We start from the raw sequence: 527,911 nt of genomic DNA on the forward strand, positions 1-527,911 counted from the left end.
GAGCAGACTAGTGATTTGATCTGACTTAGGTTTGAAAAGCATCACTTTATAATACAAATGAATGTTCATGCAGAATAGAAAGAGACTCACAGATATAAAAAACAGACTGGTAGTTACTGAAGGGGAGAAGTAGTAGGGGAGGGACAAACTAGAAGTATAGGGGTATGGGATTAATGGATGCAAATTACTGTGTAGAAAACAGGTAAGAAACAAGGGTGGATCATACAGCACAGGGAAATATAGCCACTGTTCAATAATAACTTTTAAGGGAGTATAATCTGCAACTCTGGGAGTTGGTGACGAACAGGGAGGCCTGGCATGCTGCAGTCCATGGGGTCTCAAAGAGTCGGACACAACTGAGTGACTGCACTGAACTGAATCTGCAAAAATACTGAATCACTATGCTGTAGCTGGTGATGGACAGGGAGGCCTGGAGTGCTGCGACTCATGGGATCGCAAAGAGTCGGACACGACTGAGCGACTGAACTGAACTGATGCTGTACTCCTGAAACTAACATGATATTATAAGTCAACTACAGTACAAAAAGTGTATCACTTTGAAGGGAGGCAGTTGATGGAATATAGGTTGCTCATTCTTTTTGTTATTATTATTTTTATCTCTTTTGCTAAGAGAAAGCAGGTGTCTCTCCCTCCTTCAGAATGGGTACCTGATGTCCAGATCTAAAAAATGTGACTAAATTCCCCAGAGATACTGTTAAACGATGAGATGGAGGCCAGTATTTTTGAACTTCCTTATTTTCTTACAAAGTTGACTTTTCTTTAGAGCCTACTATAATTTTTTAGTTCTTGGTTAAGGTATTCAAGAAGAGTATGTGTGGATTTTCTTTCTCAAAGAGTTGTTGGTTTAGATTTAAAGCACAATCATCATGTTCAGGGAAATCACTAATGGCCTTGTTGATTATGCAGTGTTTGTGGATGGCCTAACACCTACTGGTGCAGAAAACTGAACTTAGATGGTATACACATGTGTGTGTGTGCCTGCATGTGTGTGTATGCACATATGTGTGCAGACAAACGTGCACGTATACACACATGTATATGTGCGCATGTATTTCAGATCTGGTGTCTGTGTGTAAGTGCCCATGTGCATATCTATGGCTGGGTGTGTGCATGTGCAATACACATATGCACACACATGCTCATTAAAAGTGTGTGCGTGTGTGTGCCTTGCATGGCTGGAGTGTTATACACATACTTATACACATACAGAGCATGTTTCGTGCAAAAGAAAGAAGCTCATCACAATCTCTGTCCTTGATACATACACAGTCCATTTGGGGAAATTCAGTACCAAAGCAGCAGTGAAATAGCACGGACATCAACAGGCCACCTTTTATATCACTCTACAAAGTGTGTCATTATCACTGAATGCTTGTGTTTATGAAGTCCTCAGATACTTTAAACATCGTTCCAAGGATACTGCCATGAAATATGATCTGTATCTCCTCCACCGATAAAACTGAAGGGTGGAATTAAATCAGCTTTAAGTTCTTTTCTGTCTAAAGTGCTGTAATTCAAACATACACTTTTGAAATTACAATCATCATTTAAAAATTTTCAAGAAAAACAGCTCCCAGATGACTCAGTGGTAAAGAATCCACCTGCCAAAAGATGAGGGTTCGATCCCTGGGTGGGGAAGATCCCCTGGAGGGCATGGCAACCCTCTCCAGTATTCTTCCTTGGAAAATTCCATGGGCAGAGAGGAATCTGGTGGGCTATAGTCCACGAGGTCGCAAAAAGTCAGACATGACTGAGCACTCATATTGTCATCATAGTGTGAGAAAGCGGCATGTTGGATACCCTGGATAGGTCTGTTTGGACCAAGCTCTTTTTCAGCTTCCAAAGGGTCACGAGGCTGCAGAGCAGAGGCGGGTGGCTCACTGAGAAGTGGCCAGAAGACTGCGAGAGGACCGAGGCTTCGGGCCCTCAGCCAACTGCAGCTTCTGCCAAGGTACGTCCCCATCATCGGGCTTGCCTTCACTCAGTGACCTGCCTGCACTGTTCATTCTTTCACGCATTTGTTCATTCATTTTCTTTCCCCCTCTGTCCTTATTCCCCCTCCTTTCCCATTTTCTCCCTGTGCATTCACTGACTCTTTCCTCCTCCCTTTCTCTGATGGAGGGCAGGCAAGATCAGATGCCAGATGTGTACTGGGCCTGGTAGGATAGGCACCCCACTTTCTCTGTGTGGAACCCCATCTTATGATCTGTAACTCCTTATTTCCACCTACAGATTACTCCTTTTTTTTTTTTTTCCCTAGTCTCTTATAGATTCACAGATGCTTGATTTAACAAAAAGGAAACCTGGGCCCAAAAGGGGCTCAATGACTCACCTTAAGTCACACAGCTGCTTAAGGCATAACCACTATCCCTGAATAAAGCTTGAAAGTCACCACTTCATAGACTAAATGGCATCTTAAGGCTTCCTACCATCCAGGGAGGCAAACTCTGGAACTGCATTCAAAGTTTTCCTTGTAACTATGGAAAGAAGAAGTGAGAGGCCAGATCTAGCAATTTCTGAGCTATGGTCAGAGATCAAAATACTAGAATAATGTTGACTAATAGGCCTAATGCATTTTTATTTCAACATCTCTTTTCTTAACTGTGCTAGACAATTGCAATTCTACTGGATTTCTTAGTTTTATTCTTTAAAATATTGATTTACTATCACTTTTAAAAGACATGGTCAGTGTTTGCAGGTCTTTAGACCTTCTAACATAATAATATTCAGCAAAAATTGAACTACCAAGGAAATTTATAAGCGAAATAACTAGTAACAGTAACTTGCACAGTACTCAGTTCATTTTAGAAACTATACGAGTGATGACTGAATGAATACTCTGTTGTTCTATGTGTATACAGCTATACATATTTACTGATATTAATATGAAATTTAATTGTTAAATACACTGTTGAATCAAATTAATAACTAGTAATTGTGCATGGTGATTTTTCTGTTGGCACAGTAATGCCCTAGTATTTCCTGCTTTCAGCTGAATAATTACAAGGCCCCGACCGCCCGCCACACCTCTTGCTGTCTGGCTCGGTGATTGAGCTGTACACCAAAGGGATATCACCTGTAAAAAGCAGATTTTGAGCCCATGTGCCAGATTTTAAGGTACCTGTTTATTGTTGGGAAAGGAGCAGTCATTTACTAAAAATGCTTACAATTACAGAAAGAATCTGGTTTTCTGTGAGTTAGAAAAATAGTCTTAATACAAATCTGTAATAAGTGTAGAGTAGATTCAGGCAGGTCAAATAAAACAGCAGAAATCTAGCACAAAAGCCATGTAGAAAGGAATGGGCTGTGAGCATTGGTTCTAAGTCTATAAAAAGGGCAGTTACTTTGGCAAGTAGTTCATTTTCTGCCCCATAAAGTCAGCTGTAGATGGGTTATAAATAAATGATGGCTGATAATTCATTAAAAACAAGATGATAGGGAATGATCTAAGGAAGCATGAGTTTTAAGGAGAAACTTCCAAACTCAAGAAAGTTTACAGAGGACCAGAACAGCACAAGTCCATCCCCAAATGTTGAAATAACTAAAAGGGGGCATTTTCCTTCACTGGGGCTGAAGGAAAATTCTTCCAGTCCATCTGCTCTTGGCTTGGTGCTGGGCATTACTTTTCCTCTGCAGGCATTCTTCCCCCTCAGATACAAGCAGGACACTGGACCTAGAATCAGAAGAATTAAATTCAGGTTACTCCTAGTAATCTTGGGCAAGTCACTTAACGTCCTTTGTTCTCAAATGCAAAGCTGGGTAAAGTTGTATCTGACTCACAGAGTGGTTGTAAATTCTTCTTGCCTTATTCGCTCAATGAATACTTGATTGTTGATTAAAGTCCTGCCTTGTACCTGCTGCTGGGGAGGAAATTAAGGATTGAACACCAAAGCCCCAACCCCTGAAGAATTCAAAGCACTCCTGTCCAGGGCCCACTTGGGTCCAAATATCCGGGAGTAGGGCCCAACCACAGGTATCTTTTGCAAAATCCTCAGGTGAGCTCCGGGGCTTTCCAATGGCTGAGCAAGTGAAGAATCCGCCTGCAATGTAGGAGAGGCAGGTTTGATCCCTGGGTCAGGAAATTCCCCTGGAGTGACGCATGGCAACCACTCCAGTATTCTTGCCTGGGAAAACCCATGGACAGAGGAGCATGGAGGGCTATGATCCATGGGATCGCAAAGAGTTGGACATGACTGAAGTGGCTGAGCACACATGCACAAGTGAGCTCTAGGCTAAGGATTGCTGTTGTAGGCATGTTGAGAATTGTCCCATTGGAAGTAAATGGGAGGGACTTCATGGATGTGAGGTAGGTCTTGAAGGAGAAGTTAAAGAGTTTGCCAACAGAGGGCACCCAATGAACAAAGGCAGGGCACGTTTGGCCTTAAAGTTTGGAGTGGCTGAAGCCCAGAATGCATTTGCTCTGGTTCCGGAGATGAGATAGAGGGTAAGTGAAGGCATGATGACAGAGAAACAGGAGTGCTGTGCTATCATGAAGGCAATGGGAGAGTTTATGGGTTTTTTATATTTATATTAATGGGGTTCAGCCCATACTATCCCCAAATAGGGTTTCCCTGGTGGCTCGGTGGTAAAGAACCTGCTTGCTAATGTGGTTTGATTCCTGGGTCAAGAAGATCCCCTGGAGAAGGAAATGGCAACTCTCTCTAGTATTCTTGCATGGAAAACCCCTGGACAGAGGAACTTGGCAGGCTACAGTCCATGGGGTTGCAAAGAGTCAGACACGACTTTGTCACTGAGCAACAACATCCCTAAATGTGGCACCTTGGCATATTTAATATCTTAAGCTGAAGAGATTTTTTTTTTAATGGCAGAAGTAGGAAGGTCACTCAGACCTTTCCATCCCTTTTGCCCTTCTTTCTTAAATAGGTCATAAAACACCACAGGAGAGACACTCTCCGTGTACCAGGAGCTGGGAAGACATTTTTATCACTGAGACAGGGAATTTGGGGCCAAGAAATCTGTACAAACAAGTGTTAATAAACCAACCCTTACCTTTCTAGTTACGTCTCCACCATTTACTACCCCTAGCTAGGATCCATTTATGTTACTGATTCATCACAAATTAATTGTTTTTGGGTCTAAAAAATATAAAAGCCTCTTGTTCTGGTCACATCTTGGACCATCATTTTCTTGTGAAGACTCCTCAGTTCAGTTCAGTTCCTCAGCTGTGTCTGACTTTTTGCAACCCCACCGACTGCAGCACACCAGGCCTCCCTGTCCATCACCAAATTCCAGAGTTTACTCAAACTCATGTTCATTGAGTGGGTGATGCCATCCAACTATTTCATCTTCTGTCATCCCCTTCTCCTTCCACCTTCAATCTTTCCAAGCACCAGGGATTTTTCAAATGAGTCAGTTCTTTGCATCAGGTGGCCAAAGTATTGGACTTTCAGCTTCAGTCCTTCCAATGAATATTCAAGACTGATTTCCTTTAAGATGGACTGGCTTGATCTCCTTGCAGTCCAAGGGACTCTCAAGAGTCTTCTCCAACACCACAGTTCAAAAGCATCAATTCTTTGGCACTCAGCTTTCTTTATAGTCCAAGTCTCACATCCATACATGACTACTGAAAAAACCATAGCTTTGACTATACGGACCTTTGTTGGCAAAATAATGTCTCTGGTTTTTAATATGCTATCTAGGTTGGTCATAACTTTTCTTCCAAGGATCAAGCATGTTTTAGTTTCATGGCTGCAGTCACCATCTGCAGTGATTTTGGAGCCCAAGAAAATAAAAACTCTCACTGTTTCCCCTTCTATTTGCCATGAAGTGACGGGACCAGATACCATGATCTTAGTTTTCTGAATGTTGAGTTTTAAGCCAACTTTTTCACTTTCATCAAGAGACTCTTTAATTCTTCTTTGCTTTTTACCATAAGTGAAGATTCCTATGTACATATAAAAATTTTTTAAAATGTGTGTCCTTTTCTCCTGTAAATCTGTCTTTGTCAGTTTAATTTTCAGACCTAGTCAGGGACTCTAAGAAGGTAAAGAAAAGAATTTTTGACAAAAAAGGGAAGCATTGATGAAAGCAAACATCCATTTACAATGAAAATGCTCAACTGGGATATAGAGGGAACATAGCTCAACATAAGAAAGACATATGACAAGCTCCACATATAGCATCATATTCAACAATGAAAGACTGAAAGTCTTTCCTCTGCGATCAGGAACAAGACAAGGATGCCCACTCTTGCCACTTATTCAGCATAGTACTGGAAATCCTAGCCATAGCAATCAGGCCTCAAGAAGAAATGAGACATGCAAATCACAAAGGAAGAAATAAAAATAACTTCATTTATTGATGATGCAATTATATATATATATATATATACATACATATACATATATACATATATTAAAATACTCAGTGAAACCCCGAGGACTCCACAAAGAAACAGAACTATTTAATTCAGTAAAGTTGGAAGATACAAGATCAATATACAAAAATTTAATGCTTCTAGGGTGGAAGAATAAATATTGCTAAAAAGTCCATGTCATTCAGAGCAATCTACAGAGTCAATGCAATCCCTATCAAAATTCCAATGGAATTTTTCACAGAAATAGAACAGAATTTTTTACAGAAGCAATTCTAAAATGTGTATGGAACCACACAATCAGTATGCAAAATGAGTTATATTTCTATATGCTAACAATGAACTATCAGAATAGCCAAAGCAATCTTAGGAAATAGTAAACTTGGAGGCATCATGCTCCCTGATTTCAAACTGTATTACAAAGCTATAGTAATAAAAACGCTACAAGATTAGCATAAAAGCAGACACATGGATCAATGGAACAAATAGAGAACCCAGAATTAAAACCATGTGGTCAATTAATCTATGACACAGGAATCAAGACTGTACAAAGGGGAAAAAATAATCTCTTTAATAAATGGTATTGGGAAAACTAAACAGGACATGTTAAAGAAAGAAACTGGACCAGTATCTTAAAACACACACAAAAATGTAGTAAATGGATAAAAGACTTGAATGTAAAATCCAAAGCCATAAACCTCCTAGAAGGAAGCATAGACATCATACTCTTGGACACTCATCTTAGCAGTATATATATATATATATATATATAAGATCTGTCTCATTAGGTAAGGGCGAAAAAGGCAAAAACAAATCAGTGAGACTACACCAAATTTTCCTTTGCATAACAAAATAAACCATAAACAAAATGAAAAGACAAACTGTAGAATGGGAGAAATTATTTGCAAGTCATATATCTGATAAGGGGCTAACACCCAAAATATTTGAAGAACTCATACCACTCAACAGAAAAAAGATCAATTAAAAATGGACAGAGGAACTGGATGGAAATTTTTCTAAAGAAGACATACAAATGACCGAGACAGGTGCATGAAAAGGGGCTCAGCATCACTAATCATGCTGCTGCTAAGTCGCTTCAGTCATGTTCAACTCTGTGCGACCCCATAGATGGCAGCCCACCAGGCTCCCCCGTCTCTGGGATTCTCCAGGCAAGAATGCAAATCACAACCACAATGAGATATCACCTGACACCTGTCAGAATGGCTATTACCAAAAAGACAAGAAATAGCAAGTGTTAGTGAGGATGTAAAGAAAAGGGAATCCTTGTGCACTGTTGGTGAGACTAAACTGGTGTGAAAGTGAAAGTTGCTCACTTGTGTCCGACACTTTGAGACCTCATGGACTGTATAGTCCGTGGAATTCTCCAGGCCAGAATACTGGAGTGGGTAGTCTTTCTCTTCTCCAGGGGATCTTCCCAACCCAGGGATCGAACCCAGGTCTCCCACATTGCAGGCAGTTTCTTTACCAGCTTAGTCACAAGGAAAGCCCATAAATTGATGTAGCCACTCTGAAAAACAGTATGAAAGGTTCTCAAAAATTTAAAATAAAACTACCATATGATCTAACAATTCTACGTCTGTATGTTTATCTGAAGAAAACAAAATCACTATCAGGAAAAGAAATATGCACTACCACATTCATTGCAGCATTGTATAAAATAGCCAAGACTTGAAAATCACCTAAGTGTTCATGGATGGATGAATGGATAAAGAAAATATAATGGAATATTATTCATCCATAAAAAGAAAGAAAATTTTGTCATTTGCTAAAACAAGTATGGACATTGACAATATTATGCTAAGTGAAATAAGTCAGACTGAGAAAGACAAATACTGTATAATATCACTTATGTGTTGAATATGAATAAAACCATGAACTCATAGATACAGAGAACAGATTTGTGATTGTCAAAGGTAAGAGGTGGCAGGTGGTGATTGTGGAAAGGGGGAAGGTAGTTGAAAGGTATGAGCTTCCAATTATAAGATAAATAAGTCCCAGAATGTAGTATAGAGTATGGTGACTACAGGTAACAATACTGCATTGTATGTTTGAAAGCTGCTAAGAAAGTAAATCCTAAAAGTTCTCATGACAAAAAATAAAATTTGTAACTATGTGTGGTGAAAGATGTTAATTAGGCTTACTGGGGTAACCATTTCACAATGTGTGTATGTGTGTGTAGACATATATATATATATGATATGATATATATAATCATTGTTATATGTGTGTTTGGGTGCTAAGCTGCTTCAGTCATGTCTGACTCTTTGCAACCCTATGGACTGTAGCCCACCCGGCTCTTCTGTCCATGGGATTCTCCAGGCAAGAATACTGGAGTGGGTTGCCATGCCCTCCTCCAGGGGATCTTCCTGACCTAGGGATAGAACCTGTGTATCTTATGTCTCTTGAACTGGCAGACAGGTTCTTTACAGCTAGTTCCACATGGGAATCCCCATTATATTGTGCACCTAAAAGTAATACAATATTATTAATATATATATAAAAATTTTAAAACACAGTTAGAGAATGCAAGCAGATCAAGGAAAAATTTTCCTCCTCCACAACGTTTTGGAAGGTTGATCAGACTTTAGAAAGGAGGCAAAAATGTAGAGAACTCTGTTGCAGTCATCCAGGTGATACGATATGCCAACTACAAATTGGCACTTGCTGTCTACCTCTGCTTCATGGCAAATAGATGGGGAAACAGTAGAAACAGTGACAGACTTTATTCTTAGGGGGCTCCAAAATCATTGCCAATGGTGACTGAAACCGTGAAATTAAAAGACGTTTGCTCCTTGAAAGAAAAGTTATGACCAACCTAGACAGCATATTAAAAAGCAGAGACATTACTTTGCCAACAAAGGCCTGTCTAGTAAAAAGCTATGGTTTTTCCAGTAGTCATGTATGCATGTGAGAGTTGGACTATAAAGAAAGCTGAGTGCTGAAGAATTGATGCTTTTGAACTGTGGGTGTTGAAGAAGACTCTTGAGGGTCCCTTGGACTGCAAGGAGATCCAACCAGTTCATCCTAAAGGAAATCAGTCCTGAATATTCATTGGAAGGACTGAAGTTGAAGCTGAACCTGAAAGTCCAATACTTTGGCCACCTGATGCAAAGAATTGACTCATTTGAACAGACCCTGATGCTGGGAAAGATTGAAGGTGTGAGGAGAAGGGATGACAGAGGATGAGATGGATGGATGGCATCACTGACTCAATGGACATGAGTTTGAGTAAACTCTGGGAATTGTGATGGACAGGGAGGCCTGGCGTGCTGCAGTCCATGGGGTCGCAAAGAGTCAGACACAACTGAATGACTGAATTGAACTGAACTGACCTACCTCTACAAGGTGGAGCTGCTGATTTTCAACACCTCCTGAAAGGAATTCAGGATGGAGAGTAGAAATGAGGCACTTTTTGATCTGGGAAAACCAGCAGAACAGTTCTTCAGATGGCTAGATATTTGCAGGAGTTGATTTTACGAGCCTAATTCTGATATTTCCTCATATCTAGAAAAGCACTAAAATCTTTCACGGTGATAACTACTCCTCACGACTAGCAGTAACCTTCATGAAATTAGCCAAAGACTTCTGCACAAAATATATGCTTGCTTGTGCACATTCCCCATTCAGCAAAATCACCTAATATACTGACCTTCCCCCTTAGCTCTTTGGAGCAGTTTCTCAGAGCTATCTGAAATGCTGTCTCCGAGGCTATAGTCCTCATTTTGCCCCAATTATAACTTGACTCACAACTCTCACCCTGCACACCTTTTAAAAAAGTGGACCTGTATATGAAAGAGTCATATGAGTGTGAGGGGTTTTTATCCCTGTTAGCCTTCCCCTGCTCTTTCCTTGTTGGGAAATGCACAGAGCCCTTTGTGGGAGTGGGTTTGGAAACAGAGTCATGACCCAAATAAATCCTGAGAGTAGAAAGTTTGAGGTCACTTTGTAAGATTACAGTTAATCATTTGGCCAAAGCATCCAGCTCCAAAGGCACACCTCAAGTTACTCAATAATTCCTCCATGACCTCTTGGTGTTTGCTGCCCCAAACAATCTAGCAGCAGGATTCTCTAGTCTGGAGTTTGAAGCAGATTCCCTAGATGGGGATGGACGTAACAATCCTATGTCATAGCAGCACGATTCTGATAAAGGGAGCTATTAATACTAGCTCTAAAGCACTTAGAGTCATTCCTGACACTGTTTTCTTTCTATTGTAGTTTTTCAATTAGTTCCTATATCCCTTTCTCTGTGAGCTTCATCAACACGCTGATGAATGGCCCTTCTGTGTTTTTCTACCATTTGCATTGCAATTATTTACCCATATGTACCTCTTTGGAGGCTGTGAATTGCCCAAAGGCAGGACTGTTCTTATTTATTACTTGGCACTGTTCTAGGGCACGCGTTCTCTGCCTATTTATGTTATGACCATGATTTAGCTTTTTTTAATTTAATAAAATAAAAACTACCAAAGCAAATACATTTTAACATTCAGCAACAATGTCTGATTGTGTTTTAAACACTGAAATCTGCTTTTATTCATGTGTTAAAGAGGACTTGCAAAGACATTTCAACATCTTTGGTTTTTGCTATTAAAACTTTGGCCTTAAGTTATGGCTTTTTTTTTTTTTTTTTTTTTTGCGCAAATCTTATAAAATACTTCATTTCCTAAGCACTTTGAAGTTTAATCCTTGTAAAGAACCATTCGTCTGAAAATGTCAGACATAATTTATTAATTCCTTTTTTTTCGGGTCTAGATAGTTAAAGCTCTGCCTGTCTCATTGGGAACTGAATTGCAAATGTGATGGAGATATGGAAATAGACAAATTCCCTTCAAGGCAGAGTTAAAAGGAGCATTTTGGAATCACTTGCAACTCTAGTAAGCGAGTGAATGCTTTGGGAGGTCTGGTACACAGTATACTTTCAGTTCTCACAGACTTCAGCTGTTCCTTCTGCCTGAAAGCTCTCCTCCAGATGTCTGTCTGGCTAGCTCTCTTACTTCTTTCAAGCTGAAGGGGAGTATGTCACCCCAAATTATGCTTCATTGGCATAAGGATTATCCTGAGCTGGCAATTTTAAAGAAACAGCAGACACGGAAAAAGCTCTGAAAACTGAATAGAAGTCACATGCATGGGGGAAACATCCATTGGTAAGTGTGTCCATCTCTGTAGCTAGAAGAGGAGGATTACTAAATCTCTAGCAATCCTTGTCAGTGAAGAAGGCAGTGACTTAAATCTGCAGAACAACCATACCCTTGATTACTGTGCTTTGCCTAATAACTGAGTTTTCCCATAACAATCCCATCATCTTCCTTTGTCTTTAGCTGTAAGTGGTATTTAAGGTGATGGCTTGGACTGTTTCAGAGAGTTACTCAGTTTTCCTGGTTACCTACCATGTATCCAACTTACAACTTACATGTTGTTAAGTTGTTGTTGTTGTTTTTTTTCCTCCTGTGAATTTGTCTTTTATTACAGGGAAGTATTAGCCAAGAATCTGGAAGGGTGAAGGGAAAATTATTTTTCTTTCCCTACAAAGCTTTTGCTCAATCACATATTATTTCATTCTACCTCCTTCTCCTCCTCCTCCGCTGGCTTTCGTTATGACACCATGCTACTTTATCACCTTCAATACTCTGTGTAATTCACCTGTCAACTGTGAAAGAAAAAGGCTCAATGTGAGAGTTGTGAGTTAAGTTTTATTCACAGTCTTACTGACGACTGTAGCCTGGGAGACAGCCTCTCAGAGGGCTCTGATGAATTGCCCCAAAGATAAGGGATAAGGGTGGTTTGCATGCAGTCAAGCATACATCTCTATAAAAATTACTGCTAATCACTAAGAATAAATATGTTGCAGAAGAGGGTCCCTTTCAGGGACGGAAAGTAGACTCTTGCCTTACACTTGGAAATGAACTGTCCAAGGAGACACATGTGCTGACAGAGCAAGAGATTTTATTGTAAAGGGGAGCCCAGGCAAAGAGCAGGAGGGTAAGGGAATTCAAGAGGACTGCTCCACCATGTGACTCACAGTCTCAGGTTTTACGGTGATGGGATTAATTTCTAGGTTGTCTCTGGCCAATCATTGTGATTCAGAATCCTTCCTGGTGGTGCACCCATTGTTCAGTCAGATTCCAGTGAGGATGGGAGGACATGTAGACTAGCATCTTCTGTTTCCTTTTGACTTTTCTCAAATTCTTCCAGTTGAAGGTGGCTTGTTAGTTCTGTGTTCCTGACCAGGACTTCCTCTTGTAAGATAACTCATGCAAGTAGTTACTATCAGGCCTGGCCAGTGTGGGCAGTTTCGGTCAGTGTTTTCCCTAACAGATATCTCAAGTTAATGATTATTATGCTTTTCTATGTATGGGAAGATGCAAGAAGTGGGGTTCATTAAAATTCTTCCTGAAATGCATCTACCTGAAGACCTACTTGTCCAAAGCACAGGGCATCTTGTTATAGTCTTTGATTTCCTCTCTCTGAAGCACTGAGTCCACTGTCAGTTGGTGACTGCAGCAGGTTAATCCTTGTAGACTTGGATGGTGAAAGAAATGCTCTTTGCTCTTCCTGTTTGCAGGTCTTCTTATGTTTGTTGTGCATCTCACTCCATTGGAAGGCAAGCCCATGAGGGCTCATCCTTTTATTAGTTTTGTTGACTGATGTAGCCCAAGTGCTTAGATCAGTTCCTGGCATATAGTAAGTGCTTAATAAACACTGTTTGTACCAAACGCCAACTATACAACTATCGTCAACACAATTCACTGATAACACAAAGCTGAGTTTATTGTTTACTGCACTAAGGGAGAACACAGCCTTAACAGTAGGGTTTCTCAAGGGAAAAAAAGATTGGAATTTACCAAGGATTTGAAGTTTGGTTTAAGGCAAGACAGGGCTTCCCTTGTGGCTCAGCTGGTAAAGAATCCACCTGCAATGTGGGAGACCTGGGTTCTATCCATGGATTGGGAAGATACCCTGGAGAAAAGGCTATCCACTCCAGTAGTCTGGCCTGGAGAATTCCATGGACTGTATAGTCCGTGGGATTGCAAAGAGTCAGACACGACTGAGCGACTTTCACTTTCAGTTCAGTTCAGTTGCTCAGTCGTGTCCACCTCTTTGTGACCCCATGAACCACAGCACGCCAGGCCTTCCTGTCCTTCACCAACTCCTGGAGTTTACCCAAACTCATGTCCATTGAGTTGGTGATGCCATCCAACCATCTCATCCTCTGTTGTCCCCTTCTCTGCCTGCCCTCAATCTTTCCCAGCATCAGGCTCTTTTCAAATGAATCAGTTCTTCACATCAGGTGGCCAAAGTGTTGTAGGAAGGGGGACCCCTTCCAGGGCCCGAAACTGGGCTCTTGTCTAACACTTGGAAATGAATTGTCTGAGGAGACATATATGCTGACAAAGCAAGAGATTTTATTGGGAAAGGGCACCCGGGTGGAGAGCAGTAGGGTAAGGGAACCCAGGAGAACTGCTCTGCGCGTGGCTCACAGTCTCAGGTTTTATGGTGATGGGATTAGTTTCTGGGTGGTCTTTGGCCAATCATTCTAATTCAGAGTCTTTCCTGGTGGCGCACGCATTGCTCAGCCAAGATGGATGCTGCTGCTACTGCTACTGCTGCTGCTAAATCACTTCAGTCATGTCCGACTCTGTGCAACCCCATAGACAGCAGCCCACCAGGCTCCCCCATCCCTGGGATTCTCCAGGCAAGAATACTGGAGTGGGTTGCCATTTCCTTCTCCAATGCATGAAAGTGAAATGTCAAAGTGAAGTCGCTCAGTCGTGTCTGACTCTTAGCAACCCCATGGGCTGCAGCCTACCAGGCTCCTCCGTCCATGGGATTTTTCCAGGCAAGAGTACTGGAGTGGGGTGCCGCGAGAGGGATTCTGGGAAGTGGACAGACACACGGTGTCTCCTTCAGACCTTTCCTGAACTCTTCCCGTTGGTGGTGGCTTATTAGTTCCATATTCCTTATCAGGATCTCCTGTCATAAAACAACTCATGCAAATGGTTACTATGGTGCCTGGCCAGGTTGGGCGGTTTCAATCAGTGTGCTTCCCCTAACAACTCCCCTCTGAGAGACTTCATACTCAAGATACTTCTTGGGAATTGGGGTGGAGGTCTCTTTCTTCTGTAACTTCTTCCTGCTGTGCACGGGCGTAGGCCTGCCTAGCAGAGCAGAAGTCTCTCTCTACCCGATCTAAGTTGGGGTGTTCCACATCTGAAACCAGCTTCCACTCTTGTAGTAACAGCAATTTAGTTGGCCCCTAAAAATAAAATCATCCCCTGGTGGCTCAGAGGTTAAAGCATCTGCCTGCAATACGGGAGACCTGGGTTCGATCCCTGGGTCGGGAAGATCCCCTGGAGAAGGAAATGGCAACCCACTCCAGTATTCTTGCCTGGAGAATCCCATGGATGGAGGGCTACAGTCCACGGGGTCACAAAGAGTCGGACACGACTGAGCAATTTCACACACACACTTTCTCAGAGATGAAATAGACAAGGGCCAAACAGGAGACCTAACAGGATGGTCATCTCTGGTCCCCAGAAACAGAAGGCAACATTTGGGGTGAGGGTTGCAGGGTTTGTGACCCCTTTCTGATTGGTTGGTGGTGAGGCAACAGAGCTGTGCTCCAGGAATCTTGTGTTCAGTCTGAAGTTCCCATCCTCCACCTGGGTGGGGGTTCAAAGACATTGTTATGCATATTTCTTTGAGTAGGATCCAGGACTCCATCTGGAGGCTGTACCAACCTTTGATTGTTTCTCCTGTTTCTGTATCCTCTCCCTTCCCCGATTAGCAATTGTTTGACTCCACCCTTTGGAACTCAGGGAAGGTCAAGGAGGCTGAATGAAGCCTATATCTTACAGATGGAGAACACAGAACAGATCTGTACTCCAGAGCCCCACAGAGTCCCACTCAGTTTTAATTTAGGGAACTGGTCAACTATAACTGTGATAACTTCCTGTCAAAATGGGGCATAGGACTGCCTCAGCTTGGAGTATAGAAACTGAATTGGAAGTATTTCTGAGTTCCAAGTTCTAGATCTGAGTCTTGTATGATTAAAATCCTAATCCCTTGGTCTGCCATTTTGGTGTAACAGACCCCAAACGGATTAGAAGTAGTTGGAGGAGTGATAACTGGAATTTAGTAGACAAAATAAATCTCATTTCTTTTTATAAGAATAGGCCTGAAACCCAGTCTGGACCTGGCACTTCAGGGAGACTTGTAGCCAGGTAGCCAGTTGCCTAGTTTTATAAAAAGTAAGGTCACTAGCTTCCAGCAGACATTGTTTTGAGAATGGTGGCATCCAAGCCTGACATGACTCAGAAAACTCAAGTGTTTAGCAATACAAGGTCTAATCTGAAAGTACACCCATAGCATCACCTGGTTATTTCCCAGGATATCTGAACCATAGCTACTCTATTTTGACTTTTAATTGTAAACTTTTCCTTAATAGCCAAAGCAGATTTCACCATTAATGACGTCAGTGTTTCTCTAGGTTTGAGAAGATGCAAGAATTGGGACTCATAAAATCTTCTCCTGAAAAGATCTAGCTATCTGAAGGCCTGTTATGCCAGTTTTTCCCAGAGCACAGAGTGCCTCATTCCTGATTTTCACCCTGAACTCCTTTCAGGGGCATTGAAAGTCAGCAGTTGCAGCGGCCATGATTTAATCTTTGCAGATGTAGATGGCAAGTGTCAGTCTTCAGTTGGCAGAGCCCCTTTCTGCTCATAAACTTGACCATGATTGGGGGTGTGGCGCATTTCATGACCATTTTATCCCATGGTGCTGAGAATGTCCATTCTCAGGTTTGACAAAGATTTTGTTGACAGGCCACTCAATGTGCTGTTACTGGTCTAGGCCATAAAACAGTATCCAAAATTCTCTGGACCATCTGTCTTACTAGCCTCTTGGTCCAGGAAAATATTCCCAACTTGTTGCTTCTTCCCGTATCTAGAGTTACACTGTTACCATCATCGATCTCATATGGAACTATATATTATTCTATTAGAGGCCTCAGACACACATTTGACAGTGTAAGAAATAGCAGTTTTGTAAAGCAGGTGAAATACAAATAACATAGCCAGCAGTATTAGTAAAGTCACAAGTAAGACTTAAGAGCTTCCATTAGATGTAGCCCAGTATATCTCAGGTCATCTGACTTAGTTTGCTCTGTAGAATCTTTATCTTCCAGGGAAATTATACATTGGCACCATCTATAAGGCACATAGCCCCGTTTTCTCGTGTTACTAGACTGGTTGTCCTTAGTATGATTTAACTGTTTCCAACACAGAGGAGACTTTAAACCTAAATTACCATAGCCTGGTGTTATCTATGTAAATCCATCCCATAATTCTGGGAGATTTTTCCTCCTTTGCTGAAACTTTTCTTGTTGCTCTGACTGAGCTTGAGTAATAGAAAAAAGCTCAAATTTATGGCCAGAGTCAGAGCAGGCATTATTAATTGGCCCAGTGAGGGGATCCCATCTAGCATCTAGTCCTGGTTGCAGGTCATGAGGCATCCGATCTTCATCGAAAGATAGATTACTGAGATAAGCTTCAGAAACAAACTTAGGGTGTTCTTTAAGAATTCAATTAAATTTTACATTAATATCACATAACAGCAAAGAACTATCTAAGATATGAGCCTTACTAGATGCAGGCATCCATTAACAAACTGGGATTTAACATTTTTTGAAATATCTTTTTCTCCCTAGAGTTACCCTCATTTTTATCAAATATAACCAAATTAAGGCTAGTTTGTTTGCAAAATAGATCTGTTCTCACTAATGTGATGATTTATCTAACCATAATTGATTATAGACTTTTAATTTTGCTGAAACATTTATAGAGTCTCAGACTGAACTTTTAAAAATAAAACAGGGCTGGGAAACTCACACCAAAGGCTTAGCACATATTTTGCCTAACAAATCTAGGTGAATTCTTCCCTTTTTAAGGTCTCAAAAATTTCTTGAGATTTTTGAACCCGTGAGATAACCTTCCTAACTCATCTGATAAACTTACTGGAAAACTAAGAATTTCCAATTTTTGGAGGAGTCAGATGAGAGAAAATATAATTGTTTTGTTTATAACGTTTAATTTTACCAAAGTATTGTCATAATTAGTTTGAGAGGAAGGTTTTCCCCACTCCCTGAAAACATAAGATTCAAACCCATAACTTTTCAGATAGAAACCGTAAAAGTTATAAGCATATTCGCTGGTTCATTCAGTCCTTTTTGCTAACTTTTGTGAAGTCATCAGGTTTTCCATTAGAATACCAGGGCATATCAGAATGTTAAAAACTCCATATAATTTCTAGGATATCTGTACCACCTCATGTGAAGAGTTGACTCATTGGAAAAGACTTTGATGCTGGGAGGGATTGGGGGCAGGAGAAGAAGGGGATGACCAAGGATGAGCTGGATGGCATCACTGACTCGATGGACGCGAGTCTGAGTGAACTCCGGGAGTTGGTGATGGACAGGGAGGCCTGGCATGTTGTGATTCATGGGGTCGCAAAGAGTCGGACACGACTGAGTGACTGAACTGAACTGAACTGAACTGAACTGAATTTTATGATACATTATACCATGAGTGGATTTATTACTCATTTGATAATCTTTTTCATGTAATTTAACCAACCAAATAAACACAGTTTAATATCTCTCTTTGGGATGTTTCAGGGGCCCTCTGAAGCACCCCAAAGTTAGCTAGAGGTCAAAGGAACTTCAAAAGAATTCGATTTAGGAAGTTTTATAAAAAAGATCGATTAAAAGCATTTAGAACATTTGGTCAGATTTAGTCGATGTTGATGGGTGTTATCATTTAGCTTGTTGATATGTCACAATGAGCGTAAATACCAAGGCTCAAGGTCTAGTGAAAGTCAGCTCCGCCATCTTGGACCTAATTGGCTGTAACCAGTTTTATTATGGCTGTGTCATTGCTAACAAAATCAATTTATCTAACTAACTGTAATCCAATTCTAGAAAATCCTGATCATGCATAACTCTTTTTAGTATTTTTCACGCCTTTTTTTTTTTTTTTTTTTTACTGAAAACACACTTCCTACTTTCCTTTAGCAACCAAGAACTAACTTTTATATTAGCATTTTATAGATTGGTGAGCATAAATACCAGTGATAATTTCTAAAACCCTTGCTTTCTTAGAACATTTTAGTATGGCACCAAACATTATTCATTTATAGTCCCAAATCTCTTTAGTTTCTCTGTAAAAGGAAATTAGTGTTCAGTAGTAAATGTTTCAAAAGTGAAAGTGAAGTCACTCAGTTGTGTCCAACTCTTTGCAACCCGTGGACTCTAGCCCACCAAGCTCCTCCGTCCATGGGATTCTCCAGGCAAGAATACTGGAGTGGGTTGCCATTTCCTTCTCCAGAGGTTCTTCCCGACCCAGGGATCGAACCTAGGTCTCCCACATTGCAGGCAGACGCTTTAACCTCTGCACCACCAGGGAAGCCCTTAAATACAAGAATCCAAGTACTAACATCAAAGATTTCAAGGGAGGAAAGGGAGCCAGGAGGGAGGAAGAAGGGAGAGGAGGCGGCAGGGGGGAGCAAAAGGGGTGGCCTAACAGACGTCTCCTGCCACCTACAGATACCCAGGCGTTATGGGACTTTTCCCTGGACCTCCAGGGAAGGGAGGACTGGAAGTCGGCCCTACCAGAAATCAGACCAGACCAGAACCAGAATTCGAGTTCTCTGCCAAGAGGAGGTGATCAGTCTCCAATCCTCATCTCAGGCTGAAGCCCTTCAACCTGATTCCTGCATCCAGGACCGGGGGACTAGAAAAACAGGGAAGGATAGGAAGGGTTAAGGAGAGGAAAGAGAGAGGGAGAGTAAGAGAGGTCAATAAAGTGTCTTGTTCCTTACTGGTCGGGGCACTCTGGCCAGTTGTCCATGTCAGGAGGAGACCAGGGACAAAAGGGTCCCAATTGTGGCCTCTGGGTCTGGTCCATTGGCAGACAAGTTGGCCCCTGAGTACCCCTAGTGGTCAGGATGTCAGTCTTAGCGAAGAAGAGTCCCACCAGCGTCACCATTTGTTGCAGGAGGGGGGACCCCTTCCAGGGCCTGAAACTGGGCTCTTGTCTAACACTCGGAAATGAATTGTCCGAGGAGACACATATGCTGACAAAGCAAGAGATTTTATTGGCAAAGGGCACTCGGGTGGAGAGCAGTAGGGTAAGGAAATCCAGGAGAACTGCTCTGCCACGTGGCTCACAGTCTCGAGTTTTATGGTGATGGGATTAGTTTCCGGGTGGTCTTTGGCCAATCATTCTAATTCAGAGTCTTTCCTGGTGGCACACGCATCGCTCAGCCGAGAAGGATGCTAGTGAGAGGGATTCTGGGAAGTGGACGGACATGCGGTGTCTCCTTTAGACCTTTCAGAAACTCTTCCGGTTGGTGGTGGCTTATTAGTTCTGTATTCCTTATCAGGATCTCCTGTCATAAAACAACTCATGCAAATGGTTACTATGGTGCCTGGCCAGGGTGGGCGGCTTCCCCTAACAAAAGTATTGGAGTTTCAGCTTCAACATCAGTCCTTTCAATGAACACCCAGGACTGGTCTCCTTTAGGATGGACTGGTTGGATCTCCTTGCAGTCCAAGGGACTCTCAAGAGTCTTCTCCAACACCACAATTCAAAAGCATCAATTCTTTGGCACTCAGCTTTCTTTATTGTCCAACTCTCACATCCATACATGACTACTGGAAAAACCATAGCTTTGACTAGATGGACCTTTGTTGACAAAGTAATTTTAACTTTAACTTAAACTTTCACTTTAAGGTGAGGCAAGTCTTTCAACATGGGAAAGGGGTCCTGATAAGTTTTTAATATCTTTATCTATGTTATCCTGAAAGCACTAGGTGTCTGGATCAGGGATGATTATTATTTGCTTACAGAAATACATCAGTTCCTCAGCCTTCATTCTTCCCTCTTCTGGGTAAGGGAGAGAGAGCCAGATGCTTGGGCCTGTGTGTACAAAGGAGATTCTTACCCCACAGGAGAGGAATCCCAAACTCATCAGTCTGGCTGTTTCCACAGGACAAGATGCACAGTAACTTGACTCCCCTTCTGAGAGAGGGAGAGAAACTTAATGTTCCTCCTATACACAAAATCTCCCCAGGAGAAGAAGAAGCTCTCTCTTGGAACGTAAATGAAGGTCTCTGGGCTTACAACCCTGGAATGTCTTCAAGTCTGGGTTTTATCCTCCTTTGAAATGTAAACATGTGTCTCCAGAGAGGTAAGTCCTTTGGTGTTCTCTGGCATTGAACTTCCCTTTAAATTCCAAGACTTGTCTTTTAACCTAGAATCCAGTAAAATTTGCTCAAAAATCCATAACTATGTAGAAATATGAAAATGTTCACTTCCTAACATGGCCTTAATTAGATTTGGATAAGTATCACAAAGCAGCTTCCCAGGTGCCTCAGTAGTAAAAACAATCCATCTACAAAGCAGGAGACCTGGGTTTGATCTCTGAGTCAGGAAGATCCCTTGGAGAAGAAAATGGCAACCCACTCCAGTATTCTTGCCTGGGAAATTTCAAGGACTGAGGAGCTTCTCAGGAGGCAGTCTATGGGGTCGCAAAGAGTTGGACACAACTAAACAATGACAAAGGATCACAATATAACAGTTGTGAAAATAAATGTGTGCTCAGTAACTGAGTTGTGTCTGACTCTTTTGCGACCCCATGGACTGTAGGCTGCCAGGCTCCTCCGTCTATGAGATTTTCCAGGCAAGAATGCTGGAGTAGGTTCCCATTTCCTTCTCCAGGGGATCTTCCAGACCCAGGGGGGAACCCATGTATCTTGTTTCTCCTGCACTGGCAGATGGATTCTTTACCAGCTGAGCCACTGGGGAAGCCTGTGGAAATCAATGAAGATCATCCAAATGAGGAGAGGCAAAGAGTATTTATTCAGAGCAAGGGAGCCAGCCATCATCACTTTTATATTTGGCACAGGAAAGCAGAGGAGAGGTCAAACTTTATAACAGAAAAGAGGGAATGTATGTATCTCCTCATGGGGGTTATTGACATGGGAAGTTATATGCAGGCAGACTGGATGCAAGGCATCCTATGTGACTATGTGATACATATTTCGGTTCTTTTCAGTTAGTCCCAAGTTAGAAATGGGCTTAGAAATTTGAAAGTTGGCAATTATCAATCAAGTCCTGGCTGCTTGAGGCCAATTGTTGCAGGAGTTATTGTTTGGATGCCTGGACTGTTTGCTAGAAACAGTGATCTGACTTTTATAAGTCTGATTTGTAGATAGTAGATTGGCCTCCTGGGTTGGTTATTGTTGATAATGAGTTGGTTTCCTGGGCTGGCTGCTACAGATTATGGATCAGAGTTGTCTTTTTATATGAGACCTGGCCATTCTCCATTTGTATATTGAGTCTCTCTTGGGTTAGCTTTGGTGGAAATAGCAAGACAAAGATATTGAAGCCAGGAAATCTTAGACCACAAACCATCTGCTGATGCTTCCTATTGAAGAGCTGAGGAGCCTCTTGGGAAGTTCCTGTTACAAACACTCAGGTTATTTGCTTGGGTAAGAATATCCTGGAAGAGTAAACTGGTGCTAATCAAAGTAATGTAAGAGTAAAGTTATGCTAATGTAACCTGGAGGAGGGCACAGCAACCCACTCCAGTATTCTTGCCTGGAGAATTCTATGGACCAAGGAGACTGGCAGGCTGCAGTCCATAGGGTCACAAAGAGTCAGACACAGCTTAAGCGACTTAGTACACACACATGTTAATGTAGACAGTACCAGGAGAGGGGGAGATGGGTAGTTTCGGTTTTCAGTTGAATGAATTGAAGGGAAGGGATGGAAAGGACTCAAGATTCATCTAATATCACAGATGTTCCCCAGTTTTAGTTCTTTCTCCACTCCTCCCAGCCATGCAAGACGCTGTGAGAAAAGTGAGAATATTCCTATTTTATAGAAAATGGAGATTCTGAGTTTAAATGAGTTGTTCAAAGTCACACTTAGATTGCAGTAAAAGCAGAATTCAAAGCCAGTTCTGTAGGACTCCAAAACCTCAGGCTCTTTCTAGAGCACCATGCTGCTTTCCATAAATTTAAACATTACACAAATCACCTTTTCATTGCTAAGCTTATGTATGAAAGTGTAATAAGTATATCCATATGTATGTTTTGGGGGAGAAGGAAAGACAGTGGAGTAGACCTTACAGGGGCACAAAGTAAGTTATTTTTGAGTATAGCTTTGCAATGAGTTTTTAAAAAGTAAGCCCAGAATTTAGACTTGTATCTACCCTTCATTTCAAATATTCTCTGTACTGATAAAAGGCCCTTTTAGCTACTGCATTATAATCACACATTTCTCCTTAATACATGCTTTTTCTATTTTTTCCCCCTTAAAAATAATTGGAAAAGTAGCCAAAGTTAACTTCAAATAATTAAATGTATGTGATTTTGGGGAATAATTTCAGATTTTGCAAAAGCTATGTGATTTTGAAGAACTATGAAAATAAAACTTCTGGCTGTTCCTAGATTTACAGTCTTCACAGTTTGTATTCTATGCTGCTGGCATTTTTACTGAGCTGGAACACTCTCCAGAGAACATCATTTTATCTTTTAAAAGCAATTACAATTATAATTAGTGTTGTTATTACTTTCTTAGCCACGGCAGGGGAATGCAATGATCCCAGCCCCCAGTTCATCAGTATAAAATGCTGCTGCTGCTGCTGCTAAGTCGCTTAAGTTGTGTCCGACTCTGTGCGACCCCATAGACGGCAGCCCACCAGGCTCCTCCGTCCCTGGGATTCTCCAGGCAAGAACACTGGAGTGGGTTGCCATTTCCTTCTCCAATACATGAAAGTGAAAAGTGAAAGTGAAGTCGCTCAGTCGTGTCCGACCCTCAGCAACCCCATGGACTGCAGCCTTCCAGGCTCCTCCATCCATGGGATTTTCCAGGCAAGAGTACTGGAGTAGGGTGCCACTGCCTTCTCCGGTATAAAATGCTAGGAGTACGTAATGCTAAGCTGCCAGGAGCATCTTCGTGTTGCCTTCTTCTGCGCTAAGCTCCCAAACTGTGGGTAGGAAAAACCTCAGGAAGAACTCTGTGTTTGAGAGGAAGCCTTCCAAAGGAAATGCCCCCCTAGAGCCCACAGTGTATTGTAATTTTATTCTCTTCTTCATTGAGAGGGGCTACCAACCTTACTGACTGCATTCACACTCTGTTGAACTTTGGAATTGCCTGGGGAGCTCTGAAAGCTCTTGATGCTCAGGCTGAACACCAGACCAATTAAATCTGAATATTTGGAGATGGGAAACAAGCATTACTATTTTTTGAAACTCCCCAGAGGATTCCAACTTGCAGAGGATTCCAAGTTGGAGAACCAGCGAATGATAGCACGATGCAGATGGGTTTCCGAAACTCCCTGGGAATCTCTGAGGGCAGCTCCAGGTAACGTCCTGGACCTGGGTGGATGATGGGGAGACAATTATGGTGGTCCTGTGCTATGAGGTGTCAGCTGCTGGTACCAGTCCTGACTCGGTGCATGCAGGGCTGGCTTGTGCCCTGGGCTGTGGCTCTGCATATGAACTGAACAAGCTGATTGCTATAGTCCTTGATGGTCACTCTAGCCACCAGACTTTGGGGTCTAAGAACTGGTGGGGATCAGCCTTTCCTGGAGGAACTGCTTCTTAGGAGCTGGTGGAGCAGTGGACCCAGCCTGGGCACTGCTTTGTAGGAGTGGGCATTACTTTGCCTCCTCAAAACCCGTGTGGACCAGCTCAATTGCTGAGTTGGCCCTAAGCACCATTGTCGCCTCCCCCAGAACTTCTGAGCAGCCCTAGCCAGTTTCTACAGCGGATGTTTGCAGCCTCCATTGGCCATGCTCAGGAAGGGCGAACAGACGAGCTCAAAGATGAATTTCCACGTTGATCTGCTTAGGAGCTAGGATACACAACCACATAGTTTGCAAGGCAGCTATTTATCAGAAGCTATGCGCTTCCTCGGCCTGCACACACCCAGATGAGACCAAGTTATACTGGCTTCCGGTGATGCCTTAGAAGCACAGGGCACCCCTGAATGCGTAAATAGGACAGGGGGAGCCTTGTTAGAGTAGCCTGGACTTTTAGAACTCCTCTTTTATTATGGCTAATGAGAAAGATCAAGTATTTGCCTTGATCAGGCATATTAGTCATATCCAATCTGAATAAAACAATTATTTTTAATCTTTACTGTAACAGGGTGTTAAAATAAGACTTTCCCTAGTTTGTTAGTTTCAGCAGAGGCCACAAAGGCTAAGAAACAAAACAACGAAGAGAAAGTACCGCATATCCTAAGATATGATGTAACTGTTCAATCTATATGGTGAAGAACCATTTACTCCATCATGGATAGATACTATTGTAAAATACAAAATCATGCTCTTGGATATTGCAGCAATGTCAGATTGCCAAAAATGTTTCTAACACTCTCAATTTCCTTACTGAGATCTTCACAGATTGGTAGCAGTTTTAGATACCACTGCTGTAGACCACTTTTACAGGTCAGGCTAAGTGCCAGTGAAATCGTTCTGTCAATCTTAGCCCACATCCTGGCTTGTAACAGAAAGGTAGGAGAAAGTTGAAGAGCCTGGAGAATAATGATTTCTTTAGAGAAGTCATGGAAGCTCTAAAGGCTCACTTAGCGAGCAAGGTCAGTCATGTCCCCTGGAGTATGCGGGGACTTTTATGTGATTCATACCTAGAAAAAATATAAAGATGAGAGGTGCAGCTAGAGAGAACAGAGCCATGCAGAGTGAACTGCACCTTCCTATTGGAGAGGCAAAGATGGATGGTTCTCGGGAAAGCTGGCTGTGAGCCTTCTATAAAGAACCAGGCCCATGAGAGTGTCCTGCCAGGTGTTAGGATATCTCAGTGGAAAAAAGCTAGAGCTATGCCAAAGAATATAGAAACCAGAGCTGGAGGGCAACAGTGAGTAGCAGTGGGAGCAGGCTTCAACTGCACCAGGAAATTGCAGTTGGAGGCGCCCAGTGTCCAGTGAGTGTGTGTGTGTGTGTGGGCTGGGTGGGAGGGGTGGATGGGAGGAGGATTGGCAAGGAAGCAAATCTCATGAGACAGTGATGGGCCATCAGTCACACAAGAGGCCCCGGCCCCAGATTACAGTGCCAATAAGAAAGCACCGCATCTGTCCTCTTCACCTTGTCCCCATCCCTCCCATTCCTTCCCTACAGCAGACCTTGTGCTTGAGGTTGGAGCAAACTTGGAGAAAATACAAACTGGATGAGTGCGGAGTCTTGATATTATCCTGGCTTAGATATTTCAATACTGAGAAAGAGTAGCTGTTACTGAGAATAACCAAAATACCAATCCATTTGCTTCAGGCTGCATCTAGGGAGAAACACAACTTAAGGACTCGTGTGGAAGTGTATTGGTGAGAAAGAAAGTGACCTCCTGATTTGGCCTCTTGTCATCCAAAAGTCGGAGGAAGCAATGGCACCCCACTCCAGTACTCTTGCCTGAAAAATCTCATGGACTGAGGAGCCTGGTAGGCTGCAGTCCATGAGGTCGCTAAGAGTTGGACTTGAGTGAGTGACTTCACTTTCACTTTTCACTTTCATGCATTGGAGAAGGAAATGGCAACCCACTTCAGTGTTCTTGCCTGGAGAATCCCAGGGATGGGGGAGCCTGGTGGGCTGCCGTCTATGGAGTCGCACAGAGTCGGACACGACTGAAGTGACTTAGCAGCAGCAGCAGCAGCATCCAAAAGTGGTACCATGATCATAGAAAAATGGTTGGAGATCAAAGTCTGAGTGAGATTTCTGAGTCTGTGTGCTTGTTCATCATTTATTAGTGATGGGGTTCAGGACATGCTACCCCCAAATATGGCACCATGGCATATTCATAATTTAAGCTGAAGGAGTTTGAAAGGATGGTAGAAGCAGGAAGGTCTCTCTGATCTCCCCCATCCTTCTTCCCTGCAGCAGGTCATGAAACCCTCATGTGAGAGGTGCCCTCCCTGTACCTGGAGGAAAGGAGCATTTATCTTGAAGGTGGAAGAACACTAACAAGAAGCCAAAAAGCTTGCTCTTCCCCCCGGTTTACTATTCTTAGCTCATACTTCTTGTCTGATTGTATCTTTCCACAACTTTTCTACTCTGTAGAAAACCTACCATAAAACCCCTCAATTTTAACCGCTTCTTGGGTCTTCATCTCCTTATGAAGCATCTCATACCATGTAAAATTTGCATTAAATTTGTTTGCTTTTCTCTTGTTAATCTGTCTTTCACTTCAATGGGACCCTCAGAGGGTTGACAGAAGCAAATTTTTCCTCCCCTATGTGACCTTTGTGATCCTGGCCAAGAGAAACTATGCCTTAGTTTCCCATCTGTGAAGTGGGGATAACTTGACCATCTAGAGTTGCTACGAGGATTACAGGAATCATGAATATAAAGTATTCAAAACAATCTGGGAACATAGTAATAAACATTGTTAATAGTCTAAAAATCACCTGGGAGCATGCTAGACATGTTGATTCTGAGGCCTTTAAGCCTCACCCACCAGTGGGGAGACAAAAGCTTTGGGACACCCCACACTGACCACTCAGCCAGGTGTGTCAGGAATCAGTGCCATCCACCAGTGATTCAGTGACCCAACACTAGCTCTGGGACTCCTGGGCCTGACAAACAGACCCTAGGACCTGTCCCTGGCTCTTACCTGCTGGAAGTAGTCCCAGCACCTCTTTTTACCCACTGGTGGGTGGGCGCCAGCTTCGGGATCACCAGGATCCCAACTTTTCCCACCAGTGAGCCAGGACTAGCTCCAGTGACCTCCAGGGTTCTACAGTCAATTGCCTGTAGAATTATCTTGCCAACCAGTGGCTGATAACCTCCACTGGACAGGACCTGGCAAGCAACTGGACAGAGGGCCAACCAAGTCAATCAGACCACCTGCAGTAGTCAGCCATTATAACAGAAGGACCCACACAGACTATAGGGGGCACCCCTAAAGAGGAGTACACTGAAGTGATGCATAGGATGCCTCCTACATAGATAAATTGAACGGAATAGAGAGTCCAGAAATAAACCCACAGGTTTATGGTCAATCAATCTTGACAAAGGAGCCAAGAGTATGCAATGGAGAAAAGGTGGTCTCTTCAATAAGTAGTGCTGGGAAAACTATACAGCTACATGTAAAAGAATGAAATTAGAACAATTTATAAACACCATATGCATAGGTGAACTCAAAGTGGACTAAAGAGCTAAATGTAAGACCATAAACCATAAAATTCCTAGGAGAAAATATAGGCAGAACACTCTTTGACATAAACAGTGGCAATATTTTTTTGCATCTATCTCCTAACGTAAAGGAAACAGAAGCAAAATATACAAATGGGACCTAGTTAAACTTAAAAGGTTTTTATAGCAAAGGAAGCCATTGGCAAAATGAAAAGACAACCTACTGAGTGGGAGAAAATATTTGTAAATGATATAACTAATCATTTAATTTTTAATTAATTTTCAATATATATAAATAACATAATAACTCAATATGAAGGAAATAAAGAAACTGACTTAAAAAATGGGCAGAACACTTGAATAGATATTTTCCCAATGAAGACATACAGATGGCCAACTGGCACATTAAAAGATGCTCAACATCAACAATCATCAGTGAAATGGATATCAGAACTGCAATGAAATATCATCTGTTAGAATGGCTATCATCTAAAAGAACACAGATAACAAATGCTGGTGAGGATTTGGAGAAACAGGGACCCTTGAACACTTTGGTGGGTATGTAAATTGGTACAGCCACAGTGGAAAACAGTATGGAGATTCCTTAGAAAAACTAAAAATAGAACAGCCGTGTGATCCAACAATTACTTTCCTGGGTACATATCCAAAGTGGTTACCAGTGGGCAAGGGAAGAGGGGAGGGGCAAAACAGGGATAGGGGATCAGGAGGTACAAACTATTACTAAATTGTATTAATAGTACTAAAATAAGCTACAAGGGTATATTTTACAACACAGGGAATATAAACAATGTTTTATAACAATCGTAACTGAAATATAATCTTTAAAAATGGTAAACTCTTGAAGCATAAAGTAGTGTAAATCAATTATACCTCAATAAAAAGTAACAAACAAACAAAAACGCTCCAGTGAGCACTTAATAAACCAGTTAATGACGGAGAAAGACAAAACTACAAGAACTATTTGATTAGTTTGTAACTTGGATAAATATTATCTGATAGTAGAGGTGCTCTGAAAGCAAAAAAGCCTCTACTTAAATAAACATAATTTAAATGAGATGATTTTCATCTAGAATTCTACCAAGTATTCTTCCTTAGACCAGTGTTGAGATTAGTTGATGGAAAACTCAGGTTTAGAATACTCCATGTGGCTGGCCTTATCACAATTACACTGAAGTAGTTTTGTGACCTAATGGACTGTAGCCCACCAGGCTCCTCTGTCCATGGGATTTTTCAAGCGAGAATACTGGAGGGGGTTGCCCTTTCCTCCTCCAGGGGATCTTCCTGACCCAGGGATTGAATGTCTCCTGCCTTGCAGATGGATTCTCTATTTGCTGAGACTTCAGGGAAGCCCCTTACTCTCTCCTATTCCTTTTAAAATTCCCAGTCATTTTTGCACACATTAGAACAGAGTTCAGTTCCTTCCCAGACTGGGGGTAGTTATTGAATAAAATCTGTTTTCACCACCTTAGCCAATGTCCAGCATTGTTTGTCTTCGATACCCTTGCATAGGCTGTGTTTGATGAGTATTTGACAACTCTATTGTGGAATGTGAGAATATGTTGGCAAAGGCCAATTTGGAATATCAGAATGTAAGTGGGTGTGCAGCATGCACGCATTCATTCACTTGCTTGTGTATTCATTTGTTAAACATGTTCCAGGTGATGCAGGGGCCTGGGGGGCTGCCGTGTATGTGGTCGCACAGCGTTGGACATGACTGAAGTGACTTAGCAGCAGCAGGTGATGCAGTGTGCCACGGCTCTTACAGAGCCACATGTCTTACAGAAACTTCACAGAGAGTTTGAAGATGAAAGAGTCCTAGAAACAAATCATCCCCACCATAGTTTCAACATTGTTGTGTATGGAGGGGTTGATGGAAATTGGACAGGTTGACACATTAATTTGCAAAGGTGTTCTATGGCATTTGAAATTTAATATATTCTTAAAAGTTCAATGAAAGATTGTAAAAACCTCATCTTTTAAATTAGTTCATGAAATAGATACCAGCTGAGAAGAGTTTTTTTTTTTTTTGGCACATGCTTTCTAGTTTTACAGTTTCACAAGAATTTTTTTGGTGGGGGGAGTTGGTTTAGTATCTGCTACTTAATGTTGTGTTGAAAACAGACTCAAGAGAACCATTTTAACTTTGCAGAATGAGTTGCAGATGTTTTCCTCATTTCCTTGTTCAAATATCAAGTTTCGAGAATCCCAGCCTTGTAATTATCTGCCAATACTAAAGGAGGTGCTGATTATCTGCGTTTGATTCACTAATTATATTGTCTCTTCTCCTTCCTCACCTAAAGGTTACATTTACATAAAAGATATTCAAGGATAATACTTGAATATCTTAAGTGGCTTCTGCCCTTAGCATTTAAATTATAAGCTGTAATAAAGAAGGACCAAACTGAGAGGCATCTTAGTGATCCTGGATACAGGCTTTGATACTGTCATGAAATCATTTTTATTATGTAGCTGCAAAATTCTATGTCTCAATTACTACATAGTACAAACCTCCACTCCCACACTTTGTCTTTCCACCCTGTCTTTTGTAATCCCCCTCCTTTAAGGGTGAGAGATTGCAAGAATTATACCAAACTTCTGTGCAATTCCCGAACTGAACCATGCATTAAAATCACCTGAAGGATTTACATGCACACACACATACACACACACACACACACACACACACACACACACACACACACAACACCCTCACAGAGAGATGAATTTTGTAATTCCAAGTAGAGGCCCAGAAATGTATATTTTTAAAGCTTCTCAGGTATTTTTAAATGCAATCTACTTTTGGAAAATAATAGCCTACTTAACAGTGAGGCAAGTTATGCAGCAACTATACCAAAGTGAAAGTAAAAGTGAAAATTGCTCAGTTGGGTCAGACTGTTTGTGACCCATGGACTATATTGTACAGGCCAGAATACTGGAGTGGGTAGCCATTCTCTTCTCCAGTGATCTTCCCAACCCAGGGATCAAACCCAGGTCTCCCACAATGCAGGCGGATTGGGAAGTTCAAACACTGAGGCAAGTTATGCAGCAACTATACCAGAGGAGAGGTTTAATAATTATATATAAATTGTATTCCAGAATTCAAAGACTCCTGAAAAGATTCAGTTCAGTTCAGTTCAGTCGCTCAGTCATGTCCGACTCTTTGCGACCCCGTGAATTGCAGCACGCCAGGCCTCCTTATCCATCACCATCTCCCGGAGTTCACTCAGACTCACATCCATAGAGTCAGTGATGCCATCCAGCCATCTCATCCTCGGTCGTCCCCTTCTCCTCCTGCCCACAATCCCTCCCAGCATCAGAGTCTTTTCCAATGAATCAACTCTTCGCATGAGGTGGCCAAAGTACTGGAGCTTAAGCTTTAGCATCATTCCTTCCAAAGAAATCCCAGGGTTGATTTCCTTCAGAATGGACTGGTTGGATCTTCTTGCAGTCCAGGGGACTCTCAAGAGTCTTCTCCAACACCACAGTTCAAAAGCATCAATTCTTCGGCGCTCAGCTTTCTTCACAGTCCAACTCTCACATCCATACATGACCACAGGAAAAACCATAGCCTTGACTAGACGGACCTTAGTCGGCAAAGTAATGTCTCTGCTTGTGAATATGCTGTCTAGGTTGGTCATAACTTTTCTTCCAAGGAGTAAGCGTCTTTTAATTTCATGGCTGCAGTCACCATCTGCAGTGATTTTGGAGCCCCCCAAAATAAAGTCTGACACTGTTTCCACTGTTTCCCATCTATTTCCCACGAAGTGATGGGACCAGATGCCATGATCTTCGTTTTCTGAATGTTGAGCTTTAAGCCAACTTTTTCGCTCTCCTCTTTCACTTTCATCAAGAAGCTTTTTAGTTCCTCTTCACTTTCTGCCATAAGGTGTCATCTGCATATCTGAGGTTATTGATAAGGTAGCTTTTTTGCTTTTCAGTATGATTTATGCTACAAACTACTGCACACACCAAGAGATATAAATACAGTGTTAAAGAAAGACACTATTTCCTAGATAGAGCAACAGTCAACATTTTAGCAAGAGTTTATGTTGATCTTACAGTTTTATTAGAGGTACATCACTGCATAATTACCACTGTAGGTAACTCAAGTCCGTCCTACCAGGGGCCAACTAAGGAGCCATGTGATGTACCTCAAGAGTGTACCATTAAAGGACTACATAGTTGAATTTTTATCCACTGGCAAGAGGCTCAGGCTGACTGAGGGATGCCTCTGAAGGCATTAAATCCTAGTCCTTAGGGGAATGCTCTGAACCAGGCAGTCTATGGGGATGCCTGAGGAAGCCTCCATAGAGAAATAGAGGTTTGGGCAGAGGGAATATGGAGCAGGGCATCCAAAATCTGTGACAGTATTCAGAGTTTGACTTTTTAAATTAAAACATAGTTGATGTACATTATTATGTTAGTGTCAGGTAAACAACACAGTGATTCAACACTGAAATACATTCCCCAAGGACTACAGGACTGTAGCCTACAGGACTCCTCTGTCCATGGAATTCTCCAGGCAAGAATACTGGAGTGGATAATCATTCCCTTCTCCAGGGGTCTTCCTGACCCAAGGATCGAATCCAGCCTCCTGCATTGCAGGCAAATTCTTTACCATCTTAGCCACCAGGAAAACCCTACATTAAGAGATGATTACCATCCAATGTCAGCATTAGAATGTGACCATTAGAATGTGTCATCACTAGAATGTGACCATATTCCTTATGCTTTATATTAATCTCTGTGACATATTTATTTTATACCTTAAATATTGTACTTAATTGCCTTCATCTATTCACTCAACCCTCAAACTCCTCTCATCTGGCAACGGCTTTGTTCTCTATCAGTCTGTATTTGTTCTGTTTGTTTTGTTCTGAATATTCCAGTATTCATCTTTCTCTGTATGACCTATTTCATTCAGCATAATTCCTTGTAGATCCATCCATGTTGTCACAAATGGCAAGGATTCCTTCTTATAGATGGGTACTAATATTCCATTATGTATAGATATCTGTCTCACATTTTCTTTATCCGTTCATTTACTAAAGAACACTTAGGTTGCTTCCAAGACTCCGCTATTTTGAAAAAGGCTGCAATGAATGTAGAGATACATACATCTTTTCTAATCACTGCTTTTGTTTTCTTTAGGTAAATACCCAGAAGTGGACTTGCTGAATTGTATGGTGGTGCAGTGGTAAAGAGTCTGCCTGCCAATGTGGAAGATGCTGGAGATGTGAATAGGATCCGTGTGTCAGGACAATCTCCTGGACTAGGAAATTGGAACCCACTCCAATATTTTTGCCTGGAAAATTCCAAGGACAGAGGAGCCTGGTGGGCTACAGTCCATGGGGTTGCAAAGAGCTGGACACAACTGAGTGACTGAGCACACAGCACACAGGGTACTCTTATTCTTAACTTTTTTGATGAATCTCCATACTGCTTTCCGTCATGGCTGCATCAATTTACATTTCCACCAATAGTGCACAGGTGTTCTCTTTTCTCCATATCCTCACCAACACTTGTTATTTTTTGTCTTTTAGATGATAGCCATTCTGACAAATATGGAATTGATCTCTCTCTCTGTGATTTTACTTGCAGTGATGTTTAGCAATACTGAGTATCTTTTCAGGTGTCTGTTGGAAATTTGCATGACTTCTTTGGAAATATGTGTGTTCAGGCCCTCTGCCCATTTTTAAATTGGATTGTTTGCAGTTTTTAACACTGAGTTATAATGAACTTTTAATATATTTTTGCATAGTAACCTGTTATTGGATATAGCATTTGCAAATATCTTCTCCCATTCAGCTGGATGCCTTTTCATTTTCTTGAAGTTTCCCTTTATTGTGCAAAGGCTTTTTAGTTTAATGTGATCTCATCTGTTTATTTTTGCTTTCATTGCCCTTGCCTAGGAGACAGATCCAAAAGGTATTATGAAGACTAACATCAAAGAGTTTACTGTTTAGATTTTCTTAAAAGGATTTTCTTTTAATCCATATTGCCTCTTTGTATATATGGTGATTTAAAGTGGTCCAGTTTAATTCTCTTGATGGAAACAGTCCAGTTTTCCCAACACCACTTTTTAGAGACTGTTCTTTCCCCATTGTATAGTCTTGCCTCCTTTGTCATGGATTAACTGACTATATGTGTGTGGGTTCATTTCCGGGCTCTCTATTCTGTTCAGTGATCTATATGTCTGTATTTGTCCTAGTATCACACAACTTTGACTACTATAGCTTGGTAGTATAGTTTTAAATCAAGAAGGATATTACTTAAATTAGGATTAAAGACCTAAATGTAATATCAGATACTAAAACACTTCTAGAGGAAAACAGGCAGGCCACTCTTTGACATAAATCACAGCAATTTTTTGGATCTGTCTCCTATAGTATTGAAAATAAAACCAAAAATAGGCAAAAGGGACCCCAATCAAACATAAAAGCTTTTGTACAGCAAATGAAATCATAAGCACAACAAAAAGACAACCTACAGGCTGACAGAAAATATTTGCAGATGATGTGAATTACAAGGGATTAATTTCCAAAATATACAAACAATTCATAAAGCTCAATTTAAAAAAAATCAAAAAATAGGCAGACTGTCTAAAGAGACATTTCTCCAAATATGACATATAGATGGCCAAGAGGCACATGAAAAGATGTTCAACATAACTATTATCGGAGAAATGCAAATCAAAACTATAATGAAGTATCACCTCATACTAGTCAGAATGGATATCAGCAAAAACTCTAAAACAATAAATGCTAGAGATGGTGTGGAGAAAAGGGAACCCTCCTACACTGTTGGTGGGACTGAAAATTGATACAGCCACTATGGAGAACAGTATGGAGGTTCCTTAAAAAACTAAAAACAGAGTTACCATATGAACCAACAACCTCACTCCTAGACATAAATTTGGAAAAGAGAAAAACTTTAATTAAAAAAAATACATGCACTTCAATCTTCATTGCAGAACTATTTATAGTAACCAAGATATGAAAGCAACATAAACGTCCATCAACAGATGAATGGATAAAGAAGATGCAGTGTACACACATACACACCACAGTGGAATACTACTCAGCCACAAAATAGAGTGAAATAATACCATTTGTAACAACAGGGACTGACTCAAAATGATCATACTAATGAAGTGGGTCAGAGAAAAGCAAATATCATATGATATCACTTATATGTGGACTCTAAAAAATGGTGCAAATGAACTTATTTACGAAACTGAAATAGACTAACAGACATAGAAAATAAACTTATGATTACCAAAGAGGAAAGGAGGGGTAGAGGGATAAGTTAGGAGCTGGGATTAACAAACGAACACTACTATATATAAAATAGTTAAACCACAAGGACTTATTAGATAGCCCAGGGAACTATACTTACCATCTTGCAATAACCCATAATGGGAAAAAAGCCTGAAAAAGAATATATACATATATATATATATATATATATATATATATATTCTGAAACTAACAGAACATTATAAAATCAGCTATACTTAAATTAGAAAAAAAGCACAGTTCTACCATTTCCATACTGACCTTCTGTCTGGGTTATCTGTCCATTGATGAAGGTAAGAATATTGCAGTCTCCAGTATGACTTAATTACTGTCTATTTTTTCCATTAGTCTGTTAATATTTGCTTCATCCATTTATGTGTTCCAATGTTGGGTTTATACTATTTAAAAATGTTATTATAACTATTGTTATTAGTGACTGAGGTATGTGACTGAGATATTAGTCACTATGTATATCAGAAAACTAAGATCATGGTATCTGGTCCCATCACTTCATGGCAAATAGATGTGGAAACAATGGAAACAATGACAGACTATTTTGTTGGGCTCCAAAATCTCTGCAGATGGTGACTGCAGCTATGAAATTAAAAGATACTTGCTTGTGGAAAGAAAAGCTATGACAAACCTAGACAGCATATTAAAAAGCAGAGACATTACTTTGCCAACAAAGGTCCATATAGTCCAAGCTATGTCTTTCCAGTAGTCATGTACGGATGTGAGAGTTGGACCATAAAGAAGGTTGAGTGCTGAAGAATTGATGCTTTCGTCCACCCCGCCTTGAGTTATCTCATTATCATAAACTATCAAGTTTTTTCCAGGACTTCCCTAGTGGCTCAGATGGTAAAGCATCTGCTTATAATGTGGGATATCTGGGTTCAATCCCTGGGTCAGGAAGATATCCTGGAGAAGGGAATGGCAACCCACTCCAGCATTCTTGCCTCCGTGCAACCCCCCCCCCCCAAAAAAGGGGCTCAAAGATATATTTTTCTAGGGGCCCACCATCAATGAAAAGACACTCATTAGGAAATTCCAAGTGATAGCAGTTACTTCCCAGGAACCCACTATCTCTGGAAAATGCCAAATCCCCTATTACACAGCACCAAGTATGGTAGCTACTTTGTTTTAATATTCTTAATGAGCAAAGCACTGTAGTTAGTGTTTGTTGCTCAGTTGTGTCCAGCACTTTTCAACCTCATGGACTGTAAACCATCAGGCTCCTCTCTCCCTGCAGTTCTCCAGGCAAGAATACTGGAGTGGGTTGCCATGCCCTTCTCCAGGGGATCTTCCTGACCCAGGGATCGAACCTGGGTTTCCTGTATTGCAGGCAGATTCTTTACCGTCTAACCCACCAGGGAAGCCAAAGCACTATAAGATGGGCTCTAATTTTTTTTTTGTGGTGGAGGAGGTCGGGGCTCTGCCCTGCGGCATGTAGGATATCAGTTCCCAGACCAGAGATCGAACCTGTGCCTCTCCACAGTCAAAGCCAGGAGTCTTAACCACTGGACCACCAGGGATGTACCCAGTGGGCTCTAATTTTAATGTAAAGCTATTTGTTTTCTGCTCTGTGGTGACCATAGAGAGAAGGGTCAGCGGCCTGGTATAGCAGAGAGACTTGGCACCATAGTCATAATAATGTGTCCAAGATGGCTGAAGAGGATGGGAATGTAGCAGCATGCAGCTAGCTAGATCTGAGCAGAGAAATGTGGGCTGGGCCAGGTGGCAAGAAGCCATGCGTCTTTAAACAGTGGGTGTCCATGGGAGGAAAAAGAAAAGCAGGAGCCTCCAGACTGACAAGAAACTGCACCTTTTGGGTGATAAGTGTCAAGGAAGCGGACAAAGAAATGTGGGAAATGGTGGGAACTTCCTGTGTCTGAATGTAACCTGCTGCTCATTATATCTCATTACAATAAAATTAGTCTTGCAGATAAGAAGTACCCATCATGCACTGACACCATGGCACCTCTTATCTAAGCTAAATAAGGACAAAAATCTTTCCTCCCCTCTAGAAAATGGAACTGGGATGAAAATCAATGAATACGACCCCCAAATTCCTCCTTCCCCTGTGAATATTCCACCCCTTCATCTGTATGCCCCACATAACCATTTTCACTTTCATAACCAGCTTGCCAAAGAAACCCAGAGCAGGAGCTCCTCACCTGTCTGTCTGCTCTCCCTCTGAAAGGGTATTCTTGCTGAAATAAATTCTCACTGTACTTTCTTAACCTTCCAGGTTAGTCTCTAAATTCTTTCGTGTGATGATGTAAGAACCTCAAACGCACCGAGAACAATAGTACTTGAAATGCTAAAAGGTAGATGAGGTAATGGAGAAGGCAATGGCACCCCACTCCAGTACTCTTGCCTGGAAAGTCCCACGGACGGAGGAGCCTGGTGGGCTGCAGTCCATGGGGTCGCTAAGAGTCGGACACGACTGAGCGACTTCACTTTCACTTTTCACTTTCATGCATTGGAGAAGAAAATGGCAACCCACTCCAGTGTTCTTGCCTGGAGAATCCCAGGAACGGGGGAGCCTGGTGGGCTGCCGTCTATGGGGTCGCACAGAGTCGGACATGGCTGAAGCGACTTAGCAGCAGCAGCAGCAGATAAGGGAATATGACTCCGTTGACTAGAACTTGTTCTGAGTTCTTCAGATTAAGTAACATTGGACTTCCAAATTTCTCCCACTTTCCTTGTCTATATTCTCTCCCCATGGGATATGCTGGAGCCTCACAGCTGGTTCCCAAGGCAGTGGCCCAAACTGCAACACTATGGCTCGTTATTTTCCACAACATGCTTCACTCATATACTTCCACACCCATAATCAAAACTGGTTAGCTTTCAGGGGGTACTGTAATTCTAATCGGACAAACTAATGCATTATTCAAATTTAATCATATATGTCCTTTGGAAATCCACTTCTGATCTCTTTACAGGGAAAGACAGTCACAATAATAATTCATGCTAAGTTATACTCAGGGACTATGTTTTGAAAGTTGTTGAAAGCAGAAAAATTAATCTGTTATCTTAAGTAACTTGATACAAATTAGCAACACTGGCTCAAAGAACAGAAAATTAAGCAGCATAAGTGAATCCGTTTGAGAGGAAATTATCTCTAATTGGAAAGAGACTACAGTTGGATTTTTAAATAACTCAAGTCACCTAAGTTCCTGCCTACCTGTTTCTAGTGGGGTAGCAAACCGAATATTTTAGCTAAAACATAGATCAGAGACCAGGCCATTTAAATTCCTTAAGGCAAGATCAGTGTAATGAGTCTGAGAAGAAACTTTTTCAAATTCTGCCCTTTTCTTTTGGTTCTTCTGAATTTGAATATACTGCCTACTGGCGTACTGTCAAGAAAGATTTATGTTCCCCAATGAAACTAAAGTGCATAAATGAAGTGTGTGAAAGAAAAGAATCACTAATAGAGATGGATTTGAGCATCACATGACCCTTGAAAATATAAGCCAGTGTAAAAATAGTGAAGTTGCAAAACTGGACAAACAGAGATGAGCCCTACGGTGGACTGTGAAATGGAAATCTTGAAATGGCTCCCAGGGTTTAGTTCCTCAGAAGGCTTTCCCCAGATTTAATTTCCAAGTCTATGAGATTCATGGTTGAGCAGGTCAGTCTGGGAACTGTTTATGAATTCAGTTCAGAGGAGAATCTGTCTGATGACTTGAGAGGACATTCTTACACAGGTAGATACAAATTCACACTCTGGGGACATTGTGGACTTTGATGAATAATCTAGGGGTGATCTCTGTTACCAATATCAATAGCATGTTACCAGAGAGAAGTCTAAGAAAACTCTTTATTTGGTTAACATTAACTTTTAATATGGTTTAGAGAAATAATTTCTGCTATTTTTTCTCACTTAGATAAATACTGATTTTTTAGAACTCAATTTCATTTAGGAATTAAAGGTTTCTGATGAAAGTTGATATGTTTTTGAATCCAAATTATTGCATGTGTCTACTGCATATACTAGTCATCTTATATGCTTAGAAAGTATTGCTTTGGATGGTTATGCTAATTGCTGTAATTTTCTTTTGTCATTTTAAATCAATTTTTCTTCGTGAAAACAAACCGTTGCAAATCACATTCTGCATTAGAATTTAGTAGTAAGTTACAGTATATTGATGTAAAATGTTTCAATTATAACACAGAATGGAGAAAATCATCAAAATTTTCTATCCATATGAAAATGGCTTAATATTCACTACTTTATAAACATTCAGCTTAAAACAAGTAGCAATAATACATGAATTTTGTTTCTGCTTCTAAAGACAATCAGTTCTCATCACCTATGCTTTTTTTTTAATTATTCTGAATGGAATCCAATGCTCTTTTTGTGACAGCTGGATAAATTTAGATATTATTATCCTGGACTGTGTTTTAAATTAAATATGCTTAATAGATATTGATAGAGTGCCAACAGCTAGTAGGTACTGCAGAAGACACAAAGAAAATAGATATGACTTGTATCCTTAAATATTTAGGTTCACAAAGAGAAATAAAGATTTGGTTTCAGGGGTCGTTTTCTACATAGTTTCACATATTTTTGTTCTTATTTGCATAACCCAATACAAATGTAAGGTAGAGAAACTAGGTAGATGTAAGATATATTATAAGGTAGATATAAAACTGAGACCCAGGGGTTGAGGCTTGTTAGACTCACACAGATAATAAGCAAAAGGACCTATGTTTGAAACCTGTTCTTTCAGTGAAATTCTAGCATTCTTACCATATTCAAGACAGAATACAGCAAATGCCACAGTGAAAAGAAAGTGCTCTGGGAGTTTGGAGGAGACCATATAATAACGATTCCCCCCAAATTTTCAATGAATAATAGATGCGTCTCAATGTCTTAGTAGAATCTCTGCTGAGTGCTTTTGATCCCATCATTTCTGTTATTTCCTTAGGAAGACCTTTTGTAGATTTGCCTTCACTTCTTTGAGTTGGATTTCTGACATGTTCTCTCTCATTTTCACCTTTTTCCTCTGCATTCTTGAAGACTGGTTTGAGTTAGACTGTCAAATCAGTTTCTCAGTTTTCTGCAGTATTAATTTTGCTCTTTACTGCCTCTAGTGTTCACTTTTTATGGTTCATCGTTCCTATTTCGGAAAGGCTATGTTTTCTTGTTTTCCTTGAGAAAATCAAGTAGAAGTTTCCTAAAATTTTCTTCTATATCCTACATAAAATATTAACAGAACATTTGCTTCTGAGTGTTTAAATTAAAAATTAATCTAATTTTTTAACATTAAAATTAAAACCTCAGTTGCTGTGTGAGTTGTCTAATCTCACAAACTTCTTCATCTGAAAAACAAGGTTAATAATAATATTCCATGCACAAGATTGTTACAAAAAGTAAGTGAGATGATACATGTAAAGTACTTGAAGTGATCTGGGTCCATTCAGGAGATAGAGATCACACAGTATGCTAAACTGGGTAAGTTGATATAAAATGTATTAACTATGATCAAAGAGTAATAATCTATGATGTCAGGAAAATCTGCATGGTTCCATATGGCTGAAGGAGACAGGAAGGACAAATGTGGAAAGGGCTCAGACCCCCACTGAGATGTGATTTAGCCCACTGAGTAGCAGAGAAGTTCACTGGTTTGGCCAGACTAGAGCTGATGGGCAAGCAATAGGCACCCTTGGGAATGCAAGCTGGCCATCAGCAGCCAGTGATGTGGGCATGCAATGGGAGTGTGGACCTCAGCAGGGATAGGAGCCTTTCAGAGCACCTGGGCTGTGGGGATCCATGGTTTCCCTGTAGAAGGGGCTTTGGAAAGGCTTTGCCTAGCTGAGATTGTAAAGTCACAGAGGGATCAGTTTAGGACCTGTGGTTGGAAAAAGGTCTGTTGAAAGAACTCATACCTGTACCACTGACCCCAGTTTCTGTAACAAAGGGCAGGAAATCCTCTTGCTTCAGCGGCAATTCTCGAGTGTTCTCTACTGAGAAAACGGAATATTGTGTTCAATTTAAAAGAGAAATATTCAAAGGAATTCTTGTTTATCCCAGAGCATATGTTGAAAAGGTGATTCAGAGCTAGAGATGATATATTGATAACTGACACAAAACTCAAAACTGTGCCTGGCTCAGTAAATATGCCAGTGCTGGAGATAGCATTGCTATTATTATTGTCTTCTTTTCTTTGCCTGTGTGTGTGCTCAGTCACCCAGTCCTGTCCAACCAGTCTTTGGGACCCTTTGGACTGTAGCCCATCAAGCTCCTGTGTCCATGGGATTTAGGCAAGAGTACTGGAGTGGGTTACCATTTCCTTGAGTTTCCTGCATCTCCTTCATCTCCTGCGTTGCAGGCAGATTCTTTACCAATGAGCCATCAGGGAAGCTTTCTTTGCTTAGTAATCTTTGAATAAGGAAACATTTAACCAGCCTGCTGTGGGTTGAGAAGTCAGTTTTACTGAATGTCTTTAGCTCTTCTCAGCTTTAATTTGAGAGCTAACAGATACTCATATCTAGAATCAGTATTAAGGTTAATATAGACAACCCTTAGCCTAATTATCATCTTTATAGGCACTTATCTAATGGGACCTCCCCTACTCTTACAGCTGACTTCCCTGATTATCAGAGGCTGAAGCTTTGTGTAGGATTTTGGGGGATACAAAATCAGAGACCCCTTTCTCACATGCTTTGCTGCCAGAATCCATCCCTTCATGGCCCTGCCCACAGTGCTTCCAGGGTGTAATATACCACAGTACATCCTTTTCTATGCTTGACACTGCTAGTTCTGTGGTATTATAGCAGTGACAATCTCTGAATGGAAATGTGGGGACAGGGAAAGAGGGCATCAGTCTACCTGAAGCAGGAAAATATTCTGGTGCAGTAGATGCATAAATGGTTTTCCAGTCAGTCCAATGCAAGAGAATGAGTCTTTTCCTACCTCCTTTGTGGAATTATATTTGCTTTTCTGTTTTAGAAGATGGGATATGTAGAGTCAGAAATGTATTTTCCAGCCAATTGCCATACATCCCATTGTTGGTAAGACATCCCAATAGACTCTTTCAGTCCCAGATTTTCCATTACTCTTTGTTGTTTTATGTATCTTTTTAATATTTTACTGGGAAGTTGAGAGAAGGAATATTAGGGGCAACTTATCATGCCATATTATTATTAAATTGTGAATCTATAATGTGGCATCTTTCTATGATTTCCTAAAGTATAATTGATAGTGGTAGTTATAATAACAACAAAAATAGTAGCTATCATTTATGAAGTGCTTGCCATATGGAAGCTACTACTCATTTCTCATTCACTTTTAATAAAATACTGTGAGATGTAGTATTGTATTATTTTGCATTTTAATTTCATAAATTTTTGTTTTATTTTTCTTAGGAAGAATATATAAGCTTTGGGGTAGATTCAGTAATCCAGATGAGAGAGGGAGTGTCTTTTCATGTATAGTGGATAAAGGAAGATTTTGAAGGAAAGGTTAGGAAAAGCAAATCATGACAATTAGCAAGTCAGCTCAGTTCAGTTGCTCTGCCGTGTCTGACTGTTTGCGACCCCATGGATTGCAGCATGCCAGGCCTCCCTGTCCATCACCAACTCCCGGAGTCTACTCAAACTCATGTTCATTGAGTTGGTGATGCCATTCAACCATCTCAACCTCTGTCGTCCCCTTCTCCTCCTGCCTTCAATCTTTCCCAGCATCAGGGTCTTTTTAAATGAGCCAGATCTTCTCATCAGGTGGCCAAAGTATTGGAGTTTCAACTTCAACATCAGTCCTTCCAATGAACATTCAGGACTGATTTCCTTTAGGATGGACTGGTTGAATCTCCTTGCAGTCCAAGGGACTCTCAAGAGTCTTCTCCAACACCACAATTCAAAAGCATCGATTCTTCAGTGCTCAGCTTTCTTTATAGTCCAACTCTCACATGACTACTGAAAAAATCATAGCCTTGACTAGAGGGAACTTTGTTGGCAACATAATGTCTGTGCTTTTTAATATGCTGTCTAGGTTGGTCATAACTTTCCTTCCAAGGAGCAAGCGTCTTTTAATTTCATGGCTGCAGTCACCATCTACAGTGATTTTGGAACCCCATAACATAAAGTTTGTCACTGTTTCAACTGTTTCCTCATCTATTTGCTATGAAGTGATGGGACCATATGCCATGATCTTAGTTTTCTGAATGTTGAGCTTTAAGCCAACTTTTTCACTCTCCTCTTTCACTTTCATCAAAAGGCTTTTTAATTCTTCTTCACTTTCTGCCATAAGGGTGGTGGCATCTGCATATCTGAGGTTATTGATATTTCTCCCAGCAATCTTGATTCCAGCTTGTGCTTCCTCTAGCCCAGCGTTTCTCATGATGTACTCTGCATAGAAGTTAAATAAGCAGGGTGACAATATACAGCCTTGACGTCCTCCTTTCCCTATTTGGAACCAGTCTGTTGTTCCATGTCTGGTTCTAACTGTTGCTTCCTGACCTGCATACAGATTTCTCAAGAGGCAGGTCAGTTGACAAAATGTGGTCCACTGGAGAAGGGAATCGCAAACCACTTCAATGCTCTTGTCTTGAGAACAATTAGCAAAGGGTATATATAAAACTTGGAGAAGGAAACGGCAACCCACTCCAGTATTCTTGCCTAGAGAATCCCATGGACAGAGGAGCCTGGTGGGCTGCTGCCCTAGGGTTGCACAGAGTTGGACACAACTGAAGCTACTTAGCATGCATGCATGCATATTCAAGTGGCGCTAGTGGTAAGGAACCCACCTCTCAATGCAAGAAATTTGAGAGACATGGGGTTCAACCCCTGGGGAAGATCCCCTGGAGGAGGGCATGGCAACTTACTCCAGTATTCTTGCCTGGAGAATCCTATGGACAGAGGAGACTGGCAGGCTATAGTCCATAGGGTCACACAGAGTCAGACACAACTGGAATGACTTAGCATGCACCCATGCATATGTAAAGATCTGGATCTGTAAATGGATTCCTTTAAAACCATCACCACCCTCACACTTCTGAAAGTCTGTGCTTCCTCTGGAGGTACTGGTTTGAAGGAACACTTCTTTCAGTGATTAATTAAAGCATCTATAAGGGCTGGAAGTTCAGGTGAGCAGTTGCTCAAGGGCTCCAGAGCTCAGCATGTGCAGGGTAGCAGGCCATGGACACCATGTACAGGGTTGTGCTGGATAAGGATTCCCCCAAGTACACTGGCCCCTCTAGGCCCACCAGTCTCAGCCTGGGCCCATACGCCTATAGCCCCTGCTGTTTTCATGTCTTTCAATAATATTTTTTGTCAAACTATGAATCTGTGGATTTAGCTCATTGAATCCCAGTGAAAATTCTGTCAGGTGCATAACTAGCACTGCCAAATCAATTAGCTAAATTGTGACTTTTGATCATAAAATTTGACTTAATTTTTCAGTTCAAATAAGTTCATTAATAAACATTTCAAAAGCTATTACAGAAAGCTCTGGAAAGATGATTGCATTTTAAATGGATTAGTAAAACCAGTCAAATCACAATTAAATAATGCAGATATAATTTATTCATTTTAATAGATTAAACAAATAAGAATAAACCTATATACATTTCTCATCATTTAAATTGTAATGATGCAATGTAATATGTAGTTAAAATATAACTATGTATTAAAATATGGGCTTCCCAGATGGAGCTAGTGGTAAAGAACCTGCCTGCCAGCCCAGGAGATGTAAGGGATGTGGCTTCAGTCCTTAGGTTGGGAAGATCTCCTAGAGGAGGGTGTGGCACCCACTCTAGTATTCTTACCTGGAGAATCCCATGGACCGAGGAGCCTGGTGGGCTACAGTCCATTGGGTTGTAGAGTTGGACACAACTGAAATGACTTAGCATGCATGCACACATATTAAAAAATAACAAAGGAGGAGTAACTAATTAAAAGTAATTAAAAGCATGATAAGTTAAGTTAAGTCGCTCAGTCGTGTCCGACTCTTTGCGACCCCCTGAACTGTAGCCCACCAGGCTTCTCCGTCCATGGGATTCTCCAGGCAAGAATACTGGAGTGGGTTGCCATTTCCTTCTGCAAAAGGGTGTGTTGCCTCCCCGTCGGGGAATCAAACCCTGGTCTCCCACATGACAGGCGGGGATACTCCCCACTATACCAACGAGGATGGCAAATGATATTTCCTTAGTATTGAAAACTGGTTATCAGCTTTTGCTATAAAGTAAAAAATCATAGACACTACTTCAAAAATAACTCTGTTCATGTCATATATATCATAATCAAAATAGCCCTGTGTTTAATGGGAGAGAACAGCATATGAAGCTAAAAAATCTATTTGGCCCAGCATCTAGGAAGTAAATCTTTATAGCAGATAGCAAATATTACATACATCATGAAACAAAGTAAGATGATGATTGAATGTAATCTGAATATATAGTTCATGACATAATCAAATTATGTTTTAATTTACTGCATAGCAGAGGGTATATGTATATAACACATATATAGCAGAATGAATTTAAAATAAATCACTTTACCTTTCAGTCCCCTGGTTTCACCCAGTGTGTTTTGAAGAATCTGATGCTCTATAAAATATTCTAAATATATTAAAAGAATTAGAGCACTCTTTGACATAAATCACAGCAAGATCCTCTATAACCCACCTCCTAAAGTAATGGAAATAAAAACAAAAATAAACAGATGGGACCTAATTAAACTTAAAAGCTTTTGCACAGTGAAGGAAAGTATAAACATGGTGAAAAGACAACCCGCAGAGTGGGAGAAAATAATAGTGAATGAAACAACTGACAAAGAATTAATCTCCAAAATGTACAAGCAGGTCATTCAGCTCAATTCCAAAAAAAAACAAAAAACTCAATCAAAAAGTGAGCAGAAGGCCTAACCAGACATTTCTCCAAAGAAGACACACAGGTGTCTAATAAACATATGAAAAGATGCTAGCACAACATTGCTCATTATTAGAAAAGTGTAAATCAAAACTATAACGAGGTATCACCTCACACCAGTCAGAATGACCATCATCAAAAATCTACAAACAGTAAATGCTGGAGAGGATGTGGAGACAAGGGAACCCTCTTCCCTGTTGATGGGAATGCAAACTGACATAGTCACTGTGAACAGTATGGAGATTCCTTAAAAAAACTAGCAATAAAACTACCGTATGATCCAACAATCCCATTACTGGGTATATACCCCGAGGAAACCAAAATTGAAAAATACACATGTACCTCCAGTGTTCACTGCAGCACTATTTACAACAGCTAGGACACGGAAGCAACCTAAATGCTCATTGACAGATGAATGGATAAAGAAGTTGTGGTACATACACACAATGGAATATTACTCAGCCGTAAAAAGGAATGTGTTTGACTCAGTTCTAATAAGGTAGGTGAACCTAGAGCCTATTATACAGACTGAAGTAAGTCAGAAAGAGAAAAACAAATACCGTATATTATCACATAAATATGGGCTTCCCTGTTGGCTCAGATGGTAAAGAATCCACCTGCAATGCAGGAGACCTGGGTTCATTCCCTGTGTTGAGAAGATCCCCTAGAGGAGGACATGGCAACTTACTCCAGTATTCTTGCCTGGAGAATCCCCATGCACAGAGGAGTCTGGAGGTCTATAGTCCATGGGGTCACAAAGAGTCAGACATGACTGAGTGACTAAGCACACAATGCATAAATATGGAATCTAGAAAGATGGTACTGATGAACCTATTTGCATGGCAGTAATGGAGACACAGACATAGAGAACAGAATTATGGACACAGTGGGGGAAGGAGAGGGTGGGGCAAATGGAGAGAGTAGCAGGGAAACATATACATTACCATATGTAAAATTAGACAGTCAGTGGAAATTTGCTATATAATGCAGGGAGCTCAAATTCAGTGCTCAGTGATAAGCTGGAGGGGTGGGATGGGATGGGAGGTGGGAGAGAAGTTCAAGAGGGAGGGAATATACATATACCTACGGAGAAGGCAATGGCACCCCACTCCAGTACTCTTGCCTGGAAAATCCCATGGACGGAGGAGCCTGGTGGGCTGCAGTCCATGTCGCGAACAGTCGGACGCGACTGAGCGACTTCACTTTCACGTTTCACTTTCATGCATTGGAGAAGGAAATGGCAACCCACTCCAGTGTTCTTGCCTGGAGAATCCCAGGGGCAGTGGAGCCTGGTGGGCTGCCGTCTCAGGAGTCGCACAGAGCCGGACACCACTGAAGTGACTTAGCAGCAGCAGCAGCATGGCTGATTCATGTTGATATATGGTAGAAACCAACGCAATATTTTTAAGCAATTATCTTCCAATTAAAAATAAAGTTTTAAAAAAGAAAAAAAAATTAGTGTCACTACACTAAGCAGTACTGCTTTACTCTTTGACAGTGCTTTTGTTTCTAGCTAATAAAATCTGATGTAAGTATTAGTCACTCAGTTATGTCCACCTCTTTGTGACCCCGTGGATTGTAGCCTGCCAGGATCCTCTGTCCATGAAATTCTCCAGGCAAGAATACTGGAGTGGGTTGCCGTTCCCTTCTCCAGGGGATCTTCCTGACCCAGGGATTGAACCTGGATCTCCTGCATTGCAGGCAGATTCTTTACCATCTGAGCCACCAGGGAAAGAACAAAATCTGATGAGAAGGAGTATTATGAATAGCTGAAAAATATTGCTCAAAAATATTAAAACAGGATAAAAAGCCTTATTTAGTAATCAATATTTTTTACTGATTCTTTTTGTTTTGCATCTATTCAGTTTTCCATTAAGACTAAAGAATTCTTGGACACTGGTTAGGGTGTGGAAGAGGAAAGTCCTCATCAATTCGATGTCCACATTGCTCAATAATCTGATTCCAGGACATCTCTACAGTTGCCATTGCTAGCACAACACGCTTCATTGTTCACAGAAATAAAGTAAGATGAAAATATGAACATGTTGATAGATATTTTTAAAATATTTTTGAAAAAGAGAAAAAAAATATTCTTGAAGTTGTATCCAAGAGCTTCTACTCTCTGTAAAACACTTGCCCAGCTGTGAGGTCTGCTTGGTCCGCAGAAAGTCTTCTGGGGGCTCCCTGAGGCCGGGGCCCTGAGGGACAGCCTGGTGGGGAGGTAGAAACTTGGCAGGGTAGACTCTGCTAAGTCCATGGGACGGTTATTAGAGCCTCTTGCTCAGGCCCATCCTACGGGCTTTGTGCTGTGTATCCAGTCTGGAGAGGGTTCAGGGCATGTTAGGATGGGGGCCGGTAGAGGTGAGGCTGCAGGAAAAGGCAGGTGAGAGCTGATACCCTGCCACCTCCTCAGGTCACAGTCGGCAAGCTTTCCGTCTTCTCTGGGTTCCACTTCCTTTCTCCAGGAGTCTAGTCCCTACAGGGGCCTCCCACCTTTGAGTCTGTGGAGGAGGAGTGGGTGGTCCCCACACCACCTGGGGGTTATGACTTCTCCAGAGATGGGCCCAGGGGAGACAGCGGTGGGGTGGGTGAGCTGTCCAAGGTTACTCAGAGGGTTGGTGGCAGGACTGGGACTCACACCAGGCCTCCTGGGCCCCCACAGGAGCCACATTCCCAGCACCTGAGTCCCCAAGGCCCCTATCTCACAAGGTTGGTCAGGGATTGGGAAGGGGGCACCCAGGAGGCTGGCGGAGCTGGGGCACAGGTACTCAAACAGTGGCACAGCTGGAGTGGGGGGTCACATCATGGCTGTGGGGGGTGCTGCTGCTGCTGTTACTTCTTCTGCTTCACTTTGTGCTCCCTTGCTTGCTGATTTTGGAACCAGATCTTCACGCGACTTTCAGTAAGCCCCCATTAGCAGCCAGCTCTGATTTCCCCTGGATGGCGATGTAATGACTACAGGAATTCCTTCTCCAGCTCCAGGCACTGGTGATCAGTGTAGCTGTTTTGTTGTTATAGTCCCTAAGTCGAGTCTAACTCTTTCGCAGTCTCATGGACTGTAGCCCATCAGGCTCCTCTGTCCATGGGATTTCTCAGGCAAGAATACTGGAGTTGGTTGCCATTTCCTTCTCCAGGCGATCTTCCAGACGCAGGGATCGAACCACTGTCTCTTGCATTGGCAGGCGGATTCTTTAATTTGAGCCATTAGGGAAGCCAGTTGGGTGTAGACTACATAGTTTTCATCTTTGGTCCCGGTCTTACCCCTGCCACTGCCACCTTCAGCTGTCACACTACACCACACCCACTCACAGGAAATCTGGCTTTGCCCTCTGGGTGAGGACCGTATGCCTGGGCTGCAGAGGGACTGCACCAGGAGACCAGGGCTACGCCCCCAGGGACGTGGGTGCCATGTGCTAAAGTTCCACGTGTGTGTTGGTCACTCAGTCATGTTCGACTCTTGGCAGCCCCATGGATTATAGCCTGCCAGGGTCCTTTGTCCATGGGATTCTCCAGGCAAGAATACTGGAGTGGGTTGCCATTCACTTCTCCAGGGGAATCTTTCTGACCCAGGAATCAAACCCTGGTCTCCCATGTTGGAGGCATATTCTTTACCTTCTGAGCCACCAGGGAAGCCTCTAAAAGCTCAGAGGAGGCCTGAAAGCCAGAGGGATGGACTGGCGGTGGGGGCTCATTTGCCCTTTGGTGCAGAGAAGGGTGCATCTGAGTAGCTGGTGAAGTCTGGGTACTGCAGGAGCCTGGGGGTTGAGGTCAGGTTTGAGCCGTGGGGACTGTAGGCTTGTGGGCCCAGGCCGAGACGTGGGCCTGGCGGGGCCAGGTTCCCAGGGGAATCCATGTCCAGCACACAGCCCACCAAGCACATAGTCCACATCAGGTACATGGTGTACACACCTCTCCCCGCTGCTGGGCCCTGCAGGCTTGGAGAAACTATTCACCTGGACTCCTGGCCCTTATAGATGCTTTTCAATTGACCAATGAAAGAAGTGCTCCTTACTTTAAAATTTTTTTCTTTTTCTTTTTTTCCCCCTGCATTGGCTCTGTGGTATCCTTGAGTTTCTTACACCTGGAAAGCACCACAGTGGAATTCCAGGTAGGGGAGGGCTATAAAGTGTATGAAGGAAGATTTTGAAAGAAAGGCTAGGAAAGGCAAATCTTTATGACAATTAGCAAAGGCTATATATAAAGATGTGGCTATATAAATGGATTCCTTTAAAATCATCACTACCCTCACACTCCTGAAAGTCAGTATTTCCTCTGCAGGTACTGGTTTGAAGACCATTTCTTGGCCTACCACCAAAACAGTAGAGGTGGAACAAAGTGATAGACAAAATACAGTTCGTGGGTAGAATCCACAGAACTTGATAGATAAAATTGAATTGGGGTAGAGAGTAAGGGGAAGAAGGCAATGGCACCCCACTCTAGTACTCTTGCCTGGAAAATCCCATGGATGGAAGAGCATGGTAGGCTGCAATCCATGGGGTTGCTCAGAGTTGGACATGACTGAGTGACTTCACTTTCATGCATTGGAGAAGAAATGGCAACCCACTCCAGTGTTCTTGCCTGGAGAATCTCAGGGATGGGGGAGCCTGGTGGGCTGCTGTCTATGGGGTCGCACAGAGTCAGACACGACTTAAGTGACTTAGCAGCAGCAGCAGCAGAGAGTAAGGGAGAAGTGAGTGTCAAGGGAGACTCTACAGTAGAGCTGCTGTTTGTTGAGACAGAGGAGACAAGGGAAGAAGATGGCTTCATAGTTTTTTTATCTTGTTCTGTTTTAGACAATTTATTGACTGATATTTTATTGAGTTATGACTCTAATGTTTTGGCTAAGTTTATCAAATAGAAATGATTATTGGCAGATGCTAAAGCTGAAGTTCCAGTACTTTGGACACCTCATGCGAAGAGCGGACTCATTGGAAAAGACTCTGATGCTGGGAGGGATTGGGGGCAGGAGGAGAAGGGGACGACCCAGGATGAGATGGCTGGATGACATCACTAACTCGATGGATATGAGTCTGAGTGAACTCTGGGAGTTAGTGATGGACAGGGAGGCCTGGCATGCTGCGATTCATGGGGTCACAAAGAATCGGACACGACTGAGCGACTGAACTGAACTGAACTGAAGGTAACATTTCCAAAATGATTTTCCCTTTTAAAATATCTTTCCTCACCACTACATTCAAATTCTCAGCAGCTTCTCAGACTTAAATTCATCCTCAAATTTTATTGTGATGAGCTGAATGACTACATATTCAAGCTTAAGTGAAATGAATAGCGGGAAGTTTATTCTTAAACACAGTTTTAGCTATAGTAGAAGGCAGCAAAACTCTATATTGCTTTTCTTCTGTGGCCCCTACCAAGAAATATAAAGAAGGGACCCATGCATTCTGTATGGTACATAGTAAGTGCTCAGTAAATAGTTGTTGAGTCACATATAAGATATTCACCTACTAAAATTTTATAAGACATTTAAAAAGAAATGAGGCATTTTTACATAGACACATAAACACACAATTCAACTATTTCTTAGGATTCCTTTAGCTTGCCAACTAAACAACGTAGCTCACCACCCAGTTCTACAAGAATGAAGTCCCTAGCCACTGCAGTCGCTGACCTTCAACACACCCTGAAAGGAGTTCCAAACAGACAGCAGGAATGAGGCACTCTTGTGCTCTAGGGAAATTTGGTAGAACAGGCCTTCAGGTAGTTAGATCTTTTCAGAAGACTTCATGAGCCTAATTTTTTTTTTTAATATCTTCTCACATCTAGAAGAGCACTAAAATCATTAACAGAGACATTTGCTCCTTATGACTATCAGCAACCTTCTCCACACTAGCAGCAAGCCTCTGCCAAAATGTATGCTTGACTGCATGTATTCCCCTTCATCAAAATCACATATATACTAACCTCTGCCAGATTCCTACCTCTGGCAAGCAGTTCCTCAGAGCCATCTGAGAGGCTGTGTCCTGGACTATAGTCCTCATAAGCACCCCCACTCCAACAAAAGGTAACTCACAGCTATCAGTTTGGGCATCTATTTTCAGTCCACACACTCTTACACTCATATTATATTCCCATATATAACCTTTTACTAATAATTGAGGGTTTTAAATGGTAAGTTTATGCCCACATGAACTTATTTATTAATTCAATAAACATTATTTAATAAACGTATTAAACATTATTATGTTCACAACATAAATGTTTTGAAAATATTAAAAAGCCACTCCTTTCAAAGGTCCCAGAGGGGCCCATTCTGCAATGTCTCCGTTTTTCTTGTGCAAGTGGTCGATATGTTAGACTGGGCAAAATATCAGATCTGCTTTTAGTGCCCATTTCTGCCTCCATCCTCTTCTGCACGGTCAGCGTCGTGATGCCCTTTGCGGCTGTGACATCGCTGGCGTGGGAACCTAGAAGGAGCTGGTCACTTCACTGGCTGGTCCAGTGTCGGCCCTGATCCTGCCCCATGCTCCCAACATCCATTGCGTGGGCCTTGAGACCGCGCCCCTGAGACCGCGCCCCTGAGACCGCTAGCCATGGCGCCCTGGGGTTTGCAGGTGGGTCTCCAGGCGGTCCTCCTTGGTTCTTCAAGGGCATCCTCGCCTGGTGCTTTCCTTTCCAGCGTGTGCGGACCGAACCTGCACCATTCAGCCCTAGAATGGGCCCAGGCGGCCACTGGGCCACAGAGCCTCAGGTAAGGGCCTCGGGGACTGCGTTCCATAACGGCTGGGACGAGGGACCTCGGGGGGCCGGTGACCGTTGGTTTGCGGGGCTGCCTGAAAACGGAAGGCCTCAACGTCGTTGCGCAGTCTTTGTGCACCGCCCTGCGCCAGGCGCCAGTCAGACAACTGTCCCTGCCCTCGGGGAGCTTGTCTTCCTGGCGCAGGGGTTGTTGGTTTCTGTTTATCAGGCTGAGTGAGCTCTCTTCTATTCATACCTCAATGCGAGTTTGGTGTTTTTATCCCCGATAAGTGAGTAATGAACTCTTAAAAAATTTGCCGCCATTTATTGCATAATATATACTTACACATATGTGTGTGCACGTGACACAAATATAGATGAATATGTGTGTGATTTTATGTGGGTAAATAGACTCTTCAAAGAATTAATATATTTTATTACATTAATAACATTCATAGATGCACTTGCATTCATGGGATGAACTCCACTAAGATGTGTATCAGTACATGTGCACATATCATATGTATACATAGGCAGATATTGTTGGATTTGATTTGTTAATATTTTATTTTATTTTTTGATTTGTTAATATTTTATTTAGGATATTTGCACTTACATTCATAAGTGTTATTGTCTATGTAGATTTTTGGTGCAGTATACAGTTCTTGTCTGGTTTGGGAATCATTGCTCTTTAAGTTTCAAGAAATGAGTTCAATGACTTTCCTTCTTAACTTGTGAAGTTTGTATATCATAAGGATTTTCTGTTCCTTGCTTGTTTGATAAACCCCACCTGTGAAACACTTTCAGCCTCCTGTCTGTTACTTTTGGGGGGTAAATGAGAGCCTTTTGTGTACTTTTCTGTTTTTCCTTCATCAACCTTTAATTTTATTGATCTTGATTGTTTTCTGTTATACTGATTTCCCTGCCTTTAAGCTTGTTCAGTTTCTAGCTTCTTTATTGAATCCTATATTTACTTGCAATCTTTAAAATACTAATTTAATACCCTTCTTATTCTTAATTCTAAGAGCTGCTAAAACTGCATCCATGAACCTTGAATATGTGATATTTTATTTTCTGAATGGTTCTAACTAGAGAGTAATTTCCATTTTAATTTTCTTTTTAATTTATTGGTTTATTTAGGAGTGCTATTTCAAGTCTTCAAACTAGACAGGCTTTTAAAAATCTGTTTTTATTTTGACTTATTTATTTGCTTTATGTTAGAAAATGTAGCCTACATAATATTATATCTTTGAAGTGTATTAAGTCTTTGGTTACCTAGCATATCATCAATTTTTATAAGTATTTTATGTGATTTGAAAGGAAAGTAAATTCTTTATTAGGTACAGGGTTCCCTCTATTTATATTTTGTTTAGTTGCTAAGTCATGTCTGACTTTTTTGGGGCCCTATGGACTGTAGCCCAAGACTGTTCATTGAGAGGGTCAAATCTTGTATATATGTACTACTTTTTTTGCTCACTTGATCTGTAGATCATTGAGATAGGTTGAAATATCTCACCATGTTTTTGTGAAATGTCAAATTTCCTGTAATTCTGTCAGGCTTTGCTTTGTATATTTTGAGGCAATCTTAGGTATGTAAAAGTTATAAGTATTATAGCTCTTTGAAGGATTGTCCCTTCTATTAGTATGTTGAGTCTCAATCTCTCCTTATGCTTTTCCTTTAAATTCTGTTTTGTCTGATAGAATGTTGTTAAGTCAGTGTTTTGATTACCATTGGCCTGGTATAGTATTTCCTGTTTCTTTGTTTCTTTATTGTGGTAAAATATGCATGACATGATATGTCTAAATGTATATTTCTGTGGCATTACATTGTTGTGTGACCATTACTACAATCCATCTTCCCAACTTTCATCAGCTGCAACTGAAATTCTGTACTTATTTAATACTAACTCTTCATTACTGCTTCTCTCTATCTCCTGATAGCCAGTATACTACTCTGTCTCCATGAATTTGACTATTCTAGAAACCTCATTCAAGTGGAATTGTAGAAGTTTTGTGCTTTGTGTTTGGATTATTTGCTTAGCATGATGGCTTCTAGGTTCATCCTAGAAGTATTGTGGTCTGTGTCAGGATACCATTTTCGATATTCTGTGGTCTGTGTCATTTTTTAAGACTGAATAATTCCATTGTATGTATATACCTACTTTCATTAGCCATTCATCTGTAATGGACATTTGGGTTGTTTTTACCTTTTGGCTTTTATGAATAATGCTGCTCTGAACATTGGTGTACAAATATCTGTTTGAATCACTGCCTTTGATTCTTTTGGTATTTGCCTAGAAGTGGAATTGTTGGATCATATGGTAATTCTGTGTTTAATTTCTTGAAGTACTATGACAGTTTTCCATAGCAACTGCATCATTTTCCTTTCTCACCAGCATCTATTTCTTTATTTTGAACTTTTTGATATGCTTTTGCTTTATGGATGTGTTTTATAAGCAACATTTATAGCTACATTGTCTAGTTTGCTTGTCCAATCTGTCTTTAAATAAATGAAATGAATCCACCATTATTACTGTGATTACTGAAGAAACAGGGCCAGATTTACTTCTCTTTTGTGTTTTTTGTATATCACACTTCCCTGTCTTCTGCTGAAATTTTCTGAATCATCTATACTCCTCCTGTCTGTCTGTCAGTCATTCTTTGTGTTATTTATTTTTCAAGCTCTGTTTAGGCTCCATAGATTATGTTTATGTTATTTTAGTGTGTTTCCTTAGTACATATTTGTCCATAAATTTTTTCTGACAGTCACTTTTTAAACATTTGTTTCTGTTGACAATAAGAATAATCTGTTGTGTTTTTTTTTTAATAACAAGGATCTTAAGGTACAATGCTCATTGAACTTCTTCCTACCCAACTCTGTTATTGTTTCAGCATTTTAATTTTAACTGTTAAAATGTAATCTTCCATTATATTTACTGACATAATACATACATATTTTTAAATTTTTTTTTTCAGTAATCTTTTCTGATACAATGTTCTTTCATTTAAAAGACCACTTTTATGGTGCTTAAAGGTGTGGGTCCTGCATTTGTATCCAGGTCCACCACTTATTTTGTTCTTTGATTTCTTTATGTCAAGTAAGTGTAATACCAGTTTACTCATGTTAAGTGGGTTTAAGACTAGTGCCTAACTCAGGCTTTGTGAGGATTTAATAAGTGAATATATGTAACTATGTCTTTGTCTTCCATTGTTAATTGGTATTACCACAAATTTAGTGGCTCAGAGCAACACAAATGTATTATTTTACAGTTCTGGAGGTCAGAAGTCTAAAATGTGTAAAATGTGTTCAGCATTCCTTTCTGGAGGCTCTCAGGGAGAAAACTGTTTCCTTAGCTGTTCTGCCCTTCAGAGGTTGCTTACATTCCTTGGCTTGTAGTCCCTTCTCTTACCTTTAAAGCCTGCAGCATTGTATCTTCTTTTCTCTGAACTTGGCTTCCATTCTCACATCTTTCTCTGCCTTTGATCTTCCTGTCTCCCTCTTGCGTGGTTCCTTGTGATTATGTTGAACCCACTGGATAATCTAGAATAATCTCCCCATTTTGAGATTTTAGTTTAATTACATTTGCAAAGTCCCTTTTACCACATAAGGTAACTTATTCATGGGTTCTGGGTGGTTAGGATGTGGACATCTTTGGGGAGGCCATTGTTCATTCTGCCACCTTGTATACGTCTCATCTGTATGTCACTTTTCTTTGTGCTGAAGTACATCCTTCGTTATTCTGTTAAGTGAGGGTCTGTAGGTGATAATCTCAGTCTTTTTACATATTCAACAATATAAGCTTCTTGATGGGCAGTTGTTTTTGTTTCAGCATTTTTAAGACATTAACCTATTGTCTGCTGGTAACTTTTCTAACAAACCAATAAATGATACACTTTTGGCCTCTTTTTTTTTTTTTTTAAACAGAGTGGGTAGGATTTTCATATGTACCAGATTGTATTATATTGTACTGTATTGATGGCATCCTGTCATCACTGATCATTGCATGGGTCTTTAAAAACTAATAAATTGTATGTTCAAGTGATAAAATAGACACCTGCAAATTCACCGCATAAGACAATAAGTAGGTTACTAGCAACATTTATCTTCAAATCTTTCCCTTATTTTATCTCTTTGCCTTCTATAACTCCTCAAGAATTTTGTGTTTATTATTGTCAACTGGAAGGACCACAAACTACAAAGAGGCCAAAAATTTATTAATGGGGGTCTTAGAATTGCAACTGGGGGAACCACAGTTTGGGAGGAAGCCAGAACAATGTCCCATTGGAGGAAAATGGGTAGAATTTTTATGGAGGGGGGAATGGGAAGTTCTTGCAGGTTTAAACGAATTGTTTATCAACAGTATGAATTGGAGGAACATTTGTTACATATATACAATCGGGTTATCTAGTACATCTCATATGTTACTAGGGAAAGGTATATTTTCTTTAGTCCAGTTTTTAGCATATTTCAGCAACTCAGCTACTGTTCAGCAGTTTTATTTTAGAGTGTTCAGCAAGAGTTCAGCAAGGGCAGTGACTATGTCCTCAGGTCTCCATCATCCCTGATTTAGTTCTTTTCATATTATCTTGAAGAACTAAAAGCTTTCAAAATCACATGTGTATGTCTACAGTATATTTCTTAGCTTAACTGTTTTTGAAGTTTACAAAAAAGAATAATATTCTGAGTGAGTTTTCTAATAATTCCTCTTAAGAATGATATTTTGCCAAGGTTAATCGTTTTATTTTTACTGTAGTATTGATATTTCATTGTGTTATTAGATCATAATTTGTTTATTCTCTTAGTGATGGGCTTTTAGTGTGGTTTCCAGCTTTTAGATATTATTCTCAAGGCTACTGTGGAAGAATTTGTACATGTCTTCTATTGCACATGTGAAAAAAATTTTGTGTGTGTGTGTATGTAGGTATGCGTGCATGCCAAGGACTTCATCATGTCTGACTCTTTGCAACCCCATGGACTGCAGCATGCCAGGCTTACTTTTCCTTCCCTATCTCCTGAATTTTGCTCAAACTTGTGTCCATTGTAGGTATGTGCATGTTTGCTAAAGTCGCTTCAATTATGCTCTGCTCTTTGTGACCCTGTGGACTATAGTCCTCCAGGCTCCTCTGTCCATGGGATTCTCCAGGCAAGAATACTTGAAGGGGTTGCCATGCTGTCTTTCAGGGGATTGTCCCGACCCAAGGATTGAACCCATCTCTTATGTCTCCTGCATTGGCAGGCAGGTTGTTTACCACTAGCGCCACTTGAGGAGCCGGCCCATTGTAGGTATGCTGCTGCTGCTGCTGCTAAGTCACTTCAGTCGTGTCCGACTCTGTCCGACCCCATAGACGGCAGCCCACCAGGCTCCGCCATCCCTGGGATTCTCCAGGCAAGAACACTGGAGTGGGTTGCCATTTCCTTCTCCAATGCATGAAAGTGAAAAGTGAAAGTGAAGGTATTGGGATGTAATTGCTGAGATGTAGGGTAATGTTCAGTTTTTAAAGATGCCAAACTTTTCTGGAGTGGTTATATACTCCTACCAGCAATCTAAGAGATATTGCTAATATCTCTAACATCCTCTCTACTTGATGTTGTCAAACTTCTTTTGCCAGTTGAATTGCAGAAATGTTGACTTATGATCTTAATTTGCATGATCTTGATTACTAATGACATTGAACATAACTTCTTATGTTTATTTCTTTTTCTGTGAAATGCCTGTACATATCATTTGCCTGTGTAATTTAGTCGTTTTTTTTTTTAGTGTAGTTCTTTTTTGTTCTTGAGACTAATTTTTTGTGATATATATATCATATATGTTAGATGTCACTTCAGTTGTTTATTGCTGTTTAACAAATCACTCTAAAATTCACTGGGTTAAATCAAGAATGATTTATTATTTCTCTAGGCTCTAGGCTCAGAGGGGTGTTTTTGTAGCTTCATATGGCCCTGGGTCACTCATCTGACTATATTTATTTGATGGCTGGGTGGGGCTGGAAGGTTCAAAAGATCTTCACTCATGTCTGGTGGTTCAGAACTTTTCTGTGTGGCTGATGACTTGGAGCATGCGTAGTCTCAGCAGAGTAGGTGGATTTCTCCCACAGTTCTTCGCTTTAAGAGGGAGAGGGGAAGCTGGCAGAACTCTTAAGGGCTGGGCCTGGAACTGGCATAAAGTTATTTTAACAGGTCTCTGTTGGTCAGAAGAAATCACTAAGATAAGCTCTGCTTCAAGAGAAGGAGAAATAGACTCCACCTTGTGATAAATAGACATGCGTGTAGGAATTGTGGTTATCTTTGGAGACTGTATACCACATATATTTTGCAGCTATCATTTCACAGTATACAGCTTGTTTTTACTTTATTAAAAGTGAGATTTATCAAAAATTCTTTATTTTAATACAGTTAAGTTTATAAACTTTTATATACACTCTTGTTTAAAAATCTTTCCTTTCCCCCATCAGAGAAATATTAAATATATTTTGAACTTTTAATTTTGATGTTTAAGTATTTAATTACACTGGAGTTAAATATTTTTTTTGTATATTTGGTGTGAATGAGAAAATGTTCAGTTTCATTTTATTCCCATGTTTATTCTAAATCAGCTTTTTCCACTGATTTGACATGTCTTTTTTTTTTTTTTTTTTTGTCATTTTCGTGTTTTTAGTTGTGGTCTATTCTTTTTCACTTAGAGAAATCCGTTTAACATTTCTTGTACAGCTAGTTTGGTAGTGATGACCTCTTTTAGCTTTTGCTTGCATGTAAAACTCATAATCTTTCCATCCACTCTGAATGAAAGCCTTACTGAATAGATTATTACTGTTTTCCCCCTTTTATCACTTTAGATATAACATGCCACTCTCTTCTGGCCTGTAGCGTTTCTGCTGAAAGTTAGCTATGAGCCTTATCGCCTTGTACATAACTTGTTGCTTTTCTCTTGCTGCTTGTAATAGTCTCTTTAATTTTTACTATTTTAATTACATGTGTCTTGATTGGTCCTCTCTGTGTTGATCCTGTTTGGGACTCTCTGTGCTTCCTGGACCTGGAAGCCCTTTCTGAAGTTAGGAAAGTTTTCAGCTACTATGTCTTCTCTCTCTCTTCTCCTTCTGGGATCTCTATAATGTGAATGTTAGTATGTTTGATGTCCCAGTGAAAGTGAAAGTAGCTCAGTTGTGTCCAACTCTTTGAGACCCCATGGACTGTAGCCTGCCAGTCTCCTTTGTCCATGAAATTCTCCCAGCCAGAATACTGGAGTGGGTAGCTGTTTCCTTCTCCAGGGGATCTTCCCAGCCCAGGGATTTAATCCAGGTCTCCCACACTGCAGGAGGATTCTTACCAGCTGAGCCACCAGGGAAGCCTAGAGGTCCCTTAAATTGTCATCTTTTCTTTCTTTTGTTTTCTGTTCCTTTTCAGTTACTTCCACTACCTGTCTTCCTGCTCATGATCTGTTCCTCTGTATCATTTAGTCTACTGATCATTCCTTCTAGTGTATTTTGCATTTCAGCACTATATTATTCATCTCTGGTCCTTCTATATTTTAAACTCTTTGTTAAAAACGTCTCACACTGTTCATCCCAAATCCTCCTGAGTTCTTTGATCATCTTTATAATCACTACCCTGAACTCTTTCTCAAGTAGATTGTCTGTCTCCACTTCATTTAATTCTTCTGGGGTTTTATCTTGTTCCTTTGTTTGGAACATGTTTCTCTGTTTTCTCATTTTGCCTGTCTTGTTGTTCTTATTTCCATGTGTTTTGTAGGTTTGTTACATTTCCTGACTTTGGAAAAGTGGCATTTTATAGGCATGTCCTATGTATCCTAGCCGAGCATTCCCCCTAGTCAAAGAGCTATATTGTTTAGGGGTGTGCCATATGTGAGCACCATGAGTCCTTATCTTGTGGTGAATTGACACTTGTGGGTGGTCTCCTAGGCCTGGCTGGCCCCCGACCTGGTTGGTCGTCAGGCAGGCCCTGCCTTGTCTAGAGGTTGCTGGCTACTGATTGATGGGGTTGGGTGGGGTCACAAGGTGGCTGTCTATAGAGTCCTGGCAGACTTGAAGCTGGTGTCAACCTGCTAGGAGGTGGGATTGGATCCTGGGGCCACTGACTGAAGGAACCAGAGTGTCCCGGAGCTAGTGTTGACTTGGTGGTTGGGGCTCGTTCCTGACACAGCTGGCTGAGGGATCCAGGGTGTCTTAGGGCTGGGATTAGCCTGCTGGCAGGGTAGTCTAGGTCCTGCCATGGCAGGCTGTGAAACCACAGTGGTCCTGGAGCGGATGCTAGCCAACTGGCATATGAGGCTGGTACAGGACTAGTGCTGGCCCTCTGATGGGCAGTGCTAGAGCTTGAGGCCTGTGGCTACAGAGTCCAGAGTCCAGGGTTTGGAGCTGGTATTTTGGCCTACCATAGGTGGAGCTGAGGGCCCGGAGGTCTCAGAGCTAGTGCTGGTTTACTGGTGTATGTAGGCTGGCCTTGGGGCTGGCTGCCCTCTGGTGGGCAGTGCTGAAATCTGGAATCTCCGGCTATAGGGCCCTGGGAGTACAGAAGTACTCCACCCTGTCCCCACTAGTGGGAGGGGACAGGGCCCAGGAGGTCCTGTGGCTGGTGCTGGTCTACTGGTGAGTGGGAGCTGGGTTCCAGGGTCTCTGGTAAGAGGGTCTTGTCCTGGGGCAGCTGTGGGTTCAGCACCCCTATAGCAGCCAGTCTACTGGCTGGTGGGGCTTTGTTCGCACCTGGGCTAGTTACTTGGCCTGAGGCATCCCAGTACTGGTGCTGACAGGTAGGTGGGTGGGGGTGAGTTCTAATATGCTAGAGAGAAGTTCCAAAATGGTGCTTGCTAGTGTCCTTGTCCTCATGATACAACAAGTTCCCTAAAATGACTGCTCCCAGTGTCTGCGTCCCCAGGATGAGCTCCAGTTGCCTCCTGCTTCTCTGGAATGCTCTCCAGAATCATCAGATAAGGTGTGACCCAGGTTCCTTTCAACTTACTTCTTTTGCCCTGAGTCCCAGAGCATGTGAGATTTTATGTGCACCCATTAAGAGTGGAGTTCCTGTTTCCCTCAGCCCTCTGGGTGTCCTGAAAGTAAATTCTGCTGACTTTCAAAGCCATATGTTCTGGGGGCTCATGTTCCTGATGCAGGACCCCTGGACTAGGGACGCTGATGTGGGGCACGGACCCCTCACTTCTCTGTATTTGTAATTTGTGAGCTGCTCACTAGGGGTCTGAGGCTTAACTGTACCCTTCCTTTTTTTTTTTTTTAATCTTTAGTCACAACTAAAGATAAAGGTATTTTCTGCTAGATTCCAGTTATCATCAGTAATTGCTCCGTTTGTAATTTTTGTGTGCCCATAGGAGGAGGTGAGCTCAGGGTCTGCCTTCTCTGCCATCTTGGCCAAATTCCTATTGATTTTGTAACCTACAACTTTACTGAGTTCGTTTACTAATTCTAACTGAACTAATCCTTCCATCTTCAAAGCCAGCCAACAATAGACTATGGTGAAATAAGAAGAAACACATTGGCCTCTGCCCCGGTTCCTGACACAGGACTGCTTGAATTTCTGGACTGGTTCCTGACACAGGACTGCACATTTCTGTGATATACCTTGAAGTCAGAAAGTGTGATACCTGTAGCTTTATTCTTTTTTCCAAATATGGCTTTGATTATTGAGAATCTCTCGTGATTCCAAGCAAAGCATTTTTTTCCATTTTAATGAAAAATGCTATTGGAATTTTGATAGGGATAGCATTGGATCTTTTGATTGTTTTGGGAAGTATGAGCATTTTAATCTTAGTTACTGTAATATGTGAGCATGAGCTAACTTTCCACAATTTTGTGTTTTGCTTCAGTTTCTTTCATCATTGTCTTATAGTTTTCAGTGTGGAGGTCTTTTAATTTCCTTGGTTAAATTTGTTCTTCAGAATTAATCTTTTTTGGTATTATTGTAAGTGTGATTGATTTCTTAATTTCCTTTTTGTGTAGTTCATCGTTAGTATATAGAAATGCAATTGATTTTTGAATGTTGATTTTGATTCCTACAGCTTTACTGAATTTATTAACTCTAACAGGTTTTTTTTTCGGTTGGAGGATGACAGACGATGAGATAGTTGGGCGGCATCACCAACTGGGTGGACCTGAGTTTGAGTAAGCTCTGGGAGTTGGTGGTAGACAGGAAGCCTGGCATGCTGCAGTCCATGGGGTAGCAAAGAGCTGGACACAACTGTGCAACTGAACTGAACTGATGGTGGTTCTATTTTTAGTTTTTTAAAAAACCTCTCTATTGTTTTCCACAGTGTCTACACCAATTTACACTTCCTACCAACAGTGTCGGAGGGTTCTCTTTTCTCTCTATCCTTGCCAATGTTTGTTATTTGTGTTCTTTTCTATGATAGCTATTATGACAGGTTTGAGGTGATATCTCAGTGTGGTTTGAATTTGCATTCCTCTGTTTGATTAATGATGTTGAGCATATTTTCATGTGCCTGTTGTCCATCTGTGTTGTCTTCTTTGGAATAGAGTCTATTCATACCTTCTGTCCATTTTTAAACCAGATTTTTTATATTGAGTTGAATTAGCTGTTTATGTATTTTGGATATTAACCCATTATCGGTCATATCATTGGCAAATATTTTCTCCCATTCAGTAGGCTGTCCTTTCATTTTGTCAGTGATTTCCTTTACTACACAAAAGCTTTTAAAGCTTTAATTAGGTCCCATTTGTTTACTTTTGCATTTATTTCCTTTGCTTTAGGACAGAATCCAAAAACATACTGCTGTGTTTTATGTCAAAGAGTGTTCTGCCTGTGTTTTCCTCTAGGAGTTTTATAGTATCTGGTCTTAACATTTTGGTCTTTAATCCATTTTGAGTTTATTTTTGTATATGGTGTTAAAGAATGTTCTGATTTCATTCTTTTACATGTGGCTGTCTAGTTTATGCAGTACCACTTATTGAAGAGACTGTCTTTTTCTCCATTGTATGTTCTTGTCTGTCTCCTTTGTCATAGATTTGTTGACTCTTGTGACCCCATGTACTATACAGTCCATGGAATTCTCCAGGCCAGAATACTGGAGTGGGTAGCCTTTCCCTTCTCCAGGGGATCTTCCCAACCCAGGGATTGAACCCAGGTCTCCTGCATTGCAGGCAGATTCTTTACCAGCTGAGCCACCAGGGAAGCCCAAGAATACTGGAGTGGGTAACCTATCTGTTCTCCATGGGATCTGCCTGACTCAGGAATAGAACTGGGGTCTCATGCATTGCAGGAAGATTCTTTACCAGCTGAGCTACTAGGGAAGCCTTTGTCATAGGTTGACTATATTTGTGTGAGTTCATATCTGGGCTCTCTATCCTGTTTGATTGATCTGCAATATGGATGGACTGGAAATTAATGTTAGTTACTGTATTAGTTACTGTTTTTGTGTCTGTACCATATTTTTTTTAATTTTGCTTTTATTGAAGTATAGTTGACATACAGTGTTTTATAATTTCTGCTACACAGCGAAGTGACTCAGTCATACAAGTCTGTACATTCCTTTCTATATTCTTTGCATTATAGTTTATCCCAGAATACTGACTATAGCCCCCTGTGTTATACAGTAGGATGTTTTTTATTCTATACATAATAGTTTGCATCTCCTAACCTCAAACTTCCAGTCCACCCCTCTCCCACTCTCCCCAGCCTTGGTAACTACAGGTCTTCTCCATGTCTGTGAGTTTGTTTCTGTTTGCAAATAACTTCATTTGTGCCATATTTTAGTTTCCACATACAGTGATAGTTGTATTTGTCTTTCTCTTTCTGACTTGTTGTACTTAGTATGATAATTTCCAGCCCCTCGATATTGCTGTAAATGGAATTAGTTCATTCTTTATTATGGCTGAGTAGCATCCCATTTGGAGAAGGCAGTGACACCTCACTCCAGTGCTCTTGCCTGGAAAGTCCCATGGGTGGAGGAGCCTGGTGGGCTGCAGCCCACTGGGTCGCACAGAGTCGGACACGACTGAAGTGGCTTAGCAGCAGCATCCCATTGTACCCACGTGCCACATCTTTGTCCATTCATCTGTCGATGGGCATTCAAGTTGTTTCCTATCTTGGCTATTGTGAATCGTGCTTCAGTGAACACTGGGGTGCATGTTTCCTTTTGAACCATGTTTTTCTCCAGGTACATGCCCGGGAGTGGAGTGGCTGGGTCATATGGTAACTCTCTTTTTAGTTTTTTAATTAATTAATTTATTTTAATTGGAGACTAATTACTTAACAATATTGTAGTGCTTTTTGCCATACATTGACATGAATTAGCCATGGGTATGCATGTGTTCCCCATCCTGAATCCCCCTCCCACCTCGCTCCCTGTCCCGTCCCTCAGGGTCATCCCACTGCACCGGCCCTGAGCACTCTGTCTCATGCATCGAACCTCCATACATTTCTTAATGTATTTAAATGACTGAAAAAACTCACAGCTAAAAGCTAAGAAAATTATTCTTGACTTAAATTGTTTAGTTAGAATTTACTTCCATGCAAAATTTACTTTATTTTGAGACTTTCTGTATCTTGTTAAATTTCCTTCAGTAATCAGAAGGAGACTCTCTGTCTTGCATACTTCAAAACCCATTTCTTTTTGTTCTATTCTGTTCTATCTGAGGAATGCTGGTAGTACATGAATGTGGCCTTAGTACTTAGTGAATGGTGAAGTGAGTTCAGTGTCTTAGGCTTCCAGTTCTGTTGACTTCCTTGAGTTCTTTCTGATGATTTATTCTTGGGGAGATGATCTTAAAACTTATTATGTTTAGCATAGAAGTTAAGGTCAATTAGAATTGTATGTATATAAACACATCAATGTAAGAAGGAAAAAATTGTCATAGAGAGGAAGTTAGACAATATGGACTGCTCTGAGAAAGACAGCTAGCATAGTGAAGGCTCTGAAAATTATATTATACACAAGAAACACTTGAAGGTAATGAGAGTATTAAATTAATAAAGCCTAGTGGAAAGTTGGGAACTATATATATACATACATACATATATATATGTATATATAGTTTAGAGAATCAGTAGTAATAGCTGTGAAATAATTTTTTATATTTTAAAAATAATGTGAATGTATTTTTTCAGCTCATCACTTAATAGTTTTGTTCAGAAAACTATATGGAGACATTCAGACCCAATGATTTGACACCAGTAAATAAAGACAGGAACAAGGATAAAGGAAACTCAAAACCAAGGTAAAATAAGATATAATTAAATTAAAATCTCAAACATACCTGGCTAGTGATAAGCCATTCTGACAATGGAAAATGTAACATATCACATGAGAATTGAATGAGGATTGTGGCGTGTAGAAAACCTTGGTTTCTTAGGAAGTCCTTTCTGACAAGATAGGCAAATTCACACTGACTCCTTCTCCCAGACCAACTTTGGATATGCCAAAAAGTGTAAAAGAGGTTGATGGGTATGAGAAACTAATCAACAACTGAGAAATCCCAGGAAGGCAGTGGTTGGTTTGGTTCTAGATATGGACTGTGGATAGAAAATATCAGCTCAGAGCAGAAGAGGGCAGCAGAGAGCAGATGGAGAAAAGGTTGGAGATTCATGTATTTTTGTTTTTTCACATTTCTCAGAGTGTATCAGCATACACTCAGAAAAAAATAATGGAAAAGAAATCTTGAAAATATTTCTGAGTTGTATTTAAACATGATTGGTTGGAACCCTTGCTTTTATAGCTCTCTTTCCTAAAATCCTGTTAAAATGATAGTACGGAATAAGAGAATTCGAGATGAGATACAAGCAAGTCAGAGTACCAGTGAAATTTTGAAAGCTTGAAAATACATGGATAAGTTATTAATTTAGCAGAGTGGAAATTATAAACCTAAGGTGTCAGTTGGTGTAGCCTAGAAACAGGCTGATTCATCCTCCCCCATCTCTTCCCTTCCATCACTATTCCCTCCAGTCCCACAAACTTAGGAATTAAGGATATTATGTACCTCTGAAAGTGCAGAGCAGCTGAGACTGCAATCAGTAAGTTGAAGGTTTGTATAAGAAGCAATCAGAATGCGTATCTCCTTCGTCCCCTCTCACAGCCAAAAGATTATTTCTTTCTTTATTCTCAGAAGAAATCTGAGAACAGCTCAGAGTAGATTAATGTATTCAAATCAAAGAGATCTTTAGTTTTCTTCTTTTGTTTGACTTTGAGAAAGCTCACGGCTAAAAGCTAGAGATTACTCTCTGGGAAATTGACCAGCCAAAAGGAAAGATGTGTAGATAATGTCAGTAGGAAATGCTTAACAAAATTCCCAGATTGCCACAAAGTCAAATCTACCAGGTGAAAAACACCAGTGCATGAAAAGTTGTTTCATTGTTATTTTAGTGGTGACTCCTATACAACCAGCAAACTGTGATCATTTGGGGATTGTTTATAGCATGTTAGAGACCGAAACAAATCAAAGAAGCTTGGAGGAAATACATAATACAAGGAGAAGAAAACTTCAACAACTACCACCACAAAACTATCATTAAATGATTGGACAGTAACAGAAGAAACAGTTCACATTTAGAGAATAAAAAAATGGATCATTTGCATAAAAATAGTTTTGAAAATTTAATTATATAATAGCAGAAGTGAAGCTTAAGAGAACAGGTGAAAGGTAAAGTTGAGGAAATTTTCCTGAAAAAAAAAATAGATAAAATATAGAGAAACAACAAGAAAAGGGATCCATAGACAACAAAATAAGATGGTAGAAACAAATCCCCAAAATGTCTGTAATCACAGTGAATGCAAATGGACTAAACATTTTCTTTTTAAATGTCAAATTAAATTTTAAAAAATGCACGGTGTGGAAGCATCCTAAAATGCAAAAGGATAACAACAGATAAAAAATTTAAAAAGTAAAAGTTATGCCTTCTATTTCAGGGTATATGGAACAGTTGTAATGCTGTGCCATTTAAGACCATAAACCTTGTTTAAAAAAATTATCAATATGCATTACATACTCTTTAATTACGTTAGAACTTAGTTATAAGAGTTTAACTAGAAACCATTTGGAAATGAAACATAATATCTGAAAAAACAGATACTTTTCTAAACAACTAGTTGGTGAAAGGAGGACCTCTAAAGGAAATTAGGAAAAAAATCTTAGAACTGAATATAGTAATAGAAGGAAGAAAAGAAGAATGGAAGGGAGCTTAAACTACTGCATTAGTAACTATTTCACACATATAAAAATTGTGTGTTTAGGGAGAAACTCATAGTCATAGAACTGTGTATTAAAAGACAAAAAGGGCTAAAAAAATTAATGAGTTAACAATCTACTTTAAGTAGTTAGGGGTAAGAATGTAGAACAGAATAAATCCTGAGAAGGCAGAAGGAAGAAGATAAAGATTATCAGAAATTATCATAATAGATACCAAAGATAATCAAAGAAAAACCAGCAAAAGCACCAGTTGTCAATAAAATTGACAATCATTTAATAAGATCAACCAGGAGAAAGAAAGGGAAGTCACCAACAGACAGGGTTGTGACACTGCACAACCCCAGGAAGCACCATTCTCGATGTGTTCTCTCCTGAAACCCAGATCTAGGGAGAGTAGGGTGAATGACGCACCGTGTAGCAGTGTCATTCCGTGGCTTTGTAACTAATACTAGATCAGAAAAGGGAGCTAAGTACAGATCTGCAGTTGAAAAGATAAGAGTAAATTAACTATTCTGTGGCCTTATTGAAAGCTTACACAAAATATAAAAATCATAAGAGAAATGTAAATATTTAAAATAGTCTCAATAAATAATAGAAAGATGAGCTTTCTTTTTACCACTTAAATTGTTGAATTAGTAGTAGTGAATCACCACCACTCCCATTCCTCTTTCTCCTACTACTACAGACCACACACATCAGGTCCAGAGAAATTGAGTTTTTGAGTTTCTAGAAGAGCGAATCCAATCGTATACAACTTATTCTACAGAATAGAAAAAGAGAAAGTAGTCTCTAACTCAGTTTTTGAGGGCAGTTTGTATAATCCTACAAATAAGTTTCATGCATGACCACAGAAGCAAAAAAATCCTAAATAAAATATTAACCTACCAATTAAAGCAGTGTATATTAATGGATGATACATCAAGATCAAATTGTATAGTTTATTTCAGAAATGCAAGTTTCAATGTTAGAAAATCTATCAATACCAATTAAAAGATGAAAGAGAAAGATTTGATAAAATTTAATATCTGTTAATGATAAAAACTCTTAGGAAACCACTTGATTAAGGGCATTTACCAAAAACCAAGAGCGGTACCATATGTTGAATGATCAAGTGTTAAACGCATTCCTTTTAAATTCAGAGGAGTGACAGGAATGCCTGCTTTGTTGCCATTTCTATTCAACATTCTAGTAAAGGTCCTAAGGAAGGAAAAGAAAAAAGACCAAGAAAGAAAGCTATAAGGTTTGAAAGATCAGAAACTGCAATTATTCATAGATTGTCTACAAATAAAGTACAAAATAATTTACAAAATTTTATAATGAATGAATTTATTAGCAAGGCTGCCAGATTAAAATCAGTATTTATAAGTGTATTGCTTTCCTATGGTCAAGCAATGGATTGAAAATATAATTAAACCATAACTATCATTCATAATAATAATGAAAAGTAAGTTACCTAAAAAGTTCTTTTAAAAATGATGTGTTTGCATGAGAAGATACTCAACATCACTAAGTATTAGAGACATGCAGATCAAACCTACAATGAGGTATCACCTCACACCAGTCAGAATGGCCATCATCAAAAAATCTGCAAACAATAAATGCTGGAGAGGATGTGGAGAAAATATAGCCACTATGGAGAACATATGGAGGTTCCTTAAAGAACTAGAAATAGAACTACCATATGACCCAACAATCCCACTACTGGACATTTACCCTGAGGAAACCATAATTCAAAAAGACACATGTACCTCAGTGTTCATTGCAGCATTATTTACAATAGCCAGGACATAAAAGCAGTCTAAATGTCCATCAACAGATGAATGGATAAAGAAGATTTGGTACATATATACAGTGGGATATCAGTCATAAAAAGAAATGAAATGGGTCATTTGTTGATGTGGATGGACCTAGAGTCTTTCATATGAAGTAAAGTCAGAAGGAGAAAAACAAATATATATTAACACATATATATGGAATCTATAAAAATGGTACAGATGTACCTGTCTGCAGGGCAAGAAGAGAGACAGACGTAGAGAATGGGCATGTGGGCATGGGAGGAAGGGACAAATTGGGAGAGTAGTACTGACATGTATACACTACCATGTGTAAAACAGATAGCTAGGGGGAAGCTGCTGTGTAGCACAGAGAGCTCAGCTGAGGGCTCTGTGACAACCTAGAGGGGTAGGATTGCGGGGTGGGAAGGAGACTTAAGAGGGAGGTGTGTGTGCGTGTGTGCTAAGTCGCTCCAGTCGTGTCTGACTCTGTGTGACCCCAAGGGCTGTAGCCTACAAGGCTCCTCTGTCCATGGTATTCTCTAGGCATGAATACTGGAGTGGGTTGCCATGCCCTCCTCCAGGGGAATCGTCCCAGCGAGCTCACCCACATTTCTTAAGTCTTGTCTTAGCAGGATGTAGCTCATTTACTTTGTTACACAGCAGAAACTAACACAACGCTGTAAAACAGTTACACTGTAATAAAAAACATATTTGACCTTTATGAGTAAAATTACAAAATTGAGAGTGCAACAGAATGTATATAGAAAATCAAAGGGCCAAGACTATGTAAGCACTTTCTCTGGAAAATGACAATTTGGGAAAATTTAGGGAAAAGACAATTTAAAGCTATCAAAACTATAGTAAATAAAGTAGTGTGATATAGAAATGAGGATAAACAAATAAAAATAAAGAACCAGGAATGAATAATTATACATACATTTTGATTGATGACAGACTTGCTGGTACAGATCAGTGAGGGAGAGGATGGGGTGTTCAGTAATGGTGTTGTAATGATCACATGGGCTTCCCTGGCGGCTCAGACGGTAAAGCATCTATCTGCCTGCAATGCGAGAGACCTGGGTTTGATCACATATCCTTATCTGGAGGGTACAGAAATTGTATTTGTCCTCATCCCACAAATCAGTTATAAGACTTGTGAAAGGCAAAACTGTAAGGCTGTTAAGAAAATTTATGAGAATTTTGTTATCATTGTGGAGTAAGGAAAGATTTCTTAATTAAGGCAAATCATATACAGATAAATTAGATTATTTTAAAGTTAAGAAATTCTGTTTGTCAAGAGTTCAAAGATAAGTCCAAAGTGGAAGATACTTTTAATACATATAAAATGACCAGAGATTACCACCCAAAATGTGAAAATAACTCCTCAGTATTGCTAAGAAAAACATCTATTTCCACTTTATTGACTATGCCAAAGCCTTTGACTGTGTAGATCACAATAAACTGTGGAAAATTCTGAAAGAGATGGGAATACCAGGCCAGCTGACCTGCCCCTTGAGAAACCTATATGCAGGTCAGGAAGCAACAGTTAGAACTGGACATGGAACAACAAACTGGTTCCAAATAGGAAAAGGAGTACGTCAAGGCTGTATATTGTCACCCTGCTTATTTAACTTATATGCAGAGTACATCATGAGAAACGCTGGGCTGGAAGAAGCACAAGCTGGACTCAAGACTGCCGGGAGAAATATCAATAACCTCAGATATGCAGATGACACCACCCTTATGGCAGAAAGTGAAGAGGAACTAAAAAGCCTCTTGATGAAAGTGAGAGAGAAGAGTGAAAAAGTTGGCTTAAAGCTCAACATTCAGAAAAAAAAGATCATGGCATCTGGTCCCATCACTTCATGAGAAATAGATGGGGAGACAGTGGAAACAGTGTCAGAATTTATTTTTTTGGGCTCCAAAATCACTGCAGATGATGATTGCAGTCATGAAATTAAAAGACGCTTACTCCTTGGAAGGAAAGTTATGACCAACCTTTGCTGACTAAGGTCCATCTAGTCAAGGCTATGGTTTTTCCAGTGGTCATGTATGGATGTGAGAGTTGGACTGTGAAGAAAGCTGAGTGCTGAAGAATTGATGCTTTTGAACTGTGGTGTTGGAGAAGACTCTTGAGAGTCCCTTGGACTGCAAGGAGATCCAACCAGTCCATTCTGAAGGAGATCAGCCCTGGGATTTCTTTGGAAGGAATGATGCTAAAGCTGAAGCTCCAGTACTTTGGCCACCTGATGTGAAGAGTTGACTCATTGGAAAAGACTCTGATGCTGAGAGGGATTGGGGGCAGGAGGAGAAGGGGATGACAGAGGATGAGATGGCTGGATGGCATCACTGACTCGATGGATGTGAGTCTGAGTGAACTCTGGGAGATGGTGATGGACAGGGAGGCCTGGTGTGCTGTGATTCATGGGGTCGCAAAGAGTCGGACACGACTGAGCGACTGAACTGAACTGAACTGATTGCTAAGAAAATGGTAAATGATTCAGGAAGAAAAAAAAAAAGAACAAAGGATATGGAAAAGTTATGGGGATAGTCATTATAATGACAAGGAAACTGTTCAAGGTGTTTATAAACCGAATCAGTTCAGTTCAGTTCAGTTGCTCAGTCGTGTCTGACTCTTTGTGACCCCATGGACTGCAGCACGCCGGGCCTCCCTGCCATCACCAACTCCTGGAGTTTACTCAAACTGATGTCCATTAAGTCAGTGATGCCATCCAACCGTCTATCTCATCCGCTGTCATCCCCTTCTCCTCCTGCCCTCAATCTTTCCCAGCATCAGGGTCTTTTCCTATGAGTCAGTTCGTTGCATCAGGCGGCCAAAGTATTGGAGTTTCAGTTTCAACGTCATTCCTTTCAGTGAATATTCAGGACTGATTTCCTTTAGGATGGACTGGTTGGATCTCCTTGCTATCCAAACCGAATGGCAGTCACAAAGTCCTCAAAGAAAAAAGAGTTAGAAATACCTAATAAAGTTTTTCCACCCATAAACAGGTTCAAAGAAATGCTTTATTTTTCTTTGAAGAGAAGTATTACCTTATTATTCATATGATTAAGTATTTTTGTTTAATATACCTAACAAGGGTATCTTTTCTACTGAGAAGTATATGTTTGAAGTTACAGAACCCTGAAATTTCTCTGCTTTTCAAAAATATGGTATGTAGCTGTAGGTATTGCAGTCATTTTGGATTCTGTTCTTATGAATACATTTTCCCAACATTTACAAAGTAAACTGCTAAAGCAATGTGAAAAGATTTTGGCTTTAATCTTGATACGGGTTGTTGGTGGTGGTTGCTATAGTTTTTTTTTTTTTTAATATGTATATAAAGGAGGGTAATTATGTAAGGATTGAATTTCAGAAAACTGTATTCTGACCTCACCCTGTCACCAACTTAATTGGGTAACATTCCTTTTATCTTGTTGCTTTTTGATTATTGTCATCCATCATTGTACTTATCTTTAATAATGAAGTATAAAATTTCAGATAAATATTTATGTGTGTCATATCAGAGGCACAGGAAATGGGTAACATTTCTTTATCATTTAAAATAAAATTAGATGACGATTCTTAAGTCCCTTTCAGCTTTAAAATTTCAGTAATATCAGTTAGACCTATTTAGCATTTAACCAGACTCTCCATGTTTCAGATCTGCTTTCCAAAGTGACTATCAAAAATTGTTTGACAAGATAGATATTTTATTGCACTGTAAAGTAGAGAAGAAAGATTTAAAATTTAAGTTATAGAGAATGTTAACTATAGTATCTTATTTTCTTTGTCACATTAGAGTTTTAAAACATGAAGAAGAAAACTATTTTCAAGATGTTCTACCATCAGGGAATCGACCAGCAGGAAAGGAGACACTGAAACATAAAACGTTTGGAACAATCTCTGTACCCTTGAAGTCAGAGAAAGTAGAAGAAATTTATCAAGATTACACTCCAGGCATGTTGACTTTTATTTGCTTTTGTGGAGATAGAAGTTTTCATAGTATGAAATCAAGTAAACAAGTAAAATATATTGAAATGGTACAAGGTTTGATACTTTACTAATTCCATTAGTTATAGAAATTAAAAGAAATACAAAGCTTACGTTTTAAAGAGAACACTAAGCATAATAATAAAAATAACAACAATAATATCACTGCTACCACCAAGAATATCTGACATTTCTATAGCAATTTACATTGCTCTGTCATGCATATCATCTTATTTTGTATGTGTGTGCTGCTGCTGCTGCTAAGTCACTTCGGTCGTGTCCGACTCTGTGTGACCCCATAGATGGCAGCCCACCAGGCTCCCCCGTCCCTGGGATTCTCCAGGCAAGAGCATGAAAGTGAAAAGTGAAAGTGAAGTCACTCAGTCATGTCCGACTTCTAGTGACCCCATGGACTGCAGCCTACCAGGCTCCTCCATCCGTGGGATTTTCCAGGCAAAAGTACTGGAGTAGGGTGCTATCACCTTCTCCGGTATGTGTGTGAGATAACCATAAAAGGAGGGGGTCAACATTCCCTTAAATCCCTAGTGCCTTCTAGCTTTGTTGTTAACCCCTCTTTGTTCCTCTTATCAACCAGCGTCTTGATTATTCCCTCCACATACCTCCATTTTTTTTGTTTGTTTGTTTACCTTCCTTCTTCCAATCCCAAATTCTACCATTTCCAAAATTTACATTTTTTTTGAAACCACAGTTTTTTTTTCTATCCAGCTTTGGTCTCCATTCTTCACTTCTTCCTGGATCACTCTGTGACCAGTAACTTCAACTCCATTTTCCCATTTCTTTCCTCTGCACCTGAATTGGCAAAATGTAAACTCTAATCAACAGTTAGAAGCAACAGTTAGAACCCTGTACAGAACAACTGATTGGTTCAAGTTTGAAAAAGGAGTACGATAGGGCTGTCTGCTGTCACCCTGATTGTTTAGCCTATAAGCTGAGCACATCATGAGATTAATATATTAATTTATACTTTTACATTCTTGCATAAAGGATTACTTTTGTCAGCAGTTGATATCCCAACTTTTAATTTTTTGCTGGTCTGATTGATGAGAAAACTCCCTGATTTACTAATAAAGTTGAACATTTTTTACTGGCCATTTGTCTTTTCCTATAAATTCTTTGCTCATCTTTTTATCAAAATGTTTATTTCTTATTGATTGGGCAAAAGTCTTTAAATATTTGATATATTAATCTCTAGTCTTATACAGGTTATGAACATTTTCTGTCAGTATGTTAATTACATTTTAATTTTGTTTATGATGGCTTTTCCTATGTAAATTGCTGTTTGTGGAAGTCAAATTTATTATTGTTTTCTTTTTAACATGCTTTGATTATTTTCCAGGAAACTTTCACTACCCCAAGTTTATAGACATGGTCTCACATATTTTCTTCTAACACATCTATAATTTGCTTTTCAGCATTTACTTCTCTAATTCATCTATAATTTATGCTTACATGTAACCTCATATTTTTCCAAATGGCTAACCATTTTTCATTATAATTTATAATAATTCCTCCATTGATTTGAAATAACACCTTTTTTACTGAATGTTGTTCAGTTGCTCAGTCATGTTCAACTCTTTGTGACTCTATGGACTGCAGCACAACATGCTTCCCTGTCCATCACCAACATGCAGAGCCTCCTCAAACTCATGTCCATTGAGTCTGTGATACCATCCAACCATCTCATCCTTTGTCACCCCCTTCTCCTCCTCCCCTCAGTTTTCCCAAGCATCAGGGTCTTTTCTAGTAAGCCCATCAGGTGGCCAAAATATTGGAGCTTCAGCTTCAGCATCATCCTTCCAATGAACGTTCAAGGTTGATTTCCTTTAGGATTGACTGGTTGGATCTCCTCGCTATCCAAGGGAATCTCAAGAATCTTCTCCAACCTCACGATTCAAAAGCATCAATCCTTCAGTGCTCAACTTTCTTTATGGTCCAACTTTCACATCCATACATGACTACTGGAAAAACCAAAGCTCTGACTATACTAGGCTGTCTTTTATAAATAGTTTTGTGCCGGGAGCCACCATGGGAGATCCCACCCATGACAAAGTTCATGTGGAAGAGAACTGTTAAGCAAGGCTTCAGAACTCAAGGGGCTCCCTAGGCTTTCTTGAGCATCTACCCCCAAACCAGAATCTGTCTGTTTTACTATTTCGTGACTTTCACCAACTCCTCTGACATTAACAGGGGGCTAACCCTGACCACCTTACTCTGGAGAAAATCAACCTAGGGCTATAGCTAATAAATCTCCTGGACATGAGAGGAATATTTCAAATCAAACCCCCTTTGTTAGCATTCTAGCTTGCTTGGCAGGTATATCCAGACTCTTACAGCTATGCATGCGATTATTTACAGCCTCCCAACTGTGAGAGGCATGGAAAGCCTAAAACATAGAGCCTTTGAAAGAGTTAAAAGTTATTAGAGTAGTGCTGATGTAGGATTTCATTATTGGGCCAACGCTTGTTGCTAAGTTCCCATATCTCTTATCCACTGTGCACCTGGGAGTGCATTAGTTAACATGGTAAGAATGTAAGAAAAACAAGTGTAGCCTTGAATTTAACCATATCAGACTTTCGAGCTAATTGGTTCTTTGTTGTAACTCACTGCACCTTTGCTCTGTGAAAAACGTAACTCTGTTTCGCATTTTCTGAGGCTGACATAGATTAGATATATAAAGAAAAAACACTTTGAGGGAAAATAAGTTTTCTGGTTGAGCAGCCTTTATCAAAAGAGGGTCATAAAATGTTCACAGGCCTCCAAGGCCAGAAGATACTGTACACAACATCATTTGTGGGAAAGGTATGCAGAAAAATCCTGGTTTTGATAAGGGCAAAACTGCTGAAATGTTTGGGCTGACTCTGTGTGACCTTGCATCCTTCATTTCCCTCTATGTATAAGGCAAGGTATAAAAGTACCTTTTGAAAAATCAAGCTTTTGGGCCTCACTCACCGAAACAGCTTGGTAACCCCGTGTTTTTTCTTTTTTTCTTTTTTTCCTCTCTCTCCCTCTCCCTCTTTTTCAGGCTGATCCCTTGGAGCATAGGGGCTCCCTGCGTTCACTTATCTGCCCAGGTTTCTAAGACCTGAATGGGAAGACGTCTGCGTCTTCACTCCCTCAGGAGACCCGGAGGGCACCTGTGGCCTCCGTGAACAGGGCAAACTTCTTGTCTCGGAGTTTTATTGGCTTTCTATGTAAACCAAGGAATATCAGCCTCTTTCTCTCCTGTATTTCCTTATCTTCAACATTCTTTCCTTATCTCTCTCTAAATCAATTGCCGACGCCGTTCCTCCTTCGGGTTTTCCTGGATCCTGCGGGGGCTGGACCCTGGAAGTTTTATGTCTACTCTAATCTGTCCTGCCTCTTGAGAAACCTGTATGTAGGTCAGGAAGCAACAGTTAGAACTGGACATGGAACAACAGACTGGTTCCAAATAGGAAAAGGAATACATCAAGGCTGTATATTGTCACTCGGCTTATTTAACTTATATGCAGAGTACATCATGAGAAACGCTGGGCTGGATGAAGCACAAGCTGGAATCAAGATTGCTGGGAGAAATATCAATAACCTCAGATATGCAGATGACACCACCCTTATGGCAGAAAGTGAAGAAGAACTAAAGAGCCTCTTGATGAAAGTGAAAGAGGAGAGTGAAAAAGTTGGCTTAAAGTTCAACATTCAGAAAACAAAGATCATGTCATCTGGTCCCATCACTTCATAGCAAGTAGATGGGGAAACAGTGGAAACAGTGGCTGACTTTATTTTTCTGGGCTCCAAAATCACTGCAGATGGTGATTGCAGTCATGAAATTAAAAGACGCTTACTCCTTGGAAGGAAAGTTATGACCAACCTAGATAGCATATTCAAAAGCAGAGACACTACTTTGTCAAAAAGGTCTGTCTACTCAAGGCTGTAGTTTTTCCAGTGGTCATGTATGGATGTGAGAGTTGGACTATAAAGAAAGCTGAGCACCGAAGAATTGATGCTTTTGAGCTGTGGTGTTGGAGAAGACTCTTGAGAATCCCCTGGGCTGCAAGAACATTCAACCAGTCCATCCTAAGGAGATTAGTTCTGGATGTTCATTGGAAGGACTGATGTTGAAGCTAAAACTCCAATATTTTGGCCACCTGATGCAAAGAGCTGACTCATTTGAAAAGACCCTGATCCTGGGAAAGGTTGAGGACAGGAGGAGAAGGGGATGACAGAGGATGAGATGGTTGGGTGGCATCACCAACTCAGTGGACATGGGCTTGGGTGGACTCTGGAAGTTGGTGATGGACAGGGAAGCCTGGCCTGCTGCAGTTCGTGGGATCATAAAGAGTTGGACACGACTGAGCAACTGAGCTGAACTGAATCTGTTCTACTGACCTGTTTTGCTTTTCCTCTTCCAATACCACATTACTTTGGTTTCTACAGATACATATAATATGTTCATATCTAAGTATGTAATATTATATATCCTCTTGATTGGACATACATAGTTTGTGTCATCTCCTTACTAATTTTCAGTGCCTCCCTTTCTCTGTTTTATACCTAATGTTAGATATAAAGTATTCTTATTATTAATGTATTTCCACGTATAAGCAACTTACAAGGCTCAGACTAGGGTAAAATAAGTTAGGTGCCTAGGGAACAAAATATTATAAGAGGAATGGTTATTTTTAGGGTCATGATATGCCATATTCTAGTCCTGACACTGTTTTATACAATAGCTGAAGTATCATTTAATTCCTCGCAAAGAAACTGTGTGATTTCTGGAGGACCAGATATCTTGAACTACTTCTTAGCATTGTAAGTTTTGTCAGTGTGGCTTTTAAGTGCTAAGAGAACAATATATAAAGCATGGTGAATAAAAACCAAGAAAAGAGAATGTTTCAAGAAGAAGAGAATTGTCAGCTGCTAAGATTTCAAGAAGTATAAGGTCTGAGAGGTGTCTGTTGGATGAATTCTAGGAAGAATTCTTTCCATCTCACTTAGTCATCCCAACTTTTCTGATCCTGTTGCCTCCACCTAAGAAAACACTCCAACTAGCTCCTGTTCCTGGTATCTTCTCTTGCTAATTGTGTAATTGTGGAATTGTCTTTTGAAATATCTTTCTTAAACAGAAAAATATTATTCCTCCTTTCTAGCTGCTGTTAAGATTGAATTTTAAGCTGGATTTTTTTCAATTATATAATGTTTGTGTAAATTTTAAGTATGTTACCATTTAAATTTTTCTTTATGTATAAATATTTAACATTATCCTTAAGTAATGTCCATATTTGCACTTATATTGGATATTGGATTTTTTACCTTCTAAACTAGTACCAAATGATGATGATGTGATATGTCATATTATTAGACTAAGAGAAAAACTTGGTTGGCAAACAGTATTACCACAGCACAGTTTGGAATACAGATGTTTCAAAACTGCAACTCAGAAGATACTTCTAAAGGTATTATTCTATTTTATTCAGTTTTTAGTATAAAAATTAAAATTTAAAAGCTATATGTAAATCCTTGTTTCCTTCATTTTAGATATTCTATCAAAATCAGACATCATTAATCAAATTGCAATAATTGTTTTATGGTAATTGCTTACAAAAAATGTTTGATGTAACTTCATTTCACTTATTTAAAGACTGATGAACAGATAAGACATCTCCCTGAATTTTGAATCTACTCTTGTGTTCCTGTTGATTAGTTTTTTGTGATTTACAAAGAAATCCTGATATATTAATACTTTGTAGCATTCTGTCCTTCTTACTCTCCTACTCCTGGTACTGATTTTCTGTCTCCTCTATTTTCTTACCTTTTGTATTTTTTTCTTACCCAGCAGCCTCCTCAGAGAGATTTTATCTTGTCCAAGGTCACATGACTAAAGGTAGAAGCTATGATTAGAAGTAAGATCTTCCTCCTGTGACCTCCTTTATGACAGGTGATCTAAGATGGAATAGGATCATCTCTTCCTACTTTTAGTTTAGGAATTCTCAAAGTGCAACCCCCAGGCAAGCAGCAGAATATTACAAACATGTATTTTCGTCTTCACCCTTGACCTTCTGAATCTAAAACTCTAAAGTTGGAGCCCAGACATCTGTATTTTATTAAGCTATCTGGGTGATTCTGATGCACAGTTGAGAACCACTGTTCTAGACCAAGGGTCAGCAAAATTTATTTGGAAAGACCCAGATAATAAATATTTTAAGCTTTTCAGTCTATATGATTTCTGTTCTAGTTACTTAATTCTGTCATTGTAGTGGAACAGTAGTGATAGTATATAAACAAATGAGCATGGCTGAATTTAAAAAAAATTATTTAAGAATCTGGACTTAGCCATAGTTTTCTGATCCTTGCTCTAGACTGTTCCCATGAGGATAAATGGTCTTTTGACTATTATTCAGAGGCAGCGTTAATGTAAAATACATGCATGATGGAATCAGATTCACCTAGTTTTGAATCTCTATACACTCACTATATTATTTTGGGCAAGTTTCTAACTTCCCTGAGCTTTAGTATCTTGGATCTTGAAGTGGAGATAGTAGTGCTTACTGTAGAAAGCTATGAAAATTCAATGAGATAATGCTTGTGGCATGGATCTGGCAGATAGTGGGCATGGTAGTTTAAAAAAACATAGCTGTACATGAGTTTACTATCATAAGCTCTCTGTGGACTCTCTGATATGTTTCATTTGTATGTGGAGAAAGAATTGAGAATATAAAAAGTAACACTTGTTTTTAATTGAAAAAGAATAATTAGAATATTATTCTGCTTCTGTAATCAGATTATTTAATTACATATATGATCCACTTAGAACAATTGTGTCTACACTAAATTTCTAGTAACCTTAACTTTTTGGAAATGTAATTTAGAGTAGAAATGCCTCAAGTAGTCAAATAACTATAACAAAGTTCATGTACTCTATAAGTCATCACCCAGAGTTTATTATTTCATTTTATTAACAGTTTTAAAGGTTGTTTATTAAGGTTTTTAAGAGCACATTATGCTGCTGCTACTGCTAAGTTGCTTCAGTCATGTCTGACTCTGTGCGACCCCATAGACGGCAGCCCACTAGGCTCCTCTGTCTCTGGGATTCTCCAGGCAAGAGTACTGGAGTGGGTTGCCATTTCCTTCTCCAATGCATGAAAGTGAGAAGCGAAAGTGAAGTCACTCAGTCGTGCCCGACTCCTAGCGACCCCATGGACTGCAGCCCACCAGGCTCCTCCGTCCATGGGATTCCCCAGGCAAGAGCATTGGAGTGGGGCACCACTGCCTTCTCCGACCATAATCTCTATGAAAGACATAATAAAGTGAAGTCGCTCAGTCATGTCCGACTCTGCGACCCGTGGACTGTAGCCCACCAGGTCCTCCGTCCATGGGATTCTCCGGGCAAGAACACTGGAGTGGGTTGCCATTTTATATAAGACGTCCAAATAAGAAGAAGAAGAAGAAGAAGAAAAAAAACAGCTGAGACAATTGAGAAGAACAGTGTCTTCAAGGAAGAAAAACATTTTTTAAAGTAAAATTGAATCTAAGATTTTAAATTATAGTAGTTAGAAATTGTTCAGTTACTAAATGCTTTTTATAATAAAATTTACCTTTTAAAAAAGACTGATTAACTTTCATGTAGAATTTTTGTCAGCAAAGTTAAAAGTTTCAAAACTGAAATAAATAAATTTCATTTAAAACTTTTTCTTAATGTAGAATAACTGATTTCTCAATAATGCCAGGTAAGTAAGGAAGTGATGTTTAGTATATTGCAATAGCTCAGAATGTGGATTTAGAATCAGAGTTGTATTCAAGTCCTTACTTTGCCACTTCCTGACTTTATGACTTTTCTCAAATTACCTAACTTCTCAAAATAATTAATTTCTATATAAATTTAAATGAGATTAAAATGATCAAGCTTTAATCTCAGACTTAAGAGATGTGAAAACTAGGTGTATCATCAAGTTCTTCAGGTTAATAAGCATATGTTAGTAAGTATTTATAGATCAATTTTCATGGATGTTTTATCACCACATTATGTATAAGAATGAAAATTAAATACCTTCAATCTTTAAGAAGAGTGATTTTATTGAGCTTTGTTGCATAGACACGATTTCATGTTAGCTTCATTCAGTGATACTATTCTTTTTTATTTACTTGTTTTTAATTTGACGATAATTGCTTTACAATACTGTGGTAGTTTCTGCCGTACATCAGAATGAATCGACTATAGGGATGCATGTGTCCCCTCCCTGTTGAACACCCCCCACTTCCTTTCCCACCCCATCCCTCGAGGTTGTCACAGAGCATTGACTTTGGGTTCCCTTCTTATTTTAATCTGTGTTAAAATTGTTTCAGTTTATTGAATAATCTGTTTAACCATTTTATTACTTAAAGTTGTCAAGTTAATTACATTTTTTTCAACCTCAGGAACCTTTGAAAGATGATGGAGAATTTGTATATTGCCTCCTTAGAAAAAATTCTAAAGCTTTTTATAATCCATATGATCTTTACGTAGTCTCTGCCCACAGAGCTAGACATTGCAAAGAATTTTGGATTATTACTGCTTCATTTATCTCAAAGGTAACATTTACAAGGGATTTTTAAAAATTTCAGAATCGTAATGGAAAATTTATTCATTTTATAACATAATTGGACAAATTCATCTTTTGGGGTTTCAGACAAACCTGGTCATTTGAGTAACAGTTTATGTTTAAGAGCCTCCTTCGAGAGTTATTTAATAGTTACTTTTTTTCTTTTTTGTAGAATTGTATGTTTGAGGATTCAATTTTAAGAATTTTTTTTTTACCTCTCAGGTGCTTTTTTAATATTTAGTGTAATTTATTAAAGGAAGAACTAGAAAACAGGCATTTGCTGGCATAGTAAGTATTGTAATAATAAAAGTAGAGTGTTTTTTCAGATTTTTCAGAAACTTCATTCCAGATCTAGAAATTTCCCTATTATACTCTTAGAGAAAACTTTGATATTTATCACAAGTTGTAAGTACACAATTAATTTGTTTCCATCATTTGTTTAATGTCTATCTGGCTTTTTCTGCCCTTTCATTCTCCTAACTAAACTCTTACATGTACATGGGCAGGACCATAGCTAAATGAAGTAGACTGTGCAGATATGGAAATACCTCAAACAAGTATTATCAACTGAAAGTGGAATGAACAACTTCTACATAAACAAAAACACGCACATAAATGCATATGTGCTGATATAGGCAACTTTTATTTATGAAAGAAATTTAAGAAAATATTACATTTAGATGGGGGAGAGATACTCTTGGGAAGAGAGGAAACATATCTTGTTTTTTGAATGTCAAAATGGGATTATCTGGAGATTGGGATTATTATGTACTTAGAAACTGTTGCATCATGTAGTTAAAATTAAATTCATAAATATTTTATATAAAATGTAAAAATTATGAGATATAAAGTAATAGTTATTTGTGAAGGGAAATCAAGTTTGAGTGTAGATGGAAGTGGCAGAGGTCAGATATAGAAAAACTTACCATAAAGGCAACTAGCTATGAGCCAAATACAGCTTTTTGTAATTTCTTGAATATAGTGCATGTTTTTTTAAGAAAGTTGAGTCATATTTTGTCCTTTATATATATGCAGGTTACTAAAATAGGTGGTAAAGAAGAAATAGAACTTATACCTACTTTGGAATGGCTACTAGAAAGAAGATGTTACTATTTATTACAGCAATTCAAGATATTTTCCAATTTTCGGTGAGATGAATGAACATGAAACCAATTATTTGTAGTGTGATCCTGGTGAAATTGCAATTGCCTGGATAACATCTGGGTTCTACTACAGTAATGCAGTATACATGGGGAATTATTGAGGAAATAGTGTATATTATAACAATTTTTTAGATAAGAGAAATGTACTCATTTAAGTATTAAAATCTTAACCTTTTTGGATAAATACTTTAAGAAAAAGATATTTTATATTCAAGCAAACTTGTTATAATTAACTTACCTTTTGATTTCCATGCATTTATTCATTAAATGAATATTTATGAAAGTCTGCTAAGAACCAGACATTATTCTAGATGCTGGGAATAACGTATTGAACAAACGAAGCAATTGCCTTACTCTCAAAGAATGTAGATATTAGTGTGTATTTGTGTTAGTTGCTCAGTCATGTATGACTCTTTGTGACTCCATGGACTGTAGCCCTCTGGGTTCCTCTTCCATGGAATTCTCCAAGCAAGAATACTGGAGTGAGTTGTCATTCCTTTCCCCAGGGGATCTTCCCAACTGATGGATCCAACCTGGGTCTCCCACATTGCAGGCAAATTCTTTACTGTCTGAGTCACCAAGGAAGCCCAGATTATAGTGTATGAGAAATAATAAAAAGAACACACGAAAATGTAACATGTCAGGTGGAAATGAAATGGTATGAAGGAAAGTAAAACAGATTTAGGGAGGTGGGGAGCTTTTAAATTTAAGATCATTTAAAAATTTATCTAGTTACAAGTTACATTTGGCATTGCCTTTCTTTGGGATTGGAATGAAAACTAACCTTTTTCAGTACTGTGGTCACTGCTGAGTTTTCCAAATTTGCTGGCATATTGAGTGTGGCACTCCAGCAGCAGCATCTTCTAGGATTTGAAATAGCTCAGCTGGAATTCTATCATCTTCACTAGCTTTGTTTGTAGTAGTGTTTCCTAAGGCCTACTTGACTTCCAGGATGTCTGGCTCTAGGTGAGTGATCACACCATCATGGTTATCTGGGTCATTAAGCTCTTTTTTGTATAGTTCTTCTGTGTATTGTTGCCACCTCTTCTCGATATCTTCTGCTTCTTTTAGGTCCATACCATCTCTCTCCTTTACTGTGCCCATCTTTGCATGAAATGTTCCCTTGGTATCTCTAATTTTCTTGAAGTGTTCTCTAGTCTTTCCATTCCTATTGTTTTTCTCTATTTCTTTAATATTGTTCACTTAGGAAAGCTTTCTTGTCTCTCCTTGCTGTTCTTCGGAACTCTGCATTCAAATGGGTATATCTTTCCTTTTCTTCTTTGCCTTTAGCTTCTCTTCTTTTCTCAGCTAATTGTAAGACCTCCTCAGGCAACCGTTTTGCATTTCTTTATCTTGAGGATGGTTTTGATCACGGCCTCCTGTGCACTGTTACGAACCTCTGTCCATAGTTTTTCAGGCACTCTGTCTGTCAGATCTAATCCGTTGAATCTATTTGTCACTTCCACCGTATAATTGTAAGGGATTTGATTTAGGTCATACCTGAATGGCCTAGTGGTTTTCCCTACTTACTTCAGTTGTAGTCTTAATTTTGCAATTAGGAATTCATGATCTGAGCACAGTCAGCTCCCGGTCTTGTTTTTGCTGACTGTATAGAGCTGCTCCATATTTGGCTGCAAAGAATTATAATCAGTCTGATTTTGGTATTGACCATCTGGTGATGTCCATGTGTAAAGTCTTCTCTAGTGTTGTGGGAAGAGGGTGTCTGCTATGACCAGTGCGTTCTCTTAGCAAAACTCTGTTAGTCTTTGCCCTGCTTCATTTTGTACTCCAAGGCCAAACTTTCCTGTTACGTCAGGTATCTGTTGACTTCCTACTTTTGCATTCCAGTCCCCTATGATGAAAAGGACATCTTTTTTTGGTGTTAGTTCTAGAAGATCTTATAGGTCTTCATAGAACTGTTCAGCTTCTTCAACATTAGTGGTTGGGGCATAGACTTGAATTACTGTGATATTGAATGGTTTGCCTTGGAAATGAACAGAGATCATTCTGTCGTTTTTAAAATTGCACCCAAGTACTGCATTTGGACTCCGTTGTTGACTCTGAGGGCTTCTCCATTTCTTCTAAGGGATTCTTGCCCACAGTAGTAGATATAATGGTCACCTGAATTAAATTCACCCATTCCAGTCCATTTTAATTCACTGATTCCTAAAATGTCAGTCTTCACTCTTGCCATCTCCTGTTTGGCCACTTCCAGTTTACCTTGATTCGTGCATATAACATTCCAGGTTCCTGTGCAATATGTTCTTTACAGCATCCGGTTTTATTTTCACCACCAGACACTTCCATAACTGGTCATTGTTTTGGCCTTGGCTCAGCATTTTCATTCCTTCTGAAGCTGTTTTTCCTTTCTTCTCCAGTAGCATACTGGGCACCTACCAACTGGGGGAGTTCATCTTTCCGTGTCATATCTTTTTGCCTTTTCATACTGTTCATGGGGTTCTCAAGACAAGAATGTTGAAGTCGTTTGCCATTCCCTTCTCCAGTGATAGCTCCAGTGATAGCTTGGAAGAAAAGCTATGACAAACCTGCTGCATGCAAAGTCACTTCAGTCATGTACAACTGTCTGCAACTCTGTGGACTGTAGCCCACCAGGCTTCTCCATCCATGGGATTCTCCAGGCGAGAATACTGAAGTGGGTTGCCATTTCCTTCTCCAGGGTATTGTCCCAATCCAGGGATCAAACCTGGGTCTCCTACATGGCAAGCAGATTCTTTACGGTGTAAGCCACCAGGGAAGCTCCATGACAAACCTAGACAGCCTATGAAAAAGCAGAGATTTTACTTTGGCAACAAAAGTCTGTATAGTCAAAGCTATGGTTTTTTCAGTAGTCGTGTATGGATGTGAGAGTTGGACCATCAAGATGCCTGAGCGCTGAAGAATTGATGCTTTTGAACTGTGGTGTTGGAGAAGACTCTTTGAGGATAAAGGAGATCAAACCAGTCAATCCTAAAGGAGATCAACCCTGAATATTCATTGGAAGCACTGTAGCTAAGCTGAAGTTTCAATAATTTAGCCACCTGATGAGAAGAGCCAGCTCATTGGAAAAGACCCTAATGTTGGGAAAGATAGAAGGCAGGAGGAGAAGGGAACGACAGAGGACAAGATGGTTGGATGGCATCACCGACTCAATGGACATGAGTTTGCAAGCCCTGGCAGATGTGAAGGACAGGGAAGCCCGGCATGCTGCAGTCCATGGGATCACAAATAGTCAGAAACAACTAAGTGACTGAGCAACAACTAGTTACATTAAATTACATATTACATTACTTGATATCAGGATTCCTGAGGCTCTTTGAATAGTACAGAATAGTTCTACTTTCACAAAGTAGTCCCAGAATGCTGATTTTTCAGTGTGTATATCCAGTTTTATAAAATTTTGTTTCATCTTTAATGTTTTCCTTTTTTGTGCATTTTACTGTGTGCTAAGAAAGTAAATAGATAATATTGTAAATAGCTACACTTAATATAGTACATAGTTGAAATAACTAAGAACCTGGTAACTTTTCTGTAAGAGAAGTGAATGGATCTTATGGCAGAGAAGTTATTCATGTAGTGAACAAATATTTATTATGTATCTGCTCTGTTTTTCTGTTTGGGCACTGCAGATCCAATTGGGAAAAAATATGCAATGTCTCTTTACCTATAGAATTTATATTCTAATGGAGGAAGATAGATATTGAATAAGTAAATAAGATAATTTCAGATAGTGATAAGGAGTAGAAAGATAATAAAACAGATGTGTGTGTATGTGTGTGTTGCTACTTTAGATAGGATTGTCAGAAATGTTTTTAAGTAGAGACCTCTATGTGGTGTAGAGGAGACTTCCATGTGGGATCTTGAGAGAAAGGAGTTCCAGGCAGACAATATAGCAAGTTCAACAGTTTTTAGTCAGGAATAAGTTTAATGTATAGTCAAAGGTAATAATGATGTCCCTGAAGCATTGAAGAGGTTGGCAGAAAATGAAGCTGATTTTGTTACCGTTTGAAACCGAAGCTACATACAGTGGAGATGATTAACAGTTCTGAGAAGCTTCTTTTCAAGAATATGTATAATAGTTGCTTCCCTGTATTAGGTACTGTTAGTGAAGCTAGAAGTTTCTGATTCTAGATTTATTAGTTTATGATATTATCTGGGGCATTACTTTCTATATCTATTTATTTAAATTGTCAGTGTTGAACTTTCCACTGTTATCCTTGTTGTTTAGTCTCTAAGTCGAGTCTGACTCTCTGCAACCCCAGAGACTGTAACCCATCAGGTTCCTCTGTGCATGGGATTCTCCAGGCAAGAATACTGGAGTGGGTTGCCATTTCCTTCTCCATTACTGTTATCCTTGCCTTGTAATAAATCCTCAGAGTCTATTATGCCCTAAATAATTTTCATTGATTAGAATTTGGATATCCAGTTGGAACTGGGATAAGAATCATCTTTTTATATGACATTTGGCATTAATAAGTCCACAGTCAAAATGATTGGTTTTCTTTATTGATGTTAAGAAAAATATGTTAAGTTTTAGTCAACTTTAAACTTCTGGGTTCATTTGATTTTTTTATTTTGATTATTAACATATTTTATGTTAAAATAGAAAAAAAAGATAAATATGAAAACAGTAATGACTTAGGCTGGTGATGCTGTGTATACAGTGCAATGATGACTTTAGCATCATTATTGCCTTTTTACCTCATGAAACTTTCTGAAGTATTAATTTATATGGCTTGGTGCATATACTCATTTTACTATCAGTGGGTTCCCCTATGATTCATCTGGGTTTCCAGGGGTCTTCTAGCATCTTGAGGTACCATGACTCTATCTGTCTGGATTAGAGTGAGATAAGATCTTGTTTATGTGTCTTTGGAGCCTGATTTAAGGTCAAATTGCTAGATTTGTCTGAAGCATTTTGGCTTTCCAAGGCCTCAGGCCATTTCTGTTTGAACAACATCACCAGATTGTTTTTGAACTGCTCAGATAGCTCCAGTCCGTCTTCTTTGATTCAAAATCAGCCAGTGATGTCACTAAGACTGGCTGGCTATTTGTCTCCTGGGCACTCCTAGCCCTGCCATTTTGCTCCCCCACTGACTCATCAACTACATCAGAAATCTCACTTTGACAAATAAGAATCACATTTCAGTGTTTGTTTAAGAATGATTGTTTTCATCAAGATGGGAAAACTACTGAGATTGTGATAAAGTACTAGATTAGTTTTACAAGTACATAAAATAGGTGGCAGTGTTCATTTAGAGAAGTTAAGGGAAATTTTTTGACAATTGAACATGTTTATTTCATGTGTGAAAACTAAGGATGATGAATAATCACTAGGGGAACTTCCATTCCTTTTGATATAGATTCTTTGAGCTTTTAAAAACATAAGGATTAAATAATATCAAAATGACATGTATTACCTTAGATTTTTAAAATTTTATATTTTTATGCAATTTTTAAAGGCTGTTTTCCATTTATAATTGTTAAAAATATCGACTGTGTTCTCAGTGTTGTACAGTACATCTTGAGCCTATCTTACATGTGATAGTTTGTACCTCTACTCCCCAACCCCTATATTGCTACCTCCCTACTGGTAGCCAATAGTTCGTTCATATAGTTCATTCTCTGTACCTGTGAGTCTTCTTCTTTTTCATTATATTCACTAGTGGGTTATATAGATTCCATATATAAGTGATATTATAGAGTGTTTGTCTTTCTTTGTCTGACATTTTATGTAGCTTAATGGCTTCCAAGTCCATGCATGTTGCTGCAAATGACAAAATTTAATACTTTTTTATGACTGAGTAGTAGTCCATTGTGTGTGTGTGTGTGTGTGTGTGTGTGTGTGTTGAAGTATAATCCACATCTTTTTTATCCATTCATCTGTTGATGGACCTTGAGTTTGCTGCCATAATTTCACAATTGTAAATAATGCTGCTGTGAACATTGAAGTGCCTGTATCTTACTGAATTAATGTTTTTGTTTTTTTCAGATATGTAATCAAGAGTGGTCATATGGTAGATCTCTTTTTCCCGTTTTGAGGGACCTCCTCACTTTTCCATGGTGGTTGTATCAATTTACATTCCCATAAACAGTATACAAGGGCTCTCTTTTCTCCATATCCTTGCCAACATTTGTTCCACATGTTGTTTTTGATGATAGCACTTCTGACAGATATGAGATAAAAATCTCATTGTGTTTTTGATTTGCAGTTCCCTGATCATTAGCAATGTTGAGCATCTTTTCATATGCCCATTGGCTGTCTGCATTTCCTCTTTGGAAAAGTGTTCAATTCTTCTGACCATTCTTTAATATTTTCTTTAATGTTGAGATGTATAGTTGTTTATATATGTTGGATATTAAATTCCTTGATCGGTCATATCATTGGCAAATATTTTCTCCCATTCAGTAGGTTGTCCTTTCGTTTTGTCAGTGGTTTCCTTTGCATGCAAAACCTTTTAAGTTTAATTAGATCTCATTTGTTTACTTTTGCTTTTATATCCTTTTTTTTAGGAAGTGTATCTAAAAGAAATTGCTGTAATTTCTGTCAAAGAATATCCTTATTATGTCTTGTTTTCCTCTGGTAGTTCTTTGGTATATGGTCCTAACTTTAGTTCTTTAATCTATTATATTTGTATATGGTGTTAGAAAATGTTCTAATTTATTTCTTTTACATGAAGCTGTCCAATTTGCTGAGTATCACTTATTGAAGAGTCTATCTTTTTTTCCATTATAAATTCTTGCCTCTTTATTATAGATTAATTGACTTGGAGTACTTGAGTTTGTTTCTGAGCTCTTTATACTGTTCCACTGATCTATGTTTCTGTTTTTGTGCCAATACCATACTATTTTGAATATTGTAGTTTTGTATAATAGTATAGCGTAAACTCAGGGAACATGAGTCCTCTAGATCTGTTATTTTGTCTCAAAAGCTTGTGTTGCTTTTTGGGTTCTTTTGTGTTTCCATACAAATGTTAAAAATTTTTGTTCTAGTTTTATAAAAAATGCCATTGGTAATTTGGTAGAGATTGCATTGAATCTGTAGATTTCCTTGAGTATTATAGTCATTTTGACGGTATTGATTCTTCCAATTTAGGGGCACAGTATATCTTTCTGTCTGTGTCATCTTCAATTTCTTTCATTAGCTTCTTATAGTTTTAGAGTACAGGTCTTTTGCCTCCTCAGTTGGTATCTTCTTGGTATTTTATTCTTTTTGTTGTAATGGTGTGTGCATGCTCACTTAGTTGTGTCTGATTTTTCACAACTGCATGGTCTATCACCTGCCAGGGTCCTCTATCATCCATGGGATTTTCCATGCAAGAATACTGGAGTGGGTTGCCATTTCCTCCTCCAGGGATCTTCCTGACCCAGAGGTTGAAACCATATCTCTTGCATCTCCTGCAGGTGGATTCTTTACTGCTGAGCCACCTGGGAAGCCTTGATGCAATGATAAATGGGATTGTCTTCTTAATTTCATTTTCTGATAGGTTATTGTTAGTATATAGAAATGCAGGAGATTTCTGTGTATTAATTTTGTATCTTACAATTCTTCTAAACTCATTCATGAACTGTGGTGTTGGAGAAGACTCTTGAGAGTCCGTTGGACTGCAAGGAGATCCAACCAGTCCATCCTAAAGGAGATCAGTCCTGGGTGTTCATTGGAGGGACTGATGTTGAAGCTGAAACTCCAGTACTTTGGCCACCTGATGCAAAGAGCTGACTCATTTGAAAAGACCCTGATGCTGGGAAGGATTGAGGGCAGAAGGAGAAAGGGATGACAGAGGATGAGATGGTTGAATGGCATCACCGACTCGATGAACATGGGTTTGGGTGGACTCTGGGAGTTGGTAATAGACAGGGAGGCCTGGCGTGCTGCGGTTCATGGGGTTGCAAAGAGTTGGACATGACTGAGCGACTGAACTGAACTGAACTGACTAATTTTCTGGTAGTATATTTAGGATCTTCTTTGTATAGCATTATGTCATCTGCAAACAATTACAGTTTTAATTCTTTTTTTCTAATTTGAATCCTTTTATTTCTTTTTTTCTCTGGTTGCCATGGCTAGAACTTCCAAAACTATGTTGAATAAAAGTGGCAAGAGTAGACATATGTATCTTGTTCCTGATCTTTTCACCATTGACTGTGATGTTAGTTGTGGATTTGTCATATATGGTCTTTATTATGTTGCTGTTGGTTCCCTCTCTGCCCATTTTCTGGAGAGTATTTATCGTAAATGGATGTTGAATATTATCAGAATCTTTCTCTGCATCTGTTGAGATGATCATATGGTTTTTATTCTTTATTAATGTGGAATACCACATTGATTGATTTGCAGATATGGAAAAATCCTTGCATCCCTGGGATAAATCCCACTTGATCATGATATATGATCTTTTTAATACATTGTTGAATTTTGTTGAGGATTTTTGCATCTGTTGTTCATCAGTGACATTGGGCTGTAATTTTCACTTTTTGATATCTTTGTTTAGTTTTAATATCAAAGGTGATGCTGGTCTCATAGAATGAGTTCAGAAACTCCTTTCTTTGTCACTTGTTGGAAGAGTTTCAGAAGGATAGGTGTGAACTCTTCTCTAAATGTTTGGTAGAATTCACGTGTGCAGCCATCTGGCCCTGGACCTCAGTTTTCTGGAGTTTTTAAATTGCTGATTCCATTTCAACACTGATAATTGATTGGTCTGTTCATAGTTTCTGTTTCTGCCTGATTCTGTCTTTGAAGATTTTTACCTTTCTAATAATTTATCCATTTCTTCTAGGTTGTACTTTTTTGGGCTTCATAGTAGCTTATTATGATCCTTTGTATTTTCGTGGTGTCAGTCAGTTTCTCCTTTTTCCATTTCTTATTTTGTTAATTTGGGCCTTCTTCCTGATTTTCTTGATGAATCTGGCTAAAGGTTTATCAGTTCTGCTTATCTCTTCAAAGGGACACTTTTTAATTTCGTTGGTCTTTTCTACTTTTTAGTTTATTTCATTTATTTCTGATCTTGTATTTATGATTTCTTTCCTTCTGCTAACATTAGATTTTGTTTGTTCTTCTTTCTCTAGTTGCTTTAGGTGTAAGTTTAGGTGTTTATTTGAGATTTTTCTTGTTTCCTAAAGTAAGATTGTGTTGCTGTAAACTTCCTTCTTAGAACTGCTTTCGTTGCATCCTGTAGGTTTGGGATTGTTGTGTTTTCATTTTCAGTTGTCTTCTAGGTATTTTTTTATATGTGACCTTCCCTGTGTAGCATGTGTGGGTGTAATACTTTTTGGTGCAAGGGCTGTTTTTAGTGTAAATATATACCACCACTTTCTTCCGTTTATACTGACCATTATACCTTTCAATGGGAGTGTGATTGATGTTGTGGTGACCAGACCCGGGCCTGAATATTTAAGGGGGCCTCCCCTTTGCTCTGTGATTGTCAATGCCGTGTCAGGGGTGGGGTCTGCTCCCTAGTTGTTGTAGAGGCATGTAGATCTGTTTCTGAGCTGTGTTTCTCATCTGTGGTGTGTGAGGTAGGTGGGCTTGGAGCACTCCCACTTGGAGAGAAGACACTGAGTATTCCTTCTCTGGAGCTGTTTGTCTGTGGGTGTGCTCTGTTATGTCACCTTTGACCCAATGTGCAGACTCACAGATTACACTGTTGTTGGCACTGCTCTTGGCCCAGACTAACTGTGAGTATGCTGGCAATTGGCCCTGGTGTCTCTAAAGTGTTTTGACCAGGCCACCAACATAGATGACTGAATTCAGGTTTCAGAATTATAGTAATCATGCATATGGACCCCCTCTGGGCACTATGGGGACAGCTCAGACTCTGGACTAACCCATCCACCATGTGTATGTGCCCACAAAGTTCACTGCTGCTTAAGCTAGACCTGTCTTAGCTATGTGATCACTCACTGATCATTCAGATGTTCTGCAGGTGCTGAGTTTATAAAACCTGTCACAGGGGTGTAAATCTGCTATCTGTACTGTTGTAAGGAGAGGTTTCAGCTCATTTTCCTTAGTTTCACAGCTCCTGTGTCTCAGCTGTGGTTTCAGCCCCACCTCTCCATGAGGACCACCTACGGGCATCTGTGCTTCAGACTTCCCTGGAGCATCTGAGCCTGCTCCAGTGGCAATGGAGTGCAGGGGCGAGGGTTGGAGTGAGGGGCATGGCAGTCACAAGCACACGAGAGCCAGCCCTGGCAAGATCCTTTTCTAGTGTCCAGGGAGGCACAGGCTGGTGCATGGGAAGAGGGGCTGCAATGGCAACCTCACCCTTTGTGCATCATTCAGCAATGGCACCTCACTTCTATGGCTCTGCAGGCTTTCTGTGTGAGCATTTCTGGTTGAAGAGCTACTCTCCCCCACCCCGTTTGACTGTCTCCTCACAGCCAGCAGCAGTCCTTTCCTGAGGTCTGCTCATCAGACCCCATGGTCCAGTACCAATGCATCATCTGCACTGGCAGCCACATGTCTCGGGCTGGGGCACGCAGAGCTGTGGCTCCAACCTGTGTAGGTTTCACTCTGTTCTGCCACCACAGACTGGTTGCTGGGCTCTCCTCCAAGCCCTAGCTGTCCTAGCTGATCTCCCCACCAGTAAGAGGGCTTTCTTGGATGCTGAAACCTCTTCTTTCCTTCAGCTCCCCCCAGGAGCTCAGGTCCCAATCCACTTCCCCTCCTTTTCCTTTTCCCTTCTTTCTTTTATCTTACCCAGTTATGTGGGTATCTTTCTTGTCCCTTTCGGCATCTGAAGTCCTCTGCAGGTGTTCAGCAAATGCTCTGTGAGAACTGTTTCATTTGTAAATGTATTTTTGCTTCATTTGTGGCGAAAGGTGAACTCTGCATCCTCCTACTCCTCCATCCTGACTCCTTTGACTCTTCTTGAAGTATGATTCTCTTTTAAAACTAGTAACCAAATGAATCTATAATGAAAATAGTAGTTTTACAGGTTTTATACTTATTTGAATGTTGGAACTAAGTTAATTATGTATCTATGGGAAGTTTAATAACTTAATTTGCTTTGTGCTCTGTATTGATAGGTTGGGGAAAAGGTGATATGGTTTAATATTTTCTTTAGGTAGCTCAGGATGAATGAAACATTTTCTAGGGAATTTTCTAGTATTACTAAGACTTTACTAAATTATTCATCTATTTTGTTTGTACTGATTTATGAATATAGAATTAAGAAGTGTTTTTCTTTTCAGAATTAATAAATTATTTGTTACTTGGAAACTGACCATTAAAAGAATTAAGACTGATAAGAGCAGGTAAGTCTATGAAATACAATTATAAAAATTTTGAGAGGAGGCCTTACTTGAAATATGTAGTATGCAAGTAGATATATATTAATTTTAATGCCATGATTAAAAAGTCACATTATATACCCCTTATTATTAAATTTAATCTATTTCATTTTTAAAAGACTATTATAATATTGTATATATTTAACATAAAATGTGTTACTATATATATAAATATAGTCAGTTCTGTTCAGTTGCTCATTGGTGTCCAGCTTTTTGTGACCCATGGACTGCAGCATGCCAGGCTTCCGTGTTCATCACTAGTTCCCTGAGCGTTCAAATTTCAAAACTCATGTCCATTGAGTTGGTGATGCCATCCAATCATCTCATCCTCTGTTGTCCGCTTCTCCTCATGCCTTCAATTTTTCCCAGCATCAGGGTCTTTTCCAGTGAGTTGGTTCTTCCCATCAGGTGGCCAAAGTATTGGAGTTTCAGCTTCAGCATCAGTCATTCCAATGAATATTCAGGACTCATTTCTTTTAGGATGGTCTGGTTGGATCTCCTTGCAGTCCAAGGGACTCTCAAGAGTCTTCTCCAACACCACAGTACAAAAGCATCAATTCTTCAGCCTTCAGCTTTCTTTATGGTCCAACTCTCACATCCATACATGACTACTAGAAAAACCAAAGCTTTGGCTATACAGACCTTTATCAGTAAAGTAATGTCTCTGCTTTTTAATATGCTGTCTATGTTTGTCATAGCTTTTCTTCCAATAACTACTTTTTATATTTCCCTGTATACCATTTTTGTGGTGTGAAGAAATCAGAGTGCTGTGGGGAACCTGTGATGAGTTCTTTCGGTCACTTGATCTACATTTTTTTTGTTTGTTTGTTCATTTAATTATTTATTTATTTAGAGTTTCTCAAATAGCTCAGTTGGTAAAGAATCTGCCTGCAATGAAGGAGACCCTGGTTCTATTCCTGGGTTGGGAAGGTCTGCTGGAGAAGGGATAGGCTACCCACTCCAATATTGTTGGGCTTCCCTTGTGGCTCAGCTGGTAAAGAATCCACCTGCAATGAGGGAGACTGGGTTCAATCCCTGGGTTGGGAAGATCCCCTGGAGAAGGGAAAGGCTACCCACTCCAGTATTCTGGCCTGGAGAATATACAGTCCATGGGGTCACAAAGAGTTGGACATAACTGAGTGACTTTCACTTTATTTATTACCACTTTATTTTTTTAATTGAAGGGTATTTGATTTACAGAATTTTGTGGGTTTCTGTCATACATCAAGAATCAGCCATAGGTATGCCCATGTCCCCTCCTTCCTGAACCTCCATTCCATCTCCCTCCCCATCCCACCCTTTTAGATTGTCACAGAGCCCCTGTTTGAATTCCCTGATTCATACAGTAAATGCCCAATGGATATTTAATTTACATATGGTATTGAAAGTTTCCATGTTACTCTCTCCATAGATCTCACCCTCTCCCACCTCTCCCTACCCACTGTGTCCATACGTCTGTTCTCTATATCTGTTTCTCCACTACTGCCCTGAAAATAAATTCATCAGTGCCATCTTTCTAGATTCCATGTATGTTCATCAGTATATGATATTTATATTTCTCTTTCTGACTTACTTCACTCTATATAATAGGCACTAGGTTCATCCACCTCATTAGAACTGACTCAAATGTGTTCTTTTTTATGGCTGAGTAGCTTTCCATTGTGTGTGTGTGTATATAACAGCTTCTTTATCCATTTATCTGTCATTGGACATCTAGGTTGCTTCCATGTTATAGCTATTGTTAATAGTGCTGCAGTGAACATTGGGGTACATGTGTCTTTTTCAGTTTGGGTTTCCTCAGGGTATATGCCTAGTAGTGGGATTGCTGGGTCATATGGTGGTTTTATTCCGACTTTTTAAAGGAATCTCCAAACTGTCTTCCATAGTGGCTGTATCAATTTACATTCCTACCCGCAATGCAAGAGGGTTCCCTTTTCTCCACACCCTCTCTTGCATTTATTGTTTGTAGACTTTTTGATGATGGCCATTCTGACTGGTGAGAGGTGGTATCTCATAGCCGTTTTGATTTGCATTTCTCTAATAATGAGTGATGTTGTGCTAGCATCTTTTCATGTGTTTGTTAGCCATCTGTGTATCTTCTTTAGAGAAATGTCTGTTTAGGTCTTTTTCCCACTTTTGGATTGGGTTGTTTGTTTTTCTGATATTGAGTTACATGAGATGCTTGTATATTTTGGAAATTAATTCTTTGTCAGTTGTTTCCTTTGCTATTACTTTCTCCTATTCTGAGGGTTGTCTTTTCACCTTTTTGTAGTTTTCTTAGCTTTGCAAAAACTTTTAAGTTTAATTAGGTCTCATCTGTTTATTTTTGTTTTTATTTCCATTACTCTAGGAGGTTGGTCATAGAAGATCTTGCTTTGATTTATTTCATCGAGTGTTCTGCCTATGTTTTCCTCTAAGAGTTATAGTTTCTGGTCTTACATTTAGGTCTTTAATCCATTTTGAGTTTATCTTTGTGTATTGCATTAGGAAATATTCTAATTTCATTCTTTTGCGTGTAGCTTTTCAGTTTTCCTAGCACCGCTTATTGAAGAGGCTGTCTTTGCCGCATTGTATATTCTTGACTCCTTTGTCAAAAATAAGGTAACCTTAGGTGTGTGGGTTTATCTCTGGCCTCTCTATCTTGTTCCATTGGTCTGTATTTCTATTCTTGTGCCATTACCATACTGTCTTGGTGACTGCAGCTTTGTAGTATAGACTGAAGTCAGGAAGGTTGATTCCTCCAGCTCCATTCTTCTTTCTCAAGACTGCTTTGGGTATTCAGAGTCTTTTGTGTTTCCATATAAATTGTGAAATTTTTTGTTTTAGTTCTGTGAAAAATGCCATTGGTAATTTGATAGGGATTGCATTGACTCTGTAGATTACATTTGGTAGTGCAGTCATTTTCACAATATTGATTCTTCCTACCCAGAAACATGGAATATCTCTCCATCTGTTTATGTCATCTTTGATTTCTTTCATCATTGTCTTATAATTTTCCATATGCAGTTCTTTTGTCTCCTTAGGCAGGTTTATTCCTAGACATTTTATTCTTTTTATTGCAATGGTGAATGGGATTGATTCTTTCATTTCTCTTTCTGATTTTTCATTGTTAGTATATAGGAGTGCAAGTGATTTTTGTGTATTGACCTTGTATCCTGTGACTTTGCTGAATTCACTGATTAGCTCTAGTAATTTTCTGATAGTTCCTTTTGGGTTTTCTATATATAGTATACATAGTATACTGGAAAAGGTCAGTTTTCATTCCAGTCCCAATGAAAGGCAATGCCAAAGAATGCTCAAGCCTCTGCACAGTTGCACTCATCTCACACACTAGTAAAGTAATGCTCAAAATTTTCCAAGCCAGGCTTCAACAGTAGGTAAGCCATGAACTTCCAGATATTCAAGCTGGTTTTAGAAAAGGCAGAGGAACCAGAGATCAAATTGCCAACTCTGCTGGATCATCGAAAAAGCAAGAGAGTTCCAGAAAAACATCTGCTTTATTGACTATGCCAAAGCCTTTGACTGTGTGGATCACAACAAACTGTGGAAAATTCTGAAAGAGATGGGAATACCAGACCACCTGACCTGCCTCCTGAGAAATCTGTATGCAGGTCAGGAAGCAACAGTTAGAACTGGACATGGGACAACAGACTGGTTCCAAATGGGGAAAGGAGTACATCAAGGCTGTATATTGTCACCATGCTTATTTAACTTATATGCAGAGTACATCATGAGAAACACTAGGCTGGATGAAGCACAAGCTGGAATCAAGATTGCTGGGGGAAATATCAATAACCTCAGATATGCAGATGACACCACCCTGATGGCAGAAAGCGAAGAAGAACTAAAGAGCCTCTTGAAGAATGAAAGAGGAGAGGGAAAATGTTGGTTTAAAGATCAACATTCAGAAAACGAAGATCATGGCATCTGGTCCCATCACTTCACGGCAAATAGATGGAGAAATAGTGAAAACAGTCAGAGATTTTATTTTGCGGGGCTCCAAAATCACTGCAGATGGTGACTGCAGCCATGAAATTAAAAGATGCTTGCTCCTTGGAAGAAAAGTTATGACCAACCTAGACAGCATATTAAAAAGCAGTGACAGTACTTTGCCATCAAAGGTCCGTCTAGTCACAACTATGGTTTTTCCAATAGTTATGTATGGATGTGAGAGTTGGACTATAAAGAAAGGTGAGCAATGAAGAATTGATGCTTTTGAACTGTGGTGCTGGAGAAGACTCTTGAGAGTTCCTTGGACTTCAATGAGATCCAACCAGTCCATCCTAAAGGAAATCAGTCATGAATATTCATTGGAAGGACTGATGTTGTAGCTGAAATTCCAATACTTTGGCCACCTGATTAGAACTGACTCATTTGAAAAGACCCTGATGCTGGGGAAGATTGAAGGTGGGAGGAAAAGGGGATGACAGAGGATGAGATGGTTGGATGGCATCACCAACTCAATGGACATGAGTTTGAGTAAACTCTGGGAGTTGGTCATGGACAGGGAGGCCTGGTGTGCTGCTGTCCATGGGGTTACAAAGAGTCATACACGACTGAGCGACTGAACTGAACTGAACTGATGCATAGTATCATGTCATCTTCAAACTGGTCATTTATTTTTGACTGTGCTGGGTCTTCATTGCTGTGCATAGGTTTTCTCTAGTTGCAGTGAGTGGGGGCTATTTTCTTGTTTCTCTATGCAGGTTTCTCATTGCGGTGGCTTCTCGTTGCAGACCACAGGCTCTAGGTGTGTGGGCTTCAGTAATTGTGGTACAAAGGCTTAGTTGCGCTGCACCATGGGGAATCTTCCCAGACCATGGGTTGAACCTGTGTCCCCTGCATTGGCAGGTGGATTCTTTACTGTGCTACCAGAGAAACCCTCACTTGATCTAAGTTTTGCCTCCAGGAAGGGAAATGATTAAATCATCTGAGATAGATGACAGTTAATTCTATATTACAGCCAAATTTTCTTGTTGCTGTTAAACTTTTTACTTTGAGATAATTATGATGAAAATACAGTTGTAAGTATTTATATAGAGCAATCTTATGTGCCTTTTACCCAGTTTCCCCTGGTGGTAATATCTTTCAAAGAGATAGTATGACAACCAGGATAGTGATACTAAAATCAAGATACAGAACATTTCTGTATCTTTCATGTTGTCTTTTAATCCTTTAGTAGCTGTACTGTCTTCCTTCTCACTCCCATTCTCAACCTGTGGCAAGCACTAATCTCTTTTCCATTTCTGTAATTTGGTCCTTTGAAAAAATGTAATATAAATGAAATTATACATTATATAACCATTGGGATTGATTTTTCATGTAGCATAACTCTCTGGAGATTCATCCAGGTTGTTGCATATATTAATCATTTATTTTTACTGCTGGGTAACAGTCTATGGTATGGATGTACCACAGTTTGTCTCTCTTGAAGCACACCTGGATGTTACCCAGATTTTGCCTAATACAGATAAAGCTGCTATATAAACTTTCATAAACAGGCTTTTGTGTGAACATAAGTTTTCATTTTTCTGGGGTAAATCACCACAAGTGCACTTACTGGGTCTTACTGTAATTGCATGTTTAATTTTTAAAGAAACTGCCAAGACATTCCAAAGTGATTATGCTATTTTTTCCATTCTCACACGATGTATTAGTGACTCAATTTCTCCACATTCTTACTGCCATTTGAAGTTGTTGCTATTTTCTATTTTAGACATTTTAGTAGGTGTGTAATAATATCTTATTGTGGTTTTAGTCTGCATTCCCCTAATGACTGATACTTAGTGTCTTCATTTGCTTATTTTCCATCTCATTGTCTTCTTTGGTAAAATGTCTTTTCATGTCTTTTGTACATTTTCTAGTTGAATTGTTTGTCTTCATACTGTTGCATTTTAAGAATACTTTTTATATTCTGGATATGAGTTCTTTGACAGATACATGGTTATAAATATTTTCTCCTAATCTTTGGCTTATCCTTTTTAAAATTTAAGAATGTCTGTTTAGCATCTAGTGCATGCCAGGCATTAGGCTAATAATTAACTTGCTTCTTCAAACCATATAGAAACTATTTGACCTCCCTGCTTTGCTGAGCTAGGTGAGCTTTTTTTTCATTGGATGATAATTACTTTAAAATGCTGTGTTAATTCTGCTGTACAACAGTGCAGATCAGCTATCAGTATACATATGTCCCCTCCCTCTTGAGCCTCTCTCCCACCCAACTCACCATCCCAACCCTCTAGGTCATCACAGAGCACTGAGCTAAGTTTCCTGTGCTGTATAGGTGCTTCCCACAACTATGTTACACATGGTATATGTTAATGATACTGTCTCAATTTGTCCCATCCTTTCTTTCCCCCACTGTGTCCATAGTTTCACTCTCTATGTGGGTGACTCTATTCCTGCCCAGCAAAGGCTCATCAATACCATTTTTCTACATTTCGTATATATGCTTTAATATATGGCATTTGTTTTTCTCTTTCTGACCGATTTCACTCTGTTTGACAGGTTCTAGGTCCATCTGCCTCACTACAACTAACTCAAATTCATTCATTTTTATGGCTGGGTAATATTCCATTGTATATGTATACCAAAACTTCTTTATCCATTAATCCGTCAACAGGCATATAGGTTGCTTCCATGTCATGGCTATTGTAAATAGTGCTGCTGTGAACATTGGGACATTCTTGTTGCTGTTCACTCACTAAGCTGTGTCCAGCTCTTTGCAACCCCATGGACTACAACATGCCAGGCTCCTCTGTCCTCCATTATCTCCTGGAGTTTACTTAAATTCATGTCTATTGAGTCAGTGATGCTATCTAACGATCTCATCCTCTGCTGCTCTCTTCTCCTTTTGCCTTCAGTCTTTCCCAGTGTCAGGGCGTTTTCCAAAGTCAGCTCTTCGCAACAGGTGACCAAAGTATTGGAGCTTCAGCTTCAGCAACAGTCCTTCCAATGAATATTCAGGGATAATTTCCTTTAGGATTGACTGGTTTGATCTCCTTGCAGTCCAAGGGACTCTCAAGAGTCTTCTGCACCACAGTTCAAAAGCATCAGTTCCTTGGTGCTGAGCCTTCTTTATGGTCCAACTCTCACATCTGTACATGACTACTGGATAAACCAATGCTTTGACTATATGGACCTTTGTTGGCAAAATAATGTCTCTGCTTTTTAATAAGCTGTCTAGGTTTGTTGTAGCTTTCCTTCCAGGGAGTAAACGTCTTTAAGTTTCATGGCTGCAGTCAACATCTGCAATGATTTTGGAGCCCAAGAAAATAAAATCGATTACTGCGTACACTTTTGTGTCTTTTTGCATTATAGTTTTCTCATGGTATTTATGAACTTTAATGTGCAGACCTGGGCTTTTACTCAACTTCTCCTCCTTGTTAAAGTGACAGTCTTTGCTTCAGGGATGACTGGAGCAAAAAGTGAGGATGAGAAGTTGGAAGAAAGGGGATTTCTTGCTGGGCATTAGTTTCTTGTAGATAGTGTATAGTTAGGTCATGTTTTTAAATTCATCTACCAATCTTTGTCTTTAATTGGTATATTTAGACCACTTACATTTCATTATTTGTATGTTAGGACTTCAGTTTGCCATTTTGTTTTTTGGTTTCTGTTTGCTCTGTGTTTTTATTTTGTCTGTTTTTTTCCTTTCTGGAGATTACTTGAACACTTTTTAGAATTCCTTTTAGAGTTATCTATAGTATCTTTGGGAGAAGGCAATGGCACCCCACTCCAGTACTCTTGCCTGGAAAATCACATGGACGGAGGAGCCTGGTAGGCTGCAGTCCATGGGGTTGCTAAGAGTCGGACACGGCTGAGTGACTTCACTTTCACTTTTCACTTTCATGCATTGGAGAAGGAAATGGCAACCCACTCCAGTGTTCTTGCCTGGAGAATCCTAGGGACGGGGGAGCCTGGTAGGCTGCTGTCTATGAGGTCGCACAGAGTCAGACACGACTGAAGGGACTGAGCATAGTATCTTTGACTGTATCTTTTTGTGTACTTAAGTAACAGAAGTTTGACTTTGATGTGTCTTGGTGTGGATTTATGTATCTTTGTTCTTCTTTGGGTTTCCTTGGCTTCTTAAATCTCTGTTTTTGTGTCTTTTGACAAACTTGGCAAATTTTCTTTTTTAAAAGAAATTTTAATTTATTTATTTTTGAATTGAAGGATAATTGCTTTACAGAATTGTGTTGATTTCTGCCAAACATCAACATGAATCAGTCATAGGTATACATATGTCCCCTTCCCATCCCAACCCTCTTGGTTGTTGCAGAGCCTCAGGCAAACTTGGCAAATTTTCATTTATTATTCCTTGAAGTATTTATTCCTTGTCATTTTTATTCTCCTTTTAAGACTGCAGACACAAATGCTACGTGTTTTTTTTTAATAGTCCCAATGATCCCTGAGGTTCTGTTCATTTTTCTCAGTAGATTTTTTCCTCTTGTTTAGATTGGATAATTTCTATTTTCTGTCTTCCAGTTCACTGATTTCTCTGTTCACTTCATTCTGCTGTTGAGCCAATCTAATGAGTTTTTTCCTTAGTCATTATATTTTTCAACTCTAAAATTTCAATTTGGTTCTCCTTTATGTCTTATATTTCTTTAATATGTGTGTGTGACTTTCTGTTTCTTTGCTTTTTACCACCCAGTGAAGATGAAAGTCTAAGCTCTCTACTCAGCTTCTTCTGAAAACCTTCCATGGGGACCCTAGAGGTGCCTCATTGAATCTTGCCAAGGATGGAACTCTAGGTTCTCCACTTCACCTTTTTTCCTATGGTATTTGGCTAAATTAGAATGTTTATTCTTTTAAAAGTTTTCTGTCTTGATAGACTGCTCCTTTCTTGGTTCTTTAGCTAGACAGCAGGCTTTTTTCTATACCTGTTGGCATTTCCAGGTTTCTGGTTTGTTCAGCTCCAAATCTAGGATGTATGAGGCAAAAGGAAATCCAGGAAACTTTAGCACCATGTCATTCCTAGTCAGTTTTTCTTCTCTTTTCTACCTTACAGTGTCTTTTGGTTGATTTATATATAACGTGCAGAGTTTTTAGGTGTACTTATTTAGTTGGAGTAACAGTGAAATGTACACCTACTCTATTTTCCTAGAAGCCAGGACCTGAATTTTAATAAACTTCTGTCATATATTTTCTAATACTATGTTGTGTGTGAGTAGAATTTTGGAGAATGTATTTAGTTTTCTGCTACAACAGAATGAAATTTGTTAGTGATTTCCTCATAACATGTATATTTGAATAATCATCAATTGATACATTTTTTTGGTCAGACCTCACCATTACAACTCTAAATTTGTTCCCATTTTCCATTTCTTAATTTTATAAGGCACCCCTGTTTATTTATACCTGTGCTAACATATAAAAACAAAATTGAATACATTTGCAAAACACTTGCAAAAAAGGAAAAAAAGAAAGCTTTAAACATTTAATCTTGAGTAATGTGAGTTCAATACTATCTGAATTTTGATCATCATTCTTTTGTTAATAAATACCAAGATTGGGTTTGCTTTTTGTGACTTTTCTTTTTCTGGGATATGCCACTTGTTTTTAGTATGACATCTTCCTTTTTATTCTAGATGCACAGAGGAATGTCAGTCAACAAATTCTTTTACATCCAAGAATAGTTCCATGTTATGTAAAGACTACATAATTAGAAGAGGCCTTCTTTAAGATAAATTGCAAGGCTTTGAAAGAGGTGGTGCAAATAAAAAGAGCCCATGAAGCTTAAGCTTCACTAGCTTCATGGTATATAAAGCTTTCACTTGTAAAATGGAAAGATGAGAAAGAACTAATTGTATATTGTATATTAATATATATATATGAAGAATCAGTGAAGGGCAAAGGCCCCCCTATTCTCTACACACTGTTGCTCAGGGCAGTTTGCTTTTCTCAATCCAGTTTTTTAAATTAATTAATTTATTTTAATTAGAGGCTAATTGCTTTACAATACTGTGTTGGTTTTTGCCATACATTGACATGAATCAGCCATGGGTGTACAGTTTTTAAGGAGCATTATCTGTTCCATTCTGCTCTTTTCCAATTCTGTCCTGTTCTTTGCAGAATTGTTAGCAGTGATTTGTCTCATCTTTGTGACTGTGATCAGATCAGTAGAAAAGGCAGAGAAAAGAAAGTGACCAGCTTCTCTATTTTAAGATATAGGTGGTTGGAGAATAAAGAAACATTATCCAAATGGCCCCTAATCTAGTTAATTTTTTTCCTCTGTAATTACACAAAAAATTAATTGAGGAAATTTATTTAAATTTAATAAATACAGAATATAATTCTTTTTGTGTATCATTGCCTAGTATTGCAAAATTTTTAGAACTCAGTGGCAGTCATCACTTGTTTCCTCTTCTGTTTTGTTCTTATCACACCCAGTCCCACAATCTTGCCTTCAATATTACCAGCCAAACCAAACCAGTAATGCTTACTAATCTTTATCAATATTATTTAAATCATGGTATATGTAATACATATTGAATATTAACTGTAGGCATATGAAACATACCATACTAATTAACTCTAAATTGATTTTATTCATTTTGAATGAGAGATAAGTTTGTGGCAATTTTTAAACTTTCAGGTCACTTTTGTATCACAATCTGTTTTTCGCTGATGAGTTATTTCAAGGCTGTTTGCTTTATATAAAAGGACTTTGTGAAGATGCAGTTAGTCTCAAAAAAGGTGATGAAGATAATTCAAATGCCATATGCCTAGTAAAGGTAGGTTGAAGTATCTTACCATTAGATAATGTTGGTGTATAGAAAGTAGGAAAAACAAATATAATTTTAAATCGAAGAAATTCAAACTTCTCAATCCATAGTAAACCGGCGCTATGGATGACTAATGTTCTAAAATACCTACAAAGAACATTATTCCACTTAATTTAAACAGTTAACAATAATCTTTAAATTAATAATTAAGGGAAAAAATTTCTTCCTTACAAAAAACCTAAGCTTGTTATGAGGCCCTTTCTTTATAATAAAAACTCTAACCATGCAATATTATTTATAAATAATCAATTATCTCTAATACATAATTGATAGTTATCAGCTGTTCTCTTATTATAGCTTGTCAAGACATTGTAATAAGTTGCTATTTAGAGTGTTTGGTTAAATTTATGTATTCTCTTGTTCCACAGTTCCATAAAGGGTGACTTCTTAATGAATGATTTGATTTATATAGCAGAGTTCTTTCAAAGAAATTAAGTACACAGACCTGTAAACTTTACATATTTAATTGAGCAGGATTCCAGCATCTTTTACTTCACTTACCCACTGTGTAAGGGAGATACTGAAGAGTAAAATAGTCATCTAGTCTTAGAGAAATAGTTGAAAGGGCTTGAACAAGTTATAAATTTGACAGTCAGTGCAGAAATTGTGTGAACTATACACATGTAATAAGATTAACACTTGCAAATGAACAGCTTATTTTTAGAATCTATTATCAGCCCTGGGATTTCTTTGGAAGGAATGATGCTAAAGCTGAAACTCCAGTACTTTGGCCACCTCATGCGAAGAGTTGACTCATTGGAAAAGACTCTGATTCTGGGAGGGGTTGGGGGCAGGAGGAGAAGGGGAAGACAGAGAATGAGATGGCTGGATGGCATCACTGACTCGATGGACGTGAGTCTGAGTGAACTCCAGGAGTTGGTGATGGACAGGGAGGCCTGGCATGCTGCAATTCATGGGGTCACAAAGAGTCGGACACGACTGAGCGATTGAACTGAACTGATGAACTGATGTATAGTGACTGATACATAGTAGGTGCTCAATGAATAGTCCCTGAGTGAGTAAATAAATCAAAGAATTAGTCAAGAAATGTTACCAAACTCAGATCCAACTGCTTGGCACTTGTAAAGTCAATAACCAAGAGAAAGGCAGGTGTTGGTGGAAAGCAAGGTTGATTTTGATTAGAATCTCAGCAATCTGGGGAAATGGTGGACTTAATGTCCCCAGAAACCTTCTTTGAAGATTCTGCTTGGCCATGAATGTTTTCAAAGGGAAAAAGGGGAGGAAATATCAGTTAATCACTGAGATGGGGGTTGGAGTTTTGCCACCACCCCTTGGGTACAAACTTGTTTTATTTCTTGTGATCTTTTCTTAGATGCTATCTTGTTTATACAGTTTGTTCACACAGTCTGTTCTTGAGATTACTGAAGGGGAAGCTAGGGAATTAGTTAATAATAATTAGTTGACCATATCTCTTCTGGTCATATGTTAATTAATCCTTCTTCATTTCTACTTATTTGGTCTATAGAAAGAACAAATAGGTTAGGTCAGATATGAAAAGTATATTTGAGCTGGAGATGAGCAGAGCACAGGGGTGTCTGATTTAAGGTTAGTTACAGTATAGTGATGAGACAGAAGGGATTTCCTGATGAGAGTGGTTTCCTGCAAGGAGATGCTTACAGAACTATTAGTTAATTACTACAGATGAAATATCATTTGTATAGTTATAGTAATAATATTACTGTTTCAAAAGGATTAAATTCAAATTAAATATTTCACAGAGGAGTATTTTTAATATGGTTTTAATGCAAAAGGAAACAGTTGGACAGCTATAATATTACATTGTTTTATGAATAAATAAGTGACAAAATTTATCAGTTAACCTATTGATGGGTGGTAAGGCAAAGGAGATTTTAGAATATCTCTGATATCTATGACTAAAATGCTAATAGATGGTAATGCTAACAGAGTGACCCAGAGGGGTTATTGGAGATCTTAAGTCATGTTAGCTTCCCCCTGGAACATGAAGCAGAAGGGAACAAACCTTTCCAGACAATATATAATATGTGTTAGTTATCTTTTATATGCAAAATGCAAAGGAGATGGATACAGAGTAAAAGACAGAGCATTTATTTTTATTATTGTTTATTGTGCTCTGTAACTCAGTCTTGTCAGACTCTCTGCCACCCCCTGAACTGTAGCCACCCAGGCTCTTCTATCTGTGGAATTATCCTGACAAGAATCCTGGAGTGGGTTGTCATTTCCTGCTCCAGGGGAATCTTCCCAACCCAGGGACTGAACCTGTGTCTCCTGCGGCTCCTGCATTGGCAGGCAGATTCTTTACCACTGAGCCACCTGGGAAGCCCTGTAGTTTATTAAAAGAGATAATTCTTTATATATAAAAATGATAACATTCTAATCATTCTAGCTAATCCGTTAGCAAAATATAAGACAAGGAATATTTGCTTGCAAATAATACTTGTAAAATAGTCATACCACAGACTTTCAGAGGAAGTAGATATTAACCATTTTTAGAGATAAGGTTGGGGCATGCTTTGTGAAGGAAAGTTATTATAAGCTAGGCTATGCTGGATTTGAATAGCCAGAGAGGGGGGGAATAGGGCAGTTAAGTAAGGGATATGAATCTGTGTAAAATATTCAATGTATTTTTGATTTGAAAGTTATATTGAGTCTTAAACATCAGATCAAGAACAACAGCATAAGGGAAAAGTAGGAACTGAACCTGCCTTTAAGGCAGGGGCACTTCTAGTGGGGATTGTGAGGACGTTTTGCAAGAATGGGAGTTTCTAAGACTGGAGAAGCCAGGATCAGATGGAAGGAGAACAGAGATTCATAGACCGAGAACTGAGCCTGGCTCAGGAATTCGAAGATGGCCAGTTGTACACTAGGTCTAAGGGACTACACAAAGCTGGGGATGCAGATTGCAATGAGGATTGACAATGAGGAGGGAAGGAGAATAAAGCAAGGTTAAGAATGCATATGATGGAATTGCTTAGAAGTTAATGCCATGAATGGAATTCACAAGTGTGCTAGAATACACTGCTGGAATGCAAGCACATCTTTGTTGACTGAAAAAAACTGTACAGCCTAAAAGTTGAGAATGTTTTATTTGGCAAACTTTTTGAGAAATTAAGCAGAGGAGGCAGTCTGTCAGGTATATCTGAGGGACTGCTTTGAAGGGGTAAGAGAGGAGCCAAAATATATAGGGGATCTTGCAATGAGAACCAGGTAGTTGGAACACCAAAAGATTATTATTATTTAAAGACATCTCAGGTTAATGAATTTAGGGCTTCTCTACGTATGGGAAGATGCAAGAGTCTGGGCCCTTTGAAATCATTCCTTTGATATGCACCTTAACTATCTAGGGCTAGTATCCTGCTTGTCTCCATCCTGAATCCCCTCAGGGTGCACAGCTGAGGGTGGCTGGATGGAGGAGCCTGGTGGGCCACAGACCATGGGGTCGCTAAGAGTCAGACACGACTGAGCGACTTCACTTTCACTTTTCACTTTCATGCATTGGAGAAGGAAATGGCAACCCACTCCACTATTCTTGCCTGGAGAATCTCAGGGACAGGGGAGCCTGGTGGGCTGCTGTCTGTGGGGTCGCACAGAGTCGGACACGACTGAAGTGACTTAGCAGCAGCAGCAGCAGCAGCAGCTACTGACTTGATGGCCACAATATCCTCTTTCATAATATGGCAGATGACATTCCGTTCACACCTTTAAAGGGACTGAAATGTTTACAAGTAGAAGGAAAAGATGGAGAAGGAAATGGCAACCCACTCCAGTGTTCTTGCCTGGAGAATCCCAGGGACGGGGGAGCCTGGTAGGCTGCCGTCTATGCGGTTGCACAAAGTCGGACACAACTGAAGTGACTTAGCAGCAGCAGCAGCAGAAGGGAAAGAACATACGTGAATCATTTTATCTAAAACTTTACTTTCAAATGACAAACTAAATCCTAGATTGTGACATGTGCAAGACCACAGAACCAGCTAAAGAGTATTGGGACTTTTGATTATGTTTCCTGTGTAAGAATGATTGTGCTTTATTGGACACTGTTTCGAGTGCTTGATAAAATTGTAAAATTTTGTGACTCATCCCTTTTTGGGGAGGGTGAAGTGAGTGGCACTAGTAATTTACTTTTTTAACAAGCCAGGTGATTTCTGTGCAGAGTAAACTTTTAGAACTATTCATAAACAAAAACTATTGAAAGTTTCTGAAATTAATGTGATAGTGATTTTCAAGATTTACAAGAATAATTGAAACCAAGGAGATATAGAATTTATAAGGTGTTATAACTAGGGATAAAGATGTCTATATATTTGTTGATGAAAATGTATCTTGGAAAGAGAATTAACATAATGTGGGAAAAATAAAATAGTGAAAAGAGGAAGAATGATGGAATATACATAAGTAGGTGAAAATTATGTATATGTATTACTAGAGGAGTTCAGCAACACAGTTGATGGAAATTTCTCCATGCAGGATTCTGAATAAATTCAGAATGTAATTTACTTTATTTAAATTATTTAATTTTAGTCTCTCTATCCTACATCTAGTGTTCATATTTTTAAGTTTTACAGATAATGGGAGCTCAAAAGTTAAAAGGAATTCCTAAGATTGTCAATTGCCCTGAATTCATAGATATTTCATAAACATATCAATTTCTGAATTTTTCTGCTTTGGTTTAAAAGTTAACTAAAGCTAACTAGAATTTAACAATGAAAATGATGTGTTTTTCTGTCTTCTTTCAAGGTTTGCTTAGATTGAGTAATACTGTTTAAATTTGAATAATATATAAGGCATATATGATATATACAAAACAGTATAAAATATGCTATTCTTTATGATATGAAGCAGTGAGAAAGATATTTTATGTTCTTTTTTTTTAATGAATTTTGACTTTCAACACTGAACATTTACTATCATTTAATTAGCTGGATAAGTTTCGAACATATTCTCTACACGAATTTTGTGAAGAACAGTTACACCAGGCTACTCAGGCATTGAAACAACTTGAAGATATCAGGGATAAAGCAATTTCGGAAATAAAACTTACAATTTTAAAGGTAATTCTTTGATTATATCCTCTCTGTTTATCAGTTTTTATGTATCAACTAAAACTATTGCTCCAAATTGCATTCCTGGAAAAAGTGTTAGAAATGGACAGAGGGACAAACATAGTTAATTAGCCAACCAACTAGTACTGTGCATTTACTATATATAAGATTTTTCAAGGTGCTGTGTAGAATGCAAATACACACACACATAAATGCATGTATATACATTTTATATTTATATACCTTCAATATGCTTACACTCTAATTTGAGCTGATCTATTAAAGGAAACATTCTTTGTTACAAAATTCACAGTGGGTGCAAGATAAAAACTCATATTCAAGAGAAATATAACTAGGTAAAACAAAACTTCCCTAAAGATTTAATAAAGAGGATTTGATAATATAATAACAGTGTCCTCAAAGCATTCTTACCCAGTGTGTTGTGACTCATTTCATAGGATTATTTTATATAGGTTTCCTGTATAGTAAATGGCAGTGCATGAAATCATAATTCACAAAGTGCAATTCAATTAGGAACTGATGCGATATCATCTAGTTATAGAACTTGCTACCTCTGCTGGTTTGGCTGAATCTGTGTAGACATTTGAGGCTCTGGAGGAATTGGTGGACTAGGTCTCTCTCAAAAATTTTTTAAATATTATTTCTCTGAATTGAACTTTTGATAGATACAGGGTAGCAGTAACTTAAAGGCTTTACGTATTAACAGGAAGATGAAGTGGACCTGTTTTCTGTCAGTGAAAAAAAGCTTCTCCTTCTTTATCTTATCCTTCATAGTCCCCCTAACCTCCCCAAGCCCAGTCATATGAAGACAGATGGGGACAGTTTGGCCAAGGGTATCATAAATCAAAAAGGGATTAATAAAAATATTACTGAGGTGTGACTGAGATGGTAGTAGAATATTGCTGTTGTTAAGTTGCACAGTCATGTCTGACTCTTTGCAACCAAATGGACTACAGCACGCCAGGTTTCCCTGTCCTTCACCATCTCCTGGAATTTGCTCAAACTCATGTCCATTGAGTCAGTGATGGCATCCAACCATCTCATCCTCTGTCATTCCCTTCTCCTCTTGCCTTCAGTCTTTCTCAGAATCAGGATCTTTTCTAATGAGTCAGCTTTTCGCATCAGGTGGCCAAAATACTGGAGCTTCAGGTTCAGCATCAGTCCTTCCAATGAATAAACAGGGTTGATTTCCTTTAGGATTGATTGGTTTGATCTCCTTGCAGTCCAAGGGACTCTCAAGAGTCTTCTCCAACACTGCAGTTCAAAAGCATCAATTCTTCTGTGCTCAGCTTTCTTTATCATCCACCTCTCATTTCCATAACATGACTCTTGGAAAAACCATAGCTTTGACTAAACAGACCTTTGTCTGTAAAGTAATGTCTCTGCTTTTTAATATGCTGTTTAGGTTGGTCATAGCTTTTCTTCCAAGGAATAAGCAAGTCTCTCACTGATTCCATTGTTTCCCCATGTATTTGCCATGAAATGATGGGACCGGATGCCATGATCTTCATTTTTGAATGTTGAGTTTCAAGCCAGCTTTTTCACTCTCCTCTTTCACTTTCATCAAGAGGCTCTCTAGTTCCTCTTCACGTTCTACCTTAAGGGTGGTGTTATATGCATATCTGAGGTTACTGACATTTCTCCCAGCAGTCTTGATTCCAGCTTGTGCTTCATCCAGCCTGGCATTTTGCATGATGTAGTCTGCATGTAAGTTAAATACGCAGGGTGACAATATACAGCCTTGAGGTACTCCTTTCTGTATTTGGAACCAGTCCATTGTTCTATGTCCAGTTCTAACTGTTGTTTCTTAACCTGCCTACAGGTTTCTCAGGAGGCAGGTAAGGTGGTTTGGTATTCCCATCTCTTTAAGAATTTTAGAGTTAGTTGTGATCCACACAGTCAAAGACTTTAGTGTAGTCAGTGAAGCAGAAGTAGAATTTTTCTGGAATTCTCTTGCTTGTTCTATGATCCAGAGGATGTTGGCAATTTGATCTGATTCCTCTGCCTTTTCTAAATCCAGCTTGAATATCTGGAAGTTCTTGGTTCATATACTGTTGAAGCCTGGCTTGGAGAATTTTGAGCATTACTTTGCTAGTGTGTGAAATGAGTGAAATTGTGTGGTAGTTTGAGGATGGGAATGAAAATTTTCCGGTCCTGTGGCCCCTGTTGAGTTTTCCAAATTTGCTGGCATATTGAATGCAGCACTTTCACAGCATTATCTTTAAGGATTTGAAGTAGCTCAGCTGGAATTCCATCACCTCCACTAGCTTTGTTTGTAGTAATGCTTCCTCAGGCCCACTTGACTTCACACTCCAGGGTGTCTGGCTCTAGGTGAGTGATTGCAGCATCGTGGTTATCTGAAATATTACTCATATTGTGTCTACTTTCTCACATTCAGCATCACTTGGATTTGGCCATAAATATTGGTTAAGATATTTTCACTTAAATCAATTTCAGATAAGAATCTACTAGACTTACTGCCAGCTCTGTTTTAGAAATGCACCAAACTTATTTACTCCATGGAAGTATGTAGATTTAATAAAGATGAGAACATCATAAAACTGAGAATGTGTCCAAATTAAAAAATTGAGAACTAATGTTGGGAATGAAAGTATCAATAAAGCATTTTGTTTTTCATTAGATATTATTTCTCAGAGGCTTAAGCCCTATTGTGACACAGCTCTTTAATCTGGGTAATAGACCACTGAGTTACTGGGTTCCTTGTGGCTGCATCAGTCAGAGAATTTTCCCTATTTCCCAATTTCCAGAATGAATGTCAGTTGTCAGTTCCCGGGAGCACTATAAAAGCTTCTCAAGTGAATCTAAAGTAGAGCTAGATTGAAAAACATTCCTCTGGGCAATGTCTGGGACAGCCTAGCTCTGGGGAAATACAGCACAAGTGTAGAACTAATGAAATGGAAATGGATAGTCACTATCAGTGATGTAAACCTAGAGCCAAAAGTGAGATATGTCTAACTTAAAGTATACCTTGTGATGATAGGGAATAGGTTAACCTCTCAGATGCCAGAATTTCCATTAGCCTCACCAATACCCAAAAAAGACCAGCATTACTAGGCCTATCACAGTTTACTTTTGTACTGATATAGTTATTAAGCCATTTAAAGCTAATTTGGTATCAATACTAAAAATCTTTGTTTTGAATCGTTAATATAGTCAGTTTCACCATTTTACCAATAAAAAATTCAGGCATTATGCACACTAAGTTTTCAAAGCATTGAAAAGATAAACTTTTTAATAAAAACATAATCTATTAGTAAAGTTAGTATTCCATTTGTCAGATCCAGTGAGGATGTGCCTGTAATTGGTGTAGAAATTACCCTATCTATTTTTTTGTCCAGTTTCTTCAAGCAACTGTTGCAACCACTGTATCAATAAAGAACTCATTTTTTATGGCTGGCTTTGCCCGGTACCAAGAGGGAACTGCTTAGGTTAGAAGAGCTTCTCTGGCCAGGATAGGAATGGAGTGAGCAGCCAGCTCCCCAAACTTTTGGGTCACCCCACAAAGAAAAGCTATGACCAACCTACACAACATATTAAAAAGCAGAGACTTATTTGCCAACAAAGGTCTGTCTAGTCAAAGCTATGGTTTTACCAGTAGTCATGTATGGATGTGAGAGTTGGACTATAAAGAAAGCTGAGTGCCAAAGAATTGATGCTTTTGAACTGTGGTGTTGGAGAAGACTCTTGAGAGTCCCTTGGACTGCAAGGAGATCCAGCCAGTCTATCCTAAAGGAAATCAACCCTGAATATTCATTGGAAGGACTGATGCTGAAGCTGAAGCTCCAATACTTTGAGCACCTTATGGGAAGAACTGACTCATTGGAAAAGATTCTGATGCTGGGAAAGATTGAAGGCGGGAGGAGAAGGGAATAACAGAGGATGAAATGGTTAGATGGCATCACTGACTCAATGGGCATGAGTTTGAGTAGACTGCGGGAGTTGGTGATGGACAGGCAGGCCTGGTGTGCTGCAATCAATGGGTTTGCAAACAGTCGGACATAACTGAGTGACTAAACTGAACTGAATTAATTTTTTAAAAGAAAAAAATACTAAAATGAAACATAAAGAGAGGCAATATAAAAAGCTAATGAAATTATGGTTTTAAAAATTAGGGTACAAGTTGAAAACTTACCAAGAAGTTAAATACCAGTCTAGCAAAAAGATAAAAAGCATGAATGACCAATAAAAGAACAAAAATTTCAAGTATTTTTAGAATTTTGAAGGTTCATCAGTCATAAAAAGAAATATGTCTAAAAGGAACCATTTTGAGTAACTTTAGAATTATTTTTAGGAGCATAATTTAGAAATGTTTGGTGGTATTGGTAGTACTGATGCCACCCTGTATTTTTGATCAAAACATGCCATTCTTTAATAAATTACTAAATCAGTTGTCTTTAGATATAATTATTCATTATAAAGAATAAAACTCTAACTTTAGATTTGATGAATTCAGAATTTTTCTTAATTCTGTATTATTTATTAGCATGTATGTAATATGCAATTGTGTGTAGGCATTTTTTTTTAAAGTCTTATTGCTATAGCCTAGCATAGGGGCGGCAGTGTTGGACTGGGTTTTAGGAAATCTTATATTCAGATTTGATTGTCTTCTCCTGGTAAGTCAGTGTATTTGAGGAGGGTCCCTCTATCTAGGAATGTGTTGATATTCATTAGTATATACTTCTTGTTTGAGTTCCATAGACATATCTGCTTATAAGTGAGACACCAAACTTTATGGATTTCATAAAACATGAGATGTTTTCTTTTTCTCTGACATTTAAATGCAGTATAAGCAGAAAGTGAAGAAAGTTGTTAAAATTTAGTTCCAGTGTTATTTAGACTATTTAAAATACTGTAAGTTAGAAATCATGCATATTAATGTAGGAAATCATCACTTGTCTCTCAATTGTTTGTTGAATTGTAGGTGGCAGAAAAGAAAGATATTAAAGAATATTTTGAATCAAACCTTTTTGAAGATACAACACATTTCAAGCTGCCTACCTATCGACGCTTATTAGAAGTAATTTTTAGATTCTTGATGCTGGTTGACTATATATTTCAGGAACTCACCCGTCAACTAATGAACACTGCAGTCACACTACTTTTCGAATTATTTAGTAGTTCTGCTAGAATGCCAGTTTCAGTGGAAAAAAAGAATGAAAAACTCATCAAGTAAATCATACTTTTCTAATTATAAAAGGAATTTGTAATCATATTGTTGTAATATGTTGTTAACTTACAATAATATCAGCTAGAATTTGAAAATTCTCTTGTAGAAAATTGTTTGTGCTCAGTTTTTACAATTATCTGAACTTATTATCTCCCATTGTTTTATTTAATATTATTTATAAAAACATGAGAAATTTTCCAAAAAATTTCCCCCAAATTATGCAAGTCAAGTTGCCATCTAAGTTGCAGGATACTCAGTGAAATTTGAAATTCAGATAAACAGTAAGTGATGGTCGCTCAGTCATGTCTGACTCTTTGCGACCCCATGTACTGTAGCCTACCAGGCTCCTCTTTGTGTGGAATTCTCCAGGTAAGAATAGTGGAATGGGTTGCCATCTCCTTCTCCAGGGGATCTTCCTGACCCAGGGACTGAACATGGGTCTCCTGCATTGCAGGCAGATTCTTTACCATCTGAGCCACCAGAGAAGCCTGCTATTAAAAGACATTTCTAAGTATAAAGACAGATCAACTTTAAAAGTATCAGCAGATACATGCTTGATTTTTCTTATAATCTATAGACAATACATTAGAATATGTAATGAATCCATACACTTTTTCCAAAGGAATACCCAATAGTAGAAAAGTTACAAATAGAAGTAGAAATAGTAATAAAGTTACAAATGACAGTCATCAATCAGATGGAATAATTTAGATGAATTTTGTCTCTCTCGAAGAGATGGGGACTCAGCAAAGTGGCCAGGAAGGAAATACAATGTACTTTTAACTTTGTATGAAAAATAATGTTCAGTTCCCTGTTGCTGAACATAGTTCTGTTTTTGCTACATAAATCTTCTACAGATTACTGTCAGAGTATAATTTTTAATAAAAGCATGACCCAATTATTATCTATACTACAAATTATTGTTTATCTGAAATTAAAATTTTAACCAGTGTCCTGTATTTTTATTTGTGAAACCTGTTAATCCTATGCCTAGTACACTGTATTTTCAAAGTTCAGAGCCAGCTCTTTTTTTAAAATTAATTTATTTATTTTACTTTACAATATTGTATTGGTTTTGCCATACACTGGCTTGAATCCACTATGGGTGTACATGTGTTCCCCATAAAGATAATTGAGAATGATTCTGGAAGGAGCCTCAATGTTCAGTTGGAATTTGAGTCAATTTCAAGTAATATCTATTGAATACAGAATATTTGCACCTTCTATTTGAATACTACTATTAAAAAAAAACATTTTTCTTATGTTTCACAACTAGATATATCTACTATAATTTGTGAACATGGAATCTGAACTGAAATTTTGGAATACTTTATGTCCAAACTCTCTAATTTTAGCAACATCATTTTAGTCAAAAAACATTACTTTGGCTATTCTGTGTCCCTTGAGTTTCCATAGTATTATAGAATAAGTTTGCAAATTTCTGCAAAAAAAAAAATCAGCTGGAATTTTGATAGGGATTGCATTTGATAGGTAGATAAATATGAGGAGCATTTCATCTTTAAAGTTTTCCAATCTATGTACATGAAATATCTTTCCACTTATGTGAAAGTGTTAGTTGCTCAGTCGTGTCTGACTCTTTGCAACCCCATGGACTGTAGCCCTCCAGACTCCTCTGTCCATGGGATTCTCGAGGCAAGAATACTGGAGTGGGTTGCCATTCCCTTCTTCAGGGGATCTTCCCAACCCAAGGATTGAACCTGGGTCTCTTGCACTGCAGACAGATTCTTTACCATCTGAGCCACCAGGGAGCCTTTCCACTTATATAGCTATTGTTTAATTTCTTTCACCAATATGAATTTTATATATTTTTTAAAAAACTTATTCTTGAGAATTTTATCCTTTTGATGCTATTGTAAATGGAATTGTTTTTTAAATTTCATTTTTGGATTGTTCAGGACCACAGTGAGATATCATTTCACACAAATTAAGGTGGGTATTATATTTTAAAAAAAGAAAAATAATACCTACCCTAATTTATGTGAAGTGATATCTCACTATGGTCCTGATTTGTATTTCCCTGATAATTAGTGATGCTGAGCATCTCTTCATTGGCCATCTTATGTATCTTCTATGTGGGAATGTGTAGTTATTGATATAGTCTGCATATTAATGAGGTATAAGATTTTAAAAATAATTTATTTTTCTTATCATTTCTTAACCTAGCATACATAAGGACATCTTTGCTTTCACTGGAAAGATGACAAGTGATTATGAAGAATTTGATAATTCAAACTTATATGCTTATTCTGTTCTAAAGTCAGAAGTAAAAACACAAGACAATGAGGTAAAATAGTCTTTGAAAAGTATAAGCATAGATATTTAATGTAAAATGAAAAATAACTTTTGGAATTAAAACTGTGATTTATGATTGAAACTGAAACACACAGTTACACACATCTGCTCACACTGTAGAAAGCTATAATTACATTTGTTTCATTTGTTCATGCATTACTGAGTACTTATCATATACCAGGCATCGGCCTAGGCACTGAAATATAGCAGTAAAAAGAAGAAATTCCCTGACCTTTTGTAACTTCTGTTCTACTGAAGGAAACAGATAATGAAGTGATGAGTACTGTGGAAAAAAATAAAGGAAAATAAGGGAATACGGAACAAATAACTATTTTATGTATGTATACTATTGTACATGAAAGTAGTTAAGGAAGGCCACCCTGTCTAAAGTAGCAGCTACCCTCTTCTACTCCCATTACTGTATTCCTCCCTCTTTGCTTTTTCCAGAGTACTTTTTTTGCTTGTGTTATTAACTTTAAAATAACACAGACCAAATATGAAAACATTGAAAGAATCCTGGAGACTTTAATTAAGAATCTTTTCATGCCATCACCCCTACCCACAGCATTATCTTCTTAGGATTAAATTTTACATGGTAAATACATGCCCTATGTGGCAATAGTAGCATTTTTTTTTTGAGCTAGCATGGTATAATATGTACTTTATATACTCTAAAAAGTATTTTAGGTAGATTTTTGGGCTTCCCTGGTGGCTCAGACAGTAAAGAATCTGCCTACAATGCAGGAGACCCAGTTTTGTTTCCTGGGTTGGAAAGATCCTCTGGAGAAAGGAATGAGTACTGATTCCAGTATTATTGCCTGGAGAATTCCTTGGATAGAGAGGATCCTGTTGGTCTACAGTCCACTGCGCTACAATGAGTTGGACACAAATGAGTGACTAAGCACAGCACAGCACAGCATGCTTTAAAGTATAATTAAGTAAATACCCAATGAAATGTCACCCAGACTTAAAAAGTCTTAAATATCTCCTGTATATATATACATATATATGTACATATATATATTCCTTCTTGATGAAACATTAATAACATATTCTACTTTTGATGGACATTTTGGCTGTTTTCCGTTTTTGTTTTATACATTCTTATATATGTTCCTTCTACTTATTTATTACTAAGGAGTGAAATCTCTGAGTTTTTTATTTTCAACTGTATTGCTCCATAGCCTCACCAGCACTTAATGTCTTTGCCAACTGGATAGGCTTGAAATGGCATTTTACTATGGTTTTCATTTTTATTTCCTTTTTAGTTGTTTGTGCATTTTTAAAAATTGGAGATTCATATTTAATCTTCTGTATCTTTTGCCTATTAACCTGTGTATTGTTTTTTTAGAAGTTACATATATATTATTCTATGTAATCTATGTTATATATATGTGTGTAAGTGTATATATATATATAATCCTTCTACTGGAAAACATGCTATTTTTATTCCCTGGATAATGTATATTGATTATCAATAATTCATAATTTCAATATAATAGAATTTATCATTCCTTTCATTTATATTGGTGTGTGAAATTATCTACCATCCTGGAGTAATAAAGCTATCCTCCTGTATTTTCTTATAAAACTTTTAATATTCTCTTAAAATATATCTAGAAATATTTTTTGGTATGGTGCATGGTAGTGTTAGGTAGCTAGAATAGGAAAAAGGAGTCCAAAATGGCGGTGGCTAAAAGACAAACAAGGGAAAAGCCCGCGGAAATAGAACAAAGGAAGGTCCGAAGACTGGAGTGAGAACCTCAGGTAAAACAAACAGCCCTCCTGGCTAGCCCAGTTTACACAGGGCAGGCTCAAGGGGAAGAGGGAAAAAACATAAAAAGAGGAGACAAAACTGAGCCAGGGGCTTCTCTTCAGTCTTTTGGATTGGCCTGCCTTCACGCCTGGAGGATGTATTTTTCTTTGCTTGCCAATAAAACTGAGCTGTAACACTGGTCTGGCCAGCGCTTCTAATTTTTGTTGGCGGCCAGACAGAACCGAGGAAATTACACACTCCCCTGACAGTAGAATCTATTTTTATTTATTTCTATACCTGTAACCATTGCCCAAACACTATTTATTTGTATCCTTTTCCTGCTCATCTGCAATGGCAGCTCTTTATCATTTAATCTCGTGTTTCTACATATGTCTTCTGTTTGCAGACTGTGTTCTATTGCCTGTTGGCCTATTCCTGTGCCAGTCTCATACTGGATAAGTCACTTCCTTTTCTAAGAGTGTCTTGCTTATTCTCAGGCGGTTACATTTCCATATACATTTTAGAATCAAATCCTACTTGGAGTTTGATTGAAATTGCCTAGATATATAGGTAGCTGGCAGGGAGGGGGTCAGGGGAGTTAATATTTTATGATAATGAGTCTTGCTACCAACATTCTGCTGTATAACTCTTCTTTAATGTCTTTTATACTTTTGTTTCCTTGAAAATTTTGTGCAAGTTTTTTTTTGTTTGTTTTGTTTTTGTTAGATTTAACCCAAGTGCTTTATATCCCTAACCTGTACTCTATGGGAATGATTATTTTATTAATAGTTGCTTCTAGTAGTTCCTTTATACAGACTTAGGAATAGAAGTATTTCAAGATAAAAGCATATGTACTGTTTTAATTTTTCCTTAGAAATAATATTAAATCAACACTACAGACTTTTTAAAGCTATTTATATGCATTGCAGAATTTCTCTACAAACAAGTTTATACTAACTTCTGTTCTCTTAAAGATGGCCTTTTTAAGTGTGTCCTATTTTTTGCTAGTTATTGCCTATTGATAACTGAGACCTGGAATTAACTAGAGTTAATTTTATTTATGTTATTGCTTATAATATTGAATATTTTTCTCATGCTTATTAGCCTTCTTATTTCTCAGTTTTGATCTTTTGATGTCCTATCTGCATTTTTCTGATGAAGTTTTCTTTTTTCTATGGAATTACAAAAACCATTTAAAAATATAGACCATAATCATTTGCCATACATCAAAAATACACATACTAATGTGTTGTTTGTGTTTTATTTTGTTCATAATGATTTTAGTATGGAATATTTTTCTTTTGGTCAGGCACCAATCATGGGTATAAAAAGTTCTAATATAAGTAGAGAGCATTATAGGATTAAATACACATAGAGTGAAGAAAATTTCTAAAATTCAGGGACAGATATCTGAATTGAAGTTGCCAGCTTTACATGCTTTTATACTTGCCTTTTTATTTAGCTCTCTCAGTAGAACTACCAGGTCAACATTCTGAATAGGGGCATGGTGCGTATAGATCAGTGAAATAATTGCCAGAGAATATAAGTGTTATGTTAGAAATAATCTCTGGGTCACCTAATCAAATGGACACTGACTCAAGAAATAGGCGCAGCATGAGTATAGAGGCAAGAATAAGAAACTATGAGCAGAAAGGAATAACATTAAGTCATGTGGAACAGAGGATTCTTGGTGTGAATACCACAATGTAGAGTTGAACAGATTATGAGGAGCTACAAATTCCAGACTAAACAGTTTGAATCCTAGTCTGATTATCTGGGGCCATTGCCTTGGCCGAAATGAATATCTTCCAAAGAGGTGAACTTAACATTTTGGCATAATAGCCTTGTGTTGCTCTTTTTTTTTTTTTTGCTTTAGACGTGCCCCAGCCGTGGATGGAGCCAAATCAAGGGACGTAACAACCTTATAGTTTTATAGGCAGTGCCATCAGTAAGAGACAAAGCACCACAGATATTTGAAGGAAACAGGTTAAACATGCCTGTCATTCAGATAGACTATGTGGTAGCTAATGCAGACTGCTCTGCTCTCTTTGAGCTGGGTCTCTTGGGAGCAGCTTTAAAAGTATGGCTTAAATACAGTCACTGTGAGTGAGTCTGTGCAGGCCAGGCTCTGAATATGTCATGTAGGAATCAGGCTGTTTTGTGTGAGAGAATAGATAACAATGTGAGAGTTGGAGTGTTGCATTTAAAAAGGAGAGAACATTCAGTCCTTAGAGTGTTTAATATTATTTTTAACATTTCTTCAGAAATGAGTCTCTACTTCAAGATTGAAAATATTTGCAGATTAATTGTGTGTTCTAAGTTCTGACATTTAGTACATATTGCATTTAGAAATAACAAAGAAAACTTATAAAGGCATGTGGCAAGGTAAATCCATGTGGACCTGGATCTCAAGTCATCTTTACAAGGTGTCATCCATTAGTATGCCAAGTAGATATGGTTGCAGAATGACCTTTCACACTTCTCACCTCCACAGTTACCAAAATCCATAGAAGCTCAAGTTCATTATGTAAAATGATGTAGTATTTGCATATAACCTCCCTGATTGCTCAGTTGGTAAAGAATCCACTGCAATGCAGGAGACCCCAGTTAGATTCCTGGGTCGGGAAGATCTACTGCAAAAGGGATAGGCTACCCACTCCAGTATTCTTGGGCTACTCTTATGGCTCAGCTGATAAAATATTCACATGCAATGTAGACGACCTGGGTTAGATACCTGGGTTGGGAAGATCCCCTGAAAAAGGGAAAGGCTACCCACTCCAATATTCTGGCATGGAGAATTCCATGGAGTCACAAAGAGTTGGACATGACTGAGCAACTTTAACTACACACATCCTTTCAGTTCAGTTCAGTCACTCAGTTGTGTCCGACTCTGCGACCCCATGAACCACAGCACGCCAGGCCTCCCTTTCCATCACCAACTGCTGGAGTCCATCCAAACCCATGTCCATTGAGTCGGTGATGCCATCCAACCATCTCATCCTCTGTCATCCCCTTCTCCTCTTGCCCTCAATCTTTCCCAGCATCAGGGTCTTTACAAATGAGTCAGCTGTTCGCACCAGGTGGCCAAAGTATTGGAGTTTCAGCTTCAACATCAGTCCTTCCAATGAACACCCAGGACTGATCTCCTTTAGGATGGACTGGTTGGATCTCCTTGCAGTCCAAGGGACTTGCAAGAGTCTTCTCCAGCACCACAATTCAAAAGCATCAATTCTTCAGCACTCAGCTTTCTTCACAGTCCAACTCTCACATCCATACATGACTGACTACTGGACAAACCATAGCTTTGACTAGACAGACCTTTGTTGGCAAAGTCATGTCTCTGCTTTTTAATATGCTGTCTAGGTTGGTCATAACTTTCCTTCCAAGGAGTAAGCATCTTTTAATTTCATGGCTGTAATCACCATCTGCAGTGATTTTGGAGCCCAGAAAAGTAAAGCCAGCCACTGTTTCCACTATTTCCCCATCTATTTGCCGTAAAGTGATGGGACTGGATGCCATGATCTTAGTTTTCTGAATGTTGAGTTTTAAGCCAACTTTTTCACTCTTCTCTTTCACTTTCATCAAGAGGCTCTTTAGTTCTTCACTCTTTGCCATAAGGGTGGTGTCATCTGCATATCTGAGGTTATTGATATTTCTCCCGGCAGTCCTGAATCCAGCTTGTACTTCCTCCAGCCCAGGGTTTCTCATGATGTACTCTGCATATAAGTTATAAATAAGCAGGGTGACAATATACAGCATTGACGTACTCGTTTTCCTATTTGGAACCAGTCTGTTGTTCCATGTCCAGTTCTAACCGTTGCTTCCTGACCTGCATCTAGGTTTCTCAAGAGGCAGGTCAGGTGGTCTGGTATTCCCATCTCTTTCAGAATTTTCCAGAGTTTATTGTGGTCCACACAGTCAAAGCCTTTGGCATAGTCAATAAAGCAGAAGTAGATGTTTTTCTGGAACTCTCTTGCTTTTTCCATGATCCAGCGGATGTTGGCAATTTGATCTCTGATTCCTCTGCCTTTTCTAAAACCAGCTCAAACATCTGGAAGTTCACAGTTCACTTATTGCTGAAATGTGGCTTGGAGAATTTTAAGCATTACTTCACTAGAGTATGAGATGAGTGCAATTGTGCAGTAGTTTGAGCGTTCTTTGGCATTGCCTTTTTTGGGGATTGGATTGAAAACTGACCTTTTCCAGTCCTGTGGCCACTACTGAGTTTTTCAAGTTTGGTGACATATTAAATGCAGCACTTTCACAGCATCATCTTTTAGGATTTGAAATAGCTCAACTGGAAGTCCATCACCTCCACTAGCTTTGTTCATAGTGATGCTTCCTAAGGCCTACTTGACTTCACATTCCAGGATATCTATACTTTAAATTATCTCTAGAGTATTTATAATACCTAATACAATGTAAATAGTTGTCAGCATGTGGCAAATTCAAGTTTTGGGTTTTGGAACTTTCTAGAGTTAAAAAAAAAATTGTTCCTCAGATGGTTGAGTCTATGGATGTGGAACCCACAGACAAGGAGGGCTGACTGTATATGGTGTATGAACAAAGTAATGAACTTTCAAGATCCCTCCCAAATGTTTCTATATGTAAACAAGCTCTTGTTACATCTTAAATAGCAATTATAACAAAAACCTGTAATTTGGAATCAGATAGTGCTGAATTCTAACATTAGGACTGTATAGTCTTGAACAATTCATTTCAATCAAACCAAACCTCAGTGTATTATCAAACAATTATAATACATATCTACAGTGCTACTGAGAGGATTGAATAAGAAAGCACATAAAGCAAAAGTCAGTGGTACATGGTAGGTACACATCATACAACTTTTAGTATATTGACTCATTGCAATAAATTGTCACTGTTTTAACCTTTTATGAGATTTTTTCCTAATATATCTAAAGAAAGGATCTTTAGCATAATGAATGAATGAATAATAGAACTTATTTACTAAATAATCTCCTTTTTATTCTGTTGTCAGGTTGCATGTTTTAAAAATATTTACCATTAGCTTACTCGAGAAATCAACTTAAAATGTTAGCTCATCTTTTTTGAGCCCTTCTTACATAAAGGTGAATGTTCTTAGAATAGATTGCTCATCTTATTCCATACCCTTTATTCCTAATGCTTTTTGATCACTTTCCAAATTCATATTGGAGAAACAGAACACAAGTAGGCAGGCTGTAAAATCTGTCACCCCATTTATTTCCAGGCTTGACTCAAATGAACTGTCCACCAAGTAAATACTGCCTTCCTACATCACAGCTCAGAAAAAGGAGGTGTAGCTGAGCTCTACCAGAGTCTTCAAATACTTAGGAAGGACTATTTATCAATGAAAGTGAAATTTAACTTTGAAGAACAAAGATCAAACATGATGACAAGTATCCATATAAGTGTACCCCCCAAATTAAGGAAGATATAAAAAATATAATCTCAGAAATATGTCACGTAGCACCCCTACAAGAATAGCTATAAAAACAATATCACCATTGACCACAGATGTTGCAAGAATGGAACTGAAGCCATGTGAAAAGAAAACAGTCTTGGTGTAAGGAACTGTGAATCCACCTATACCCTTGATTAGCTTAAGAACTTGTCTAGGACACCCAACATCTTTTGTTTGTTTTTTAACTTCAAAGCACATCTGACTGCTCTTACAGGAAAATAGATTGCTTATTATTGTTCAGTCACTAAGTGATGTCCCACTCTGCGATCCTGTGGAATGCAGCACACCAGGCTTCCCTGTCCTTCACCATCTCCTGGAGTTTGCTCAAACTCATGTCCCTTGAGTCAGTGATGCCATCCAACCATCACATCCTCTATCACCCTCTTCTCTTCCTGTCCTCAGTGTTTCCCAGCATCAGAGTCTTTTCAAATGAGTCACTCTTTGCATCAGGTGGTCAAAGTATTGGAGCTTCAGCATCATCCTTCCAATGAATATTCAGGGTTGATTTCCTTTAGGATTAACTGTTTCGATCTCCTTACAGTCCAAGAACTCTCAAGAGTCTTCTCCAACACCACAATTCAAAAGCATCAATTCTTCAGTGTTCAGCTTTCTTTATGGTCCAGCCATCACATCCATACATGACTACTGGAAATACCATAGCTTTGACTATATGGACCTTTGTTGGCAAAGTGATCTCTCTGCTTTTTAATATGCTAAGTTTGCCATAGCTTTTCTTCCAAGGAGCAAGCATCTTTTAATTTCATGACTGCAGTCACTGTCTGCAGTGATTTTGGAGCCCAAGAAAATAAAGTCTGTCACTGTTTCCACTTTTTCCCCTTCTGTTTGCCATGAAGTATGTTACTGGATGCCATGATCTTTGTTTTTTGAATGTTGAATTTAAGCCAGTTTTTTCACTTTCCTCTTCCACCTTCATCAAGAGGCTCTTTAGTTCCTCTCCGCTTTCTGCCATTAAATTGGTATCATCTGTATGTACGAGGTTGTTGATATTTCTCCCAAAAATCTTGATTCCAGCTTATGATTCATCCAGCTCAACATTTCACATGATACACTCTACATATAAGTTAAATAAGCAGGGTGACAATATACAGCCTTGATGTACTCCTTTCCTAATTTGGAACCAGTCTGTTGTTTCATGTCCAGTTCTAACTGTTGCTTCTTGACCTGCATAGAGGTTTCTCTGGAGGCAGGTAAGGTGGTTTGGTATTCCCATCTCTTGAAGAATTTTCCACAGTTTGTTGTGATCCACACGGTCAAAAGCTTTGGCATAGTCAATGGAGCAAAAGTAGATGTTTTGGGAGAATTCCCTTGCTTTCTCTATGATCAAATGGGTGTTGGCAATTTGATCTCTGATTCCTCTGACTTTTCTAAATCCAGCTTGAACATCTGTACGTTCTCAGTTCATGTACTGCTGAAGCCTAACTTGAAGGATTTTGAGCATAATCTTGCTAGCATATGAAATGAGCACAGTTGTACGGTAGTTTGAACATTCTTTGGCATTCTCTTTCTTTTGGATTGAAATGAAAACTGATCTTTTCCAGTCCTGTGGCCACTAATGAGTTTTTCAAGTTTGGTGGCATATTAAATGCAGCACTTTCACAGCATCATCTTTTAGGATTTGAAATAGCTCAACTGGAATTCCATCACCTCCACTAGCTCTGTTCATAGTAGTGCTTCCTAAGGCTCACTTGACTTCGCATTCCAGGATTGGCTATAGGTGAGTGATCACACCATCATGGTTATCTGGGTCATAAAGATCTTTTTTGTATAGTTGTTCTGTGTATTCTTGCCACCTCTTCTTAATCTCTTCTGTTTCTGTTAGGTCCATACCATTCCTGTCCTTTATTGTGCCCATCTTTGCATGAAATATTCCCTTTGTATCTCCAGTTTTCTTGAAAAGATCTCTAGTCTTTCCCATTCTATTGTTTTCCTTTATTTCTTTGCATTATTCACATAAAAAGCTTTTCTTATCTCTCTTTACTTTTCTCTAGAACTCTGCGTTCATTGGCATATATCTTTCCCTTTCTCCTTTGCCCTTCGCTTCTCTTCTTTTCTCAGTTATTTGCAAGGCCTCCTTAGATCTCATTATATATTCAAAATGGTTATGCTGCTACTGCTGCTAAGTTGCTTCAGTCATGTCCGACTCTGTGCAATCCCATAGACAGCAGCCCTCCAGGCTCCTCTGTCCTTGGGATTCTCCAGTCAAGAACACAGGAGTGGGTGGCCATTTCCTTCTCCAATGCATGCATGCATGCTAAGTTGCTTCAGTCATGTCCGACTCTGTGCAACCCCATAGACAGCAGCCCTCTAGGCTCCTCTGTTCACAGGATTCTCCTGGCAAGAATACTGGAGTGGGCTAAAAATGCTTATGAGATGAACACAATATATTTTCAATGAATAATAACAATAGAAAATTTATATTGTTTACAGTGTTCATTGTTGCTTTTAAATACTAGAATAGACTTTTTCTTTTCTGTTTTTGGTTATCTTGAGAAAGAGAATTTATGATAACAGAATGAGTCCTTAACATATATTTTATGGTTTTTAAAGGTGAAGATGATGAAATAGTACTTATGCATAGTTTAAAGACTACATTGTAATTAGCTAAATCAATATTTTGTATCTTGCATTTAAATGTATAGCTGAGTAAAAATGAGTCACAGATAGTTTGCTTTCATTTTAAATTATTTCATGCAAAGTTCTAAGAATATGTCCTGCTAACTGGTTTAAAGATTTAGAGTATGGTATTTTTCATTATTATAGAAATAGATATGCATTAATGTTTGTGTTTGTGTATATATTAAACATAGGGTACCTATGTCATATATATTAACATATGCATGAATGTGTTTATATATATGTCACTATTTTGCAAATGATTGAAAAATATCTGTGTGTTTTACATCAATTGCATTTTGTTTTTTTTACTTTTTACTCTACCTATTTCTTCCACCCATCCCTTAGCCTTGATCTCTGGCAACCACCAGTCTGTTCCTTGTATCTATGAACTTAGATTTTTAATTTAAGAATTCATGTATAAGAGAGGTCATAAGATATCTTTTTCTCTCTGACTTACTTCTCTTAACATAATGCCCTTGAAGTCCATCCATGTTAATGCAGACAGCAAGATTTCCATTTTTATGTATAAAGTTTTTATATAATATTCCATTATTTATATATCTCACATCTTATTTATCCATTCATCAATCTATGGACACATAAATTATTTCCATATCTTGGCTATTGTAAATAATTCTGCATGAATATGGAATGCATATATCTTTCCAAGTTGGTGCTTTCATTTTCTTCAGATAAATACCCAAAAGGAGAATTCGTAGATCATATGGTAGTTCATAATTGTTTGAGAGACCTCTACATTGTTTTCCATAGTGGCTACACCACTACCAGTAATGCACAAGGCTTTCCTTTTCTCCACTCCCTAGAAACACTTGCTATTTCTTGTCTTTTTGGTAACGGTCATTCTAACAGGTGAGGTGATATCTCATTATAGTTTTGATTTGCATTTCCCTGATGATTAATGATTGGAGTATTTTTTTTTCATGTGCCTATTAGCCATCTGTATGTCTTTGGAAAAATATTTATTCAGATCATCTGCCCATTAAAAAAATCAGATTGTTTGTTGTTTTGCTATTGAATTGTATGAGTTATTTATATATTTTGAATATTGGCCCCTTATCAGCTATGTGATTTTAAGACATTTTTCTCCCATTCAGTAGATTGTTTTTTCATTTTGTTAATGGTTTCCTTGTGTTTGCAGAAGCCTTTTAGTATTATGTAGTCCCACTTACTTATTTTTGTTTTTATTGCTTTAGTTTTTTGTATAATATTCTAAAATCAAAAATCATTACCAACACCTGTATCAAGGAACTTAATACCTAGGTTTTCTTCGAGATGTTTTATATTTTTAGATCTTATGTCCAAGTCTTTTATCCATTTTGAGTTAATTTTGAATATGGTATAAGACACTGTTCAAGTTTTATTCTTTTTCATGTGGCTGTCCAGTCTTCCCAATACCATTTATTGAAGAGATTCATTTTCTCCATTGACTTTCCTTGGCTTCTTTGTTGTTAATTAATTGACCCAATTTGAATAGGTTTATTTCTGGGCTCTCCATTCTGTCCCATTGGTCTTTGTATCTCAAAGGTCCAGAACAAGGCAAGAATGCCCAATCTCACCACTTCTTTTCAACATAGTATTAAAAGTCTTGGCTAGAAGATGAGTTTTTTGAAGAAATATAAACCTATGAGTACCAGATCCATATGTTTCACTTGTGAATTCAACCAAACATTTAAGGAAGAAATTATACCAATTCTCTACAATCTCTTTCAGAGTCTGATCAAACAGAATACTTTCTGACTTATTTTGTGAGCCCAACATTACCCTAATACCAAAACATGTAAACACACTGCAAGAAAAGAAAGCTGTGGGCTAATAATTCTCATGAACATAGATATGAATATCATTTAAAAATTAGCAAATTAAATCTAACAATCAATAAAAAGAATTATATAAATGTGGTATTTATCCCAGGTATTGAAGTCTCACTGAACATTCAAAGTCAATTAATGTAATCCATCAGAGCAAAGGGCTAAAGAATAAAAATCACATACTCATATCAATAGATATAGAAAAAACATTTGGCAGAATTTAATACCCATTCATGTTAAAACAAAATACTCTGAATAAACTAGGAATAGAAATGAACTTCCTTACCTTGATTAAAAATATATAGAAAACATACAGCTAACTCTAGATCAATATAATGATCAATGCAAAGAAATAGAGGAAAACAATAGAATGGGAAAGACTAGAGATCTCTTCAAGAAAATCAGAGATACCAAGGGAATAATTCTGCAAAGATGGGCTCAATAAAGGACAGAAATGGCATGTACCTAACAGAAGCAGAAGTCATTAAGAAGATGTGGCAGGAATACACAGAAGAACCATACAAAAAAGATCTTCACAACCCAGATAATCACGATGGTGTGGTCACTCACCTTGAGCCAAACATTCTGGAATGTGAAGTCAAGTGGGCCTTAAGAAGCATCACTATGAACAAAGCTAGTGGACTTGATGGAATTCCAGTTGAGCTATTTCAAATCCTAAAAGATGATGCTGTGAAAATGTGGCACTCAATGTGCCAGCAAATTTGGAAAACTCAGCAGTGGCCACAGGACTGGAAAAGGTCAGTTTTCATTCCAGTCCCAAAGAAAGGCAATGCCAAAGAATGCTCAGACTACCGCACAGTTGCACTCATCTCACAAGCTAGTAAAGTAATGCTCAAAATTCTCCAAGCCAGGCTTCAATAGTATGTGAACTGTGAACTTCCAGATGTTCAAGCTGGATTTACAAAAGGCAGAGGAACCAGAGATCAAACTGCCAACATCCATTGGATCATGAGAAAGGCAAGCGAGTTCCAGAAAAACATCTGCTTTATTGACTATGCCAAAGCCTTTGACTGTGTGGACCACAACAAACTCTGGAAAATTCTTAAAGAGCTGAGAATACCAGATCACCTGACCTGCCTCCTGAGAAATCTGTATGCAGGTCAGGAAGCAACAGTTAGAACTGGACATGGAACAACAGACTGGTTCCAAATAGGAAAAGGAGGACGTCAAGGCTGTATATTGTCTCCCTGCTTATTTAACTTATATGCAGAGTACATCATGAGAAACACTGGGCTGGATGAAGCACAAGCTGGACTCAAGACTGCCAGGAGAAATATCAATCACCTCAGATATGCTGATGACACCATCCTTAAGGCAGAAAGTGAAGAAGAACTAAAGAGCCTCTTGATGAAAATGAAAGAGGAGAGTGAAAAGCTGGCTTAAAACTCAACATTCAGAAAACTTAAGATCATGCCATCTGGTCCCATCACTTTATGGCAAATAGATGGGTAAACAGTGAGAGACTTTATTTTGGGGGGCTCCAAAATCACTGCAGATGGTGACTTCAGCCATGAAATTAAAAGACGCTTGCTCCTTGGAAGAAACGCTATGTCCAAATTAGCCAGCATATTAAAAAGCAGAGACATTTTTTTTTTTGCTGACAAAGGTCCATCTAGTCAAAGCTGTGGTTTTTCCAGTAGTCATGTAAGGATGTGATAGTTGAACTATAAAGAAAGCTGAGTGCTGAAGAATTGATGCTTTTGAATTGTGGTGTTGGAGAAGACTCTCGAGAGTCCTTTGGACTGCAAGGAGATCCAACCAGTCCATCCTAAAGGAACTCAGTCCTGAGTATATATTGGAAGGACTGCCGCTGAAGCTGAAACTCCGATACTTTGGCCAGCTGATGCCAAGAAGCAAGTCACTGGAAAAGACCTTGTTGCTGGGAAAGATTGAAGGCAGGAGGAGAAAGGGACAACAGAGGATGAGATGGTTTTATGGCATCACCAACCCTATGGACATGAGTTTGAGTGGGCTCCAATAGTTTGTGATAGACAGGGAAGCCTGGCATGCTGCAGTCCATGGGGTCACAAAGAGTTGGACACGACTGAGCAACTGAACTGAAGTGACCACTATGTTTAATGATAAGATTAAATCTTTCTCATTAAGATCAGGGAAAAAACAAGCATGTTCCCTCTCACCACTGCTTTTCAACATTGTTCTGGAATTACTAGATAATTAAATACAACCAAAGGAAATAAGCCTATGCATATTTATCTATATGCTATGTGCTAAGTCGTGTCTGACTCGTTGTGACCCTATGGATTGTAGCCTTCCAGGATCCTCTGTCCATGGGATTTCCCAGGCAAGAATACCAGAGTGGGAGAGAACAAGATGGCAGAAGAGTAGGTGGATGTGGAGTACGTCTTTCTCCATGGATACATCAGGAATACATCTTCAGACACTGAAGTGCATGCAGAACACCAGCTGAGAGCAGACAGGAGTACCTGACCAGTGGAAAGAATATACAGAACCACACAAAGCTTTGTAGGACAAAGAATTAGAGGAAAAAACAGGAGTGTTAGAAGGACTGGACCTGCCCTCTGTGGGTGGTGGAACTGAAGCAGGGGTCTGATCCCCACTTTGGGGCAATTGTCTGAGTCAGAGGAGAAATGTTTAATGCTGAGAGTGAAACAGCTGATCTGTGGCAGTCTAAATGGAATGAAAATCAGACAGTTTTTGCTGCAGCCATACATACCCAGGACAGGATGTAGGTCCCCTAGAAGGCACAGCAGTTGGGAGCTGGAGTTTAGGGATTGTGGCGCAATCCCAGGGTGAGGGCTGTTGTTGACTGAGGAGAGACAGATCGAGGGGATGTGAGGGAGAAGATTGTGGTGGGAAATGCCTGTGGAGGAAAGCCAGGCAGCCACAGAAGCAAGGCAATACTGCTGAATCACACATAGGGGGTGGAGCCATCACCATAACCTCTCTCCCTACATGCCAGTATCAGCATCTGAACAATAGGCTGGCCATCAAGTGCCTGATGCACTGAACTACATGGTAGGACTCCACCTAGGGTGCTCCTTTAAGTAATGATGCACCAAACTACAGAGTAGGACCCCACCCAGAGTCCCCCTGTAATTGCCTGATGTGCCAATCTACAGAGTAGGACCCCAGCTGGGGGGCCTCTCTATGTGCATGACGCATGGAACAACAGAGAAGGACACCAGGCAAGGGAGCCCTCTTAAGTGCCTGAGTGGGTGGAGCTATGGAGAAAGACTGGCCAAAGAGGCCTTCTGATCTCCAACTACAAGAGGAATGAAAAAAGAATTTTGATAGGGCCATAATGCCTGTGGCAGAGGCATTCCGTGTCCCTGCACACTTGGCGCTGCCAGGGTCCCTGCAGCCCAAGCAGCTGTGCCACCCTCACAACCCTCACTGGGGCAGAGCTGCCACAGGCAAAAAAAAATAGTCTTGGGTCTATACATATGGGTCATATCTAACACTTTGCGACCCTGTGGACTGTGGCCTGCTTGGCTTCTCTGTCATAGAGGTTCTCCAGGTAAGAGTACTGAAGTGTATTGTCCAATATTGATTGCCATACCCTTCTAGAGCACTATATTTCCTGCTGCCCTAGCCGCCAACCCCCCGAGTTCCTGGTGCTGCCATAACTCCTGCGACCCAAGCAGCTGCACCACCTCCACACCTGGCCCTCACTGGGGAAGACCCAAGCCCTCCAGGGCAGCCTCAGGAGCAAATTCCAGTGGACGACCCACATGCAGAAGTGAAAATAAAACCACAATTGAAACCCAGGGGCAGTGTGTCTAAGGAAGAAGACCCAAAACCTTCCCACCAGCTGTACAAGCTGCAGATTAAATCCACTCAATCAACCTGGCAGACTGTTCTATAGAATATATATGAGGACATTGAGAGCTCCCAAAAAAGAAAACACACTAGTTCTGAGGGCTGTGGACATTGGAGGCAAGAACACACCAGGAGTAGGACCAGATTAGAATCTGAGCTGCCCACCACAGCAGGACCAGAGACCAGCAGAGTGCTGGAGGGCATTCTAGGGAAGTGAGGTGGACTGTGACTCCCTGTGAGGGAAAGGACTCTGACAGCAGTGTCTCAAGAAAACATTTATTATTCTTATGTTTTGACTTGTGCTGTAGATTCTTTGGGATCTTCCCCCACCCCCTCTGTTGTAGTTGTCGATTTTATTGGCACTATGAAACCTAATTAAGCTTTTGAGTTTTGTTGATTTTTTTTTTTCAGTCACACTTTTTATTGTTGTTATAAACCTCTGCCTCTATGTTGGGCTTTTGTAGTTCTGTGAGTTTTCCTTTTTTTTTTTTTTACCTTTCTTCTTTTTTTTCTGTCTTTTAATTTTTAATTTTTAAACCTATTATTACTCTGTCTACATTTATTCCTTTGTTTGCTTTTCCTACTGTTTTTCCCCCTTGCAATTAATCTTTAATGTATATAACTCTTCTTTATTTACTTCTATTTAACTTTGCATATCCTTTCATTTCTTTCTTTCCTTTCCTCTCAACATATTTGTTAGTTTTGTTTTCATTGCTTTATTCCTCACTTGGCGCCTTGCTTTAGTTTTGTTTTCTAGTTTGTGCTTCACTTTGTTTTGTTCTTAACTGGTAGATATAATTTTTGATTTCCTCTGTTCACTGGATCAATCTATTATACTTTATTTTTGTTGGACTGCTTTGATTTTGCTTATGGTTCTATATGTATATGCGTATATTACATTATTTTAATTATTATTTGTCTGATTTTGTAGCTGCCATTTGTCTGAGGTTCATCTTTGGTTTCTCATTTTTGGTTATTTGTTTTAATCTCACTCAATGCCATAACAAACCACTTGTGGAATCTTCGTTCATGACCAGAGATCAAGCCCCAAACCTTTGGAGTGAGAACACTGACTCCAAGACCCTAGACTACCAGAGAACTAACCCTAAAGAGTATCAAATAGTGGGAACTCACACAAAAGAAAAAACCACTTGAATACAAGACCCAGCATCACCTGACCACCAGTAGCACCCTGTGCAGGACACCTCATCTAAACAACTAACAGAACAAAAATACAAACCAAATCATCAGCAGATAGGATTACCACTACCTCACTCAGCCTTGACCATCAGAGAAAAATCAAACAAACAAACGAAAAAATCTCCGCACAAATCTCACCCTATATGAAGCTTACACAAACCACTGAATCAACCTTAGGAGGGCAGAAACCAAAAGGAAGAAAGAATTCAGCCTTGAAGCCTGGGAAAAGGAGACCTCAAACACAATAAGTTAAAGGGGGGATAAAACATAATGAAAGGCAGAGAAATACTACACAAATGAAGGAACAAACTAGAAACACAGAAATCCAAATAAGTGAAGAGGAAATAGGCAAACTGCCTGAAAAAGAATTCAGAATAATGATAGTAAAGATGATCAAAAACCTTGAAAACAAAATGGAGAAAGTGTAAGAGTCAATTAACAAAGACCTAGAAGAATTAAAGAATAAACATACAGAGACAAACAACACAATTACTGAAATTAAAAATACTCCAGAAGGAATCAAGGATATCTGAAGCAGAAGAACGAATCAGTGAGCTGGAAGGTAAAATGGTGGAAATAACTTCTGAAGAGCAGAATAAAGCAAAAAGAATGAAAAGAACTGAGGACTGTCTCAGAGACTTCTGGGACTATCAAAAGCACCAACATTCGAATCATAGGGGTCCCAGAAGCAGAAGAGAAAAAGAAAGCATATGAGAAATTTTTTGAAGAGATTATAGTTGACAATTTCCCCAACATGGAAAAGGAAATAGTCAATCAAGTCCAAGAGATACAAAGAGTCCCTTACAGGATAAACCCAAGGAGAAACACACCAAGACACATACTAATCGAACTAACAAAGACTAAACACAAAGAAAGCATATTAAAAGCAGCAAGGGAAAAGCAACAAGTAACATAAAAGGGAAACCCCATATCCTTAACTGCTGATCTTTCAGCAGAAACTCTGCAGGCCAGAAGGGAATGGCAGGATATAGTTAAAGTACTGAAAGGGAAAAGTCTACAACCAAGATCACAGTACCCAGCAAGGATTTCATTCTAAATTGATGGAGAAATAAAAATCTTTCAGATAAGCAAAAGTTAAGAGAATTCAGTACCACCAAACTAGCTTTACAACAAATGTTAAAGGGACTTTTATAGTCAAAAAATATGAGAAGAAAAAAGATCTATAAAATCAACCTCAAACAATTAAGAAAATGGCAATAGGAACATATCAATAATTACTTTAAATGTAAATGGATTAAATGCTCCAACCAGAAGCGACTGACTGGCTGAATGGATACAAAAACAAGACCCGTATACATGCTGACTACAAGAAACCCATTTCAGACCTAAAGACACAGATAGACTGAAAATGAGAGGATGGAAAAATATATCCATGCAGATGGAAAGCATAAGAAAGCTGGAATAGCAATCTTCATATCAGACAAAATAGACCTTAAAGAAGATTACAAGAGACAAGAAAGGACACTACCTAATGATCAAGGGGTCAATCCAAGAGGAAGACATAACAATTGTAAATATCTGTGCACCCAGCATAGGAGCACCTCATTACATAAGACAAACACTAACAGACATAAAGGAGAAATTGACAGTACCACGAAAATAGTAGGGGACTTTAACACTACACTCACACTAATGGGCAGACCATCAAAACAGAAAATTAATAAGGAAACAAGTCTTAACTGATACATTAGATGAGCTGGATCTCATTGATATCTTCAGGACATTCAATCCAAATGAAGAAGAATACACCTTCTTCTAAAGTGCATATGGAACATTCTCAAGGATAGACTACATCTTGGGTCAAATATCAAACCTCAGTAAATTTAAGAAAATTGAAATCGTATCAAGCATCTCTGATCACAATGCTATGAGGCTAGATATAAGTTACAAGAAGAAAAACTGTAAGAAACACAAACACATGGAGATTAAACAAGTTTCTAAATAAACAACAGGTTACTGAAGAAATCAAAAGGAAAATCAGAAGATTACTAGAAACAAATGACAATGAAAACATGACAACTCAAAACCTACGGGATGCAGAAAATGGATAACCTGGAAGAAATGGATGGATTCTTAGAAAACTTCAGTCTTCCAAGACTGAACCAGACGGAAATAGAGATTATGAATAACCCAATTACAAGCACTGACATTGAAACTGTGATTGAAAAATCTCCCAAAAAGCAAAACCCAGGACCAGACAGCTTCACAGGAGAATTCTAGCAAACATTTAGAGAAGAGCTAATGCCTGTCCTTCTAAAACTTTCAAAAAATTGCAGAGGAAAGAACACTTCCAAACTCATTCTATGAAGTGACCGTCACCCAGATACCAAAATCAGATAAAGACAACACAAAAAGAATTAAAACTACAGGCCAACATCACAGATGAACATAGATGCAAAAATCCTCAACAAAATTTTAGCAAACAGAATTCAGCAACACATCAAAAAGCTTATACACCAGGATCAAGTTAGGTTTTCCCCAGAGATGCAAGGATTCTTCAATATATGCAAATCAATGTGATACACCATATTAACAAATTGAAAGATAAAAACCATATGGTAATCTCAATAGATGCAAAAAGGCCTTTGACAAAATTCAGCACCCATTTATGATTAAAACTCTTAAAAAAAAATGGGCATAGAAGGAACCTGCCTCAACCTAGTAAAGGCCATGTATGATAAGTCTACAGAAAACATTATTCTTAATGGTGAAAAACTGAAAGTATTCCCCCTACGATCAGGAACAAGACAAGAGTGTCCACTTTCACCACTATTATTCAACATAGTTTTGGAAGTCTTAGCTATAGCAATCAGAGAAGAAAAAGAAAAGGACTCTGGATCAGAAAAGAAGTAAAGCTCTCACTGTTTGCAGATGACATGATACTGTACATAGAAAATCCTAAAGACAGTATCAGAATATTACTAGAGCTAAACAGTGAATTTAGCAATGTTGCAGGATACAAAATCGTTACACAGAAATCATTGCATTTCTATACACTAACAACAAAAAATCAGAAACAGAAATTAAGGAATCAATCCCATTCACCACTGCAACAAAAACAAATATCTAGGAATAAATTTACCAAAGGAAACAACTGTACACAGACAATTACAAGACACTAATGAAATAAATCAAAGATGACATAAACAGATGGAGAGAGATTCCACATTCCTGGGTAGAAAGAATCAATATAGTGAACATGGCTATACTACCAAATGCAATTTACAGATTCAATGCAATCCCTATCAAATTATCAATGGCATTTTTCACAGAACTAGAACAAAAAATTTCAAAATTCATATGAAAACACAAAAGACCCCAAATAGCCAAAGCAGTCTTGGAGGAATCAACCTTCCTGACTTCAGAGTATACTAAAAAGTTGTAATCACCAAGACAGTATGGTACTGGCACAAAAAATAGAAATATAGACCAATGGAACAAGATAGAAAGCCCAGAAATAAGCCCATGTGCCTAAGAGTACCTTATTTTTTACAAAGGAGGCAAGAATATACAATGGGGCAAAGACATCCTCTTCAATAAGTGGTGCTGGGAAAACTGGATCGCTACATGCAAAAGAATGAAATTAGAATACTTCCTAACACCATACACAAAGATAAACTCAAAATGGATTAAAGACCTAAATGTAAGACCAGAAACTATAAAAGTCTTAGAGGAAAACAGGCAGAAAACTCGATTACATAAATCAAAACAAGATCCTCTATGACCCACCTCCTAGAGTAACGGAAATAAAAACAAAGGTAAACAAGTGGGACCTGATTAAACTTAAAAGCTTTTGCACAGCAAAGGAAACTATAAGCAAGGTAAAAGACAACCCTCAGAATGGGAGAAAATAATATCAAATGAAACAACTGACAAAGGATTACTTTCCAAAATATACAAGCAGCTCATAGAACTTAATACCAGAAAAACAAACAGCCCAATTAATAAGTGGGAAAAAGACCTAAACAAGACATTTCACTGAAGAAGGCAGACAGATGGCTAACAAACACATGAAAAGATGCTCAGCATTGCTAATTATTAGAGAAATGCAAAATCAAAACTACAATGAGAGATCACCTCACACTGGTCAGAATGGCCATCATCAAAAAGTCTACAAACAGTAGATTCTGGAGAGGGTGTGAAGAAAAGGGAACACTCTTATACAGTTGGTGGGAATGTAAATTGATACAGCCACTATGGAAGACGATATGGAGATTCCTTAAAAACCTAGGAGTAAACCATCATATGACCCAGCAATCCCACTCCTAGGCATATATCCTGAGAAAACAAAAATTGAAGACATGTATCCCATTGTTCACTGCAGCACTGTTTACAATAGCTAGAACATGGAAGCAACCTAGATGTCCATCAACAGATGAATGGATAAAGAAGTTGTGGTACATATACACAATGGAATATTACTCAGCCATAAAAAGGAATGCTTTTGAGTCAGTTTTAATGAGGTAGATGAACCTAGAGCCTATTATACAGAGTGAAGTAAGTCAGAAAGAGAAAGACATGGGGAGAGGGGAGGAGAGGGTGATTTGTATAGAGAGAGTAACATGGAAACTTACATTACCATATGTAAATTAGATAGCCAACGGAAATTTGCTGTATGTCTCAGGAAACTCAAACAGGGTTTTGTATCACCCTAGATGGGTGGGATGGGGAGGAAGATGGGAAGGAGGTCCAAAATGGAGGGGACATATGTATCAGTTCAGTTCAGTTCAGTTCAGTCACTCAGTTGTGTCCGACTCTTTGCGACCCCATGAATCGCAGCACGCCAGGCCTCCCTGTTCATCACCATCTCCCGGAGTGCACTCAGACTCACGTCCATCAAGTCCATGATGCCATCCAGCCATTTCATGTTGAGGTTTGACAGCAAACAACAAAGTTCTGTAAACAAATTATCCTTCAATTAAAAAATAAATAAAAAGAATACTGGAGTGGATTGCCATTTCCTCCTCCAGGGGTTTTTCCTGACCCTAATATCAAACTCCTGTCTCTTATGTCTCCTGCATTGGCAAGTGGGTTCTTTACCACTAGCGCCACCTGGGAAGCTCACAGTTATCTACATAGGAAATCTCCTGGAGCCAATAAGAAATTATAAAAAGGTTGCAGGATATAAGAATGAATATTCAAAAGTCATCCACTTTCTTATATTACCAGTGATAAACAAACATCTGATAAAAAATTATGATCCAAAATATACAAAAAACATTGAGCACTCAACAGAAGACAAAAAGCCCACTTTTAAAATGAGCCAAAGATCTTAACAGAAACTTAAAAGTTTACAGATAGCAAACAAGCATATAAAAATATCCTTAATATCATATGTCTTATGGGAAATGTAAATTAAAACAACAGTGAGATACTACTACACATACATAAAAATGGCCAAAATCCAGAACATGGACAACAACAAATGCCTACAAAGACATGGAGCAACAGGAATATTCACTCATTTCTGGTAGAAATGCAGAACAGTTCAGCCACTTGGGAAGAGACTAAATATACACTTATTGTAAGATCCAGCAGTTGTTATTTTTGGTATTTGACCAAAAGAGTTGAAAACTAAAGTCCACACAAAAGCCTCCATGTGGATGTCTCTAACAGCTTTATTCAAAATTGCCAAAACCAGAAGAAAGCATGATGTCCTTTAGTAGGTAAATGTATAAATATACTGTAATATCTCCAAACAATGGAATATTATTCACTGCTAAAAAGAAATGAGCTATCAAGCCATAAAAAGAGGATTACTAAGAAGAAGAAGCCAATATGAAAAGGCTATGTCCTGTATGCTTCAAATTATATGTATATACATACTACAGGATGTATGATTCCAGTTTTTGGAAAAGATGAAACTATGGCAACACTAAAAAAACCAGCAGTTGACAGAGGTTGGGGGAGAGAAGGATAAATAGATGAAGTACAAAAGATTTTTAGAGCAGTGCAAGTACATGTTAATACTATAATAATGGATTATTACACATTTGTCCAAACCCATACAATATGCATAGTCATAGAATATACAATACCAAGAGTGAACGCTAATGTGAATTATGAACTTTGGATGATTACGATGTATCACTGGAGGTTCATTAGTTGTATCAAATGTGTCACCCTAGTGGGGCATGTTGACAATGGGGAGGTTATGACAGTGTGGGCTCAGCAGATACATGGGAAATGCATGTATACATTCTACTCAATTAGGCTGTGAATCTAAAACTGCCCTAATTCTTTCAGAAAAATCAATCATCTGTTTTCTTTATAGTCTCTACATTTAGTATCATATTTAGAAAAGAATTTCTCATACCAAGATAATATAAATATTATTTATTTTATAATTTTATTTTTGGTTTCATTTATTTTACCTTACAATATTGTATTGGTTTTGCCATACATTGACTTGAATCCACCATGGGTGTACATGAGTTCCCCATCCTGAACCCCCCTCACACCTCCCTCCGCATCCCATCCCTCGGGGTCATCCCAGTGCACCAGGCCTGAGCACCCTGTATCATGCATCGAACCTGGACTGGCGATTCATTTCACACATAATTTACATGTTTCAATGCCATTCTCCCATATCATCCCTCCCTCACCCTCTTCCACAGAGTCCAAAAGACTGTTCTATACATCTGCGTCCTTTTGCTGTCTTGCATACAAGGTTATTGTTACCATCTTTCTAAATTTCATATATATGCATTAGTATACTGTATTGGTGTTTTTCTTTCTGGCTTACTTCACTCTATATAACAGGCTCCAGTTTCATCCACCTAATTAGAACTGATTCAAATGTATTCTGTTTAATGGCTGAGTAATAGTCCATTGTGTATATGTACCACAGCTTTCTTATCCATTCATCTGCTGATGGACATCTAGGTTGCTTCCATGTCCTGGCTATTATAAACAGTGCTGCAATAAACATTGGGGTACACATGTCTCTTTCAATTCTGGTTTCCTCAGTGTGTATGCCCAGCAGTGGAATTGCTGGGTCATAAGGCAGTTCTATTTCCAGTTTTTTAAGGAATATCCACACTGTTCTCCATAGTGGCTGTACTAGTTTGCATTCCCACCAACAGTGTAAGAGGGTCCCCTTTTCTCCACACCCTCTGCAGCATTTATTGCTTGTAGACTTTTGGATTTCAGCCATTCTGACTGGCATGAAATGGTACCTCATTGTGGTTTTGATTTACATTTCTCTGATAATGAGTGATGTTGAGCATCTTTTTGTGTGCTTGTTAGCCATCTGTATGTATTCTTCGGAGAAATGTCTGTTTAGTTCTTTGGCCCACTTTTTGATTGGGTCATTCATTTTTCTGGAGTTGAACTGCAGGAGTTGCTTGTATAATTTTGAGACTAACTCTTTGTCCATTGCTTCATATGCTATTAATTTCTCCCATTCTGAAGGCTGTCTTTTCACCTTGCTTATAGTTTCCTTGGTTGTGCAAATGCTTTTAAGTTTAATTAGGTCCCATTTGTTAATTTTTGCTTTTATTTCCAATATTCTGGGAGGTGGGTCATAGAGGATCCTGCTGTTGTTTATGTTGGAGAGTGTTTTGCCTATGTTTTCCTCTAGGAATTTAATAGTTTCTGGTCTTAGGTTTAGATCTTTAATCCATTTTGAGTTTATTTTTGTGCATGGTGTTAGAAAGTGTTCTAGTGTCATTCTTTTACAAGTGGTTGACCAGTTTTCCCAGCACCACTTGTTAAAGAGGTTGTCTTTTCTCCGTTGTATATTCTTGCCTCCTTTGTCAAGATAAGGTGTCCATAGGTGTGTGGATTTATCTCTGGGCTTTCTATTTTGTTCCATTTATCTATGTTTCTGTCTGTGCCAGTACCATACTGTCTTGATGACTGTGGCTTCGTAGTAGAGCATGAAGTCAGGCATTTGATTCCTCCAGTTCCATTCTTCCTTCTCAAGATTGCTTTGGCTATTTGAGGTTTTTTTTTTTTTTTCCCATACAAATTGTGAAATTATTTGTTCTAGTTCTCTGAAAAATACCGCTGGTAGCTTGATAGGGATTGCATTGAATCTGTAGATTGCTTTGGATAGTATACCCATTTTCACTATATTGAGTCTTCCGATCCATGAACACGGTATATTTCTCCATCTATTTGTGTCCTCTTTGATTTCTTTTATCAGTGTTTTATAGCTTTCTGTACATAGGTCTTTTGTTTCTTTAGGTAGATATGCTCCCAAGTATTTTATTCTTTTCGTTGCAATGGTGAATAGAATTGTTTCCTTAATTTCTCTTTCTGTTTTCTCATTGTTAGTGTATAGGAATGAAAGGGATTTCTCTGTGTTTGTTTTATATCCTGAAACTTCACTATATTCATTGATTAACTCTAGTAATTTTCTGGTGGAGTCTTTAGGGTTTTTTTATATAGAGGATCATGTCATCTGCAAACAGTGAGAGTTTTACTTCTTTTCCAAACTGGATTCCTTTTATTTCTTCTTCTGCTCTGATTGCTGTGACCAAAACTTCCAAAACTATGTTGAACAGTAGTGGTGAAAGTGGGCACCCTTGTCTTGTTTCTGACTTTAGGAGAAATGCTTTCAATTTTTCACCATTGAGGATAATATTTCCTGTGGGTTTGTCATATATAGCTTTTATTATATTGAGGTATGTTCCTTCTATGCCTACTTTCTGGAGGGTTTTTATCATAAATGGATGTTGAATTTTGTCAAAGGCTTTCTCTGCATCTATTGAGATAATCATATGGTCTTTATCTTTCAATTTGCTAATGTGGTGTATTACATTGATTGATTTGCAGATATTGAAGAATCCTTGCATCCCTGGGATAAACCCCACTTGGTCATGATGTATGATCTTTTAAATATCTTGTTGGATTCTGTTTGCTAGAATTTTGTCAAGAATTTTTGCATCTATGTTCATCAGTGATATTGGCCTGTAGTTTTCTTTTTGTGTGTGTGGCATCTTTGTCAGGTTTTGGTATTAGGGTGATGGTGGCCTCATGGAATGAGTTTGGAAGTTTACCTTCCTCTGCAATTTTCTGGAAGAGTTTGAGTAGAATAGGTGTTAGCTCTTCTCTAAATTTTTGGTAGAATTCACCTGTGAAGCTGTCTGGTCCTGGGCTTTTGTTTGTGGGAACATTTCTGATTACAGTTTCAATTTCCATGCTTGTGATGGGTCTGTTAAGATTTCCTTTTCTTCCTGGTTCAGTTTTGGAAAGTTGTGCTTTTCTAAGAATTTGTCCATTTCTTCCAAGTTGTTCATTTTATTTGCATATAGTTGCTGATAGTAGTGTTTTATGATCCTTTGTATTTCTCTATTGTCTGTTGTGATCTCTCCATTTTCATTTCTAATTTTGTTGATTTGATTTTTCTCCCTTTGTTTATTGATGAGTCTGGGTAATAGTTTGTCAATTTATCTTCTCAAAGAACCAGATTTTGGCTTTGTTGATTTTTGCTATGGTCTCTTTTGTTTCTTTTGCATTTATTTCTGCCCCAATTTTTAAGATTTCTTTCCTTCTACTAACCCTGGAGTTCTTCATTTCTTCCTTTTCCAGTTGCTTTAGGTGTAGAGTTAGGTTATTTATTTGACTTTTTTCTTGTGTCTTGAGGTAAGCCTGTGTTGCTGTGAACCTTCCCCTTAGCACTGCTTTTACAGTGTCCCATAGGTTTTGGGTTGTGTATTTTCATTTTCATTCACTTCTATGCATATTTTGATTTCTTCTGTGATTTGTCGGTTATTCAGCAGCATGTTGTTCAGCCTCCATATGTTGAAATTTTTAATAGTTTTTCTCCTGTAATTGACATCTAATCTTTCTGCATTGTAGTCAGAAAAGATGCTTTATTTTTATAAGTATTTGCAGTAATCTTGTGGTTTTATTTTCTGCATTTAAATAATTATTTTACCTGAGAATTATTTTGGTAAATATATGATGAGATAGAGAGGTAAATTAGCTTTCCCCAAATGTACTACTACATTTTTTAAAATAATCTATACTTTTCCAATTGATTTAAGCATATTTTTATCTTATGCTGAATTTTTATGTATTCTTATACCTGTTCTTATATTTTTAAAATTAATTAATTTATTGAATGAAAGATTCTTTAATTGTGTAGTACTTTAAATTTTTCAAAAGTTTCACACATATGATTTCATGTCAAACTATAATAACTCCCTCTTTTAACTCCCTTACCACAATATTGCACCTCCACCCTTCCTTCTCCCACTGGTAACCTCTAATCTGTTCCCCATATCTGTGAGTATGCTTCTTTTCTGTTTTATTCACTAATTTGTCATATATTTTTAGATTCCACATACAAGTGATATACAGTATTTGTCTTTCTCTGTCTGACTTATTTCACTTAGCATAATGCCATCCAGGTCTATCCCTGTTGCTACAAATGGCAAAATTTTCTTTTTTTTTAATGGCTAAGTAGTGTCCATTGTGTCGTGTGTGTGTGTGTGTGTACCACATTTTCTTTATCCATTCATCTACTGATGAACACAGTTTGCTTCAATACCTTGGCAATTATAAATAATACTACTATGGACTTGGGGTACATTTATCTTTTCAGATTAGTGTTTTTGGTTTTTTCAGATACATACCCAGGAGTGAAATGATAGAGTCATATTGTAGTTCTATTTTTAGTTTTTTTAGAAACCTCCACACTGTTTTCCACAATGACTACACCAGTTTACACTCCCATCAACAGAGAACAAGAATTCCATTCTTACCAACATTTATTATTTGTATTCTTTTCAATGATCACCATTCTGATAAGTTTGAAGTGATATCTCATTGTAGTTTTTATTTTCATTCTCTTGATGGTTAGTAATGTTGAACATCTTTTCATTTGCCTATTGGCAGTCTGCATTTCCTCTTTGAAAAAATGTCTGTTCAGTTCTGCCCATTTTGTAAAAATGAATTGCTTGTTTTTTGAATGTTAAGTTATATGAACTGTTCATATATGTTGGATATTAACCCTTTATCAGTCATTTCATTTGCAAATATCTTCTCCCACTTGATAGGTTGTCTTTTCATTTTGTTGGTGGCTTCCTTTGCTGCACAAAAACCTTTAAGTTTAATTAGGTCCCATTTTTTTATTTCTTCTTTAGTTTCCCTTGCTTTAGGAGGCAGATCTGAAAAAATGTTGCAGTTTATGTCAAAGCTTGTTCTGCCTATGTTTTCCTCTAAATTTTTATAGTATCTGGTCTTATATTTAGGTCTTTAATTCATTTTGAGTTTATGTTGTATATGATGTTAGAGAATGTTCTAGTTTCATTCTTTTACAAATAATTGTCCAGATTTTACAATACCTCTTATTGAAGAGACTGTCTTCTCCACTGTATATTCTTGCCTCCTTTCACATAGATTAATAGGCCAAAAGGGTGTGGGTTTATCTGGTTCTTTATTCAGTTCCATTGATTTGTGTGTCTGTTTTGTGCCAATACCATACTATTTTGATTATTGTACTTTTGTAGTATAATCTGAAACCAGGGAGCGTAATTCTCCCAGCTCTGTTCTTACTCAAGATTGTTTCGGCTATCTAGAGTCTTTGGTGTTTCCCTGCAGGTTTTGAAATTATTTTCTAGTTCTGTGAAACATGCCATTGGTATTTAGAGATTGTATTGAACCTGTACATTGCCTTGGGTAGTATCTTCATTTTAGCAATATGAATTCTTCTAGAACATGGTATATCTTTTCATCTGTTTGTATTGGCTTCAGTTTCTTTCATCAGTGGCTTAAAAGTTTCCTGAGTTACAAGTCTTTTACCTCCTCAGGTAGGTTTATTCCACATATTTTATTCTTTCTGAAGGGACAGTAAGTGAGATTGTTTCCTTAATTTCTCTTTCTGATACTTTGTTGTTAGTGTACGGAAATACAATAGATTGCTGTGTATTAAATTTGTATCCTGTAACTTTACTGAATTCATTGATGAGCTCTAATAGTTTTCTGATGATATCTTTAGAATTTTCCATGTGTAAAAGTATCATGTCATCTGAGAAAATGATGCTTTATTTCTTCCTTTTCAGTTTGGATTCCTTTTATTTCTTTATCTGCTTTGATTGCTGTGTCTAGGATTCTAAAAGTATGTTGAATATAGGCATCCTTATCTTCTCCCTGACCTTAGAGGAAATGCTTTCAATATTTTACTGTTGTGGATAATATTAGCTGAGTGTTTTTCATATATGGCCTTTATTATGTTGAAGAATGTTCTCTTTATGCTCACTTTCTGGAGAGCTTTTCGCATAAATGGATATTCAGAACTTTTCTGAAAAAGCTTTTCCTGCATCTATGGTTTTTAATCTTCAATATAGTAATGTTGTTGTTGTTCAGTTGCTAAGTCATGTCTGAGTCTTTACAACCCCAGGGACTGCGGCATAACAGGCTCTCCTGTCCTTTACTATCTCCTGTAGTTTGCTCAAACTCATGTCCATTGAGTCAGTGATGCCATCCAACTATGTCATCCTCTGTTACCTACTTATCATAGTGAGTCAGCTCTTCGTATCAAGTGGCCAAAGTATCGGCGCTTCAGCTTCAGTCCTTCTAATGAATGTTCAGGGTTGATTTTCTTTAGGATTGACTGATTTGATTTCCTTGCTGTCCAAGGGACTCTCAAGAGTCTTCTCCAGCACCATAGTTCAGAAGCATCAATTCTTTAGTGCTCAGACTTCTTTATGGTACAGCTCTCACATCTGTGCATGCCTACTGGAAAAAACATAACTTTGACTTTACAAATCTTTGTCAGCAAAGTGATGTCCCTGCTTTTTAATACACTGTCTAGGAGTCATTGTTTTTCTTCTAAAGAGCAAGCGTCTTTTAATTTCATGGCTGCAGTTACTGTCAACAGTGGTTTGGAGCCCAAGAAAATAAAATCTGTCACTGTTTCCACTTTTTCCCCATCTATTTGCCATGAAGTGTTGGGACCAGATGCCAGGATCTTTGGGTTTTTTTTTAATGTTGAGTGTAAGCCAGCTTTTTCACTCTCCTTTTCACCCTTATCAAGAGGCTCTTTAGTTCCTCTTCACTTTCTGCTATTAGAGTGGTATCTATTTGCATATCTGAAGTTGTTGATATTTCTCCCAGCAATCTTGATTCCAGCTTTTGATTCATTCAACCCAGCATTTTGCATGATGTACTTTGCATAGAAGTTAAAATAAATAGAGTGACAATATACTAGCATTTGAAATGAATGCAAGTTTATGGTTTCTTAATATGATGCATCATAACTGATTGATTTGGGGATACTGAAAAATCCTTGCATCTCTGGGATAAATCCTGCTTGATCATTGTATATGACCCTTTCAGTGTATTGGTGGATTCGGTTTACTAGTATGTTTTTGAAGTTTTTTGCATCTATTGTTTGTCAGTGAGATTGTAATTTTCTTATTTTGTGATATTTTTGGTTTGGGTATCAGGGTGATGGTGGGCAAAAAGAGAATGAGTTTGGAGGTGTTCCTTTCTCTTCAATATTTTTGGAATAGTTTGAGAAGGATGGACATAAACTCATCTCTAAATATTTGGTAGAATTCACCTGTGAAGCCACCTGGACAGGAATTTTGTTTGTAAATTATTGATTCAGTTTCATTACTGTTAATTGGTCTGTTCATATTTTCTTTTCCTTTTTAAAGAAATCTTTATTTATTTGTTTGGCTTCACTGCATCTTAATTGTGGCCCTCAGGATCTTTAGTTGTAGCATGTGGAATCTCGTTCCCTGATCAGAGATTGAGCCTGGGCCCCCTGCAAAGGGAGCGCAGATTATTAGTTACTGGACCACCAGGAAAGTCCCTGTTCATATTTTCTATTTATCCCTGGTTCAGTCTTGAGAGATTGTACATTTCTAAGAGTTTGCCCTTTCCTTCTAGATTGTTAATTTTATTGGTTCATTGATATTCATAGTAGTCTCTTATGATCCTGTGAATTTCTGTGGTGTTGGTCGTAACCTTTCCTTTTTCATTTATGATTTTATTGATTTGGGCCCTCTCCCTTTTTTCTTGATAAGATTGGCTAAAGATTTGTCAATTTTGTTTATTTTTCAGAGAACCAGCTTTTAGTTCGTTGATTTTTTTTTCTGTTGTTTTTAGTCTCTATTTTATTTATTTCTACTCTGATCTTTATTTCCTTCCACTATCTGGGTTTTGTTTGTTCCTCATTCTATTGTTCTTCTGTGTAAGATTAGGTTGTTTATTTGAGATTTTTCTTGTTTTCTGAGGTAAGTTTCTATTGCTTAGAACTGCTCTTGCTGCCTTTCATAGGTTTTGTATCATCATATTTTTATTTTCATTTGTCTCCGTGAATTTTTTTATTTCCTCTTTGATTTCTTCAGTCATTGTTGGCTCTGTTTTATAGTATATTTTTAGCTTTATGCTTCTGTTTATTGCCATGTTTTCTTGTAATTGGTTTCTAGTTTCATGGTAGTGTGGTCAGAAAAGATGCTTGCTTTGAGTTCAACTTCTTAGATTTACTGAGGTTTGTTTTGTGGCCTAATATTTGATCTGTCCTGGAAGATATTTCATGTGCACTTGAAAAGAATGTGTATTCTTCTGCTTTCAGGTGGAATTCTCTCTATATATATCAATTAAGTTCATCTTTTTTTTTTTTAATTAAGTTCATCTTATCTAATGTGTCATTTAATGCCAGTTATTGATTTTTTGTCTAGATGAGCTGTCCATCAATGAATGTTGTGTTAAATTTTCTATTATTATTGTGTTATTATCAATTTCTCTCTTTATGTTTATTACTATTTATTCATATTTATTTATGTGTTCTATGCTGGATTGTGAAACTGAAAGTGAAAAGGGCTTTCCTGGTGGCTCAGCTAGTAAAGAATCTGCCTGCAATGCAGGAGACCTGGGTTTGATCCCTGGGTTGGGAAGATTCCCTGGAGAAGGGAAAGGTTACCCACTCCAGTATTCTGGCCTGGAGAATTCCATGGACTGTTATAGTCCATGAGGTTGCAAAGAGTTGGACATGACTGAGTTACTTTCACTTTGACTTTTCATGCTGGTTTCATGTGTATTTACAATTGTTATATCTTCTGGGATTGATCCCGTGATCATTATGCAGTGTCTTATTTCATATCTTATTACAGTCTCTACTTAAAGTCTATTTTGTCCAAATATTATGCTCCAACTTTTATTTCCATTTGCATGGAATGCCTCATCTCTTCAGTTTCAGTCTGTGTGTCTCTAGATCTGAGGTGAATATCTTGTAGGCAGCATATATATGAGTCTTATTTCTATATCCATTCAGCCACTCAGTGTCTTTGGATTTGGGCAGTTAGTTCATTTACATTTAAACTAGTTATCAGTATGTATGTTCTTACTGTCATTTCGTTAATTGTTTTGGATTTGGGGCGTGGCATCTTTTTTCCCTTTTTTCTTCATTGATTCTCTTCTCTTGTGAGTTTATGGCTATTTTTAATTTATGTTTGGATTCCTTTTTCTTTGTGTTTTGGTGTATCTGTTACAGATTTTTGTTTTATAATTACTCTGAGGTTTTTGTATAGCAGTCTATAATAAACATAGTTTAAGTTGCTTTTCTCTTAATTTCTAATGCATTAAAATGTGCTTTTGTGCTCTCGCTCCTTATAATAGTTTTGATATCATATTTTACATTTAATTGTTTATTGTAGGCCTTAACTGCTTATTGTGGATATAGATGATTTTACTACTCTTGATTTTAACCTTCCTAATAGCTTTGTGTATGGGATATTACCTACATGTACTATACATTTGCCTTTACTGGTGACCTTTTTAATTTTATAATTTTCTCATTTCTAATTCTAGCCTTTTATTTTTTCACCCAGAGGATTTCCTTTAACCTTGTTTGTAAAGCTGGTTTTATGGTTCTGAATTCTAGCTTTTGCTTGTCTGTTAAGTTTTTGATCTCACCATTAAATCTGAAGGAGTGTTGCTGGATTATTGCATGTGCTTGGTTGTATGTATTCCCTTTCATCACTTTGAGTTTTATCATACCACTCCCTTCTGGACTGCAGAGTTTCTGCTGAAAAATCAGCTGATAGCCTAGCCTTATGGGAGTTCCCTTGAATATTGTTTCTTAGTATATTTTCTCCTTTTCTTTAATTTTTGTCATTTTAATTACAATGTGTCTTGGTGTGTTCCTCTATGGTTTCATCCTCTGTGGAACTCTGTATATCACAGACGTGGATGACTGTTTCCTTTCCCAGGTTAAGGAAGTATTCAACTCTTATGTATTCACATATGCTCTCAGTCCCTTTCTCTCTCTTTCCTTCTGGGACTTCTGTAATGCAAATGTTACGTGGATGACTGTTTCCTTTCCCAGGTTAAGGAAGTATTCAACTCTTATGTATTCACATATGCTCTCAGTCCCTTTCTCTCTCTTTCCTTCTGGGACTTCTGTAATGCAAATGTTAGTGTGCCTGATTGTGTCTCAGAGGTATCTTAAACTATCTTTATTTCTTTTCATTCTCTTTTCCGTTGAGTGGCAATGATATCCTCTATTCTGTCTTTAAGTTCACTGACCTGTTTCTCTGTATCATTTAGTCTATTACTGATTTATTCTAGTGTATTTTTCATTTCAGTTATTGTATTCTTCAACTGTGTTTGGTTGTTCTTTATGTTTTCTCTTTGTTAAAAACTTCTTGTAACTTCTCACTCTGTGCATTCATTCTTCTCCCAAGTTATTTTGTTATCTTCAACACCATTACTGTGAACTCTTTCTCAGGTTTTTGATCTCTGCTCCATCTAGTTCTTCTGGTGTTTTCTCTTGTTCTTTCTTCTGCCACCTCATTTAGTGTAGGAGATCAGATATGGAGAGCTGAATTGATCATCCTCTTGATTTATGCATATCTGTTCATTAAGGTCTCTTGTTTATTTTATTTTGTTTTATATCATTTTATTGTTTTATTTCCTTCCCTATCCCCCAACTTTTAACACACCCTCTCCCTCTTATGAGGAGTCACTGAAATATCATTTTTGTATTTTTCTTCAATCCACCTTCCATAAAGTTAAATTGAATTTTTAAAAAAATCATATCTTGGATTTTGTTATTATACATGTTAGAATTTGCAGAAATATCATTGTGCTGCCTTTCTGTTTTTAAATATTTTTACTCAACATTGTGCTGTTAAGATTCAAATCATATATAAGTAAATCCTGATCACATGATAATATATCAATAAATTTCCCTTTGGTGAAGGACTTGTTGTTATTGTTAAATCCCTTTATTTCTTAATGACTTAAACTAAAGGTTGAAGTTCTGGTAGGTGATTCAGAAGGCCACCGATCTGATCTCACCTCAGTAAATGAGAAACACTTACTGGATGCCACAAGCACAACAGATTATTTATGGGATGTAAGGAATCAAAATATTACTTGAGAACTTATGCCTAGATTGAAACTAAGAGCAAGTATATTTTTTGTAAATAAAATATTTATTCTTATAATACTCCTGTTATTTTTCAATAGAGATAGTTATGCTAGTATAATTACATTAGTTCAGTTCAGTCATTCAGTTGTGTCCGACTCTCTGCGACCCCATGAATTGCAGCACGCCAGGCCTCCCTGTCCATCACCAACTCCCAGAGTTCACTCAGACTCACGTCCATCGAGTCAGTGATGCCATCCAGCCATCTCATCCCCTGATATTGATATTTCTCCCGGCAATCTTGATTCCAGCTTGTGCTTCTTCCAGCCCAGCATTTCGCATGATGTACTCTGCATATAAGTTAAATAAGCAGGGTGACAATATACAGCCTTGACTTACTCCTTTTCCTATTTGGTACCAGCCCGTTGTTCCATGTCCAGTTCTAACTGTTGCTTCCTGACCTGTGTACAGATTTCTCAAGAGGCAGGTCAGGTGGTCTGGTATTCCCATCTCTTTCAGAATTTTCCACAGTTTATTGTGATCCACACAGTCAAAGGCTTTGGCATAGTCAATAAAGCAGAAATAGATGTTTTTCTGGAACTCTCTTCCTTTTTCGATGATCCAGCAGATGTTGGCAATTTGATCTCTGGTTCCTCTGCCTTTTCTAAAACCAGCTTAAACATCTGGAAGTTCACGGTTCACATATTGTTGAAGCTTGGCTTGGAGAATTTTGAGCATTAATTTACTAGCGTGTGAGATGAGTGCAATTGTGTGGTAGTTTCAGCATTCTTTGGCATTGCCTTTCTTTGCGATTGGAATGAATACTGACCTTTTCCAGTCCTGTGGCCACTGCTGAGTTTTCCAAATTTGCTGGCATATTGTGTGCAGCACTTTCACAGCATCATCTTTCAGGATTTGAAACAGCTCAACTGGAATTCCATCACCTCCACTAGCTTTGTTCTTAATGATGCTTTCTAAGGACCACTTGACTTCACATTCCAAGATGTCTGGCTCTAGATGAGTGATCACACTATCGTGATTGTCCGGGTCGTGAAGATCTTTTTTGTACAGTTCTTCTGTGTATTCTTGCCACCTCTTCTTAATATCTTCTGCTTCTGTTAGGTCCCTATCATTTCTGTCCTTTATTGAGCCCATCCTTTCATGAAATGCTCCCTTGGTATCTCTGATTTTCTTGAAGAGATCTCTAGTCTTTCCCATTCTGTTGTTTTCCTCTATTTCTTTGCATTGATTGCTGAAGAAGGCTTTCTTATCTCTTCTTGCTATTCTTTGGAACTCTGCATTCAGATGCTTATATCTTTCCTTTTCTCCTTTGCTTTTCACTTCTCTTCTTTTCACAGCTATTTGTAAGACCTCCCCGGACAGCCATTTTGCTTTTTTGCATTTCTTTTCCATGGGGATGGTCTTGATCCCTGTCTCCTATACAATGTCACGAACCTCATCCCATAGTTCATCAGGCACTCTGTCAGATCTAGGCCCTTAAATCTATTTCTCACTTCCACTGTATAATCATAAGGGATTTGATTTAGGTCATACCTAAATGGTCTAGCGGTTTTCCCTACTTTCTTCAATTTAAGTCTGAATTTGGCAATAAGGAGTTCATGATCTGAGCCAGTCAGCTCCCAGCCTTGTTTTTGCTGACTGTATAGAGCTTCTTCATCTTTGGCTGCAGAGAATATAATCAATCTGATTTCGGTGTTGACCATCTGGTGATGTCCATGTGTAGAGTCTTCTCTTGTGTTCGAAGAGGGTGTTTGCTATGACCAGTGTATTTTCTTGGCAAAACTCTATTAGTCTTTGCCCTGCTTCATTCTGCATTCCAAGGCCAAATTTGTCTGTTACTCCAGGTGTTTCTTGACTTCCTACTTTTGCATTCCAGTCCCCTATAATGAAAAGGACATCTTTTTTGGGTGTTAGTTCTAAAAGGTCTTGTAGGTCTTCATAGAACCGTTCAACTTCAGCTTCTTCAGCATTACTGGTTGGGGCATAGACTTGGATTACGGTGATATTGAATGGTTTGCCTTGGAAACGAAAGAGATCATTCTGTTGTTTAAGTGGAGTTTAAAGACTTTAAAGAAAGACCAAGACCTGTTTTGATGAATTTGAAATACATTCCTGATGTGTCATTGTTTTTCTGTTTTATCAGTTCAGTTCAGTCACTCGGTCGTGTCGACTCTTTGCAACCCCATGAATCGCAGCACACCAGGCCTCCCTGTCCATCACCAACTCCCGGAGTTCACTCAGACTCATACCCATCAAGTCAGTGATGCCATCCAGCCATCTCATCCTCGGTCGTCCCCTTCTCCTCCTGCCCCCAATCCCTCCCAGCATCAGAGTCTTTTCCAATGAGTCAACTCTTCGCATGAGGTGGCCAAAGTACTGGAATTTCAGCTTCAACATCAGTCCTTCCAAAGAAATCCTAGGGCTGATATCCTTCAGAATGGACTGGTTGGATCTCCTTGCAGTCCAAGGGACTCTCAAGAGTCTTCTCCAACACCACAGTTCAAAATCATCAATTCTTCGGCGCTCAGCCTCCTTCACAGTCCAACTCTCACATCCATACATGACTACTGGAAAAACCATAGCCTTGACTAGACGGACCTTAGTCGGCAAATTAATGTCTCTGCTTTTGAATATGCTATCTAGGTTGGTCATAACTTTCCTTCCAAGGAGTAAGCGTCTTTTAATTTCATGGCTGCAGTCACCATCTGCAGTGATTTTGGAGCCCAAAAAAATAAAGTCTGACACTGTTTCCACTGTTTCCTCGTCTATTTCCCATGAAGTGATGGGACTGGATGCCATGATCTTCGTTTTCTGAATGTTGAGCTTTAAGCCAACTTTTCCACTCTCCTCTTTTACTTTCATCAAGAGGCTTTTTAGTTCCTCTTCACTTTCTGCCATAAGGGTGGTGTCATCTGCATATCTGAGGTTATTGATATTTCTCCTGGCAATCTTGATTCCAGCTTGTGTTTCTTCCAGTCCAGCGTTTCTCATGATGTACTCTGCATATAAGTTAAATAAGCAGGGAGACAATATACAGCTCTGATGTACTCCTTTTCCTATTTGGAACCAGCCCGTTGTTCCATGTCCAGTTCTAACTGTTGCTTCCTGACCTGCATACAGATTTCTCAAGATGCAGGTCAGGTGGTCTGGTATTCCCATCTCTCTCAGAATTTTCTGTTTTATAGATATATTTGTATCATTTTTAAAAATTAATTTCACATGAGTGAATTTGTCTTTATCTGACTTATTTCACATAGTATGAAAACCTCTATTTTGTTCTTTTTATGGCTGATTAATACTCCATTATATATAAGCACTGCACCTTCTTTATCTATTCCTTTGCCATTGGGTATTAGGTTCCTTCTGTATCTTGGCTATCATAAATAGTGCTGCAGTGAACTTTAGGGTGCATATGTCCTTTCAGATTATGTCTTCTCAGGAGATATGCCCAGGAGTGGGGTTGCTAGGTCATAGTAGTTCTATTTTTAGTTTTTCAAGAGCCATCACACTGTTCCTCCGAAGTGGTCATGTGTATGTGTGCTCAGTTGCTCACTCATGTCCAATTCCTTGTGACCCCATGGACTGTAACCCATGAGGCTCCTCTGTCCATTGAATTTTCCAGGCAAGAATACTGCAGCAGGTTACCATTCCCTTTTCCAGGGGATCTTCCCAACCCAGGAATCCAACCCACATCTCTTGCATTTCCTGCATTGGCAAGCAGATTCTTTACCAATGTGCCCCCTGTTGTACCAGTTTACATTCCTGCCAATGGTGTAGGAGGGTTTCCTTTTTCTCCACACTCTTTCTATCATTTACTGTTTGTAGATTTTTTGATGATGGGCTTTCTGACCATGAAAGTTGATACCTCATTGTAGTTTTGATTTGCATTTCCTTTATTATTAGTGAGGTTGAGCACCTTTTCATGTGCTTTGGGGCCATCTATATATCTTCTTTGGAGAAATGTCCTGCCCATTTTTTGACTGGGTTGTTTGTTTGTTTGTTTGTTTTTGATATTGAGCTGTATGAACTATTTGTATTTTAGAAATTAATCTCTTGTAAGTCACTTCATTTAAAAATATTTTCTCCTATTTTGTGGGCTGTCTTTTCATTTTGTTTATGATTTCCGTTTGCTATGCAAATCTTTTAAGTTTAACTGGGTCCCATTACTTTGTTCTTGGTTTCATTTTCATTGCTCTAGGGTGTAGATAAGAAAGTATTTCCGTGATTTGTGTCAGAGAGTGTTTTGCCTATATTTTCTTCTAAGAGTTTTATAGTGTCTGGCCTTAAATTTAGGACTTGATCCATTTTGAGTTTATTTTTTTGTATGGTGTTAGAGAATGTTCTCATACAGTTTTTGCAACACCACTTATTGAAGAGACTGTCTTTTCTGCACTGTAAATTCTTGCCACCTTTGTTATGGATTAACTGACCATACGTGTGTGGGTTTTTTCATAGGGTTTCTACCCTGTTCCATTGATCTATATTTCTTATTTTGTGCCAGTTTTGTACTCTTTTGATTATTGTAGCTTTATAGTGTAGTTTTATATTTTGTATTATTATTATTTTTAATACAAAGGCCTTTTACTTGTAGATTTGGAATTTAGTCAACTGTAAACACATTTAAGGGGATTCAACTACACTGAAATTCTTATCAGAATGTTTGGATGCTCTTGGACAAAAGGAAGTTTTTAAAATGAAGAGTAGTTGATTTACAATATTGTATCAAATTCGGGTATACAGAAAAGTGATTCAGTTAGGTATATATATATTTTTACAGATTATTTTCCAGTATAGGTGATTGCAAGATATTGAATGTAGTTCCCTGTGGGTTTTCTATTTTTGATGTAGTGTAAATGGGACTGTTTCCTTTATCTGATGTGTTGTTCTTAAATCAGAGTACATGGGAGAATCACCTGTTCAGCTTTTAGATGTTTTAGATTCCGGGACCTTGCCCCTACCTTTAAAATTTTTAGGATAGGGCCTAAAAATTATATTTTTAGGAAGTTCTTAAATGATTAATATGTACCCATTATGGCACCAACTGGAAAACCACTGTGTTATAATGTATCATTTATTTTACATTATTTTTCAATGAAAATCAATTATATACCATTAGAATGTTATTAATTTATGCCAAAGTTTAGTTTTCATTTAAAATTAGTTTTATATTGTTGTATATAAAAGAACACTTATTTACATATTATAACTAGCACTCTAATGTATCTGTTAAATTAGATTTTGAATAGTATTAAAGTGGATACAGATTTGAGAAAAATACATGCACCAATATTTGAAGTAAGCCTACAGTTGAGAACTCCTGCTGAGAGTGATTCTTCAGAAAATTCTGAAGAGAACTTACTTGAGTCTGACAAGTGCTCTGAAAAATCTGCACTATATGAAGATACATCAGAAAATGAAGTGAATGTTTTCATTAAACAATCAAGTGAAGAACGACTTCCAATGAAGAAATCAAAACGAATGAGTTACAGCTATGATGTTCTTTCAGGTAAAGTGAATGACACTATTAAAAGTGAGAGAAAATATCTTTGCAGCTGGAAAATAACACATGAGAGAAATTTTTAGTAGTTTATGTGTTATCAGTTAATAGACTATGAGTTTTATAAGTGTTAAAGGATAAATTATAATAGCACATGGAAGAAAATTTTAGTAGTTATGAATTTATCAGTTAATAGTCTATGATTTTTGTAAATGTTAAGGACTCTTGAATTTCTTCTCAGATCTCCTTAATCAGAATCTGGGGCTGGGGTGTACTGCTAGAATTCAATCCTTAAAGTAACCTTCCCAGTTTATTCTTAGGGTTTTAGAAAGTACTGACAATATAACCTTGTTAATTAGCTGACATAAATATCAGTTTTTATATAAAAATAAATTTTTATTCTGTTTCTTTTGATGGATTCTGATAGAACTAGACTTTGAAACTGAGTTTGAGAAAAACTGCATGAATGATAAGTAAGTACTAGATATTTTTGAAATTACAAGTAATTGCATTTTATGTTACTGTATTCTTCTTATATATGCTTTTATTATTTTCTCTTAGACTTTTAGAATTCCCTACAAATCTCTTTATAACTCCCAACAGATTGGAGTTTTCAATACAAATTCAAAATATGGTGGCTGCTATTGAAAATTGCATAAGTAAGTATTTTTTAAAGTTCAGTTAGATTCACTGTCTTTCTTTAGCAACATCCCAGGAATGTGCAGATATTACAGTATATTAGAAAATTTTAAACTCACACTCTTTGGAATCAATCAATGTGAACTTCAAATTATTTGAGGATGTGTGAATTATACATATGGCCATTGAGAGCCTAACTGTTGGGAATTAGGTAAATAGCCCAATGTTCTGATTTTTTTGATAATGTACTACAGAATTTTATAGACTTAAATAAGGCATGTCTTTTATGTCAGAGCATAACAGTTGTAAATATTATTTTCACCTTACATTTTTATTAATAGTTTTCAGCATATAGGTCTTTCATCTCCTTAAATTTTTTCCCAGATATTTTTTGGATGCAATTTTACATAGGATTTTTTTCTTTTTACTTTCCCTTTCTAAATTTTCAATATTAGTGTAAGGAAACGCAACAGGTTTCTGTGTTTTAATATTGTATTTTGCTGAATTCATTTATTAGTTCTAATAGTTTTTGTGTGGAGATTTTTAAAGTTATCTTTATGGAGTATCATATCATTTGCAAATAGGGACAATTTTACCTTTTCCCTTCAAATGTGTATACTTTTTTCCTTTTTCTTCTCTGATTGCTGTGGCTAAAACTTTCAATGCTATGTTGAATCAAAGGAGTAAGAGGAGGCATTCTTGTCTTGTTCCTGAATTTAGTGGGAAAGCTTTCAGATTTTCACTGTTGGGAGTGATTTTTGCTGTTTGTCATAAATGGCCTTTATTGTGCTGAGATGACACCACCCTTATGGCAGAAAGCAAAGAAGAACTAAAGAGGCTCTTGATGAAAGTGAAAGAGGAGAGTGAAAAAGTTGGCTTAAAATTCAACATTCAGAAAACTAAGGTCATGCCATCTGATCCCATCACTTCATGGCAAATCGATAGGGAACAGTGGAAACAGTGAGAGACTTTATTTTGGGGGGCTCCAAAATCACTGCAGATGGTGACTGCAGCCATAAAATTAATAGACGCTTGCTCTTTGGAAGAAAAGTTATGACCAACCTAGACAGCATATTAAAAAGCAGAGACATTACTTTGCCAACAAAGGTCCATTGAGTCAAAGCTATGGTTTTTGCAGTAGTCGTGTATGGATGTGAGAGCTGGACTATAAAGAAAGCTGAGCACCAAAGAATCGATGCTTTTGAACTGTGTTGTTGGAGAAGACTCTTGAGAGTCCCTTGTACTGCAAGGAGATCCAACCAGTCCATCCTAAAGGAAATCAGTCTTGAATATTCATTGGAAGGACTGATGCTGAAGCTGAAACAATACTTTGGCCACCTGATGCGAAGAACTGGCTCATTTGAAAAGACCCTGATGGCTGGGAAAGATTGAAGGCGGGAGAAGGGGATGACAGAGGATGAGATGGTTGAATGGCATCACCGATTCAATGGACATGAGTCTGAGTAAACTCTGGGAGTTGGTAATGGACAGGGAGGCCTGGCATGCTGCAGTCCATGGGGTCGCAAAGAGTCGGACACGACTGAGCAACTGAACTGAACTGATTGTGCTGAGATCGGTTCCCTCTGTACCCACTTTTGTGAGAGGTTTTTTCATGCATGGATGTTGAATTTTGTCAAGTGCTTTTTCTGAATCTATTGAAATGATCATGTGTTTTTGTCTTTCTTTTTGGTTAATGTGGTGTATAGCATTGATTGCTTTGTGTGTGTTAAATCATCTTTGTGATCTAGTAATGAATCCAACTTGGTCATGATGTATGATCCTTTTTATGTATTGGGGGATTTTTTTGAGGATTTATGCTAATATTTTGCCGAGGAGTTTTGCATCTGTATTCATCAAAGCTATTGGCCTTTAATTGTCTTTTATTGTGGTGTCTTTGGTTTTTGTGTCAGGGTGATGAGGAACCTCTGGAATACATTTGAGAATGTTGCCTTCTTTTCAGTTTTTTAGAATAGATTGACAATCATAAGTTACTTGTATGTTCCATAGAATTCTCTAGTGAAGCCATTCAGTCTTAGACTTTTGTTTGCAGGTAGTTTTTCTAATTACAGATTTTTTTCACTTCTAGTGATCGGTTTGTTCAAATTGTGTTTCTTCCAAATTCAGTATTGGCAGGGTATATGTTTCTAGAAACTTGCCCATTTCTTCTAGGTTTAACATTTTGTTCGCATATAACTTTTCATAGTACTCTTTCATAATTTTTTCTGTTTTTGTGATACTGGTTGTTATTGCTCATATTTTATTTTATATTTTGTTTATTTTTGTCCTTTCTTCTTGATGAGCCTGGCCAGATGTTTGTTGATTTTGTTTATCTTTAAAAATCACCTCTACATTTTATTGATATTTTCTATTATATTTTTGTTTATATTTTATTTATTTCTTCTGATCTTAATTATTTCCTTCCTTCTGTTGACTTTGGGTTTTGTTTGTTCTTTTCTTAAGTCTTTTAGGTGGTAGGTAGGTTATTTATTTAAGAGTTTTTTGTTCTGTTTTTTTTTTTTTTTAATGAAGATCTGTATTGCTATGAACTCCATCTTAGAACTGCTTTTTTTGCATCCCATAGAAGTTGTAATGTTGTATTTTTAAGTTGCATATTTGGTGTTATTTTCTGATTCTTCCTTGACTTCATTGTTGATTCATTGGGGTTTTAGTAGCATATTTAGTCATTGTTTGGCTTTTTTCCCATTTTTCTTTTTTAGTTGATACCTAGTTTCATATTGTGGTCAGAAAAGTTGATTGAATTAACTTCTGTTCTCTTAAATGTTTTGGGGCTCATTTTCCAATTTAGATTATGTTCTATCCTAGAGAACATGCCAGACACACTTGAAAAGAATGTATGTTAATGTTTTTTGGATGTAGCCTTCTGTTGTTGTTCAGTTGCTAAGTCATGTCCAACTCTTTGACTGCAGCACGCCAGGCTTCCCTGTCTTTCACTATCTCCCAGAGGTTGCTCAAATGCACATCCATTGAGTTGGTGGTGCCATCCAACCATTTCATCCTCCATCATCCCCTTCTTCTCTTTCCCTCAGTCTCTCCTAGCATCAGGGTCTTTTCCGGTGAGTCAGCTCTTCACAGCAGGTGGCCAAAGTATTTGAGCTTCAACTTCAGCATCAGTCCTTCCAATGAATATTCAAGGTTTGTTTCCTTGAGGATTGACTAGTTTGATCTCATTGCTGTCCAAGGGACTCTCAAGAGTCTTCTCTAGCACCACAATTCGAAAGCATCAATTCTTCAGCACTCAGCCTTCTTGATGGTCCAGCTCTCACATCCATACATGACTCCTGGAAAAACCATAACTTTGACTATACGGACCTTTGTCAGCAAAATGATGTCTCTGCTTTTAACCCACTGTCTAGGTTTATCATAGCTTTTCTTCCAAGGATCAAGCATCTGTTAATTTTATGGCTGCAGTCACCATCCTCAGTGATTTTGGAGCCCAAGAAAATAAAATCTGTCACTGTTCCTACTTTTTCCCCATCTGTTTGCATGAAGTGATGGGACCAGATAACATGGTCTTAGTTTTCTTAATGTTGAGTTTTAAGCCAGCTTTTTCACTCTGCTCTTCATCCTCATCAAGAGGCTCTTTAGTTCCTCTCCACTCTCTGCCTTTAAAGTGATATCATCTGCATATCTGAAGTTGTGATATTTCTCCAGGAAATCTTGATTCCAGCCTGTGATTCACCCAGGCTGGCCTTTCACATTATGTACTCTCCATAGAAGTTAAAATGAGCAGAGTGACAATATGCAGCCTTGACATACTCCTTTCCCAATTTTGAACCAGTGTTCCATGTAAGTTTCTTTATCCATGCTCTCACTTTTTGTCTGTCCGTGCATCATTTGGCCTGAAGTGAGTCTTGTAGGCCACATATTTCAGGTTCTTGTGTTATTATCCAGTCTGTCATTCTCAATCTTTTGATTAAGCATTTAGTCTATTGACAGCTTTCTGTAATGGCCACTTGTTTTGGTTCTATCACCACATGATGCTTCATGCTCATCTTGTATTTTCTTTGCCTCTGCCCTTAAATCAACCACTTTTTCAAGGAACACTGGTTGGTTCCTTTTATAGGAGAATGAATTTTAGGAATCAAGAGAGCTAGACTGTAGATGTGCTCATTGCTATAGCACTGTTATTGCTCTTAGATGCTATGGTGAAAAGATCTAGAAAATATATATATACTAGCTCATGCATAACATATGCATCTGTATTTCTATATCTATTTTTTGTTTGCTTTGTTTTAAACTATGAGTTCTTGGGGCTTCCCTCGTAGCTGAGTCAATAAAGAGTCTGCCTGCAATGCAGGAGACCTGGGTTCGATTCCTGGCTCAGGAAGATCCCCTGGAGAAGGAAATGGCAACCCACTCCAGTATTCTTGCCCGGAGAATCCCATAGATAAAGGAGCCTGGCAGGCTCCAGTTTATATGAGGTCACAAGAATCGGATAGGACTAAGCAACTAAGCACACAGCACATGAGTTCTTACTGATATATCTATCAGATCCCAATCTAGCACCTTCAGGGTTCATTCTTGCCTTCTGCTTTTCCTAATATGTAACTTTTTTCTCTGATGGTGAGAAATGTGGCTCACATAATCAGTAATATAGTTACTTATTTGTTATACTTGTATTATATTTTCAGAATTGTTATTCCAATGTCTTTAAGAGGGCTTCCCGGGTGACTCAGTGGTAACGAATCTGTCTGTCAATGCAAGAGATGCAGGTTTGATCCCTGGGTAAAGAACATCCCTTGGAGAAGTAAATGGCAACCCATTCTAGTATTCTTGCCTAGGAAATCCCATGGACAGAGGAGCCTGGTGGGCTACAGTCTATGGAGTTGCAAAAGAGTTAAACACAAATTAGTGACTAAACAATAGCAACCACCGCTTTAAGAAACAAATGTATCAAATAAGTACAGTGTTTGTGTAGGATCCTTTTAGTGTCTAAGCTTATAGTTTACAATAAAAATACTGTTTTCCAAAGTAACTTAAATCAGCTCTTTCCCACCCTCTTCAGTGCGGTTATGCAGTTCATTTGTAATGACTTGTGATGGTTGTTTTTTCAAACACTTAAACATATGTATGCTTGTATATCTTTTTAGATCTTTGCTTATTTTTTGTTGGGGTGTTTATTTATTGTTAGGTTGTAAGAGGTCTTACTATGTACTCTGGATACAAGTATTTTATCAGATACAGCATTTGCAAAAATTTCTCGCTGTCTATGCCTTAACTTTTCATTCTGTTATTTTTTATTGAAATACAGTTGCTTTACATTGTGTGTTATTTTTTGCTATACCACAAAGTGAATCAGTTACATGTATACATACATCTTGTCTTTTTTAGATTTCCTTCTCATGTCGGTCCCCACAGAGCACTGAGTAGAATTGTCTATGCTATGCAGCAGTTTCCCATTAGTTGTTATCTGTTTTATACATAGTCATTATATATGTCGATCCCAATCTTCCAGTTCATCCCACCTCCTTCCCTGCTTAATATTTATAAGTTTGTTTTCTACATCTATGTCTCTATGCTTGCAAATAAGTTAATCTGTACCATTTTTCTAGATTCCACATATAAGCAATATTATGTGATATTTTTCTCTTTCTGACTTACTTCACTCTGTGACAGTCTCTAGGTCTACCCACATCTCTGCAAATGGCACTATTTTTTTCCTTTTTATGACTGAGTATTATTCCATTATAGATATATACCACATCTTTATCCATTCCTCTGTTGATGGATATTTAGTTTGCTTCCATGTTCTGGCTATTGTAAATAGTGTTGCAATGAACTTTGGGGTGCATCCATCTCTTTTTAATTTATGTGTAATTGGAGGAAAATTGCTTTACAATGTTGTGTTGGTTTACTACATATATCAATATGAATCAGCCATATGTATAAGTATGTCCCCTCCCTTTTGATCCTCTCTCCCATCTCCCATCCTATCCCACCCCTCTAGGTTGTCACAGAACATGGGTTGCATGTATCTTTTTGAAATATGATTTTTCTACAGGTATATATACTCAGGTGTGAGATTACTGGATCATAGGGTAGTTCTATTTTTAGTTCCTTGAGAAACTTCTGTACTATTCTCCATAGTGGTTGTATCCATTTACACTCCACCCAAACAGTAGGAGGGTTTCCTTTTCTCCATATCCTCTCCAGCATTTATCATTTGTAGATATTTTTGATGATGGCCATTGTGACTGCTGTGAGGTGATACCTCATTGTAGTTTCAATTTGTGTTTCTCTAATAATTAGTGATGTTGAGCATCTTGTCATGTGTTTATTAGCCATTTGTATGTCTTCTTTGAAGAAATGTCCATTTCCACTCATTTTTTGATTGGAGTGTTGGAGTTTTTTTTTATATTGAGCTACATGAATTGTTTGTATGCTTTGGTGGTTAATCTCTTGTCAGTTGCTTCATTTGCAAATATTTTCTCCCAATCTGTGGATTGTGTTTTCATTTTGTTTACTAAATGTAAGGCCGCACACTATAAAACTCTTAGAGGAATATAGAGTCAGAACACTCTTTGATATAAATTGCAGCAAGATCTTTTTTGATACACCTCCTAGAGTAATGAAAATAAGAACAAGCAAATGGGATCTAATTAAACTTAAAAGCTTTTGCAAAGCAAAGGAAACCATAAATAAAGCCAAAAGACAACTATCTTTTCATTCATTCTCACAGAGCTAAATTTATTAATTTTGATAAAATACAGTTTGTCATTTTTTTTGTTTTAAGAATTATGCTTTTGGTTTTGTCTCTTAAAAATTCTTTGCTTAACTTAAGGCCACATATATTTTCCCTATATTTTCTCCTAGAAGATTTATAGATTTGTGTTTTATATGTAGATATGTCATTTATTTTGAGCTGACTTTTGGATAGTGTATGCATTGTACATTGAAGGGTTTTCTTTTTGCCTTAGACATCCAATTTGTTCAGCCTGATTATGAACTCAACGAGAGTAGAGATAGTGTCTTTTAATTTTTGTATCCTCGTAATGATATAATGCTCTTCACACAGCAGATACACTTTAAGTATTTGTTAACTTAATGATTTCTTCTGATTTTTTGATCATACCTTGACCCATCACCTAGTACCTAGGAGTGATTATTTGTTTCTATAATATTAATTCCACATTTTTATACCTGCCTTTAAATTCCAGTTATCAGTATAGAATACTAGATAGCCCTCCCAGTAAATCTGCCTCAGTTTTCAGTAGTTCTAAATGTCCTTGGTAAATTTAAAGCATTGCTTTCAATGGAATTTCTGAATGTACTGAACTTTGAATCATATATTTCAGCCAAAATTGTTCCTCTTTGCCAAGATCCCCGCCTATCTATGTTTACTGAGTCGGCTTTAATTATGGATTTACCTAATAAAAAGAAAAATGTAAGAGACTATCAAACCAGATGGCCAGATTGTCAGGTCCTTTTTGAAATGGATCCTGCTTACCAAGATAAAGTAAGTTTAAAAATAGTTTGTCTTAAGGAAGGAATATTTGGCTTAAGGAATCGAAATGCACTGACATTTTTAGATGAAAGGGATTTATTGAAAAATTAGAGTGTCATAATTAATGGCAATTGGAAAATCACTCCAGTTTATCTCCCTATTTGTCTTCCTCATGGTCTTTCCTCTTTGTTTGCCTCTGTATATATTTTCAAACCTCCACTATGAAAAACAGCTTTATAAATCTTTTATGAAGGTGAAAGTGAAAGTGAAGTCGCTCAGTCGTGTCCGACTCTTTGCGACCCATGGACTGTAGCCCACCAAGCTCCTCCATCCATGGGATTCTCCAGGCAAGAATACTGGAGTGGGTAGCCATTTCCTTATAGTTCCCTCATAATATTGGCTTGCTAATGATGGCCCCGACTTTTCCCATTACTATCTAATGTGGCATTTTTTTGCTCAAATTCACAAAACAACTTGCCTAGCTTGGGTCAAGATTCCGTCCTATCCAAAAGGCTATGTTTTAAGAATTGGGTAAGTTCCAATAATATTTAGAACTCATCTTTTCTAGGGCTATGTATGAAGCATATACACTAAAACAAGGTGACAAGCAAAGGAATAAATGACTGATGTCTCGACTACATGGCTCAAAATAATATGCTAATTATAAAGTTAAATAGCCTACTGAAGCTTTGCATAAAGCGAAATATAAAAAGCTATCTAAATTTCTTAAAGTCTTAAGTTTCCTACATATTTAGATACTTAACAGACATTCTTAACAAAATGAACTTCACATAAAACCATTTTAAATGTTTTAAAATGCCATTAGATTATTAGACCATACTATTATCATTTTAAAAACAAAATCCTGATTAACTTTTAAACATTTTTACTTATAGATTGCAACTTTCCTGACTATTATTGGAAGTTCAATGGGCCAAGTTAGTATTTACAGCTGCCAGTTTAGGAAATATTGTACTATGGTAGAGAAGGCCAAAATCATAGGTACCAAAATATCATCTATGGAAGAATTAACTTCAACACAGTTTAAAAGTATACTGTCTAAATTCAGAAACTACCTTCGACAAATTGTTAATATGACCATTGAGAAGCGCATTGGTATTTTCAATGTTATGAGTTTTGATTATCAGTTACAATGCTTACCATATGTTGAGAACATCATAGATATGAGCCAAAATCTCTTGAGATCTGCAATTGAAAGAAAGAATGCAAATCTATTGGAGGTAAGTATTTTGAAAATTCTTATTGCATGAGAATCAATTTTTTAAATTTGTAACACTTTATTGAGATAACATCAGTTTATAATATTACATAAGTTTCACGTGTACCACATTGTATTTCAATCCTTTTCTTCCTATCCTATCCAATACTTGTTATTTCTACCTTTTTTTCATAATAGCAATTCTGACAGGTGTGAAATAATATCATTGTGGCTTTGATTTGCATTTCTGTAATAATTAGTGATGTTGAACATCTTTTCATGTGTCTTTTTATGTGTCTGTTGGCCATTAGCATACCTTCAGTGGAAAAAACTCTTTTCTGCCCATTTTTTTAATTGAGCTGTTTGTTTTTCTATTGTTGAGTTGTATGAGTTCTTTATATATTTTGGATCTTCACCCCTTATCAGATATAAGATTTACAAATATCTTCTCCCATTCAGTAAGATTTTTTTTTCATGGTTTCCTTTCCTGTGCAGAAGCTTTTTAGTTTGATGTAATCCCATTTGTTTATATTTGATTTTGTTTTCTTTGCCTGAGGAGAAAAATATTAAGAGAAATGTCAAAGAGTTTACTGCCTATGTTTCCTTCTAGGATTTTTATGTTTCAGGTCTTACGTTCAAGTTTTTAATCCATTTTGAGTTGATTTTTGTGTGTGGTTTAAGGTAGTGGTCCAGCTTCACTCTTTCACATGTGACTTTCAAATAGACTTTTCATTTTCAATTGTATGTTCCTTGCTCCTTTATTATAAATTAATTATCCATATATATGTGGGTTTATTTCTGGGCTGCCATTTTTTTTCCATTGATCTATGTGTCTCATTTTATGCCAGCACTTAGCTGTGTAATATGTTTTAAAATGAGAAAGTGTGATGGCTCTGGCTGTGTTTTTTTCTCAGGATTGCTTTGCTCATTTGGGGTCTTTTGTAATTCCATATACATTTTAGGGTTTTTTTCTAGCTCTGTGAAAAATGTCACAGATATTTTGATAGGGATTACTTTGAGTCTGTAGATTGTCTTAAGTAATAGGGACATTTTAACATTGATTCTCCCAATCTATAAGCATGATATACGTTTCCATTTCTTTGTGTCTTCTTCAGTTACTTTCATTAATGTCTTACAGTTTTCAGTGTACAGCTTTCTTGTTTCTGGTCAAATTTATTTTTAGGTATTTTATTTCTTTGGTATGATTTTAAATGAGATTGTTTTCTTAATTTCTCTTTATGCTAATTCATTTTTACTATATACAAACACAACAGATTCTTCTGTATTGATTTTAAGGCCTACAATTTCACTGTATTCATTTATTATTTCTATATTTTTGGTGGAGTCTTTTGGGTTTCCTATATATAAAATCATGTTATCCACAGGTAGTAACAGTCTTTGTTCCTATTTTCCAATTTGGATTCATTTTATTTTCCTTCTACAATTGCTTTGGCTAGGAATTCCAATATTATGTTGAATAGAAATGTGAGCATCCTTGTCTTGTTCAGAATGTAGCAGGAAGACTTTCACCTTATTACCACTGAGTGTTATATTGCCTGTGGATATGTTGTATGGAGCTTCCCAGGTTAAAGAGCCCGCCTACCAGTACAGGTAGATGAAAGAAACATGGGTTCAATCCTTGGATTGGAAATGTGCCCTGGAGGAGGGCACAGCAACCCACTCCAGTATTCTTGCCTGGAGAATCCCAAGGACAGAGGAGCCTGGGAGGCTCCAGTGCATGAAGCTGCACAGTGTCTGACATGACTGAAGAGACTAAGCATGCATACATGGCCTTTATTATGTTGAGATATGTTCCCTCTATATCCATGTTGCTGAGAGTTTTTATAATGAATGAATGTAGAATTTTATCAAATGCTTTTACTGCATCTGTTGTGATGATCACATGGTTTTTGTCTTTTGTTTTCTTGATGCGCTGTATCACTTTGATTGATGTGTGTAAATGGACTTACCATTGTTACCCTGGAATGAATAAAACTTGATCGTGGTGCATGATCCTTTTTATGTGTTGTTAGATTTTGTTTGCTCATATTTTGTTGAGGTTTTTGCATCTATATTCATCAGAACTTTGGCATGTAATTTTCTTTTTTGGTAATGTTTTTGTCTGGTTTTGGTATCAGGTGATTGGGACTTCATGGAATGAATTTGGGGATGTTCTGTTCTCTTCAGGTTTTAGGGAGAGTTTGAGAATGATAGGTATAAGTTCTTTGTATGTTTGTAAGTTCTTCCCTGCAAAGCTATTCTGTCTTGGACTTCTGTTTGCAGGGAGTTTTTTAAAATTACAAATTATGTTCTAATTCTAATAATTTATCCGTTCAAATTATCTGTTTCTTCTTGATTCGGTTTTGGCAGACTGTATGTTTCTAGGAATTTGTCTATTTCTTCTGGGTTGTCCGTTTTGTGGGCATACACTTTACATGCCTCCTGCGAAACTCGTGTGCAGGTCAAGAAGCAACAGTTAGAACTGGACATGGAATAACAGACTGGTTCCAAATTGGGAAAGGAGAATGTCAAGGCTGTATATTGTCACCCTGATTATTTTACTTATATGCAGAGTATACCATGCAAAATGCTAGGCTGGATGAAGCACAAGCTGGAATCAAGATTGCCAGGAGAAATATCATTAACTTCAGATATGCACATGACACCATCCTAATGACCAAAAGTGAAGAGAAACTAAAGAGCCTCTTGATAAAAATGAAAGAGAGTGAAAAAGCTGGCTTAAAACTCAACATTCAAAAAATGAAGATCATGGCATCTGGTCCTATCACTTCATGGCAAATTGATGGGGAAACAATGGAAACTGACAGACTTTATGTTCTAGGCTCCAGAATCACTGTGGATGGTGACTGCAGCCATGAAATTTAAGGAAAAAAAAAAGCTTGCTCGTTGGAAGAAAACCTATGACAAACAGACAGCATATTGAAAAGAAGGGACATCACTTTGCTAGCGAAGGTCCGTATAGGCAAAGCTGTGGTTTTTCCAATAACCATGTATGGATGTGAGAGATCATGTACAGACCATGAAGAAGGTTGATACCGAAGAACTGATGCTTTCAAATTGTGGTGCTGGAGAAGACTCTTGAGAGTCATTAGTCCTGAATATTTGTTGGAAGGACTGATGCTGAAGCTCAAGCTCCAATACTGTGGCCACCAGATGCAAAGAGTTGACTCATTGGAAAAGACCTGATGCTGGGAACAATTGAAGGCAGGAGAAGAGCATGACAGAGGATGAGATGGTTGGTTGGCATCATCGACTCAGTGAACATGAGTTTTAGTAAACTCTGGGAAATAGTGAAGGACAGGGAAGCCTAGCATGCTACAGTCAATGGGGTTGCAGTCAGACACTACTGAGAAACTGAACAACTATTCATAGTCTTTTCTTATGGTTTTCTGTATTTCTGTGACATTAGTTGTTATTTCTCATCTTATTTTGTTTATTTAGTCTCTTTTCTTTTTGGTGAGCCTGTCTAGAGGAGATTTGTTGATTTTGTTTATCCTTTTAAAAAAACAGCTCTTGGATTTATTTATTTTTCTTTTTTTTTTAATCTTAATTTTATGTCTTCCCTCTCTGTGTTTTGTTTCCTTCCTTCAGCTGACTTAATTTTTGTTTGTTCTTTTTCTAATTCATTTAGATGGTAGGTAGGTTGCTTGAGATTTTTCTTATCTTTTGAATACGGCTTTTGCCGTCATGAAGTTTCTTCCTAGAACACTTTTGCTGTGTCCCATAGATGTTGATAGCAATGTTTATTTCCTCATTGACTCATTTGTTTTTATTAAGTGTTTAGTCACCATGTAATTGTGGGTTTTTGTTTGTTTTCTTTCTATGGACAATTTCTAGTTTCATGCCATTGTGGTCAGAAAAAGATTGTTTAAATAATTTCTATCCTCTTAGTTTGTTGAGGCTTGTTTTGTGTACTAATATGTGGTCTGTCCTAGAGAATGTTCCATATGTGCTTGAAAATAATGTGCATTTTGTTTGGTTTTTTGATACAGTGTCTTGTAGATGTCAATTCTTGTTATTTAGCTGTTAAGTCGTGTTCAAAATTTTGCAACCCTGTTGATTGTAGCCCTCCAGGCTCTTTTGCCCATGAGATTTCCCAGGCAAGAATACTGGAATAGGTTGCCATTTCTTTCTCCAGGGGAGCGTCCCAATCCAGAGATCTAACCTGCATCTCCTCCATTGGCAAGTGGAATTTTTTTACCACTGAGCCACCCAGGAAGCCCAAAATTCCTGAAGGAAATCAACCCCAAATATTCACTGAGAGGACTGTTCTTGATGCTGGAGCCCCAATACTTTGGCCACTGGATGTGAAGAGCTGACTCATTGGAAAAGACCCTGATGCTGGGAACGATTGAGGACAAGAGGAGAAGAGGATGGCAGAGGATGACATGGTTAGATAGCATCACCAACTCAATAGACATGAATTTGAGCAAACTCCAGGAGATAGTCGAGGACAGAGGAGCCTGGTGTACTAAGTCCATGGGGTCACAAAGAGTTGGACACAATTGAACAACAACAACAAAGTTTATATCCTTATCCTCTCTATACTTAAGCATCTTTTCCTGTAAATTGGGGATAATATTTGTAACTGACCTAGAGAAGTTGTGAGAATTAAAGAAGTTAATGATTGCAAAGCTCTTTTACAGTTTCTGGCACATAGTGAACATATGTGAGTTACTTCTACAGTTAGAAGAATCATTGTTATTAGTTCCAGAAAGTTGTTTCTGAGCTATATATATGTTTAGGAAGCTATTCTGAAAGTTCTGTTTATTTCTCTTCTTTCTGGCTTCTGCATGCCCCCAGGTGTGTTTTTATAAAGGGAAGTAGCTTCCCTTTATATATTTAAGGAAATTCCCTTATTTGCATAAGAGTTCCTAACTTGATATGTGTTTTTTAATCATGTTAACTTTATCAAATCCTTATTCTGTTTATCTGTTGTGATAATCATGCAGTTGTTTTCCTTTAACCTTTTAATGTGGTTAATTACATTAATTGACTTTCTAAGTTTAATTTCATATCTGAATCAATAGATATACCTTACCGGTGTGCACATGCACATAGATATATTGCTACATTATTTTTTAATTTTTGCCTTTATGCTTGTAAGTGAAATTGGTCTGTAATTTTCTTTTCTTTTACAATCCTTAACTGAATGTATTACTAGTAACAAAAAGGACATTTGGGAATATTTCATGTCTTTCTACTACTCTATTCTACAAAAATGTAATTATCTGTTTTCTTTGGGATATGAGTTTATTTTAAGATATTTTTCTGGAATTTAATTGGGATTTGTGGTTGGAGTCAGGATAGTTGTCTTTACTCAGTCTTCTATTGTGATCATTTTCAGTCAAATTCAGCAGGCATCATTATAAACCCATTACTAAATTATTTTATTTGATTCTCAAAACTGTAATGAGGACACTAAGTTTATTAAAGTAAAGCTACTTTAGTAGTAAACATGGGAGCTAGGATTCAAACACAGGTCTCTCTGACTTCAAAGTCAATCCATACTAACCCTGTGATAAAAATGTATATTCAAGAGCAGGTTCACATATGTGCATGTACATACATATATACACATACACCACACATACATACCCATACACCATAAAATGGATAAAATTTCTGCTTGGTTAGCATAATTATCTCTAGGTGGTGATGTAATAGATATTTTTGTTTTATAAATTTTTTAATTGCTGTTTTTGCATGAGCATATAGTCAAGTAGAATAAAGTATTTAAAAAATTAGAGACATACACAAGCAATTCAAGGCTGTGAGCTGACAAATTAAACTGATATTGATTCCAGAATTATGAATACTCATCAAGAGCCCTTGAAACATGATGGAAACTATGGTAAAATTGTAATTTAATCATAGGAATTTAATTCTTTTGAAAATCTAATGGAATGATATACAAATACTTATAAAAGGTGTGGATGTTATATATACACATATATATGGGCTTCCCTGGTGGCTCAGATGCTAAAGAATCCACTTGCAACTTGGGATACATAGGTTCGATCCCTGGGTTGAGAAGATCCCCTGGGGGAGGGGATGGCAACCCACTTCATTATTGCTTGGAGAATCTCCATGAACAGAGGAGCCTGGCAAGCTAAAGTTCATGGGGCTGCAAAGAGTTGAACATGACTGAGTGACTAAGCACACCGCAGCATACACATACATTTGTGCATCTATTTGTAATTATTGCATATACTTATAATGGATATAAACAGGATTTGGATTCAGATTTGGGTTTGAATCATAGCTCTGTAACTCAAAAAATTTAATATTTTAGGCTTATTAATCCTTCTGGAACTCAGTTTCCCTCTTTGCAGATTAGAGAAAATAACACTCAGGTAGTAACTATGCTTTTTTAAATTTCTTAAATTGAAGAAAGTAAGGAAAATCACTAGACCATTCAGGTATGACCTAAATCAAATCTCTTATGATTATACAGTGGAAGTGACAAACAGATTTAAGGGATTAGATCTGATAGACAGAGTCCCTGAAGAACTATGGATGGAAGTTTGTGACACACTGTACAGGAGGCAGGGATCAAGATCATGACCAAGGAAAAGAAATGCAAAAAGCCAAAATGGTTGTCTGAGGAGGCCTTACAAATAGCTGTGAATAAGAGAGACATGAAAGACAAAGTAGAAGACAAAAGATATATCCATCTGAATGCAGAATTCCAAAAAATAGCAAGGAGAGATAAGAAAGCCTTCCTCAGCAATCAATGCAAAGAAATAGAGAAAAATAATAGAATGGGAAAGACTAGAGATCTCTTCAAGAAAATTAGAGATACCAAGGGAATATTTCATGCAAACATGGGCTCGATAAAGGACAGAAATGGTCTGGACCTAACAGAAGCAGAAGATATTAAGAAGAGGTGACAACAATACACAGAAGAACTATACAAAAGAGATCTTCATGACCCAGATAATTTATGATGGTGTGATCACTCAACTAGAGCAAGACATTCTGGAATGCAAATTCAAGTGGGCCTTAGGAAGCATCACTACGAACAAAGCTAGTGGAGGTGATGGAATTCCAGTTGAGCTATTTCAAATCCTAAAAGATGATGCTTTGAAAGTGCTGTACTCAATATGTCAGCAAATTTGAAAAACTCAGCAGTGGCCACAGGACTGGAAAATGTTGGTATTTATTCCAATCCCAAAGAAAGGCAATGGCAAAGAATGCTCAAACTACCACACAATTGCACTCATATAAGTAATGCTCAAAATTCACCAAGTCAGCCTTCAACAGTACGTGAAAAGTTCCAGATGTTCAAGCTGGATTTAGAAAAGGCAGAGGAACCAGAGATCAAATTGCCAGCATCCGCTGGATCATCAAGAAAGCAAGAGAGTTCCAGGAAAACATCTCCTTCTGCTTTATTAACTATGCTTGGTCTTTGACTGTGTGGACCACAACAAACTATGGAAAATTCTGAAAGAGATGGGAATACCAGATCATCTGACCTGCCTCTTGAGAAATCTGTATGCAGGTCAGAAAGCAACAGTTAGAACTGGACATGAAGCAACAGACTGGTTCCACACCGGGAAAGGATTATGTCAAGGCTATATATTGTCACCCTGCCTATTTAACTTATATGCAGAGTACATCATGAGAAACGTTGGGGTGGATGAAGCACAAACTGGCATCAAGATTGCCGGGAGAAATATCAATAACCTCAGGTATGCAGATGGCATCACCCTTGGCTTAAAACTCAACATTCAGATCATGGCATCTGATCCCATCACTTCATGGCAAATAGATGGGGAAACAGTGGAAACAGTGACAGACTTTATTTGGGAGGGCTCCAAAATCACTGCAGATGGTGGCTACAACCATGAAATTAAAAGATGATGGCTCCTTGGAAGAAAAGTTATAACCAACCTAGACAGCATATTAAAAAGCAGAGACATTACTTGGCCGACAAAGTCCATCTAGTCAAAGCTATGGTTTTTCCAGTAGTCGTGTATAGATGTGAGAGTTGGACTATAAAGAAAGCGGAGCACCAAAGAATCGATGCTTTAGAACTGTGGTGTTGGAGAAGACTCTCGAGAGTCCCTTGGACTGCAAGGAGATCCAACCAGTCCATCCTAAAGGAAATCAGTCCTGAATATTCATTGAACAGATTGATGTTGAAGCTGAAGCTCCAAAACTTTGGCCACCTGATGTGAAGAACTGACTCATTTGAAAAGACCCTGATGCTGGGAACGATTGAAGGCAGGAGGAGAAGGGGACGACAGAGGATGAGATGGTTGGATGGCATCACTGACTCAATGAACATGAGTTTGAGTAAACTCCAGGAGTTGGTTATGGACTGGGAGGCCTGACATGCTGTAGTCCATGGGGTCACAAAGAGTCAGACATGACTGAACAATTGAACTGAACTGACTGAGTAAACAAAGCAGATGAATGGATAAGAAAGCTGTGGTACATATACACAATGGAGTATTACTCAGCCATTAAAAAGAATACATTTGAATCAGTTCTAATGAGGTGGATGAAACTGGAGCCTATTATACAGAGTGAAGTAAGCCAGAAAGAAAAACACCAATACACTATACTAACACATATATATGGAATTTAGAAAGATGGTAGTGATAATCCTGTATGCGAGACAGCAAAAGAGACACAGATGTTTAGAACAGACTTTTGGACTCTGTGGGAGAGGGAGAGGGTGGGATGATTTGGGAGAATGGCATTGAAACATGTATACTATCATGTAAGAAACGAATCGCCAGTCTATGTTCAGTACAGGATACAGGATGCTTGGGACTGGTGCACGAAGATGATCCAGAGAGATGATATGGGGTGAGAGGTGGGAGGGGGGTTCAGGATTGGGAACTCATGTACACCCGTGGCGGATGCATGTCAATGTATGGCAAAACCAATACAGTATTGTAAAAAACACACACAAAAAAACAAAAGACAAAATGAGATCATGTACACAAAGAACATAACATATAAATGCTCCCAAAAAATGGGAGCAATTATTATGCACAGTTCACATTTCAGTCATAACCTTGTTACTACTATTCCATTTACTTCACAGAATAAATTTATTCATAACAGTACTTATTTATGTCTCATGTGCATGCATGCTTAGTTGCTTAGTCGTGTCTGATTTTTGCAACTCCATGATCTGTAGCTCACCTGGCTCTTCTGTCCATGGGAATACTGGACACAAGAATACCACACAAAAATACTAGGGTGGCTTGCCATTCCCTTCTCCAGAGGATCTTCCTGACCCAGGGATCAAACCTGGGTCTCCTGCATTGCCAGCAGACTCTTTACCAACTGAGCCACCAGAGAAACCATCTTTATGTCTTAATAGCATTTATTTTATGTGCAAGTTACATTCAAGTTCCTTCTGTTAACGATAGAAAAGATTTGATCTTGTTAATGCTCCGGTATTTAAGCAATACTTAGAATAATGTCTAGATGATGTCTTTTTTTGAAATTATAATTATGGAAGTTAGAGATATTGAGTAACTACTTTTCTAAAATAATGAAAAATCATTATATAATTGTAATTGATTTGTTAATGATTTCAGGTTATAGAGTCATCCTTGCAGAAGCTGGAATATACTCCCACTGAAATGGAAGAATTTTTGGAATATTTTACTTTTTTGGATGCAATTTCTTCAAAAATATCTAAGTTAGAAAAAGAGTATGTAATAGTTGCTCAGCTGTATTCTGTTGTAAGGTATTACCAGATCCATGTTTCAGAAGAGCAAACTGCCACTTATAAAATCCTTCTTATCAAGTTTGGCCAACTAAAAACTTCTGTGAAGTTAAGTGAAAAAAATAAAGATGCTGCTATTTCTAAATTCAGAGACAATTTGGAATCATACATCACTGATCTAGGTATTGAAGTTAGTAATTTAAAGGCCAAAGTAAGTTTTTGTTTCTCATTATGTAAGCCTAGCATATAGGTATTTCCTTTCTGTGGAATCTTAAGTAAATAATTTAGTCCAAGTATTCTTAACCTGGAATCCACTTAACCTGGAATCCACAGACATAATTTTGATTTGTGAATTTGAATGAGAAGTGTAATTATGTGTCTATTCTCACTAACCTCTAACTGAAGTTTAGCATTTTCTCCAACTTTGAGTTAATGTAGACAAGCAACAGTAAACTGGTGATTTTTTTTCCGTAGGCTTCAACAGACTGCTAAAGTTGTCCCATGACGTGAAAACATCTAAAAACCCCTGGATACTTTTTGGGCCTTAGTCTAGGCCCAAAGATAATAAATCCAGCTTCACTCACTTATGAGGAGCAATACAATACAATACAATACAATAAACACCTAACATTTATTGAGCTTTAACTAAGTGTCAGTAACCATGCTAGGTGCTTTATCCTTTTTCTGCATGAAAACAAACAAACAAACACCTGAGTTTTAAAGAGGTTAACTAGCTTGCTTAAGATCACGCAGCGAGGGCCAGGGTTCCAGAATCCCTGATTCTTTCCACTCCCCTCTATCCCCACCACCATTACAAGTTACTATTATCATATTTATTCAGCATATTTTGATACCTAATATGTATTAGGCACAATGCTATGTATTACAATTAGTTACTTTAAAAATTTTCTCCATCTATGCAAAATCTATACTGGCTTCACACAAATATAATAAAGGTGAAAAAATAGGCATATGAGAGTACTTGAAAGCATTCAGTTGCAATCTTTAAAATATTACTAGAAATTTCATATGCATATGTACCAAGGTTTCTAGTTCACCCTATTTATATGTTAAGTATACTAGGTTGGACACTGAGATGGAATATCTGTGTTAGAGTAAGTTCATTGGAAAGTGTTTCTGGCAACAATGTGAGGGCTTGAGGTAATCAAGGTTGGATAGAAGGAAAAATTGAACTCTAGTGTCATTGCCATGTAGGTTTCATAGGATCCTGTGTTCTATGCTTAGTTGCTCATTTGTGTCTGACTCTTTGCAACCCTGTGGACTGTAGCCCACCAGGCTCCTCTGTCTGTGGGGATTCTCCTGGCAAGAATACTGGAGTGGGTTGGCATGCCCTCCTCCAGGAGATCTTCCTAGCCCAGGGATTGAACCCAGGTCTCCTGCATTGCAGGCAGATGCTTTACCATCTGAGCAACCAGGGGAATCTCTAAATTGGAATGACTTTGCAGAGTTATCCTGGATGAAGACAAAAGGGCTGGTTCTTTACACGTCCATGATGGAGCTCTAGAGCAGGTGTAATCTTGTGTGACTTTTTGGTCAAGGGCAACCCCTGGAGAGGGTCTCAACTAGAGTAAGCATCTATCTTTAGGTTCACTGATGCTTTCTTCTATCATTTGCATGCTATTATTGAATCAAATCCAATGAACTTCTACTTTTGTTTATTGTGTTTCTCAGTTCTAAAATTTTCATTTGATTTTTCTTTATATCTTTTTAAATTTTTCTTTGGTAAGACTTTCTATTTTCCCAATGGCTTCAAGAATATACATTATTTCTGTGCAGCATTGTTATAAAACCTGCTTTATATTCTTTGTCAGATAATTCTAACATATGTGTCATCTAGACATTGGTGTCTTTTGATTATTTTTTCCCATGTGAGTTGAGGTTTTCCTGATTTTTTGTATATGGAATAATATTGGATTAAATATTATGCTCTAAAGTTCTGTGTCATACCTAAATGTCACGTTGGTATTTTTGTTTTAGAAAACTGTTGACCTAGTCAGATTCAGGTCCCAAGTTCCAACCCACTTTCTTTGGGCTGTGGGTTTCTTTCCATTGTTATTTCCATTATCAATGTCTCTAAGGTGCTGTTCAGACCATGTGTGTGCCATCCAGTGGTCAGTATTATTCTGGGTAGTGGTATGTTAGTTTAATCTCAGAGTCTTTGATGTGCTGAATAGGATCAGATCTATACGTGTGCAGCTCAGTTGAGCCCAAGAGTTCATTGACCTCTTTATGTAGTTACTTTTCCAGAGATCCTTTCTGTTTATGATCTTCTCCATATTTTCCAGATTCTCTGCACTTTTTTTCAGTCCTCTGGTTAGAAAACTGGGACTTGTTACTGTGTTCTGTCAACTTCCATAACTGCACCCACATCTGGGGCAAAGTAGTAGAACACAGAGAGAAAAAAATCAACAGGGTTGACCCTCCTTAGAACCACAGATTACCAACACAGAAAGTAAAGTTCTCTTCTCTCAGAGTTTCAGCTCCTGAGGCTTCCATTGCCACCACCTTAAAATTGTTTGAGGACTGAGCTGTGAGAAAAAAGAAAAAGAAAGAGAAAGAGAGGATTTCCATACTCTGAGTATTAGGAGCTGTCAGAGAAAACCCAGAGTTGAACAGTAGTCAAAGTGGTAAAAACAGATTTTTATTCTGTATGATTGCAATAGAGGAAATGATCTGTTGTCTAGGATGAGCAGACATTGAGGGTGGGAATTCTGGTTAAACTGACTTAGCAGGGTTCTTAATAAAACTTAATTTTATAAGGAAGTGCACATATGAGCCTAAAAGTTACAACCTACTTAGTAGTCAGTCAGAAAGAAAAGAAAGTGAAATCACTCAGTCATGTCCGACGCTTTGTGACCCCACTGAGCCTACGAGGCCCCTCTGTCCATGGGCTTTTCCAGGCAATAGTACTGGGAGGTGGGGGGAAGTTGCCATTTCCTTCTCCAGGGGATCTTCCCAACCCAGAGATCAAGCCCAGGTCTCCAGCATTGTAGACAGATGCTTTACCATCTGAGCCACCAGGGAGCCTGACTAAAATTTGATCAAGCAAAGAATCTTTGTCAGAACCTTTCTTGCTCCTCAAGTCAGAACTGGTAATTTCTCCTGGAGCTCTCACTGTTATTGCCTCCTGAAAATTCCTCCCAGGTTTCTAATACATTGAGTATAAATAAATTAAGGACAATCTTTTCAGATAATGATTGCAAATAATGTTTGTTGACACTTAGGTGGCATATTAAAATGCTGTCAATAAAACATGTTTAAGTTCAGAACATTATACCCTCCTAAAAATGTCTTATTATTTTTTTAGATAAGAAATTCTGTGTTGTTATGTGCTAGTACTCCAGTGTCAACAGCAGTGGAAATGATCCAGACTCTTTCAGAGGAAGCTGCAAGTTTAGCTGTCAAAGCTAAAACATATTCAAACTATCAGGATTGTTTCAATGATTCCCCGTCTCATATGTATTTTCTTAATACGGAAGAGATTACACAAATTGTACTTTCAGAGATCGCTGACATTGACTATGACTTAACCTTAAGGAAAATATTATGGGATGCAGAAGAGGAATGGGGAACCCTCTTTTGGGAATGGAGGAACAGCACTCTTGACAGTATTGATACAGAATCAGTATATAGAAATGTTTCAAAATGGATGCAAATAATCTTTGTACTAGAAAAAGGTAAAGTGTCTTTCTCAAGTTTTTCTACTTAAGATTACACAAAAATGGCTACTAGGCCAGCAAGATCATTGTCCTTGGCTTTGTTACTTTACCTGTTCTAAAGACTGACCATTAATGACTGAAAAGACAGTACAAGAGTATAGGTAGGAATCACTTCCTGAAGCAAGAAAGAGATTAAAACTTTGGAAAAAATGTTTTTAATTAACTAGTAACAATTTTATATCTGTTAAAAATCAATTCCTTAGGTAGAACCCCAAATGCTTCCGCCTGATTCTGGCTCTTAGAACCACAGATGTTTTGATGTTAAGGACCCACCTTCAAACCCTCACTGTGTATGCAGATAGTATATTTTGGGCAATGCGGGAAACAGCCAGAGTCATTTTGATAGGTTTTCCTTCTGCTAAACATCAAATTTGAAATCTTGCCAACACAGAGATGCTGTTCCTGTGCAAGCAATTCTGTAAAATCAGATCCTTTCCAAATAGAAAGCTTTATTCCACTTGGCAAGATAATGCTTTAATTTTTTTAAATTCCTCTAATCTCTCAGCTATACCTTAAGCTATAGTTGTTTTTTTTTTATAGTTTTTTCAGTTTCATAGTTTTCTTTATAGTTTTTTTTCCTTTCAAGGAAAACACCTTAATTTGCTTGTTTTTAAATTATATAAGAAATATGATTATCACAGAAACTGTAGAAAAGAGAAAAATTGGGGACAAATCACCCAGAGTGTTAAAGCAACACAACACTCATTTTGTGCCTTCTCTTTCAATATTGTGTCATATATCTGTTTCAGAGAGCAACATATAAAGTAACAAGTAGATAAAACTTTCTTTTATCCATAGTTTCCCAGATTAAATCTTGTTCACCACAGTATAGACTTGCAAAAAATTTATTCTCATCTTTTTATCTGATCAAGTCTTGAAACACACTTTGTTATTCAACATAGCTTTATAAAATAAGCCTCATCTGTACCAATTGTAAGTCAAGAATATGCGTATAGTTTTCAGTTCTCTCAAGTGATCTACTTTGGCTATTTTTCTGTCTCCTCCCTCTTTTATAAACTGAGTAAAAGGTTATAAGGGTTGGACCTTCAGCTGCACAGGTTTTGAGTCCTGCACCCTTTGTGTGTGCTGTGCTTAGTCACTTAGTCATGTCCGACTCTTTGCAACCCTGTGGACTGTATGTAGCCCACCAGTCTCCTCTGTCCATCGGGATTCTCCAGGCAAGAATACTGGAGTGGGTTGGCATGCCCTCCTCCAGGGGATCTTCCCGACCCAGGAATCTGTATTGTTGTGTGTTGTGTTGTTAATGCCAGAGGAAAGGTCAGTTCTGGTCTATGGCAGTTTTTACCTTCATTTTCTACATTTCAATGTAAAGATATATTCTTTATGAAATGACAGTGATTGGTTTTTTCCCTTAATGTTCTTTTAATGAGCAGAATTGAAAAGCCCCAAAACCAAAATAATCTTTTGAATTATTTGTGTGTACCTCTCTGTATGTCTATCTTGTCAGGGAAAATCTGGGAAACCCTGTGGTAACTAGCTATCCCTAGTATCAAATTTTGCAAAATAACTTGTTCTGATAGTTTGGGGTTTTAATCACTAGTCCTGATCCACTATTTCCCTTTATTTTAATCCATGCTTGATTCTTATGGGAGAGTGATGTTAATAAGCCTCATTATTTTAGTACAGATTAATAACTGATAAAGGAGTATTACATTAAAGAGCAAATTTGTTTTCTGGCTTAGAAAATGTGGACTGTATGATAAAGCTGCTGACCCGTTGCTTCTTCTAGGCCTACCTAAAAATGACATGGTGACACATCTTAAGCAATCAGTGATAGATTTTAAACAAGAGCTGCCAATCATCATAGCACTAGGAAACCCCTGTCTCAAGCCAAGGCACTGGGAGGCTCTCCAGGAGATTATTGGAAAGTCAGTGTCTCTTGATAAAAACTGTACAGTAGAGAATCTTCTAGCACTCAAGGTAAATCAAAATAGTTTGAAATAAAGTTGGCATAGCAGAAGGCCCAAATTTTAAGTAGGCAAGTAAATCTACGAGGAGTAAGAATTAGAAAAATAAGACGTTTATGGAATGTTAGGAAAAGTAGGAGTATAATGTATTAGTAGATGACAGGTGATGCTTCGTTGGTGGTAGTTTAGTACAGATTAATAACTGATAAAACTAGTATTACATTGAATAGTAAATTTGCTTTTTGGTTTAAAAAATATGATGTACATATTATAAGCGTAAGCCATTCATCATGCCATTACTACTAGGTGATTCGAAAACAGTGATACTGGTTTTCATGCATAACAGATGAAATTAAATTGGTGTTTTTACTAAACAGTGATACTTCTTGGGGAGAGTAAATTTTATAGGAATAGCATCAAAACTACCATATTTATATAAAATGAAGATATATTAAGAGCATGTTGGGGTGGCCCTACAAATAACTTGATATTCTATTTAAAATACACAATTAGCAGCTATTTGATTTACCTGTAGATTTTGTTATAAAAATAAAATTTTACTATGATTTTCATGGTTAAAATTTTTCTATTTTCATGTGCAGTTTACAATAAGCTTCATTTATATTTCATGTTACACAGTTGACAATGTCTAATATAACCAAAATAGTATTTTATGCCTATAATTTTCTACTAAATGATTTGCTATAATGAGGATGAGGAAATGGGAAAAATTTTTTAATTAGACAAGAATTTTAAAAGTGAACTTTATTTTAAAAATTAATTTATATCTTTAGCCCTAAATTCAGCTGCCCTCCTGAACTCATAGATCCACCTCCACTTATATGTCTAAAAAATATCTCAAAGTTAACATGTCAAAAATGCACTTCTCTTTCTCCATCTCCAAAATTCCACTCTTCCTTTATTCTTTCCATCTTAGTTAATGGTACCTCCACTTTTTTTCTAGTTCAGTTCAGTTCATTTAAGTTGCTCAGTGGTGTCCGACTCTTTGCGACCCCATGAATAGCAGCACGCCAGGCCTCCCTGTCCATCACCAACTCCCAGAGTTCACTCAAACTCACATCCATCAAGTTGGTGATGCCATCCAGCCATCTCATCCTCTGTCGTCCCCTCTTCCTCCTGCCCCCAATCTCTTCCAGCATTAGAGTCTTTTCCAATGAGTCAACTCTTCGCATGAAGTGGCCAAAGTACTGGAGTTTCAGCTTTAACATCATTCCTTCCAAAGAAATCCCAGGGCTGATCTCCTTTAGAATGGACTGATTGGATCTCCTTGCAGTCCAAGGGTCTCTCAAGAGTCTTCTCTAACACCACAGTTCAAAAGCATCAATTCTTCAGCACTCAGCCTTCTTCACAGTCCAACTCTCACATCCATACATGACCACTGGAAAAACCATAGCCTTGACTAGACGGACCTTTGTTGGCAGAATAATGTCTCTGCTTTTGAATATGCTGTCTAGGTTGGTCATAACTTTCCTTCCAAGGAGTAAGCGTCTTTTAATTTCATGGCTGCAGTCACCATCTGATGAAATAATCTTTGAATCCTCTCTTGCTCTCTTTCCTCATCCCATCTAAATGTTGCATCCTTCCCTGGATCATTATCAGAGTATCCTAACTGAACTGTGGTCCACGAGTGAATTCATCAAAATATCTAGATAGTTTCAGACTATTTAATCAGTGCTAATGAGCATTCCAAAAATCTGGCACAATTTCAACAGTCAGTTCAGTTGCTCAGTCGTGTCCAACTCTTTGCAACCCCATGAATCACAGCACCCCAGGCCTCCCTGTCCATCACCAACTCCTGGAGTTCACCCAAACTCATGTCCATCGAGTCGGTGATGCCATCCAGCCATCTCATCCTCTGTCATCCCCTTCTCCTCCTGCCCCCAATCCCTCCCAGCATCAGGGTCTTTTCCAGTGAGTCAGCTCTTCACATCAGGTGGCCAAAGTATTGGAGTTTCAGCTTCAACATCAGTCTCTCCAATGAACACCCAGGACTGATTTCCTTTAGGATGCTTGGTTGGATCTCCTTGCGGTCCAAGGGACTCTCAAGAGTCTTCTCCAACACCACAGTTCAAAAGCATCAATTCTTCGGCGCTCAGCTTTCTTCACAGTCCAACTCTCACATCCATACATGACTACTGGAAATAAATGGAGATATTAAATAGGATGACCTATGGGAATAGCAGTAGAATCTTCTTTCAGGGATAAAAACAACAACGGCAGCTAGTTAATTCCAAGATGCAGAGAAGAGCAGCTCTCCAAGTATCTCTATTCTGGTGATTGAATCTGGAGATATTACATCAAGATTTTGTCCAATGGAAATTGGCAGTCAGGGCACATGGAAAGGTCTGTAAATACTCCATTAAAGTATTTTGAGAGACATTTATCCTCATGGAGCTGTGTCAAAGTGAAGCCATGGAAAGCTGTGCCCATTAGAGTTCTCTCAGACTATTATACCCCAAGAATTATCATAGAAAGTAAAAACTTGTCACAAAATAATTAAGCAATTGGCATTAGTGCAAAGAAAAGAAAGCTGAAAGAAGTAATGCTATCTGCAGAATGTGCTATTAACTATTTTTTACACTGACCAGAATCAGAAGAAATAAATACTGAGTCAGAAATTTTCACTGAGCAAGAAGAATGTGAAATAGCAGGATTAAAAAGTGAAAAGGGCTGCTTCATGAAAGTTAGACCTTGAAGTCTCTGGTTAGGATATAAACCTAATTGGTCAGATTTTTAACATATTCATTTAAATCTTCCATTTTAAATGTATCAGGAATTATTTGCTCCATTGGACATTAAAATATTTTTGTTTTAGATGTTTCAGTATGAAAATGAAATAAATGAGATATCAACCTCAGCAACTAATGAAGCTGCTCTTGAAAAAATGCTGTACAAGATTATTGATCTTTGGAACACTACTCCTTTACATTTAGTTCTTCATCACACCGAGGCTTACTCTATCCTAGTAATTTCATCTATAGATGACATATTAGTTCAGCTGGAAGAGTCTCAAATCATACTTGCCTCATTTAAAGGATCTTCCTATCTCGGGCCCATTAAGGTAAATATTATGGCAGAGGAAAGTATCTTAACTGTCTGTAGTTTTATCAGTTCAATTTTTGCATCATGTAAGCTTTTGAATGTATAAATCATTCATGTACTTGTATAGAGGAGAGATTGAATATTTAGCAATTTAAATATTAAATATGACTTTTCATGGAAGCACTGATTATTCATCAGGAAATGTCAGAAACTTTAATTTGGGCAGACAAGGTAAATTTACATCAAATTAAAAATATGACCATTTAAACCATGGCTTTTGCCAGCAGCAGCACTGCTGCTAGATACAGCCACAGTTCTGATAGTCCTCATGCCAGAACTGTTGCCTTGAGATTCTTTTTGCTGAAGTGATATGTTTCACTTTCATTCCCGGTGCTATTTGTCTTAAAGGTAAAGGTTAATCCCATCTCTATATTTGTGTATCCTTGCAGTTATTTTAACAGCTTCTATATCTGTTCTAGTATAACTAGAAATTGAACTCTAGAGTCAGCTTGTATTCAGTGTTCCCTCATAGTGTGTGTGCTAAGTCACTTCAGTTGTGTTTGCAACCGTATGGGGATTCTCCAGGCAAGCAAACTGGAGTGGGGTACCATTCCCTTCTCCAGGGGATCTTCCTGACAAGGGATTGAACCAGCATCTCTTATGTCTCCTGTATTGGCAGGTGGGTTACCTCTTGCGCCACCTGGGAAGCTCCATTGTTTTAACAGCTTCTATACCTACTCTAGTATAATTAGAAATTGAATTACAAGGTCAGCTTGTATTCAGTATTCCCTCATAGTCTCTCTCTGAGCAGCCCCACATCCCATAACATAGCTAAGAGTCATTTTAAAACTTTAGGAATCATAATAAGATATAATAATATAGAGATATCTAAAAGTGAAATTAACATGATTGATTATAGATGGATAAAAAACAAGAGAGAGAGAAATAGTACTCAACAAATAGACTTCACATTATTGGCAAACAAACAGACAGTTAGGGAAAGTGTCACTTATTTAGACCTTAGAGAACAAAAACTCAGTAAATTACAAAAAAGAGGTAAACCAAATAGACTGTTCTCTAACCATATTCAGTAAAATTTAAAAATGAACAGAAAAAGCAGCAAAAAATAGACCAAAACCAGCAACAACAAAATCACCCAGAAAAAAATGGAAATTAAAAAACAGCTATGAGAATGTACAGGAAATGTTAATCAAATTTTTTAAATTAGAAATAAGCAAAAAGAAGAGAATTACAAGTCAAACCTTGTCACAATTGGCTAGAGTTCAATGAAAAGGAATATTCAGAGCACTAAATGTCAATATTTAAAGGTAAAAATGAGTTTAATAAATGATAAATTAGTCCTAGTCAAGAAGCTGAAAAGAACAGACACACACATCCACACACACCACTTCCACTTCCAAGCAAGAAGGAGTATGGGGAGCAGGCACACCATTTTGCCTGAAATACTCAAATCATAACAGAAAAAAATACATCAAACAATGGTTTTAGGAAAATGGACATCAAGCACTGAAGGACAAGGATCCCTGAGAGTTGGCAAACAAGCAAGTTGAGCCCTATTATTGCCCCATCATTCTGTCATTAGTTTCCACACCTGGATTGAGAGAGAGAGGAGGAGTCTGTCTAGTGGGTGGTAGACTCCCTGGTACTAGGAGATGCTGTTGAAAGACTAACAAGCAAAATGAAGATAGAGTTTGCAGAATACAGTATCAGGGAGGACAGAGCTGCACTGAAAGAGAACTTCAGAGATCTGTGGAAGATCCCTAGTCAGGTTTGCAGCATACCTAATCATATGAATGTAAAGAAACTAGTGGAGACCAGGACAGTGGTCACTTGAGAGACTTAGAAGGAACCTTTCACACAGAGCTGGGAACAATACCCATATCCACCAGCTACAATGACAACAACAACAAGAACCTTTATAACTCACAAGCATTAGAGCGCTTAAAAGGATAATGCCACAATAATGTGTAATAATTAGTCCTAGATTAAATGCAGTTCTTGTCCTCCTCAACAAATCTAAAAACAACACTACAAGTGATAAAATTGCTTCTAAGTAGCTTAACTCCATCCAGAATAAAGCTCAAAAATAGGAACATAAAAATATTTAGTACCCAATATAGTAAAATTCATAATGTCTGGAATCCAATAAAAGACTATCAGACATTTAAAGAAATAAGACAGGAGAAATCACAATGAAAAGGAAAATCAACCAGTGGAAACTGATCCAGGACTGACATAGTTATTAATTAGAATTAGAGACAAAGACATTGAAAGAATTATAACTATATTCCACATATTTAAAAGTTAAGGAAATAATGGATGATATTTTTTAAAAGACCAAAATCAAACTTTTAGAGATAAAATATGTAATGTCCAAAGTGAAATAGACACTGGATAAGATTAACAGCAGGAGGAGAAGGAGACAACAGAGGATGAGATGGTTGGATGGCATCACCGACTCAATAGACATGAGTTTGAGTAAACTCTGGGAGTTGGTGATAGACAGGGAAAGGCCTGGGGTACTGCAGTCCATGGAGTCGTGAAGAGTCAGACACGACTGAGCAACTGAACTGAACTGAGGATTAACAGCAGATTAGACATAGAAGGAGAAAAGTTTAGTGAATTTTAAAATATGACAGAAACTGTACAAAGTGAAAAAAAAAGAGAATTTTTAAAAATAAAAAGAGCATCAGTGACCTGCGAGAAAATAAAATAATAGACATGTAATTGGAGTCCTCCAAGAAGAGTGAGAGAAGAAAGCAGAAAAAAAAAATGGAAGAATTAAAGGACAGAATTGTTCTAAATGTATTTAAAACAATAAAGTCACAGATCCAAAAAGTCATTCCACTTCCCCCCAGAATAGTGGAAATAAAAGCAAAAATAAGCAAATGGGATCTAATTAAAATTAAAAGCTTTTGCACAACCAAGGAAACTATAAGCAAGGTGAAAAGATGGCCTTCAGAATGGGAGAAAATAATAGCAAACAAAGCAACTGACAAAGAATTAATCTCAAAAATATACAAGCAACTCCTGCAGCTCAATTCCAGAAAAATAAACGACCCAATCAAAAAATGGACCAAAGAACTAAACAGACATTTCTCCAAAGAAGACATACAGATGGCTAACAAACACATGAAAAGATGTTCAACATCACTCATTATCAGAGAAATGCACATCAAAACCACAATGAGGTATCATTTCACATCAGTCAGAATGGCTGAAATCCAAAAGTCTACAAGCAATAAATGCTGGAAAGGGTATGGATTAAAGGGAACCCTCTTACACTGTTGGTGGGAATGCAAACTAGTGCAGCCACTATGGAGAACAGTGTGGAGATTCCTTAAAAAACTGGAAATAGAACTGCCGTATGACCCAGCAATCCCACTGCTGGTCATACACACTGAGGAAACCAGAATTGAAAGTGATACGTGTACCCCAGTGTTCACTGCAGGACTGTTTATAATAGCCAGGACATGGAAACAACCTAGATGTCCATCAGCAGACGAATGGATAAGAAAGCTGTGGTACGTATACACATATATATGCATATACACTCAGCTATTAAAATGAATACTTTTGAATCAGTTCTAATGAAGTGGATGAAACTGGATCCTGTTATACAGTGAAGTAAACCAGAAAGAAAAACACCAATACAGTATACTAACACATATATATGGAATTTAGAAAGATGGTAATGATAACCCTGTATGCAAGACAGCAAAAGAGACAGATGTATAGAACAGTCTTTTGGACTCTGTGGGAGAGGGTTGAGGGTGGGATGGTTTGGGAGAATGGCATTGAAACTTGTAAAAGGCATTTCACATATGGCATTATCATATGTGAAATGAATCACCAGTCCAGGTTCAATGCATGATACAGGGTGCTCAGGGCTGGTGTACTGGGATGACCCTGAGGGATGGGATGGGGAGGGAGGTGGAAGGGGGGTTCAGGATGGGGAACACATATACACCCATGGCTGATTCATGTTGATGTATGGCAAAAACCACTACAATACTGTAAAGTAATTAGCCTCCAATTAAATTAAATAAATAAAGGACATAGATGTCTTTTACTATGTCTAGCAACGTACTTAGTGATGACAGAGTGAATACTTTTCCCCTAAGATCAGGAAGGGTGTTGTCTATCTTCGCTTCTATTCTTCATCATATGGAGGTTCTAGCCAGTGCATATGGCATGGAAAAGAAATAAAGAAATAAAAAGTAACCATACCAGAAAATAAGTAAAACATTCTTTATATTCACATGACACAATTCCCTATGTAAAAAATTCAATAAAATTACTAAAAAAGTAAATAAAGCTCATTTTAGTAAATTTTCAGAATACACGATTAGTGCACACAATTGCATTCTGTAGACTAGCAGGGAACAATTGGAGTTTGACATTTTTAAAAAATCAATAAAAAATATGAGATACTTAGCAATAAGTATGAAGATATATGTGTAAGACCTATCCAGTGAGAACTACAAAACCCAGTTGAAAGAAAATAAAGACCTGAATAAACAGAAGATATACTATGCTCATGCATACAGAGAGTCAAATGTCAATATTCCCAAAAGATCTAAATAGAGTACAATAAAAATCAACATGTTATCCAACTACTGGTAGAAATTAACAAGCTGGTTCTAAAGTTCTTATGGAAATGTACAGGAACTAGAAGAGCTTCAACAATCTTGAAAAATCTTCTTTCCCAACGAAGTTGGAAGAGTAACACTTCCTGATTTCAAGACATTATAATGCTATAGTAATCAAGAGTTTTATCTTGGTTAAAGGGTAGACAGATAAATGGAACAGAATCGAGTACAGAAATAAGTTCACATATATATGAGTTTTCAATAAGGGAGTAAAGATAGTTCTGAGGAGAAACAATAATCTTTTCAGAAATGGTACTGGCACATTGGACAGTTACATGCAAAACAAAGAAATGCTTTAAACCATATCTTGAGGATATACAAGATTTAACTCAAAAATGGATCATAGGTCTAAAGGCAGAATTTACAAGTATGAGATTTTGAGAACACAACATCAGAGAAATATTTTGTGACCTTAAGCTAGAAAGTTTTCTTCAATATGCCACTAAAAGAATGATCAGTAGGAGGAAAAACTATCAGTTAAATTTCATCAAAACTTAAAATTTGTTCTCTTCAAAAGTCACCATTAAAGAAAAAAATATATAAGCTACAGGCTGGGATAATATCTGCAAAGCATATGTTTAATATAAAGGACTTTCAAAATAAAAACAAGAAATGAGAAAATATTTAAATGGACACTTCACTAAATAAGATATATGGATAGAAAATGAACACATAAAAAGATGCTTAACTTTATTTTTCATCAAATGCTAAAATCCCAATGAAACACCACTATAAACCTCGTAGAATGCCTAAAATTAAAAAGGCTGATCATCCCAAGTGGTGATGAGGACATGAAAGAACTGGAACTCTCATACATTACTGGTGTGATGTAAAATATTATAATAGATTTAAAATTTTTTCAAAAGTTAAAAGTATATGTACCACATGCCAGACATTCCACCTCTAGGTATTTATTCAAGAGAAAGGAAAACTTACTCCATATAAAGACTGGCAGCTTTACTTATAATAGTGAAAAACTAGAAATAACCAGATAAGTGGAATTACTACTCCACAATAAAAAGAAATGAACTTTTGGTATATACAACAACATGAAGGAATCCTAAAATAATTATGCTGAGTGAAAGAAGTCAGACAAAAAAACAATAGATACTGTATGATTCCATTTATATAATATAGAAAATGCCAGCTAGTCTATAGTTTCAGAAAGTGGTTTCCATAGGAAATCACTGGTTTCTATAGGAATAGGATTAAGTCAGTTGGGAGGAAGGTATTACAACAGGGTTTAAGAAACCCTTTCAAGGTAATCAATATGTTTATTATCTTGATTTTGGTGATTGTTTCACAGGTATAAGCATATCTGAGAACATCAAGTTGTACACTTTAAATATGTGTGGTTTGTTGTATTCCATTATACCTTAATAAAGCTGTTGAAATATAGATCCGTTTTAAAAGAAAGAAATATGCTTGGGGCTGGTGCATGGGGATGACCCACAGAGATGTTATGGGGAGGGAGGTGGGAGGGGGTTTCATGTTTGGGAACACATGTAAGAATTAAAGATTTTAAAATTAAATAAAAAAAATTAATTAAAAAAATAAATAAAAGAAAGAAATACAGAGGTTAATCTCAGAAGAGAAACATAAATGAGTTACAAGTGGTTCCTTCTGAGAAGCCACAGTTAGGGGATAGACCAGTCTACTGATTTTTGTGTTATTAATTGATTTTTAACCATTTTTCTATTATTTAATACTATACTAGCTGGAAAAGGATGTCTTATTCACACAGTAGAATTTCCTGAAGTTAAAATAATGAAGAAAACTTAAAACTATTGGCATACACAGTCATCAAGACAGTATGGTACTGGCACAAAGACAGAAATCAATGGAACAAAATAGAAAGCCCAGAGATAAATCCACACACCTATGGACACCTTATCTTTGACAAAGGAGGCAAGAATATACAATGGAGTAAAGACAATCTCTTTAACAAGTGGTGCTGGGAAAACTGGTCAACCACTTGTAAAAGAATGACACTAGATCACTTTCTAACACTGCACACAAAAATAAACTCAAAATGGATTAAAGATCTAAATGTAAGACCAGAAACTATAAAACTTGTAGAGGAGAACATAGGCAAAACACTCTCCGACATAAATCACAGCAGGATCCTCTATGATCCACCTCCCAGAATTCTGGAAATAAAAGCAAAAATAAACAAATGGGATCTAATTAAAATTAAAAGCTTCTGCACAACAAAGGAAAATATAAGCAAGGTGAAAAGACAGCCTTCAGAATGGGAGAAAATAATAGCAAATGAAGCAACTGACAAACAACTAATCTCAAAAATATACAAGCAACTTATGCAGCTCAATTCCAGAAAAATAAACGACCCAATCAAAAAATGGGCCAAAGAACTAAATAGACATTTCTCCAAAGAAGACATACGGATGGCTAAGAAACACATGAAAAGATGCTCAACATCACTCATTATTAGAGAAATGCAAATCAAAACCACAATGAGGTACCACTTCACACCAGTCAGAATGGCTGCGATCCAAAAATCTGCAAGCAATAAATGCTGGAGAGGGTGTGGAGAAAAGGGAACCCTCCTACACTGTTGGTGGGAATGCAAACTAGTACAGCCACTATGGAGAACAGTGTGGAGATTCCTTTAAAAACTGGAAATAGAACTGCCGTATGACCCAGCAATCCCACTGCTGGTCATACACACCGAGGAAACCAGAATTGAAAGAGACACATGTACCCCAATGTTCATTGCAGCACTGTTTATAATAGCCAGGACATGGAAACAACCTAGATGTCCATCAGCAGATGAATGGATAAGAAAGCTGTGGTACATATACACAATGGAGTATTACTCAGCCGTTAAAAAGAATACATTTGAATCAGTTCTGATGAGATGGATGAAACTGGAGCTGATTATACAGAGTGAAGTAAGCCAGAAAGAAAAACATCAATACAGTATACTAACACATATATATGGAATTTAGAAAGATGGCAATGATGACCCTGTAAGCAAGGCAGCAAAAAAGACGCAGATGTGTATAACGGACTTTTGGACTCAGAGGGAGAGGGAGAGGGTGGGATGATTTGGGAGAATGGCATTGAAACATGTATACTATCATGTAAGAATCAAATCGCCAGTCTATGTCTGACGCAGGATACAGCATGCTTGGGGCTGGTTCACGGGGATGACCCAGAGAGATGTTATGGGGAGGGAGGTGGGAGGGGGGTTCAAAAAAAATAAATAAAATAAATAAAATAAAATAAAAAATGGAAAAAAAAGTATTGGCATAAAACCTCTCTAAAAGACACTATTAGGTTAAAACATAAAGCAATTTACAAAACAATTATGCATAATATGGTTAGATTTATGTAAACTGTTAGAGATATTATATGTACATACACATTTGTACAAAAATGTTTAAAGAAAGAAATGAAAGACTATGCCTACCAAAAATATCTGAATATTGTACAATAAGACAACTGGATGAATAGGACATTTTAACCTCTCCCCAAACTAAATATAATTCAATTTACATTAATGTATGTGACCCTCTAGCCACCTGATGCAAAGAACTGACTCATTTGAAAAGACCCTGATGCTGGGAAAGATTGAAGGTGGGAGGAGAAGGGGATGACAGAGGATAAGATGGGTGGATGGCATCACTGACTCAATGGACATGAGTTTGAGTAAACTCTAGGAGTTGGTCATAGACAGGGAGGCCTGGCGTTCTGCAGTCCATGGGGTCACAGAGTCAGACATGACTGAGCGACTGAACTAAACTAAACTGAATGTGACCCTCTATTATAATTACTTTTTTTATGTCAGTGACTCATGGTCACCTTTGATTTGTTTCTATCACATTACTCATAAAGTAATTTTATGTATTTAGATTTGTATGTATGTGCATTTTTATTATTGTAGGATCTTGTAGATGAATGGGATCAAAACTTGGCTCTCTTCTCATACACTCTTGAGGAATGGATGAGTTGCCAAAGAAATTGGCTTTATCTTGAACCAATCTTTCTTTCTACAGAAATACAAAGGTAAAAAACTTAAACTATGTCATGTACAGGTAAAAAAAATGTATAGTAGTGATTTATTTCCTTTAATTTTTGAAAAATAATTTCCTCAGTGAACAGTCTAAAACTATTTTACCTATAGGTATAGAAATATAATCTGCCAAATCATTATTATGTAACCATCTTCCTTTTTTAAAAGATTTAAAGCATCATCTTTATTAAAAGAATCTTTATTTCTCAATTAGTGATATAAAGCTATTAAGTACTGGGAAATAAGCAACAAATGTCATAATCCTTAAGTCACAATGCTAGATGTCTATTTAGTTCTGGAATATTAGTATGGTTTTCATATGAACAATAAATATGTTTTTAATAGTATTCACACATTAGTGATAGTCACTTGCTTTGAACCATGTGCAATAATAGAAGTCCTAATAATAGAGGTTCTACCGTTTCTTTTATTTGTAACATTTGAATTAATTTGTCTTTAAGTGATAGCTCTCAAGAGTACTTGAGACATGTACTCTGTAGACAGAATTGAAACTACGGGCAGTAAATTACACAAGATAGTCTAGAAGCCATTCTGAAGTAAAGTAGGAAGGCCTGGGGAGGGTATTTGTAAGGCATATTAGAACAGATTACAAGAATACCTTGAATATCAGGTTAACTGTTTTGAACTTTATTTTACTGGCAAAGGAGAGCTATTAGAGTTTTACAAAAGAGAACAGTCTAGATGTAAGTATTGCTTTGTAGGGAACAACACACATTTCTGTTATACATGTATGTTTCTTGTCATTTGAATGTTTTAGTCTTTCATTAATCTATATGTATTCTGATAGTTCTCAAAGGTGAAACCATATACCTTAGGGATATGTTCTTTATGACTACAACTTAATGTCATAAATTCAAACTTTAATTCTACTTTCTACTAAAGATTTCTTAAATGATGGCGAGATACAACTCCAGGTTAAGGAATTCACGTTATCACCAAGTTTTTCTTTTCAGGATTTGCTGTGAGGTTAGAAACAGGGCTTTTAATTAAGGGATGCTGAAGGCTTCTATACAATCATTGTCAAGAAAAGAAAAAATAAACCTATGATGGACCTGTCTTTGACTAATGGAAAAATGATGAAGGCCCTGATAACAGGAAGAAGATGTGAAGAGAGGAAAGAGAAGATAGGTTCATTAGAGAAAAAAATTCTTTAAGGGGAATTTTTGAGAGTATAGTATGTAGTGCCATTTACCCTCACTCCCATCTAAATGCAAGTTGTACTAGAACCTCCCAGAGACATTGGGAAGATGCTAAACTAAAGGTGAGATTGAAGTCTCTCCCTGCTAAGAGTTTTGCTAAGCTGTAGAAATTTTTATTTTTGTGTAGTGACTAAGTCGTGCCTGACTCTTTTGGTGTGGGTTGCCCGATCTTTCTCCAGGGGATCATCCCAAACCAGGGATTGAACCTGTGTATCCTGCATTAGCAAGCAGATTCTTTACCACTGAGCCATGAGGGAAGCCCATAACTAATTATTAGAGAAATGCAAATCAAAACCACCATGAGATATCACTTCACATCAGTCAGAATGGTCATCATGAAAAAATCTGCAAACAATAAGTGCTGGAGAAGGTGTGGAGAAAAGGAAACCTTCTTACACTGTTGGTGGGAATGTAATTGGTACAACCACCATGGAGAAAAGTATAGAGGGTACTTGAAAAACTAAAAATAGAACTACCAGTGGGATCCATCAATCCCATTAAACCATAATTTGAAAAGGTACATGCACCCAAGTTTTAATTGCTGAGCTATTTACAGTAGCATGGTAACAACCTAAATGTCCATCGACAGATGAATGGATAAGGTGTGGTATGTATATACAATGGAGTATTACTCAGCCATAAAAAAAAAAAAGCCATTTGCAGCAACATGGATGGACCTGGAGATTATCATAGTAAGTGAAGTAAGTCAGATGGAGAAAGAAAAGTATCATATGATATCCCTTATGTGTAGAATCTAAAATAATGGCTGAAATGAAGTTATTTACAAAACAAAAATTGAGTCACAAATGAAGAAAACAAGCATGGTTACCACAAGCAAAAAAGCAGAGGAAGGATAAATTAGGAGGTTGGGATTAAATTTACACACTGCTATATATATAAAATACATGACTTTTCAGGACCTACTGTGTAGCGCAGGTAACTCAATATTCGGTGATAACTTGTATGGGAAAAGAATCTTAAAAAGAATGGATATATGTATATGTATAGCTGAATCACTTTGGTGTATACTTGAAACTAACACAACATTGTAAATCAATTATTTTCCAATTAAAAAAATTTTTAAGGCTTTCCCTTCAATTTCTTCTCCACCTCAACCTCCAAGCCATTCAAGTTGGAGCTAGGGTAGGATGGGAGAGGAAAATTGCGTGAGCAGAAAAAGTGAACTAGATCACACAACTTCTGAAAACACTTCCTTCATTAAACTCCAACAGCAATAGCAACAAAACTCAATATATCATTAGATTACCATGCCATGTGTGGAGTTTGCTTCCCTTTTCCAAGGAGAGAAAATAATGATAATCTGTAAAAGAAAATTTCTTTACTTATGTTGAACCTGCTTTACATTTCCCAATCTTCTAAGATTAAATAATTATTAATAAAAACTTGGATTTTCTTATACATGCCTTTATATTCTTGCTCCTAAGTCTAGTGCCCTCTCTGCAGTTCTCTTCTCCTTTAACACTCGGATCAAATAGCTTCTTCCCCAAAACCTCTCCCCAAATTGCATTTCCTTTCTAGGATTTCAGTAGCCCTTTGTTTTATTACGCTTTGTAGGACACAGATCGCTTCAACTTAGTTTATATAGAACTTGCTATATATCTATCTTATCTCTCTGACTCAGTGTTAATATTATCTTGTTAAATGATGAATGTATGCCTAATTTATCCTAGTATTCCCTACCAAGTACATCACTTGTACATAATAGACATTCAAAAAAATCTTTTTAGTTAGTGATTGGTCAGCAAAAATATAATCTCAGTACATTTTATAAATTGAACAATGCTGTGCTGTGCTGTACTTAGTCGCTCAGTCATGTCCAAGTCTTTGTGACCCCATGGACTGTAGCCCGACAGGCTCCTCTGTCCGTGGGGATTCTCCAGGTAAGAATACTGGAGTGGGTTGCCATACCCTCCTCCAGAGGATCTTCCCAACCCAGGAATTGAACCTAGGTCTTCCACAGATGGATTCTTTACCATCAGAACCAACAGGGAAGCCCTAAATTGAACAATATTCAGTGGCAAATGCATCTAGGTTATGGATTTTAATTATAGCCCCTTCAAAAACAAAATTATCTCAAATTTTCTTTCTAAAGGCAGCTCCCGGCAGAAGCAAAACTATTCTCTCAAGTCATTTCCATGTGGAAAGAAATAATGTTAAAAATACACAACAAACTGGATGCTTTGCAAATAGCTACCTCTGCAGGAGTCCTTGAAATTCTGCAAAATTGCAATATACATCTTGAATATATAAAGAAAAATCTTGAGGTAAAACTATAACAATTGTAAAGTGGAGAATCATTTTATCTGCAAAATGTAATGCACTACAGAAACTAATTACAATGTAGATTTTCTTCTTTAGCAGCCAACAATATTTCAAACTCTCATCATGTATAAGTTAATGAAAATGCTATTAAAAACAACAAAAATGGTTGAATCAATCTAGATGACATTAGGCAAAGTATCAAATTTTTGAGTGCTTAGTTTTTCTTCACTTTAAAGTGGGAATAACTCTTACCTTGAGGGGTTTTGTGTTAAATGAGATAATGAATTTAAAACACAAGAGCTGACACAAAGAAAGTAGTTGATAATGAATGTTATCTATATTAGCACCACAGCTATTGTTAAGTTGATAAAATCAGTAGAAGTGGAAATTGAATATTTTGATGATTGTATAAATTAATATATTTGTATATTGGTTCATATATTTTTATATTTCCAGTACATTAAAATGTCAGCTAGCCATGCATATCTTTAAAAACTGGTTTTAATATTTGAGGTTTGTGGTGGACATACTCACTTTACTTCATAAACCAAGATTTTTCTTCCAGGCATTCATCCCTTTTGCTTGTTGAACATAAATCTTAGTGGTTATGATTACCCCTCCAGAATACCCACATATGGTAGTTACAACCTACAGAAAGCTCTCTGCCCATGTGTGTGTGTATGTATATAATGTATATATTTAATAAGAGAGTTTAAGAAGTCTTGTTGCAACCAAGAAATTGAAGATACAGGAGAGCAGTAAATAAAACAAGGATAATTCACCCACATAAGTGAGTAGTATCTCTTCCTCTGAAAAGAAGAGTTTAAGATTGGTGAGAACACAGATACATTGTGGGTAGGGGTAGAAATACAGGAATTCTCTGTAGAGTAGAATGTGAAGTGGGCTGCTGAAATGACAACTTATTCCCCTGGAAGATAGGGAATTAAGAGCAGAAAATTGGGAACACTGGAAAGCAATGATGGTAATACTAAAATATTTGTTAATGATCAATAATATGTGTGTGTACATGTGTGTAAGACTTGGATTTTTTGTTTTTGTTTTAAATTGCTTTAGTTATGGTTCTTTTTTTGTTAGTAATTTAAGTATAACTTTTGTTGAGCATAGTATGTTATTTTGACTGATACTACTATGTATACTGAAACTTTAATAATGTGGTTTTTGCATACAAATGTAGGCACAAATGATAATGTAATTTATATCATGATTAAACATACACTCTGAATTTTATTACTTTTGAATCTGTACAGGACTATCTTGAAACTAAAAGAATGATATTCCCAAGATTTTACTTTCTTAGCAATGCTGAACTTCTTGATATTCTATCTGATAGCAGAAATCCTGAGTGTGTACAGGTAATATCATTCATTATTCCCTTTTCAGCAATGTTATTATCGAACCAAGTCAGAGTTTTATAATGTTATTGACATTTGTTTCTGACCCACAGCCTCATCTTGTGAAATGTTTTGAAAATATAAGACGCTTACTGATATGGAAACAAGAAATTGGCCCTCCTGCTGTGGTAATGTTCATATCTGCTGAAGGAGAAACTCTTGTGCTGCCAAAGTATGATATCTATGTTATAAACTAAGCATTTAGGCTCTGTAAATCTTCATTATTTAAAACCTTTGCTTGGAAGTTTCTGACATTTCATAGACATTTGCTAATCAAACTATTTCTTCAAAGATAGTTTACTTATGTAGAGTTTTACCTTTCCATGTCTCTATATATTAATATATCCTGTAAGCCAACACAAAGTTTCAGTATATGAATATAGGTAGGAAGGAAATTTGCTATTTGCTTGGGGTTGCTGATGCTACTCCCACTGCTGTTTCCTTTGACTTCTGGCTTTGTCATGAATGGTTTCCTGGCAATTATAGTAAATGAAGTTCTTCCATTACACTAGTGCAATTTGCTAGCCCTTGTAAGGGCTCCCTAGCTTTTGGCATGAGGTTCCTAAAGTGAGTTGATTAAAAATTACTGTGCCCAAACCTTCCCATTCACAAATCCTCTACCCAGCCCTGACCTTGGCTTGCTATTTGGAAGATTCATTAAGGAAGCCAAAAATGTTTTGTAATATTTATCTATTTTGCAAATTCATATTTTACTGGATCCCTTTAATTTTGCAGATTTATTGTTTTGATGTCAAAATTTCCTAAAACTAGGTGATCTATTTTCTAATTTAAGATCTAGAAATACCAAAGAGTATAGAATTATAGTCGTTTGGCCCAAGAGTATTATAGGTGTAGTTTTAAGACAGTTTTACAGACTGACCAAAGTAGTGAAATATGAATAACAATAATAAAAAGAATTTTTTATAATAATTATTTTTGAAAAAAATTATAGGAAAATCCGTATAAGAAGTGGTATAGAACAATGGCTGGTAAATGTAGAGAAAACCATGTTTGATCTGGTAAAAAAGTAAGTACAATTTTCAAATCCTAAGATTATATGTATATGCATACATATTTTTAAGCTTGTTTAATTATCTACTAATATAAGTGGGAAGTATCCAGAGAAATATATGGAGTATAGTCTTTTATGAAATGGGTTTTGATAGAACACAATGGCACATGACTGAAAGGAAAACACTCATTTTTGCAGTGTAAATGTCAGTTTTAGTGTGTACTCATGGACAACATCTGGACAGTCTTGTGTACTTTGAAATTCATAAGTTTCTGAAGACTGGCCAGGACCAGAACTGACATCTACCTCTGCCTGCTTTCAAAAAACCTAGTGCTCAGGAGGCCTCTGGTTGCAGCCCACTTCAGTACTCTGCACTTCTGTCCCATTTTTGCTTCCTAAGATTGATTATTTGCTTTAGTTTTTTTAATGCTGTCTTCTTTATATTTATATCATTGCATTCTGTTTTAAAGAAAGAGCCTCAGGGTGTGAATTTTTAAAACTAATTTGACTAGATCAGTCTTTTACATTTCCAATTATTTACTCCTAAAACTGTTAAAATGCATCTGAGGAGGGAGCTCTGAGGAGCTCCAGTTCTTTATGTCTCAGTCCAGAAAGAATTTGGTGAGAGGCAAAGTGATAGATGAGGCTTCCCAGGAAGAATCCGCCTGCAGTGCTGGAGACGGTTTGATCCCTGAGTCAGGAAGATCCCCTGGAGAAGAAAATGGCAACACACTCCAATATCCTTGCCTGGAAAATCGAGAGCCTGGTGGGCTAAAGGCCATGGAGTCGCAAAAGAGTCAGACACTAAACAACTAAACCACAATAACAAAGTGATAGATAAGAAGTGACTTACTAGAATAGGTTGCTTGTGAGGCTCACAAGCTGGTGAGCAAGAGGGTGCCTCCCTTGAGAGGCTACAGTTTTATAATCAAAGGAAAAGTGGACAGAGAGAAAAGACCACCTTCTTTCTCATTCTTGACTAGACATCACTTTGCTATCATCAGCTCCTCCTTTTCATTAGATGGGGAAGTTTTTCTGTCCCCTCATGGTCAACCTAGGACTCTCATGGCACTACACAAATCAGCAGAAGGATGGTATATACTAAAGATGGTAAATCATGTCATATTTTAGTATAATGTCACATTTTCCGCTAGTACATGCAGAGGAGCATGTCCTAGGAACCATGAACTTACTGAACTCGCTGGGCAGGATGTGGGTCTCATGTCATCGTTGTTTAACTGTTTGGGGGTGTGGCTTATGCTTTCTTTGCATAGTTTTCTTGCTAGGCAAGCCTGCTTCACTTCGTAGTTAAGTAACCCTGCTTTCTTGAGTGATCATTAACTTCAGGGGTCTCCCAACCTTTTTTCTTTTCTTACAGTCCTCTAGTGGAATTAACTATTTAATTACCTTGTTTCTAATTTTATTGGGAAAGCTTCTAATGTTTCACCATTTATGATACTTAGGTTTCTGGAATATACCCTATATCAAAGTCCAGTGTTTTATTCTATTCCAAGTTTGCAGAGTTTGTTTTTGTTTTTGTTTTTTTTAATAAATAAGGATGTTTAATTATATCAAGGACTTCCCAGGTGGCTCAGTGGTAAAGAATCCACCTTGCCTGGGAAATTCCATGGACAGAGGAGCCTGGCAGACTACCATCCATGGGGTTGCAAAGTGTCAGACATGACTTAGCAACTAAACAGCAACAACAGCGATTACATCAGATATATTATGAATCTACTGAGAAACTCACATGCACTTTTGCCTTTAATTTGTGGATGTCATGAATTATATGAATAAATTTCCTTGTTTAATTTTCCTTGATTTTCTTATTTATTTACTGGCTCCTTATTTCCTAAGATGCATGCATGCATGCTAAGGCACTTCAGTCGTGTCCGACTCTGTGTGACCCTATGGACAGCAGCCCACCAGGCTCCTCTGCCCACAGGATTCTCTAGGCAAGAATACTGGAGTGGGTTGCCATTTCCTTCTCCATTTCTGAAGAAAGCTATCCTAAAATGTTTCCTACTTTTTGTGGATTCATCAATTTCTTTTGTGTTTTTATATCTAGCATGTATTTTGATGCTCTGTTGTTATTCATAAACTTCTTTGTACAGTGTTCTTTTAGTCAAATATCAGTATTTATACCAGTTAGTATTTTTTATTTAATACTAATAATGCCATACTTGTTTCCATAATCACAAACATTTATATCACAATGTTATTTTTAACATTTCTGTGTCATGTAAATATTTCTTGAATGAAGAACAGATTTTAATTCTTGCTTTATTTTGTTTTACTTTCTACCACTACTAAAGTACTTTTCAGTGCTGGTATGCCCTAAAGATCCATTCTCTGCCCTCTTTTTTTTGTCTTATTTCCATCTGGGATGCACATGTCCATGGGTGCTCATATCCATGGACTCCTTACCCTCTAGCTCCCAGTTGGGTAGGGCAACTATGAGACTCTGTCTGCCTTACTGCAGTTTTGACAGAATCTAAGTTCCTTTACCTAAAGTCATAGCTTTGGACAAATGGCCCTTCTCCAAAGTCCCCAACCCTCACCAGTTTCCAGTAATATTGTTCCCCTTAGTCGTTCAATCTTTTCATAACAATGACCCCCATTTGCTAAAATGTGATACTTCACTCACCCTGGTGGGTCCTTTAACCCTGACCTCATCCTCTGCAGAGTGTACCTTCATTAAACTCTCTTCAAGTAATATTTTGAATGTGCTGTTTCCTGCTGACTGATATGCTGTCTTTCAGCAGTTATTTTTATTATCAACACGTTTGGACTCCTGCTTGCCATCCTGTTGTATTCTAACTGGACTTTTGGTTTGGGGTTTTCTTTTCTCTTACTATTGTTAGACTGAGTTTCTTAATCTCTTTTATTGTAGCTATGCTAAAGTTACACTTTTTTCCTAGTGAATACTCAATATTTTAATATACTTAGTGAAGCATTTTAATCAAATTCTATAGTATCTCTGATTTTTCCCCGAAGAGCATGAGTCAATTCATAATTCCCTCTCATTACCTTGTAATTATTTAGGATTTTATTCCAGATTGCTCTTAGTTCTCTATTTATAGGTCAATAATTATCCATGCTTGGGCTTCCCTGGTGGCTCAGATGGTAAAGAATCCACTTCCTGGGTTGGGAATATCTCCTGGAGAGGAAAATGCAACTCCAGTATTCTTGCCTGGAGAATCCCATGGACAGAGGAGCCTGATGGGCTCTGGTCCATGCGGTTGCCAAGAGTTGGACACGACTGAGTGACTAACACTTTCAATTATCCATGCTTAGCAAATTTGTGGTTTGTTTTGTTTTCATTTGCTTCGTCATTTTAGTTTTTCTATTGGTAAGGATTTCTGCTCTTTTTCTTGTTATTAATTTCCCTAAAATGTTTCACCATTCTTGGTTATCTGTTCATATTTATACTGGCAAGTCCCTCTTCTCCTACAAACAAATATTAGTTTCTAATTAAAAATATTAGTTTCTAATATCTGTACCTATCTGACTGTAGGTATTGCTTGACAAGCAAAATGTGCAGGACCTAGTCCTGAGTAGGACTAGAGAAGAGTAGCTTCTCTTTCAATGTATGGAGGTTGCTTTTCATTTCTGCTGGCAGTCATAAGCTACCCATGACATTTGACTGCCACTCTAGTTCCAGCACTGTTTCATTATTTTATTTCATATGGAAAAATGCCAATGTCAGCTTTCTTTGTTTCCTTCCTTCCTCTCTTTACTTCTTTTTCCTCCTTTCTTTCCTACAGTCTTTAAAATGTGTGGAGTTATTTCAGGCTTCATTCAGCTTCTCTGTCCAGCCCCAAACCTAGGAGAACTCCACCAAGCACTTATCTGGATTTTCATTCTGAATGGCTAATAGCAGCTCAGGATGGGGGAAAGGGGAATTGGAGGAGGCAGAGGCCCATTTGTTTCCCTGTTGAGAAAGCCCTCTCTTAATTAATTTTCCTATAGATTCGGCCTGGGCTCTCTCCTGCATTTGTTCAATCTCAATATTTTTTCCATCTGCTAGAAAATTTTCAAGTTTCTGATGCACTAGAACATACTTTCTTGTTTTCCAACTCTTTATATGTATAATTTTTCATGTATTTTCTCTCATTTGAAGGAATATGGTTCAGAATGAAGATACGACTATTTAGTTAGAAATCTTGATCCACTTTCTCCTGATAGATTTTTTTAAACTTAGAATAAATATTTCCAAAACTATGGAGGAAATAAATTATACTGTACTTGTATGTATATTCATATAAATATACACATGAAAAAATAAATATCAAAATAAAAAGCAAAGAACTAACAAAACCCAAGCTAAATATCATAAATATTCATGCAAGTTTGTTTAACTGAGATCAAAATAAAATGTAACTAGATGCTGTTTGAGAGATACAGAAATGCAATAAGTTATGAAAGAAAAAGTAAAGATGTTTCATGAAACAGTGAAAATAAGGCCATTAAATTAAATAAAAGGTCATTTTAATTGGTGAAAGGTGCATTTCCCACTGATATTCTCTGAAATAATTAAGAAGTTATTATAAATATACTTCTCAGCAGCAAAGATAAGAAAATAATAAAAATAGACACTGTTTGTAATGCAGCAAACATTTAAAGAATATTCATTTAAAATATTCTAATAAATGTTGATAATTTTCTTAAATGAAGTCATTTAAGCATTCAGTTCAGTTCAGTTCAGTTGCTCAGTCGTGTCCGACTCTTTGCGACCCCATGAATCGTAGCATGCCAGGCCTCCCTGTCCATCACCAACTCCCAGAGTTCACTCAGACGCACGGAGTTCACTCCACAGCTTTCTTATCCATTCATCTGCTGATGGACATCTAGATTGCTTCCATGTCCTGGCTATTATAAACAATGCTGCAGTGAACATTGGGGTACACGTGTCTCTTTCAATTCTGGTTTCCTCGGTGTGTATGACCAGCAGTGGGATTGCTGGGTCATATGGCAGTTCTATTTCCAGTTTTTTAAGAAATCTCCACACTGTTCTCCATAGTGGCTGTACTAGTTTGCATTCCCACCAACAGTGTAGGAGGGTTCCCTTTTCTCCACACCCTCTCCAGCATTTATTGCTTGTAAACTTTTGGATCGCAGCCATTCTGACTGGCATGAAATGGTACCTTGTTGTGGTTTTGATTTGCATTTCTCTGATGAGGAGTGATGTTGAGCATCTTTTCATGTGTTTGTTAGCCATCTGTATGTCTTCTTTGGAGAAATGTCTGTTTAGTTCTTTGGCCCATTTTTTGATTGGGTCGTTTATTTTTCTGTATTGAGCTGCAGGAGCTGCTTGTATATTTTTGAGATTAAATGTTTGTCGGTTGTTTCGGTTGCTATTATTTTCTCCCATTCTGAAGGCCATCTTTTCACCTTGCTTATAGTTTCCTTGGTTGTGCAAAAGCTTTTAAGTTTAATTAGATCTCCTTTACTTATTTTTGCTTTTATTTCCATTACTCTGGGAGGTGGGTCATAGAGGATCCTGCTGTGATTTATGTCAGAGAGTGTTTTGCCTATGTTTTCCTCCAGGAATTTTATAGTTTCTGGTCTTACCTTTAGATCTTTAATCCATTTTGAGTTTATTTTTGTGTATGGTGTTAGAAATTGTTCTAGTTTCATTCTTTTGCAAGTGGTTGACCAGTTTTCCCAGCACCGCTTGTTAAAAGAGATTGTCTTTTCTCCATTGTATGTTTTTGCCTCCTTTGTCAAAGATAAGGTGTCCATAGGTGTGTGGATTTATCTCTGGGCTTTCTATTTTGTTCCATTGATCTATGTTTCTGTCTTTGTGCCAGTACCATACTATCTGGATGTACAGACATCCAGCTTTGTAGTAGTCTGAAGTCAGGCAGATTGATTCCTCCAGTTTTATTCTTCTTTCTCAAGATTGCTTTGGCTATTTGAGGTTTTTTTTAATTTCCATACAAATTGTGAAATTATTTGTTCTAGTTCTGTGCAAAATACTGTTGGTAGCTTGATAGGGATTGCATTGAATCTGTAGATTGCTTTGGGTAGTATACTCATTTTCACTATATTGATTCTTCCAATCCATGAATACAGTATATTTCTCCATCTATTTGTGTCCTCTTTGATTTCTTTCATCAGTGTTTTATAGTTTTCTATATATAGGTCTTCTGTTTCTTTAGGTAGATTTATTCCTAAGTATTTTATTCTTTTCATTGCAATGATGAATGGAATTTTTTCCTTAGTTTCTCTTTCTGTTTTCTCATTGTTAGTGTATAGGAATGCAACGGATTTCTGTGTGTTAATTTTATATCTTGCAACTTTACTATATTCATTGATTAACTCTAGTAATTTTCTAATGCTGTCTTCAGGGTTTTCTATGTAGAAGATCATGTCATCTGCAAGCAGTAAGAGTTTTACTTCTTTTCCAGTTTGGATTTCTTTTATTTCTTTTTCTTCTCTGATTGCTGTGGCTAAAACTTCCAAAACTATGTTGAATAGTAGTGGTGAGAGTGGGCACCCTTGTCTTATTCCTGACTTTAGGAGAAATTTTTCACCTTTGAGGATAATGCTTGCCGTGGGTTTATCATATATGGTTTTTATTATGTTGAGGTGTGGTCCTTCTATGCCTGCTTTCTGCAGGGTTTTTATCATAAATGGATGTTGAATTTTTTCAAAGGCTTTCTCTGCATCTATTGAGATAATCATATGGTTTTTATCTTTCAATTTGTTAATGTGATGTATCACATTAATTGATTATGCAAATATTGAAGAATCCTTGCATCCCTGGGATAAACCCCACTTGGTCATGATGTATGATCTTTTAAATATCTTGTTGGATTCTGTTTGCCAGAATTTAGCTGAGGATTTTTGCATCTATGTTCATCAGTGATATTGGCCTGTAGTTTTCTTTTTTTGTGGCATCTTTGTCTAGTTTTGGTATTAGGGTGATGGTGGCCTCATAGAATGAGTTTGGAAGTTTACCTTCCTTTGAAATTTTCTGGAACATTTTGAGTAGGATATGTGTTAGCTCTTCTCTGAATTTTTCGTAGAATTCACCTGTGAAGCTGTCTGGCCCTGGGCTTTTGTTTGGAAGATTTTAGATTATAGTTTCAATTTCAATGCTTGTGATCTGTCTGTGTAGATTTTCTATTTCCTCCTGGTTCAGTTTTGGAAGGTTATACTTTTCCAATAATTAGTCCATTTCTTCCAAGTTGTCCATTTTATTGGTATATAGCTGCTGGTAGTAGTCTCTTATGATCCTTTGTATGTCTGTGTTGTCTGTTGTGATTTCTCCATTTTCATTTCTAATTTTGTTGATTTGATTTTTCTCTCTTTCTTTCTTGATGAGTCTGGCTAATGGTTTGTCTATTTTATTTATCTTCTCAAAGAACCAGCTTTTAGTTTTGTTGGTTTTTTTCCTATAGTCTCCTTTGTTTATTTTTCATTTATTTCTGCCCTAATTTTTATGATTTCTTTCCTTCTACTAACCCTGGGGTTTTTCATTTCTTCTTTTTCTATTTGAATTAGGTGTAAAATTAGGTTATTTATTTGATTTTTCTCCTGTTTCTTGAGGTAAGCTTGTATTGCTATGAACCTTCCCCTTAGCACTGCTTTTACTGAATCCCATAGGTTTTGGGTTGTTGTGTTTTCATTTTCATTTGTTTCTATGTGTATTTTGATTTTTTTTTCCTTCTGTGATTTGTTGGTTATTCAGAAGTGTGTTGTTTCTCCTCCATATGTTTGTATTTTAATAGTTTTTTTCCTGTCAGTCAGTTCAGTCGCTCAGTAGTGTCCAACTCTTTACAACCCCATGAATTGCAGCACGCCAGGCCTCCCTGTCCACCACCAACTCCCTGAGTTCACTCAAACTCACGTCCATCGAGTCAGTGATGCCATCCAGCCATCTCATCCTCTGTCATCCCCTTCTCCTCCTGCCCCCAATCCCTCCCAGCATTAGAGTCTTTTCCAATGAGTCAGCTCTTCGCATGAGGTGGCCAAAGTACCGGAGTTTCAGCTTTAGCATCATTTCTTCCAAAGAACACTCAGGACTGATTTCCTTTAGAATGGACTGTTTGGATCTCCTTGCAGTCCAAGGGACTCTCAAGAGTCTTCTCCAACACCACAGTTCAAAAGCATCAATTCTTCAGCGCTCAGCTTTCTTCACAGTCCAACTATCACATCCATACATGACCTCTGGAAAAACCATAGCCTTGACTAGACAGACCTTTGTTGGCAAAGTAATGTTTCTGCTTTTGAATATGCTATCTAGGTTGGTCATAACTTTCCTTCCAAGGAGTAAGCGTCTTTTAATTTCATGGCTGCAGTCACCATCTGCAGTGATTTTGGAGCCCCCAAAAATAAAGTCTGACACTGTTTCCACTGTTTCCCTATCTATTTCCCAATGTTACCGCATTGTGATCAGAAAAAATGCTTGAAATAATTTCAGTTTTTTTTAATTTACTAAGGCTAGATTTATGGCCCAGGACATGATCTATCCTGCGGAATGTTCCGTGTGCACTTGAGAAAAAGGTGAAATTCATTGTTTGGGGGTGAAATGTTCTATAGATATCAATTAGGTCTAACTGGTTCATTGTATCATTCAAAGTTTGTGTTTCCTTGTTAATTTTCTGTTTGGTTGTTCTATCCATAGGTGTGAGTGGGGTATTAAAGTCTCCCACTATTATTGTGTTACTGTTAATTTCCCCTTTCATACTTGTTAGCATTTGCCTTACATACTGTGGTGCTCCTATGTTGGGTGCATATGTATTTATAATCATTATATCTTCTTCTTGGATGGATCCTTTGATCATTATGTAGTGTCCTTCTTTGTCTCTTTTCATGGCCTTTATTTCAAAGTCTATTTTATCTGATATGAGTATTGCTACTCCTGCTTTCTTTTGGTCTCCATTTGCATGAAATATTTTTTTCCAGCCCTTCACTTTCAGTCTGTATGTGTCCCTTGTTTTGAGGTGAGTCTCTTGTAGACCGCATATATAGGGGTCTTGTTTTTTCATCCATTCAGCCAGTCTTTGTCTTTTGGTTGGGGCATTCAACCCATTTACATTTAAGGTAATTATTGATAAGTATGATCCTGTTGCCATATACTTTGTTGTTTTGGATTTGAGTTTATAAACCTTTTCTGTGTTTCCTGTCTAGAGGAGATCCTTTAGCATTTGTTGAAGAACTGGTTTGGTGGTGCTGAATTTTCTCAGCTTTTGCTTGTCTGTAAAGCTTTTTATTTCTCTTTCATATTGGAATGAGATCCTTGTTGGGTACCTACAATCTGGGTTGTAGGTTTTTCTCTTTCATCAGTTTAAGTATGTCCTGCCATTCCCCCCTGGCCTGAAGAGTTTCTGCTGAAAGATCAGCTGTTATCCTTATGGATATCCCCTTGTGTGTTTTTGTTGCTTTTCCCTTGCTGCTTTTAATATTTGTTTTTTGTGTTTGAGCTTCATTAATTTGATTAATATGTGTCTTGGGGGTGTTTCGCCTTGGGTTTATCCTGTTTGGGAGTCTCTGGGTTTCTTGGACTTGAGTGGCTATTTCCTTCCCCATTTCAGGGAAGTTTTCAACTATTATCTCCTCAAGTATTTTCTCATGTCCCTTCTTTTTGTCTTCTTCTGGGACTCCTATGATTCGAATGTTGGGGCGTTTAACTTTGTCCTAGAGGTCTCTGAGGTTGTCCTCATTTCCTTTAATTCTTTTTTCCTCTCTGCTTCATTTATTTCCACCATTCTGTCTTTCACCTCACTTATACTCTCTTCTGCCTCAGTTAATCTACTGTTGATTCCCTCCAGAGTGCTTTTGATCTCAGTTATTGCATTATTCATTATTGATTGACTCTTTTTTATTTCTTCTAGGTCCTTGTTAAATATTTCTTACATCTACTCAATCCTTGTCTCTAGTCTAGTTATCTATAACTCCCATTTTGTTTTCAAAATTTGGGGTCATCTTTACTGTCATTATTCTGAATTCTTTTTCAGGCAGACTCCCTATCTCTGCCTCTTTTGTTTGATTTGGTGGGCATTTATCATTTACCTGCTGAATATTTTTATGCCTTTTCAATTTGTTTAGATTGCTGTGTTTGGGGTGGTCTTTCTGTAGGCTGGAGTTTGTGGTTCCTCTTTATTGTGGAGTTTGCTCCCTGTGGGTGGGGGTAGACTAGTGATTTGTCAAAGTTCCTGGTTAGGGAAGCTTGCATCTGTATTCTGGTGAGTGGAGCTGGATCTCTTCTCTCTGGAGTGCAATGAAGTGCCCAGTAGTGGGTTTTGGGATGTCTGTGGGTTTGGTGTGACTTTGGGAAACCTGTATTTTAATGCTCAGGGCTGTGTTCCTGCCTTGCTGGAGAATTAGTGTGGTATGTCTTAGTCTGGAACTTGTTGGTTCTAGGGTGGAGCTTGGTTTCAGTGTAGTTATGGAGGCTTTTGGATGAGATCTTGTCAATTAATGTTCCCTGGAGTCAGGAGTCTTCTGGTGTTCTCAAGTTTTGAATTTAAGCCTTTTGCCTCTGACTTTCAGTCTTATTCATACAGTAGCCTCAAGACTTCTCCATCCATACAGCACAGATGATAAAATATCTAGGTTAATGGTGAAAAGATTCTCCACAGTGAGGGACACCCAGAGAGGTTCACAGAATTACATATAGAAGAGAAGATGGAGGAGGGAGATGGGGTGACCAAGAGGAGAAGAGGGGGAGTCAAAAGGAGAGAGACCAGTCTAGCCAGTAATCAATTCCCTATGTGCTCTCCACAGTCTGGAACACCCAGAGAGGTTCACAGAGTTACATAGAGAAGAGGGAGGAGGGAAATAGGGGTGACCAGGAGGAAAAGAGGGGGAATCAACAGAGGAGAGACCAGTGTAGCCAGTAATCAGTTCCCTAAGTGTTCTCCACAGCCCAGAACACCCAGAGAGATTCACAGATTTAAGCATAGAAGAGGAGGGGGAGGGAAGAGATAAGAGGTGACCTGGGGGAGAAAAGGGAGAGTCAAAAGGGGAGAAAGCAGTCAAGTCAGTAATCACACCCCCAAGTAAAAATGGGTACTGAAGATTAGATTCTTAAAGGTACAAAATGGTTAACAAATAACAAAAAGCAAAGATTAAAAATCTAGAGTAGAGGTTAGACTCTCAATAATACATTATTAAAAATGCAAAACAAAATCAATCACAAAAGTTATTAAAATATATATATGAAATTTACTTTAAAATAGCATCATTTTTGCAAGGCAATGGTAGGTTATAAAAATGAAAATTAAAGAAGTGATAAAGAACTTAATATTTTTTAAATGATAATAGTAAAAATATATCTAGCAATTTCTCTGGAGCTGTTGAGGGCAGTGTGGGGTCAGTTCAGTTTCAGATAGTTCCTTGTTCCAGCTTATACTTGTTCTCAAGGTCTATAGAGAAGACCCTTCCAATGCTTAGTTAATGTTATCTACAGGGTTTTAATCCGTTGCATCTGTCGCTTCCAGAGTGGTTCCCCCTTCTTTATTTTGGCTTCCTCTGTTTGCAAGTCTCTTCAGTGTCTAATTTCTGCCCTGACACAAGGGGGCAAAGGTGGTCCCTTATTTAGGCTCACTTGTTCAGTTGTGTTGTGGGGAGGGAGGAACACTGCAAACAAATATCACTGGCGTGTGTGGGGAGTGCTCCCAGTGTATGGACCACACTGGGTTTGCCCCAGCTCACAGCGGTGTGTGCTTTCCTAGTCTACACTGCTCAGGCTCTGCTGGGATACTGTCCAAAGCAGGCTCTGCATTTTACACACTTCCCAGGTCTAAGCTGCTCAGGTTCAGGTTCTTGGGTACTCCACAAATGCATAGACTTGGTTGGGCATGTGTTTTTGCCCTTCCCAGGTCCAAGCAGCTCAGGCTACCAGGTACTTGGCAAGTGCACTCTCCCAGGTGGCATCCTAGCATCTTAATCACCTCCCCAGTCCCGGCCGCTCAGCTTCCCAAGTGCGTCACGAGAGCGCTGTCTCAGGTGTGCTGTGTGCCTCCTCTGGGGAGCTGATCTCAGGCTGTGAACCTCCTGGCAGATGTCAACCGTCCAGGATCCCAGGAAGACTTGGTTAGCAACTGGAAGCCTGCTCACAGTTTGGTGGAGGATGCCGTCTCTGGGACCGAGATTGCCCCTTGCCTTCTGGCTCTGGCTGTCAATCGCCTGCCTCTCTGCCTCTGGTGGGGGAAGGGGCCGGTCTGCAGCCAGCTAGCTCTCCTTTGATATTCACTCAATTCTTTGTTCTGTGAGCGGACCAGGCTGCGCCTTATGTTAGAGCCTTACGCAGGAAAGTTCTCTCTTTTTTTCTCTCTCTCTGGCTATCCCACAGTTTGGGTTGCTATCTCATGTTAGTTCCCTTAGATTGTCCCCAGGGCATTCAGGTCTTGTCCTTACCCTAAGCATGCAACCTGCTCCTTCTTGTCCAGCCCCCGCTGGCTAGTGGCATACACAAGCATCTGGGCTACTTCTCCGCTGTCAGTTGCAGTTAGGCACCTATTCTGTGGGTTTTTTTGTTTTTGTTTTTGTTTTTTTTTCTCTCCCAGTTATGTTGCCCTCTGAGATTCCAAAACTCCCCACAGACCCACCGATGAGAGGGTGTCCTGCTGTTTGGAAACTTCTCCTCCTTCATGACTCCCTCCCCAGGACGGGTCTCCATCCCTAACTCTTGTCTCTCTTTTTGTCTTTTATATTTTGTCCTACCTCCTGTCTAAGAGAATGGGCTGCCTTTCTGGGTGCCTGGTGTCCTTCGCCAGCATTCAGAAAGTTGTTTTGTGGAAGTTGCTCAGCATTCAAATGATCTTTTGATGAATTTGTGGGGGAGAAAGTGTCCTCCTTGTCCTATTCCTCCACCATCTTAGGACCGCCCTCCCCTCTTCATTACTTTTGAAAGCTTAATTATAATTACTTTTTAAAGTTAAATGTAGGACTTAACTATTAAAAATCACCTGATCATTTCAGTCCAATATTCAATTTTGTTGAAATTATTTCAAATATTGTTTTTACCATTGATAGTATTAGAAATTCAAAGCTAATAAGTGTCATCCTCTACCTTAATATAGTCCCAGGTGGCACTAGTGGTAAAGAACCTGCCTGCAAATGCAGGTAGACACGAGACACAGGTTAGATCCCTGGGTCAGGAACATCCTCTGGAGGAGGGCATTGCAACCCAGTCCAGTATTCTTGCTTGGAGAATCATATGGACAGAGGAGCCTGGTGGGCTATGGTCCATAGAGTCAAGAGTCAGACTGAAGCAACTTAACATACATGCACACCATCCCAGAAACTCAATGGTTTTATTGGAAATGTGCAGATGATATTAAAGAGGAATTTAAGGAATATGCATTATGCATGAATTAAAGCTCTGTTATCTCTGCTTTGTTATTTATATACCTAAATTAGAACAGAAAAGTCAGAGAGCCTGAAGGAAAATTCCTGTGTTATCTTATCATGCTTAATCATTAAATGGCCACAATCAGTGATTAAATATAAATATTATAATTTTTTTTTGCCTATAGATTTGTAAGTCAAGGAGTTGATGACTGGTACTACCAACAGTTTTCCCTGTGGGTGCTGTCTCATCCAGGACAAGTGGTACTCACTGTGGTAAGTAAATATTTCTTTGATGTACCAGTATTTAATTTGTAACTACATGCCCAGAAAACAAAGAGTTAGAAATAAACCATTGTGAAGGTTACTGATATATGTAACTCTGAACTACATCAAAAAATAAAATGGAGAGGTGATTGACTTGATGGACAGATATCTGACAAAGTAAATATTAGCAAAACGTTTATTAAGGAACATAGTGATAGGTATATGGGTATTCATTTTATAATTTCATCAACTTGTCCATGCTTTTAAAAATGTTCAGGATAAAATGTTGAAGGAATATAACTCGTGAATTATTTTGTTATTTGTTCAGTGATGTCTGAATCTTTGTGACCCCATGGACTGGAGTCCACTAGACTCCTCAGTCCTCCACTATCTCCCCAGGTTTGCTCAAACTTGTCCATTGAGCAAGTGATGCTATCCAACCATCTCATCCTCTGTTGCCCTCTTCTCTTCCTGCCCTCAATCTTTCCCAGCATTAGAGTCTTCTCTAGTGAGTTGGCTCTTTGCATCAGATGGCCAAAATATTAGAGCTTCAACTTCAGCATCAGTACTTCCAGTGAACAGTCAGTGTTGATTTCCTTTAGGATTGACTGGTTTGATTTCCTTGCAGTCCAAGAGACTCTGAAGAGTGTTCTCCAGCATCACAGTTCAAAAGCATCAAGTCTTCAGTGCTTAGCCTTCTTTATGGTCCAACTCTCACATCCATACATGATTACTGGAAAAACCATAGCTTTGACTATACATACCTTTGTCAGCAGAGTGATGTCTCTGCTTTTTAATACACTGTCTAGTTTGGTCATAGCTTTTCTTCCAAGGAGCAAGCATCTTTTAATTTCATGGCTGCAGTCACCAACTGCAGTGATTTTGGAGCCCAAGAAAATAACATCTGTCATTCTTTCCACTTTTTCCCTTCAATTTGCCATGAAGTGATGGGACTGTATGCCATGATTTTAGTTTTTTGAATGTTGAGTTTTAAGCCAGCTTTTCACTCTCCTCCTTCACCTTCATCAAGAGGCTCTTTAGTTCCTCTTCAGTTTCTGCCATTAGAATGGTATCATCTGTATATTTGAGGTTCTTCATATTTCTCCTGTCAAGCTTGATTCCAGCTTGTGATTCATCCAGCCTGGCATTTTACATGATGTTCTCTGCATATAAGTTAAATAAGCAGGGTGACAATATATAGCCTTGATGTACTCCTTTTCCAATTTTGAACCAGTCTATTGTTCCATGGCTGGTTCTAACTGTTGCTTCTTGACCTGCATACAGGTTTCTCAGGAGACAGGGAAGGTGGTCTGGTATACCCATCTCTTTAAGAACTTTCCACAGTTTATTGTGATCCACACAGTCAGACTTTAGTATAGTCAATGAAGCAGAAGTATATGTGTTTTAGGAATTCCCTTGCTTTTTATATAATCCAACAAATGTTGGCAATTTGATCTTTGGTTCTTCTGCCTCTTCTAAACCTAGATTGAACAACTGGAAGTTCTCAGTTCATGTACTGAAGCCTAGCTGGAAGGATTTTGAGCATTATCTTGCTAGCATATGAAATGAGCATAGTTGTATGGGAGTTTGAATATCATTTGGCATTGCCCTTGTTAGGAACAGGAATGGAAACTGACCTTTTCCAGTCCTGTGGCCACTGCTGAGTTTTCCAAATTTGCTGACATATTGAGTGCAGCACTTTAACAGCATCATCTTTTAGGATTTGAAATAGCTCAGCTGGAATTCTGTCACCTCCACTAGCTTTGTTCATAGGAATGCTTCCTAAGGCCCACTTGACTTCACACTCCAGGATGTCTGGCTATGGGTGAGTGACCACACCATTATACTATTCTTTTGTATAGTTCATCTGTGTATTCTTGCCACCTCTTCTTAACCTCATCTGCTTCTGTTAGGTCCTTGACATTTCTGTCCTTTATTGCACCCATCCTTGCATGAAATGTTCCCTTGGTATCTCTAATTTTCTTAAGTGATCTCTAGTCTTTCCCATGCTATTGTTTTCCTCTATTTTTTTTTGCATTATTCACATAAGGCTTTCTTATCTCTCCTTTCTATTCTCTGGAACTCTGCATTCAGTTGGGAATATTTTTCCCTTTCTCCTTTGCCTTTTACTTCTCTTCTTTTCTCAGCTATTTCTCCAGTCTCCTCAGAAAAGCACTTTGTCTTCTTGCATTTCTTTTTATTGGGGATAGTTTTGGTCACCATTTCCTGTTCAGTGTTATGAACCTCCGTCCATAGTTCTTCAGGCACTCTGTCTATCAGATCTAATCCCTTGAATCTATTTGTCATTTCCACTGTATAATCATAGGAGATTTGATTTAGATCATACCTGAATGGTCTAGTTGTTTTCACTACTTTCTTCAATTTAAGCCTGAATTTTGCAATAAGGAGCTCATGATCTGAGCCACAGTCAGTTCCCGGTCTTGTTTTTGCTGACTGTATGGAGCTTCTCCACCTTTGGCTGCAAAGAATATAATCAATCTGATTTCAGTATTGACCATCTGGTGATGTCCATATGTAGAGTTATCTCCTATGTTGTTGGAAGGGGGTGTTTGCTATGACCAGTGTGTTCTCTTGGCAAAACTCTGTTAGCCTTTGCCCTGCTTTGTTTTGTACTCCAAGGCCAAACTTTTCTGTTACTTCAGGTATCTCTTGACTTCCTACTTTTGCATTCCCATCCCCAGTGATGAAAAGGACATCTTTTTTTTTTTTTTGTATTAATTCATAGAATTGTTTGGCTTCTCTGGTATTAGTGGTTGGGGCATAGAGTTGAATTACTGATGTTAAATGGTTTGTCTAGGAAACAATTCAAGATCATTTTTGAGTTTGCCCCCAAGTACTGCACTTCAGGTTCTCTTGTTGGCTATGAGGGCTACTCCATTTCTTCTAAGGGATTTTTGCCCACAGTAGTATGCATAATGGTCACCTGAATTAAATTCTCCCATTCCGGTCCGTTTTAGTTCACTGATTCCTAAAATGTCGATGTTTACTCTTGCCATCTCCTGCTTGACCATGTCCAACCTACCATGACTTATGAACCTAACCTTCCAAGTCCCTATGCAATATTGTTGTTTACCCATCAGACTTTACTTTCACCACCAGACACATGCACAACTGAGTGTCATTTCTGCTTTGGCCCAGCCTCTTCATTCTTTCTGAAGCTATTTCTCTGCCTTTCCCCAGTAGCATATGGGACACTTTCCAACCTGGGGGTCGGGGAGTACATCTTCCATGGAGTGTCATATCTCTTTTCCTTTCATACTGTTTATGGGGTTCTCAAGGCAAAACTATTGAAGTGGTTTTTCCATTCCCTTCTCCAGTGGATCACTGGGCAAAACAGGTCTTACTGGGCAAAAATCAGGGTATCAGCAGGGCTGTATTCCTATTTCTTTGTCTTTTTTCCATCTTCTGGAATTCTTTGATTCATAGCCCCTTCCTTTATCTTCAAAGCTACCAGTGTCCCCTCTCTTTGACCATTCTTCAGTAGTTATATCTCCCTCTGTTTAGAAGCAGAGAAAGTTCTCCAGTTTTAAGGATACATGTGATTACACTGGCCCCACTCAGAAAATCTAGAACCTCCCTGTCACAAGGTCTTAATCAACTGTTTCCATCATAAGGTGACATATTCACAGTTTCTGGGGATTAGCACATGGGTTAAAAAAAAGAAGAAAAAAGAAAAAGAAGAGAAATGACGAGATTTGTTATGAAAGCTAAGGGAGGAGAGAGAGAGATTTTTGTTTGTTTGATTTTTCTCTAGAAAAAGTGAGTGATCATCATTTTTAAATGTTCTAGAAAGATTTGAAAACTCCATTATGTCTGTCAGTTATTAGGGTCAACATGAATCTCAGAGACAGCAATTTTTCTGGAGTAATGAAAGTAAAAGCCATATTGCCATGAGTTACTATTACCAAGTATTTTTAAAGCACACTTGACCTTGTAGTTCTCTGTTAAATTTTAAAATAACATTACATTTTTTTATTTACCTTTTTTTTTCTAAGTTGCTTCAGTCGTGTCCAACTCTGTGCAACCCCATAGACGGCAGCCCATCAAGCTCCCCAGTCCCTGGGCTTCTCCAGGCAAGAACACTGGAGTGGGTTGCCATTGCCTTCTCCTTGACCCACCCTAATTTTAAAGCCTTTATTAAGATAACCTGGGATTATGGACACAAATTCTGATTATCAAATCTCCTTGGTCTCCTTTGTCACTCACTTGCCTGAATATTAATAAAGTGCTCTCAGATCTTAAGTCAAGGACTTATTTAAGCTGTTGTTTATGCAGACAACAAAATTATAATTAATCAAAATGCACATTTCTGCAGTTTACCAGGCATTCAAATAATCAAATCTGCTCTACTAAGAAAGGATCTTTCCCAAACCTCTGGTCTTCCAAACATGCTTAATAATTAGAAGCAGTCAGTAATCTGTTTCCAAAAATATTTTATGATAGATTTCAACTTCACTCACTGAACATATTTTTTTTCCCATGTCTGCCTTACATACTGCAAATTTCCCATCCTTGTATGCAATTTACACCTTCCCTTCCTCTTGTAAACACTTCTACATATATAACATAACTAGGAACTATCTCTGAGTGGACACCTGTTGGGATAATAAAATTTTTACATGCAGTATCCACTAAGAGAATTTCAATATAGATTTAAGCAAACTATAGTGGTTGAGAAGTCCTCTATGTTTAGCTAAATAAATAGGTAAAATCTAGTTCATAATCAGTCTTACCATATCCAAACCTTCCCTCAACCTACACTGAGGCAGCCTCGGAGAGGGTCTCAGCCCACTGGTTGCTCTCTCCTGAGGCTGTGAATCTTGGATAAATACCTCAGGTGTGACAGTGCAGTGACTTTTGATCAGACTCTTCTGTGGCATGACCATGACTATGGTTCCTGATGCCTGGCCCAGATTCTTGCTTCTGCCCACTTCCTAAGCCTCAGCTCTCACCTCCAGCTAATCTGCTATGAGAGGTCTACAACATGCTTTCTGGAAGTCAGAGTTAGTTTCTGTTGCATGCTGCCAAAACACTGACTGATAAATCAAGTTTCCCATCTGGGTACACTTATCTTGCCCTGGAAAGAAAAAAAATCTCACCATTCTACGTATTACCTCTATGCTAATTATTCTAATATTTATTTCCTCATAGCTCCTCTTGTGTATTTCTTGAGTGCTAAGTCGCTTCAGTTATGTCTGACTCTTTGTAACCCCATGGACTGCAGGCCACTGGGCTCCTCTGTGCATGGGGATTCTCCGGGCAGGAATACTGGAGTGGGTTGCCATGCCTTCCTCCAGGGGATCTTCCCGACCCAGGGTTAAAACCCACATCTTTACGACTCCTGCATTGGCAGGCAGTTTCTTTACCACTAGTGCCAGCTGGGAAGCCCGTGTATTTCTTAAGCACTTCAAATTCAGTATTTCCCAAATGAATCCACTGTGTCCCTTCACCTACAGCATGCTATTCCTCCAATAGATAGAATATCTTAGTGACTGGAATCACAGTTCACCTAATTACAGGCCAGAAACCTATGAACCTCCTGACATATCTCCCTCCATTAAATGCCAGGTCAATTTGACTTAAATCCAGTAGCCTTTTTAAAACTGCTCTGGTATGTATGGAAAGAGTAACAAAAGAGGGATCAAATAATAGAAGTTATATAAAGATCCTAAAAATTACGAACTTAACCTATCTCTAAAATCCCCACTCAGAAAACAGAAGTAATTTAATCTTGGAATTATGATACCGTTATTACTGTCCCCAGGTTCTTACTTAGCCTAAGCGATGATAGATTAAGAATATAAAATTTAGAAAATATAAATGTTGGTGATAAACATGTTTCCATTTATTAAAGAATAAGGCTCCCACAAGCATTAATCAAAGTTCGATCTCTAAGTGTCAAATGCATACAAATGTGTAAGCTCTCTCTTTTACACACATATGATGACTTGCATAATACACACCACATATTGTTGTTCAGTAGCTCAGTCGTGTCCGACTCTTTGCGACCCCATGGACTGCAGCATGCCAGCCTTCCCTGTCCTTCACCATCTCCCAGAGCTTGCTCAAACTCATGTTCATTGAGTCGATGATGTCATCCAACCATTTTGTCCTCTGTTGTCCCCTTCTCCTCCTGCCTTCAGTCCACACCACACCACTCTTGAGAAGATCTATTTTCACTTATAAAATTTATGCTTCAAAATTATTACTTTTATATCTTATTTTTTCAGAGCCAGATCATATTTTATAATGATTGTATCAAAAGTTTTGTGAGTTCTCATCCAAAAAAAGAGGTGGAAAAGGTCCATGCTGGTATGATACATCAGCTAGAAGAGATTGCAGAGCTGGTGGTGCTGGATACTCATAACTCTCGAGCAAAAGTTGTGCTAGGGGCATTGCTTACCCTGTATGTTCACTGCAGAGACACAGTGAGAGATTTACTACTCAAAAGTATTTTCAATGCAGATGATTTTGAGTGGACAAGGTAGGTAGACCAAAATTACAACTCTAAATAAAATAATTTCTCATATACCTACCTCAGGTAAGTTAATTCTCTACCTCGAATTTTGTCCAACCTGAGTTTTATCTCTCTGGGATTTATAGAAATTCTAAGCAAATTCTGCCAACTTGAGTACATATTCCTGTGCTTTCTTATTCCTCTTACCCACTGTTCTTCTCCTTCATTTTAAGTTCTTTTTGTTTTATCTTCCCGAACTGACCACACTCCTCTTAGATGTGTTTTCCCTTTTACCATTCAGCCAGAGGGCAGTTTTCAGTGGGTAGTGAAAGAAGCTCTACCTCAAGCCTCTTCTTTCCCCCATGTGCTGTCAGTTCTGGGACAGACCAAGCTGAGAAACAAATCAGAGGACATTTCTAGCCAGTTCTCTAACTCAAAACTCCCTTCTTCCTAAAAAGTGCAAGTCGCTCAGTCGTGTCTGACTCTTTGCAACCCCCATAGACTGTATAGTCTGTGGAATTCTCCAGGCCTTCTCCAAAGGATCTTCTCAACCCAGGTATCCTGCATTGCAGGTGGACTCTTTACCAGCTGAGCCAACAGGGAAGCCCAAAAATACCTGAGTGGGTAGCCTATCCATTCTCCAGCGGATCTTCCCTACCCAGGGATTGAACTGGTGTCTCCTGCATTGCAGGTGGATTCTTTACCAGCTGAGCTACAGGGAAGCCCTTCTTCCTATCCAGGGGCAATAAGTATATAGTCATATACATGTAGTATTTCATATACAAATATGAAAGTATAGAAAAATAGTGCCATTAATTTTGGTGAAGAAATCAAACATAAGATTCCTATAATAAACATAGTTTCAAACTTCTGAATTAATTTTTTTCTGAAGTTTCCTCTGTTCATAGGAAAACAACTGCCCTACCTGTATAAGATCCTTGATTCTCAAGAAAAGTTTATTTTTAATAAATTCTGTATTAGCATAAATTTCCTGATTTTAGGTATGACAATTTCCTTTAAACTCTAAGGAAAATAGAGTGAAAAGAAGCTGTTGCGTTTGACTGGCATGACTGTCTACTATGTTTTATCAGGATATATTTTATATATATTCATATGTCTGTATTACTGAAGTATAACTGTATACATTCTTAATTGCTAAAAGAATATGTCATGTCTGTGAGCCCTCATGTTGCATAAAGTTTAGTATGTCATTATTACTTTCTATTGACTCTCTTTAAAAGTGAAAACTAAAAGTGGAAGAGCATATACAGAAAAGCAAACTAGGAGAAAGAAGATTCTATTAATAATAAGACTCTGAGTGTATCTATGATTCTAAGGGTATAGCTTCCATATAGTGTGCCTTGGTGTCCCATGACACCATAGGGCACTCACAACTGTAAGATTTTTTAAACTTTTGAGAGACTATAAGGACACTATAAGATACCAGAGTTTCTTTGATGACTCAGTGATAAAAAAAAATCTGCCTGCCAACAATAGACAGACTAGTTTGATCCCTGGGTCAGGAAGATCCATTGGAGAGGTAAATAAACGGCAGCCCACTCCAGTGTTCTTGCCTAGGAAATCCCATGAACCAGAGGAGCCTTGCAGGCTATTGTCCGTGGGATCACAGAAGAGTCAGACAAGACTTAGTGACTAAACAAACAAGGGATATATAACATCAGTAAGATAACCAGCTCCTAACAGGTTGGAGCAGTTTACAACGTTAATATTAGATCATGCTACAACCTTTCAGTGACCTCTTATCTTTGCAAAGCTAGATTTTTGGCAGTGGCCCTGTTAAAAAGCAAGCACTGAATTAAAATTAATGTGGCACAGGAAGTAAGATTGGCATGATCCAATCTCATTTCAAAGTCTGAGAAATTATGCAGTGTACAACTGGTACACACAACCCTCCAGTTATTTAAGAATGAAATAAATATATTTTCTTTCAATTTATTTGTATAATTTAAAAAATTAAGCTACTTTTAAGTCATTAAGATAAAAATGTTTCTTAAGCTGATTTGGGCCTAAACATTAATAAAAGAAACTATGAAATATTACTTATGCACTACAGATACAGTGAAAAATCTTTTCCTAAATTCATACAATATGGTCAATTAAGCTATGACAAAGGAGGTAAGAATACAGGTAAGAAGACAGTTTCATCAAAACATGGTCTTGGAAAAACTTAACAGCAACATGGAAAAGAATGAAACTAGAATATTTTCTCATACCTTATATAAAAAGTAAACTTAAAATGGATTAATGACCTAAATATATGACCTGAAACCGTAAAAAATTCAGAAGAAAGCATCATTTCAGTTCAGTCACTAAGTCGTGTCCAACTCTTTGCGACCCCATGAATTGCAGCACGCCAGGCCTCCCTGACCATCACCAACTCCAAGAGTTCACCCAAACTCATGTGCATCGAGTTGGTGATGCCATCCAGCCATCTCATCCTCTGTTGTCCCCTTCTCCACCTGCCCCAATCCCTCCCAGCATTAGGGTCTTTTCCAGCGAGTCAACTCTTCGCATGAGGTGGCCAAAGTATTGGAGTTTAAGCTTCAGCATCAGTCCTTCCAATGAACACCCAGGACTGGTCTCCTTTAGGATGGACTGGTTGGATCTCCTTGCAGTCCAAGGGACTCTCAAGAGTCTTCTCCAACACCACAGTTCAAAAGCATCAATTCTTCGGTGCTAAGCTTTCTTCACTGTCCAATTCTCACATCCATACATGACTACTGGAAAAACCATAGCCTTGACTAGATGGACCTTTGTTGGCAAAGTAATGTCTCTGCTTTTGAATATGCTATCTAGGTTGGTCATAACTTTCCTTCCAAGGAGTAAGTGTCTTTTAATTTCATGACTGCAGTCACCATCTGCAGTGATTTTGGAGCCCAAAAAAATAAAGTCTGACACTGTTTCCCCATCTATTTGCCATGAAGTGATGGGACCAGATGCCATGATCTCAGTTGTCTGAATGTTGAGCTTTAAGCCAACTTTTTCACTTCACTCTTTCACTGTTATCAAGAGGCTTTTTAGTTCCTCTTCACTTTCTGCCATAAGGGTGGTGTCATCTGCATATCTGAGGTTATTGATATTTCTCCCAGCAATCTTCATTCCAGCTTGTGCTTCTTCCAGCCCAGCGTTTCTCATGATGTACTCAGTTCAGTTCAGTCGCTCAGCTGTGTCCAAAGTGAAAGTTGTGACCCCACAGACTGTAGCCTGCCAGTCTCCAGCTAATGTTGGCAGTTTGATCTCCGGTTCTTCTGCCTTTTCTAAAACCAGCTTGAACATCTGGAAGTTCACGGTTCACGCATTGCTGAAGCCTGGCTTGGAGAATTTTGAGCATTACTTCACTAGCGTGTGAGGTGAGTGCAATTGTGCAGTAGTTTGAGCATTCTTTGGCATTGCCTTTCTTTGGGATTGGAATGAAAACTGACCTTTTCCAGTCCTGTGGCTACTGCTGAGTTTTCCAAATTAGCTGGCATATTGAGTGCAGCACTTTCACGGCATCATCTTTCAGGATTTGAAATAGCTCCACTGGAATTCCATCACCTCCATTTCTTTGTTCATAGGATGCTTTCTATGGCCCACTTGACTTCACATTCCAGGATGTCTGGCTCTAGATAAGTGATCACACCATCGTGATTATCCAGGTCGTGAAGATTTTTTTTGTACAGTTCTTCCATATATTCTTGCCACCTCTTCTTAATATCTTCTGCTTCTGTTAGGTCCATACCATTTCTGTCCTTTTTCGAGTCCATCTTTGCATGAAATGTTCCCTTCATATCTCTAATTTTCTTGAAGAGCTCTCTAGTCTTTCCAATTCTGTTGTTTTCCTCTATTTCTTTGCATTGATCTCTGAAGAAGGCTTTCTTAGGCAGTATGATTTTTGACATTGGTCTTAGCAATTTTTTGGATATATCTCCTCAGACAAGTGAAACAAAAGCAAAAATAAACAAATGGAACCTAATCAAACTTAAAAGCTTTTGCAGAGCAAAGGAAACCATCCACCAAACAAAAAATACAGCCTACTAAATGGGAGAAAATATTGGTAAATGAGACATCTGATAAAGGGTCAATATCCAAAATATTTTTAACAAAACCTCATACAACTCAATATCAAAAAGACAACCCAATTTAAAAATGGGCAGAGGACCTGTTTTTCCAAAAGAAATACAAATGGCCAATAGATGCATGAAAAGATGCTCAACATCACTAATCATGAGGGAAATGCAAATCAAAACCACAGTGAGATATATCACACCTGCCAGAAATAGCTACTGTCAAAAAGACCGCAAATAACAAGCATTGGTGAAGATGTGAAGAAATGGGAACCCTCATGCACCACTAATAGAAATGTAAGTTGGTATAGCCATTCTGGAAAACAGTATGGAGGCTCCTCAGAAATTAAAAATGATCTACCAATTATACCATTATATTTATCTGAAGAAAATGAAAACACCATTTTGAAAGATACATGCACCCCAACATTCACTGAAACACTATTTACAATAGCCAAGATATGGAAACAGCATAAATCCATCCACAGATAAATGGTTAAAGAAGATGTGCTATATACATGCAATGGAATGTTAACCATAAAAAAGAATGAAATTTTGCCATTTGTGTCAATATACATGAACCTGGAGGATATTAGGCTTAGTGAAATAAGAAAGATAAATACTGTATATTTTCATTTATATGTGGAATCTAAAAAATAAATGAACAAATATAACCAAACAGAAACAGATTCATAGATACAGAGAACAAACTAGTGGTTACCAGAAGGAGGTTGTAATGAGAAGTGCAATAGAGGTAATGGAGATTAAGATGTACAAACTACTAGATATAAAATAATAAATTATGAGGATGTAATATCCAGCAAAAAGAATACCGTCAATAGTAACTTTATATGGAGTATATTCTATAAAATTGTCAAATGACTATGAAAGTGAAAGTCGCTCAGTCGTGTCTGACTCTTAGTGACCCCATGGACTGTATGTATAGTCCATGGAATTCTCCAGGCCAGAATACTGGAGTGGGTAGCCTTTTCCATCTCCAGGGGATTTTTCCAACCCAGGATCAAACCCAGGCCTCCCGCATTGCAGGTGGATTCTTTACCAGCTGAGCCACAAGGGAAGCCCAAGAGTGCTGGAGTGGATAGCCTATCCCTTCTCCAGAGGATCTTCCTGACCCAGGAATTGAAACAGGATCTCCTGCATTGCAGGCAGATTCTTTACCAATGGAGCAGTGTATACCTGAAACTAATAATAGTATTGTAAGTCAACTACAATTTAAAAAATTCATTTCCTTCAACAGTGGCTTCTCTCTCTTCATCTGAGACTTTCCAAGGTGGTAGTTTATAATTTTTAAAATTTTCTTTGTAATTAATTTTTTTAAATGTTCTCATTTTTATATTTCTTTATAATCTGCTTTGTCCTAGAAAGGATTTCAAAGGGTTTTATGAAGGATATACAAAATTTTAGATGACAGCAGAAGCTAAGATATAAATGGGCCACCAATTTAACTCACAGTGGTTTCCACAAGAATGTAGTCCTGGACCCCTAATGTAGCAGTTATAATGAATAATGTCTGAAACTCCCGTCTTATGGAAGCCATAAAAACTTCATAGAGATGATTGTTATGTAAATCTTCCACTTATGCTGACCATCATACCAAAGTAGCATGATTCAACAAGGCCATTTTTCGCACAGGGAAGAGTGTTCATGTTTGCAGTCTTTCAAGTTCTAGTAGTTCCTGTCTAATAGAGCAATTAATGAATTATCCACCAGTCTTTTCATTTGATTTTTTGATGTTTTCAAATCAACATAATCTTATTATGTTTCTGCATGTGAAAAAGAATTAAAAACCATTTTGCCCAAATAATATGATCATTTAAAATGTTGTTTTCAGACATTTGCAATATAAATGGAATGAGAAACAAAAGTTGTGCTATGTATCTCAAGGAGATGCCAGCTTTACTTATGGCTACGAGTACTTGGGCTGTACCCCAAGACTGGTGATTACGCCTCTCACAGACAGATGCTGGCTAACTCTCACTGGAGCACTACACTTGAACCTAGGAGGTTGCCCTGCTGGTCCAGCTGGTACAGGAAAAACCGAGAGTGTTAAAGATCTAGCAAAAGTAAGTGGTTTCTACATCTAAAATAAAAACTTCTCTTTTTTTTAGTCACACAGTATTGTAAAGTAAAATAAAGTAAAATTTTAAAAATTTTAAAAAACTTTAAAAGTTATCTTAAGTTTACACCTTTCCTGTTGTTAAAGTATTCATAATATTTAGCAAACACATTAACACATTCGTTAATTCATACATCATCATTTAATTTTGAATGTTTAATGTGTGCTGGGACTTAGGATCTTGGTAAGTCAACATAGCTGACTTGGGCTATAATAATGAGCTAACATCTATGTAAATGAAGGATTCATTTATTTTGAGCTCCATACACAGATTTTTGCCTAGTCTTTGTGATTAACAGAAGTGTTTGTGTGTATGTGTGTGTATGTGTATAAGAAAAAGAGACAAGAAACTGATGAAAGCAAAGGGTATAGTTTATGATATTGCTGAAATGTTTTTTCTTTGGTTATTTGTTTGTATGTTTAAAAATACGACCTTAAGCCTCCATGCACTAATCAACTAAACTATAACAGTGTATGTGCATTAATCCTATACTGAGTCTTGTGGATTTCTAAATTTGGTATAAACACCTTTATATTGTAAAAATTTTCTTGCAAGAATAAAGATATTTTATTCCTCTGGAAGTTTTAAAGTTAGTATTTTGTGTCATAATTCAATAAATATATTAAAATATTTTTGTTTCCCAGTCCTTAGGCAAACATTGTGTAGTCTTCAACTGTTTTGAGGATTTGGATTATAAGGTAAAGCTTATTCTTATATTCTCAGAAAAAAAAACTATTGTACACATAAAAGAAATAATTCATTAAGGATTAAAAGAATAAGAAAAATATCTTAGACATTAAGTATTAATATAACTATAAATGCTATTCTTTTAAACTAACAGAAGAGAAATTTTAAATGTAATTGAAACTTAAAAACATTTCACAGTTTACCTTTATTCAGCTGAACCACTTCTTAAGACAGAGAGTTTCCAATGTTTTGACAGGGAGAATCTTTTCAAACAAAATTGGCATGAAACATGAATATATAAAAAATTAAGAGTACTGCTTCAGTAATATAAATTTACATATTCTAACATATTTTTATTTACTGAAAATAAAGAACAATGAAGCTATTATGAGTAACACAAAAATTTGAGTCAGAGGTTATATAAATGATTACAAGTTTATGTCAGCCTTATTTTGTTTGGGTTGCATATTATCTAAAATATATCTCATAACATTCTTAAATATTTATTAAAATGTCATATACCTCTGTGCCTATCACAAATTCCCTTAGTTTCAAAACACTCCAATTTATTTTATTTTGCAACTTAAGTCCAAACCTTTTATATTTTGCTGAGATCCTACACTTCCAATATGTATTCACCTGGCACATTAAAAATATCAGTAAATATAAATAAGCTGATTGAACTATTATTCTTAAAACACTTACCAAATAGCCTCACTGTCCTCCCTGGAAACTACGTTTACTGGGGCTCTGCAGGAGTGGGACTAGGGTAAGGTGAGTGACACTCTTACCTGCTAAGCAAAGTTCAATGAGGAGCCAAAAAACTTAGTCATCAAAATAAATAGTATTTTAGTGCAATGTATTTTTTAAAGAATCAAAGTAAATGCCCCCCAAAAAAGGTGATAAACAAAATATCAAAATTTTAGATAAAGACAGGATCTGATTGCTGCAGTCAGTGGGAGGAACCGACTTTTTCAGGCTCTGAGCCAGAGGGGCTCTCTCCGATTCTCACATCTTGCCCCTCTGCAGCACCTAACAAAAGCTCCTCTTAGAGTTCAAGCATTCCTCTACAGGTATTCAGTCCACAGACACTTTATCTGGCTTGTTTATTTCAGTTTATAACATTTACAGATCAACAGATTTCAACACTGACTTTCAGTCTCTCACAAGGACACTGGAGGATTGAGCCACCTGCCCATTGTAAATGGCAGAAGCAGAGTAAGAGCTGCTTGCAATTGCTGCCCCTACTCCAGCCTGGCCCCAATCTTCCACTCCTCTTAAATTATTAGTTCAGAAATCTGCGTTACTGAGCTTCCCTGGTGGCTCAGCGGTAAAGGATCCATCCTTTGGTCGGGAAGATCCCCTGAAGAAGGAAAAAAATCCCAGACAGAGGAGCCTGGCAAGCTACAGACCAGGGAGTCGCAAAAGAGTCGGACACGACTTAATGACTAAAGATCAACCGTCTGCATTACTACCAGGCATTGACCACTAAGCCTTGAGTCTTGGCCGGACCTAGAAAGGAGAACTCTTCCAACCATCTGCGGAAAGCTGTACTGAAGACTTCTACTGCCAGTGCGTGGTTCTGAGAACATGGCACCCAGGCGATTGCTCACTTATGCAAATGTGAATTGTGCTTCTACTTTCTCACTCTTGTGAGCATCAGTTTGCTGCTGTTGTGTTTAAACTTTTAGGGCTTTCCCAGTGGCTCAACAATAAAGAATCTGCCTGCAATGCAGGAGACTAGGGTTCGATCCCTGGTTGGGAAAGTCCCCTGGAGGAGGAAATGGCAACCCACTCCAGTATTCTTGCCTAGCTGGGTACAGCCCATAGGGTCACAGAGTCAGACAAGACTGAAGCGAGTTAGCACGCACACACATTTAGACTTTTACCGGAGACAGGCAGAGTAGTTGAGTGGTCTTAGAGTCTAAATACTGCTGCTTTCAGCCCTACACAAATGCTTGAGAGGGAGACAGACAAACAGTGTTTGCTTGGTTTGGGTAAAATGGGAAGAACTTGCAGAAATTAATGTCCCAGTAAAAATGCTCACCTAAATAACAATTTCATTAATCATTTTTTTAAGATAATGGGGAAATTCTTCTTTGGACTGGTTGAGTCAGGAGCTTGGTGTTGTTTCGATGAATTCAATAGAATTGACGTGGAAGTTCTCTCTGTGATTGCCTCACAGATGCTAACAATTAAGGCAGCAAAAGACAGCTATTCTGTCAGGTATTTGCTAAATGTGTTTATACTTTGGGAATGGAAATTTGATGTACACGTACTGCTTAATTATTATTTAATATTTTTTCTACCGTAAGTGTTTGGGTTTGTTTCTTTTGTTTTCCTAAGCACACACCAAAAGGAATGGCACTTAACTTGAATTTTTCCTTTGTTTGCAAATAATATGAAAATATGAGTAGTTAGCTTGCAGACTCTTTCCCAAGCTTGAAACAGCATTCTTGGCTACCAGGAAAAGGAGGCAAATATGTTCTAATTACTTTTCTTTTTTAGTTTAAATTCTCTTAGTAGCTATTCATTTGATGATATTTCATTTGAAGAAATCAAAGGGGTTTTTTTTCTTTAATTCTACATATTAAAAAAAAAACAAAGTTATACTAACCACACACAGGAACCCTTCTGTTGTTCCATTACTCTGGATTAATATACTTTTATTTTAAAAATCCTTTAATAACAATATTTATATGTTAGGATTACTAATGTATACTAATCCAAGCAAAATTTTTTTTCTTTTCAGATAAATTTAGGAATTTACATGATTTACCTTTTTGAGCATACTTGGATTTGTGGGTTTAAAATGTCAATTGCAAGCTAATAATTCTAACTCAAGCTAATGGGCACTCACTTCTTGCTTTACTCTCAATGTTATGAGGCTTCACAAGTCTGTGGATATGACTAGGATTACAGTAATTTACACCTCACCAGTTCTTCAGCACATCTTAGCTTCTGCAAAGTTTTCCTCATCTGTGTCTAGACGGTCCCTAGGTTTCGTCCCAGTTGTTCTTCCGTTCCTGTTTGACCACCTTTGTCGGTTCAGCGGTCCATAAAATCACTAGGGGATTTCTCTCCATTGTCTCTTCCTCTGGTGCTAGCAGCATGACACTATCCATGCAAGGTTCTACTTCACGGTGTTCCCAGAATTATTCACTTGAGTGTTGGGAAGTGGGCTGTGTTTCATTTTAAAGCAAGAACTCTACTGAGGGCCAGTCTGTGTTCCACTGTGTCATCCAGGCGGAGCTTTATGTCTCCTCAGATTCTCTTCTCTGTGTAAGTCAGTTCATTCAGATGGGTACCCTCTTACCTTGAGCCTCACAAAACTCTCCAGACATCATCAGACATAATCAAATAAATCTGAATCCCAGCAGAGCTCATGATTTGGCATAAAACACCTCTTCTTTCTCTGCCTACTGTTTTTTTTTTTTCTTTTCCCAGCATGTTCTGTTTAGATTTAATTGTAGCACAGTCTCAGGGAGTTTTGCAAACTCCTTTGTAGTTTTAAGATACTTTGGCTTACAGAAAGCAGTTGTCTTAATGATGAATACTGTAATGTCTTGTAGGTTTATACTGGAAGGAAAAGAAATTCGTATAAATATGTCTTGTGCAGTATTTGTCACCCTAAATCCTGGGTAAGTATCAGTTGCATCTGTGGTAGGAGTTCAGTTCAGTGCAGTCGCTCAATCGTGTCCAATTCTTCATGACCCCATGGACTACATACAGCATGTCAGGCTTCCCTGTCCATCACCAACTCCCGGAGCTTACTCAAACTTACGTCCATTGAGTCAGTGATGCCATCTAACCATCTCATCCTCTGTCGTCCCCTTCTCCTCCTGCCTTCAATCTTTCTCAGCATCAGGGTCTCTTCTAATGAGTCAGTTCTTCGCATCAGGTGCCCAAAGTGGTAGGAACGGACACAAGCAAAAATCCCTTTTTTAAATCTTATCCATAGACAGAGTTGGCTGACGTTGTATATTCATCACGCACCCTCCACCATGCCTCTGAACCCCTCCACTGCCCACACCATTTATAAGCAGCTACAGCTCTGTGTTTGTCCATATGGATGATATCACATTAAGCTTCTGACCAAGAGAAATTTCCACTTTATGAATAGCCAGAGAGAAATGAAAAGGTTGGTAGTCTGTCACAAAGAGGACACAGACAGAAAAGCTAATGAAAGTAGCAGGAGGAACAGTATGGTAGTTTACAGGGAGTGGAGACTGGGCAGACTCAATAAGTATGTGTTGATGGAATGTTGATGGAATCAGGGAACTGATGTGAGGTAAACCGTGGGAGGAGGCACAGGAAGGAAAGCACATAAACTGGGAAGCTCTGTGAGTTAAAAGCACAATAGAAACCATCTTGTAAACTTCTTGTTTTCAGATAAAGGTCACATAGAAAGGCAATAGAATTACTATTTGGGAGAAATGTATGTGGTTCTCATTTGAAAAACTGAAACATGATGTTTTCTGTTTCTTTGTTTTTCTTATCCTCTTAAGATACAAAGGTCGAGTGGAACTCCCAGATAACTTAAAATCTCTGTTTCGCCCAGTGGCAATGATGGCTCCCCATTATCAAATGATTGCTGAAGTAATGCTCTTGTCTATTGGTTTCAAATCTGCAAAATTACTTTCTGGAAAGCTAGTTAACATTTACGAATTAGCTAGCAAGCAACTCTCGCAACAGGTAACAAACTGTTTTTTATCAAAGTAAAGGTGATTACATGAAGCATTAAATAATAACTTTTCAGGTATTAGTCCAAGAATGACCTGGAACTAAAATTCCTATCAGCATATCAAGTTCATGCAACTTGTGTATAAGGCAATATGTAAATCCAAGTTCCAAGCTTTCCCTGGGATCTGATCTGGAGAGAGCAGTCAAGTAGCTCTAATTTTAAATTATAGACTACCTTCTCCATGCAAGGAAGATTACATCTAGAGCAGTTGTTTTCAAACTTTATAGTGCATCAGAATAATTTGCAGGACTTTTTAAAACATAAATTGCTGGACCTTACCACCAACTTTCTAGTTGTCCGAGGTGGGACTTGAGGGTTTACATTTCTAACAAGTTTTCAGTGTTCATGATGCTGCTAGTCTGAATGCCCCACTTTGAAAAATATTGTTCTAGGACATGCCAACTTTGTGTTTATTTATAACCCAGAATGGTTTGGGCAGCTAACCAGGTTATCTCCGAAGCGTTCATTTTTACAATATATTCTTTAAATCCAGCTCTCCATTTTAGAGAAAACTTAACTCAGATAATGATTTTTTAACTTCTTTGAAACTTGTTAATCGTTTTTTTTTTTTTTTGAGAAGGAGACTTATAGAAGGACAAGTTTGGGAAAGAAGTGAGAACATTAGAACCAAAACTGAGGGTTTCTTGAATTCATAACACTGTTTCTCTTCACAGCATAGATGATCAGTGATTTAACAGTATACTATATGCATTTATTTCCAAGTTGTTCATTTTTCTCCAGAAACTTAATAACTCAAATATTTTAATATTTGATAGGATCATTATGATTTTGGCCTGAGGTCTCTGAAGACGGTTTTAGTGATGGCTGGGAAGAAGAAACGGGAGCTTAAATGGTCAGTTGAATTTTGAATTGAGTGTAGATCAAAAGGGAGTTACACAATACTGAGAAAATACTGTGTGAAATTTTAAGTAATGACAACAAGATAAAATAAAATAATTCTGAGCTCCCAGACTCGAAATCCAGAAGCCATAAAAGAAATAATTTATAATAGTCAAAAATTACTTTTTGTGAAGTCAAAAAACAAATGAAAAACGAGTAAAGATATAAGCAGCTCCCGTTGCAGTTAAATAACTCATCCTCTTAGTACATAAAGATATCTAGAAAACTGGGGAAAAAACAGTCCTATAGAAAAATGGACAAAGGAACTCAACAGACAGTTCTCAGAAAAAAAGAGACATAAAAGTCCTTTAAGTATATGAAAATACACTCAACCCCACCCATAATGAGAGAAATGTACATTACAGTTACTCTGAAAATTGTTTCTCACTTATCAGATGGGCAAAAGTTTTTAAGTTTTCAGAACTTTGTACTGGTGAGACCAAACAGAAGCAGGCATTCCTTTTCATTATTGGCAAGATGTGTACTTTTTGTACTGTCTTCATTTGGGGCTGTATTCATGTATCACCTATTAAAAAAATTTTTTTTAATATGTTACAAAAAGACATATCAATATACTATTTACATGAAATGTTTAAACGATAAATGTTATAGATTATTTATAAGTACAGTAAAAAAGTACAAAATGTTTCATGGGAGGAGAAAACAATAAGAATAGGCTATAGCTCCACTGTAATATTTTATTTCTTAAATAAAAGAACTGTAGCATATCTTGCAAAATGGCCTGTATAATATAGATGGAATGTAAATAGGTGTCTATTATGAAATATCTTATAATTTTATAAAATTAAAGATAAATAGTACCAAGTAATCAGCTCCATAATGTCCTCACGTCCTTAGTCCTTTTTTTTTTTTTTTTTTTTTTGGCCATACCATGCAGCTGTGGAATCTCAGTTCCCTGACCAGGAATTGAACCCAGGCCACACCAGTAAAAGCCCAGAATCCTAAACACTAGGACAGGGAACTTTCAAGTCCTCAGACTTTCTTATGTTCACTTAATTCTGTGTGTGAATAAATATTCCAAGGATACTGGTACTCCTCTCATTTCAAAGTCCTTCATTGTTCTCTGCAAATCACAAAAAACTCAAAGTTCTCACAGCTGCCTGCTGTTGGAGATCCCATTTCCAGGGTACTCTCTGTCTGTCTCCTGCCACTGAAAGTAGCTCTCTTTTCTCTATTCCAAGGGTAAAAGCCACCCTTCTTTGACTCTCCCAAACCTTCACACACATGATGTGATTAAGTGAAGCTGACTGTGTTATGAAAAGGACTGGGGAATTTATTTTTTTGTCAGAGGAAAGCACAGTGAACAATTTTAAAATGAATATTAGACAATTTGCTTTTTAAAAGTCCCTTGACCCTTCCTAATACCTAAAATTTTAATTGTTCTTCTTGCCTCTCTCCTCTTCCCTTCTCTGTCCCTTCCTCTCCCTTGACTCCACCCAGCGCTTTGTAAGGTTTCTAATTTTGTCTCTTAGGATTGAGAATACAACAGATTTCTCTCATTTCTTTATGCATGGTGATTCAACCCTCCCTTCTTTCTGCCTTCTCTTCTCTTTCTAGATTGTGTTGATGCAGCCTAACTCTAACCCCCAAATAGAGTTTAAAGGTGTTTACATAAAGATGTGTTAGTTTTGTATGTTTGCCATAACAAACTGCTATAAAAGCAAGATGTCCAAAAACAATGGAAATGAATCTTTTCGTAGCACCTGAGGTCAGAGGTCTGAGACCAAGGCTGTGGACAGACCTGCTCTCCTTCTAGAGTCTCTTGGGAGATTCTGTTCCTTTCCTCTTTTAGCTTCTGGTGGTTGCCAGCATTCCTTGGTGGAAGGTCACATCACCCCAACCTCTGCCTTCATCTTCACGTCAGCTTCTCGACTGTATGTCTCTGTCTGCTCTGGTATTAGGAACATGTGGCTGCACTTAGACCTGAATGATTCAGGGTAAATGTCTTTCAAGATTCTTAACTCAATTAGATCTTCTGCCCTATCAGATAATATTCACAGAGTTCCAGGGATTAGGAAGTTAATATATTGGCGGGGTTGGGGGAGTAGGAAAGAGGGGGGAATTTTTCTGCCTACCACAGTCAGCCTTATCTGTTTTTCTCTAAATCTCCCCTTTTGTTTAGAAAATAAGCTGTAAAACTGACCACAGTACTGGGCTGCAAAATGTCTTAACTAATTCCAAACAACTGGTATCATGAAAACAATCAAACAGGTTTTAAAAGTTACATTTAACTATGCTTTTCTTCAACTTTCAGTTCAGTTCAGTTCAGTCGCTCAGTCATGTCCGACTCTTTGCGACACCATGAGTCACAGCACGCCAGGCCTCCCTGTCCATCACCAACTCCAAGAATTCATCCAAACTCATGTGCAGCCATCTCATCTTCTGTCATCCCCTTCTCCTCCTGCCCCCAATCCCTCCCAGCATCAGGGTCTTTTCCAATGAGTCAACTCTTCGCATGAGGTGGCCAAAGTATTGGAGTTTCAGCTTCAGCATCAGTCCTTCCAATGAACACCCAGGACTGGTCTCCTTTAGGATGGACTGGTTGGATCTCCTTGCAGTCCAAGGGACTCTCAAGAGTCTTCTCCAACATCACAGTTCAAAAGCATCAATTCTAAAAAGAAAAAAAAAAACAGCATCAATTCTTCGGTGCTCAGCTTTCTTCACAGTACAATTCTCACATCCATACGTGACCACTGGAAAAACCATAGCCTTGACTAGACGGACCTTTGTTGGCAAAGTAATATCTCTGTTTTTGAATATGCTATCTAGGTTGGTCATAACTTTCCTTCCAAGGAGTAAGCATCTTTTAATTTCATGACTGCAATCACCATCTGCAGTGATTTTGGAGCCCAAAAAAATAAAGTCTGACACTGTTTCTACTGTTTCCCCATCTATTTGCCATGAAGTGATGGGACCAGATGCCATGATCTTCGTTTTCTGAATGTTGAGCTTTAGGCCAACTTTTTCACTCTCCTCTTTCACTTTCATCAAGAGGCTTTTTAGTTCCTCTTCACTTTCTGCCATAAGGGTGGTGTCATCTGCATATCTGAGGTTATTGATATTTCTCCTGGCAATCTTGATTCCAGCTTGTGCTTCTTCCAGCCCAGTGTTTCTCATGATGTACTCTGCATAGAAGTTAAATTAGCAGGGTGACAATATACAGCCTTGATGTACTCCTTTTCCTATTTGGAACCAATCTGTTGTTCCATGTCCAGTTCTAACTGTTGCTTCCTGACCTGCATATAGGTTTCTCAAGAGGCAGATCAAGTGGTCTGGTATCCCCATCTGTTTCATCTGTCTTCAACTTTAGTTGACCTTAGTCTAGAAGTTTTCTTTTTTATTCTTAAATTTCAAGACAGTCCCCACAGTAATCTCAGATGCCATCCCCTAAGTTATTCTTTTGTATAATTTTAGTGAAAAACATGGTATTGTAACAATTTTACCATATTTTATATAAGCTATTATCTCTCCTTATCTATATCTAATAGTTACTCCCCAGCCAGACATACTGTTATCCCTATTTTTGGAATTTCTTTTCATGTAAAGCAAAGTCTGTCTTGAGAAAAAAGTGGGAAAGGTCAAGGTTACTTACTAGATCCCCAGCAGGGAAGTGTGGGACCGTTTCTGTCCCTGGTGTGGCCCCTCACTTTGACTTCTGGTCGACTCGCCCTCTCTACCAAAACACCTTCAGAAAAAAGACTTCCTGATGTATTTACAGAGGAATGTGTTAACAGCTGATGCCAACTCAGTGAGTCTTCCATCGTAAAGATAGAGTGCTTATAGAAATGGACTTTGAAGTCAGAGAGACCTGACTAAATGCCAGTTCAGACATTTACCAGCTATATGACACTGAGTGTGTTATTTCATTTTTCTGAGTATCACTTTTCTTCTTAGCTTTTGAAAAGATTAATGAAATTTCTTAAACAATTAAGCAAAAGACCTAGTAAAAAAAAATACTCAATAAATGTTATCTATTAGCTCTTTTTATTATGGGGCAAAAGGCTTAAAAGTTATCACCAAAATGAAGAATTTCAGACATCAGTAGACAAGAGTATGAGAGGGATGCTAGGGCAGGGAAAACTTTTTTTCCTTTCTATCTCCAAAGTCATACTATACCACATGTAGTTACTTTTTCCCCTTTTGACTGCATGTTTAATGTATAAAAATGTGTACTAGAGTGTTTAGTATACAAAATATTATATGTGGCAATAAACTGTGTGATAACAATATATCAAAAATTTTGTTACAATTAACAAAAATATTAAGTTGGCTTAAACAGTAGAAGGAATTTAATATTTCACCCAATCAGAAAATCCAGAGGTGGGGCAGGATATAATCACTTTGATTTGAGTTTCCCTTTTATTTCTCTGAAATATTCTAAGCACTGCAGTTTTCTGGTTCTGGGTTATTTTTAGACTGGCTTCCTTTTTGGTAGCAGGATGGCTTCTAATAATAAATGGAGCTAACTACACCATTGAACTGAAGTCCCAAACCACTCTGAGAGAACAATTCATTTGTCTACCCCTGAATCGCTGTGTCCAAGTGACTGCTATGCATTGATTGATTAGAGCTGGGGTTATATTCACTTCTTGAATATTTGTTATGTCATATGCTTGCTTTCTGAAACTCTCTCAGACATACTACCTTGGCAAATCAGAGATAGTTACCCTAGACTCTGAACCTGAAACTAGAGGAAAAAGAAATAGGATATACACAGAGTCCACTCTGGCAAGGGTGACGGCAGTGGCAATAGCTGCAGACATTTAGCAAAAATTAGCAGAGACAGCAAGCCGCGCTAGTGCAAGCATCAGGCTCTAGATGCACCAGGCACTGCTCTCTGGTGGCAGCCATGTCTTCACAGAACCAGTTCTATAGCTCAGCTTTGTTCCCAACTACATAGCCTGCAAGACTAGTTCTCTAGTCATCCTAGGGATTTTTAATAAATCGTTTTATTTATCATTTGATGTTAACCTGAATACATTTCTATTTTGGCTGGGAAACAGCATTACCCTGAGTTCTAAGTCAGTCAGGGCCCATCCCTGGAGCTAGGAACCAGATTAACCTCACCCAAACCACATAGCTGCTTTGCAGTGGGGAGAGGAGGAAAAGGTATTGGGATAGCCGCCACTAAAAAAGAATATTCATGGTCTTTAACATCAACAAAACAAACTTGCTAACTTGTTCTTTGCTTTCTTCTACCATTAAAGTAACATCAGTGACATTTCTGAAACAGAGGAAACTCTGATAATTATTGAAGCTATGAGAGAAGCTAGCTTACCAAAGTTTCTTCCTAAAGATGTCCTACTTTTTGAAAAGATTATGAGAGATATTTTTTGTGGAGCAACAGTTTCAAAAGTAAATCAGATTGTCTTGGAGGTAATAAGACCTTTGAAAATCATTACAAATCATTTATATGTAGAATATCAGTTAAGAAACTATAATAGATGTGAATTTAAAATGTTAGTTATTCCTGAAATTCTCTATTCATGTTATAACTTGGGACATAAAAATACTTGGAGATATATATTTCCCATGAATGAAGAATTTTCAGTACACCTTGGCATAATGGAAACAAGAACAAATTGTGTACCTTTAAGGAAGGAAGGCTGTTAACACATATTTTGCTCCTCAATTTTCTCATCTTTCAAGTGAGAATGATACTGTCTGCTCTTCCTACTTTCAAAAGGTGCTTAGAGAATCAAATTATATTAGAATTATGAATAAAGACTTTAATGTGTAAATACTTTGTGATCATTAAAATGACACAATTTCAGTCATTTATGGGGCTTCCATGGTGGTTTAGACGGTAAAGAAACAGAGCCCTTTATACTTTCTCTTATATGTATAAAACCATACAGTCATTGCCTTACTGTAGGTAGGCGCTCAGTGTTTTCTGTTACTATGATACAACCTCCTGCTACTCCCTCCATTCTAATATGTTGTCATATGGCCGCCAGAGTTGCTTTCCTAAAACATATGTTTGATCACATCACCAAAGCAGCTGTTGAAGCAATGTTGCCTCTAGTACAACAGTCAAATTAACTATCTTGGCCATAATGCCTTTCACAATTTGGTCAGACCAGATTTTCTTTCTCATACTGAGCATTAAAGTAAGAAACTAGGGAAAAGAGCAATAAAACAAATTCTCTGAAATGAAACCAATGAAAATAATGAAGGAAAGGGCAGAAATCAACCAAATAAAGAATAAAAACTATAGGAAAAACAACAAAACCAAGGTTATCAGTTTGATTATATACAGACCTCAAGCAAGAATGATTAATAATTGAAAAAGAAACAATGATATTAAGATTTAAAAGTGATGAGAACATTATGAACAACCTAAGTTAATAAATATAAAGCTATAGACATGTTGCATTAAGCAACAGGGAATGGGAAGTGATCACTGAGTAAAAACAATTTTTAAAGATACTCAAAGCAACTTCTTCCCATCCCTCCTCCCCAAAATTCAGACCCAAATGGTTTTATAGTTTTAATTGGAGATTATATGCTATAATTCATGTATGTATCCTTTTGAGATAACCTTTTTTCAGATTGCCCATATCACCTAATAAATGGCCTTTTTTTGGTAAGGGTTTCATATATGTATTTTGTGCTTATTGGATATAAAGTTATATACATAGCCTATTAATTGTATTTTTCAGAGCTTGATATCTATTTTTACTGATTTATCAGTTTCTGAAAGGGGTATATCAAAATCTTAACTGAAATTATTGATTTATCTATGTGTCTTGCATATCTGTTACTTGTTACTTTATATAATTTGACGTTATAAGTTGCGTATATGTTTGTTTATTCTTCAGCCACTATGTCTTTCTCTGGACCGTATGCTATGTCTTGCCGTAAGACCTATTTAGTCAGATATTAAGATGTCTGTCCAACTTTTTTACGTGGATTCATATTTTTAGAATCTCTTTTTCCATTCTTGTATTTCTCAAACTTTCTATGTTTCTCTGTTTGAACTATAAGTCTTATGGGAGATGTATCAGTGGACTTTGTTTTCTTGTAATTCAGTCTGTGATTATCTGTCCTGTGTTGATTTTAACTTTTTATATTCATTATAGATTCTGTTATCTTAAAATTCATTACTGGTATAATATTTATTTAATTTTTTTCTTTATTGTTTTCTCTCTTGCCCTGCTCTCTGTGGGACAGATTGAATTTTCTTCTGTGTTTATTTTGTGTTTATTCTCTATGGTGCCTCTCTTAACTGAAAACTGACATCCAGCATTATTTGTTCCTATTTATTCATTTTTTCAATATCTATATATATTCCCTTTCAAAACAAGTACTGTAGCTTACTCTTTGGTCTTCCCCATACTCTCAATCTTATGTACGTCATATCATAAATGTTTGTTATGGGAATTTTTTTCCTTTTCCTTGGGCCTAGTTTTTGTAAACACATATGTTTGCCCACACAGGCATGTGCATGTGTTTAGAATACTGTAAACTAACAAGGCATTTTATAAAACTTCATATCTCTTCTAGACTTCAATGTGTTCCTTTTTTTCAGTACTTCTTCCAACAGTGTTTTTCAAGTAGGCTTTGTGTGACAAACCTTTGGCAACTATTTCTCATATGCCTTTATATTTAGATTACAGTTTGGCTGGTTATAAAATTCTAAGTTTAAGGTTCTTTTCATTTAATGCATTAAAATATTTAATATCTTTAAAATATTGTTGCATTTTCTCTTGCTCCGCTCTTGAAATGGTGTCACCTTAGTATGTGTTCCTTTGTAGTGTATCTGTTCCTTCTCTCCAGAAGCTTTAAAATTTTCATTTGCCTTTGTATTCTTAATTTCAGTATAAATTCTCTTGTTATGAATTTTGGTATTCTATAAGCCCTTTTAATATGTAATTTTGAAGGAGACATATAGTGTAACATTCTTTGTTCCACATGATTAAATGAGTTAGACTTTTCCAGACCAACAAGTCGCAGGTCCAGACTCTAAACCATGCTTAGTTTTTTTCATAGCACTTATCTTTGTTTTACATTTTTTAGATTTTCTTTGTTTCATTATTTTAATGAAAATGCAATTTGATTTTTTTCTTTTTGCTGTGTGGTTTCTAGGAGAAAGACAGTGGATATTTGCATCTAAGTTTTGCCTGCATTTTGAAGATTTCATTTGCATTTTAAAGATTTTCATTTTGCTATAAAAAAGAAAAATATCAGTTGACAAGTGTTCCTTCTCTGTCTTATGTAAACATCTTTCTATTCTTCTCAGAGAGAGTGTGTAAATTCCCTACTCTCCTTCCTACAGTTACAAGTTTTAAGTCCTTCCAGTGTTACCTTTAACATTTTTCAAGACACAGCTAAAACAAATAACATTAGCATTGTAATAACATTTCTACATGTAGATTAATGATTTTACTTGTGAACCTCATTATTTATTCACCTTTTCATCAGTTTTACAAGTTAATATATAGCTTATGGAAAAGTTTTATATATGAGAATATTAATTTATTCAGCTACTTCCTCCTTTGTATAATTTTTACATTGATAAATATGCAAGCTCTCAACTGTTTAATAAAATGTTACCAAATTGTAGTATATGGCTCATGGAAATGGCACAAAGATAATTTAAAGTTATGATTTTATTATTAAGTGTAGGATAATTCAGTCTCTTATTTAATGGTGTATTTTTGATGGCTTACACAATGACCAATCAATCATATATGACACACCCACATATGAAGACACGTTATTAAAAAAATAACCTGTAGGTGTGCTGTTTATACTTCTTGTTCATTTGTAATACAAGAATCTGAATTGCATGTGGAATAAGTTGGAATCTATTCAACTTATTCACATTACTGTCTTTAGCAGTATTCAACGTGTGTTCAGTTCAGTTCAGTCACTCAGTCATGTCCGACTCTTTGTAACCCCATGAATCGCAGCACGCCAGGCCTCCCAGTCCATCACCATCTCCCGGAGTTCACTCACTCACGTCCATCGAGTTGGTAATGCCATCCAGCCATCTCATCCTCTGTCGTCCCCTTTTCCTCCTGCCCCCAGCTGGCATCAGAGTCTTTTCCAATGAGTCAACTCTTCGCATGAGGTGCCCAAAGTACTGGAGTTTCAGCTTTAGCATCAAGGCTCATTATCTCAGAGCAACCAAAGGATAACCTGAGAATTACTAAAACCATATCATGCTATAAGAACTACATATATTTTGTCATCCAATTAACTCCAATGAACATCTTATACAGCCATAAATATTTTAGGTCAGGATTATGATTTTATTTCAAAACCTTCACCAGGTGGGATGACCCGAGTGTATCTGAATATGTCTTCTTTTAATATCCCAGTTCTTCTGATCTTCTGTGCATCCCATGCTGTCTTTTTTCCACACTTGGGTGACTTTTCACTTGTATCCAGGCAGTATCTAGGTTTGTATTAGTAACTGCAGAGATTCCTAGTTTCCACATCTGAAACTGCAAGCAGTGCAGGCCGTAAGTGGGCAGCCTCATCAACTTTGGAAGAGGTTGCTTTCCAAAAATAATTTCCTACCTTCAGTTAGCCTTCCATAGAGTCAGTCTTGCTGAGTGTCTGTGTTTTCTTTGACTGTTTCCTGTTGTAGGAATGCAAGGAATGAGAAATGGTGTAGGAGAGGCTAGTGAGAAAAAGGATAAATCATGCCTTTTCTGTAGACATAGTTACCAATTATATCAACATTGAAATAAACCCCACTTTAGGAGGAATCATGCTTCCCTTATAATTCCTGTGTTGAAATATTAAATATCTTTCAAAGGTGCAGCCACTTCCTGGGATGATCTAATGTATAACTGCATCAAGTTGTTCATCTTGTAAATTTTGCTATTTTTCATCTTGTAAATTTTGCTATCTTAGAATATTCTTAACATTGAAACAGTAAAACAGTCATTACAAAATTGAAAATCAACTTTAATGGCGATTAGAATTAAACACAGATTAACAAATAAGCAAAAATAAAAATACTTATCATTGTTTTCCTTTCAAAAAATTCCACAAAGATATAGAATCTTTTACCGTTTCTTCACTGTAGGATAATTAGACAGTTATACTGTGGTAAAAGCTAGTTCTTAAATGCATCATAAAGCATGACTTAAACTGGGAGAGGATCTATGAATTTGCTACCTGGGGGTCTGTGATCATAAAATTTTCTGTGTATTTTACTTTGGTGGGGGAAGTAGTGTTTTCATTATTTTGGAGTTGGTGAACTAAAAAATTAAGAAATACTATCTTAAAGCGCTGTATTTGCTACCTAGTTAAGAGAGATTTTGTAGGATTACATATTAAGAGTTTAATTTGCAATGAAATTTAAATTAATGTATTTTTTTCTTTAAGAAACTAATAGAGATTGCAACACAACAATTGGGCTTACAACAGTGGCCAGCTCAAAAAGAGAGAGTCATACAGTTTTATAATCAACTTCAGGTAAGTGTAGAATGTCATGTTACCAATTTGCTCCTGTGTTTAAATAGGTGTGATCAAGGAGAAAAGAAAATCATGATGAAAGATATCTACTGTAATGTTCTTCAAAGTAAAGTGGTTTGTTAATTAACTATCTAGACTTTGTTATTTGATCCCTCACTTTCAGTTCAGTTCAGTCGCTCAGTCATGTCTGACTCTTTGCAACCCCATGAACCACAGCACGCCAGGCCTCCATGTCAATCGCCAACTCCCGGAGTTTACCAAAACTCATGTCCATTGAGTCAGTGATGCCATCTAACCATCTCATCCTCTGTCATCCCCTTCTCCTCCTGCCTTCAGTCTTTTCCAACATCAGGGTCTTTTCAAATGAGTCAGCTCTTCGCATCAGGTGGCCATAATATTGGAGTTTCAGCTTCAACATCAGTCCTTCCAAAGGACTGATTTCCTTTAGGATGGACTGGTTGGATCTCCTTACAGTCCAAGGGACTCTCAAGAGTCTTCTCCAACACCACAGTTCAAAAGCATCAATTCTTCTGCACTCAGCTTTCTTTACAGTCCAACTCTCAGAGCCATACATGACTACTAGAAAAACCATAGCCTTGACTAGACGGACCTTTGTTGACAAAGTAATGTCTCTGCTCTGTAATATGTTGTCTAGGTTGGTCAAAACTTTCCTTCCAAGGAGTAAGCGTCCTTTAATTTCATGGCTGCAGTCACCATCTGCAGTGATTTTGGAGCCCAGAAAAATAAAGTCTATCATTGTTTCCATTGTTTCCCCATCATTTGCCATGAAGTGATAGAATAGGATGTTATGCTCTTAGTTTCTTCAATGTTGAGTTTTAAGCCAGCTTTTTCACTCTCCTCTTTCAGTTCTATCAAGAGGCTCTTTAGTTCCTCTTTGCTTTCTGTCATAAAGGTGATGTCATCTGCATATCTGAGGTTATTGATATTTCTCCTGTCAGTCTTGATTCCAGCTTGTGCTTCATCCAGCTGGACATTTGGCATGATGTACTCTGCATATAAATTAAATAAACAGTGACAATATATAGCCTTGATGTACTCCTTTTCCAATTTGGAACCAATCTGTTGTTCCATGTCTGGTTCTAACTGTTGCTTCTTGACCTGCATACAGGTTTCTCAGGAGGCAAGTAAGGTGGTCTGGTATTCCCATCTCTTGAAGAATTTTCTATAGTTTCTTGTGATCTACACAGTCAAAGGCTTTGGTGTAGTCAATGAAGCAGAAGTAGATGGCTTTCTGAAACTCCTTTGCCTTTTCAATGAACCAATGGATTTTGGCAATTTGATCTCTCGTTCCTCTGCTTTTTCTAAATCCAGCTTGAACATCTGGAAGTTCTCGGTTCACATACTGTTGAAGCCTACCTTGAAGAACTCTGAGCATTACTTTGCTAATGTGTGAGATGAGTGCAATTGTGTGTTAGTTTGAGCATTCTTTGGCATTGCCTTTCTTTGGGATTGGAATGAAAACTGACCTTTTCCAGTCCTGTGGCTACTGCTGAGTTTTCCAAATTTGCTGGCAGGTGCAGCACTGACAGCGTTATATTTTAGGATTTGAAATAGCTCAGCTGGAATTCCATCACCTCCACTAGCTTTGTTTATAGTGATGCTTCCTAAGGCCCACTTGACTTCAGACTCCATTATGTCTGGCTAGGTGAATGATAACACCATCATGGTTATCTGGGTCATTAAGACCTTTTTTGTACAGTTCTTCTGTGTATTCTTGCCATCTCTTCTTAATATTTCCTGCTTCTGTTAGGTCCATACTGTTTCTGTCCAAGGAGGCAGGAGGGGATGTCAGGCTATATACAAGTTTGCAACAAAGGGAGCAGGCAGTGTGGGAACATGAAAGATCAGCTATCAAGTTAAGGGACTTAGCGTTCTGTGTATGGGAAGATGCAGGCCTCTGGGACCCCTGAGCTCACTCATTCCACGTGAGCCTCAGCTATCTGGGGCCAATCCTAGTTCCTCTTTCACCTTAAACGTGGCCACTGGCCGCTTCTTGCATTTCCCAGCTCCTCAGCAGCCACCATGGGGGGTGGGGCAGGGGCGGGGTCGCAGCATCCACTGGATCACAGTTTGGGGAGCCATCATTCACATTTGAAGGCCAGAAATCACTGATGGCTATGACATTTCTTGCTTGTTGATATGGCAGCGGGTATTTTCATTTCACACTATTTAGAAATATTCATGGTGTACAGTTGTACAGGAGACTTTGTTAATGCAGTAATCTCTATTGATCTTTTTTTATGGCTTGTGTTTTTGTGTCCTATTTTTAGAAATCTTTTCTATACTGTCTCATCAAGGTTTTGTCAGTAATTTTTCTGAAATTTTTAGATACTTGCATTTCTCACTTTTAAGTTGTCTGTGGTTTATTTTTCATTAAAATGTCAAGTAAGAATTTAGTTTTCCCTATAAGAGAGTGAAAAGAGAAAGTTTCATTCTGACTCTTTGTGACCCCATGGACTGTAGCCTGCCAGGCTCCTCTGTCCATGGGATTCTCCAGGCAAGAATACTGGAGTGGACTGCCATTCTCTTCTCCAGGGGATCTTCCCAAGCTAGGAATCAAACCCGACCCAGGGATTGAACCTGGGTCTCCTGCATTACAGGCAGATTTTTTACCATCTGAGCCACCAGGAAGCCCTTTCCCTGAATGGATAACCACTGTTCCTAAGACTTCTTTACTGATATGTGATTTCTGTCATATAGTAAGTTTTCATATATAAAAGGATAGATTTCTTCTATACTTTATTATTTGTCCTGTATTTCTATCTTTGTGACAACACTGCACAGTCTTAATTATCATAGTTTTATAACAAGTCTTTATATCTGTTGGCACCACTTAGAGTTGCCGACCCGGCCTGAAAATTAAACTGACAAAAACAGATAAACAGGAGAACATACACATTGTATTGAATTTTTATATGCACACAGTGTCTTCAAAAAAGACCTCAAAAAATGATCAAAACAGGATGCTCTTTTACCTTTTAGGCTAAGAAATGTAAATTTGTGAAAAATTGACACTCAGAGGCCATATAATCTTCTCTGAGGTGCAGTTTGCACTGGTTTAGGGAGGGAGGCAAGTTAATGGTTGGCTTCTACATAAGAAGTATAGGAATGGTCTTCAGGACTGAATTCCAAATTTATAAAATAGCTCTATATAATCCCTTATCTGTTTCATGCTGATAATTACTCAGGAAGCAAATGAAAAGAAATAATTCCTTTCTGGGGAAACTCACATTCAATGATCAAATTTTCTTGGTAAAGTGTTTGGACAAAAAGAAGGTAAGGGAGATAGAGTCAGAAATCTTTCTGAGTCAGTTTTTGAAAGGCTATTCCAGTGATCAATAATACCAGATGCCTGTGGATGGTAGGAAGTGTAGAAGGTCCATAGAATCCCTTGACAATCAGCTCATTTTTGAGTGACTCTTGGATTAAAAGGTTGACACCATTGTCATGTTGCAAATGGTCCAGATATTCAAACACATGACACAAATTACTTTCAACAGATGTGATGGTGTGCCTAGAGTTAGTCAGTCGGATTGAAATAGCAGGGCCATAGCTTGAATAGCGTTAGTATCAGTGAAACACCACCAGTAGACCCAATAGAGGAGATCAAAGATCTGATGTAGGATCTGCCAGGTGTAAGTGGGGATCATTCATGCCTTATGCAGTGTGGCTTCTCTCACTGAGACAACTGTGTCAACTTTTGGTAGGAGTCACCAGTCTGAAGTTCAGTGGTAGCATCAGAAATACACAGTTCCTTATTTTGTCCAATCTGTGATGGTGAACGTGTTACAACATCCAGTGTGATGTTGCATCCGGAAAGCTGTCACAGCAGCCTGGGAAGAGAAATCAATCAGAAGCTTAATTCTAATTCTGGGTAATCTCATTAGAATGGGTCCTCACCATGGGCCCTTGAATGACTTAGGTAGTTTGATCAGCAGCTACCATTTGTCTCCATAGTACAAAGCCCCATATAGGATTATCTTTAATCTTCTGTTCTGTAGTTTTCCAAATGAGACACCAAATAGGCCATCAACAAAAGCCCAAGAATTGGAGTTCTTCCCAGGGAGCAAAATAAACAAGACTTCTTTTGATTCTTCATAGCTGACTCTGAGGCTGGACATCAAGAGACTTCAGGTTTCAGCTTAGTTGAACCATCAGTAAACCAGACCAAAGCGTTTGTGGAAATCTTTGTGAATCAAGGGTCAACTGAGCCATCAGCTTTGCTTTAGGAGTTTAAGTGGGGTATAAAATTGCTCCCAGAGAAATAGCTGCTGTTCTTTCATATAAAGCCGTGAGGCGCCAGGACCAGGCTAGCTGCAGTCCTGAATATGTAATTTCCATGTGACAACCAAGGCTTTTTGGATCTTTCTCACCTTTCCAGTTATAGAATGGGACTATCAGACCAGAGAATCACAAAGCCTTCATGAAGGTATAGGGGTTGAAATGGAAGTAAAAAGATGTTTTAACTTTATCCATATTTAAATTTTAATGTATATATGTGAGACATTGTTAAAAATAGTTATTTCTTCAATGTTCTTGCCATAGTCCAAAAGAGATGGTGAGGGGCCCACTCTGATGTTTAGCATCTGACCTACTCAGTCTATTTGGACTGCTCTAACAAAACACAATAGATTGAATGGCTTACACAACAGACTTATTTCTCACAGTTCTGGAGACTGGGATATTCAAGATCAAAGTGCTGGCAGGTTTTATTTCTGGTGAGAACCTTCTACCTGCAGATGGTGAGCTGCAGGACACTTCTCACACTGTCCTCACATAAGTAGAAGGAGAGGAAACTCTCCTCTCTCTTCCTTTTCTTATAAAGACACCATTCCAACATGCTGTCCACCCTCATGACCTCATCTAAACTTGCTTGCCTACCAAAGACCCCCACCTCCAATACTACTGCACTGGGTGATAGGGCTTCAACATTTGAATGTTGGAGGACACGAAAATTCAGTTCACAACACCAAGGTAAGGCAGGCTATTGTGGTTGGGATAAAGAAAAGATGATATCATGCAAAAGTTTTCAAAGAGATAAGAGAATGAAAAACGCAAGTATTCCACTTTAGACAGTTGGTGCTATGCTGTACTTAGTCACTTAGTCATGTTCGACTCTTTGCAACTTCATGGACTGTAGCCCACCAGGCTCCTCTGTCCATGGGGATTCTCCAGGCAAGAATATTGGAGTGGGTTGCCATGCCCTCCTCCAGGGGATCTTCCCAACCCAGGGATCGAAACCAGGTCTTTTGCATTGCAGGTGGATTCTTTACCATCTGAACCACCAGGGAAGCACAAGAATACTAGAGTGGGTAACCTATCCCTTCTTCCTGACCTAGGAATCAAACCTGGGCTCTCCTGCATTGCAGGTGGATTCTTTACCAGCTGAGCTACCAGCGAAGCCCAGACAGTTGATACCTAGTGGTTTTATTGACTAGATTAGGGAGAAGGAAATGGCAACCCGCTCCAGTGTTCTTGCCTGGAGAATCCCAGGGACAGGGGAGCCTGGTGGGCTGCCATCTACGGGGTCGCACAGAGTCAGACACGACTGAAGCAACTTAGCAGCAGCAGCAGGAAACTAACAGAAAGAACAAATGTAGGGGAAAAAAGATACAGATTAGATTATGTTGACTTTGAAAATGATGTGTGACATCCAGATGGAAGTATTTAGTAGCACATTGAAATTTCACTCTGGCATTTAGAATCAAAGACTGAGAAAAATGTACATTTTTAAAAGGAGTCATTAGAATTCAGATGATAGTTAAAGATACTCAAATGGATGAAATTGGATAGGGACAATGTGGAGGAGAGAGAGACAAGGATGAATTAGGGAAGATTAACATGGAAAGGACAATCAGAACTCAAAAGAGAAAAAATAGAGAACAGGAAGCCCAGATAAATCTTACTACAGAAGCCAATCACAGAGAAAGGCACAGGAGTAAATGAGAATTAGAAACTGAAATAAACTATTAAATATCAAGAATGAAAATCACTCTTTGAATTTTAAAATTGGGAGACTTACGGAGAAGGCAGTGGGACCCCACTCCAGTACTCTCACCTGGAAAATCCCATGGACGGAGGAGCCTGGTAGGCTGCAGTCCATGGGGTCGCTAAGAGTCGGACACAACTGAGCGACTTCACTTTCACTTTTCACTTTCATGCATTGGAGAAGGAAATGGCAACCCACTCCAGTGTTCTTGCCTGGAGAATCCCAGGGACAGGGGAGCCTGGTGGGCTGCCGTCTATGGGGTCGCACAGAGTCAGACACAACTGAAGTGACTTAGCAGCAGCAGCAGCATGGTGATTTTAATATTTGCCTAGTCAATAAAACAGAACCCAGATTACAACCAATTGAAAAATAGTTTGAATGAATGGTCCATGGATATAGTCAGAGATGTATTTGTAAATAAGAACTTTGAGGTTTCAGCTTTGTTGAATAATCAGTAAACTAGAATTAAGCCTTAAATCCTCAATTCTGTTTTAGGCTTGTGTTGGTGTGATGTTAGTGGGTCCAACAGGTGGAGGAAAAACAACAGTCAGAAGAATTTTAGAAAAAGCATTAACACTATCACCAATTGAAGAATTCTTATCGATTGAAGAAAGGAACTCTATTTCACAGGTAAATATTCTACTAAATAAAATATTTCTCTTTTTGTTTAGGTCTTATTTTATACTTCAGTAACAGTTTTTGTTGTCTTTACAGAAGTACGTTTTTTTTTACTTGTCAAATTTCTTGCTAGGAATTGTGTAGTTAGGAATCATTGTAGTGAACAAGATTTTTTTCATTTGACTCTCAAACTGATAGACGCTAGTGTAAAATAAAATTATAAAATATATATGTTGTATTTAGTCATTTTAGCTAACTGACTAATAGTTTAATTATTTTTTTAGGTAATCTATTGAATTATCTTCATTCTTCAGTTTATATGGTGTATCACATTTCATTTCTATTTGATTTATTTCTAGCTGATTTTACGATTTATTTCCTTTTACTAACTTTTGGTTTCACTTGTTATTCCTCTAGTTGCTTTGAAATATCTTCAAATGACTATATAAATTTTTTTCTCTTCTAATATTTATATGTTTTTATCTTATTGAATTGATTAACTCTCCAAGACAATGTTAACTGTAATACTTTGTTCCTTACAGTATCTAAAATGCAGTTGCTATGTCTGTATTTAATATGATTTTGCTCTCAGTCGATAATGGGTATTCTCTATCACACACTGGAAATTACCTTTTAGTCTCATTACATTTCAGTTTTTGACTCCTAGAATTTATGAAATGATTTCTAAGCATGTATTTTTAATATTTTATCTGGTTAATTTATAGCTTACCTTGATAGACTTACTAATGTTGAATCGTCCTTAGATACCTAGAATAACTCCTACCTTTTCAAGACATATTTTTATTCAATATAAAATTACACTCTAATAAATAGTATGCATTTTAATTCAGTTCAGTTCAGTCGCTCAGTTGTGTCCGACTCTTTGCGACCCCATTAATTGCAGCACGCCAGGCCTCCCTGTCCATCACCATCTCCCAGAGTTCACTCAGACTCACGTCCATCGAGTCCGTGATGCCATCCAGCCATCTCATCCTCGGTCGTCCCCTTCTCCTCCTGCTCCCAATCCCTCCCAGCATCAAAGTCTTCTCCAATGAGTAAACTCTTTGCATGAGGTGGCCAAAGTACTGGAGTTTCAGCTTTAGCATCATTCCTTCCAAAGAAATCCCAGGACTGATTTCCTTTAGAATGGACTGGTTGGATCTCCTTGCAATCCAAGGGACTCTCAAGAGTCTTCTCCAACACCACAGTTCAAAAGCATCAATTCTTTGGCACTCAGCCTTCTTCACAGTCCAACTCTCACATCCATACATGACTACTGGAAAAATCATAGCCTTGACTAGACGGACCTTAGTCGGCAGAGTATGTCTCTGCTTTTGAATATGCTATCTATGTTGGTCATAACTTTTCTTCCAAGGAGTAAGCGTCTTTTAATTTCATGGCTGCAGTCACCATCTGCAGTGATTTTGGAGCCCAAAAAAATCAAGTCTGACACTGTTTCCACTGTCTCCCCATCTATTTCCCATGAAGTGATGGGACCGGATGCCATGATCTTAGTTTTCTGAATGTTGAGCTTTAAGCCAACTTTTTCACTCTCCTCTTTCACTTTCATCAAGAGGCTTTTTAGTTCCTCTTCACTTTCTGCCATAAGGGTGGTGTCATCTGCATATCTGAGATTATTGATATTTCTCCCGGCAATCTTGCTTCCAGCTTGTGTTTCTTCCAGCCCAGTGTTTCTCATGATGTACTCTGCATATAAGTTAAATAAGCAGGGTGACAATATACAGCCTTGACGTACTCCTTTTCCTATGTGGAACCAGCCTGTTGTTCCATGTCCAGTTCTAACTGTTGCTTCCTGACCTGCATCCAGATTTCTCAAGAGGCAGGTCAGGTGGTCTGGTATTCCCATCTCTTTCAGAATTTTCCACAGTTTATTGTGATCCACACAGTCAAAGGCTTTGGCATAGTCAAGAAAGCAGAAATAGATGTTTTTCTGGAACTCTCTTGCTTTTTCCATGATCCAGTGGATGTTGGCAATTTGATCTCTGATTCCTCTGCCTTTTCTAAAACCAGCTTGAACATCTGGAAGTTCACAGTTCACGTATTGCTGAAGCCTGGCTTGGAGAATTTTGAGCATTACTTTACTAGCATGTGAGATGAGTGCAATTGTGTGGTAGTTTGAGCATTCTTTGGCATTGCCTTTCTTTGGGATTGGAATGAATACTGACCTTTTCCAGTCCTGTGGCCACTGCTGAGTTTTCCAAATTTGCTGGCATATTGAGTGCAGCACTTTCACAGCATCCTCTTTCAGGATTTGAAATAGCTCCAACTGGAATTCCATCACCTCCACTAGCTTTGTTCGTAGTGACGCTTTCTAGGCCCACTTGACTTCACATTCTAGGATGTCTGGCTCTAGATGAGTGATCATACCATCGTGATTATCTGGGTCATGAAGATCCTTTTTGTACAGTTCTTCCGTGTTTTCTTGCCACCTCTTCTTAATATTTTCTGCTTCTGTTAGGCCCATCCCATTTCTGTCCTTTATTGAGCCCATCTTTGCATGAACTGTTCCCTTGGTATCCCTAATTTTCTTGAAGAGATCTCTAGTCTTTCCCATTCTGTTGTTTTCCTCTATTTCTTTGCATTGATCTCTGAAGAAGGCTTTCTTATCTCTTCTTGCTATTCTTTGGAATTCTGCATTCAGATGCTTGTATCTTTCCTTTTCTCCTTTGCTTTTCGCTTCTCTTCTTTTCACAGCTATTTCTAAGGCCTCCCCAGACAGCCATTTTGCTTTTTTGCATTTCTTTTCCATGGGGATGGTCTTGATCCCTGTTTCCTGTACAATGTCACGAACCTCATCCCATAGTTCATCAGGCACTCTATCTATCAGATCTAGTCCCTTAAATCTATTTCTCACTTCCACTGTATAATCATAAGGGATTTGATTGAGTTCATACCTGAATGGTCTAGCGGTTTTCCCTGTTTTCTTCAATTTGAGTCTGAATTTGGTAATAAGGAGTTCATGATCTGAGCCACAGTCAGCTCCTGGTCTTGTTTTTGTTGACTGTATAGAGCTTCTCCATCTTTGGCTGCAAAGAATATAATCAATCTGATTTTGGTGTTGACCATCTGGTGATGTCCATGTGTAGAGTCTTCTCTTGTGTTGTTGGAAGAGGGTGTTTGCTATGAGCAGTGCATTTTCTTGGCAAAACTCTACTAGTCTTTGCCCTGCTTCATTCCGTATTCCAAGGCCAAATTTGCCTGTTACTCCAGGTGTTTCTTGACTTCCTACTTTTGCATTCCAGTCCCCTATAATGAAAAGGACATCTTTTGGGGGTGTTAGTTCTAAAAGGTCTTGTAGGTCTTCATAGAACCATTCAACTTCAGCTTCTTCAGTGTTACTGGTTGGGGCGTAGACTTGGATTACTGTGATATTGAATGGTTTGCCTTGGAAACGAACAGAGATCATTCTGTCATTTTTGAGATTGCATCCAAGTACTGCATTTCGGACTCTTCTGTTGACCATGATGGCTACTCCATTTCTTCTAAGGGTTTCTTGCCCACAGTAGTTGATATAATGGTCATCTGAGTTAAATTCACCCATTCCAGTCCATTTTAGTTCACTGATTCCTAGAATGTCGACATTCACTCTTGCCATCTCCTGTTTGACCACTTCCAATTTGCCTTGATTCATGGACCTGACATTCCAGGTTCCTATGCAATATTGCTCTTTACAGCATCAAACCTTGCTTCTATCACCAGTCACATCCACAGCTGGGTATTGTTTTTGCTTTGGCTCCAACCCTTCATTCTTTCTGGAGTTATTTCTCCACTGACCTCCAGTAGCATATTGGGCACCTACTGACCTGGGGAGTACTTCTTTCAGTATCCAATCATTTTGCCTTTTCATGCTGTCCATACCTTAAAGATTCATTGTTGGTAGTATAGTCCAAAAGTCTAAGAAACTCAGGTCCTCAATTATGTGGATTCTTCTAGTGTGCAATATCCTGCCTCAAAATCATTCATGTGGCAGCTCATAATTCTTTATCCATTATCAATAACTGTTAATTCTCAAGCAATTATTATAATTAGTAATAGGTAAATTATCACATCAATAATAAAAATAAATAATATTCATGCAGTACTAAATATGGACCAAATACTGGTGAAAACACCTTTACTTGAATTATCTCATTCAGTCCTTACAACTCAGTGGACAGAAATTTGTTTTATTAAAAATATTTTTTATATTGCAAAAAAAATATGTACCATTGTGAGAAATTTATAACAACTGCAAGTACTTTGTTGTATTTCTTTTCATTATTTTTTAAACTAAATATGTTTATAGATAATTGAGGTAGTACTATGTATAAATAATTTCAAATTTTCTAAGGTTGGCTTTTTCACCTAATGTTATATGCTGAGAATTAACCCCGTCATTAAAAACTTCTCACAACATCATTCCAATAAGTATATTCTGTATATATGACTATGTGTGTGCATGTCTGCTAAGTCACTTCAGTTATGTCCAACTCTTCTGTGACTCTATGGACCATAGGCCACCAGGCTCCTCTGTCCATGTTATTTTCCAGGCAAGAATACCGGAGTGGGTTGCCATGCCCTCCTCCAGGGGATCTTCCTAATCCAGGATTCAAATGCACATCTCTTATATCTCCTGCATTGTCAGGCTGATTCTTTACCACTAGTGCCACTGGGAGGCTCACATATGACTATTTGTTGTTTTTTTGTTGTTCAGTCACTAAGTTGTGTCTGACTTCTTGTGATCCCGTGGACTGCAACACAGCAAGCTTTCCTGTCCTTCGCTGTCTTCGGGAGTTTGCTCAAACTCATGTCCATTGAGTTGGTGATGCTATATAGCCATCTCATTCTCTGCCACCCTCTTCTCCTTTTGCCCTCAGTCTTTTCCATCACCAGGGTCTTTTCCAGTGAGTTGGCTGTTCCCATTAGGGGCCAAAGTTTTGGAGCTTCAGCTTTAGCATCAGTCCTTCCAAAAAATATTCAGGATCAATTTCCTTTTGGAATGACTGGTTTGATCTCCTTGCAGTCTAAGGGACTCACAAGAGTCTTCTGTAACACCACATTTCAAACGCATCAGTTTTTCAGCACTCAGCCCTTCTTTATGGTCCAACTCTCACATCCATACATGACTGCTGGGAAAACAATAGCTTTGATTGTATGGACCTTTGTTGGCAAACTAATGTCTTTGGTTTTTAATATGCTGTCTAAGTTTGTCATCGGACTTCCCACTTGGTACTAGTGGTAAAGAACCTGCATGTCAATGCAGGAGATTTAAGAGATGTGGGTTCAGTCCCTGGGTTGGGAAGGTCTGCTGGAGAAAGGCATGGCAACCCACTCCAGTATTCTTGTCTGGAGAATTCCACAGACAGAGGAGTCTGGAGGGCTACCGTCCACAGGGTCTCAAAGAGCTCGACAAGACTGAAGTGACATAGCACGCACGCATGCGCTAGTTTTGTCATAGGTTTCCAAACCTGAGTCTCTCCTGCATTGCAAGTGGATTCTTTACTGTCTGAGCCACCAGGAAAGCACTGTGTATAACTATGCTATAATTTAATTTATTTAATGATTCTTTCTAGTTTAATATCTTTTATATGTTGCTGCTGCAAAGTCACTTCAGTCATGTCTGACTCTGTGTGACCCCATGGAGAGCAGCCCTCCAGGCTCCTCTGTCCACAGGATTCTGTAGGCAAGAATACTGGAGTGGGTTGCCATTTCCTTCTCCATTTTATATATGAGGCTTTTAAAATATAATAAAAATATTTAGACTAATGGCAAGATCTTAGGTAATAGAATTGTTTTGATCTTTCTCCTAGATTCAAAACTTTTCCTAATTGGTCTGTTCAGGACCTTTTCTATATTTATCTTAGTTCAGTTTAGATTACTTTATTTTCTTATCTTCACTTCTTTTCCCTCTTCATCATAGGAAACTTCTGTAATGCTTGTACTAGATGCCCTTATGTATGTTGGTATCGTTGTGGCTCAGATGGTAAAGAATCACCTGCAATCCAGGAGACCTGGGTTCGATCCCAGGTTGGGAAGATCCCCTGAAGAAAGGCATGGCAATTCACTCCAGTGTTCTTGCTTGGAGAATTCCATGCATAGAGGAGCCTGGCAGGCTACAGTCCATGGAGTTGGAAAGAGTCGGGCAAAACTGAACTACTAAGCACACAAACACATCCTTTAAAAAATGTCTGTACCTCAAGTTGGATTGTTCTGTGGTGGGTATACATTCATCATGCACTGCAAAGTAAAATCCAAGTGAATTTCATATATCATGTAATTAACCATTTTAAGATGTACAATTTCAATATAATTTAGTGCATTTGCAGCATTGTGTAATTACCACCTCACTCTGGTTTCAAATTTTCTAGAAGAAAACCCTCTACCCATTAAAAAATCACTCCCCATTACCTTTTCTCTCCATTCTCTGGAAACCACTGGTTGACCTTCTGTCTGTATGGATTTGTGTATTCAGATTCAGTTTAGTTCAGTTCAGTCACTCAGTCATGTCCGACTCCTTGCAATCCCATGGACTGCAGCACACCCGGCCTCCCTGTCCATCACCAACTCCTGGAGTTTACGCAAACTCATGTCCATTGAGTCGGTGATGCCATCCAGCCATCTCATTCTCTGTCGTGCCCTTCTTTTCCCGCCTTCAATCTTTCCCAGCATCAGGGTTTTTTTCAAATGAGTCAGTTCTTCCCATCAGGTGGCAAAAATATTGGAGCTTCAGCTGCATCAGTCATTCCAATGAATGTTCAGGACTGATTTCCTTTAGGATGGACTGGTTGGAATATCCTTGCTGTTCAAGGGACTCTCAAGTGTCTTCTCCAACACCATAGTTCAAAAGCATCAATTCTTTGGCGCTCAGTCTGACTCTCACATCCATACATGACTACTGGAAAAACCATAGCCTTGACTAGACAGACCTTTGTTGGCAAAGTAACGTCTCTGCTTTTTAATATGATGTTTAGGTTGGTCATAACTTTTCTTCCAAGGAGCAAGCATCTTTTAATTTCATGGCTGCAGTCACCATCTGCAGTGGTTTTGGAGCCCCCTCAAAAATAAAGTCTGCCACTGTTTCCACTGTTTCCCCATCTATTTGCCATGAAATGATGGGACCAGATGCCATGATCTTGGTTTTCTGAATGTTGAGTTGTAAGCCAGCTTTTTCACTCTCCTCTTTCACTTTCATCAGGAGACTCTTTAGTTCTTCTTCACTTTCTGCCGTAAGGTTGGTGTCATCTGCATATCTGAAGTTATTGATATTTCTCCATGAAATCTTGATTCCACCTTATGCTTCTTCCAGCCCAGTGTTTCTCATGATGTATTCTGCATAGAAGTTAAATAAGCAGGGTGACAATATACAGCCTTGACATACTCCTTTCCCAATTTGGAACCAGTCACTAGTTCCATGTCCAGTTCTAACTGTTGCTTCCTGACCTGCACACAGATTTCTCAAGAGGCTGGTCAGGTGCTCTGGTATTCCCATGTCTTTCAGAATTTTCCACAGTTGCAATCCACACAATCAAAGGCTTTGGTGAAGTCAATAAAGCAGAAGTACATGTTTTTCTGGAACTCTCTTGCTTTTTTGATGATCCATCAGATGTTGGCAGTTTGATCTCTGGTTTCTCTGCCTTTTCTAAAACCAGCTTGAACACCTGGAAGTTCACGGTTCACATATCGCTGAAGCCTGGCTTGGAGAATTTTGAGCATTACTTTACTAGCGTGTGAAATGAGTGCAATTGTGCAGTAGTCTGAGCATTCTTTGGCATTGCCTTTCTTTGGGATTGGAATGAACACTGACCTTTTCCAGTCCTGTGGCCACTGCTGAGTTTTCCAAATTTGCTGGCCTATTGGGTGCAGCACTTTCACAGCATCATCTTTCAGGATTTGAAATAGCTCCAACTGGAATTCCATCACCTCCACTAGCTTTGTTTGTAGTGATGTTTCCTAAGGCCCACTTGACTTCACATTCCAGGATGTCTGGCTCTAGATGAGTGAGCACACCATCGTGATTATCTGGATCATGAAGATCTTTTTTGTACAGTTCTTCTATGTTTTCTTGCCACCTCTTCTTAATATTTTCTACTTCTGTTAGGCCCATCCCATTTCCATCCTTTATTGAGCCCATCTTTGCATGAAATGTTCCCTTGGTATCTCTAATTTTCTTGAAGAGATCTCTAGTCTTTCCTATTCTATTGTTTTCCTCTATTTCTTCACACTGATCACTGAGGAAGGCTTTCTTACCTCTTCTTGCTATTCTTTGGAACTCTGCATTCAAATGGCTATATCTTTCCTTGTCTCCTTTGCTTTTTGCTTCTCTTCTTTTCACTGCTATTTGTAAGGCCTCCTCAGACATCCATTTTTCTTTTTTGCATTTCTTTTTCTTGAGGATGGTCTTGATCCCTGCCTCCTGTACAATGTCATGAACCTCATTCCATAGTTCATCAGGCACTCTATCAGATCTAGTCCCTTAAATCTATTTCTCACTTCCACTGTATAATCATAAGGGATTTGATTGAGGTCATACCTGAATGGTCTAGCGGTTTTCCCTGTTTTCTTCAATTTGAGTCTGAATTTGGCAATAAGGAGTTCATGATCTGAGTCACAGTCAGCTCCTGGTCTTGTTTTTGCTGACTGTATAGAGCTTCTCCATCTTTGGCTGCAAGGAATATAATCAATCTGATTTCGGTGTTGACCATCTGGTGATGTCTATGCGTAGAGTCTTCTCTTGTGTTGTTGGAAGAGGGTGTTTGTTATGACCAGTGCATTCTCTTGCCAAAACTCTATTAGCTTTTGCCTTGCTTCATCTGATTATTCAGATTATTTCATATAAAAGGAATCATGCAATATGAGACCTCTTCTTCTGGGTGCTTTCACATATGATTTTGAGGTTCATCCAAGATGTAGCATGTATCAGTACTTCATCCTACTTTATGGCTGAGTAATATTCCATTATTCGGAATATTTGTTTGTCCATTCATTACAGTTTGTTTATCTGTTCATCCCTTAATGGATATTTGGGTGAGTTCAGTTTGCCAGTGCTTTATATATATATACTGGTCCATAGTTTTCTTTTCTTGTGGTATCTTTGTCTGGGTTTGGAATCAGGGTACGTAGCTGGCCTCAAAGAATGTGTTAGAACCTGTTCCCTCCTTTTTATTTTTTGCTTTGATGTTAATACTTCTTTAAATGTTTTGTCAAGCTCATCTAACATCTAGGTTTGGACTTTACTTTTTAGGAGGGTTTGATTACTGATGAACTTCCCTGGTGGCTCAGATGTTAATGCATCTGCCCACAATGCGGGAGACCCAGGTTCAATCCCTGTGTTGGGAAGATCCTCTGGAGAAAGCAATGGAACCCCACTCCAGTACTCTTGCCTGGAAAATCCCATGGACGGAGGAGCCTGCTAGACTACAGTCCATGGGGTTGCAAAGAGTCGGACACGACTGAGCTACTTCACTTGATTACTGACTCAATCTCCTTACTGGTTATAGATCTGCTGAGATTTTCTATTTCTCCTTGAGTCAGGTTTTGGTCACTGTCTGTGTTTCTAAGAATTTGCCTGTTTCATCTAGATTATATAATTTGTTGGCACACAACTGTTCATAATGTTTTCTTATAATCCTTTAAATCTGCAAGGCAGTAGTTATGTACATGCTTTTAGTTCTGTTATTTGTTTTCTATTTGCAGTTTAGTTAAAAGTTTGTCTATTGCATTCATCTTTTCAAGCAACCAGCTTTTGGTCATATTGGTTCTCTCTATTGTTTTTCTATTCTCTATTTATCTATTCTCTGATCATTATTTCCTTCTTCTTTCTGGTCTTGAATTTACCGTGCTCTTCTTTTCCCAGTTCCTTACAGTTTAAATTAGACTGTTGATTTGAGGTCTTTTTTCTCTTTTAATGTGGGTGTTTATAGCTGTACTTTTTCTTCTTTGCATTAATTTCACTGTATTCCATAAGTGTTGGTATGTTGTGTTTTCATTTTCACTCATCTCAGTTCCCCATTTCTTCTTTGACTCATTGGTTGTTTAGAAGTATATTTTTAAATTTCTATGTATTGGAAAATTTTCCAACTTTTGTTATTGATTTCTGTTTTTATTCATTTGCAGTTGGAGAAGAATATTTAGAATATTGATTTCAATATTCTAAAATGTATTGAGAGTTGTTTTATGACCTCAAACAAGGTAATTTTAATAGTCCTATTTTCAAATTTGCTGATTCTTTTTCCTGGCTGCTCAAATTAACTGATTACCTCTGCTGAAATTTTTTATTTCAGCTATTATATTTTCAGCTCTGTAATTTCTATTTGGTTCCTTTTCATAATTTCTGTTTACTTATATTCCCTACTTTTCTCATATCATTTTACTCATTTCCTTTAGTTTGAGCTATGATTTTCTTCATCTCTTTGAGCATATTTACTACAGTTAAATTTTTTTTATTATGTTCAATATCTGAGCTTCCTCAGGGATGTTTTATGTTTAGTTTATTACTTTGAGTGGGCAAGTTTTCATGTTTCTTTGTATTCCTTGTGATTTTTTTTATTATTGAAAACTGAGCGTTCATAAAAAGAGCCACATTTCTCAGGCTTTACAGACTTGCTGTCTGCTGGGATAGTTCTTCACTGATCTAAGCCTAAGGATCAGCCCGAGATGAAAGTATAAGTCTTTTCACTTTTTTTCCCCCTCTGTGGCTGCATCTCTACTGGGTCTGCATCTGACTTTCACAATTCCCTTGTATATGCAGGTGCTTTTGAATGTTTTAATCTCAAACATTCTTACCTTAGTTTCTCCCTAGAGCCTTAGATGGTCTGTTGTATATCTTGATCTGAAATTTCTTATTTTAGGCTTCTGTGGGTTTGTAGCCTTCTTGCAGCTTTCGCAAGAAATGCCTGCCACTCTTCCTTCTTGAAATGCATAATCGTGACACAGACCTGTTATTCCAGTAGCCACCAGACAGATTGTGTATGTGTATGTTCAGTCACTAAGTCATGTCTGCCTTTTTGCAACCCCATGAACTGCAGCACGCCAGGCTTCTCTGTCCTTCACTGTATCCTGGAGTTTGCTCAGATTCATGTCCATTGATTCAGTGCTTCTATGTAACTGTCTCATCATCTGCCCTCTCCTTTTCCTTTTGCCTTCATTTTTTCCCAGCATCAGGGAAACTAGAATGTTGTAAATAAAGTCTGAGTATCAATTATGACCTGAAGCTTAAAACTATATCTTACTCTTCCTGACTTTTATATCCAACTCTGACTCCAGACAAAACACATCCTAGCTCAAATACTGATTGTGTTCCTAGATGAGGCATAATGGGATTTTTTTTAATGGAAAGTTTTTTTAATTGAAATATAATTGATTTATAATCAATTTATAATTGAATTCTGTTACAGGTTAGTTACAGGTATACAGCAGTGATTCAGTTATATGTGTGTGTGTGTGTGTGTGTGTGTATTCTTTTTTTACGTTCATGTGTGTATATATATATGTATTCTTTTTTTACATTCTCTTCCACTATAGGTTATTACAAGATACTTATTTCCCTGTGCTATATAGTAAGTCCTTGTTGATTATCTTATACATAGTGAAAGTGTTAGTCACTTAGTCATGTCCAACTCTTTGCCACCCCATGGACTATAGCCCACCAGGCTCCTCTGTTCATGGGATTTTCCAGGCCAGACTACTGGCATGGGTTGCCATCCCCTTCTCCAGGGTATCTTCCTGACCCAGGGATTGAACCCAGGTCTCCTGCATCACAGGCAGATTCTTTATTGCCTGAGCCACCAGGAAGCCCTTTATATATATATATTAGTGTGTATATTTTAATCCCAAAGTCCTTATCCCTGCCCCCCCCTTCCTAGTTGGGAACCATAAGTTTGTTTTCTCTATCTATGAGTCTATTTCTGTTTTGTAAATAAGTTCATTTGTATCATGTTTTAAGATTCCATATATAAACAATATCATATATCATTTGTCTTTCTCTGACTTCCTTAACTTAATATGACAATCTCTAGGTCCATCTCTGTTGCTGTAAATGATGTTATTTTGTTGAGGTCCTTCAATGGACCTGGTGGTCCGGAGTCGACCGCTAAGAAAGTAAAGGAGAGAGAAAGAGGCTGATATTCCTTGGTTTACGCAGAAAGCCAATAAAGCCCCTGGCACAGGGCTTGCTCTTCACAGAGGCCTCAGGTGCCCTCTCGATGGGGTGAAGGTGCAGAGCGCTTTCTCGAGAGGGTCCTAGAAGCCCGGGCAGGAAATTGAACTCAGAGAGCCTCTGCACTCCAGGGGATCAGCCTGAAAAAGAGAGAGAGAGAAAGCAAGACACAGGGACCAAAGCTCTGATGGAGCAGAGGTATTTTATTCAACATTGTGTAGGTATTTATACTGTCTTACAAAATAGCTATTTTCAGCAGAGATAAAATCAAAACTTACAAGGAAACATGAGGTCATCCATATGAAAGAGAGAGGGTTGTAAATAATCACTTTTACCATATGGTTCATAAAAAGGAAGATGGTACTTATCACCATATAGAAAAACTAATGAAGGAAATACCTGGATTCCTCAGACCCCAGGAGAGGCTTGCCTCTTCGATTAATTCCTGAATATTTAGGAATTAATAAGGAACAGAGAATTCCTGACGGACCCAAAACAGCACACAGTAAGCCTCTTGTTAAATGCTTCCTGACATTATTTTATTCTTTTTATGGCTGAGTATATTTATATTGTATATATTTGTTGAGTATATTTCATTGTATATATATATATATATATGAAATATAAAATGTTCATTTTCTATTGCTGCTATAACTAATAACCACAATGACATGGATTAAAACTACACTCATTTATTATCTTCAGGTTCTGGGAGTCAGAAGTCCAGTATGGGTCTCACTGGGCTATGATCCAGATGTCAGCAGGTTGAGTTCCTTTCTGGAGGCTCTGGGGAGAAACTCTTTCCCTTGTGCATTCAGGTGTTGGCATAAATAAGTAGGTCCAATTTCCTTGCTGTCTGTCAGTGGGAAGTTGCCCTTACCTTCTAGAGGCCTCTCTCAGATCTTTGCCCACTGTCCGTACCTCTAGATCCTTCTGTACTGCCCTGTTTCTGATTTGCTCCTTTGCTTTCCTCTTCCAATTTTAACTCATGCAATTAGATTGAATTCACTTGGATAATCAGGATAATTTTCCCATCTCCAGATATATCCCTTCATTGCATCTACTAAGTCCATTTAGAAGCATGATGGGTTTTCTTTTTTCCCATTCTTTTCCTAGGGATTCATTTGTGTGTCTGTGAAAGTTGCTCAGTTGTGTCCAACTTTTTGCAGCTCCATGGACTGTAGTCTGCCAGGCTCCTCTGTCCATGGAATTCTCCAGGCCAGAATACTGGCGTGGGTAGCCGATCCCTTCTCCAGGGGATCATCCCAACCCAGGGATCAAATCCAGGTCTCCCACATTGCAGGTGGATTCATTACCATCTGAGCCACCAGGGAAGCCCAAGAATACTGGAATGGGTAGCCTATCCTTTCTCTAGCAGAATTTCCTGACCAAGAAATCAAACCAGGGTCCCCTGCATTGCAGGTAGATTCTTCACCAGCTGAACTACCAGGGAAGCCTTATTTGTAGTATTCGTAATTTTAAAAAATAATTATTTGGATATAAAGGCTAATTTTAATGTTAATTTTTACTATTTCTTGCAAAGTGCTACCTTTATAAAGAATCCTTCTTTGAAGGGAAAGATCTCTCCTAAAACGTCTAGTAGGAATGATACAAAAAAAAAATAGACAATTGTTCTATAGTCAGTGTCTTTAAAAATCACACTGGATTTTTCTCAGATTTCAGGAAGAAGAGGAAAAATAGATATTTGTATTTTAAATCCAAAGTGTATCACTCTCAGTGAACTATATGGACATCTGGATCCTAATACTATGGAATGGGCTGATGGATTATTATCAGCAACAATTCGGAATTATGTATATTTAAACACTACAAAATACTCAAACAAAGACAGCGAATCAAAAATCTCAGATTCCGCTAATGTAAGTTCAGTATGGAACGTTTATTTTGTTTCACTATGATAGATTATTTCATTGTTTATCTAATGTTTGATATCAAAGTTTCATTAGCTACTTACTAGCTAGGTGATGTAGCAGCAGCAGCAGCAGCAATATCAATTTTAAAATTATTATGATCAGTTTAAAAAAGGGAAAAGTAATGAGCTATTAAAAAACAGAAAATATACCTTGTGGATTTGGGGGTTTTTAATTTAATTTTTATTGGAATATAGCTGCTTTACAATGTTGTGTTAGTTTGTGCTGTACAGCAATGTGAATCAGTTATACATATAAATATATTGCCTTGTTTTTAGATTTCTTCCCATTTAGCTCACCCAGTGCACTGAATAGAGTTCCCAGAGCACTGAGAACATGAGGTTCTCATTAGTTATCTCTTTATACACGGTAGTGTATATATGTCAATTCCAGTCTCCCAATTCATGCCACCCATCCATTCCCTCCTTGGTATTTATAAGTTTGTTCTCTACATCTGTAACTTTATTTTTGTTTTGTAGATAAGTTCATTTTGCACTATTTTTTAGATTACACATGTAAGCAATATTGTATATTTGTCTTTTTCTTTCTGACTTAGCTTCACTCAGTATGACAATCTCTAGGTCCATCCATGTTGCTGATGATGGTATTTTTTATGGCTGAGTAATATTCCATTGCATATATGTACCATATCTTTCTTTATCTGTTCTTCTGTTGATGGGCATTTAGGTTGCTTCCATGTCCTGGCTATTAGAAATAGTGCTGCAATAAACACTGGGGTGCATGTAACTTTTTGAATTACGATTTTCTCCAAGTATATGCTGGATTGCTGGGTCATATGGTAGTTTAATTTTTAGTTTTTTTTGGAACTCCACACTGGTCTCCATAGTGACTGTACCAATTTACATTCCCATTGTGTACATGTATCATTGTGTTTTAAAATGATTAATAAATGATTAAATGAAGTTAAAGATACTTGCTTTTAAAGAAAAACAGTGGATTAAGCATAAGTAGAGGATAACCTAATGATCCCAGCGCCACCAGTATAACTTCCAAACTAATGAGATTCAAAAATATTTCAGTAAAAAGTATAAACTATTTAATCCAAAATTCATCAGAGAATAAATATGAATAGCAAAAGACTGTAAGTTTATATTCTCATTAGTAATAAGTAGAGATTAGTAGTGAATTTCATTTACTATACACTGTATTTACCCTATCTGTGTGTGTGTGTGTGTGTTAGTTGCTTAGTCGTGTCTGACTCTTTGCAACCCCATAGAGTGCAGCCCACCAGGCCCCTCCATCCATGGGATTCTCCAGGCAAGAACACTGGAGTGGGTTGCCATTTCCTTCTCCATATTTACCCTATACTAAAGTGTAATAACAAAAAAGATAATGTTTGAAACCAAACAAATTAAGAAAAGAGTTTTAGAAAGAGAGAACTAATATTCCATAATTATAAGGTTGTGAAGTAGAGATTCATACATGTCTGGTGGTAGTTTTGGAAATACATATTGATATTTTTAACTTATCATTTTGTTTGATTTAGAAATCTGTTCCTAGTAATTTGTCCTAAGGAAATAAAATTTTGTTGTATTATTGCTGTTTTCACATTGATATGAGAATGGTATGTAAAAAGAATTAAAAATGTATTTGTCATCTGTGCTATACTTATTTTTGACAATCAATGAAAATAAGTTTACAATATATTCTTTTGTACATTCTAACTTTTCAGTAATACCTTTCCCTATTCTAATATTATTGTTGAATCACTGGTTGTTTAATAAAAACATATAATAAACCTTTTAAAATTTTCATCTGTGTATTAATATAATTTATTTTGCAAATGCAAAATTGTTCTGGCACAATTGAATAATTCATCTCCTTCCCACCGTTGTTGTTAGAAAAGATGCTAAATATGATTTAAATCTTCTTAAATTTATTGTTATTTGTTTTGTGGCCTAAATGTAATCTATCTTGGATAAAGTTTCATGTGCACTTGAAAAGAATGTGAATTCTGCTGTTTGGGGATGAAATAGTCTCTATATATCTATTAAGTCCATTGGTCTAATGTATCACTTAAGGCCAATATTTTCCTACTAGGCTTCCTTGATGGCTCAGCTGGTACAGCATGCACCTGCAAAGCAGGAGGGAGAAGGCAATGGCACCCCACTCCAGTGCTCTTGCCTGGAAAATCCCATGGATGGAGGAGCCTGGTAGGCTGCGGTCCATGGGGTCGCTAAGAGTTGGACACACCTGAGTGACTTCACTTTCACTTTTCACTTTCATGCATTGGAGAAGGAAATGGCAACCCACTCCAGTGTTCTTGCCTGGAGAATCCCAGGGACGGGGGAGCCTGGTGGGCTGATGTCTGTGGGGTTGCACAGAGTCGGACATGACAGAGTGACTTAGCAGCAGCAGCAGCAAAGCAGGAGACACTGATTCTATCCCTAGGTTGGGAAAATCCCATGGAGCAGGAAAATGGCAACTCACTCCAGTGTTCTTGACTGAAAATTCCCACAGACAGAGGAGCCTGTGGGCTACTGTCCAAAGGGTCGCAGAGTCAGACATGACTAAGTGACTAGACACACACACGAAACACATTTTCCTCTTGATTTTCTGTCTAAATAATCTGTCCATTGATGTAAGTGGAGTGTCAAACTATGGCATTACTGCCAATTTCTGTCTTTCCATTTGTTATCATTGTCACCCTGCTTATTTAACTTATATGAACAGTACATCATGAGAAATGCTGGACTGGAGGAAACACAAGCTGGAATCAAGATTGCTGGGAGAAATATCAATAACCTCAGATATGCAGATGACACCACCCTTATGGCAGAAAGTGAAGAGGAACTAAAAAGCCTCTTGATGAAAGTGAAAGAGGAGAGCGAAAAAGTTGGCTTAAAGCTCAACATTCAGAAAACTAAGATCATGGCATCCAGTCCCATCACTCCATGAGAACTAGATGGGGAAACAGTGGAAACAGTGTCAGACTTTATTTTTTTGGGCTCCAAAATCACTGCAGATGGTGAATGCAGCCATGAAATTAAAAGACGCTTACTCCTTAGAAGAAAAGTTATGAGCAACCTAGATAGTATATTCAAAAGCAGAGACATTACTTTGCCGACTAAGGCCAGCCTAGTCAAGGCTATGGTTTCTCCAGTGGTCATGTATGGATGTGAGAGTTGGACTGTGAAGAAGGCTGAGTGCCAAAGAATTGATGCTTTTGAACTGTGGTGTTGGAGAAGACTCTTGAGAGTCCCCTGGACTGCAAGGAGATCCAACCAGTCCATTCTGAAGGAGATCGACCCTGGGATTTCTTTGGAAGGGATGATGCTAAAGCTGAAACTCCAGTACTTTGGCCACCTGATGTGAAGAGTTGACTCATTGGAAAAGACTCTGATGCTGGGAGGGATTGGGGGCAGGAGGAGAAGGGGACGACCGAGGATGAGATGGCTGGATGGCATCACTGAGTCGATGGACATGAATCTGAGTGAACCCCGGGAGATGGTGATGGACAGGGAGGCCTGGCGTGCTGCGATTCATGGGGTCGCAAAGAGTCGGACACGCCTGAGCGACTGAACTGAACTGAACTGCTCTATGTTGGTGCTCCTATGTTGGGTGCATATATATTTACAATTACTGTATCTTCTTGTTGGTTTGATTATCTATCTTTTAATTAATGAATTTTAAGAATTTTTAAAAATATACTCAGGATATCAGTCCTTTATCAAATTCCTTGCATGTGTGCTAAGTTACTTCAATCATGTCCGACTCTTTGCCACCCTATGGATTGTAGCCCGTCAGGCTTCTCTGTCCATGAGATCCTCCAGGCAAGAATACAGGAGTGAGTTGCCTTGTTCTCCTCCAGGTAATCTTCCTGACTCAGGGATCAAACCCAGGTCTCCTGCATCGCAGGCAAATTCTTTACCGCTGAGACCAGGAAAGCCCCATCAAATTCCTTATACAATTAACAAATTTTTTCCCATTCTGTGAGTCTTTTTAGTTTCTTGATGGTATCATTTGAAACACAAAAGTTTTTAACTGTGATAAATCCAATCTATTTTTTCTTTTATCACTTGTCCTTTTGGTATCATAACTTAAGAAAACTTTGCATAATTCAAAGTCAAAAGACTTTCTCTTATTTTATTCTAAGATTTTTATAATTTTTTTATATTTAGATCTTTGGTCTGTTTTGAGTTAATTTTTGTATGGTGTGAATAAGTAAAAAGAAAAGATTGTACTCAAGTCCTGAAAAATTTTTAAAAATAGTAATGCACTCACACAGAAATGGAACTAATAGAGAAAAGGAAATAAATAGAAGCAAATGACGACCCTGTATGCAAGACACGAAAAAAGACACAGCTGTGTATAACGGACTTTTGGACTCAGAGGGAGAGGGAGAGGGTGGGATGATTTGGGAGAATGGCATTCTATCATATATACTATCATGTAAGAATTGAATCGCCAGTCTATGTCTGACGCAGGATACAGCATGCTTGGGGTTGGTGCATGGGGATGACCCACTGAGATGTTATGGGGAGGGAGGTGGGAGGGGGGTTTATGTTTGGGAACACATGTAAGAATTAAAGATTTTAAAATTTAAAAAAATTAAAAAAATAGAATTAAAAAAAAAAGAACAAAAAAAAAACATAGATAGGAATTTAGTATGCAGCTAAAGTAATAATTCTAATCAGCAGGAAAAACATTTTTTATTTAATCCACTGTCTATATAATTTTCCATTTTACTGTGTGAAAATAGAAAGACTTTTATCCCCACACACACAGAAATAAAACTCTGGATGAATTAATTAATATAAATTAATTAATATAAAGTAAATTAATTAAAATATAATAAAATTGAGGGACATATTTTCAGAGTTAGGAAGTAATTAATATTGGAACCCAAAAATTATAAATCAAAAGATAAAAGCATTTGACTTCAAATATAAATGAGAAAATATTTTTTCAGTGATTGCAACAAGCAACATTAAAACAAACCACAGTCTGGGAGAAAATATTCACAGTATATATTATAAGCAATGAGTTGCTATTCCTAATATAAAAAAAGAACTTCAAAGATGAACAAGAAATGATTAGGCAACTAAATAAGGAAATGAGGAAAGGCTATGAGTATAAAATTGATAGAAAAATAAAAATTACCAATAGACATATGTAAAGATGTTTAGCCTAAGCATTAGACACAAAAGAATAAAAAGTATGACAATGATAGACACATTTTTTCTCATCAAATTTTCAATACTTAAGAATATTGAAAGCCAAAACATTCAGTGTTAACAAAAATGTGAAGAAACAAACATTCTTGTGTCTCATTGATGGAGTATTACTGCCACAAACTTTCAGAAATAATTTTAGTTGTTGTTGGTCACTAAGTCATATCTGACTGAAATTTAGTAGAATTTATTAAAGGTTAAAATATGTAATGTTGGACCCACAATTTCACATTTAAAAATATCTATCTAGAAGGGGGGGGAAATGGAGTAGGGCATAATGTCTTATCTACAGGGAAGATAATTGCAGACTTTTGTAATAGGAAAAATAATTGGAAATAGCCTTGGACTTATTTTTCTTCTTCCCAGTAGACGGGAATTAGAAGCATTGCTAAGACCTGATTGAAACATGGTGCTCACATCAATGTTTGGTCTCTCTCTTCAGAACCCTTACTGTACCCCTAGCACAGCTCTAGAGTTTGGTCTTCTCTTCCTCTACACTTGGTGGTAAAGGAAGCCAGTGCCAGTCAACTAATGGTATAATACTCAGCTTCACTGGGGAGATAAATAGGACATTCCCCGCACCCGCCGCACCCCAAGATGATGAAGATTAGAATTCCTCAGAGATTGATGTGATAACAACCTGTATTTGAATCACCTGGGGAGTATATTAAAAATGGAAATCTTGGGCTCCATCCCAAACCTATTCAATCTAAATCTTCAAAGTTGAGTTGTTAGAATTTAATAACCCTGCAGGTAATTCTTATGTCCCTTAAAATATAAAAACTCCATCATGAAGGAAGGTCTAAGAAAAATATACACCAAAATGTCAACTATCTTTTTTTTTAATAGGTGGTGGCAGTTCAGAGAACTTTTTCTTTATTCTCTGAGCTTTGCTGTAGTACTTGAATATTATAAAAATATGTACTATCTTTATGAAAACAACTAAAATAAAAGAATTTTCTGAAAGAAAATGACCAGTAGTCATAACTCAATTCTATTATACTGTGCTGGTTATATGTTGGCCTTTCAGCTGCAAAACCTCTTATATTTTTATTACTCAAAAAAGTATATTGACATATAGACCATTTGAGTACAAAAGTATGATCAAATAAAAGTTTAAACATTATTGATTACATATTTTAGGTTTTCAAGCTTGATTTCTCTGATGCAGCAGATTCTGATTATCATATTTTTGAGAAGGAGATGGAGAAAGATATTAAAATTCCAGAAAGTCAAAGTAAGTATTATTAATAAATTCAGTAAAGATTATTGATTAAATAGAAGAAAATGAACCAACATGAGCTCCATTTACATCTTTAAAAACATTTTAAATGAGTGATATTTTGTCCTTGTACCATTTATTTTTTCCTCATATGTTTATTTGAAACTTGTATATATTAGTGTACATATATAATTATATATAAAAATACTAGCACTTACATAGCCCATTCATTTTACAAATGACCATTAATACCTCACAAGAACCAAGTAGATACTAAAGGTAGGAATAAATACCAGATTAGAAGTAGCAATGGCAACCTACAGTAGTATTTTCAGACAATCTAAACAAATCATACAACCCAAGCATATTCATCTAAAATGAATTGTATACCCATTATCTGCCAGTTTACTATGTGCCAGGGGGACAGAGAGTATGAAAAGATCCCTGCTTCAAAAGAGCCAGCAGTCTACTGCAGAGGCCCCAGTCATGGCTTTCTCTACTCCATGGTGAACGTCATATCAACATATCCACCAGTAGTATATTTATGTTCCTGACTTTGAAAGAGATTTCTGCTATTGTTTCTACATTTTTAGGATTCCTGAATTTTGTGTATCAGTTTTGGTATTCAATGTGGGAGAGAACAATGATTGAGCATAATATTTCTTTCATCGGGGAATCCAGGGCAGTTATTTCAGCCCACGGCAGACTGTCTGGATCCCAGCTCTACTCTCCTGTTCTTCTGGACTGCTTTTGTATTTCAGATCTTTAACTATTTTTTTAATCTCTATAATGATCCATGTATCCTGACAATTGATTTTCTAATATTGTGGAGCAATGTGCTGGGTGTAGAGTGTGTAAAGTGAAGAAAATGAGTTCCCCAAGTGAAATATTCTTAACATCTTTCTACTTGATTCTTTCTTCAAAGGACATCCTATTTCCCTTTATTTCCCAGAGGCAGCATATCCAAAAAATATTCCTGGGTTGAAAGGGGAAACAAATCATATTGTTATGGAAAAACTAGATTCATGGATCTTTCTCTAACTCAAATTTTAAGGGTTAATTATACAATTCAGCAAACTAAGAATACCAAAACAATGTTTAAAGCATTGCTAAGTATGTGTTATGAATATTCACAATATATATGAGACTCATTCAAGCACATTCATTCTAGGGTTTTCTAGGACATCATTCTTCATCTTAATTAGAAAGTACTTTCTAATTAAAGGAGAAAATTAGCAAGATTGTAAGGAGAGTAGAGTGAGGTTTTTCTCAATTACATTACAAATATTTTTCTTTCCAGACTTTGATTGGCAATGGATTGTCTTAGACGGGCCAGTGGATAGCTTCTGGGTAGAAAATCTAAATTCTATGCTAGATGACACTAGGACGTTGTGCTTAGCAAACAGCGAGAGAATAACTTTGACTAGTAAAATCAGAGTGATCTTTGAAGTGGACAGTCTAGCTCAAGCTAGTCCTGCTATTGTCAGCCGATGTGCAATGGTCTATATGGTAAGTTTCTGATACAAATTTCTTAACAAAGAACATTTCTTATTTAGTCATTATCTGCAGCATTTTATGTTTATTTTGTTTCCTCTGGATTCAGCAGGGCTATGTAATTCAGCACTGTAATTTATGTCCCCTGGTGGGCTGCTGTCTGTGGGGTCGCACAGAGTCGGACACAACTGAAGCGACTTAGCAGCAGTAGCAGCAAAGCCTCCTAACCCAGAAGTACATACAAATGTTAATTACTACTGTTACTAATATGCTTAGTCGGTCCACTCAGTAATTGGAATGTCAGTATGTTCCACAACCATGCATAAGTAGTGCTTTCAATAGGTTAAGTTAATTGACAGGAATTATTTTTCCATTGAGGAACATTTGCCCTGAAGGCTTTTCATGCCCATTCCATGACTCTTGAATGCATTCTCAGTCACTTCCGTCATGTCCGACTCTGTGCAACCCTATGGGCTGTAGCCCATCAGGCTCCTCTGTCCATGGGATTCTCCAGGTAAGAATACTGGAGTGGTTGCCATGCCCTCCTCCAGGAGATCTTCCCGGCCCAGGGATTGAACCCAAGTCTCCTGTCTCTCCTGCATTGACAAGTGGTTTCTTTACCCACTGAGCCACTTGGGAAGCCCCTCCATGACTCTCAGGACTTATGAAATGCATTATCAATGCAGTGGTAAGGAATAGAAGATGGGCAAAGAATGAATGTTCCCTACACATGAAATTAATTATTAGCCGTGATTGGCCCTGTGTTCTAATCTCCTTAGCTCAGTGTAACCACTAAACTAAACTGCTGATTTTCTGGGTAAGCAGTTCCTCTTGCCACATGTGCATAGCCTCACCACAGCTCCCTACACATAATCCTCCAGTTGCTTGTTGTTATGTAGGATTGTGGTTAAAATCAGGAAGAGTAATTCTTTAAGGTGTTTTTGATCATTTGCCCTTTAATGAGTGCTGATTCTAAACCATTATTTGGCAGGGGCAGTAGTGAAATAGAGATAGTAAGAAAGTAGGTGGACACTGTAATTTTATTTATTTACATTAAATTACCTTGTGCTTTCTATTATTAGAATCCTGTTGATCTGGGATGGGAGCCTTATGTTAAGTCATGGCTTCTGAAAAATTCTAAAATTATGAATAAAGCAGAAGTGGATTGTCTTGAATTCATGATTAAAAGTAGTGTCCCAGATGGACTACAGTTTATAAAGAAACATCAGAAATTTCAGCCATTTCCTGTACAAGACATAACAATTGTTACAACTCTCTGCAGAATTCTTGATGCATTCTTCGAATTCATGAGTAAAACTGGAATCTTTGAACTACGTGAGTTTTTTCCCCCAAGTCATATCAGTGATATTTTATCTTAGTCAGTGTCAGTTATTTATCACCTTCTATTTGATTATAAAAGAAAGAAAGGAAAGCCAGAAGTTTTCAGTCCATTTGAACCAAGAACAGACTTGCACATGGAACAAATTAAAAATCATTTATAAAAGAGTATATCAATAAATTGATATCTATAAGTGCTGAAGGGTAGGTAACAAGAAAAAATAGAATAAGGAATCCTTGTAGGTCTCTATCAGGGGATAATAGTTTTTATTATGTTTTAAAGAGTCTCAGAGATAAAAATAATGGGGGGAGGAAATGGTCCAAATCCTAGGTGTCAGCTGTAATCATACAAAAACATATACATGGAAAGTAGTTAAAATATATGTAAGAAGAAATCAAAAAGTTCAGAAAACTGTATAGCATTATGGCTAAAAGCATGGTCTCTGGAGTCAGAATGTCTACATTCAAACACTGGTTCTATCTGGTTCCTGTGAAAGTCACTCAATCATGTCCTACTCTTTGCAACCCCATCGACTACACAGTCCATGGAATTCTCCAGGCCAGAATACTGGAGTGAGTAGCCTTTTCCTTCTCCTGGGGACTTTCCCCACCCAGGGATTGAACCAGGTCTCCCACACTGCAGGCAGATTTTTAATGAGCTGAGCCATCAGAAAAGCCATATTTGGTTCCTGGTGAGATGGCAAATTAGCACAAAACGCCAACCCAGTTAAGATCTGTTGAATTAAAGAAATTGTGAGAAATCCCTAGGGTGACAAGATGGCTAAGGTTCCTGTGAGGGAAAACAGAAATCCTGAACAGAAGAGAACTGAATACTACCATGAGTGGGAGACAAAGTGGAGGAGAATATTTAGGTTTTCTCTTTCCCCTTCTCCTCATGGTTCTGAATGGGCTTTTGCTCTTCCCTTTGCCAGTTAGCAAACCACAGCATATGGCAAAGAAGCAGCAGTAGGCAAAGGAGCAGAGATGATTCTCAAAGAGTTATTAAGATGGTTAGTATATATATAGATGGTTAATATATAGTATCTCTAGGGGCAAAATATATGGGCAACAAACTAGGTCCGTTAGTTTGTGTTATAAGATGTCAAGGATGAATGACCAGAAGCCTGAGGGTAGCTGCCTCAGTAAAAAGTCATGATCCCTTGCTCATTTCCAAACCTGACATAGCTTTCAGGAACAGAACTCACTGAATAGAGGAAGCTGCGACTGTCTGCACAATCAGGGAAAGTAGTTACAAAATAGTTACTAGTCCTTCTGGAAAGGGAAGTGCAACCATTTTCTTGAGTAACTTAGACTAGGGAGAAAGCAGGGAAAAAAAAAAAACGTTTTGGAGGTTGGCCAAAAAGTTTGTTCTGTTTTTTCCGCACTTCATTATCTTTTAACTTAAATTTTTTTGTTAGATTGTACTGTGACAGCTGTCATAAGAGCATGCATTTAAAAAAAACTTATCAAAATTAGTGAATTTTGGTGTGTAGCCATTTTATACTCTGGTTTCTCTTCAGATCATATAAATCTTTAAGCCTTTTTGTGTGTGTAACCATTTTAATATTGAAGATGGAAGAAAAAAGAAACATTTTTGGCACATTTGTTGTTGTTCAGTTGCTCAGTCATGTCTGACTCTTTGCGACCTCGTATACTATAGCATGCCAGGCTTCCCTGTCATTTACTATCTCCTGGAGTTTGTTCAAACTCATGTCCATTAAGTCGGTGATGTCATCCAACCATCTCATCCTTTGTCACCCCTTCTCCTTCTGCCCTCAATCTTTCCTAGCATGAGGGTCTTTTTCATGAGTCAGCTCTTCACATCAGGTGGCCCAAATATTGGAACTTCATCGTCAGCATCAGCCTTCCAGTGAATATTCAGGGTTAATTTCCTTTAGGATTAATTGGTTTAACCTCCTTGCTGTCCAAGGAACTCTCAAGAGTCTTTTCCAGCACCACAGTTCAAAAGCATCAATTCTTTGGCTCCTAGCCTTCTTTATGGTCCAACTGACACGAATGTACATGACTACTGGAAAAACCATAGTTCTGACTATACAGGTGTTTGTCAGCAGAGTGATGTCTCTGCTTTTTAATACCCTGTCTAGGTTTGTCACAGCTTCTCTTCCAAGGAGCAATTGTCTTTCAATTTCAGCTGCAGTCACCATCCACAGTGATTTTGGAGCCCAGGAAAATAAAATCTGTCACTGTTTCCACTTTTTCCCCTTCTATTTGCCTTGAAATGATGAGGCCAGATGCCATGATTTTAGTTTTTAGAATGTTGAGTTTTAAGCCAACTTTTTCACTCTCCTCTTTCACCTTCATCAACAGGCTTTTTAGTTCCTCTTCACTTTCTGCCATTAGGGTTGTGTCACTTGCATATCTGAGATTGGCATTTCTCCCAGCAATCTTGATTCTAGCTTGAGATCCATCCAGCCTGGCATTTCTCATGATGTACTCTGCAGACTGGTTCCAAATAGGCAAAGGAGTATGTCAAGGCTGTATGTTGTCACCCTGCTTATTTAACTTCTATGCAGAGTACATCATGAGAAACACTGGGGTGAATGAAGCACAAGCTGGAATCAAGATTGCCGGGAGAAATATCAATCACCTCAGATATGCAGATGACACCACCCTTATGGCAGAAAGGGAAGAGGAACTAAAAAGCCTCTTGATGAAAGTGAAAGAGGAGAGTGAAAAAGTTGGCTTAAAGCTCAACATTCAGAAAATGAAGATCATGACATCTGGTCCCATCACTTCATGGCAAATAGTTGGGGAAACAGTAGAAACAGTGTCAGACTTTATTTTGGGGGGCTCCAAAATCACTGCAGATGGTGACTGCAGCCATGAAATTAAAAGACGTTTACTCCTTGGAAGGAAAGTTATGACCAACCTAGATAGCATATTCAAAAGCAGAGACATTACTTTGCTGACTAAGGTCCGTCTAGTCAAGGCCATGGTTTTTTCAGTGGTCATGTATGGATGTGAGAGTTGGACTGTGAAGAAAGATGAGCACCAAAGAATTGATGCTTTTGAACTGTGGTGTTGGAGAAGACTCTTGAGAGTCCCTTGGACTGCAAGGAGATCCAACCAGTTCATTCTGAAAGAGATCAGCCCTGGGATTTCTTTGGAAGGAATGATGCTAAAGCTGAAACTCCAGTACTCTGGCCACCTCATGCGAAGAGTTGACTCACTGGAAAAGACTCTGATGCTGGGAGGGATTGGGGGGCAGGAGGAGAAGGACAAAGGATGAGATGGCTGGATGGCATCACGGACTCGATGAACGTGAGTCTGAGTGAACTCCAGGAGTTGGTGATGGACAGGGAGGCCTGGCGTGCTGCGATTCATGGGGTCGCAAGGAGTCAGACACGACTGAGCGACTGAACTGAACTGGACTGAACTGAACTCTGCATATAAGTTAAATAAGCAGGGTGACAATATAAGCCTTGTCATTCTTTCTGAATTTTTAACTAATCCTTTGTTCCATGTCTGGTTCTAACTGTTGCTTCTTGACCTGCATACAGGTTTCTCAGGAGAAAAATTAAGGTAGTTTGACACTCCTATCTCTTTAAGAATTTTCCACATGTGCTCAAAATCCATGAGTTCTATCTCCAGACTAGGAATATTCCCACAATTCCACACTGCTCCCCCCTCTTCTCACCCCACCAACCTCTCATCAGTTTGTACTGTTTTAAACAGTAAGTTTTCAAATGTGAGTGTAGAGTCTTCCACAGTCTGATAAAAACAATATAACTTTTAGCCTTTGCAATGACGCATTTCCCTTTAAATTTCTTTCTATGGAGAAGGTTCCACATGTCTTTTCTTGCTGGTTATGAAGTAAACAAGGATCCCATCTTATACTTGCGAGTCTTGACAGTATAGACACAGAAAACTGAAAGTTCATACTCGATGATGAGTCTTAGTGAGACAAGCAGTATCTGGTCTGCAACAATCCCATGCATCTGGGATTAAACTGGATGCTTTCTGGTCCTTTGAAGAAAGTGTCCCCAGAACATGTGTGAATGATACTCACAGAAGGCACTCAAGAGCACCATTCACCTGTTTCTTACAGTGGATAAAACTCTGGAAGAGCCAAGTGGGAGAAATGAGCAAAGCACAGGGGAAGAGGGTGGGAAGCTTCCATCTCTCTCTGAGAGCATCACTCTTCCAGCATATTCCTGTGTTCATTCTCCCAGAAGTTCCCTATGTTATTTTACTATAAAGAAGACAGATATTATAAAAGAATAAAAAGCTAAGGAATAATGAATAATCATTCACTGTTTGTGTTCCTCTGTGAAATGGATGACTTGAGGAAAAAATGAATGATGGAGAGTAGGAAAGAGACAACTACAAACTGTACCTGTGTGATGTTTACTTTGATATAGTTTTCTTTGAAACATACAGCTTTCTTTTTTTAATGCTTCATGTATTAGAACTCATTTATTATTTACTTTGTAATGCACACCATATTTGATGGTGGTGACCTGAATATTTTAAAGTTTTTATTTTGGAATAATCAAACTTACAAAAAGTTGCTAGAATAAAATGATGAACATATGTATACAGATTTGTTCTTCAAATAAATAGTAATCATGTCAACAATTGCAGGTACATTCTCTGCTCCTCTCATCTTAGAAAAAATAACATACTTTTGATGGGATATGATAACTAGTTGGTCTGATAAGTCTAAGATACTGATGTGAAATAATGATGTTCTATGACAGTTCACAAAGTAAACAGTGGTCAACGTTGCATGTGTGTGCTCTAAGTCACGTCAGTCATGTTCGACTCTTTGCGACCCTGTGGACTGTAGCCCACCAGGCTCCTCTGTCCATGGGATTCTCCAGGCAAGAATACTGGAGTGGGTTGTCTTGCCCTCCTCCAGGGGATCTTCCTGACTCAAGGATTAAATTTGTGTTTCCTGCAGCTCCTGCATTGCAGGTGGATCTTTGTGGCTGAGCCCTGGGGGAAGCCCATGTTAAAGATAACACCTCATTAATTAACCAGCTAAATTTTAGGTCTGTTGTTAATTGTGGAAAAACTCTCTTTCTTTTTTAAGGTGAAGACTTGAAGGACATTTCATCTGAGGAGATAATTTCATGTTCAAAAGTTTCTGTCAAATTCAAAGATGTGGAAAACAGGTCAGCTACATTCATTCAAAGATATGTTTTATTAACTACTAAGTGCCAAACACTCTAATAGAAACAGAATTATCTGTCAATAAACCAATAATCTATGACTTCCTAATATCAAAATTCAATTAAATTTATTTTATTCCAATTTAGAGTCTCTGTATATCTAATACAGGATCACCAGATTTTGGAAAGTTATCTAAGTAATATGAAAACGTTTGTCCAGACACTACATATTTGAGAGTGGAGTAAAGTTGATGTGAATTTATTTTATGAATCTGCCCTTTATGAGCTTAGAAGTGTTGAACAAGTTACTAAATATTTTTGACCTTTAATTTTTTTCATTTATAAATAAAACTGGAATAATGCTGTGATGTGCCGGATATCTAGAGCAGTAGCTGGTGCAGAGTAAATGCTCAATAATTATAGAAACTATAGCAATATAGTTGTGCTTGCCCCACAATTCTGCCATTTTGTAGGATAGGGTTTCACTATTGAGGCTTTCCTATATCTCATTATGAGATATTGAGACATTTATGCCACATTTGCTTTTAAATGATAGAACATTGTAAATGTGGTTTTTACCTGTCAATTCTGCCTTCAAATTCATTCATTTATCTACATCTTGATCATCAGCATCCTAGACCAAAAGTTTATTATTTCTTTCCTATACTGTTGCTATAACCTCCTAAATTTTCCAGTTTTTTAGTCCATATCTGACATGACAACCACATATTATTTTTAATTTTTATTAAATAGCAAGTACCCATAAAAGGATATTTATAAAGTATGTGCAAGATATAAATAATAATACACAAACATTCATATATACACCACTCAGTTATTTTTTAAAAGTACTGCTTTATCTTTGAAGTTCCCTAGTGTACCTATCTAAACCTTATGCCATCCCATCATCTGAGATAACTACCATACTGAATTTTGTGTTTATTAATATATTCCTAAGCAGTATATTTTTCAACTTTACATGTTTTAACTTTAATGGAATCACTATGTTCTTCTGTGACTTGCATTTTTGTTCAAAGTTATGTCCCTCTGATTAATCCATTGTACATGTAGGGGGTCTTCATTTATTTTCACTGCATATTTCTTTGTGAAAATATGTCACAATTTGTCCATTCATAAGCATAAGTTTTGACTATTTGGTGACATCCATGTGTAATTGTCTCTTGTGTTGTTGGAAAAGGGTGTTGCTATGATCAGTGCGTTCTCTGGACAAAACTGTTAGTCTTTGCCCAACTCATTTTTTACTTCAAGGCCAAACTTGTCTGTTACTCCAGGTATCTCTTGACTTCCTACTTTTGCATTCTAATCCTCTGTGATGAAAGGGGCATCTTTTTTTGGTGTTAGTTATAGAAGGTCTTGTAGGACTTCATAGAACCAGTCAACTTAAGTTTCAGCATTAGTGGTTGGGCTATAGACTTGGATTACTGTGATGTTGAATGGTTTATACAACATTTTAAAGACATTATAGACAATTATTAAAGACAATGGTCTATACAGTCAGCAAAAACAAGACCTGGAGCCGACAGTGGCTCAAATCATCAGCCCTTATTGCAAAATTCAGGCTTAACCTGGGCCATTCATTCTGACCTAAATCAAATCCCTTATGATTACACAGTGAAGGTGATGAATAGATTCAAGAGATTAGATCTAGTAGACAGAGTGCCTAAAGAACTACAGATAGAGATTCATAACATTTTACAGGATACAGTGACTAAAATCATCCAAAAAAAAAGAAGAAATTCAAGAAGACAAAGTGGTTGTCTACGGAGGCTTACAAATAGCTGAGAAAGCAAAAGGCAAGAGAAGAAAAGGCAAAGGGGAAAGGGAAAGATATAATTCAACTGAATGCAGAATTCTAGAGAACATCAAGGAGAGGTAAGAAGGCTTTCTTAAATGAACAATGCAGAGAAATAGAGGAAGACAATAGGATGGGAAAGACTGGAGATCTCTTCAAGAAAATTGGAGATATCAAAGGAACATTTCATGGAAGGATGAAATGAATACAGAACAGACATGGTAAGAGCCTCACAAAAGCAGAAGAGATTAAGAAGAGGTAGCAAGAATATACAGAACTACACACACAAAAAAGGTCTTAATGACCTGCCTAACCATGATGGTGTGGTCACTCACCTAGAACCAGATATCCTGGAATGTGAAGTCAAGTGGGCCCTAGGAAGCATCACTACACACAAAGCTAGTGGAGGTGACAGAATTCCAGCTAAGCTATTTAAAATCCTAAAAGATGATGCTGTTAAAGTGTTGCACTCAATCTGTCAGCAAATTTGAAAAACTAAGCAATGGCCACAGGACTGGAAAAGGTCAGTTTTCATTCCAATCCCAAAGGAAATGCTGGAGAATGTTCAAACTACTGAACAATTGCAGTCATTTCACATGATAGTAAGATTATACTCAAAATGCTTCAAGCTAGGCCTCAGAAGTACATGAACTGAGAACTTCTGGATGTACAAGGTAGATTTAGAAAAGGCTGAGGAACCAGGGATCAAATTGTCAACATTCATTGAGTCATAGAGAAAACAAGGGAGTTCCAGAAAAACATCTACTTCTGCTTCATTAATTATGCTAAACCCTTTGACTGTGTGGATCACAACAAATTATGGAAAATTCTTCAAGAGATGGGATGGGAATATCAGACCACCTTACCTGTCTCCTGAAAGACCTGTATGCAGGTCAAGAAGCAACAGTTGGAACATTACATGGCACAACTGACTGATTCTGAATTGGGAAAGGAGTATGTCAAGGCTGTATATTGTCACCCTACTTATTTAACTTCTACACAGAGTACATTACAAGAAATGCCAGGCTGGATTAATCACAGCTGGAATCAAGATTGCTGTGAGAAATATGAACCACCTCAGATAGGCAGATGATACCACTCTAATGGTAGAAAGTGAAGAGGAACTAAAGAGTCTCTTGATGAGGCTGAAAGAGGACGGTGAAAAATTCGGCTTAAAACTCAACATTAAAAAAACTAAAGTCACAGCATCTGGTCCCGTCACTTAATGGCAAATAGAAGGTGAAAAAGTGGAAGAGGTGATAGATTTTCTTTTCTTGGGCTCGAAAATTACTGAGGTCAGTGACTGCAGTCATGAAATTAAAATATGTTTGCTCCTTGGAAGGAAAACTATGACAAATCTGGACAGCATATTAAAAAGCAGAGACTTCACTTTGCTGGGAAAGATTCATATAGTCAAAGCTATCATTTTCCAGTAGCCATGTATAGATGTTAGAGTTGGATCATAAAGAAAGCTGAGTGCCAAAGAATTGATGCTTTTGAATAGTGGTGCTGGAAAAGACTCTTGAGAGTCTGTTGATCTGCAAGGAGATCAAACCAGTCAATACTGAAGGAAATCAACCCCAAGAATATTCATTGGAATGACTGGTGCTGAAGCTGAAGCTCCAATACTTTGGCCATCTAATGCAAAGAGCCTATTCACTGGAAAAGACCCTAATGATGGGAAAGATTGAAGGCAAAAAGAGAAAGGGGCAGCAGATAATGACATGGTTAGATGGCATCACCAACCCAATGGGCATGAATCTGAGCAAACTTTAGTAGTGGAGGAAAGGGGAACCTGGCATGCTGCAGTCCCTGGAGTCACAAAGAGTCAGACACGATGTAGCATCTGAACAGCAACAACAACAACAACAAAGCGTAGGTTGTTTTTTCAATTTGTTGGTTTTTACAAATATTATTGTGATTATTATTCTTGTGTGTGTCTCCTGGTATTTATATGCAAGAGTCTGATTTTTTAAAAAACGTAAATTAGAATGTTCCTTTGTATTATGGCCATTTAATGACTTTGCATTACATTTAGAGTGGAAGGAGAAGTTTTGGCACAGCTTAAAATCCCCTGCCTATATCTCCAGACTTCTAAACTTTTCAACTAATTAGGTATGCTTCAAAGACACTGGATTTCTTTTTCAGTTCTTCAAACTTGTCGTAACCATTTCACCTCATGGTCTTCGCACATGTATATCTTCTTCTCAAAATATTCTTCCCCTTACATTTTTCAAAATTGCACTCATTCTTCAGGTCTCAATTTAACTGTTAGTTGTTCAAAGAAGTCTTCCCTGACTCCCAAACTCTAAATTAGTTATCTCTACTAGTATTCTTCACAGTATCCTTGACTCTTTATTCTTTACACATATCGTGGTTTGGTATTCATTTTCTTGTCTCCAAAATAAGTGATCATATTTGTTTTGTTCAGAGTAACTGAGATATAGTAGGAATTCAAAAAAATGTTTGCTGAACAAACTCTTACATGTGAGGAGAAATGTCAAATAGGATTATATACATGCATTATACATTAATAATTGCCAATAAACTTCAGTGATACATTTTTAAGATTTTCATAATTTATAAGTAATTTTATGAAAACTAAATCTTGAACCATTCAAAATATCCTGAAATCAGGCCCAAATCTTTTGATTAGCCCCATCATCATTGGTGCTATCACTATGTTATTTGAGAGTCCCACAGCCCAAGATAACCTGGGTTGACCCAGACTGGAGAAGACTCTCCCCAGATTCTGCCTGCTTTTAGCCAATTTGATTTCAACGACCTATAGGACTTGTTTGAGAAGAGTACAGAGTGGATGACTATTCACTATGTCTATGTCTTTCTACATTAAATGGAGACTTACCAGATTCTCTCCCAAGAGACAGATGAACTCTTAAGTAACAAATTGACCTAAAATAAAAGTGAACATCATTTATTACCTGAAATAAAGTTTGACTACAAATCTTTTACACATGTGGTACTTTAAAAATAAAAATAGTATCAGTGTATAATTTACATAACTTATCAAAGGTAAATTATACATTTACTCTAAAACTTCCATGTTAATACTTAACTATAAAAAATTTTAGTAACAAAATTTTAATGTGATGGTGAAATAAATTACCGGACTGCTTTCTAAAAATTTTAATCTTCACCTTTCCACATCTGCCTACCACAGGGATGAAAATGCACGGTACATGGCAAAAAATCCTATTAAATTAAAAAAAACAATTCAAAAGCTTTTTGTGTTTGCATTTACTTGGGCATTTGGAGGAACTTTACAACGTGAAGATGAACATGAAGATGATACAATATTTTATCCAAGTTCTGAACCTGATTCACCTGCAAGAGTAGCCTATGATTTTGACAATCTTGTTCATGAATTATTTGAAGGCAATGCACAAATAGGTAAGTTCTAAGGGAAAAGTCATAATTATGCATACTTCAAAATGTTAATTTGAAACTCATCATTGGACTTATATTTATTCAGCCCATCTGTTTAAATGTGAAGATTAGTGGTAAAAGAGGGTTAAATAAGTACACTCTAACATCCTTAATAGGACTGTGATAACTGCACAACAAGGAGGAGGCCCAGCTCAACATCCAGTGTAGGCTCTGGCCATCACAACACCAATCACAACCCCTATCAAGGGGATAATGGTCAGCATACACCAAAGAAAGAAAAAGCAGACATTCATACTAAAAGTAGCCTCTAACAAAAATTACTAGACTCATGGAGTCTACATGGGGACACTGTCACATTAAAACAGCCCTTTAAGACCACAGTACATAACTATTTCTCCTAGACTCATAGAGTCAGAGAAATATGAGTAGAATGAAGAAGCAGAGGAACCACTCCTAATTAAAAGATCAAGCTAATTCCTCTGAAAGAACAAGCAATGAAACAAGTATTTGCAGTCTACCAAATCACAAGTTCAAAAAGGAGTTAATGAAAATACTGAAAGAGTTAAGAAAGGTTATTACTAGAAATGCAGATTACTGTAAAAGTACCTAAAACTACAAACAGAAGCCAACTAAAATTTGGAAACTCATTTTCTAATACAAAAGCTGAGCTAAAGGCAATGATGGCAAACTGTACAAAACAAAAGAATGAAAAAGTGACCTGGGAGATAGAATAATGGAAATCGCTTAGTCAGAAGAGCAAAGGGAAGAGAAACAAAAAAGAAATTAAAGCAATATATGAGCCCTATTGAATAATAGAATGCATTCCAATCTATACATAGAAAGAATACCAGAAGGATGAAAAAGAGAAAAGGGAGTTAAAAATGTATTTGAAAATATTATGGCTGACAGAAGGTGGGAGGGAGACTCAAGAGGAAGGCAACGTATGTACGCCTATGGTTAATTCATGTTGATGTATGGCAGAAATCAAACCAATGTTGTAAACCAATCACCAAGCACTGAAAAATAAAGTTCTTTTTAAAAAAGTATAAAATGACTTTTAAAAAGAGATTATGGGTGAAAACTTTACAAATCTGAAGAAGGAAATAGATATACAGATATAAGAAACGCACATTAGGGCAAAGGACACACATAGATTGAAAACGATGGGATGAAAAAGTATATTTTATGAAAACTGAAATGTCAACCAGGGATAGCAATATTCATATAAGACAAAATAAACTTTTTTAAAAAGGCCATAAAGATAAATAAGGACATTATATAATGATAAAATGATCAATGCAAGAAGAGAATATTACAGTCATTAACATATGTGCACCCCAAATAGCACCCACAAAAATCAAATAAGCATTAGCAAAAATAAAGGGAGAAACTGACAGAAATGCAATAATAGTAGGAGATATTAATGCCCTGTCATGCCAGTGGACAGAGATCTTCCAGACAGAAAATCAATAAAGTAATGGAGATAATAAGTGATAAAATAAAACAGACTTAATTGATATTCTCAGGACATTACATGCAGAAAAACCAGAATACATATTCTTTTCAAGTGCACATGGAACGTTCTATAGGAGTGACCATATACTTGAGCACAAAACAAGCTTCAGCAAATTCAAGAGGATAAAAATTATTTCAAGCACATTTTCTGACCACATATCATGAAAATATTAGAAATTAATCCCACAAGGAAAAATGAGCAAAAGAATGATTACATTGAGGCAAAACAAAATGCTACTACAAAGCCAATGGATCTATAATGAAATCAAAGAGGAAATTAAAAAATACTTTGAGGTAAGTGGTAATGAAAACACTGCTATAAAAAACCTATTGGGTTCAGCAAAAGCAGTTCATAGAGGAAGATGCATAGTGATATAGGTCTTCCTCAAAAAAGAAGAAAAATCTCAAACAAACTAACCTATCATCTAAAATAATTAGAAAAAGATCAAACCAAATCTAACGTCAGCAGGAAGAAGGAAATAAAAATCATACAGTAAATGAATAAAATGGAGATTAGAAAAGCAGTAATAAAACATCACCAAAACCAAGAGCTGGTTCTTTGAAAGAGTAAACAAAAATCAGTAAACCTCTGGCCAATCTCACGAAGAAGAAAAGAGATAGGGCCCAAATAAACAAAATAAGAAATTACAGAGGAGAAATAACAACTGACAACAACAACAACAAAACCATAAGGGAATACTGTGAACAATTATTTGCCAACAATGACCCAGATAACCACCTAGAGCCAGACATCCTGGAATGTGAAGTCAAGTGGGCCTTAGGAAGCATCACTATGAACAAAACTAGTGGAGGTGATGCAATTCCAGTTGAGCTATTTCAAATCCTAAAAGATGATGCTGTGAAAGTGCTGCACTCAATATACCAGCAATATGGAAAACTCAGCAGAGGCCACAGAACTGGAAAAGGTCAGTTTTCATCCCAGTCCCAAAGAAAGACAATACCATAGACTTCTCAAACTACTGCACTGTTGCACTCATCTCACACACTAGCAAAGGAGGCTCGAAATTCTCCAAGCCAGGCTTCAGCAATACGTGAACTGTGAAATTCCAGATGTTCAAGCTGGATTTAGAAAAGGCAGAGGAACCAGAGATCAAATTGCCAACATCCGATGGATCATCGAAAAAACAAGAGAGTTCCAGAAAAGCATCTTAAAACATCTCTAAAACTTCTGTTTTATTGACTATGCCAAAGCCTTTGACTTTGTGGATCACAACAAACTGTGGAAAATTCTGAAAGAGATGGGAATACCAGATTATCTGACCTGTTTCCTGAGAAATCTGTATGCAGGTCAAGAAGCAACAGTTAGAATTGGACAAGAAACAGCTGACTGGTTCCAAATCGGGAAAGGAGTACATCAAGGCTGTATATTGTCACCCTGCTTGTTTAGGTTAGGGCTTTTCGCGTGGTAGCTATCCCACAGTCTGGTTTGCTAGCCCAAGATAGTTCCCTCAGATTGCCCTCAGGACATTCAGGCCCGGTCCTTACTCTAAGCAATGCAGCCCACGCCTCCCTGCCCAGCCCCCGCTTACTAGTGGCGGGTGCAGGCATCTGCACTGCTTCTCTGCTGGGGGAGTTACCATTGGGCACATAATCTGTGGGGTTTAATTATTTATTTATTTTTCCTCCCAGTTATGTTGCCCTCTGTGGTTCGAAGGCTCGCCACAGACTCGGCAGTGAGAGTGTTTCCTGGTGTTTGGAAACTTCTCTCTTTTTAAGACTCCCTTCCCGGGACTGAGCTCCGTCCCTACCTCTTTTGTCTCTCTTTTTGTCTTTTACATTTTTTCCTACCTCCTTTCAAAGACAATGGGCTGCTTTTCTGGATGCCTGGTGTCCTCTGCTGGCATTCAGAAGTTGTTTTGTGGAATTTACTCAGTGTTTAAATGTTCTTTTGATGAATTTGTGGGGGAGAAAGTGGTCTCCCCATCCTATTCCTCCGCCATCTTAGGACCGCCTCCCCTGCTTGTTTAACTTATATGGACTGGATGAAGCACAAGCTGGAATCAAGATTGCTGGGAAGAATATGAACAATCTCAGATATGCAGACAAAACCATTCTAATGGCAGAAAGTGAAGAAGAACTAAAGAGCCTCTTGGTGAAAGTGAAGGAGGAGAGTGAAAAAGTTGGCTTAAAACTCAACATTCGGAAAACTAAGATCACAGCAATTGATCTCATCACTTCATGACAAATAGATGGGGAACAATGGAAACAGTGAGAGACTTTATTTGGGGGGCTCTAAAATCACTGCAGATGGTGACTTGAGCCATGAAATTAAAAGACGCTTGCTCCTTGGAAGAAAAGTTATGACCAACCTAGACAGCATATTAAAAAGCAGAGACAGCATATTAAAAAGCAGAGACATTACTTTGCCAACAAAGGTCCGTCTAGTCAAGGCTTTGGTTCCTGCAGTAGTCATGTATGGATGTGAGAGTTGGACTATAAAGAAAGCTGAGCGCCAAAGAATTGATCCTTTCAAATTGTGGTGCTGGAGAAGACTCTTGAGAGTCCCTTGGACAGCAAGGATATCCAACCAGTCCATCCTAAAGGAAAGCAGTCTTGAATATTCATTGGAAGGAGTGATTCTGAAGTTGAAATTCCAGTACTTTGGCTACCTGTTGCGAAGAACTGACTCATTTGAAAAGACCCTGATGCTGGGAAAGATTGAAGGCAGGAGGAGAAGGGGATGACAGAGGATGAGATGGCTGGATGGCATCACCGACTCAATGGACATGTGTTTGAGTAAACTCCAGGAGTTGGTGATGGACAGGGAGGCCTGGCATGCTGCAATCCATGGAGTTGCAAAGAGTCGGACATGACTGAGTGGCTGAACTGAACTGAACTGAATAATATACAGTACATGATAATAATCAGAACTTCTGGGTAAGATTTCAAACAATATCAGATAATGAATGATTCCTCTTACTTTCTGAATCCAAAATAAGTCAGAGATAATAAAGCTTTGCTTTTATACAATTAAAGATTAGAAGGAAAAATGATAAGCCTGTTTTATGTGTTTGGTTATACCTTTAATGAAGAATTATTATTTCTGACCAAACAATCACATCTCTCAGATAGAGATCATATTCTTCATTAAACATTCCGTGCATGAGACTCTTTATTTATTTATCATTTTCAAATGTAGGTATCAACCTTCCAAATGGTGAACATTCTATCTTTGGGTATTTTGTGGATATACAGCAATGTGAATTTATACCATGGTCAGAATTACTTCCTAATGTTCAGACACTAGTACAAAGAGGTAAGAATTATTTTAAGAGCCATGCTCTAACTTCTATAAATTATTGATATTATTTTATATATGGAAGTGGTTATATCAGCAACTTTGAGGACTAACATATTCCAAGTCTGTCCAGGAACTCATTTGGATCTGTTCCAAGATAGTCTTTAAAAAATAACCTTTGAATATTGCTTTCTGAGCAAGTTTAAATGTATTAGTATTTGATTGAGACCGTTGTACATTTTTAAATTTTAGTTCACTAAAAATCTTGCTAGTGGAAGTGCTCAATATTTTAATTAGCATGATTATTGAAAGGAAAAAGGGAAAGGACCTCTTCTAAAACAAGTAAAACATATATGTAGCAACTCGATTGCAAAGGAACTTGCCAATTAAATAATCATAGTTGGACAAATATGCATATGTGCTAAATCATTTTTATTCTCAATCTTCTTCTAGTATAGAAGAAAAATAACAGAAAATTGTTGTATTTCGAGAGTTTAGTTGAAATCGAGACAGGAGCTTAATATGGACTAATATGCTTCATGTAGATTTCTTGCAAATATAAAAAATTCAATGAATGCTAATTGAATTTAATTACTTTGAGATGAGCTTTCTCTCATAGAGAGTTTCAAAATTTAGTTATAAGACTTTTTGACAGAAAACAACCAGAAATCTCAGAAACATGAAGCATTCATAAAATTCTAAATCTAAATTAATTTCATTGGAAATAACAAAGTTTTAGTGTGCAGTATTTACCACAGTATTACACTTATTTGAAGCCCCAATTGTGTATCATCTGGTAATGCTAGTATTGGTCATTTTTATCCTTAGTTTTCAGCATGAAAAAAAACTGAACTATCAATGCCCATAACTCAGTGTCTTAGTGTACCATTCCACCCTTACAGGAAACTATAGAGGTGTTTTCTCCAAATCTAAGAACAACAGACTGGTTCCAAATAGGAAAAGGAGTACGTCAAGGCTGTATATTGTCACCCTGCTTATTTAACTTCTATGCAGAGTACATCATGAGAAACACTGGGGTGAATGAAGCACAAGCTGGAATCAAGATTGCTGGGAGAAATATCAATCACCTCAGATATGCAGATGACACCACCCTTATGGCAGAAAGGGAAGAGGAACTAAAAAGCCTCTTGATGAAAGTGAAAGAGGAGAGTGAAAAAGTTGGCGTAAAGCTCCACATTCAGAAAATGAAGATCATGGTACCCGCTCCCATCACTTCATGGGAAATAGATGGGGAAACAGTAGAAACAGTGTCAGACTTTATTTTGGGGGGCTCCAAAATCACTGCAGATGGTGACTGCAGCCATGAAATTAAAAGACGCTTACTCCTTGGAAGAAAGGTTATGACCAACCTAGATAGCATATTCAAAAGCAGAGACATTACTTTGCCGACTAAGGTCTGTCTAGTCAAGGCTATGGTTTTTCCAGAGGTCATGTATGGATGTGAGAGTTGGACTGTGAAGAAGGCTGAGTGCCGAAGAATTGATGCTTTTGAACTGCGGTGTTGGAGAAGACTCTTGAGAGTCCCTTGGACTGCAAGGAGATCCAACCAGTCCATTCTGAAGAAGATCAGCCCTGGGATTTCTTTGGAAGGAATGATGCTAAAGCTGAAGCTCCAGTACTTTGGCCACCTCATGCAAAGAGTTGACTCATTGGAAAAGACTCTGATGCTGGGAGAGATTGGGGGCAGGAGGAGTAGGGGACGACCGAGGATGAGATGGCTGGATGGCATCACGGACTCGATGGACGTGAGTCTGGGTGAACTCCAGGAGATGGTGATGGACAGGAAGGCCTGGTGTGCTGCAATTCATGAGGGTCGCAAGATGTTGGTTTCTCTAAATCACACAGACAAAGTCGGCTCCTTTCTGGGTAAAATCTGTTTTTAACAAGGCTTGGTTGTCTAGTTATTTGCACCAGGATTTGATACTGTTTAAAGTTTCCAGTTTTCCATGATGTCCACACAAAACCAATCTTGTGGGGTTGCAAAGAATCGGACACGACTGAGCGACTGAAATGAACTGAACTGAACTGAAGACATTGCTTCCTCTGGCCCCAACTTACACTAATTGTAGGCAAGGGTTTAGGAGAAACTCAAACTCTCCAAGCTTTCAGACCCAAACTCATAACAGTAATCTTAGTATCACAGTATCATTTTTGATTCACCACTATATAATGCAAATCAGAAGTCCTGGTGTCACATCAGGCTGCTCTGGTCTGTAGGAAGATAGCAAGTTCCAGGGTCAGGAGCACTGTAAACCCATTAGATCCAATCTGTTGAATGAAGAACAGCTTGATTTGGTTCTTGCAGAGAGGTCACTGCAGATCTTGGTGGCAAGGAGCACACTCCAAGTACATAAAGACAATGGACAGAAGTTCCAAGACTTCTCTCTTCAGAGAAGCTTTGCCACCTCCCTTTTTAAACTATTAATTTTGCTCTGGAAGGACCGATGCTGAAGCTGGAGCTCCAATACTTTGGCCACCTAATGCAAAGAGCCTACTCATTGGAAAAGATCTTGATGCTGGGAAAGATTGAAGGAAAAAGGAGAAGGGGGCAGCAGAGGATGAGATTATTAGATAGCATCACCAATTCAATGGACATGAATCTGAGCAAATTCTGGGAGATAGTGAATGAAAGGGGAGCCTGGCATGCTGCAGTCCATGAGGTTGCAAAGACTCGGACATAACTTAGCACCTGAACAACAACAATAACAACAAATATATATACGTGAAAGTATAGGTACAATTATGTATTAAAATATGATGTAGGATCAGTTTATTATGTATAAATTAAATAATATCATGCATCAATTTTAATCTAAAATAAAAGACTAAATATTTAATATCATCAATTCATAACATTTAAGAATATCAATACCATTTTTCCCATGGTAACCCATAGTATAAAAGATTGTTTGAGCATCACACTTCAAAAATTACCTTTTATGATTAAAGTTTTTTTTCCCAAAAGCATTTTTTGTTTGAAAAGAGTACCCCTAATCTGTAGTCTTTTCATACTGATTATGATGTTCTCGAGGCAAGAATGCTGGAGTGGTTTACCATTCCTTTAAGACCTTCTAGAACTAACATCAAAAATAGATGTCCTTTTCATCATAGGGGATTGGAATGCAAAAATAAGAAGTCAAGAGATACCTGGAGTAACAGGCAAGTTTGGCCTTGGAGTTCAAAATGAAGCAGGGCAAAGGCTAATAGAGTTTTGTGAAGAGAACACACTGGTCATAGCAAACACCTTTCAACAATGTGAGAGATGACAATAATCATACTGATTATATTCTTTGCAGCTGAAGATAGAGAAGCTCCATACGGTCAGCAAAAATAAGACCTGGAGCTGACTGTGGCTCAGATTATGAACTCCTCATTCCATACTCAGGCTTAAATTGAATAAAGTAGGGGAAACCACTAGGTCATTCAGATATGACCTAAATCAAATCCCTTATGTTTGTACAGTGGAGGAGATGAATAGATTCAAGGGATTAGATTAGGGAGACAGTGTGCCTGAAGAACTGTGAACAGAGGTTCATAACATTGCACAGGAGGTGGTCACCAAAGCCATCCTAAACAAAAAGAAATTCAAGAAGGCAAAGTGTTTGTCTGAGGAGGAAAGAAGCAAAAAAAAAAGGGAAAAAGGAAAAGGTGTACCTAGCTGAATGCAGAGTTCCAGAGAATAGCAAGGAGAGATAAGAAGGCCTTCTTATGTGAACAGTGCAAAGAAATAAAGGAAAACAATAGAATGGGAATGATATAGTGGGAAAGAATAGAGAGCTCTTCAAGAAAGTTAGAGATACAAAGGGAACATTTTATGCAAGGATGGGCACAAGAAAGGACAGAAACATCAAGGACCTAACAGAAGCAGAAGAGATTATGAAGACGTGGCAAGAATATACAGAAAAACTTTACCAAAAAAAGGTCTTAATGATCCAGATAACCACGATGGTGTGGTCACTCACCTAGAGCCAAACATCCTGGAATATGAAGTCAAGTGGGCCTTAGGAAGATTACTACACACAAAGCTAGTGGAGGTGACAGAATTCCAGCTAAGCTATTTAAAATCCTAAAAGATGATGCTGTTAAAGTGCTGCACTCAATATGTCAGCAAATTTAGAAATGACTACAAGTCTGGAAAAGGTCAGTTTTCATTCCAGTCCCAAAGAAGGGCAATGCCAAAGAATGTTCAAACCCATTACAACTGCACTAATTTCACATGCTAGCAAGATAATTCTCAAGTACTTCGATCCAGGCCTCAGTAGTGCGTGAACCGAGAACTTTCAGATGTACAAGCTGGATTTTAAAAAGGCAGAGGAACCAGAGATCAAATTGCCAACATTTGTGGGATCACAGCAAAAGCAAATGAATTCCAGAAAAACATGTACTTCTGCTTCATTGACTATGCTAAAGCCTTTGACTGTGTGGATCACAACAAACTGTGGAAAATTCTGAAAGAGATGGGAATACCAGACCACCAGACCACCTTACCTGCCTCCTGAGAAATCTGTATTCAAGTCAAGAAGCAACAATTAGAACTGGACGTGGAGCAACCGACTGGTTCCAAATTGGGAAAGGAGTACATCAGGCTGTATATTGTCACTCTGCTTATTTAACTTATATGCAGAGTACATCATGCAAAATACCAGGCTGAATGAATCACAAGTTGGAATCAACATTGCCAGGAGAAATATGAACAATCTCAGATATGCAGATGATGCCATTCTAATGGCAGAAAGTGAAGAGAACTAAAGAGTCTCTTGATGAGGGTGAAAGAAGAGAGTGAAAAAGCTGGCTTAAAACTCAACATTCAAAAAACTAAAATCATGGCTTGCAGTCTCACTACTTCATGGCAAATAAAAGGGGAAAAAGTGGAAACAGTGACAGATTTTATTTTCTTGGGCTCCCAAATCACTGTACACAGTGATTGCAGCCATGAAATTAAAAGTCGCTTACTCCTTGAAAGGAAAGCTATGACAAACCAAGAAAGCATATTAAAAAGCAGAGACATCACTTTGCCAACAAAGGTCCATATAGTCAAAGCTATGGTTTTTCCAGTAGTCATGTATGGATGTGAGAGTTAGACCATAAAGAAGGTTGGGCACAAGAATTGATGCTTTTGAACTGTGGTGCTGAAGAAGACTCTTGAGAGTCCCTTGCTCAACAAAATCAAACCAATCAATACTAAAGGAAATCAACCCTGAATATTCATTGGAAAGACTGTTGCTGAAGCTGAAGCTCCAATACTTTGGCCACCTGATGCGAAGAACCAACTGATTGGAAAAGACTCTGATGCTGGGAAAGATTGAAGGCAGAAGGAGACGGGAGCAACAGAGGATGAGATGGTTGGATGGCATCATTAACACAATGGACATGAGTTTGAGCAAACTCCAGGAGATAGTGAAGGACAAAGAAGCCTGGTGTGCTGCAGTCCCTGGGGTTGCAAACAGTGAAACATGACTTAGCAACTGCAACAACAAATCTGTGGTCACCAGGGATGTATTCTGAAGCTCAACATTCATTAATATTCAATAAATACTTATTCATTTTTATTAATAAAGCAGTTTCCAGTGAATCCTGAGTGGGGATATAGGAAAACATATTATGTTTCCTTCTTCAATAGTAAGATGGAATAATAGGACTTTGATGGTGGTAAAGTTAATTAGTAATATTAGACAATTTGGGACTATTATGCTAAGTTGATCCCACTTTTCTTTCCATATTCCTCTTATGTTAATTCCCTGTGTGGCGTAAACTGCTTCTTGTCAATCATCTCCATGCTTTCCTGTCTCTCTGTGAATAAAGTATTCATGTGGTCAATTGGTTTTCCAATTAAACCTTCCTTGTAGCTAAATGTGGCCATGTAACCCAGTTCTAGACAATGAAATGTGAACAGAAGTGAACAGTGGCACAAGGAGAGGGTGGGATAAATTGAGAAAATAGCCTTGAAACATGTACATTATCATGTGTAACAGAGATAGCTAGTAGAATGATGCTACATAATACAGGGAGCTCAGCCCAGAGCTCTGTGACGACCGAGAAGGGTGAGATGGGAGGAAGTTGGAGGGAGGTGCAAGAGGGAGGGAAGATATATGTACTTACGGCTAATTTGTGTCGTTGTACAGCAGAGACCAAGACAACATTGTAAAGCAATTATCCTCCAATTTAAAAAAGAAAAGAAAGTATTAATATTAATGTTTTCTGAGTTGCAAATTCTGGCTTCTGAGTTGCAAATATGGTGGCAGGACCTAAAATAACCATCTGGGACCTAAACATGGGAAGTGCTTGCTAACAATGGCAGAAAAAAGGTGAACGAAACCAAGTGTGGGTTCCCGATACTGTGGTGCTTACATATAAGCCCTGGACCGTTTTGTAAGAGAAGAATAAAATTCCACCTTTGAAACACCATTGTTATATTCGTATCCTTACTAGAGCAGACAGAACTAGTAAAATAATTAATATAGATTTTAGTACCTATAAATAAGGCAGTAACTCGAAAAAAATCGTGATATCTGACGCTAACTTAAAAATCAGATGTTGGCAGCAAAGACTCAGTGTAGAAGTCTTGCTTGAATGCTCATGACCCCTGTTATGCCATGGCTAACCACTTGGAAAAACTGCTACCTGTCATATCTTGGGAGCAAATCACATGCTTACCAAACCTGTTATTCAGCCATTAAGTTGTGTATTACAAAGGCTAATTTTTTTAATATGTAAGTAGCTTCTACAGTTCAAAATAAAAGACCAGTTGCCCATTTTCTATGAAAAAAAAATGGATAAAGAATATAAATAAATAGTTCATAGAAAAACAAATGGCTCTGAGATATAGTTGACTCATAATAAATGCAAAATAAACTAGAATTAGATACATTTTTTTCACCTATAATATTGATGAGGATCAAAAAGTTTGATACTTTTGGCAAAGGGGTAAGGCCTCAAAGACTTTCAAACATTAGAGGACAATTTGTCAATATCTATTGAAATTATAAGTCATATGTAAGTTTATAGTGACCCAGCAACTCTACTTATAAGAAATTATTTGACATATGTCCAAAAATGACATAAATTTAGCTTTATTTGTAATAGCAAAAGATTGGAAATGCCATAAATATCTATCACTGGAGCACTGGTGAATATTTTATTATACATTCATTAAATGCAATGTTAATCAGAAAAAAGTCTTTAAGGTTATAAAAGGATCTCTAAAATTACACTAAACTTTTTAAAAATTGCAGAACGGTATCCACATATCGGGAATTAGGTAACTAGGACATAGAGAAAGAGAAAGAGACCATGTATGCATACCTTTGCATACCATAGTTTTGAATTGTGTACCATGTGAATGTATTAATTTTTAACTTAAAAAGGAGTAAAATGAAAGATGAAGAAGTGAGGCTATGTAGTATTTAACCCTTTTGAGAGTTTTGGCTGTGTAATAGGAGGCTATGGGATCAAGAGAGATTTGGTTTCATTTGGGGCATATGTGTGTGTGCGTGTGCATTTTATTTCACATGAAATTGGCCATATTCATCTGATTTTTAAGAAAAATACCAATTTCATATGGTTCAATCACTAAAAAGATTGGCGATACTAGCACCTATATGTTTATATAATGGAAAATTCCAATAGAAAGGACAGACTGATAGTGATGAGGGGGAAGAATTACCAGAGAAGTGATGTTCTTAAAAAAAGGATTGCAGGAGTCTTTGGCAGGAGAGTTACTTTCATTTTTACTGGAGGGAAAGTAGAGACACTTACTTTGCATATGAGGGCATTTGAGTATGTTTGGTGGTAGAAAATCAGTTTGTATGTGGTGGACTTAGAAATGGGTGTTGTGAGTTCACAAAGTATGAACGAAGTATGAATGAAGTATGAATGAAAGGGAAATTTTCTGAGATCAGCAGAGGCACCCAGGCACTTGCAGCAATAGTGGCTTATATGTATATATTTAAATTGTTTTATAATGTACAGACTTTTCCAGAAAGTATTTAGTATCTAAAAGATGAAAATAACATTTATTTATAGGTCATTTAAAACTTTAAAAAAATTTTAACAGGAACTTCAATACTAACTGATCCTCAAGGATCCAGTGAAAACCTCTTGAAGATAACAGAATGTGGAGAGAGCATTAATTATATTGCTACCAGAGACACAACATGCCTTTCTTTTCTTGTAAGCCTTCTTTTAAAGAATTCCTGCCCAGTACTTCTCACAGGTATTAAAAATATTTAAATATAATTTCAGAGTTAGGAAGAGCTTAATCGTTATGTAGTCCAAATATTTTATTTTACAAGTGGGAAAAAATATGCCCTGAAAAGATTTAGTACCTCTTTCAATATACATTCTTACTAACAATGTATGAATTCCCATTTCCCCAGGTTTGCCAATTTTTGCTGTTTAGTCTCTAAGTTATGTTTGACTCTTTGTGACCACAGGGACTGTAGTCTGCCAGGCTCCTCTCTCCGTGGGATTTCCCAGTCAAGAATATTGGAATGGGTTGCCATTTCCTTCTCCAGGGGATCTTCCTTACCCAGGGATCAAACACACATCTGTTACACTGCAGGCGGATTCTTCATTGCTGAGCCACCAGGGAAACCCTGTTTGCCAATACAGAACATTATAAACCTTTTCCCTCTTTTCATTACCTTCAAGGCAAATTCCAGAAGTAGAGCTATTGGATTAATATAAGCATGGCCTACAGGGCCTCTGGGCTAAGGTCCTTAGAGGGCCATTGGCATCACTGATTCACTTCAGTTTACGCACATAACTACATGCAAGTCAGAAACAAAAAGAAACTGCCTGATTTTTTTTAAAAAAAAATGTGTACACATAATTCCTCAACCCATTGTTAAAATATTTCAACCCTTTACCTTTGTCAAAGGAGAAATTCAAGACAGATTCTACTCTTTCTTAACATTTATTTCAATCCATTCAGTTATCTTTTCTAAGTTGTATTGCCTTTCACCAAAGGCAATAGTATCACTTTCCCAGTTCTGTATTCAAAGTATTCAAGCAAAATGAAGCTGGAAGTCTCAGATAACCCATACCTTGCTTTCAGTTTGGTCAAAGGAAATTCTTAGTTTTACTTAATATTTGGTAAATTATAGGGTCATAATTTTCTGTTCTGTTGCAGTAAATCGCTAGTCATCAGATTTGTCTCCCAGATTGCGTTGGCAAAAAATTTCAGGGAAAAATAATTTCATGTAGTAGTTGTGCTGTGCTGTAAGCAAAAAGGTTTGCCATAGATATAAATGAACATTAGATTAAAGATAATGATTAAGTCCTAATCTTTTCTCTTTAGAAAGATGTAAATAACTCAAATGATTTCGAGAGGTTTACATACTAACTTGTTTACCCATTCTTAACCACATTTTTTTAAAATGGAAGAGCAAAAACACAGTTTTCATGCAATTCTCAAATATCAAATGTTATTGTTTCATTTTAATATGTTAGCATCTACTAATTTTCTTGTATATAAATCTAATTTAACATATTTTTCCCCTTAGGAGACTTTGGAGTTGGAAAAACTGCTGCCATTAATCAAATGCTTGAAAAGTTAGAGGGCTCAGGAGCATTTGATGTGAAATATGGATCAATTTTAGGAGAAGTCCTATTATATAATGAAATTAAAAAATCAAGGTTGTATACATTAAACTCTAAATTTGATTTGTCTGGTAAAAACATAGTTTGCCTTAATGTATAACTGTACCATGTTTTAAAGAAGCAAACCTGTTATGTGAAAAGGCAGAATTATTCAAAAGAGAAGTGAGAAGAATATCTCTACTTTTCCAGAGTATTAACAACTAGATTAATTTCTTTAAGTGAAAATTTCTTACATTTATTTAAGATAAAAAACTAAATTTGAGATCTCAGTTTGTTCTACATAACAAAGTACAATTACAAGCTATTTTCCTTCCTGGAAAAATGCAACTAAAACATACAAATATGATGTAGCGTATATCTGGGGTTTTAGTTTTTGTTTTTTGCATTAAACATAAATTTCCTTCTTATCAAATATAAAAAGTATTCTTTACAAAGAACTTTGTCATTCTGTGTCTCTTCCTGAGGGGAAAAAAAGAAGTAATGAAAAAGAAATCTAAATTGTGCAAATAAAGATTGTGTTTTAAGTTGATTCTGATTCTGTTAAAATATTAGAGAAGCCCAACATTGTTTGAACTGAATAAGAAACTGTAATTATGGAGCTATGCGTATCAGACCTTTCCTCTAATCATGAGTCTTATATGTCCAATGACCTGTGTCACAGGTATACTTGGATATCTCCTGAACATCTCTACAGTAACATAGACAAAGCATAACTCTTGATTTCTCTTCCAAATCAATTCTTCCTCCAGTGTGTCTCACTGCAATAAATGAGACCCAGTTATTCAAGCCTGAAACTTCCAAATCACCTCTGAATTCCCCCTTTTCGCCTCACCTGCCCATCCCCAATAACCTGTCTGATTCCTCCCAACCCCTGTGTCCCCATTTTCCTCTGCTGCATAGCCAGTCTTCTATTAGTCAAGCCTGTGCTGTCTTCAAAATACATCTGAATTCCTCTGCTGCTTTTTATTCAATGTCACTTTTAGTCCAAGCCACCATAATCTACTTCTCACACTGATGATTTTGGAATATTAATAGTATCCTTCTACACCTAAATAAGGCCTTAAAAAGGCAGAGAAATAATTTTTGAAGCATGTAATACAATAAGAATCTTTCCTTACTGAAATATGATAATCAAAAATAATGGAGTCTGAAAAAATTGATTTTACTATATGTTCAGTATTTAAACTGAAGTGACCATAAAGAAAGATAACATAAAAAATAAAAAAAGAAACCCCTGAAGACAAAATCAAAATAAAAGTGAATGGGCCTTTTGTTGAGTGAGCCATTAGGCAAAACACATTTTATGAAGGGACAAGAGAGTTAATAGCTTACCATCCATAGAAAATATCCTATAGCCTGGCATTTTAAGAATTTGTTCAGTTTGTTTTTTAAGAGTAAGCCCATGTTTTGTTAAATTCAAATATCAATTTTAATGGTAACTAATTTTATCTTTCAAACTGTGAACAGGAAAAAGTGTATAGTTGTTTCTTAGTAGGCAATAAGAGCAAAATCAGCCAAACCTTGATACTTTCATTATATTTTTTCAATTGGCTACTATGGTAAATAAGCTTATTTTGAATCCTTAAAACATTTTATTCCAATAGCTTCAAACAGAATATCAGCATCTTGCTTTCTGAAACTCATAAAACAGCAACTGGAGGTCTAGGTATGTATTACAGTAGTTTTAAAACCTTCCTATCTCAGTCATATGCATGTCATTTCATACTGTCAAATATCTCAGAATAAAATTTTCAATTGTTAGTTTAAAATTTTAAATCTGAGAAACATCCTCTATCATCTGAAACTCTTCTACCCTACTGGAAAGCTAGAAAGAATGCTTATGGTAGAGGGACACTAAAATTGCTTACCAGAAAGCCAGTATCCTGGCTCATCAGTGGAAACAGACTAAGTCTAGAAGTAACTGAAAGCAATATCTGTCTATCCTGCTCTTTAATGCTTTTAGAAATACTGCAGTAGAAAAGTTGTGATTCTATAAGTGAGTGAAGTCGCTCAGTCGTGTCCGACTCTTTGCGACCCTGTGGACTGTAGCCCACCAGGCTCTCCAAGCAAGAATACTGGAGTGAGTTGCCATTTCCTTCTCCAGGGGATCTTCCCAACCCAGGGATCGAACCCAGGTCTCCCGCATTGCGGGCAGACGCTTTAACCTCTGAGCCACCAGGGAAGCCCCAGTTTTCAAATTGAGCTTCAGGAGCCTCAGCCTTAAAAATCTGATTTAGTAGTGTGAGGAGCAACTGCTCTGTCTGAAGAGGAAACGATGGGTGGTCCAGAGATAGCTATAGAATGGGAAAGGGAGTCTGGCCCCCAAATTCCTGCCAGAAGGGTTGTTTGGTTTTGTTTTTACCAAAATAATCATCCATCCCAAATAATCCTTCTAGATGATGCTCATTCAAGGAACGTGTCCTAAGTTCAGTGCCTACCTGCTGCTTTTAGCGGTTCATGTGTAATTTTGTTATAAATATAGTATGTTGGAAATCTAAATATTTTAAAAGCAGAGAAAGTTATATGTGTGCATTGTGCATAAATAAAAAGAGGGTTCTGTGAGTTTTCATGGATTTCCCAGGTGGCTCAGTAGTAAAGAATCCACCTGCCAATGTAGGAGACGCAGGCTCAATCCCTGGGGCAGGAAGATTCCTTAGAGTAGGAAATGGCAACCCACTCCAGTATTCTTGCCTGAGAAATCCCACGGACAAAGGAACCTGGCAGGCTACAGTCCATGGGGTTGCAAAGGGTCGAACACACTGAGCAACTGAGCACACCTGGGTTTCACACTGTTCCATTTGACTATGGTTGCAAAGAAACACTCTTAACCACACAAAAGTAAGGGAACACTTGGAAACATTTTATAGTTGGCATTCCTTCTCTCACCGAAATGTCCTCAGAGTAATTTCTTGAAAATGACAATAGTAGAGTAAAATTATGTGATTTTTTATATTTGTAATAAGTTAGTAAAGCACAAATATTCTGAAAGTATTCTAACTTGACCTTTTTCTATATGTGGCATCATAGATAAGATTACTAAAAAGGCAGAAGTTAAAACTGATGAAAGTTCATTTAAAAATAGTAATAAAGGAATTATAGTCTCTGCAATAAATTTTAACATCAATACGTCAGCTGCCAGAACTAAGGAGATGATTCTTAAGAAGTTAGTAAGAAGAACTAAAGACTCTCTTGGAGCACCAAAAAACAATAGGGTAAAACATCTCCCATACCTGTTGACTAATGTGCTTATACTACTCAAGTGATAGTGACTTACTTTAATTAATACTAATATATGGGGAAAGACAAGTGTAACTACACTCCTGAACATGACTAGAAAATTCACTTTATAATGGAAACTTTGGTTTCCAGATCAATATAACTCCATTTACAACATGAAGAATTGTACTGATTCAAAATCATTAAGGCTCAAAGAAGCTACTGGAATCTGAATTAAATGTGAGTAGATAAGGCCAGAAAATGAGTTAGATGTCAGTGACCTTTTACTGTATATGTCAGCACATTTTTTTCCAAAAGAAAGGGAGAGAACTTTGTGATATCCACAGCATCGAGGAAAGGTACTAAGAGAATAGCTTTGCAATAACTTGGACAACTCCTACTTTCTTGAAGTGGTATTGGGCGTTCCTTATTTTTATTGTCAGTCTGCTTGGTGCATTACTAACTGTCCACTTGTTGAAACAAACCCTCTGTCACAACTGAAATTTACAATCAGTGATTCCAGTCGTTTCCTAAAATAAGCTGAAGGTCAAGATTCAGGATTGATTAGTAACAAAATCACATGAGGGCCCTTAAGAACCCCTGAGTTTAACCCCTGTGCCCATCAATTTCGAGAGCTTTCAAGGGTTTGATTCAGGTTTCCCTTCCTTAATTTTAACTGAAGATTTAAATAAACTTTATGACTCTTTACTTAATTGGGTATGTCTTAAGGATTTTGAAAAGAATAATAATTGGTCAACCTAATCATAGAAAAAAAAAATGCAAGTAGGCAAAATTTTGGTCAAATTGGTTTACCTATAATTACCCAGTTTGTGATAGAGGGCAAACAGAGTGTCTTACCCAAAAAAGATAATATTGATATGATAGTTACAAATTATGTAATTAGATAATTCAAAATAAATAGCTGTCTGTATTTTTTAAATCTTTACTTGTTTTACAAAGATTAAAGCAATCTAAAGGGGCTAATTCATGTGAAATAATTAATACAATCAGTACACTTAAATGCATAATAGTTTCAAAGGTAGAAAGTAACACAGGTTTGAAAACTGGAAATGTACCTGACTTTTCTGCTGGTTGCCCCTGACAACAGCATTTGCAGCAGAATTTCAAGAGTCTAGTTCCCGATAACAATTTTATTCCTAAATCAGGACATATGTTAAATAAATAATGAAATACCTAAAACAGTGCATTGCCAATAGCAGGCATGCAATAGGTAAATTCTGCATGAATAATATTCACATTCCTGTGTAATAGCCTTGATAAGATTACTTTAAAGTGAAGTCACTCAGTCATGTCCGACTCTTTGTGACCCCGTGAACTGTAGCCCACCACGCTCCTCCATCCATGGGATTCTCCAGGCAAGAATACTGGAGTGGGCTGCCATTGCCTTCTCCATTGTCCACCATCAAATACATTTCTAACTATAATTAGATATAATTATTGGAAGTCTATAGAGAATGAGTAGTTTCCACTATTTTGAGAGATTACTGTTTTCTAAAATCATATATTCAAAATAGAATTTGGTCATCTGCTTTTTAATAGAAAACTACACGTCATTACATATAATTTTCTTCTTAGTATATTCTTAGCATAGCATATTTAATATTCCTAATTCATAAATTGAGTTTAATATGTGTTTTTAAAATCTTTTGTCTTCTTTAAGATTGTAATTTTTATTGATGATCTGAATATGCCAGAATCAGATATGTATGGAACACAGCCACCCCTGGAGTTAATCAGACAATTATTAGATATGGGAGGAATTTATGATACTGAAAAAGTTACATGGAAGGTACAGTTTATACTAAGATTTTCTTCATGTTAACTGTTGTTACGTAACAAGTTAAATATTTCTAACAATGTTGAGTGAGTTAAACAAGATATTTAGAAAATCTAGTCAAATGGACATAAAGTTGAAATCCTAATTTAACAATTGTAATTACATCTTGCAATTCAGCACAAGTCTGTGGGTTCACAGAAATTCTACTTTTAGTAGGATTAAATCTTAATAAAAATTGCAATAGGTTTGGTTTCTGAGTCAAAAACATGCTCACTACTGTTAAACACATTAATAGTTATTCAAATTTTTCAGTGCCTCAGCAACTATTGCATATGAGAAAAGCTAGTGAAAATGTGGCTTAAGAAATACATTCTTAATCTCTATGTAAGACTCTTTCACGTCTTTATTTTCAAGAACATAAAAGAATTTTCAGACCTTACATACAGGGTCAAAAAAATTCCAAAGAGATATTTTTATGTAATTATTTTTGATTCATTAAACTCAATCAGAAGGGTTTAATGTTTTAAAAAGTAAATGTACTTTTCTCCTTATTTGGTTCCTTTGCTGGAAACCCTGGTTTCTAGAACCAACTTCATCATTTCAACTTCCTGAGCCTTGTTTCCTCATCTGTAAAATTAGATGGTTGTTTCATGTCTCAAATAAACTTGGTACTAGGATCCTGGATGACATACACTTGCTGGTGAGTGACATCAACTCAGATACCACTCAAACTGTCTAAATCAACCATCAACCCAAGGCAGAGAGCAGAATGGAGATGCAGGCCCCCAGGAAGAATCCAGGAGACTGGGATAAAAAGAAGGCAAGAAATGGGTGTGAAATGCACAACCTAAAGAATTTTCTTGAAGTGACATGAAAATAATGAGGCAGCCTCTTAATGGTATTTCTAAGGCCTTAGGCATGAACATATGCAGGAAAAAACTGAAAATAGCCCATCATGTGTAAACTGTATTATTTCGTTATGATTCCAGCTTTACAATGCCATGTTGTAACATGTCAAAATACTATGTAAGCAGTCAAACTTCTTCTCAACCAGCTAATCCTATCTTCTCTACAGACCCATTCACCAGGCTTTTCTCCTCATTTCTCACTTATTACCAGAATCCTTTTCACAAGCCTCAGGAACATATTCTTTATTTTCTAATGACTCAGGGTGGAAATCAGGGCTATTTCCAGATGATATTTAGAAGGCCTCCTAGAAGTAACATGTCTTGGAATTATATTTAGGATGGGTTACTTCTTATATGCAGAGTACATCATGCAAAATGCTGGGCTGTATTCTGGCATTACAGTTTCAAAAGCTGAAATCAAGATTGCCTGGAGAAATATGAACAACCTCAGATATGCAGATGATACCACTCTAATGGCAGAAAGTGAAGAGGCACTGAAGAGCCTCTTGATGATGGTGAAAGAAGAGACTGAAAAATCTGGCTTAAAATTCCACATTCAAAAAAGTAAGATCATGGCAGCTGGTCCCATTACTTCATGGCAGAGATTGGGAAAAAGTGGAAGCAGTGACAGATTTTACTTTCTTGGACTCCAAAATCACTGAAGATGGTGACTGAAGCCATGAAATTTAAAGGCAATTGCTCCTTGGAAGAAAAGCTATGACAAACCTAGACAGCATATTAAAAAGCAGAGACATCACTTTGCTGACAAGAGTCTGTATAGTCAAAGCTATAGTTTTTCAAGTAGTCATGTACGTATGTGAGAGTTGGACTATAAAGAAGGCTGAGCTCCGAAGAATTGACGCTTTCGAATTGTGGTGTTGGAGAAGACTCTTGAGAGTCCCTTGGACAGCAAGGAGATCGAAATCGGTCCTCAATATTCATTGGTAGGACTGTTGCTAAAGCTCCAATACTTTGGCCACCTAATGTGAAGAGCCACACCCTGATGCTGAGAAACATTGAGGGCAATAGGAGAAAGGGACGACAGAGGGTGAGATGGTTGGATGGCATCATCGACTCAATGGACATGAGTTTGAGCAAACTCCGGGATATAGTAAAGGACAGGAAGGCCTGGTGTGCTGCAGTCCATGGGGTTTTAGAGCATCAGACACCACTTAACAACTGAACAATAGCAACAACTTCTAAGGAGACAGACTAATACTGTCATTGAGAAGGACAGACTAAAGTGATAAGGTAAGGTGATTAATAGTTAATCCCACTAAGGAATCATAAGTATTAATAAAGGAAAAAGTATGGGAGACCCCTGGAAGTTAATGATCATTCAAGAAAGCAGGTTTGTTTAACCACAAAGCCATGTAACAGAAGTGTGAGACATGCCCCAAAACAAAACAACAAGTTGTTGATTGGGAAGACATGTTTCTCTGTGCACACTAATAACAAAAATATAAAGACAAGGTGACATTATACCAAAACCTTATGTGATTTACCATTTTTAGCATAGACCACCTTTCTGCTGATTTGAATAGTGCAATGACAGTCCCATTTTCACTGTGTAGGGACAAGAAAGCTCCCACACCTGATGAGGAGGAACTGATGATGGTAGCCTGACATCTACTCAAGAATGAGGAAGAATGTGGTCTTTTCCCACTCCCCACTTTTCCCTTGATTGTAAAACTATAGCCTACTAAGTTCTGGGTGAGGCATCCTCCTGCCCACCTGCTTGTTAACCTCACAAGCATCCTATTCTAATAAATCACTCTTATCACTTTGCCTCTTGTTAAATTCTTTCTACACTGAGACATAAAGAACCAGAGCTCCTCAGAGCCCCCAGTGTGCCTAAAGATTAAAAACCTTTTGTCCTTTTGGAGCTGGGAAATAGGCATATATGTTTCACTTTCTATAGATACATTCAGTTACTCTTCCTTTTTACTCTTCCCGCAGAATATCCAAGATCTCTCTCTAGTTGCAGCTTGTGTTTTTCCAGTTAGTAGGAGGTATATTAGCCCACGTCTGCTCAAACATTTTTCCATTCTGGTATTGCCTCATCTCCCACAAACTGCCATAAAAACTATTTTCCAGGTAATACATCTAATTTATTTTCTAGAAAAAAACAAAATTAATTCTATATATAAGAGAAAATATGAGAAATTAAAACCACTAATATTAAGAGAAAATTCTCTTAAGGGGATGGATTTTTTTTCCCTCTGTATTTTCTGGCTTACTATTATAATTTGTCTCTAAATATAAAAAATGTAAGTTATTGTGCATAAGGAACACAGGTGGGGCATGTTTAATTAATGTTTAAAACAAATTCCAAGTCTTTTTTTCTCAGCGATTCTAATCCAATATATCTGAGATGGAGCTCAGCAATCTGCATTGCCAAAAAGTACACTTGGAGTTTTGCTAATATTTGTTTTTTTATTTCCTTATAGAATAAAAAATTGAGAGAAGAAATTCTGAAATATCTTATCAGAAAAATGCCTCAATTTGAAACCTACTTTGATTAGAAAAATATATGCAAGTTTACTAAATTCTTCAAAACTACTTGTCTTTTTCTTTTTTATAACATAAAATTTAAAGATTATTTTTTTAATCTATTTTTCAAAAAGTACTTAGTAATTCTACAGGTGATAAATAATCTACACTTCAAAAAACCTGGTATAGAATATATACATATACCAATCTTAACTGAGATAATAGTTCTATCACTTTATATTTCTTCTAGTAACATCTCCTGGGCAACAAGGATATGGAAGAATTTTCAGTATACTGGTATCATACACACAGGTGGAGCATCAGTTGTCCCCAGAAAACACATAACACAGGCCTCTAAATCTTTCACCAAACTAGGACTGATTGAAATTTTCCTCAGTTCTCAACATCCAGAATGTCTTTGTACTAGTCTGGCATCTGGTTAAAATGAATTCGGATTATTAACATTTTAAACAAAATTGATCTTCCATTATAGCATATACATCTCCTTTCTAGTAGGGATTAACTAAAAATAGTCTGTTCTTAAAAGTTTTGGCAAACTAAATTATAAAATTTCTCTTTAAAGGTTCATTTGGGAATGTATTTCTCTGTCAATAACTTTGCACCAGAAGTTCAGAAAACTAAGGATCAAATAATATCTTGCTCTCTAGCTGTATACTATCAAGTATGTCAGACTATGTTACCAACTCCAACAAAATGTCACTACATGTTTAATCTTCGAGATGTATTTAAGGTTTGTTTTAAAATTTCATTCTCTAACAAGTTTAAAATTCAACTTGAGAAAATGCAATTTTACTGAACTGACTTTCTCTCTCCATTTCCCTACTCACTGATACTGTCAACACTTAATTGTTAGAAGGGGGAAAACAGAGCAATTCGAGTTGATTAGTTTTGCTGTTAGCAGCTTATCCTATAAGCCAGTTAAAAAGAATCATTAAAGTAATTCCATGCAGAGAATTCAATGATGAAACCTGTAAGACTGTTAAAAAGTAAAGCCAATCTACTGACACCAGGTTGTGGTGAATGAAAGTTCAGTGTTTATTTATTGTAAGGCCATACAAGGAATCTGAGACAACTAGTGCTCAAGCATCTCCAACTCCCCAGAGGGTTTCAGCCAAGGACTTTTAAGGATCAGGTGAGGGTCTATGATCAGCTCGTGCACATGCTCTGATTGGTTGATGGTGAGGTAACCAGGCAAGGTCACAGGGGTTAGCATTATCAATCCTTAGGCTCCAATAGGTCTGAGGCCTATGTTCTCCTGGTCATCAGTAGTAAATTATTCTATTTGGTGGGGGTTTCAGCATCTGTATAAAAATTCAAGAATTGTGCATCTAGGTACTTCAAAGAGGAGCTAAAGCAGAGAATATGAGGGAGGGGTCTGTCCCCATCAGGGGACATACTGGCTAAGATTCTCATCAGGGAAAGAAGTGATGAGGCTATAATGTAGATTTTGGTTTTGCTTTATTTCTGAGAGTTTATTGCAGCTCTCAGACAAATGAAAGCATGTATGCATTTCATAAACATGCTGAATTTTTACAAGCCTTGCTTTTACACCAGAGAATATTGCCAACAGTGCTGATTTAGTCTAAGAATTTTCTGGATTAAAATGTTTTTTTAAAAAAGTCTTTTTTTGGTTTGCTTTTTATCTCCATGCTATGGGACTTTAGCCCAAAATAGTACATATATTTGAAATGGGTTATAAATTTTTTAACCCAAATTGGCAGTCTTAGAACATTAAGAAGCATCACTTATCTCCAGCAATCCTGTGAGGAGTTTTTGAGCCCTCTCCTTCTAAGGGTGACACTATACAAGTTTTCTCTGGTTTATAACTTGTCCATCTCATCAGAAGTTCAGATTATCACTTGCAGGAATTGACAATCCTTGCCTGGGATTATTGCTCTATTTTTATAGAAACATAAACCTGCAAAAAAAAAAAAAATGAGGCTTTACTTTGCAATCTACCTGATAATGTTTTTTTAATTGTTGTTTTTAAATTCCTAATAGCTTCTTCTAGGTTTGCTGCAAGCTGACAAGTATGTTGTTAACTCCAAAGAGATGGCTGCTCTGTTCTTTGTTCATGAAGCCACCCGAGTGTTTCATGATCGCTTACTTGAACAAGCTGAGCAGGTGCTTTTCTATCAGATTCTTTCGAAAGAACTTGAGAATTATTTTCAGGTAAAATAATTTTTAAAATTTTTGTAAATTGTATCTTGAGCAAAAGTGTTGTTTTATAAACATCATCAGACATTTCTATGATGTTAACTAAAAACTTTATTAACAATTCCATTTTTTACTTGCAAATGTCTAAATAATTATAGATTTGGAACAATTGAAATGATAAGGTCTTGATGCCTTTGAAAGTGAAAGAAAGTGAAGTCCCTCAGTCGTGTCCGACTCTTTGCAACCCCATGGACTGAGAAGCCTGGTAGGCTTCCATACAGGTTTTTCCAGGCAAGAGTACTGGAGTGGGTTGCCATTGCCTTCTCCAGGGAATCTTCCCCACCCAGGGATCGAACCCAGGTCTCCCACATTGCAGGCAGACGCTTTACCCTCTGAGCCACCAGGGAAGCCCATGTATTTGGCCTTTTAAGAGCCTTGAAATTTCTCATTTTCCTCCAGGACTGGCAGGCATGAACATTTTGACCCCTCAGCCCTCTCCAGCCCTTTGAATTTTAGTTTGTGCATGCTTCTCTAGTCCAGGTCACAAAGGAAAGTGCTTCAGTAACTGATTCACTAACAGTTGTAACTAAATGAAGTGGTGAGCTCAACTCCATTACCGTACCTCTCTGCTGCTGCTGCTGCTGCTGCTGCCAAGTCGCTTCAGTCGTGTCCGACTCTGTGCAACCCCATAGACAGCAGTCCACCAGGCTCCCCTGTCCCTGGGATTCTCCAGACAAGAACACTGGAGTGGGTTGCCATTTCCTTCTCCAATGCATGAAAGTGGAAAGTGACAGTGAAGTCGCTCAGTCGTGTCCGACTCTTAGCGACCCCATGGACTGCAGCCTACCAGGCTCCTCCATCCATGGGATTTTCCAGGCTAGAGTACTGGAGTGGGGGCCATTGCCTTCTCCTAACTCCTCTCAATTCCTTTCCAAAGATGATGGCTCTTTTCTTTTTTCTCCTCTTTGGTAGCACTGTAGGAAATAAAATAAACTCAAAGATACAACTTTATTTACAACAGTGAAGAAGAAATTTGGAATACAAACTTTATACATAGAGATACACACATGCATGTAAGCCCAGCATACAACACAGATACATATATGTAAATCTCTGTCTTTATGTAAACATACATTTGTATACACATATATTTTTTTCCTTTTATCTTTTTGCCATGTTTTGTGGCACGTAGGATCTTAGTTCCCCAACCAGAGATTTAACCTGCACCCCCTAGACCACCAAGGAACCACTGGACCACCAAGGAAGTCCCCATATATATTTTTTAGATAAATCACAAATTCAGAAATCTTTAAAAAATTCTTTTCTAGACACTCATCATTACTTTTCTTTAATCCAAGTTTCCTGCTCCTCAGCCTAGACCCTTCTTGGTATCATCATTCATGTTAACCTATAACACTTCTGCCCTCCAACTTTTTAAACATCTGGTAAACCAATCTTTTCACTAAGTAGCTATCTCCACATCCTCCAACAGCTCCATCTACTTATCCAGAGTGTCTCAGGGCTCTACCCAGGGTGCAGTTCTTCTTGTCCCTCTTTGGGGCTGCTCCTTGGTGATGCTTCACACTCATCTCACTCCTACTTTCCTTCACACAGGCAGTAGAATCTCCAGTCCTTTCTTTTCTCACTTTCCTTCCCTAACAACCTGAGAAGCAGTTGAATACAGAGGTACCAAACACAGGCTCTGCCCAAGTTCAAAGCCCAACCCTTCCATTTATGAGCTATGAAACCTGTAGCAAGTGACCCACCCCTCTGTGTTTCGGTTTCCTCATCTCTAATGAAAAGGTAGTAATTGTACCTACTTCACAGGACTGTGGTGATAATTAATGGCACTAACTTGTGTAAAGTGTTTACAACGGTTTCTGACACATGATAAGTGCTCAGTAAATGTAAGCTATCATTGTATTAAAAATGACCAGATCTTATATCTACTGTTCAAAGACAGGCTGGTGGTTTGGCAGAAAGAGCCTGAATGCTAGAATTAAAGCTTGGCTTGACTTCTAAATCTGTCTCATATTACTCGGGGTACTTCATTCTCAACATGAAAAACCATTTGCAAAACCATTTCCTGTCTTCCTTCACTGCATTCTATGTACTACCCTGATGACTCCTCCGCCCCTGGTGTTTCCTACCTCAATACTGATGCTATCATTCAAGCCTCCATCCATGTCAGAAATTTATGGTCTCTGTTGTCTCTTCCTTTACTCATATAGGTCCCTTCCCTTGGCTCACTCCTGACCATCCTTCTAGATTCAGCTCATGCTTCCTCTTCTGCTGGTCTTCTCTAGCCTAAACCACATTGTTTCCAGATTAAATGTCTTTGTATTGTCATAGGACTGTGGGGTTTTCCGATCCGTAGAACTAATTAGAATGTAATTGCCTATGTCTTTCTCCAACCGATGAATTCCATGAGAACAAAATCGTTGCTTTTTATCCCCACCTAAATCTCCAGAGTTTAACATCCTCCCTTACCCCTAGCTGGTACTTGATAAATACATCTGGGATGAATGAATAGATAAAGGAATGAATGAAAGAATGCAGAGACTTTGCTAAAATAACCATCTAAAGAGAGCTTATTTCTGTCCTGGGAGAAGATCCTAAATTCTTGCCTAATACATTCCAACTGCAGTTTAGTTTCAAGACTTTGCTAGACCAAAGAATAGATGTGGAGGCAGTAGAAAATGAGTAAGCAAATACTGAGGGGAGACAGGTCTTTCCCTAGGAGGAGTTAGTCCCACAGACAGTAAGAACAGCTACGGTACCCCCAAATTAAAGAACTATTACCCAAACCTACTTTAAAAATTTAAGGATGTAAATTATTCCTGTAAGAATTTGGGTTTATACAATACCATTTAGTCAGTTGTTTGACTGTTTGACTTTTTAAATAGTAAAATGTGATAGCTCTAATAACAGTTAACACTTACAATGTGCCAGGCACTGTTTTAAAAGCTTTACCCATCATTACTCAATTAAATCTTCATAACATCTCTGTGATTTAAGTCCTGTTATAATCCTCATTTAACAAATGAAGAAGCTGAGGCAAAGTGAGATTAAGAATTTGCCCAAGGTTGCATAGTTAGTTAAGTGGTGGAGTCCTGGCTATCTGACTTCAGATAGTCTCTTAACCATCATGTCATATTGTCCCTCGACCTTCCTTTAGCCTTTTGCTTAAACAAACACCTTCTGAGAGCCTATTAAGAATTTCCAGGGCCAGACATCAACTGAGGTAAGTTCTAAAACCTCCATAGAACTAATGTAAGCCCTGCTTCCAAGCACCTTACAACCTAACAGGTGTAAGCACTGTAACAGGCCCATCCACACACCACCATAGTAGGACAAAAGAAGAAAGAATAATTTTATCTCCCTAGTTTTAGGAAGAGGGAAATGGTCAGACTTCAAAGAAGGGGTTAGCCCACGAACTGGGTCTGAAAGACAGGCAAGGTTCACAGTCAAGTGAACCAAGAAAGCAAATATGGAAGCTTGCAAATCTATGATGGTGATTAACAATTGATTGAGGAAAGATTCTCTTCTTCAGATTGTTGGTGAGACCTCGTGTTATCAAAATGTTATTCCCACAGCAGCAGTTCTTAACCTAGAGACTGTAGATTCTCAAAGAGTTCTTAAACAGAACTGTATTTCAGTGTATTTGGTTTCCTTTGCAACCCTTGCATTTTACTATATGTGTTTAAAATGTTATTCTTATGAGGAGTCCACAAGTTTCACTGTCAGAAGGGGGTCCATGGCACAAAAAAGGTTAAGAATCCCCAAGACCTAGACCTACTGTGCTAAGAACTTCTCTGATATAAGTACATTGTTTTAGTTTTGATAATAAGTAAAATTGTGCTATTAACAGTTTCTATTCAATCACCTTACAATAGATCCAATGGACCAAAGAAAAACTGATGAATGACCCAATTATATTTGTGGATTTCTTGGATGTAAACAAATCTCATAAAAAGAAGACCTATCAGTATACCAATGACTATAATAAACTTGCCGAAGTACTTACTGAATTCCAAATGAAGTTGAATTCAGCATCTTTGGAGGTAGAGACACATACTATACAAAAATCTAAGGAATACTATTTTCAAATATATATTTATATATACACACACATATATATAGGCTTCCCTGGTAGCTCAATCAGTAAAGAATCCGCCTGCCAGTACAGAAGACTCAGGTTCATTCGCTGAGTTGGGAAGATCCCCTGGAGAAGGAAATGGCAACTCACTCCAGTATTCTTGCCTGGAGAATCCCCATGGACAGAGGAGCCTGGTGGGCTACAGTCCCTGGGATTACAAAAAGTCAGACATGACTGAGCGACTAACACTACACATATGTATATGTGTATGTAAAATCAAATATTTTTGAGATGTATGTGTATGTATAAGAGCGAGAGAGATCAAAAAGTATACCCTAAAATTTTAGTGAAGACCAGTAAAAGTGTAGGTTTATATTGTTCATCTTATTTTGCCTCATCTAAATAAAACGTGCACAACTGAGGCGGTAAAATGCTGAATTATTAAAGTTAAGGGAATTAAATGCAAGAGAGGGTGTGTCAACAAGTAGCAGCAATATAGCTGGGACTAATTCACAGTTTTTCCCATTGTGCTGTGCTTAGGCACTCAGTCGTGTCCGACTCTTTGCAACCCCATGAACTGTAGCCCTCCAGGCTCCTCTATCCACAGGGATTCTCCAGGCAAGAATACTGGAATGGGTTGCCATGTCCTCTTCCACGGGATCTTCCCAACCCAGGGATCCAGTCCAGGTCTCCCACATTGCAGGCGCATTCTTTACCATCTGAGCCACCAAGGAAGTCCAATGGGAAACTACATTCCCATTGTAGTTATGAGCAAAGGTGATTTGGAACATTGACACCAACAAAGTCAGATACCATACACGGATTCCCTGAGGCTTGTTCTACCCCAAGACAGAGAAATAGAAAATCAGCCTGGATATTGCTGCTGTCCCCTTCATCTTCTTCCCTCAAGCCTATGCCCGCCTTCCAATCTTACTCATCAGAATATTGGCAAAAGGACAGTTCTCATTGTGCACACTTATTTTCCATAAATGTAAACGAGTTTATTGGGTCTAAATTATTGGATTACCAGATTAGTCATTCTCACTTCTACATCTTGTATGTAAAACCACAATGAACACTTAATTTTTCTGTGCCTATAATCACTTTATTTTTTTCATTTCCCCTGGTAGATTTCTCATTCCTTGGTATTTTTCAAGGAAGCCATAGAACACATTGCAAGAGCTACAAGGATCCTTCGACAATCAGGAAGTCATATGTTACTGGTAAGAATTTAAATTTTTCAAATTTTTTTAGTATGCAAAATAAAAATTAAGGAAATTCAATAAAAATCTACTCTGCTTACAGAAATTTAATTTTTGTACACTTTCTATTTATGAAAGCTCATATTCATTGACTCATATGACAAGATCCTTGTCCTCTCAGAAGTGCATAAAAGTTCACCAGCTATTTGTTTTTGGAAGGCATTTAATATGTAAAAACAGTGATGGGTCTGGCACCATCTCTAGCATATCTTCAGTATTAATACAGTGTCTGTGCAGGTGAACCTTGACTTCAAAAATAATACAATTCCTTGAACATTTATTTAGAAAAATGAATCGTTGCACAAAATTTTACTGCTCATGAAGGCAAATGAGAGTTAAATTCTTGGAAATTCCGCCAATCCCTTAAATAGAGAAAAGCTTTCAGAAGGCTAAATAAAATCCAATGTATTCAGCCAATGATATGTCACATTATTATGACTATTTTTTAAGTTAGTCATTCAAATTATGTTCTCAGATCACAAAAGAATTACTACTGGAATCAATAACAGGAAGAAATCTGGAGTATTCACAAATATGCAAAACCTTTGTAATACATTCCTAAATAAATAACCAATGGGTAAAAGAAGAAATCACAAGAGAAATTAGAAAATGCTTTGAGGTGAATGAAAACAAAAACACAGCATACCAAAACAAAAAAACAAACAAAAATAAACAACAACACAACATACCTAAAGCAGTGCTTTGAGGGAAATTTACTGCTACAAAGGCCTATATTTTATTTTATTTTAAATTTTTTATTTTATATCGGAGTATAGCAGATCAACAATGTTGAGATAGTTTCAAGTGGATAGCAAAGGGACCCAGCCTTACACATGTATATGCCCATTCTCCCCCAAACTCCCCTCCCATCCAGGCTGCCACATAAGATTGAGTAGTTCCCTGTGCTATAAAGTAGGTCTTATTGGTTATCCATTTTACATATGGTGAAAGTGAAAGTGAAGTCGCTCAGTCGTGTCCGACTCTTTGCAACCCCATGGACTGCAGCCTACCAGACTCCTCCATCCATGAGATTCTCCAGGCAAGAATACTGGCGTGGGTTGCCTTTTCCTTCTCTATTACATATGGTAATGTGTACAAATCTCAAGTAAATAACCTAAGTTTCCACCTTAGAAAACTACAAAAGAAAAGAAAACTAAGCCCGAAGAGGAAGTTATATGAGAGAAAAGATGAGAGAAGATAGTAAAGAATAGAAAAACAATGAGAGAATATCAATGAAAGCAAACAAAAAAAATGATTCTTTGAAAAGATCAACAAAACTGACCAATCTTTAGAGAAGATAATCAAGAGAAAAAAGGCAAGAACACTCCAACTATTAAAACCAAGTATTTAATACACCTTGATGAAATGTACACCTTTCTTGAAAGGCATAAATTACTGAACTGAAGAAATATAAAGTCTGTACTTACATAACTAATAAAAAGATTGAATTAGGAATTTTAAAACTTCCCACAAAGAAAAGCCTAGGGCCAAATGGCTTCACTAGAGAATTCTAACATTTAAGGAAAAATTAAATCAGTCATTTACAACTCTTCCAGAAAATAGAAGAAGGAATACTTCCTAGCTAATCTATGAGACCAGTATCACCCTGATACCAAAACTATATAGGTATCATGAAAAAAAGAGAACTACATACCAATATCCCTGTGAATATAGTTGTTAATTTTTTTAATGAAATATCAGCAAACTGAATGTAACAACATATGAATATTATATATCATGGCCAAGTGAGTTTTATTCTAGGAATGTGTGTTTGATTTAACATCCCAAAATCCAATAATGGAAAGGAATGAACTGCTGATGCATACTACAACATGGAGAACCTCGCAACCATCATGCTAACTGAGACGTCAGATGCAAAAGACTTCTTACTGTATGATTCCATTTATAGGAAATGTCCAACAAAGGCAAATCTATAGAGAAAAAAAGCCTATTAATGGTTGCCTGGGACTGGAGATTAGAAAGAGGATTGACTGCAAATAGGCTTGAGGGATATTTAGGGGATGATAGGAAACGGCAACCCACTCCAGTGTTCTTGCCTGGAGAATCCCAGGGACGGAGGAGCCTGGTGGGCTGCCGTCTATGGGGTCGCACAGAGTCGGACATGACTGAAGTGCCTTAGCAGCAGCAGCAGCAGAAGTACTCTAAAAATGGATTGTGGTGATGGTTACATAACTCTGTAAATTTATTAAAAATCATTTAATTGTGCGCTTAAAATAGGTATGGTCTATAGTTTGAACCTTAATAAACTGTTTTAAAAGGATAAAACTTCCCAGAGAGCACTTCTTGAGTGTTATTGCCCACAGTAAATGGAAAAAGACTTTTTTGAATGCTTACAAATGAAGACTCAAATGTTGATAGTCACATTGCAATTATTTATAAGCCTATCTATGCTATTTTTCCAGATTACCTTTTCAGTGCAGTTATTTCATGTAGTTCAAGAGGCTGTGAAGAGAAAAGATTAAAATATTGAGTGTTTGAGTGCCTTTTAAGATTTTGATAAAATATTTTATGTTTCATGTGTTTATCAAAGCATTTAAAAATAGTCTTAGGTAGTTTTACTAACTTTCTAGCACATCTAAGTAGAAAACTTTTTATTTCTATTTAGAAATAAAATTTCTAAATTTTTTTTTCTTCCCAAGATTGGAATAGATGGATGTGGAAAAGAAACTTGTGCGACTCTGGCCTGTTATTTGGCAGAACACAAAATATACCGGGTACCTTTATCTCACAATTATGCCGACTTAGAATTCAAAGAAGATTTCAAAAAAGTGTTTATGCAAGCAGGATTAGAAGGCAACCCTTCTGCTTTGATAGTTAGTAATTTGAACCTAGATCAAGTAAGTACTTTTTGTTTTTATTATTTTCTAAAGTTTAATATTTATGGAAGGTATTCCCAGGTGGCACAGTGGAGCCCTCCAAATTTAATATTTGAAAAGAAAATATTTATCTATGGTCCTATTAACCTGCCATATCAATTCTTTTCATTATTTTCCATGCTTATCTAATCATAGCCTATAGAGTTTATGAATATGCAATCATTCTGTAGATAGTTTTACATAAGTACCACAATAAAAGAATTTTCTGTCTCTATAATTTTAATTGACTAATTGGAAGTAATTTATCTGTGTAACTAAAGTCATCCATTTTACATTAAAACCAGTTTTATAATCTGTCTTTTAAAAGTAGCCCTATCATCTGTATCTACTGTCTGATCATGTAATTTACAGTGTGCTCTCACAGAGTTTGAGGCTTCTGTTTCTGTCCTTTATCCTTCTGCTCAATTTTCACCAAAGCCAAGACCTTTCTTTGCAGCTTATGCCTTATTTATATGTAAGCAAAAAATGTTAATCACTCAACTTTTTAAAAATCTATTCTTTTGCATAAGTTATACCCTTCCACAGCCAAAGCATAATTAGGAATACCACCTCAGATTGTATGTACTTCTTTGTGGCGAAATTTCAAGGGAATATTGTTTATTATCTACGATCCAGAGGTGTATAGTTATTAGTATTGTTTCAAACTCCCATTTTGTTTTTTCTCCTGATACTGGGCCTCTCTCCCTAGACTTGTATGTGCCTGTTTCTCATGTCATATTTTGAAAGTAAATCCAAGGGTCATGTCATATCTGCTATTCTCCATAATATCCAGTTTTTCTGCTTTACCTATATATTCTCCCCCTTCCCAAATTTGAATATTCTGCTCCTTGATCAGGTTGAGGTTTTTGCCAGACACTTGCTAGATTTCAGAAGATGTAGTTTCTCCCCTGCCAAGAATGTATATCATTCTAATTTAAGAAACTATTTTTCAGAAATCCACTGTCAAAGCTGAATTGAACATGGCTCCCGTGTTATTCAGGGGTTTCCCTGGTGGCTCAGCTGGTCAAGAATCCGCCTGCAATGCGGGAGACCTGGGTTCGATCCCTAGGTTGGAAAGATTCGCTTGAGAAGGGAATGGCTACCTACTCCATTCCAGTATGGCCTGGAAAATTCCATAGACTGTATAGCCCATGGGATTGCAAAGAGTCGGTCACAGCAGAGCGACTTTCACTTTCACTTTCCATGTTATGCAGAACTTTAAGGTTATTGCATCTCCTTTCCAGACTTTTTCTAGCCACATCATTGCTTTCCACATGAATCCAAAAAATGGTGCTATGACTTTGTTAAGTTTGTTAACATTTGTTAAGTGCAGGGTACCAGATGGTGAGCTACAGTTTAACAAAAGACAAGAGAATCTGAAAGAGAAGTTTATTACTCAGGTTCTGCAGGAGGTACACAGCATGCTTTGAGGGAACCCATGGGAAGTCAAGGCAAAGTGCAGAGAGAGAGAGAGAGAGAGAGGTAGGACCAGGGCACACGCCTTGATTGGGGGAGCAGTGCTTTGCAGTGCTTTTGGAGTTTCCAGGCTAGGGCCAGATTGGTCAATTCAAACCCAACAAGGGTAAGTTCCATGGGGGTCTTATCTAAGGAGCACATAAAGGGAAGGCTCTGGGAAGCAGGGAAGACGGTTGACACAAGGGCTGTTGGGAAGTCATATCAGAATTTACACTTGCTTGTAACTCTGTGGGTTGCTCTCTAAGGCATGTGCATCCATGAGAGGTATTTTGTCAGTTTAAGTCCCCCGGCAGGCTGCTTGGCCAAACAAAATGGGTGCTGAGGCAGTAATACTATGGAGTAATTTAGCTAGACTCTCAACAAGTAGGCAATAATCAGAGTATTTAATAAATCTTTGGCGCTTCTCCATCATGTCTTAGTTGAGACAGGAAAGCAGTTAGCCCCATGTCACCTCTGTTGGCCTCTATTGGACGCAGCCCCCTAGTTCTCTGCCCTTTTCAACTGGACTGAAATACCAGGTCCCCGTGAGTGGCTAAAGAATGCTGTATCTTGAGGCACTGATAATGCTAATAATGCTTTTTTGTTAAAAGAAAGCTTGGATTTATTCTAAAAACCAAAATGCTCATACTTTTTTTATTGCTCCTCTGGTAGAATTTCTTTCATTGCTGCTTCTCCTCTGTTACCTTCCCATTCATTTTGGAATCCTTTGCAGAGATGTTTTTGGTTAAAATAAGCTTTTGGCCATGTAATTTCTAATAGTTTGTGTGGTATTCAAACACAAAAGTATAAACTATACTTTTATAAACTGTGTATAAACTGTGTGAAGCAGAGTCCCTGCTCAACTTAATTATTGTACCCACTCCTCCCATGCCTCTTCCCCAGTGCACAACACAGTGTTTGGCATACTCTTGGTACCAAATCTGTTTCCCTAATGTTTGAATAAATGAATGAATAGATGAAGCTTATTTTGACTCAGAAAAAAATGTTTCTGATGGGCTTACATTAAGAGAAGTTATTTTTTTTTATCTAAGTTCTCCTGAAACACTATTGCTTTCTTGATTTGCTTTGTCCAGAGTAAAATACATGCCCAATTTACTCATTCCTGATTAAATGTATGTTTTGCCTAAGGAGTTATTTATGGAAGATTTGAACAGCATTATTAATTTGGGGAAAATACCTGACTTGTTTGAAAATGAAGAGCTGGATGCGATTGCCCTCAGGCTTAGATCTCTTGCCGAACAGTCTGGTTATGTTGATAATAGGCAAGCTTTACTTTCGTTCTTCCAAAAGGTACATTTTTGTGGATTGCCTTTATCAAATTGTCATATTAAATTGAAAACAGACTATGTTCAAATTTCATAAAATTTTATGCTAGTGTCCACTATTTGTTGAAAATAATGCTGCAATGAACATAAAGGTCTGCATTAAAAAATAGACTATGTTTATAATTTTGTACATGAATTTCAAGTTGGATAATTTCTTTAGTTTTTTACATGAGTTTTTAAAGCTACAATAATGACTGCCATCCTGATACACAGACACACCATAGGCAGGACAAACATGAGCAAGAATCTGGGCCTGGCTGGCTAACAAAGACTTTAAAAAATAATATTAGCTTGAGGCAATAAGAGAAATAAGATCCCAAGATTATTTCACACCCTGTAATCCATTTCTAGCCAATGATGCTTTTTATTTCAGTTGTATGCTGGCAACAAGCCTGGAAAGGAAAGAAACAAGAATTCCTCATCCCCTTAAAAGGCCCTAGAACTGTCCAGGAGGTTATGGGTTATCCAGGTAGAGCAGGTAATATTCAGAATGGACTCGGCAGTGAGCTTGCTGTGAAAGAATCAGCTGGATGAGAGGTATCAACTGGACAAATTAACTAGGCATTCTGTGTCTTTAAGACATGATGACTGACCAGATAGATTTGATTACCCAAGCCAAAACGTTCACTGGTAAAGTACCACAGGCCAACTTATTTCTCAAGTCAGTTTCTATCTTTTATGGAGACATTTGAAAATTGAACTGAACCACCATCCCTTCCTCAGCAGATACTTAGTGATCTTGCACAACAAAAACATGTAAAAAATTCTGGGAATGGAATCCACAATTGTAAGAGAACAATATAATATAAATGGATGTTTGAATTGAGTTGTATTTTAAAATACTGCAGTAGAAAGAAGAATAGGAGATATCCTGGAAACTTGTGGCACACTCGCACTTCTTTACAAAATTGGTTTATCCAATAGATTGTGAGTGGAAAAATAAAATAAATTCTGATTTACAGTGTGGTGAATAGTGCCCTCCAGAAATAAAAAATAAGAATCCTAAGGAGAAATCAATTTTAATTTTATATATATGTCATACTTTCAAAAATGATTTGAGGTTTTTTACAGTAATAATAAATAGTGAAAACACAGTTTAAACTGTTGGATATCTTCAAGTAGGAGTTTGCAAATGGGCAAAGCAAAGAGAGGTAATTTCGTTTTGTGGGTTTTCCCAGGTGGCTCAGTAAAGAATACGCCCACCAGTGCAGGAGACACAAGAGACAAATTTCAATCCTTGGGTCAGGAAGATCCCCTGGAGTGGGAAATGACAACCCACTCCAGTACTCTTGCCTGGAAAATGTCCATGGACAGAAGAGCCTAGTGGGCTACAGTCCATGGGGTCGCAAAGAGTAGGACACAACTAAGCACACATGTGATTTCGTGTTCAATTTAAAGATTTCTGTATTTTGTGAACTTTGCATTGAGGAGTTGCATTTGCTTTTATACAAATTTTAAAGACAAGCAGGAGGGGGAAACTCTTACCCTTGAGTCTTCTTTCAGCTTTACCACTCTTATTTGGCAAAATAGGTTGCTTGATACTCAAAGATATTATTACTTTGTACAAGTCGAACCCTTTGAGTTAGATGGACCACTGACTCACTGAAGCTGCTTTCAAAAATGTGGTTTTATCATAAAGTGATGTATGAAATGAGGAAGGAATATGTGCCCTGTGGTCAGTCCTTCCAAGAAGGCAAGAACAGCAACAACACAACCAGTTTTTAGGTGGGGCAAGGATGCAGGCAAAATTCTTTGAAACTAGCACTTTGCCTAGGACCTGAAAAATTATATAGAATCTAACACTGCTTGGCTGTAATCCTTCAGCTGTAGGAGTTTATTAGTGTCTCTGTGGCGTTCTGTACATAACATTATCTGATTCTCTGCATCTCTTTTAGCTTTAATTCATCTGACTGCTTCTTTCTTTGAGTTTCTGTGAGTCTTAAATGCACACCACTCCAGAGGAAACAGTTAAACAGACAGACTCATCACCATCTGATATAAACTGCCCTACTGAATAGAGCTCTAGCACCAGATCCCTTTATAAAGGATGGTTTATACAAGGAATGTTCTGAGTCCAGTGACTCCCCTACCCAGTCCATCCAGCTGAAGCCAAGAGGGGGAGGTCCCCTAGAACAGAACCTGGCTCCTTTCCTCAGAAGGGCTCTGTGAAGCTTGTAGTTTCCCTTGGAAGGACTCTGGTTTATGACAGACACTCAGTACATGATTGATAGGTACTCCCCCCATTAAGGAAAAAAATGGAAACAAATTTTAAATGGAATTTTCCATATAATATTTTCTTCAAACCAGTGGATTGCATTTAAACAACTTATATTTTCATTAATTTTCAGAGAATACATAAAAATCTTCATATTCTTATGACCATGAGCCCTACAAGACCTAACTTTCACCAAAACTGTAGACTATATCCTTCCCTGATCAGCTCCTGCACGGTTGATTGGTATGAGAAATGGCCGGAGGATGCTCTCCTGATTGTAGCTGATGCTTTCTTAAGAGAAAAAGTGGATATCAAGAACAGAGAGGTAAATATAACCCCTTTAAAGAAATCTAATGCAAGTGACGATTTCTATTTATTATCAGAATCCAACAACACTACATCTCTGAATGACAATGAACCTTAGGTGGGCAAAGAGAGGCAGTTCTGGGCAAAATTATGAAATAAGGCAAGTGTCTTGACTCTTTATCAATTCCTCATCTCTTTTGCCCCCTAATTCACCCTGTCTCAATGATGCCCAGATTCCTCACTGCTAAGGTCTCTTCACAGTTCTGCCCTCATGGTGGACAGCAGATTTCCACGAAGGTAAACAACCTCCATTTTTCATGCGCTGGTGAGGATACTGCAACCTTCTGTGTACTTCTTGTGAATTTCACTGGGTTGGTTACAGCAACACAACTACAAAGAAATGAGAGCACAGGCCACACACAAAATTACCTCAGAACTCATGAGCCACAAGGCAATAAGAATCTATTCTAGAGTGATTCAAATGAAGATCCCGAGAGATGTTGGCAAAAGAAGTTGTAAATTCAGAGAGGCCTGAAACTCTGTGGGACCTAGAAAGGGGCTTACAACCCTACCTGTCCAAGTGTTCAAGGAAAGCAAAGGCCAATAAGGGTAGATTCAGGGTGAAACCAGGAAGAAATTGCAGCTGAGTTAAGAGTGACCAGTTTAGCTAGGCTTGGTGGATTGGAGATGCATAAACACAACTAGATTATGTTCAGGTCAGATTCTCTCTGAAGGTAAGCAAAGAGGACACTCCTTCTATTCTAGTTGTGCCTACCTGTATCTCTACATTGATTGATCCATTGATTTCCATAAGGAACGATTCTGGCCCCCTCCCCCAACCCCTGCAAGATACCAAAATCAGGATGCTCAAGTGAAAGCGAAAGTCACTCAGTCATGCCCAACTCTTTGCGACCCCATGGACTATACAGTGGCTTCCCTGGTGGCTCAGAGGTTAAAGCATCTGCCTCCAACGCGGGAGACAGTCCATGGAATTCTCCAGGCCAGAATACCGGAGTGGGTAGCGTTTCCCTTCTCCAAGGGATCTTCCCAACCCAGGGATCAAACCCACGTCTCCTGTATTGCAGGCAGATTCTTTACCAACTGAGCCACAAGGGGAGCCCAGGAATACTGGACTGGGTAGCCTATCCCTTCTCCAGAGGATCTCAAGTCCCTTATATAAAATGGTATAGCATTTACCCATAATAGGTTCACATTCTATGATATATTTTAAATCATCTCTAAATTACTTGTAATACCTAATACATTGTAAGTATATGTAAATAATTGTAAATACAATGCAAATGCTATGTAAATAGTTGCCAGCACAAGAGAAATTCATATTTTGCTTTTGGAAACTTTCTGGAATATTTAAGAAGTATTTTCAGTGGTTGTTTGAATCTGTGGGTGCAGAACCCACAGATACAGAGGGCTGACTATACACCCTTTAAGTCCTTACATTTTTCTAGCTTTATTTCACTCATGAAAATTGGGTATCTTGCTATCAATAACCTACTTTAAAGAAAGGAAGATACAAGATAAAGCACTATAAACCTTGGCCATTGACAATGTACCCTAAATCCTTGGAGTGCTGCAGCAGAAATAAGGAAAAACCTAGCTGAGATGTCATTTATTGTTAACCTTTTCTCTTTTTGTCTTTTCCACCCTAACATCATCCTAACCACAAAATCTCATGTATTTTTAATCCCATTCATCCAAACCCTTTTTCTGCATCTCCACATCTCAGAAATGACAAATGTATTTGCAATGTCAATTTTCTTGTGTGTATGTGTGTATTTAGACTGCTTTCTCTTAATTCTTAGAAATTACTATTTTTCAGAACTTAAAAGAAAAACTTGTCCCAACATGTGTCCAGATCCACCAAAGCGTGAAAGAGTTGAACATAAAATACTTTCAAACAACTAGAAGGCATTATTATATCACTCCCAGTAACTACTTGAGATTCATGGATACGTTTGCCCACATTTTGAAGTCCCGAGAGAAGGAAATGCAAAAGAAGAGGTAAGGCTTTGAGACCGAGTCAGATATACGTATACTGTATTTGTGCTCTTATTTGTGAAAAGGGATACAGATGCAAGTGAACCCCAACCCACCTTTTCATTGGAGGGAAAAGAGCAAAAGCTACAGAAGATCTTAAAAGAGGTAGGTGTCTATCTCCCCTGTGGTCATTCACAGGCTGCCCCTGTAAAGGCAAGGCTGACAGATTCTGCCAGTGAAGAAGCAATAGACTGTTAGAGTCAGACATGGACAATGAAAACAAGAGTAACCAGCATTGCCATTCCCAATGTCCCTTATCCCATGAAATGAAAGTGAAAGTCACTCAGTTGTGTCCAACTCTTTGGGACCCCATGGACTGTAGCCCACCAGGCTCCTCTGTCCATGGGATTCTCCAGGCAAGAGTACTGGAGTGGGTTGCCATTTCCTTCTCCAGGGAATCTTCCCAACTACAACACTGATAGTGGGAGGCCCTGCTGCTGAGAAGTCCACAGCAGGCTGCAGCTCAGCAGTTTTAGAACCTTCAGCTGGCCCTGGGAAGGTGGGGGAGGAAACCTGAGCTAGAAAGTCTCATATCTAATCAGAACTCTAGAGTCATTGAGAAACAATCTCATGACAGCCTCCCAGAAGATAGACAGTGGGAAATGGTGTTATAGCATCTGCTCATAAGCATTCCATGCTATCATGTTCCAAAAGGATCACAGACTTATCTCAGTCGTAGTTAAACCTTCTCCTGTGTGACCTATGTGAAGGCATGAAAGGTTGCCATGGTGCCACGTGAAGGCATTCCTTTACAGCTCTATCCTCCAACCTGTCATTTATCCAGCTGAAAAAGAACAGCCCACTCTATCAGATACCCCAGTTAAGTGCACTGATAGGGACTTAGACCAAATCCATTCTTGGACAACATTGGGTGAGAATAGCCATGATGACTGCCACTTGGAGGACAGACCACCGACAGATTTCGTATCTCGAGTCAAGCCAGTTAAAATTGTTATTGATCCTAATGCATCAATAATTGGCAGTCGCCCACACTCTGCCTTTACTGGTCAGCTGGAAGCCCAGGGCAATGAAAATTTTCACCACCACTCATGCTTGAGAGTTTAAACTAGTTTGTATATGGCACACGAGTATAGACGTGACATTTACAGAAGCAGTAGCAACCTCAGCAGCAGCATTTTACTCACATGGTATCAGAATCTCATTTATTTTTTGTCAACAACTGTGAGTGGCACATTCAACATCAGTTGTACAGCAGTTGCTACAGTCTGTGAAAATAGTCCTGTTAGTTCAAAAGGTTAATCTTGTTCCATTGTTTTATATAAAAGCCATTCACTCCTCTGGGTTAGCAGCTCCTAAAATGTTTCTGAAAGTCCATGGATTAAGCCTTTTGTTAGTTAGTGATTAAATTGAGTATGATGGCCACAGGCTGGGTAAATTGGCCAGATGCCCTATAGACAAGAGTTATAAGGAATTAATGGAACTTCCTTCTACTTCCGACCTCCAAGTTTCTAAGGTGTCCCCTTCTCACCATCCAAGGTTGTTGCTCTCCATTCACAGTCGTGATTGGTATGACCAGTATCTGTCACAATCACTTCATCCACTTCCCAGTCTTTCCCATGTCTTACCCACACTGTACATCCCTAAGTTGCTCAATAGTTTCTTCCTTATGTACCTTGAACTATCCTAGAACATCTCCTTAACCCCCTGATGTGTAATGAGGATTACCTAAGTTATCACCTTCTGTGCATGCTCATTATCATCAATATCCATCAGTGCTTATATCCATCAAGTATAGCTAGGTGGTACAAAGAAGCACCAGGTTATAAGTCCAAACGTCATAGCTCTTCTTTACTTCTTACAAATCCAGTAAGAACCTTCCTAGGAATAGATATGGGACGAAAAAAAAGAAGGGAACGGTTAATTATGTGCTTTGGGTCTCTTACAGCCAGTCCACGCCTCTTCTCCACCTCCAAAACACTTAGCATCCTGTAGCAGTGGGAGATATCCTTTTGGGAAATAATTACTTTTAAAGCCCAAGTTACCTGTCATAAGTGTGTGCTTCATTGGGAGCTTAGTTTCAGTTGTCTATGTTTCTTTAGTTTTTCCTTTGAGTCCATTTTATTTTTAATATCACCTGTTTCTAGGGGGTCATATGTTCACAAATTAAATGCTAAGCACAATGTCTGACGTACACAACACACAACAAATAATAACTCTTTACATAGGTAAATAGTATAAAGAGACTTACCTTAGGAAGATCACTCTGGTATGAAGAATAAATTGTAGAGAGACAAAAAATAAAAATGAAGAAGACTTAAAAAGCTAATCTGGTAATCCACATGAGACTTTTGAGGACCTGTCCTAGAGCCTTAGATAAAAGAATAAAATATCAAAAATATTTGTGTAATTCACAATTTAAAGGGTATGGGTGATGATGTTCTCATAGATTATGAAAGTCCAAAAAATAGAAACCATATATTCAGTTTTTTAGAAAATGCTCTATGGAACTTATTCCCTGTCTTAGAACTAAAATTTTCTTGACCAATAGCTTTGTAGTCTTCTTATTTAAATTTTTCTATTTATTTTATTCCATACAAATGTATATTTTCAGTTTTTTATTCTAGTGAATAGATAAATGAAAAATTTTCAAACTTATTGTTTCTTATTTTAAAAGAAAATTTGTTTTGGACATTATTAGATTCACAGGAAGTTACAAAAATAGTACAGAGAGGTCCAAAGTACCTTTTACTCGGTTTCTCTCAGTGCTCACATTTTACTTAACTATAGTACAACATCAAAACCAGGAAACTGTCACTGGCACAATGTGTGTTTATAGTTCTGTGCCATTCAACTTTATCATTGGTGGCGATTTGTACAAGCACAACAGCAGTCAAGATACAGAACTAGTTCATTATCACAGATTCCCGCTACTGCTACCCTCTCTACAGTCACTCCCACTCTTTTCCTCCTCCTATTCCAAATACCTTGCAACTGCTAATCTCTTCTGCATGTCTCCATTTTTATTCTTCACATGCAGAGAGTGATAGTGCTTTCACTCTGGGATCTAAGCCATTGCATGTATCATGAGTTTATTCTGTTTTATCGCTAAAGTAATAGTCCATATGGGCGTACCACAGTTTGTCTAACCATTGAAGGAATTTGGGCTGATTCTAATTTGGAGTTATTATGAATATATCTCTGTACAGGTTTCTGGGCAGATATAAATTTCTGTTTCTCTAGGATAAATGGCAAGAGTATGACTGTTAGGTCATCTAACCTATGAAGAAAATATCAAATTGTTACTGAAAATGACTGTACTATTTTTTGTAGTTTTATAAATTATGTATGGGAGATTCAGTTTCTCTGCATCCTTGAGAGCATTTGGTATTGTCACTATTTTCTATACTGGCTATTTTAATAAGTAGGTAATTATATGACATTGTGATCTTAATTTACACCTCAGTGGTTAGTGATGCTGAATATCTTTTCATGCCCTTATTTGCCATCCATATATGTTTTTCAGTTTAATGTGTCTTCATATCTTTTTCACATTTTCTAAATTGTTCAAATTTTTTATTGTTAGTTTGAGAATTCTTTATATATTCTAAAATAAGTCCTTTGTCAGATATGTGGATTACAAATACCCTATTCCAGTTGGTAGCTTGTATTTTCATTCTCCCTTTCACAGAGGAAAGGGTTCTAATTTTTGATCAAGCCCAATTTATGATTTTTTTTTCTTTTATAAATTATGCTTCTCCTGTCTAAGAACTCTTCACCAAGCCCTAGATCCTGATCACTTTTTCGTATATTTTCTTCTAAAAGCAGTATAGTTTTACATTTAATTCTATGGTCCATTTCAAGTTAATTTTTGCATAAACATAAGGTGTAAGGTTTAGGTTACAGTTCATCTGATGTAACTGATGCCCCAGCACCATTTGTTGAAAAACATTTTCTTCCTCTGTTGCTTTTGCACCTTTGTCAAAACTGAGTTAGGTGTCCTTGTGTGGGTTTACTTTTGTCTTCTCTATCTGTTCCATCAGTCGTCATATCTGTCTCTCAGCCAATACCACATAATCTTGATTACTGTCAGTATGTAATCAGTCTTACAATCAGGTAGAATAATTCCACCCACTTTATTCTTTTTTTTCAAAATTATTTTAATTACCTGAGTTCATTTGCCTTTCCATATAAATTTTGGAATAAGTACATCTATACATAAAAAATTTTTTTTTTACTGAGATTCTGACAGGAAACCTATATATCATTTTGGGGAGAATGGGCATCTTTACTATGTGGTCTTCCGGTCCATGATTACAGTGAATCTTGCTTGGCTATTATTTTGTTATATCTATACTTTCTTAACTGATGCAAAGAGCCAACTCATTGGAAAGACCCTGATGCTGGGAAAGATTGAGGGCATGAGAGAAAAAGGAATGACAAGATGAGATGTTTGGGTCATTGACTCAATGGACATGAATTTGAATAAACTCCAGGAGATAGTGAAGGACAGAGAAGCCTGGTGTGCTGCAGTCCGTGGGGTCGCAGAGAGTTGGACATTACTGAGCAACTGAACAACAACAAAATGCTTTCTTAATACCTTCTTTCCCTTCAGGGAACGTTTCCATATGGGCCTATCCAAGATCCTGGAAACAACTGCTCTAGTTACAGATATGCAGGAGGAGCTCTTGATTCTTGGCCCTCAAATAGAACAAAAAACAAAGGTGTGTTTGATTTGGGATCTCTTTTAAAACTTTTATGGTTTAACATGGAATGGTGTTTGCAAGCAGAAGCTGATACTTGACAAACATGGGTTCGAACTTCAGCTTTATTACCATGCAGCTGTGCAGCCTCTCTTAGTCTTAGTTTTCTTATCTGTAAAATGAGGGGAGCAGTAACAACAACAATAGCAAAGTAGTAACATGATTGTATTTTTTAATTATTTTTATTGGGATATAATTGGTTTATAATATTGTGTTAGTTTCTGCTATACAACCACATGATTCAGCCATATGTGTACATATATACCCTCCTTGGACCTCCCTCACACCCAGCCCCCATTCCACGCCTCTAGGTCATCACAGAGCACCAAGCCGAGCTCCCTGTGCTATGCAGCAGCTTCCCACTGTCTGTTCTGTACATGGTAGAGTATGTATGTCACTGCTACTCTTTCAGCTCGTCCCACCCTCTCCTTCCTGCCCTGTGTCCACAAGTCCTTTCTCTACATCTGTGCGAATTGCCATATGACCCAGCAGTTCCACTACTGGACATAAACCCTGAGAAAACAGTAACTCAAAAAGACTCATGTACCCCAATGTTCATTGCAACACTATTTACAATAGGACATGGAAGCATTGTAGATGTCCATCGACAGATGATTGGATTAAAAAAAGATGTGGTACCTATATGTAATGACATATTACTCAGCCATTATTATATTTTAATAATTAAATGTGACAATTGCTCAGTTGCTCAGTTGTGTCTGATTCTTTGTGACTCCATGGACTGTAGAACACCAGACTCCTCTGTCCATGGAATTTTCCAGGCAAGAATACTGGAGTGGGTTGCCATTTCTCCCTCCAGGGGATCTTCCTTCCCCAGGGATTGAATCCATGTCTCCTGCGTTGGCAGGTGCATTCTTTAATACTGAGCCACCTGGGAAGCCAATAATAAGTATTTAGCTAATTATAAATGAAATAGAAAAATCTGCAGTTACTAGTTAAATACATCTGAAATGCACTGTGGTAACTTGCAGTTGGCCAAGTATTCTAAAAATCATTACTCATCATCAATCTTTATATGTATGAAATTGTATGAAATTATATTTGTTGTAATCATTTTTATTAGTCTATTAAACAAATATATTTCATGGTGATTTTGACAAATTCTGTAAGAATGAAATAAGCTATTTGATTTATCCTTTTAAAAAGATATCATGTCTCTTAAAACTTATTTTAAGAAGAGTTGTTTGGTTCATTAGGAGAAAGAAATCCTAATGGAAAAACTACAGAAAGATTCCCAAGTGGTTGAGAAAGTTCAGATGCTTGTTAAACAGGATGAAGAAATCATGGAAGAAGAAGTAAGAATCGTAGAAGAGTATGCTCAGGTAAAATTAAAATATAATCAGTGAAAGTCACTTAGAGATTTGCAAAATTGTTTCCTACCCCAAAAACTTTAAAGTCAGGCTAACTGCTTGTAAATATATAGTGTTCCAACTTTGCCTGTTTTTCATTTTTTTCCCAGAAAATATTTATATTAATACCTACTAGATGCAAAGTACTATTAAGTGAAGTGCAAAGACAGAGGGTCCCTTAGGAAAATAGATAGTCTGCTTCTCCTGATTAAAATGAATAACACTCATTCAACCCATATCAGAAATGCATGTGGCCTCCAAGAGGATCATCTGAAGGATGGAAGGGTTGTTGCGGTGGCCTCCTCATTTCCTCAATGCTAAGCAGGAAGCCCTGCAGTTTATTTTGCCCAAGTGAGGGGATTTACCTATTATGTTATCCAGCTTGGAGGTGGGAGGGGGGTCCAGGATGGGGAACACATGTATACCCGTGGCAGATTCATGTTGATGTATGGCAAAACCAATACAATATTGTAAAGTAATTAGCCTCCAATTAAAATAAATACATTTATATTTAAAAAAATAAAAAAAAATATGGACAGGCAGCTTGAAAAGGTTTCTCAGAGAAACCTTGGATTGAAAATAATGCTAACACTGGAAGTACAAATGAACAATGAGAAGACAGCAGGCTGATACCTCTCATATCTCTGGTAGGAACTACTTATTCTTCAGCCATGTTTTTAATGATGATGTAATCAGATCTAACAAGGAGCCAAGAAGAATATTTTGAAATTATCAAAAAGGCTATTAGAAATATCTATTCACATTCACTATCATTTATAATAAACCTTGCCTAAATATTTATTGTGGTACTTTGAGATATTAGCTAATGATAGTAGCTTTTGTATTTAACATAAATAAATAATTCCCCCAACTGAGGTTTTAGCTAATATATATATATTTTATATATATATATATATTTTTTTTTTAAATTCATGGAGTTGCTCCATGAAAAAACTTTTGCACATGGAAAATGTGAAATTCCACTCTTTGCCTTCTCTGACTAGGGGCGGCCATTGATCAGACCAGGGTTGAACATTTGGTAATCTACTACACCATACTGGTTCCTATTGGAATTCTGACTAGAGGGAACAGAGGGAAATTGGCCAGTCTAAAAAGACAGAATTATTCAGGCAATGAGAGAAGTGACACAAACCAAATAAACAGTCCCTAGAGCTGCTTTGTCTTCTGAAGATGATCTGATAAGAATTAAAAATTATAAAATAAGGCACATTTGACATATATCTGTACAAGGAATCTGTAATTTCTCACTTCTTTCAATGAGACATTTTAAAACATCTTTCCAAATTATGATAATTATTACCTAAAAGTCCATGAATCCTGATTAATTCTTGTTGAATCAGTTCAGATCAGTTCAGTTCAGTTCAGTCGCTCAGTCGTGTCCGACTCTTTGCGACCCCATGAATCCCAGCACGCCAGGCCTCCCTGTCCATCACCAACTCCCGGAGTTCACTCAGACTCACGTCCATAGAGTCAGTGATGCCATCCAGCCATCTCATCCCCTGTCGTCCCCTTCTCCTCCTGCCCCCAATCCCCCCCAGCATCAAAGTCTTTTCCAATGAGTCAGCTCTTCGCATGAGGTGGCCAAAGTACTGGAGTTTCAGCTTTAGCATCATTCCTTCCAAAGAAATCCCAGGGCTGATCTCCTTCAGAATGGACTGATTGGATCTCCTTACAGTCCAATGGACTCTCAAGAGTCTCTCCAACACCACAGTTCAAAAGCATCAATTCTTCGGCGCTCAGGTTTCTTCACAGTCCAACTCTCACATCCATACATGACTACTGGAAAAATCATAGCCTTGACTAGACGGACCTTAGTCAGCAAAGTCATGTCTCTGCTTTTGAATATGCTATCTAGGTTGATCACAGCTTTCCTTCCAAGGAGTAAGCGTCTTTTAATTTCATGGCTGTAGTCACCATCTGCAGTGATTTTGGAGCCCAAAAAAATAAAGTCTGACACTGTTTCTACTGTTTCCCCATCTATTTCCCATGGAGTGATGGGACCGGTTGCCATGATCTTCATTTTCTGAATGTGGAGCTTTAAGCCAACTTTTTCACTCTCCTCTTTCACTTTCATCAAGAGGCTCTTTAGTTCCTCTTCACTTTCTGCCATAAGGGTGGTGTCATCTGCATATCTGAGGTTATTGATATTTCTCCCGGCAATCTGGATTCCAGCTTGTGTTTCTTCCAGTCCAGCATTTCTCATAATGTACTCTGCATAGAAGTTAAATAAGCAGGGTGACAATATACAGCCTTGACGTCCTCCTTTTCCTATTTGGAACCAGTCTGTTGTTCCATGTCCAGTTCTAACTGTAGCTTTCTGACCTGCATACAAGTTTCTCAAGAGGCAGGTTAGGTGGTCTGGTATTCCCATCTCTTTCAGAATTTTCCATTGTTTATTGTGATCCACACAGTCAAAGGCTTTGGCATAGTCAATAAAGCAGAAGTAGATGTTTTTCTGGAACTCTCTTGCTTTTTCCATGATCCAGCGGATGTTGGCAATTTGATCTCTGGTTCCTCCGCCTTTTCTAAAACCAGCTTGAACATCAGGAAGTTCACGGTTCACGTATTGCTGAAGCCTGGCTTGGAGAATTTTGAGCATTACTTTACTAGCATGTGAGATGAGTGCAATTGTGGGGTAGTGTGAGCATTCTTTGGCATTGCCTTTCTTTGGGATTGGAATGAAAACTGACCTTTTCCAGTTCTGTGGCTACTGCTGAGTTTTCCAAATTAGCTGGCATATTGAGTGCAGCACTTTCACAGCATCATCTTTCAGGATTTGAAATAGCTCAACTGGAATGCCATCTATTCCACTAGCTCTGTTCGTAGTGATGCTTTCTAAGGTCCACTTGACTTCACATTCCAAGATGTCTGGCTCTAGATTAGTGATCACATCATCATGATTATCCGGGTCATGAAGATCTTTTTTGTACAGTTCTGTGTATTCTCGCCACCTCTTCTTAATATCTTCTGTTTCTGTTAGGTCCATACCATTTCTGTCCTTTATCGAGCCCATCTTTGTATGAAATGTTCCCTTGGTATCTCTAATTTTCTTGAAGAGATCTCTAGTCTTTCCCTCTCATCGAAGAAAGGGGGGCAGATGTACAGTAGGTTTAGAATAGTGTACATTGCATTATCAAGTATATTCATGGAAGAATGAACTTCCATTTTGAGTAGGTGTCAATGAGGATCTACCATCTACTTGCAATTTTACTCATCTTAATAAGTGGAAGGATTTTCTACAGACAAACTTCTGATGCTGGGCACTATAAGTACAAGTTATATCATAGTATGACCTCTGGCCCTTCACCTTAATGTCACATCACCAGGAAAGTTGGAACAGCAGACAACAGAAGTATTTCTAGAAGTCATTCGTATATGTAATAGCATGTAATAACTTAATTATACAGAGAAGTGACTCTAAGCAACATAAATATAACCCCCAAGTCAGCTTGTTAGCGAAATCCCAAAAATATCCACAGTCAATCCAGCACCACCTTTCATGACAGAATAGCTGACAAAGAGTCAGTCAAAAGGGTAGAGAAATTGATCTTATCTGATTGCAAATAGAATGTCTTACTTCACAAAAATGTATGACCCTGCACACATACTGGCAAAATTCCTTCCAGGAACTTGGAAGGGGATCTGTGCAGCTGAGGGGTTTCAAACTTCATTAGCTTTACAGTAATCTGTCTTTAAGTGCATGTTCAGTCACTTAGTTGTGTCCAACTCTTTGCAACCCATGGACTGTAGCCCGCCAGGCTCCTTTGTCCATGGACTTCTCCAGGCAAGAATACTGGAGTGGGTTACGATTTCCTCTTCTAGGGGATCAGGACTCAAGGATCAAACCAGTGTCTCCTGCATTGGCAGATGGATTCTTTAGAATTCCACCTTTAAGTGGACCACTCCCAAAACGGCAATGTTAAAACTACACTAAGTCTAACACAGAAGGCAGAAAACACTCAGTGTTTTCACTTCTCACAGATAACTTCTCATCAGAGATCACAAAATGCACTAATTTAAGACAGTAACACATGCTTCTAACAGTGCAAGCACATGTGTACATCCCTAAGTTATACAGAAGCATAACTTATGGGCATTGTAAAAATGTCGAATTACATTTTCCAACTTTAAAATATAAAAATTTTAAGTATGCAACTATATTCATTCATAGTATTCATTCATTCATAGTATTTAGGGACTTATAACTTTATTGCAGAAAGCTGACAATGAATTAAAAAGTGTACTGCCAGCTCTCGACAAGGCAATTGTGGCTCTAAACGCCCTGGATAAAGCTGATGTCTCTGAATTAAGGTGAGTAATTTACTGAGGTCTCTTTTGAGTTGCAAGAACTCAAAATAAAACAAAAATACATGGGGAAAGTTATGTCTATATCCTACTTTTAAAATAAGCCATTTTACGTATCATGGGCTCTGGTACCAAGCTTCCTGGGTTGGAATTCTGGCACTTCTGCTTTCTAGTATACAGCCTTTCTGTGTTTCAACTTCCCTTCTATGCAATTGGGGTAATAATAAATGCTGAAAGGATTGGATGAGTTGAAACATGTAAAATGTTTAGAATAGTCTGGCTTAAGGCAAGTGCTCAAAAAAGATTAGTGCTAACTGGTTTCCTCTGATTAAGCAGGCCTTTTCCCCTGCCCTTGTACTAAAGCTAAAGAAAACTGACCTAATGCTTGAATTCCTTGCATATGCCTTGATTTTTTTTTTGTTTTGTTTTGTTTTTTAAACACTATCCCTTGTGATGTTGCTAATGTACATTTCACTTCACTTCAAAATGCCAGACAAATGAAATGCCTTATGATATGACCTTCATTGCTATTCTTAGGACATGCAGCAGAGACACAGTTTAGTCCATTCTCTTTCCCACCTGCTGTTTCCACCACTGAAGGGACTTAGCACGCACAAACACATGTCAGCTGATTCGGACGTAGCTAAGAGGCAACTTCCAATGTTCCAATAATTACATCATTAATAACTTAGGAGACAAATTCCCATCTACCCTCCCTCCCTCAACTCTATATTACTGTGATCTTTATAGTAGGAATTTTAGATCAGGATGAAGAATAATCAGAGGATTGTTTAAAGGGAGTTGCACCTTATAGCACCCTTCAAATTACAGGAATAGGGTTGACTCTCAACTACCCCCCACCCCCCAACACACACACATACAGTGTTTCTGTCAAGTGGCTATCAGTAAACCAATACTGGGATGAAAGAGGAGAGGTCCTTCTTTTAAAGAACTCTGCAGCAAATACTTTTGTAATGAAAATAATTAACATCTAATTTGTATGTTCTACATGAAGTGAAGTGAAGTGAAGTGAAGTGAAGTGAAGTCGCTCAATCGTGTCCGACTCTTCACGACCCTGTGGACTGTAGCCTACCACGCTCCTCCATCCATGGGATTCTCCAGGCAAGAATACTGGAGTGGGTTGCTATTTCCTTCTCCAGGGGATCTTCCCCACCCAGGGATCGAACCCAGGTCTCCCGCGTTAGAGGCAGACGCTTTAACCTCTGAGCCACCAAATTTCTCTATGTTCTACATAGTTAAGTGTTGTTCATTTCATCTTCCTAAAGCAAAGATACCCATGTACTAAAGATACTCAAATTTTTGAAGATACTTTGCCGACTAAGGTCCATCTAGTCAAGGCTATGGTTTTTCCTGTGGTCATGTATAGATGTGAGAGTTGGACTGTGAAGAAGGCAGAGTGCTGAAGAATTGATGCTTTTGAACTGTGGTGTTGGAGAAGACTCTTGAGAGTCCCTTGGACTGCAAGGAGATCCAACCAGTCCATTCTGAAGATCAACCCTGGGATTTCTTTGGAAGGAATGATGCTAAAGCTGAAACTCCAGTACTTTGGCCACCTCATGCGAAGAGTTGAGTCATTGGAAAAGACTTTGATGCTGGGCAGGAGGAGAAGGGGACTACAGAGGATGAGATGGCTGGATGGCATCACTGACTTGATGGACGTGGGTCTGAGTGAACTCCGGGAGTTGGTGATGGACAGGGAGGCCTGGCGTGCTGGGATTCATGGGGTCGCAAAGAGTCGGACACGACTGAGCGACTGAACTGAACTGAACTGAATGATGAAATAGCTATATATTGGCGAATAGTTCTTCTTACCAAAATACTTGTTAAAAATCTGTATTATCTTTTGAGATAGTTTACAGGGTATCTTTGATTTCAGTTATGAAGTTGATTAGATTTTAACCATTTATTACAGAGTATATACACAGCCTCCTTACCTTGTACTGACTGTCATGAATGCAGTTTGTATTCTTCTGCAAAAGAAACCTAACTGGACTACAGCAAAGTTACTTCTTTCAGAAACTGGTTTCCTAAAAAAACTGATTAACATTGACAAGGACAGCATACCTGAGAAGGTAAAAGTTCATCTCTAATTAATGCATAATTGATACATTCCATACTTATAATCTGCAAGTCAAATGGAAGTACTAACACTGGAGTCTTGCATTAAAATTGGAAGACAATGGTGAGGGTGAAAGATCAGAGAGCAAGCTGTATATGCAGTCATAAATGGTTTTCTGGAAGTGACAAGGTAAAGCAATATGTCACCAAAATTAGAAAAATGTCATGTCTCAGGACCTCTTTATATAATGAAAATAGGAGAGGTCAATAGTGGGGGAAACTTTTTTCTGGATGGATTGTATAGCTTTATGAAAGTATAAGGTGTGGATAAAGGTGTCTGAGATTTTTTAACTGATATATAATTGATATACATTATATTAGTTTTAGGTGTACAGCATACTGATTTGATATTTGTATACACTGCAAAATAATCACCACAGAAAGTCTAGTTAATATCCATCACCACACATAGTTTCAAACATTTTTTAATGTGATGAGAACTTTCAAGATTCACTCTCTTAGAAACTTTTAGATATACAGGATTAGTAATACAGCCACCATGCTGTGCATTATATCCCCAGGACTTATTTATTTTATAACTAGAAGTCTGTACCTTTTGACCACCTCCATCTGTTTTCACCATCCCTAGCTCCCCACCCCTGGTAATCACCAATCTGGTTTCTGTATCTATGAGTTCATTTTGGTTTTTGTTTTCTTTTTTTAAGGTTCTGTACATACATGAGATCATATGATCTCTGTCTTTCTCTGTCTGACTTATTTCACTCAGCATAGTGCTCTCAAGACCCATTCTAGTTATAAAAAGTGGAAGAATTTCCTTTCTTATGGCTGAGTAATAGTTCATTGTGTGGGTGTTTTTTCCCATTTTCTTTATGCATTCATCCATTAATGGACCCTTCAGCTGCTTCCATGTCTCTGCTATTATAAATAATGCTGCAGTTAAAATGAAGGTGAATATATCTTTCTGAGTTAGTGTTTTTGTTTCCTTCAGATAAATACCCAGAAGTTAACTTGCTAGATCTTTTGGCACTTCTATTTTAATTGTTGAAGACCTCTTACTGTTTTCTGTAGTGATTCACCAATTTACATTTCTACTAACAGTGCACAAGTATTCCACTTTCCCACCCACAGTTGTTATTTGTGGTCTTTTGATAATAACCATTTTAACAGTGATGATAGCTCATTGTGGTTGTTTGTATTTCCCTGATTATTAATGATGTGAAACACCTTTGCATATATCTGTTACCTATCTGTATGTCTTCTTTGGGAAAACATGTATTCAGATCCTTTGCCCATTTTTTAATCAGCTTGGTGTTTTTGCTGTTGGATTAGGTGAATTATTTATTTGGGATACGTGTGAGTGTGTTAGTCGTTCAGTCATGTCCGACTCTTTGCGAGTCTATGGACTGGAGCCCACCCGCTCCTCTGTTCATGGAGTTTTCCAGGCAAGAACACTGGAGTAAATTGCCATTTCCTACTCCAGAGGATTTTCTCAGGGATCACACCTGAGTGAGTGAGTGAAGTCGCTCAGTCGTGTCCAACTCTTTGCTTCCCCGTGTACTGTAGCCTACCAGGCTCCTCAGTCCATGGAATTTTCCAGGCAAGAGTACTGGAGTGGATTGCGGTTTCCTTCCCCAGGGGATCTTCTCGACCCAGGGATTGAACCCAGCTCCGGCATTGTGCACAGACGCTTTACCGTCTGAGCCACCAGGGAAGCCCCCGACCTTCTGAAAGCCAGTGCTAGAGTCACTGCTTTTTCAACCCAAGTGGAAAAGCTCTGGCCCCAAGGCCAGCAGACGAGTTCTGTGGGTCATGGCCCATACTGGTCCCAGGGAAAACCAGAAGCTTCGTGGGAAATGAGAGAGGGAGGTCCTGCTGAAGCAAGGAGCCGGCCTGGGGGGCCGAGGTGAGAGCTGGCAGTGAAGGAAGGAAGGAGGCCCGACGACCCCGGGGCCGAGCTCGGGCCACGGCTCCTGGTCTACAGCTGCACAGGACAACTTGGGGCACCAGCCAGATGCCTAGAAAGCAACAGCAGCCTCAGGAATGAAATGGTCCAAACTAGGAAGTGCAGAACTGAGGGGGACCACTCCTAGCCCCTCCGCCAGGGTCCACACCCGGGGCTCAGGCGAGTCCCTGGACAGACACACGTGGAGGGGGCGCGGCAGGCAGGACGGGCCCCACACCCTACGCGGTGCCACCAGGCCTCTTCTGCTTCTTCCTTCACGGAGGGCAGCGTTGCCATCTCACGTCCAGGCCTCCAGATGGCGATTCCAGGCAGGCGGATTCTTTACCACTGCACCACGTGAGAAGCCTCATTTATTTTGAATGTTAACCTTTTATTACATATATGGTTTGCAAATATTTTCTCGTGTTTTTTAGATTGCTTTTTCTTTTCATTGATGGTTTCCTTTACTGTACAACTTTCTAATTTGAGGTCATCACACTTACTTATTTTTGCTATTATTGCCTTGCTTTTGGTGTCAAATCCAAAATCATCACCAAGGTCAATGTCAAGTAGCTTACAGCCTGTGTTTTCTTCCAGAAGTTTTATGATTTGGGGTCTCATGTTCAAGTCTTTAATTAATTTTGAGTTAATTTCTGTACGGTGTAAGATAGTGTGGTTCAGTTTTATTCTTTTGCAGTCTCTTTAGTAAAAGAGACTGTCCTTTCACCTATTGTATATTCTTGTCTCCTTTATTTAAATTAATAGACCATATACACTTGTGTTCATTTCTGGGCTCTCTATTCTGTTCCATTGATCTCTGTGTCTGTTTTTATGCCAATACAACATTGTTTTGTTTACCACAGTTCTGTAATATATGTGAAAAACAGAAATCAAGATGCCTCCCTCTTTGTTTTTTCTCAAGGTTCCTTTGTCTATTCAGGGTCTTTTATGGTTCCATACAAATTTTAGGATTGTTTATTCTATTTCTGTGAAAAATGCCATTGGAATTTTGGTAAGTATTGTTTTGAATCTGTAGATTGCTTTGGGTAGTAAGAGCATTTTAACAATATTAATTTTTTTAATCTATAAGCACAAACGATCTCTTCATTTATTGTGTCTTCTTTAATTTCCTTCATCAATATCAGATATTTCACTCCTTTAGTTAAGTATATTTTTAGATATTTTATTCTTTTTGATGCAGTTGTAAATGGAATTTTCTACATTAGAAAATCTAAATTTCTCTTTATGAGAATTTATTGTTTGTGTATAGAAATGCAACTGATTTTTACATACTAATTTTGTCTGCTGCAACTTTATGGAATTTGTTAGTTCTAACACTTTTTTGGTAGAAGTTTAGGGTATTCTACATTTAATATTATGTCATCTGGAAATAGTGACAGTTTTATGTCTTCTTTTTCAATTTAGGTGCCTTTTTTTTTTGGCTACTCGCTATGGCTAGAACTTCCAACACTGTGTTGAATAAAGTGGCAAGAGTGAGCATCCCTATCTTGTTTTTCATCTTATAAAAACAAATTTCAGTTCTATCTCATTGAGTATGATGTTAGCTATGGCTTTGTCACATATGACCTTTATTATGTTGAGCTATATTCCTTCTAAAGCCAATTTGTTGAGCATCTTTCTCATAAATCAAAATTGAATTTTGTCAAATGCTTCTTCTGCATCCATTGAGATGATCATATGATTTTTACCCTTCATTTTGTTAATATGGTGTACCACGATGCTGAAGCATCCTTGAATCCATCCCTGGAATAAACCCAGCTTGATTATGGTTTATGATCCTTTTAATATATTGTTGATTTCAATTTGCTTATATTTTTGTGGATTTTTGTGTCTATGTTCATCAGAGATAATTTTCTTTTCTTGTAGTATCCTGTCTGGTTTTAGTATCAAGGTAATGCTAGCCTGATTAAAAAAACAAAAATGAGTTTGAAAGTGTTCCCTCTTCTTCTATTTTTTGGAAGAATTTGAGAAGGATTGGTATCAACTCCTCTGTTATATGTTTGGTAGAATTCACCAGTGAAGCCAACTGGTGCCAGACTTTTGCTTGTTGGGAGGTTTTTATTTATTGATGGTGGTTCAGATGGTAAAGAATCCACTTGCAGTGTGGGAGACCTGGGTTCAATGTCTGGGTTGGGAAGGTCCCCTGGAGGAGGGCAGCCTACTCCAGTATTCTGACCTGGAGAATTCCATGGACAGAGGAGCCTGGCAGGCTACAGTCCATTGGGTCACAGAGAGTCAGACATGACTGAGCGACTTTCACTTCAGTCTTTTTATTAGTAACCAGTCTGTTCAGAATTCCTGATTCATCATGATTCAGTCTTGATAGGTTGAATATTTCTAGGAATTTATCCATTTCTTTTAGATTGTCCAGTTTGCTGGTATATGATTTTTCACAGTGGTCAGTTATGATTTTTTATATTTCTGTGGTATCAGTTGCAACATCTCAATTTACATTTCTGATTTTACTGATTTGCGTGTTCTTTATTTTTTTCTTAGTGAGTCTAGCTACAGATTTTTCAAGTTTTTTTATCTTTAAAAAAAGGAAAACAGCTTTTAATCCTATTGAGTTTTTTTCTGTCGATTTTTTAATAACCATTTATTTCTGCACTGATCTTTCCTTCCTTCTATCAACTTTGTGCTTCATTTGTTCTTCTTTTTGTCATTCCAAGAGGTGTGTTAAATTTAGAAGCCTACCCCTCAGACTGAAGGTTTGATATAAGCAAATAGCCTCTTTCACTGGAAACCGTGGCACTTTCAGTCAGTCCTCTGTGTTGGGTCCTGGGATGGGTGAGTCCCCATGGAAAGCTATATGTATTGTGGAATTTTTTTCTCAGGTGCAGGTCCTGAAGTTGGGTTGTCAGATGTGGGTTTCACACCCTTCAATTCTCAAGGAGAAGCTCAGGGTTGTGAGTTCCCTGCCAACTGTGAGACACCACACCATGGCGAGGTTGTGTCTCAGCCTCTCCTACCTCCTACAGTGTGGGGTCTTATCTCTTTCATCCAAGTATAGGAATCACTCAGGTAGTTTTTGGCTTTCTTCCAGAGATTATTGCTCCCTACGTGTAGGTGGCGCTAGTGGTAAAGAACCCACGTGCCAGTGCAGGAGACGCAAGAGACACGGGTTCTATCCCTAGATCAGGAAGATCTCCTGGAGGAGGGCATGGCAACCCACTCCAGTATTCTTGCCTAGAGAATTCCATGGACAGAGGAACCTGGCAGGCTACAGTTCATAGGGTCGCCCAGAGTCAGAAATGACTGACATGACTGAAGCAACTTAGCACGCATGCGTGTGTAGCTGTAGATTCAGTGTGGCCATGAGAGGGAGGGAGTTCAGAACCCTTCTATGTCACTACCTTGAACCAGATCTCTGAAACTTTTTTCATTCATGTAACAGATGTTCATATAACATGTACCAAACACTGTTCTGAGTACTTTACAAGTACCGTTTTATGTGTGAGAAGATGAGGGTTAGATTAGAGCACAGAAAAAAAAAAAATTAATAAGGTAGTCTGGACACCTAGTAAATGGTTTTACTGGAGCAGATTTAATTCTGAAGAATGTAGGTTTACTGTAGGACTGCAAGAAGGATGAGAGGACCAAAGTCTTGAGCAAGCAGTGGAGTTCAGGGCACCAATAGAGTGGGAGGCCATGCAGAGCCCTTACCCAGAGAACTACTCGATCTATACCTTGATTTCAAATTTCCAGTCTCCAGAACTGTGAGAAAATAAATTGCTGTTGTTTTAAGTCACCCAGTTTGTGGTAATTTGTTACAATGGCCACAAGAAACTAATACAGATTTTGGTACTACTTGGTGATTGCTGCTGCAACAATATTACCTAAAAATATAGAAGTAGCTTTGGATGTGTAGATGCTGGAATAATTTCTGAACAGGGATATTACATAGGAGCCAAGCTGAGAGCTAAGTTCAGGGACAAACTAAAAGATTTATATATATATGAATGGCACCGTCACAGCTGAAGGGGTGAATACTCATTAATTCAATAAATATTTATGGATTATTTCCCATATAAGAGACATTGTGAGACATTACAATAGTTTATAAAACCCACTTATTGATGTTATGAAGTTTACATTGTAACAGGGAAAACAGACATTAAATAGCTAACAACACAATCAATCTGTGCTATTAGGAAGTATAGAGTAGAACCTGAACAAGGTGAATTTTTTTAGCAGAATATGTGTTGCCAACCATACCACTCATGAATTAATGCGACAACTCTTCACTCTCTGAAGTATTCTTAGCAAAAATGATACCCTATGGTTATGCTTAAATAGATCTTTCAACTTCAAAAAGTAATAGCTTATCTAAAGAAATGATTAAAAGCCTAACAGCATTTTAAATGACAATAAAAACACAAGTAATCATTGAGAATGGACCACATTCCATCTGAATTATTCAGCAAAATGGTCCTGTCCTTCCAGGCAAGAAAGGAAGTGCCTGGTTAGAAAGGATGGGACAAGGAGTATCAGTCTGAGAAAGATTTCCTTCTGATTATTTCTCCCTAAAGTATAGGAGAAATAGTATATAACTAACTCTAAACTAGGCTGTACCATTTAGATGAGGTGGATCCATAGACATGTGACACAACCAAGCTGTAGAACAATGTCCTCAGTGAGCCCCAGCATGCGCCAGGCCGTACCACCATCATTGACCAGACAGAACATTGTAGAGGACTGTGCCCTGCCGAATGCTTCTTATGGAACAGAAATTGAGGGTGGTTTTCCAGGTGACACACTTAAGGTACACAAGAAGAAGACTTCAGACCTCCTTATACACCACATTCCACAAAACTAGAGAAAGGTGACTTGTTTTATTTTCATTTTAAAATGGAGTTCTTAAAACAACAACAACAACAACTATAATATAGCTACTGTAACAATAACAGCAACAGTAGAGGCTTTTCCCCTCTTCTTTAAAAAATTAGTGATACTAGAGCCAGTTTGTATCCAGGCATGTCTTACATTCTCCTTTTGAAGAGTAGTTGAGTATTTTTATTGAAACAAAATTTCTCTATGGGGTAAATTGGGGAAAACTTCAGATCAATAATATTTCTCATGTAATACATGAACTGTTCTCTCTAGGTTTTCATAAAACTGAAGAAGATTTTAGTCTTACCTGATTTCAACCCAAACAAGATTGCTCTAGTTTCTGTTGCTTGTTGCTCTATGTGCCAGTGGGTTATAGCTTTGAATAGCTACCATGAAGCACAGAAGGTATGCTTTTTCCTCTTAAATACCTATAACAATTTGCAAGTGATACGTCATTGTCCCAGAAAAGCATTTAATGCTCAAATGAACTTCTGTGGAAAGAATGCTTAATGAAACACACTTTAACAACCATATTATGTTAACTCTTAGACATCAGATTCTCCTGTCATGTTCTTGAATTTATGACAACTATGCTATTGTTTTATTTGTTTTAATGTTTCTCCATATTAAACTAGTTATTTCCCTTTGTACACTAAGAAAGCTTAAGAGTTGACATATGAAAGTGTCTTTTAATCTTAAGTGGTATTTTCAACAGTGAACTTGAATTGAAGCACTTAAATTTTGTGACATTCTGTTTAAGCTGGTGGGCCCTAAACAAATCCAAGTGGCTGAAGCTCAAAATGTCCTAAAAATTGCAAAACAAAGATTGGACGAAAAACAAAGAGGTTTACAGCTGGTAAGAAATTTCTTTACTTGTTACACTCTCAAAGTCTTTATGAACTAGACAAAAACATCAGGAAAGAGTCATTATCTCAATAGACTATCAGTTTAATGTAAAATAAAGATAATAATACAGGCAGTGAAAAGATTAATTGTGATTAATTAAATAATATAAATACTATAAGGCTTTCCAGGTGGTGTTGTTGTTTAGTCACTAAGCTGTGTCTGATTCTTTGCTACCCCATGGACTGCAACATGGCAGCCTCCTCAGTCTTTCACTGTCTCCCAGAGTTTGCTCAAATTCATATCCACTGAGTTGTTGATGCTATCTAACCATCTCATTCTCCGCCACCTCCTCCTTTTGCCTTCTATCTTCCCCAGAATCAGGATCTTTTCCAATGAGTCAGCTCTTCGCGTCAAGTAGGCAAAGTGTTGGAGCTTCAGCTTCAGCATCAGTCCTTCCAATGAATATCCAAGGTTTATTTCCTTTAGGATTGACTGGTTTGATCTCCTTGCAGTCCAAGGGACTCTCAAGAGTCTTCTCCAGCACTACAATTCCAAAGCATCAATTCTTTGGCACTCAGCCTTCTATATGGTCCAACTATCACATCTGTACATGACTACTAGAAAAACCATAGTACTGACTATACAGAAGCTTTGCAAGTAAAGTTTGTCATACTTACCTTCCAAGGAGCAAAGTGTCTTTTAATTTCATGGCTGCAGTCAATGTCCGCAGTGATTTTTGAGCCCAAGAAAATAAAATCTGTCACTGTTTCCACTTTGTCCTCTTCTATTTGCCATGAAGTGATGGGACCAGTGATTTCAGTCATGAAATTAAAAGACGCTTACTCCTTGGAAGGAAGGTTATGACCAACCTAGACAGCATATTAAAAAGCAGAGACATTACTTTGCCAACAAAGGTCTGTCTAGTCAAGGCTATGGTTTTTCCAGTAGTCATGTATAGATGTGAGAGTTGGACTGTGAAGAAACCTGAGCGCCAAAGAATTGATGCTTTTGAACTGTGGTGTTGGAGAAGACTCTTGAGAGTCCCTTGGACTGCAAGGAGATCCAACCAGTCCATTCTAAAGGAGATCAGTCCTGGGTGTTCTTTGGAAGGAATGAAGCTAAAGCTGAAACTCCAGTACTTTAGCCACCTCATGCAAAGAGTTGACTCATTGGAAAAACTCTGATGCTGGGAGGGATTGGGGGCAGGAGCAGAAGGGGACGACAGAGGATGAAATGGCTGGATGGCATCACTGACTGGATGGACGTGAGTTTGGGTGAACTCTGGGAGTTGGTGATGGACAGGGAGGCCTGGCGTGCTGCGATTCATGGGGTCGCAAAGAGTTGGACGTGACTGAACGACTGAACTGAACTGAACTGAACTGTTGGGACCAGTTGCACGATCTTAGTTTTTTGAATGTTAAGTTTTAAGCCAGCTTTTCACTCTCCTCTTTCATCCTTGTCAAGAAGCTCTTTAGTTTCTCTTCACTTTCTTGCCGTTAGAGTGTTATTATTAGCATATCTGAGATTGTTGATATTTCTCCCAGCAATCTTAATTCCAGCTTGTGATTCAGCCAGCCCAGTGTTTCACATTATGTGTTCTGAATATAAGTTAAATAAGCCGGGTGACAATATACAGCCTTGTAGTACTCCTTTCCCAATTTTGAACCAGTCAGTTGTTCTTTGTCTGGTTCCAACTGTTGCTTCTTGGCCTGCATACAAGTTTCTCAGGAGACAGATAAGGTGGTCTAATACTCCCATCTCTAAGAATTTTCCAGTTTGTTGTGATCCACACAGTCAAAGGCTTTAGCATTGTCAATGAAGCAGAAGTACATATTTTTCTGAAATTCCTTTGCTTTCTCCATGATCCAATAGATGCTGGCAATTTGATCTCTGGTTCCTCTGCCCTTTCTAGACCCAGGTTATACATCTGAAAGTTCTTGATTTATGCACTGTTGAGCCCTAGCTTAAAGGATTTTGAGCATAACCTTTTTAGCATGTGAAATGAGCACAGTTGTACAGTAGTTTGAGCATTCTTTGGCATTGCCTTTCTTTGGGATTGGAATGAAAACTGACTTTTTCCAGTCCTATGGCCACTGCTCAGTTTTCCAAATTTGCTAGCACATTGAGTGAGGTGCTTTAACAGCATCCTTTAGGATTTGAAATAGCTCAGCTGGAATTCCATCACCTCCAGTAGCTTTCTTTGTAGTAATGCTTCCTAAAGCCCACTTGACCTCACACTCCAGGATGTCCAACTCTAGGTAAGTGACCACACCATCATGGTTATCTGGATCATTGAGACCTTTTTTGTATAGTTCTGTGTATTTTGCCACCTCTTATCTCTTCTGCTTCTGTTAGGTACTTAACTGTTTCTGTCCTTTATCTTGCTCATCCATGCATGAAATATTCCCTTGATAGTTCTAATTTTTTTTATGAGATCTCTAGTTTTTCCCATTCTATTGTTTTCCTCTATTTGTTTTCATTGTTCACTTAATAAGTCCTTCTTAGCTCTCCTTGTTTCCCCAAGTGGTACAGTAGTAAAGAATCCACCTGCCAATGCAAGAGTTTCTGGCTAGACCTCTGAGTTAGGATGATCCCCTGGAGTAGGAAATGGCAAACCAGTCCAGTATTCTTGTCTGGAAAATCCTATGGACAGCAGAGCCTGGTGGGCTACAGTCCATGGCATCACAAAGATTTGGACACGACTGAGCAACTGAGCACACATACACATAAATACTAACGTACAAGTCTTAGTGCCTGACAGATAACAACATGCTCAGTAATGTTAGCTAGTGTTATATCACTAATATATTAATTTACCATTTATCCCAGGACATCTTTATAACTTCAGTTTACTGAAGACTTAATATCAATCTATGTTTTTTAAAAAACTGTTTACCTTGTTTCTATTAATTACTTTGTTGCTGTGTAAAACCATGGTTATTTTAATGGGCTTCCCAGGTGGCTCAGTGGTAAAGAATCTGCCTGCCATCCCAGGAGACTTAAGAACCATGGGTTTGATCCCTGGGTGGGGAAGATCCCCTGGAGAAGGAAATGGCAACACACTTCAGTATTCTTGCCTGAAAAAAATCCCATGGACAGAAGAGCCTGGCGGGCTACAGTATTTTCACAAGGATAACATCTTAGAAATCAGAGGAGAAATTACAGATCACTAACTGTATTCAGTAGGCACAATTTTGTATATACAATTATATGTACATATCATATTCAAGTCTTCATGCTAAACCCTGCCTTCAGAGATTTTGAGGACATGAAAAAAGAATAATAAGACTATAAGATCATAGCCCAGGAGATAATATCCAGCAATGTATAATTCCTTCAAAAAATGACTTTTGTAACCAGTATAGATCCATGTGGACTTGTCAAGCTAAGACTTTATGACAGCTGGAAGTTGATAATAATTTTAAAGAATGCCTAGGATTTACATCCATTTAAGGGAGGAGTCCAGGCATAAGGGAAGAATATGAGACAAATCCCAGAGGCAAGAAAATTTAGAAAAATATTTAGAAAATATGGAATAAGCCAATCTGGCTATACTGTAATATTGAAAAGGAGATGAAATTGGGAAGGAAAATTGGGATAAGGCTGTGGGTGTTTTTGTTGGCAGGGTCAAAACACTGGACTCTCTCCTTAGGCAATCTTTTCTATAAGAATTCACCAAATATTTTTGAGCAAGGATTATCAAGATAAGTGGTAATTTAAGAAAACAGTTTCATCAACTAATCATGAAAATATGTTTTCTACGGAGAAGGCAATGGCACCCCACTCCGGTACTCTTGCATGGAAAATCCCATGGACGGAGGAGCCTGGAGGGCTGCAGTCCATGGAGTCGCAAAGAGTCAGACACGACTGAGCGTCTTCACTGTCACTTTCCACTTTCATGCATTGGAGAAGGAAATGGCAACCCACTCCAGTGTTCTTGCCTGGAGAATCCCAGGGACGGCAGAGCCTGGTGGGCTGCCATCTATGGGGTGGCACAGAGTCGGACACGACTGAAGTGGCTTAGCAGCACTTAACAGCCTGTGCTTAGTCGCTCAGTCGTGTCCAGCTTTTTGTCACCCCATGGACTGTAGCCCTCTAGGCTCCTCTGTCCGTGGGATTCTCCAGGCAAGAATACTGGAGTGGGTTGCCATGCCCTCCTCCAAGGGATCTTCTCAACCCAGGGATGGAATCCAGGTCTCCTGCATTGCAGGCAGATTCGTTACCATCTGAGCCATCAAGGAAGCCCCTACTTACATCCTAGGGATAATTTAATAGTTGCTTCATCCACCAGTCCAACTTCAAAAATGCATTAGTTTCTAATGATCAGAGTATCTGGGATGAAAAATGTTCAATCGATTCCTTAAAAGAAGGAAACTAGATATGATACAAGGTTTTCTGTGTGAAAAATAAATCAGAAATGAATCTTCAGATACCAAGATTGTAAGAAAGCTTATCAAGCAAGTTGGCAGGTTTTTTTAAAAAGTTCAGTATCAAGTAATCATTCATTTAATTACCACAATGTACATTTTCATTGATAATGTATCTATCTTTCCAGGAAGATTTTCTAGGATGTGAAATGAAATGGTTACACACCATATTTGCATAAATGACAGATAAACTCTTAAGGCAAAATGAGAGTAAGAACTTGTCTCAATACTGAATTAATTGTCTTTCAGGTTGAAGAACATCTTCAGTTTTTGCAAGAAGCCTACAAAGAGATTGTTGCTGAAAAAGAACTATTAACACATCGAAGAAACCTGGCCACCAAGCGCTTACAGTGTGCATCTATCTTACTAACTGCCTTGGAAGATGAGAAGGCAGGACTTTCTTTGGTTTTATATCTCCTTCATTAATTTCTACTAGACTTCACAAACCCGAGATGCTGCTTTCACTGAAGGCTATAGCATACTGCTTAAAACTATTTCGCTGTCAGTTTCCCTTTTAAGATCAGCAGACAGATCTATAATGGCAGGTGGCACAGGAGTAAAGAAGTCACCTGCAAACGCAGGGGACACAAGAGACCCAGGTTCAGTCCCTGGGTTAGGAAGATCCCCTGGAGGAGGAAATGGCAACACACTCCAGTGTTCTTGCCTGAAAAAATCCCATTGACAGAGGAATTTAGCAGGCTGTAGTCTACAGAGTCACTAAGAGTCAGACACGACTGAGCACATACACAGGCAATTCTACTGAGATAAAAATAAAGGAACCTTGATTAAATAGTCTTAAAACAGGGGTAACAGAATAAAATGATCAAAAAGTTGTGCCTAAAACATCAGCACGCTTTGTCTGATGAGGCCCAAAATAATAAATCTGCCTATGGATATGGCATGAGTTTTCCTTTTCTAGCAGAGAAATAACCCCAGCTGAATGTAGAAACATGGGTGGGGCTGAAATGAAGGGGATGTCTTTAGACAGGAAAAAGAAAATTTTATTTTGTTTTGTCAGTCTTCTGACCTTTTTTATCTCATCTTTTTATGTCTCTTCTAATTCATCTGCTTTCTCTATACTTGAATCCTCAGTCAGCTGACTAGCATCTTGGTTTAAGTCATTATTCAGCTACCTCAAAGAATCTTACAAAATTCTCAAGGTAATTTTAATTTAGTTTAATTGTTTAGATAAATATATATCGCAGAAGACTCCTACGGGGCAGGGAGAAAGAGGTTATGAAATGAGACCAACCAGATGGAGATCACAGAGGAAGATTACGGATATCCTTGTGAATCAGGAATATGTTGAGAGGAAGTAGAACAGCTTATCTCAGATCTTAAGCTTCCAGATGATGTGGTTCTTGCTCAACATCCTTTATTTCTTGATCATTCAAGTACATACACAGTTGTAGAAGGAGGATATATAGCCAAAGAATATGGGTTCAGATCCTAGCTGCATTCTTCAGAAGCTTTGTGAACTTGCTTAACTTTTCTAAGCTTTAATGTCTTGATCTTAAAATAAAGTCAGTGGGCTTTTACTTAACAGAATATTGAAAACCTCTCATGAGATTTTCAAAAATAATGTCAGTCAGATAAGTAAATATTCAAAAGTTCTGGTCATTATTACCATCATTGAACACTATTAATAATACATTATCAGTTCAGTTCAGTAACTCAGTTGTATCCAAAACTTTGCGACCCCATGGACTGCAGCACGCCAGGGCTCCCTATCCATCACCAACTCCCGGAGTTTACCCAAACTCATGTCCATTGAGTTGGTGATGCCATCCAACCTTCTCATCCTCTGTCGTCTCCTTCTCCTCCTGCGCTCAATCTTTCCCAGCATCAGGGTCTTTTCAAATGAGTCAGCTCTTTGCATCAGGTGGCCAAAGTATTGGAGTTTCAGCTTCAACATCAGTCCTTCCAATGAATGTTCAGGACTGATTTCCTTTAGGATGGATTGGTTGGATCTCCTTGCAGTCCAAGAGACTCTCAAGAGTCTGCTCCAACACCACAGTTCAAAAGCATCAATTCTTCTGCACTCAGCTTTCTTTATGGTCCAACTCTCACATCTATACATGACTACTGGAAAAACCATAGCCTTGACTAGATGGACCTTTGTTGGCAAAGTAACATCTCTGCTTTTTAATATGCTGTCTAGATTGGTCATAACTTTTCTCCCAAGAAGTAAGTGTCTTTTAATTTCATGGCTGCAGTCACCATCTGCAGAGATTTTGGAGCCTCCAAAAATAGTCAGCCACTGTTTCCCCATCTATTTCCCATGAAGTGATGGGACCAGATGCCATGATTTTAGTTTTCTGAATGTTGAACTTTAAGCCAACTTTTTCACTCTCCTCTTTCACTTTCATCAAAGGGCTCTTTAGTTCTTCTTCACTTTGTGCCATAAAGGTGGTGTCATCTGCATATCTGAAGTTATCGATATTTTTCCCAGCAATCTTGATTCCAGCTTGTGCTTCATTCAGCCTAGCATTTCTCATGATATACTCTGCATATAAGTTAAATAAGCAGGGTGACAATATACAGCTTTGATGTACTCCTTTCCCTATTTGGAACCAGTCTGTTGTTCCATGTCCAGTTCTAACTGTTGTTTCCTAATCTGCATACAGATTTCTTAAGAGGCAAGTCAAATGGTCTGGTATGCCCATTTTTTAAGAATTTTCCACAGTTTTTAGCAATCCACACAGTCAAAGGCTTTGGCATAGTCAATAAAGCAGAAGTAGATGTTTTCCTGAACTCCCTTGCTTTTTCGGTGATCCAGCAGATGTTGGCAATTTGATCTCTGGTTCCTCCGCCTTTTCTAAATCCAGATTGAACATCTGGAATTTCACAGTTCACGTATTGTTGAAGCCTGGCTTGGAGAATTTTGAGCATTACTTTACTAGCGTGTGAGATGAGTGCAATTGTGCAGTAGTATGAGCATTCTTTGGCATTGCCTTTCTTTGGGCTTGGAAGGAAAACTGACCTTTTCCAGTTCTGTGGCCACTGCTCAGTTTTCCAAATTTGCTGGCATATTGAGTGTCGCACTTTCACAGCATCATCTTTTAGGATTTGAAATAGCTCCACTGGAATTCCACCACTTCCACTAGCTTTGTTTGTGGTGATGCTTCCTAAGACCCGCTTGACTTCACATTCCAGGATGTCTGGCTCTAGGTGAGTGATCACAACATCATGATTATCTGGGTCATAAAGATCTTTTTTGTACACTCTTTCTGTGTATTCTTACCATCTCTTCCTCTTCTTAATATCTTCTGCTTCTGTTAGATCCATACCATTTCTGTCCTTTATTGAGCCCATCTTTGTATGAAATGTTCCCTTGGTATCTCTAATTTTCTTGAAGAGATCTCTAGTCTTTCCCATTCTATTGTTTTCCTCTATTTCTTTGCACTGATCACTGAGGAAGGCTTTCTTATCTGTCTTTGCTATTCTTGGAACTCTGCATTCAAATTGATATATCTTTCCTTGTCTCCTTTGCTTTTTGCTTCTCTTCTTTTCACAGCTATTTGTAAGGCCTCCTCAGACAGCCAGTTTGCTTTTTTGCATTTCTTTTTCTAGGGGATGATCTTGCTCCCTGTCTCCTGTACAATGTTATAAATAATATATTATAATGAATCATTATTTTTGAAATTATCCTACTTTATTACACAAAGTATTTGAAATGGCTATCAGTCTTAGCAAATATGGGAGTCACAGATCCAAGAATAAGACTCATATTCTCCTCAAAAAGCAGTTTGTATTTTCATATGATCCATTATTAATTTTTGGAGAAGAAAATGTTAATCCATTCCAGTATTCTTGCCTGAAAAATCCCATGGACAGAGGAGCCTGGTGGGCTATAGTCCATCGGGTCTCAAAGAGTCAAATACAGCGTCGTTGGCTGGACAACAACAACTAATTATTAATTTTAATGCAACTATGGCATAAGAATAGATAGTAACAGCAATAATAGATCCAACCTGGAGACTATTACTATCTAAAATGTCTTACAATAGAATATTTTATATTAAATATCAATAACTTTTTATTTGAATGTTTAGACTCGATGGCAAGAAACAATTGATCAAATAGACAACAAGTTGGAAGGAATTTTGGGTGACATACTTATTTCAGCAGCATGCATTGTCTACAGCGGAGTGTTAACAGCAGAATTTCGCCAATTGATTGTGGAAAAGTGGCAGAATCTTTGTACTGAAAACAACATTTCTTTGTCTTCTAACTTTTCTTTAATTGAAGTCATGGCACAAAAACATGAGGTAGTAACATATTTCTGTTATCCAGTTAAGTGATTGTTGCTGGTTTGGATTGTGTGTATGTGTGTGTGTGTGTGTGTGTGTGTGTGTGTGTGTGTGTGCATGTTCACACATACCTTGGGGCTTGAATCCATTCCTGAAATTATTTTATAAGTAAAAATAAAGAAGTTTGCTTTGTATTTTTTAAAATATACTTCATATAGCTCAGTTAAGTCACCTTAAGTTTCTTATCCTCTGGGAAACAGTCAAAAATATCCTTTTTCCATTGTAATTGTACTATCTTATAAATATAGCCATTTCCTCTCCCAGAAACCCATCTAATTAATAAAATTCATGTTCTTGTCAAACCATAGTTAGTAGTCTCAGAAATATCCAAAATTATAGACCTTATATTTATCAATTTATCAATAAGTATTTATTGTCTTATCTATGTAAGTCCTGTGCTGATGTTGCAAAGGCAAAAAAGAAAACACCTGTTTTTTCATTCATAGAGAATAATTTTGGATTGGTTCTCCCACTAACAACTTAAACTGACCGTCAAAAATACAAACTCTCAGAAGCGAATACTGGCTTTTCATTTTCATAATGCTAATAATGAATTCAAACCCAAATATATCAGTAATTGGGATTTCCCAGGTGGCGCTAGTGGCAAAGAATCCACGTAACAATACAGGAGACACAAGAGATGCAGGTTTGATCTCTGGGTTGGGAAGATCCCCTGGAGTAGAAAGCAGCAACCCACTCTAGTATTCTTGCCTAGAAAATTCCATGGACAGAAAAGCCTCGTGGGCTACAGTCCATGTGGCCACGAAGGGCTGGACACAACTGAGCAACTGAACACGCATATCACGTATCAGTAATTACAATATATGTAAATGGACTAAATGGTATAGTTAAAAGTCAAAGATTGTAAAACTACATAAAAGTATAAACCAAAGCACAAAACAGAAGCTACATGTTTTTTAGAAAAGACACAGATGAAACATAAAGAAGATTGGCAATAAGAAAGTAGGAAGAAATTTGCCATTTATTACCAAAAATAAAAGACAATAGACTTTAAGGCAAAAAAATGATTGCTAGAATTAAATAAGCTTATGTTAAAATTAGAATTGGTTTAATTCTTCTTCAGGATTATGTTAATGATTCTAAATCTGTTTGTATCTAATAGCATAACCTCAAAAAATATAAAGCAAACATTAAAAGAACTGTAAATAAAAATGGACAAATCTACAATCATAGTGAAGATTTAACACATTTCTCTCTATAACTCACAGAAAAAGAACACACAAACCAGTAAGAATAGAAAAGATTTGAACAATGTAATCAACAAATGGACTTATTAATATGTTAATAAGACACCGCAGCCTACACCTACAGCGTTCACATTCAATGCCAATATAGAACATTCACATTCAATGTTCAGTATAGAACATTACCAAAGTTGACCATGTAATGGACTATAAACAAACTTGCAACAAATATCAAAGGAATTGAATCATGTAGACTATGTTATCTGACGAAAAAGCAATTGAGATAGAAGTATATAATTAAAAGCTTCTCTTAAAATCCTCATATTTCTGGAAGTTAGGAAATGTATTCCCAAACTAACCACAGGTCAAAGAAGAAGTCAGAATTGAATAAATGAATCCTTGGCAAAAGATTTTCTTTTGAGATTGGGAACATAACAAAGGTATATCTACTATTTCCGTGTGTATTTACTGCTGTAATGGAGATTCTAAACAGTGCAGTAAGGCAAGGAAAAAAAAAAATTAGAATGGGGAAAGAAGAGAGACAAAAAGTATATAATGTTGCAGATTATATGTATCTAAAAATCCAAGAGAATATGTAGATATATCATGAGCATTGATAAATATTTAGCAAACTTTCTGGAATTAAAGTCAGTATACAAAAAGCCAATTACATTTCTATATACCAGCAACAAACAGGGTGCATGACGTTTTTAGATACAATTTATCACAGCATCATACTGAATCTATCAAAAAGTTGTGTTAATTATAGAAATGAAACTATAAAATATTATTGACATAAATTTTTGACAACCTATATAAATTAAGAATTATACCATGTTCATGAATTGGAAGACTCAATATTCTAAAATTGCCAGTTCTTTACTAATTGGTCTAAAGATACATTGTAATTCCAGTCAACTTTCCAACAGGAAGGGATGTGTGTTTGTGTGTGTGTGTGTCAAATGACAAGCTGATTCTAAAAGTTATAAGAAAAGGCAAAGAGCCAAAATGTCCAACACAATGTTGATAAAGAACTAGGTGGGAGAAATTACAATATCAAGATTTACTTTAAAGCTACAGTAATTAGACAGTGGTATTATTTATCCTTGTGTGTAACAATGTAAGGATAAATAGCTATACCAATGAAGTAGAACTGAGAGCCCAGAAACAGATCCATAAATAGGTAGAACTTTGATTTATTTCAAAGGTGATACTGTAGTGCAATGAGGAATGGGTAGGCTTTTCAGTAAACAGTGGTGGATAATTGAATATTCATTTTAAAAATTGACATTATTTTATACTACACACAAAAATTTCATTGAAGTTAAATTGTAGACCTAAATGTGAAAGGCAAATTAATAAGGTGTAATTTAGGAGAATGTATTCATGACCCTAGGTAAAGAAAAGATATCCTAAGCAGAACTAAACACAGAAGAAAAAGTTGACCAATTTAATTACATTAAAATATAGACCTTCTATTCATCAAAAGACACAACTGAGAACATAAAAAGGAAAGTCAAAGAACAAATAAGGATATTTGTAATACATATGTTCAACAAAGAGCCCTATTCAGAGTAGAAAAGAGAGCCACTATAAATCGCTAAGCAAAAGATACACAACCCAGTAAATAAATAGGCAGGCGTCTTGAACAGGCAGCTCACAAAACAGACTATCCAAATAGCCATAAACATAATTAGGGACTAAAAAGTAAATCTAAAATGAGATATCTGTTGTGGTGAGCATTCATCCCTACTGATAAACAAAGGAGTGTAATGTCCTGAATAGTCACCTTACCAAAAATTTCACATCCCAGTTGTTTTAAATTGTTCTTTTCTTTAGTCCATTTAAGGGCTTCCCTCATGGCTCAGCTGGTGAAGAATCTGCCCACAATGCAGGAGACCTGGGTTCCATCCCTGGGTTAGGAAGACCCCCTGGAGAAGGGAAAAGCTACCCGTTCCAGTATTCTGGCCTGGAGAAGTCCATGGACTGTATAGCCCATGGGGTTGCAAAGAGTTGGGCACGACTGGAAGACTTTTAAAGATTATTCGTCCTTTTAAAGATTATTTGATAGTCTGTAGGATTCTTTAGTATCCTGCATGGTAATAAAAGATGTGAAGAAGTTTATGAAACAACAAAAACTCTAATGATTTCTTTCCAGATCCGCCAGTGGCATCATCAGGGACTTCCTCTTGGTCAGTATTCAACAGAGAATGCCATCTTGATCAAGAATGGCCTGCAGTGGCCACTGCTGATTGACCCACAGAAGCAAGCACACAGCTGGATCCGTCAGATGGAAGGATCTAGGCTGCAGGAGCTCTCCACTGAGGACAGCAATTACATCCAAACAATTGAGAATGCTATGAAAACAGGAGGGAGTGTCCTCTTGCAGGTATTTAGACAAAATGACCTAATTCCAGATAGCTGACACACAGACTGTAAATGATAGGTAACTTTGTCAAGGGAAAAAATGATAAATAAATAAGTGCATAAATAATTGCAATATATTTTCAATGTTTAATTCTCTCACAGCTTTCATTGGTATCTAGACATTAAAGATTTACATGTTTTAAATGCTGTGCCTTTTCAGCTGATTTATTTGTTGTAAAATGAACTTTTTCTTTATTTTATTTATTTTCAGAATCTTCCTGAAAGATTACCTCCAAGTTTAAAGGAAATTTTGAAGAAGGATATCTACCAGAGAAGAGGGCAATACTTCATAAAGATTAATGATTCTGAGATTGAATACAATTCCAAATTTAGGTAATGTCTTTCATAGCTGAATTGACTCAAATATTTATACTTTTAAAGATAGATAATATTGCAGGTCCCATATTTCAGCCCTGATAAGGTTCTCCTGGTGGAAAAAGTCAGATTTCACTTGAACATTCTTTTTGTTTTTGTGTTGCCAGTAGCACATAATAGTAAACAGAATGGAGAACAGATTTTTATGTATAAAGTCATTCCAAACCAAACCATTTTCAAACTGTGCCTGATGGAAGCTATGGGTTCTATGAAGAGTCTTCAGAAGCAGTGCAAGAAGGGCAGCAATCAGGAATCCCAGCCCCACCTGAATTCATGAACCTCAATTTGATCTGTTTGCACAATATTTTATTGGGGCAGGAAAAGCTTCTGCTTCTTTAAAAAACAAAATCCACTTCTGCCACCTAGAGGAAAAAGATATTTTGCCTAGACAGATGAAAACATTGTGTCCATGTTCCAAGCAGTGATGGGCCTCCAGGAAACCAATTCATCAACATATTTCACAAAGCACTATTATACAGACAAATTTAATTACAACAAAAATACAGTTCCCAAGAGAATAAGACTTTGCATTATGAGTTATGTGCATTCTCTCCTTCAATTCATAATCAAAAGATTATAGTAAGCAAGTACTCAGTAATGAGAATTAGAAGATGATTTTAATGGTCCCTAGCCTGGTGCCTTTAACTTCTTTACAGGGACTCTGACAGACTGACTCCTTACCAAGTTGTCCTGACTCTTAAACTTGTTGGTCAGTGAATCCTCTAACTTGGGCAGAGCTACCAAATTCTCACTCCTCAATGAATTCTCACTCCCTAGAATTCTCCCTTTTTAGCCTCCTTCCTTCTGTTAGTAAAACATTTTCCAAAGTATGTTTCTCAAAGCATCATTTCCCGGGATTTAGTTGGGGTGGGAGTGAGGGGGGAGGGTCACTCGAAAAAGAAATTCTGCATTTTTTTTAAATAGCTGGGTTAAACAAAGTTAAACAATATTCTTTCCTACAAGGACTTAAAATCTCTTTATTTACTGAACAAATCCTCTTCAGAAAATAGTGTTCTACAGAATGCACTTTGGAAAGCACTGTGTTAACACATTCTTTCTCACTGAATACAGCCTGATTGATTAAACAACAGCTTAGAAATACTACTGAAGCAACATCACCCTGAACTGATAGCCTCGTCCCCATGTTTGAATTGAATGTTTGAAGAGGTGGTGGAGGGACTATTTTAGAGGGCAGATGACGACAGATTCCCTCTCTGTCACTTGTTAGCCATGTGATATTGGCAAGTTATTTAACCCCTGTAAGCTTCAATTTCACCCTTTGTAAAATGTTGTTGTTTCATTGCTAAATAATATCTGACTCTTTTGTGACCCTATGGACTGTAACTTGCCATGTTCCTCTGTCCACGGGTTTTCCCAGGCAAAAATACTAGAGTGAGTTGTCATTTTCTTTTCCATGAGATCTTCCCAACCTGGGGATCAAACCTGTGTCTCCTGCATTAGCCAGCGATTCTTTACCACCCGGCCACCAGGGAAGTCTGGTGCAGCCCAAAATACTGGGTTGCTATGAAAACTAAACATGATCCAGAATCTGAGCACTCTTGAATGCTTCCACTGGTTCCACATAGCTCCAAGCCACCATCACTATCTCTCACATTTTAACCAGTCTCCTATCTTCCTTCTTGTCCTCTGTCTTCCTTCCGCACAGGCTACTCTCAAGACAGCAGCTAGAGTGGTCCTCTTATAAAACATCATGTCTCTCCTCTTCTCAAATTCCTCCATTGGCTTCTTGCTCACTCAGGGTGAAAACCATAGTCTTTCCAATGATCTAGTAGCAAATCAAAACTCCCATTATGTAGCATTTTTTCCTCTTCCTTATGCTTAGACCAAATGTGTACATAATTTATGGTTGTATTTTTAAAGCTCTAGATAGTACTTAGTATAAACTGAGAGCCTACTTTGTGCATAAGGCTGAATAAAACTAAAAATTAATCTTGTTTAATTCCAGAAGAGGTATTTTTTGTTATTAAATAAATTTGTTTCGTTTTTTTCTTCTGCATATCCTTTGAATAATAACTGGTGCCTTTCTCACGTTTTAGGTTATATGTATCTACAGAAATAGACAACCCCTATTTTCCTCCATTCATTTATAGCTTTGTTACTATGATAAACTTCACAGTAACATTCCAAGGTTTTCAAGATCAACTCTTATCTATTGTATTAAGTCATGAAGTTCCTCATTTAGAAAATCAACGTTTCCAGCTCTTAGAGAGTATTTCCCTTGATGCTAAGACTCTTGAAGAACTGGAGCAAAAAACATTAAATTTGCTAGAGAATGCACAAGGTAAGTTAAGATCTGTAGTGATATTAGTAGACCCTTGCATACCTTTGTAAAGGACAGAATAAAAGTTCAAAGGACTATTCTGAATTGTTACCAAGTATGTGCGTGCTAAGTCACTTCAGTCCTGTCTGACTCTTTGCGACCCTAGGGACCATAGCCTGCCAGGCTCCTCTGTCCATGGGATTCTCCAGGCAAGAATACTGGAGTGGGTTATCATGCTCACCTCCAGGGGTTCTTCCTGACCCAGAGATCGAACTCATGTCTCTTACATCTCCTGCATTAATTAGCAGGAGGGTTCTTTATCACTAGCACCACCTCGGTGGTTCCATAGGAAATTCCAAAGATTTTAGAAGCTCTGTGCCAAAAATGGGAATGAAGACCAAAGATATATTTCATATTATAAATCACAAAATAAAGTATATGAAACTTACTATGAAACTTTAAATACATGTTTATACCTGGAAAGATCTGATTTTGTTCCTTTTCTAATTACATGTAAAAGCTGTTTCTTAGTAACCCATGACTAAGCTGTTCTTCTATTAATCACAAGACTAGTTACATAGACAAGGTTTCCATATCTGTTTCTCATGCAAGATTGGAATCATAGTTGTTAACTTCTTGGGGAACAAAACCGAAACATCTAGGTATTATGTAAAATACATAGAAAGCGACACAATTGATCTAATGAGATTCAGGAACACAGCCTCTCTTATTTTCTGCAAATGTCATATTTTGCTATAATCTTTTCCTAAATTGGATAAACAATAGTTTTAACAAGACAGAGGAAAACTTCTTTATGATAACACACATTCAGTTCAGTTCAGTCGCTCAGTCGTGTCCGACTCTTTGCGACCCCATGAATCACAGCACGCCAGGCCTCCCTGTGCATCACAAACTCCCAGAGTTCACTCAGACTCATGTCCATCAAGTCAGTGATGCCATCCAGCCATCTCATCCTTGGTCGTCCCCTGCTCCTCCTGCCCCCAATCCCTCCCAGCATCAGAGTCTTTTCCAATGAGTCAGCTCTTCGCATGAGGTGGCCAAAGTACTGGAGTTTCAGCTTTAGCATCATTCCTTCCAAAGAAATCCCAGGGTTGATCTCCTTCAGAATGGACTGGTTGGATCTCCTTGCAGTCCAAGGGACTCTCAAGAGTCTTCTCCAACACCACAGTTCAAAAGCATCAATTCTTCGGCGCTCAGGCTTCTTCACAGTCCAACTCTCACATCCATACATGACCACTGGAAAAACCATACCCTTGACTAGACAGACCTTAGTCGGCAAAGTCATGTCTCTGCTTTTGAATATACTATCTAGGTTGGTCATAACTTTTCTTCCAAGGAGTAAGCGTCTTTTAATTTCATGGCTGCAGTCACCATCTGCAGTGATTTTGGAGCCCCCAAAAATAAAGTCTGACACTGTTTCCACTGTTTCCCCATCTATTTCCCATGAAGTGATGGGACCGGATACCATGATCTTCGTTTTCTGAATGTTGAGCTTTAAGCCAACTTTTTCACTCTCCTCCTTCACTTTCATCAAAAGGCTCTTTAGTTCCTCTTCACTTTCTGCCATAAGGGTGGTGTCATCTGCATATCTGAGGTTATTGATATTTCTCCTGGCAAACTTGATTCCAGCTTGTGTTTCTTCCAGTCCAGCGTTTCTCATGTTGTACTCTGCATAGAGGTTAAATAAGCGGGGTGACAATATACAGCCTTGACATACTCCTTTTTTTAGTGCACTATATTCTGTTATTATGCCTTTAGCATTTATCCCCTATCAATTGTTTCTCTTTTTAGAGTCTGAGATATTTTTAAAAGGCTACAGCTCTTTACAGATAGTACACTTAATAAAAATTGTTCTTGGAAAAAGCTCAATAATAGACCCCTTGATTTTGAACATATTTTTTTCCTCCTTTCCAAGTTTTAGTAAAAATAGATTATCCTTACCATCTTTTTGTAAATATTTTATATTTGGTGTGATTCCTCACCCCCTGTTGGGAGAGGTGAATCCAGGGTAGTGACTATAAGAAGCAGCCCATAGTTTAGATCCAGATGTAACTTAGACTGCTTCACCTGCATCAATAAGAATATGGTTTCCAGATCTTCAAATGTAATAATCCCATGATTCCTTTCAACGGCCAAGTCAAGCTATGTTTAGTTCTGGATGCCACATTTCAAGAGGGCTTTTCTCAAATTGTGTCCAGAGGTGAGCATCAAGGGGTCTAGAAATTGTATCACCGAAAATATTTATCCTTTTAACACTAATTTCTCATTTAAATGCTTTCTTTGCTGCAATCACCCTCTGTGTTTTTTTTGAACCTGACTTTATTGAGGCCTTCAATGGCTAAGTCAAAGATCTCTCTTGGAAAATGTCACATTGCACTTGAAAATATGGGGGCTATTTGCAAATATCTTTTGATATTGATTTCTAACATAATTCCACAGTGATAAAAGATCAGACTGTATGATCTCAATACCTTTAGACCATGAATTTTTTTACACCTTGTTTTATGTTCCTAGTTTTTATGGCTCCTAGTTTACAGTCTATGGGAACTTGAGTAGAATTTGTATCCTACTGTTGTGTAAAAATAATATAAATCTTAACTATGTGGAATTGATTCACAGTGCTTTTTATTCTTCTACTTCTTTGTATAGTCATTCTATTAATTTTTGAGAATTTGATATTGAAACTCCAACTAACAATCTTAATTTATCTACCTAAAAAAAATTGTAAGATAGATAACCAACAAAGACCTACTGCATAGCCCAGAGAACTCTGCTAAATATTCTTTAATAACCTAAGTGGGAAAAGAATTTGATGAAGAATAGGTACCTGTATATGTACACCATTCTTAGTTGTACACCTGAAACTAACATTGTTAATCAACTATATTCCAATATAAAGTAAAAAAAAATTTTTTTAATTAAAAAAAAACAAAAAACACTTGAAGGAATTCCCTGGTGGTCCAGTGGTTAGGACTTCATTCTTTCACTGCCTAGGGCATGGGTTCAACCTCTGGTTGGGGAAATAAAATCTTGTGAGTCATGTGTCTTGGCCAAGAAAAGAAAAAGCACTTGAAAAATGGGACTAGCTCTACTATAAAACAGTAGAGTTTAAAATGGGAATATGAAAGTTGTCTTATACATTTGAAAGGGATAGAACTGTTATGTGTGTTTCTAAAGCAGTGTTTTTTTAAAGGTGAGTAGCAACCCATTAGTGGAATGAAAAATCACTTTTATTGATCATTATCAACTTTGTTTAATAAAATAGAACACAATGGAAAATACCAGAGTACATCACATAAAATAATGATGCTGTTGTTATTTTCTGAAAATTTTATTTTCATTTTCTGTGTGTATAGAAGATCAAGTGGAAATGCATTCCTTATGATGAAAGGGCTATTTATTATGTGCCTATAATAAAAATAAAATCCTCAAACATTAAAGTAGTATAAAGAAGAGACTAGAGGATGGGAACGGGGAGGCCTATGTACTATTAATCAAATTTTTTAGAAACATGGCCTATCTTCATTTAAGACAGGTCCATGTCCAAAATAAAACCTACGAAAGACCAATAGTAAAACTCTTGAAGAGCAGAGAATGAGGAAATAATTATTTAATATTCCAATGATTTTTATTTAAACTCATTTTTTGTCTTTAGGATTTGTATTAGATGATGAGGAAATTGTAGACATCTTAAGAAAATCCAAGATGACTTCAAATGAAATTTCAAAGCGAATCAAAGCAACGAGAAAAGCAGAAAGTAAAATTGAAGAAACACGTAAATTGTATCTCCCCATTGCTACACGGGGTGCCCTGCTCTACTTTCTAGTGTCTAATCTTGCACAGATTGATTACATGTACCAGTTCTCCCTAGACTGGTTTCGTCAAATTTTTGTTTCATCAGTAGTTTCCAAAAGCAAAGAGCAGGAAGAACACAGTCTGAAAAGGGAGAGAATGTTTCTGAAAAAAGGTCATGAAATCACAAATCTCTCAAAAGAGCCTAAATTGGGAAGTGAAAAAAGAACCTTAGATAGACATCTTAAAAACTCAATAGATACATTGACAAGAAACATTTTTAAGGTGAGACATTCTCAAAGGTGAATTTTGCACATTTATTTGACCCAGCTAGATTAGCCTAACAGTTATGCTTTCTTTACAGGTGGTCTCTTTAGCTCTGTTTAATCGACATAAACTTTGCTTCTCCTTTGGGCTTTGCACTACAATCATGCAAAATAATGCTAATGGAAATTTAATGCAGGATGACATTGGATCCCTACCAAAGGAAGAATGGAACATCTTCTTAAATTCTAGCATGCTAGTAAATGTTAAAGGTGTAATGCCCCAGCCTAAACTCAACAGTAAGTAAAAATAATTGCTCTAGATGTACTAAAAACCCATTAAACACATTTCCTGAAAAGTAGTAGAAGATCTCGAAGGTGCTCCAAGTCAGTGCTTCTACACTGATTAAACTAAAAGCAGTTTGAAGTCAAGTACGATATCTAATTCATCACTGTATCCTCTACACTCTTGAGCATATTAGGTGAAAGTGAAAGTGTTAGTTGCTTAGTCATGTCTAACTCTGCAACATGTGGACTGTAGCCCGCTAGGCTCCTCTGTCCCTGGGATTTCCCGGACAAGAATAGTGGAGTGGGTAGGCATTCCCTTCTCCAGGGTATCTTCCTGACCCAGGGATCAAACCTGGGTCTCCTGCATTAAAAGCTATTCTTTACCATCTGAGTCACCGGGGAAGCCTATAACTGATACTCAATAATTTTTGAATGAACAAATAAGTGACAATTGCTAGGTCATTATAATTCTAATCTATAAAGCAAAATACCTAATTCTTGTCAATAGGGGCATACACACACATCCTTTCATTAAATACCATCAGAAGGTGAATTTCACCCTCCTAACTATAGTTGTCCTCAGTTTCTTATGAAAATTCTCTGAAAATTTGAACCACAAACATCATGCTTATCCAAAAGATTAGGCAAAATACTTAAATATTGGATCTTTGCAGATCCAGTGTTGTATACTGTATCCACTGTATCCACTCCAGTGTTGTATATTTTTAATATATTTATTTTTTAAATTATGGTAAAAATATACATAACATAGAATTTGCCATCCTAGCCATTTTTAAGTGTATGGTTCAGTAGCATTAACACATTCATATTATTGTGCTGTGCTGTAATTTTAAGTTGTTGTTTAGTTGCTAGTTGTGTCTGACTCTTCGTGACCTCATGACTGCAGCATGCCAGACCTCCTTGTCCCATCTCCTGGAGTTTGCCCAAGTTCATGTCCATTGCATGTCTAGCCGTCTCATCCTCTGATGCCCTCTTCTCCTTCTGCCTTCAATCTTTCCCAGCATCAGGGTCTTCTTCCAACGAGTTCACATCAGGTGGCCAAAGTATTGGCCAAAGATTCAACTTCAGCATCAGTCCTACCAGTGAGTATTCAGGGTTGATTTCTTTAATATTGGCTGGTTTCATCTGCTTGCTGTCCAAGGAACTCCCAAGAATCTTCTCCAACACCACAGTTTGAAAGTGTCATTTCTTCAGTGCTCTGCCTTCTTTATGGTCCAGCTCTCACAACTGTACATGACTACTGGAAAGACTATAGCCTTGACTATACAGACCTTTGTCTTTGCTTTTTAACACACTAAGTTTCTCATAGCTTTTCTGCCAAGAAGGAATTGTCTTCTAATTTCATGGCTGTAGTCACCATCCACAGTGATTTTAGAGCCCAAGAGGAAATCTGTCACTGCTTCCACATTTTCCCCTTCTATTTGCCATGAAGTGATGCCATGATTTCAGTGTTTTTAATATTTAGTTTTTAGCCAGGTTTTTCATTCTCCTCCTTTACCCTCATCAAGAGGTTCTTTAGTTCCTCTTCGCTTTCTGCCATTTGAGTGATATCATCTGCATATCTGTGGTTGTTAATTCTTCTCATGGCAATCTTGATTGCAGCTTATAATTCATCCAGCCCAGGATTTCTCATGATGTGCTCTGCATATAAACAGGGTGACAATAAACAGCCTTGTTATACTCATTTCTCAGTCCTGAACCAGTCAGTTGTTTCACATGAGAGTTCAGACTGTTGCTTCTTGACCAGCATGTAGGTTTCTCAGGAAACAAGTAAGATGGTTTAGTATTCCCATCTCTCTAAGTTGCAACACATTAAATTTAAAGGAAATCTGACATTCTCCCTGAAGAGGAAAAAGTGGTGACTTATCAATTGTTTTGAGACTATTAGCAGAAACTAGAATTCAGAATGAAAATATGAAAACAGTTGCTATCCAGACATTTGGATAGTTTTATTTTTTCTTTGCTTTTGTAGTACCAAAAGCTGGCACCCAGTAAATGTTTGATAAATGACTCTTGAATCAGTGAATGTTCTTTTGAATTTATTAAGATTATTTTGCTTGAAAAATATAGACAACAATAATTCAGTGGCTTTAAAAATGAAAAATGTATAGAACAGGATATCTCAGAAAAATCCAAGGAAAATGTGAACAGCCAAGCATCAATATGAAAATACAGACTACTGTTAACATAACTCAACTTTTAATAATTCTCAGACTCTGCACCTCACACTTCTAGACACCATATTTACAAGAGGGTGAATCTGAGTGTCATAACCTCATTCAGAAGTTTATTCCTCAACTACTCTCCTAAGACCAAGAGACAAGATCATGCAGCAAAACAGGTGGCCAAAAATTCAGCAGCAGCAGCCAATCTAAGAGGCGTCTGCTGTAGTTGCAGTCATTAAAACACTCTCAGTATACTTTAAGAAAGAACAACATCACATCACCATGTTGTATACCTGAAACTTATATAATGTTGAACACCAATTATATTTTATTAATTAGTTAAAACTATTTTTAGCTCTCAAGAAAAAACAAAGATATTTAATAGCATTTTAATTATGTAAGCAATGTGTATTGATTATAAAAGCCATTATAACCTACATATACAGAAAAGAAGTAAATAAATTCTACCATCCAGAGAGACAACTACTATTAATATTACTATGTTTTATCTTTTCACTTTTTTCTTCCACATATATATTCTTTATATCTATTGATATTTGTATATGTTCATTTTTTGAAATATAGTTGACATACAGTGTTACCTTAGTTTCAGGTGTACTACATAATATTTTGACATTTGCATACATTGTGATTTGATCATAATCACAACAAGTCTAGTAACCATCTGTCTCCATACAAAGTTATTTAAATATAATAGCCATATTCTTTATGCTCTATATTACACCCTCATGGTTATTTATTGTATAACTGAAGGTTTGTACTTCTTAAACCCCTTCATCTATTTTGTCCACCCACACCACCTTCTGGCAGCGACCCATTTGTTCTCAATATCTATGAGTTTGCTTTTGTTTTGCTTTGTTTGTTTCTTAGATTTCACAAACAATCTAGATTTAGATTCCTCATGCAGTATTTCTCTTCTCTGTCTGACTTATTTTACTTAGCATAATACCCTCTAGGTCCATCCATGTTGTTACAAAATTTTATGTCTGAGTAATATTCTACTGTATGTGTATATCACATCGTCTTTATTCATTTGTCTATCAATGGAACTTGGGACGCTTTCATATCTTAGCTATTGTAAATCAAGCTGCAATGAACATTGGAGGGCACACATCTTTTCAAGTTAATGTTTTTGTTTTCTTTGGGCAAATACCCAAAAGCAAAATTGCTAGATCATGTGGTAATTTCCTTTTCAACTTTTTGAGGAACTTCATAACTTTTTCCATAGTATGTGTACCAATTTACAATCCTTTCTTGTTCCTTCAGTTGAAAGTAGTTCCTCTGCTTTTCATTTTACTTAACTTTATCTGCTTCTCTAAATTTAGGTGAGACTGATAAAGAAGCAGAGAAAGTTATTGTAAAATGTACTATTACCTATTGTGGTCTCAAAGGAGTGTTCTTATGTGGGAATGTCCCTCTGCAGACTGTGTGTGCCCCATACCTTTGGTGGAGGGCTGGATTTGATGTGGATTCCAGTCACATTTTTCCGCAGGGTGTGTTGGCAATTATCACCTTGGAAGGAAGTGTAGCTGGAGATGAAGGAGCTAAAGCCTGCACAGAGTGTGAGGGAGACTTCCCATCTATTCAGTGTCCATCACCTTGGGAGTCTGCTCCCAAGGTGCTAGAGCAGAAGCCCTGAGGGTTGAATTCCAGCTGTTCCGTTTGCATGTATGTTTTTCCTCCTTCCCCCTATTGGGACCCTTACCCCAAAGAATGGGGGTGCTGAAGCCACAGATGCTCATGTGCTTACAGAAGTCTTGTGGGTGTCCTCAGCTCCCCTCAGACACAGCCCACAGTTGTGTCTTCTCCCTGGTCATGACCAGCCCAGGTCTAGTGATGTGCTCTGTCATGGAGTGAGTGGGGCTGAAGCCAAGGATACTCATTTGGCTTGGACTGGAGTGCACAGTGAGGTGGTCACAGAAACCTAGCAGCTGTGCTGCCGTCCGCAGTCTGGGCTGCCACTTGAGTAAGTACCAACAATGGCCACTGCTGCTCAACTGAGCTATGCCCCAGGCCCCCAAGTCGCCTCTGCATTCCTAGGTAGAGTCTCTCCATAGCTGCTGGCAGGCTTGAATTCAGTGTCGTGCTCTGGCATGGAATGAGCAGATCTGGATATTCACTTGGTTCGGTTAGGTGAGGTCTGGGGGCAAGCCAGCATCCACATACTCTTCGCAAGTGGAGTCCAGCCTTCTCAAGCCTTTCTAGCTGTCCATATGGTTCTCTATTCAGCTTAAGGGACTTATCTCCTACACACAGGACCCCAGGATTATGTGTAGCCATTCTGTGGCTTGACTGACACCAGGCAAGTGTCCTTCAAAAAGAAGGGAAAAGTTAAGACTTTCACAGAAAAAAAACAGGAGTTGAGAGAAATACCTGCTCAGTATAAACGCTAAAGGAAGACCTTCAAGTATAAACAAAAGGATAATAGAGACCAACATAAACCCATATAAAAATAGTTGATTCTATAGTAAAGGTAAATAGATTTAAAAATATAGAAACCTGTACTATTGTAATTTGGACGCATAGAATTTAAATGACAAAAAGCATTTTGAAAACTATAAATCTGGGATTTCCCTAGTGGTCCAGTGGTTCAGAGTCTGCTTTGCAATGCAAGAGTCACAGGTTCAATCCCTGGTCTAGGAACAAAGACCCCACATGCCACGAAGCTGCTGAGCCTGTGTGTCACAACTAGAGAGCATGTGCTGCAACAAAAGTTCCCACATGATGCAACAAAGATCCCACGTGCCACAACTAAGAGCCAACACAGCCAAACAGACAAATAAATAAAAATGCAAAAGAGCCCTATAAATCTATGTTAACAGGTATATAATATATAAAGATGTGGCTTGTGATATCAGTAAAATAAAATGTTGGGGTAGCTATTAAGAAAGTTTTTGCATGCAATTGAAATTGTTTTTCTCAGTTGAAAATACAATGCTATAACTTTAAGATGCTTTATGTATTTGTACTGGTAACCCCCATAGTTAATTTTGTGTGTCAGTTTGGCTGGGCTAAGAAATATTCTGATAGCTGATGAAACATTCTTTCTTTTTTAAAAATGTATTTATTTATTTATTTTTGGCTGTGCTGGGTCTTCATTGCTGTGTGCGAGCTTTCTCTAGTTGCAGCAAGTGGGGGCTACTCTTCATTGCAATGCTCAGACTTCTCATTGCAGTGGCTTCTTTTATTGCAGAGCATGGGCTCTAGGGTATATGGGCTTCAGTAGTTGTGACACACAGGCTCAGCAGTTACAGCTCACAGGTTCTAGAGTGTGAGCTCAGTAGTTGTATTGTGATACACAGGCTTAGTTGCCCCTTGGCATGTGGAAACGTCCCAGACCAGGGATCAAACCCATGTGCCCTGCATTGGCAGATGAATTCTTAACCACAGGACCACCAGGCATGTCCCTGGTAAAACATTATTTCTGAGTATGTCTGTGAACTAAGATCCCGAATGTCTCACGACCAAAAAACCAAACATAAAACAGAAGCAATGTTATAACAAATTCAATAAAGACTAAAAATGGTCCATAGCAAAAAGAAAAACAAACATTAAAAGGAATAAAATACTTAGGAATAAACTTAACCAAGGAGGTGAAAGACTTGTACAAAACATTGCTGAAAGAAGTTAAAGAAGACACAATAAATGGAAAGACATCACATGGTCGTGGATTGGGAGACTTAGTATTGTTAAGAAAGCCATACTAACCAAAATCAGTCTACAGATTTAATGCAATCTCTATCAAAATCTCAATGCCATTTTTTAAGGAAACAGAAAATTTCTTCCCAAATTTCATATGAAATTTCAAGTGATTCTAAATAGCCAAAACAGTTTTGAAAAAGAAGAAAGTTGGAGGCATCACATTTCCTGATTTCAAACTATATTATAAAGCTACAGTAATCAAAACATTCTATTTCTGGTATAAAGATAGACAAATAGACCAAAATAAAAAAATGGAGAGCATAGAAATTAACCTTTGTGCATAGGATCAAATGATCTTCAACCAAGTTATGAAGACTACTCAATAGAAAAAGAGCAATCTTTTCAACAATTAGTATCGGACTGTTAATCAGCTATATCCTAATACAAAATAAAAAGTTTAAATTTATAAGGAAAAAAAAGAGGAAAATAATAGAATTGGAAAGACTAGATCTCTTCAAGAAGATTAGAGATACCAAGGGAAACATTTCATGCAAAGATAGGTTCAATAAAAGACAGAAATGGTATGGACCTAACAGAAGCAGAAGGTATTAAGAAGAGGTGGCAAAAATACACAGAAGAATTATACAAAAAAGATCTTTACAACCCAGATAATCATGATGATGTGATCACTCACCTAAAGCCAGATATCTTAGAATGTGAAGTCAAGTGGGCCTTAGGAAGCACCACTACGAACTACTGTGGCAGCAATATCATTGACTCAACAAGTGCATACTGCCCAAGATGTTGACACTATGTCTAAAAATGTTTCTTTAACTCTGGCAACACAGGAAGCTATAGATAGAAAGTTAGAGATGAGGGTGGATGCCTTGGAAGAAGCAATAATGCATATTGGGACTGAACTACAAGCTCTAAAAGCACAAATGGCTCTGTCATGCCACACCAATTACCGGTGGATATGTGTGACATCTTTGAAAGTAAACAAGACAGATTATGAGTGGGAAAAAAATTAAAAATCATATTTCAGGTGTTTGGAACAGCTCTGATATTTGCCTGGATTTAGGAAAACGTCACAATCAGATACAGACCTTGGAACACTCTCGACTGGATTTTACCACTGCTGGAGCAGCTAATGACTTTTTCCACACCTTCTCTAACTTTATTTCTGGAAAAAACATTCTGTCTAATATCTTCAGTTATGCTGCTGTTGGTGCTCTAATTTTAATCATTCTTCCTTGTATTGTCAGAATTCTTCGGCAGAGCATTCAGAAGCTCGTGACTGAGCTGCATCTGGCTGTGTTAAGAAATAAAAAAGGGGGAGATGCCGGGAGCCAGCATGAGGAGCTCCACCCGTGGCAAAGGTCATGAGGAAGGAGGCTAGGCATTATGCAAAGGCGGGATCGAGCCTCAGGAAACCTCCTGTTCCCGAGCATCTACTCTCAAAACCAGAGTCTGCCTACTTTACTGTTTCATGCTCTCACCTACACCTCTGACTTTATGGGGGGCTGTCCCCCACCACTTCTCTTGGAGAAGGAGTTAACTTGCAGCTCCAGTCAATAAAAATCTCTGGGCGTGACAAGAATGTTTCAACTTACAAACTCCTCTGAAGATTCTCTAGCCTGCCTGAGCAGATTCGTCCAGCCACATGTGATTGTTTACAGCCTCCCAACCGTGAGAGGCACAAGATGCTTTAAACTTTCTAAATACAGATTCTTTTGAGAAGTTAGAAAATTATTAGTATAGTATAGTGGGTTGATTAGAAATTATATTGGTGAAGAGTTTTTCATTTGTTGAGCCAATATTTGCTGCTAAATCTCCATATTCCCTGCCCTTATAATGAATATAACTAGCATATAGAAGAAATAAGTATTAACCTTTGATATTAATCATGTTAAACCTTAGGGTAAGTAAATTCCTTTCTTTACTATAACCCCCTGCACCCTCACCCTATAGGAATGCAGCTTTATCTGGTGCCTTTGGAGGGTGGCACCTAGTTTAAGAAAAAATCACCCCTGGAAAAAATAAGATTTCTGGTTGACCATTATCAGAAAGGGCCTTAAAATGTCAGCAGGCCTCATGGCCAGAAGAGATTTAAAACCCCTAAGACCTTTGTATACTTTTATATGAAGCACCTGATTTTGATAAAATTCAGGTCTCCTGATCCCGTGTGACTCTGTATTCATCCCTATGTATAACAAAAAGTATATAAGCAAACCTGAAAATAAAGAAAATGGATTAGTTTCTGGAAAGACTGATTCCCCCGTGTCCCCTGGCTGAATTCCCATCTGAAGCGTGGATGCTCACCATGTCTACTTACTTGCCCTGGCTTCTAAGACCCACACGAGAGGGAGCCCAAGGCGGGGCACCCTCCGCTATTTAAGTGGGCACCAGTGGCCTACGTAGATGGTGCAAACTCCTTGTCTTGGAGTTTTATTGGTATTCCACGTAAACCAAGTTATTCAGCATCTTTTTCTCCACTAATTTTCCTACTACACTATTCTTTTCTAATCTCTCTTTATATTTCTAATTAAATAGCTTTTTCCTAGGATGCCAATTCTGTCTCCCCTTCGAATTACCCTGGATCCACCAGGGTTGGACCCCAGCACCTGACCTGCCTCTTGAGAAATCTGTTTGCAGGTTAGGAAACAACAGTTAGAACTGGACATGGAAAAACAGACTGGTTCCAAATAGTGAAAGGAGTACATCAAGGCTGCATATTGTCACCCTGCTTTTTTAACTTATATGCAGAGCACATCATGAGAAACGCTGGGCTGGATGAAGCACAAGCTGGAATCAAGATTGCTGGGAAAAATATCAATAACTTCAGATATGCAGATGACACCATCCTTATGGCATAAAGTGAAGAGGAACTGAAGAGCCTCTTGATGAGAGTGAAAGAGGAGAGTGAAAAAGTTGGCTTAAAATTCAACATTCAGAAAACAAAGATCATGGCATCTGGTCCCATCACTTCATGGCAAACAGTGGCTGACTATTTTGGGGGGCTCCAAAATCTCTGCAGATGGTGACTGCAGCCTTGAAATGAAAAGACATTTACTTGTGAGAAAAGTTATGACCAATCTAGACAGCATATTAAAAAAGCAGAGATGTTAGTTTGCCAGCAAAAGTCCATCTAGTCAAGGCTATGGTTTTTCCAGTAGTCATGTATGGATGTGAGAGTTGGACTATAAAGAAAGCTGAGTGCCAAAGAATTGATGCTTTTGAACTGTGGTGTTAGAGAAGACTCTTGAGAGTCGCTTGGACTGCAGAGAGATCCAGCCAGTCCATCCTAAAGGAGATCAGTCCTGAATGTTCATTGGAAGGACTGATGATGAAGCTGAAACTCCAATACTTTGGCCACCTGATGCAAAGAGCTGCCTAATTTGAAAAGGCCCTGATGCTGGGAAAGATTGAGGGCAGGAGAAGGGGATGACAGAGGATGAGATGGTTGGATGTCATCACAGACTCAATGAACATGAGTTTGGGTAAACTCTGGGAGTTGGTGATGGACAGGGAAGCCTGGCGTGCTGCAGGCCATGGGGCTGCAAAGAGTAGGACACGACTGAGCGACTGAACTGAACTGAAGGAAAAAAAAATGGTGTTGGCAAAACTGAACATTCATATGCAAAGGAATGAAATTGGACTCATATCAAATATAAAAATCAACTGAAAATGTATTTAGGACCTAGACATAAGAACTAAAACTATAAAATTCCTAGAAAGCTTAGGGGAAAAATCTTTCAAACATTGGACTTGGCAGTGATTTTTTGGATTTAACACTGAAACACAGGCAACAAAAACAAAAATAGACAAATCAAAATTATATCAAATTAATATATATCAAAATTATTACATATCAAATTTATAACAAAATTTAAAACTTTTGTTCATCAAAGGACACAGTCAACAGAGTGAAAAGGCAATCTAAGAAATAGGAGAAAATATTTCAAACCCTATGTCCGATAAGTTTATATTTACATGGAATATATAAAGAACTCCTAAACTCAACAACAAAAAAATCAAATAACCCAATTTTTAAATACTTGAATAAACATTTGTCCAAAGATTAAATACAAATGGACAACAAACATATGAAAAGATGCTCAACAACACTAATCATAGGAAAATGCAAAACAAATCTACATAAAGATATCATCTCACATCCATTTCTTTTAAAAAAAAGAAAATAATAAGTTCTGGCAGGGATATAGAGAAAATGGAAACCTGTTGATGGGATTTTAAAATGGTGCATATTTGGAACACAGAAAACAGTACAGAGTTTCCTCAAAAAAAACCCCTAAGAATAGAATTATCATATGATCCATTAATCCTATGTCTGATTATATATCTAAAAGAATTGAAAGCAGGGTCTCAGAGAGATATTTGCATATAGTGTTGATAGCAGCACTATTCACAATATCCAATAGGTAGAAGCAACCCAAGTGTACACTGGTGACTGGATAAAGATAATGTAGTATATACATAAAATGGAGTATTATTCAGTCAAAAAACGGAAATCCTATCACATAGTACAACATGGCTGAAACTTGATGACATTATGCTAAGCAAAATAAGCAAGTCACCAAAAGACGAATACTGTATGATTCCACTTACATAAAGTACATAAGGAAGTCAAATCCACAGAAACAAAAGAATGGGTGGTTACCAGGAGCTAGGAGGTGGGGAAATGAGAAAAGGATTACCAGGAGCTAGGAGGTGGGAAAATGGGTACAGAGTTTCAGACTTGCAGAAAGTTTTGGAGATCTGTTTCACCACAACATGAATTATACTTAACACTACGGAATTGTACACTTAAAATGGTTAAGGTAGTAAATTTGGTGTTATGTGTTTTATCATAATTGAAAAATTACATTTTATGTAATTAGTTTTTATATAAGATGGCTTTTTCCTCAACAAAAAATATTTATTAAGCATATACTTTCTAATGAGTAACTAAAGGTAAAGGATACATCTCTTCTTATGTGATCACTTTTCCCTTTTTTGTTAGGCATATATGAAACCTGTAAAAATCAGCATCTTCAGTGGGTGTCAGATTCCAGGTGGAAGCAGTGTTTTTATATCAGCAATGAACTAGAGCCTTTTTCTCTTCTGTGTAAATCCCTGTTATCAAATGTGTCACAATGGAATGCTTTTAGAAACAGTAACACCGTATATTTGCTGATGAGCACAGCTTTCTCTTCAGAAAATGCTTCCTTGGAGGAAAGTGAAAAATCACCAGGGATAGGTAAAGTATTCAGTGTCTTAATCTAACTTCATTACATATGTGTATATATATTAACAAGTTATCAGTGTAGTTCAATATCTTATGAAAAAACTAAAGGGAGAAATGTAACTATATAATAAGCACTTGTTATTTAATGTAATTCTCATTCCACATTTTTCTCCATTTTGCTTTGCTTCCAGATTTTTGCCACAAAATACAATTATGTTACGCAAAACATGATCAGCCTTAGATATATTTCCTTTACTTTTACTTCTCTGGGATAGCCAGAAATGGAATTGTTGGTTCAAAAGTATAGTTATAGTTGCTTCCAAGTTGTCTTCCTTGAAAGTCCGTAATAACTTATATTTCCACCAGCAATATATGAGTGCTCCTTTTCAAAGAGTATTGATTCTTTTTAACTTTTACCAATCTGAAAAGTTTAAAGTCTTTAAAGTTATCTATCAAGTTTAGGTACTTCTTCAGATGTTTGCTTATTTACATACTTTGCCCATTTTCTACTCCATTGTTGATCTTATTTTTTGTCCATTTGTTAAGAATCCTATTAGTATAATGTTGTTATTATTCGGTGGGTCAGTTGTATCCAAATCATTGCGACCCTGTGGACTGCAGCACACCAGGCTTCCCTGTCCTTCACTATATCCTGGCTGCTGCTGCTGCTGCTAAGTCAATACAGTCATGTCCGACTCTGTGCGACCCCATAGACGGGAGCCCACAAGGCTCCCCCATCCCTGGAATTTTCCAGGCAAAAACACTGGAGTGGGAGCTTACTCAAACTCATGACCATTGAGTCAGTGATGCCATCCAACCATCTCATCTTCTGACGCCTCCTTCTCCTCCTGCCCTCAATCTTTCCCAGTTTCAGGATCTTTTGCAATGAGTCAGCTCTTCATATCAGACGACCAAAGTATTAGAGTTTCAGCTTCAGCATCAGTCCTTCCAATCTGGGTTGATTTCCTTTAGGATTGACTGGTTTGATCTCCTTGCAGTCCAAGGGATTCTCAAGAGTCTTCTCCAACACCACAGTTCAGAAGCATCAGTTCTTTGGCACCCAGCCTTCTTTATGATCCATCTCTCACACCTGTATATGACTACTGGGAAAACCATAGCTTTGACAATACAGACATTTGTTGACAAAGTGATGTCTCTGCTTTTTAATATGCTGTCTAGGTTTGTCATAGCGTTTCTTACAAGGAGCATGCGTCTTTTAATTTCATGGCTATAGTCACTATCCATAGTGATTTTGGAGCCCAGGAATATAAAATCTGTCACTATTTCCACTTTTTTCCCTTTGATTTGCCATGAAGTGATGGGACTGGATGCCGTGATCTTAATTTTTTAAATGTTGAGTTTTAAGCCAGCTTTTTCACTCTCCTCTTTCATCCTGGTCGAGAGGCTCTTTAGTTCCTCTTCACTTTCTACCACTAGAGTGGTACATATTTGAGGCTGTTCATCTTTCTTCTGGCAATCTTGATTCCAACTTGTGATTCATCCAGCCCATCATTTCACATGATGTACTCTGCATAAAAGTTAAATGAGCACGGTGACACTATACAGTCTTGTTCTCCATTCTGAATTTTGAACCAGTCAGTTGTTCCATGTCTGGTTCTAACTGTTGTTTCTTGACCTGCATACAGATTTCTCAGGAGGCAGCTAAGGTGGTCTGGTATTCCCATGTCTTGAAGAATTTTCCACAGTTTTTTGTGATCCACACAGTCAAAGGCTTTAATGTAGTCAATGAAGCAGTAGATGTTTTTCTGGAATCCCCTCGCTTTTTCTATGATCCAATGGATGTTGGCAATTTGATCTCTGGTTCCTCTGCCTTTCCTAAATCCAGCTTGTACGTCTGGAAGTTCTCAGTTCATGTAGTGTTGAAGCCTAACTTGAAGGATTTTGAGCATTACCTTGCTAGCATGTGAAATGAGTACAGTTATACAATAATAAAATTATTTACTTATAATTAATTAGCATAACATTGTATTAATTTTTGTTTTGTTAAAAATATTAAACAGCTCATTCAAATATTTTTCAAAATCTGTCATTGCTTATTGGATTTGTCTGTAATATCTATAACATACAAATGTTTAAATGTTTGTATAGTTAATTATGTCTGTCTTTTCTTTTATAATTTTTTAATTTCCAGTTCTGATTAAGAGGTTTTCTTCTTCCCTTAAAGTTTTCTCTCAGGTTCATTATTGTTTTATTTTGTTGCATTTTGCACTAATCTATCTTGGATTCATTTTTTATTATGCTGTAAGATAAGAGTCGATATCTCATTTAAAGGCACTCTTTACTGACTTTTTGTTAAGTGAAGATCTTTTACTTTGCAAGTAACCCCAAGTTTATCCATTTTTAACTAGATGTTCATGTCTTGTGGCCTTTTTAAGATCAACAGAATATATCTTATCTATTTTAAAAAGCTATGTCTCTTATCTAAGATGTATTTAAAGTTAGACTTTGAGGAAATAATGTAGAAATAAAAGACTGGTAGAAATGATAGCTGTATATGGAATAGATGGAAATGAAAACTAGAATTTTTCCCACCTTGCAAAAAAGTGTGATCCTGTGGTGACTGTATCAAGGGTAAGTGTGACTTTCTATCAAAGGTAAGAGGGGTCAAAATTTTAAAATATATTTTTATAATATTCAGCTTTTCAAAAATTTGAAAATCATTGCATTTCCATTTGGTCCTCATTTCTTATATCTGTTATAGGTAGATTCCGAACAGAAATCTCTAGCCTCTAGAGTTATTGTTTATATTTATTAGTTGTTAGTTTATATTCTGTTATATGAATAGAAATCTCTAACCTCTAGTTATCAATTTATAAACAATATATATTCAGGATCAGGTCATAAAATATCGGCTCTGCCCTTTGCTTCTCATTTCTTTTCCTTCTGTCATCCATCATCTTCTTCTAGTTCTCATTCTTCAACCATTTCACCAGAGACAAGTTGAAAGTTAAATCTACTTTAAGATATACCTCTTTTACAATATTAAAGATAGTTAGAGATGCCGGAAATCTCACAGAAATCTCACTTTAAAAGAAGTTAGCAGTGTTTTAAACAAAACCTCACAATTTTATAGTGAAAAAAAAAATCATTGTATTATCTTTTGGTGATCCAAAGTATTTTATTGTTAATCTCAGTTTCTCTAAATTTTATCTAGCTCAAGTTTTTAATGAAAATGAAGAAATATACACTTCTATAAATTTTCCCTGGGAGAAACTCACTCCATTTCAAAGACTTATTTTGGTAAGATGTGCTATGAGAAAATATTGATGTTTTAAATGTTTTGATGTTCTAAATGTTTTGAGCACTTTATCAGTAACTTAAACTCTTTAAATTTTAAACTTTTATGAGCAAAATATATAGATTTTGCAGCTAATATTTAATGAACATTGCTACTAGGGGAAAGCACTTACATTTCATTTTAATGTGTTCTTATGTGGTGGGAGTTCAATTAGAGTAACAAACATTCTTAGCGTCTTTCTGCACCCTTATTCATTCTTCCCTAGAAAGGAGGAAGGACTTGTCACACAGGTAATCTGAGAGATGAAATCAGTGTGCATGGCTTAGCCCTTCTCCCCTGTCCCTTTCAGCCTTCCTGCAAAAAGCATAATTTCTGCTCTGCTTCTCAATGCCATAAATTTTACAAGAACATACCAGGGATTTTTACGGAAAAGTCAAAGACTGCCCAGCACTGCTTGTGACAGAAAAGTCTGCTGAATTCTATGGTTTAGTATCAGGAAGTACACACACCTAAACCATATCCACCACCTTGGCCTGTATTGATAATAAAGGTGGTATTTTCCCTGATTCCTTTATTAGTCAATGCCTCAGAATCTGGCTATGAGGTTGGCAGGTTAGGGATGTGAATGGGTGTCATTTGTGAGCCCCTTAAAGTAAGTAAAGCTTAGCATGTACTCAGCAGTTTTCATAAATTATTTCATTTAATCTTCATAATCATCTTGGGGGTAGACATTATTATTTCCCCTTTTTATAGAATGCCTAATTGAGCCAGGACTGAAACTCAGACAATTTGACTCTGAAATCTGTGCTTTCACCAGTAACACCGTATTATACTTGCCAAAGTAGATTCTTTAAAGTAGATTTTTCTAAATTTGCCCTTATCACCTCTGTGAAGTTGCTTAGTCATGTCCGACTCTTTGCGACCCCATGGACTGTAGCCTACCAGGCTCCTCTGTCCATGGGATTTTCCAGGCAATAGTACTGAAGTGGATTGCCATTTCCTTCTCCAGGGGATCTTCCTGATCCAGGGATCGAACCCAGGCCTCTCGCATTGTAGACAGACGCTTTACCACCTGAGCCACCAGGGAAGCACTTATCACCTCAAACAATCTTTAATTTTCCACATTTAGCCTCTAGTTTGCTGCTGCTGCTAAGTTGCTTCAGTCGTGTCTGACTCTGCAACCCCATAGAGGGCAGCCCACCAGGCTCCCCCGTCCCTGGGATTCTCCAGGCAAGAACACTGGAGTGGGTTGCCATTTCCTTCTCCAATGCATGAAAGTGAAAAGTGAAAGTCAAGTCGCTCAGTCGTGTCGACTCTTCGCGACCCCATGGACTGCAGCCTACCAGGCTCCTCCGTCCATAGGATTTTCCAGGCAAGAGTACTGGAGTGGGGTGCCATTGCCTTCTCCAGCCTCTGGTTTAGACAGGAGGAAATCCCTCCTCTTATTTCCCTTTTACTCTAACTTCCTGAAAATGCCAGCCTGAACAGTGAATCATCTTTCTTTTGGTTTCTGCCTTAAATTTTATTTTTACATCACTTTAAAATTTACTCATGATGTTGCAGAAAAGGATTGCACCTGACTTACAGACATTTTTACTGGGCCTGTGGTTTTGTTTTCTCAATATTTCAAGTACAGTTTATCACAAAACAAGTGAATTTGAGTCTTTGGAGATCTTTCTTATAAAATTTCAAAATCTCCAATAAAGATAACCAAAATAGCAGAGACTATTTTAAATATTCTATATCCTTATATCTTAAAGTGAGTTGTTTCCTTTCCAACTTTTTATTGTAGCGGCATACATTCATTATTTCATTTACTCCTGATAATAATCCCTCTTAAGTTTATTTAAATATAAAATTCTGTGGCAGTAAGTACATTTACAGGATTGTGAAAACTCACCACTAGCCACTTTTAGAAATTTTTATCATCCCAGACACTGTACCAAAAAATTCCCCATTATTTCCTCCCATTAGACCATGGCAACCACCATTCTACTTTCTGTCTCTCTGAACTTGCCTATTCTGTTGTTATTTTTTTTCAGTCATTAAGGCATGTCCAGCTCTTTACAACCCCACAAACTTCAGCACACCAGATTCCTGTCCTTCACTATCTTCCCAAGTTTGCTTAAATTCATGCCCATTGAGTCAGTGGTGCTATCTAACCATCTCACTCTCTGCCACCTCCTTCTCCTTTTGCTTTCTATCTTTTCCAACATCAGGGTCTTTTCCAATGAGTTGGCTCTTCACATCAGGTGACCAAAGTATTGGAGCTTCAGTATCAGTCCTGCCAATGAATAGTCAGGGTTGATTTCCTTTAGGATTGACTGGTTTGATCTCCTTGCAGTCCAAGGGACTCTCAAGAGTCTTCTCCAGCACCACAACTCCAAAACATCGATTTTCAGCACTTAGCTGTCTTTATGGTTCCACTCTCACATCTGTACATGACTACCAGAAAACCATAGCTTTGACTATATGGACCTTTGTCAGCAAAGTAATGTCTCTGCTTTTTAATACACTGTCTAGTTTTGCCATAGCTTTTCTTACGAGGAGCAAACATTTTTTAATTTCATGGCTGCAGTCACTGTCCACAGTGATTTTGGAGTCCAAGGAAATAAAATCTGTCACTGCATCCACTTTTTCCCTTTCTATTTGCCATGAAGTGATGGGCCCGGATGCCATTATCTTAGTTTTTGAATGCTGAGTTTTAAGCCAGCTTTTTCACTCTCCTCTTTTACCCTCATCAAGAGGCTCTTTAGTTCCTCTTCCCTCTCTGCCATTAGAGTTGTATCATCTGCATATCTTAGGTTGTTGGTATTTCTCCCAGAAATCTTGATTCCAGCTTGTGATTCATCCTGCCTGGCATTTCACATGATGTACTCTGCATAAAAGTTAAATAAGCATGGAGTGACAATATACAGCCTTGACCTACTTCTTTCCCAGTTTTGAATCAGTCTGTTGTTCCATGTCCAACAGGTTCTCTGGAGGAAGATAAGGTGGCCAGGTATTCCCATCTCTTTAAGAATTTTCCACGGTTTTTTGTGATCCACACAGTCAAAGGCTTTAGTGTAGTCAATGAAGCAGTAGATGTTTTTCTGGAATCCCCTTGCTTTCTCTATGATCCAGCAAATGTTGGCAATTTGATCTCTGGTTTCTCTGCCTTTTCTAAATCCACCTTGTACATCTGGAATTTCTCAGTTGAAGCCTAGTTTGAAGGATTTAGAGCATAACCTTACTAACATGTAAAATGAGTTCAATTGTACAGTAGTTTGAACATTCTTTGGCACTGCCTTTCTTTGGGATTGGAATGAATACTGATCTGGATCACAGCCTTGTCGTGGCAAAGGGGCTTGCATAACTCTAGGAAGTTATGAGCCATGCCTTGCAGAGCCACCCAAGACAGACAGGTCATAGTGAAGAGTTCTGACCAAACATAGTTCACTGGAGAAGGGAATGGCAAACCACTCTAGTATTCTTGCAGCGAGAACCCCATGAACAGTATGCCTATTATAGATGCTTCATATAAGTAGAATCATGCAACATTTATCTTTTTGTGTCTGACTTATTTCATTTAATGTCTTCAAGTTTCATCCATGTTGTAGCATGTGTCAGAATTTTTTCAAAGCTGAATACTATTGCATTGTATCCATATGCCACATTTTGTTTATCTATTCATCCGTCCATGGACACTTGGGTTGTTTCCACCTTTTGGCTGTTGCAAGTGATGCTGCTGGAACATTGGTATATACATTTGTGTTTTTTTGTTTTTATTTTTGTTTGGGTTTTGTTTTTTCTTCTTTTGAGCCAAAATTTTCGTATTGAGAAATTTGACATAAAAATCCAGATTTCCAGCATTTATTAAAAAATTAGAAGATCAGCTAATACTTGACCCACAATCATCCATAGCAATAGCTAGAGCTGAGTACTCTCTGCCCTTTTGGAGCAGTGTATCATAGTCTTCACTGCTCCCAATTATTTCCTGACACTGAAGTTGAATGCTATTCACCATTTAATATTATATTTGCATAACTTTTTATTATACAGGAGAATTATTTTTCTTCAGCCCAACCCACTTCTCCAGTTTATGTTATCCACCTGAAAACTTTAGACAGATTGATTCCTCTACTCTGTATGTGGATTATTGATGCAATTATGATATTAAGATGTATTTAAGCTATATTAACTGAAAAATGCATAATACTTAACAGTCTGTATAGTAAAAACTCCATTTGTGGGGTTAGAGAGATAGTCATGTGTATGTAGAAAATATAAAGAACAACAAGAAACAAATAATGGTTATCTAGGAAATAGGTTCTTCATATTTCAGTTTATACTTTTTTTGAAACTTTGTGTAACAAGTTATATAGCAAGTATTATTTGAATTTTATGTAACAAGTGTGTATTACCTTAACAAAATTAACTAGATTTTAAAACCCATGCTACATTACTCTCCCCCATTAAGCTCCAAGTGGTTTTAGTTTATCACTAGCAACTTTATGAGTATAGTCACCCTGTTTACCAAACTGAGGTGCTGGGAACCAGCACAGGAGATCCCACCCATGACAAGGTCATGTGGAGAGGCCTGACGGGCAAGGCAAGTCAGGTCTCAAGGGGTCCTCTGTCTGAGCATCTACCCCGAAACCAAAATCTGTCTGTTTACTGTCTGCTATACTATACTCTTCTGACATAACAGGGGGCTATCCCCAAAAGAGTTAATTCAGAGCTCCAGTTAACAGTCTCCTGGATATAAAAAGAATGTCTCGGTTTAAACCCTTCTGATGGCTTTCTAACTTACCTGACCAGCCCCCCAACCATGAGAGGCATGAAACTTAAAACATCTTAAAGATATAGGGCCTTTTAGAGTTAAGAATTAGTTTGGTGAAGAGTTTGTTGAGTTAATGTTTGCTACCAGGCCTCCATATCCTTTATCTTTTAGGCACCTGGGAGGATATTAATCAATGTAATCGGGATGCAGAAATAGGAATATAGTAGTTTTGATGTTAGCAATACTAGAATTTTGAGTTAATTAATTTTCTCTTTGTTTAAAATCACAGTATTCCTTTTTCCTTGTTATAAATTGTTGTGTCCTTGCTATGTAAGAATGTAACTTTATTTAGTGCTTTCTGAGAGTGGCACCAGACTTTGGGAAGAACAACACTATTACCCTTATCAGAAAAGGGCTGTAAAATGCTAATTGGCCTTCTGGCCAGAAGATGATGTAAATCACCTAAGACTTGTCTATACAACTAGGTATGCAGAGAGAAAGCCCGGTCTCAATAAGAGTCAGGGCTGCTGACACTGCATAATTTTGTATTATCCATTGATTTCTATGTACAAAAAAAAGTATAAAAGGCCTCTCTGGACAATAGAGGATGGGCAAGTCACTGAAAAGACTGGTTTCCCCTGTGTCTTCTTTACTCTATTTTCAGGCTAAATTCCCATCTGAAGCGTGGAGGCTCTCCGAGTCTACTTACTTGCCCTGGCTTTTAAGATCCACGCGAGAGGGAGCCTAAGGTGGGGCACCCCCCGCTTTCAAGTGGGCGCCAGTGGCCTAACATAGACGGTGCAAGTTCCTTGTCTTGGAACTTTATTAGTTCTCCACGTAAAGCAAGTTATTCAGCCTCTTTTCTCCACTAAATTTCTCACTATGCTATTCTTTCCTAATCTCTCTTTTATATTTCTAAATAAGTAAGTTTTTCCTCACCTACTCTGTCTCCCCTTCAAATTACCCTGGGGCAGGACCCCAGCACTCAGAGTCAGAAGACATGGTCCAATAAAATGTTAAGTGTATGTATAGGGATATTGAGTTTAAATATTTGAAACCGGGTCTGACCTCTAAGAGTCAGAAATTGAGATTGCCACTTATAAGATTTAGAATATGCTAGGGAGAAGACTCGACATGACTGAGCAAATTTCCTTTCACTTTTCACTTTCATGCATTGGAGAAGGAAATGGCAACCCACTCCAGTGTTCTTGCCTGGAGAATCCCAGGGATGGTGGAGCCTGGTGGGCTGCCATTTATGGGGTCGCACAAAGTCTGACAGGACTGAAGCTACTACTTAGCAGCAGCAGCAGCAGGGAGAAGACTCAACCTAGAGAAGAATGATATCATGGAGCTCCAAAGAGGCAAGGACTTTGTCCAGTTTATGCACTTCCTTCCATTTATATAACCCATTGGATAGAAAAGAGGGGGAAAGATGACAATGAGGAGATATGGACATGGGGAAATTTTTCAGAACTATATGTAGCTTCTTAGAAAAGAGCTAATAAAATTTATTTCAATGGAACCCATTTCTTCAAACTTCTCTTTCTCTCCCACTACCCCCCTCCAAAATTTCTTGGGGTTAAAAATTACACAAGTGGAGAAATTTAATAAATGTTTGCTTGATTAATAAAATAAGGAAGGAACCAGCAGTATGATGGTGACAAAAGATGACAATCACATTGGGGAGACAGATTCTTAGCAGTGATGGACCACAACTAATGGTGTTTCACTTGGTTGATCCTCACACTTTCATAACTGGAAATACTGGGTGAACTCTGCTGTTAGACCCCAGATTCTGTGTGCTGCCAATTTTCATGTTTAAAAATACTTATGTTGCAATTAATTAAAAATTTGAGATTAATTTTTCCAAAGGATACAGAAAAGAGCAAACTCAACATAATGAGTTTAAATTAGGTGTTCTTTTAAATATGTGAACTTGCCAATAGTTGATGGTTTTTGACAATGACCCATGGTTCAATCTAGTACCTCCACACAGACTCACAGACACATACAGTTTTAATATTGCCTAAAATGATGGAGTCTCTGAAAATGCTCAGCACAAAATGTATGATCTTTCTGTAAAGAAATAGCACATAAGTGATTAGCTTAAAGCAGTTTTCATGGAAAATGTCTGAAATTTGCAATGATTTCCAATGGATGAATTTCTATTTACCACCTGTATACTGTTTGCAAAACTTTTTAGTCCCTCTACAGTTCTCTGCAGATGTGTGCTCAGCTTGTTTAAACACACAAATATTGTGCTGTTGATTTTCATTTCATTAATGGAAGAGCTAGTACTTTTCCAACTATGCTATCCTGGATTTTCATCTTCTAATACCATGGGGTTTTTTCTTGCTCTAGATATGTACAGCAGAGGAGGAAAAAACCCAGGGGCAAGGTCTCTTTTTGCAGAGTCAGGGACCTTCACTTGGATTTGCACGTACAAAGTAAGATCACAGAGTGTGAAAGATAGAGGCACCAGATACCCTGGCATCTAGCAAGGACCATAGCATGGTCAAGAGCAATGGTGGGAGCACTCCCCTCCCCATCAAATTCTCCCAACACAAGGAACACCACAAAACTTTTGAAGGGCAACCTAAATACTGAATACTTCTTAGTTTGTTTCCTCTTACCACAGGGAAAGATATTCCCTTGGGTAGTTTTTAAAGTTACTTATCTCTCATGGTTTCTTTCTTAGATAAAAATTCTTAGACCAGAACATTTAAAGAGTTCTGTGGAAAGGTTTATAACTGAAAAAATAGGAAATGAATATATTCACAGCACTGGAACCAGTTTGAAGGAATCGTATGAAGAATCCAATGCCAGAACTCCACTGATACTTATTCACTCCCATGGTAAGCTACTTGTGAACAGTTAAGATGACATGATGATGTTTTTCTTTTTTTAATACAAATTTATTTATTTTAATTGGAGGTTAATTACTTTACAATATTGTATTGGTTTTGCCATACATCAACATGAATCCACCACAGGTATACACGTGTAGAGAAGTAGGTTCTGGGTCAGGGTGTTCTGTGTTTAAAATATTTCCCTATTCTTAAATATTTGGGGAAATTGTCCTATTCTTAAATATCTTAAAGAATTGAGCTTCCCTAGTGGCTCAGATGGTAAAGCATCAGCCTGCAATGTGGGAGACCCAGGTTCCATCCTTGGGTCAGGAAGATCCCCTGGAGAAGGAAATGGCAACCCACTTCAGTACTCTTGCCTGGAAAACTCCATGGATGGGGGGAGCCTGGTAGGCTACAGTCCATGGGGTCGCAAAGATTTGGACATGACTGAGTGACTTCACTACAAAACTGTAAACTATATTAAGAATGAATCTTTCAAACAGATTCACAGATATAGAGAACAAACTAGTGGATACCAGTGGAGAGAATGAAGAGAGGAGCGCCAAGCTGGAGTAGAGGATTGGGAGGTACAGACTACAAGGTGTAAAATAAATAAGCTACAAGGATATACTGTACATCAGAGGGAATACAAACAGTATTTTATGATAACTATAAATGAACTATAACCTTTAAGAATTATGACTCACTCTGTTATACATCTAAAAGTTATTTACATCATTATTGTACATCAACTATATCTCAATTTAAAAAAATAAGCAAGTAAAGCAATAGCACATTAAAAAAAAAATGACTAAAAATGTAAAAGAACAAAGAAAACTGAGTTGTCCCAGATTCATGAATATGGAAAAACTTATCAGCGCTAGTTTTGTATGCAGAAAATACCTCCCAAACACACATATTATTGATATGAAATTTGGGATTACCCTTGCTTTATTAACAATTTTAATTCCCATTGACCTGTGAAAAAATGTCATAAAATTATCAGAAATACCTCTGTTGATTGTATGCTTGTGTGCTTCAAGACTTCAAATGCATTTTTTTCTTTATCTTGTCTTTGCTCTACAGACCCTAAGCAAAATATTTTCTCCTAAGCAAAATACTTTCTTCATTTATTTTCTGCTTTTCATTACCTTCAAATCAAACATGTCTTTAGAACTCACCATTTTCAAACTTTGATTCTATTAGGAAAAGCCTTGTTCAAAGTGCCCCCATGTAGAGGCTTTCTCATCTGAAACTTTTCCATGTGAAGCAGCTGGCTATATGCTTGACACACTCATAACAGTGCTGTCTATTTCTTGAAAACTTAGCCTGACGTGGCAGCCAGGGCTGTGGCCATCACATCTATGTTCCAAACATCTGTCACCCTGTTAGACTGGGCTTGACATGTACACACTACATATAATAAAACAGATAACTAATAAAGAACCTACTGTGTAGCACAGGAAACTGTACTCAGTATTCTGTAATGACCTATATGGGACCAAATGGGAAAAAAGAGTGGCTATATACTATATATGTATAAGTAATTCACTTAGCTGTACAGAATGGAAGATAGCACAACATTTAAAAAACTTTGCTGCCAAAGCTTTTTCACAAAACATAAGATGCTCATATCTAGCTGCATGAAAGGCTAAAAATGAAGTATTTTAGCTAGGCACATGGCCATTTGGAATAACACCAGGGTTCAGCTATAGAGGAGGAAGGGACAAGTAAGTGCTGGAGAAAACAACCCACAAACCTGCTACTGCTGTAATAAATAGTATCATCCCATCTGTCACCCCATTAGATTGAGTTTGACATATACACATTGTATATAATAAAATATATAACTAATAAAGAACCTACTGTGTAGCACAGGGAACTCTACTCAATACTCTGTAATGACTTAAATGGGAATAAAATCTAAAAAATGGCTATGTATATGCATATACATATATGTGTGTGTATATATATATATATAAGTGACTCACTTTGATGTACAGCAGAAACTAACACAGCATTGTAAATCAACTATACTCCAATGAAAATTAATTTTGCAAAAAAGAAAATAGAAGAGCCAAAATTTGAGCTCTACCTTCTGATTTAAAAGACTAGTCTTTCCATTATGTGTAGACCCTTTCACACTGCCACTTAATAAATGCTAGAATGTATTTTTAAAAGGGATTAAATGACTTTACAACAGTATGTACCTTTCCATGTTGTTTTACAGGAATCGACCTCACCAATACTCTCCTGAAATTTGCACAAGAGTTAATGGGAACAACCAATCATGTGACCATGATTTCTTTGGGTCGTGGCCAGGCAGCTAAAGCAGAAGCCCTCATAGTTAAGGCCCTAACCAACACAGAGCAATGGGTCTTCCTGCAGAACTGCCATCTTGCAGCATCATTTATGCCAAGGCTCTGCACTATTGTAGAATCGTAAGAGTTTTACATTTATTTGTAAGGGCTTCCCAGGTGGCTCAGTGGTAAAGAGTCCACCAGCCAATGCAGTAACTATAGGATCCTTAGGTTCAATCCCTGAGTCGGGAAGATCCCCTGGAGAAGGAAATAGCAACCCACTCCAGTATTCTTGCCTGGAAAATCCCATGTTCACAGGGGCCTGATGGGCTACAGTCCATTGGGTGGCAAAAAGTCAGACATGACCGAGCAACTGAGCCCCCGTTCACACATAAGGGATCAGATTATTATCAAAACAATGAGCTAAAACTGGAAATGGCAATATACAACTCTGCTTAAACAGTGATAAAATAAAGTGTTAGGCCACTCAGAGGTAACTCAGGCTATTTTATGACGGTTCTTTTTTCTGCAAGAACTTGAAAGCTACACTAGGAATATATCACTTTTTATTAGAATAAAAGACCTCTTTAATTTTTACTTTCCATCCAGTTTATCAGTTTCTCTTTCTCCCCTTCTCAAACTCTCAATAGACATACACTTGTACATACACATGTATATAGAAATGTACATGTGGCATAGTTTATAATATCCTATTGCTTCCACACAGCAGAATATAATATCCATATTTCCCAGGTGGTGCTAGTGGTAAAGAACCTGCCTACCAATGCAGGAGAATTAAGAGTCATGGGTTCGATCCCTGGGTCAGGAAGATCCCCGAGAAGAGGATATGGCAACCCACTCCAGTATTCCTGCCTGGAGAATCCCGTGGACAGAGAAGCTTGGCAGACTACAGTCTGTAGGCTTGCAAAGAGTTAGACTCAAGTGAAACAACAAGCACAGCATCCATAATTTCAGTGATAATTTTCTTTACGGGCTGTATTTGGTACCTATTCTGACTTACTCTAGTTCAACCCACTGGCTGTTTTCTTCCAAAGTACTTGCTGACTCAAACAAAAATTCCCATAGGATCAGCCTTCTTCTTTGCAGTGAAAGTATTTGGGAATAGAATGCTCTAACTTTGCTTGAAGAATTAGCAAAGTGTTGAGTTAGTAAAGTTTTAACAAATTGTATTCAATAGCTTTTTCCCCAGATTTGCATTTTTGTCTGCTTTACTGAGTATGGCCAATACTGTATCTAAAAGTGCCTTTAAATGAGGGTCTCTGCTTCTTCATGCTGTTATTCTTCTGCTGTGAGCATCCACAAGGGAATTATGAAACCAAAATGCAGCTGTCTGGCTTAAATTTCTAAAACCTTTACTAATATTATGCATTCTGTTCTCAAACTATTATTCTTTAAGCAGTTTAAAAACTATTTCCTAATTTCACTTTTTCACATTTGTTTCATTACTTGAATCAGAAGATGAAGATTACTTAATTATATGATTTCAATAGATGCAAACTCTGAAATATGACACAATAATTTCCACTAGATTTTTTATTATTAATTCAAAAAAATATTTGTAGGAAACCTACTATTTGCCAAAAATCATTTTAGAGACTAAGGATACAGCATGGACCAGATAGTCATTGTATCAGCTTTCAAAAAGTGTATTAAGACAGAAAAAAGCAATAGAATGGCTGATAGTATTGTATCATTTTTTAAAAAAAAATTAATAAAATGCTCTTCAGAACAGTTTCAAAAGCTTAATAAGAGTAATTGACAATCATTAAAAGTATGCTATATAACCAGTTGTCTGAGGAGGCCTTACAGATAGCTGAGAAAAGATGAGAAGCAAAAGGCAAAGGAGAAAAGGAAAGATATACCCATTTGAATGGGTTCCAAAGAGTTCCAAAGAATAGCAAGGAGAGATAAGAAAGCCTTCCCCAGTGATCAATGCAAAGAAATAGAGGAAAACAAAAGAATGAGAAAGACTAGAGATCTCTTCAAGAAAATTAGAGATATCAAGGGAATATTTCTTGCAAAGATGGGCACAATAAAGGACAGAAACAGTATGGACCTAGCAGAGGCAGAAAATATTAAGAAGATGTGGCAAGAGTACATAGAACTATACAAAAAAGATCTTACTGACCCAGATAACCACGATGGTGTCATCACTCACCTAAAGCCAAGATATCTTAGAATGTGAAGTCAAGTGGGCCTTAGGAAGCATCACTATGAACAAAGCTAGTGGAAGAATGGAATTCCAGTTGAGCTATTTCAAATCCTAAAAGATGATGCTGTGAAAGTGCTACAGTCAATATGCCAGCAAATTTGGAAAACTCAGCAGTGGCCACAGGACTGGAAAAGGTCAGCTTTCATTCCAGTCCAAAAGAATGACAATTCCAAAGAATGTTCAAACTACTACACAATTACACTCATCTCACATGCTAGCAAAGTAATGCTCAAAATTCTCCAAGTGATGCTTCAGCGGTATGTGAAACGAGAACTTCCAGATATTCAAGCTAGATTTAGAAAAGGCAGAGGAACCAGAGATCAAATTGTCAACATCTGTTGGATCACTGAAAAAGCAAGAGAGTTCTAGAAAAACATCTACGCCTGCTCTATTGACTATGCTAAAGCCTTTGGCTGTGTGGATCACAACAAACTGGAAAATTCTTAAAGAGATGGGAATACCACCTGACCTGCCTCTGGAGAAATCTGTATGCAGGCCAAGAAGCAACAGTTAGAACCAGATGTGGAACAATGGACTGGTTCCAAATAGGGAAAGGAATATCCCAAGGCTGTATATTATCACCCTGCTTATTTAATTTATATGCAGAGTACATCATGTGAAATCCCAGGCTGGATGAAGCACAAGCGGAAATCAAGATTACCAGGAGAAATATCAATAACCTCAGATATGCAGATGACACCACCCTTATGGCAGAAAGTGAAGATGAACTAAAGAGCTTCTTGATGAAAGTGAAAGAGGAAGGTGAAACAGCTGGCTTAAAACTCAACATTCAGAAAACGAAGACCATGGCATCCAGTCCCATCACTTCATGGCAAATGGATGGGGAAATAATGGAAACAGTGACAGACTTTTATTTTCCTGGGCTCCAAAATCACTGCAGATGGTGACTGCAGCCATGGAATTAAAAGACGCTTGCTCCTTGGAAAAAAAGCTATGACCAACCTAGACAGCATATTAAAAAGCAGAGACATCACTTTGCCGACAAAGGTCTGTGTAGTCAAAGCTATGGTTTTTCCATAGTCATGTATGAATGTGAGAGTTGGACTATAAGGAAGGCTGAGTGCTGAAGAATTGATGCTTTTGAACTGTGGTGTTGGAGAAGACTCTTGAGAGTCCCTTGGACTGCAAGGAGATCTAACCAGTCCATCCTAAAGGAGATCAATCCTGAATATTCGTTGGAAAGACTGATGCTGAAGCTCCGATACTCTGGCCACCTGGTGTGAAGAACTGACTCATTGAAAAAGATCCTGATGCTGGGAAAGAGTGAAGGCAGGAGGAGCAGGGGACAGCAGAGGATGAGATGGTTGGATGGTATCACCATCTCTATAGACATGTGTTTGAGCAAGCTCCAGGACTTGGTGACGGACAGGGAAGCCTGGCATGCTGCAGTCCATGGGCTTGGAAAGAGTCCAACATGACTGAGCAACTGAACTGATATAACTGATACTGATACTGATACAACCAGAGGATGATCAAGGGAAATTAATACTTCTTTATCAAATTAAGCCTTTAAATATTTATTACTAGTACCCTAGTATCCCACACAGAGAGAGGAAAAGGTGAAAAGGTTTTCTTAAATTTAGGAATTAAAGGAGTACATTCACAATATATCACCAGGAGGGAAAATAGAAGGCTACAAATTGCAGCCTGTACAGTACATGTATGTACAGTATATATAATATTTTTATTTTTAAAATGAAATAGAGAATCAACGAGGGAAAAAATGAAAAATACTATACTTCATCAGAGTTCAGATTTTATTTCTCTGTTTTGTTTGGTGTACTTTTGCTTTTGTTGTTCTGGGTTTTTTATATTTATTTGTCTCTTTACTTTGGCTGCACTGGGTCTTAGTTGTGGCATGTGGGATCTTCGCTTTGGCTTCTGGACTCTTAGTTGCAGCTCCCTGGATCTAGTTCCCCAACCACAAGAATCAAACCTGGGCCCCCTACGTTGGGAGTATGGAGTCTTAGCCACTGAACCACCAGGAAAGTCCCTTGGTTTGTTTTTTAAATTAAAATAATTTCAGACTTGCAGAGAAAATGCTGCTGTAGCCATACGTTCCTGGAAACAAACTCACTCAGAAGGACAATGCAGATAGTGGAGTGCAGTTTATTTCACCGGCGGGCCCAAGGCAGAGTCTCCTCTTAGCCAGTTTTTGTGAAAACCTTATATACCCTAAGTGTACTTGCTCAAAACCACCTCCCCAAATTCCTTGAAACTAGTCTGGACAAGGTAAAAGAGAGATACGAAGTTAATCCATGATTCATGTGTCACAAGACTAGATAAACAGTGGATATTTATCAATAGCCCTGTGGTCATATCCCGATAAACATAATGGAATTTACCACTTTGCCCTGTTACAGAGATAATGAGCATATTCTTTTAGGCAATGGAAAGTCCAAGTCCAAGTCCTGAGGCTCTTTTATCCTGGTATGCCATTTCTAGAGACTCCAGGCACAAAGTTCAGAGTCCATTGGGAGGGTGACCGTGCCTGTAGCCTAACGTTCGCAGCCTGGCCTAAGATGGAGTCCAGCTCTGTCTGTTTCCTCCTTCAATGCAAGAATGATCCAAAAACTCTCCTCTACTGTTAACCTCTTTTCCTCATTTACCCTATCATTTGTTTATATGTACATATGTGTGTATGTGTGTATGACATTTTTTAAATCCTTTGAAAGTTAAGTTCAGTGTCAAGGCAGACATAACGCCATTTGACCTCCAAGTACTGTAGTGTGTCTGTGTCTGTGTTAGTCGCTCAGTTGAGTCTGACTCTTTGTGACCCCATGAACTGAGGACCTCAAGAGAACTTGAGGACTTGAGGTCCTCTGTCCGTAAAACTATCCAGGCAATACTGGAGTGGGTAGCCATTCCCTTCTCCAGGGGATCTTCCTGACCCAGGGATCAAACCTAGGTCTCCTGCATTGCAGGCAAATTCTTTACCCGATTATCTAATCAATAGAACTTAGTCATATCTAGGTTGTTATCCCAATAATATCTATTATTGCAAAAGAAGAAAAATGTTAGGTCCAGATTCCGACTCAGGATTTCACACTGCATTCAACTATCATGTCTCTTAGTTTTCCTTTGTTCTAGAATAGTTCCTTAGAGTGTTTTTGTCTTCTACAACTTGGACATTTTCTGAAAAGTACAAGCCAGTCATTCTATAAACTGTCCATCAGTTTGGGTTTGTCTGCTATTTTCTCATGGTTAGAGTTACTTTATGCAGTATTGCAGGAATACCCCAGAAGTGTTGTTGAATCTTTCTTTGTACATCATAGCAAGAAGTAACTGATGTCAATCTGTTCCCACTACTGGTGACATTTTTCATTTTGATTATTTAATTAAAGTGGTATCTACTAACTGTAGAGACGCATCTCAAACTTTTCCTTACTACTTTTAACTTCCAGTGATAATTTTTGGGTGAATAATTACTAGACTATTTGCCAAATGGTAACTTTCTGACTCCATAATTTCTTCTAAATTTTAAATTAAATTCTACTATTAGGAGATTTTCTCCTCCCTATCTATTTATTCATTTGTTTACTTACATCAACATAGACTCATGGATTTCTATTTGATTCAGTGGATTATAATCTGTTACTGTGAATGTTTATTATGATGTTCAGTTGTGCCAGATTTGACCAATGGAACTCTGGTTTTTATTTTGTTCTTAATTTTTCATTTTTTCCAAGTTTTTTGCAATGAAGCTAGATCATTTTTGTATGTAAGTGAGGGAAGACTACCTTTTCAAAATGGGAATTAATGGATCTTACACAAATTCTTATGCAATATAGAAGTTCTTATGGTTGATTATTAAAGTGATTTCTAAGGCCATTTTATCACTAAAACAACTATGATTCTTAGAACATATTGATTTCATTAAAACTTTTCACATTAAAATATTTATAAATGTTTTCTTTTTACAGATTTAATAGTCCAGATGTGACAGTAGAGCCTAAGTTCAGGCTATGGTTAAGCTCAAAATCAGACAGTTCTTTCCCAATTCCTATCCTTCAAAAGAGTTTAAAGGTAAGGGCAATGTATAACAGATACTAATATTGACTCTGCAGCACTGTTTGAATGTAAATTATCTTGTATTCATGATTCTGAATTAAGAAGAGAGTGCTAATTCTAGTATGCTAAATCTTCCCAGTGCTCAGCCTTACATTGTGGACCAGAAAGGATGCAAAAGTATAAACAAGATCCCTGCTTTCAAGGGATTGGACAGTTTAAATGTTTGTTTTCTCAAACAAGGATGCTTAGACTTCCAAGTCCCATAAACCAGAAGATAGAGTAAAGAATTTGGGTCCTTCCTTGCCTTTTGCTTCTCTAGCTTTTTCCTGTCTCTGGTCCCCCTAACTCTTTCACAATTTGTTATTAATTCCCTGAAAAGGGTCTGGCAAAAAGCAGGTTGAAACTATTGACTAAAAAGTCCTATTTTAAAATTATCTGTGACTTCTACTCATATCCACCATTAAGTTTGAATAAATACTAAGAGTTGGGTCAATTCTGGTAAACAAGTGTCCAGCTGACCAAAAGATGGAGTCCTAATAGCAAGGAAGACTGACCAGCGGCACAGGCAGAACGCATGCCCAGATAAGCAAACACATGCACCCTTCCAAGTTTACCAGTTAGTCTGAAGACAGAGGAAATGGGGCGGATGGGCAGCTTCCTGATAGAGTCCCAATCCAGCCTGAGAATAAATCAAGTTTACTCTTGGGAAACAAAGAAGCTTCTCTCTGTCACACTGACCCCAGCTCTTCCCAGACTCCCTGGTGTATTTACCCAAGCCCACCGTACTGAGGTGCTTCCCAGCTGCCCTACTCCTGGAGAAGATGGGACATGGATTGGAGAAATCTGCAGCTTTTTGTCTGAGACTCAAGAGGGTCCATTTACCTCCCAGGGTCAGGCAGAGTGTTACGTCAGACAGCGTTTTATCTTCGTCGTCCAGGAGAGGGGGATATGAAAGGTGGCGACAGACGTAGAGCTTCAAGGAACATTTGAAGTGCTCTGTGAATAAATCAATCAGTCTGATCCTTAACTCAGAAATCTCGCGTGCCACAGGAAACTCTACTCAGTGCTTTGTGGTGACCTATGTGGGAAAAAAATCTTAAAAAGGGTGAATATGTGTATATATATATAACTGATTCACTTTGCTGTACAGCAAAAACAAACAACCTTGTAAATTAACTATGCTCCAATGAAAATTAATTAAAATAAATAAATTCAATTTTAAAAGAAATTTCACATTTATGTACACACACAAACACACACATGTATCATAGAACTTATCTACACATATTTATACATATCCTACATACATATCCACATAATATGAAATACACATATATATGTCTATGTGTGTATATCTATGAAAACTGTGCAAGTAAAGAAACATTTTCAGACCTTTCGGTTTTAGACTTACAGTCATGCTCTTTAAAAAAAAGCCCTCCAATTAATTCTCTTTCCACTTCACCTCCTGTACCTCCTCATTTCAATTTTCCTAGGTAAGAAATCAATCGATTTTCAGTGAAAACAGAGCACTTTAGTAACACACCACGTTATTTGTCCTCTTTTTTCATATCACTGATGATTCGATACTTTTGTTGGTTCCACAAGTTCTCTGTGTACTTTCTGTGATGCTCCTTCTCTCTGCTGCCTTGCCGAGGCCATGCTGCCCTGATTCTGTTACAGCCACTTAGCTGCCATCAAGCATTGAGAATATAGGAATTCTTCACTTTCAACTTTCTAAAAGAGCTGGGCTTGCAGAGCAAACAAGAGTGCTTTTTAATAACGTTGTACTTCTCGTTTTAAAGTACGAATACAATCCCTTTACAGAAGTTTTCAAATGGGACAAGAACAACACAAGATTTGTTATTTGCTACTGAATCTTTTAAAAAGAGTTACAGTCTCAGCAAGTTCTGTTATCAGATACAGTCTTAGCTAGTTCTCTATGTAAGTAAGAGTCCCCCACCCCCAGCCAGTCCTAATGCCTGTGTCTGTCCTCGCAAGTTGTTTTTACTCACATCTGTTTTAAAGATTGCAGTGGAAAATCCCCAGGGACTGAAAAATAATTTACTTCAGACATTTGGATACAGTGGGAGTGGAGAGGTAACAGAAGAGTTATTTGAAAAACCTGACTGTGGCCCATGGTGGAAAAAAATTTTATTCAGCTTGTGTTTCTTCAATGCTCTGATCAATGAAAGAAAAATTTATGGAATATTGGGCTGGAATATTGCACATGCATTTAGTTCTTCAAACTTGGAGGTAAGTCTGGTACTTTATATATAACACCAAATAAGTAGTGATAAGATACAGAAAGCCTAATGTGTATCTACACAAATACTAAATGTTTTCCATGATACTAAGGTAACAAACTCTGTAACTAGCTGATGAGGGCTGACTAACATTTAAAAGAGGGGACCTGGAAGCCCTCTTCTTGGGAATAAAATCAGAGCTCTTCTGCTTATAGCTGTACAGGAATTACAAGTTATTTGTCAAGCTTACTAACCTCTCTGGGTCTTAGTTTCCTTGGCCAAAAAAGTACCTCTACCAAAGGGCATTGTAAGAGGCAGACTAGGGACTTCCCTGGTGGTCCGGTGGCTTAATTCTGCACTTTCAGGCAGGGGGCTGGGGTTCAATCCCTGGTCAGGGAACCAGATCCCACATGCTGCAGCTAAGATCTGTCACAGCCAAATAAGAAGATAAAATTTTTTTTAAGAAAGATAAGAACAGACTAGTCAATACAGTATGAATTGTAAAGCACTTAGAACAGTGCCTGACACATAAAAATCACCACAAAAGTGATAGTTGTTTCTACTTATTCATTTAAAGCAAGACAAATTACATTGACCCATTGTAGGAGGGAAATTTTAGCTGAAGAGTCTTCACTATTCTTTATATAGAACCCCTTTATTTGTGTTTAATATTGCAAACTATTTTTTTTTAATTTACAATGTTGTGTTAGTTTCTGGTATATAGGCACAGTGATTCTCTTTTTCATTTTCTCTCCCATACAGCTTATCACCAGATATTGAATATAGTTCCCTGTGCTATATAGTAGGACTTTATTGCTTATTCATTCTATATATATAATAGTTTGCATCTGCTAGTTCCAAACTCCCAGTCCAACTCTCTACTGCTCCCCCTGTTTGGCAGCCACAAGCCTGTTCTTTGTTTCCGTGAGTCTGTTTCAGAGGTAAGTTCATTTGTGTCATATTCTAGATTCCACTGGAGAAGGCACTGGCACCCCACTCCAGTACTCTTGCCTGGAAAATCCCATGGACGGAGGAGCCTGGTAGGCTGCAGTTCATGCGGTCGCTGAGAGTAGGACACGACTGAGCGACTTCACTTTCACTTTTCACTTTCATGCATTGGAGAAGGAAATGGCAACCCACTCCTGTATTCTTGCCTGGAGAATCCCAGGGACGGGGGAGCCTGGTGGGCTGCCATCTATGGGGTCGCACAGAGTCTGACACGACTGACGCAACTTAGCAGCAGCAGCAGCTAGATTCCACACATAAGTAAGATCATATGGTATTTGTATTTCTAATTTACTTTGCTTACTATGATAATCTCTAGGTCCATCCATGTTGCTACAAATGGCATTTTTCATCCTTTTTTATGGCTAAGTAATATTCTATTCATCTGTCAATGGATATTTAGGTTGTTTCCATGTATTGGATATTATAAATAGCACTGCTATGAATGTTGGGATGTGTATATCTTTTCAAATAATAGTTTTGTTGAGATATAAGCCCAGGAATGGGATTTCTGGGTCATATGGCAACTCTCCTTTTAGTTTTTTGGGGAACCTCCATACACTGCCTTGACTCCCCATACATCCTGTTTGGTTCAGTTTCTCTGGAGAACACTGCTAAATACAACAATTAGGGGAATATTGATTAAAACCACAATAAGATACCACCTTTCAGTACCACGGTGGCTAAAATAAACAAAAATGTAGAGAAGCAGGCACTATCTCATACAGCTAATTTAATTGTTAGTAACTTTCAAGAAGACGATTTGATAATATATTTTGAAAGCCTTTAAAGAATTCCTGTTACTATTGATATAGACGGAGATAGACACATTTATAAGATTGATTGCCAAAATTGGGTTATAACAGAACATATATAGTATGATCTCACTTCTGCACATATATTTAGAGTATATATTTATTTAAGTATAAATATACACAGATGGTTTAATATACACTAAACCATCTGCAAGGGAAACAAATGGTAGGACTGCAGAGGGCCAGGTGTTGGCAGGGTATTCTGTCATGCAAAGAGCTTGGGGTGAAAGGCAGCAGCTTTACTTGGCACAGGCTGGAATTTATAGGCTGCTGCTGTCCTTTTAGCATTTGGCAGAGAGGCTTGCTTAAGCAGAAGCAGCTGGTTCCATGGTGGCACCGCTCTCCAAAAGAAGCAGCCTTCCCCTCTTTTGTCCTCCCCTTTCATGTGGCGAGTGTGAGAGCATTCTTCCCAGCGGCAAAGAGGCAGACTGCCTGCATGCCAGGATGTCTGAATCTGGGTACCTGATGTTCAAGTAGTTGTCTAGAAATGCTAGAAACGCCAAATGCTAGCACCTTGAAACTGTGGGAAATTGGATTCCTGTACAGCCCCTCTCATTAAATGGAAACTTCTGGTTCAGTGGGAAGTTGAGTTTGATCACAGCTCCTCCCACTAGGGGGAGTTTCAGGCCCAGTCAGCTCCCTGTCAGGCAACTTGGAGAGTTTCCTCAGTGGACTGACAACTGACTGATGCTATCTGCCAGCCCACAGGACTAAACATCAATATATTTTCCACCACATGTAGGGCTACCACCACTTTAAGCTCCCCAAAGTCTGGACCTGAGCCACAATGACAAGACCAAGAAAAATAACATATCAAACAAGATCCAGTAGCCAAAGAGAAAGAACACAAGAAATAGAACAGAAAATTATAAGAGCCCATAAGGATACAAAAGTGCATACACATTTTACACACCTGATTTTTTGTTACATGATCACATATTTAACTCATTGATAAAAGAATCAGCAGGATGGTAAAACTGATTTTTAAAAGCATTTGTTGTTTAATTGCTAAGTCGTGTCCAACTCTTGCATGCTGGACAAAGACTGTGGCCCACCAGGCTCCTCTGTCCATGAAATTCTCCAGGCAAGCATACTAGAATGAGTTGCCATTTCCTTCTCCAGAGGATCTTGCTGAGCTAGGAATCAAACCCACATGTCTCCTGCAATGCAGACAGATTCTTTACCACTGTGTGACCAGGGTCCTTTTAAAAGTATAGGATAACAGAAATATTTAGAATTATTTAAACAATTGTAATGAAATATGATTATCAAATTACATATAAAACCGCCAAATGCCATACAGGCAATAAAATTGTAACCTTGGGGTTGTAATTTTCTTTATGAGCCAGAAACCATTTGTATTTCTACAAGACAAAATTTCATTTGCATCGTTATCAGAAAGAAACAGATACAGGGCCAACAGTTTCCTGTAAGTTAGCCTATACTTGTACAGAGTTGGAAAGTGCTCTAATCAATAGGAAATAGTACATCAAAACAAAAGCAGATACTCCTGAAGTATTTGATAATCCTTAAGTGAGCATGTTAGACAATGTTCCAGTATGAGATTGAAAAGATATGTGGTCATCCTTTTGCCTTTTTTCCAAATTTTTGAATTTTTATTTGTGTCATTAGCTCAATTTATGATTGTAAATATGATCAATTTATGATCTCCAACGATTGTGTATTATCACAAAAAGAGGGTCAGTGTCACTGTGTTTTGGCATGATTCATTTACACACATGTGGAAAGAGGTGTGAATTAGTACATAGGCTCCATGTACTCTCAACTAATTGAAGTTGTATTCACACACCGTGATTCTTGAACTTAAAAAAAAAGTTAGATGGTTAGTTAGAGGGAGATGAATTGAAGGAAAAAATGGTCATGGTTGGGACTTGAGTTAATGGCTAGAGGAATAACTCAGAGCATAGGAAGAAAGTTACAATAAAATGGAAATCATAAAGCACAAATGAAGAAGGCATTTAAAGGGAACACCTAAAAATATTCAAATGATATGAATTCCTGAGGAGAAAACTGAGTAGAGAGAAAAAAAGAAAACAGCTGTTTTATTGTCTCTGAACTGATGAAAGATTTGAGTTTACAGATTGAAAATCCGTACTAATACAGGCAGAGCTGTCATAAAGACATATTTGGACATAAGCTAGAAAATTTCTGAACTCCAAGCTTCAGAGACAAGTTATAAAAGCACAGTGATGACACTTAGACTTGTCATCTACCATCACTAGCTGGAATAAAGTGGAATGACATCTAGGGAATCTGGGAGACTAAGACTGCATGCCAAGAATCTTATTTCCAGCCAAAATATCATTCACTCTGTCAAAGTAAAGAAAGATATTTGCGTATAAGCAAGGATTTAGATAATACATAACTCGTGTTCTCTATCTGTGGAAAATGCTTAAGATCTACCCTATGTACAAATATATCAAAACAAAAACCCAAAATAAAGGAAAATGAAAAGAAATTGAAACTGTGGTGAACAGTATATTGTTAAACCTTACAGTAGATTATTAAATCTAAATAGATAATAATAAACAGTTGAGGGTGAGTAGTCTAAGTGCTAAATACAGATTATTTAAGAGGAAAAGTCATACAAGAAAAATTCCCTTAATAGTTTTAAGCTGAGTTTTAGTAAGAGTACTAAACTATAGTTTACTAAACTTTATAGAGTACTAAGTGACACCCTACTCCAGTACTCTTGCCTGGAAAATCCCATGGATGGAGGAGCCTGGTGGGCTACAGTCCATGGGGTCGCTAAGAGTCGGACACGACTGAGCGACTTCACTTTCACTTTTCACTTTCATGCATTGGAGAAGGACATAGCAACCCACTCCAGTATTCTTGCCTGGAGAATCCCAGGGATGGGGGAGCCTGGTGGGCTGCTGTCTATGGGGTCGCACAGAGTCGGACACGACTGAAGCGACTTAGCAGTAGCAGCAAGCTGTAATAAGAGTACTAAGGTATCTCAACAAAGCCTAGGAATTGGAGTGGAGGGAAACATGTACATGAAGAGTGAAGGAGGAAAAGTGAAAAACTTCCAAAGTGTTTATGTGAGGAAAGGAAAGAGGAGAGGAGGGAAGTATAAGTTTTCTAAATGTTTCACCTTATTGCTAGCTTTACCATTAGAGAATGCAAAGGAAAAAATAGGGAAATGGAAAACTTTGGTAGGAAAATAATTGACATCTCTTCATTTGAAAAATTTTAATATGAATTCAAGGAAAGGAAAGGTAACCTGTAATGGAAATGGTATAATGTTTAAATTAATGAAGATCAAAAGGCAAATAAATAACAATTTGATCAACCTATTAAAATGAGGGAGGGAGTGAAACAACAAAGTAAACTAACAATGTAAAGTAATACAAAGGGAATATCAGGTTTTACATTAAATGTAAATGGATTGCAATCTTTCATTAAAGAGGCAAAATTATTACACTGGGTAACAAAACAAAACTCAACTTTGCAGAGTTTATATGAAAAAACCTTACATCAGTGAAAAAGCTTGAAACTACCAAGAAAACAAAAACAGCCAAAAACAGGAATGGTAACATTAATATCAGTCAAGATGGATTTTAAGCTGAAAAAGCACCAAGTAGTAGAGAGAGAAACAGTTTATGAAGATATAACAGTCATGAAAACTTAACTTTTACAGTGCTTTCTCTCAGACGTGGTTTTAAGTTCTTTATGAATTAACTGAAATCTTACAGCATTCCTAAAAACAAGGTAGTATGATCCTTAGTTTACAGTTAAAGTACAGAGAGGTTTAGCAATTTGCCTAATGAGTGAGCAGAACAGGCATGACTTGGTTACAGGTGGTCTAGCTTCAGAGCTTGTGCTCTCAGCTATTTCATTATGTGGTGTCTTTATTTATCACAATTGGTACACTGTAGCACATATACACATACATGTATGTCTATATAGACAGTGTATCTGTATATATGCATTATATAAATGTATATGCATATGTGATTATTGTGGAAATTTCAAAAAACTCACAATTAGATCTAATAAGCAAAAATAAGACAGAGAAAATAGTACAATTAACAAACTTGATTAACAGATGTAAATAGAACCTAACATCTTTCCAACAGAGATAGTTCATATTTTTTCATATAGCTAAGGAACTGTTAGAAAACTTAATCATAAACATGGCCACAAAGAAAAATATTTAATGATTTTATGGGTCATGTTCTCCAGTCATAATCTAATAAACTATAAACATTTGATCCAAGAAATCTTAACAAGTTGTAAAATAAGAAACACAGCTCTACATTAGAATATTAAAAGGGAAAATAAAGAGAATATTAAAGAGAAGTCATAAAATATCTCAAACATAATAGAAATTTATACTACTTTATACCAAAAAAAAAAATGAAATGGTGCTTACCTGGTGGGCCAGTGGTTAAGACTCTGCCTTCCAATGCAGGGTGTGTGGGTTTGATCCCTGGCCCAGGAAATAAGATTCCATATGCTGTGGGGTACAGCCAAAAATTGGGGGCTTCCCTGGTGGCTCAGATAGTAAAGAATCTGCCTGCAATGCAGGAGACCCAGGTTCGATCCCTGGGTCAGGAAGATTCCCTGGAGAAGGAAATGGCAACCCACTCCAGTATTCTTGCCTGGAGAATTCTATGGACAGAAGGGCCTGGCAGGCTACAGTCTATGGGTTTGCAAAGAGTCAGACACAACTGAGCGAATAACACCACCATACCAAAAATAATGTGAGAGACAAAAGCTATGCTCAAAAAAAAAAAAAAACTAACCCAAATATTCATTATTAAAGAAGAAATGCAAGAAATAAATATTCATCTTAAGAAATTAGAAAAAATAAAAATTAAATATAATTTTTAATATTAATGAAATAACACAAAATATAGAAAGGAAAAATAAATTTTTGATGAAACTAATAAAGTTTGGAAATCTAGATGAAACCAATGATTTCCCAGAAAAATGTGAACTTTCTAGGTTCAGGATTGGGAACTCATGTACACCCGTGGCTGATTCATGTCAATGTATGGCAAAACCAATACAGTATTGTAAAGCAAAATAAAGTAAAAATAAAATTTAAAAATAAAGGAAAAAAAAAAAGAAATGGAAATGTTGACTAGACCAATTGCCATAGAAATTGCAAATAATACCAGAATGAAATGGTTTCACAACTTATTTCACTCTGAATTTAAAAAAACAGCTATATTAATATTATTTAAACTATTCCAAAACTTAGAAAAAGATGGCAATCTCCCCAATTCATTCTATGAAATCAACATAATTTTAATATGAATACCTAGTAAGGATAATATGGAAAAGTACTATAGGCTAATTTCACTCAGGACTTCATATAAAAAATATATATTAAAGTTAATAGGTTTCAGCAATGAAGCAAAGAATGATATACTATGCTCAAGTAGGGTTTATTCCAAGAATGTAAAAAATGGCTCAGTATTTGAAAATCTATAATCTCAGTTTAAATGATCAGATCAATAGATATAGAAAAGGCTTTATTATAAATCCAGGTACCATTCCTAAAAAGAACTCATAGGATTCAAAGCAACAGCTTAAATATGAAAAAGACTACCAAAAACCTAAAGCAAATATTATTCTAAATAGCCAAACACTGAAATTGTTTCAAAGAAAATCAGGAATCTGACATGGATCCCTTTTATCACCATTGTCATTCAACATTGCCTTAAAAGTTCTAGTAAATGCAATAAGATAAGATAATTCATATTAATGCTGTAAAAGAGAAGCAAGAAAAAAAGAAAAAAAACTACCTTTTGTTGATGATATAATTGTATATCTAGAAAATCTGAGAGACTAGTTTAAAAAAAAGACCTGTTAGAATGAGAAAATTCAATGAAATGGCTCAATAAAAACATAAATATATAAAAGCCAATAACTTTTCCCTAGCAATAAACACCTAGACATGGAAGCATAGTACATTCACAGTAGTGACAAATTTTTTTTTAATATTCAGGAACAAATTTAATAAAAACTCTATGCATCCTAAATAATTAACACTGTATATCAGGAAGTAAAAAAGAATAACATTTGCTGAGAGCTTAAAATGTTCTGATTACTTTGTCAGTTCAGTTCAGTCGCTCAGTCGCTCTTTGCGACCCCATGAATCGCAGCACGCCAGGCCTCCCTGTCCATCACCAACTCCGGGAGTTCACCCAGATTCACGTTCATCGAGTCAGTGATGCCATCCAGCCATCTCACCCTCTGTCGTCCCCTTCTCCTCCTGCCCCCAATCCCTCCCAGCAGCAAAGTCTTTTCCAATGAGTCAACTCTTCACATGAGGTGCCCAAAGTACTGGAGTTTCAGCTTATATGAATTATTTAATTCTCATAACAACCTTATGAAGTAAGTACACTAATTATCCTCATTTTAAAGATAAGGAATGAAGGCTCAGAACACTTAAAAGACTCTCCAAATTTACACAGTTCTTGCAGTCTGATGCCACATTGTTTTCAATCCTGCCTTCTCTCTTCTATAGGAAGACTTCCCCTATCATAAACTACCAATTCTTCCAAAATTACATATCACTTTTAATGTCAATCCAATTAGAACCCTATTAGGAAGATTCTGGAATTGATAAAGTTTACATAGAAGAAGACACACTGAAGAAGAAACTGGAAATATACAAAAAATTAAAATACTGCAAGAATCTCCCTTCACCAGATATCAAAACATATTTTAAAAAATCCACTATACTAAATCCAATATTGTTTGGCAGAAGTAGACAACAAATCAGTGAGACATAATGGAGAATACAGAAATAGATCTGAGTTTATATGAAATTTTAATATTGACATAGGAAATATTTTAACTCAATAATGAGGAATTATTTTTTTTTAAGTAAAAGATACTGGTTATACTGGCCATCCAGCTGGGAGAAAATTGGTTTGGCCCTTTATCTTATACTGTATACAAATATAAATTTCAGAATGGAGTAAACTTTAAATGTATAGTAAAACAATAAAAATGTTTCAAAATAAATTTGGGAGAGTACATGTACAATTGTGGAGTTAGGGATAACTTAGCTAAAATTCAAAACCCAGAACCATAAAAGAAAAGATACGCATGTGTGATTATAAAAACTCCTATATGGAAAACGGCAACAAAATAAAGTCAATAGACAAATCACAGATTTAGGATAATATCTGCAATGCAAATATCTTACAGAGTTAATGTCTATAATATACAAGAGCTCTCACATTTTAACAAGAAAAAGACAATCCAAAGGAAAAATAGCTAATGTACAGAAAATCAAATCTTGACCAATAGACATAAAAAAAGATTCTGAAAATAACTAGTAGCAAGTGAACTACAAATTAACAGCAAAGTACAAAAAATTGCCTGGGGCAACCTCTCCTAGTAGAGGAAGGGATGAAAGAACCGTGGAAGGAATGAGAGAACGGTGGCAACTGTTAGTGGAAACATGAATTGTTGCAGCCATTGAACAACAGTAGCCAAGATATGTTGGTTGGTCAGTTGCAGGATGGTGTATATAAAGATAGGAATACAGAAAAAAAAAAAAAAAAAAGATGAGAGGAAAGGAGAGCTGAAAGATAGCTGAAGGACTGAGGGAGGATAGAAAGGGAGAGAGAGAGGAGGGCAGGTCAGAAGGGAAAAAGAAGGCATGAAATCAATTTATGTGCATATAGTTTCATAGGGGGCTTCCCTTGTGGCTCAGATGGTAAAGAATCTGCCTGCAATGCAGACGACCTGGGTTCAGTTTCCCCTAGAGAAGGGAATGGCTACCCACTCCAGTATTCTTGCCTGGAGAAGCCCATCGACAGAGGAGCCTGGCAAGCCCGTCCATGGGGTCGCAAAGTGTCGGTAAGCGTAGCTCAAGACATTGTTAACAATGATGGCCTCATGGCAGGGGCTCTGAAGGCTAGAGTAGGGGGTAGGAGAAAATTTACATTCCCTTGTTTATCCTTTTGTATCTTCTGAATTCAGTGTGTGCTTGTGCATGCTTAGCTGCTTCAGTCGTGTCTGACTCTGTACAACCCTGTGGATTACAGCCTGCCAGGCTCCTCTGTCCATGGGGATTCTCCAGGCAAGAATGCTAGAGTGGGTTGCCATGCCCTCCTCCAGGGGATCTTCCTGACCAAGGGATCGAACCTGCATCTCTTAATGTCTACCTGCTTTGCCAGGCGGGTTCTTTACCGCTAGTGCTACCTGGGAAGCCCTCTGAATTCAGTACTACGTTTTTGTTTTGTCTATTCAGAAAATAACAATATTAATCAGTTAAGTAATTAAAAGTTTGTTCAACAACAATGAGTAAAATATATAGCCTAATATTTTTATTCTTTTTTTTCCATGTATTTTTAAAGAGAAAATATATGCAGCTGTTTGAGTTGTTGATTTTCTGTTAAACCATGAAAACAACTTGAAAACATGTGCTTAAATAATGAAAACTAGTGCATTTTCTACAGGTTGCCATAAAGGTGCTGGAAAATTTCCTGAGTGCTCAGTCCAGTATTCCTTGGCAGACACTGCGCTACCTGATTGGGGAGGTGGTTTATGGTGGCTGGGTGACTGACACCTGGGACAGGCGATGTTTAAACACCCTTCTCTACAAATTTTGTAATCCTGAAGTTCTAAAAGATGACTTCAGTTTCTCTACTGATGAGGTAAGAAAAGGATTTATTTTCTTAACATTTTGATTATGTTTAACTAAGGATTGCTCCATTATTTAAAATCTATATTAAAATAAATTTTAACATTCACTTTTCTCACTTTCTTTTTATGTATTTATTTATGGCTGCACTGGCTCTTCATTACTGCATACAAGCTTTTCTCTGGTTGCTGCAAGTAGAGGCTATTCTCTAGCTGCAGTGTGTGGGCCTCTCACTGCAGCAGCTTCTCTTGTTGCAGAACTCAGGTTCTAACTGCAAGGGCTGAGCAGTTATGGCACTCAGGCTTAGCTGCCCCACGACATGTGGAATTTTCCTGGACCAGAGATTAAATTCATGTCCCCTGCTTCGGCAGGCACGTCTTCAACCACTGGACCATCAGAGAAGCCCTTAACATTCACTTTTAATGGTGTTTTTCAACTTTCAGTGTGGCTTCCCAGGTGTCACAGTGATAAAGAATCCACCAGCCAATGCAGGAGATGCAAGAGACAGGGGTTAGATCCCTGAGTCAGGAAGATACACTGGAGGAAGAAACAGCAACCCACTCCAGTATTCTTGCCTGGGAAATCCCATGGTCAGAGAAACCTGACAGGCCACAGTCCGTGGGGTTGCAAAGAGTCGGACACGACAGAGCACGCACACACACACACACATAACCTTTAGTATTACAAAAGTAAATGACCATCACTCTATTAATTACCATTTTATCTACCTATCCGTACTCTAAAGACCCTCCACAGATGACCTGGATATGACCTCTGTCTCTCCTTCTCCTCCTCCCACCAGGCCCACACCCACTTTACCATGATCACCCAGATGACATTATCTTCCTTCTCATCTTCCTGGGAATTCCCTGGTGGTCCAGTGGTTAGGATTCTGCACTTTCACTGCTGAGGGAGGCAGGTTCAGTCCCTGGTAGGGGAACCTGCAAACTGTGGCACGCCCTTCCCCGCCACTAAAAAAAATTATCTTTTTCATCTTCCATTCACTTCCCCTACACAAATTGCCAGCCATCACAGTGATGCCAAGTCCTCCCTCCCAACTCTCAGGCCAGAGGTCTGCAGGATTTTTGCTCTGCTAGCAACCATCCACCAAGGGCACAACCTGGAATCTACGCTATTAAATGCAGCATTATGCTGGCCAGTAAGTGAAAAGAATGATAAGCGGCTCATGCCCTCTGGGAACCCAGAGTACAGAATACAAAGGACACGGAAGCAGAAGTAAGCTGAGCTGTGCTGGTCTGATCCACCCTTGTCGACTGATGTCTTTTTCTCATTTAATGCTCGAAACAACTAGTGAAATAGATGTTATCCCCAGTTGGAGATGAGGAAACTGGGGTTCTCAGGGTGCAGCCACATACCGTAAAGAGAGCTGAGATTCAAGAAGTCTACCCCAAGCACTGAAGAAGACGAAACTCCGCGTCATCCCTCGTCCTCTCTCTGTTTAGTGTTTAACTTCCATCCAGGCCTCCATCTTTGTGGAGCAAGAGTCTCCAGTTTACACACAGCAGTTGTGCCCTGGCAGATGATTGCTAACGGAGGGAAAAATCCTCCAGACCTCTGGTTTGAGAGTGTGGAAAGAGGACTTGACATGAATGTGACGGGTCAGATTTTGCATAAGGGAGATGATGGAAGGTGAGAAGGAAGACGACACAATCTGTTAAGGCAGGAAACGCTATGAGTTGTTTTTTAGATTTCCATTAAGAGAAAAAAAAAAAACTTTTAAATAATGCTCTAGTTGTTTAGAGTCTAAATTCAACCCTTAAGATAAAATTATCCTTGAAAGTTTTTTAAGTTGAAAAAAAGTACAGTGGGCATAGTTTTGTATATAGACTGTTACTTAAGTATGCTCAAAAGAATATGAAACATAGTAACATAGAAGCATATAATTCCATTGGCAGAATTCTATCAGACTACAGAATAAGATTCTAACATCATAAATTCAATTATTTAGTTGCTTTAAATGCTGCAATTTTATGACAGTTTTGTCAGAAAAACTTGCCAGCTCTTCCTATTCCTTGTCATAATCTTAGTTTCTGCAGATAATTTTTTATTAATGTCTCTGTTAGTTGATGTTTCTCTGTGCTTGTGTTCAGTCACTCAGTCACGTCTGACTCTTGGTGATCCCATGGACTATAGCCCACCAGACTCTTTTTTCCATGGAATTTTCCAGGCAAGACTACTAGAATGGGCTGCCATTTCCTTCTCCAGGGGATCTTCCTGATCCAAGGATCGAACCTGAGATTCCTGCGTCTCCTGCATTGGCAGGTGGATTCTTTACCACTGCACCGCCTGGGAAGCCCCAGTGTCTCCCTGTGGCCCTCATTAATTGGTCAATGTTTTCCTTGAAGCTATCAAGAAAGCCATTACTACCCACTTTCCTGGCCATGTGAACAATGCATTTCTCTTCTTTGTCAGTGGTCAGTTACTCCTTTCTTTTTCCTCCTCTCTTTAACACTTAAGGCCTAGGACCAGACCTGACACAAAGTGTTTATTCTGTATAGTGTTCTATTGGCCAAGCAGCCACAGAATCAGATTGATAGGAGAGTTAAATAATTTGAGGCAATGTTTTAAACTTTCAAAATCCTTGGCCGCAAATGTTTTACTGTCTTTCCAGATACCAAATGTTCTCACTCCCTCTCAGACCCCTGAAAGATCTCATTCCATTACAGTGTTAAGGTCAAGGATCTTGAGCAGATGAGACTCTTTGGGTGCAGTTCCTGTGGTGTAACTCCCTAAGTTGTTCCCCTTCATATGAAGATCTTTTAATTAAAAGACACTTGGCAGTCTGTATGGTAGGGTGTATGGCGACCTCCTCCAAGAGGATTTATGCCAACACTCCGAGCCTCCCAGCACTGCTGCTGCCAGTGCCCCTGACCCCAGGGCAGGCCACTGTTGACCCACACCTCCACAGGAGACTCCCAGACACTCACAGTTCCTCATCACCGGATGAAGCCCGAAGCATCTCACCTGTCACAAAACCAAAGTCCTCTAGAGATTCCTCTTGCCGTTGCCAGCTCTTCATTTGTGACACACAACCAGACTACACAAAACAGAGATCATACAGAAAGCATGCCATCCCAACCTCAGAGAAGTCAGTCTCCAGCCAGCTCTGGCCCTCAGGAAAATCCACGACTTTATAAAATCATGAGCAAGGAAAAGCCTTTCCCTGCGAGGTCCGATGACAAAGAATGTCCAGCACACTGAATGGTACATTGGAAAATACAGTCTTCAGGGCAGTGGAAGAGGCGTTATTGAAGAAGAACAGGGCCCATTGAAGGAGAACACCACCAACAGGACAGAGTCCTATGTGTTGGTGGTGTTTTATGGGAACAAAGTCTACAATGTGAAAATACACTTGCTGGAGAGGAATCAGCAGTTTGCCCTAGGGATAGGACTCAGAGGAGACGAAAAGTTTGACTCAGTGGAAGCCATCATCGAACACTGCAAGTGTTTTGCTATTAAACTCATTGATGGGAAAGATAAAACTGGGGTCCACAGGTAGTAGTGTTACTTGACTCAGCCCTTCCCTCTCAACAGACACTTCTCACCTAGGCAGCCTGGTCTTTGGTCTGTTTTTCATCTTCAGATCAGTGGATCCAATGCCTCTATCAGTTTTTGCCTTTATTTCAAGATTATTCTCTGTGGCTTCTTTGATTTTGTAGAAAAAAATCATGGAAACTGGAAAATCAGTCATGGTTTTGAAAGCTCACACCACAGAAGAAATATGCATAATATGCAAAAAAAAGTGGCTTTTACAAAATAAAAACTAAAAGACATTTGATCTATGCTCAGTGGCTACCATTTATATCACAGGCAGTGATGGGAGAGGCATAAGACTGTGTCTTCCCTGCAGAGAGGGGGAAATGGAAGACACACAGCAGTCACTAGTCCACAGAAATTCTGAAACCCCAATGGGTAAATGCTGCATTTCCTTGATTAGGACTCAGTCTTATTTCCTGCGAGGATTCAGAAGCTCTTGCCTCCCTCCACTGGGATCTTGGTTCCACCCTCTGAGTTAGACTTCCAGTTCCATAGAAAGTAGCCCTTGTTGACAGCTAAATAGTTTTCTCACATGCTTCCTGTCTGTAGTTGTACAGGAACCTGAAGTCCTCTCTCCATGTTTCACTGCCTCTGTCCCTTTTGGTCCACGCTGATATAATTCACTTTTAACACCATGCATCTCTTACGAATCAGTTTATAATCTAATAAACAAAAACTGCACTAGCACATATCCTTGGAGCAGTGTAGCTGCACTGTTCCGGCTCGAGGTTACTCATAAGGTGACAGTCAAGGTACCATCTGGGGCTGCAGTCATGAACGCTTAACAGAGGCCGGAGGATCTGCTCCCAAACTCACTCACAAGTTCATGGGTTGGCCATCGGTCGACTCATCTTCCATTGTTTGGGAGCACTGGGGCCACTTGATGGTCCTCAAAACATGGCAACTGGCATCCCCAGAGTGAGTTAACCAAGAGGGAGGGAAGAAGCTTCAGTGCCTTTTAAGACCTGGTCTCCAGTCTCACTCCAGAGAGAAATGGGGAGATATTGGTCACAGGGTTCAAACTTTCAGTTATAAGATAAATAGGCTCTGGGGATCTAATGTGTAGTGTGATAACTATAGTTAATAATACTGTATTGTAAACTAGAAATATGCTAGATAACAGATGCTAAGCAATATCACTACAACAACAACAAAAAAATAACTATATGGATGTGAGAGATGTGTTCATTAATTTGATTGTGATCATTATTTCACAACTTACATTTGTATCAAATTATCACATTATATACCTTAAATATATATAGCTTTATTTTTCCATTATACCTCAGTAAAGGTGGTGGGGAGTAGGGGTAGAGAGAAGGTAGAATAATATATATGTTATGAGCTGAAATTTTTTTAATAAAATTGTATTTTAAAGCTTAAAAAAAAAATAAAGTCCCACTCCATCCCTTCCACTTTATTTATGTTTGACAGAAGCAGTCACTTAGTCCAAGCTCCAGTTGAAAAAAGGAGAATTAGACTCCATCTTTTGGAGAGTTGAATATTAAAGAATTTGACATATTTTTAACCAGCACAGCCACGTTTATCATTATGACTTAATAGGTTTTTAAAAACATATTTTTTCTTAATTAGTTGTGACCTTGGATCAGACAAAGGAATAACTGCTTACCTTACGGAGCCTTTATCCAATCAGTACTTGGTTATAACTTGTCAACTGGGAAATATACCTGGCAAACAGGAAGAAAAAGCTTTTCATTTCCCTATTAAATAACTTTTTAACTCACTGGTTTTTTGTTTTTTGCTTATTTTAACTGGAAGTGTGTCCCTTTTGACCATCTTCCCCAGTTTTGCCCACCCCACCCCAACCCGCCGACTCCCTTAGTCTCTTCAGTTATTCTTAAGATCATGCTCACATGTCTTCTATAGGCTTTACCAAAGTAAAATGACTTCTTAATTCTTGAGTGCATCCATTATCAGTGGCTGTAGGTCACTGAGGCAATGGGTAGTCAGAATCACCCTCCTTTCTTTTTTCCTTTCTGTTTTTCCAATGAGAAAGTTGTATGTGTCTGTCATGAAACTGCACTTCATAATATAGCCCAAGTGCAACTTTTGACAGAAGTATCTAGAGTATACCGTCAACAAATAAGCATAAAATAATGTATAAAATTTCATGGGGAAATACCACCTTCATACATTGCCAAAAGTAAATGTTTCAGTAAGTAAAAACTAACCAGTGTTTAAATTTTCACATGTATTAGCCACTGCCAAAATCTGGAAGCATGAAGGACTACATACACGCTATCCAGTCTTTGCCTGACGACGACCCTCCTGAGCTCCTAGAATTACACCCTGAGGCCACAAGGGATTTCAGGGAGATCCAGGCCCAGAAGTTCATTGATAATCTCATTGGCATGCAGCCAAGATTTACCATCACCAACCTCATATTCAGGTAAGAACTCACTAGGAAGAAATATTAGTTGTAAACTATTAAATATCCATTTGAAGATATACAATATATTACTTACAGAAAAATACAGTCAAAAAACACAGAAACTAAATTCTCCAAATGACAGAGAACCAAGTTTACATACACAGAAGCACACACACGCATATAATTACCAAGCCTATAGTAGGTTCAGGATAAATCTTCATTGAATGAGTGAATTGTACCTGGTATTTTTTAACTCAATCTGTATAAATATGAAACGTTATATTTACTTCTATAGGACCTAGACATACATGTGTGTGTGTGTTTCTGTGTGTGCTCAGTCACCCAGTAGTGTCCGACTCTTTGGGGCCCCATGGACTGCAGCCTGCCAGACTGCTCTGTCCATAGAATTTTCCAGGCAAGAATACTGGAGTGGGTTTCCATTACCTATTCTGGGGGATCTTCGTGATCCACGGATCAAACCCCTTTTGTGTCTGGCGGATTCCTTGGCAGGCAGATTCCTTACCCCTAGGGCCACCTGAGAAGCTCACATTTTTATCTGTCTATCTAGAAAAGCTCTGAACGCACTGGAATCCTGCATTCTCTAAGTCTTTCTGTCTCTTTAGACAACACAACTCATGTTAAAATGACATCTGGGGACGTCCGTGGTGGTCCAGTGGTTAAGACTTCACTTTCCAATGCACGGGATACGGGTTCAATCCCTGGTCAGGGAGCTAAGATCCCACATGCCTCATGGCCAAAAAACCAGAATATAAAGCAGATGCAATATTATAGCAAATTCAATACGATTTTTTTTAATGGTCCGTATATTTTTTTTTAAAAATTTTTAATGACATCTCATTGGATTTGGCTATGACTTTAGCTATTTGTTCATATCCATCAAGATCAAATCTACTGACACAAAATAAGATCATTGGATACTCATTTCACTGACAAAATGAACATATATTAACTACCTGTGACACAGAAGGAAAGCTCACATTTAGAGACAGAAGACTATGCAATTGGAACTCCTTCAGTAAGTCCCCGGAATATCAGGCTGAAATTCCTGCAGGCCCTACACGTTTAAGGATTAATTCTGCACTTTTCTTTTTTTAATGAGGTTGACAACAACCCCTGCTTTTTTAGGGGGTGGGGGCACCACGCAGCACGCAGGGATCTTAGTTACCCACCAGGGATGGAACCTGTGCCCCTCCCTCTCCCTGTCGTGGAAGCAGCATAGTCTTAACCACTGGACCGCCAGGGAAGCCCAATTCTGCTCTCTTAGCGTTCAGTTAATACACCAGTAAGAGATGAGATGATTATAAGGGAATGCTTTTAATAAGCAGACCAAATATGTGTATTAATATCCCTTTGGTCATGTGGAGAGGCTACGATTATTGCAGTTAGGCCACCTTTGCTAAAAAGTTTACTAGAAACTTGTTTGTGGGACTTGACTTGAAAGATCTCTCACATTCAAGGTAATGTCTTCAGTGGTAACCAAATCTTACACTTAGAATATGAGTTTGATTTTTTTTTAATCTTTTGATCCTTCAACCATTTGGATGAGTTCCACTGAATAATCCTACTTTAATGTCAAAAACAAAGCATAATGACAAAGCTAGGAAAACGTCAGTTCATGCAAGTTGTAAACTGTCTCAGAGGCAGCTCTTGTTGTTTTTGTTGTTGTTCAGTTGCTCAGTCGTGTCCGATTCTTTGCAACCCCACGGACTGCAGCACTCCAGGCTTCCCTGTCCTTCACCGTCTCCCAGAGTTTGCTCAAACTCATGTCCATTAAGTTGACGATGGCATCCAACCATCTCATCCTCTGCACTGTTAAGCTAAATACACAGCTTATCACCAGATTATCACTTACTTCAAAGGACCACATTCATTCAACTGTGTGAAACCTGGAACGTTTGCTGGAAAACCAGTATATATACAGTTACACTAGCATATAGAGTAACAGAGTGGTGGAACTCAAAAGAGGTGTACCCCATTCCCTCTTCATCCACTGTACAGGGAGGTCCTATCATCTCCCTGAACCCTGATTTCTGCATCTGTAAAAGGATTCCAAAGACCTCCTCTGTCTTCAGTGTTGGTATGGCCTTACTCCTACCAGGCCTATACACATGCTGTTCTCCTGTCGCCACCACTGTGTTACCAGGAAGCCCTGTGTATGAACACAGAGGAATCTGACATGCAGTTGAGTAACCTATCAAGCTACTGAAGCATCTTCTGTCTGGTTGCCTCCTTGTTTGCATCCCAGTCTTGGTACTTGTTTCATGCAGATGCATTCAGATGAATACTTTTCAAAGAAACCTTAAGAAAACTTTAAAAATATGAATCTCCTTGCAAATGTCTGAAGTGCATTGGGCAGCTTTCTCACCTGTAAAGTGGAATGAACTCCATGGTCTCTGTAAGTCTCCGTGGTCTCCATATCACAGTTCTGTGGTTCTGTGAATTTGTGTTTACCTTCAGATGGGGCCTACATAGAGGGCCCTCCCAGATTGGACAAGCCTGTATCTCCTTTTTTCTTTTGATTTCCTTGCAGTCATGAGAAGAGCAAGGATGAGCTGGTGATGGCAATTTTATCGGACATGCTAACGCGGCTGCCACTGTCTGTAGAGAAAGAAGAATGGGCTGGAACTCCAAGCACACTGAAGTACATCATGTTAAGCCCCATCTGGGAGTCTTTTCATAAAGATCCCAAAGGTAAGCCTGGGACATGACCTTCCTCCCCTCAGGCTGGCCTTCTCAGCAAAGGACCCCAGCATCAGGAGGACAAAAGTTATTAACAAAGTGGAAAGGCCAATGTGAGATGGAAAACTAACGCAATGCCCTCGTCTCTCTCCAAGCTGAGTGATGGGGAACAGAAGAGAAAATGATGGGGGCAGGGGTAGACAGGGGGAAGGTCCATGACCCCAAGACAAAAGTAAAGGAGTAATAACGATGCAGAAAACCAGAAAGGAGCAAGTCTGCTTGAGAGAGTCTACAGAGCTTTCAAATCTCTGTCCTTTTTGCTTCTCTGCCTGATGGAACAGCATTTTGGGCAGGGAGATTTAGGTGGGCTCTCTGACCCTCTCCAAGCTGGGAGACTTCTGCACTCTGAGGAGCAAAGGGGAGGGAGGGACGGCAGATCCAGAGGAGACAGAGCAATCCTCATTGTCCAGAGTTGGCTCCACTCCCAGCTCTGAGAGGCCAAAGTGTTGGACTGTGGTAATTTGCCCTATTAAATTTTCAACATCCATACTTTAACCCTTTAAAGAGATTCAACCTTTACTGTTCACCTGAAACTGTCACAACATTGTTAATCTGCTATACCCCAATACAAAATGAAGTTAAAAAAAAAAAAAAGATTCATTTTGGAGCCTACAAGCTAAACTAATGGTTGAAAAAGTCAAAAGAATAATAATATTTCATGACACAAATATTTTATGAAATTCAAATTTGAGTGCCCACAAATAGAGCTTTATTGTGGTGCAGCCATGATTATTTGTTTTCACATTGTCTATGCCTGCACCTGCTCTACACTGGGAGAGTTGAGTATCCCACAAAGCCTGGGATATTTACTAACTGGCCTTTTGCAGAAAATAGTTTTCAATCCTTGGGCTACTCACATCAAACTCCTTTAATTTCCAAAGCTTATATCTCTCCAAGTAAAGCCTCATCTTATCTGAAAGATGCCACAGTTTTTTTCTTCTTTTAATCCAGGCTATGATCCACTTATCCATTGTGTCTTGCTAACCTTTTTGATCCAAGAAATTGAAAGATTTGATCAGTTGCTATCTATTATACATAAGTCTCTGAAAGATCTTCGACTTGCTATAAAAGGAGAGATTATTCTTACCCAAGAATTGGAGGAAATATATGACTCTTTTCTTAATACAAAAGTGCCCAAATTGTGGCAGGTAAGCAATTATCCTTTCCCATTCACACGCTTGATTGAAATAAATGCCCTAGTTCTAGGGAAAGGGTAAGTTAAATATGGTATAGACTCATGATGAAATATTATGTATCCATTAAAAGCTGTTGACTTTTATATATACTTTTGGTGACAATATATACTTTTGGTGTGAGTATATATTAATAAAATCTGAGAGGGCAATTTGGCAATTCTACTTAAATTAATTTATCTAAGAGATATTTGTTGCAGGGCTTTTTATGTTTCAGCATAAAGCTGAAAACAACTCGAATGCCTCTTAATGGAAATCTGGTTAGATAAATTATGATATATCCAAATAATAAGGTATGTGTTGATATGCTAGAAAGATCTCTAAGATCTTTTTCTCTAAGAAATTTTTTTAAGTTTTAGAACACTAAGTCATTTTTAAGGATTATAAAAATATGTATACTTCTATAAAACACATGCTTACATAAATGTGTATAAAAACACGTATGTTTTAGATTCAAGAAACCCAAGTTAAAATTTTGAAAGTTCAAAAAAGCGAAAAGCACTGGGCTGACAGCCCCATCCCACCCTCACTAGGGCATCCAAGAGGCACATCAAGGGAGATGGGACTGAGAACAGGTCCACAAAGAAAGCATGGGCCTGGTAGGAGCCAGCTGGTGCCCAGCACCAGGATGAGCTCAGGTCCCAGGTCAGCTCCAAGGTAAACTCACTGCAGGCCAAGGTCTGCTGATAACCAGTGACTGGAGGGAGCCAGGCAGCTGTGTACAGTGGGATGGGGAGAAGGTGGGGGTAAGGGGATGTTGCTTGTGCAGAGGGCTGGTGGCTGTAAAAATTTCTTTTGTAATATAGGAGATGGGGGTGAAGTATGTGCTGCCTCAAAATTCTGGCCTTGCTTGGCCCATTTGCTCTCTGGCAATAAATTGTTTCTATTAGCCAAAAAAAATTCTATAGGCAAAAATAAAAGATCATAAGAACATATCCAGAATGCAACCCAGAGAGACTAAGAACGGAAACTATGAAAGAGCTTTGAAGATTCACAGAGGCCAAACAGACTGTCCAACATTAGTTTGATTGAAGTTCAGAAGAGAAGAGAGAGGATGAAGCAGAGGCAGTAATTAAAGGAATAAGAGCTGAGAGTTTTCCAGAATTGATAGATGTAAGAAGTTCAATGAATCCCAAGCAGTATACATCTTTTTTAACTTATGTGTAGATACATCCTAATAAACCTGCAGAAAATCAAAGAAAAACTCTTCAAAAGCAGCTAGAAAAAAGTAACTTTCAAAGGAATGGAAATGGTATCTCCATCGTGTCAAACGAAATGAACTGTTAAACTAAAATTGTATATACAAAACTTTTGTTTCAAAAATGAAAATAATGGGAATTCTCTGGAAATCCATTGGTTAAGACTCTGCCTTCCAATGCAGAGAGTGAGGATTCTTAGCTCCCTGGTGTGGGAGCTAAGATCCCACATGCCTTGTAGCCAAAATAAAATAACAGAAGCGATACTGCAGCAAATTCAATGAAGACTTTAAAAATGGTCCACATCAAAAAAAAAACTTTAAAAACAAAAGATGAAATAAAAAAGACCAAAACAAGAAAATGCTGAGAGAGTTCATCATTAGCAAATGCTAAGGGAAGCCCTGAATGCCTTTCCTCATTTCCAGCAGGAAGGTGGAAGGAGGTAAGGGGGGAAACTCTGAGATGTGAGAAGGAATGAAGAGGCGGAAAAGTGGTAAATGAGGTGGTGAATAAATTTTAAGAAAAATAAAAAGCAACAACAATATTAATATTCAGTGGGATTATTTTTTTAAAGAAGGATAGAATATTGAACATTTTGAAATGGAAAGGTCAAGAATAGAAAGGGTCAACAATAACATATAAACCAAGAGTGGGGAGGATATGGAATTTTTAGGTCTCAGAGAAGGACATTAAAAGTAATAATAACCCATAGATTTTTACAAATTAATTATGCATTGCTGTAATTTTTAGGGTAATCACTAAAACATTTGAAACAAATTGCAAAGGAGGGAGAAATGCTTGTTATATTGTTTTGTAAATAAAAAATTTTTAAAAATTCAAAATAGCATATACAGTATAATCTCAACAATATAAAAAGTATATAATCCCCTGCACATGAGTATCAAGAAACATGTACAGAAGTATTCAGAACATCATTATTTATAATGGTAAAATACTGGAGACAACTAAAATGTGTCATTCACAATAGGATGGAAAAATACATGGTATATTCTTATGTTAGACTATACCAGCAGTGAAGGGGAATGAACTACAGCTACAAGCATCAGCAGGATATGCTCAAGAATAAGGATGAAATCACACACAGACAGACACACAGTCAATTCTTATTATTTGTGAATTACATCTTTGTGAATCTGCCTACTTTCTAAAATGTATTTGCAATCAAAATGTAGGCAGACACATGAAAAGATGCTCATCATTCATCATCAGGGAAGTGCAAATCAAAACCAGAATGAGGTATAATTTCACATCCTACTAGGATGGTTACTTCCCTGGTGGTGCAATGGTGAAGAATCCACCTGCCAGTGCAGGAGACGCAAAGATGCTGGTTTGATCCCTGGGTCAAGAATATCCCCTGGAGGAGGGCACAGCAGCCCACTCCAGTATTCTTGCCTGGAGAATCCCATGGACAGAGGAGGCTTGCAGGCTACTGTTCATAGGGTCACAAACAGTTGGACACAACAGAGCACTCACTCACACTCATGATGGTCAGAATAAAAAATGCAGACAATAATAAACATTGCAAGGATACAGACACATTGGAATCTTCATATACTGCTCTTGGTAAAATGGTGTAGCCACTTTTGGAAAATAGTATTTTATTTCCTCAAATAGTTAAACATAGAGTTGCCATTTGACCCATCAGTTCCAACCCTAGGTATATTCCCAAGAGAAGTTGAAACACTTACCCACACAAAAAAAGTTGTCATGACTGTTCACAGCAGCATTATTCAGAGCCAAAAGATGGAAGCAACTCAAATATCCCTGATGAATGGACAGAATCTTAATGAATAAATTATATGGTTTGTGAATTATATCTCAATAAAGGTATTTTTAAAACCTATAGTAGAAAACATAGAGTTTAGAGAAAGCAATGACAATTATAAATATTTAAAAACTGATTGCAAGCTGTGAAGAGAATTGAGATATTGGATCTACAAGCTGCACATACTTAGAATCATAAGGCTTCACAGCTTGAAAGGATCTTGGGGTTCCTCTGCTCCAATATCCTTATTTTACAGATATGGAAACTGAGCAGCAGAGCGGCTTCGTGACTTACTGAGAAAGTTAACTAGTGAAAGGGCTGGGAGTCACATGCGTTCAAATTTAAGTTGAGAGAGCATGGCTCAATTGGAATCCTCTAGGTTTAGTTACCTATGGGTGAAATGAGGGCACATCTGACCGAATGGCAAGAGCTGAAATTAGCCAGGGAGAAATGTATGGCTTGGACAATTAGGTGGGCAATAGTACCATTTAGAGACAGAGTGGGCAGAAACAGAGTCTGTTCGAGGGCAGATGCTGATATCCTGTTTTGGACGTGAAACATCTCGAGAAGCTAGGGGAGGCTTCCAAGTGAAGCTATCCTGGAAAAAGTGGATGAGAGTGCAAAGCAAGATATCCGTACTATCAGCTTAGACAAAGTAGTGGAAACCACAGTGAATTAGATCTGAGAGAATGTAAAGTAAGGAGAGGAGAAGGCTGAGGGAATATTAGGCAACACCATCTGAAAGGGAGGGAAACAGAGGAGGAGTCAAAGAATGAAACCTTAGAAGTAGAGAATTCAAGAGAAAGTTAGGACTGAGTGTGGACACAGGAGTCAAGGCAGGAGAGGGAGGAAGTAATCAGCTTAGTCAAAAGCTGCAGAGAATACAAATTAGACGAATGGGAGGGATGAGTCTAGGGTGGGATCATGAATATGGAATGTGTAAAGTCTTTGATGACTTCTAATGAAGACACCAAATGACAACAGGTTTGGCAGGCAATGGGAAGAGGGGACAGGAGTCGATGTACTTCTTCAAGAAGCCTGACTAGAGAAAAGAAGATCAAGCCTAGAGAGCTACAAGGGGCCTTTTTTGCCTCCTTTGCAACACACAAGTAGGGTGGTGTTTTTATTAACTTTACTAAGGAAAATTTTACAATGATAGTTGTATATACTTAAAGTGTACAACATGATGATTTGATATACATATACGTTGTAGAATGATTACCAAGGCCAAGATAATTAATGCATCCATCACCTCACGTAGTTAACACAGTTAACTTTTTTTATGGTGGTAAGAATGATCGAGATCTACTCTCAGCAATTTTTAAGTACAAAATACCATATTATTACTATGCTTTAGATCCTCAAAAGTTATTCTTCTTCTTATGACTGAAAATTTATACTCTTTGATCTACATTATCATATTTCCCCCTCCCATCTACTTCTGGCAACCCCCATTCTTCCGAGGAACATTGTTTCTGTACATAATTTGTGTAGAGTTTTTATCATGAAAAGATGTTGAATTTTGTCAAATCCTTTTTGTGCATCTATTGAAATGATCATAGGATTTTTATCCTTCATCCCTACATTGTGGTGTATCATGTTTTTTGATCTTCATGTTTAACCATCCTTACCTCCCAGGGCTGAATCCCACCTGATCACTGTTTATGATCCTTTTAATCTATTCTTGAATGCAGTTCGCTATTCTGTTGAGGATCAAACAAGTAGGACTGCGTGTTAGGTGGCTTGTGTATTTAAGATAGAAGAGTGTGTTAATAAACAAAGGGATGGAAAATGGAAGTTGAAGCTTCAGAAAAGCAAAAATACTCCAGAAGTGCTGTGCAGTGCACAGGGGCAGGAACCAGCTTGACTCGAAACTGGAAGGAAAAGAGGGGGGGAAAGAGACAGTGGGTGGAGATTTATAGAATTTTGTATAGGGGAAGGCCAGAAAGTTGAGATTACTTAGACTTAATGGCCTGTGAAGGTAATCTTCCCAGATAAGGGGAAAGAAGTGGGTGGGTAGAGGGGTGGGCAGCAATGAAGACTGATTGGAGAACTTGAAAAGAATGAGGAAAGACTAGCCAGGATTTATCCAAAGCACTGTTAAGATCGTGCTGATCTGCCCTGGTTACTAGTTTTCAGATTTCTCACTAAGTGCTTTCAGTTGGAAAATAGCATCCTCTTGCCAAGTTATTTATTTCTGGCAATTGAGTTTGTCACCAAAGTGTACAGATATGTTCTTAATGACTTCAAAGACAAATCTTTAAAAAAATGATGTGCCTGTTTCTCAATCCCAACAGAAATATGCCTACAAGTCAAGTAAAGCCCTGAGTTCCTGGGTGAATGACCTCATCCAGAGGCTGAACTTCTTTAACACCTGGGCCAAAATGGCATATACCGCAATGCATCATCGGTATGTAGAAAGGCTGCTCTATGTTTCTGCATCATTTTTACTTTGAGCTTAATGGTTTCACCATGTAATTTCACATCCTTGGCCTCTGAGTTCTCACTGCAACATGTGAATTAAAACAAAAGAGGTATTCTTTTTTTTTTTTTGATCTAAAACATTTTAGGGTATTTTATTTAAGGTACAAATGTGTTAATTTCAGTATATTTTAAGAGCTTGGGGTTTTTTATTTTAAATTTTATTTAATTGAAGGATAATTGATTTACAGAATTGTGTTGGTTTCTGCCAAACATCAACATGAATCAGCCATAGGTATACATATGTCCCCTCCCTCTTGAATCTCCTCCCATCTCCCTCCCCATCCTACCCCTCAAGGTTGTTACAGAACCCCAGTTTGAGATCCCTGAATCATACAGCAAATTCCCATTGGCTATCTATTTTACACATGGTAATATAGGTTTCCATGTTACTTTCTCCAAACATCCCACCCCCTCCTCAAAAGGAGGGATTCTTGTCTTTCTGGAGGATGCAGAGACCTAAGAACTGGAGAGTTCCTTCCAAGGTTACTCTACCCTAAGAGACAGAGGTAGAAACAGAACTTAATACATTCTTCTTTCTGTTACGCTACACTGCGTCATGTGACACTAGCAGGAAGAAATGGGAAAAGAAAGAAAAACTAATTACATATAATTTTAAATTTTTTAATACATAGCACAAAATAATTTGAAAGGCATGACAGTAGTTCACATTTAAGGATTGCCTCACAGGGTATTGGGCTTCCCAGGTGGTTCAGTTCAGTTCAGTCACTCAGTCATGTCCTACTCTTTGCAACCCCATGGACTGCAGCATGCCAGGCCTCCCTGTCCATCACCCACTCCCAGAGCTTGCTCAGACTCATGTCCATCAGGACGGTGATGCCATCCAACCATCTTCCTCTGTCATACTCTTCTCCTCCAGCATCAGGGTCTTTTCCAGTGAGTAAGTTCTTGGCATCAGGTGGCCAAAGTATTGGAGTTTCAGCTTCAGCATCAGTCCTTCCAGTGAATATTCAGGACTGATTTCCTTTAGGATGGACTGGCTGGATCTCCTTGCTGTCCAAGGGACTCTCAAGAGTCTTCTCCAACACCACAGTTCAAAAGCATCAATTCTTTGGCATTCAGCTTTCTTAATAGTCCAACTCTGACATTCATACATGACCACTGGAAAAACCATAGTTTTGACTAGATGGACTTTTGTCAGCAAAGTAATGTCTCTGCTTTTTAATATGCTGTCTAGGTTGGTCATAGCTTTTCTCCCAAGGAGCAAGTGTCTATTAATTTCATGGCTGCAGTCACCATCTGCAGTGATTTTGGAGCCCCAAAAAATAAAGTATCTCACTGTTTCCATTGTTTCCCCATCTATTTGCCATGAAGTGATGGGACCAGATGAGACCAGAGACTTAGTTTTCTGAATGTTGAGTTTTAAGCCAACTTTTTCACTCTCCTCTTTCACTTTCAGCATAATTGTTTGGGGCATAGACTTGGATTACTGTAATATTAAATGGTTTGCCTTGGAAATGAACAGAGATCATTCTTTCATTTTTGAGATTGCATCCAAGTACTGCATTTTGGACTCTTTTGTTGGCTATGATGGCTACTCCATTTTTTCTAAGGGATTCTTGCCCACAGTAGTAGATATAATGGTCATCTGAGTTAAATTCACCCATTCCAGACCATTTTAGTTTGCTGATTCTGAGCTTCCAGATGTTCAAGCTGGATTTAGAAAAGGCAGAAGAACCAGAGATCAAATTGCCAACCTCCACTGGATCATCAAGAAAACAAGAGAGTTCCAGAAAAAAAAATCTACTTCTGCTTTATTGATTATGCCAAACCCTTTGACTGTGTGGAGTACAACAAACTGTGGAAAATTCTTCAAGAGACGGGAATACCAGACCATCTGACCTGCCTCCGGGGAAATCTGATGCTGGTCAAGAAGCAACAGTTAGAACTGGACATGGAACCATAGACTGGCTCCAAATTGGGAAAGAAGTATGTCAAGGCTGTATATTGTCACGTTGCTTATTTAACTTATATGCAGAGTACATCATGAGAAATGCTGGACTGGATGAAACACAAGCTGGAATCAAGATTGCCAGGAAAAATATCAATAACCTCAGATATGCAGATGACACCACCCTTATGGCAGAAAGCAAAGAACTAAAGAGCCTCTTGATGAAAGTGAAAGAGGAGAATGAAAAAGTTAACTTAAAACTCAACATTCAGAAAACAAAGATCATGGCATCTGGTCCCATCACTTCATGGCAAATCAATGGGGAAACAGTGGAAACAGTGACAGACTCTACTCTTTTGGGTGCCAGAATCACTGCAGATGGTGACTGCAGCCATGAAATTAAGAGATGCTTGCTCCTTGGAAGAAAAGCTATGACCAACCTAGACAGCATATTAAAAAGCAGAGATATTACTTTGCTGACAAAGGTCCATTAGTCAAAGCTATGGGTTTTCCAGTAGTCCTGTATGGATGTAAGAATTGGACTATAAAGAAAGCTGAGTGTTGAAGAATTGATGCTTTTGAACTGTGGTGTTGGAGAAGACTCTTGAGAGTCCCTTGGACAGCAAGGAGATCCAGCCAGTCCATCCTAAAGGAGATCAGTCCTGAAATGGAAGGACTGATGCTGAAGCTGAAACTCCAATACTTTAGCCACTTGATGCGAAGAACTGATTCGTTTGAAAAGACCCTGATGCTGGGAAAGATTTAAGGTGGGAGGAGAAGGGGACGACAGAAGATGAGATGGTTAGACGGCATCACCGACTAAATGGACATGAGTTTGAGCAAACCCCGGGAGTTGGTGATGGACAGGGAGGCCTGGCGTGCTGCAGTCCATGGGGTCACGAAGAGTCGGACATGACTGAGTGACTGAACTGAACTGCTTTCATCAAGACGCTCTTTAGTTCTTCCTCACTTTCTGCCATAAGGGTGGTGTCATCTGCATGTCTGAGGTTATTGATATTTCTCCCAGCAATATTGATTCCAGCTTGTGCTTCATTCAGCCGGCATTTCACATGATGTATTCTGCATATAAGTTAAATAAGCAGGGTGACAATAATACAACCTTGACATACTCCTTTCCCAATTTGGAGCCAGTCTATTGTTCCATGTCCGGTTCTAACTGCATACAGATGCTTCTTGACAGATTTCATACAGATTTCTCAGGAGGCAGGTAAGGTGCTCTGGTATTCCCAACTCTTTAAGAATTTTTCAGTTTATTGTGACCCACAAAGTCAAAGGCTTTGGGGTAGTCAAAAAAACAGAAGTAGATGTCTTTCTGGGACTCTTTGCTTTTTCTATGATGCAACGGATGTTGGCAATTTAATCTCTGGTTCCTCTGCCTTAATGGTATAGAATCTACCTGCTGATGCAGGAGACGCAGGTTCCATTGCTGGGTTGGAAAGATCTGGAGAAGGAAATGGCAACCCATTCCAGTATTCTTATCTGGAGAATCCCACAGACAGAGGAGCCTGGTGGCCTACAGCCCATAGAATCACAGAGAGTCAGACATGACTGAGAATGCACACACACTCACAGGGTGCCATTTTTCAAAGCATTTTGCTCATACTAATCGAATTAACTCTCATAGTAACCCTGTGATATGAAGTAGGTACTATTATTTATCATTCTCATTTTAGAGATGTGGAAATTGACACAAAAACATGGAGCAACTTGCCCAAATTTTCACAGCTAGAAAGTGGAAGTATTGAGATTTGAACCCAGAAAACCTAGTTCCAAAGTCTATACCAAACTGTCTCTTTCATCATTGAATAAGTGAATGTTACTGTTTATCTTCTTAGAGAAGGCAGTAACTCAAACCCAATCTACAAGATTCCACCAAGCCCAGTCAAGATCCCTACTGTAATAACCACATCCCTTGTTAATTGCCTTCCAGGGCTTTGCGTTCTCAAAAGCTTTAAAGCCATAGCTGATTTTCATTAAACTATAGGATAAGGGTCCAGAGAAGGGGGAGAGTTTGAGATACAAAGGGAAGGAGGAATCCAGGAGGAGAGGCTGGAAGAAATTGCTCAGATCACCTGAAAATGTGCAATTATTATGCCTCTAACCACACCAATCTGTGGTCTGCCTTCCAATAGGTATATGAGACTTGTCACAGCTTGGAAGCATTCCAGCACATCACCTAGCCAAGACCCCAAATACCCCACTGAGCAAAACAGTGAATTCTTTGAAGGATTTCCTGCAAGATATTGGCTCCCAGCTTTCTTCTTTCCACAAGGTGAGCATGAGAACCTGGACCAGCCCTATACCTGATCCAGGCAAGTCTGTCCCCAACCCCTCCACCAGCATTCTCCCTGTCCTCTTCCTCTCTGGGATGAGAGGTCCCTAGGATAGCCCTGCTCCCCACCCCTAGCACACACACACACACATACAGGTACCAGGGCCTCTTGCAGGCACTAGAGCAGTCTCTCTCCTCCCTCCCCATCCACGTCCTTCCCTTGCCCAATTTCCTCAAGCACCAGAGTAGACCCACATCCTTGTCAGACCTCACCCTCACCCTGGCAGGAGTCTCACTTCCTCATCTCTAGGTCATTAATTCTATGAGATCAGAAGCCAACAACATTAGACGCCTCCCCAAAACCTCTACATCTTAAGAGTGGACTCCTGGAGATGGGCACCTGCCCAAGGGATTGATCCTGTGCTTCAGCCTTTTTGTTCATTTATTCATTTAATAAGAATTAATGAATAAATGTTTGTTGGGTCCTAGGCCCCACCAGCTTACAAATGTCCAGCAGGAAAGACGGATATTCAACCAGAACCTGTTATAATAATGTATGGTCAGGGTGTAATGAGACTTGTAAAGGGGCCGCACTAGACTGTAATATCCACGAAGGCAGGAGCCAGTTCCGTTTTTATTCCCTGTTGTATTGCAAGCACCAAAAAAAAGTTCTCAGTAAATACTTGAAGAAAGAGTAAGTGTCTTTCTCAATGAATATAAGAGTAGATGAATATTCTTAGAGCCTAAAACAGGAGGACCTAAACTAAGGGTCAGGAAAGGGAAGGCTACTAAGGAAATAACTTCTAAGATGAGACTTGAAGCTTCCTTCTTACCAATTAGATATTATCCAGGTAAGGACAGAATAAGAGGACAGCAATTAGCACCCTTAGTACTTACTAAATATAGTACTTATTAGTAGGTGCCAGGCACTCTCTAAGGAGTGTGTGTGTGTGAGAGATTTTTAATTTTTATTTATTTATTTGGCTGCACTGGGTCTTTGTTGCTGCCTGGGCTTTTGCTCTCGTTGTGGAGAGCAGGGTTTGTTCTCTGGTGGCGGTGCGTGGGCTGCTCATTGCAACAGATTCTCGTGTTGCAGAGCATGGGCACTAGAGCGTTCAGACTTCAGTAGTCATGACACGTGGGCTGAGTAGCTGCGGTGCCTGGGCTCTGGAGCACAGGTTCAGTAGTTGTGGTGTGTGGGCTTGGTTGTCTTGTGACACGTGGGATCTTCCTGGAGCAGGGATCGAACCTGTGTCCCCTGCATTGGCAGGTGGATTCTTTACCATTGAGCCACTAGGGAAGCCCAGGATTTTGTCTATATTAAGTCATTCAATTCTCATGACAATCTTACAATGTTGTGACTATTATTATGCCTATTTTCAGATAAGAAAACCTAGGCAGAGAGAAGTTGTAATTTGTCCAAAATCACATAATAAGCGACTGAGCCAAGGTTCAAACTTAGCCTATCTGACTTGGAAATTCACATGTTTAACCACTGCACTAAACTACGAATAGCATTTTATCAGAGAAAATATCCTCTCCTGGAGCATTTAGTCTTCTGAAAGGGGCACGGAGAGAGGTCACTTCTGGCTGGGTCTGTAGAGATGGTCTCTTGGGCATTGACGAACTGTAGGGAAATTTGAGAAAGATTATCTAAGGCTAAAGGCTGAGCAAAGGCACTGAGTCAGGCCCAGGAAGTGGGTATTTAGAGTAGAGGAGACGTGCCAGGATGACAGGGTTTAAATTGCCCAGTCTAAAGAAACTAAAATTCACTCTGTGTGCTTTGGTATAGTGGCTTCTAGGCAGCAGTGTTCCATGATCAAGTAGAGTGGAGTTACTCAGCTGGCAATTTATGCAGAACAAGAATTAAACAAGAGAAAAGGAGCTAGTGGCAAGGAGAATAGTGAAGAATTTTGTTAGGTATCTTGGTATCAAGCTACAGAAGGCAATCCAAACTTGTGTAAGCAAAAGAGGACAAGTTATAAGCACATATAAGTGGAAGGGAAGCCAAAGGGGCCCAGCTTCAAGCATGGCTGGATTCAGGTAGTCAATATCCTCCATGTCACTCTCAGGCTGCCTCCTCATGTCTGAGCTCTGTTTTTGCTAGATCTTGGTCTTTCTTTTTTTCTCTGCTGCACATAGCCCTTCTTGATGCAACCAAGGGAAAAAATGGCCACAAGAAGTTTAGCATCTCCACAGGAAAAAGGGCCTTCCTCTTCCTAATGTCCATCTAGTTCCCCAACCAGGGCTCTAACCCAGGCACCCTGTAGAGTGTGGAGTCTTAGCCACTTATCACCAGGGACGTCCTCATATGTCATTTCTTGAGAAAGGCTCTGACACACTTGGGTCTTGCCCTTGCCCCTGGGCCCCATGTTTGCTGCCAGGAAGATAAGGTACTTTGATCAGCCAAGACTGGGTCTAAAGTGATCAGGTCCTGGGATCCATAGCCCCTCTCTTCCCATGTTGAATATGGGAGGAACACTGGGCCTACAAATGCTCTCCATGTTCCCCAGGAAGCTCGCGCTACTAGCCAGACTAATATCCCCAAGTCCTTAGTGAGGCAGTTGGATTTATACTCTCCTCCCATCCAGCCCTGTCTTGCACCCACCACGGGTGTTTCTTGACACTTTCTTCTCCACTCTTCCCTTCCCATAAGATATCAGTGTTGCTAATCCCCACGGGAAACTTTGGGACAGGCACAGCTCCTGAGTCCCTGAGACTCACAAGGAGCTTGGCGCATGTTTTTCTCCAAAGCCTTTCTCATCACTGTGCTTCAAGACTATGGACGGTCCCAAGGAATCTCTACAGATGCCCTGACTTTTACTCACCATGTGATCTCGGACACCACCGACGTCAAAGACAAGGAGTTCTCCATAATCATCCAGAAGAAACTCAACATAGTCAGGAGAGCCTTTAAGGTACTGGAATACTTCAGAGGTTGGAAAGGATAATCATTCATTCATTCAATCTATCCATCAATCATTTCCTCAACAAACCTTCATTCCTCATTTACCAGGTGCCAGGTCCAATGCTAGGCACTAGAGCATGGCACAGTCTCCCTTCAAGCACAAATGCCATCAAATGCCATCTCTCCCACTCTGCTTCTAGGGAGCTGAGAAGAGTTAGAAATATATTAAATGAATAAAAGATTCCGATAAATACAATAAATGAACTTTACAACTCTCCCCTGACATAAATGAAGACTGAATGCTGTTAGATCAGGATTTGAAGATGGTCTTTCTTTCTTTCTTTCTAAGATTTTTTTTTAATGTGGACCATTTTTACAGTTTTTATTTATTGCAATATTGCTTCTGTTTATAACTCTTCCCTGACATAAATGAAGACTGAACACTTCTACATCAGGATTTGAAGGCGGTATGTCTTTCTAAGATTTTTTGACATGGACCGTTTTTTTTTTAATTTATTATAATTTTGCTCTTGTTTTATGTTTTGGGGTTTGTTATTTTTGGTCATGAGGCATGTGGGACATTAGCTCCCTGAGCAGGGATCAAACTTAGACCCCCTGCATTGGAAGGCAAAGTCTTAACCACTGGAAGCCCCCGAAGGTAATATTTCAAACAAATAGGGCAGATCTCTCCTGAGGGTGGCTCAGCTGAACTGCCTGCCATCCAGCAGCCCACTCACTCCAGAGTTCAGCCACTTTCAAGGAGAAGCCCCCACCCAGCCTGCCATGAAACTCAGGGCACTCAGCAAATGTGCTCATTATGCTGGAAGCAGTTTATCTGGGCGTGTGAGTGCTGACAAGCCAGATGCTCGAGGCCAACCCTAACCCCATCATGCTCCCACCATTGTCCCACTGGTTTGAGGGCCACTCTTGTAGTTTACTAAACTCAATCTGTTTTAGCAATCTATTTTCTATTCCAGGACCAACACCACACAGGTCAAGAAGTTTTAAGTTATATATGGAGACAGTAGAGCAAATCATTCCTCATTTTTCCTTTTTTTTAATTGAATTTTTATTCTATTACTTTTTTTTTTTTACTATTTTTGATTGTGGTAAAATAAACATAACATAAAATTTACTATTTTAGATACTTTTAACTGTACTGTTTAGTGACATTGACTATATCCACACTGTTGTGCAGTCATCTCCAGAACGTTCTCATTTTTTCAAACTGGAACCCCATGCCTGTTAAACACTCCCCATTCCAACCATCCCAACCACCACACTACTTCTTATTTCTAAAAATGTGACTCCTGTGGGAACCTCATATTACTGGAACCATAATGTATTTGTCCTTTTGTGACTGGCTTACTCACTAGTGATGAAGAACCCCACCTGCCAATGCAGGAGACATAAGAGATGCACGTTTGATCCCTGGGTCAGGAAGATCCCCTGGAGAAGGGAATGGCAACCCACTCCAGTATTCTTGCCTGGAGAATCCCACGGACAAAGGAACCTGGCAGGCTACAGTCCACAGGGTCGCTGAGTCAGACACGACTGAAGTGACTTAAGTGAAGTGAAGTGTTAATCGCTCAGTCATGCCCGACTCTTTGCAACCCCATGGACTGCAGCCCACCAGGCTCCTCTGTCTTTTGGATTTTCCAGGCAAGAATATGAGTGGGTAGCCATTTCCTTCTCCAGGGATCTTCCCAACCCAGGGATCGAAACTGGGTCTCCTGCACTGCAGGCAGATTCTTTACTGACTGAGCTATAAGGGAAGCCCTGAAGTGACTTAGCACGCACATTATTTCACATAGCATAATGTCTTTATAATGTCTGTCATCTATGTGGTAGCATGTGTCAGAATTTCCTTCTTTTTTAAGACTAAATAATAGTTCATTGTATGTGTATACCACATCTCAGCTCAGGTCTCCATAACAAACACCACAAGCAGGATGGCCTAAATAACAGAAATGTGTCTTCTCCCAGTTTTGGAGACTGGGAGCCTGAGATCAGGGTGCCAGCTGAGAGCTCTTCCTGGCTTGCACACAGCTGTCTTCTAGCTATGTCCTCACCTAGCTATGTCCTCACTTGGCCTTTCCTTGATGTGCGTGTGTGGAGAGAGCACCAACTCTCTGGTATCTCTTCTTATAAGGATATTTGTCTGATTGGATCAAGAAACCCCCATTCATATGACTTTAATTGCTTCTTTAGAGGCCTGATCTCTAAATACAGCTACTCTGGGTGATAGGGCTTCAATTTATGAATTTGAGGAGGGTACAAACTTTGGCCACCTGTTGTGAAGAGCTGACTCATTGGAAAAGACCCTGATGCTGGGAAAGATTGAGGACAGGGGGAGAAGGGGGTGACAAAGAATGAGATGTTTGCATGGCATCACCTACTCAATGGACATGAGTTTGAGCAAGCTTCAGGAGATGGTGAAGGACAGGGAAGCCTGGCATGCTTCAGTCCATGGGGTCACAAGGAGTCGGACACGATTTAGTGACTGAACAATAGCAACAAAAGACTTTTCGCCCACAACACCAGGTTTTTTTCATCCATTCATCTGTCCACAGACACTTGAGTCGATTCTATTTGGCCATCATGAACAGTGATGGTACGAACATGGGTGTGCAAATATTGGTTTGAGTCCCTGTTTCAGTTCTTTTGGGTATAGATCTAGGAGTGGAACTGTTGGATCATATGGTAATTGTTGAAATTTTTGAGGAAATGCCATACTGTTTTCCATAGTGGCAGCATCACTTTACATTCCCATAAAGTGGCACCCCACTCCAGTACTCTTGCCTGGAAAATCCCATGGACGGAGGAGCCTGGTAGGCTGCAGTCCATGGGGTCGCTAAAAGTCGGGCATGACTGAGCGACTTCACTTTCACTTTTCACTTTCATGCATTGGAGCAGGAAATGGCAACCCACTCCAGTGTTCTTGCCTGGAGAATCCCAGGGACGGGGGAGCCTGGTGGGCTGCTGTCTCTGGGGTCACACAGAGTCGGACACGACTGAAGCGACTTAGCAGCAGCAAAGATTATTGCGTCTATGTTCATCAGTGGTACTGGCCTGTAATTTTTTGTTTCCGTCATATCTTTTTCTGGTTTGGTTTCAGGGTAGCACTGGCCTGGCAAAATGAGATCCAAAGCATTATTTCCTCTTCAATTTTTTGGAATAGTTTGAGAAAGATGGATGTTAATTCTTCTTTAACACCCTGTGAAGCCTTCTGGTCCAGGACTTTGTTTGTTGGCAGTGTTTTGATTCTGTTTCATTACTGACTCGATTTCATTACTGGTAATCAGTCTGTTAATATTTTCTATTTCTTCCTGATTCAAACTTGGGAGATTGTACATTTCTAGGAATTTATCCATTTCTCCTAGGTTGTCCATTTTATTGGGATGTTGTTCATGGTAATCTCTTATGATCTTTTAAATTGTTGTGGTCTCTTTTGTAACTTCTCTTTGGTTTCTGATTTTATTTGGGCCCTCTCTCATTTTTTTCTTGATGAGAGTAGCTAAAGGTTTATTGATTTTGTGGTACTTTTCAAAGAATCAGCTTCATTGATTCAGTTTCATTGATCTTTTCTCTATTTTTAGTCTCTATTTGATTCACTTCTGCTCTGATTTTTATTATGTATTTTCTTCTACTAACCTTGAGTTTTTGTTTGTCCCTTTTCTGGTTCCTTTAGATGTGAGGTTAGGTTGTCGGAGATTTGTCTTGTTCCCTAAAGTCGGCTTGCGTCAATATAAACTGGTCTCTGGGAACTGTTTTGCTGCTTCCTTAGCTTTTGGATCATTGTGCTTCCATTTTCATTTGTCTTAAGGTATTTTTTTAATTTCCTTTTTTATTTCTTCAGTAGTCACCTATTGGTTGTTTAGTGGCCTATTGTTTAGCATCTGTATGTTTGTGTTGTACAGGTTTTGTTCCTGTTAATTTCTAGTCTCTTAGCATTGTGGTAGGGAACTTGATATGATTGCAGCAATCTTCTTAAATTTAATGAGACTTGTTTTTATGGCTCAGCATGTGATCTATCCTGGAGAAAGTTCCATCCGTGTACACTCAGACCACTTGCTCCTTGTAGAGAACCTCTGCAATTGTGATTATCCTTCCATTTGTGGTCTGCCTACCTAGGGCATGGGTCTTCAGTAAATGCTGCATTTCTGCCCCTCTTACCTGTCTCATTTTGGTTCCTTCTTCATATCTTGAGTTGCAGAAAGCCTTCAGATCATTCTCATCGATATTTGCTCTGTAAATATGGTGTGGCCATAGGAGGAGGTGAGCACAGGGTCTTGCTGCCCTGCCATCTCACTAGAAGATTGACTTGTTTTGTCATTGTTTTTGCTCTCTTTTTAAAAAGTGACCTAAGGATTACAATTCTAGAAATTTGAAGTTTTACTGTATTTGAAATACTTGTGAATCCAGGATCATCATATATAGATCAAAACCTACAAGTTGCTCATGCTCTCAGAGAAGGAAGAGAATGAAGTACTTGCCTTAGAACCTGGCGATGAGTATCTCTAAGGTGAAGTACTCACCCTAGAACCCACACGGCAGTGGCAGGAAGTGCACCCCCTCCTCTTTGGCCTCCTCCCTGACCTTCCTCTAGATGCAGCTTCTATTAAAGGGAACATCTCACCTGGGACCCTCTGACACCACCTCTCTTTGTTCTTAGGGCACAGACCCCACACATGTTGGAGTTCACATCTTTGGTTTATTCATTGAGGGGGCAAGGTGGAATCACAAAGAAAAAATACTAGAAGACTCGCTACCTTGTGAGATATGTTGTGATTTTCCTGAAATATACTTCTTGCCAACAAAGGTAATCTCCCAGATGTTTATCACAAAGTTTTAAACCACTGAGCTTTCCCTCAGTAGTACCAACCATTCCTTCTAGTTTCCATCCTTATGATTTCACTAGGGAGATTGACCAATATACTTCAGACTACAAACATGTAAAATAGCCCCAAATACTCCTAAAACCTAAAATAGATGCTGTACAAACATCCAGTGTGATTTCTCAAGAATACATACTATAAAGCTATACTAGTGACTCTAAAAAATCAGGCATAATTCTATATGCAGTTACATAACCACATAATCACCTAAATGTATTCAATTTATAACAAACTCCCCAAATCTAGTATAAAAGAAATGTGAGCTGCTGGCTTACTTAACTGTGTAATTTGAGCATTTTTTTTTTTTTTTAGATTTCTACTGAAAGTTCAACTGCATCTAAGCAGACAGAGCCAGAACTCTATACTTTTGAATGCCCAGTTTACCAGACACCTGAGAGGTCGAGTATTTTGACAGCTGCTGGTTTATCCTCAAACTTTTTAACATCTGTGTACTTATCCACGAAGAAACCTCCTAGTCATTGGATCACAATGCAGGTTGCACTGCTGTGTGAGGAGAATGAAAAATAAAACTTCCATAACAAACCATGTAATTGTTGACTCTAACCAGTTACACGCTTCAAGACATTCACATGGAGTCAACATCCTTCATGAAAAAATCTGTGTGATCAAGGCAGATTAGACAGTGCCATCTCTTCCTTCCATTTGTATGTGAAAACTTTTAACATGTAGGGGAAGCTCCCAGCTGCTTCCATTCTAAGCAATATCCCTGTGGGTGGGCTCTCCTCCAGGTGAGAGAACATGCCCCCAGAAAGCAGAAGGTCTGACTTTTCTAAAAGGGAAAGCCACGGCAACTAGCATGGCATTAGGGCATCTAATTCTTATGGAATTTTTGACTTTAGAGCGATTTCTGCAATTATATACAATAAAACATATACATGAAGAGTAGTTCTTTGGAATACTTTCCCAGGCTGCTCTGAGAGAACACAGAACATGACACTGTTGGCCTGACTGCAGACTTCTGAGACAAAAAGTCTTTCCTGAAAGAAATAATCTTGTTTTGATTTCACCAGATTTTCTCTTTCCACTGAAAAACCAATGCTGAGAATTTAAATGTCAAAACTGGATGAAAAATGTGAAAATTGCATGTCAAAATGTATTTCTGTAGGTAGATTTTTATTGTTGAACACCAACTATGCTGAACTCATACTCCTATACCTTCAGGCCACCTATGTACTATGTGGCATATCGATCTTTATACATGAAGACACTGGTGCTCCTGGAGCTTGCGTTGCCCAAGCTCACACTGCCAGAAGCAGGGCTTGGATTCCAAGCCATGTTTGTTGTCACATTACCTCAGCAGTGGGCCCATTGGCAGAAAATAAATCCCATGTTTCCACAAATGAAGATCAAACAATCGCTTCTATCTGCAATAAGGGGGAGAAGAGGTTGTGGAGAGGACTAGTCTAGTTCATACCAGAACTAGACTCTAATAGCCATGAACAAAATATTAACATCTACTTACTTTTGTGTCTAGGAAACTACACTGAAAGTCACAGTATCAAAAACATACACACTGTGAATCTAATTACACACAGTGCTGTAGAAAATAATTATAAAGACCTAGCCCCTGTCATTCAGGAACCAATAAGAAAATGACAAATATAGGATTTTAACAAAAGAAACAAGCTGCTGCTGCTGCTGCTAAGTCACTTCAGTTGTGTCCGACTCTGTGAGACCCCACAGACTGCAGCCCACCAGGCTCCCCCATCCCTGGGATTCTCTAGGCAAGAACACTGGAGTGGGTTGCCATTTCCTTCTCCAATGCATGAAAGTGAAGGAGGTCTTATTTGGTCCTTGAATTCATTAAAATAGTTTTAGCAATTATCCATGATTTGCTAAAACAAAACAGTCCATGAGTAACAGAAACCACCAATAAGCAAACTCTTTTCCGCAAAGCGTACAAAAATAAGACCAAGAATCACATGATGTGACATTTTTAACTTAATTGGTTTTGGAGTGTATTCTGACACACCCACCTTCTGCAAAGTCATTTCATACTGCGAAGAGAGATAAAGACATGGTGTCTGATCTCACTGACACACAAATGTCTCTCACATGCATGTACTGGCTTTCAAACGCACTTAGGTGCATTTGTAATTAATACAAGTTCATTTGAAAGCATTACTGAGTCTATGACACTTTTGATCATTCCTCTATTTTCTTAAAGAACAAATACTAAATCTATGATCACCATCTGCAGGTTAAGACCCTCCACTAACCCTTTTCAAGCTCTGATGTCTGAGAACCTTGATGCAAACTGCAGTTTGCCAGGGGTCTCAGTCTACCTTTTGGATTCCTCGTGGTCCAGGAGGGACCCAAAGGATCCTGGAATAAACCAGGGGTTGGGTGGGGAGCAGAAATCTAAGGGTTCCTGTTTTGGTCCCAATGATCCCAAGAGTTACAGGCGGAAAAAAAGAGAGATTCCAAAGTGGTCAAAGCAACATCTTTATTTTCAACTTTATTTCCAACTTAAAACTTCATTATAAAACTTGTCAAAAAAAATGTCAAAAACAAATTAAAAATAAATTGTGGCACTGTATTGGTAACAGCCCTTTTTTCATCACCAAGGAAAGAATTAATGGTCCTTCTTCCTCCCCTAATGCTTCATTGGTGAATCTAGTATAGAACAAGCTGGGACAACATTTTCTGATGCCAGAAGAAAAGCATAAGAAAAACTGCTTGCATACATCAGTACTACTAAACACTGACAATTTCACCAAAACCACATTTAAAGATTACAGGATGTGGAATGCTTGAGCAAACCAAGTTCATGATCACATCAACACAAGCACAGTTATATACACTTCAAACTGCAGCACAGAATAAACACTGCATATCTAAATGGCTCGTATAGAAAATGTATAATTGAAAACCCCAACGTACAGACTATATATTAGGTTTGCCTATGTTTAAGATACTGAGAACAATTTAACTCTGAATATGAAAGCTTAGTGAATTTGCTACTGTTCCACTATAGGATAATTAACAATGAGACTATATCAACTTAAGTAGAATTTAAAGGCTAAAGCTACCTTATGCACATCTGTTAAACTAAAAGAAATGATTTTAAACTATTCCCTTAAATTGCTTTTAGATAAACAGATTTCAAAAGATGAACACAACACTCCTTAACTGGGAGTAGAGTTTTGTAAATATAAAGGATATGCAAAATACAGTATACACTGCATGAACTAACAGTAGCAAAAACACAGTTTAATTTAAAAAGTCAAAAGCATATAAAAATATTAGCCTTTCTGGAAATGGCAAATTTTTAAACACCAATCTGTGTAAAAAGGTTTAAATAGTGATGTTACTCCAAAAATATATATTTATTCTATTTTTCTATTTGCAACAGTTTACAAAGGCAAACAAACACCTGCAATTGAGGTAGCAAAGCCAAATTCAGAAACTTTGGATTAGGAAAAAAATACCCTTCCTATGTTTTAATACCATCTTTCATACAATATTAAATGAATTCTCCTTGTTTCAAAATGTTTAATTCACATGTATTACTTTACAAAACTTAATTAAAATACTGCAAATGTTTGTTTAAAAGATATTGGGTTGGATAAAAAATTCGTTCAGGTTTTTTATGGAAAAACCCAAATGAATATTCTGGCCAACCCAATACTTAGTTCTGAAAATTATTTCACATTCAAAATACTATACAGAAAAACCTGAAGTCACCATATATTACATAAAAGCTACGTATTTACAGTTTCAAATGCAGTTTTAGAAGCTGAGGTTAAGCAAACCACTACTAATGGTCTTCATTAAACAGTGTCCACTATCAGTTATTCCCCTTCCCGTACAGCATTGAACAGACAATTGGTTTTTTACTTTCAAATCACACAACTAGAAAATGATTTAAAGGGAAACAAATGAAAGTTCTATCCCCTTAATGCAAGAAAACATAAATGAACTTTAAAATGTAACAATGTTTTTATTTAAGACAAAAACCAAACCAACTGGACAAAAGAATCAAAATTTGACAGGTAATCAAAAATCCTGAACATCAGTATTCAGTGCATTTATAAGACTGTTTTTTGTTCTCAGATTTTTAAAGATTAAAAATTTCCTAAGTGCAAATCCTATTTATATTTTCCTTATGTTAATTGTTACGATTTATTAAACATGGCTACAGGAAAAGACTTACTACTTGGCTCTATCTTTAGTCCTGCCTGAAAAAGAAATATACAGATTCTGTCAGTGCAATGAAAGAAGGTTCGTTTTGGATTTTTTTTTCTTTCTTTTTTTTTTTTTTTGCAAACGGAAGATAGAACTGCAGGAGCATTTAGAGGGTGCCCAGAGCAGAATCAGTAGATGTAGGGGAATATGCGGTAGGGGACTCGCTGGCAGTACTTCTCCCACGCCAGGCCATACTTCTTCCTACAGTGGTGCTCGTCACGGGCTTCCCGGTGCACCAGCAAGATGGTGAAATAAATCACATAGAAATAAGGCAGAATGTGATTGAAACCTGGGGGAAACAAAAAGAAACAGTACCTAGTATTTTTATTTTTCACTACACAACACTGTTTCCTGCGCTTCCCCAAACAGCCTAAAATTGGGGCGTCCCATTACTCCATTTTCTCCAATAATGGGGGAAACAACTAAACCAGTTCATAAAATCCCACTGCTGTGTGGCAGGAGGTAGTAATTTGAGTTAAAAGCTATTCAGAGAAGAGTGATTAATCCATCCTAACAATCCTTCATAATCGGAACATCTGCCCTTCTAATTAAAGCAAATCCCTCCATTTCCTCCCCTCCGGTGCTCAGGGTAGAGAACTGCTGGCCATCACTGCGGGGCAGGCAGAGCAGGGCAGACAGCGCTGCAGGGTGTGGGCTGACCCAAACACATGAAAAGCCATGTGTGCCTTTTCTTAAAAACCAAATTTTTTCAGAATCCATGTATAGCAAGTCATGAATAAAAAGTTAATTATTAATTCCTACATAGTCCACTTAGGAAAAAAGCTACCAGACACAGCTGAAAACAAAGTTTTGCTTGCATGATTTTAGAGTAAAACTTCATGGTCTGTGAATTCCTAATTCCCCTCAGACACAGGATGAATGAGGTGCTGGAAATAGAACCCAGCACTCAATCAGGGAATGAAAAACCCCAACCTCTAACAGAGACAACACCCAGACCCACAGAGGACAGACAGACATGTGTGGGCGGCCTGGGAAAGAGTCCCATCAGCTCTCTTCCTGAATGCTTACCACACGGGAGGGACCACGCCAGGGCCATGATGAGATCACCCAAGTAATTGGGGTGGCGAACAAAACCCCACCATCCAGAAACAAGAAGATTTTTTCCCGTTGAAGTATGAATGGTTTTTAAATCTATACAGAAATAAAAAATACATGTTTAATGATTCTAAGACAAGCAGAGACATAAAATCTTTACGTAATGCAAAAATACAAACCAATACTTACGTGCAAGCCTTGGATCAGTGGGATTTTTCCGGAATGCATTTTTCTGAGAATTTGCACATCGGAAGATTACAAATCCGCATACTGTAATTTTTAAAAAATTTCATTTGTTAACAACTTACATATAATCTTTATTTTAAAGCACCTGTAATTTCATTTAGAAATGATTCCTGTGTTTCAAGGAAATGTCCAAGGTACAGAAGAGTCTGATTTCTTAAGAACAATTCACACCCTCTCAATCTCAGGATGACAAAAGAAGATCTAATCCTGATATCTCACTATCTTACAGCTTTCCTCATCTACCTGGGGACACCTTGAAGGCAAAACTAACAAATACGCATTATTATTCATGGTGCATCCATGAATAAAATCTACTGCAGCCCACATTACAATAAAATCAATACTGGAGTTCATCTGTTAGTTATGATATGACCGTAACAGGAATGCTTCATTAATAAAACTATAGCTCAGAATCTGTACCAGAACAATATGCACATAAACATGAATATATGCCAAATCCCACTGCAAGCCTCTTAAGCTGGTAGATTTATTTCAAATTTCAAAATGTCAAAACTAAGAGGCCCTGACATATGACTATGTATCATCAGTCCTCAATAAAGTAGTAAAAAATAACTCCATTCCCCATTTTTAGCTTAACTGTAAAATAGACATAGCCTGTCTTGAATAACACACAGGCACGTGTTAACCAAACCAATAGTGAAACTAAATCTTAATTTCAACCAGAGACTTGAATTTTTCTTCTACCATAGATATTAGTGTAGTGAAACTAGCAACATTTGAAGTTCAGTGGTCATTTTCCCTGCCCTTCCTCTGGTGGATGTGTTTAATGAACAGTGTAACAAAAGAAAAAGCCCATCCTGAACCTAACCTGCTACCATCAGCCAAGCTGTACTCCTCACTCTTCCCCACCATCCTGGTTGAGCTGTTCCGTCTGTCCGATGTATCTGTCTCCCCAGGCCACTTTCACCCACCCAACAGATCAAATGTCACATTCTCCAACAAGTTTACAGAGATACTCCCCAGAGAGACGTGCTCTCTACCTTAAACTCCCCTCATATTTGCTCTGTTAGTCCCTCCTCTAGACTCTTCCTGTGCTTCAATCCAGTGTCTGAGTGTCTTATTTCTTCTATAAGAGCATAAGCTCTAGGAAGGCAAGACCATCTCCCTGTTTTTCAAGGTACTACCAGAAAAAGCGGGCTCTCAACAGAAGAAAATGAATCATTACTAAAACAATAAAATTTTATTGTTTTTAACAATAATTGTATTATTTTTAAATAAAGAGCCTCTTGATGAAAGTGAAAGAGGAGAGAGAAAAAGTTGGCTTAAAGCTCAACATTCAGAAAACTAAGATCATGGCATCTGGTCCCATCACTTCATGGGAAACAGATGGGGAAACAGTGGAAACAGTGGCTGACTTTATTTTCTTGGGCTCCAAAATCACTGCAGATGGTGACTGCAGCCATGAAATTAAAAGACACTTACTCCTTGGAAGAAAAGTTATGACCAACCTAGACAGCATATTAAAAAGAAGAGATATTACTTTGTCAACAAAGGTCCATCTGGTCAAGGCTATGGTTTTTCCAGTGGTCATGTATGGATGTGAGAGTTGGACTGTAAAGGAAGCTGAGTGTCAAAGAATTGATGCTCTTGAACTGTGGTGTTGGAGAAGACTCTTGAGAGTCCCTTGGACTGCAAGGAGATCCAACCAGTCCATTTTAAAGGAGATCAATCCTGGGTGTTCACTGGAAGAACTGATGTTGAAGCTGAAGCTCCAATACTTTGGCCACCTGATGCAAAGAGCTGACTCATCTGAAAAGATCCTGATGCTGGGAAAGATTGAGGGCAGGAGGAGAAGGGGACGACAGAGGATGAGATGGTTGGATGGCAATACCGACTCAATGGACACGAGTTTGAGTAAACTCCAGGAGTTGGTGACAGACAGGGAGGCCTGGTGTGCTGCAGTCCATGGTGTCACAAAGAGTCGGACATGACTGAGCGACTGAACTGAACTGAATAAATTTTTAAAACAGGTGTTTTGTTCAAAATGATGTTTAAATAACTACTGAAGAACCTAAGGAAGAAGTATCCATTCTCTTTGCAAGCTGCAAGAATCCTTTATAGCTCAACTCATCCATGACAGATTATTTCATACTTGCACTACTCATGGCCATTTAAAAGGGCACGCTGTAAACATGTAGATACCACACTACAACAGACTCAGTACACAGTATTTAATACACAGAGACTGAAATTAATACTCACGTTTCAGAGCAATGATTAGAGAAGCCATTGGCCAAGACAGTTCATTTGGATGACTGACTAAATAAAAGGCCTGAAAGCTGTAGATAAATGGAACCCACACCAAATCTCCAAAAGCCAGCATGAATCCAAATCCATCATGGATAATGTCCATGGTTGTCAATAACGCTTCCTAAATGGGTACAGAGAAGGGAAAAAAATGTTTTAAAGTTTGGGGAGAAAAGCTTCTATGTTTAAAGTATTCAAATAAAGTACTAATTTACAGTCAAATTTACAAAAGGTTAAAGGAAGGTAGTTGTTGTTCAGTCACCCAGTCATATCCGATTCTTTGTGACCCCATGGACTGCAGCACACCAGGCCTCCCAGTCCCTCACCATCTCCTGAGTTTGCCCAAGTTCATGTTCATTGCATCAGTGATGCCGTCCAGCCATCTCATCCTCTAAGATGAGACAGTACAGCAACCTAAAATGTTTAAAGGTGGGAGCAGGGATCTGTCTCCCTTGGCACAGGTTTCACACTGAGTCATTCGGCTTCATCCCGTCACTCTAGCCACTCCCTCCACAATCCTGAACCACAGAGCTCCCAACACCTCTTCTGCCTCCCCGCCTCTGCCTGGAACACCCTCCCCCAACTGCAGCTGAAGCCTGGCCTGTACTGCCTTCCTCAACCCACCGCTCGCTGAAGCCAACTGACTGTCCTGTAACTCAGCAGCCCTCTCTACTAGACTGGATGATGCGGCGAGCGCGGGTTTCCAGCTGCCACCCCAGCACCGAGTACAGGTGGAACCCTAGCTAATGTTGTTCAGTCACTAAGTTGTGTCCGACTCTTTGTGACCCCATAGACTGCAGCACACCAGGCTTCCGAACCTAACTTCTGAGCATAATCTAGCTTTTCAGGTGGCTTGTCCACACTACCCGGCATCATGGGAAACTGCCTGCTTCACTGCTCAGGGTAAACCAGGGCCTGAATGCACTCTCTTGTGGATCTGGCTGGCACGAGCCAGAAACCCGCAGGCCCTGGAAGTGGAGACGGCACTGTCTCAGGGCCTCCCTAACCTGCCTCAGACTCCAGTACTCAACACTAACCAGAAAAATTAGCAAGTATAATCTCTATCAAAGAATCAATGTTCTAGGTTAAAGAAAAAGAGTGAGATCTCCAAAATGCATTTTCCCCCGCAGGAAGCAAACAAAAAGACCACAGAACAGAAAAATGGATGTTACAATTTCCAGGCCTGTTGGGTCACCCTCTAGTCAACACGCCTATTCTTTTGAACTGGGGAGCAGGCAAGATAGTACACGAGGGATAATGACAGGGACACATGGGAGTGGGCAGAAAGGAAGGGACAAGATACCAACATCCCGTGCCAGGAGGGGCAGGGAGGACCCTCAGCCCCACCCAGTTCCCAGGGACTCAGAGGGCTGCAGGACAGAAGCAGAGGCTCAGAGGAAGGGTTATTTACATTTAAGTTCATAGTCTCCATTTCTCAAGGTGTGCCACATTAACACATAGAGGAATTTCTATCACTCAATCAAATAAGAAAATTATTAAGCATCCACTCACTGAACAGCAGCATGCCAGATACTAAAGAAAACCATAAAATCAGGTTTCTTCTTCAAGAAGCTAACTATAATCTGGCTGAGACAGTGATGGCTTATTTAAAAAATAATTCCCAACTTTAATCCACTACCCCAGGTTAAAAAACTGCCTTAAGAGTTTTGCCTTAAGACACAATCATTTTTTATTAATTAACAGAAGTCAATGTTTGTTTCAATCTCTAGAAAACATGAATTTCTAAGTCACTTAAAAAGTGACTTCCATGACAAGACAGAAAACTAGAAGGAAGAATTACTCATCATCAGATAAGAATTTAAAAAAATAATCTGAGGGGATAAAGCAACCGAGGAAATATCATCTGACTTGTAAAACATATCCTACCATCTTCTGAGCATCTATTTATTACATAATCAAAGAAAGACCTACAACTGGCAAGATGAAGTGCATTTATAAGAGCTGGTGTTTAACTTCAGAAGCATGTTTAATTTTGAGTAGACTTGGAATTTTCAGAGGACTCTGTATCAGATGCTCCCAACATCTTTGCAGTTTCCCAGGCTGAGCCCAGGTCCACATTTAGTGGTAGGAGCTTAATAAGGGTCCAGATGTGGCTACCTGTACTCAAGATCTGCTTACCTCCAAGAGGTCCTAATCTCCTTCCAAAGAAAAGGAAGATTATCGACATATCAGTATCAAGTTTTCAAAGTCGCCTTGACTGAGTATGACCAAATAATACAATTTTTCAAAAAGAGCTTAAAGGACCTTTTCTCAAAATGTCAACAGGCTGCCATGAACACTTGCTTTGGACCATCATGATGTAGGACCATCAATTTTGTTTTTTAAAATTGAAAGAAAATTCTAATTCTAATTTAGAAGTTGGAGGAGATGATTACAAAGATAATAGTAAATGATAAAACAGTTGTAGAACAGACCCGAAGAAGATATTGTTTTCAAGAGTAATATACTTAGGTGAGACAGAGACTAGCAAACATTGCCAGTCTTCAAGTAGCAGAAAGAATTGATCTTGCATCAACATATGAGAAAAGCCACCTTAAGAGGTCAGTGTCATTTAAACTGGTTTCCTCAATGTATCATGATTTCTGATTTTATATCCATCTGATTAAAGTTATTCTTTGTATTCTGAAACACCAACAATAAAACAACTCCCCCAGTATTTAAGAACTAGCCTCTCCTTGATAATCCAAAAACTACTATCCTAATTCAATGACACTTACTCCTTGGAGGAAAAGTTATGACCAACCTAGACAGCATATTAAAAAGCAGAGACATTACTTTGCCAACAAAGGTCTGTCTAGTCAAGGCTATGGTTTTTCCAGTGGTCATGTATGGATGTGAGAGTTGGACTGTGAAGAAAGCTGAGCGCCGAAGAATTGATGCTTTTGAACTGTGGTGTAGGAGAAGACTGCAAGGAGATCCAACAGTCCATCCCAAAGGAGACCAGTCCTGGATGTTCATTGGAAGGACTGATGCTGAAGCTGAAACTCTAATACTTTGGCCACCTCATGCAAAGAGTTGATTCACTGGAAAAGACCCTGATGCTGGGAGGGATTGGGGGCAGGAGGAGAAGGGGACGACACAGGATGAGATGGCTGGATGGCATCACGGACTCGATGGACATGAGTTTGGGTGAACTCTGGGAGTTGGTGATGGACAGGGAGGCCTGGCGTGCTGCAATTCATGGGGTTGCAAAGAGTTGGACACGACTGAGCGACTGAACTGAGCTGAAATCAATGCTAGTATTTGATCCATCCATTTTCATCCATTTGAATCACTAAGAAATGAAGTTTTATTTATATGAATCGGTCACACCCACTAATTCAAGATCCACAGATCTTAAATATCTAGCGACTGACAGAGCAGCTGATACACACAGACACCTACCATCTGTTAGAGCTCACTGTGTGTCAGCTCACTGTGTCACATGGACCCACACTTCATTTAATCTTCATTACCCGTGGAGGCAGGTTATGTTCTCCTCACCTTGTGTGTAAGAATCTGAGGCTTGGACGAGTCAAGTCACTCACCCACACCCAATGCCATCTGACTCCAAGGCTCTTAAAAATTACTTACCTCATTCCAGAGAGCATCTACCACATACAGGAGCTGGAAACTGTTAACCAAAATCATTGCTAATGATGGAGCAGCGCGATTCTGTTCCTTCATCTCAGCCAAAAGCATCACCAGGTTAATGACCACCTAAAACAAAAGGGGCAGGTACAGCTTCCAGAGAGAAAGGTGGTAATTTCCCAGCTGAGAAAGCTGCAGACACACCTCACTGAGAAGCCACCATCGGTGACAAGACACCTCAATCCCTTGATAAGATGTACTGAGATGGACACTTACTCTGTGGCAGTCTTGCCAATCATGAGAAAACGCTGGACTAACCCAAATCTAGGGGCCCTCTTACAAAACAATTGAGTATTCTTCAGAAGTGTCAAAGTCATGAGGGACAAAGAACGATGAAGCAACTGCTACAGACTAGAGGACACGGACACCAAATAACAAACAAATGCACTGTCAGGCCCTGAAGAGAATCCGGGAACAGGGAAAGGCCAAAAGCGGAAAAACGGTGAAACCGGAATAAGGTCTATGGACTTAATTTCAACTACTGTAAAAGGTGAGTTTGTCATTCTTTTTTTTTTTAACTGCTATTCTTGATAACTATATTATGGCTCTGTCAGACATCAACATTGCAGAAAGTGGTGTGAAGGAACTCTTATTTTTGCAACTTTCATACAAGTCTAAAATAAGGTAAAAGTACATTTTTTTTAAAGGAAGAAAATATATTTTTTCTTCATAAATTCATCTACACTATTATTTTCTTCCATAAACACAAACTGATATAGTCAAAATAATACAAACTCTTTTAACATTTAATAACCTATAACAGGACATCTTAACCCTTTGGACTATATTTAAAGTAAGAAAATATTTGAAGTAGACAAAATTATGGAAAGTTATAATTATTCCTAAAAACATACCACCTATAAGCTCACTTCAAAATTGTCTACATTTCTTTCTAAATGCAAGACTAATTTGTACTACTGAACTGAAATTAAAAAAAAAAAAAAAAGACATACCCATCCAATCAATCCGGGACGCAATTCACAAAAGTACTTGAGATCAAAAGTACCAATCCGAGGGTTTAACTCCCGGCCAATGAAGAAATCATAGATGGCATTTCCTAAGAAGGGAAAAGTTTTTATCCAAACAGTATTCCAAAACCAACTATGAGACTTTAAAACTGTACTGCTGTCTACTACCCAGGATCACAATTCAGTCATCTCCAAGAGCCTGGCAAACCATCAGGGAAGACAGGCAGGGGACGCCGGTCCCATCTGGAAATATCCATACTGCTACAGGCATGGGACCTATGGGGCCCAGATTTCCTGGATTTTGAGGGAACTAGAGTGTTTATTTTTAATGTAGACTCACAATTTTTAAAATAAGTCACTTAATTTTTTTAATGTTTTTAAAAACTTTAAGTTAGAATTGACCAGTTTATAATCTCTATTATTTGATTTTTTAAAAAAGGAGGTGTACTGTTTCAAACAAAATATAACATAAGCTATAAATTGTTATAACACTAATGTTACTGAGATGCTGTAACTTATTAAAATGTCTCACTGTCATCAAGTGACTAAAAAAGGACGAGGAAACAAATAGGAAAGCATGAGGGGAAAATCACATTTTCTTCCTTTTATTTTTCTTAAAATTATTTTTCATCTTTTTTTTTCCTATTTCTCAACCCTCATAAACTGAAGAGAGAAGAGAATTCTATGAAAGCCTAGAATTGGATGCTGGGGGTGGCCAGGTGGGTGGGAGGGCACGTTCATGGGAGGTATTCGTGGGACCCACACAGTCTAACGCTGCTCACCAGAGCTGGCTGGCGACAGTTCATCCTGGGGCGCTTTCAAAGCCCTGGCATAGAGGTAAACACTCAAGCCCATGGCAAAAACAATGGCTGCAAGCGCAAACTGAAGGAAATGATGGTACACATAACAAAGCTCTACATTCCAGAAGAAGCACGCTCCGACCAGTGCAGATGTCAGGATAAAAGCATAGAATCCTTTAAAAAGAAAAGGGGGGGAGGGTCAAAAAATTAATGTTAACCCAGGGTTCACAAGAAATTTATACCATTATAAATTAATGTAACATTATTTTTCAAAGTCTTAGTTTCATTATCCAGGCTAAATACACACAAGCGCATGAAAAAGCAGTACCCCTGAAGTTAGCAGTCTTCAGTATAGACGCTACATCTCCCATACATACTTAATCAATAACAGTATGTTAATTAATAACATAATTATTAATAATACTTAATAATAACATACTTATTTTTCATTGTGAACAGTCATCTGCTTTTAATTAAGAGAGAGCGGAAAAGAGGTGCACCAAAATTTACCATAAAAGATCCTCAAAATTCTCATGGTCCAAACGCGCAGGCCCAAAGTCAAATGGCTAATTACTGACAGAGCTGGGCCAAACACACATTTTAAAGTGAGTGAGTGAAGTCACTCAGTCATGTCCGACTCTTCGCGACCCCATGGACTGTAGCCTACCAGGCTCCTCTGTCCATGGGATTTTCCAGGCAAGAGTCCTGGAGTGGGGTGCCACTGCCTTCTGCAGAGGGTCTTCCCGACCCAGGGACTGAACCCGGGTCTCCCGCATCGTAGGCAGACGCTTTACCATCCAAGCCACCAGGGCAGTCCCGGTGGACATGTTTTAAAGCCCCAGGGTAATATTGGTTATAAATTATGAATATTTTTACCTGAAATAATTTCTCAGTAATGGTCTCAAAGGACCCTGAACTGTACTCTATCTCCCAAACACAGTCCTCAAGACCATGCCCCAACACGAATGGCCCCTCCAGAGCCGGGCAGGAGACTGAGGGGACCAGCGGGCTGGAGACGCCAGGGAGGGACTGCTGGGGCCCAGAGACAATGTCCATTCCAAAGTAAAAGGGAGGCCCCACGAGAGGAACCCCTGTTCTGAGCTAGCCCCGGTACAGCTCAACAGAGAGGCTGTGTCTGCTTTTTCTTCTGACCCAAGGAATAGTTTTCCTTTCAGGAGTCAAGTGTCTGCAAAAACTGTCCTCTAAGTCATCAAATCACATTTGGATAAAAACAGTCTAACACAATGGAATTTAGAAAGATGGTAACGATAACCCTGTATGCGAGACAGCAAAAGAGACACAGATGTGTAGAACAGTCTTTTTGACTCTGTGGGAGAGGGGGAGGGTGGGATGATTTGGGAGAACGGCACTGAAACATGTATAATATCATATATGAAACAAATCACCAGTCCAGGTTCGATGCAGGATACAGGATGCTTGGGGCTGGTGCACTGAGACTACCCAGAGGGATGGTACGGGGAGGGAGGAGGGAGGGGGGGTTCAGGATGGGGAACATGTGTATAGCTGTGGCAGATTCATGTTGATGTATGGCAAAACCAACACAATAGTGTAAAGTAATTAACCTCCAATTAAAATAAATAAATTTATATTAAGAAAAGGAAAAAAACAAAAAAAAATACAGTCTAACACAGAAAAGAGGTAGATATTATAAGAATTCTGAAAAGGGGATGGGAGGAGAGTTTAGGAGGAAGGGGACACATGGATGCCTATGGCCAATTCACGTTGATGTATGGCAAAAACCACCACAATATTATAAAGCAATTATCTTCCAATTAAAACAAATTTTTTTAATTAAAAAAAAGAATTATGAAACCAAAGTTTTTGTAAAGTAAAACTGTCATCTCTAATTAACTATTTAAATCCACATTTTCCACCTATCATGTTTACTCTAAAGAGTAACTTTGTAAAACATTCATTTAACGCTCATAAAATTTATGAATATTAAAGAAAAAGAATGGTAGATGACACAGTTTCGTGCTCTTGCTCTCTCGCCTATGTGGATTATTCAAAACATCTTAGGACTCTCCTTAGTTTATAATGGTAAAATTTTCTAATGCTAGAGTGAGAGTAATCAGACGAGGAAATTCTAAAAAGAAGGATCAAGCAACTGGTCCAGCCACTGCCAGCGTGCTCTGCCAGCTCCAAGCACAGGACTACTGTGCTCAGCCTGGGAGGAGCCACACCTTCAAAGGGAAGCCAAAACAAAAAAGAAGAGCACTCAGAGGTAAATGGGCACCTAGAGAGAAGCTCACAAAACACAAATAGTGACAGACCTGATGGCAAGAAGTGGACACCACCCCATCCCTCCCCAGATTCAGCCTCACTGGGGAAGCAAGGCATAGGGCAGATTCTAAACCTGGTTCCAGAAGCAAGCAAAATATCTGACAGTAGCAGCAAAAAAGTGTCAAGCAACCACCATGGGTCAGGGGCTGAGCTAGGCTCGATGCTTTACACACTTGGCACAAGAGGCATCTAGAGCACCTCTGGCTTCCCCTCTGAAGCCCAGCAGAGGGACTTCAGATATGGTGGATGCCAGGTGAGCCACTGAAAAAGGCGCCCACAGTCAAACAGGTGAGAAGTGACAGGGTTAAAACAGTCCAAGAATTTAAAATGATAATAATAATTCCCAAGGAAAGGAAAACAGTCTACTCAGTCTAGTTAACATGGAAAATCATTTAAGGATAACTACACTATATATCCCTGGAGGAGGGCATGGCAACCCACTCCAGTGTTCTTGCCTGGAGAATCCCCATGGACAGAGGAGCCTGGTGGGCTACAGTCCATGAGATCGCAAAGAGTCAGACCCAACTGAGTGACTAGGCACAGTGCAGCACACTATACATACATTTATTTCTTAAGTTAATGAAACTTTATCAGTCTTTACATGGCAAAGGTAGGCTGATCCTCTTTCTCAGCACACACTCCAACCACAGGAGGTGCTGGATCAAGGGGGACAAGGCCCTCTTGTTGAGATGTTCAGTGAGACTTCCACTCCATCCACTCAGAGCTCCCACTAACAAGCGCCTCCTACAGGCCAGTCACTCTGCTGACACGGAGGGTACCACAAAGATGCAGCCAAGTCCCAGCCCACAAGCCACCTTCTCGTGGGGAGACCCCCATGAACAGACAAGCACCCTGATGTCTGGAAGACCTATCATACAGGAAAATAAGGCAGGGTAAAGGAAAGAAAGGGACCTGAGGGCTTGCTTCTCTGAGCAGAGAGACATCAGAGATGAGGCAGCTGACACAGGGGCAGTTTTCCAGGCAAAAGCACTGAGAATATAGCCTAGAGATGGCCCACAGGCCAGTGGCCGGGGCAAATGAGCAAGAACTCCCAAGAGCAGGAGTGGCCAGGAAGCCTACATCATGTAGGACTTCACTACATGGAGAAGACTCAGGATGATAAAATGCTTCTGCAAAACTGCTTCAGTGAATGATAAATACTATTAAGAAAATAAAACTGGGGCTTCCCTGGTGGTCCAGGGGTTAAGAATCCAACCTGTAATGCAAGGGACACCACCAGTTTCATTCCTGGTCCAGGAAGATCCCACGTGCCGCAGAACACCTAAGCCCATATACCAGGACTCCTGAGCCTGCATGCCTAGAGCCTGGGATCTGCAACTACTGAGTTCACTCATTACAACAGCTATGGAAGTCCACACACCCAAGAGCCTGTGCTCCAGACAAGAGAAGCCACTGCAGTGAGAAGCCTGTGCACCGCAATTAGAGCAGGCCCTGCTCACTGCAACTAGAGAAAGCCTGCAGGCAGTAACATGACCCACCACAGCCAGAAGTAAATTAACAAGTACATAAAAAGAGAATAAAACTGGAGAGAGGAAAAGAGTGACTGAGGGGCTTGTTACCCTACACAGCATAATTCTGACATACTGGCTGCAGGTGTGAGCAGTTTACTTGCACGCCCTTTAGACTACTAAGAAATAATTTACGTTTTACTGCTCTGGTGCAATCAGCTTTGATAGTTTAAAAGAGTACAACACCCAAAAGTCTGTGCTATCAAGTCATCAATTTGAGTCTTAAAAAAAAAAAAAAGATTACCATTTAATCTGTACTTGAGTCTTCTTCCATTAGTAAGGGGTGTTCCTTCTACAACCTTAAAAGAAAAGTTTTGTTTTTTAATTAAAAAATTTTAAAAGCACATCACTTTACTGTGTGTGTGTGTGTCTTGTAAAATCACCTAAATTTCAATATGCCCAACAAGGAGGATTGTCTTTGGTAGGAAAGTTTAGTAACAAGTTTCAAAAATCTTTGCAGCACGCCCTTTGGTGAAGTAATTCCACCTTCAGGAGTTTATCTCAAATACAAATCTAGTAGTGACTTCTCTGTGTACTCAGACTATTGCAATAGCCACCCTCCCCCAACCATCCCATGTCCCACCGCAAGACTAGATGTGTTTTCAAAAACCTGTACATCTAGTTGATCTCTAGCTCAAATCCTTCAATGACTCCCCACTGCTTACAAAGTGGAGTACAACTCCAGCACCTCACATTTGTGCAGTCCTTTCAATCAGGTTCAACCCCACTCACCCAGTTCACTATGGCCCATATCATCGATGGCAGGAGCTCATATACTTACTTGCTCTGCTATTTATAAATATATGCTCACCCAGTTATTCAATCATTTCATGTGATTCTTTCATCTCCAATAAGAGACAGTGAGCATGTTCCCTGGACCATTTCATCTCTTCATTTGGATCACCCACAGCATCCCCATATAAAAGGTACTCAAACACATTTGAATGGGATGAGTTACAAAGTTCACTTGCCCAATGGCAACTAAATTTTACTCCCCAATATTCAGAAACGGTGCAATTCATTATAAATTATAAAATAATAATATGGTATCACCTGTCTTCGGCCAAACTACTATACTCTTTCATTAGCTATGAAAGGGAACCCAGTAGAAATGTAATGTCTGTTTGAGATCACAGGATTAGCAAAATCACATGCTAATTTCAAATGATTCTTATCTGTTAAAGGTATCTAATAACTCCTATGTTTGGTTTTAGTCTGTGAAATATATATATATATTTATTTATAAATAAATATATATAATCCCCATCAAAACTGCTTTTCTCAATAAATATTATCTAGTTGACCTAACTTTAACTTAACTTTATCTGAACTTGTGATTTTTACTGTAGTCTTATTTAAAAAATACCTGAAAATTCATATCACAAGAATCCTCTCTAAGGCCAATGTTATGGTGAGGTCCCAAAGTATTTAAAGTTTGCAGCTCTAGCCTCCTATCACTGACATTCTCCATTCCCAATAAAACTAATCCTTTCATCTACAGACAGTTGGCAAACTTGCAAAGCCCTAAGAATAAGATCTTTAAATGAATTATTTATTCATTAAGGAATCTCATGTTCCTTTAAATATATCCAAGTAGAGGATTCTACTGAAAAAAAAAAGACTATACTCAGCAATGAGGACAAGTTTTAAAGAAACTGCATGAGTTTGAAGAGAACATTCAATGGTCCAAACAACAAAGTTCTGAGATGAAAATTAGAAAACTTATCATATTTTAAAAAGTAAAAGAAGCAGACTAAAGTCCATTGAGCTCAGTAGCCTATCAACTGATAATTTAAAATTCTGCACCTAAAATGACATATGAGGAAACTTTTTTCTTCCCCAGAAACCTCTGCTATTATTCGGGCTATTTTGCAAAATAGCTTATTCTTTCCTATTTGGTCTGGAAAGTTACACAAGAACCCTTAATCAGATTCTTAAAGTTCTGCTTGATAACCAAGTGTTACAGAGCACAAAGAGTAAAGGTTTAACAAACTAAAATTTCTAAGCTTGGGTGGTTGTGACCATGGACAGCTTTTAACCTTAAAACTACTATCAATACCTTCACATAAACATGGGAGTGAAAAGAAGACCATCTCATTACACTACGCCCCACCAATACAACCTTACCTTTCCAATCGGCAGCAAGTGGAACAGAGCCTGAAGGAGAAACCAGAGGAGGTAGGCCCCAAAGACTCTGGTTTCCCATAAATCACCCAAAGCTGGCAGAGGAGGTGGGAAATTCAGAAGACTGGGCTCTTTCAGTTTACACATCAACAGCAACAGGAAGAGGAAGGCCGGCAGGCCAAGCATGATGAGAAAAACACCTGTAAACAATCAGTGAACATTCAAGGCTCTTATTTCAATCCAGGCTAGTTTGTTTTACTTTTTTTTGCAAGAATCACTTGAGTTTCTAGTGAAGGTCAGAACTCAAGTCTGGCTAGCTGTTTGAAAACAGTGTCTAATGCCCCACGAGATAGTCCTCATGTCCACCTGTTTACATCTTCTGGGAAAGCAACCACAGGCATAAAAGTAGTAAAAAAAAAAAAAAAAACAGCACACAACCAGCACTGAAGAGCTAGATTCCACCTCAGAAACCAACCTCTGAAACATTCAAAATCCAACCACAATGGGAAAAAATATGTTGAGATTCCAGCAATCTGAAGACTGGAACATCTAAAAACTATCTATTGGTCTAATCTTTAAAACACAAAAAACTTTATATCCCTAAGTTTCTAACAATTAAACCAGTACCACATTCAGGGCTTCCTTCATGGCTCAGCGGCAAAGAATCCACCCGTGAGTCCAAGGGACGTGAGTCAGATCCCTGATCTGGGACGATCCCACATGCCACGGGACCAGAGCCTGTGCCCTGAAGCCCTGGAGCTGCAACTACTGAATCCATATGCCACAACTACATAAGTCCACGCCCTCGAGCCCGTGCGAGAGAAGCCCCCACAGTGAGAAACCCAAGCACGGCAACACAGAGCTGCCCCTGCCCACCACAAGAGAAAAGTCTGCACAGTGATGAAGACCCAGCAGGGCCAAAAATAAATAAGTAAAATTATTTTAAAAAAAACAAACAGTATCACATTTATGTAGCATGTGCACAGACTGTTAAGCAATGTTGGACACCACCTAGAGTTTAGTTCAGTTCAATTCAGTTGCTCAGTCGTGTCCAACTCTTTGTGATCCCATGAATCACAGCATGCCAGGCCTCCCTGTCCATCACCAACTCCCGGAGTTCACCCAAACTCATGTGCATCGAGTCAGTGGTGCCATCCAGCCATCTCATCCTCTGTCGTCCCCTTCTCCTCCTGCCCCCAATCCCTCCCAGCATCAGAGTCTTTTCCAATAAGTCAACTCTGCACATGAGGTGGCCAAAGTACTGGAGTTTCAGCCTCAGCATCAGTCCTTCCAATGAACACCCAGGACTGGTCTCCTTTAGGATGGACTGGTTGGATCTCCTTGCAGTCCAAGGGACTCGCAAGAGTCTTCTCCAACACCACAGTTCAAAAGCATCAATTCTTCGGCGCTCAGCTTTCTTCACAGTCCAACTCTCACAGCCATACATGAGTTATAACTTATAAAATACAAAGGAGTTAAGCCATGCAGAATTTTGAACTATTTGACCAAGAAGTCCTTTCTTGGTATAACCTCATAAAACCTCACCACTCCACCCACTTAATAACTCCAAGCCTCTGAACGCTTCAGATTTTTGACCCTCAAAAGCAACCTGTCCGGCAGGTAAGGCAGACACCATGACCCCACTGGAAGCATGCAGCTTATTCCCAGTGTTACTGCCAAGCCAGGCCCTGGCATCATGATCTGATTATTAGCAGATTTCCCAATCACCAATCATTCACTGTCCTTCCTACATACAACTTTCATACCAACCTTCCCTTCATCACTTTACACTTCTTTGCTCAAAACCTATGAAAACGTCGCTAAAAGTTTTACATACAGCCACAAGGGCACCCTTTCTCCTCTATGATAACCCTCCAAAATGCTCCCACCCAGGCCTTTGCACCTATTGTTCCTCCTAACTGAAAATTCTTCCCAGGCTCCTGCCAGGCTCACTCCCTGGCTGCCTGCAGATTTCTTCAGAGAAAGGCCTTTCCTGCTCACTTCACAGCAATGACCACTCGCCCACGCTACCTGCCCTCCCCAGGCTGATTCTGATACCTACCAGGCACTCCTCCGAACTCTAAGTCCTTCGACTGTGTGGCTGTCACTTCAGAGGTTCTCAACCATGCAGGTCTTTTTGTGACAACTGTTTCTTCCTTCAAATCTACTTCTTTTAATTTGATCTCTTCTCTTCTTGCACGAAGGCTATACTGTGTAGGTATATAACTACTCTCTTGTGACAAATGGAATTTTTCCTATTTAAAAAATAAAAAGTATTAAGTATCTATAGTCAATAAGTATCATGAATGCTACCACATTAACTAATTCAGTATCTTAATATAGCCATATAAACTAATAAATTTGCTAAATTACACTTTTTTTTAACTTTTTATTTTGTATTGGGGCATAGCCGATTAATCATGTTGTGATAGTTTCAGGAGAACAGTGAAGGGACTCAGCCATACATCATATACACATATCCATTCTCACCCAAACTCCCCTCCCATCCAGGCTGCCACATAACCCTGAGCAGAGTTCCATGTGCTATATGGTAGGTCCTTGTTTGTTCACCATTTTAAATATAGGGTGTACCTGACCATCCCAAACTTCATAACTACCCTGTCCCCCCCGACAACCACACGTTCATTCCCTAAGTCTGTGAGTCCCTTTCTGTTTTGTAATTCAGTTCATTTGCATCATTTCTTTTTAGATTCCACACATAAGGGATATCATACGCTATTTCTCCTTCTCTGACTGACTTCACTCAGTATGACAACCTCTATGTTTAGTCTTAATTTAAGGACAGAATTTTAGAAAAGATTCTAAGAAAAATGATGGTTTTCAATGTGCTTCTTTAGAGAAAGTCACTTTAACAAAGAAAAAGATTGCCCAAGAGGAGAAATGAACCACGTCATACCTGCGTGTTTTTGTGAGGTATGTCATTCCTCTCGATGAGCTCGGGCTCCCCATTATATCTGTTGATGCTATTTCCAAATGGCTTCTAAATTGAAGAATATAAAACATTTTAACCATAAGAATGGTAGTTTAGTAAAAGGGAACATGATGGTAAAAATTCAGTACTGTGAAACCAAGCAATAAAACCAATCAAAGATTTTCAAAGTCTGAACTCAGCCTATTTCAGCCTATTTTTGCTAAAAATGAAATGGAATAGAACTGACTAGAATTTCCCAATCTTCAAAAGATTGGCTCTTAGATGTTTCTATTGCATTGGCCAAAGAGTTCATTGGGATTTTTCTGTAATATAACATTTTTCATAAAATGTTTCATCTTTTAAACAAAATCAGAGTAAATCTTATAATTTCACTATTCAGTAACAGATGCTCTAAATAATAGGAAATGAAGAAATAGTGGGTACTTACAGAGTACTACTAGTTATCTGTGAACTGCCTATTTTCTCGATTTCATCTACCTCATTTTTATTTAACCTTACATTTTCTCTCCCTAATTCTCTTTTCTCAACTCAGTCTCTTTCCTTGAATGTCATTCTCTTTATGCAGTGGAGGGAATTTCTTATTGATGGTACAAAGTAAGGACTTAAATTTACAAAACATTTTTCAGGCAATGTATGGCTGAAATCTGTAACTTTGCTCCTTTAAAGTCACAGACAGATTATACTGCTAATAAAGCAATAGGAGGAAAACAAATTAAAAAGATAAATATATCCTTTGAGGGGCTAGCTATCAGAAGACATTAATAGAGGACCAAGTTCTAGCTCAAATCAAGGTCTAACTGAGCAGTGACAGATTTCGACATATACTTAAGTTTATCAAAGTGTCAATGAGCCACTTAGCAGTGGTTTTGCAAATGTCCAATATGTGATCCACAGCAACCACAGTGTAATCCTGTAACGTAGCTAGTGAACTGACCCTAAACTATAATGATGGCAAATTGACAGAGTATCCACGCTGAAGCAAAGTAATGCAAATATCACAATCAGGAGTCCAAAAGAACAAGGATGACATGATGTCAAAGCTACGTGCAGTCTAAGTACGGTCTTTCATGCACATCACACCATCCTCAACTCAGCAATGAGTCCATGGTGAGCCCAGGGCTCAACTGGTGAAGAGCAAAGCTAGTCTGTAGCTCTTGGGTCACCAGGACTATAAGGAAGTTACACTGTAAAAAATATAGTGGTCACTAAAAGCTAAAAATGACATGTGACAGAAACCATACATTTGTTCCTTACCCCAAGTCATCTGACTAGTAAAGAGAGCCACTGACAAGGTTCAAACTCACTAATATAATAATCATCAAAATGCAATTTAAAACAGTGAGTTGAAAATCTCTGATGATCATATTGGCGGAAAAAAAAAAAACTAATAACTATTTTACTCAGAATGAGAAAATAGTCATTCATACCCTACCTGAACTGGTATAAACTTCCTTGAAACAATCTGGCAATATGCAGTAAAAGCCTCAAATCTACTCTATCCATCTGACAGAACAGTTCCACTTAAAAGATTTTATGCTAAGGATATATCAGATGTGTAAGAATATTTGTTTATAATAATGAAAATTTAGAAAGAAAAAAAGCTAATGCCTATCAACAAGGGTGCTAACAATTACGTTACCTCCATACAATTTACAGTAAATCCAAACAATATTGTACAACAACAAAAGTGATGTAGGAAAACATAATAGACGGTTATTCCCAATATCTTAAAATTTTTAAATCTGACTATAAAATACTATGTAATAATCCAGTTTTTTAAGGTTATTAAAAATCTGTGTGCATTTTATCCAGGAAAGAGGTAACATTAAGCGAAGAGAGTAAACAATGACATTTATTCAATTCTGTTTATTTATAATTTTGATTTGGTCTATGATCCAAATTATTCATTGTGCAAGGTCCTACAGGCTCTGCATACCCTAGTATTTCCAACCTTGAACTGTGAAAGTAATTCAATTAAAAGTGTCATCTTTGAGTACAGAAGGTAATTAAGCACAGTGATACTAAGCAAGAATGTTTTTATACCATATATTATGTCTCATTCTTTTCTTTCAATTTTTAAAATTTATTTGTCTCATTATTGTCTACATGAACTTTTATTTACGATAAAAACTTAGTTCAATCTATAATTTGCATCTATTTAAAATTTAAACATGCTTTTTTCTTTTAAAACCACAACATTAAGTAACACTCGAAACTTAAAAACGTTCTTTTTCATGGCACTTAAAAGCATTATACCTTCTATTCTTCCAAACAGTCATTTTCTAATGTAACCTTTCCAAGTCACCACCTTATATTTGATGTTTCCTTGACATTTTAATATTATTAACTGCAGATCACATGCAGACACATAAAGGGGGAGACGTGATCTGGGCGGACTAAACACTATGTGAGGCTGGAGGGCTCCCACACACACGCACCAGCACCAGCGGAGTCAGTTTAACTTCCAACATGTCCTTCTTGGCTTCCTTCCTTGCTTCCTTCAGGTCAGCCTGGTACGACGCTGAGGCGGATCGGCGGGAACCTTTCGGGAGCCGGCCAGGGGACCGGGAGCGAGACCTCGAGCGGCTCCCCCGGCGTCTAGAGGGAGAACTAGAAGTCGAGCCACTTTTCCTTTGCCTAAAGGAGGTTAAAGGCTAGAGAGGGAGGAGAAGGCAGAGCTTCAGCGTCTAAGTCACAACACATACAGACCCACACTGCAAGAAGGGAGCAATGGCGGTGATTGGCACCAATGCTTCTAAAGTCACTTCAGGAGCTCATGGGAGCAGAGCATCCATCCAACGAGGCCATTGACAACTGCGGCGATGGCCTGTCTCTCCCGAGGCCAAGGCAGCCTTTCCACCCCTAACTCTCCTTTGACGGTACTGCCATGAAATGCCTATTCTAAATCAAGTAGCTGTATATTGTCCCAATAACATATACAAGAGATATAATAACATTGACTCAGACTGAGATGGGGACTTCCCTGGCAATCCAGTGGTTCAGACTTCACCCCTCCTGATCCAGGGGGTTTCGATCCCTGGTCAGGTAGTTAAGATCCCACATGCCTTGCAGTCAAAAAACCATAACATAAACAGAAGCAATATGTTAACAAATTCAATAAAGAGTTTTTAAAATGGTCCACATCAAAAAAAGAAAAGAAAATCTTTAAAGAAAAAAAGACTGAGATGATGGGACAAAAGAAAAGAGCACACAAAAAATAACAAGAAAATCAGTCCCACCGTTTCACTCCAAATAAAACACTGTCAGATTTTTGAAAAAAAGTCCAAGACTGGGTTACTTAGTAATATTTTACCCTGCCCTAACCTACTCCAAATGTTTCCAGGGATCTAGACCTCAAGGAAGGCAAACTACCCCCCAGTCCAAATCCTTCCCACCCACTTTGTGTGGTCCCAGAGCTAAGAATGGCTTTACAGTTCTTAAATGACTGCAAATAAACTCAAAAGAAGAATGAAACTTGGTGGCACATGAGGATTATCTGAAATTCAAAGTTCAGTGTCTGTGAATAAAATCTCATTGAGACACTGCTGCGCCCAGACCTACTCTCACGCTGCACGAACTATACATCCCACAGTGCCTCAGACATCTGCAACCTGTCCTTTTACCCAAAACCGCCACAGACCCCTGGTCTACAGCACTCGAACTGTGGTCCACAGGCTGTGGGCTCGAGATGGGTTACTGATCTGAGGCAAGGAATGAAATTGAGAAGAAGTGAGTAGAAATTTTTATACCATTTTGACCAAGTAATTTTATGTCTATTGCATCTGAGAATTAAAAGTCAGGGCTTTTATTTTATACTTTTTTTTTTCATTTGCCTAGTAATTATGATATACTAATAAGTACTTATATAACCATGGATCAGATATTTTCAAGCTCAGGTCCTCACCAGACAGGTTGAGAAGCCCTGGGCTCAAATCTAACTAACGTCACTCTCCTGATTAAATCTCAGTGTCCAGGATGAAGCCCAAACCCCTCCAGTTCTGGTTCCTTAACCCTCCTCTGGCCCTTGTCCACCATACCCTTTCAGCACTGGTTGTCTGTCTCCACCCCCAACCAAGCCTTTGGCACACAACCCACTGTGGAAGCCCCTGGCCCCATCACCTGAGTTTCTCTATCTGTCTTCAGCATTCAGCTCTGAAAGGCTGCCCCCAAACCCCAAGCCCTTCCCTATTTTTGTTACCCTCCAGTACCACCCATGACAAACTGTCACAGAATGGCAGAGTGCATTAAACCAGGGAGAGGACGATCTAAGTGTCTGACTTCAGCAGACTGGGAGCTTCCGAGGAACACAGCACTGTGCCTCATTGATCCACTTCCAGAGCCAAAATCAGGATATGACCCAGAGAAGGGGTGTCAGAGCCAGACCTGACTGCTCTAAGCTTAAAAACCACACCTACCAGGATTTCCCAATTATTATAAACATGGTCTATAAACCAAAGAGCACTTACCTTGATATCACTCTCTTTCAGTTCAAGCTCAGTTCCATCTTTGTATTTCACGTTGTAAAGCTGGGAGTTGCTGTCATGGCTCAGAATTTCTACTTCATAATAAAGCGAACTCCCAGGCCACCGACCTCTTACCACCTCACCATCGGCAAATTTCCTACTTGGCATTTTCAAAAATCTGTCTGAATAGTTAAAAAAAAAAAAAAGAGTCTGGGCATATACACATTTGTCTTTTCACATTAAACACTAAAATATAACTTTCCAAAATATTTAACTGGTCAAGACTTTCGTGCTGGAGAAGCTTCTGGAGGAAAGAGTGTACAAATCCTGTTTTACAGTTGAAGCTTAAATATGTTAACTGTTCTGTCCAAGGCACAGAGAGAGACGACATGAAGTGGCGGAGTCAGGACACAGACGTTGTTCTCTCTGCCATGCCATATTTCACTGGAAATCACACTACACACAGCAGTGGCACTGAGGATTAAATATGACAAAACATAAAGGCTCAAATGATTTGCACCATGCAAAACACCACCCACCTACAGCGACCACACTTCTCTAATTAGCAAGGCACAATCTCACAAAGTATACATATTTTCTGATATTTAAATCTACATAAACAGTAGTTCCCTCCTTATCCGAGAGGGATATATTCTAAGACCTCCAGGCATCCCCAGTGGATGCCTGAAACCACACACAGTACAGAGCCCCGTATATACTATGGGGATATACACTATAGTCCCATAGACACTACACATACATACCTATGATAACGTTTAATTTATAAATTAGGCACCACAAGAGGATAACAACAATAACTATCAATAGGACAAATATAGAACAATTGATTCTTGAGAGTCCCTTGGACTGCAAGGAGATCAAATATAATTAACATTATATAACCTACCAAGAGCGAGAAAAATAACTTCAAATCCAAAATGAAGAGCAAATTTGGGGTTTTCACAAATCTTTCAAGTTTTACAGCTGAAGTCTCAAATGTATACCAAGTAATTCTGCCAACCACATAACTAGGCCAGTATCCTAGCTCTTTATTCAAATGCCTACAGCAAACATCAATCTCCAGTTATAGCCTTCTTTTCCAGGGAACCACAGCCCATGAAGCCTGGTATAAGAACAACACCCTAAGAAGCCACAAGCAATCTGCAGGAATTGCCACTTAGATGAGACCTGTTTGCTACTTTTTTCCAAACATCGACTGATTGCTGGGTGCTTCTAGCTCTTCGGGAGTAAGAGCTTCTCCCTCAGTGGACCAGCAGATTCACATTTCCACAGGACAAAACCAGCTCCTGAAGACATCTACAACACCAACTGAACAAGCTAGGCCCTCTGAAGAAGGCAGTACGACAGAAAAATCTCTCCTTGCATCACCTTCATCCCCAAAATATCCTCTGGGCATACAAACAGACATTCCTCACTCAGCTCCTGTCAAGAGCTGATTACATAACAATACCAACATCTCAGAGCTTTTGAAGACACTCCAGAATTAAGAAAGGAGAAAGTCACATTATCACACCCCTCCTGAGAAAGTCTTTCGCAAGCATCACATTTCTTCCCCGTTAATCATCTAATCATCGGAGAGGCAAACTTCACAAGCTTCACTTGTTTAGATAGATAGGAGCTAGGTGGGTAGATGAAAGAAAACAGAAAGACTTAGGTGGTGATTACAGGATGTCAGTCCATTCGCATGTTAGGTACAAGGCACCTACCTGAGATAGCATTACCGGGGTAATGAAGGAGCTTGGGCTGGGGGCGGGGGTGGGGGGAGCCAGGACAAGGAGCCCAAAGGCTCTGAGGATGAAGTCCCACCTGGCTGAGGAGTCACGTGAGGGGAACTTGGAAAAAAGAAGGTGGTGGACACCTTGGGACCCACAGGAGGGGCACAAAAAAGGAAGGTGACAACAGCAAGTTTTGCCTATTTCAACATTTAGCTCCAAGCCTCCAAACACTAAGAAAGAGGAAGGAAATGTGCCCTCTTCTTCTCTTCTCTTATGCCCCTTCCTTCTTCTCAGACCCCTTAAAATCAAACCTCTGTTAATCAGTACTAGTTCTCTGATGTCAGTTGACCAGGGTTGGCAGAGGCAATTACATCTTTCTACATGAAGATGTCATTCAAGTTTCAAATAACTCTTCATAAACTTTTGAAACACAGTCCCTCAGGAATTAAGGGCTGACTGTGTGTGTGCTAAGTCGCTTCAGTAATGTCCAACTCTGTGCGACCCATGGACTGTAGCCTGACTCTATCCATGGGATTCTCCAGGCAAGAAGATTGGAGTGGGTTGCCATGCCCTTCTCCAGGGGATCTTCCCGACCCGGGGCTCAAACCCAGCTCTCTTATGTCTCCTGCATTGGCAGGCAGGATCTTTACCACCAGAGAAAATCCCTTGAGCAGATTCTGTCCCTTTCAGAAATTTTATTGCACAGATACCACATACACAGTATCTATCCAATACTGGTCATAGGTCAATGCCAAAGAGGTTTTTCTGTTATCAATCAAATATTTGGGGTTAAACAAATTAAGATATCTCGTGGATATCTGTTAGGTCTCTAAACTCAACTTAAAAAAAAGAATTAGGAATAGCAATCTTTCATATGGTGGTTGAAAAAAGGGGGAAAAAAAAGGGACAAACCAGCATTCTTCTCAGGAGACCTCTATCTCATACACAAATGTTCCAAAAGATGAAACCACCACCATTATGATGGTACACCTCCACTTTGCACGAGTATTGCACAGTGCATCACATCCTAACCCTGCAGGAGTTACAAGGCAGGTAGGACAGAAAAGCCCCAGGACATTTTTATGCAGTCACCGTACCATCACCTGCTGCTGCTGTTGCTGCTAAGTCACATCGGTCATGTCCTACTCTGTGCAACCCCATAGACGGCAGCCCCCCGGGCTCCGCCATCCCTGGGATTCTCCAGACAAGAACACTGGAGTGGGTTGCCATTTCCTTCTCCAATGCAGGAAAGTAAAAAGTGAAAGTGAAGTCGCTCAGTCGTCTCCGACTCTTAGCGACCCCATGGACTGCAGCCTGCCAGGCTCCTCCATCCATGGGGTTTTCCAGACAACAGTACTGACTAGAGTGTGTTGCCATTGCCTAGAAAAATCAAAAGATAGGCCTCCCTCAGAAGGGAGGTTTTAGCCAAGTATGTCTGCAAAGAAAGATTCTGTTTACTGAACACAATGACTGCATCCCCCCATTAGCAGTGGAAACATGGGGACCCTCAGGCTTTTCCCTATTAAGCCACATGCTTGCTAACTTCAGCTTCAGTTGGCACTGGAATCCTTACACATTTCGGCTCCAATATGTTACTGTTTATCAGCACAACAGAATGTGCTATTCCCGGCTGATCACATCTTCGGTCATCTTTCTTCACTTTCCCAAATCAGTCTAAACATGGCAAAGAAAGGGAAGAGTAAATGAAGTCTCACAGCTTCCCTCTTCAACACCTGCACCCAAGGCTGGCCTACCGGGCAAAACCCAAACAGGAACCCCTGGCCTAGTTCCTGCCCCTGCCGCAGGGTGCAGAACAAACTGCCATCTTCCTAGCTGCACAGGCAGAATGGCCCCCCTATCGTCCTAAGCAAAATAAATAACCGAAGGAGCAATAATTTCCCTCGTACTCACTCTTTCCCCTCCTCTCTAGACAGCTCTCAGAAACCAAACTTAAATTGGACTTGGTGCTCGATCTAAATTAGTGCACACACACCCATCCTTTTCTCCATGGCAGTTACCACGGTGTCTTTACAGATGTGCACGTGTTTATTTGCAAGGTCCCTGAGGGCTGGGACCAGAAGCATGGGTCTAGCTGGGGTCCAGCCGGGTGCAGGCTCCTCCACACATCAGGTGAGCAAGTTCACTTGCTCCAGGTTGAACCCTTGAATCGTCCACGCGCTGTCCAATGTATCTACTGGCTCATTCTGAGTATCAACAGCCTGATTCCCGATCAGACCGCGTAATTATTTTGGTGAACCACCTGGAACCAGGCCCTTTGCAGTCAGGCACTTATTTTTTTTAAGCCTTAAAAAGCTATATTAAAAAGAAGGGGGGGGGGGAAGATAGAGCTTTAGCAGGAGCACGCAAACCTGCCCGTTTTTTGAGTGCGGAGAAACACCGGGCGGGGGAATCCAATGCATGCAACCAGCCTTGGAAATCGCCAGAGACGGCCACGACCCTCCAGGGCAGTGACAACCACCGACAATTAAAGTCAACTTGCCAACCCCACTTCCCCGTCCGCCAGGCTGCCGCGCCTGTTCTGCCTACCCAAGAGCTGGGCCCGCCAAGCCACCAGGCTAATCTGTCAAAAAGGCGCTCGGAGCAGTCTTGGGAGGGCCGATGTTGCAGGGCGGGGACAAAGGCACCGGGGTGGATCACCCACCCACACATCCTCCCCAGACAACATCATTTTACTCCGACGCGGCGCGTCCAAAATGGAGGGAAACGTCGGCAATTTAAAACCATAGCTTCATTTCCGCAGCTGGCCGGGCCGGGCGCACTTCAAGCCTCGCCAGCAGCCGCCCGGACCGACCCGGAGGAGGGGAAGGCGAAGCCGCCGCTCCACGCCAGGCGCCCCGGGACCCCTGCCCATCCGCCGAACCCTCCCAGCGGGCCTCCCCCAGATCCCTTGGAGACCGCGCTGCGGGGAGCGGGGCGGGGTTTCGGGAGCTCACCTGCTCGGTGATCCTGCGGGAACACGAACGACTTCGGGAGAGTCGCGGAGCAGCAACCCGGCGGCGGTTCCGCGCGCGCGACACTGCCCGCTTTCGCGCTCTCGCGCTCCGCGGTCCCGCGGCCCGGGCGCGCGCCTCCCCGACCCCGCCCTCCCCTCGCCCCGCCCCTCTGGTCAGCCTTCCCAGGGTTCCTATTGGCTTCTCGGCCTTTTGAATCATGCCCAGAGCTGTCGATTCGTCACGAGACGTGGCGCGTCCGCCCCGCCCCGCCCCACCCAGCAGCCTGACCAGTACTGCGGATGGCAGATTTCGGAGTATTAGATCCTGGCTCAGCCCAAGAAGGCTGTGTTTCCCCCGGCCTTATCTCAGCCGCCAGACCCACGGACTGCTCGCTCTCCCCACCCTTTCCCTCCCAGCATTCGCGCCACAGTTGCCTGGCGATACACAGCAGGGAAATTGGTGTGTGAAGTAGTTTGGCAAAAGAGATCGTAAAAAGCTGTAAAGAAAATAAATTTGCATAACGATCACTAAAGATCAACTTTCGGAGGCCGAAAGTACTTCTTGCTGAAACACTATTAGTGCTCTCCTTACTGTGTTTAAAAAAAAAAAAAAGCCTCTGGAAATCTTGCGGACAAGCAGTGGCTCCGAAGGCAATCTGGGACTCCTTTGTCTTGGCAATGGCTGCATCTCGGTAGAAACTGACCTGGACGGTAGCTTGGGGACAGTGGGGGCAGTGGGGCCATTGGGTGGTTGTGGGGGTTGGTAAGAAAAAAATGTCCACGGGTTCCCTACAGCTCACATCGTTTCTAGGACTGCTGATGTAAGGAGGAGAATCAACATTACGGGGAGGTCCTGCAGAGATACCAGTAAAAGATACTCACCAATGTGCGGTGTCGCACAGAAAATTCTGTCCGTGTACGCTGAGATACCACTTGACCTGCACACCCGCAAGTCTTGTTTTACTTGGCCTCCGAATGCTGAATCATTACACTGTTGACGACGAATCTGTTATGGATCCTAAACCTTTTTTTTTTTTTTCTCTCCGAGTTATCATTATTGGTTAGTTGGTTTCCTTCCTCTGAGGTCAAGAGTTTAAAGCAGTCCACTGAGGTTCCCCATTTTGCAGTGTGGTTTTAATCAAAGTATTTTTTAACCCAACTACTAGGTTAATCTAACTTACTATGTAAATTTAAGTGAATTTCTATTTTGGGAGCACTGTCCACTAAATTATAATAAGTGGACTTTACCATTTATAGCCCAGCTTCCGGTGCAAGACTGCTCATTTTCTCAGTTACAACTACAAAACACCCAGGTTTACAACTACAAAAAAGTAAAAAACAAATAACATATTGAACTTTCTCTGTCTTCCACATCCAGTGTTGAATGAGTGGTGAATTTCCCAGTTTAGTTCTCAGACATTTGTCATCCACCGTAAGCCAGCTGTGGATTTTCAGAATATATAAAGTCACTTGAAGAGCCGTATCTTGGCACTGGTATCTCCCGGCAGTTTAATGGTAGACTCCAAGCTCCCTATGCAAGGGGTATGGATTCGATCCCTGATCCGGGAACTAACTTCCCAAATGAAAGGCTCAACCAAGAAAAAAAAATAGATTAAAGCATAACCAGTAGCTAAGAGGCACAGTCCTTGTTCCCACTGAGTAGTGGAGAAGAAAAGCCAATCAGCACTGCCACTAAAGCAGCCAAAAGACATACGCGGGGCCAGGAAGGCTTAGATGTGAAATACAAGAAATGTGATGTCTTCTAATGTGCCCATTATTTGGCTCTGCTTCCCAGAGGGTCTGGGGTATCAGGTCTGACACATGTCTTTCAGGATATAGGTCTAGGTACAATTTCCCATGGCATGAAGTACAGCTGGACTCATTTGGTACTGTTCATAACAAACTCTTATGCACTGTGAGCTGCAAAAAGCCTTTCATAAAAGAATCCCAAGAGCTGTCTCATAAAAACACATTTTTACCAATGTTGTTTGACCTGATTGGCTTGTATTCACATAGCTATGGAGTTCGTGATTACTGTGATGAAATAATTAGGTTGGTCTTGACACGATTTTTTCTTTCATTTTTATTTGAAGAACTTACATTTATGTGTATTTGCAACACTTACTTAGCCCCCCACTTTTTTAAATATTTAACTATCAGAGGCCAGAAGGAGAGACTTTCAGTGCATGGACTCAAGTATACTGCTATCCTCAGCTTCAGTGGAAGAATTTAAAAGAGGTAAGGCTAGTAAGAAAGAAAAGAAGAGGCAGGAGTTGGTATAATAATCATAGTAACTAGTTTTATTTATTAAGTTCTGTCCTCTGCCTCCTGCTGCTCTAAGGACTTTTTTTATCTTCATTTCACTTGACCCTTAAGACATCACTGGGCCCTGTGAGTCAGTGTGAATTTCAGTTCTAACACTCACTTTCAGTCCTCTCCCAGCCAGTTCTCAAAGGCTTGATTTCCTCATCTGTAAAATGGGGATAATAAGTGTACCTGTTCTACAAGGTGATTGTAAGGATTAAATCCAATTATATTAAGTTGGTGCAAAAGTAATTGTGGTTTTGCATTGTTGAACTTTGCTGATTGATATTGGAAGACATTCTTAAATGTGGTTATGTTATACATCATTTTTATCCACAATTCTTGCTTTATGCTTCTTTGCTAATGACATTACTTGCAATTCATTTATGTTTATTTTAGGCTAGGGAAATAATGTTAGACAAAAAGCAAACTCAAGCGATTTTCTTGTTTGAATTCAAAATGGGTTGTAAAGCAGCAGAGAAAACTCTCAACATCAGCAATGCATTTGGCTCAGGAACTGCTAACAAATGTACAGCGCAGTAGTGGTTCAAGAAATTTTACAAAGGAAATGAGAGTCTTGAAGATGAGCAGCTCAGTGGCCAGCCATCAGAAGTTGACAGTGACCAAATGAGAGGATCACTGAAGCTGATCCTGTTACAACTACACAAGAAGTTGCCAAAGAACTTAACCTTGACCATTCTACAGTCATTTGGCATTTGAAGTAAATTGGAAAGGGAAGAAAGCTCATTAAGTGGGTGCCTCATGAGCTGACCAAAAATCAAAAAAGTTGTCATTTTGAAGTGTCATCTTATTCTACACAACAACAGCAAACCATTTCTCCTTCTAATTGTGACCTTCGATGAAAGTGGATTTTATACAACAGCTGGCGACAACCAGTTCAGTGGCTGGATTGAGAAGTTCCAGAGCCAAACTTGCACCAAAAAGTGGTCAGGGTCACTGTTTGGTGGTCTGCTACCGGTTTTATCCACTACAGATTTCTGAATCCCAGTGAAACCATTACATCTGAAGTATGCTCGGCAAATCCACAAGATGCCTGCAACTGGCATTGGTCAACAGAATGGGCCCAGTTCTCGATGGCAATGTCCAATCGCAAGTTGCACAACCAGTGCTTCAAAAATTGAATGAACTGTGCTACGGAGTTTTACCTTGTTCATCTGCCATATTCGCCTGACCTCTTGCCAACTTACTATCGCTTCTTCAAGAATCTTGACAGCTTTTTGCAGAGAAAATGCTCCCACAACCAGCAGGAGGCAGAAAATGCTTTTTCTGAGAGTTCATCAAATCCCAAAGTATGTATTTTTTATGCTACAGAAATAAACTTATTTCTTGTTGGCAAAAATGTGTTGATTGTAATGATTCCTATTTTGAATAACAAAGATGTGTTTAAGCCTAGTTATAATGATTTAAAATTCACGATCCAAAACTGCCATTACTTTCATACCAACCTAGTACATATTGGGAGGTATAGCAGCCAACAACTCTTATTACGGCTTTATTTCAAGTTCATGGTCAGCACTTTTAATCAATTGTAAATGGATTAACGGGTGTTTTCAATAGCATATGTGTCAATACCTTTTTGATGCCTTTGTTGTTTTTTATCTAAGTATCTAAGTCCTTTGAATCCTCCTTTAGCACAGATTGGCTTCCTTCGTGGCTCAGACAATAGAGAACTCACCTGCAATGCAGGAGACACAGGTTCAATCCTTGGGTTGGAAAGATCCCCTGGAGAAGAGAATGGCAACCCACTCCAGTATTCTTGCCTGGAGAATCCCATGGACAGAGGAGCCTGGCAGGCTACAGTCCATGGGGTTGCAAAGAGGCAGACATAGCCGAGCAACTAACACTTTCACTTTCATAGTATAGATTAACTGGTGTTTTCAATAGCATAGGTGTCAATACATTTTTAATGCACTTTTGTTTTTTGTCTAAGTATCTAATCCTTTGACTCCTCCTGTAGTGCTAGTTTATTAAATATAAGACTGCTGTATCCTCAGTCTTTTGGCCTATACTATTCTAAGCGAAAAATCTAACCCACTCACTGGATTTGATTTTTTTAACATTTAATTACTTGTTTGGCTGTACCAGGTCTTGGTCGCCACACGCAGGATCTTTGATCGTCATCGCAGCACGTGAGATCCTTAGTTGCTGCATTTGAACTGTTAGTTGCAGCACGTGGGATCTAGTTCCTTGACTCGCAGTAGAACCCGGGCCCTCTGCATCGGAGCACAGAGTCTTAGCCACTGGACCATTAGGGAGGTCCCAGATTTAATCTTAAAACTTAAAGATCCTTTGTTCAGAAAGTAATTATTATTTAAACATTTTGTTTTTAACATTTGCTGATTAATAACTTTTAAAATTAGCATAAAACTTACATGGGTGTGTTGGGGGTCCTGAATTATTTTTCTGCAGGAAAATGTTCATACTTCAGAAAGTCTTGCTCTCATAGATCTTTGCCCCAAGATGGGCTCCCTCTGTTCCTTTTTATGCCTATCTGAACTTTCCCACCCACTTCACCCTCCATTTCTACAAAATTTCTGATGGGGCTTTGGTCACATTGCTTGAATGCCTTCTCCCTTTTTCCAAGAATGGCCTTCTTGCTCATCCTCAGCAAAGCTTTCCCCATCTCTCTGCCCCCGTGGCACTGCCCACATATGCCTGTCACTGCCTTACTGTGTGATGGACATCCTGAAAGGCAGGAATCATATTTTATTTCTCTTTGTGTCTCACCCCATTAAAGAAATGACTGGTTAGCTAATTAGGAAACTGTGTCATCTCGTTTCTCCAAAAGCTAGACTAAGTAAATTTTCTCCCTCTTGGGCTAGTAACTGAGATTCTTCTGAGGCTGCGTTAAGGAAAGAGGCAATGGAGCTTTCACTGGCACTAACTGTTCCCATTAAGCAGGGTAGATAAGAGAGCTTTCTGCCTTAGAAGCACAACTCGACTGCCCTCCTCTCCATGTCTCCCTTGCCCCCAGCCACCAGTACTCACTCTGCTGACCATTCTTCCCTCTGCCCTTGTCTCAATCTCTGAGCCCTTATCCAACTTAATCCAGAATATGTTTCTATTAAGAACCTATTGGATGCTTCACATGGGGTTTCGACATAACCCAGACACATGGTTTGTGTTGGCACAGTGGCTAAACTGCAAATCCCTGAGGGCAGCCTTCCACCCCCACCTCCCACCCAGAGTCTGTCTGGGGCAGACTGGGGGCCCCAGTGTGGGACAGAGTGTACTTGTTCATGTTATATGTAATTGCCACGTTGCTTCACTACTGGCCAAACTAAGCCTGAGCTCATCAACGCTAATGTCCAGCACTTGCACTTCTCTTTAGAGATTGCTCAGACCCTATCACTAAAGCTGCTCCACACCATTTAGGAAAAGTGGGGGGCATCTGCAGTTGGCATCTGGGTGGTGGAGAAAGGGATATGATGGAGAGGGGACTAATGTCTAATGAGAACTTGGAGTGTGGAGAGCACTTCTATTCCTTATCCTTTTTTTTTTTTTTTAATTTGTCTGCCTTGGGTCTTAGTTACAGCACATGGGATTTTCATTGCATCATACAGATCTTTCACTGTGGTGAACGGACTCTCTCTAGTTGTAGTGTGTGGGCTCAGTAGCTCCACAGCATGTGGGATATTAGTTCCCTGACCAGGGATCAAACTGGAGTCCCCTGTATTGTAAGGCAGATTGTTAACCATTGGACCATCAGGGAAGTCCCCTCCTTATCTTATTTATGACTCAAATCAATTCAATGAAATAGTTATCATTATGCCCATCTTTAGGATAAAAAATTGACTCAGGTCGACAAACATGCCAAGGCACATCCAGGAAATAAGTGCTGGAGTGAAAATTCTAACCCAGATCTAAAGATTCCAAAGCATCTGCCCTTTCTTCTGCCTGAGCCCCCCTGGTTTCTGGGGCAGTCTCCTGGTTCTCCTGGCCATTAACTTCTAATTGCTACCTGCCCCCACTGTCGAATCAGCTGGAGGCTTCCCAGGCTGATCACAATACAGCTCATGGGCTTTTTGTCTACCTTTTGAAGACACAGAACCTTTGTAACTGTGTGCCTCTGAGCACACCTGGCATGCAAACTGGCCCTCGCCTCCACCTTTAATCCTTTCCTCCTCAGCTCTCGATTCCTATGCCCTAATTCTGCAGGTTTGCCTCAATGCCTTTCCCCCCTTGAGGCTGTTTTAGAAGATTCACTTTTCCCCTGTAAATTTTTTTTCTTTTCTATTTTTTTAAGTATCAGTGTACTCATTGTACTCCTGCAATGCAGGAGACCCAGGTTCGATCCCTGGATCGGAAAGATCCCCTGGAGAAGGGAGTGGCTACCCACTCCAGTATTCTTGCCTGGAGAATCCCATGGACAGAGGAGCCTGGTGGGCTACAGTCCATGGGGTCACAAAGAGTCAGGCGTGGCTGAGGACTAAGCACAGCACACAGCCAGCACAATTAAATCTGCTTAAAACATGTTTAAGGGGGACTTCCCTGGTATTCCTGTGGGTAAGAATCAGCCTCCCAATGCAGGGGATGTGGGTTCCATCCCTGGTTGGGGAACTAGATCCCACCCACATGCCCACAGGGCAACTAAGACCACCCACCCACTCTAGAGCTCCTGTACCACAACTAGACACCCTCCACGGCCAAATAAATACTGATAAGTAAATTTTTTTTTTTTAAGTTTGAGGGAGATGATATAAAATACTTGAGATGAATGTTTAAAATCAGATTTGCAGAATTATTTTAAATTTCTTCATTTTTCTTGAGCAAGTGCATCCTATTGATTGTACAACCTAAAGCCTGTCTGAAGTACAATAGTGTATTATTTTATTCAGAACACACATCTGTATAAATGACTAATTATATATCTAACTATTATGTCTATTAAAACAGGGAACTTCCCTGGTGGTTCAGTGGTTAAGACTTCACCTTCCAATGTGTTGGGTGCAGGTTTAATTCCGGGTGGGGGAGCTAAGATCCCACATGCCTCAAGCCTCACCACCACCACAAAAAAAATCAAAACATAAAACAGAAGTAATGTTGTAACAAGTTCAATAAAGACTTTAAAAATGGTCCACATTTAAAAAATGGATGAAATATAATTGCAACATAGATGTATTTGCAGATTGTGCAGAGACAGCCTGAATAGCCATTCAAGAACTCTAAATATTATTTAACATGAGTAGTTTGGCAGAAAAAAAATGCATAATCATACTAAGTTACTTAAGACATTTCTTTGCTTATTTATGTCTGATACAAGAGACTATGATCACAGAGACAACCACCTCTATGTAGCAAAGTAAGTCATGGTACTCTGAACTCTGAATTTTCTCCAGGGTAAGTCACATTGTGAAAGAAAATGCCATTTTTGCCTATATGAGTATAGTTTTTACAAACTTAGATTTCTGAAATCTCAGTAATATAACCTTTTGTCTATGTAATGTAAAAAAGAAAGGTTTACCTTTCAGAATCATCCCATTTGTAAAGTAAAAAAAGTACAAGATTATAAGCCTTCCCATAGCATTGGAAGCGGAAGTGAAAGTCATTCAGTCCAGTCTGACTCTTTGTGACCCCTTGGATTTCTCCAGGCCAGAATACTGGAGTGGATAGCCTTTCCCCTCTCCAGGGGATCTCCCCAACCCAGGGTTCAAACCCAGGTCTCCCACATTGTAGGCGGATTGTTTACCAGCTGAGCCACAAGGGAAGCCCTCCTATAGCATTAATCTTCCAAATAGCACTGTAGCAGCACCCATCAAAAATGTCATTTCTACAAATATACAGCTCTTTTTATTTTAATTTCCACTTCTTTTTCCTGTTTTACTTTCTGTGATGTTCTTTGTGTTCATTCTCCTGGCCCTTCGATAAGTCAAGGCCAAGACACTCATTCTGAACAGAGTGGAGATGCTCCCATTTTTCTGGGAATCACCTCCCACTGGCCAAGGCAGGCTACTCAGATCCCTTTATACTCACTTTTCTTAATGGTCTGAGTTTTAAACATGCTTTTGCTTCCCATATGCCTACTAGACAACGTATATGCCTGTGAAAGAGTCCCAGAGTGCTGACCACGAATTTAATGGGATGCCCTTCTTAATGTTCACAGTCATAGTCAAATGAGGGAATTCTTATTTCTTATTACATCCAAAAGGGCAATATAAATTCTGCCAGTTACTTTGAAAATCCTTTGCTCACTAATAATAATCAGTAATATTTGTAAATACTACCGCTTTTTGCTTCTTTTTCTAATTGTGGTAAAATGCATATAACATAAAATGTTTCCTCTTAACCATTTTTAAGTGTGCGGTTCAATGGTACTAAGTGGCTTCACATGACTGTACACCCATCATCACCGTTCAGCTTGATAACTTATGGTGAACGGTGCTGCCGTATTCATGGTCTCTGAAAAAGATTTAACTCTAGGACTGAAGACAGTCTCAGTCACTCTGTGCTTTTATTTAAAGTGAAAGTGACAGAAAAAGCTTCTGGCATAGACATCAGAAGGAAGAAGGAGAGTATCCACCTCACTAGATTAAGCCTTATATACTTCTTGACTTCCCTGGTGGCTCAGAAGGTAAAGCATCTGTCTACAATGCGGGAGACCTGGGTTCGAGCCCTGGGTTGGGAAGATCCCCTGGAGAAGGAAATGGCAATCCAGTCTAGTACTGTTGCCTGGAAAACCCCATGGACAGAGGAGCCTGGTAGGCTACCGCCTATGGGGTCACAAAAAGTCGGACACGGCTGAGCGACTTCACTTCACTTCACTTCACTTCTTGACTAGCTGCTGAGAATAGATAAAAAATACCTCAAGGCTGTGAGAATTTCACCCAGACCCTTTCCCGTAACACACATCCAGGGATGACATCAGCACAAGATTAGCCAGAAGGAACAGGTTAATCCAAAACTCAAGGCTGTGCAAGTTTTACCCAGGCCTTCTCCCATAACATTCATTCAAAGCTCAAAAAAACGTATGTCCTTGAATAAGAGATACTGCTGCCTACAAGGCCTAGTTGTCTAAGCCAAAAGAAGGAATGTTTACCTCCTCCTTAAAGGGGCCTTGACTTCCCTGGTGGCTCAGAGGTTAAAGTGTCTGCCTGGAATGCAGGAGACCAGGGTTCGATCCCTGGGTCGGGAAGATCCCCTGCAGAAGGAAATGGCAACCCACTCCAGTACTCTTGCCTGGAGAATCCCACAGAGGGAGGAGCCTGGTAGGCTATAGTCCATGGGGTCACAAAAAGTCGGACACGACTGAGTGACTTCACTTTCTTTAAAGGGGCCTTAGGCTTGGACTCCTTATCAACGTGCCTAAGTTAACTCTCTCAGTCTCCAGAACTTTTTTTCATCTTTCAGATGGAAACTGTACCCATTAAATAATTATCCCGCGCCTCCAGTCCCTGCAACCATCATTCTGCTTTCTGTCTCCATTAATTTGTCTATTCTATATACCTCATATAATTGGATTCACAAAGTATATGTCCTTTTGTGACTGGCTTATTTCACTTAGAATAATGTCCTTGGGCTCATCCACATTACAGCATATGTCAGAATTGGTTACCTTTTTAAGATTGAATGATTTTCCATTGTATGTATATACCATACTTTACTTCCTTAGGCTTCCCTGGTGGCTCAGATGGTAAAGCATCTGCCTGCAGTGCGGGAGACCCGGGTTCAATCCCTGGGTTGGGAAGATCCCCTGGAGAAGGAAATGGAAACCCACTCCAGTACTCTTGCCTGGAAAATTCCATGGACTGAGAGGCTCCTCAGAGCCTGGTAGGCTACAGTCCATGGGGTCGCAAAGAGTTGGACACGACTGAGCAACTTCACTTTCACTTCACCATACTTTGTTTACCCATTCACTCATCAATGGACTCCTGAGTTGCTTCCATCTTTTGGCTATTGTGAATATTTCTGCTCTGAATTTGGGTATAGAAGTATACGGCTTCCTACTTTAAGTTTTGGGATTCCCAGGTGGTACTAGTGGTAAAGAACCCGCCCGCCAATGCAGGAGGCTTAAGAGACATGCATTTGATCCTCAGTTCAGGAAGATCCCTGGAGGAGGGCATGGCAACCCACTCCAGTATTTTGCCTGGAGAAGCCCACGGACAGAGGATCCTGGTGGGCTACCGTCCATGGGGTCACAAAGAGTCAGACATGACTGAAGCGACTTAGCGCACATACACATATCCAGAAGTAAAATTACTGGATCATATGGTAATTCTGTGTTAAATTTTTTCAGGAACCTCCATACAGTTTTCCATAGCAGCTGCCATGTCTTCCACCTTTAGGTAGATTTTGCAAGGAATACTCGCTGAATTCACACCAGTGCCTTTGAGATCTTACCCACAGTTTGGCGTCCACTGAGGAAAGTGCTCGCCTGGGGCATGGCACTTCCCAGGTTCAGCAATCCAACTGAGCACTCCTGAAAGTCACGTGGCCGCCGATGCCCACGGCGCCGTGAACTTTGTTCATCTGGCCACAGGCTCAGGAGTGTTCCCCATGACAAGTTTCACTCCTTGTCGGTAAGATTTGGATTATTTTCAGTGTTCGCTCCTGTTGTCCATGTGCCATATGTTAGAAATTCTGGATACCCTTAGTTAATAATTAATGACATTCCTGAGCTCCCTCTACTGGCTCTGCCTCAACCAGCTGTGGCAGAGAATTCTGCTTCTATTTCTTCCAAGAAGAGGTCAAGTTATAATCCGCAAACCAAGAGGCTGGAGCAGAAGCTGTTTCAAAGGCAGCTAGAAGTTGATGGGCTGCCAGGGGCACCTTCAAGACGGAAGTCTGGATTGTCTGTGCCATTCCTGGCATGGGCAGGCGGTGCACAGTCTAGGAAGCCTTCTAGAACCTTGTCGCCACAGACAGATGAAACCAAAAGCAAAGGGGCTGGGAAGGTTTCGACTTGTTATGCACTTAAGGACTTCAGAGAGAATTAAAAAATCTCTGACTCCCTTTGTTGCCTGTTTGAAGTCTCTAAATAGGAAGAACAAAAAAGGCTTAAATCACATGAGAATCACTCCAGCATGACCAGGGCCTGAAGATTCCATCTTGGCCCCAAGGTAGAGGAAAGGGCGCTCCGTCAAGATGCTCTTGGGGACTTCCCTGATGGTCCAGTGGTTAAGAACCCGCCTGCCAGTGCAGGGGACATGGGTTCACTCTCTGATCTGGGGAAATTCCACTTGCCTTGGGGCAAGCTGTAGGTGCGCACTACAACTACTAGAGCCTGTACTCCCTGGAGCCTGTGCCCCCTGGAGCCTGTGCCCCACAACAAGAGAAGTCACTGCAGTGAGAAGCCCGGGCACCGCAACTAGAGGACAGCCCCCACTCGCTGCAACTAGAGAAAGCCCTCTTGCAGCCATGAAGGCCCAGTGTAGCCAAAAATTAACTGAGTAAATAAATAATAAAATGGTTTTTTTGTAAAGATATTTGGGGAAGCACTGCAGACAGTCTCCAGCCTAGACTGGCCAGAGCCCTCGGAGGGCTGTCAAGTATAGATGGAGGGCAGTCAGGTGGAGATGTGACCCAGCGCAGCCAGCAGAAGGGCTTGTCTTAGCTAACAAAAACTTAATGCGACATGTCCTTCACTCGTAACTGGTTTCATCACATGTCACTCAGCATGATGTGTTTGCTGACCTCTAACTCCAAACTGAGGATGGGCACTGTTTCATCATCTTAGTGGTCTTTGCGTCCTAGCCATGGTACAGGTCCATGGTTTTTTGAATGGATAAACAAAAGTGGATGAAAACACACACACACACTTGGAACAAAAAAGGGTAGGATAGAAAGAGAAGAACAGAGAATGTACCACTACATTTTCTCTGTGGTTGCTATAGTGATATGGTCCTACCAGCTCAGAGAGTTTCCAGACTCTCGGGGTCTGCCCAAGTCACCATTCAGGGGTGTGGCCCCTTAGCATGCAGTACCCTCATTGCATGAGGGGAGGAAGGTGACAGAATGCTAGCTGAGGGCAAGGTCACCCACAGATGTGTTCAGCAGTCGGGGTGGGAGTTGTATATCCTGGCAAGGTTAATTTAAAGGACATACGGGAGGCAAGAAAAGGATGAGGAAATGTGTGGAGTTAGGTCAGTGCTTGGACCCACCCTCTGTCCTGCACACAGAAATGCAGCAGCTCACCACAGGCCAGCCAATGTCTGGGACTACAGAGATATGTACGAGATCTACCTAACACTCATTAAAACTCTGCGAGGCGCCAGGATCTTTTGTGCAGATAGCTCTATTAATCCTTCCAAAAATCCTGTGAAGGGGGAAGTGGTATACCCATATTGCAGGTGAAGAAACTAGAAAAGGGGCTAACTGGCTTGCCAGGTTGGCACAGGGAGTGAGTGGCACAGCTGGGAGGAGAGACAAAGGCTGTCTAACTTGGAGCCCATGGTGACTTATGAGCGGCCAAGAGAGGCCAGCCAAGAGCGGCCGAAATCCCAACTGGTTTCCAGAGATTTGGGACAGGAAACAAGATGTCCTTGGTGGTCTGTTCCACCCCTCAAAACCAGTAATTCTATACCCAGTGGGGGTGGTGGCTTGATGTGCGGGTGGCGGCTCATGGACTGCAGGCACCAGGAAAGCTAGGACGTGTCGTGTGGTCTCGTTATCTGCCCCGTTTGCTGGCAACTGGAGCTGTGCATGGGCTTCCTTGGTGGCTCAGGGGTAAAGAATCCACCTGCCAGTGCAGGAAATTTGGGTCCGATCCCTGAGATGGGAAGATCCCCTGGAGAAGGAAATGGCAACCCACTCCAGTACTCTTGCCTGGGAAATCCCATAGACAGAGGAGCCTGGAGGTCTACAGTCAGTCCACGGGGTCCCGAAGAGTGAGACACAACTTAGCAGCTAAACAACAAAAAGGGCTGTGCACAGTGCGCTGAACACACGCAATCAGTTGCCTGCTGTTTGGCGCAGCTGTCTCTTTAGGCTGTGCTCTCTGTAACAACAAACACCCAGCCCCCTGCAGGGCTATCTGATGTCACAAAAACCCAGCCTTCAAACTCTCCTTGTCTGCTTCTATCCGAAGTTCCTTCTCTTACAGCTCCCCTGGGAGCCTCAGCTACACCCCCAGGAGAAAAAAAAAAATGCAAGAGATAGAAGATCAACATCTTTATGCCTAAGCATAGAGCTAATCCATATTGCATTCCTAAAGTCTGGAGTTTGTGAGACTGGCTGGGATTTGTTACATAACTAATTGCAGTTTGTTCTGAAGTTAAGGCAATCCTGAGTCGGTGCCCAGGCTGGAGTGTCCGCCTCACAGAGTCGCCTGGCTATTGTTCGGGGCTTGCTTTTGACTTCACATCCTGGAGTAAAAGGTCATTGCAGACCCAACACGTGAGCAGGAAGTGGGCAGGGCTTGCTGCCCTGCCTGGTGGTTCAGGAAAGAAGAAACAGAGAAGTCATAACCTCTGTGGTTTAGAGTGCGTTGCAACATGAAAATCCGGAAGCTTATCTTAGAGGAGGCTGATGGGTTGAAGCTGGCAGCGAAGTGAAGCCTTTACTGTCGGCAACTTAGGAGCAGAGCCAACCTTTATCCTCCCAAGAAGCACCCAGGTCCTGGCAGCTGGTAAAACCATAAACCTTTGGAAAGAGTCACCAAATGTAACCCTGTCCTCAGAACAGCACAGTCAGAAGAGTGTTTACAAGAATGCAATTTTTTTTTTAATAGTTTGCTTTTCTGTAAAAACTAAGTCCTCCCTATGGTTTGACTTGAATGAAAAGCACATGGGGCAGTGGTGATAGGAATGAAGAAACATGGGTACCCCAGCCCCTCCCCACGTGCATTTCAGGGCACAACCTGCCTGTTTAAGCCTGTGGATCTGCTTGATCTTGGAAAGCTGTCAGGTAGTCTCACAGATGGTCGAAAATTGCCACCTGGATCCGTGCCCACCCAAATGTTTAAAAAGTACTGCTTACAGGCTAGCCAGGAAAACTTTGTTGCTGGAAAATTGCTTGAGAAGAGACCACAGAGTTTCAGTGAGGACATGCCAGTTAAGGACAAAAACACTGAAGTTTGATGGAATGGGACATCATGATGGAGCCACAAGAGATATACTCTATGACAGTCACATTGAAAGCGTTCTGAGGACACAGGCAGGGTGAACCTCACTGGCTTCCAAAATCTCAGCGACCATCAAGAGGGAGAGAAAACAGCCTCCCTAGGGCCCTCTGCCTGCCCCCATGCAGTACCTTGCTCAGCAGGTAGATGAGACTAGACAATGGAGACTGGGAGTGGTTCTACCACGCTTGTTCGAGGAAACATCTGAGTATCATCTGTCAACCGAGTTCCTCCCAGGTTTCTCATCATACACCTTTAACTAGTTTCCAAGCGCACCCCCAAGGCAGACTATGATGCTGATGGTTCCCAGTGAGAAGCTTTCACAGGCTGTTGTCCATGGAGGGCTGGCAGAGGCTGTGTCACCTGTCCAGACTTCTGTCCCCCTGGTGAACGGCAGAGTCATTTTGATCTTAATTAGCATTTGGGATATTAATATGAACACCCAACTCCCAGGACAGGGAATCAACCAGCCCAGGGAAAACCCCAGGAGGTGGAGTTCTCAGGGGTTGGGAGTGGGCTGGCCTCTGAAGGCAACACAGAGCTCTTCAGTGAGCCAGGGTCACAGCTCACGTCTGCCCAGCAGCCCCAGATGTTTCCCGGAAGCCCCCTCCTGGTTTTGGCCTGCCTGGCTTTGTTTGGTTTCTGAAAACAAAAAGAAGAGGTTGGGGGGGAGCGGGGGGGCAGGCCTGAGACACGCAGAAAAACCATTGATGGCTAGGTTGCTGCTGCTGCTGCTGCTGCTAAGTCACTTCAGTCATGTCTGATTCTGTGCAACCCCATAGACAGCAGCCCACCAGGCTCCCCCGTCCCTGGGATTCTCCAGGCAAGAACACTGGAGTGGGTTGCCATTTCCTTCTCCAATGCATGAAAGTGAAAAGTGAAACTGAAGTCGCTCAGTCATGTCCGACCCTCAGCGACCCCATGGACTGCAGCCTTCCAGGCTCCTCCATCCATGGGATTTTCCAGGCAAGAGTACTGGAGTGGGGTGCCATTGCCTTCTCCGGATGGCTAGGTTAGCACATGTCAAAACACACCAGCCCCAGAGCTCCAGGAAGACAGTGCCATTTTGTATGGAGTGGAGGGAATATTCTGATACACGGGAAGGCACTGTGTCTGCAGAGACCCTAGTTCCCAACCTTTAGTTCCCGTGAGTTTCCCAACTCATGTCTTAGCATGAGTGCTCAGACACTTCAGTCATGTCTGACTCTGTGCGACCCTATGGACTGTAGCCTGCCAGGCTCCTCTGTCCCTGGGATTCTCCAGGCATGAGTACTAGAGTGGGTTGCCATGCCCTCCTCCAAAGGGTCTTTCCAACCCAGGGATTGAAACCGCGTCTCTTAGGTCTTCATTGGCAGGTGGGTTCTTTACCACTAGTGCCGCCTGGGAAGCCCTCCCAACATTTGGCTTATGGCCAAAGGGACTTCCTTGGGGGCGGGGAGGTTTGGGTGCAAGGGAACTGGTGAGCAAGGGGGCGTTTGCCTCAGGGGCCCTTGCTCTTCCCCTGGGAGCCCCTCTTTGGGCCTAGGCTCCTGTCTGGACAGACACAGGGTCTGTCTGGTTGCTCTGTGCTTCCCTTGGAAGTGCCTCCTGCCAAGTTGTTCCTGGAACACTTGGGAAACGCCCCTTCCCATGGGCAGCATTCGTCCTGTAATTAAAAGGTTGCTTTTCAAAGACGCTTGTAATGATCCAAAATGTTGCCAGAAAGAAAATGATATAGTTGGCACCCCTGAGGCACTGCGTGGGGGCCCATCTGCACAGTGCCTGGCATGGTGGTCAGCCCACAACAAAGGGTACACCCGCCCCAGGACGTGGAGAAGGGGCTTGGGGGTCTTGCAGAGACTCATTAAGGACATCACCCCAGGCAAGGGCCAGCAGGGGCAGTGGGAGAGGCAGTGGGGCCCACAGGGGGACGTCCGAGTCTGACTCAGCGAGTAGTGGGAGGGCATCCTGCAAGCAGCCCCCTAAACGGAGGGGCCGGAACAGAACTTGGAAGGATCCTACTAGGCTTGGTGTTTAGAACAGGGAGAGGCCCCTTTCCTCTCTCTGCCCTCTCTGCTTTTCCTTCATTCCTCATCACCCTCTTTCCCCACCTCCTCCACTGAGTCTGCCTCCGTGTTTGCGTGCTAAGTTGCTTCAGTCGTGTCCAACTCCTTGCGATCCCCTGGACTCCTCTGTCCATGGGATTCTCCAGGCAAGAATACTGGAGTGGGTTGCCATTTCCTCCAGGGGGACCCTAATCCCTGCCCTCCCAGGACCCAGGGTCTCCCTAGGGCTGTGGGGCATCTCCACTGCCCCTCCCTGGTCTGCTGCCCTCTGGTCTGGCCCTGCCCTCCCTCCTCAGATTAGGGGCTAGTCTGGACCTGAGCACACACCAGGGTGAAGCGGCAGGCAGTCACAACTGGCCAGTCTGTCCTTTCCTTTCTTATCCAAGGATTCGAAACAGTACCCACAACAATGGGGCTTCGACCCAGTACTCAAAACATCACCAGGACTTCCTCGGTGGTCTAGTGGCTAAAACTCCTTACTCCCAAACTTCCTTCTACTCCTCCGTCTTCCACTTTATTGCTTTTTTATTTTTTGGTAGGGAGGGAAAACACTCCACTTTTTCAATCCAATTACAGAGCCACCTGTAGGCCACCTCCTGGGCTGGGCTCACCAGTTGAGCTCACAGGATGAGGAAGAATCCTCCCTTGTCCCCTGTGGAATCTGCCCTCTTGAGTGAGGTCAGGAGGCAAAAGGGAAGGTGGGGCGCAAGCGCCCGAGCGCAGAGCATGTACAGCTCGGGGCACAGCATGCCCCTCTCACCTGGGCCTGTCTCCATCCTGCCCTCGGCCGACAGAGGACTCTAGGGGAGGAGGAGCCTGCGGGAATCCCCGCGCAGCTGCTTCCCAAGCTAGAGCACGGGCTCTGTGAGCAGGGGGCTTGGGACTCTCTACCTGCCCCCTGCCTTTCCAGGAATCTCGTTACCCTTCTGGGGCCTTGCATCCGGGTCCTTCGTTGTCTATATTCTCAAGGTAGAGTATCCTTCACAGTTTACCGATGAGGACAGTCAGATTCAAAGAGGTGGAGTGGCGTGCCCAAGTTGACACAGTTGGAAGGCTGCTGAGCCAGGACTCAGCCCTCCTGCCTGCAGTGGGCCTGGCCTCCCGGTTATGCAGTGCTGTCCCCGCCACAGGGAGAGGGCTCATGGGCTGAGGACACGCCAGTGGGGTGACAAGGGCAGGCAGTATTCGAGGTGGGCCTTGAGCGATTGGCAGGATTTCAGCAGGGGTAGAAAAAGTGGGAAGAGGGCAGAAAGCACAGAGAGAGTGAGTTAGGGAGGCAGGGAGTGCAAGCCAGGCCCCAGGGAAGGCTGATGGCCCAGGAGGAGCCCCAGGCATCCTAGGAGGCAGTCCCTGCGTCTAACCTGCCAGTCGCCCCTGAGGCAGGACAAGCTCCTGATCCTTATTCTCATTCCTCACCATTATCCAGTGCAACTCCAGCTTTACCAGTGGTGCCAGCCAAAGCCTTGGGCTTTATATCAGGCGAAGGTCACAGTGGCCCATATAACCTCACTCTGCGACATCACTATGGGCAGAGGCCCTCTCTGAACTGTCTGTACAATAAGGACTTTTGCAGCAAATTGTAAAAAGAAAAAAGGTGGCTTACCTACACACACACACACACACACACACACACACACACAAAAGAAAATTACTTTATTGGTCCCTACCAGGGAAGGGCGGAGCTTTCCTGGTAGCTCAGACTGTTAAAGAATCTGCCTGCAATGCAGGAGACCAGGGTTCAATCCTTGGGTCAGGAAAATCTCCTGGAGAAGGCAATGGCACCCCACTCCAGTACTCTTGCCTGGAAAATCCCATGGATGGAGGAGCCTGATGGGCTACAGTCCATGGGGTCTCAAAGAGTCGGACACGACTGAGCGACTTCACTTTCTTTCAGGTAGCCTGGTCCTCTGTCTTACACAGGACTTCCCAGGTGGTGCTAGTGGTAAAGACGCCGCCTGCCAATGCAGGAGAACTGAGAGATGAAGGTTCAATCCCCGATTGGGAAGATCCCCTGGAAGAGGGCAACCCACTCCAGTATTTTTGCCTAAAGAATCCCATGGACAGAGGAGCCTGGAACATGGAGGGTTACAAAGAGTCAAACACAACTGAAGCAACTTAAAAGCAGCAGCAGCTGTCCTGTGCAAATTCGAGAAAAAAAGTAAATAAAATGAAGAACATTCCGGGAAGATGCAGCCCCCCATCAGGGTACAAGGTCTGAAGAAGGACCCACACAGGCTGGATGTCTGTACCCACCACATCTCACGCGGGAGCCCTCAGACAGGGCACAGACTACAGGGTTGTCCGTGGCACCTCTGGCAGGTTATAGGGAGGGGACAGTCCCCAACCCCAGCATACCAGCACCCAGAGGCGAGGCAGAGAGAGGCGGCTGATCCCTCTGGCAGCCCCTCCCCCAGGTAAGAAACTCCACTGATGGAGAGAAATGCAACTAGAAATTAGTCATGAAAACTAATCATCAGGGTTGGTTTTGTTTGTTGCAGAAACTCAACAGCAGGTGAATAAATGACCTCTCTATCTTCATGGCACTCTGTAGCTTACAGTGAGAGGTCACCCACGTTTCTCCTTTGATCTTCTCAAAAAAAAGACCTGCCCTACCGGTAAAGGGGCAGATATTTCTCACTTCCTTTTTACAAATAAGGAAGCTGGGATCTAAGGGGCTGGTTTGCTTATCCTGTCTCACAGCTAACAAAAGGCAGAGCCAGAACTAGAGCCAGGCTTGTTGAAATCTAATCCCAGGCTCTTTCATACTTTTATACTCCGTGTTCAAAGAGAAACATCTAACCTGTCAGGAAATCCTGGTAGCTTTACCTCTGAAATGCTGCACACCAGAATCTGACCATCGATACCCTCCCTGCTACCATCTCTTGCCTGAATTATTGTAACAGCCTCCTAACTGGTACCCTGCATCTGCCTTTGCCCATGGGATGCCTTCCACACAGCCATCAACTGATTTTTCTCTTCTTGAAACTTGAGGTCATGTCAATGATCTGTTTTAAACCTTCCAGTGGCTTCCCTTCTTTCACAGTGGCACACAAAGCCACCCCCACACCCTCCACTGGCCTCATCCCCTGCCACACACCCCACACTCACTTGGCTCCAGCCACCCTGGCCTCCTCACTGTTGGCTTCCATCTCAGGGCCTTTGCACATGCTGTCTTTTCTGCTAGAACATTCTCCAGCACAGCTGGGCACCCTCCTTCTCTCCTTCAGGTCTTGCCCCAATGTCTTCTTCCCAGTGAGGTCTGTTTGGACCACTCTGTTGAAAATGACAGTTCCCTAGCACCACACATTTCCTGTCCTTTTCTCCAGAGCCCTTTCCCCTGGGGTCACTCCTTTTACATTCATCAGCTTTTCTGGGCTAGAACTGATCCTGCAAAGCAGGGAGTTTGTCTGTTTTCCTAGCCTTAGAGCAAGGGTATGGCACATAGTAGGTGCCCCCCAAATGCTGAACAGACTGCCCTGGGGTGGCAGGGGGTGCAACTTGCTGCCCTTTCTTCACAAGGACAGACACAGTGGTGGTTTAACAAGATGCCCTTTGAACAGCAGGTGCGGAAAAAGCAAAGTCTCCCTTCCTGGAGTAGTGTCCCTTTGCAGCCAGTCCCCTGCCACTTAGCTGCCCCAGCGTTGAGGAAGTTAACCTCGTGAATTTCTGGAGATCCCCATCTGACAGACTCCTTTGTTAAGGCAGAACAGTATTTTTTTTTTTGGAACTTTTGTTCAAAATTTTTTTTAAGTGTCTAAGGACTGTGCCTGTCAGAAATCTTCAAACTCCCTTTACTTGGTCCCCACCTACCGGAGATGTTCTGGAGAGAAGAGAAGACAAAAAAAAAGAGAGACCAGGAAAGGAAACAAGCGCAGCTCAGATGGAGTGTAAACAGACCTCTTAGTCTTCTTTGAATGGCACCTCTTGGGGATGGGGGCACCTCTCGGGGATGGGGGCAGTGCTGGGCCTGGCGCTAGAATTGCAGCCGCCACTAGGAAACCCTGGAGCCGGTACCTCTCAGCATCAAGAGTCCAGATCCTGTGCTGACACTTACAGCATCTGCACACTGCCTGGGCTCCCCTCTGCCTGGATTCCAGGAGAACAGGGGCTTTCAGGTGCCAAACATCAATTTCAGAGACATGTTTCCTGTATTGAGACTCCCAGATCCTCACCTGGCAGGCATGTGACCTTGGAAAAGACCATGCCTCATTTCCTCATCTGTGAAATGGGGATAATGATAGCGCTTACCTCATATGGCTTGTTATAAAGATTAAAATGGGTGATGCACTAATCTCTTGGCACAGCTCCTAACATATAGCAAATCCTCCAAACAAATGTTCACTCTCATTCAGTTCAGTTCAGTCGCTCAGTCATGTCCGACTCTTTGCGACCCCATGAATCACAGCACGCCAGGCCTCTCTGTCCATCACCATCTCCCGGAGTTCACTCAGATTCACATCCATTGAGTCCGTGATGCCATCCAGCCATCTCATCCTCGGTCGTCCCCTTCTCCTCCTGCCCCCAATCCCTCCCAGCATCAGAGTCTTTTCCAATGAGTCAACTCTTCGCCTGAGGTGGCCTAAGTACTGGAGTTTCAGCTTTAGCATCATTCCTTCCAAAGAAATCCCAGGGCTGATCTCCTTCAGAATGGACTGGTTGGATCTCCTTGCAGTCCAAGGGACTCTCAAGAGTCTTCTCCAACACCACAGTTCAAAAGCATCAATTCTTTGGTGCTCAGCCTTCTTCACAGTCCAACTCTCACATCCATACATGACCACAGGAAAAACTATAGCCTTGACTAGACGGACCTTAGTCAGCAAAGTAATGTCTCTGCTTTTGAAAATACTATCTAGGTTGGTCATAACTTTTCTTCCAAGGAGTAAGTATCTTTTAATTTCATGGCTGCAGTCACCATCTGCAGTGATTTTGGAGCCCAAAAAATAAAGTCTGACACTGTTTCTACTGTTTCCCCATCTATTTGCCATGAAGTGATGGGACCAGATGACATGATCTTCGTTTTCTGAATGTGGAGCTTTAAGCCAACTTTTTCACTCTCCTCTTTCACTTTCATCAAGAGGCTTTTTAGCTCCTCTTCACTTTCTGCCATAAGGGTGGTGTCATCTGCATATCTGAGGTGATTGATATTTCTCTCAGCAATCTTGATTCCAGCTTGTGTTTCTTCCAGTCCAGTGTTTCTCATGATGTACTCTGCATAGAAGTTAAATAAGCAGGGTGACAATATACAGCCTTGACGTCCTCCTTTTCCTATTTGGAACCAGTCTGTTGTTCCATGTCCAGTTCTAACTGTTGCTTCCTGACCTGCATACAGATTCTCAAGAGGCAGGTCAGGTGGTCTGGTATTCCCATCTCTTAAAGAATTTTCCACAGTTGATTGTGATCCACACAGTCAAAGGCTTTGGCATAGTCAATAAAGCAGAAATAAATGTTTTTCTGGAACTTTCTTGCTTTTTCCATGATCCAGCGGATGTTGGCAATTTGATCTCTGGTTCCTCTGCCTTTTCTAAAACCAGCTTGAACATCAGGGAGTTCATCACTCTCATTAAACACTATCTATTGTGCACAAAAGAATACAGGACTTCATAGGAAAAGAAGTTACCCCAACCTGCCCCACATTTAGAAATGTGCTGCATAGTCTAAAGTTTGGACCAAACAAACATCCACCAGAAATCAGCACCGCTTCATCACACACAGGGGTGTTTCTTTATTTTAACAGTTGTTGGGAGTCAGAGTCAATAAATAGATTTGGTAGCAGCTGATGGAGCACTGTCACTTGAATCAGCATGTATTTACTTAAGATACTTCCCTGGCAGTCCAGTGCTTGAGACTCTGTGCTTCCAATGCAGGGTGTGCGGGTTCAATCCTTAGTCGGGGAACTAAGATCCCACATGCCACGCAGAGTGGTCATAAATTAAGAAATATAGATATATACTGAGAACTTGTTTGGGAGATTGGAAACACAGACGGGAACAAGCAGAGCACCTCTGCCCTCAGGGAATGTGTGTTCTAGTGAAAGAGTGAAGACTGCCCTTCCTCTCGGTGAGTCCTAATAAAGTTGCATCATGAAAACATCTACAAGCAGGAGACCATAAAAGGAACGCAACCAAAATAAAAGTAGTCGTTCTTGGCAGAGGAAGTGACAAGTCAGCTTAGGACACGCTTATGTGCTGACCAGACCCAGGGCTGGCTGGGAGGGGTCACGCTAGCAGAGCTTCCTAAGGGAGACCCCAACTGCTCTTTCAGATCTGAACTGAAGTGTCATCTCCTTATCTCAGCACCTGACCTTCCAGTTGCTCTTCCAGTGCTCTCCAGGCCATTCCTGTTATTTTAACAGGATCTCACGTTATCCTGCTCATTCCTGGCCCTTCCCTTCCCCGGAGTGAGAACTCCGTGAGAGCAAGGACTGTTTGTCTGGCCAGCACCTGACAGGTGCTCACGGTGCCTGCCTGTAAGATGAGGCCCAGGCACAAGTTCCCACCATGCTCCAGAAGTGTGCTTGCGTTAAGGACCTGGGGCCCCCCAAGATCAGACAGACTATAAACCTCATGACTCTTCCCAAATGCGATTCAAAGACTTGAGACTTGGGACTTCCCTGGCGCTCCAGTGGCTGAGAATCTGCCTGCCAATGCAGGGGACACAGCTTCCATCCCTGGTCCGGGTAGATCCCACGGGCCGTGGAGAAGCTAAGCCCACGAGCCACCACTCCTGACGCCTGTGGTCCACAGAAAGAGAAACCACCGCAACGAGAAGCCCACACACCGCAACGAAGACTCAGTGCAGTCAAAAATAAAATTAATCAAATAATAACAAGGAGAAAAACTTAGAAAAAATGCGAAAACAAATACCCATCACTCAGCCACGCTTTCGGCAGGAGTGATGGAGACACAAGGAGAGGAGCAAAAAATAAAATTAAATAATAACAAGGAGAAAAACTTAGAAAAAATACAAAAACAAATACCCATCACTCAGCCACGCTTTCGGCAGGAGTGATGGAGACACAGGAGAGGAGCACAGCTGTGGTCCAGCACAGACCGGCTCCTTTTGTTGGTTCCCCCACACACAGCCCACTCCTCCAACGGAGGCTCGGGAAACCAGCAACACTGTGACAATTGCCACACAGTCTTAGAGGGAACTAGAAAAGATCTTGAAGCAAAAGAGTAACCCAGTTTATCACTGTCTTTACTCAAAGGACTCAGAGTAGCCCAAATTATCTTGAAAAAGTACAAATGTGGGGGACTCATACTTTTTTTATTTTAACTTACTCTTTGTAGAGACTCATAGACTTAGAGAATGAGCTTATGGTTGTTGGGAGGGAAGATGGGGGAAGGCGATAGTTAGGGAGTTGGGGAAGGTTGTGTATACACCACTACATTTAAAACAGATAATTCATAAGGACCTACTGTATAGCACATGGAACTCTGCTCAATGTTATGCGGCAGCCTGGATGGGAGCAGAGTTTGGGGAGAATGGATACATTTGTTTGCCTGAATCCCTTCGCTGTTCACTGGAAACCATCACAACATTGTTAATCATCTATCAGTTCAGTTCAGTCACTCAGTCGTGTCCGACTCTTTGAGACCCCATGAATCGCAGCACGCCAGGCCTCCCTGTCCATCACCAACTCCCGGAGTTCACTCAGACTCACGTCCATCGAGTCTGTGATGCCATCCAGCCATCTCATCCTCTGTTGTGCCCTTCTCCTGCCCTCAATCCCTCCCAGCATCAGGGTCTTTTCCAATGAGTCAACTCTTCGCATGAGGTGGCCTAAGTACTGAAGTTTCAGCTTTAGCATCATTCCTTCCAAAGAAATCCCAGGGCTGATCTCCTTCAGAATGGACTGGTTGGATCTCCTTGCAGTCCAAGGGACTCTCAAGAGTCTTCTCCAACACCACAGTTCAAAAGCATCAGTTCTTCGGCGCTCAGCCTTCTTCACAGTCCAACTCTCACATCCATACATGACCACAGGAAAAACCATAGCCTTGACTATCATCTATACCCCAATACAAAATGAAAAGTAAAAGAAAAAAATCTTGGTCTTTGTAAGTCATCAAAACTGTGTGATAAAGAAGATAACCATGGCTGATTCATGTCGATGTAGGGCAAAAACCACCACAATATTGTAATTATCCTCCAGTTAGAATAAATTAATTAATTTTTTAAAAATAAGATAGCACAAGGATAGGAATTTAGATCAGGGGAAGAAAATTAAGTCCAGAAATACACAACCACATTTATAGTCAGTTGACTTTTGACAAGAATGCCAAGACAATTCATCAGAGAAAGAACACTCTGCAATAAATGATGCTGGGACAATTATATCTCCACATGCAGGATAATGAAGTTGAACCTCTACTTCGTATTCAAAAATCAGCTCAACATGGACTTGAAAACCCAAATGTAAGAGCTAAAACTATAAATCTTTTAGCAGAAAATAGCAGCATAAATTTTGTGACATTGGATTAGGTGATGGTTTCTTACATATGACACCAAAAGCCCATGCAACCAAAGGGAAAACATAGCTAAATTGGCATAATCCGTCAAAATGAAAACCTTTGTTTCTTTTAAAAGACATTAAAGGACACTATCAAGAAAGTGAGGGGACTTCCCTGGCTATCCAGTGGTTAAGACTTCTCGTTCCAATTTAGAGGGTGTGGGTTCAATGCCTGTGTGGGTAGCTAAGATCTCACATGCCTCCTGACCAAAAAGCCAAAACACAGAACAAAAGCAATATTGTAACAAATTCAATAAAGTCTTTTAAAAAGTGGTCCACATCAATTTAAAAAAATGCAAAAACAACCCATGGAACAGAAGAGTTTTGCAAATCAAATATCTGATAATGGACTCATTTTTAGAATACATAAAGACCTCTTATAATTCAATAATAAAGAGATAAATAATCCAAATTTAAAATGGGTGAGAGATCTGAATAGATATTTCCCACAAGAAGATATACAAATGGTCTACAAACACATGAAAAAGATTCTCAACATCAGTAGACACCAGGGAAATGCAAATCAAAGCCACAATGAAATACCACTTCACAAGCACTAAGATGGAGAGAGTTAAAAAAAGAGAGAGAGGGAATAACAAATGTTGGCAATCACGTGGAGAAAGTGGAACCATCATGAACTACTGAGAGGATTGCAGGTGTAGCCACTTCGGAAAATCGTTGCTGCTGCTGCTGCTAAGTCGCTTCAGTCGTGTCCGACTCTGTGCGACCCCATAGACGGCAGCCCACCAGGCTGCCCCATCCCCGGGATTCTCCAGACAAGAACACTGGAGTGGGTTGCCATTTCCTCCTCTAATGCCTGAAAGTGAAAAGTGAAAGTGAAGTCGCTCAGTCGTGTCCCACTCCTAGCGACCCCATGGACTGCAGCCCACCAGGCTCCCCCATCCATGTGATTTTCCAGGCAAGAGTACTGGAGTGGGGTGCCATCACCTTCTCCATGGAAAATAGTTAGGCAGTTTCAAAAATTTAAACATAGAATATGACCCCTAGGTATACAGAGAAATGAAAACATATGTCCACACAAAAACTTGTACACGAATTTCATAGATGCGTTATTTGTTACAGTCAAAATGTGGAAATAATTCTTTGTTGTCCAGTTCCTCATCCAGGGAAGGGACAAGCACAGAGTGCCACACCCATACCATGGACTATTATTCGGCCATTGTATTATATTGTATGTGTAGTCCCTCAGGCATGTCTTGACTCTTTGCAACCCCATGAACTGTAGCCTGCCAGGCTCCTCTGTCCATGGTATTCTCCAGTCAAGAATATTGGAGTGGATTGCCATGCCCTTCTCCAGAGGATCTTCCCAACCCAGTGATCAAACCCAGGTCTCCTGCGCTGCAGGTGGATTCTTTACCATCTGAGCCACAAGGGGATTTGGCCATAAAAGGGAATAAAAACCTGTTACAACATGGATGAACCTGGAAAACATCACACTAAGTGAAAGAAGCCACTCACAAAAGATCATATTATATGATTCCACTCATATGTAAGGTCAAGAATAGGGAAATCTATAGGAACAGAAAATAGATTGCCTAGGGCCTCCAGTACTCTTGCCAGGAAAATCCCATGGACGGAGGAGCCTCGTAGGCTACAGTCCATGGGGTCGCTAAGAGTCAGACACGACTGAGCGACTTCACTGTTACTTTTCACTTTCATGCATTGGAGAAGGAAATGGCAACCCACTCCAGTGTTCTTGCCTGGAGAATCCCAGGGACGGGGGAGCCTGGTGGGCTGCTGTCTATGGGGTTGCACAGAATCAGACATGACTGAAGTGACTTAACTAACTTAACTTAGGGCCGGGAGTGGAAGCAGGAATAGGGAGTACCGTTAATGGGGGTCATGAAAATGGTCTAAAATTGGTTGTGGAGATGGTTACGCAACTCTGTAAATATACTAAAAACCATTCAGTATACATTTTAAATGAATGAATTATGTGGTTCAGTTCAGTTCAGTCGCTCAGTCGTGTCTGACTGTTTGAGACCCCATGAATCGCAGCACGCCAGGCCTCCCTGTCCATCACCAACTCCCGGAGTTCACTCAGACTCACGTCCATCGAGTCCGTGATGCCATCCAGCCATCTCATCCTCAGTCGTCCCCTTCTCCTCCTGCCCCCAATCCCTCCCTGCATCAGAGTCTTTTCCAATGAGTCAACTCTTCGCCTGAGGGGGCCAAAGTACTGGAGTTTCAGCTTTAGCATCATTCCTTCCAAAGAAATCCCAGGGCTGATCTCCTTCAGAATGGACTGGTTGGATCTCCTTGCAGTCCAAGGGACTCTCAAGAGTCTTCTCCAACACCACAGTTCAAAAGCATCAGTTCTTTGGTGCTCAGCCTTCTTCACAGTCCAACTCTCACATCCATACATGACCTCTGGAAAAACCATAGCCTTGACTAGACGGACCTTTGTCGGCAAAGTAATGTCTCTGCTTTTGAATATACTATCTAGGTTGGCCATAACTTTTCTTCCAAGGAGTAAGCGTCTTTTAATTTCATGGCTGCAATCACCATCTGCAGTGATTTTGGAGCCCAAAAAAATAAAGTCTGACACTGTTTCCACTGTTTCCCCATCTATTTCCCATGAAGTGATGGGACCAGATGACATGATCTTCGTTTTCTGAATGTGGAGCTTTAAGCCAACTTTTTCACTCTCCTCTTTCATTTTCATCAAGAGGCTTTTTAGCTCCTCTTCACTTTCTGCCATAAGGGTGGTGTCATCTGCATATCTGAGGTTATTGATATTTCTCCTGGCAATCTTGATTCCAGCTTGTGTTTCTTCCAACCCAGCGTTTCTCATGATGTACTCTGCATAGAAGTTAAATAAGCAGGGTGACAATATACAGCCTTGATGTACTGCTTTTCCTATTTGGAACCAGCCTGTTGTTCCATGTCCAGTTCTAACTGTTGCTTCCTGACCTGCATACAGATTTCTCAAGAGGCAGGTCAGGTGGTCTGGTATTCCCGTCTCTCTCAGAATTTTCCACAGTTTATTGTGATCCACACAGTCAAAGGCTTTGGCATAGTCAATAAACCAGAAATAGATGTTATGTGGTATGTGAGTTATATCTCAATAAGGCTGCTCTATATTTCCCAACTGGACAGGCGTAGGGAGACTATGAAGGGTGAGAGGGTCTGCTGCAGTAGTTCAGAGTGGAAATAATGAGGGTCTGAGTCAAGGGTGTGGCCGAGATGGTGGAACACTGGGGGGCAGGCCTGAATCTGGAGACAAGGTCGAGCCCACAGGTCTGCGTCACTGGTCATGTGTGTGTGTGTGTGTGTTGTTGTTGAGGTAATAACAGCTGGTATTTATTGAGTACCATCTTTGTGGCTGGGTCCCCTGGAACATTTCCTTTATTCCTCACTATGTGTAAGGAGACTATTTTCATTCTGTGAAATTGAAGCACAGGAGGACCAAAGAACCTCTGTGCCAGGATAACACAGGATGTGGTGGAATTGGAGTTTGCACCCAGGGGCTCAACCAGGAGCCTCATTCCTCTAACTACGCCACCCCCGCACCGCTGGGTTTCTGGGTGAGTGAGCTGAAGGAGGGGGCATCTCTGTCTGAGATAAAGAATACCAACAGAGGGGCAAGGATTTGGCGGGAACCGGACAAGTTCAGTCTGGGATGTGATGAATTTGAGATGCTTCTGGGATACCATTGATATTCCGTGGAACAAAGGGTTAATGAAACAGGAGCATGAGAGAGAGGAGGCCAGGAAATGACAGATTTCCGCACCTTCGACGCTATCTGTTCTCAGGAGTGGATGAGAGCACATGGAAGGCTCTATTCCTGAGAGAAGAGAGACGACAGCAGAGATCTGAGGTCCTGGGGACTGCGTCCTGGGAGCAGGAGAGGGGAGGGCGGAGGTGTGAGCCCTCAGGTGCGGTGGGGGTGAGCAGCCACTGGGAGTGGGAGGAGGGACAGGTCTGATCACAGTGGGGGGGGGGGGAGTGAGGGAGGGAGGCGGGAGCACAGATCTCTGTGAGAACCACTGGAGACAGTCCTTCTGCAGGCACCCGGTGGTGAGAGAAGGCGAGTGTCTTACACAGAACCCTCCAGTCCCAGATGCCTCCAGGCACCAGCCCAGCCTCCGTCTGTGTCCGTGATGTGGAGACCCTGGGGGGCCAACCCCCGATGCTGGGAAGACTGCAGATGCCCGCGGAAGCCAAGAGCAGCAAGAGCGGCGGCGAGGGTTTCTGTTTCACCGCTTTGGGAGCATATTAAGGATTTCAGCGGTAAAGAATAGTAAGCTGAAGTTTGAGGATTTTTGAAAACTATAGAGTATATTTATTGTGATGCAAAATTAGTTTTAACAGGGTTTGACCAAAGTTTGGATTCTGCTCAGAAAGCCATTGTCGTATCTTTTTGCCTTTTCCCTGATGCTGGGGAAAAGATTGAGGGCAGAAGAAGGGGGCAATAGAGAATGAGATGGTTGGGTGGCATCATCAACTCAATGGACATGAGTCTGAGCAAACTCCCGGAGCTGGTGAAGAACAAGGAAGCCTGGCATGCTGCAGTCCATGGGGACGCAAAGAGTCCAACATGACTGAGCAACTGAACAACAGTTACAGAAAGCCAGCCTGTTCCACTAGGCCTTCTTGTTTGTCACGCTTGAGGAAATCCAATCTAACGTAAAAGCAGCAACCACAGCCACACAGCTGGCCAGCTGCCACGAATCGTCCCCCACCTTCTCTTAACCTCTCCAAGCTCCTTTCCTACGCTGCTGCCTCCAAATACCCCACACAGAACACATCCTTGAGGACCCTTCAAGGATGGGTCACCACCTCTAGTTAACTGCTTGCTGAATGGCTGAATGACCCACCCACCCGGAAGCAGCCGCCCCACTAGTACTTTTGCACAGAAATGAGGGTCACCTCTTCCCTGGTGGCTCAGCTGGTAAAGAATCTGCCTGCAATGTGGGAGACCTGGGTTTGATCCCTGGGTTGGGAAGATCCCCCTGGAGAAGGGAATGGCTACCCACTCCATTATTCTGGCCTGGAGAATTCCATGGACTGTCTAGTCCATGGGGTCACAAAGAGTCAGACACGACTGAGTGACTTTCACTTTCACTTTTCTCACTCCTCTTCATGACCCCCATGAGGACTCCAACCAAGTTGTTTTTGTTTTTGTTTTTTTAGTTATAGATGCAGAACCTCTCAGAGTTGAATTGCTAATCAGCATCTATAGGGTAAAAGTACAGAAAGTATGGGTGTCCTCGCGCCAGCTGGGGTCTTTCACAGCCCTGCTGTGAACCGTGGCCTCTGCAATGGCCCAGCTGGGGAGGTAATTCCACTTCTCCTTTGAGCCACTTCTCTTGAGTCCGGCTGTCCTTGAGTGTTTCTGTGGGGACAGCAAGTGGGGGCTTCCCCCACTGCCCTGAACTCACCCAGAGGGATGGACTGGTTTTGAAGGACCTGGAGGGCCTATCCCCTTCTCCTTCATCTTGCATCCACTGTTTATTCCTTGTCTTTTTACGTCTAACGGTGTTCACTGGGGTCTGGAGGGCAGGGGTGCAGCGGACAGAGGCCTAAAGGGCTGTATGCAAACACATTCAACCCGAATGAACCAAAGAGAGATAAAACAAACCTTTAAAAAAATGAACTCCCTTAAGAGAGTCCCTGGTGGCTCGGCTCTGTAGCCCTGGCTGCTTCTCTCCAGACCACACGCTCTGCTCGGTGGGAACAGATGGCCTGCTGGAGACTTCAGGCAAATTTCCTGCTACTCTGCTGGGACCATGTGGCCCTCCCTAGTCTCTGCCCGCTGTGCCAGTCTGGGTTGCAGAGTCTTGGGCCTACTGGGCTCCCAGTCCAGGCTAGAAGAGACCACAAGAGCCAGAGCCAGCAGGAGGAGTCTGAGCCCCCTCCCCACCTCCACCCCCACCAGGGCCCCTGCTGCCAGAGGAAGAGCATCAGCTTGTCATGCGAAGACCAGAGTCGAGAAAGGCCTGGCCCCAAACCAGCCCAGACCCAGCAGGTCAGTCCAGCCCTCTGGCTCTCAACCCTTTGTCAGGAGTGCACTAAGGGAGGGGACGGCGCAGCAGAGGGGCACAGCTGCAGAGATGCAGGGGGTCCAGCCACCCAGAGCAGGAGGGGGCTTCAGATTCAGGGGACCCCCGTGCTGGCAGAGAGCAGAGGCTAAGGGGGCACGGGACCCAGTTGAGGGAAGGAGGGTCAGGGCAGCAAAGCCTGGATTACTGACCTGGGGACCACGTTACTCCTCCCTTGGTGTCTCCTTCAGCATCGTACAGTGGGCGCATGACCCCTGCCCTGCCGCCTCACGCTCCAGCCTCGACCTCAGCCTTCTCACCTCTGATTCTGCCTGCCCAGCCCTCCTTCTCTCTCAGACCAGCTCCCGCTGTCCCCCCAGGCCCTGCACTGGTGGAAAATGCCTTTCCCCCAGCCACCACCCACACAGAATAGGCCAATTCACCTGAAGAAACACCAGAACTACCCAGTTCCAAATGCCCTGGGAAGAGACTGAATGGCCAGCTGGGCTCATGTGCACCTAGGCAGAGGTGTCTTGCTGAACCACAGGTAGTGACCCAGGACCAATGTGGCGGAGCGGGTGGAACAGCTGGAGGCAGACAGATGGCTGTGGCTAAGGGGCTTTGGAGGATGCTCCAAAAACACGTCCAACCTGAGATGCCATCTTACATCGAGGGATGCGGGAAGAGAGCCGATGACCTGAGGCGTGGACACACCGAGCGGGAGCAGCTGATGTGACTTTGAGTGTGGCGTCTGCGGGAGTCCGGAGTCTCGCGCTCTGGAGAGGTCCAGCTGGAGGTGTGCTTCTGGGAGCATCAGCCTCCGGGAGGTGAGTGAGCCATGGGGAGGAGATGGTCCACAGCGAGAGGGTGGGGCGCAGGGGCTGGAAACGGGCAATGAGGAGCGCCAGGGATGAGACTGGCAGGAGACGGAGGAGGGGAGGTAGGAGAGGCAGGAAAAGCGAAAAATACAAGGCAAGATGGAATCCCAAGGAAGAGGAGAAAAGGGCTGGTGTTGTTGGAAGTCAGGCAAATGAAGCAGAAAGGGTGAACAGCTGGGAGTGGGTGTGACCCGAAATGCCCAGGGAGGGGTGATGCTGAATCTGGAGGGAGAGGTGGGCGATTCCCAGGTGGAGAAAGGGTGAAGCCCAGGATGAAGAATCGTTACATGCAAAGACACAGCAGGAACGCAATGCACTGGGGGCACCTGAAGCAATATGGAATTGGCAGTGAGTGGAGTGGGGGTGCAAGAGGGGTGTGGGAAGTGGAAGTGAAGAGAGAGAAAGCAACCACACCTGCAGAGGTGTCTTAGGGCAGGTTGAGCTGTCCACACCTTCTGTAGATCAGGGTTGGCAAACTGCAGTCCACGGCCAAATCTAGGCCGCTGCCTATTTTTGTAAATAATGTTTTACTGGAACACAGTCCCACCTAGGCTAGAATGGCGGAGTCTACCATATGGCCTTAAACTGTGTGCATTTGACCCTCTACAGAGAAAGTTTGCCGCCCTCTGCTGTAGACAGTGTTTCACCACTGAGCAAGAAGAACAAGAGGACCAGAGACCCGGCCGCTGCAGGGTAGGCAGAGGTGGGTTGAGTGAGGCTAGAGACAGGCAGAGGGTGAGGGGCTGTGCCTGCCATCCTGGTGAGAGCTAGTGCTGACCTGAGCTAAAGCGGTCAAGGTGAGGGGGCTTAGCTTTACAGGAAAGGCAAATAAAATCCTTCGAGGTAGTCTGAAGCACTGGGTTGAAAAAAATGTTGTTGTTTAGATGCTAAGTCATGTCCAACTCTTTGTGACCCCATGGACTGCAGCACACCAGGCTTCCCTGTCCTTCACTGTCTCCCAGAGTTTGCTCAAACTCATGTCCATTGAGTCAGTGATGCCATCCAACCATCTCATCTTCTGCCACCCCCTTCTCCTCCTGTTCTCAATCTTTCCCAGCATCAGGGTTTTTTCCAGTGAGTCAACTCTTTGCATCAAGTGGCCAAACTATTGGAGCTTCAGCTTCAGCATCAGTCCTTCCAATAAATTCAGGGTTGATTTCCTTTAGACTTGACTGGCTTGATCTCCTTTCTGTCCAAGAGACTCTCAAGAGTCTTCTCCAGCACAATTCGAAAGCATCAATTCTTCGGTGCTCAGCCTTCTTTATGGTCCAACCCTCACAACCATATATGACTACTGGAAAAACCATAGCTTTTACTATAAGGACCTTAACTGACAAAGTAATGTCTACGTTTTTTAATACCCTGTCTAGGTTTGTCATAGTTTTCCTTCCAAGGAGCAAGTATCTTTTGATTTCATGGCTGAATGAGAAAGATGCAAGAGAAAGATGCATGAGAAAGATGTAGACATCAGCAAAAAAGATGTCACCAAGTCACAAATATCATGTGGAGAAGGGCAAGAAAGAAGAGAGAGGCACAAGGACCACGATATTTTGCTCCTAAATTGAAATAACTGTTTCTGTTTCACTGAAAAAAAATACTAAATTTTGGCCGCTGGAATTTCTTCTTTGCTGAAAGATGCTTTATAATAAAGAAATACTCTTGGGATTTGCTCACATCTGAAGATTCTGAACAACTGCCTTTTTTCTCCTTCTTAATGACAGGAAGTAGGAGATTTGATGGGGTGTTTAACCAGACTTGCAAGCCCAGTCTGCATCTTGAAAGAGGAAATGACTAGAGGTGGGGTTAGGAGTGGGGAAGGGGAAGAGTGAGGCCTGAGATGCCTGTGTTGCAGATCCCAGGAGTCAGCTCTGAGCCTTGATCGGCAGGGTCCAGAGGAGGAAACTCATGGGCCAAAAGAGAGGCACCGCCTGGGTGAGCTGGCAGAAAGCCTGGGCTACGAACAACAGGGAAAAAGGCTTGGGAGTCATCCCTGTCGCCTGCATAGCAGGAGTTCTGTCCCAGGGAGCAATCTGGATGCTTGATAACCTGAGAACAGACAGAAGAAGCTGTGAAGAAATGATGTGAGTTACTGGGGGTGGTTAGCCTGTGGGCCTCAGTGGGACAGGAAGTGGGACCTGAGAAAGTAATGTGACAGTGCCTGATCGGCCCAAGCTGGGGAAAGGAAATATAAAGCCTCATCTTCTGGGTGAGCGAAGTGGGCATGGTGGGGTCCCGCGGTCCCAGTGTCAAGGCAGAGGTGCAGGCAGGGCCGCAGCGGGCTGTGGGCCGCAGCAGGCTGTGGGCATCATCTCCCCTGAAACCTGGGGCCTCCCCTGAGACATCTGTTGACTTAAAGAAAGACACACGGTAAGAGCTGTAAATTTAAGTTTTATTCAGGGTCTTGCTGAAGACAATAAGCTAGGAGACAGCCACTCAGCAGCTCAGAGGAAACTACTCTGAAGAAACTGGGGAGAAACCAGTTTCTGTATGATTTTTGGCTAGGAAATACATCTGGGCTAGCACACATCTTGGTAAAAGATAACTGCTAATCACAAAGAACAGATATCTCAAGTTCATGATTTTAGTGCTTTCCTATGAACGGGAAGATGCATACTCCTCTAAGCTATGCATCTAACTATCCAGGGGCCCGTTTAATCAAAGCGCAGGGTGCCTAATCCTGTTTTTCATCCTGAATTCTTCTCGGGGCACACTGTTGGTGGGAATGCAGTGGGTTAAGACGCTGGCCCTTGTAGAACTCAGTGGTGAGCCACACTCTTTGTTCTTTGTTGACACGTCTTTGGCTGCAAGTATACAATATGGCTATGAAATAAACTGTCGGCACATGAGGAATAAAATGAGGGGACCGTTCCCTTCCTCCACCCAGAAAGACAGATGGGCCTTCATGTTCCTCCGCCAGGCTCTCAGAGACAGAGCAAAGGCTGGGGAGGCCGACTGATTCTTGGTGCTTCAGGGGCTGCCCAGGCCCAAGAAAAATCCACTTGGGTTGCCTAAGGCCTGGCAGGGCCGGAGCCCAGGCCTCGGTCTCCTCCAGTGGGAAGGCCAGACTGCCCAGGGGACATGGCATGCGCCCTGGACGAGTCCACAGAGCCCCCCAGGCTCAAGATCAGGGTGGGGGGATCCCAGTGTGTGCCTGTGACCTCCCAGGGAGAGCCTGTGGGAACATCTGGGAGCCCCTGGAGGCAGGGGGCAGTGCTCAGGGAACTGTGGCCTAAGCCCCTTCTCCTGTTCCTGTTCCCCTGAAAGCCTTTTGATTCCTGATGGGCCCATGGAGTTGGTGGGGGAGGAGGGGGTCCTCAGAAATCAAAAATGAACAATCCCCCTCAAGGAGATACAAGCTCCAGGTCAGATTAGTTTAGGGGAATGATGCTGGTTGTTTCTTTTCCATTCCAGTGTTAAGGATACAAGAGTAATAGATCCTAACTTTTACCCCAAAAGGCAATTTATTAGAAAGAGGATCAGGAAACAGAGGGAAACTAAAGGTGGAGGTGCAGCGCAGTGTCTGGGCCCCCGGATGCCAACAAAAATCAGCAGTGCCCCGGGGCGGCCCTCTGCTTCTTTGCCCCCAGGTGTGCAGCATGACCAGAACTAACTCCTGTGGAGCAGTTACTGTGTGCCAGGCACTTACAGAATGGAGAACTTAATTTGTGTAGTTAAATCTTCAACACAACCCCCTAAAATAGGTATTGATAGTATCAATCTCATTTAGCCAGTTTCACATCGAAGCACAGAGAAGCTGAGTCACTTGCTGAAGGTCACACAGCCAAAGCCATATCCTCTCCACCGCTCTACTGTGCGGCCTCCAAAGAAACAAGGGTCACCATGAACTGCATGAACCCCCCAGATGTGTCTTCTACCCTTAGCTACCCCTCTCACAATAACTTGACAAGTCACCAGGGAAGGCAGGCAGGAAGACGGCGGATGGGTTGTTGTTATGCACAGTTTACACACTTTGCACGTGTCCTCATCTCAACCTCACAATTCCCGGAGGAAACAGAACCCAGCAACGAAGTAACCCGCCTGGAGCCACTGCAGCTGAGGAGGTCTAGGGCCGTCTGGGGCCTAGAGGAGGGGTGTGTTTCTCGCTCTCCCCATCCTTGGCAACCGCAGGGGGTGCTCCTGGCCCGTGTGGGTGCAGCAAAGACTGTCCCTGTTTGTATCTTCCTGGGGGGCATCGGGCGCCAGACAAGCACCAACGATGTGCACGGCCTTTGGGATAGATCGATCCGAGTGCTGTGTTTGGGCTCTCCAGGTCTTCAGGTCCTGGCGCTATGGGTTTGGGGCAAGAGTGAGGTCTGCTTCAGAGACTTGCAGGCACCTGCAGGGCCGACCTGCGGGAGCCGCCCTCTCTGTGGCTGGAGCAGCTGAGCTCATTTCCTGTCTCAGTTCTGCTCTGGGCTGGGGAGGCGGGGGAGGCGGGGGAGGGGGCAGGCGGGGGCGGGGGGCGGCCCTGGCGCGTCCTTCCGCAGAGGATGGGTGTGCCCGGGGCGGGGCGGGATTGCGCCAGCAGGAGGTGCTGGAGGGGAGGGGGCATTGCTGGGGCAGTTCTGACCCTTTCACTTCCTTTCGCGGAGGCGGTGGGTGGATGGAGGTCTGGACAGACGGGCTAGTGGGGCTCTCAGAGGCGCTGGGGGCTGAGGTCCGGGTTGCCCGGGAAGAGTCAGAGGCCTGCGATTGACCGCCCGGCTTGGAGAAGTGTAAGGAGCTTTCTGGGGCCCTTGCTCTGGGGAAGGGACATTGTTCTTTGGCATGTTCTTTCAAACCAGAAAAAAGGAAGTTGAGCCCTAGCCAGAGACTCCACTTAGACCTGCAAGCATGTCCCAAGGGGTCAGGGAACTGAGAGCTGCCAGGTAGAGACCACCTCCCGCCTGACATGGTCAAGCTGGCGTAATGCGAAGGAAAAAAGAGGAATGGGTTTTTCTTTTCTGAGAACAGTGAGCAGGCCTGATCACTCCTAGGTTTACTTTCACTGTTACTAGTCTGTTGTCTATGACTGAGTTTGCTTTTCTGCCTCTTAGCTCTGCATAAGCTTCATTCTGCATCTGTTATCCTTTGACTCTATGCTAATTACATCCTGTATCTGTTCTCACCTTTACAGCACTCTCTTCCTCGCTGTTTTTTTTTTTTCCCTCTCTTTTTGCGTTATACAAAGAAAGCCCAGTACAATTCACAAAAGACAATGGACCCGACTACCGGGCTACCTGATGCCAGCCTCGACTGTTTTTGAAACAATACAAGAATTATACAAACTCCTTATAACTTTGTTCCTCATCACCAGCCCAGAGCTTGGAGCCCTCATCTATATAATCCCCTAGACTCCCCCTGGGAGAGGGGCACAATTCTTGAGGCACGATCCTGCTGCATCTTCCCTCCGCCGGCAGAAGATTAAAACCACCTTTCTATTTCCTCCTAATTCTGTCTCCATGTTTTTTATCTGGCTTCGGTGGGTAGAGAATGCCAAGATTTTGGGGACATCAAAGCTGGATGTCCCATCGAGGGGGCCCAGCTGAAAAGCGACAGTTGCAGGGTGAGAGAGAGAGAGAGAGAGAGAGTGTGTGTGTGTCTTGGAGGGGGTATGTCTCCAAAATCACACACCTATGCTCCCTGTGGTCTTTCCAGAAACACACAGGAACTGTGAAGAGCCACTCGCTCCCCTTCATCTCGGCAGGGGAGGTCTTCAGAGATCCCTGGCACCCATCCCCCGCCAGAAACAGGAGGGGTTTGTGTGAGATGATCCCTAAAGGGCTCCCACCTCTGACCCCCAAGACCATGAGTTGAACCCCTGGACTGTGTGCAGAAAATGCAAGGAGGAGGAGGGAGCAAGCCAGATTCCAGGAGGGCTTGTTTAGGAGTGAGCCCTGGGTCTGCCCACAACTTCTAATTAGAGGCAGGGTACCAAATCCGCATTTTCATCAGCTCACACTAAAATCTGAAACATACCACACTGACCCTTATGAGATTCCGATAAGCCACACCTTCCCATCTTCTTCTTGCCCTGGTCCCCCGGCTCTGTCCTGCTGTCTCTTGATTTCATTCCGTCTCTGCCCAGATGTCCCTCAGAGAGATCTTTCCTGGCCTCTTGATCTAACAGGTAAGTCATCGTGCAGTGTAGGTGTGTTCCATGCAATGTGTGGGAAGTACTTGTACTTAAAAAAATCAATTGTTGTGAACCTAAGACTGAAATTGAACTGGGCATCCTGTATTTTTATTGCTAAATCTGGCAGTCCCAAGGCACGGGGACTCTGTATCCCCAACCCCCTGACAGTGGGGCCTTTTGCTAGTTGGAGTTGCCAGGAGCAGCCACCACCCCTGCCCCTTCCCCTGAAAAGAAGGCACGTCCTCTTCCTTGGCATCCTGCTTGGGAATTTCTGTGCTAGGAACAAAACCTGAAGGCTTTCTCCTGAATGAATTCTCTTCCTTTGGGCTTCCCAGGTGGTGGGAAAGCTTTTTATACTTTTGGTTGTACATAGAGAGCAATGGATAATACAAAATTATGCACCGTCAGCAGCCCTGACTCTTATCGAGACCAGGCTTTCTCTCTGCATACCTAGCTGTATACACAAGTCTTAGGTGATTTACATCTTCTGGCCAGAAGGCCAATTAACATTTTACGGCCCTTTTCTGATAAGGGTCTGTCAACCAGAAAACTTATTTGCCTTAATAGTGTTGTTCTTCCCAAAGTCTGGTACCAGTCTCAGAAAGCACTAAATAAAGTTACATTCTTACATAGCAAGGACACAACAATTTATAACAAAGAAAGAGGAATACAGTGATTTATAACAGAGAAAATTAACTCAAAAGTCTAGTGTTGCTAACATCAAAAACTACTATATTCCTTTTTCTATATGCCAATTACATTGATTAATATCCTTCAGGTGCCTAAAAGATAAGGAATATGGAGGCCTGGCAGCAAACATTAACTCAGCAATGAAATTGTTTACCAAACTAATTCTTAGCTCTAAAAGGCTCTATATCTTTAAGATGTTTTAAATTTCGTGCCTCTTGCGGTTGAGGGCGTGGGGGAGGCTGTAAACAGTCACAAGTTCTAGAAGTCTCCAACTGTCAGGCAAGTTAGAGAGCCATCAGAGAGATTTGAGCTGAAACATTCCTTTCATATGCAGGAGATCAGTTGGCGCTCTAAGTTAACTTTTTCCAGAGAAAGGTGGTCGGGGGTAACCCCTGTTATGTCGGAAGAGTATAGTATAGCAGACAGTAAACACACAGATTTTGGTTTCGGGGTAGATGCTCAGACAGAGGACCCCTTGAGATCTGACTCGCCCTGCCCGTCAGGCCTCTCCGCATGACCTTGTCATGGGTGGGATCTCCCGTGCTGGCTCCCAGCACATGGGGTCACAAAGAGTCGGACACGACTGAGCTACTGAGCACACATTCTCTGCCTTTGCCCCGCTTGCTGCCTCAGACGCTCAGGTTCTGCCCGAGACCCCAGGTGATTCCACACTGTAGTTGACGGGTATGGGTGTACTGTCCTCAGCCAAATACTCTGTGCAACAGTCAGGAAGGGGGAAATTCCCACCCCCACCCCACCACCACTCCTGGGTTCTTTTGGTTGCTCTAATAATTCAATTGACACAAGACAAATTTTTAAAAATTAATTCATATGCATGGAGGGCTCAGTGGTAAAGAATCTGCCTGCCAATCAGGAGACGCTGGTTCAGTCCCTGGGTTAGGAAGATCCCTTGGAGGAAATGCCAGCCCACTCCAGTGTTCTTGCCAAAGGCCTAGTGAGCAGCGTCTGACAAGGCTGAGCACCTGAGCATGCACACTCATAGAAATGGGACTCCCGAAATAACCAAAAGAGGATGTTTACATATCATTTTTAAACAATTAGTTGGGAAGATTTAACAAAAGAGCTTGTCCTTGGGGTTGCAGACTAATGAAATAACACAGTTTGTTATGCCTCTTTCTTAGCCTCGGATTCCCTAACTCTGGTGATAAGAATGCTTTTTATCCTTCCGGTACAGGGAAGATACCTTCACATGGGAGATTAATTTCCCACTTTTAGGGGAAATAGGGGAGTCAGAGTGGGTTTTTAAATTATTTATCTATGTACTCACTTGACTGTGTTGGGTCTTAGTTCTGGCACGTGGGACCTGCGCTGAGTCACACGGGATCTTTTGATGCTGTGCCCAGACAGACTCTCTAGTTGTGGCCACGAGCTCAGTAGTTGCTCCAAGGCATGTGGGTTCCCTGAACAGGGTTCAAACCCGACTCCCCTGAATTGAGGAGACTTCACTGGTAGCCCAGGGGTAAAGAATCTGCCTTGCAATTCATGTGACTCAGATTCAATCCCTGGTCAGGGAACCCACACGCTTTGGAGCAGCTACTGAGCCCGTGGCCACAACTAGAGAGGAGAGGAACTTTGGGCCCAGATGGATGTGGAAGGAAGACGATAAGAACCCACAGGGAGCAGCCAGCAGTTTAGAAGCCAAGGAGATAGAGTCTCCTTCCCAGCCTGCTGACAACTTGATCTTGGATTTCGAAGCCTCCCAAACTGTGCAATGACACTTCCAGCTGGTTAAGCGCCCCGCAGTCTGCAGCCCTTTGTTACAGCAGCCTGACAACCAACACAGGGTGCTGGTCTCAGAGCCCAGCGCTGGCTCTGCCCTCTCTGGCCGGTGCCTCCCAGCGCTGGCTCTGCCCTCTCTGGCCGGTGCCTCCCACCTCGCAGTCCACCCAGTCTGGGGCCGGGAGGTGGTTTCCACAAGAACAAGCTTGTGGTGAAACCTCAGGTCACCCTGGGCTTCTCGGCTCCCTTAACTTGTCCGAGCAGCAGGAAATTCAGACCAGCTAGAGCTGGAAAAGCCTTGTGGGCGCATAAAGTGGTATGGAGATGGACTTTCCGGTGTCCAGAGCTGGTCTGTGCTCGCGTGACAAACCTCAACGAGGGAACACGCTCATTCACACACAGTGGCCGAGACTCTGTTTTATTTCTCTTCGTGTTCCCAGCACCTGGTACACAGTAGATGCTCAATAAGTGCCAGCCCTTCCTACAGTAAAACACAAGCATCCTACTTCAGGCGGCAGAAGAGGATAATTCAGCGAGCTGGGAAGGGTCCACTTGGAGGTGGGCAGTTTGATCTGGGGTTTTAAGCACCCGGACTGGCTGTCAGGAGCTCCCCACTCTGGAGCTGGTATCTGCTGCTGGGTGACCTCAGACAACTCCCACTTCTACTCTCTGGGATTCTGTGTTTTTATAAAACGGGGAGTCTCAGTATCCGATGAGGAGCCCATGGTCTGGAGCTCTGTGCCTGTGGGAGGGGCTGGGCGTCGGTGGAGAGGTCCCAGGGCCCCGAGCCCAAGACTTGCCATCAATGCTGGCATACAATAGGAAAGAGCAGACAGACACTGCTGGGGGGTGGAGAGACCCTGGAGGCAGCAGGTGACCAGCACCCTGGGCCCAGGCTCAGGGGACCCTGGGGCTGGAGGTGAGTGAGAAGCTCCGGTCAGACAATGTCTCCCTGTCCGGCCACTTTCACTCCCAGCTTGGCCTGCTGGTCACATTGAACACACGCTGTGCTTTGGCCCCTATTTGAGCCACCTTTGTCCCGGGTGAGTCATGAAGAACAGAACTGCCTTAAGAAGTCAACTGCAGTCTTCCTGAGGGTCCAGATAGTTGGGGGGGCCACCCCTCTTCATGGATGACTGGGAGGGCCGGGCAGCAAAATGCCCCTTCTCCGGATGAGGCTGACCCATGGAGGACCACCCAATGGTGGTGTGGCCTCTTGGGGGAGCTGTGGGTTGTGCAGCACAGGCCTAGCTTCATCCCCCACCCCTCCACTCACCCTCCATCATGGACTGGAGTTAGGTGACTCCCAGATGGACCCCTCAGAAGGAGCTGCAAGGAGGGTGGTCAGCTGGGGGCAACCTGAGTGATGGGATCAGCTTCAGCTTTTGAGTCACAGTCAAGGCCATCTTCCTCTCGGCCCCTTCAGCCAGTTGAGGGCATGATGGCCAGTTCCACCCCGCAGCCTCCTCTAATGGGCACTGAGAATCTGAGCATCCACTGGGCTGCTGAGACCAGAGGCAGCTTGCCAACTCCTTCCAGCCCCGCTCGCTCCCCTTTTCTCTGCTGGCGTTGCTCCCCCATAAATCTTTTGCACCCCCAACTCTGGCTCAGCGCTGGCCTCCTGGAGACCCTCACCTGATGCCCCTCGTCCACACCCTCTGTCTGCTCCCACCTCACGGGGTAGTGTCTGAGCCTCAGGTTCACCACTGGAGAGGGGCCGGAGGACCCGACCCTTGTTCCCCTTCGTGGCCCCCAGCACCCAGCAGGCAGGTGCCAGGAGTAGCAAGGGTCTCCCCACTCCGGAGCCCTCAGTGTCTGCCCAACCAAAAGGCTGCCACTAAGAAACAAAATACAAACTCTAAAGAGACCCAAAGAGACTGGCAGCCCATAAACAACAAGCAACAAAGTCTGTCTGTTCTCCCAGGCACCCACCCTCCCGTCTCCCCTGCTGTGGGGCAAAAGAGGCTGCATGGGGTTCAGGGAACCCCCTTCCGGTGTTTAGAACACCCTTCCTCAGTCACTGTCTGCAATTTGGGGAGCACACCTCTACCCCCCAGGTATAGAGGGCTCAGCCCCTCAGAGGCTGGAAGATGTATCCTATGCCCCAAAGGAGCCAGGTCCTGAGCAGCATCCACCGCCACCCCCTCGAAACCCCTGAGAGCTTGCATGCCACAGCTAGAGAAGCCCACCTGCCCACAATTACAGAAGCTGGCAGGCCACAGTGAAGACCCTGTGCAGCCAAAATTAACCTCCCACCTCGCCCCATAGAGGAGAGCAGACGGCGTTGGGCCCTCCCCAGGGCTGGTCTGGCTTCCTGCCCTGTTGCTAACACCCACTGCTCTGCATCCGAGAGGCTGCAAGTGCCTTGAGGGTCTCTCACATTTGTCCACATCCCGCCATACCTGCTGGCAAGGGCCAGTGAGCAGTCATGTCCACCTTGTGGGGCGCTTCCTTGAAAGGCTCTGGACCGCAGAGATCCGCCCGCCCACCGTCCCCCCGCTGTGGGATCCCAGGGCACTCCAGTCCCTCTTTCTTTCGGGTGTGTGGAATCCTCTCCTGTTTCCTAAGTCCCTTCTCCAGGAAAAAAACCCCATGCTTTCCATTTTTCCTCACGTGACTGGACTTCGAATCCTCTCATCATTTTGGCCATTCATCCTGAATGTGTTGTGATTTGCTGCTGATGGCTTTCCAAAAGGGGGGTACACAGGGCTCATCACAGCCCTGCAGGAGTGGTCAGATCTGCTGGGTCCCCAAGGAAGACTCTGTGCACACATTTTTGTGGACACACCTTGAGGTCATATTAGCTGCCTTGGTCTTAAAGGCAGTCAGTATGTGTGGATTCATATCCCCTCTCAGTCAGCTTCACTTTGGATAAATTACTAATTTCTCTGTATCTCAGTTTTCTTAACTGTGAACGAAGGACAGTAACTGCTACTGCTGCTAAGTCGCTTCAGTCGTGTCCGACTCTGTGCGGCCCCATAGACAGCAGCCCACCAGGCTCCCCCGTCCCTGGGATTCTCCAGGCAAGAACACTGGAGTGGGTTGCCACTTCCTTCTCCAGTGCATGAAAGTGAAAAGTGAAAGTGAAGTCACTCAGTCATGTCCGACTCTTCGCGACCCCATGGACTGCAGCCCACCAGGCTCCTCCGTCCATGGGATTTTCCAGGCAAGAGTACTGGAGTGGGGTGCCATCGCCTTCTCCAAGGACGGTAACAGTGCTTCCCAATCCCAAGGCGAAATTCAAGGGAAAGAAATAACAGCTGTCGACCAGCAGAGGGCGCTGCACACCCGCTCTCGACTGGCTGCACTGTTGAACGCGACCGCCAGGGGTAGCCCGAGCGCCGCCGCCCAGTTCCGTGGGATTGGGAGACCCGCAGGCCCTCACTTGCAGCAGCGAACTGGCCGCCCTGGGGGGCGGAGTGAAGCTGGCTAAACCTAGCCAGGAGACTGGCTGCTTCGTCCCTGTGCCTCACCTCGCCTTCCTGCAAGACTCTCAGTGAAGTGAAGTCGCTCAGTCGTGTCCGACTTTTTGCGACCCCATGGACTACATGTAGCCTACCAGGCTCCTCTGTCCATGGGATTTTCCAGGCAATAGTACTGGAGTGGATTGCCATTTTCTTCTCCAAGGGATCTTCCAGACCCAGGGATTGAACCCGGGTCTCCCGCATTGTAGACAGACGCTGAACCGTCTGAGCCACCAGGGAAGTCCAAGACTCTCAGAAGTTTGCTGCAGTCCCCTCTCACCCGGATGCAGGCGGAACCCCAGATGCTGTGGCCAATGAGCCGGTGTGAAGGGGAGCGCTGGGCTGATGGGAACTGTGTGGACGGTGTAACCTGGAGCGATGCAAAGTCTTTGAAAGAAGGGAAATGCCACTGCAGAGCTGCAGCACACAGACACACACACAGATACAGACCCAGACGCACACATGCGCGTGCACACACACACTGGTGAACCTCGCCTCGTCCAGGAATAGGGTAAGGCTGAGTCTAGCCCAGCTTTTCAACCTACATCTAAGGACTGAGTGGCTTCGGGGGGTCACCCCCTGTCCTGACCCCCTGCCTGGTACCCCTCCGCACTGCATGGGGCGCACTCACAGTGTTTAGTGAGTCTCACTTTTCCCAACAGCGCCTGTCCCTCCCATACACTCAGGAGCCTACAAACTCCCAGAACAGGGTCTCCCTGGTGGAGAACCCCTAGGGGTTACCAGGACAGGCTGTCCCAGGCAGGTAAATTAGGATTTGGGGAATAAGATACAGAAACAAATATCTGAATTTGACTGCTTCCCCTTGGCAATGAAATGAGGACAAAAACCCCTTTCTGGTCACAGTGGGGAAGGGTATCACAGCTCCCTTTCCTCTTAGTGGGGGAGGAAGCATTTTGATCAGGCCTAAAGTAGAGAGAAAGTCTGGTTTCCCAAACGTCTGCTAGGCCTTTGGCAGCCAACGGAAGATCAGGAGTACATAGCTATGATGGTTAATTTTACATGTGGAGTAGACTGGGTCGTGGGGTGCCCAGACGTGGTCAGATATTCTGGGTGTGTCTGTATGATGTTTTTGAATGAGATTAGCATTTGAATCAGTAGACTGAGTAAAGCAGATTGCTCTCTCCAATCTGGGTGGTCCTCACTCAATCAGCTGATGGCCTTAATAAAACAAAAATGTCCTCCAGCCTGACTGCTTTCAGGTTGGGACATCAGCTTTAATTTTGTTTTTTAATCTTTTGGGCACGCCAAGCAATATGTGGGATTGTGGTTCCCTGATCAGGGATTGAACCCACATCGCCTGTATTGGAAGCACAGAGACAGCCACTGGACCACCAGGGAAATCCCTGGGACATCAGCATTTCTCTGTTCAGACTTGACCTGAAGCGTCAGCTCATCCTGGGTCTGGAGCCTGCCTGCTTTCAGACCTGAATGGTTGTATCCAGCCTTGTCCACTGGAGCTATGTTCTAAAATATCCACTGGATGCCTGAAACTGCACTTAGTACTGACGGGGCCCCATGCATGACTGTTTTTTCCTATACATACATACCTATAATAAAGCTTAGTTAATAAATTAGACACAGTAAGAGATTAACAACTCTAATAATAAAATAGAACAATCATAGGAACTTCTCTGGCGGTCCAGTGGTTACGACTCCATGCTTTCACCTCTGCGGGTACAGGTTCAACCTCTGGCCAGCGAACTAAGATCCCTGCAAGCCACACAGCATAGCCCCTCAAAATTTACAATTACAGAAATATATTCTGGACTTCCCTGGCAGCACAGTGGATAAGAATCCACCTGCCAATGCAAGGGACAGGAGTTCAATTCCTGGTCTGGGAAGATCCCACATGCTGGGGAGCAGCTGAGCTTGTGTGTCACAGTTACTGAAGACTGCACACTCTAGAGCCAGCAAGTTGCAACTACTGAGCCCACGAGAAGCCACCACATGGGAAGCCCATGCACCGCGACTAGAGAGCAGCCGCTGCTCTCCACAACTAGACAAAGTCTGTGTGCGGCAGCGGAGATCCAGTGCAGCCAAAAACTAACAAATACAATAAGGCAGAATGTAGTAGTAGCGTTAGTTGCTCAGTTGTGTCCAACTTTTTGCAACCCCACAGACTGTAGTCTGCCAGGCTCCTCTGTCCATGGGATTCTCTAGGCAAGAATACTGGAGTGGATTGCCATTCCCTTCTCCAGAGGATCTTCCCAACCCAGGATCAAACCCAGGTCTCCTGCGTTGGAGGCAGATTCTTTACCCTTTAAGCTACAGGGAAGACCTTAAGCAGTATGTACATGTCAAAAAATATGCATTATAATAAAAGTTAAGTAAATCTCTATCTCAAAATATTGTAGTGTACTCACCCTTCCTGTTATGATGTGAGATGATAAAAAGCCTACGTGATGACCTAGAGTGAGGTGAATGGCGTGGCATTAGGCTACCATTGACCTTCTGATACATCAGAAGAGAGCCATCTGCTTTGGGGGCTCTTGGGTCACTGAGCCACGATGATGTCAGTGGCTGAGGAATGGGCAGACAAAGTTGATGGTTGGGGATCCCAGGAGGGACAGAGCAAGAGTCCAGAGATTTCATTATACCACTCAGAGTGCTGCACAGCTTATGAATTGTTTCTGGAACTTTCATTTAATATTTTTGGACCCCACTTGACCCCACTTGACCCTAGGTAACTGAAATCGTGGAAATTGAGACTGCTGATAAGGGGGGTACTACTGTACCACAGGGCTGGGTCTCCAGCCTGTTAACCGCAAACTTGGAGACTTGCCAGCTTCTGTAATCACATAAGTAATTCCATACGCATATACAGATATGATATCTGATATTCCTTGTGATATATATGTGCAAGGGGACTGGAATGCAAAAGTTGGAAGTCAAGAAACACCTGGAGTAACAGGCAAATCTGGCCTTGGAATGCGGAATGAAGCAGGGCAAAGACTAATAGAGTTTTGCCAAGAAAATGCACTGGTCATAGCAAACAGCCTCTTCCAACAACACAAGAGAAGGCTCTACACATGGACATCACCAGATGGTCAACACTGAAATCAGATTGATTTTATTATTTGCAGACAAAGATGGAGAAGCTCTATACAGTCAACAAAAACAAGACCAGGAGCTGACTGTGGCTCAGATCATGAACTCCTTATTGCCAAATTGAGACTTAAATTGAAGAAAGTAGGGAAAACTGCTAGACCATTCAGCTATGACCTAAATCAAATCCCTTATGATTATACAGTGGAAGTGAGAAATAGATTTAAGGGTCTAGATCTGATAGATAGAGTGCCTGATGAACTATGGAGTGAGGTTCGTGACATTGTACAGGAGAGAGGGATCAAGACCATCCCCATGGAAAAGAAATGCAAAAAAGCAAAATGGCTGTCTGGGGAGGCCTTACAAATAGCTGTGAAAAGAAGAGAAGCGAAAAGCAAAGGAGAAAAGGAAAGATATAAGCATCTGAATGCAGAGCTCCAAAGAATAGCAGAAGAGATAAGAATGCCTTCTTCAGCGATCAATGCAAAGAAATAGAGAAAAACAACAGAATGGGAAAAACTAGAGATCTCTTCAAGAAAATTAGAGATACCAAGGCAACATTTCATGCAAAGATGGGCTCGATAAAGGACAGAAATGGAATGGACCTAACAGAAGCAGAAGATATTAAGAAGAGGTGGCAAGAATACACGGAAGAACTGTACAGAAAAGATCTTCACGACCAAGATAATCATGATGATGTGATCACTAATCTAGAGCCAGACATCTTGGAATGTGAAGTCAAGTGGGCCTTAGAAGGCATCACCACAAACAAAGCTAGTGGAGGTGATGGAATTCCAGTTGAGCTGTTTCAAATCCTGAAAGATGATGCTGTGAAAGTGCTGCACTCAATATGCCAGCAAATTTGGAAAACTCAGCAGTGGCCACAGGACTGGAAAAGGTCAGTTTTCATTACAATTCCAAAGAAAGGCAATGCCAAAGAATGCTCAAACTACCGCACAATTGCACTCATCTCACATGCTAGTAAAGTAATGCTCAAAATTCTCCAAGCCAGGCTTCAGCAATATGTGAACCATGAACTCCCTGATGTTCAAGCTGGTTTTAGAAAAGGCAGAGGAACCAGAGATCAAATTGCCAACATCCGCTGGATCATGGAAAAAGCAAGAGAGTTCCAGAAAAACATCTATTTCTGCTTTATTGACTACGCCAAAGCCTTTGACTGTGTGGATCACAATAAACTGTGGAAAATTCTGAGAGAGATGGGAATACCAGACCACCTAACCTGCCTCTTGAGAAATCTGTATGCAGGTCAGGAAGCAACAGTTAGAACTTGACATGGAACAACAGACTGGTTCCAAATAGGAAAAGGAGTACATCAAGGCTGTATATTGTCACCCTGCTTATTTAACTTCTATGCAGAGTACATCATGAGAAACGCTGGGCTGGAAGAAACACAAGCTGGAATCAAGATTGCCAGGAGAAATATCAATAACCTCAGATATGCAGATGACACCACCCTTATGGCAGAAAGTGAAGAGGAGCTAAAAAGCCTCTTGATGAAAGTGAAAGAGGAGAGTGAAAAAGTTGGCTGAAAGCTCAACATTCAGAAAACAAAGATCATGGCATCCGGTCCCATCACTTCATGGGAAATAGATGGGGAAACAGTAGAAACAGTGTCAGACTTTATTTTTTGGGGCTCCAAAATCACTGCAGATGGCGACTGCAGCCATGAAATTAAAAGACGTTTACTCCTTGGAAGAAAAATTATGACCAATCTAGATAGTATATTCAAAAGCAGAGACATTACTTTGCCGACTAAGGTCTGTCTAGTCAAGGCTATGGTTTTTCCTGTGATCATGTACGGATGTGAGAGTTGGACTGTGAAGAAGGCTGAGCACCGAAGAATTGATGCTTTTGAACTGTGGTGTTGGAGAAGACTCTTGAAAGTCCCTTGGACTGCAAGGAGATCCAACCAGTCCATTCTGAAGGAGATCAGCCCTGGGATTTCTTTGGAAGGAATGATGCTAAAGCTGAAACTCCAGTACTTTGGCCCCCTCATGGGAAGAGTTGACTCATTGGAAAAGACTCTGATGCTGGGAGGGACTGAGGGCAGGAGGAGAAAGGGACGACCAAGGATGAGATGGCTGGATGGCATCACTGACTCGATGGACGTGAGTCTGAGTGAACTCCGGGAGTTGGTGATGGACATGGAGGCCTGGCGTGCTGCAATTCATGGGGTCGCAAAGAGTCGGACACAACTCAGCGACTGAACTGAACTGAACTGAACTGATACAGACCCCACTGGCACTGTTTCTCTGAGGAACTGTAATGCAGTATCCAAATCAGAAGAGCAACACAATATTCTCCTCCCTCCCACATTGGCAAAGACCAGTCCTTTGAGCATATGGAGGAATATGTACACGAGCAAATCTGTTGAGTCAACGTTTCCTCTTTGGAGTCCATCCTTGGGAACCAACTGTGTGGTGAGGGTGTCTTGTGCACATGAGGGTGTTCGGGAGGACATCTCGGTCCCCTGCCCGGCATCCTGCTGGGCCCTGAGTGGCAAGTGTCACTTCCCTGCTGGTCGCATCCTGCTATGGGAAGTGGGGCTCCTCACGTTCCTGGCATCACCAGCCCCTGCTCCCCACCTCTGCTGTTCACGCTGCTCCCGACTGCAGCGTCGTGGTGTGCAGTCCTGAGCAGTGAGTACAGGTGACCCATACCTGCTCCCACCTCCTCTGCCCAGTGTCACATGTTGTGTATTTTGTCTGTTTCCACAACCCTGAGTGTGTATCCTGCTGTGCCCAGCAGGGCGAATAGGTGGTGGGTAGTTTAGCCACTAAGTCACGTTCGACTCTTGTGAACCCATAGACTGTGGCCCACCAAATTCCTCTTTCCGTGGGATTTTCCAGGCAACAATACTGGAGTGCATTGCCATTTCCTCCTCCAGGGGATCTTCCCGACCCAGGGATTGAACCCTGGTCTCCTGCATTGCAGGCAGATTCTTTACCAACTGAGCCAGAATAGGAGCCAAGTACAAAACTCCTGTTAAGCTGCTTTTAAGTTAGGTGTTCTGTTACTTAAGGCTGGAAGCATTTGGTCAGATTAGCTTCGGTATCCCCAAGACACCCAGTAAGCCCTGGCTCGAATGTCTCCCCCTTCCTCTAACAGACTCAGGAAAGCGCTGGGTCAGTGGACTCACTCTTTCCTGCATCCCAGGTCGCCTCGCCCACTGTCCTGGCAGCATATGCAGGAATCCAGGCAACACCTACATGCATGGTCTTTAGCAGCAGTCCCCAACCTTTTTGTAACCAGGGACCAGTTTCATGAAAGGCAGTTTTTCTGGATACCAGGGGTTGGTGGGTGGTTTCGGGATGATTTAAGTGCATGACATTTATTGTGCGCTTGATTCCTATTATTATTACATCAGCTCCACCTTAGATGGAAATGAGAAGCATTCCACAATCTTGTCTCCCAAAGGGGCCAATACTCTTTACTTTTTCTCTGAACACATAAAGCAATTTAGGTAGAAAGCGTATCATTTTATCTTAGTTTTTTATATTTTTTAAAAATTAAAGTATAGTTGATTTACAGTGCTGTGTTAATTTCTGCTGTAAAACAACAATTCAGTTATACATTAGCAAATGTTCTTTTTTTTCAGTCTTTTCCATTATGGTTTATTACAGGATCTTGAATATAGTCCTCTGTGCGATAGAGTAAGACTTGGCTGTTTATCCTTTCTATATACAAAAACTTATATCTGCTAACCCCAACCACCTACTCCATCCCTCCCCTAGCCCCTTCCCTGTTGGCAACCACCAGTCTGTTTAGATAGAAGGCATTTTAAATGGTTGTATTTTCCACAGAGGGTCTAAACGTGTAGAAGAATGTTAACCCAGGCACCAGTGTGGGCTCCACGGAGAAGGACTATGTCCCCCAGTTTTACGTCTTCTACAAACACAGTCCTAGAACCTTAATGCCTTTTTCTCCTTTTATATAATCAGCATCAATCCCTCCTTCTCTCGTGAGGACCTCTGAACCTCTCTGGAAACCTTGGAATCTGGTGTGGCATGCACGGTGTCTCCAATTCTCTCCCACCCCCTTAGACTCCGCCTCTCACCACGTGCATCTCGCATCCCCAGCCTCGGGGCTATCAGAGAGCAGTGCTGCACACCCCCAAGCCCTGCTGGTTGCCCTGCTAGAAACCCCTTCCCCACTGCCACATAACAACGACTGCTCCTTCTTGAAGCCCAGGTCCTCTGGATGCCAGGCGAATGGACTTCCCCACCAACTTCAGGCAGCATGCATTATTTCTTCATCTGTTTCTGTCATTACACATGACTTGTTACACACACATTGTGCTTTTGGTTTTGTAAACTAACTTAAACCCACACAGTTCACACATCTTCTCCCCACTTCCCTCCTACACAGGGCAGGGGCCTTATTTTGCTTCATGCTGTGTGCTCACTCAGTCGTGTCCAACCCTTTGGAGCCCCATGGACTGTAGTCTGCCAGGCTCCTCTATCCATGGAATCTTCCAGGCAAGAATACTGGAGTGGGTTTCCATTTCCTATTCTAGGGGATCTTCCCAACCCACGGGCGGAACCTGTATCTCTTATATCTCTGACATTGCAGGCAGGTTCTTTACCACTAGCGCCACCTGGGAAGCCCAGGGCCATACTTCAGAGGCAAAATATAATTTCTCTCCCTCCTCCCCAACTTACAGTTCTAGAGAAGAAAGGGTCAAAAGCATCCAGTCAGCCACCTCCTGAAATTGTCCCTGTGACTTAATTCACTCCCTTCTTTCTGGGTGTTGAGGCACCTGTGTATTTGTGATGGAGTTTATTGTGAAAAGAGAACTTTAAACTGAGCCACGATCTTGGGAAAAATGATCTTTTCAAGCTTATTCACATTATTTATAAGCTAATTGTGTCTGAGTCTTGGCTAAATTCCAGTTATTAATATATCCCATCTCTCCACACTTACAGCTGCCCTTGTCTAGACCTGAGATGCAGCTTGCAGAGGGTGGGAGTGAGGGAGACCTTGGCTCCACCGATAACAACTGCCTTGTGGAGGCAGGGCTTCGGTAGATGACGCCCCTGGTTACCCCCAGCTCTAAACTCCACTAGACAATTGTCTTGAATCTTAAGCTCTTTGGTACCCTCCTCTTGATAGTCATGCTTTCTGAGTTTATAGACCTAATCCCACCCCTGTTGTTTAACACCTATTCTTGTCGCTTAATCCCCAAGGATTTCAGAAAAGAAATATCCTAAAATCCAGAAGGTCCATCCTTCTTGGTCTTTTGTTAACTTGGAGGTGGTCTGAACAGCTCTCTGAATCCTGGCGCATCGCCAGGTTACAAGCAGCATCTGAGATCTCCTGCCATGAAGTGGTTGGTGAAACAAGGGATCTGCAAGGAAAAACATCCCACTTCCGGTTCCATTCACTGCCCAAACCTTCTGGACCTTGTTGACTAACATGTCTCAATATTAATGAGAGAATCTGATAGTTTCTCAGATGATAATAAGTGGAATGTCTTTCTCTTATTTCTGAAAATGTAGGAAAGGAAAGGAGTTTGGAATTTTGAATAGCTCCCAGTTAAAAATATATTGACTCCTCATACAGGCAAAAAATATTGGCATTTACCCCTAGAGACTTGTATCTTAACATCCGCTTCATGCCCTAAATCTTTGGGCACAGAGGGTGGGATTACTTCCTCAAATCAAGCAAATTCCCCTGCCATGTGAGGAATACAAAAGCAAAACCAGAGCAAGGGGCTTCCCCGGTGGCTCAGTGGTGAAGAACCCGCCTGCCAGTGCAGGAGACACAGGTTTGATCTCTGGTCTGGGAGGATCCCACATGCCGTGGAAAAACTAAGCCTGTGCACCGCAACTACTGAGCCTGTGTTGGAGAGCCTGAGAGCCACAACTTCTGAGCCCATGCACTGCAACTACCGAAGTTCGCACGCTTTAGAGCCCGTGTTCCCCAAGAGAGGCCAGTGCAACGAGAAGCCCTCGCAGGGCAACTAGAGCAAAGCCCTTGCAGCAACCAAGACCCCACAGAGCCAGAAATAAATAAATAAATAAATAAATAATAAAATAGCTGCTAAGTCGCTTCAGTCGTGTCCGGCTCTGTGCGACCCCATGGACTGCAGCCCACCAGGCCCCCCCGTCCCTGGGATTCTCCAGGCAAGAACACTGGAGTGGGTTGCCATTGCCTTCTCCAATGCAGCAAAGTGAAAAGTGAAAGTGAGGTCGCTCAGTCGTGTCCGACTCTTCACGACCCCATGGACTGGAGCCCACCAGGCTCCTCCGTCCATGGGATTTTCCAGGAAAGAGTACTGGAGTGGGGTGCCCAAAATTACATAAATATATAAACACAACTACAGGCAGTGACTTTCTAGGCTGCTGGGCGTGGACCTCTCACTTCTTTGCCTTGAGAGACCTTTTCGTAATCTGCCAGTCAAGAGGAAACAATTACTCCATCCTTGGTTAGGTGGAAATTTTAAATGAAATAAAACTTAAAAACAGTTCCCTCAGGTACAAACAAACTTATCAGAGGGGGGAAAAACATCTTCAGAGCAAATTCCTTACAGTAAGTGTAGACATGAATAGTGTTCTTGGTAAGAGGGCAAGGAAGGTGTGTGAGAAAAGTCCTTAACCCCGTGTTTCCAGGACAGCAAATCAGACTCCTGAGGAATCTTGGGGAGGCGAGCTTGCTGCTTCCCCTTGACGTTCCCTGTGGACGGCGGGCTACGTGATGGACTCGTGCACAAGTGTAATGGTGACACATCGCTGTCAGGAGTGTCTTGAAAAGCGAGTCAGTGTCTGAAGCTGGCCACAGACGTGGGCTATGGCCAGCAGTTCTATTCCCAGGCACATGCCCACGAGAAGTGCATCACTGTGGTCACCAAAGACACATGGTGGCTGGACATTCACAGCACCGCTAGCCCTGGGGGTCCCAAGCTGGGAGCTGCTCAAGCTCGGTGAGAACCATCACCGCCACACACGTTATAAACTCACATACAATGTTAAGACACAAAAAAGCACAAATCCCTTTAAATAAAGCACAGAAACAGCCAAAATTCATCCATGGGGTTAGAAGTCAGAAATATTTCTCCTGGGTGTGGATGGAAGGGAATACAAGGGGGCGCGGGGGTCATGGCATGTCTTTTCCTGATCTGGGTGCTGGCCCAGTGGCTGTATTTACTGTGTCAAGTCAGCGAATTGTACATGTAAGTGGCCTTTCCATGTACTTTGCCAGTCCTGAGTCACTTCGGTCATGTCCAACTCTGTGTGCCCCCGTGGACTGTGGTTCGCCAGGCTCCTCTGTCCATGGGCTTCCCCAGGCAAGAATACTGGAGTGGGTTGCCGTTTTCTCCTCCAGGGGATCTTCCCGACCCAGGGATCGAACCTGCGTCTCTTATGTCTCTTGCATTGGCAGGCAGGTTCTTTACCACTAGCGCCACCGAGGAAGCCCCCATGTGTTTTATTTCAAGTTTGTTTTTTTTTTTAAAGAGCTAAAATGTGGTGGGGAACGCTGGCTGTGAGAACTGACAGCAGCCTTGGTGTGGGCTTGGGCGGCCCCCAGGGCAGGAGCCCGTCTGGCCTGGGAAGCGTCATCTGCTCTCACTTCAGGCGTCAGGCCCCACTGCAGGGAGGCAGTGCTCTTTCCGGGTTGACAGGACCAGTTTGCAGGGTCCCAGAGCTCTGCTCAGTTTCATTAGCAGAAACAGGAAACACAACTCCATATTATGCATCGTTTCCAGCGTCCAGGCTGTCCATATGAATCTTTGTTCTGGGTGCCTGGGACTGATGATAAACGTAATCATAAAAGAACAGAAATCACTGCCACATCCCAGGGGACTCCCATCAGAGAGCTTTGAAGGCTAGATCTGCAGTGTCTTCTCCCCACAGATGGCGTCACAGACGTTAGCAACATCAGTTCAGCATTACAATAACCCCCTCAGCCTTTGCTAGGACAGGCCCTGTGGCCCAAGAGAAACAGCAGGACAATGGCTCTTTACACCCAGCCCACAGAGGGGCTGTGAACTCGACCTACGTGACCTCCACTGGTCTGGCAAGGTCAGAGGGGTTGTGTTCACTTCTTGCTACTGAATGTCACTATCAGCCTGGCCCATCGGTGGTAGGGACCCTCGGCCATCTGCAGCCAGGCCACGAAGCTTGAGCTGGAACGGCGTGGCAAAGACCCAGAGACTGAACTTTCCGGCTAAGAGAGCAGAAGCACCAAACCAAGGCTGAGGCCACTGTGGGGATGACTGCCTTCCCCTTGGCACATCTCGCTGTCACATAACTGCTGGTGCAGCATCTCAGGGTATCATATCTCATGATAATAAACTCCAAGAGAGCATCTTACTTGCAACTAAGGAGCCTGGCAAATCTTTTTATCATATAGTCTCTTAGGATCACCTCTTTGCTATATATCACGGGATTGAACCTAGAATGAACAACATCATGGTCTCCAGGAGCAAGGGAAACCAGAGATCACGGTGCACCCAACCTCCACCCCACCCCACCCCACCCCCAGTCCCTGCTCCCCTGTGAGCCTCGGAGGCTCACAGGGGAGCAGAGAGGTGAAGAAATTCAGCCAGAAATGAGGCTGGAGAAAAAGGAAACCACTCAAGCTGTTCTACCTCAGCCTATGAAAAGCCTTCTTTCACTTCCCTGACTCCATAGTTTGGAAAAAAAAATGTAGAGGTTTAAACGAGACCTTTTAAATGGTCACATCATCTGCACGAATGTAGCATCAAGCTCCTTACAAACCACAGGCTTGTGGATATTCTTGGCTGAAAGGTAATTGGCCTTTAGGGAATCCAGGAAGAGTGGGAGGAACTCACGGCCTCAGGTGCCCTCTGCTTTCTAAACTCCAAAAGTGCTCCCGGTATCTGCATGCAGTGACTGCGGTAGGTTACAGACGAAATACAGCTGGGCTTCCCAGGTGGCACTAGTGGTAAAAAACCCGCCTGCTAATGCAGGAGACATTAAGAGAGGTGGGTTCAATCCCTGGGTTGGGAAGATCCCCTGGAGGAGGGCATGGCAACCCACTCCAGTATTCTTGCCTGGAGAATCCCATGGACAGAGGAGCCTGGTGAGCTACAGTCCATGGGGTCATAAAGGGTCAGGCACAACTAAAATGACTTAACATGCACTCAACTGAGAAGTACAGGGTATTCAGTAGCCCAGAGAAAATCAGGGGGCGTGTATCCGCAGCCCTGCATTTATCAGACAGGCTGCTCGATGAGCCTAGGTGGTGCTTGCGTGCCTGATCAATCGCTTTAGTCGTGTCTCTTTTGTGACCCTATGGACTGTAGCCCGCCAGGCTCCTCTGTCTGTGAGATTCTCCACGCAAGAATACTGGAGTGGGTTGCCATGCCCTCCTCCAGGGGATCTTCCCGATCCAGGTATAGAACCCATGTCTCTTCAGCCTCCTGCATAAGCAGGTGGGTACTTTACCACTAGCGTCACCTGGGAAACCCAGGTGGTGCTCAGGTGGCTCCATCAAGAACAGCGCTCTCTTCCACGGACACGGTTAGACAGAAGTGCAGAGCAGCATTTAAGAAGATGAAAGCAGTGCCTGACACCTTCCTTAGTGATGGGGAGACATGCAGAAGGAGGCCCAGAGAAAGCCTTTACAACTGAGCATTTTTTAAGGTCAGAATCACAGTCAAGAGAGCCAAACAAACTCTTTTTCACATATCTTTGATAAGAGCAACTGGTAAAATAAAAACAACTCTCCTTTGTCTTAAGTATTTCATCTTTTTATTTCAAAACAAGAGAGGATACCAAGAAGCAGAAGAGTGAAGCAGTTAAACCCAGCAAAGCTGCAGAGTAGGAAAGGGGAGTAGAAAGGGAGGAGTGGATCTGATTTCAATGACATGGTTGCTAAAGGCGAACACACGGCTCTGATGCGGCAGACCTAAGTCACACTAAGTCCAAGGACTTCAGCAGGCTTGTTGATCCACCACTGACAGGGCTAGCTATACCCCTTTTCTGCTGAACTTTACACATTCTAGACACGTCATGCACATACAAGTTACACTTTATGGTTACATGAAATTGCATGCAATTCATACAGAGAATCATTTTGAAGGCACTAGTGTGCAGCGGGAGCTGCGGCTTTCTGGCAAGTCCTTCCTAAGTTGTCTTGCAAGTGGTCCTCCTCTTTATTTATTCGTATTTAAAACTTTGGTGCAAAACCTAGGTGCCATCTAATCCCACCAAGCCTACTCAACTCTTTTGGTTTCATGTCTCACCCTCTCTTCCACTTTCCCTTCTTAAAGACAGACGCCAAGCTTGGAAGGTAATGTTTTCCTGACGATGATAAGATCTCCTTTTATTTGGATTTACAAATAATTGGAGTCAAGCAGCAATTGACAATCCGTTGCTTGAAAACAAAGCTGCTACCAGTTTCTTTTATTCCTGACATTCAGTGAGGCCAATAACTCAGAAATTCCATGAGATAAGATACATGAGGTTCTGTATGACATTAATTTCTAATACCAGCTAAAATATGGCCTTCAGTATGTTTAAGTCAATCTTAACTTTTAAAGAGTTGTTTCAGTCCATACTGCCCTAAGAGGTTCAACTCCAGATTATAAAGCCCCAGATCCATGGGCTGCAAATATTCACATCCTTAGCAAATAAAACAGCTCTGTATACTCTTTAAGGACATAAATGTATAATTCTAGTTTTAAAATTGTGTAGCGAAGCAAGATAACATGGTAGACTAACCCATTTGGACCATAGTTAATTCACCTTCAAATCCTACCAACTGGAGCTCTTCTACAAGATGCTGATGGACTAACAACTCAGAAGGTATGAAAATGAAAACGTATTTAACATACTAAATCTTGTAAAGGAAACGGTGTAGGTTGCTGTACAACTGGAAAGGTTTCTTCCTGACTCCCCCACTTCTCAAAAGATAAAAAGCACCAGAAAGACTGTCATTCACACCTATGGTCATTTCAACTCCCCAGAGGTCAGCAGAGGGCACAGTGGAACTGATTTTTGTTCAGGTCAAGTAAAAGGTTTTGAAAAGGCCTCCCATAGGTGGGGCGACAGAACGCTCTGCGCTGGAACTTACCTGGGTTGACCTCTGCCTGCAGTCCCACTCCGATGCTGCACAGATGCGGCTAGCCCCAACTCACCCACTCTCTACCCCAGCTACAGAGCGGAAACTTGCAATGTTGCTATAATTACAGACTGCTTCCTCATTCAGTCTTATCAAGCAAACCAAAAAAAGATGAAAATGTGTAAATACTGTAATTGAGTTTCGAATATTTTGCATCAACTGCAGATGTCTCAAGAGAAAATCTTTCTAGCTCAATCACTTTTCTTAGAAACACTTCATTCTCCACCCCACCCCCAAAACACATACATTATGTAAAAGCGTATCTTACTGGGAACAAAAGGTGAATTTCAGAACACACAGATGCCCAACAAGAAAAGAAGAAAAAGAAAGCCTGCAGAACAGGACTCATCTTTCCTAATCCCAAACCTTCCCATTCATTCAACCTCTGACTTTAAGCCAACAGTCTTCTCAAAATCAAGCAAGGACTAAGAACCACCTCCACCCAAATGGCACAGGAGTCGCCTGGTTGGCCAAGGAATTGCTATCAGTCTTTTGGATTAAAAACAAGCTTCTCCACTTGTATATAATGAAAAGGGCAGAGAGGGGAAGGAACCATTCCTCAGATGACAGTGACAGAAAGCACACACAGCAGGCTCAGGGCAAACAAGAGCTGCAGGAGTGCATTCCTCCCCTAGAAACAGAGAAGTGCTGCTTCGGGCTGTGCAGCTCTGCAGTGTTGCCTTAACAATAGCTACTAGGCCAGAAAAAGCGAAAAGGAACTTGTCAGTTATGTATGCAACTGGAGCGAGGTCTCACATCTTACATGATCCCAGACTGGTCTGTGGGAATGGCTGGATGTGTGTGCTTCCAGGCTGAGGCCAAGGCCGGGAGAATAGACACCCATAACGCGGTCTGTGAAAGCCCACGAGTGAGCAGTGGACCCTGGAGTAGCAGCTACCCCAGCACTAACACAGCACTACTGACCTCAAAGTGGTCATTTAACTGATTTTCCCTTATTGTCCACACCTAGGATGCATGGATTCCAGCGAAGAGGATCAAGACTTTGAAACAATAAAAAGTGGATCTTAAGACCAGGCCCCTCTTCTCTTAGATCGAAAAGGAAGCAAGCAAGCAATCCAGTGGCTGTAGCACACACTGGATGATCACACCCAGAGCTAAATGTTAGAGGCAGGCAGAGACGTGGCCCCAGGGAGGACATGGATCACCCTGCAGTCTGACAGCCGGTCAAGCCGACTGGAGCCCAGGCCGCTGGCCAGTCCACTTCCCACACCAAGGAGCAGGAGGAAAACACTGTCAAGTCTAAGAAAAGGGTGAAGGAGTGGATTAAAAAAACAATCTTTCAACGATGTTTACTTTCAAAAACAAGGCTGTTTTATGTGAGGACCAAACACTACCCTCTACAGCTAAATTTCCGCAACTGAAACCTACAAAGACAAGTTGTCTATGGTTAAGGAAACCAAATTGTGAATTACCCCTTGGCTCAGGCCTGAAACTCCCATCTCCTTGGAAAAATGAACAGAAAATTAAGCCAGATTTTAATACTAACAACACTATTTTCTGAATATCTAAACCTTCTCAATACTTTTCTCATGGGTTATGATTCTCCCTGGATACTTTAGTGACAAAGCCAGTGCCTACCACTGATGCTTCAAGGTATAGAACTCACTCAGGTCTACTGAGTTCATCACATCCAGCTTCCACTTGTCTGACCACTGGCACTCGACACAGCCTGGCAGCACCCATGGTCACATGGGGGTTGGATAGTACTAAGCTGTCCACCACTGAGAACTGACTAACCTCAGACTTGAGGGTATGAGCACCTGTGAGAACTCTGAAACATTTAACACAGCTGGTGCCACGGCAGGCAGGACAAATCAAGTTTATACCCGAGTTTAACTTGTTTAATGACAATAAAAATTCCGGATTGGGACTTCTTACCTAAAACGAAACAAACTGAAAAATGTCTTTTAAAATGCCTTTCATTTTTAAAGAAGGGACTCAGACTAAGGGTCCATGGTTGTGACTAACGGCATGAAACATTAGTAGCAACTGTTAAGAACCACATCTTTAAAAGCCTCTGTGGCACATTTCTTTTGTATGGTTAAAAGAGCTTGCATTTTAAGTGTAAGCCAAGAATCAATCTTCTCAGAAATTTCTATAGATTTGACTGGAAACTCTGGGACCTGATAATTAAAGACCCTTTAATGTAAATACCTACCAAGGTTTATCTCCTCAATATCAATTTTTTAAGTGCCATTTCCTGTAAAATCCAAAGGACCAACTAACTACATGCTTTTTAATATGTACTGTCTTCTTGGAAGAACCACCATTAACTAAAAACCAAATATACCCATATAACATTATTCATTGCCTATTAGTGATTTCTCAGTATATTTTAAAAATCATTTTATTTATTGCTAAAGAAATCATTCTTGGAGCCAAAGGGGAAAAAAGTTAAATCTAAACAGGATAAACCATGAGGCTGTGATTTGTATACAGATTTTTAAGTTTATGGAATAAATGCAAACTTAGTCCTCTTATGAAATATGCAAGAATTCCTAATAATTTTTATCAAAATGAAAGCTGTCTTCTCTTGGAACACAGCTGAGAAAAGATCGTATCTGAGTTTTCTGCTAGACATATGCCTTTAAAAAGAGATGCAGAAGAACTCTTAAAACTTTGCATCTCCTCCCTCTTACTAGGAATCCGCTGACCCAATTCCAGAAGTTTCCAGGGGCCCTGCTCTCTGCTCAGTGTCTCTGAGGTACAGCTCACTGTGACTTTTTGGCTCCAACAATTCACTGAGGTTTCAGCTTTATTTATTCTATGTTACATTCATCAGCAAGTATTTGAAGCTTACTCCATGCCTTAATTGACCCTAACATTTTAGCTTAGAGCATGTGCAACAGACAAATCTATAATAACCGAAAGAAAAGTCCTTTTTAAATTTCTTGACTTTCACATAATATTGATTTCACCAGATTTAACATAAAACCAATAAATGTGGCAGTAATTCTTCTAACCTCCTCAGTCATTATGACTGTCATTTAGTTACCCTCTCACAGGGACTCTTAAAAAAAAACTATTTAGAAAGATATAAATTTACATAATTTACACATTAGGGACCCTCAATTATATCTCCTTACTGATTCAACCTGCCCCTTTCGGGAGTTCAGCATTGGTATCACAAGGGAGCCATCGTAGACCTCCACTTCCACTGACGCTGCATATCCCTGACCACCTTAGATTACCGTAGTAATCCTTTCTCATCAATTTTAGACTCTTTGAAAACTTGAAGGTTTCACTTTTCCAGTATTATGAACAGATATGAGAACCTTCTGAGCCTCAAAAAGGGACTAGAGACAACATAAAGGGAACGAACCTGACCCACAGCCTACCTGGATGTTTGGAATAGCGTCTACATTCCAGGCCCTCAACAGTCCTTGGCTCACTTAAATGTCCTTTCTTGAGAGGTTGCCAACTTTAGCTTCTTAAGCAAATGTGTTTGAGAAAGCTACCCTTAAGAATAAACGTTCTCCATTGTGCCTTTCTGTAGCCAAAGGTACCTGGGACAATTTTAATTGCCCAGATTGACAAAGATTCCTTATACCTACTTCAGAAATGTCTAAGTGTAAATATGAAATGGCTTCTTAGCAAAAAGTCAGAGGTATTAAGCATCAATAATTTTAATATACTCTTGGGATCCCTTTCTCATCCCACTGAGCTTTAAGGAAATGAACAGATATGAATTCATGTTTCTGGTAAAAACAAAAACAGTACTACCAGGAACAAGTCTGGAGCTTTAACGTGAATGCTGGAGTAGATGTCCTTAGGAAAGTGGATTATGTAATAGCTTCATAAAGGAATTAAAGGGTTCCTGCACACAGTATGTTTTATGTGATGTCACTTTTATGCTTACAGTCAATAGAATTTAAAGGTTAATGGTGTTAGATATAAAATTATGATGACTACAAAAAGGAATCACAGAGAAGCTGCGGCATACCTCTGTAAACTGTGCTTCACAGGATAACGCTTCTCTGTAGAACTTAAAGAGCAATTCTTTACAAGGGCACTAATAGTATATACAAATTTAGGAGACAAAGTTGTACCTAGGCAAATTTTAAAGGTTACCACCTGGTACGCCATTCATTTTTACATGGGAAGGGATTCTTAAGTTTGTAGACATACATTCTAATTTTTACACAAAGAGAAGCAAGAACCTGAGACAGGATATAGAGAAAAAAGCCGGTTAATATGTGTACACCTGTAGTCTGGGTAATAACTGCAAATGTCAGTGAGTGGCAGGGACAGGGGGCCATGAGAAGTGGAGAAGATGAAGGAAGGTAAAGTTACGACCTGGTGGCAGAGAAAAGACAAAGGCTGTTGTGTTTCTAATGAAGACAGAATTTTAAAGCGAAACTCAAAACTAATACTGCATAAGAGTCAGATAAAACATACTGCTATGTATATGCAGGTATCAAGAACTCAATATTCTGTATAAACAAACACTACAGATACAGATTTCACTACATTTAAAATTCAGTACTCAATAAGGCCCTTGACTATACAATGTCCTTTATGCTGCAAACTATATTAAGAAAAATTTTAACTGCCATCAATGAGCTTAATGTATCTCTGCTGTAGAACAGAATGGAGTAAACTTAAACACGTATCATCCTCTTGCCTATAAGACACCATACCAAGCTGGGCCAAGAGAAAATAACAACAAACAGGGAACACCCAACAGTTATTTCAAGCAAAAAGTAGATACATGATCACATATTCCCTTTGTATACATTATTTA

General features: G+C 39.4%; 3 protein-coding genes across 3 annotated transcripts; 2 read left to right on the forward strand and 1 right to left on the reverse strand.

The window, feature by feature from the left end:
• The first annotated feature begins 65,601 nt into the window (after positions 1-65,601).
• LOC138090542 (dynein axonemal heavy chain 14-like) lies at positions 65,602-83,137 on the forward strand. Its single transcript, XM_068986194.1, has 5 exons — positions 65,602-65,678; positions 73,219-73,353; positions 78,733-78,862; positions 81,822-81,974; positions 83,021-83,137. The coding sequence occupies exons 1-5, from the start codon at positions 65,602-65,604 to the stop codon at positions 83,135-83,137; spliced, it is 612 nt and encodes a 203-aa protein (XP_068842295.1).
• Positions 83,138-132,772: 49,635 nt separating this feature from the next.
• LOC138090212 (dynein axonemal heavy chain 14-like) lies at positions 132,773-434,413 on the forward strand. Its single transcript, XM_068985722.1, has 77 exons — positions 132,773-132,884; positions 150,375-150,433; positions 151,727-151,831; positions 157,100-157,370; positions 157,789-157,834; positions 157,923-158,020; positions 165,317-165,477; positions 166,362-166,706; positions 176,269-176,610; positions 179,728-180,097; positions 181,890-182,080; positions 184,904-185,149; positions 193,711-193,832; positions 197,173-197,344; positions 198,611-198,715; positions 198,808-198,926; positions 199,707-199,781; positions 217,081-217,088; positions 219,561-219,843; positions 225,736-225,967; positions 226,666-226,719; positions 228,789-228,934; positions 230,281-230,349; positions 231,217-231,403; positions 232,229-232,305; positions 237,590-237,749; positions 242,718-242,807; positions 249,313-249,447; positions 263,266-263,469; positions 269,859-269,952; positions 271,238-271,446; positions 272,514-272,766; positions 277,826-277,907; positions 282,899-283,132; positions 284,035-284,066; positions 287,052-287,063; positions 287,801-287,917; positions 295,974-296,132; positions 297,424-297,559; positions 299,125-299,186; positions 300,548-300,732; positions 302,418-302,546; positions 305,402-305,539; positions 306,519-306,686; positions 307,958-308,128; positions 316,135-316,332; positions 318,955-319,116; positions 321,500-321,691; positions 323,510-323,691; positions 328,301-328,409; positions 329,666-329,791; positions 334,056-334,150; positions 336,078-336,237; positions 343,311-343,442; positions 343,798-343,893; positions 348,560-348,700; positions 352,366-352,581; positions 355,987-356,217; positions 356,467-356,588; positions 358,688-358,932; positions 362,588-363,009; positions 363,089-363,287; positions 374,148-374,384; positions 377,548-377,633; positions 385,092-385,248; positions 387,473-387,683; positions 393,720-393,822; positions 395,833-396,060; positions 406,324-406,521; positions 412,286-412,476; positions 415,010-415,170; positions 416,170-416,366; positions 421,691-421,803; positions 425,940-426,079; positions 428,834-428,997; positions 433,663-433,809; positions 434,198-434,413. The coding sequence occupies exons 1-77, from the start codon at positions 132,773-132,775 to the stop codon at positions 434,411-434,413; spliced, it is 12,342 nt and encodes a 4,113-aa protein (XP_068841823.1).
• Positions 434,414-436,450: 2,037 nt separating this feature from the next.
• LBR (lamin B receptor) lies at positions 436,451-465,200 on the reverse strand. The gene is made up of 14 exons (XM_068985877.1): positions 465,147-465,200; positions 460,460-460,638; positions 458,432-458,647; positions 455,958-456,041; positions 455,103-455,295; positions 453,044-453,240; positions 451,161-451,215; positions 447,066-447,257; positions 446,269-446,372; positions 445,259-445,384; positions 441,620-441,788; positions 439,340-439,420; positions 439,124-439,246; positions 436,451-438,383 (listed from the first exon to the last, which is right to left on the reverse strand). The coding sequence occupies exons 2-14, from the start codon at positions 460,622-460,624 to the stop codon at positions 438,223-438,225; spliced, it is 1,866 nt and encodes a 621-aa protein (XP_068841978.1). The 5' UTR covers positions 460,625-460,638; positions 465,147-465,200; the 3' UTR covers positions 436,451-438,222.
• Between the last annotated feature and the right edge of the window lie 62,711 nt (positions 465,201-527,911).

Source organism: Capricornis sumatraensis, chromosome 14, assembly GCF_032405125.1.
Source record: "Capricornis sumatraensis isolate serow.1 chromosome 14, serow.2, whole genome shotgun sequence".
Lineage (NCBI taxonomy): Eukaryota > Metazoa > Chordata > Mammalia > Artiodactyla > Bovidae > Capricornis > Capricornis sumatraensis.

Bases quoted from the DNA above. Each gene is read 5' to 3' on its own strand.
- LOC138090212 (XM_068985722.1), top strand. From the start codon at position 132,773: ATGCCTGTGGCAGAGGCATTCCGTGTCCCTGCACACTTGGCGCTGCCA. The intron at 323,692-328,300 runs GTAAGGCTTTGA...CTTTCCCTTCAG, and splicing joins AAGGAAATGCAAAAGAAGAG to GGAACGTTTCCATATGGGCC. The intron at 426,080-428,833 runs GTGAGCATGAGA...TTTTCTCCAAAG, and splicing joins AGCTTTCTTCTTTCCACAAG to CCTTTCTCATCACTGTGCTT.
- LOC138090542 (XM_068986194.1), top strand. From the start codon at position 65,602: ATGGAGACATTCAGACCCAATGATTTGACACCAGTAAATAAAGACAGG. The intron at 65,679-73,218 runs GTAAAATAAGAT...TTGTCACATTAG, and splicing joins AAAGGAAACTCAAAACCAAG to AGTTTTAAAACATGAAGAAG. The intron at 81,975-83,020 runs GTAACATTTACA...ATATATATGCAG, and splicing joins CTGCTTCATTTATCTCAAAG to GTTACTAAAATAGGTGGTAA.
- LBR (XM_068985877.1), bottom strand. From the start codon at position 460,624: ATGCCAAGTAGGAAATTTGCCGATGGTGAGGTGGTAAGAGGTCGGTGG. The intron at 456,042-458,431 runs GTGCGTGTGTGT...TCTTCAATTTAG, and splicing joins AACTGACTCCGCTGGTGCTG to AAGCCATTTGGAAATAGCAT. The intron at 439,247-439,339 runs GTAAGTATTGGT...ATTTCTGTATAG, and splicing joins CACTGATCCAAGGCTTGCAC to ATTTAAAAACCATTCATACT.